Here is a 531,428-nt window from a genome sequence, read left to right as displayed (position 1 = left end):
CTGAGAAACTATGTAACTGATACCTGCTATTTTATGCCTCATAGTTTTACACTATTGCTGCTTGCTATTCAAGTTGAACCTATTTCAAGTCAGTCTGGCTTTATTTATTTGGCAGACATCCATGCTATGTGCGGTTACAGACTCTCATACTTTCTAACCAGTTGTGTGTCTTCCCACTCAAACATTTCCATATAAAAGCAGATAGTAAACGCAGCCACCCAGCTACCACCTGCTGTCTCCACTGCCTGTAATAATTTGATCCAACACTGGTAAAAAGCGACGCCTAAAAGATGTTTTGAATTATGCAGATAGAGAACACTTTTGTCACTTTGCATATACTAACAAAGTGCCTGGTTGTTTAGTTAAAACAATTGTTTTTCATCGGGAATTTGTCATTCTACATAAAAAAAAGATTTATTTATTTTTTTTAATTAACAGTTATGCATGTAAGAGGAACTCATCCTGCAGCTCTTTAGTCACATGGGAGTGATCAGGATGACAAGGTGTCAGCCAGACCAGATACTCTTGTCTGTCTTAGCTGTGACGCTGCTTCATGCCACAGTCTCGTCTGTAGTCTCCACCCCCATTCATTACCAGGAAGTCAAACAGAACAAACTAAGATTTCATTACTGTGGTCTCCTCAAATTAATCTCTGCTAAGGTAAGACACATGATGTATATATATGCTCAAACAAAGTGTTTTTAAAGTGTCATTTTACAGACATTGTAAAAATGAAATGTTAACTTTTCTAATACACATGTATAAACTTTTGAGGTACTTATATTTTACTTTTACTTTGACCATTTTATGTTACTTCATCCTTCTGCTCCATTACATTTCAGGGAGTAATATTGTACTTGATTACACTTTTTTGACTTAAGTTATACTTCATTGATTAGAAGTTACAGAGTCAGTTCATTCAAATGCAAGTAAAAGAACAAAAGTATAAGCATCAAAATATACCTCAAGTTACAAAAGTAAAAGTACTCATTTTGCATAAAAGCCTGTTTCATTTATTGTTTCTGTGCCCAAGTCCCTGTCTTTGGTTTTGTTTTTTGTTGATTTTTGATCAATCAGAGGAATTTAATGTATGACTGGATATATGTCAGTATATATGTCTGTTTTTGTAGAGGATTTCAGAATTGTGTTTAAGTTTTAGGAAATATTTTTTTTTGTTTTTATTTTTTGATTCAATACCAGAGGAAGTGGTCACAGTGCTGTGCTGCAGCCACAGAAAAACACCATGATGGACCGAGCTTGTACAAGAAGAGACTACAGCATCATCTTTCTCTTTTTGGCTGTGGCTGTCTTCATCCTTGTCCTAGATCACATGGCACTGAAGGTGAGAACTTGGTTTTGCTTGAATGGAAACTTTAAAATATTTAATGTCAGTCAAGTTTTTAGGATATTTCACATCTGTGTTTTGATGCACAATAACATCCATATTCTTCATTGCAAATTCATGCAATTTGAGTAAACCGTTATATTCTCTGTCAGTCCTACATAATTATTTGCCAATAGCAGCAGCTCTTCTAGATAAAGGATAAGACTGACATTATTTTATAGTTCCTGTCTTCTAACTATATATATATATATATATATATATATATGGCTGTTTTATGCAGTTATTGCAGTTATGTTTCAGTTGTTAGGGCCTAAGCATCTAAGACCCTATTGAAACTAAAGGAATTATTATCAGCGCAAATTATTTGCACTGATGCATTAATTGCATTTTTGATGTTCAAAAAGTCATGACACTTTGCACAACTGGGAAGCATATGTAACATGCTAAGACGTACAAAAAATTCTGCCATATCCTAAACCCAACAGGAAGTCGCACTAATTTGCAGGAAGTTAAAGTCCTGTAGCTAATGAGGAGAGTGCAAAGTAACACATGCTCATGCTGAACAGACACTCACAGATCAAAACAGCAGACATGCACTGCCCCCCACTATTGATATATTGCAAGATATTGCTGGGGCATTTTCTTTGCCCTATCTTGGGAGGCTTCACAATTGCATCTACTTATTTAGATGAAATAAATAAATTAAATAAAAAAAGACATAAACACAAATAAGTTTAATGGCCTTTACCTCTATTTTCCCCATCAGTGAAGTTTGCAAAATGACTCAGAGTTCCTGATGTTTTGTATATTTAACATGGTTCAATCCAATTTGTGTGCAACAAAATTCAATGCATATTTTGGCAATGCAAATCTTCCTCTGTGATGTCACACCATCAGGCGTGAGACAGACTCGAGAGTGATTCTGGGCAAATGACAAGAAATATCTGAAATCATGAATTTCAACAAGACTTTAAACACACACATACAAAGTATTGAAATTGGAACATCTTGTGAAACTGCAATTTTATTATATGGGTCAGTGTCCCTGCAGTGAACAGATCGATAGTGCTTATTCAGCTATTTTGTGTTTTTGGCTTGAAAAATGTTATTCTCTGTTTACTTAACTTATTTTCAGTGTGTTTATTTAATGTTACTCTGTCACCCTTTTTCGAGAGCACCGTCCCGTTTCAGCATAAAGTTTCCAATGATCCCAACATGCATCACGGCCTCTGCACCTTCCAGCCACTGTCTCCTGAGGACACTGTGGAGGAACGCCTCCTTTTAGACTCCATCATTTGGCCTAAAACTCCATTTTTGCCAGATCCTCTTCTTGTGGAGCAGACCAGTGATCCAGCTCACAGCACCTTCACCATTCTCCCAAGGAGGGGAGGAGGACAGTGGCGTGTAGGGGATCAGCTGGAGGTCATGATAAAAATGTCAGACTTCCAAGGCCGTCCCAAGAAGTTCGGGGGGGACTTTTTACTTGTGAGGCTGCACAACATGGATCTTGGTGCAGGTGTGGCTGGACAAGTGGTGGATCATCTCAATGGGAGCTACTCTGCTGTGTTTTCTTTAATCTGGGAAGGAGGAGCGCAGGTTGAGGTGAAGCTATCATGTTATATGTGTTTTTACTTAAAGTGTTTAATCATCTCAGAGACAGTTCACAAGACTTTTCTCTTGTACTTGTTTTTAGTTGTGTTCACTTTGTTAATAAAAACTCTGGTTCTCTTTCTGATCAGGTGACGCTGGTTCACCCTAGTGAAGCTATCCCAGTGCTGGAAAGGCTGAACAGTGAACAACCTGACAGAGTTTCTTTCAAGAGCCTCTTCCGTTCAGGCTCACTCTCTGAAACTACCATCTGTAATGTGTGCCTACGTCCAACCCAGCCAATGTGCAATTACACTGACCTCCGTACAGGCGAGCCTTGGTTCTGCTACAAGCCAAAGAATCTGAGCTGCAACACCAGGATCAACCACGCCAGGGAAACATTCACACACAATATCAATTCGAACGAGGAGAAGCTTTTTCAGAGGTGAGGGAGCAGAGGGACCGGAATGACTTGCATTCATACATTGTTTGTTACCTATATGTCTCTTTGTTGGGAAGTTCCAGAGGTTTCTAACTACAGGCAGTGAGGATTAAATGTAAGATGTTCACAGTGTAAGAAAATACAAATCAAACTGATCTGTCTGAATCCCACTAGTTGGCTTCCATTAAGAAAATATACTGAAAGATGCTATAACAGTCAGTAGACCTGAGTGGAAGTGCAAACTCAGGTGATAATTGTTTAGCACTGCAAACAACATCTAGCACTTTGAAAATGAAAATATATATATTAGTGCAGCTTTATCTTACAAAATGCCTTTTGAAGCTAAGTTTTGTGCAATGTTGAAAGAACTAGTTTCCCATATTAGTGCTTCATATTTCTAGCTGTAACTCAATTAAATTTTTCAGATTTTTGTCCTCCTTTGTTTTATTTATATTGTTCATGTTGAAGTGTGTTTAAGATATTTTATGGTGTATGCTTTTCTTCAGTGGTGTCAACTTAAAAGTCTACATTCAGGCTTCAGGACCTGCCAGTGTCACCGTGTTACCAAAAGACGAAGGTAAAACATTATCACTCCTACCGCCGCAACAGCCACCAGTAACATTTCCTCTCTCTCTGTCCCTTATGGTGGAATGTGAGGAGTTCAGATGTCTACGTAAATGTAGGAATTTTTGCTTCACATACAGAAGGCCGCAGCAGAGATAGACACATATGTTAAACAGTGGAGACAGATATTCAGAAATGGAATGTAATGAGCCACTGAACAAACAATACTGACATATTACTTCATTTTTTTATTTCAGGAACCTTTATGTGTAGAAAATATATAATCTATGACACAAAAGTAAACAATTGTTTAGAGCTCCCCCTGAATGTTTCAAGGGAGGCTTTCAGGGGAGCTGAGCTCCCCATAGCTCCCCCGTTATTTAAACTATGCATACACACAGATTCACACTCGCTTGATATGCTCGTCAGCCAGCAAGGTGAGGAACGTTTGCACCTCCTTGAGGGACCACAGCGTGATCTTTCCGGTTGCCATTTTGGAAAAGAAAAAAAAATAGATACAACACTCTGGCTGCAAAATATAGGAATAGTATTCTGTGAGTGTCGCACATTGATGAACATTAGGTGAATCGAATGATTGAGACTTCCCTATTGTACCCATCTCTTTCTGTTACTGACACAAATACAATCACCCTTAATTTTGAGTCACTCTGCTCCAAAAATACTCAAGCTTTTTCCTCTGTAACCAGAGGGGATGCCTAAAGGTCCAAGCGTGTAGGTTTCCAGGGGGAGAGCGGCCCTACCTTGAAGCAAAGAAGAGGACCAAGGCTGGTTGGCAGGCGATGGAAAATCAGAGAATCTTTCTTTCAGTACAGTCTTACACCTTCTATTTAACCCAAAGTCAACAAATTTCCTCTGTGTAATACAGTCAAATAGAACTAAAAGAGGAAATATTAATAGAATATTAAAAATTTAAGAACATTAAAAACTGCTGCCAACGCCACAAAAAATAAGTCAAAACAACGCCGCAAGAAGCTCTCCAAGTTGAAACACCCCAAAAATGCTTCCAGGCGTGATTCTGCTTAGCTTTTTATACACTGAGACACAGATGTGCTTTCCTGTGAATGGGACAATAAGTACAACTGTTACATAGTTCCTGTTACACACTCTTCTTACATTTCCTGCTGAATTCACCCAGCCTTCAAACACAGACAAAAACTGAGATTCTGGTTACATCTCGCTCTCCGACAACTAAAACTAACACAATGAAGAAAGAGATTATAGTTGGATGAAATAAAAAGGAGTTTAGAAATAATCTGGCATGCTCACATGTCATGTCATCACAAAGGATGTGGGCACTGTTTTATATTTCAATACATTTCTACATACACTCTAATGATGGTCACTACTACACCAAATGTGTACCAATACATTGCTGAAAAAGTCCAACAAAGTTGCTACACATGGGTTAAAAAAAATAAATAAATAAAAAAAAAACTTGTCAAGTTGTTTTCAGAAATAACAAAGAAAAAAATTATGACACATTGGTGACACATTTAATGTACAAAGAAATATATATATATATTATATTTTAATATTATAGTGTTAACTCTTGGCCCAAGATGTTGTCAAGGTGTGTTCTTACACTGACGTCAAGACCTGTAAGACATACGGAAATAGGCGTGTGCACAATAATAACAAGCTCTCTGTTCTGGGTACATTGATGGGTGTCTGTTGTTATTCTTTCATCAGAAACGGACACAACCACACCAGTTTTCCTGCTCTTAAGATGACTCCATCAACATATATTTGGAACTAACTAAACTCAGGCAGAGTGCCACAGATTAAGCAGGTTAGAAAGAGGCCTGGTCTTTGGTCTTTTAATGGGATTTGTATTTAATAAAAAAGCATAAAATAACCCCACCTTTATCCTTAAACTTCCTCTCAGGTCTACCAGAAGTGAAGAGCAACAATGTCACATCTGGTCCTTTTGGCTATTACTACCAAGATGTATGGCGAGCACTAAAAGGCACCGCAGTCCGCCAGTTCAACTCCTCCTCTGCCATCACTCAGTGCCTAAAAGGCAAGGTGGTCCACATGTATGGAGACTCCACCATCAGGCAGTGGTTTGAATTCCTCAATGCAACACTACCAGGTAGCTGATCTGCAGGGGTTTCTGGTGACAGTTTGATTTTGTTCACACTGCAGCTTTATCTGTTCCCTCTGTTGTACTTTTAGATCTTAAGAAGTTTGAACTGCACAGCTTGCAGAAAGTCGGACCTTTCATCTCCTTGGACTATGCAAACAAAATCATGGTGACGTTCCGCTGCCATGGTCCGCCTATCCGTTCTTGGACAGTACCTACCATGGAGCTGCGTTACATTGCCAATGAAATAGATGGCTTAAAAGGAGGCCCCAACACTGTTGTAGTTTTTGGAATCTGGGCTCACTTTACCCCTTTCCCCATTGAGGTCTACATCCGGCGGCTGCAGAGCATTCGCAGGGCGGTGGTCCGGCTGCTAGACAGGGCTCCGGGCACGCTGGTCGTCATCCGCACAGGGAACCCAAGAGATTTGTCACTTGATGTGTCACTAGCCTTCAGTGACTGGTACTCGCTGCAGCATTATAAGGTGCTCAGGGGCATGTTCAAAGGACTCAATGTTCGTCTGGTTGATGCCTGGGAGATAGTTGCTGCCCACCACCTGCCACACAGCATCCACCCACCATTTCCCATTATTAAGAATATGATTGATGTTCTCTTGTCCTACATATGCCCTCAAAAGGGTGGTTAGATGTGTGAATGTAGGGTTGCACTAGATCCGCCACAAAATTTCAGCGGTAAGAGCAGTGTTTACGTCACATTGACCACATGGACCATAAAAACACTAACAAGTCAAGAAAGATTGGTTAAAAAAACTGATGAATGTCATTTAGACTTACATTAAATCCTTTTGTGCTAAGGCGGCTTGATTACTTTAAGTCCTTTATCCAGCAAGTCTTGAATACTGAAATGCTCTTAGTAGTTGCTTTTGCCTCAGTGTTATCTTTATCACTATCTGTGGAAGACTCATTAATCACATCCATTGATATATGACTCATTTGATTTCTGTGTTTAAAAACTGCTAAAATACCCCAACTCCAATATGCAGCAAGCTTTTTATTCTTTAGTAGTTTGTTGCTTAGCTACTTACAAATTATCAAAGATTGGCGTGCACCACGTCACCTATCTCACAGATCTAAGTTCTTTTGATATTTTCCAGGGCCTGACAGAATCACATCCAAGGCCTCCCTTACTTTCATTTAGGAATTTATGGTACTTTTCATTATTTTGCTCTCATGTCATTCCCTTTGCCTTATTGTTACCCATATTGCCAGGGCTGGAGCATGCACTTTTGCTGCTCTAGGCAATAAACTTTATGCTCCCTCAACTGCCTAGTTTGCCGATATGGCGATTAGGATCTGCATTTCATTATTTGGAAAAACTTTTCCCCTCTGTCACAATCCTTTCTTTGAGGTTTGCTCCAACTTTCAATGTTCTATTCCTTCCTGTAATATTTTGCCAGAATTACAGCGGCCAAGGGTGATCATGTATAAATTGATCTAAGATAAAAAAAAACATAACAGCTAGAATATACTTTTTTGTGGTAGAAAGCAAAGGCTTCCTGCACTGTATGCTCGTAATGACGTTATTATGATACATTACCTGCTGTGCAAAAAGGCAGTTGAACCAGAGGAATGAACGATGAGTCCATCACAGCACCTTTTTGCACCCTGCTCATAAAAATGAGCATATTTTCAAAAACTAATATACATTCAATTAACCCACTGAATGTTCAGAAATATTTTGTTCATGAATCTATAGTACATTTAAAAAATCGTTGGATCAATATGTTTTGTGTTTCTGTTTTGTACACTTTTTTATTTTTTCATGACAACTTTAATACTTTATTATTGTGGTTACTGATTTAGATTTGAAGAAATTACATCACAATAAGCAAAACTACCAGTGCAGGTTGGACCAGAGTTCAAAGGGTTAACCCTTTAAAGCCTGAATTGTCATCAGTTCTTTTGTGCTGCATTTTGACACATTTCACAAGCTTTTAAACATTTATAAGCAGAAAAGATTGGTACGATTTTTTTTTTGTTTTTCAAAAACAGGTGATCAGCAATATAGCATAAAATGTACTGCAAAAGTAACAACTTCAAAAAACATCTTTGGTAAATTATAAAAAATCAAGAGGAAATTTTTCAGTAGTTATATATAAAATTCTGTAATTATACATTTAAAACTAGGTTACCGAAAAAAAAGATATTTAATATAGTTATTTCTGTATTACACTTTGTTTTTATAACATTTATATCTTGCTTATATTGGGTCATTTCTCGCTGTGTATTGCTTTCTTTTCTTCTATTGTTTTTAATTATACTATACTACTACTATACTATTTTTTTAAAGATATCAAGCCAGTGGGCTCATTTTTCAAAGGGTTAAAATACAGAAATCAAATGAGTCATGTGTAATATACGTATATCAACGTATGTGGTGTGATGGTCCCTCTGCTAGGTTTCTGTGTTGGGTTCCTCTGCTACTGCTGATTGTTTTCTGATAGCAGGGCAGCAAACCTGATGAGCCAACACAATATCATGGGCCACACCTGAGCCTGGTGTACTCCACGCACATAAAAGCCCCAGCAGTCAGTCTTTGGCTGGCAGACCTCCTCGTCACTCCTTTGCTCTCTTTATCTTTGCAGCACAACACCCCTGCAGAATACTATCACTGACCCCTACACCACTGACTGTACAGTTTCTGTTTATACAATTCGCTGATTTTGATTACTTTTACTTAATTCTTCTTTTTTTTTCTTTTGTCCAACCTAAAAGCCAGGCTGTGACACCGGACTAAAGTTACTAGCTTGTCCTGTAAATGGCCAGGGAACTGCCCTCCAGGTCCAGATAGTAGGCTTTAACTGTACGATCTGTACGAACCTGGATCGTCATCATTTTACTTGCTGTGAGTTTAGACGGTTTTGACAAGTATTTAAACCTTTGAAATCTGAACAAGTTAGTTTGATTACTTAAAAATAAATGGGGAAAAATGCAGTGAGCAACTTGACAAGAAATGTCCTACTAAATAAATAGAGTTGAAGATTCTCAAATAATAATGGAAATGTCAAGTTCTAATTATATAGTTAGAAATCTTTTACAGAAAATAAATAGGTACATTAAATTTGAAGCATTTTAAACGTACTTAGCTTATATTTATGTTGTTATGTTTTCAATCATTCTTTTTTTATGCTTTTTTTCTTTTTACTTTCTGGGGGACATATTTTTGGGTAATTTCATTGTTACTGATGTTACATCTTGTAACTTTTGTCTAACATCTTGCAAATTTAAGGGCCATTTCTAAAGTTGCTCATTGCTGTCTTCTCATGTTTTTGAGCAGTTAAAGAAGAGAAATCGGGTTTCACGGGGTTAAAGATGATGAACGCTGGGATTCAGGAACTTCTAAGTAAAGGCATACAAAATGCCCCCTTTAAGACATTAAAATGTCAGAAGTGTGGACGTGATAGCTTTGAGCAAGGAAAACAAAGGTGTAGAAGATTTAGCAAAGATTATAATGTAATGAAGTGAAGAAATGTTGAAAGTCCAAAGTCAGACGGGTAAAAAAAAAAAAAATCAAGAGAAAACGGGACCTGAAACATCCCCCCAAAGAGGTCTGGAATCTAGTTCACTGAATGATAGGAATATCTCAGCAGTCAGTGATTCCTGTCCCCCATCCTGATGAGGCTTTAAATAGTATATTTCCATTTGTAAACTGGGGTGAGACTTGCTCTCTAGCTAGCGAACACCAGACTTCCGCTGTCATGTGGAAGTCTGGTGTTCGCGTCCCATCTGAATGTTTTTTTTTCTACCCCTTACCATGTCCCATTTTTTTCATACTAACCATCTATGTCTTTTTTGTTAAATCCCAGGCATGTGCTTTTTTGACATCCCAGCACTTGTTGCCATGTGTTTTTGTTGCCTAAACATAACCAAGTGTAGCACAATCCCACCATGTGCTTTTGTTAAAATCCTGGCCCTGACCACTGAATTTTGTAAAATAGCAGATAAGAGACCAACTAGTACAGCTACTGGGAAAAAAAAGTTTATTTTCTGTTCAGCCCGGTCTCTTAGAATTTAAGGTAATATACAAGTAATTTGAAACTGCAAATACATTCTGAAGGAAATGTAATGCCCAGTCATCTGACTTGTCCCTCATTGTAATCTTCTGCGAAGGGTTGTGCAGAGTCCGAACATCAAGGTGCAAAACTTGTGTTTTAATCATCTAGTCCTGATTTCTTCCTAAAGACTAGATTAAGTTCACTACATCTTTTGATTTCTCCCCTTTTTCAAAGCATGGCACTCTTTTGCTGAGAGAAAACAAATCATGCTTTAACAGACTATGAAATGAAAAATAGACAGTATTAACCAATTTTAACTGTCAAATGTGCAACACCTACAACCAACAGTCAAAGACCAATAGTGTAACTTCACTCAGTCACTTGCTCACTCACAGACAAGACTTTCGATATTTCAGGGCTGGCCTCACCTTTGTGATGCAGTTAAATACCAATGGTATACTGGCAGATGCCCATTTTCTTCCTCAAAAGAGAGCCTGTTGTCTCCACTGCCTATTGGAATCAAATCTATTGCTGCTGTTTATGTCAAGCCAATAATAGCTGAAACTCATCCCTCTGACTATATCTTGAAAATATTTTGAACCATGCAGCTAGACAGCATTCTTGTTACATGACATATCATAGCAATTGTTCAGTGTATTTGTCCTTTCTAGATAATTGGTTGTCATTGTCTTGGGAATTTTCCATACCAAATTAAAATGAGATCAAGTTTTGTAACTCAGTGGCACCCCTGTAATTTTTAATACTGGAGCCCAACTGGAGCATTGACTTGTGCAGGGGTGGCATGACGTACAGCACTGTTGCGGGCACGTGCATCAGCATAGCTTTAATTTTACACTTTTGTTTCCACTACCCATACCTACTTTAATTACTGATATTGCAATGCCTTATATTCCTGTTTATAGTTTAGTGAAAAGGAAAATAGACCCAACAATCACAACACAAATGGAAAATAAAGCTTCTATACTTTATTAAAGAAATTGTTCCTCCAAAAGTAAATAGTACAATAACAAGTAAGTAGCGCCAACAAAATTGAAGTGTCAAAAAAAATGTTTTTATTAATTTTGTTTTTATCTCATCCTGAAATCTCTATTACCTGCCTGACTAAATTAATCTCCTCATTCAGCACCTTCTCAGGGTACAAAATCAATCTAGGAAAGTCCAAGGCCATGCCACTGGGGTTGTTGACGTCAGTTCAAGTCGTGGCAGAGCCCTTTCCTTTTCGCTGGTCCCCTTCTGGTTTCATTTACTTGAGAGTGCATATAACACCAGCATATGAGCAGATGCATAAATCTAACTTCCCTCGTCTTCTGGACGCCATAAAGACAGACCCTAGATTGTTGGGCCCCCTTACCCCTCTCCTGGCTGGGTAGAATTGCTTTTATTAAAATAACCATTCTACCTAGACTGCTATACTTGCAGCAAATGATTCCTATTTTGTTATCAAACAAGATTATTAAGGTGCTGGAAGGCTGGCTAGATGCCTTTATCTGGTGCAAAAGGAAGCCCCGACTACAGATGACAAAACTTCAAATGGCTGGTTCTGATGGTGGTTTAGATGTTCCCAATGTGAGAATATATCAGCTTGCAGCACACCTACGGGTGATAGAAGACTGGCTTAAACAAGATCCAGCCTCCATTTGGCTTGATATTGAATTATCTCAGTCCATATGCCCCCTGTTTAATGTACTGTTAGTGAATAATTCTGGTATGATTAAGAAACTCTGTACTAATCCTGTTACTTTAAGCACAGTGAAAGCTTGGCTGTCCATTCGCACCACAGAGGGCCATGATCACCTAACACCTCCTCTTACTCCTGTTTTGGATGGCCTAGACTTCTTGCCAGGCTGTCATTACTGGGGATTCAAAACTTGGTATACTTGTGGGCTGGCAAAACTGGGAGACTTGTTTGCTGGTTAGACTTTGCTCTCCTTTCAGCAGTTACAGCAGCGATATGGATTACAAAAGAGTGCGTTTTTCAGATACTTCTAAATCAGACACTTTGTTTTAAAAGACACTGCTTTGTCCTCATCTGTGGAAAGTACCGTGTCTTCTCAGATATCTAGGAAACGCATTAGTGTTTTCTATAAAGCACTTACTTCCAGTCTACCTCCAACCTCCCAGGCCACCAAAGAAGCCTGGGCGAGAGACCTGGGCATCTCTATAGACAAATCAGCCTGGCAGGAAGTGTGGACCCATGCTATGCATATTTCTGTTTGTAATCAAGCTAAATGTACTCAGTTTAGGATTGTGCATTGTGTGCATATTACACCTGTTCTCAAAAACAAACTGCACACTATGTTGGAAATGTAACACTAAAACGTGTGATTATATGCATTGTCTTTGGTCATGTGCAAAACTACAATGGTACTGACTTGACATGTACGTGAACTGCCCATTATTTTTGGGAAGTCAATACTGCTGGACCCCTATGTGCCTCGTACTAGGTCGCCCAGATGTTCACATTATGAACAGCAAACATAAGAGACTGTTCAAATTACTGACCTTTACCGCAAGGTAAGAACACACTGCTCTTTTGGGGCATCCCACCCCAACAAAAGAATCATGGCACAATGTTATTATGGACTCTATTCCCAATGAATGTATTACATGTATGCTTCACTCAACAGTGGACACTTTCCATAAAGTCTGGGACCCATACTTAAAATATATTGGACCTACTCTGTCGTCTTCCATATTACTAGGATATCCTACACCGGCCTAGCCTGCCTATGTTAATGTCAGTTTGCTGTAAAATCTGTACTTTGGGGGAGGGGGAGTGGTGGTGATGGAGATATTGCCCGATAGTACTTACCACTTACTTTTATTTTCTTGTCATGCCTAAGCTTTTTTATCTGTTATGTGTTGTTATTGTTTATTTAAAAAATGATATATGTTTAATAAACATATGATATTTAAAAAAAAAAAAAAAAAGGTTGATTTTGGTTTACAGTGACTTCAACACTGATTTGCTAAAGTCTAATGATCATATGACAATGGCAGAATTTGTAAGTGCTATGTTTAGTTTAAGTTTTCATCCGTTAATTGTAAAGCCTGACAGAATAACTGTCACTGCTTGATAGTATTCTTGTAAAAATAACTGATAGGAAGATAAAAAGTGGACTATTAGAGACTGATGTAAGGAATTATCTGTCTGTTGTTGCAATGTTAGAAATGGACAATATGTTAACATTAAGAGGGAATGGGCAGACTCATAATTTGATTAGAATAAAATCACCAGAATCCATGATTGCTTTGTAATTCAGACCTTATAAATCATGATTGGCAGGAAGTTTATGTAGAGGACACTATTAGCTCAAATGATGCATTTTAAGAATTTTGATGTCTGGTGACCATCATTTTCCGTTGACAAACATTGTGCTAAATTTTAAAAAGAGTGGAAAACAAAGGGGACAAAGTCATAAGGAAAAGCTTATATAGAAAAACATAGTCTGTACAGGGAATTGGTTAAGCATTGAATACCGGAAAATAAAAACAGACTGACTATATGACTATATAACGAGATTGCAAAAAAATATATATATGAACAGTTGTTACAAACCTATCAAAATAAAGGCTACCTGGAGTGTGCGTAATGATCTAAATAAAAATGGTAGTAAAAAGATTTTCCAACATACATTGCTGGAAATGGCAAGTCAGTTATTCAAAATATAGAGGGCATTGTCAATGAGTTTAATGATTTCTTTTTTTTTCAATGTATTTTGGCAAAAGAAATTAACCTTCTTAGAAATGGAGATAATCATTTTGATTTCGCTTTTAATAAGAGCAATTGAATGTTCCTTGATGGAGTTTATGAGAGTGATGTCTTGAAAGTGGTCAGAAAGATTAGGAATAAAAATTCTTTGCATGGTAAAAGTATTGCTATGTCACATATAAAAGAAGTAACTGTGTCCTCAAATCACCTACTTAAATATACAATGAATCTTTCCTAATAGGAACTTTATTTCAGAGATATTGTGGGATAAAAGTGAAAGTTGACAGAAATAAAACAAATCAAAGTGCAGATACTCTGCACAAAAATTCTTTAAGTATTAATTCTTCATCAAATTTTACCACTGGAAGTATTTTATAGTTTGTACTGTAGCAAAGAATTTAATCATGCATCTTGCTGTTGTATTCTTTTGTTTAAGGTGATTAATCTCAGTCCGATTTATACTGTATATGATGATGCTGCCTAATAAAGTACCAGGAACTTGAGCGCCAGTCAATAGCAACTCAACCCAACCCAGTCAACCCAACATTCTGGTTCAACAGGATTTAAATTTGCTTTGCTTAAATTGCTTGTCATGTGAACAAAAGGCCAAACCCTTGTGAAAGTTTAACTTTTCCTTGAGGGCAATTCATTAGCACATCTACAGTCGCCATTTCAAGCTAATGCTCTTCCTCAGACTTAGCTCAATGTATAAAGACGCCATCTTTGAATAGGTCACATGATTGTCACATGATTGTACAGGTGAAGTACAAAATCCCCACAAATTACTTGTGGGGGTTTTGTACCTCGTTAGTGTTGTATATGGCTATCCTTTCGGTCCGGCACTTGCTTTAAATGGTTTTTGTATGTGCCAATTATTGTTTTTGCAATATTTGTGAATGACAGCCATACCTTTGGGAAGGTTCTGAACATCTTCTTGGTCACTTGGATTGGGTCATTCCACGTTTTCCGCTTCCCCCTCGTACCATATCCTAAATCCCACCTGAGAGTTCTCCTGGGTAATGATGGCCTTGCTAAGAGCATTGCACCTTCTGCTCAGCTCCAATCTGGGGAACCACAGGGTCTTTATTTAGTAACATACAAGATGGGCAGTAGTGCTGACTTTGACTGTGCTTAATAATTTGCAACAGCTGATACAGCTGCAGCTAAGTAGTGATTTTTATTTTGTGTTCCCCTCTTGAGCATAGCTTCATGCACAGTGTATCTGAACTACCATTTAAGTCATGATCAATGTACATTCCTATACTGTGACAATGGACCTCATGCAGGAAACCATATACCAACATTTTTTTCTTGTCTTTGCTCTTATCTATGATTTGTTCTTATTTTAATAACAAAAATATTAATAATAATAATACATTTTATTTATAGAGCGCCTTTTACAATGCTCAAAGACGCTTAACTGAAACAAGAACAATGTCAATTAAAGTCAGTAAAACCATACAGAATGAATAAAATCAGTAAAAGCAAGACATACAAGCAAGAAATATGCATTAATCAAACATTAACATTATGTTAGTACCCACTGATTTTTGCCAGTCACCGATGTTTTCTTATTTTTGCTTTTCTTTTAGGTAAGAGTACAATTTTACATGTGGTCGAGAGCGCTCTTACAAAAACAAGAGAAAAACATCTGGCGTTTACAGTCTGCAAATTGTTGCCCAGCACAAGGAAAACATTTTTTTTTATTTGCGGAACATTTAGAAAATGCATGAATATCATTTGATCATATTTAGATTATTTTTAGAGTAATTAAAATGACTGGAGTATTACATTTCAGGCCTAAGGTGCTAAATACTACGAATCTTATTGCATACATCACAGTTACTGTGATCTCAGTTACTCTGCTGACCAGTCCTGGAATGTAACTAACTAACTAAGTACATTTACTCACGTACTGTACTTAAGTACAAATCTGAGGAACTTTAATGCTACTTGAGTATTTTAATACTTATACAATATATATAACATGTATATATAACGAATATAAAAGTGCAACTGAAGACACTAGTTTATCAATGATAAAAAACTAACTGATAACTATTTTAAACATTGTTTAAGTCATTTTTATGCAATACACATTTCAGGGTTTAAGCTTCTCATATATACTGTATTTGTGAGGACTTCTGAGGGCTGCTTTTCCTTGTAATTATTTTTGATTTACTTGATTTATTAAAACCTTTTTGATTTTGTACTTTTACTTTTACTTTTAATACTTTAATACTTGACAATACGTGACTTTAGCTGATGAACAAAAATGTCACTCGGGATGAGGCAGTGATGATGTTTGCTCTCACTGGCAGCTTTCGCAGAGTTCAGAGGGCCGAAAGTGCCTTTTCTTGGGACGAGGCAGTCTGGGAGGAGTCACATCGCTGCAGAGGGAACGTGAGAGAAACAGGACAGGTGAGTATAACTGTGGATGCCAGAGGTGAAAGTGATGATTAAACTTGCTCTGTGCCCACGTTTGGCGCTAAAACAGTAGCACTCTGACTTAACTAGTTATCGGTTCCCTGTATCAGGCAGTGGTTTAAGAAGAAAATCAATTTGAACAGTTTTACAAAACAAATTTTCTTGTCAGCTATTTTATAGCAAAGTGGTGTTTTACAAATGATTTTTTTTAAAAATGTCTCCTCTAATATCCACACCATAAGATTGCCTAGTATTACATGATGAATCAAGAAACTGAAGCACAAAAATTCATATGGTGCCCTATCAGACATATTCACACATACCTGGGCAAAAACAGCATTATCAGTCTGTTTCTCTTAATCTCAAAATCATCTTTCGCTGCTTTGTGTGTTTTGGAAAGGAGCACGACATAAGCAGAGTTTGAGAAAGATTGCCGAGAAAGAGTGCAGGGAAAAGTGACAAAAATCTGTGTTACATGACTAGCATACCTGTATCTTTTGCTCCCGTCAGCACACAATGTACAAAATCCTTACTGTAACATGTTCTATGGGTGGATGGGAAATGTAACTTCATACTTACTTGTTGTCCACCATGGACAGTGATTACCAGGCACCCCAAACAAAAGATGCTGAACCACAAGAAGAAGATAGGCTTCAATGCCTGCCCCCCATACTTCTCCATTCACCTTCTCATCTCACACTCTGTCTCTCAAGAGCTGCAATCTCTGGCCTCTCTACTATCTTATGTGTTATTTGGCTCACAGCCCTGTTTACGCCTTGTATTAAAAAGCATCCTGAGTGATCAGATCACACATTGACAGTTGTAAGTGCAGGTATGGTAGAAACCTCAAGAAGAGCAACTTTGCACAGATGTGCAATACATGTGATGGTTTCAGAACAGATCAATACAAAATTTTATTTAAATCACAAAATTACAGTGATCTTTATGACAAAATTATACATAAAGGGAGAAGCAGGGAAAGAAAGAGTGGGAGAGATGCACAGCAACAAAAAACAACAACAGAAATAATAATAGTACTAGTTGGCTGTATGATAGTTGGTTATATATGTCATGAATGTGAATATATGTGTATAATAATAGAAGAAGTATGACTAATAATAGTAGTAGCAATAGCGTCAGTGGCGGCGTTGTTATAGGTGATATCCAGTCTTTAGGTCATGACGTAACACCTTTTCAAAATACTATTTCCAGTTCCAAACCTCCTATTGTTTACAATGCTGCAGTCCTGTGTTTGAACAGATCCTGGTCCAAAAAAAGACAGAATTGATTAAAAAATCCCCTTTTAGCTGAGAAAACAATGGTAGAAACCTCGGGAAGAGCATCTGGGGAAGGATCCATCTTCCAGGATGGACAGATGTGCAATAGATACAGTGGTTACATAGAAGATCAACATGAAATTTAATTAAAATCATAAAATTACAGTAATCTATATGACAAAATGATACACAGAAGGAGCAAGAAAAAGAGATGAGAGAGAGAGAGATGCACAGCAACAACAAACCACAACAGGAATAATAGTAGCCTATATGATAGTAGGCTTTTTATGATATTTTGTAGTTCGTGTGTGACAATATGTGTTTAATAATAGTAGTATGACTAATTAAAATAGCAGTAGTAGTGGCTTCAGTGGTGGCATTGCCAGAGGCGATATCTGGTGTTTAGTCATGACTGGTTTTGGCTTTGGCTGTCCTAACCAAGAAAGAGCACAGTTATATTACATATATTGCTGTCTACAGCCAGGTAACCTTACCTGTTAATATGCCTTTATTATATGTCAACCTCCTTAACTTCACCACAACTCCATGACCAATAACTGATAGTGTCATCTGGATTTAAGTTCAAAGTTTAAGCAGACCTCTTCAGCCAGCTCAGCTCACCTGCCTCACAGCTGCAGCTCATTATCAATCAGTCCTGCATATAAGCCTCTCCAGCACACTCACTCACTGCCAGATTGTTCTACTGCGTCATGCGAGACTTTCCAGCGTTCTTCTGCCAGATCTCCCGAAGCCGACTCTGTCTGTCCCCGACCTGCTCTCCTTGTCTGCCTCCCGGTATACCTACCTGCCTTTTGTCCCCGACCACATGCTCTGCTTCAGCGTTCTGGAATCAAACTGCTCTGCTGGTAACGACTTCTCTGCCTGGCCTCGACAATCCTCCTGCCTGTTCCCCGTCGGTACTGCTGCCTTCGCGGACTGCTCAGCTGGCAACGAACCCCTCGCCTGTCTCCGACCATCCCTCCGCTCTCTCCCCGACGGCACCTCCACACGAACTGCCACGTTTGCAGTAAGCTTCGTCTCTTCTCCTCATCTGAGCCCCAGAGACTGTGCTAGGGCTCTCCGCCCGAAGAACGAACTTTACACGATACTCACTCATTCTGCTTCAGACCTTGTTTGTGTTGGTATAAATAAAAGTTATTACCAACTGTTTCTGAGTGCCTGTGTACTGCATTTGGGTCCAAATCCCACCCGTTTCACTTTTGAGATGTTAAGGACAGTAGTTCTTGATTGAAATTCACTTAAAAGTAATTTGCATGTAAAATACTGATTTCATAACTAATAGTGTGTTTAGAATTGTTAAAATAATCTGAGGCACTCTAGAGTGTAATTATTTCAAATGCATTTATTATCCCATGACCATATAGTCTTTAACATATTGGAAAGTAGTCACATGTACAGCCAAGTAAGTAGTCACATGTTAGTATGGAGAGGTAAAATCACATGACAGACCATGTTCAGCAGAATAAACCACACATCCAAACCATCACAGAATATAATGAACACATAAAACAATTTCTACAAAACATTTTTATAACATCTTAGTTTTATGTTTTCAGTGCACACAGGCAAAATAGCCCTTAGCATTTTTGGGATATTTTTGGATAGAAACATATACATATGCCCTGGTTTGAATTGGGAACTTGGCTTCTCTCCTTTTTTGTAATAGTCCATGGTCCGCTGAGAAATGTCAGGTGTTGTCCCTCCTGTTTGTACTTTTAAATATAACATTTAAATATTAATAAGTTCTAAGATGTCTTGCATTCTTTCATGTGTTTATTGTAGTTTTGCCTTGACATAGGGCTAAAGATAAGCTGCACCTGGAAAGTGGATGATATCAGGCAGCAGGTTCGGTTTTGATTAATAAATGAAAACCCTAACCATGAAAAATCAAGAAAATCGAGGAGTGATTTTTCATTTTTGTGTTCTTAAATTTGATCAATGTAGACACAATAGTCTCAGCTACACAATGTTAGTACCTTGATCACCAAAACAAATTCCTCGTATTGTGTTAACTATACCTGGCAATAAATCCTTTTCTGATTCTGATTCTGATTCTGATGAGAAACTGTGATCAAAGATGTGCTGTGTTTCGGTTGAATTCAAATGTATTTGAAAGAATTCGGAAGAAGGGCACGAACTGATAGACCCCCTGATATACCCTGGTCAGCAGCAAATCTCCTTCTCTGCTCCTCTCTAATCACACAGAGAGCTCTGTCCCTGCTTGCTTGTGTGTCTCTGACTGTGTATCTGCATCTGCGTGTGCTTCTCTGTGTGCATGTCTGTCAGTATGCATGTGTGCTCATCTTTCTTCCCCTCTATTTAGACACAACTGACAAACATTGTGTAAGCAGTAGATGCATATTTTATCATTTAGCATTATCAGGTCATGTATATCATATATAATTATGATATTATATGATAATTATATTGTTCAATAGAGTAGTAAGTCTTTTTTCCTTCCATATTCACTCGCGGCTCCAAGAAAACATAGACCAGGTGCCAAAAACATAGCTGCAGATCATGAGCGTGCCGTGTGAATGGTTTGACTGCTCAGCATGGGCACTGAAAGCACGTAGCCAGCGCTCCATGGAAAATCGACACACTGCATGGCTGTTTCACATCTAGTGTGGATCTAGTGTTATGCTCCAGGACTAAGCGCTACAGTACTGGCCTCCTGTTGTGGTTCAGCCAAAACCTTCTGTAAGAAATGTTAAATGAGGAACAATAAACTTTAACACACTCACAAAGCAGAAAGGAACTGTTTTCCCTGGAGCTCCACCCATTGATCAAGCTTCATTTTGCTTGTTCTAACAAAATCCAGCCAAACCAATAAATCTGTTGACAATTCAAAGGTATGTCAAAGACTTCATGGGTGGCTGGCAACAACAATTTGCTCCTGTCTAGTCTCTTGCCCCTGGTAGTAGGAACTACTTTGAACCTGGTTTGCAATCTCCCAGGTGAAGCCTGAGAATCCCCTGACTGTGCATCTTCAACAACAGGTCAAACTCAGCTGGCATTGTGTGGAGTCTCGATGGTTTTCTGTCATCATAGTAGTGGTGAGATGTGCCATAGGGTTTGTGTGGGTGATTACTAAAGGGCCAGAACCCGTACAGATGCACATTGTCACAAAGTTCAAGCGCAAGGCTAACCATCAACAGGCCGGTGGTAAGTCTTGCCTCTTGTAGACCTTTGGACTTCCAGAAGATTAGCAGATTCTGTAAGTATTTTGAATTTAAAAGGATAGGCTTCACTGGAATTTCAAAGTCCTCAATGCTGTAGATGGCCCGCATGCACACAGGAGTGCTGAAGGGGAAGGAGAAGGGGGATAGGAGCATCAGGGAGTTGCCGTACCTACGAAGACTCTCCACAAATGGACGGCGAAGGTTCAGTAGAGAATCATACCTAAAAATAAACAGTACAAATAAACAAAAATGTCAAGCAACAAGACAAAAGGAACATTAAAAGGTCCTTATCTCTTGCTTGCCTATCTACAAAGATGCTTGGGTTTGCTGTCACAAAGTCAGTCTTGTTGCCGACATCTTCCTCAAAGTCATCTCCCAAAGGTGGTAGGTTGCATCTGAACAAGCAGCAAAGAAGATATAGAGTTTGTCAAAAGGAATATTCAACAGAGATACATTAAATTCTGTTGATCATAGTTGGCATGCCCTTCAGTCTTTTACACTGGACACCTTTCTCACCTGATTACAAACTGAGCTGAGTTGATCATTTTTCCACAGCCGCTTTCATTCAGGATCCCTCCGTTCCCAACTATAGCACATGTTTTCTGTAGTTTCTTTTTAAATGGCTGCTTCTGGAATTAATAGCAGTGGAAAAGGTGTCACATAACAACAATATTTGTCCTGATTATAATGTACCCTGTGTGAAAGATCCAAAGGGAGGAAAATCTATGGCCTGATCTTGCAAGTACCTGCAGTATCCACATGCGTTAATATGTTTGTGTTTATTCATTCCATTTGCTGATGAACAAGATAAAGGTGTCTGGTCAGAGTTGCATCTCTTCTTCCTTGCAGATGATGTGGCTCTGTTGGCTTCATCAGAACATGATCTCCAGCTTTCACTGGCTTTGTGTTCAGCCAAGTTTGAGGTGGTTGGGGTTAAAGTCAGGACTTCTAAATCTGAGGCCATGATTCTCTGGTGGTGGAGGATTTCAAGTCTTGTGCCTCCAGGCTTGGTGAATTAGTCACCCTTCCGGGGCCTTTTATTTTTCATTTAGTTTGACATGTTCTTTGACCCAGAAGAGGCCATTTTTAGTTTCAGTGTGCAGCCACATTTCTGCTGAATGATCTCAATAACCATCTGCTGCAATCCTTCTTTTGTTTATGCCTTCAAAAGGGTTGTCTGTATTAGTTTAACACAAACCATTGAACAATACCAAGATAATATTTTTAGTATTTATTATAATGCCACATTTTTGTACACTGGCATATACATTAGCAAAGAGTCTGAGCAGCTTCGACGCTTGTAAATAGTCACACGTATTTATTTGATCCAGCATGCCAGTAATTGCTGTGGTGGTGCGGACTTTTTTTCATGTATTTTTCAGAGGCTGGTGTGGCTTCCTGGTGCTGGAGCTCTGCATGCACACCTTTTGCTCATTCCACACTCATCAACAGCAGCTTCAAATCCCTGGTCTTTCTCTTCCTTGCTGCCAGATTGTCCCCCAACCTCCAGCACCTCAGCTACACACCAGCTACCCTCACACCACCTGAGCTATAAGCCACAGCTCCTTCAGTGCTGTAAGTCAAATTGCTTCCTTGCCTCAGCACACAAACACCAGAGCCATAAGTCATACAGCTTACCAACTTCAACCATTCCTTATCTACTACAACTCTGCCTGCTTTATCCTGACTCCGATAGTCATTTGAATTGAGCTAATGCTGAATTTTGTACCTATGACACACACACACACACACAAGGAGATCAGTAGAGTAAAAAGATGGATACAAAGCAGGCTAAACAACACTACAGCAGACGACTGCAGTGAGTAACATACATTATGGGTGAAACGCATTTCCAAGAAACTACACTAAAGGTAGCGCAGAGCTTGCAAGATGGGGCATCAGTCAATGGCTCCCAATGTTCTGGTTCAACAAGATCATCCAAATCATTAGTCAGTGCTGTGGCAGCACGAGCAAGAGCAAAAGCAGAGGCTGCACAAGCACATGTAACATTTCCTAGAAGGGAGACTGCAATTAAAGTTGAAAAAGCTAGACTAGAGGTTAATTTGGAAGACCTGCATCCTTAAAAGGAGGCTGCTGCTTTTATATCCCAGGCAGTGATATCTGAGGTCCGAACCATTTAACTCACAACAAAGGTCAGATACTCCAGACCATAACTCACAACTCTCACTCATCTGTCCAACCACAAAAATGAAATACCCCCTATGTTGAAAATAAAAATAGGCATTTCTGCAAGGACCAGACAGTGACATTTGGCATCAACAGCCCAGTTTTAATTCTCCTCAGTATGCAGGCAGTTCCTCTGTATGTCATCCAGAGTCTTCAGTAATGATGATGGATGTATGCAAAGAGCTTGTGAGCCTATTCCGCCATTCCGAACTCTTAAAACACAGCTGCTTTGACTGTGCTTTGGGCGTAAGATCGTGATGCAAAACACCACCTCTTGTGTCTGGATGAAATGCAGTGGTAGGCGTCAGGTGTGAACACAGACGGACAGAACCGGTCACTGTATTATACACTGCTGAATTGCTACACAGTCTGACAGCACCTGCTGTGTCACAGGAGAATACGGCCGGAAGGAACCAGTCTCATCCACATGTAATGCTGCAGGATGGCAGTAGGTTGAAACACTGCCAGTAACCAGGTAATATAAGGCAGGTTCCATTTGGCCATTCTTAAGGGACACAGTATGTACAACTCGGACATCCACTGGACTATAATAGCACCACCACTGGTTCTGTTTGGCTGCATTCTCACCTGACACCATTCAATGGTGTTTTCGGGTGCTTTTGGCAATCTTATGCAAAAAGCTCTGTTAAAGCCCTCTTTCACGTGGTCAGAATGGAACTTGCCATACCAAAGCAGTGGAATCTGCAACTTAAATTTCAGGAACATATAAGATAACAGACATTTTAATGATGGTAATATTCATGAAGGACAAACATACCTTTACAAAGGTGCGGAACATCTTCTCTGTCACTCTGACGGAATTACTCTGAACCCCCTCATACACAATCCTGGATCCCACTGGAGTGTTTGCCTGGGTAATGATGGCTTTGTCAAAAGCATTGCACTTTTTTTTCAGCTCAGATCTGGGGAGCCATAAGGTCTTTGTTAAATAACATACAAGATGGGCAGTAGTGTTGACTCTGACTGAGCTTCATAATTTGCAACATACAGTAACTCTCATCTGCAGTTCAGCACATTAGTCCAGCTTTAGCTGCTTTACACTGGCTTTCTGTAACATTTAGAATTGATTATTTTTAAGTATTTTTTGGGGCATTTTTTGCCTTTAATTGATAGGACAGCACAAGTGTGAAAGGGTAGAGAGAGAGGGTGACATGTAGCAAAGGGCTGAGGCTGGAATTGAACCTGTGACTGCTGCGGTGAGGACACAGCCTTTATACATGGGGTGCCTGCTCTGTCCATTGAGCCACCAAGCACCCCAACATTAAGAATAGATTTTGAGGTCTTCTCCTTACACACAAAGCCCTTAATGGGCAAGGACCAAGTAAGTTTATTGGAAGTTCCCAAAAACAGCCAAAAGACATATACACTATTATTATACTACTATTTCTAGCCTTATTTTTTAAATAATTCCAATGTTTTTTTTCCACTGTATGTTATGCATTCTGTGCATTAAATTCTTATCATTGTTTTATCTTACTTTGTACTATTAAGTGGGTCTCATCCATGCAAAGATGCATTCTATTCTGATCTTATTTTATTTTGACATGCAGGTTTTATTATGTCTGTCTTCTATGTCTTTTGATGTAAAGGACTTGGTGCATGTCATTTCTTTCTTGTAAAGCACGTTGGGCTGCATTTCTACTATGAGAGGTGCCATACGAACAAAGTTTATTATTATTATTATTATTATTATTATTATTATTATTATTATTATTATTATTATTGTTATTATTATTATTATTGTTATTATTATTATTATTATTATTATCTTACTCATCCAGCATTAATTTTAGCAGCAATTTTAGATTTATTCATAGTCTTGAGACAAAATGCTTATTAGTCTTCGAAAAGAATTGCACGCATGGCCATCGTTAGCCGTTCTGTTCTCCTCTCTTCTCTCATTTTGAATGTCTGATTCATCTCATCAATGAAAATGAAACATAGATTCCATCATAGTTTTTATAATCAAGATCTATTTTTAGCTTAAAATCGTCTCATTTTGGTCGTTGAGGAATTGTTTTTCTCATAGTTTTTGTCAACAAAATTTATTAAGGTTTAATTATTTTAGTCTGGGGTTTTTTGTCAGAAAGCAAATAGATTCAGCTGCAGCTAAACAATAATTGTTTATTTATGTGCTCCTCTTGAGCATAGCTTGATTTGCAGTTTATTTGAACTACCCTTTTAATATTCTAATATATAGTTATAATACATTCCTGGACTGTGACCATGTCTGGATGTTTGTTTGCAAAATTCAAAATAAATTACCTGATCTTTTTGAGGTTTTCCTCCTGCTTTCTCCAGGTTTGGTTGTAACGCTGTTTTGTTTTGTCAAAGACTACTCTGTGAGACACAAACACACACACACACACAAATACACAGTCAGGTGTGTAATCTCTGTAGCACTGGCATGACTTCAACTGATGAACACAAATGTGACTTAGGGAGAGGCAGTGTTAGTGTTTGCTCTCACTGGCAGCTTTCACAGAGCTTAGAGGGTGGAGGGTGACCTCTCTTGTGGCGAGGCGGTCTGTGAGGTGCCACGTCACTGTGGAGCGAACACAACAGAAACAGGACAGGTGAGTTTAGTGTGGATGCCATACAAAAGATTTGATTGGTGTGGAGCTCAAATCTCTCTCTCAAACAAGCAAACAGCTCAAACAGCATTCTTGTTCAGCCTGTTTAACAACACCAGATACTTTTCACTGCTCTGGCAAAAAGCATGATGAAAGCAGAGTTGGAGAAATTCTGTCAAAGTGCGCTGAGAAAAGTGACAACAGTCTGTCCTACACTATCATCTGTTATATGAGCATCTTTTATACCTCTTCTTGTAAACCAAAGTATGCCTGATAATATTTTGCTCCCTTTAGCACATTCAGCAAGCAATGTAAAAAACTTTCCTGACTGTAAAATCTTTTATTGGTGGTTGTGAAATTATCTCTTCAAACCAGATATAAGTTACAAGTTACAAGCAAATTACCTGAAATTTAGCAATAGCAAGACAAGTACAAAGGGGGAAAAAGTAAGAACACAAAATAAATAAATAAATGATAACAATAATAATAACAATATATGATAACAATAATAATAATAATAACTTTAGAGCACCTTTAAAAACACAGTATACAAAGTGCTTTGACAAACAAGGCAAAGCCAAGGCTGTGAACCCCAGAGTTAATAAAACTTTTGAAGTTAGTCAATAATGCCGACAAAGGGCAGACCAGGGTGAAGGCAGAAAAAAGTGAGATCCGAGGGTAACGAAAAGGCAGTAGACACAGAACACTGATGACAATGACAGTAACAGTAATAATAATAAGCAGGAATACAGGACAGAATAAAAAAAATAAGTAAAAAGATAAATTGGAAGCTAAAATCAAAAGAAAAATAAAAATTAAATAAAACTAAAAGATGAGTTAAAAGACAAATTGAAAGACAAATTAAAAGACTACATCACACAAAGGCAAGTCAATAAAAAATGGGTTTTAAGAAGAGATTTAAAGAAGTCGCTGAACTAAATATATAGAGATCAATAGATAGTTTAGTAGTTTACGTTGTCATTTTTTAACTTGTCACCTTGTCTGATTTTGTTTGGCAATCTGTGAAACATCCCTTGCCAAGTTGCTCATGGCTTTTTTCCAGTTTTTAAAAGATGTTTTTTTGCTTAGGTTTCAAATGTATAAATGCTTGTGAGAGGCATCTGGATGCAGTAAAAGCAAACTATCGTGTCAAGTTTCAAAGGCTATGCACTTACTTGTTGTCAATCATGGACCAGATGACAACGGTCAGCACGCACCCCAGACAGAGGAAAGTGAACACCAGAGACAAGATCTTCCTCAAAGGCTTTCCCCTCATACCTCCCCCCTTCTTCACCTGTTGGCCCCCCTCACTTTCTGTTTTCACACTCTGTTTTTCAAGAGTGGTTTTCTTTGGCCTCTGAGCTACTTTATGTTTTACCTCACTCCTGTCCCTGCCTCTTCCTCCTCCTCCTCCTCCTTCTCCTCCTCCTCCTCCTCCTCCCTTTCAAGTTTGACTCACGCCCCTATTTACACATTGTATTGAACACAATGTTGTAATGGGCGTGAGGAGGACCCAAATGCAGAACAGTACGCTTCACTGGCGCTTAGTATGCTTTTATTAATACCAACACAAATGGCAGACTGGACACAGAATGAAAGTTAAGTTCTTGAGCTGTGAGCCCAAACAATGTCTCTGGAGATCACCAATGCTTGAAGACCACGAAGCTCGTCCCTTCTGTGGCGGTGGCGAGGAAACCCGTAGCTCCGTGAGCCGACAACACGTGTGAGGCGATGGGGATCGAGCGGAGGGGTGGTCGAGGAGCAGGCAGGGGTTCGATTACGGGAGGTCCGATCCACGCGGAAACAACAGCAGCACCAGCAGGGATCAAGCGGAAGAATCGCATTGAGTCTGAGCAGAGAGGTCTTTACCGGAGAATCCGTCAGATTTCAGGAGCATGAAACCGAGTTAGGTAGTGGTCGGGGACAGAAGGCAGGTGGGATCACAGGGAGGCAGGCGAGAAGAGAGGGTCAGGGACAGGCAGAGTCGGCAACGGAGAATCTGGACGGAGAGTGCTGGAAAGACGTGCATGCTGCAGAGGACGATCTGGCAATGAGTGTGTGAACAGGAGTGTCTTAAATACCGGGTTGATTGGTGATGAGCTGCAGCTGTGGAGAGCAGGCTGCAGCAGTGGGCGTGACTAGGAGGTAGAGCAGATCAGAGGAAGGTGAATGGAAATTTACTGGCAGTGAGGGGGAGGAGGATGCAGGAACCATGACAGAACCCCCCCCTCAAGGGCTGACCCATGGCGTCCCAAACCAAGGACACCAAACCGGGAGGCGGAGGGGAGCCAGGAGGAGGCTAGAACTCCTCGGACCCCATGGGCTGTCGTCGCCGTCAGTGTAAATGCGTGCCGTGCGTAAATGCGTCGTCATCCGAGGCGGAGCAACCCTCATCGGTGGTCGGAACCCCTCGTGCAGGACCCCAAACCAGATGGACCGGGAACTGGAGAAGGAAGAGGAGAAGAGACAGAAGACCCACCTCCAGGAAGCGGCACGGGGAGGGCTGATCAGGATGCTGACGGTGGAAGTCCTCAATCAGCTGGTCGTCCAGGATCTGCCGAGCAGGACCCAGGACCGCTCCTCCGGGCCGTATCCTCCCAATCCACCAGGTATTGCAGGCCACGTCCCGGCCAGGCGAAGAAAGGCGCCCGAACAGTGTATGCCGGGCGCCATCGATGAGGCAGGAGGAGGAGGAGGCGGACGGCGGGCTGCAAGCGCTCTCCCTGACAGGCTTGAGCTTGGAGGCGTGGAAGGTCGGGTGAATCGCATGGGCGGGGGCAGCTTGAGGCAGGGCGGACTGCGACCTCATTAACCACCTTCTCGACCGGGAAGGGACCAACAAACTTGGGAGCCAGCTTCCGGGACTCCACCCTCAGGGAAGGTCTTTGGTGGAGAGCCACACTTTCTGTCCCACCTGATATGGAGGTGCCTGGGAGGCGGCGACGGTTGGCAGAAGAGAGGAGTAGCGGGCCCGGTTCTCAGGAGTGCAGACCCGGGCTTGGGACCAGGTTCGGCGACAGCGGCGGATGAAGTTCTCCACTGACGGAGTAAGCAGTCTCAATTTCTTGGGCTGGGAACAGGGGGCTGGAAGCCATAAGCACACTGGAAGGTGTGAGTCGGTGGCGAACTGACCAGCGAGTTGTGGGCATATTCTACCCATAGGAGCTGGGAGGACCAGGAGGTGGGTTGGCTGGATGACATGCAGCGAAGAGGTCTCCATCTGCTGGTTCATCCGCTCCGTCTGGCCGTTGGATTGGGGGTGATACCCGATGACAGCTGGTGGATGCTCCCAGCAAGCGGCAGAACTCTTTCCAGAGCATGAGCGTAAACTGGGGCCCCTCGATCCGACACCACGTCAGTAGGCAGGCGTGCAGGCGAAAAGCGTGGACCAGCATCAGTTCCGCGGTCTCTTTGGCGGAGGGAGCTTGGGCAGGAAGCGATGAAGTGGGCCATCTTACTAAACGATTCCACCACCGTCAGGATGGCAGTGTTACCATCTGACAGTGGCAGACCGGTAGCCGAAATCAAGCGAGATGGGACCAGGGGCGATGAGGGACTGGGAGAGGTTTCAGGAGACCCGCTGAGGGGCTTGGCGGAAGCGTCTTACTCTGGCTGCAGATCGGGCAGGCCTTTACAAAGTCTTTGGTGTCTTGATCCAGGGTCGCCCACCAAAGCGTCGCTGCAGGACCTCCCTAGTCCGGAGCAGCTCCAGGGTGACAGGTCAGGCAGAGATGAGTGGCCCCACTGCAGAACCTCAGACCTGAACTCTTGTGGCACGAAGAGTCGATTCTGCGGACAGGAACTGGGACCGGCTGTTCCTCCAAGCGCTGTCATGATCCGTTCCTCCAACTCCCCAGGTGAGAGCGGCCAGGAGGCGGGGAAGCAGGGAGAATGCTGTCGGAACGAGAAGCCTCCTCATCCTCCCTACCAGGAACTGTCGGGACAGCGCATCCGGCTTAATGTTCGGGAACCAGGCCTGTAGGGAGAGCGTAAAGAGGAACGGGCAAAAAACAGAGCCCACCGGGCCTGGCGGGGAATTCAGTCTTTTGGCTGACTTGATGTATTCAAGGTTCTTATGGTCAGTCAAACCAAGAGCGGAACCTGGGTACCCTCCAGCCAGTGGCGCCATTCCTCCAACGCCAACTTCACCGCTAGCAACTCTCGATTCGATGTAGTAGTTCCGCTTTCGGCCGAGGACAGGCGTCTTGAAGAAAGAAGGCACAGGGGTGCAACTTCCCGTCGTCAGCCGGCGTTGGGATAGGGACGGCCCCCACCCCCAGCGTCAGAGGCGTCAACCTCCACCACAAATTGTCTTTCGGGGTCAGGGATGAGGAGGATAGGTGCCGAGCTGAAGCGTTTTTCAGGTGTAGGAAGGCCTCGTTGGCGGCGGGGACCAGTGAAAGCAGGATCTTAGGAGAGAGTGAGTGCAGAGAGGGGCTGCCACAGTGCTGTAGCGGATGAATCTTCGGTGAAGTTCGCAAAAGCCAGGAAGCGCTGGAGTTGTTCACGGAGTCAGGAACGGCCGAAGCGGAGGCAGAGACTTTGGCGGGGTCCATCTCCATCCGGTTGTGCCCAATGATGTAACCCAGGAAGGAGGCGGAGGCGGACGTGGAATTCACATTTCTCCGCCTTGAACAATGAATTCTGTAACAGGCGTTGCAAGACAGTCTGTACATGATGAACATGCTCTTATCGGGACTGGGAAAAAATCAAAATGTCATCCAGGTAGACAAAAACAAACTTGTTCAGATAGTAGTCTCTCAGATGCGTCGTTGATCAGAGCCTGAAAAACTGCAGGAGCATTGGTAAGTCCAAGCGGCATCACCAGGTATTCGTAATGCCCGTTAGGTGTGTTGAACGCCGTCTTCCATAAATCTCCCTCTCTGATCCGAACCAGATGATATGCATTGCGGAGGTCCAACTTAGTAAAAATGGTGGCACCTTGTAACAGTTCAAAAGCGGAGGAAATGAGAGGGAGAGGATAACGGTTTTTCACCGTAATGTCATTCAGGCCCGGTAGTCGATGCAGAGGCGAAGAGCCATCCTTCTTCCCCACGAAGAAGCCTGCCCGTCGGAGCGAGGAAGGCGGATGATGCCAGAAGCCAGAGAGTCACTGATGTGGTCTCCATGGCCTCCCTCTCTGGCCCCGAGAGAGTGAAGGCGCCCCTTGGGTGGAGTGGAACCCGGAAGGAGTCGATGGCACGATCATAGGCTCGGTGAGGAGGAAGAGAAGTAGCCCGTGCCTTATTGAATACCTCCCTTGTAGTAGGTGGTATTCTGGCGGCACCATGGAAACATCGGAGGAACGGAACGGGGGATGGAAGCGGGTTCGCTCGGTGGTTTGAGGCAGAATCGTTGGCACGGCGAACCCAGTTCAGGATCGAGCCCGTGGACCAGTCTATGTGAGGGTTATGTCGGTGAAGCCAGGGATATCAGGATCAGAGGGCAGGTTAGGGGACCTCAAAGCGTGAAACTGGATTGTCTCGTGATGCTCCCCGCTAATTGCATGGCGATGGGAGTAGTTTGATGAGTGGCGGTCCCCAACAGATGACCATCCAGGGCGCTGGCAGGTACAGGACGAGGAAGAGACCTGTTGCACCCCTAACTGTGACGAGCTCCTCGTCAATCAGGTTAACTGTCGGCCCCAGAGTCAATAAATGTGGCGAGGTGTAGAATCCCCTCCTTGAGCTGGAGCTGGGCATGGAACAGGGGCGTGGATTGGAGGCCGAGTTCGGGGATCGACTCAGCAGAATGCCCCCTTTTACTGCTGAGCCCGCCCTTTTACCGGGCAGCAGCTGGAAGCGAAGTGTCGGCTTGACCACAGTACAGACAGAGGTTGTCCAGCCGTCTCTCCGCTCCTCGGCTGTCAGCAGTAATGCGACCCACCTGCATGGGTTCTGTCCCTTGTACAGAGTTGGCCGGGCTGGAGGAAGGACCAGGCCCGACTGGAGAGGTCGGCGAGTCTCCCCTCCGGAACGCTCTCTTTCTCCTCGCCAGGATTACGTCTGTCTAGGCCGGGTGGTGAGTTCGATCAAGCCGTCCAGCGACTGAGGAAGATCATGAAACCAGTTAGTCTTTAATATGCAGGCGAGGGCCGTTCAGGTAAGCGTCACACTGGGCAGCGGGGTTCCAACTACTCCAGGCGAGCCGTCGTGCGAAAACTCAATGGCGAGAAGTCCGCCAGCGGATCGATCTCTCTGGCGTTGATTCAGAAGACCCCAGTGGCATCTGGACCCACAGGAATCGGTCCAAAAACCTGCGTGATTCCTCAGCGAAGGCATGGAGCGACAAGCAGGCGGCGTGCCCCTCTCCATTCCGCCATTCCCCATAAGCGAGCTCGACCCGTGAGGTGGTTGATGGCGAAGGCAACTCTGGCGGCTTCCGAGGCAAAGGTATGGGGTTGCAATGCAAACGGATCGAACAGTTAGTGAGAAGCGGGTTGCAACCCTCAGAGATCTCCAGCGTGGCGTTCAAAGACCCACGGGGTTCAGGAGCGGCGCTGGATGATGGCGTAGGAGCTTGAAAGCGGGCTGGGCGGGAACTGGAGTTGGAACAGCGTGTTGCGTCAGCGTGGTTGCCATCTGTTGAACCTGCGTGGCTAGCTGAGTTAGCGCCCGTTCAAGCGCGAAGCGAACTGGCGAGCCTCCGCCGCATTCGAGGTGAGTTGTGCTTGATGCTGTTGAAGCATTCCCTCAACTCGGGCTAGGCGGGACTGAAGAGCACCGGAGTCTGCTGGGTCCATTTCTGGCCAGATCGTACTGTAATGGGCGTGAGGAGGACCCAAATGCAGAACAGTACGCTTCACTGGCGCTTGGTAATAACTTTTATTAATACCAACACAAATGGCAGACTGGACACAGAATGAAAGTTCGTTCTTCGAGCTGTGAGCCCAAACAATGTCTCTGGAGATCACCAGTAACGAAGACACGAAGCTCGTACCCGCTGTAGCGGTGGCGAGAAACCCGTAGCTCCGTGAGCCGACAACCGTGTGAGGAAAGCGATGTCGGGGATCGAGCGGAGAGTGGTCGAGGCAGGCAGGGGAGTTGATTACCGGGAGGTCCGTCCACGGAAACAGCAGCAGCACCAGCAGGGATCCAGGCGGAAGAATCGTCGAGTCTGAGCAGAGAGGTCTTTACCGGGAATCCGTCAGATTTCAGGAGCAGCGAAACCCGAGTTGGTGTCGGGGACAGAAGGCAGGTCGGATCACAGGGAGGCAAGCCGAGAAGAGAGGTCAGGGACAGGCAGAGTCGACAGCGGAGAATCTGGGCGGAGAGTGCTGGAAAGGCGTGCATGCTGCAGAGGACGATCTGGCAATAGGTGTGTGAACAGGAGTGTCTTAAATACCGGGTTGATTGGTGATGAGCTGCAGCTGTGGAGAGCAGGCTGCAGCAGTGGGCGTGACTAGGAGGTAGAGCAGATCAGAGGAAGGTGAATGGAAATTTACTGGCAGTGAGGGGGAGGAGGATGCAGGAACCATGACAAATGTGTTCTGAGCAATCAGATCACATGTAGACAACTGTAGACAACCACTGCCTCCTCAATGTGTCTTCAGTTTAATTTATTTATAAAGCCCAATATCACATATCACAATTTGCCTCAGAAGGCTTTACAACATTTTGCATCCACTTACAGGCGGAAAAAAGAAAGAAAAGCAAAAAACAAAACCAAAAAAGGACATATAAGTGTAAGTACCTCAAATTTGTTCTTGAGTACAGCACAGCATGTATTCTAATAATATTATTCTACTTGGCAAGAATAACCCAGAAATTGCACCAAAAAAAAAAGAAATTCAAAAGTTGATCAAGAAAATCACCTGAAAATTAGTTTTACAAGCAAAACAAAAATTTCTCAGAATTGTTAAAAATAATTGTGAAAAATGATCAAAAACTAGAAAAAAAAGAGCTGAAATTTAATTATTATTTTTCTATTGCAAATCTGTCCATCCTGGAAGACGGATCTCTGCTCAGTTGCTCTTCCTGAGGTTTCTATCATTTTTTTTTATAATTTCTTTCTATTTTGGGGGGCCAAGCGATGCTAAGTTGCTCAGTTCCTTCTCCCCATGTTTTTGACAGGACTAAAATAAATTTTTCGTGAAGGCCAGCACACTTGATTCTTTGGTGGTGGCGTCCGAGAAGAAGATGCTGCACAAACTTCAAAGCATCAGTGGCTCTCACCATCTCCACAATGTGCTGTTCAGGCACAGGGACACTTTTACCACAAGGAGCAATACAACAAATGTTTTCCTCCTGTGGACATCAGATTTTACAATTACAACCCCAATTTCCCCAAATAATGGGGGCGCTGTGTAAACATAAATAAAAACCCAATGCAATGCAAATCTGTTTTGATATATGTAGTACAAAGACAAGATATTTAATGTTCAAACTGATAAACTTTATTGGGATTTTTTGTTTGTTTGTTTGTTTGTTTGTTGATAAATATACACACATTCTGAATTTCATGGCTACAAACCAAACGTTTCCAAAAAGTTGGCACAGAGGCAGCAAAAGACTGGAAAAGTTGGTGAATGCTCAAAAAGGACCTGTTTGGATCATGTCATGGCTAAACAGGTTCATTAGTGGCTCAGTTATTCACAAGCAGGGACGGTGTGAGGTTCACCACTTCATGAAATTCTGTGTCAGTGGTTTTTAAAGTGTTAATTTAGTGAAATGTGAAATACTGGGACATTATGTGCAACATTACTTGTGACAGCCCCTCCCAGTCTGCCTGTCAGTTGTCTTTGCTTTGTGTGGCTTTTGTTTTTGTTGCCTGCCTTGAGCCAGGTGGTAACAAGACAAACCAGGAATAAAGGTGTGGACACAAAGTTTTATAACGTGCCAGTGCATGCTTTGAGCTTCCAGGACAATGCTTTTTAAAAGGTGTTGGTTTGTTGCGTAGGACTTAAGTCACTCTCAACCACTTAGAAGCATCCTGTCTTCAGCTTTGCCAGTTTGCAGTAAATCCAAAAATAAAACCATCTGCACACACTTTGTATCTGACATCCATGTAATTATCTTGCATACCAAACAGTTGAAAGATCAGTCAACTGGAGCTGCGCTGATTCTTTTACAAAATGTTATTTATAAAACACATCCTCCTAATTTCATGGTCTTCTTACACTGTAAAACTTTGCCTCTGCCTCATTAATGCTGCTTTTGCCCTGCCGCTTGCTCTTTCAGCCACATCTTCAAGGCTCCGGCTAGAGGGGGGAAAATATTTATTCATCACTCCCCAAAATCTCATGTAAACACATCTGCAGGGAGTGGTGAGGCCAGAGTATCAGCACTAAATTCCAATTATGTTTCTGCTATTTTCAAAGGTGAGTTGTCTTACTCAACTGCAGGAGTATATTTAAAGAACAACTTGACAGGAAATGACTCAAAATTAGTACAAATTGTGTTTTTAAAAAAAGAAAAAAAGGAAAGAAAACTACCAGAAAATTAGCACAAAAAATATAATTTTTTAAAAACAAGAATAAAATAAAAAAGAATGACTTGAAAAAGTATCGATATACAAACACATGTTCATATTTTTCATGACATGATTTTAAACATATAAATATCATTATATTCTTGAGAATTTACCCTATTATTTTTATTTTTATATATACACTTCCACTGACTTTATCTCTCCTTTTAAAAAAGAAACAACAGATTTTCAGGGCATTTTCTTATCATCTTTTCTTAATTTCTCTCAGCTTGCAGGGGGGGCTTATGCCAACTTGCTCATTGCCTTTTTCCCCAAGTTTTTTTTAAAGAAACCATAATTTTCTTCATTTATTTTCGAATTTCAGAGGTTTTAATGCTTGTAAAAGGCATCTGAACTCAGCACAAGAATACCAATGACATTCCAGGTGTCAAAGGGTTAAGGGCATTTGCGGGCATTTGCAGGCATTAATTTATGCGAATTGGGTAGTTAGGGACAATTGGCACACACTTTCAGTTTAAAAGGAGTTTGACATTCATCGATCTGAGAACACAGGTGCGGAAAATTCTGCCAGTTTAGAACCTCACAAATAGACTGCATAGCCACAGTGGACCACCTAAGAAAGGTCTGAGAGGAGGATCTAGGAGTGGAAATCATGGAAGACCTCTGGAGAAAGGCCAAACAGCAGGTCCATTCTTCTTCTGTATGCATTAGACATGGACTCTTGTAGTTCAAAACATTACACATACTGAACTTATCAAAGCTGACACTTTCCAAGATGTTTCCTACAGTACATCCATCCTGTGAACAATGTGGACAGGCACCAGCCTTGGAACTATTTAAAGATCATTAATTGTTGGACTGAAATATTTGAAACTCCATCTGAGGTCCTACTGAGGCCACTTGAACCAGAACCAGTTCTTGTAGTGTTTAGAGTGAAAGCTGGTATGACAGAGCTGTCAAATAACCAGTATAACATAATGTGCTTTGTCACATTGCTGCCAAACAGACAGATTTCTTGAAATTGGAAACAAAAGAACTAATCACCCCAATTAATGCTAAAAGATGTAATAACGATTTACAGTAAGAAAAGATAGAAATTTTATTGAGATGAGAAGGTGAACACACTCTATCTGATTTGGCAAACTTTAATTGACAATTTTAATAAGATAAACCCGTGACTCATATGTCATCAGTAACATATGCATATTCTGTATATTTGTGTATATTTATCATGTTTTCTTCTCTGGTCTTATAAATGTATTTGTGTTTTTGTTTCAAAGAAGATGATGTGATTCACAAGAAGAAAAAAAAAAAGAGGAAATTTCCTTTTTTCCATAAATATGTGGCTGTACATGTCAAGGTACATATTATAAAATGCCATGGCTTGCTTATCAGTTAACATTGTTCAGCATTTCCTTATTTGACGTAGATTGGAAACATTGTGGTTAATGTAGTGCCTCTCAAAACAAACATGCATCTAATCATCCTTTTGAGGACATATGTAGGACATGATGACGTTGATCATGTTCCTGATAATGGGAGGTAGTGGGTGGAGGTTGTGTGGCAGGAGGTGGGCCACCACCATTTCCCATGCGTCGATCAGATGAACATTCAGTCCTTTGAACATGGCTCTGAGCACCTTATTACACTGCAGAGAGTGCCAGTCACTTTTGGTCATCGCCGCTTCAAGCCACATAGCTTTGGGGGCCCCTGTCCGTATGATGACCACTGTGTCTGGAGCCCTGTCCAGCAAATGCACCACTGACCTTCGGATGCTCCGCAGCCGCCGAATGTAGATCTCCATGGGGTACGTTCCAAAGTGAGCCCAGACGCAAAAAATTACAACAGTGTTGGCGCCTCCCACCAAGCCATCTATTTCATTGGCAATGTAACGAGTCTCAGGGGCAGGAACATACGTAATACGGATAGGAGGAGCGTGGAAACGGTACGTCACCAAGATGTTATTTACATAGTCCAAGGACATGTAAGGTCCAGCTTTCTTTGGGCTGTGCAGGTTGAACTGCTTGAGACCTAAAAATATTACAGAAGGAGCAGATTAAGCTGCAGTGTGAACAAAATCAAATTATTACCAGAAATCTCTGTGGATCATTTACCTGGTAGTACTGCGTTGAGAAATTCAAAATACTGCCTGACAGTGGAGTCTCCATACATGTGGACCACCTTGCCTCTCAGACACTGAGTGATGGCAGTGTTTTCGAAATTATGAACTGTGGTGCCATCTAATGCTTTCCATAGACCCTGGTAGTAATAGCCAGAGGGTCCAGACTCCACAATGCTGGTCTTCAACTCTGGTTGACCTGAGTGGAAGTGAAAGAATAAAGATGGCATCATTTCATGTTATTCTTGTCAGCAAACCCCATGGAAACACCAAAGTTTTCTCCTCCTAACTGTATAACTGGTTGCTTGGGGTTAAAGTTAGCTCATTGCCTTCAACATTTGTTGGTGAGTCAATAGTTTTAGAGGTCCAGTGTGTGAAATATGGTGGGATAGACTGGCAGAAATAGAATATAATTTAGCAAGTGTCTTTTCTGTGGTGTGTAACAGTAATAAGTTGGGCTGTCAAAATAACGTGTTAATTCTGCCAAACTAATTACAGAAAAAATACTGTGTTAAAAAAGTTTTTAAAATGCTGATTAATCTGGGGTGCATTTTGACCCAGTGCCTTTTTGAAGGCCACAGTTGGTTATAACACGAGTTTTTGTACCATCCCAGTACTTCAAGCTTGAGATATCACCTCAATGCAAAGCATGTAGCAGCAGCATCCATGTTAACGGGTTAGAGCAGCCACACTGTCTGCATGAGGGACACTAATCAGGCACTTCTCAAGCTGCCTATCAGCTGCCTATCAGCTTTTCCACTAGCCTCGTGTGGTTGATGGCTGATATAGACAGTGAAAGTGGTGTTTTGATCAAAATAAAAATAAGAATAAGAAACGTCTTCTTCTGCAATGTATTTTTAATGTCCACTCACTACTTTATGAATGTCTTTTTTGTACATATTTTTTCACGTTCAGAATAAACTACTAAACTAAACTAAATTATATATATATATATATATATATATATATATATATATATATATATATATATATATATATATAGACACACACACACACACACACACACACACACACACCTATGTATACATCTTCAGTTTTTTTAAATATGTATTTTATTTTATTTATTTCAATTTTTTGGCCAATTGCCAAAATATCTTCAAGAAAGAAATTGCCAAAAAAAAATCACCCAAAATGTAAATGGAAAAGAAATCACAGAAAATAAAAAAAACAAGAAAAGAAAAGTGGCTGGACCAGCCGGAGACCATTCTTCTCAAAAAGATTGGTTGCAAACCTTGAGTTAAACTAAATAAAAACACAAATTGTGCTTTTAGTTTCAAGATGCTTTCTTTGATTGGTCAGTGTAAGTATCAATCAAGCCACCTGCGGCAATTGGCTGTTAGTGAGGAAATGAACGTGAGAGGGCGGGCCAATGCAATGCGCGACAGAAAACAAACGCGGAAGAGCAGCTGAAGAAGACGCTTGTCGGAAAGACAGAACAAAACACCATGTAGGCGACACACTTAAGTTGTGTGTGTGTGTGTGTGTGTGTGTGTGTGTGTGTGTGGGGGGGGGTTGTAGTTGTAGACAAGTACGCATATTTGTTGCCTAATATCAGTTGTTGAAGTCATTAGTTGTGTAACAGTGTGCCGGCTTTTAAGCTAAAGCTAATGCCGCTGGACGAAAGGACGCCGTTGGTGACCGGAGAGGACTGTTAGTGTGCGTTCACAGCCGTCTTTCATCTTTCGGACAGCGGACTTTCTCTCACGGACAGCTTGTCCTGGGTTGACACCAAAACTGTAAGTTGAACTTTATGTGTTTTCTTGCTGAGGAAAATGATTTTTATCAAACGCGAGCACCCGAGAAACTTTCTGGCATTTTAATCTTTTTAAATTTTGCGCGCGAGTGTGCTTGAAGGTGTGTGTGTGTGTGTGTGTGTGTGTGTGTGTGTGTGTGTGTGCGCGCGCGCGTGTGTTGTCCAGTTTTGTAGTTTGTTTGTCTGCTATCCAGAACTATTGATAATAAAGGTGAGATTTATCTTGGGAGATCTAGAATTTCGTGTGGTAATGTGTAGTGCTGTTTCTGTTATCACACTGCTGCACTGCAACGGTTTTTTTTTGTTGCAAAATCTTAGTGTTGTGATGATTTATAACAGATCCATGTAGGGCTGCACCTAACGATTATTTTTTTATCGATTAATCTATCGATTATTGTTTCGATCAGTCGATTAATATATAGATTATTTTTCTATTGATCTTACCATTATTTTTTTTTTTATTATTCGATTAATATAACAACAAATTTATAGAAAGTAAAATTTTAAAACGCTGCAGGGCATTATTCCCCAACAAAAAATAGCCCAGTCTTAACTGGTAATCTGTGTTTTACAGTCTGATATGAAGTCCCTCCAAAATAAAATTAATGCAAGAGCTTGTTCCACTCAAGTAAAAGGAATGTAGTGCAATCTACAGTACAGATCCAACAGTAAAGTAAATAAAACAATGTAAAATTCAAGTCAATTTTTGTAGGAGTAACAAAACAATAAATCTTTGTTACAGCAACAAACCTCAAATCCAGCAGTCCAACAAAACATCTTACAGTAAAACTAGTGCAATTTGAATAACTAACTTTTCTCTAACAGAAATAATTATAACTTGTACGTTCTTTCTGCATCAAAATAGTCCAGCCTTAACTGGGCCTTCAGGCATACCACTGCCTGCTGATGTGAGTGATGTATTTTCATATTTATAAGCACATATTTCACTCATTTATGAAGTTATACAAGCTCCTGCCCAGCTGACAACCCCATCCTGTAAATGTTTCAAAATAAAATGCATTGTATCAGCAACTGATGGCATTCTGTCCACAGAGACACAGTCAGATAGCTTTTGTTTTGAAAGGGAAGCAAGGAGGTTGAGGTAAAACAAACATCTTTGTATTTCCTCACTTCTGTGACAGAGAGAGAATTTAAACTGCAGTATAAAGTGGTATAGAGTCAACAAATGTGAGCGTCACGCTAAAAAAAAAAAAAGTTGAGCCACCGTTTCTTTAGTTGCGCTGCAGCTGACACGCAGCTCAGAGGCAGACAAGCGCTACTAGGGTAGGCAGTGTGCACGCTCTAACTTGATACACGAGCGCTGAAACAAAAACAACACGATCAGCGCAGCTCACGCTCTCATGGCGCCTGCTCTGAAAAAAGGTTGGACGCGTTGACGCATGTTATGTGAATCCATGTATTTACCTAATCATGTTGGTTACGTTGATGCGTCGCCCCAGCCATACTAAAACCCAACGAGTAAATCATTAATGGAGACGACGACGCCGACCTTCTGAAAAAAAGGTCAAAATATCTGCATTTTTAAGAAACATCAGTGGACAGGATGCAAACGTTACCCCTGCAGCCTCATCCCAGCCCTAGATCCATGGCTGTAACCACCAGGGCCGGTATATAAATTTAGCCAATTATTTGTGGTCTCTGATTAACTTCTGTGTTATTATTATTGTTGTTCTTATTATTGAATATTACTGTCATATCTTGTTTCAAACTAGATGCAAATCCTAATCACATTAAAAAAATGTAATTTGTACAGTGCCTGACCACCGCTGATTTCTGGTGTTAAAATGTCATTAAAATGGGTGGGAGATGTAGAGGCATCTCTCATTCAAAATGACCACAAAGTTATCCCTGCACCAATTTATCTGCAGACTTTATTTTTGTCACTCAGTATTTTGAGAATAATTCCCCTACCTCTTTTCCTTTCTGCCATTTTCTCCTCTGCTAAGGAAACTTTAAAGCCTCCTAAAAGTCGGTACTCTGTTTTTTACCGTACACGCTCTCTTAAGTGCTAAGGTAACTTTAATCTCTACCAGTACCTAATCTTGACTTTAAAGCGAAATTATTAGAAAATGTCATAATTCTAAAAATATTCTCAGAATTCTGTCACGAGGAGCAGCTCTTTGAACTTGGAAGCTTTCTGAAGACAGCTCCACGATCTTACTGCTGTGTTGTTATGCATGTATGCAAGGAGAAAGTTCACCTGGACTCTGCGATGAACTGATACAGTTTTAGTAGTCAAATGTCAAAGTTACTGTGATCTTGCATTCATGGCATTGTTGTGAGTGCAATATTTCAAGATGGCCTAAACGGGGTAACCTCAAATTTGGCACAAATATCCAACTGGACTTCAGAATGAGAACATTAGAACTGGTGGTTGAAAATCAAAAGTCAAGGTCACTGTTACCCAACAAAACAAGTTTTTGGCCACAATTTAAACATGTATATGCTTATTATGACCAATTCTACACATATGTCTAACAGAAAATAATGATAAAGTGACAAATTTGATGTCCCAAAGGTCAGCTTCACAATGTCTCAACATCTTACTCAGTAACAGAAGGGGAGACATTTGGTATTATTATTATTATTATTGTTGTTATTATTATTATTGTTATTATTATTATTATTATTATTATTATTATATTATAGTCTGTGATGACAGTAGGAAAAATCATGCTTTACCTTTCTCTTTTGGCATCACAGTTACAATGGCGGGTCCTGAAGCTGGAATTCTGGCTTTCATATTGACACCACTGAAGAAAGACAGATATGAAAAAAATGTTTTAAAAAAAATCATTGTTTTAAATTTCAATTATCTTACACACAACACCACTTTAATAACATAAATACAATAAAGGAGGACAAAAGCTGAAGTCATATTTTGAAGTTAAAACTGCACAGCCTTAAAAGTCAAGCTGCACCAATCAATATTTCCTTGTAAACAAATTTCAGTGAGTATGTGTTGCTCATAGCATCTTTCAACTCATTGTTTCTATTTTATGGTCTGCAACTTCACTGCCCAAGTATTTAAGGAGGGGGTGGGCTTTGATGAGGTTGGTCTCTGCGGGAGAGTTGGTAGTGTTCTGTTTGTTTTTTCTGTTTTTTCGTTGGCTGGCTGGTACTTTTAGCTTATAGCACGTTTGCATCCTGGCCACTGATGTTTCTTAAAAATGCAGATATTTTGACCTTTTTTTCGGAAGGTCGGTATCGTCATCTCCATTAATGATTTACTCGAGGTTTGAGTAGGGCTGGGGCAACGCGTCGACATAATCAACGTAACCGACATAATCGATTACGTAAATACATCGATTCACAAAACGTTCTTCGCTACATCAAACTGTTTCACACAGCGCGCGCCATGAGAGCGTGAGCAGCATCGATCGTGTTATTTTTGTTTTGATGTACATGTATCAAGTTTGAGCGTGCACACTGCCTACTCGAGCAGTGCTGGTCAGGTGCGTCTCCGCTGCATGTCAGCTGTAGCACATCTAGAGAAACGGTGGTTCGCGTTTTTTTGTGTGTGTGACGCTCGCATTTGTCATCAGGAATAGACTGCTCACAAACTGAATGGTTATATTGACTCTATACCACTTTATACTGCAGTTTAAAGTCTCTCTGTCACAGAAGTGAGGAAATACATAGATGTTTGTTTTACCTCAACTTCCTTGCTTCCCTTTCAAAACAAAAGCTATCTGACTGTGTCTCTGTGGACAGAATGCCATCAGTTGCTGATAAAATGCATTTTATTTTGAAACATTTACAGGACGGGGTTGTCAGCTGTGCAGGAGCTTGTATAACTTCATAAATGAGTGAAATATGTGCTTATAAATATGAAAATATAGCACTCAAATCAGCAGGCAGCGGTATGCCTGAAGGCCCAGTTAAGGCTGGACTATTTTGATGCAGAAAGAATGTACAAGTTATAATTATTTCTGTTAAAAAGAGAAAAGTTAGTGTTATTCAAATTGCACTAATTTTACTGTAAGATGTTTTGTTGGACTGCTAGCTTTGAGGTTTATTTTTGGTAAATTTGTAGTTATATTAATGGACTAATAAAAAAAAAAAAAATAAGAGTTAGACCAATTAAAAAAAAAAAATCTATAGATTAATCAAAAAAATAATCGATGCCAGAACTGTCTGATCCTGTTTGGCTGGCTGATTTTTATTTGACATAACACGACATCTGAACGCGCTGAACACGAGCCTTCGGTGGCAAAATGCAGTGGTAAGCTAACTGTATTCCTTTGGGAGCAAGCTGCTACTTTTGCGAAGACACCTGTCACAAACGCAGCCCAAAACCACGCACCCATCAAAACCACTGCTTTTGAGCCAGACCTGGCTCAAAAGCAGTGGTTTTTAGTCCAGCCCTATTTAGTCCAGCCAAGATCTCAGTGTCACCCTTCACATTAGTGCAGGCAAGTTATATGTTTAGTCCTCAGAGGTGAATAAATTCTAAAATCTCAGCGAATTCTTCTAAGTTGTGTATCAGATCCAGATGTGAATACCTGGAAATAAAAGCTGAAATGTTGTTCTCTTGTCTAATATTCATCTTTTGATGTCAAACCCAAATGTTTTCAGTCTACAGCAAAAATAAAGAAATTGGCCTCACTGTTCCAGTACTTTTGGAGGGGAGTGTAAGTTCATGAATGTTGTATTTTAGCTCCATTCCGCTCCATTCCAACTATAAGTTAAACAAGCAAATTTGTCAACCCTGTTACATATTAAAAAATACCAGCAATGCATAGGAAAGAATTTAGGTTATTAAAATTTTGTTTCTGTAAAACATACATAAGGACATTTACCTACTAAGGAGAGACACAATGGATTGGACGTCACATAAAATGTTAGTCCTGTCTTTGTGCCTCCTTACCCTCGAAAGAGCTTGTTCTCATAGGGCCTGAGCTGGAATCCCCTTCCTCCTGTGTGGTGGTTGATCCTTGTATCACAGCTCAGATTCTTTGGCTTATAGCAAAACCAAGGCTCCCCTGTGTGGAGGTCAGTGAAGTTGCACATTGGCTGGGTTGGACGGAGGCAGACGTTGCAGATGGTACTTTCATTGAGTGAGCCTGAGCGGAAGAGGCTCCTGAAGTAAACTCTGTCAGGCTGTTCTCTGTTCAGCCTCTGTATCACAGCGATAGCCTCATTAGAGTGAACCATCATCATCTGATTGGACAGAGAACCAGGGTTTTCATTAAGGCCAGTCATGTTCAGTCATATTAACAATGTGAAATTAAGTGATTTCTACTTGAAGCTTGACTTAAAGCTCTTCAGACAACAATCTATGGAAAATGTTATGCTCTCCTCCCCCAAATAGTGATTGAATGATTCTTTTGGTTCACTATTTTCATTATTTTTATATTGTGAAATAGTCTGCAAAACAATGGTTTAAATATTGTGCAAAAAAAGAAATAATTTTTATGACTAGCACATCTACTATGTAGTGCTTCCCCAAAGTGCGGGAAAAACAAACAAACATTGGGCCTTATGCAAGAAACTATCTATGAACAAATTTTCTCTTTTTTTGCCCTATCCAATTGTTTGTTCTTACTTTGTCAGTACCAGTTGATTTTTGGGATTCACTTTTTTTCAGAGAAATTGTTACGAGTGGTTTAGAGCACTCATACACAATAAGAGTGTTTAATATCTGAGGAACATTCTTTAAGTGCATAAATATCATGTAATCAAATTAAAATGATGCTTTAGAGTAGTTACAATGACTGGATTATTATTCAGGACTAAAATACTACTTTACTTAGTTCATCTATTCCAATCACTGTAATTTCAGATACTGCGCATCCCTCTGCTGACCAGTGCTGGAATTTAAGTACAGTTACACAACCACTGTACTTGAATAGTCACAGTATTTAATCTAATTTCACTTTCCACTTCTCTACTGCACTTCAGAGGGAGGCATTATTTGATAATAACTTTACATATTAAGATCTTTGCACACAAACCATGCAAAAATGTACAAGTAGAATAATTAGTCGAATAATTAGAAAAAAGTAATTGGCAACCATTATTAGAAATATGTCTGTCATTTTTAATACAAAAAACATTTCATGGTTCCAGCTTGCTGCTTTTCCTGTATTGAGTTATTTAAACCTTTTTGCATGAGGACTTTTACTTTTAATTCTGAAATACATTTATCTGAAATCACATATACTTTATCTAAGTTAAGTTATATAAGTTATCTGTTGTATCTAGTGTTTAGGCGCTGTTACCTGTGCTAAAAGGTGACTTATGATTAATTGGGATTCATCATCAAGCACACCTGGGTAAGAGCAAATCTGAATGGTTAAGAACTTTTTGTGCATAATTTCTCTTAACACAAAATTAAGAAAAAACTTTACGAAATTTAAGAGAATGTCGCTGCACAAGGCCCATTCTTTAGGTACATAATTCAGGCTCCCACTTGTTGTCTGTGGAGCAGCTCCAGACTTTATACTTGATGACACCACAAGTTTGAGATAGACTCGTATGGTTTCTGGCTTTGAAAGAAGGTAACTCGGGGTAACAAATACTGATAGAACTTTGCTAGGCTGTAGAAACAATATAGGCCTAACGGATTTTTTTTTTTTTTTTTAAATTTAGGTGTTGTTTCCCTTTATCATTATAGTTTGTAGCTTCACCTCAACCCGTGCTTCTCCTTCCCGCTATGTTTCAGTGAGGTTAAAATATCTAAGATGCAGGTGTTTAATAAATTAAATTAATAACTCATTAAAAAACAAGCTTATCATGAAAACAATGACTTGAACAAACATCAGGGTGATGATAACTACTTTTTGTGACAGAAAACATCTTTGGGCAAAATGAATTTGGCGTGCACTAATGAACAAATAGAAGATAGATTAAACACGTACAGTACAACCACATTTAACGTAATAGTTTTTAGCTTCACCTCAACCTGTGCGACTCCTTCCCAGAGTAAAGAGAACACAATAGAGTAGCTCCCATTGAGATGATCCACCACTTGTCCAGCCACACCTGCACCAAGTGTGAGGTTTTGCAGCCGGGCGATTAAAAAGTCCCCCCCAAACTTCTTGGGACGGCCCCTGAAGTCAGCCATTTTAACCATAACCTCCAGCTGATCCCCTACACGCCACTGTCCTCCTCCCCTCCTTGGGAGAATGGTGAAGGTGCTTTTAGCTGGATAAGTGGTGTTCTCCAGGGCAAGGATGGGTGAAAGTGAAGTTTGAGGCCAAGCAATGGTGTCGAGTAGGTGGCGTTCCTCCAGAGCGTCCTCAGGGGACAGTGGCTGGAAGGTGCAGAAGCTGTGATTCAAGTCAGGGTTAGTGGAAACTCTCGGGATGATGATGGCAGAACTCTCTTTATGCTGATATGATTTCTCCTTATACGGACACTGGCAGTGGGTTGAGAGACAAGGTGATGTATCAACCAAATGCACTAAAAGCAACTTAAATAAGCAAAGAAAAACAATATCCCAAAAACTGACTTAAGTTGAACATTTTAAGTAGGCTCCACCCCATAAGGGTTCTCACCTCCAGGAGCTCCGTGCTATATAGCACATAGATTAAAACGGCCACAGCCAGAAAGAGGAAGATGACAGTGTTCTCCCTTGCTGTACAAACTCTGGCCTTCATCTCTTCTGACTGCAGCACTGACGCCACTTCCTCTGGCACTGGGTCAAAAGCAAATAAAAAAACAACAAGAGGGTAACTGAGTGACTTAGGAATATTACTTAAATTGAAACAAAAATTTTAACACAAATGTAAAAATAGTATTGCGATGCCAGACTTTGAATTAGGGTTTTATTAGTAATATTTCAGCTAGGGCTGTCAAAATAACGCATTAATTTTGATTAATCACAGAAACGCTAAATGTTATACGATAATTAAGCGTGTTCAGTGGTGCGCTTTGCCTAATGGAAGCCACAGTAGCTTTGTAACATGACTTTACTTACTACTGGAGTATTGCAAGCCTGAGATATCACCTCAAAGCAAAGCATTTAGCAGCAAACCCGGGGACTCGAGCTAGCGCTAGTAGCCAGCGTTATTTTTTTTCTGTGTGCACTGTGCCGTTGTCAGCAGAAATAGTGAAAAACGCGTATTGCTAATTAGATTGACTCTGTACCACCTTTTACTTCAGTTTAAAAGTCTGTCTCTGTTACAGACATGAGGTAATAGAAAAGAAGGAAACTTCCCTGCCACTATTTCAAAATAAAAGTCCTCTGACAATGTCTGGTTGACAGACTTCCTTCAGTTGTTGACACAAGGCATTTTATTTGGAAATATTTGCAGGACCTTGTTGTTGAAAATGCGGGAGCTTGTTGAATTATTTAAAAATAATTTCCTAAAAAAAATGATGTATGTGCTTAATTTAAATTAATTAATCACAGAGCATCTAATTAATTAGATACATTTTTTTAATCGCTTGACAGCCCTAAGTCTTATATAGAGCGTGCATTATTTGACTACCTTCATGAATGTTTGGGCTTGCCAGCCATGTGAAGAAGAACAGACAATCATAAACCAACCATGTTTTTACAAAATAACTATTTAAAAAAGACCGCTGTCAACATTTAGCAGTCTGATAGCAGAGTGAATAATTGATTTAAGACATGTAAACAATGCCCTCACGAGATAAAATACCCTCAGAAACATTCGCTGCTTGTTTACAATGTTAGACAATTAAAGGTGCCTAAAGTAATACTGTGTCTAGCAAAAAAAACAATTGTTTTGCCTTTGAACCTTGACAGTTATTGGGCCAAATTTAAACGTCTCTTAAACGATGCTGTTAATCCATATTTTCTGGCTGTTTGTAGAAGTTTGTCTTCAGTGCTTCAAGTCAGATAGCCCTGAAGTTTTAGGAAGACAATCATTTTTTGATGTTAAAATAACAAGATTTCTGTCAGAGAGGGCTTTCTGACAGCTGACCTACCCCATGTGCTGTTCTTTTGTCTATAAGTTAAGTCATTGTAATTGAAACTTTACTACATCCAGATGCAAAAACTACATTATTTTTTACCAGATAGTTGTATCATGGCACAAAGATTGGAATACACAATCAAACTAACCTTTAAGGAAATCGACCTTTCTATCAAAAACAAAGGAAAATGATAAAGAGCAACTTAACGAGAGGTAATCCAAAATTTGAAAAAAAGAGTAAATAAGTTGCAAGAAAATTACCTGAAAATTAGCACGAAAAGAGAAGTAAAAAACAAATAAAAATTAAATTACCTTAAAAGAAGTTACAAGAAAATAACCTAAAAATTGACAATAAAAAAAGTAAAAATAACAGTGAATAAGAGAATGACATGAAAAGTGCTAGAAAATAAAAGGTTTTCCAGATACTTTTTCCAACTTTTTCTATATAATTTTCTGTTTTTAGTTCCCTTTAAATACATATTTCTGGGTTGTTGTTGTATTACTAGTTTTCAAAAGAAATCAGATGGATCAGCTCAGGTTTTAAAGGTTGGAATGCTTTTGTAAGGTGTGTGAATGCAGCACAAGAAAACTGCCCTTTCAAGCTCTTGGAGCTTGGCAAACAGAAGGAAGCAGTCACTTCAGCTTGTTTAACTGTGTCTGAAGAGGTGAAACAAAAACACACTTGTTCCCCCCATTACAAATATATGCAGCATTTCATAAAAAGCACACTAAGGTTCTGCTATTTGCCTGCCTTTTATCAGAGTTGAACAGAAATTGGTCCGTGCCTTTAAATGTTAGTTCCAGATGTCTCAACCGACTTAAAGGATAGCTAAAAAAAAACCCAAAACAATCTTGCTCAACTATAGTAGGATTGTGTATATAGTCACACAAGACCAAGTTTTGGTATTTATAGAATCGAAATCCTCAAGTATATTTATATTAGTTTTTTTCACATAATGTAAATTAATAATCCATCATGGTGGACTTTTATTGTCATTTGAGTCGCAAGAAAAGACAATAAATAGTTATAATAATAATAATAATAATAATAATAAAACAGGCACAAGATTAATAGGGTTCTGCCCCTGTTTTTACCCTTGATATGTAGTGGAGTAGTCAGGATACCTATACAAGACGAATACATGTGAGAATGGCATTTCATTTTCACAATGTCCTTAGAATAAAACTTAAACAGGTCTTACCTCAGCAGAGATTTACTTGTAGAAAACACAGTGGTGAAATTTTATGTGATCCTTAAGAGTGCTGCAAAGTTTGTTCTCTTTTCCTAAAGGTCTGCAATTTTAAAGAAAGATTGTTGTTAGGTGGACTCAAAACCTAAACAAATACACCCCTCCCTTTAATGATTCTTCTGTGGGTCCATTTTTAATTAAACTTCCAATAGTATAGACCGAGGAAATCTTTCTCCAGAAAAGCTCTCTCCAACCTTTATTGTTCGTATGTGTGCTGTGACAGAAACATTATCTGCACGGTTCAAACTTTTTCAAGGTGCAGTCAGAAGGCTGGACTTTTGATGTTAAAGTTGGCATTAGTCATTGGAGAAACAAGTACAACAGGTTATGTTTCTAAGGAGGATGTGAAAGTTGGCTGCTAACGCTGCCTGTCAGTGGTAGTAGTTTAAGATTTAGTAGTATGTGATCCTTAAGAGTGCTGCTACTTGGTGCGCATCCCAATGATAATATTACCAGTGCTAATAAGTGATAATATTTGTAGCTACTGTATATCAATGAGGCACATATGCCACAAGCTGTGTGTGTGTGTGTGCGCGCGCGTGTACATGTGTGTGCGTGTGTGTGTGTGTGTGTGTGTGTCTCCTTGTCTGTGATGACACACAGTTGCACACAGTTTTGTATTTGTTTTACACACAACACACATATTCCATTGCCTTCCCTTCCCAATCATTTTTTAAACCTTTCAGGGCGTCATAAATGCACCTCCATACCTCATTAAATTGCTTCGTTTCATTGCTGTCATCAGGCGATTTCTTTTCTATTGTCAAATTGGTTGTAAAATATCTCATCGGTTCTTACAAATCTGTAAAGCATGGCCTCTGTTATTTTCCCCCAGTGTTTTAAAATTAGCTTTTTACAATCAAGGGGGAAATGCACATTTTCTTCCATCCCACGAGGGCATCTTATCCTGTGACAATAAGAATAGCACCACAGCGAAGCACATGCAGTGAACGACTTTGACTCTTGAACAGCTGAGTGTTTGACAGCCACAGCGCTGAAACAGCAACATTTGCAGAGGTGGAAAATGACTTCTTTAGACTTCTACACACTGCTTTGTGTTAGTCTCAGGTTAAATCACACTTTGGATGAATTACGGAGAAACACCAGGATGCATCGCTCTGTGTCTCATCCAGCTGCTTGCATTGAGCTCAGATTTAATGTTTTGAGGGCCTGGGGCCACAAGCACATGACCTCATTTTCACCCTTTATCTAACTGGGAATGTTGGCAAGCTGTTGGTAGCTATAGTAGAAGTAGCCCTACTCAAAAGTTGTTTATTTATTTATTTAAAGTTTAATAAATAATAATGAATCATATGTTTATTACACAACATGGTCAAATGAAACTGTGTCATTGAACTATTAGGGCAAAAAACAAACCTAAAAGAAAAGCAAAATAATCGTTCTTTAATTGTAATCAAAGTAAAATGTTCAGTTAATGGTGATATTGATTTTTGGTATGAGGTTCATACCTTTGCTGGGAGGAAATTTCGATAACTGTATCTCTTTGAATTTTAGTAGAATCGGTCCCCCAGTTGGTGATACCTGTTCTATAGTATATTTGTCAGGTTCAATGTCTGACAGAAATTAAATATTTAAACCAATATTTACCGAATGATATCTTCATTTCTCACTTAGGAGTAAAAGGGAACATTTAAGCTTGACAAAAATAGTGATTTGATGTATATCGTGATATATATCAATATTGGCTGATATAAAAATATTGTGACTTTATTCCATATCACCCAGCCCTAGAGCATGCAATACCAAATTGAGCAGTAAAATAAATGAACACACAAATGGATAAAAAAAGAATAAAGATAAAATAAATAAATTAAATAAAATAGACTTACTCATAAAAGTATACATTTACAAAGGTCATACACACAAATTAGCATTCACAGTGAAAACGATATATCAGTACATACTTAAAATAAACATAAATGGATATGATCTATGGATGACCAAATGCTTGGATTGATTTACCCCTAAAAACTATGCTAAGCTGTGTTTTACTTAATTTTGGGGAATGCTTTTATGCCATTTAAAATGAAATATTAAAGGATCCATATTGTATGGAATTGTTGTTGATCCGACCCTCTCTAGGTCATAAGGACTAACATCAGGTACTTTAGTGTGGATGCTCTGCTCTTCCTCTCCAACAAAATCCTCCTCCAAGGAAAAAGACTTACAAAGGCAAGCACATCCTTTAATTTAATTGTCATTGATATACAAACACTAACTGCCTGTCTCTAGCACCCATAAAATGGCTTCATTGGATAATCATGACGAAGAAATTGAAAAACCTGGTCAAACACATGAATACATATAATCAAAACCATTTCCATTTCAAAAATAGTATATCACAGTGAGAGTCCACAAGAAAATATGCAGCTGTTTAGGTAGAGGTCAATCTGATATTAAGTCTTTTATAAATAATTAAAATATCTCAACATTTACCAGTCATTATAGTTAGTCTAGTCTGTGCATGGAGAACTGAACACAAAATGCAGCACTCAGTAGAAACACAGATATAGCATTTAAACTGAGCAGAGATACCCTAACTCATCCCTCGCCAACAAGTGCACATCTAGTTGTTCTTTAGAGGGCATATGTGGGACATGATAACATTCATAATATTCTTAATAATAATAGGTTGTGGGTGGAGGTTGTGTGGCAGGTGATGGGCCAAGACCATCTCCCAGGCATTGATCAGATGAACATTCAGTCCTTTGAACATGGCCCTGAGCACCTTGTTTAACTGCAGTGAGTACCAGTCGCTGTTAGTTAGTGATGAGTAAGGCGTAAAGGAAAGACTTTGTGGGTTCCCAGTTCGGATTATGACCATTGTGCCTGGAGCCCTGTCCAGCAGCCGGACCATCGCCCTGCGGATGTTCTGCAGCCGCCGAATATAGACCTCCATGGGAAAGGAGCCAAAATGAGCCCAGATTCCAAAAACTACAACAGTGTTGGTGCCTCCTTTTAAGTCATTAAGTTCATTGGCAATGTAACGAAGCTCACTGGTTGAAATGCTGGCAATACGGATAGGAGGACCGTGGCAACGGAACGTCACCAAGATGTTATTTAGATAGTCCAAGGAGATGAAAGGTCCGACTTTCTTCAGGTTGTGCAGATCAAATTCTTTAAGATCTTAAAATATGAAGAGGGAGAACATTAAGCAGCAGCATGAATAAAATCAAGCCATTAATCTCTGATCAGTTACCTGGTAGTACTGCGTTGAGAAATTCAAAAAACTGCCTGACAGTGGAGTCTCCATACATGTGGACCACCTTGCCTTTCAGACACTGAGTGATGGCAGAGGAGTGGAATTGATGAACTGTGGTGCCATTTAAAGCTTGCCATGCACCCTGGTAGTAATAGCCAGAGGGTCCAGACGTCACAGTTCTGCTCTTTAACGCTGGTTGATCTAAGAGCAAGGTAAAAGGATAAGGGTTAGGGTTATTTTGTGTTACTCTTGTTACTCTTGTCAGACCCTCAAGAACACATACCAATAAGCAAAACAAACTCACTCCTCTTTCTCAGGTCTCTGCTCTGAAACTCAATGTAATTAAAATTAAAAGTAAATCTCAGCAACTACAACGCTTGTAAATAAATAAAATAAATAATCTCTGGTCGCAAATTAAACAAACACGGGAAATGAACTGAGACGTGCAAGCCTTTGCACAGATGCTACTGAGTCAGATTAAATGAAGAAATGAGAGTATACGTTATAAATAAATTATATTATAAAAATTATATAATAATAAATGTTATCCTCGCCTCAAAAAACATTACACTTTTAAAAATGAATGCTTTGAAATTATGTAGCTGGTTCCCCAAATCTGTACACAACAACACCTGACCAACCCTTGTGCAGAGACAGATGCTTATAAAATAAAGCAAAGCACATTACAAAAGGTTTTCGTGGAGAAATCCATAGGCGGAATCTTTATCTTAATTGGCCTTTTTAGATATGTTTTGTGAAGCCTTTTTGGCTTCTTGGTAACAGTCAAGCTCATTTGATGTCACTTAGATTTCATTAGAAGTATTAAATCTATCTAAAGACAAGTTTTTTTCCTTTTTTTTTTTTTTTTGAAAAATCAATCAATCAGACCTCTGTATGGTATATATGTTCCCGTTCAGAAATGGTGCCACACGAGTTTATTTAATTTAAATGCACTGAGCCTGTAGAGCGCTTTTCGAGTCTTCCCACCAATGAAAGTGCTTTTATACAACATATCAGATCCACTGATTCACACACACATTCACACACTGGTGGTCATGGCTGCTTGCAAGGTGCCACTTGTAACTCAGTAATCAACCACATACACACAAAGATAGCTGCATCAGGAGCAATTTAGGGTTCAATGTCTTGCGTAAGGTTACTTTGACATGTTGACTGGAGGAGCTGGAGATGGAATAGCCAATCTTCCAATTAGTGGACGAGCCACTCTACTTCTGAGCCACATCCACCCATTGTATAGTATAATTGATAATTACTTTTTTAAGTGTTGTTTCTGATAGCCATTTCAGTAAAACTTTTCAAATTTGACTCCAACATTAACTTTGACTTAGGGCTGGGTGATATGGCCTAAAAATATAATTTTTTTATTTTTGCACACCAAACACAATTTACGATTTTAATTGATTTTAATAGATTTTAATAGATCTTTTTTCCTCCTTTAATAAAACTACAAAGAAATGACTAATTATTAACAAGTTTTGCTTTTGATTTTTGCAATAAAAACTAAAGACAAACTGAATTTCCCTTTTGTGAATAGAGTAAACTGAATTTACCTTTTGGGGTTAAAGTGCAAGCTGCAAACGTCTTTAACACTGAAGGCTGCAGTAATTTCACGAAACATATTTACATGATTTTATTTTTATCATTTCAGTGTTTCTGCATCACCTGCACTTGTCTATATTAGTTACATTGAGAGTTTAGAGAACAGCATAACTTCTTCTACAGCTGCCAACAGCCCACCATCACTCCAGAATGGGTAAAATCAAAGGCAGTTGGGCTGGGGCACCAGGCCCCCAAATCCCTAAATCCGCCCCTGATAACAAGGACAGCTGCAGAGAGCAGCTGGATGAGAGGTCTGTCACTGCCCTGCTCTCAGTCTGCTCTCAGGGATCTTTCTGTCAGCTGTGTGATCAGCCATATGTGATGTTTATTTTTATTAGGCCCACTTTCTGTCAGTCTTTTATAATAGTAAAATTAATGTCTTTGGCTCAGTTTGGACAGGAATGTGTGGCACAAGCTGCGCTCTAGTATCCGAATGCTCGCACACACCTGGCGCGAAGTTTGTGTTCAGGCACGTTTCATAAAAACAAAACAATAACTATTTTTGTGCATTTTCAGTATAAACTCGAACCAGATGCTATTGGATGTTCCATCAATTTCCCCCTTTCATATATTGGGGCGGACGTTGACAGCTGTTTGTGGGCTGACACGGTCTCATGCATCTCAGAGTGAGATGTTGTTCAAACAAATTGGTTGCGCTGCTGCCTTTAGTTGCAACAGCCTTTAAATACACTTTGCAGCGGACTGTGGTTTGTTTCAGATCTGATGCCGCAAAACTGAAACCACTTCCAAATGAATGACCATACTGTGTGTTTTTTGATTTAGTCGATAAAAGCGATTTGTTGCCCAGCCCTACTTTGACTTAATGAGGAGCTGATTTGATGTCAGTGTTTAAATGTAAAGGACTTTGTGACCTTGCATCTGTCCAATTTTTGTGAACACAATATTTGAAGATTGTTGAAAGAGAGTGTCCTCCTGTTTGGCTCAAATGTCCATTTCTGCTATGGGAAAGATGTGTGTGTGAAGCGTCCGTGTTTTTATAGACATGTATGCAAAATGTACATGCACCTCGACTGGTGCGGCAGTGGTTGAGGCAGCATAGCCGGTGCTGCTAGCGAGACATTAACAGCAGCGTTCATTTCAGACTTGCTTGAACAGCACTAAGCAGCGTTAGCCGGCGACTTCGTGAGTCATCATTTGAAAATTTGGATGCCAAGTTGGATAAAATCCAGACCATGGTTTCAGGCCAGGGACAAGGTATAACGGATCTCGGGTCTAAGGCAGAAGATGTCAGCCAGCGCCTGGAGCACCTTAAAGCTCCTCGCTGTTGGAAGACAACAAGTGGCTGAAATCTAAACTCTCCAGTTTAGAGGGAAGAAATAGAAGACAGAACATCCGAATTGTGGGCCTACCAGAGTCAGTTGAGGGCACAAGCCCCACTTCCTTCTTCTCCCAGCTCCTTGTCGATGTTTTTGGCCATCAGGTGCTCTCATCTCCCCTGGAGCTGGTAAGAGCTCACTGAAGCCCCCTACCCAAGCCTGGCCTGCTGGAACAACCGCGTCTGGTCATAACTCGCTTTTATCGATATCTGACTAAGAACTTTGTGATGAGGGACGCACGCAAACATAGTGATCTAGAATATAACAGGCACAAACTCCGATTCTATGAGGACTACACTGCAGATGTTTTTAAGCAAATGTCATGGCTGTTCTTTACAAAGAAGGACTCTGGCCTTCTCTTCTTTTCCTGGTAAAGCTGCGCATCACCCTCTGGAGTGGCGAAAAGAGGTGGCTATCGTCCGTTTCGTGATGCCACTTCATTAATTTAGAACCTGGAGGAAAATCCAGGTTAACCTTTGTTCCACTAGTGATTAAAACTGAATATAAAGTATATTCAGATGCTGTCTCACATGCTGCATCATATTCCTTATCCTATTAATGTAGTTCAATATTCACCCTCTTGCAATATTTGCAGACTGTTTTTGTCTTTTTTGTTATCTTCTCGCCTATATGACTATGACTTGAGGAAGCTGAAATGCTGCCACACTTCCGATTTGCTATCTCTAGTCTCGGACATGACATATGACGTTGAACTTGTAGTGAAGTGTCACGTTGAGCAAGCAAAATCAAAAGTAGATCATGCCTTCTGCTGTTCAAAACATGGTTCATTATTTATCTCATAGATTTGAATCTCATATTTTCTTAATTATGCTTCTTACTGCTCTCATTATTATTATTATTATTATTATTATTATTATTATTATTATTATCATAGGAGTAACTTTTCTGACACCTCCTGCTTAAAACCCAAAAAGTCAGAAGGATCGTGAGGCCCCGCTTTCACGGTCTGTATTCATACTGAAAATCAAGATCAAGCGAGCTTTTGCCATTTATTATCATTATTATTGTTGTTGTTGTTGTTGTTGTTGTTGTTGTTGTTGTTGTTGTTGTTGTTGTTATTATAGGCTGTTATGGCAGAAAGAAAGCATGCTGTACCTTCCTCTTTTGGCCATACAGTAACATTGGCAGGTCCTGAAGCCTGAATGTGGACTTTCAAGTTGACACCGCTGAAGAAAAGCAGACATAACGAAAGAAAAAAAAGAATAATGCTTCAGATGTTAAACATTTTACACACACTACAAACATCTGAAATAATAAGTTTTGCTTAACAAGCGAAATGGAGAGAGAGAGGGAGAAGGAGCTGCATGACCCTGACCTAAAATTCATTTTGCTATTTCAAGCAATTATGTATATCATACTGGGGTCAACCGATGTTGGTTTTTTTTCAGGGCGGATACTGATACTGGTTAGTAGCAGTTAATGATACCTTTAGCATATGTTTAATAAAAAACTTAAACTTTCAACATTATATAGGGCTGCTCGATTATGGCAAAAAATAATAATACAGATTATTTTGATTGATATTGAAAAAACACAAACATGTTTGCCCTCCCTGCTTGCGCTCATTATTACTCGTACTATCTTTCTCTTGCTACACAAGGAAAGGGTGTGCTTTATTTACAAAATAAAGACAGAATGGGAGCAGCATTATTTGAATCATTATACTACACATAATCATTTAGCCGATAATCTGTCCACCCTTATTTCATATTTCATAGTGCATGATGTGCATGTACAGTGCATGATATTCATGAACATCGCGCTGCCTCTGATTAACACATTGTGCATTAGCTGCTACTAAAAAAAACAGACAAAGCTCGCAACTAGCTGGTCAATATAGACTAGCAAATTAAGCTAATACAACAATGAATATAGACTCACATTTGCCATTATATAGTTTGCTAACTGTGTGCTAACACATTCACCATATCAATTTTATAAATTGTCAAAAGCTTTTTGTGTCTCCCTCTTAGAAAAAAAACGTGCATTTTCATGTATCTGAGATGACCACATCCAAAATTAAATGTATGAATTTGCATGATTTCATGATTGGCTATCTTTAAACTTAAAAAATCTTTACATTCAGTTTGCCTGGAGTTACAAACGTCAAATGAAAGAAATACACATTGGATGTACTGTGTTAGAAGTCACATAAAATGCTTATCCCATCTTTCTGCTCCCTCACCTTTGAAAGAGCTTCTTCTCATTGGGAGTGATTAGCCGTTTGACTCCTCCTATGGAGTGGTCGATCCTGGCTTCACAGCTGAGCATCTTTGGCTTGTAGCAGAACCAAGGCTCGCCTGTATGGAGGTCAGTGTAGTTGCAGAGCGGCTGCACGGTTGGGCGTAGGCAGACGTTACAGATGGTAGTTTCAGAGAGTGAGCCTGAACGGAAGAGGCTCTTGAAATAAACCCTGTCAGGCTCTTGTCTGTTCAGCCTTTCCAGCACTGGGATAGCCTCACTAGGGTGAACCAGCGTCACCTGATTGGATGAAGAAGTAGAGTTTTCATTAAGTCCAATAATGTTCAGACATATTAACAAAGACAGTGAAAACTACTCAAAGCTCTGCACTTCTCTAAAGATTCACATCTACAAAAACATGACTGATCATTAGAGCACAATCTCTAGAAAAGTGTCTATTTTTTAAACCCTTCAACCTGTTCCCTGTCATTCTGTACACATCCGTTTTAAATTCTTCAGTCTTCAGTATTAAATAAAAATGTAACCAAAAATGTATCTCTGAAATATAGAATTCAAAAGTGATTCATTTTGTAGTAGGTTGGTCTGTTGCCATGATATAACAGAATACACTAACAATCTGTGTTAATATAGCATGATAGCTTGTGGTCTTTGTTATAGTGTTTGCATTAGGACAGCCATTACTCATAATAGTGATGTACGATAGTGATGCCAAAAGCCATCTTCCATGTCCACATGCAACATGCACAAATGGGTTAGATGATAATGCAGTTGGACAGAATCGGTGGCGTTGTTATCATACGCTGCCAGATAGCTGGATGGCAGCGGGTGTGTCCACATGCAACATGCACGGGCAGCGTCTTTTGACAACGAAAGATGATATAAAGCGGAAAGTAACCACGTTATATAATGAGCGCAAGCTTGCTCATTGTGTAGGCGGTTGGGGAGGTGGATGGGCCCCACAAACAACTGACTTTGATGCGGGAGTTTGGCGTTCGCTTCCATGGGCTTTTGTTTGTGTGTTTGTTTGTTTTTCTACACCTTACCATGTGCCTCTTAATCTCAACCAAAGTGACGGTCCATACTGTTGTGTAAACACAGGGACTGTGCTGCTTTACCCTACCACGTGCATTTGTTGACATCACCGTAACAAAATCCTGGAGCGTAAACAGCTGACGCACAAGGATACCTGAAACATCACAGGTTTGCATCGAAGGTCCTGACAGAGTTCAGAGTGAGACTGTGTTGGTATCTGACATCACTATCTGTTAAGCTTTGGATTTCTCCATATGTTGAAGTTGTGTGCATGGGACTGTTATCGGAGGAGACTATAGACTGTATTTAAAGATGGGCAGCTCACCCCGACTTTCCCCTGCTATGTTTCAGTGAGGTTAAAATATCCAAGATGCGGGTGTTTAATAAATTAAATTAATAACTCATTAAAAAACAAGCTTATCATGAAAACAATGACTTGAACAAACATCAGGGTGATAATAACTACTTTTTGTGACAGAAAACATCTTTGGGCAAAATGAATTTGGTGTGTAGGAATGAACAAATAGAAGATAGATTAAACACGTACAGTACAACCACATTTAACGTATTAGTTTTTAGCTTCACCTCAACCTGTGCGACTCCTTCCCAGAGTAAAGAGAACACAGCAGAGTAGCTCCCATTGAGATGATCCACCACTTGTCCAGCCACACCTGCACCAAGCTTCAAGTTGTGCAGTCTGGCGAGTAAAAAGTCCCCCCCAAACTTCCTGGGATGACCCTGGAAGTCAGACATTTTTATCATGACCTCCAGCTGATCCCCTACACGCCACTGTCCTCCTCCCCTCCTTGGGAGAATGGTGAAGCTGCTGTGAGCTGGATCACTGGTCTGGTTCAGGGAATGACGGTCTGACAGAGGTGGAGTTTTAGGCCAAACAATGGATTTTAATAGTAGGCGCTCCTCCAGGGCATGCTCAGGGGACAGTGGCTGGAAGGTGCAGAGGCCATTATGCATGTCAGGGTCAATGGAAACTCTCGGGAAGATGATGGTGGAGTTCACTTCATGCTGAAACTGGCCAGGGTTTGAGAGAGACGGCAACAAAGATGCATCAAACAAATGGTCCTAAAGCAAGTTAAATAAACAAAGCTAAAGGTAATAGACACTGGAATACACATCTTCAACAATTTCCTGAAAATGTACTTAAGTGAACCATTTCATAGACTCCACCCTTTAAGCATACTTACCTCCTTGACCGCCATGCTATAAATCACAAAGATTGTGATGGCCACAGCCAGGAAGAAGAAGAGGATGGCGGTGCGCTTTCTTCTCACACAACCTATGGCATTTATGATGGTCTTCATCTCTGGCTGCAGCGCTGTGATCACTTCCCCTGGCACTGGATCAAAAAAACAAACAACAAAAGGGTAGCTGATATTTTTTTATGCTGAACAGTGTTACTTATATTGAAACTAAAATTTGAACTCAAATGTTAACTCTCCAGTGCAACATTTATGACTTTCAATCAGTACTAAATTAGTAATATTTGGACTAAATTAAAACCATTCCCCCAGGAAATTCCCTTGAATGACGAGTGGAATTGCTTGAAATCATACAGACGCTTTTTTTTTCAGTGGGACACCACACAATTCAATGTTATTCCAACCATTTGGACAAATATTTATTTCATTTCCATTACACAGATTAGAGATGCCGTTGTCCTTCTTAAGGGCCCTCTGATTTCGATGCAGATAAATTGTACAGAATTGCGAGATTTGATAATAAAAACGGAATCAGTTGTAACACGCAAATATTGTGAAATTTTCAGAAATGTGGATGCAGTTTATAAAAATTAGGGCACAATTACAAATATTAGCAGTTCTTTTCACAACACTTAAGCTGAATGGACAGAAAGAAACTGCACTACTACAGGTGTCATTTATGTGTAAGCAACATTTGTCCTCTGCCCTTAGTGTGTCCCACCGGCCCTTTCTCACACTGATGTCATCAAATACCACCACTTTAGCAGTGATTTCGGCATTAGACAGTGATGACACTTTTTGCGGCAGGTTGATACACCACCAGGCGGCATCATTTAGTAACACGGCCGGATAGAACCTTTTGCGGTGTTGTGATATGCTGCCCGTCAGTGAGGGCACCTGTCATGGCCATATGATACTCCACTGGATGGTATCAGATTGAAACGCTGCCTGTAATAAAGAAATAAAAAGAGGAAGACGGTCTCATAGAGTGAGTGGATTTGGTTACAAGAAAATGAAAACTAGTTATGCTGTTCTACAAAAGATTTGAATGTTTGAAAATTACAGATAATTTGTTCTGGTAAAAATGGCTTCCTGTTATTCATTTGATTACTGTAACCATTCAGCAACAGATATTTAAATGAAAACATGTTGCCAAGTTTCCTTAGGGTCCCCTGGAAGTGAAGGACAACTTTCATCCAATCCAGTCAAAAATGAATGGTTGTTGAGGTTTAGAATACACATAGAGAATTACAAAAATGCTGAAATTTAGTTTTAAAGGCCAGACTTCAAAATTGATAACAGCTATAGGATTTTGAAAAGTCTCATGAATTTTATAGATGTTTTCAACAAAATCTGTGGCGTGAACTGGGAAAAGTTCTGGATTTTTGGTAAGTTGGCATGAATGACCCCCAGACTGCTATGTGAGGGTGCGGTTCAGATTTAATCGACCATTTCAACTTGTATTTTACTTGCTAATCCTCAGGTTTTTCATTTTTGTGTATTTAAGACTAAAACATGTGTTTTACAACAGGCTAGGCTCAGTTGTGAGGATTGTTTGGTGTTTGCACACCTGAAGCTGGAGACACAAGATGGTGAGCCAACCATAGGAGAAATCATGCTGGATAGGCGACTGCAACCTGCATCACAAGGACAACGGCACGGATCCGCACACCTAGATTGTGGTAGGACTGAATTTTTGGTATTTTGCTGCACTCCTTTGACCTTGTTAATGATTTAACAAAAGACGCGATTACACACTGAGTTGTGATTTTTTTTAGTTTATTGATCGTATATATTGATCAGTGTTTTGACAATTGATCCTGATTTCACGTGTTATATATCTTCCATTTGTTTTGTGTCAAATCAGTAATGCAGAAAGGTTGTGTCACTGTAAATCCCATCTTGTGCACTGTGTGAGTAATCTAAAGAGAAGGGAGAACTAAACTCTACAAACAGGCCTAACTGTGATAAAAAGTGAACTTAGAGCTGAGTAAACTCAGAGAGAAACCAGTAACAAAATAAGTTGAACGACCCCATATTTACATTATTTCTTAAACTTAAATAGGTTTAATGAAAGTGAGATAAAATACTGAAGTAATCAAATTTTATCAGGGATTTTAATCCACAACAAGATTTACATTTCCAGCTCATGTCAATTTGAGATGCAGCAGAAGACAATGAACAACATACATAAGCAGGAAAGATATCAAAAGGGGTTCTGACCCTCAAATCCTAAATATAAAACTACAAACACCAAAACAAGTACCTCAAAAGTATACACATATATACATTATCATGATGTCCATAAAATGAAACTTGAACGTGTCTTACCTCAGCAGAGATTCATTTGTTGAGAGCACAGCAATGAAATGTTCATGTGATCATGTGCTGATCTTGCTTGTTTGCAGGAAAGTTTTTCCTTTAGTGATTCTTCAGTGGGTCCGTTTTTAATGAAACTTCCAATAGTATAGACCGAGGAAATCTTTCTCCAGAAAAGCTCTCTCCACCTTTTATTGTTCGTATGTGTGCTGTGACAGAAACATTATCTGCATGGTTCAAACTTTTTCAAGGTGCAGTCAGAGGGCTGGACTTTTGAAGGGAACTGCTGGCGCCAGTCATTGGAGAAACAAGTGCAACAAGTTATGTTACTTAGGAGGACGTCACAGTTGGCTGTTCATGCTTCTTGTCAGAGAGATTTACCTTTAAATAATGTATTTTTCTAAAATTTTGCAAAAGATTTTAACTGTGTGCCTACCACTTGGTACACATCCCAATGCTACATTATATAGTGATTTTACCAGTACTAAGTAGGTGTTAATATCAGAAGCTTCTGCATCATTGAGGCACATATGACACGTGTGTGTGTGTGTGTGTGTGTGTGTGTGTGTGTGTGTGTGTGTGTGTGTGTGTGTGTGTGTGTCTTGGCGTCTCTGCTAATGTGGTGAAGTTTCTGAACAGCCGGCAGCACTTTGCAGAGCTTCCACCTAAACCCACCAATAACACCATAGATAGTGTTAAGCTGATTGGTATTTAATTTTTTTTTTTTTTTGGGCTGGGCTGAGACTGAAGGGCTGGGTTCAGGATTAAATTCACGGCGGTCAGTTTGGTATAGTTTGTAATTTCTTCGGCCCACTCTAAAAACTGGACGTTTGAAGCCAGTTTTCCATGGAACGCTGCCTGCTTCCTTTTGGTTGAGTGGTGAGACTCTATACACTAAAAATGCAGTGCCAGCTCACAATCTCCAGCGATAGATTCATCGTCTGGTCTGTTTTTCCAGCGAGGAAATCTGGCAGGAAAACACATTTGAACTTAAATGTCTCAACTATGTTACTGTATATAAAAACAGCAAGCTTAATGCATTTCCCCATGATCTCCTGCAATGAACAGGCCCTGTGTTGTACTTGTCAGGATTTATTTTAAGAAAGGCAAAACTGAAATAAACAAATAATATGGGTACAAACATAGGTATTGCAGAATGGTAATATGTACAGTAGTGGCTCAAACACGCACATATCTTGCATAAATTTAAATATTATTTTCATACAACTATATTGGAGTCAATGGCAATAAATATAGGGGAAAAGAGGATGATGTGAAAACCTTGGGAAACAATAATTTCCCCTGGATTGTCCTTGTTTAGCCTTTATAATGGGCATGAAACACGGTAAGAACGCAGAGGGCAATACTAATATTAGTGACCCATGAACACTTGGAGCATCATCGGATTTCTTTCTTATTAAACTCTGAAACCTAAAAGAAAACAAACCGGCCGGCCTTGTCAAGCCACACTGGACCAGACGCTCAAACGCAAACTGACAGGTCACATTGGACGCTGAAACAATGAATGAATGAATCTTTATTTGAGACATGGAAAAATGAAAAGAATAACCTTTTAAAAGAGGAAATGAGCCTTTATAGCAAGTGCCTATCCAAAATCTATTCATATATTTCAAGTACAAATACTAAAGCTACTTAAACTTGAATATTACATGTTTAAAATGGAGAAGGAAGAAGTACAGTCTTATTCAATCCCATCCCTATATATACAGTCACATCCTACATAAACAATTTCCCAAATGATATATACAAACCTTTACAATATGATCAACTATATCAGTATTTATATACAACCCAATACAATTTAAACAGATATCCTCTTTTTTATGCACAAAGCAATACAATATAAATTATAAGCAATAAAAACACCCACACTAAAAAAAAAACCATTAGCAATCAGTGGTGTTAACGCCACCGCCCTGTCTACAGGGTGGCTCCACAGTCAACAAAATCTTAAATTAGCCCATGTCCTCACTTTTCTCACAAGAAAAGCTTTTTCTACATCTTTTTAAAGTGGATTGTGTTTGTGCTCTGATTAAGCTCTTGCTCCAAACCATTCCACAAATTCACCCCACACATTGATATGCACGTACTCATTCATTGTTATTTGAACGGACCTAACACTGACTCCACAAATAATACCAAGTGTGATGACTAATGTTCACCTATCTGAACAAATTGCTGCCTATTACCTTAGTAGCTTCTCACCCAACTCAATGCAACCCCTCCAAAAACATGAGTGACCGTCGCTACACTGTTTTTCATTTTGGCGTGTGTTAACAAGTTAGAGTACCCACATTGCCTGCAGGAGCAGCGGTCTTCAGCTGCCTGTCAGCTGCGGCACATCTAGGGAAGCAGTGGCTCGCTGATACCACCTTTTTACTTCAGTCTTCAAGTCTCTCTTTCATAGAGAAAAGGAAATACAAGGAAGTCTTCTGTTTCAAAATGGAAGTCCTCCGACAACGTCTCTGTTGACAGTATTTGCAGGACCATGTTTTTAAAAATGCAGGAGCTTGTATGACTTTATGATGAATGAGTGGAATTTGTTCTGATGAATGTGAATTGAATTTTTTCACAATACTTTCACAGCAAAATTGGTGTATGTGTTTAATTTAGATTTATTAATCACAGAGTATGTAATAAATTAGATACATTTTTTTAATTGCTTGACAGCACTAAAATAAATATTTGAACTTGTACAGGATTTGGTGTCTGTAGTTGGTTAAATAGCTCTGCTTTTCTTTCTGACTTCAATCAATATTCACCAAAAACACAAAAAGCCCAGCACACTCCACAGCATGGGCCAATCCTATTTTATTTGTACTTTCATTGTGTGTTTCTGGTTTAAACACACAAAAAAGGAAACCCTACATCTAATTTTTTCTGCTCTTTTCTGTGCATTTTCCCCCTGCACACACACATCTAGCTTCCCTTTGGAGGGCATGTGTAGGATAAGATAACATTAGCCATATTTTCAATAATCGGACGTGGTGGATGGACGTTGTGCGGCAAGTGGTGAGCCAGGACCATCTCCCAGCTGTCGATTAGATGAACATTGAGTCCTTTGAACATGACTCTGAGCACTTTATAACGCTGCAGTGAGTACCAGTCACTGAAGATTTGTGAAAAATAATTTGACATCTCTCTGGGGTTTCCTGCCCGTATGATAACCACTGTTTCCGGAGCCCTCTCGAGCAGCTGCACCACTGCCCTGCGGATGCCCTGTAGCCGCCGGATGTAGATTTCTATGGTGAAAGGGGCAATGTGAGCCCAGATGCCAAAAATTACGACAGTGTTGGTGCCTCCAATTAAGCCATCTATTTCATTGGCAATGTAATGTAGCTCGGTAGGTGGCATCAAGGCGTGACTGATTAGCGGAGGGCCGTGGAAGTGATACATCACCAAGATGTTGTTTGCAAAGTCAAAGGCGTTGGAAGATTCAAATTTTGACATTCTGGGCAGGACAAACTCCTGAAGATCTAACAGTATAAAAGAGGGCACATATTAATACTGCAGTGGTAACAACATCAAACTGTTGGCAGAAATGTTGGTGGATCAGTTACCTGGTACTGCTGCTACAATGAAATCAAACAACTGCCTCATGGTGGAGTCTCCTTGCACGTGGACCACCTTGCCTTTCAGACACTGAGTGATGGCAGAGGTGTTGAATTGCTGAATTTGGGCTCCACTTAGTGCTTGCCAAGCACCCTGGTAGTAATAGCCAGAGGGTCCAGATGTCACACTGCTACTCTTTAACTTTGGTTGACCTGAGAAGAAGTTAAAGGATAAGAAGAGGAGTGTTCAGAATTCAGGCCTGAAAGGGGCAGTAACCTGTTGAGGATATGCTGATTTGTTATTATTGAGTTTATGCCAGTTTCTTTGGGTTCAAGCCCAGCCAGGACGGAACCCAAGTGAGATTGTGCCAGTTTGTCGTTATTATTGTCAGGCTTCAAGTCCTGAAGGAGCAGAACTTTATTGAATTTGTGCTGGTTTATTATTGTTAATAGAGTTGAAGACCCGAAGGGGCAGGGACCCTTTAATTTTGTACAACCCCAATTCTGAAGTTGGGACACTGTGTAAAATGTAAATAAAAAGAGAATGAAATGATTTACAAATTCTTTTTGACCTGTATTTAAAAGACAAGATAAACTGATTTAGTGGTATCCCCAAATTTTTGTGATGTTCTTGAGTTATTTTGGGAACACTTGGGTCACTGAAAAAGTTCAACATGTCATCATCGTTTAGATGAGTTGGATTTGTATAAATCAAAAATAATAGGCTCTGAAAGTCTTATTTATTCCACTAAAGACAGTTCTTGCATTATTGGTGACTTGAGAAATTTGTTGTGAAACCATTCTGCCCTTTAATTGTTGTGCAAGAAAGTGCCCTGCTTTCTCTCCATGCTCATGCAGTGTTCCCCGAGATTTAAGCAGCATACCTGACAGACGTCACTGATCTACTTTTTTCACTGAATCTGCGAATTGTCAACTTTAAATGGGTTATATTTCTACTCTTTTGTCATGTTTAACTTGCTTGTTTCAGAGACATCTGCATATTTTGTAAACATAACAGAAAAAATACAAATTGAAATTGTAATTTGTTATAATGACAAGCAATATTTATGTACATTCGTTATTTACACGAGTGGTCAGAGGCAGGTGTAGATTTTGTCAGCACCTTTGAACAGATATGAGCTACTAAAATATTGATGAATGCCAGAATGCACATATGTTTTTGCCTGCTAACACTTTACACACAGATTTGTACTCCTCGTATCATTAATGCGACACACTGTCTATCGTAAATTCCGTTTATAATATAGATATATAGACATTGAAGGCAGTAGAAAACATTGTGCTTTACCTTCTTCTTTTGGCAACACAGTGACGTTGGCAGGTCCTGAAGCCCGAATGTTGACTTTTAAGTTGACACGACTGAAGTAAGGACAAGCAACAAAATATCTCTTAAACACACTTCACCATTAACAACATACATACAGTATATCAAAGGTGGACATCATTTTGAAATAATTTCATGAAGTTAATACTGGAGAATTCAGACACTAAATTAGTGAGCATCTGCTTCAAAATTCATTCAACATTACACTAAAATTATCCTCTAAAAATCTTTTTTGAGAGTTAAAGCTGGACTTTTTAAAGGTGCTATTGGTTACATTAACCAATAGATGTCAAATTCCCCCTTCGCCCTTACATTGCATCATCACACCACAGGGATGTTGCTTAAAGCACAAGTGGTTGTGAGTTTGTTGCACAACCTGCATATTTCATGACTGAGTGGACAGAACTACTCAGTCATGTCAAGTACTGAATTTCTTGATGAGATAATGAATTCTTTTTTCAACATTTAGCTATACATAAGCACTGGTATTTCAAATATCAGATAAAGCAATCCATCATTATGGTAATCTTAGCATATACCTAGCTAGCTTTAGGTTGCAATGACAAAAAAACTTCCACTCTTAATGCTTTCATCTCATCGTATTTGGGAGAAAGAAAAGCCACTGATTTAAATTGCTGACAAGAAAGGAATATGTTGTTTTATATCAATGGGCTACAATCCTTGTCTGTCTAGCCCTGATTTGTGGTACTGGCCTGTAGAAACATCTTACTGGTCTCGAGCATGCACTGTGTGAATGCAACTCCTACTCTATGAGCTACAGGCTACAACAAAGCTTGGTAGTCGTATCCATAGTAATCGTAATAGTCAGGACACTTGGATTGTTTCAGACAAGCAATATTGATTTTTTTTTTGTGTGTGTATGTTTGAATCCTGCTCACAGTTTGCTTTAATTGTTTGGAGAATGAGTTCAACACCTTTTCCCTGTGAAACGCTTGCAGTATTTTGTGGACTATAAAACTTCTCCCAACTATGCACAGGTATGAGGAACTGTAGATAATGATTGATTTTTCAGTTCTGAGTGAACTTCCTCTTCAACAATAACCCAGTGTTTTTTGTGCCTAAAACCAACCTGATGTTAACCACAGCTTTGGTTTAGGTTTTCATGTATCTTCTACATAGTAACATGCAAATGTAAACTATGTGTGGGTAGCAGAATGATGCAGTGTAAACATTTTACATCTGAGTTGGTTACAAACTTCAAAAAGTACCAGTCAAGGAGACACACTACTCTATGTATGTATGTATTATTAGATTCTATAAACATACAAAGTGCCAGTGTTAATGTTCTCTCACCCTATGAAGAGCCTCCTCTCGTTGGATGTGATCAGTGATCTGTGGCCTTTACTGTAGTGGATGATCCTGGCATCGCAGCTCAGATTCTTTGGCTTGTAGCAGAACCAAGGCTGTCCTGTACGGAGGTCAGTGTAGTCGCACATCGGCTGCTTGGTTTGACGTAGACAGAAGTTACAGATGGTAGTTTCAGAGAGTGAGCCTGAGCGGAAGATGCTCAGGAAGTAAACCCTGTCTGGATATTTGCTGTTTAGCCTGCTCAGCACCGGGATAGCCTCACTAGGGTGAACCAGCGTCACCTGATTGGATAGAAAAGCAGAGTTTTCACTAAGCCCTAATATGTTCAGTCATATCAACAAAGACAAATAAAGTTAAAAACTACTCAAAGCTACACACTCTGAGACTCCCTTAACACAGGGTTTTGCCCTGATGGGCTTAGTTTTCAGGACATAGCAGTTCATGCTTTTGCAAGTTTTCCATCTGTCTCAGCCCATGCTCAGATTGTGTCGTTCTTGAATTTCTGTAAGGGAGGGTGAGTTTTGTTATTTCTGTACCAGTAACGTGGGTTACCATTTAGTCATGCTATCATTAGAATATCATAAAATATGCCTCTCATCATGTGCCATGAAAATATCAGATGAAATTTATTTTCTAGATAATGTTAGTTAATTTTTAACAAGATAACTTTACACCAACAAGTCTCCTTTGTAAACAGACCTTAACCTTGATTTGCATCTTTTCATAATGTAAGTTAAAAATAACTTGAAAATCTGCAGGAAGGTCTAACATTAGTCAAAGGTTAGGTCAATACACAATATTCTGGTCAACAGTCTTGCTAGTTTATCCAAAAAGCGAGATGGCCCAATGCAAATCAGGCACAAGACATTTTATGTAAAGCAAGACATAAACCACCACCCCAGGTGAAATCCTGTGTTTTTAGGGAGTCTCCCTCATAAACCAGATAAATCTTCAGGGCCTAGTTGTTAAAAATATTTAATCTGGATCAAAATGATCCAGATTTGGAAATCCCATGTTTAGCTTACTTTTGTACCTATTTTTCAAGGCCATATTAAATTGGATCACCCTTATCTAGATACAAACTTTTAAGATTACCACATTTGGAAAATTTGTGCTCTAAATGGGACTGCATATCACACTGTAGGCTACTGGCTCTGTAAGGAAAAGGTAGAATAGCTACCATGGGGTCACTGTAAGTATTTTGTTGGAAGAGACAGAAAACAGCACAGGGGTTGCAATTGTTAGAGGCTTCTTTGATATAAAGTGATAAATGGAAGGGGAATTTAAGTATTTATCCCAAAGATGTTTTATATACACCCAATGAACCTGTAAATTTCCTTCTTTTTTATTTCATAGATAATAAAATTAGATAATTCAATGATATATTTACTGCAAAGCTGGACATTTCCCTGGTTTTCATTTCTGAAATCTCATCACCTTATTTTCAAGTATAGTACTTCTCATTTTAAAGGGTTGTAAATCTAGTTCAAGTTGATTTTAGCACGCCATAGTCAACTTTGATAATATAAAATGTGAAAACGTTTGTGAAAATGCTGCGTGGCTAAAAGCTTTGGTAAACCATTAGCCATAGTGGCTTGCGAGAAAAAAAGTTAATGTCAAGCCCTAGTGCCTACTGATATAGCCCAATATAATGTTTTAACCATCAAGTGCATATTAAAACCTTTTTTCAGGGAGATGACCAAACAATCTTATAAAAGTTAGATTTAAGTACAACGACATAGTATTCCTGATAGTCATCACCTGAACATGTGCTTCTCCTTCCCAGAGTAAAGGGAACACAGCAGAGTAGCTCCCATTGAGATGATCCACCACTTGTCCAGCCACACCTGCACCGAGCTCCAGGTTGTGCAGCTGGGCGAGTAAAAAGTCCCCCCCAAACTGCTTGGGACGGCCCTGGAAGTCAGAAACTGTTATCATGACCTCCAGCTGATCCCCTACATGCCACTGTCCTCCTCCCCTCCTTGGGAGAATGGTGAAGGTGCTGTGAGCTGGATCACTGGTCTGGTTCAGGGCAAAATTAACAGGCAAACGTGGAATATTAGGCCAAGCAATGGAGTCTAGCAGGAGGCGTTCCTCCAGAGCATCTTCAGGGGACAGTGGCTGGACGATGCAGAAGCGCTGATGCATGTCAGGGTTAGTGGAAACACTTGGGACAATGGTAGTGGAGTTCACTTGCTGAAACTGTTAGGGAGTCAAGAGAGATGGTGACAAAGATGCATCAAAAATGCACTGAAAGCAAATTTATAAAGCATGCTCAAAATGACTAACTCTTTTCTTTTTCGTGGCATTAAAATTCCATTTTTTTTTGTTGTACCTTCTCAGGAACAACAGATAAAAATTAGCTGCTGGTTAACTGTGGTGCAATTACATTTAAATTGTGTGCTGTCCCTGTTGAAATACACAACAAAATAAAAATAAATTAAATTGATCCCCAACTTTTAAGCCTCTCGTATCTCAAGGAAATGAAGTGTTTGATGCAGCACAAAGCCCCCTCTATAATATATGTCCCCCCAATTCATTTTTTTTAAACTACTTCCTTGTATAATATAATATATACATGACTTACTTTTGGGTGATTGGTTGTCTTGGGCTGGTTTGAGCCAAAACGCAAGGGCCAATATTTTGTCCCAATCCAGCCATGAACCTTGCCCATGTCAGACCACTGAAAAAAGCACAAAGAATAACAAAACTATAAAAAATATTTAATGGGAAACAAACCAAAAATGGAATGGAACACCTTGATGACTTTGGTCAGAAAATGGGAAGTATACAGTAATGTCAGCCAAATCACAGCACAGCTCTTAGGGGACTGCAGTGCAGTGAAACACACATTGAAAACAATATCCTGAAAACTAACATTAAACATTTCAAATAGGGTCCACCATAATGATCTCACTGAAAAGTCTCACTGAAGTTCTTACCTCTAGAACTTCAATGTACCATAGCACAAAAATAAGGACAGCCAAGGCCAGAATGAAGAAGATGACACTGTAGTCCCTTTTTGCACAAGCTCTGATGTTCATGATAGTTCCAAGCTTTGGCGTTATATAGCACAACACTGTGACCACTTCTGGTACTGGATTAAAAATGACAACAAAAAACAAAGGGGTAAGTGACACTGTTTTATGCAAAGGCTTTGAATTATTTCTAAATTCTCTCTGTATGAAAAGTGTGCCATGCCCGACTTTTAATCATTAAGACAAAAACTAAATCCTGTCACCCAATTCCTTTGATAGATCAGCAATAAATCAAAGCCACAACCAATGGCAGGAGTCCTCCCACAACCTCTCAGCTGCAGACTTTTGATTTAAATTTAAACAGGTTGCAAAACTTGGAGCTATTAAACTTGTATTCAGCTTTTTTTTTAAAAATCATTTTTTCAGTAAAATCACAGTTTATGTTTTATGCTGCTTTTGCATCTTTTCTTAGTTAATAATTGGTGTGTATTGCACACTGGTGGATGATGTACCTGAAAGCCAAACTTGGGTAAAAGTACAGATTTCTTACCAGAACATGATTTTGGTAGAAGTTTAAGCTACCTATTAGAATATTACTTGATTAAAAGTCAGATTTGGAAATAAATGTTTTTGTCCACCTGCCACTGTGGCTGGTAGATTCTAAAATCTAGCAGCCAATCAATAGATTACCATTGTATTTTTGCCTGGTGAGTGAAACAAGTCTAGCAGACACTTATATATTCTACCAGCATTTGGCTGGTGACTGACGCTAATTTCTTGTCAATAAAAAGTCCTTAAAAGTCTTAAAGAATCTGATATTTACTTTATTTAAGTGTCAGAAATAATTTTATGAAATCAAATGTTTCTCTGCACTGAGAGTAAAAGTATAAGTATATGCTGTTAGTAAAAAAGCAAGCGGTCAGAATTTTGGGAATCATTATGTATTTCTTATTAACATGTACACCACATTAAAAATAGTGTGTACATTACACTTGAAGAAAAATAAGGTCTCTTTTTACAACTATAAGGATTTAAAGTGCTAAATTTAATTTTTTCTGTCACTCCCATCCCTTCATTCATCCGTCTGTCCCCTCCCCACTTCTGCCTTCCTTCCCTTTTTTTCAGTAAGTAACTAAGATGATGAGTGAAAGACTTCCGAATTGACTATAGGTCGTGGTGAGGCAAACATTTGTCCCAATTCAGTGAAAGTGCTACAAAAAGTTCAGCTCTGTAGGATGTACTGAAAGGTTGCAAGGTAAAATGTGTTGTACTTAGAAGCCACATCCTCTATGGGCAATCATTACTAAATTTTCTGCACTGACTGAATCATGATTATAGATGGTGCAAACCAAACCAATTTTCAAACAAAATTTCGCCCTCAAGAATATCTCGAGCCTGCTTACTGAAGCTCTGACAAAGCATCTGCACATGTGCACTTAGTTTTTTTACAACTGCTTAAGCCATTTTTGATTAATTATAATTTATGTACAATTTAACATAAAGACAAATGTTTGAAAATATTTAACTTCCGCACAGATAGACGTATCGAATTTCCTTGATAATTTTAGATCAACGATGCCTGTTGATGATGGGAAGCATTTTATTCAGTCTAATATGACTTCTACAACTGTTTATATGTATGTGTCAAAAGAGCTTTTAGGGTCAACAGACTAAATATCTTTTGGCAGCACAAAGAAACGCACCTCAGCACTGCTTCTGGAAAAATATCCCAGTAGAAACACTGTCCTGAATCTACTAATCTTTTCATTCAATTTAACGGAAAACATATAACGTGCAACAACATGCATATGGTTTTGGAGAAAGAATAGTCTTACAGAAAATGTTATAGACGTTTCTTATATAAAATTAGTTAACAAGACAGGGCAGAAACTCACGAAATTCATTCTTTTGTGTTAGGCGATTGGTTAATAGTGCTTTTTTGCTGTGATAGCACAATGTTAGCACAAATTTTTTTACTGTTAAGTTGAGTCAGACTTGTTTTGAAAACGATTTTTTTTATCAAATAAATACACATTTTTAAATGAATATATGAAATTTGTAATGGCATTACATTTGAAAAGTGCATAATGACTTGTTTATAACTCGTGACTCAAAGTCTAGGATTGACTTGCCATGACTCAGGACCTGTCTTTTTTTGACTTGGGACTTGAGTGCAAAAGACTTGAGACTTGTGACTTGCAAACAATGACTTGACGCCACCTCTCTCTTTCCCCCATTAAAATTATCTGTATCTTCCATGCATTATGGGTGTAATTCTACAATCAAATCCTGTTTAAACTTTTTAAAATATTAAATATTCATCGTATGGAGGATCTAATCTGCCAAAAGTAAATACATTTTAAAAAATTACTCAAGTAATACTAATAACATAAAAAATAATAAAGAAATTTAGTAATAAAAGTTTCAATCATATAATGAATATGCAGGCTTATTTTGAAATCAAATAAATATGCATAGAAATAGAAAAATAAACTATGTATTCATTTATTTGACAAGTTATTTATTTCTGTATTCAGTTATTTTCATGTTTAATTATTTCCCAATTCATTCTTATCTCGACATTTATAAAGCCTTTTTAGTTACTTATTAAACTTATATGTACATTACAAATGAGTGTACTGTTGTACAATAATACATATAATTTGGAATAATGAGTGGCTCTACCCTAACTTTCAGGAGTACACTTTAATATACATATGTATATACAATATGTTTGTTCTTTTGCTGTCATCACAGTTTGAACGCATGATTTTCTGAAGTTTTTAACTGCATGTAAATCTTGTAAAATTAGTGGAGCAAAAATATGACTTAGTGCAAATTTAAAAAAAAAGAAAAGGAGTAAAATACAAGTACTAAAAAGTATACACATGCATATTACAACAGACAGTGGCAACTTTAACTTTTCATTAAGTCTATAATTTGTATATAAATGACACCCTAAATTTACTTTAATTAGGAATATTTACCTCAGCAGAGATTGATTTGGAGAGAACACAGCAGTTTGCAGCAGTTTTGGATCGTTTCCGGGAAAGTTTGTTCCGTTTGCTTGCCTTCTTGGTGATAAAAGACAACAGCCACTTCAGGCAGCACTGTGGCATGCATCACAGTGACAGCTTAAACAGAGTGTCTGGTCCGGTTTATGCTTATGATCACAAGACACTCCCATGAGCCAAGGCTGGCCCACACAGATAAATGTATTACAAAGGTGCAGCTGTTAAAAAAACAAAAAAAACTACACCCATTTTCATTTTAATGTGGAATGGAAAATCCATGCCACATTGATAAAAAAAAGAAAGAAAAGTTTATTAAAGACAACAGTCAAAACATTTGTAATATAATGAGAGTGTTTGTCTGCATGGTTCAAATATGAAGGCGGAGTCTCAGAGCTAGAATTTTCACATTGTTGACTCACACAAACGGTTTTATGAGGAAAGATGTGCAGCTGACAATTTGTGTTTAAATGCGTCGACTGAGTCGGCATGGTGGTAGGGATGGGGGTGGGGCTCAGTACGCGCAGCCTTATAAAAAATATAGCTCAGGATTCTATAACCTCATAAAGCATAAGAGAGACAAGATGTTTATTTTGTCATATGCAAAGTAAAAACACAGAGGCTTAGACCATACAATGAAATTCTTACTTTGCTTGTCCCCTATACACAGCACACACACAAAAAAAACTTGGAATAGATTAGAGTAAAAAAAAAGAAAAAAAATGAAATAAAAGTAGAAGTTTGAAAAGTGAGAGTGGGAGTGGCGAAGCATGTGTGGCAGTGGTTAGTATTGTTCAGGAGCCTGATGGCCCACTGGAAGAACCTGTTTGTGAGTCTTGATGTCTTTAATTTCACAATCCTGTAACTCATCCCCAATGGCAAAAGAGTGAACAGACTGTGTTGTGGCTGAGCTGACCTTTGACAGTGCACCCTGGTGGTGTAGATCTCTTACAGTGATAGAAAAAAAAAATGGTCAAACTGGTTTGTCTGATGCGCACAGTCAAATCAATGCAAAACCCTCAGGTCCTGTCTGAGTTTCATATTGCACTGTGTCTGAAAGAGTGTGGTTACACTGTAGGAGAAATCAGGCAATTTAGTCTAATGGACTCTAGGATAAAGTTAGGCAGATGGTTACATTTTCTGCAGACATTCAGCAAATGCAGGCGATAATTCTTTGTAAATGTGTTGATGCACTGAATTACTATAGCAGTGTGCTGGGAACCAGTAGGTACATCTAGCAGGGTTTTTTTTCTCTTCTGCCCATTAACCTGCAGGGGATGCTTTCAAAATGACTCACCTGTGCCCCGATTATTGGGCTGCTCTACTGAGTGCTATATGTAACAAGTTTAGATAAGATAGAAATTAATTTCTTATCCGAGGGGGAAATTGCTGTGCAATATATCATGATATATATGTGTGTATATATATATATATATATATATATATATATATATATATATATATATATATATATATACATGTATATATATGTGTGTGTGTGTGTGTGTGTGTGTGTGTATATGTATGTATGTATGTATATGTATATATATATATATATATGTATGTGTGTGTGTGTGTGTGTGTGTGTGTGTATATGTATGTATGTATGTATATGTATATATATATATATATATGTATGTGTGTGTGTGTATATATATATATATATATATGCAATATAAAGTAACACAGCAGAAAAAGCAAATGTACAGCAAATATAAAATACAATTTACTAACAGAGTGTAGCAGCAGCTACTTAGACCAAATTCTGTTAGTTCCTGTATTAATCCTAGGTGAGCAGCACCAGTTTTCAAAGGTTGATAAATAAGGACATTGGGCTTGAGAGCAACACAACAGTTTATTACAGAATACTTTTACGTTTATGCAAAATTCTGCAGCGCTTTTATTGAACAGGTGGAAGGTGAGGCTAACGATCACATAACAAATAAAACATGCAAAGACATATTACACAGTCACAGGCAAAGCAATATGTGACAAAAACACTGCACACAAAGCACTCTGATCTGCACACTACAGCTGAATTTTGGAAACTGGCTCTGGTTTACAACAGTAGCACAGTCATCTAGCTGTTACATTAATATATAATCTCTAAAACAAAAGCAGTAGCTGCAGACTGTGTAAAGGTGCTTAGCAGCAAAGATGTGGAATGACATAAAAATAGTGATTACTCTCCACAGCAGCATTTTCACCACTGCAAAGACCACACAAACACAGTTTTCACTTTAAAATACAATACTAAATGAAATGTAATGTACAATAAAAAGATAAATGACTCTGTGATAAATGACACTGAAAAATCAGTGAAAGTTTAGTAGTTGCGTCTCTGCAAAAGTTTTGTACTGGTGGACAGAGCCAAAGTGCATGTAAGTAGTGGTCAGTTGTGTTGAGGGTGCAGTGAGTGCATGTGTCTGGTGAGATGCATCTTATGTTGTGTGATATGTATTCTGTGTATGACTTTGTAATGGATTAGTCTCGTGTTTTTGTTTATGGACATGTTTAAGATGTTGCATATCTTAAACCAAAAGTCATTACAGGTGCTGATGATCCAATCTGACTCTTGCTTAAGACAGTATAGTCTTGAAGTCGGTTGTTAGGATGATTTAGAATAAAGTTAAAACTGACACATATGCCTAGGGATGTCTTGGGGTCAAATTTATTTCCATTGTGAAAGATCGGTGTGATTATTCCTTTGCTTCAAAAGTCAGGGAAATATCCAGTGTTCAGAACGAAGTAAAAAATGTCTTCATGCAAGTGTCATTTTTTGAAACAGCAGAGGTTATTATTTTTATTTTATCTTATTTTTATCCTTGTGCATAACACTGCTATTTTTTTTTTATTTTAAATGTCAACGTTATTGATATTTGTTTCTTTATTTTGTCTTTGTGCAATTACATTGCCCTTATTTGGCACAATATTATACCGTGTAATATTATTGCTATCGCAGAGGTGCAGTATTACAGGGCAGGTGCAATATATGAAGGCTGTGTAACTTTCCTTTCTCATTTTGTGGTGACATCAGTGCAGACTGTGTTTTGTCTTTTGTTTTTCTGTATCTCTCCTCATTCCATTGAAGGGGTCAACCAGTATTGGTTTGTCACAGAGCTGACTGTGAATGCTCTCAGAAAGAAAGGGGCCATTGTGCGTGTTTGTACTTGAAACCGGAAGGTGTTGTAACTTTATTGCATGTTGTTTAATGTGCCCTTAATTTCTCAGGCTTGATAACAAACACGACAAACATACATCTAGCTGCCTATTTTAGGGCACACGTGGGACAAGAGAACGTCAATCATGTTCATAATAATGGCAGGTGATGGATGGATGGCATGTGGTTTGCTGTGGGCCAAGACCATCTCCCAGGCATCAATGAAATGAACATTTAGTCCTTTGAACATGGCTCTGAGCACCTTAACACGCCGCAGCGAGTACCAGTCACTGAAGCCTAATGCCAGATCAAGCGATAATTCTCTGGGGTTTCCTGTGCGGATGATGATCATCGTGCCTGGAGCCCTGGTCAGCAGCCGCACCACTGCCTTGCGGATGCTTCGCAGCCGCCGGATGTAGACTTCTATGGGGAAAGGGGTGAGGTGAGCCCAGATGCCAAAAACTACAACAGTGTTGTCGCCTCCGGTAAAGCTATCCATGTCATTGGCAACGTAATGTTGATCAGTGGGTGGGATCGGGCCACGGCCGAGCATAGGTGGACCGTGGAAGGAGAACGTCACCAAAATGTTGTTTGCAAAGTCAAAACCGATGAAAGGTCTTTGCAACGTGCTTGGTGGACCAAACTTCTTTACACCTAGAAGTATTAAAGAAAAATCAGATCAAGCAGCAGTGTGAACAAAACCAAATTGCTTCCAGAAATCCCTGTGGATCAGTTACCTGGTAGTACTGTGATGAGGAATGTAAAAAACTGCAGCATGGTGGAGTCTCCATAAAGATGGACGTTCTTGCCTTTCAGACACTGAGTCCTTTTAAGGATTCTGAATGGTTGAACTGTAGTTCCATCTAATGCTTGCCACAAACCCTGGTAATAATAGCCAGAGGGTCCAGGTGTGACAATGCTGCTCTTCACCTCCGGTTGACCTGAGAGGAAGTTGAAGGATATGGCTGGGGTTATTTTTAGATTTGAAGACAGACTGTCTTTTAAACATCATACTGAGTGTCAGGGTGAAGTTGTTGTTTTTTTCATAGAAACAAATATTGTTTCTATTCAAGTGCAAAAGGAAAAAAATGTTTATATATGTATGCAAATTCATTTTCCTTGAAAATTTAAGATATATATTTTAGATAGAAAAGAATTTGCTATTAGCCGAGCATGCTGTGCTTGCTTAAAATATAATAGCGTTGGTTGGGAGACAAAGCAGATTGAAATATCACTTTTTTTACGTGTTGAACATGTGTATTGATTATTTATTGGCTTTTTATTGTCAGGTGTTTAATTGAAGCTGCTTACAGTAACAAGTAGGGGTGTAACGGTTCACAAAATTCATCTGGAACAGCTGGAATATTGTAATTATTTAAACATCTTATCAGCTAACCTTACTCTAGAAAGACCAGATACACTGCTGATGCCATGTTCATCTACCCAGATGAAAGTGACAAATTATATACAAATGGGCTTTCTTCTACCTGTTTTCCTTTGTTTATAGCACATTTAGTTTGGAGTGGGAGCAGTAATAACATTAACAATAACAATAACATTTTCCATACCTTCATCTTTTTGCAACACGGTGACATTGGCAGGTCCTGACGCCTTAATGTTGACTTTTAAGTTGACACCTCTGAAGAAAAGCACACACAATGAAATATTATCACAACAGCATTAACAGCAGAACAAAAGGGGGACAACATTCTGAAAGTTAAAACTATAAAAAATTAAGCACCAAAACTGGAAACAGTTGCTTGAAATTTCATTCCACTGTCACATATGCAACCGACTCTTTTTGTGAGAGTGCTACAGATTTCACTGGTCGCATTTCTGCAAGTGCTTGATGCAGACTGAAGTCTCTGTGGTCAAATGAGTATCGGCAGGTGTGTGTTACAAAATCCTGCGTCTGGTATATAAAATTACTTTGTTGTTACTGCGGTGCATTTTTATAAACTGATAATCTGGTCACATTTTGGCTGCGTTTCAACCATTGTCTCATTTCCTCTACTCCCAGTAGCACCCATAAAGAGCAATACCAGTGGAAACTAGAGGTGTTGGAATGATTCGTTTCTAAGATACCTAAATAGTTAATGTTTAGTGGGGGAAAGTGACTTCTTCAAACTCCCACATAAGATTTTGTTATCGCTCCATCTGTCATCCAGTTGCTCTCTGCTACTTTTATTGTTATCAGGGGCGGATTCAGTGATTTGAGGGCCTGGTGCCCGAGCCTTGCTTTGATTCGACCTGTTCTCTTACTGGGAATGATGGTGGGCTGGTGGCAGCTGTAGAATAAATTATGCTGTTTGCAACACTCTCAGTGTAACTAATATAAACTAGTACAGGTGATGTAGAATTGGAGGAAATGTGTTTCCTTTTGAAGTACATGATAGCAACATTGCATGGAATTATGGGAGGATGGAGCTAGCTGACTGCTTGTATTTACTGATGAAGAGCAGCCATGTGCATTAGATGACACACTGTTATTTCCCTGATAAAGCGACAGCAACAACCAGTCTGTGTCAACATCAGCAGGAGAACAGCTGTTAACATGAACAAGTAGCAGCTGGTGGCCGAAACTAACAGCACACAGAGGTTGCATCGGGTTACATTCAGATACGTTCAAGCTTCGTTCTGTAAAAATGAAAACTGGGCAAAGGTAAAATCTAATGTTTTCATGATGTGTTCAGTGTAATCTTATATAATGTTTTTGGCGAGACACTTGATTAAACAGTTGTTTGAAGAAGAAATTTGTTGATGTTTTCACTGTGATATAAAACAATTCTGATATATATACTAAAAAGGCTTAAAGCAGTTCGACTATGAAAAAAAAGTTTTGATTTTAAAGAACTTGTTTTTTGGGGCAATTTGGGCACAGTTGTCCAGAAAAGGCCTTAGTCTGCAGGAAAGGGCGTGATATTTTGAGAAACTAATGTGAATAGGTGGTGAAGATCCCTGCAAGCTACAGATGTTAAAAAAAATACATAATTTCATCATTATTATTTTTCATTATTATTATAAGAATTTCATCATTATGATTTCAATATTATGGGTTTTTTTTTTAGCATTTGAATCCTGGACACCACTTGCTTCAGTTGTTTCACTATTTCCCTGTGAAACTCCTACAGTGTGCTGTGAACTATAAAACTTCACCTGACTTTCTATCAGCATGAGGGTGAGCAGATAATGACAAGTTTCATTTGAAGTTTGAAGTTTCATTTTTGGGTGAACTATCCCTTTAAGCCAAAATGTGATGTTTGATGTATATGCTAACATGCAAATGTAGCATGTTTGTGGTAAGCAGATGTACAATAGCAGCATTTATTTTGGCAGTTGGATTTGTTACAAACTCCGGAAAATTACTAACACTGGATTTCTGTTTTCTGTCGTACAAAATGCCAGACCTGACTGTCTGTTCTCTCACCCTCGAAAGAGCTTTGCCTCGTTTGCCTTGAGGTGTGGGAGGATGCCTTTCCTGGCTTGGCCCGTTCTGGCGTCACAGCTCAGATTTTTTGGCTTGAAGCAGAACCAAGGCTCGCCTGTACGGAGATCAGTGAAGTTGCACACTGGCCGCTCGGTTGAACGTAGGCAGACATTACAGGCGGTAATTTCAGTGTCCGAGCCTGAGCCGAAGTACCCAAGGAAGTAAACCCTGTCAGGATGTTCTCTGCTCACCCTGTTCAGCACTGGGATAGCCTCACTAGGGTGAACCATCATCACCTGATTGGATAGAGAACCAGATTTTCCATTAAGCCCAATCACATTCAGATATATTAACGACAAATTAAATGAACACTGCTTAAAGCTGCACACTTTGAGACATTTAGAAACATTTATGTCTTCTGAAATCAGAAGAAAATTGTCTATTCACTAAATCCTTCCCCCAAACAGTGATTGTCCAATCACAGCTTAGCAACTGTAACTAGGCAGTGCACGTCTGTCAAGTTTTGGATTTCTGCATATGTAAGAGATGTTTGAATGAGGCTGTAGTAAGAGGGATACTCTGAATTTGTCTTTCAAGAAGCTTGTCCTTTTTTCCAAAACTAAAAACATAAGAGGAAAAGTGCAACAAATTAATACATTATTTTAATTAGTTCTCTTTTTCTGTTCTATTGTAGTACGCTATTTTTAGCATTACTATGAACAGCTCACAACCTGCAACAGTAACCTGGCCTAGTTTTTTTTTTTATTACAGAGCGTTTACTGAGTGACTGCTTGCTAGAAATTTTGGGCTAGGTTTCAAAATGCATGTGAATATGGCCTCTTATCTTACATTTTTCTGTCATATTACTAGAACTAACTAGCTCTGCACTGCAATGCAAGAACAATGCTGGTTCTTCATTTCCATGTCTTTAAATTTTCTCATCAAGTTATGGGGATGGGATCTGTTTGCCTGCGATATGCAGCTTTAGCAGTAATCAAGCTTCAACTTAATTAGCGTTTGCCATAACTAGCATAATTAGCTACAAATGATAAAATCTACTAGTGACAGTTTACAACCAACCAAATCTACAGTCTGGTTAAAGATGAGTTTGAGCTTTTGTCTTAAATGAAAAAGAGACCTATTGTTTCTAAACTGTGATTGGCAAAACTGCTACCATAATCATTACAAATTGCACATGTGCTGTGCAAGAAGTGAAAGTTACAGATATATTAACAGCAACTAAGGGGGACGGAGCTTGGTGAACAGTCAGAGAAAAAAAGGCACCTTAAGTACAACTACATTAAACATAAATACACTTTAGCATCACCTGAACATACGCTTCTCCTTCCCAGAGTAAGGAGAACACAGCAGAGTAGCTCCCATTGAGATGATCCACCACTTGCCCAGCCACACCTGCACCAAGCTTCAGGTTGTGCAGCCGGGCGAGTAAAAAGTCCCCCCCGAACTTCTTGGGACGGCCCTGGAAGTCCGAAATTTTTATCATAACCTCCACCTGATCCCCTACACGCCACTGTCCTCCTCCCCTTCTTGGGAGAATGGTGAAGGTGCTGTGAGCTGGATCACTGGTCTGCAGCAGGAGAAGAGGATCTGGCAAAAGTGGCATTTCAGGCCAAGCAACTGAGTCCAGTAGGCTGCGTTCTTCCAGAGCTTCCTCAGGGGACAGCGACTGGGAGGTGCAGATGCGGTAATGCATGTCAGGGACAGTGGAAGCATTCTGGGTGATGATGTTGGCGTTCACTTCATGTGGAAACTGGCAGGGAGGCGAGAGAGATGGTGACAAAGATGCATCAAACAAATACACCAGAGCAAATGTGCTAAGTAAAGCAAGAGGGCTCAAGCTCAAAATGACTATTTTCAAGCGGTTATATGCGGATATGGCTGTCTGTTGTTAACATTGACCCATGGAGAAACTTTTTTTATCATTGCCCTCAAAGGCAAAAATTTTTTTGTGTGCACACCTGTTGTTCATAGAAATCCATGTTTTGGGATATTTCATGTAATTTGCCCAGAGGTGCATTTGGTGCTGTGTAGTGCCTAATATTTGGCATGGGGATGACTTTCATGGCCAAAGGAGGACCACACTAAGTGTAGAGAATATCAGCTCTTTCAAGCTCTTTTCACTCCAAACTTCACTGATGAGGACAATCCAAAAAAATCGTCAAATCTCATTTATTTCCACTCATGAATATTAACAAATCCCAGTGGAGGGGAAGGTAAAATAAGGTCAAGCTCAAAAATATGTGGAGTGCATTTTTGTATCTGTAACCACACCTAGAGTCAAAACAAGATTGTCAGGAAGTGAAAAGCTACTCTTTTCCCACAATATATGGACGCATAGAACTGCCAAGCCAGGAAAAAAAGATCAGTCGCAGGAAATATCATGAAAAGTTTCGTGTTACAAGATGTTTCATGATTTTACAAGATATTTTTAATGTTATGACATATTTTTCACATCTTCTCTCTCACATCTAGATGTATTAGATGTTATAAGATCTTTTCATGTTGAGCAAGAATAGTTGTTTGTTATAACAAGACATTTTCACGCTATAGGAAAGATGTTTGTCATGTTATTACAATATAATTTTCTTGTTATAACGAAAGGTTTTTTTTATGTTGTCATGAAATTTCTCTTGTTATGACAATATAATTTCACATTATAGAGAGCTTTTCTTGTCAAAAAACTTTTCTTTTTATGACATGAAACCATCTTGGAAAAGTTTGAAAAATATCTTGTTGCAATTTTCATGTAAAAACTTTTCTTTTTATAACCTGAAAATATCTTGTAATAACAAGTAATTTTTTTTTATATTTTTACCTGTACTGATCTTTTGTTCCAGCCTGACAGTTTTCTGTTTTTATAATATTGCAATGTGCATTTTTTCAGTACAAATCTTCAGTAAGATGCACTGTAAGTGAGCAGGATTTTCCCACACAGACTATTTTATCGTCAGGATACAATAATTGACCATGGGATTGAAAACAGTTATTATAACTATGCTACTTTCCAAAGTTACAATCGCTGCTCGTCTTTATATATTCATAAAGACGAGCAGCAATTGTAGGTAATTTCAGTACTGTAAATGTCACATAACCAGAAATATCTTGACTGTGATTCCAATAGCAATAAGTGAGCAAAGTAATGTGTTTGGTTTGAACAGATGTCTTTTACTATAAAATATATGAACTGGGAGCAATACTGATGGGATGATTCACTGAATCTGAAAACCAACATTACACAATCAAAGTAGGGTCCACCATTCAAGAGATCCCACTAACAAGTTCTCACCTCCACAACTTCCATGTAACGTATGACAAAGATAAGGGCAGCCAACGCCAGAATGAGGAAGATGGCAGTGTACTCCCGTCTTGTACATGCTCTGACGTTCATGATGGTTCCAATCTATGGCTGTAGCACAGCACTGTGATCACTTCCTCTGGTGCTGGATTAAAAAAATAAATAAATAAAAATTTAAAAAACAGGAGGGGTAGGTGACACATTGTACTAAAAGTTGAACAAAACTGAAAAATTCTTTCTGTACAAAATAATGGGACGTGCCCAGCTTTTAATCATTAGGACTGATATAGATCCAGTGATACAGGAAATTCCTTTGATGGATTAACCATGAGTCAAACTCTTTTGCAGTTTAAATTTAAGTCATTCCTAGTTTGCAGCATCCTGTAAATATGTACATATGTAGTGCATTGCCGTCTTTTGTAGGCCTGTCATCATAACAAATTTTGTTGGTCAATATATTTTCTCAAAAAATATTTCGATAAACTGTATTATTGTCGACATCGTTTTAAGACTTATTTATGCTTCTGATATAATGATAATATAATGTAAGTACATCCTTTCAAAGAGAACTTTGAATTTTCAAGAATATTTAAACTAAGATACATAATTGGCGGAGGGTTTTAGGGGGTACTCCCCCAGAAAAAAAGATGCAATTTAAAACCAATTTCCTGCAATTCTGCATCACTGCAATAGTCTATATTGGTTACATTGAGGGTGTAAAGAACAACATAACTTCTACAGCTGCCAACAGCCCATCATCATTACCAGTTAGAGAATGGGTGAAATCAAAGCAAGGCAGATAGGCTGGGCCACCAGGCCCCCAAATCACTAACTCCGCCCCTTATAACAACAAAAGCAGTAGAGAGCAGCTGGATGAGAGACGGAGCGATGCCTCGTCATATTTATAAAGAATTCCATTTAAAGTCTTCTGCAGAAGTCTAAAGAAGTCACTTTCCGCCTCTAAATATTTGACTGTTTAGACACCTTAGTGCTGTGTGGAAAAAATTGCTGTTTGTCTGCCTTTGACACTGCGCTGTGTCTGCTGGGATCTATCGATCAGCTGTGTGCAGAGGTGGCAAAAGTATTCATGTTATGTATTTAAGTAGAAGTGCAGGTACTTGTGTAAAAAAAGACTGGTAAATGTACAAGTACTGAGAATGTACTAAGAATGTACTGGCTCTGAAGTGTACTTAAGTAAAAAGTAAAAATGAATTTTTGCCATCAATAACACACACGATATCTTTTGATAACTCAGCAAAACGAAAAAAGTTCTCAGCAAACAAAATAGTATAACTTTTTTCTTTTATTAACAATCTGCATAGTGCTGGTATAGAGAGAAAAAAAATCACTTGACACAGATTTTAACAGAATTTGTCCATTTTAAACACTCAGTATCAAAAATCTAGCAAAGCCTGACTTTAAACAAATGTGCAAATCAATTTTCCATGTCAGCAACAGAACTTGTTAACACTTGAAATTGTAACATTATGATCAACATGGAAACTTCAGGTCTTATCAGGCCTCTTTTTCTTCTGTGAAAACTACCAAAATCTTTTATTCAGCCTCAGTAGAAGCTGGTTCTCAAAGTTCTTTGAATAAAGGCTAGCCCTTCTGGGCCCGAAAATCAGTCCTGCAGTGCTAAAAAGCCTCTCACAGGCATCTGGGCAGGCCAGGTAGGACCCTAGCTGCTTGGAGTTTTATTGAACATTTCCTTGCTTAATGGGGGAAAAGAACTCCTCTGAAGAAGAATGGAAAGTGTCACTTGGATGCACCATAGGTTGCTTCTTCAGATGGCTTTTGAAAAAGTCAAGGCCTATGGAATACAAAAACACAGAAGGATTTTTAATTTTTTTCCCAATAACTATCATCTTTGTACATTATAACATTAATCATGCATTAGTTAACCATTACTTAAGTGTATGATTTGTACCCTTTATCATGAAGTGCTCCCAATGTTTTTATGCTACCATGTTTTGTAAAACAGTTTTTGAAACACAGAATATGATTAGCATAGGATTGTAATTTGTTTGCAAATGGGAACATGACTTTCATTTGCTACTGTATGACAGTTACAGAGTATGAGATCGATAATTCAGATTCCAAAATTTCCTTCATTATCTTCAATAAATGTAAGCATTAAGCAAATGTTTTAGCACGTACCAAGTTTCAGGATGTTGTTGTCACCTGTCCAGCATGTCCTGAACTTGGGGTCAAGAATGGCAGCAGCAATCAGTTCTGGATCAGCAAGCATCTGCCCCGATCGCCTTTTAAGTCCTGCTTGAAGAGCATCTACTAATGGCGCACAGAACTTGGAGGAAAGTTGAAGGTTCTGTAGCTTAGTGTTGAGAAGTGTTATTGTGGGTACCATCCCATCTGCACACTGGCCTTACCCTGAAGAACATCAACTGCCTTTGCAAATGGGCTCATCGTCTTGGCATATTCTGTAAGAAAAGCAATCTCAGCAGGAGTGAACCTGTCAGAAAATATTTAAAGCACAACTTATCAGTGGCTAAGTCAAACATGTAACATATGACTTATATATGTTACACACACGTAATGGAATTAATATTAACTAATTAATAACAGTCACTAAGGTGTGAAAATGTAAGCTACTAACATGGGAATTTTTAGTGCACCGCACACAGCTGTAATGGCTCCTTCTCCTTGTTCTCTCGTGATCCTCACAATCCTCTCCACAGCCAGGAAAACAGAATTCCACCTCGTCTCATTTGGCCTCAAGAGCTGGAGTTTGCATTTTTCTTCAATTATTTCAGCAGCTGTAGTGGATCTTCCGCTTTTGTTCCATAGACTCCAGCACTTCAAAAATGCTGAACGAGAGATTCACTTGTAGACAGTGTTGGAAATTGCTTCTAAAACATCAACTGTTGACACCAGGTTCAGAAGGTGGCAGGCACAGCGTTGATGCTCTGACAGTTGGTATTCCAGGCCATCATCTTCTTCCAACAAGGTTCCTGCTTCAACAAACTCAAGAAGGTCAACATTTTCCTCCCCTTCTCTTCTTCACTGTTCTATATTTCTGTTGATTCACTTTGTCTTGCCTCCTCAAGTGGAATCTGGTTATTATTTTCATCCAGATGTCCATAGACCCGAAAAGCTTTGATGAAATTGGAGCCGTTACCAGTGGTTGTACACAAAATCTTGTCATGGATGTTGTACTTTGTGTAAATGTCAGTCAGGGCACCATCAGGTAAAGAAAATGTGTGTGATCCTTTGAGCATCTGTCCAGCTCTATCCAGTGTGCTGTGACTCAGAGGAAACTATGAACTCGACCTCACTCATGTCAGCTTTCAGATTATTCTTCATTTCCAGTGTTGCATTCTCAACCTTGTTTTTCATGGTGCCTAGGGACATTACAACCACATACACAAAAAAGGAGAAAAGTGGTTCACCTGGCAGAATTACATTTGTTATATTAATGTTTAACATTGTCTTCAAGGGGACGTTAGCCTTCAGGACTTTTAGCATAAAAGCCGTTTCTGCTAGAAAATGTATTTATTTTAGCCAAAACCACCACTCAACCCCTAAACTTACCCAAAAGGGGATTAAAATAAATTGAGGATTATCAGGTTGTTGTTGTTTCTAACTGAGTGCTAGCTAGTGTATAGCTAGCTAGTGTATAGCTAGCTAGTGTATAGCTAGCTAGTGTATAGCTAGCTAGTGTATAGCTAGCTAGTGTACTATCAAAACAATGTGTTCCCATAGCATTGCTAACGTTGTAAACTGACCTCCAAAAATGGTAAATAAGCTAAAGATTACAACTGAATACACCTTACCTGTATGTGTTTTTTCAGATTAGATGGAGAATTCTTGAACGCCGGAAGACACATGACAGGACAAAAATCATTCGCCATGAATCATTCTTGGAGCCAACAACATCTCTTAAATAAGGCCACGGATGTGGAATGTCTAGCTTCCCCGAACCTGAAGCGTTGTCATCTGCAATATTCCCGGGGTTCGCTTTCTTCATCCATGTCGCTGCTGCAAGTTTTCTCTCTCTTTCATAAACTGTAGCTACACTCACTCGACGCCTTCTCTCAGCGGTTGATTTCCCTTTTGCTTTCAGTTATATCTTTTACGGTGTCGTCACTCAAGGTTGAAAAAGGAACAAACCCATTTTGACAATGTGAGGAGTAGAAGGTACAGATATTTCTGTTCAAATACAGGGAGTAAAAGTAAAAACTTGTCAGAAAAATTAATACTCAAAGTACAGATACCTAAAAAATTGCAAAAAAGTACAGTAACAAAGTATTTGTACTTGTTTACTTCCCACCTCTGGCTGTGTGATATGCAAAATGTGTTTTCATTAGGCCTACTTTTTTTGTGCCCAAGCGGCACTCTAGTATCCAAATGGACCTTGGTCCTCCATGGAGAATATGCGCATGACTCTGCTTTTCAGTGGAGTAAAATGTTTTTCTCAGTGTAGTCTGGTGATTTTGATGTAACGGCTTCGAATCCCTGTCAGTAAGGCTGTCTTATGGCAAGGTAAAGCGGTGAAAATATCTACATATACCGTTGGCTACACTTAAACTGATACTGATTATTTTTTAGGTGAGATACTTTATCAATAAATGGTTTCTTCCCCAGTGCTTGTATTCTGGGACATGGACCGTAGACTCATTGAACAGCCTAATCAAGCTGCAAACGCACTGACTGTTGCATTCTGTCCTCTCTGTGTGTGTATGATCCCCATCTCCTGTGGAGGGCAGGCTGAGTTGATTTTTATATATCATACAATGCGTTGAACACCTCACCACACAATGAGAAGTTGTACAAATGTATTTTCTCTGTCAGCAGAAATACATTTGAACAATAGTGCATAATTGTAATTTGCAGAAGGCAATCTAATCTGTTTACTAAGACAACAAATGCAGTTGGTGTAAGAGAAATCAGGCGATCTGATCTAATGGACTCAGTACATAGAACAAACATGCAGATGTTCAGTTTAATTCATTAATGTATTCAGTATAAAAGGTATCATACCTCAAGAGCAACAGATTTTCTCTGACCCACTAGTCACCAGAAAACATCAGAATTTATATAATAAGCTGGCAAACTCATGTTTGAGAAAATTAGTATTGGCAGCAGAAGTAGTAAGCAGTAAGTATCAGCAGCAAAATGTTAATGTAAATAAAATATTTTAAGTATCAACACTAAAAGTACTTATCATGTGGTATGTAATCATTAACAGTCATTTTTACTCTACATTTATTTCAAAATTATAGTTACTAGTTACTTTATAGATTCAGATGAATACAAAATGTAATGATTGAATAAAGTATGATGCATTACTCTTAATAAAAAAAAAATAGTCAACATTAGCTCCACTTTTACCAGCTGCAACATAAAGTGATGGGCCATTTTGCATAGAGTACTTTTACTTTTGGTACATGAAATATACTTTGTATACTTCATGTACTTTGTTTTTGTACTTTTAGTTTTGAATGTATTATTTTATAAACTGATCCCGTTTTAATTGTATGTAACTCCTTTTCAACAAAGTGTCCACTTACTATAGTTGCATAAATTTAATGGAGTACAAAGTACATTATTACTTTCTGAAATGTAGTAGAGCAGAAGCATAAAGTAACATAAAATGGAAGTAGTAAAAGTAAAATACAAGAAGTTCAAAAGTTTACACACATATATATTAGAATAGTTAGTGACCACATTTAATTTTCACCATGTAAATACATGTAAATATACTTTATTTGAGCGTATCGTGTCTTACCTCAGCAGACAATCATTTGGAGAGAAAACAGTGATGAAATCTTGGTTTGGTTCTACACGTTATTTTGCAGGGTTGCCTGAGAGTTTGCTCTGTTTGACGTCCTGGTGATGAATGAGTGTGGTAACTACAGACGAGTCCTGAAGCATGAAGCAACGTCACAGTTTAGGCAGACGAGTGTTTGGTCTGGTTGATGCCTTGTCTTCCTGAACACACCTTTTGACTTAAGAGCTGCCCAACAGGGCGAGTTCCTTTTACCTGCACAGCCATTAATGATAACATTTTATTTTTTTTTAATTCTTTTTTTTAATGTGGAATGACAAATTCACATCACCATGAGCATTATTTTTTTAATTAAAGACAAAAAAACCCTGAATTTCTAGTACAAGGAAATTGATATCAGTGGAGTCTATCTGCATGGTTTGAATATTTTTAAGGCATTGTCAGAGGGCTGGGTTTTTGTCATTGTAGGCTTGACAAGTACAATCCTGACAGTGCTAGATCTGATTACAGTATGCAGTGGCAATAACAAGTATGACAGGTTCTGTTTTGAGTGAGGAGCGGGTTGCTGTTAACTGGTATTATTTAGACTTTCATAACTGACAGGGGTGTGCTTGGGTGGAAACAGTACATGGCCTTTTACATACACAGCTTGGAAGTCTGTTATCATAGAACATGGATGTTTGCCAAATGAATTAAAATCAAACTGGTTTGTCTGGTGGTTTCAGTCAAATCAGGACAAAACTCAGATCAGTCCAAAAAACTGCTCATCTTAATAATCATACAGAATCAGTGTAAAAAATACAGTTAAACATGGAAAAGATTTGTGGCTGTCATGTCCAAGTCATATCCATCTTAATAATTACACAATTAATAATTTATTTGATTTTATCAGCAGGGCTGCACCTAGCAATTATTTTTTTGATGATAATCTATGGATTATTTTTTTGATTTTCGATTAATAGATCATTTGGTGTTTTTTTTTTTTTTATTGATCTAGCTATTATTTTTTTATTACTCAATTAATATAACAAAAATTTACCAAAGAAAACCTTTTAAAACCTGTCATTTATATTTCAATATTTTAATTAATCATCTTCAGTCATGACTGAGTATACACTGCAGGGCATTATTCCCCAACAAAAAATAGCCCAGTCTTAACTGGTAATCTGTGTTTTACAGTCTGATATAAAGTCTCTCCAAAATAAAATTAATGCAAGAGCTTGTTCCACTCAATTAAAAGGAAACAAAATAAATAAAACAATGTAAAATTCAAGTCACTTTTAAGAGAAGTAACAAACCAGTAACTCTTTGTTACAGTAACAAACCTCAAATCTAGCAGTCCAACAAAACATCTTACAGTAAAATTGGTGCGTTTTTGCAATGTCACTGCTGCATCGCTGCCTGCTGCTATGAGTGCTATATTTTCATATTTATAAGCACATATTTCACTCATTTATTAAGTTGTGCAAGCTCCTGCACAGCTGACACAGTCAGAGGGCTTTTGTTTTGAAAGGAAGCAAGGATGTTTGAGTAAAACAGACATCTTTGTATTTATTCATCTCCTTGACAATTTCATTAATATATCATTTCACTGTCTATTTATGCTGACAAACAGGTGTAAAAAGCAAGCCAGCATTTCTCTAGGTGTGCTGCAGCTGATGCGCCTGACAAGAGCTCCTCATGCGAGCAGTGTGCATGCTCTCATATGATAACATGCGCGTAGAAAAAAACCTGAAAAAACAACACGCTCGCTGCTGCTCACGCTCTCCTGACGCACACTTTGTGAAACGGGCCTTACATCCTCCTTGCAATGCTCACAATGCTAACATCAATGCTTTGCCAAAGGGCTGGGGCTGTGTAGGAGATGTAAATATGTTTTTGTTAAAAATACAGTGCTGTTCTTAATGATTTTCTTCTGTTTTACAACATTCATTTCTCCTGCTGGACAGAATACAGAGGGCAGGCGGATACTGATATTTACGATACGTTTTATTTACTTACTGTCATCCTCATTGTCTTTTTCTCCTTTACTTAAGAAGCTCATAAGCCTCTTAAAAGTCCTTCTCCCTTCTCCTAGCAAATAGCAGACAAATACAAGCCTGTGGCAACGTTACTATGTTAACCAGTGCTTGAGCAGTACTCAGTGATAGTGTAGCCGGTTCAGTGTCACTTAAAGTGTGAATACAGCATCACTGAGAACTAATTTATTGCTTAGGATTTGTGTTTTATTTCATCAGCTGATGCACAACATTAGCTACTCTTCCTGGGGTCCACACACAAAAAAAAGCCAAAAGATTTAACACTTACAGACAAAACATCATAATTATATTAAAATCAGAAAAGCATAACTTGCAATGTTTTCCTTTCAAATTTAGTATACATAAAAAAATATACATACACTTCTTCAAAACCATGTGTCTGTATTATTATAAACTTAATTCAAAAGCACTAAATATTGATAAATTAAAATCTTTACATATTCACGTACATGAAAATAAAAGGAACAAAATGCTTTGTAAGTGCAACCTGTGGTGACAAGTGCAGGGCTGTGAGGTACTGCTGTGCTTGCTTTATTTTTTTAAGCTTGCTTTGGTGTGTGCTTTGGCAATCACTGAGTTCCAGGCAACCATAACTCCATACAGTATGGTGCAACACTTTCTGGTCCAGCTTTAGAAACTATGTAGTGACCTCCAGTGGCATGTCTGGTGAGGTAGTTATGTACATTGATGTCTTTGCAGCACTTGACCATATCATCAAGCAATAATCTAGTTCTGGAGTTTGCAGTATGTTTTTGGTAAATTGTGATTTTAGAAAAGCAGAACACCTTTTTGTAACTGATGTATTCTTCCCCATCTTTACAATAAGAGACTATATGACTTGTCCATGATAGTTTACAATCTAAAATAACACCTTTGTTTCTTCAATTGTTAATTGTTAATTAACAACTGCTATGCTGTTCAAATCAATTCTTGAACTCTAAACCAGAGCTGAATTTGATCATGTACCAAATAAAATGCTCTTAGTCTTTAATATGTTTGATTTTTTTTTCTTTTCTTATAACCAAATTAGTTCTGTCTCTAATGCTAAGAGTAGCAGTAATTACATAAAGTCTGGTTAGGGCTGGGCGATATGGAAAAAGGTCTTATCACAATATTTTTTTTCATATCAGTCGATATCGATATATATCACAATATACATTGAATCACTATTTCTGTCAAGCTTAAAGGTTCCCTTTCACTCCTGAGTTATCATAAGGTTAATTTTGGTTTAAATATTAATTTTCTGTCATTGAACCTGACAAATAAAGTGTAGAACAGGTACCACCAACTGGTGGACCTGCTCAACATAAATTCAAACAAATTTTTTTTTGTGTGTGGTTTGTTTTTTGCCCTCATAGTTCACTGACAAAGTTTCATTTGAGCATGGTGTGTTGGAGTGTAGTAAACATATGATTTATTATTATTTATGAAACTTTCTAGCATTATATAAAATTTAAATGCTCCATCTCAAACAAACTTCAGGCAAATTTAAGCACTTTCTGCTGATAATAGGCCAATCTCTCCTGACTGCAGGACTCTCACTTCTGTGAAAAAACAAACTTTTGAGTAGGCCTACTTCTCCTATAGCTGCCAACAGCTTCCCAACATTCCCAGTTAGAGAAAGACTGAAAATAAGGTAATGTACCTGTGGCCCCGGGCCCATGTGGAAGCAACATATGACTCGTTTGTCAAACACTTAGCTGTGTTCTAGAATTAAAGTCGTTCACTGCATTTGGTTCACTGTGGCGCTATTCTTATTATCATTGGCTGTTCATGTTGTCTGTCAAAACATGACTGGAATGTGTTCTGTCGACATTCTGTCGACTACTTCTCATATTTCAATCAAGGAGAAGTTATTTTGCGATCGTTATTGTTTTATCACCCTGGTCTAAGTCCAGTTTTACTGCTGATCTTGCACATGCTCTTAAAAAAATCTGTATGTCCATATATGCTGATGGTACAATAATATACATATGTAAACCCAGACACCTAAATGGCCAAGTGAACTTCCTGTGGGAATCCACACTGCTACTTTTGCTTTGTCAGTGTTAGATTGTATACATTGTAGATATTTTTTAACATCATCAAAATATCATATATTAACATAAGTCACAGCAAAATCCTTTCAATATTCTCTTACACACTGTTTTAGGCCCAGCCTCTTTTACACGTGTGATGTTTGTGAGGATTGATGGGCTTGTAATGCAAGACAGATTTCCGTGCAAACGGACAATAAAGTGTCATCTTATCACATTAGTATGTTAACAGTAGCTATGGAAAATCTTTCAGATGTGGCAGATCGCAAAGTAGCCTTGCCTCATTTTTACTTTGACTTAGTTGGCATAGTGATACTAACATTACAACCATGCACCTGATATTATCAGAGGATATACGTGGAAAGGATATATGAGGAGCGAATAGACAACCAACAAAACCAGTTGATGTTATGTTGAGTAAAATTCATACGATATGTAAGCAAACCATAAAAGTTTTAGTGATTCTGTTGGCTCACCATAGCTAAATATTAATTTGAATAACCTACCTGATTTCATTCAGACCTGTTAACTGTGGTCTAGTAATAGTAAACTATTGTTTGCTAACAATTTCCATAATGATAGAGATAGAGATAGAGTTTTGCAGATGATAAAGATGCAGTTATGATGTTTTTAATTTATTAGGATGTAAATATGACATGGCTGTAATTACAACATGGTCTGAGCATTGAGGATTATGAAAGGGGTATGTGATAATGTTTGATTTATGAAAATGTAAATATGACATAGTTGAAGCTGGGGCAGGACAAGATAAGCATTTTGCGTCCTCCTGTTCCTTTTCAAACACATTCTTTCATTTGTTTCCTCAATGGAGACTCTTTTTAAAAATTATTATTATCTTTCACTGTTATCTTTATTTGTTCAAAATAAACAGATAGGCAGGCACTTTAAAGGAGAGCATGAAAACTAAAGCAAGAAAACAATCTCAAAAAAGCAGAGAAATAAAACAAAACCATAATAAATATAAATAAAAAATGTTCATGAAAAATAAGAACAGTTTAATGTAAATATGTTGCACCCCTATGCCTTATTGTTTGTTTACCTAGAAAATAAGAATGAGTAACGACACATTACTCCCTTATCTTCACATATAAAACAAGATATGACAGTAAAAGAGTGTAAACTTCATAATATCAAGATGTTTTGGCTTCACTTTTGGGGAGCTGTTATGTTGTCCATCTTTATCCTCTATGATAGAAACACAGAGAGAACATGTAAACTCAGGGTGTGCTTCAATCCCCCTCCCAACAAAAAGACATCTATCCACCCTTTGGAGGGCATATGTAGGACAAGAGAACGTCAATCATGTTCTTTATGATGGGAGTTGGTGGATGGAGGCTGTGCGGCAGGTGGTGGGCCAAGGTCATCTCCCAAGCATCGATCAGATGAACACTGAGTCCTTTGAACATGGCCCTGAGCACATAATCACGCTCAAGCGAGTACCAGTCATTGTTGATTATTGCACTTTCAAGTGTCAAATTTTGGAGGTTTGCGGTCCGGATGACAACCAGCGTGCCCGGAGCCCTGTCCAGCAGCCGCACCACTGCCTTGCGAATGTTCTGCAGCCGCCGGATGTAGACCTCCATAGGGAAAGTGCCAAAGTGAGCCCAGATGCCAAGGACTACGACAGTGTTGTGGCCTCCTTTTACGCCATCTAGTTCATTGGCAATGTAATGAAGCTCACTGGTTAGGACCCTGGTAAAACGGATAGGAGGACCATGGCAGCGAAACGTCACCATGATGTTTTTTTCATAGTCCAAGGCCATGAAAGGTCCAATTCTCCTTAGGTTGTGCAGTTCAAACTCCTTAAGATCTAAAAGTATTACAGAAGGAACAGATTAAGCAGTGGTGTGAACAAAATCGAGCTTTTGCCAGAAATTCCTGTGGATCAGTTACCTGGTAGTGCTTCGTTGAGGAATTCAAACCACTGCCTGATGGTGGAGTCTCCATACATGTGGACCACTTTGCCTTTCAGGCACTGACGTATGGCCAAGGAGGTGTTGAATTGTTGAACTGTGGTTCCATTTAGTGCTCGCCACATACCATAGTAGTAATAGCCAGAGGGTCCAGATGTTACACTGCTGATTTTCACCTCTGGTTGACCTGAGAGAAGGTTGAAAGATAAGGGTGAGGTTATATTTGATGTTGTTATTGCCAACAAACTCTCTAAAAAGACTAAACTTATGGTGTAAAGTGATTGTATAAACTTCTTATGAACTACTTTTACTCCTGAGAGACTAGCTACAATGCCATCAGCTGGTGCCTTGTTCATTAACTTTTAGCTCAGTGCTCCATGCAACCGGGGCTCTTCTCCAAACCACCTGAATACATCTCTATATGGGAGAATGCTTCCCAGGAGAAAGTAGTATTTTTTTCTGCCTGTTTTACTTTCATTGTCCCTGTTCAGTTTTTAATTATTCTCACGCAAGGCAGTGGTGGCAGTATATCATGCCCTACCTTCCTCTTTTGGCAATACAGTGACATTGGCAGGTCCTGAAGCTGGAATAAGGACTTTCATGTTGACACCACTGAGGAGAAGCACACATAATAAAATGTTTCTTACAACCATTAACAACACAAAGCACAACGAACATTTGAAACCATTATGTGAAGTAAAAATTTGACATTGTGGAGCAATTAGCAGCAAAGCCAGTTATTCTATCCCCTCTGGAGTTGGTGGAGGCCAAACTAGAGCTAAAAGAAGGATGAATATTGGATTTACATTTGCTACTTAACACAACTCAAAATAAATGCCAACGTTGCTCCACATCTGCAGGATGTAAATAATAACTTTTTTAGGCCACTGTTTGCTAAACTTTAGCCATTTAAACTTCAAGGGATAAAAGGTGATAAAAACATTTTTAGATTCAAACTTTACTGTCTGTAGTTGAAAAATTCTGAAGCTTCCCACCAAGGGGACTCATAGGTAACACTGGATATTTGCATTTATTAGAGGTCACACAAAAAGTTATTCCTGTCTCTGTTCTCTCACCTTTGAAAAAGATTCTTATCATTGGGCCTCATGTGGAATCTGTATTTTCCCTTGAAGTGGTTGATCCTGTTGTCACAGCTCAGGGTCTTTGGCTTGTAGCAGAACCAAGGCTCGCCTGTACGGAGGTCAGTGTAGTTGCAGATTGGCCTTTGGGTTTGACGTAGACAGATGTTACAGTTGGTAGTTTCAGCGATGGAGCCTGAACGGAACACGCTCTGGAAGTAAATCCTGTCAGGATTATCTTTGTTCAATCTTTTCAGCACTGTGACAGCCTCACCAGGGTGAACCAGTGTCACCTGGTAGGAAAGAGAGCCAGAGTTTTTACAAAAAATCTATAATCGATCTATAAACGATTTATAATCGTTTTTAAAATTACAACAAAGTTTGAATCGTAAACTGTGATCACTACAAACTGCTCTTGTGCTGTGTGAGAAGTGAAAGATATAGCAACAGTAACTACTGTAAGAGAAAGGGGGCTTAGTGAACAGCTATTTTGAAGATAGATTAAACACTAAATGTAAAACCACATTTAACATGATAGTTATTTGCATCACCTCAACCTGTGCGTCTCCTTCCCAGAGTAAAGAGAACACAGCAGAGTATCTCCCATTGAGATGATCCACCACTTGTCCAGCCACACCTGCACCAAGATCCATGTTGTGCAGTCTGGCGAGTAAAAAGTCCCCCCCAAACTTCCTGGGATGGTCCTGGAAGTCAGACATTTTTATCATGACCTCCAGCTGATCCCCTACACGCCACTGTCCTCCTCCCCTCCTTGGGAGAATGGTGAAGGTGCTGTGAGCTGGATTAATGGTCATCTTCAGAGGGTGACGAGCTGACAGAGTTGGAGTTTTAGGCCAAGTAAGTGAGTCGAGTAGGGAGCGCTCCTCCACGTCTTCCTCAGGCGACAGTGGTTGGAAGGTGCAGAAGCTGTGAGGCACTTTGGGGACATTGGAAACTTTTAGGGGAATCTGGCTGGTGCCCTAGAAAGATGATGTCAAAGATTAATCAAATTAATGCACTAAGAGCAAATTAACTAAATAAAGCAAAAAGGCCAAGAGGGAAGATTCTCCAGCTCCAAAGCTCAAAATAGTTGAATATTTTGGGGAGTATTGATAAGATTTCTTGATCTCTTACTGCAGGAATATTGACACGTGTAGGAAAATGTATATTCACAAGGCATTCCAATTCAAGGACTTCTTTGTGTGTTTTAAATCTTGTCAACTGCAATTCATGTTTTTGATAATTTCTGTCATTTGTCAAGACGTGTTTTTGAAGTTGTTTCCTGCCTGATGGTGTGACATGACAGGAGCATTTTTACAGTTGAAATATGGATCGGACGTTTCTTGCTTGTGAATGACTGAGCCTTTGGAGGATGCCCCTTTCTTACCCAGCTGATACTAATTGGTCCGTGTTTTTTTTCCCCCACAATTTTCTCAGTCCTCTGTAGTTCCTGTGTCAACCGCTTAATGTTTGGGGGGCATCAACTTAACAAAAAGTGTATAGTTAAGTTTTTATCATCAAATGTCTTGTCTTTATACTGTTTTCATTTGAATATAAATTTTAAAAAGAAGAATTGGAAGATCACTGTATTCTGTTTTTATCTAGTTTTGTACCAACTTTTTGGGAATTGGGGTTGTATATAAAGTTCTCCAAAAATTCCAAATAGCCCATACATTTATATACTTTTTATTTATTCTGATATTTAAAGTCAGTGATAGTTTTGTGACTTGCTCTCATGTAATCACAGTCATTAGCAGTCAAGCACAAAGTGGGACAGTTTGACCAAATGTAACAAGCTTAACAATATGCCAGCAAAATCCCACTAAAGAGATCCCACTAAAACCAAGTTCTCACCTTCAGAACATTGACGTAACGTAGCAGGAAGATAAATACAGCCAGAACGAGGAAGATGGTGCGACGCCTCCTTCTTATACAAGCTATGGGCATGAAAGTCCTCATCTCTGGCTGCAACACAGCACACACAGCACACAGCACTGTGACCACTTCCTCTGGTACTGGATAAAAAGATAAAAACAAAAAACAAGCCCTTTTTACAGAAGAATATATATGACACAATCAAAGACAGCAGACTTTCTGTTTTGCAGTTTAGAATGATTCATTTACAAGTTATGCTCTGAAACACAATGTAATAGTTGAATTATTTTTTTAATGGTTAAAAAAGTAATAAAAATTTGCTGAACTTCAATAGTTAAATATGATTAATTGATTTTTTTTCCACTTACAGTTTCATTTGCATTTTAAAACAGTTTTGAAGTCCATATTGACAAATATGGACAGCAATTTACATGATTGAAAATCAGCTGGCTGCCATATTGTTTCTTGTGTCAAAATTCTCAAGCTTGTATTACATCACCTACTGGCAAGAACATTTTTTTTTTGGATGTTGCAGCACTTTGTGTTCTGTTAGTTGTAGGTTTTCTGCTGTAAGCAAAAGAGAATTCATACAGCCCTATACAGTCATTTTTCTGTTTTTTTTTCTGGTCGAAAATTCTGAACTCAGTACATAGGAACAAACACAAACAGATGAAGTTCAGCTTTATGAATGTATACAGTATAAAGGTAACATGCTTCAACCGATTTTCTCTGAACCACCAGTCTCTAAAGATAAAGTCTGAATATAAATGATTGTGCTCGCAAACCCATGTTTAGAAATTAATATTTCCCTCTGAATGTTTTTGGCTAAATAACTTCAACATATGAATGACATTTCTCAAAGTATTAGCTTCAAAAGTAGTGAGCACTTTTAGCATCAAATTATAAAGTATCAACAGTGACAGTATGCATTGTGAAATGTACTCAAGTGTACTTTCTACAGTGCATTCATTTCTAATTAAAGTCGCTAGTTTCTTTACAGACTCAGATCAATACCAAATATAATTAAGTTAATTATGATGTTTAATGCAGAAATTATATAAAGTAGTTCAAGTTAGCCACATTTTTTAACAGCTGCATCACTAAAGTGCCATTAATCCATTAATTTACTGTAATAAAATATTACAGAATTTAAAATGGGCCATTCTGCATAATGAGTTCATTTACTTTTAGTACTTGAAGTATACTGCATTTTGATAGCTATATTTTGATTTGAATGAACAATTTCATAAACTGATCCTATTTTTAAACTGTATATAAATCCTGATCAACAAAGTATCCAGGAACTATATTCAAGTAAATGTAATGGAGTAGAAAGTACATTGTTACTCTCTGAAGTGTAGTCGAACAGAAGTGAAAAGTAAAAAATGGAAGTCGCAAAACAACCTCGTATATTAGAATGGTTAGAGGCAACATGTCGTTTTCACAATGTCTACAAAATGGAACTAACTATACTTTATTTGAGCATATTGTGTCTTACCTCAGCAGAGATTCATTTGGGGAGAACAGTGAGGAAATCTTGGTTTGATTCTCACTTGCCGAAAAGTTTGTTCTATTTATTTGACTTCTTGGTGATGAATAAGGCAGCGTCCACATACAGCAGTGCAGCGTGACTCAGAGTCACGTTTAAAGCACACAGGAGTATCTCTCGTGAATTCTTTGTCTTCCCAAACACACCCATGTGCTAAAAGAGCTTCCCGAACAGGATGAGTTTCTTTTACAGCCATAATTTAAAAAAACAAAACCCATTTTCATTTTATGTGAAATGACACATCACCATGAAAAACTATTCATGTATGTTAGCTGTTAAATATAATCTAACATACATGTGGTCTACTGCATGGTCAAAGCATTTGTTGATGTGTAGTCAGAGGGCTGGGTTTTTGTCTCTGTAGGCTTGCCAAATACAATGCCAACAATGACAGATCTGTTCACGAAAGAACAACCGGTGCAACAGGTTCTATGTTGAGGAAGTTTAGCAGCAAAGCAGAGTCATAACATAAGACATCAGAAACATCGATTCATTGCACATGTTCAAAGCCAGACTCAAAAGCCTATAGTCAAAAGTCTTTAGTCAATAGGGAGCAAGAGACTATTGTTTGAACAAATTACAACCGTGACTGTGGCGTGTCAGGTCCTGCCTCCTGCACGCTTTACCTACATGTCAGTGTTCGCCCAAACTATATCCAGTATCTCCAGGGGCTAAGAATGCTTCTGACACAGACAGTCTCCTGTTGTGTGCTACATGTGTGAAAGGTGAAGATCTAATTCTTTGGACATTGTCCACAGTTTTATAAGAAAGCTGTATGAGGGATTGAAAGAGAGAAAGACAGACACTATAAGTTACTGGAGCCACAGGATACTTTTAAAATATACTGAAGATTTGGTAAAACGTTTAAAATCCAAATTCTAACGGTATTTCTAAGGAATCTCAAAACATAGCCTGTGTAAAAACAAGGTTACTCCTTCACAGTCACAGTTTTGTGTAATTGCATTATATCTGAAAAAGTGTGTAAAAACCTTCATTAGAATTTAGGCGGGTTTTATGTCCATCACATATGTCTTTTCATAAATATTGCTCTGTATCATTACATTGAGCTGTTTCATGATTGAACACACTCACAGATGGTGTTTCAAACTCTTTTTTTTATTGCAGCCGTAGTCTCTCATAGTAAGTCATAATTGCTTTGGTTGCACTCACTAAGAGTATGGTAACTCCCAGAAAACCTATTGATCCAGCCACAATGGAGATCATTGTCATGTGTTCTGCCCCTGAAAAGAGATGGACACTAGTCAATTATTCAAGTCTGTATTCAGAGTGCACATATACATCTCACACTGATCTGTATGTTATGTTATTAAGATAAAACTAATAGACAAACACAACAGAAATGATGGGTTCCCATTACAGATTTGCGCAAAACTAAGTCAATGTTTTCCAGATGATGATAAATCACAATTGCGAGATGACTGTGCTTCCACTCAGTGGTGTTTTACGATTTCTCTTGCAATAACATTCCAAGAGGCATGCCGATGGATGTTCAGAGCATTAGCAGGTTTATTTCTGTTGCAGCCACCACACTAGCCGTCATTATTTCCAATCAAAGGCGATGTAGGCCTGTTATGCGAGCAATAATGTACGAGGGATTTCTGAGAGGTGAGAGGTCACAATTTCACAGAGGAATTATGGATTCAAAACTTCTGGATAATCTGTTTATCTTTTGAAGAGTTAATGGATGCAGTAACACCTCCTGTAGCGCCTGCTGCATCATGTGCTAGTGAGCCAGTTCCTACCAACAAGCACATACCCATAGAATCATGTGATCTAGAAAATCAAAAAAGTGTTTGTGACCACATCTATAGACTAATGCATTATGAAGGCATTCACAATGATCATAATGCATTCATGACTACACTCATAAACACACACAATTCTAACTGATGCAACATATCAACATCCATAAACCATTGTAGATACAACTTATAATGATTTTTTAAGTGGCGAGGATCTTGTGGATCCTTCTGTCTGGTTATAACCTAGAGGTTGACTGCTTGGGCTTATAACGCATTATAAATACATATACTTACTTATTCGCACATCAACAATCAACTGCAGTAATGACTCATACTGTGCTGTAACAGTCCACGCAGTATTGCAAGTTATTATTGTATGTGTGAATTAAAGTGAGGCACATTTTCATGCATTTGTAATATTATACGATTCATCATGTTTCATTGTTGTTGTTACATAAAATGTAATCATTTTCATGTATTTATAAGTGATTAATGCCTACCATTCACTAGAATAATTTGAAAAAACATTTAGAAGACTTAAGTCTGACAGCGTGTCAGTAGTAGTGAGTATGCTATATGCTGTAGCGAGCTAGCTAGCTAACCACTATCTTCCTCACAAACAGGCTATTTGCAAGCTAAGTTAGCCACTAGAATGTTTGCTGTTAGCCATACTTAGCAGGGATTTCAGGAGCTGCAGTAATCTCTGTCCACATAGCTAGCTACAGCATATAGCATACTCACTTCTAATATCAAGGGCTGCGACACTTTCTGTCCACTTTTTTTGTATTTTTAAGTTAATCTTGGAGTGACACTGCAAGATCTCCAGTCTTTGTGAAATCTGATTCTGTGGCTAAAAACTCCGACTACTGACACATTGTCAGGATTCAGTCTTATATCTTATAAATATTTTTAAAGTATTCTCGTGAATGGTAGACATTAATCATTTGTTAATGTGTGAATAAGTGGGTATAAGTATTTATAATGCGTTATAAGTCCAAGCAGTCAACCTCTAGTTTATAACTTAACGCCAGCAATGAAACATGATAAAGCATATATTATTACAAATGCATAAATATGTACCCCACTAAACACATACAAAGGTAACTTATTATACTGCATGGACTGTTCCAGTACACTATGAGTCCTTACCACAGTGGATTGTTGATGTATGAATAAGTGAGTATAAGCATTTATAATGCGTCATTAGCCAAATCAGTCAACCTCTAGTTTATAACAAGTCAAGGGCATCCACAAGACACTTGCCACGTCCTATCTATAATGGTTTATGACTGTTGATATAGTGCATATGTAAACATTATGTGTGTTTATGAGTATTCATAAAGAATCAGGAATGAAGTATAATTCACTATGAATGCCTTCGTAATGCATTATAGATGCGATCTTCATAGACAACTCTACCAAGGTTTTTTGTTAATTGATGCGTTTCTATTAGGCGTGTTTCACATTCATAATTTTTCCAATATGAAGGTTGATGGAACCCCGCCTAGTCTAAAGACAAGTCTACTTCACATATTTCTTCCCCCCAATTGACACATCATATCTCTAATACACGCACACACACATGTGATATGTTTGGCTGTTTTATATGGACTGTGTACATACATATTCTGTTTTGTGTACTTATTCAATCACCAATTTATTCTACTGAATATTGTTTTTATTCATGAGATTAGTTGTTAATATGATTCACTGTCTTTAATTGTAAGTGTGCATTGACAACACATCAAATGTGATGCTAAGAAAGCCAACTGAATAGAGAGAGTGAGAAAGCTCGCTCTCAACCCGCTTCTACTGGCTTTTAACCTGACTCCCGAAAACACTTTAATGTAACAGTGTGTATTATGTTAGTAATGTGGACTTAAATGAACAGTTAACTCACAGTATGATGCTGGGCCTTCTGATGTCATCCTCTTGCTGACCACCAGAGGTCCAGCAGACACAACAGCAGCTCGTCTCCCCTCTTTGTCCAGGTGGCTCACTGACCTCTTGGCGCGCTGCTGGCTGCTGCAATTCTGTTATGAAATGAGGGACAGATGTTGATTTTCACTCCTCCACATCTGACAGTTGTACTTACAGATTAAATTTCACATGAAGAATTTTGATTTTTAGAACATGATGCACTGTTATTGCTACCCAACAGTAGTGTGCATGACGTTTTATCATAACTGCATAGAAATTCTTGAGTTATGTTGACTTTTGAGCACCAAAATTTAATCAGTTTAGTGTGAAGCTTAGGCCTTGGATGTCGTGTTCATGGTAATGTGACAGAAGTGCTTATGTACTGACATACAGAAGACAACATAAAGCATGCCTGTTGCTGGCACGGAGCTTGACCAGCTTGAAAAAAAATATTCTGTCCTCTTCTGTCCTCTCTTTCAGTCTTTCTCCATCTTTACAAGTGAAGTTACTACACATTAACATTAACAATGTAATTGTTACTTGGAAATACTAATAATAAATCCCAATTTGACATAATGCTGACGGATCAGGAGGAGGACTGTGGGAGGTCCCTGACAGTCACCAAAGGCTGAGGAAAGTCACCACTATCACACAGTGGTGCAGTGAACTTAAGATGGTATAGACCAGCAGCTAGAGTAGACCAGTAACTAGAAGATCTGAAAATACGTCAACAGGTCATCGGTCCCAAACATCGGCAGGTCTATCTCAACCTTGAAGTGGCATTTTGGCTTACCTTTGTACAGTCTTCACCAAGTCCACATACGTTGGCCAGGCAGTGAATGTAGAGAGGCAAGCCTTTGGGCATGGTGAACATCTGAATGGAAAACCTGCTCGTCTGTCCCAGGCCGTTAACAGAGAGCCAGTGGAACGTGTTGTCAACCGCGCAGCTGGGGACAAGAGAGGATGGCATTCAGTATCAGTGTCACCCAAGACAAAGAAAGCAGTTCAAACATAATTACACCCTGAGAAACAACTTCTGAGCTTTTGGTTATCACCTTTTTGCGCACTCCATTTGGCCTTTATGTTGGCTATTAAGATAGAGGTTAAGGATGGAAGTTGGACTAGGCAACGTAGCAATGCTCTGAGACTAGATACTGTCTTAGATTTTGGTCATCATTATATCGTCTTGTCTTTTCCTGCTTTTAAAGGCTGAACTACAGTAAAGTGATGTGATTTTCTGAAATTATCAGACTGTTCTACCTGTTCTATTGTCTGCCTTTTCCACTTTGTCATTATTGACCAAACTACTGATGATTTATTACAAAAGAAATCTGTTGTGTAAATATTTTGTGGTCAATCTTGCAATATTTTTGCAATATCAATACAAGATATTATAAGATTGCCTTTATGTAGTCTAATTTTTTTTTTACCTTTTTAATTTGCTTAATTTATTTTATTCCTTTTTATTTGTGATTTTATTGTTTGTGTTGATGTTCTTGACCATTTCTTTGTATTTTATATTGACATTCTTCCTGCATCTTGGATTATTTGTCCTTTTGTTTTTAATTGTTTTTCAACTCTACGTTTCATCTCGCTTGTGTTCAATAAGACTGTTGTTGTATCCGTGTCTGTGTATCCCATTTCTGCTTTGCTTTTTGAGAGTCTGGGCGTCTAATGTGGACGGGGCTCATATTTGAAGTGGGAAGGAACTGTGAAGGTATGGATACTGATTAAAGTTTCCTATCAGTAATACTAAGTCTAACAGAGCTCAGTTAAAGTGTACATCAACAAACGCAACAAATACTGATGTTTACGCACAACTGCATCAAGAAATCAAAGTAATAAATTGTTGTTGCTGGAGGGATCGGTCAGTAACATTTTCACGTACCCATCCTGAAGAAGGACCCCCTGCTCCGTCTCGTGTGGGTCGGCGCTCTCAGTGGCCCAGCATGACGCCACCTGCAGGTGCACGTCTGAGGCAAAAGAGTTGTTGGTCTGCAGCGCCACCTGCACGAACAGAGTGTCCTCAAGCTCCATGGTTATAGCGTCTGTGTAGCGGGAGGTGTATGACTCATCGGTGTACAGGGTCATGGTCAGGCCCAGCCGCAGGGAGGAGTTGAACTCCACCAGGGAGACTGAGGAGAGCCTACGACAAAAACAAAGATGTGTTTGGATGTTTCTCTCCTTTATGAACAATGTTTTTGTTTGTTTTGTTTTTTTTACTCAGGCAAAGAGGCAAACTATGAAGAAGTTCTCACCACTCCGTATCCACGCTGACTTGAGCGTTGCGGACATAATGTCGTGGGTAGACACACTTCCAGACGACCTTTAGGTCCCGCCGGCTGATGGTTTGCTCTTTGGTCAAGGTCACCCTCAGAGTGTTTTGAAATTCAATGTGGGTTTTGTTTACCTGGACAAACACACCCACAAACCTGATAAACTCAGTGTATAGTTTTGCGGCTTTTCATTATCATGCCGGTTATGGGATTATGCAAAACTGTACACGATGTAGTCTCAGTGGGGTCAGGGAAAAGAAGAAAGAAGCTACAGACCGAATATCATAAATCCAATTAATTCATCGTTTTTCAGACACTTGAAAACTGAAATATGAGGGCTCCTTTACAGTAACAATAAGTCTACTGTCTGTTTAGTGGCTTTTAGAGTTGGTGGTTGGAGGGGAAAAGCAAAACACTTCACAGTCCGTTTAACCCTTTGAAACCTGGGAAAAATGGTTTGATTTCTTCCAGAAACATTGGTAGAGGGCGATAAGCAACCTAACAAAACATGGCCCAAATTTCAGTAAATTACCACAACAAATATTACAAGAAAATTGCCAGAAAATAAGCACAAAAAAAGAAATGACCCCCAAAACAACTGCTGATTTTCTGATATTAATCTAATTATAATGATTATAAATATAGCTTTTTGCACATTTTTCCATTTTTAAAAAAGATATTTATTAGGTAATTTTTTTGTCACCACTTAGTAATTTCTTTTTTGTGGGACATTTCTTCCCAAGTTGAATATTGTATATTCCCCCATGTCTCTTTTTCAAAGAAGTCAAACCAGTTTGCTCAGGTTTAAGGGGTTAATGGCTTGTGAAAGGTGTCTGAAAGCAGCACAAGAAAACTGATGTCTATCCAGGTTTCAAGGTGTTTATATATCTAGATGTCTCATGCACTTGCTGAACATGCAGTTCGCTTAAGTTTCAAGTTATCACTTGAATTTCTCGTCAGTAACCATACACAATATGTAAAAATAACCTTTTGGGGCAAATCTATGATTAACTACAGACTATCGAGGCTCTTCTAGATCATAAGCAATAAAGAGCAATGAGCATGATATTCTATCTGTACCGATGTTCTCATTTCTCCAGTGGTAAATGTTGCCCTGCACAAAATCTGTCCATCACTTAGCACTGAAATGTCTTTTTATGACCTCTATCAGTCACTCACCTTCCTCTCAGTTCCACACTCAGAGGCTTTTCGTGAGGTGTGGAAGAAGTAGAACATCTCACTTTCATCCACACTGCACCGTCCGTCGTTCAGTTGTACATCAACGTTTCCCCCGAGGTAAGAAGTCAGGTAGAGTTTGGCTATTCCACCAGTCACCAGTTTATCTTGACACTGGCTGAAAAGGCCTTTGTCTGTTTTAAAACAAGGGTCACAGTCAAAGAATCCCACTTGTAGAAGTTGTTTTTGATAAGCAACAGCCATGGTAACTGAGTGCTAAAGCCACAGGAGAGGCGCATAACATGATTAACAGGATTTTTGGACCCCAAACATCTACATACATTAAGCAGCAGGCTACAATCTCTAACAAAAACTCACTTTGGTCAAGTTATTGTTGACTCCCAGTCTTTAAATGATGATAGCTGTCTGCGGAGGTCATAATTAAGAAGCTACTGTAATATTTATTGTGGTCCAGACACACCACTGGTGTTCAGATACACCTCTTCCAGGGTGTCTGCAGGTCCTTCAAAAGTCCTAAATCCAATTTTAGAAATAATATGCCTTAAAAGTTATTAAGCAGACAAAAATTTTAATTTGGGAGGTCTTTAATTCTGCAAACATTTGATCTAATTTTGTTTAGCCATCTTTACGTTTTTGTCAAAATGAGTCAAGCTCTTGGAAAGTCCACATTTATGATGTTATATATATATATCTTTAAACCTGCCACTTAATCCAAGTCTTTTTTTAAACTTTATACTTGCTCTTACCTGTTGGCAAAATGTAGATTAACCAAACTCTGTCTAATGCATTTCTGCATAAAACCTTCCTCTGCAAGGGACCACATATACACTACTGACCTTTATACTTACCTACAATGCTTGAATAAGAGTTAAAAAAAAAAAAAAAAAAGTTATTTTTCCAAATATCTGTCTTAAATTTGGTTAAAAGACAAATTTGGAAATAATAATTTGATCCTTTTGGCGAAATACTTCATTCACAAGTGTCGTTTTTTTCAAAATCACTCCCTTATTTATGCTTTCACAAATTAAATAACATGATTTTAAAGAACACTGAAATATTGTAAAATGACAATATGAATGTAAATTAATTTCTATGTACCGTAGTTCCTGAATCTTCAGTGTTATGGTTTTATTTATTTATTTATTTTTTACTTCCCCTATCTGTTTTTGTTGTTGCTTTATGATTTATTTTTAGTATATATACTTTGACACTTTATACTTTGACTGTTTTGGTTGCTGCTCGTGTCTTATGTAAAATTGCAAACATGGCTTTTTGATTGTTCTTATTTAAATAAAAAAAATTGGTTAACATTGATCTTGTAAAGGTCTTAAAAACCATTAAATTTAAGGGTCTGACACTCTGACTACACATTAAAACAAGATTTCCACCAAAAATCTATAGTATTTGACTGGATAAGAAATGTGAAGTCAAAAAGATTACCGTTGCAGATTGGCTGTGCAGCTGCAGGCCGCTTGATGACGGCGCTCACGTCGTAGTAGCCATGTTGGCACACACAGGTGTAGGAGCCCAGAGTGTTGATGCACAGAGAATTACGAGGACACAGAGTTTCTTTGGAGGAAGTGCACAGATCTGGACCTGACAGTCAAAGGAAACAGGATAAAAACAAATTAATTTGACTTTCGTGACAGACTTGAAGTAGTTGAGCTGGCTTCTCACCGACCGTCCCAGTAAATGACCCCATCTGTGACTGTCACATTTGTATTCAGGGAGTGGATGTAATCCAGCTGATCCTCAACAGGCAGCAGCACGTCTTTGTCAGCTTTTGACGCGTCGTAAGACATAAACAGAATCTCGGTTTTGTCTGGCTCTTCTGCGGGTTCGAAGGTGACCAGCTCGACGCGGGCTGGCTGATCGAAGCCGCTCAACAGCTCCTGCAACTGAAGGACATAACCACAAGTGAGATGCTTCAAGAACAACCAAGCAACAGACATCAGTAAAAGGTAAAGAAAATTTAATTTCATTACTCTGTTGAGTCTTTTCTAAAGTGTTTTCAGAAACATACACCGGTTTCGCACTGGAGGCCGAAGTGCTGAGAAGTGCACAGATTGTCTGTGGAGCGCTGCACACGCACACAGAGACAGAGCTCTTTAAATGTTAGTGCTTTTTAAATGCTACTGAGCAGATGACCGGAAAAGTGTCCTGACCTGTGAGAAACGTGCTGCTGGTGTGAACAGCCAGGTGACTGCTGACACATCACGTTAGATGTTATTATCTATTTAGGGGTCTAACGTCTAAATAAAGATTTTGATTGGCTGTTAGTATTTCTTTCGTGGATGTAATCACTCCAGGAGCGACTCAAACAATATCGTTAGCCACTTTGGTTTTCTTCATAGTTGTGTGGACTCCAGAATGATTTTTAGAGCCATCTTTTTATAGTTATAGTTATATGTTGGTGTGGACGGCCTTTTACACAGCGCTGTATACAGTTAGGATGAAAACTGGACCTGAAGTTTGCTCCTTGATGTCAAAGACTCATTTTCTCTCACCTTATCTTTGAAAATCTTTCCCATCTTCGCTCTGGGTTCTGACATGTCGTCCTGCAGATCCTCGGGCAGTCCCCAGGGCACGACCAATGTGAGAACCATGTTGGGTACATCGAACTGCAACTCTGCAGAAGCCAGGAAAAGGAAACACCGTGGATTAGGTTTATCATGGTAGACAATTAAGCAAATCAAGTATATTAGAATCAGAACAAGTGAAACTACTGACACCACACAGCTGCAGCAGTCGTGTCGGACTAATGCTACCTCAGACTGACCTTGGGTCAGAGAAGGTCCAACAGCCCTCACAAGAAGCTTGAAGGATGAATTAGCTCCGTCAAACCCCACATGAGAGTGTTCTGACTCCCACTCTCCGTCACATATCTCCCACACGTCGAGGACGTAGGACTTCCCCTCCTCCAGCCCGGGGAGATGCAGCTGTGCATCAGTCACGTGGCTGCTCTGGATGATGGTGCCATTATCCACAGAAAGCTCATAAAGAAATGCCACAGCTTGCTGGTGGGTGGTGCCTTGCGTCCACAGAGCGGTGGAGTCGTTGGAGCGATACTTTAGCTGGGACACACCAAGAGGTCCTGGGTACACACAGTATCAGGCCAAGCATTAAAAAAACAGGTAGATAACGTGAATGTGTGTGTGTGTCTACATAAACACTGACAAAAAAAAATAAATCAACGACAAAATTATAGAAGCCTGCAGTGAGAAATATGAGAGGCTGAGAACTGAGAATTATCGCTGCGCTTTGCCAATTAACATGTTGACTTATTCTTCAGGAGGGAAAATCTGTGTACTCATCATTTAGATGTCAACCACCACAGTCACCACCTTTAGAATAAACCCCATAATCTCATAATCCTGTAGGTCCCCCAGGAGCCATTGGCAGTGATTCCCAACTGGTGAGTCAAGGGTCCAAAAGTGGGTCGTGTTACATTCTGAATATCCTGTAAGTGACTCACAAATCTATCAAGTTTGTAAAAAAAAAACAAAAAAAAACCAACCACTTTTATTTATTTTTAATTTTTTAGAGCTTTTATTTTGAAGTGCCATTTCCTGCTGTAGAGTGAGTGAATAACTTGCTTGATGACATGGCCAAACACATATGTGACGCTAAATATATTATAAACTGTGCGGACCTTTAACTGATGACTAAGCAGAAATATGGACCCCATGTCTGGACCAGTTGGGACCCACTGGTCTGACAAACTCCCAGTGACCAACTTCTAATCCCCAGCAGCCTGATGCCACAATAAAGGAGCATGTGTGGGACCAGTGTGTTGTCTTTTCATCAGTTCCTGCATTACCTGTGTGTGCTGTGACCGTCTTGGCACTCATGACCACACTGTCTCCACACAGCGCCTCCACCTGGGCCTGGTACTGTTGGCACGGCAACAGCCCCCCCACAGTGAAGCTGGTGACGAGCGTTGTGCCCCGCAGAGCCCCCTCGTGGTAGACTCTGAAAGCAGAGATGGACGAGGTGTTCCTCACCTCCCAGCTCAGGGTGTAGTTGTCTGGGCCAAACGATGTCTGACGCAAGGCCTCGATGCTGGAGTGAGCTGAGGAGCACAGAGGAGATTATGTTTACGGTATGGTTTTGATTTTTTTTGTGGTACTTGCCTACAGTCAGTTAGCGGGTTTACATTAACCCTTTAAATTGAAATTCCGAATATAAAATCCACCTCATGGAAACACGACAGTTTTTAAATTTTTTAAAATTATTTTTATTGGAAAAAAGTACTGACGCTCTCATGAGGTGGCATTTCAGAAGATCAAAAAACCAAAAACATATTTTTCAAATTTGCAATGGAAACACTTTTTTTTTTAGCTTTTACAGTTAACATGGTAAGAAAGGATTTTGAAATTGCTTCCATTTTATTTATAGTCTTGTTTTACTCAGCATCCCAACTTTTTTGGAATTGGGATGGTAAAAAAAGATTTCATTGTTAGGTGTGTGTCATATCAGATTGTTTTGATTTGTAGGAGAAGGTATGAGTTATTTGTTCTCTCAGAAGTTATAATGTCTTACGTTTTTCATGGAAACATCCACACTACCACTAAAGTTAACATTAACAGTAGGTAAGCTCTGGAGGCATTGCTGGTAAATGAACAGGAAAATAAATAGCATACAGTAACTGTGTATCTGTGGATAGACAGTGATCTAAAATATATTGTATATGCACAGTAAATCATTGACTGTAGACTAAGTTCAGCATCAGTATAGTGGTCTATAGTGGGTTCAAATGGACAAACACGTGATGGACTAACTGGTTCATTAACTGTTCAGGGCTTACCGGAATTTCCATCGTTCAGGACCATCTTGCTGTAGCGGGACTCCATCCCCGCTTGGCAAACTGTTTGCAGGCCAAACTTAACCCTGCTGCAAGGCTCCAGGTCCGATAAGACGAACTCAAAGTTGTCCTCCTTGTGCCAAAAGAGCACCTCCTCTGTGATGCGGTCTGCGCTGTTGACGTAGAAGGCAGTGATGAGGAAGGACGAGAACTTTCGGTTCTTAGGGCAGTCCCAGGCCAACGATATGCTGCTGCTGTTCCATGACGTCACCTCGAAGTCCTTGGGAATGTCAGGGTCTGGGGGAGGGTAAAGGATAAAGAATTGGTTAGCCACTGGATGAATGTAAGTCCAATATTCACTCTCCTTTTAGCTCCACTTTACATGCACTTAAAAAAAATCTGGAGCTAAAGTTGCTAAAGGCTCCATGTTCACTATGTCTCCATTATTTGGTGCTGAAACCTTGTTAAAGAAGCTGTACACAGCATTCAGAGCATATCAATGATTCAGAGTTTGAGCCGGTATTTTCTGTATACGGATGTTAACATACAGGCGGCTGAACTGGCTGCTAGCAGCTAACAATGCTATTGGCACAAACTAAAAAGCTTAAAAATGCAAACAACAGCAGCAGTGCTGACAGAGCTAATGGTGTTAACCTGGAGGGAAAGGGAACATTGGTTTAGATTTGAGGGGAGGTAGGAGGGACATCTCCCTCAAAATTAAGAACATTGATGCAAAGGCATAAAAAGAAATCACAAAAATGCAAGAAAGTCAGCGATTGACGCTCGATCAAAATGTGTTTCCAGCTAAACTTGTCTCATAAATCTGCAGTTCTTCATTTGTCTTAAATAAATTAACAGAATATCTGAGTTGTTGCTTGCATAAACTTACATTTTAAAGAATTTGTCTTTAGCTCTTGGAGGTATCTCTCTGATATTTTAAACTTAAATCAAAAGAAGCAGCCAGTATAAAATACACAGCTGCATTGCTTTTCAGTCAATTAGCACCTTAACCCTTTGAAACCTGAGCAAATTGGAATGATTTCTTTCATAAACATGAGAAGGCAGTAAGCAACAAAAGAAGAAATAACAATAAATATAGTTTCCCCTCTTTTTTTCCCCTTGCTTTACAAAACAAATCTAAATCTTCTAATTTCTTGCAATTTCTGTAACATTTCTTACAAAGTTGCTTATTGTTTTCTTTCCCACATTTTTGAAAGAAAATGCTCTAATTCTCTCAGGGTTTAAAGGTTTAAATACTTGTCAAAGGCGTCTGAAAGCAGCACAAAAAAATGATGTTACTCTAGGTTTAAAGGGTTAAACCGAATTCCATTCACCTCCATTGTATTGTGGTGAAGTAGCTGTCGGACGGATATCTCAAAACTTGGACAAACAAAACCAAAATTATCTGCATGACTAGAAACCAGTATAGGTAAGCAATACTGCTTATTTGTGGTTATGTGCTAGTCCATCCCCCCACCACCCCGTACCAGTAATAGTGGAGAGGCAGGTGAAGGAGTGAGAGCCTGCAGCCTCCACGCAGGCCACGTAGGGGCTGCAGGAGTCCAGAGCTGTGAAGCGGTAGTGGTTGTTGGTGGTGGTGCCCTTGCTGAGAGTGCTATAGGAGCCCAGTTCAGTGTGGAAGAGAGTCACGGTGTGGCTGCTGCCGACGGCTGCTGGCCGGTTCTCCACCCAGGAGACCAGCAACATGGACGCAGACCTGGACTCCAGCTTGACAGGGTGACGTGCAGTGTGGCCTAGGACGAGACACATTGGAGTTTCACTTGTACAAAGTGTTCATGAAAACAGAAATTCAAAATCATCACAAATAAACCAGAAATTAAAAACACTTTCACTCACACAAATGTGCTCAATAAAACTTCACTGCAGTCCAGATTAATAAATCTTAACATTTTTGGCCAGAGAGCAGAGCTAGACTAAAGGTCAAGGGGTCAAAAACATTAGGTTTTTAATCACAAACATACACAATAAATTTAACAACAATGTGGGCTATGGTTGTTAAAGGCAGGAGACACCACACTGTGCCGACTGAAGAAATGTTACAGTTGGCCTTTTAACTCTAAAAAATCGGGGTCAACATCAGATTGTTTTTTTTGTAAAGCATTCAGATGCCTTTTGCAAGTATTTAAATCTGTAAAATGTGATTTCTTTCAAAAACAAGGGGAAAAAAAAACAATCCACAACTTGGCATGAAATTTAAAAAATATATATTAAAAGGTGACAGGAAAATGACCTTAAACTTAGCTCAAAAATGCTTAAAAATTATCATATGACTTGGGGGAAAATAAAGAAAACATCAATGTCAGTCAAGTTGACCTTTGACCTTTTTGGATATTAAAAGGTTAGCGCCTCATCATTATATCCTATTTGACATTTGTGTGAAATTTGTCATAATTAGCTTATAAATACTTGAGTTACAGCCAAAAACATGTTAGGCCACAGTGACCTTGACCTATGACCACCAGAGTCCAATCGATGTTTGTGCCAAATGTGAAGAAATTCCCTCCAGGCGTTCTTGAGATATCGCGGACAGACAACTTACAAACATAATGCCTCTGGCCAAACACTTCACCGGCACAGAGGCATAAAGAATATGCAAGAATATTTTCCAGAGACATTTCATTATCTATACATGATAAGCAATTTTTGCACTTTGCGGGTGATTTCATGCCAAGTTGCTGATTGCCTTTTTCCCCCATGTTTTTAAAAGAAATTAAACCTATTGGCTCAGTGTTTCAAAGGTTTAAATGCTTGTAAAAGGCATCTGAACGTAGCACAAGAAAGCTTTAAAGGGTTAAAAACTGAGAGCAGGTCAACATTCAAAGACAAGAATTAATCAAATACACAAACAAACTTTATCTCACCAAATGCAAGGAAGAAGTTGTCGTCCTGGTGAAAGTAGACGGTGCCGTTCTCACATGCAAACACCTCAGCAGGACTCAGTAAATTTAGGAGGTCCTGCAGATGATTAAAGAAAATAAAAGATGTGAATCCTACATCATCCATCTGTATGTTATTGTAGTTTGATAAATGTAATATCAGAAGTACCTTGGTGGCACTTGTTGGTTGACGTAAGGGTTTCTGTCGGCCTCTGACTTCAGTGAACTTTGTGCCTTGGAAAGATTTCATTTAACATTTAAAAACTATTGCTTCTCAGTGGATAAAAACAAAAGAAAAAGTTTGAATTTGCTTACGTGGGGTGATTCTTAAAGTCCATGCCTGAGCGGAGCCTCCGTAGTGAAGTGTTAGCTTGTTTTGTACAGCCAGGGGCACCGTCAGGGAGCTCACTTTACCCACCTTCCTGATGGATCTTAGAGCCGTCTCATTGAGCCAAATGTTGCCATTTTGCCTAAAACGATGAGAAATGATGACATCTCGGTACACAACATTTTCTCTGAGAGAGATTCCCAATCACATTAAAAAAATCAGTCTGTATATCTGCTGCCCCCACATGGACACAGCTGGTAAAACCTCACTCACAGTTTTTTTTAGCAGCTTATGTTCAATTTGTATCCATCTGGGACACTATGCTTGTCCAAGGTGCTTGTTAAGGCCAAAAGTATGTAGACACCCCATGGAATTTTGTGAGCTGTCAATTAAAGGCGTTTTTTTTTAATGGTTTCCAAAATCTGGTAGGTGGTCTTCTTGGAAGAATAGAGCCTGTTATACCAGAGGATAAGTTCATAGGGGCCATATATGTCAGAGGAGGGGGTTACTGGGGTGTGACTCTTTCTTTTTTCTTTAAAACCTTGATTCAGAAAATAATTTTCCTCAAGTGACCTTGAGTGACTAGAGGAAAATACATGACCCTTCCCACACCTATTGGAGCCAATGTAAAAAAACAAACACTGACATTAGAGACATCACCAAAACAAACAGCTAATTTCCTAACCCCTTAAAACCTGAACAAATTGGCTTGATTTCTTAAAAAAAAAATCCAAAATTGGACAATTAGTGCGAAAGTACAAAACTACCTGAATATTTAAAAAAAAAAATGTAATGAGCAATGAAAAAAATGAAAGAAGAAATGACCCAGAATTTAAAAAAAAAAAAAAAAAAAAAACCCTAACAGTTTTTTATGGTTTTGGAATAGCATGTTCAAAAATAAAGTCTAAGTTCATATTTACGTCTCCACATACTTTTGGCCACTACAAACGAAATTTAAAAAACTGTTAGGCTACAGCAATGTAAAAATAAGAAATGAGAACATATTCATATTTGAAATTACACCGAAATAATGCACGTAGTGCATGAGTGCTGAGATACATAATGAGTCATGCCATCTCTTTAGTAATCACTTACCGTGTATACAGTCATGCCGATTAGCAAAGAAACATAAAATTGCGGTTTTGTATATGAGGTTTGGCGTGAGGTTCACTTCAAACAGCTGAGGACGCGCTTGTTCGGACAAGTTTAATCGCACCTTGTCAACTACACGTGTCTAAACGTCTTGTGTTTACCTGTCCAGAGCCCCGTCCTTGCTCATCCAGCATATCGAGAAGGAAATATCTTCACATCGTCCTGCAGGAACAATAATTTAATAAGTATCTGCGAACGTAACAAATTCTGGTTTCTGCAGTAATGTGTCGGTCGGTCAGTGCGCTACTCACCAAAGGAGATTGTGTGAGGTACCAGTATGAAAAAGATGAAGGAAAACCCGAAGGAAGTCCTGAGAACACAAAAGCTGATTAATGAGCTAAATTGAAGTGAAATAACTCAAATCAATGTGACTTTTTTTCCTTACATTTTCTTTGTATCTCCATCAAAGGGACGCATATCGTGTCTTAGTCCGGGTTTGGCCGGAAATGTCGGACCCCTAATGAGTGCCAGGTGCGCGCTGCCCTCACGCACCTGCTCACATTCACCAAAGAAAAATCATTTGACATTTATTCGGCTAATATTTTTAATGTCATGAAGAATTCACTTTCATGATGATTAACAAAAACAAAGGGCCGAAGCAAAGATGTAAGAGTTAGGGGCTGTTCTTTATTTATCAGAGGAGGCGGATGGCTGAATTTATTTTCTAGACTTATTTTGACTCTCTCTGATACGGAGGACTATAACTGTCGTGGAAATAGTAATGAAACATTAAATGAATTCATAACTAACTGTACAATTAATATAGCCTAGAAAATCAGAAATCTGTTTGTAAATTAATTTATGAAACTGCAAATGAATAGACTTGCTCACAAAGTAATTCATGTTTTGACGTTTTAATCGGAAATTAAAAGATGAATTATAACAAGAATTTACACTTGAAATATGAATCCATAAATAAAAAGTTAATTAAAAAGATGTGTTAAACAGGCAATAACTACATCATTTAAAAATACATTAATCAATTGTGAATTCAGTTATTTATTTCTCTTTAACAATTGTATTTTGCAATTGAGTATTAAATTCAATTATTAATTTATGAATTAATTAAAGTTTAAATTATTTATTAGCTGTTTTATAGTGTTTTTGTAAATATTTTGAAAATGAACCATTTATTGATGGATTAATATTTTATTTTTAAATTATTTCTATAATACCTCTTTTTTTGCCATTAAAACAAATAACAATTTAGTCGAATTTATTCTTTTAATTTATAGATTGATAAATTAGTTTACAAACAAATTAATTAATCCCTATTTTAATAATACAGTTATTTATTTATTAATTAATTCAATGCTTAATAACAGTTCCTGTGACACTTGTGAAATCTGGTAAACCCATATCCTTCCAGTTTTCTGTGTGTTTCTCCTCAGCCTCCTTGCAGCATACAGCAGTAGTAGCTCATGAGCCAAAATACTTCTAGAACCTCTTCAAAAACAGCAAAGTCTTCTTCATCACAGAGGAGAGATGTGTTCGGTATGGACATGAGCTATGAGCAGTTTCGTCCTCTCAGATAGCTTGAATTATGAGGGTTTTTTTGTACCCTCAAGAGGTAAATGTTCTTAGTATCTCATCTGAAAGCAGCAAAAAATAAAGAAAGAAGTGATAAAACATAGTGTGACATCGGTTTCATATCTTTGGAGCCAGTACTGCAGTCGTCTTGCAGAAGGCCAGTAGGTGGCAATATGCACCTTAGAGAAATGTGCAGTCCACCATCTACAGTTTAAAAATACACTTGCTTGTTTTTGTTTAACATCATACAGTCTTAAATCCAAATAAGAGACTTCATGAAGCCTTTCCCCATTCACCCTGTGCATGTGACTTTCTGATTACATTAAGCAAAGGAAAGACGACTTGTCCTCTATTAGTGCATCGGAGTTTGTGTCCAGCTGTTCCCAGTCTACTGGACGTCATTCAGCAATCAGACAGAGCAGCTTTTGTCTGATAAATCTTAACAAGCAACTGGCTAAATTGGAGTCACAAGTCTGCACAATCTGTGGAGAGTCTCAGGCTGCAACTTTTCTACCTCTGCTTGACTATAATTCAACTCAAATCATGATCTGAGCAGCGGGGGAGTACTGGAACGCGATATGGAGAGCTGGCACTGTTTGCTGCTGCTGTGCATGCTAAGTTTGGCTTTTGCCTCTGGAGAGGTGACGAAAAATGATGATGAAATCGACCTTTCCAGTTTTCTGAGAGGTATCGTCCCCGGGCTGCTGGTGAGAGACGAGCCGTTCATCATCAACTCCGAGATAAACCCCCTCAAGGAGCCTGGGCGCCCTGAGGTCCTCTCAATTGCAGAGAAAACCAAGGTCAAACCAGTCAATCAGGATACAAACAGGGCCCCTGGACCTGTGGTGTTAACCAAAGATGGCCAGGTTAAGGGGATTACTGTAGACAAGGCCCATATATTCTATGGAGTGCCCTATGCAGACCCCCCTGTTGGAGCTTACCGCTGGAAGCCCCCAAGATCTGTAAGTCCTCGGACAGGGGTTTATGATGCCTCCTTCCCCAGGGCGTCATGCATGCAGGCCTGTAGTGGACCCATCTCTGCGGAGTGTCCTCGAATGGTAAGGAACAACTTCTTACTAATTTGCATGTAATATTTCACTTTAGGCTGTTAGAACATGTTTGCACTTTTGGTATTTTGGCACAGAGGGACTTAACTTTCACCTGCTAGATCACCACAGTGACAATTTTACTAAGGAGACAAAAACGAGTCCTGGGGCTCTGAAAACAGATTCAACTTTGGGTGAAATAAAACTTTCTCAAAGTCAAAGATATTGTGAACACATTAATCTAGCTGATAGTGGATGAAGCTGAAGCCATCAATATTTTTGAGCGTCTAGGCTAAATACAAGAACTGCAGTCTGGACTCTATAGATTCTGCTCACCCACACTGGTGTTTCTCTCCCTCTGGTTTCTCTACCTTGTTGTCACATTTTAAGTTTCTCCCCGCAGGGCCGGAGCTAGGATTTTAGAAGTACCAAGGCCATGAGTCTAACTTCCCCTGATTTACACCATAAATGTCTCTAAAATTCCCATATATAAAACATAATTCATATTGAGGCTTAAAGGTCTGTTGTGTTGCCTAAAAGTAGTCCAATTTAAACATTGAATCTAAAAATAAATTATTCACCCAATAGATTGAATTGCAAAGTTTGTTAATAATAACTTCCTGGTAGAAAATCCCCACATCACTTGTTTATAGTCAAACAGCGCTGAACAAATGATGCCTCAAATGGTTCGTCTTTTGCCACCTAAAAAGGCCCACATAATATATTTTTTTAGAATAGTTTCAAAGATTTGTCATCAGACATTACAAAGGGGAATCTCAGTCTCAAAGCCACCAGATGCCTATGAAGAAAAACAGAAATTATACTTTGCAGAACACAGGAGTTGCTGAGCTACTGTTGCCTCGATTAGTTAGTGTGTAAGGTAAAGCAGAGAAAATATTCCAAATATGGCATAGACTCAAAACTGAGTTCTTCTCTTCTTCTTTAATGGCTGAAATACATTTTGGTGCAACCACCAGTCACAGTTCCACACGTGCCGGTAGATTTGGTTTATCAGAGACACTAGAAAGCATATGTCAGAATGGTGAGACATGCAGGACCAGCATATTTAGCTATGCATCTCTAATTGTCACAGTTGTGGCTAAAAATGACAACAAAAATAAACAAATTTGTTGATTTCACACATCTACGCAGTTGAAATCAATTGCTAGTTGTTTTCATGGAAGTAACATGTCTTTGAATTTATTCATTTTTTAAGGTGCAGTACTGCAGTTGACCACTTGGACAAAACCACAGTAAAGCTGCAATAATATAATTCCATGTGGACTAATTATGAGCAGCTGTGTTGGAAAAATGTTAGCGTGCTAGTTTTAATTTTGAGTCAGAAGTACTGAGAAATTTCACAGCTAAAATATCTCCCACAACAAGGCTGTAAAACTGTGTTTGGCATGATGAAACTCTGTATTATCATCAGTCACTAGTTAGTAATTGCCTTTTTAAGACACATTCAAAATTTATTGAATATATTTATTTTATGTCGCATAACAAAATGTAAAAATCTCTTAAGCTTGCAACCCGTTGAGTTTTAATTGAGGGAACCGGGAGTGCTAAAATGCTAACTCATTTTTGGGTTTCAGGACTCGTTTCTGTACCAAACTTTGGACCCCCATATTAAAATGCCGAATTTAACAGCTGAAATAAACATGTTTACAGCATGGTACAAAAAACAGTTTTTGGTTTATCTAGCTAATTTTAACATTTAGGACAAATGTACGAGGACTGAATTTGACCGTCTCACTACAGTCTGAGTCTGCAGCTCTGGCTCCTTCGGTGCTCCAACCTCTCGTCCAAATATGGTCATTTCTGGCTCAAAAACAAGATGGCGACAGCTGAAATGCCAAACGCGAGGCTTCCAAACATTCCACAAACCAATGGGTGACATCACTGTAACTACGTCCATTATTGTACACAGTCCATGGTTTGAACAGGAAGGCTGATCTGTAAATTTTCAGCCAGTTCCAAGAATGATAGACTTTATATTAGCCTCCTTTTAAAACATGCATCAAATGTTACTTATCCAAAAAAAGTAGCCAACTTAGTGCTTACACTTAAATTGACAATAAAACCCAGAAATATGTAACCTGCCAGCAACAAGAACTAAATAAAATACAGATTTACAGACAAAAAGTGAATGAATTTCCTCTGATGTTCCAAATAGGTCAGTGAGGACTGTCTCTACCTCAACATCTTCGTCCCCCTGGATGTGAACTTCAGCTCCCCTCTGAAGAGTCCACTGCCCGTCCTGGTGTGGATCCACGGTGGGGATTTCATAGCTGGCTCCGCCTCTAAGCCGCTGTACGATGGCCGCTTCATCAGTAACTTCACCCACACTGTTGTTGTGAACCTGGAATACAGACTGGGTATGAAATTTCACAGAAATTCACCTTCATTAGGGGAAACTACTTTTATAATAATTAAACACATTTGAAATTATATTACAAAAAATAATTATAAAGTTTTCAGCATTTTTTCCAGATCGTATTTGTGCTGATTTGATTAACTTAAATGACATAATTTTCTTGTACTTTTTCCTTTTTTTTTTTTTTTAATTTCTGGGTCATTTCTTTTTGTTGCTCATTGCCTTCTTTCCATGTTTGTGCAAGAAATCAACCCAATTTGCTCAGGTTTCAAAGGGCTAACTTTACTGTACATGAAAAAATTGGAAAATATATAATAGAAAATAATAATACTATAACAGAGATCTGGATATTTACCATTTTTCAGCTTTTAATGGTCCATATTGAAATTGTACTGGATGTGAAGGGACAAAGGAGGGATGACCTGCAGCACTGGAGTCAGTTTGGTTAAGGCAACAAACAGGCATCTCGTGGTAGACATTACTTCAAATAATGGTGTGTTTATTGTAGATTGCGTGTGTGTATGTGTGTGTGAGAGAGAGACAGTGGGAGTCTTGCTAATGTGTGCGTGTTATTATCTTAAATGGCCGAGCCTGTTGGTAATTACTCCGCTCCTGTTTTCATTACACTGAAAACAGGAGCAGAGATATGTGGACGGTAATTTGGAATTCAGAGGAAATGAATGTCTTGCCGGAGTCAATTATGCCTGATCATGTGAATTTCTACATGATTTAAGGTGCCTTTGGGTTCCTTGTGTCGGGCAAAGACCCCCACTCCTCGGCTGCAGGGAATTATGGAATCTTGGACCAGCAGGCAGCTCTTCTTTGGGTCCAGCAGAACATTGCGGTGTTTGGAGGTGATCCCGGCAAGGCAAGTGCACGCACGCACACACACACACACACACACACACACACACACACACACACACACACACACACACACATGCGCACACACACGCACACAGACACACACAGGAGCTAATTATCTGGAGAGTGGTCATTTAATCCGATCAGCTTGTTGTGGACACACAAATCTGCTGATTGTGGCTTTTAATGTCAAGCCTGTGTTGTGATTTTATTTCTTTTACTCTTAATTTTATCTGCTTATATGAGCTCCAGTCTTTTCTTCTCTATATTTTATTTATTTATTTATGAAATTGAATATATTTTATGTTTTTTTACTTGCACCCCCATCTTTTCATGTGTGGAGTGCTGTTTAATATTTGTGCTCTAATATTATTATTTAATGTTCTTAATTTTGGTTATGTCATGAGGGAGGATGGGGAGGGACTACATGGGTTTCTAATATTTAATTTTATTTCTGTAAATTTTTAAGTGTGGATAAGCTTGAAAATGCTATGAAAAGAAAGATTATATATATGTGTATATATATATTAATTTTATTCTTTTCCAATGACAATATTTGGGGAGTGTGCTTAAGCTTAAAAATACTATGTTAATAAAGATTATTTATTTATTTATTTATTTATTTATTTATTTATATTTTTTGCCAGGTGACAATATTTGGGGAGAGTGCAGGTGCTCAGTCAGTGAGTCTTCACCTGATGATCGAGAGCAGCAAACCTCTGTTCAAACAGGCTGTCCTGCAGAGTCTGCCCTTCTCCATCCCTCTGAAGACCAGGTGAGGAGGTTGACACTGGTCACTGGTGTGTGAGTGATCTGTGCCTGGATAAAGTTTAAAAAGTGTCAAAAGATAAAACATCAGGGTGACGTGGTTTTCTTGAGCTGTTACTGTATTCAGACCACGCAGGGATGTTCCCAGCATGCTCACAGACAAATCTGAAGCTTGTACTGTAATTTTGTGTTCCTGCGTCTCTTTCCCAGACACGATGCCCTGAAGCTGGGAAAAGACTTTGCTAAACAGACCAACTGCTCTGTGAGCAACATCGTGTGCCTGCTGTCTCTCACTCCACAGGCCGTCTTGGCCGCCCAGATGAAAACAAGTAGGGGCGCCGCAAACACCAGCCTACACTCACCAAATTTAGAGCAACGCTCAGGGCTGCCCACATGCTTGCATAAGGAGGCAGGACAGAGTATGTTTATCTGCAAAAGATGATGAAAAACATTTTGTCTTGAGCCGTGGCATGTTGGAAAACAAAATTGTGAAAACTTCAGAATAGCGGGCCTCTGGAGGGGCAATTAGAGGGACTTTACTGCATCACAGCACCAAATGACTGTAATATATCTGCAGGTTTGACAGGTTTATCGATCAGTATCACTGACTGTGATCTCGTCAGCGGCTGCTGTTTTTCTGCCTGTCTGAACTCACTTCCAGGCCCAAATATCTGGAGCGAAAACACTCTGATGAGTTCAGAAAAGTCTCAAGACAAAATATTGTAATCAGAAGCAGGTTTATTACGACAGTGCTTAGCATTTTAATGCTTAACTTCATCTAGTTCTTTCTGTTAGAACAGGGATACTCAATGTGCTTTGCGCAGCAACCCCATACATACATACATACATACATACATACATATTTTTCAAGGATTTTAGGATGTTTCTAAGTTTTTTAAGTTATTTGGGACATTTCTCAGACTTTAAGACATTTCTAGGATTTTAAGACATTTCTACGATTTTAGGACGTATCCAGGATTTAAGCATGTAACTCGGATTTGAGGACATTTCTCAGATTTTGGGATGTTCAAAGAATGCTGGGACATTTTTTACGACATTTCTGAGTTTTTAAGATGTTTCTAGGATTTTGGGATTCAGGAAGTTTTTAAAATTTAAGGACATTTAGGATTTTAGTGCATTTTCAGGATTTTGGGAAGTTTTGAGGATTGACATCTCTTGGAAGTTAAGACATTCATACAATTTAAGGACATTTTCAGGATTTTAGGACATTTCGAAGATTTTAGGACATAAGGAGTTTAACTAGGACCTCTTTTGGGGGGTTTGGGGGATCGTATAATGACACTTTTTTGATAAACAAGTTCTATTTTGATGATGTCTTATGTACTCTGTCACCTTATGTATGCTAGTACAAAGTACAAAAACAATTCCCAATGTAAATCACTTTTTTAAAATTGTGAATAAGAAAATGGCTAGCAGGCCACCCGGCACCCTATTGAGGCAAGAATTGGCCCATGGGCCGTAAGTATAGTATCACTGTGTTTAACCTCTGTCTCAAATTTTAAACCTCAGTGGTCTCCGTTTTGTAAAATTTCAGTCTAACTGACGGGTTTTTGATCTCAGGTTCAAAGGTTGTGAACCCGTTCCGGTTCCTGGAGGTTTTTGAGACGTGGGGTCCGTACATCGATGGGGAGTTAATTAAAGAGCAAGCTGTCACTGCCTTCCAGAAGGGCCACTGGCAGAAAGAGAAGCCAGTGCTGCTGGGTAAGAAGAGACACAATGTAGAAAGAAAACACACAGTATGAGAAAAATTGCACCTTTTCACTGTGAAACTGCCTCAAATGCCACTAATGAAATGTTACAAAGGTTACAATATTGTAACCCTTGTTCTACTAGCACAGGCAGAGCACTCTGCTGAAGTCTTTAAATAATACTCCACAAGCACACATTCGCCCACTGAGAAAGTATTCTCCCTTTGAAACCTGAGCAATTTGACTTGATTTCTGTCAAAAAATTGGAGAGGCAGTGAGCAACAAAAGAAGAAATTACCCCAAAATTAGCAAGAAATTACTAAAAAGTAAAGAAGAAAGAAAATGACCTGAAAATTCCTAAAAACAAAACTAAAAGAAGATAAACAAACAAAAAAAATCTTTAAAAGTAAAAGACCTGGAAAAAGCGCTTAAAGATCTTAATAATACCATAAGATAATTTTGAATACATAATTATAATACTTAAAAATATAGTGTTTCCTTATAATTGCCATTTTTGGTGCACTTCTTATGAAGTTGCTCATTGCCTTTTTTTCCCTATGTTTTTCAAAGAAATTGTGCCAGTTTGCTCAGGGTTTAAACGTGCAAATAATTGTAAGCTGTGTCTGAAAACAACACAAGAAAAGTGATGTTGCTCCAGGTTTCAAAGGGTTAACATTGCTGGTCAATCGAATATGTGCGCACTCCATAGTATATAAAGAAATGGATTCCCGCCACCAGCCATCCTACACCCTCCTCAGCAGGCAATGGAGGAGCAACAGGGCCCCTTGGTAGAGGGCTCTGCCTATGCTAATAGAACTAGGGTTACAACATCGTAACCTTCATTCTTTCTCAAACAGTACTACACTGCGCCTCCTCTGGACAGTCTCCCTTTGGACTCTCTTTGGTTCTAACCTTACTTATTTTTTCCTAAGATTGAAGGCAATGATCTAGGAAAGTAGGCTTGAATTGTCAATGTAAAATACCTTCTGTCATAACAAGAAGTAAACATGTTTAAAGTCTACGTAAAGTGAATTCAGAGATTTGTTTTAAAACACATTCTAAATGTTGGAAACTGATTGTTGAAAACATGTTACAAAGACCCTTTACTATATAGTACTGAATTGTGGAGTTAGATGGTTGACTGTTTTTTCACCATTAAAAAATTCATTTGTAATTTTTGGGTGGGCCTAAAACCGTAGTTCAATGATGCAATGTAGCTATACTCAGCATAACCCCGCCCCGGACAATGTAGAAGTATAAAAGCGAGAAGCATCATTAGCATAGTCCTGTGATTGGGCATGTCCGCTGGAGGAGCAGAGGCCACGCCCCCAGCATTTCGGATCAGAGAATACTGTACATTTTTTCATAATTTTGAGACCTTCTTTTACATACTTTGCGATTTTTTTGGTCATTCAGTTTTGGTCAGGTGTTTAATAACACATCTTTCTGTGATGTGAAACACTCAGAACAAATTTAAAGTATCACTTTACACGGACTTTAAGTGATTTTTACCCCTAACAACAATCAGACAACCGAAAGCTTGCACAACTGAGTAAAGCAAAGAATTGTACTGGTTTTGAATGTACTTAGACTCTGTTTTCTGTCCGACAGGTACAACTTCAGAGGAGGGTGTGATCTTTGCCTACGGTGTCTTTACTAAGCCGGTCTCTGCAGTGGAGAGCACTGTGTACATCACAGCCATCTTTAAACAACACGCTCTGCGGATCCTGCACAAGTACCTGCCCCTGTACAGGGACACTGACCGCAGGGGTATGCTGGCTCAGGTAAGACGAGCTCAGTTCACACTCTTTTCATTTTCAGCATTGTAGCTGAGGATGTGGTTATACACAAAGTTTAGCAAGACTTTCTTATGGCAAAGAATGATCTCATCTGTCGAGTTACTTGTTGAGTTAAACCACAGGGGGTGGATCCAAAGACCATTTATTTTAGTGAGCATATCTAAACATTTTCATCAAGTATAAAAGATTAACCAGTGCTTTTTGCCAACTTGTTATCACTCCCATCTCATCAAATACCGTCGCTTCATCAGTCACCCTACATGTCAAACTACAACACTCCAGGTCCCCCTCCAGAGTTAGATTTGGATGCTCAGGGATGGCATGTCAAATAATGCTTGATGCTGGCATTGTATCTTTTCAAATTAAACTTTCATTTTCAGAATGTGTACAATTTTCACTTGTTAAATGCATTTAGTCTCTTTTTAGAATAAACTTAGAGCATAGGTAAAAATAAAAAACACATCTTTAAACTTTAACTTTAACTAAACAGTCAATATCAGTATGATTTAGGCCAAATGAGCTGTATATATTGGCATATTGGATAACGGCAAATAATCAAATTCGGTGCATCCCTATTTTCAGGTTTACTTTCTTAATTTTAAACTAGTTTTAAAGTTTGGTGCAACAGCATTTAAACTTAAACCACATCTTAATCAGGTTTAAAAGTTAATCCTTGTTGGTGCAATCTTTAGTCTTGTTTATAATTCAGTTTTATCACAATGTGTTAATGTTTAATTTTTCTAACGGTAAAATACAGAGGTGGAATGGCTGATGACACAAAGGGAGGAAAAACCCTCCAGCAGGAGGCCTCTGGGAGCTACAGGGGGTCAGGAGGTGACTCTCTTGGAAATATTTAATATTCAGTCACAGTTTGCGTGCCCATCTCCTGCATCTCTTTATAAAGGGCACTTCTCCAGAGCATCAGAGGGGTCGACACAAATGTCACAGAGCGTGGTTGTAGATTGTTGTAGGGAGACAGGAATATTTCTTTATAGTTTTAAAGCTGTAGTCACAATGTCAAAATCATTATTATTCCATTGTAGAGACACTGCAAGGTTCCCCTCAGTCGCAGTGCATTTAGTTCAGACCTTGGAAACAAGTGCAGCTTGTTACCACATAAAAGGGTATGAACAAGAATAATATAAAGTGGTTAATTGAAAACATGACACTAAATATAAATGCCTGCCATCTCGAGATGAAAAGACTAAAGGCTGAAATGCTCCAGACAACTCTTACTTAACACTTTTGAAACCTGAGCAAATTGGTTTGATTCTTATCAAAAACATGGGAAAATTAGTAAAAAAGTACAAGAAAATGAACTCAAATTGGTAAAATAATAATAATAATAATACTAATAATAATAAACTGTTTTCCAGGCAAATACCTTGCCTGTTTTCTTTTAAAATCTAACAATTTTCTACCATAACTTTAAATATGTGGTTATAATAATTAATAATATAGTCTGTCCCTGTCCTATTTCTTTTTTATTCCCAGAAATGTGTATGTTTTTTAAAAAAATATATAAATCTGCAAATTTAATGCAATTTAATGAGCATTTCTTTTGAATTTTTTTTTTTTTTTTTTTACATTTTCTTTTATTGCTTTTTTTGTTGTTTTTGAAAGAAAATGCACCAATTGCTCAGGCAGCACAAGAAAAGTGATGTAGCTCCAGGTTTCAAAGGGATTTTCAGAGACAAATGTAAAATTTATAGAGAAATCTTCAGTTCATTGAAGGGCGAAGTTACTGAGGCGAACTGCTTTTGATCAGACTGAGGCAAATTGCATATAATTAATATTCCTCCATGTGAAGTGGCTTTGTCTCTTCATCATTAGCTAACAGAGGCTTACATTCAGAAAGTAACAGCTAATTTGTGAGAAACTGAAAATGTGGGGAACATTTCTCCTGAATAAATGCATGATCTGTGTTGAAAATAGTTGGAAAAAAATGGAGGTTGCATATGCTGTGTAAACTGCATCTCAAGAGCTTTGTTACGATATTTTTGCCATGCCTAGACAGAGTCTCCCACACACACCCAAACACACACATGCATCAATACCTATCCATTTGGTGGCTTTGCGAGGCAGGCGGTCATGCAAGGATCGATGTCGCACCCAGTCGGAGCTTAGTGTGTAACGAGGACCCAGCTGTCTTCTGGGCTCTCTCCAGCTTGGAGCCTGATGGGGAATTGAGAACAATTATTCTCTTTTCCTGCTGTGACTTGTTTCCTTAAAAAAAGAAAAAAGTCACATTTTCCTGAGACCAGTGTAGTTAAGAAAAGACTTGTAGATGCTGTCTTACTCAAGAGCCATCAACTATATCCATTGCCATGTATAAAAGTTAAGCATTATCACCATCATTCTTAATTGTTGCTCCTTAAACACAGCTCCTATCAGTAGCCTACAGAGGGAGCTACAACTCCAGTTTTCTCAAAGTCTGACTCCAGATCACACACTACTTTTTCGTTTCTCCTCCATAATTTGTATGAGTAGCATGTGGGCCAGCTGGAGTCAGGGTCTTAGTCCATTTGAGATGCAGCCTGACTGCTCTCACTAACAGCTGACTTGATGCTCATGAATATCTACAGTCACACAGAAATCAGCAGAGCAATCACAGATGGCGGGTACATAGTGGGTATGGGCCCAAAATAGGCATCTTTTCTGGTGCCCACATTACCAGGGTATATGGTTTATGATGGTGTAAGTATGCAGTGTTAACACACGTGTTACTTCCAGCTTTTAAGGCCAATAAATGCAATAAAGAAACTTACAAAATATTTTAAAAAGTAATATTTTCACACCTACTTTCCCTATTAAAGAGGAATGCAACTGTAAACCTTTTGAATTCAACTTTCTCTCAGTCACAGAAGACTGATGAGGCTTAATTGCCTTGTTAGCTCATCATAAAACAGGCCTCATTCAAACTCAACAGAGTAAAAATCAAATGCAACCAAACCGTCTTGCTAGAAATCTATAAGCCCACTGTTCCAACAATCATCTGCTCTGTTTTGGTTGAAATAAGAGATGTAGATGTAAAAAGAAACATGCTGTTATTCCCCCACAGTCTCTCTCTGCCTGCTGCCCACCGGCTGTTTACAGTCCTGTAACTTCTCCCTCAACCACAAGGTGTCTTCATGTCTTTCAGCTCAGCTGCCTGTTCCACCAGTAGAGAGTGCAGACTAAGCTCTGGTGGTGCATGCTGTGCACTACATGCAATGAGTTTAACAGAGAGAAAGAAAGTGCCTGTATTTATGATAGCATTGAAAAACATATCTTCAGGATTTCCAAATACCCTGGTATACTGTAATACAGTGAAACCACCCAAGCCTAGTGCCTATGTGTTTTGGTGCCTGATGCTTAGGTCCATCAACAAAGCAATTACCATTGCATAAAGAGAGCAGGTTTAGACAAAGATAGATAGAAAGACAGACGCTTCATAGTTCTGCTCTTCTTTTACAGTTTTCATTTATTTTGCTTTATCCCGGTGTGTTTAGTCTAACTCTTGGGTTCTCATCACTGTGAAAATACAGAGATGGAAAAATGACACAGAAGGAGAAGAAAACCTCCAGCAGTTTTCTCTCAAGCTTTTGCATGCAAAGTGCAAGTCAGCGGCCTCAGGGAGCTACTGGGGGTTAGGAGGTGAAACTCCTGGACATATTTAGTATTCAGTCACAGTTCAAGGTGCAGTAGGGAGACTGTGGAGTCACAACTAAGCCTGCCCCTTTACATATACACACACACACACACACACACATACACACACACACACACACACACACACACACACACACACACACACACACACACACACACACACACACACACACCTCCTGCATCTCTTCATAAAGGGCACTTCTCCAGAGGACTGGAGGGGTCAGCACAAATTTCAGCCAGTCTGTCACGGAGGAGGCTGATGTGGAGAGCTCAGCGTTGTGCCTTTTGTAGCATTCATAGGTTTTGGTGTGTGTGCATTTTCTCTGCATTATCCAAAACAACATAACAAACATTAAGTTGAACACACCACTCACCAACCTTACAATTATGTCTCTATTAAGACGGTTTTTCTTTCTCTTTCCGGTGTGAAAAACACCGCCAGAATAAAAGCGAAGGACAAAATGACACTCAGCAACTTTCTTTTCTTATCAAGGGAATTTCAGCTCAAGTCAGTGATGAGCTCATTAGCTGTAAAGCTGCAAAATGTGATTTATTATGTAATTCCATTGAAGTGGGAGTCTTCTCAACCAGACTACTTGCGTCGATATGGAGCTATTGAAGAGTTTCTGGTTGAAGCTGATTTTTGAGCAAACTGCACAAAAATCACAAGAATTGGCCACTGATATGTAGGTCTTGGGCGTTGTGCAGTTGACGAGTCGTGGATTGCCATTAGGCTGGTTTCCATTAACCCTTATATTGCGCAGATTGAAATTGCGAATATAAAATGCACCTAATGGAAACATGTCAATTAAAAAAAACTTCCATTTATCGCAAAAAAAGCTGGCATGAGGTGATGTTTCATGCGACTCAAAAAAAGCCATTTTTCGCCAAACTACAATGGAAAGATTCAAAAGGTCCAAATGACATGAATGTTTCAAGGCAACGTAGGCTTGTTATGGATTGGAAATTGTGACGGCTAGTGTGGTGGCTGCAATAGAAATAAAGCTGCTAATGTTAAGAACATCCAGCACCATGCTTCTTGGAATGTTATCGCCAGGGAAGTCGCAGAACATCACTCAATGGAAACACAGTCATCACGCAATTGTGTTTAATAGACATTTCGAAAATACTGCTTACATTTTCATGTTTAAATGGTAGGACTCCTCACATATAGGCATCATATACTCATGAAGACCTGTGACTATATATGTGCTGCATCAGTCATTAAAAATATGAACAGTTAAACTGTCAACAAACTTAACAGTTGAGATTTTCTTTTAGAGTCTAGTAAGTAATGGAAAAGACGCATGAGAAAGTGGAGAAAAATTTAGTGGAGGGTCAAACTAAGAGGAGTAAACTGGTCGAAGAGATGAAGTAATGAAAGACAGAAGAGGGGAGGATATGTGGATGAGAGAGAGAGCAGAGGACAAGTTTATTTCCAGAACATGGTACTTGAACACAAGGTACACATTACATAACTTAATTTCTACCTGTGTTTGTGAGCCATAGCTATCAGTGCTCGGGTACAGTATGTGCCTGTTAGTGATTAATACATTTGTGCCTGTTTGAAACGAAAAAATGTGTGTGTGAGTATTAGTGGAAGTGAATCTATGTGTGTTTATGTGTGTGTTTGCGTGTGTGTGTGTGTGTGTCCATCAGCTTCCCACAGTCAGCCTGTTTGTTTTCAGGTGTCAGATGTGGGGCTGTGTGGGCGCAGGTTGCACGCTGCTGAAAAAGACACACTGGTTTCCAGGTAACAGGCAGAAGAAGACGGCCTAGCTTTATTTTCTATTTGCTTCCTTTTAGCTGAGAGGGAACAATAGTTTCTGCTGCTCTGCTCCCAGCCTGTGTTTTTGTAGATGTCATGCTAATCTGTGGAATTCATTTGCTTTTCTACAAAAACACGGCAGAAGCCAGACGATATATTGTAAAGCATAAACCATCAAGTAAGCTGAACAATTGTTTAACTTGCAAGCAGCTTGGTTATTTGTGTTTTTCCAGGTTTAAAAAAAAAAGAACAGGTCAATGCAGTTCTGTTTAGTAATCTCAATGAAATTAATTCATTTAATATTCATTTTCCATAACCGCTTGTGCTTGTAAGGGTCGCGGGGGGCTGGAGCCAACACCAGCTGTCATTGGGCGGGAGGCGAGGTACACCCTGGACAGGTTAGGCGCAGGGCCGACACATATAGATAGACAACCTTTCACTCTCATAGTCACACGTAAGGGAAATTTAGAGTCACCAATCCTGCATGTCTTTGGAATGTGGGAGGAAGCCGGAGACCCCGGAGAGAACCCACGCAGACACGGGGTGAACATGCAAACTCCGCACTGTGGCAGTGGTGCCGCCAGCAATGAAATTTACATGAAGTACATCAATTTATGTTAAGAATGTTACGTTATTCTTGGGGCTCTTATTCGTTGGATATCATATGAACCATTGTATGAGCATATTGTTCAAGAGACGTGGGGGGAGTGGGATTGTAGAAAAAAAAATCTCCTGACGTTGCAGTGTAAAATCTTAATATATTTGGAACATTGGAAGTATTTTACACTAATTCGTAAGATATAATACCAACCATTGTGTGTTCATCTTGCTAGGATATCATGATGTCAACCCTAAAATGTCAACCCTATGGTGGCACAAGTGGAATAGACAGAGGATCCTCAAAGTTAGTAGGGTTCATCCTCTTGGAAGAATGAATTTCTGTGCAGAATTGCATAGCATTCCCATCATTGTTGAGATAGTTTAGTCTGAACCAAACTTGTTACTGGTCAACATTGCCATCACCTATCTCTGTTGTCTCTCTTTCTTCCCCTTCCTCAGATCGTTACCGACTACATCTTCCTGTGTCCTTCCAGGAGGTCAGCGCGTGCTGGCACTGCGGCAGGCAGTGCCTTGTGGATGTACGTGTTTGACCACGTGCCGTCAGACCATCGCGTGTGGTCAGGTCTGACTTTCTGTTACCAGCACGCCTGCCATGGCGCCGAGTTGCCCTTTCTCTTTGACTCTGCCTCGGTGGCCAACTTCACCCTGTCCACACCGGAGAAGCTATTGTCCAATCGGATGCTGTGCTATTGGGGCGCCTTCGCCCACACCGGTGACCCCTCCTCACGTGCCCGACAGACGACTTTCTGCCGGGAGCAGCGTCTGCCTGTTTGGCCGCGCTATTCCGACACCAGCAGCTGGCTGGTCATGAACCTGACAGTGCGTTCACATGCACAGGTGGGAACCAGGGACCATATGTGTGACTTTTGGGACCATCTGGGCATCTATTAGTGAGGGGGCAGGCTGGGCAGGGAGGCACTGGGTTACTCTGCATTTAAGTCAAATCAACACATGCTGATCTTTTTGTTCCTTGAGATGTAAATTCAGCTGCCATGTTCATCCCGAAAATTACTTGCATCAGTATTAAATATGACTTCTTAGGTGTCGCTACCAAGCAGCAGTTCTTTCAGTTACTTTTAGTAACACAATTTCTAGGGCTGTTAACACGTTAATCGTGATCAAATTAAGGTCCGTACTTAATGCATTTCTGTCTTTAACAGGCTGTACTGGATTGGGTTTTAAAGCTACAGTGATTATACTAAACTACAGGATCATATGAAACTAGGGGACCTAAGGGATCCAGTGGTACCAACCATGTTATGCTAGCTTGTCAGGCAGGGGGTTAAATAATGCTCCAAAGTTAAGGCTAAATTTTGGCAACAGAAAAATGGCATTTCACAGGGGTCCCTTGGCCTCTGACCTCAAGATAAATGAATGAAAAAAGGTTCTATAGGTACCCATGAGTCTCCCCTTTCTTGAAATACCCACTTTATGCTAGTATCAAGCAATTTTTTACATAAAATAAGACATCACAAAAAAAAATTTCTGGACATGTGCTTACGAAAGGCAAAGGGGGTAATTGCCTCGACATGGAAAACGATGGGCAAACCGAGTATTGCACAGTCGTTTAAGGAATTAACACTCTGCATAATCATGTTTATCTACCCCACGCTCATGGACTTATTGATATTATTCATATGAACTCTCGTGGACTCTTTTATGAATGTAACTGCCATGCTCGAGTGTTCGTATGTCAAGATTGTTATTGTGACCAAATGTATGCAGCAGGGCAAGTAATGGTGGGGTTTTCAGTTATAAGCATTCATTTGTGTCACTTCAAGTCTGAAGTTTAAAATTCAACATACTGATGAATCATATTGTTTTTTGACATGTTATATTATGATGTTTGTGGCAGGGTTTTGAACATGCTACATGATGACGTGTCGACAAGCAATAAAGTAGTTTTGAGCCATTTTTTCGACATGCTAAATTATGATGTTTTTGGCTGTTTTTTCAACTTAGTATACTATGATGTGTCTTGACAAGCTATAATATATTGTTTTTTAGTGTTTTTTAGATTTAGTATACTATGATGTGTCTGAACAAGCTAAAATATGTCATTTTTAGGTGGGGTTTTTTTTACGCCAAAATTTCACATTTTTCAACATACTATACTATGTCATTTTTGGCTGTTTTCTTGACATGCTAAGTTATGATGCTTTTGGCATTTCTTTTGAGATACTAAACTATGATGTGCATCAACAAGCTATAATATGTTGTTTTAGGTGGTTTTTCAACATGTCAAAATTTGAAGATTTTTGACATAATATAATAATATGTCATTTCTGGCCGTTTTTTTCAACATGCTTTATTATGATGTTAATGGCATTTCTTTCGACATAGTATACTATGACTTGCATCAACAAGCCTTAATATGTTGTTTTAGGTGTTTTTTGGAATATGTCAAAATTTGAAATTTTTTCCATATGCTATGCTACGTCGTTTTTGGCTTTTTTTTCAACATGCTAAAACTTTATATTTTTGGCTGTTTGTTGGACTTAATGTACTATGATGTTTCTTGACAAACTATGATATGTTGTTTATAGTTTTTTTTCCAACATGTCAGAAATGTTTTCGGGCCTTTTTTGGCCATATTTTCAATGAGCCATACTATAGCACATCTCTATTAGCTTTTATGAGCAATTTCCAGCCATTTTTGGATATGTCAGAATTTGAGATTTTTCGCCATACTATACAATGCAGTTTTGGGCCTTTTTTTGATATACTGTATTATAACTAATTGGCCTTTTCTTTGGGTATGTTTTCAACATGCTATGCTATGGTCATTCTATGAGACATAATAAGCAGTTTCCAGTCATTTTTGGGACATGTCCAAATTTGAGATTTTTGCCATACTGTAGTATGTGATTTTTTGAACTTTTTTTCGACATGCTTTTTTATGACTTTGAGGCTTTATTTCGCCCTGTTTTTAGCCTGCTATGCTATACCACATCTCTAACAGCTATAATAAGTGGTTTTTAGCCATTTTTGGGACATGTCAAAATTTGAGAATTTTGCCATATTTGAGAATTTTGCCATACTACAGTATGCGATTTTTTGCCATTTTTGCAACTTCCTTTTTATGACTTTTTGACCTTACATACTCTGCTATGGTGCATGACTAAGAGCTATGATAAGTGCTTTCCAGCCATTTTTGTGACATGTCAAAATTTGAGAATTTTGCCATACTATAGTATGCAATTTTTTGCCATTTTTTCAACATGCTTTTTTATAACTTTTGAGGCTTTATTTGGCACTCTTTTTTTAACATGCTATGCTATAGCGCATCTCTAAGAGCTATAATAAGAAGTTTCCAGCCATTTTTGGGACATGTCAAAATTTGAGAATTTTGCCATACTATAGTATGCGATTTTTTGCCATTTTTGAAACTAGCTTTTTTATGACTTTTTGACCTTTTTTGGCTCCTTTTTCAACATACTCTGCTATGGTGTGTGACTAAGAGCTATGATGAGTGGTTTCCAGCCATTTTTAGGACATGTCAAAATTTGAGAATTTGTGATTTTTTGCCATTTTTTCACCATGCTTTTTTATGACTTTTGAGGCTTTATTTGGCCCTGTTTTCACCTTGCTATGCTATGGCACACCTCTAAGAGCTATGATAAGTGGTTTTCAGCCATTTTTAGAACATGTCAAAATTTGAGAATTTTGCCATACTATAGTATGCGATTTTCTGCCATTTTTACAACTTGCTTTTTTATAACTTTTGACCTTATTTTGGCTCCTTTTTCAACATACTCCGCTATGGTGCGTGACTAAGAGCTATAATAAGCAGTTTCCAGCCATTTTTGGGACATGTCAAAATTTGAGAATTTTGCCATACTATAGTATGCGATTTCTTGCAATTTTTTGCAACTTGCTTTTTTATGACTTTTTGAGGCTTTATTTGGCCCTCTTTTCACCTTGCTATGCTATGGTGCATCTCTAAGAGCTATAATAAGCAGTGGTTTCTAGCCAATTTTTAGAACATGTCAAAATTTGAGAATTTTGCCATACTATAGTATACAATTTTTTGCCATTTTTTCAACGTGCTTTTTTATGACTTTTGAGGCTTTATTTGGCACCGTTTTCACCTGCTATGCTATACTGCATCTCTAACAGCTATAATACGTGGTTTTTAGCCATTTTTGTGACATGTCAAAATTTGAAAATTTTGCCATACTATAGTATGCGATTTTTTGCCATTTTTGCAAAATGCTTTTTTATAACTTTTGACCTTTATTGACTCCTTTTTCAACATACTCTGCTATGGTGCGTGACTGAGAGCTATAATAAGCAGTTTCCAACCATGTTTGGGACATGTCAAAATTTGAGAGTTTTTTGCCATACTATAGTATGGTTTTTTTTTGCCATTTTTGCAACTTGATATTTTATGACTTTTTGACCTTTTTTGGCTCCTTTTTCAACATACTCTGCCATGGTGCGTGACTGAGAGCTATAATAAGCAGTTTCCAACCATTTTTGGGACATGTCAAAATTTGAGAATTTTGCCATACTATAGTATGTGATTTTTTGCCATTTTTTCCAACATGCTTTTTATGACTTTTGAGGCTTTATTTGGCCCTCTTTTCACCTTGCTATGCTATAGCGCATCTCTAAGAGCTATAATAAGCAGTTTCCAGCCATTTTTGGGACATGTCAAAATTTGAGAATTTTGCCATACTATAGTATGCGATTTTTTTGCCATTTTTTCCAACATGCTTTTTTATCACTTTTGAGGCTTTATTTGGCCTTATTTTCACCTTGATATGCTATAGCGCATCTCTAAGAGCTATAATAAGCAGTTTCCAACCATTTTTGGGACATGTCAAAATTTGAGAATTTTGCCATACTATAGTATGCGATTTTTTGCCATTTTTTCCAACATGCTTTTTTATGACTTTTGAGGCTTTATTTGGCCTTCTTTTCACCTTGCTATGCTATAGCGCATCTCTAAGAGCTATAATAAGCAGTTTCCAACCATTTTTGGGACATGTCAAAATTTGAGAATTTTGCCATACTATAGTATCTGATTTTTGCCATTTTTCCAACATGCTTTTTTATGACTTTTGAGGCTTTATTTGGCCCTCTTTTCACCTTGCTATGCTATAGCGCATCTCTAAGAGCTATAATAAGCAGTTTCCAGCCATTTTTGGGACATGTCAAAATTTGAGAATTTTGCCATACTATAGTATCGATTTTTGCCATTTTTTCCAACATGCTTTTTTATGACTTTTGAGGCTTTATTTGGCCCTCTTTTCACCTTGCTATGCTATAGCGCATCTCTAAGAGCTATAATAAGCAGTTTCCAACCATTTTTGGGACATGTCAAAATTTGAGAATTTTGCCATACTATAGTATGCGATTTTTTGCCATTTTTTCCAACATGCTTTTTTATGACTTTTGAGGCTTTTTTTTGGCCCTCTTTTCACCTTGCTATGCTATAGCGCATCTCTAAGAGCTATAATAAGCAGTTTCCAACCATTTTTGGGACATGTCAAAATTTGAGAATTTTGCCATACTATAGTATTGATTTTTTGCCATTTTTTCCAACATGCTTTTTTATGACTTTTGAGGCTTTATTTGGCCCTCTTTTCACCTTGCTATGCTATAGCGCATCTCTAAGAGCTATAATAAGCAGTTTCCAACCATTTTTGGGACATGTCAAAATTTGAGAATTTTGCCATACTATAGTATGCGATTTTTGCCATTTTTCCAACATGCTTTTTTATGACTTTTGAGGCTTTATTTGGCCCTCTTTTCACCTTGCTATGCTATAGCGCATCTCTAAGAGCTATAATAAGCAGTTTCCAGCCATTTTTGGGACATGTCAAAATTTGAGAATTTTGCCATACTATAGTATGCGATTTTTTGCCATTTTTCCAACATGCTTTTTATGACTTTTGAGGCTTTATTTGGCCCTCTTTTCACCTTGCTATGCTATAGCGCATCTCTAAGAGCTATAATAAGCAGTTTCCAGCCATTTTTGGGACATGTCAAAATTTGAGAATTTTGCCATACTATAGTATGCGATTTTTTGCCATTTTTCCAACATGCTTTTTATGACTTTTGAGGCTTTATTTGGCCTTCTTTTCACCTTGCTATGCTATAGCGCATCTCTAAGAGCTATAATAAGCAGTTTCCAGCCATTTTTGGGACATGTCAAAATTTGAGAATTTTGCCATACTATAGTATGCGATTTTTTGCCATTTTTTCCAACATGCTTTTTTATGACTTTTGAGGCTTTATTTGGCCCTCTTTTCACCTTGCTATGCCATAAGCGCATCTCTAAGAGCTATAATAAGCAGTTTCCAGCCATTTTTGGGACATGTCAAAATTTGAGAATTTTGCCATACTATAGTATGTGATTTTTTGCCATTTTTTCCAACATGCTTTTTTATGACTTTTGAGGCTTTATTTGGCCCTCTTTTCACCTTGCTATGCTATAGCGCATCTCTAAGAGCTATAATAAGCAGTTTCCAGCCATTTTTGGGACATGTCAAAATTTGAGAATTTTGCCATACTATAGTATGCGATTTTTTTGCAATTTGTTCAACATGCTTTTTTATGACTTTTGAGGCTTTATTTGGCCCTCTTTTCACCTTGCTATGCTATGGTGCGTGACTGAGAGCTATAATAAGCAGTTTCCAACCATGTTTGGGACATGTCAAAATTTGAGGATTTTGCCATACTATAGTATGTGATTTTTTGCCATTTTTCCAACATGCTTTTTATGACTTTTGAGGCTTTATTTGGCCTTCTTTTCACCTTGCTATGCTATAGCGCATCTCTAAGAGCTATAATAAGCAGTTTCCAGCCATTTTTGGGACATGTCAAAATTTGAGAATTTTGCCATACCATAGTATGTGATTTTTGCCATTTTTTCCAACATGCTTTTTATGACTTTTGAGGCTTTATTTAGTCCTCTTTTCACCTTGCTATGCTATAGCGCATCTCTAAGAGCTATAATAAGCAGTTTCCAACCATTTTTGGGACATGTCATAATTTGAGAATTTTGCCATACTATAGTATGTGATTTTTTGCCATTTTTTCCAACATGCTTTTTTATGACTTTTGAGGCTTTATTTGGCCCTCTTTTCACCTTGCTATGCTATAGCGCATCTCTAAGAGCTATAATAAGCAGTTTCCAGCCATTTTTGGGACATGTCAAAATTTGAGAATTTTGCCATACTATAGTATCACGATTTTTTGCCATTTTTCCAACATGCTTTTTTATGACTTTTGAGGCTTTATTTGGCCCTCTTTTCACCTTGCTATGCTATAGCGCATCTCTAAGAGCTATAATAAGCAGTTTCCAGCCATTTTTGGGACATGTCAAAATTTGAGAATTTTGCCATACTATAGTATGCGATTTTTTGCCATTTTTCCAACATGCTTTTTATGACTTTTGAGGCTTTATTTGGCCCTCTTTTCACCTTGCTATGCTATAGCGCATCTCTAAGAGCTATAATAAGCAGTGTCCAGCCATTTTTGGGACATGTCAAAATTTGAGAATTTTGCCATACTATAGTATGTGATTTTTGCCATTTTTCCAACATGCTTTTTTATGACTTTTGAGGCTTTATTTGGCCCTCTTTTCACCTTGCTATGCTATAGCGCATCTCTAAGAGCTATAATAAGCAGTTTCCAGCCATTTTGGGACATGTCAAAATTTGAGAATTTTGCCATACTATAGTATGCGATTTTTTGCCATTTTTTCCAACATGCTTTTTATGACTTTTTGAGGCTTTATTTGGCCTCTTTTCAACATACTATGCTATGGTGCATCTCTGAGAGCTATAATAAGCAGTTTCCAACCATTTTGGGACATGTCAAAATTTGAGAATTTTGCCATACTATAGTATGTGATAAGTTGCCATTTTTTCCAACATGCTTGTTGAGGACTATTGAGGCTTTATTTGGCCTCTTTTTCACCTTGCTATGCTATAGCGCATCTCTAAGAGCTATAATAAGCAGTTTCCAGCCATTTTTGGGACATGTCAAAATTTGAGAATTTTGCCATACTATAGTATGTGATTTTTGCCATTTTTCCAACATGCTTTTTTATGACTTTTGAGGCTTTATTTGGCCCTCTTTTCACCTTGCTATGCTATAGCGCATCTCTAAGAGCTATAATAAGCAGTTTCCAGCCATTTTTGGGACATGTCAAAATTTGAGAATTTTGCCATACTATAGTATGCGATTTTTTGCCATTTTTTCCAACATGCTTTGTTATGACTTTTGAGGCTTTATTTGGCCCTCTTTTTCACCTTGCTATGCTATAGCGCATCTCTAAGAGCTATAATAAGCAGTTTCCAGCCATTTTTGGGACATGTCAAAATTTGAGAATTTTGCCATACTATAGTATGCGATTTTTTGCCATTTTTTCCAACATGCTTTTTTATGACTTTTGAGGCTTTATTTGGCCCTCTTTTCACCTTGCTATGCTATAGCGCATCTCTAAGAGCTATAATAAGCAGTTTCCAGCCATTTTTGGGACATGTCAAAATTTGAGAATTTTGCCATACTATAGTATGCGATTTTTTTGCCATTTTTGCAACTTGATATTTTATGACTTTTGAGGCTTTATTTGGCCCTCTTTTCACCTTGCTATGCTATAGCGCATCTCTAAGAGCTATAATAAGCAGTTTCCAGCCATTTTTGGGACATGTCAAAATTTGAGAATTTTGCCATACTATAGTATGCGATTTTTGCCATTTTTCCAACATGCTTTTTTATGACTTTTGAGGCTTTATTTGGCCCTCTTTTCACCTTGCTATGCTATAGCGCATCTCTAAGAGCTATAATAAGCAGTTTCCAGCCATTTTTGGGACATGTCAAAATTTGAGAATTTTGCCATACTATAGTATGTGATTTTTTGCCATTTTTTCCAACATGCTTTTTTATGACTTTTGAGGCTTTATTTGGCCCTCTTTTCACCTTGCTATGCTATAGCGCATCTCTAAGAGCTATAATAAGCAGTTTCCAGCCATTTTTGGGACATGTCAAAATTTGAGAATTTTGCCATACTATAGTATGCGATTTTTTGCCATTTTTTCCAACATGCTTTTTTATGACTTTTGAGGCTTTATTTGGCCCTCTTTTCACCTTGCTATGCTATAGCGCATCTCTAAGAGCTATAATGAGTAGTTTCCAGCCATTTTTGGGACATGTCAAAATTTGAGAATTTTGCCATACTATAGTATGCGATTTTTTGCCATTTTTTCCAACATGCTTTTTTTATGACTTTTGAGGCTTTATTTGGCCCTCTTTTCACCTTGCTATGCTATAGCGCATCTCTAAGAGCTATAATAAGCAGTTTCCAGCCATTTTGGGACATGTCAAAATTTGAGAATTTTGCCATACTATAGTATGCGATTTTTTGCCATTTTTCCAACATGCTTTTTATGACTTTTGAGGCTTTATTTGGCCCTCTTTTCACCTTGCTATGCTATAGCGCATCTCTAAGAGCTATAATAAGCAGTTTCCAGCCATTTTGGGACATGTCAAAATTTGAGAATTTTGCCATACTATAGTATGCGATTTTTTGCCATTTTTTCCAACATGCTTTTTTATGACTTTTTGATCTTTTTTGGCTCCTTTTTCAACATACTCTGCTATGGTGCATGACTGAGAGCTATAATAAGCAGTTTCCAACCATTTTTGGGACATGTCAAAATTTGAGAATTTTGCCATACTATAGTATGTGATTTTTTGCCATTTTTTCCAACATGCTTTTTTATGACTTTTGAGGCTTTATTTGGCCCTCTTTTCACCTTGCTATGCTATAGCGCATCTCTAAGAGCTATAATAAGCAGTTTCCAACCATTTTTGGGACATGTCAAAATTTGAGAATTTTGCCATACTATAGTATGTGAGTTTTTGCCATTTTTTCAAACATGCTTTTTTATGACTTTTGAGGCTTTATTTGGCCTTCTTTTCACCTTGCTATGCTATAGCGCATCTCTAAGAGCTATAATAAGCAGTTTCCAACCATTTTGGGACATGTCATAATTTGAGAATTTTGCCATACTATAGTATGCGATTTTTTGCCATTTTTTTCCAACATGCTTTTTATGACTTTTGAGGCTTTATTTGGCCCTCTTTTCACCTTGCTATGCTATAGCGCATCTCTAAGAGCTATAATAAGCAGTTTCCAGCCATTTTTGGGACATGTCAAAATTTGAGAATTTTGCCATACTATAGTATGCGATTTTTTGCCATTTTTTCCAACATGCTTTTTTATGACTTTTGAGGCTTTATTTGGCCCTCTTTTCACCTTGCTATGCTATAGCGCATCTCTAAGAGCTATAATAAGCAGTTTCCAGCCATTTTTGGGACATGTCAAAATTTGAGAATTTTGCCATACTATAGTATGCGATTTTTTGCCATTTTTTCCAACATGCTTTTTTATGACTTTTGAGGCTTTATTTGGCCCTCTTTTCACCTTGCTATGCTATAGCGCATCTCTAAGAGCTATAATAAGCAGTTTCCAGCCATTTTTGGGACATGTCAAAATTTGAGAATTTTGCCATACTATAGTATGTGATTTTTGCCATTTTTCCAACATGCTTTTTTATGACTTTTGAGGCTTTATTTGGCCCTCTTTTCACCTTGCTATGCTATAGCGCATCTCTAAGAGCTATAATAAGCAGTTTCCAGCCATTTTTGGGACATGTCAAAATTTGAGAATTTTGCCATACTATAGTATGTGATTTTTTGCCATTTTTTCCAACATGCTTTTTATGACTTTTGAGGCTTTATTTGGCCCTCTTTTCACCTTGCTATGCTATAGCGCATCTCTAAGAGCTATAATAAGCAGTTTCCAGCCATTTTTGGGACATGTCAAAATTTGAGAATTTTGCCATACTATAGTATCGATTTTTTGCCATTTTTTCCAACATGCTTTTTTATGACTTTTGATCTTTATTTGGCTCCTTTTTCAACATACTCTGCTATGGTGCATGACTGAGAGCTATAATAAGCAGTTTCCAACCATTTTTGGGACATGTCAAAATTTGAGAATTTTGCCATACTATAGTATGTGATTTTTTGCCATTTTTTCCAACATGCTTTTTTATGACTTTTGAGGCTTTATTTGGCCTTCTTTTCACCTTGCTATGCTATAAGCGCATCTCTAAGAGCTATAATAAGCAGTTTCCAGCCATTTTTGGGACATGTCAAAATTTGAGAATTTTGCCATACTATAGTATATGATTTTTGCCATTTTTTCCAACATGCTTTTTTATGACTTTTGAGGCTTTATTTGGCCCTCTTTTCACCTTGCTATGCTATAGCGCATCTCTAAGAGCTATAATAAGCAGTTTCCAGCCATTTTTGGGACATGTCAAAATTTGAGAATTTTGCCATACTATAGTATGTATTTTTTGCCATTTTTCCAACATGCTTTTTATGACTTTTGAGGCTTTATTTGGCCCTCTTTTCACCTTGCTATGCTATAGCGCATCTCTAAGAGCTATAATAAGCAGTTTCCAGCCATTTTTGGGACATGTCAAAATTTGAGAATTTTGCCATACTATAGTATGTGATTTTTGCCATTTTCTCCAACATGCTTTTTTATGACTTTTGAGGCTTTATTTGGCCCTCTTTTCACCTTGCTATGCTATAGCGCATCTCTAAGAGCTATAATAAGCAGTTTCCAGCCATTTTTGGGACATGTCAAAATTTGAGAATTTTGCCATACTATAGTATGCGATTTTTGCCATTTTTCCAACATGCTTTTTTATGACTTTTGAGGCTTTATTTGGCCCTTCTTTCACCTTGCTATGCTATAGCGCATCTCTAAGAGCTATAATAAGCAGTTTCCAGCCATTTTTGGGACATGTCAAAATTTGAGAATTTTGCCATACTATAGTATGTGATATTTTTGCCATTTTTTCCAACATGCTTTTTATGACTTTTGAGGCTTTATTTGGCCTCTTTTTCACCTTGCTATGCTATAGCGCATCTCTAAGAGCTATAATAAGCAGTGTCCAGCCATTTTTAGGACATGTCAAAATTTGAGAATTTTGCCATACTATAGTATGCGATTTTTTTGCCATTTTTGCAACATGATATTTTATGACTTTTGAGGCTTTATTTGGCCCTCTTTTTCACCTTGCTATGCTATAGCGCATCTCTAAGAGCTATAATAAGCAGTTTCCAGCCATTTTTGGGACATGTCAAAATTTGAGAATTTTGCCATACTATAGTATGTGATTTTTTGCCATTTTTTCCAACATGCTTTTTTATGACTTTTGAGGCTTTATTTGGCCCTCTTTTCACCTTGCTATGCTATAGCGCATCTCTAAGAGCTATAATAAGCAGTTTCCAGCCATTTTTGGGACATGTCAAAATTTGAGAATTTTGCCATACTATAGTATGTGCTTTTTGCCATTTTTTCCAACATGCTTTTTATGACTTTTGAGGCTTTATTTGGCCCTCTTTTCACCTTGCTATGCTATAGCGCATCTCTAAGAGCTATAATAAGCAGTTTCCAGCCATTTTTGGGACATGTCAAAATTTGAGAATTTTGCCATACTATAGTATGCGATTTTTTGCCATTTTTTCCAACATGCTTTTTTATGACTTTTGAGGCTTTATTTGGCCCTCTTTTCACCTTGCTATGCTATAGCGCATCTCTAAGAGCTATAATAAGCAGTTTCCAGCCATTTTTGGGACATGTCAAAATTTGAGAATTTTGCCATACTATAGTATGCGATTTTTTGCCATTTTTCCAACATGCTTTTTATGACTTTTGAGGCTTTATTTGGCCCTCTTTTCACCTTGCTATGCTATAGCGCATCTCTAAGAGCTATAATAAGCAGTTTCCAGCCATTTTTGGGACATGTCAAAATTTGAGAATTTTGCCATACTATAGTATGTGATTTTTTGCCATTTTTTCCAACATGCTTTTTTATGACTTTTGAGGCTTTATTTGGCCCTCTTTTCACCTTGCTATGCTATAGCGCATCTCTAAGAGCTATAATAAGCAGTTTCCAGCCATTTTTGGGACATGTCAAAATCTGAGAATTTTGCCATACTATAGTATGTGATTTTTTGCCATTTTTTCCAACCTGCTTTTTTATGACTTTTGAGGCTTTATTTGGCCCTCTTTTCACCTTGCTATGCTATAGCACATCTCTAAGAGCTATAATAAGCAGTTTCCAGCCATTTTTGGGACATGTCAAAATTTGAGAATTTTGCCATACTATAGTATGCTTTTTTTTGCTATTTTTTCCAACATGCTTTTTTATGACTTTTGAGGCTTTATTTGGCCCTCTTTTCACCTTGCTATGCTATAGCGCATCTCTAAGAGCTATAATAAGCAGTTTCCAGCCATTTTTTGGGACATGTCAAAATTTGAGAATTTTGCCATACTATAGTATGCCATTTTTTTGCCATTTTTTCCAACATGCTTTTTTATGACTTTTGATCTTTTTGGCTCCTTTTTCAACATACTCTGCTATGGTGCATGACTGAGAGCTATAATAAGCAGTTTCCAACCATTTTTGGGACATGTCAAAATTTGAGAATTTTGCCATACTATAGTATGCGATTTTTTGCCATTTTTTCCAACATGCTTTTTTATGACTTTATTATGACTCTTTTCACCTTGCTATGCTAAAGCGCATCTCTAAGAGCTATAATAAGCAGTGTCCAGCCATTTTTGGGACATGTCAAAATTTGAGAATTTTGCCATACTATAGTATGTGATTTTTTTGCATTTTTTCCAACATGCTTTTTTATGACTTTTGAGGCTTTATTTGGCCCTCTTTTCACCTTGCTATGCTATAGCACATCTCTAAGAGCTATAATAAGCAGTTTCCAGCCATTTTTGGGACATGTCAAAATTTGAGAATTTTGCCATACTATAGTATGCGATTTTTTGCCATTTTTTCCAACATGCTTTTTTATGACTTTTGAGGCTTTATTTGGCCCTCTTTTCACCTTGCTATGCTATAGCGCATCTCTAAGAGCTATAATAAGCAGTTTCCAGCCATTGTTGGGACATGTCAAAATTTGAGAATTTTGCCATACTATAGTATGTATTTTTTTGCCATTTTTCCAACATGCTTTTTTATGACTTTTTGATCTTTTTTGGCTCCTTTTTCAACATACTCTGCTATGGTGCATGACTGAGAGCTATAATAAGCAGTTTCCAACCATTTTTGGGACATGTCAAAATTTGAGAATTTTGCCATACTATAGTATGCGATTTTTTTGCCATTTTTTCCAACATGCTTTTTTATGACTTTTGAGGCTTTATTTGGCCTTCTTTTCACCTTGCTATGCTATAGCGCATCTCTAAGAGCTATAATAAGCAGTTTCCAGCCATTTTTGGGACATGTCAAAATTTGAGAATTTTGCCATACTATAGTATGCGATTTTTTGCCATTTTTTCCAACATGCTTTTTTATGACTTTTGAGGCTTTATTTGGCCCTCTTTTCACCTTGCTATGCTATAGCGCATCTCTAAGAGCTATAATAAGCAGTTTCCAACCATTTTTGGGACATGTCAAAATTTGAGAATTTTGCCATACTATAGTATGTATTTTTTTGCCATTTTTCCAACATGCTTTTTATGACTTTTGAGGCTTTATTTGGCCCTCTTTTCACCTTGCTATGCTATAGCGCATCTCTAAGAGCTATAATAAGCAGTTTCCAGCCATTTTTGGGACATGTCAAAATTTGAGAATTTTGCCATACTATAGTATGATTTTTTGCCATTTTTCCAACATGCTTTTTTATGACTTTTGAGGCTTTATTTGGCCCTCTTTTCACCTTGCTATGCTATAGCGCATCTCTAAGAGCTATAATAAGCAGTTTCCAGCCATTTTTGGGACATGTCAAAATTTGAGAATTTTGCCATACTATAGTATGCGATTTTTTGCCATTTTTTCCAACATGCTTTTTTATGACTTTTGAGGCTTTATTTGGCCCTCTTTTCAACATACTCTGCTATGGTGCATGACTGAGAGCTATAATAAGCAGTTTCCAACCATTTTTGGGACATGTCAAAATTTGAGAATTTTGCCATACTATAGTATGCGATTTTTTGCCATTTTTTCCAACATGCTTTTTTATGACTTTTGAGGCTTTATTTGTCTCTCTTTTCACCTTGCTTTGCTATAGCGCATCTCTAAGAGCTATAATAAGCAGTTTCCAGCCATTTTTGGGACATGTCAAAATTTGAGAATTTTGCCATACTATAGTATGTGATTTTTTGCCATTTTTTCCAACATGCTTTTTTATGACTTTTGAGGCTTTATTTGGCCCTCTTTTCACCTTGCTATGCTATAGCGCATCTCTAAGAGCTATAATAAGCAGTTTCCAACCATTTTTGGGACATGTCATAATTTGAGAATTTTGCCATACTATAGTATGCGATTTTTGCCATTTTTTCCAACATGCTTTTTATGACTATTGAGGCTTTATTTGGCCCTCTTTTCACCTTGCTATGCTATAGCGCATCTCTAAGAGCTATAATAAGCAGTTTCCAGCCATTTTTGGGACATGTCAAAATTTGAGAATTTTGCCATACTATAGTATGCGATTTGTTGCCATTTTTTCCAACATGCTTTTTATGACTTTTGAGGCTTTATTTGGCCCTCTTTTCACCTTGCTATGCTATAGCGCATCTCTAAGAGCTATAATAAGCAGTTTCCAGCCATTTTTGGGACATGTCAAAATTTGAGAATTTTGCCATACTATAGTATGCGATTTTTTGCCATTTTTTCCAACATGCTTTTTTATGACTTTTGAGGCTTTATTTGGCCCTCTTTTCACCTTGCTATGCTATAGCGCATCTCTAAGAGCTATAATAAGCAGTTTCCAGCCATTTTTGGGACATGTCAAAATTTGAGAATTTTGCCATACTATAGTATGCGATTTTTTGCCATTTTTTCCAACATGCTTTTTTATGACTTTTGAAGATTTGTTGGGCCCTCTTTTCAACATACTCTGCTATGCTATAGCGCATCTCTAAGAGCTATAATAAGCAGTTTCCAGCCATTTTGGGACATGTCAAAATTTGAGAATTTTGCCATACTATAGTATGCGATTTTTTGCCATTTTTTCCAACATGCTTTTTATGACTTTTGAGGCTTTATTTGGCCCTCTTTTCACCTTGCTATGCTATAGCGCATCTCTAAGAGCTATAATAAGCAGTTTCCAGCCATTTTTGGGACATGTCAAAATTTGAGAATTTTGCCATACTATAGTATGCGATTTTTGCCATTTTTTCCAACATGCTTTTTTATGACTTTTGAGGCTTTATTTGGCCCTCTTTTCACCTTGCTATGCTATAGCGCATCTCTAAGAGCTATAATAAGCAGTTTCCAGCCATTTTTGGGACATGTCAAAATTTGAGAATTTTGCCATACTATAGTATGCGATTTTTTTGCCATTTTTTCCAACATGCTTTTTTATGACTTTTTGATCTTTTTTGGCTCCTTTTTCAACATACTCTGCTATGGTGCATGACTGAGAGCTATAATAAGCAGTTTCCAACCATTTTTGGGACATGTCAAAATTTGAGAATTTTGCCATACTATAGTATGCGATTTTTTGCCATTTTTTCCAACATGCTTTTTTATGACTTTTGAGGCTTTATTTGGCCTTCTTTTCACCTTGCTATGCTATAGCGCATCTCTAAGAGCTATAATAAGCAGTTTCCAGCCATTTTTGGGACATGTCAAAATTTGAGAATTTTGCCATACTATAGTATGCGATTTTTTGGCATTTTTCCAACATGCTTTTTATGACTTTTGAGGCTTTATTTGGCCCTCTTTTCACCTTGCTATGCTATAGTGCATCTCTAAGAGCTATAATAAGCAGTTTCCAACCATTTTTGGGACATGTCAAAATTTGATAATTTTGCCATACTATAGTATGCGATTTTTTGCCATTTTTTCCAACATGCTTTTTTATGACTTTTGAGGCTTTATTTGGCCTTCTTTTCACCTTGCTATGCTATAGCGCATCTCTAAGAGCTATAATAAGCAGTTTCCAGCCATTTTTGGGACATGTCAAAATTTGAGAATTTTGCCATACTATAGTATGCGATTTTTTGCCATTTTTTCCAACATGCTTTTGTTATGACTTTTGAGGCTTTATTTGGCCCTCTTTTCACCTTGCTATGCTATAGCGCATCTCTAAGAGCTATAATAAGCAGTTTCCAGCCATTTTTGGGACATGTCAAAATTTGAGAATTTTGCCATACTATAGTATGCGATTTCTTGCAATTTTTTGCAACTTGCTGTTTTATGACTTTTTGACCTTTTTTGGCTCCTTTTTCAACATACTCTGCTATGGTGCATGACTGAGAGCTATAATAAGCAGTTTCCAGCCATTTTTGGGACATGTCAAAATTTGAGAATTTTGCCATACTATAGTATGCGATTTTTTGCCATTTTTTCCAACATGCTTTTTTATGACTTTTGAGGCTTTATTTGGCCTCTTTTCACCTTGCTATGCTATAAGCGCATCTCTAAGAGCTATAATAAGCAGTTTCCAGCCATTTTTGGGACATGTCAAAATTTGAGAATTTTGCCATACTATAGTATGAGATTGTTTGCCATTTTTTCCAACATGCTTTTTTATGACTTTTGAGGCTTTATTTGGCCCTCTTTTCACCTTGCTATGCTATAGCGCATCTCTAAGAGCTATAATAAGCAGTTTCCAGCCATTTTTGGGACATGTCAAAATTTGAGAATTTTGCCATACTATAGTATGCGATTTTTTGCCATTTTTTCCAACATGCTTTTTTATGACTTTTTGACCTTTTTTGGCTCCTTTTTTCAACATACTCTGCTATGGTGCGTGACTGAGAGCTATAATAAGCAGTTTCCAACCATTTTTGGGACATGTCAAAATTTGAGAATTTTGCCATACTATAGTATGTGATTTTTTGCCATTTTTTCCAACATGCTTTTTTATGACTTTTGAGGCTTTATTTGGCCCTCTTTTCACCTTGCTATGCTATAGCGCATCTCTAAGAGCTATAATAAGCAGTTTCCAGCCATTTTTGGGACATGTCAAAATTTGAGAATTTTGCCATACTATAGTATGCGATTTTTTGCCATTTTTTCCAACATGCTTTTTATGACTTTTGAACTTTTTGGCTCCTTTTCAACATACTCTGCTATGGTGCATGACTGAGAGCTATAATAAGCAGTTTCCAGCCATTTTTGGGACATGTCAAAATTTGAGAATTTTGCCATACTATAGTATGCGATTTTTTGCCATTTTTCCAACATGCTTTTTTATGACTTTTGAGGCTTTATTTGGCCCTCTTTTCACCTTGCTATGCTATAGCGCATCTCTAAGAGCTATAATAAGCAGTTTCCAGCCATTTTTGGGACATGTCAAAATCTGAGAATTTTGCCATACTATAGTATGTGATTTTTTGCCATTTTTTCCAACATGCTTTTTATGACTTTTGAGGCTTTATTTGGCCCTCTTTTCACCTTGCTATGCTATAGCGCATCTCTAAGAGCTATAATAAGCAGTTTCCAGCCATTTTTGGGACATGTCAAAATTTGAGAATTTTGCCATACTATAGTATGCTTTTTTTTGCTATTTTTTCAAACATGTTTTTTTATGACTTTTTGATCTTTTTTGGCTCCTTTTTCAACATACTCTGCTATGGTGCATGACTGAGAGCTATAATAAGCAGTATCCAACCATTTTGGGACATGTCAAAATTTGAGAATTTTGCCATACTATAGTATGCGATTTTTGCCATTTTTTCCAACATGCTTTTTATGACTTTTGAGGCTTTATTTGGCCTTCTTTTCACCTTGCTATGCTATAGCGCATCTCTAAGAGCTATAATAAGCAGTTTCCAGCCATTTTGGGACATGTCAAAATTTGAGAATTTTGCCATACTATAGTATGTGATTTTTTGCCATTTTTCCAACATGCTTTTTATGACTTTTGAGGCTTTATTTGGCCCTCTTTTCACCTTGCTATGCCATAGCGCATCTCTAAGAGCTATAATAAGCAGTTTCCAGCCATTTTTGGGACATGTCAAAATTTGAGAATTTTGCCATACTATAGTATGCTTTTTTTGCCATTTTTTCCAACATGCTTTTTTATGACTTTTGAGGCTTTATTTGGCCCTCTTTTCACCTTGCTATGCTATAGCGCATCTCTAAGAGCTATAATAAGCAGTTTCCAGCCATTTTTGGGACATGTCAAAATTTGAGAATTTTGCCATACTATAGTATTGATTTTTTGCCATTTTTCCAACATGCTTTTTATGACTTTTGATCTTTATTTGGCCCTCTTTTCACCATACTATGCTATGGTGCATCTCTAAGAGCTATAATAAGCAGTTTCCAACCATTTTTGGGACATGTCAAAATTTGAGAATTTTGCCATACTATAGTATGCGATTTTTTGCCATTTTTTCCAACATGCTTTTTTATGACTTTTGAGGCTTTATTTGGCCCTCTTTTCACCTTGCTATGCTATAGCGCATCTCTAAGAGCTATAATAAGCAGTTTCCAACCATTTTTGGGACATGTCAAAATTTGAGAATTTTGCCATACTATAGTATGCGATTTTTTGCCATTTTTGCAACATGCTTTTTATGACTTTTGAGGCTTTATTTGGCCTCTTTTTCACCTTGCTATGCTATAGCGCATCTCTAAGAGCTATAATAAGCAGTTTCCAACCATTTTTGGGACATGTCAAAATTTGAGAATTTTGCCATACTATAGTATGCGATTTTTTGCCATTTTTTCCAACATGCTTTTTTATGACTTTTGAGGCTTTATTTGGCCCTCTTTTCACCTTGCTATGCTATAGCGCATCTCTAAGAGCTATAATAAGCAGTTTCCAGCCATTTTTGGGACATGTCAAAATTTGAGAATTTTGCCATACTATAGTATGCGATTTTTTGCCATTTTTTCCAACATGCTTTTTTATGACTTTTGAGGCTTTATTTAGGCCTCTTTTCACCTTGCTATGCTATAGCGCATCTCTAAGAGCTATAATAAGCAGTTTCCAACCATTTTTGGGACATGTCAAAATTTGAGAATTTTGCCATACTATAGTATGCGATTTTTTGCCATTTTTTCCAACATGCTTTTTTATGACTTTTGAGGCTTTATTTGGCCCTCTTTTCACCTTGCTATGCTATAGCGCATCTCTAAGAGCTATAATAAGCAGTTTCCAGCCATTTTTGGGACATGTCAAAATTTGAGAATTTTGCCATACTATAGTATGTATTTTTTGCCATTTTTTCCAACATGCTTTTTATGACTTTTGAGGCTTTATTTGGCCCTCTTTTCACCTTGCTATGCTATAGCGCATCTCTAAGAGCTATAATAAGCAGTTTCCAGCCATTTTTGGGACATGTCAAAATTTGAGAATTTTGCCATACTATAGTATCGATTTTTGCCATTTTTTCCAACATGCTTTTTTATGACTTTTGAGGCTTTATTTGGCCCTCTTTTCACCTTGCTATGCTATAGCGCATCTCTAAGAGCTATAATAAGCAGTTTCCAGCCATTTTTGGGACATGTCAAAATTTGAGAATTTTGCCATACTATAGTATGCGATTTTTTGCCATTTTTTCCAACATGCTTTTTTATGACTTTTGAGGCTTTATTTGGCCCTCTTTTCACCTTGCTATGCTATAGCGCATCTCTAAGAGCTATAATAAGCAGTTTCCAGCCATTTTTGGGACATGTCAAAATTTGAGAATTTTGCCATACCATAGTATGTGATTTTTGCCATTTTTCCAACATGCTTTTTTATGACTTTTGAGGCTTTATTTGGCCCTCTTTTCACCTTGCTATGCTATAGCGCATCTCTAAGAGCTATAATAAGCAGTTTCCAGCCATTTTTGGGACATGTCAAAATTTGAGAATTTTGCCATACTATAGTATGCGATTTTTTGCCATTTTTTCCAACATGCTTTTTTATGACTTTTTGATCTTTTTTGGCTCCTTTTTCAACATACTCTGCTATGGTGCATGACTGAGAGCTATAATAAGCAGTTTCCAACCATTTTTGGGACAAGTCAAAATTTGAGAATTTTGCCATACTATAGTATGCATTTTTGCCATTTTTCCAACATGCTTTTTTATGACTTTTGAGGCTTTATTTGGCCTCTTTTCACCTTGCTATGCTATAGCGCATCTCTAAGAGCTATAATAAGCAGTTTCCAGCCATTTTGGGACATGTCAAAATTTGAGAATTTTGCCATACTATAGTATGCGATTTTTTGCCATTTTTTCCAACATGCTTTTTTATGACTTTTGAGGCTTTATTTGGCCCTCTTTTCACCTTGCTATGCTATAGCGCATCTCTAAGAGCTATAATAAGCAGTTTCCAGCCCTTTTTGGACATGTCAAAATTTGAGAATTTTGCCATACTATAGTATGTGATTTTTTGCCATTTTTCCAACATGCTTTTTATGACCTTTGAGGCTTTATTTGGCCCTCTTTTCACCTTGCTATGCTATAGCGCATCTCTAAGAGCTATAATAAGCAGTTTCCAGCCATTTTTGGGACATGTCAAAATTTGAGAATTTTGCCATACTATAGTATGCGATTTCTTGCCATTTTTGCAACTTCCTTTTTTATGACTTTTTGATCTTTTATTTGGCCTCTTTTCAACATACTATGCTATGGTGCATCTCTAAGAGCTATAATAAGCAGTTTCCAACCATTTTGGGACATGTCAAAATTTGAGAATTTTGCCATACTATAGTATGCGATTTTTTGCCATTTTTCCAACATGCTTTTTATGACTTTTGAGGCTTTATTTGGCCCTCTTTTCACCTTGCTATGCTATAGCGCATCTCTAAGAGCTATAATAAGCAGTTTCCAGCCATTTTTGGGACATGTCAAAATTTGAGAATTTTGCCATACTATAGTATGCGATTTTTTGCCATTTTTTCCAACATGCTTTTTTATGACTTTTGAGGCTTTATTTGGCCCTCTTTTCACCTTGCTATGCTATAGCGCATCTCTAAGAGCTATAATAAGCAGTTTCCAACCATTTTTGGGACATGTCAAAATTTGAGAATTTTGCCATACTATAGTATGTGATTTTTTGCCATTTTCTCCAACATGCTTTTTATGACTTTTGAGGCTTTATTTGGCCCTCTTTTCACCTTGCTATGCTATAGCGCATCTCTAAGAGCTATAATAAGCAGTTTCCAGCCATTTTTGGGACATGTCAAAATTTGAGAATTTTGCCATACTATAGTATGCGATTTTTTGCCATTTTTTCCAACATGCTTTTTTATGACTTTTGAGGCTTTATTTGGCCCTCTTTTCACCTTGCTATGCTATAGCGCATCTCTAAGAGCTATAATAAGCAGTTTCCAGCCATTTTTAGGACATGTCAAAATTTGAGAATTTTGCCATACTATAGTATGCGATTTTTTTGCCATTTTTGCAACGTGATATTTTATGACTTTTTGACCTTTTTTGGCTTCTTTTTCAACATACTCTGCTATGGTGCATGACTGAGAGCTATAATAAGCAGTTTCCAACCATTTTTGGGACATGTCAAAATTTGAGAATTTTGCCATACTATAGTATGCGATTTTTTGCCATTTTTTCCAACATGCTTTTTTATGACTTTTGAGGCTTTATTTGGCCCTCTTTTCACCTTGCTATGCTATAGCGCATCTCTAAGAGCTATAATAAGCAGTTTCCAACCATTTTTGGGACATGTCAAAATTTGAGAATTTTGCCATACTATAGTATGCGATTTTTTGCCATTTTTTCCAACATGCTTTTTTATGACTTTTGAGGCTTTATTTGGCCCTCTTTTCACCTTGCTATGCTATAGCGCATCTCTAAGAGCTATAATAAGCAGTTTCCAGCCATTTTTGGGACATGTCAAAATTTGAGAATTTTGCCATACTATAGTATGCGATTTTTTGCCATTTTTTCCAACATGCTTTTTTATGACTTTTGAGGCTTTATTTGGCCCTCTTTTCACCTTGCTATGCTATGGTGCGTGACTGAGAGCTATAATAAGCAGTTTCCAACCATTTTTGGGACATGTCAAAATTTGAGAATTTTGCCATACTATAGTATGCGATTTTTTGCCATTTTTTCCAACATGCTTTTTTATGACTTTTGAGGCTTTATTTGGCCCTCTTTTCACCTTGCTATGCTATAGCGCATCTCTAAGAGCTATAATAAGCAGTTTCCAGCCATTTTTGGGACATGTCAAAATTTGAGAATTTTGCCATACTATAGTATGCGATTTTTTGCCATTTTTTCCAACATGCTTTTTTATGACTTTTGAGGCTTTATTTGGCCCTCTTTTCACCTTGCTATGCTATAGCGCATCTCTAAGAGCTATAATAAGCAGTTTCCAACCATTTTTGGGACATGTCAAAATTTGAGAATTTTGCCATACTATAGTATGTGATTTTTTGCCATTTTTTCCAACATGCTTTTTTATGACTTTTGAGGCTTTATTTGGCCCTCTTTTCACCTTGCTATGCTATAGCGCATCTCTAAGAGCTATAATAAGCAGTTTCCAGCCATTTTTGGGACATGTCAAAATTTGAGAATTTTGCCATACTATAGTATTTATTTTTTGCCATTTTTTCCAACATGCTTTTTATGACTTTTGAGGCTTTATTTGGCCCTCTTTTCACCTTGCTATGCTATAGCGCATCTCTAAGAGCTATAATAAGCAGTTTCCAGCCATTTTTGGGACATGTCAAAATTTGAGAATTTTGCCATACTATAGTATGCGATTTTTGCCATTTTTCCAACATGCTTTTTATGACTTTTGAGGCTTTATTTGGCCCTCTTTTCACCTTGCTATGCTATAGCGCATCTCTAAGAGCTATAATAAGCAGTTTCCAACCATTTTTGGGACATGTCAAAATTTGAGAATTTTGCCATACTATAGTATGCGATTTTTTGCCATTTTTTCCAACATGCTTTTTTATGACTTTTGAGGCTTTATTTGGCCCTCTTTTCACCTTGCTATGCTATAGTGCATCTCTAAGAGCTATAATAAGCAGTTTCCAGCCATTTTTGGGACATGTCAAAATTTGAGAATTTTGCCATACTATAGTATGTGATTTTTTGCCATTTTTTCCAACATGCTTTTTTATGACTTTTGAGGCTTTATTTGGCCCTCTTTTCACCTTGCTATGCTATAGCGCATCTCTAAGAGCTATAATAAGCAGTTTCCAGCCATTTTTGGGACATGTCAAAATTTGAGAATTTTGCCATACTATAGTATGCGATTTTTTTGCCGTTTTTGCAACTTGCTGTTTTATGACTTTTTGAGGCTTTATTTGGCCCTCTTTTCACCTTGCTATGCTATGGTGCGTGACTGAGAGCTATAATAAGCAGTTTCCAACCATGTTTGGGACATGTCAAAATTTGAGAATTTTGCCATACTATAGTATGCGATTTTTTTGCCATTTTTTCCAACATGCTTTTTTATGACTTTTGAGGCTTTATTTGGCCCTCTTTTCACCTTGCTATGCTATAGCGCATCTCTAAGAGCTATAATAAGCAGTTTCCAGCCATTTTTGGGACATGTCAAAATTTGAGAATTTTGCCATACTATAGTATGCGATTTTTTGCCATTTTTTCCAACATGCTTTTTTATGACTTTTGAGGCTTTATTTGGCCCTCTTTTCACCTTGCTATGCTATAGCGCATCTCTAAGAGCTATAATAAGCAGTTTCCAGCCATTTTTGGGACATGTCAAAATTTGAGAATTTTGCCATACTATAGTATGTGATTTTTTGCCATTTTTTCCAACATGCTTTTTTATGACTTTTGAGGCTTTATTTGGCCCTCTTTTCACCTTGCTATGCTATAGCGCATCTCTAAGAGCTATAATAAGCAGTTTCCAACCATTTTTGGGACATGTCAAAATTTGAGAATTTTGCCATACTATAGTATGCGATTTTTTGCCATTTTTTCCAACATGCTTTTTTATGACTTTTGAGGCTTTATTTGGCCCTCTTTTCACCTTGCTATGCTATAGCGCATCTCTAAGAGCTATAATAAGCAGTTTCCAGCCATTTTTGGGACATGTCAAAATTTGAGAATTTTGCCATACTATAGTATGCGATTTTTTGCCATTTTTCCAACATGCTTTTTATGACTTTTGAGGCTTTATTTGGCCCTCTTTTCACCTTGCTATGCTATAGCGCATCTCTAAGAGCTATAATAAGCAGTTTCCAGCCATTTTTGGGACATGTCAAAATTTGAGAATTTTGCCATACTATAGTATGCGATTTTTTGCCATTTTTTCCAACATGCTTTTTTATGACTTTTGAGGCTTTATTTGGCCCTCTTTTCACCTTGCTATGCTATAGCGCATCTCTAAGAGCTATAATAAGCAGTTTCCAGCCATTTTTGGGACATGTCAAAATCTGAGAATTTTGCCATACTATAGTATGTGATTTTTTGCCATTTTTTCCAACATGCTTTTTTATGACTTTTGAGGCTTTATTTGGCCCTCTTTTCACCTTGCTATGCTATAGCGCATCTCTAAGAGCTATAATAAGCAGTTTCCAACCATTTTTGGGACATGTCAAAATTTGAGAATTTTGCCATACTATAGTATGCGATTTTTTGCCATTTTTTCCAACATGCTTTTTTATGACTTTTGAGGCTTTATTTGGCCCTCTTTTCACCTTGCTATGCTATAGCGCATCTCTAAGAGCTATAATAAGCAGTTTCCAACCATTTTTGGGACATGTCAAAATTTGAGAATTTTGCCATACTATAGTATGCGATTTTTTTGCAATTTGTTCAACATGCTTTTTTATGACTTTTGAGGCTTTATTTGGCCCTCTTTTCACCTTGCTATGCTATAGTGCATCTCTAAGAGCTATAATAAGCAGTTTCCAGCCATTTTTGGGACATGTCAAAATTTGAGAATTTTGCCATACTATAGTATGTGATTTTTTGCGATTTTCTTCAACATGCATTTTATGACTTTTGAGGCTTTTATTTGGCCCTCTTTTCACCTTGCTATGCTATAGCGCATCTCTAAGAGCTATAATAAGCAGTTTCCAGCCATTTTTGGGACATGTCAAAATTTGAGAATTTTGCCATACTATAGTATGCGATTTTTTTGCCATTTTTTCCAACATGCTGTTTTATGACTTTTTGAACTTTTTTGGCTCCTTTTTCAACATACTCTGCTATGGTGCATGACTGAGAGCTATAATAAGCAGTTTCCAACCATTTTTGGGACATGTCAAAATTTGAGAATTTTGCCATACTATAGTATGCGATTTTTTGCCATTTTTGCAACTTGATATTTTATGACTTTTGAGGCTTTATTTGGCCCTCTTTTCACCTTGCTATGCTATAGCGCATCTCTAAGAGCTATAATAAGCAGTTTCCAGCCATTTTTGGGACATGTCAAAATTTGAGAATTTTGCCATACTATAGTATGCGATTTTTTGCCATTTTTTCCAACATGCTTTTTTATGACTTTTGAGGCTTTATTTGGCCCTCTTTTCACCTTGCTATGCTATAGCGCATCTCTAAGAGCTATAATAAGCAGTTTCCAGCCATTTTTGGGACATGTCAAAATCTGAGAATTTTGCCATACTATAGTATGTGATTTTTTGCCATTTTTTCCAACATGCTTTTTTATGACTTTTGAGGCTTTATTTGGCCCTCTTTTCACCTTGCTATGCTATAGCGCATCTCTAAGAGCTATAATAAGCAGTTTCCAGCCATTTTTGGGACATGTCAAAATTTGAGAATTTTGCCATACTATAGTATGTATTTTTTGCCATTTTTCCAACATGCTTTTTTATGACTTTTGAGGCTTTATTTGGCCCTCTTTTCACCTTGCTATGCTATAGCGCATCTCTAAGAGCTATAATAAGCAGTTTCCAGCCATTTTTGGGACATGTCAAAATTTGAGAATTTTGCCATACTATAGTATGTGATTTTTTGCCATTTTCTCCAACATGCTTTTTTATGACTTTTGAGGCTTTATTTGGCCCTCTTTTCACCTTGCTATGCTATAGCGCATCTCTAAGAGCTATAATAAGCAGTTTCCAGCCATTTTTGGGACATGTCAAAATTTGAGAATTTTGCCATACTATAGTATGCGATTTTTTTGCCGTTTTTGCAACGTGATATTTTATGACTGTTTGACCTTTTTTGGCTCCTTTTTCAACATACTCTGCTATGGTGCATGACTGAGAGCTATAATAAGCAGTTTCCAACCATTTTTGGGACATGTCAAAATTTGAGAATTTTGCCATACTATAGTATGCGATTTTTTGCCATTTTTTCCAACATGCTTTTTTATGACTTTTGAGGCTTTATTTTGCCCTCTTTTTCACTTGCTATGCTCTAGCGCATCTCTAAGAGCTATAATAAGCAGTTTCCAGCCATTTTTGGGACATGTCAAAATTTGAGAATTTTGCCATACTATAGTATGTATTTTTTGCCATTTTTCCAACATGCTTTTTTATGACTTTTGAGGCTTTATTTGGCCCTCTTTTCACCTTGCTATGCTATAGCGCATCTCTAAGAGCTATAATAAGAAGTTTCCAGCCATTTTTGGGACATGTCAAAATCTGAGAATTTTGCCATACTATAGTATGTGATTTTTTGCCATTTTTTCCAACATGCTTTTTTATGACTTTTGAGGCTTTATTTGGCCCTCTTTTCACCTTGCTATGCTATAGCGCATCTCTAAGAGCTATAATAAGCAGTTTCCAACCATTTTTGGGACATGTCAAAATTTGAGAATTTTGCCATACTATAGTATGCTTTTTTTTGCCATTTTTTCCAACATGCTTTTTTATGACTTTTGAGGCTTTATTTGGCCCTCTTTTCACCTTGCTATGCTATAGCGCATCTCTAAGAGCTATAATAAGCAGTTTCCAGCCATTTTTGGGACATGTCAAAATTTGAGAATTTTGCCATACTATAGTATGCGATTTTTTGCCATTTTTTCCAACATGCTTTTTTATGACTTTTGAGGCTTTATTTGGCCCTCTTTTCACCTTGCTATGCTATAGCGCATCTCTAAGAGCTATAATAAGCAGTTTCCAGCCATTTTGGGACATGTCAAAATTTGAGAATTTTGCCATACTATAGTATGCCATTTTTTGCCATTTTTTCCAACATGCTTTTTTATGACTTTTGAGGCTTTATTTGGCCCTCTTTTCACCTTGCTATGCTATAGCGCATCTCTAAGAGCTATAATAAGCAGTTTCCAGCCATTTTTGGGACATGTCAAAATTTGAGAATTTTGCCATACTATAGTATGCCATTTTTTGCCATTTTTTCCAACATGCTTTTTTATGACTTTTGAGGCTTTATTTGGCCCTCTTTTCACCTTGCTATGCTATAGCGCATCTCTAAGAGCTATAATAAGCAGTTTCCAGCCATTTTTGGGACATGTCAAAATTTGAGAATTTTGCCATACTATAGTATGCGATTTTTTTGCCATTTTTGCAACTTGATATTTTATGACTTTTTGATCTTTTTTGGCTCCTTTTTCAACATACTCTGCTATGGTGCATGACTGAGAGCTATAATAAGCAGTTTCCAACCATTTTTGGGACATGTCAAAATTTGAGAATTTTGCCATACTATAGTATGCGATTTTTTGCCATTTTTTCCAACATGCTTTTTTATGACTTTTGAGGCTTTATTTGGCCCTCTTTTCACCTTGCTATGCTATAGCGCATCTCTAAGAGCTATAATAAGCAGTTTCCAGCCATTTTTGGGACATGTCAAAATTTGAGAATTTTGCCATACTATAGTATGTGATTTTTGCCATTTTTTCCAACATGCTTTTTTATGACTTTTGAGGCTTTATTTGGCCCTCTTTTCACCTTGCTATGCTATAGCGCATCTCTAAGAGCTATAATAAGCAGTTTCCAGCCATTTTTGGGACATGTCAAAATTTGAGAATTTTGCCATACTATAGTATGCGATTTTTGCCATTTTTCCAACATGCTTTTTTATGACTTTTGAGGCTTTATTTGGCCCTCTTTTCACCTTGCTATGCTATAGCGCATCTCTAAGAGCTATAATAAGCAGTTTCCAGCCATTTTTGGGACATGTCAAAATTTGAGAATTTTGCCATACTATAGTATGCGATTTTTTGCCATTTTTTCCAACATGCTTTTTTATGACTTTTGAGGCTTTATTTGGCCCTCTTTTCACCTTGCTATGCTATAGCGCATCTCTAAGAGCTATAATAAGCAGTTTCCAGCCATTTTTGGGACATGTCAAAATTTGAGAATTTTGCCATACTATAGTATGCGATTTTTGCCATTTTTCCAACATGCTTTTTTATGACTTTTGAGGCTTTATTTGGCCCTCTTTTCACCTTGCTATGCTATAGCGCATCTCTAAGAGCTATAATAAGCAGTTTCCAGCCATTTTTGGGACATGTCAAAATTTGAGAATTTTGCCATACTATAGTATGCGATTTTTTGCCATTTTTTCCAACATGCTTTTTTATGACTTTTTGATCTTTTTTGGCTCCTTTTTCAACATACTCTGCTATGGTGCATGACTGAGAGCTATAATAAGCAGTTTCCAACCATTTTTGGGACATGTCAAAATTTGAGAATTTTGCCATACTATAGTATGCGATTTTTTTGCCATTTTTGCAACTTGATATTTTATGACTTTTTGACCTTTTTTTGGCTCCTTTTTTCAACATACTCTGCTATGGTGCGTGACTGAGAGCTATAATAAGCAGTTTCCAACCATTTTTGGGACATGTCAAAATTTGAGAATTTTGCCATACTATAGTATGCGATTTTTTGCCATTTTTTCCAACTTGATTTTTTATGACTTTTTGACCTTTTTTGGCTCCTTTTTTCAACATACTCTGCTATGGTGCGTGACTGAGAGCTATAATAAGCAGTTTCCAACCATTTTTGGGACATGTCAAAATTTGAGAATTTTGCCATACTATAGTATGCGATTTTTTGCCATTTTTTCCAACATGCTTTTTTATGACTTTTGAGGCTTTATTTGGCCCTCTTTTCACCTTGCTATGCTATAGCGCATCTCTAAGAGCTATAATAAGCAGTTTCCAGCCATTTTTGGGACATGTCAAAATTTGAGAATTTTGCCATACTATAGTATGCGATTTTTTGCCATTTTTTCCAACATGCTTTTTTATGACTTTTGAGGCTTTATTTGGCCCTCTTTTCACCTTGCTATGCTATAGCGCATCTCTAAGAGCTATAATAAGCAGTTTCCAGCCATTTTTGGGACATGTCAAAATTTGAGAATTTTGCCATACTATAGTATGCGATTTTTTTGCCATTTTTTCCAACATGCTTTTTTATGACTTTTTGATCTTTTTTGGCTCCTTTTTCAACATACTCTGCTATGGTGCATGACTGAGAGCTATAATAAGCAGTTTCCAACCATTTTTGGGACATGTCAAAATTTGAGAATTTTGCCATACTATAGTATGCGATTTTTTGCCATTTTTTCCAACATGCTTTTTTATGACTTTTGAGGCTTTATTTGGCCCTCTTTTCACCTTGCTATGCTATAGCGCATCTCTAAGAGCTATAATAAGCAGTTTCCAGCCATTTTTGGGACATGTCAAAATTTGAGAATTTTGCCATACTATAGTATGCGATTTTTTGCCATTTTTTCCAACATGCTTTTTTATGACTTTTGAGGCTTTATTTGGCCCTCTTTTCACCTTGCTATGCTATAGCGCATCTCTAAGAGCTATAATAAGCAGTTTCCAGCCATTTTTGGGACATGTCAAAATTTGAGAATTTTGCCATACTATAGTATGCGATTTTTTGCCATTTTTTCCAACATGCTTTTTTATGACTTTTTGACCTTTTTTGGCTCCTTTTTTCAACATACTCTGCTATGCTATAGCGCATCTCTAAGAGCTATAATAAGCAGTTTCCAGCCATTTTTGGGACATGTCAAAATTTGAGAATTTTGCCATACTATAGTATGCGATTTTTTGCCATTTTTTCCAACATGCTTTTTTATGACTTTTGAGGCTTTATTTGGCCCTCTTTTCACCTTGCTATGCTATAGCGCATCTCTAAGAGCTATAATAAGCAGTTTCCAGCCATTTTTGGGACATGTCAAAATTTGAGAATTTTGCCATACTATAGTATGCGATTTTTTTGCCATTTTTGCAACTTGATATTTTATGACTTTTTGACCTTTTTTGGCTCCTTTTTTGAACATACTCTGCTATGGTGCGTGACTGAGAGCTATAATAAGCAGTTTCCAACCATTTTTGGGGCATGTCAAAATTTGAGAATTTTGCCATACTATAGTATGCGATTTTTTTGCCATTTTTGCAACTTGCTGTTTTATGACTTTTTGACCTTTTTTGGCTCCTTTTTCAACATACTCTGCTATGGTGCGTGACTGAGAGCTATAATAAGCAGTTTCCAACCATTTTTGGGACATGTCAAAATTTGAGAATTTTGCCATACTATAGTATGTGATTTTTTGCCATTTGTTCAAAATGCTTTTTTATGACTTTTGAGGCTTTATTTGGCCCTCTTTTCACCTTGCTATGCTATAGCGCATCTCTAAGAGCTATAATAAGCAGTTTCCAACCATTTTTGGGACATGTCAAAATTTGAGAATTCTGCCATACTATAGTATATGTTTTTTGCGTTTTTCGCCTTGCTTTTTATGACTTTTTGACCTTTTTTGGCTCCTTTTTCAACATACTCTGCTATGGTGCGTGACTAAGAGCTATAATGAGTGGTTTTTAGCCATTTTTAGAATATGTCAAAATTTGAGAATTTTGCCATACTATAGTATGCGATTTTTTGCCATTTTTTCAACATGCTTTTTTATGACTTTTGAGGCTTTATTTGGCCCTGTTTTTAACCTGCTATGCTATACTGCATCTCTAACAGCTATAATACGTGGTTTTTAGCCATATTTGTGACATGTCAAAATTTGAGAATATTGCCATACTATAGTATGCGATTTTTTGCCATTTTTTCAACATGCTTTTTTATGACTTTTGAGGCTTTATTTGGCCCTGTTTTTAACCTGCTATGCTATACTGCATCTCTAACAGCTATAATACGTGGTTTTTAGCCATTTTTGTGACATGTCAAAATTTGAGAATTTTGCCATACTATAGTATGCAATTTTTTGCCATTTTTTCAACATGCTTTTTTATAATTTTTGACCTTTTTTTGGCTCCTTTTTCAACATGCTATGCTATAGCGCATCTCTAAGAGCTATAATGAGTGGTTTCCAGCCATTTTTAGAACATGTCAAAATTTGAGAATTTTGCCATACTATACTATGCGATTTTTTGCCATTTTTTCCAACATGCTTTTTTATGACTTTTGAGGCTTTATTTGGCCCTGTTTTTAACCTGCTATGCTATACTGCATGTCTAACAGCTATAATATGTGGTTTGGAGCCATTTTTGTGACATGTCAAAATTTGAGAATTTTGCCATAGTAGTATGCGATTTTTTGCCATTTTTGCAACTTGCTGTGTTATGACTTTTGAGGCTTTATTTGGCCCTGTTTTTAACCTGCTATGTTATACCACATCTCTAACAGCTATAATTAGTGGTTTCTAGCCATTTTTGTGACATGTCACAACAACATGCTATGCTATAGCGCATCTCTAAGAGCTATAATAAGCAGTTTCCAGCCATTTTTGGGACATGTCCAAATTTGAGAATTTTGCCATACTATAGTATGCGATTTTTTGCCATTTTTTCCAACATGCTTTTTTATAACTTTTGAGGCTTTATTTGGCCCTCTTTTCACCTTGCTATGCTATGGCGCACCTCTAAGAGCTATGATAAGTGGTTTCCAGCCATTTTTAGAACATGTCAAAATTTGAGAATTTTGCCATACTATAGTATGCGATTTTTTTGCCATTTTTGCAACTTGCTGTTTTATGACTTTTTGACCTTTTTTTGGCTCCTTTTTCAACATACTCTGCTATGGTGCGTGACTACGAGCTATAATAAGCAGTTTCCAACCATTTTTGGGACATGTCAAAATTTGAGAAATTTGCCATACTATATTATGCGATTTTTGCCATTTTTTCAACATGCTTTTTTATGACTTTTGAGGCTTTATTTGGCCCTGTTTTCACATTGCTACGCTATGGCACACCTCTAAGAGCTATGACAAGTGGTTTCCAGCCATTTTTGGGACATGTCAAAATTTGAGAATTTTGCCATACTATAGTATGCCATTTTTTGCCATTTTTTCAACATGCTTTTTTATGAATTTGGGGCTTTATTTGGCCCTGTTTTCAACATGCTATGCTATGGCGCACCTCTAATAGCTATGATAAGTGGTTTCCAGCCATTTTTGGGACATGTCAAAATTTGAGAATTTTGCCATACTGTAGTATGCGATTTTTTGCCATTTTTGCAACTTCCTTTTTTATGACTTTTTGACCTTTTTTGGCTCCTTTTTCAACATACTCTGCTATGGTGCGTGACTGAGAGCTATAATAAGCAGTTTCCAACCATTTTTGGGACATGTCAAAATTTGAGAAATTTGCCATACTATATTATGCGATTTTTTGCCATTTTTTCAACATGCTTTTTAATGACTTTTGAGGCTTTATTTGGCCCTGTTGTCACATTGCTACGCTATGGCACACCTCTAAGAGCTATGACAAGTGGTTTCCAGCCATTTTTAGAACATGTCAACATGCTATGCTATGGCGCATCTCTAAGAGCTATGATAAGTGCTTTCCAGCCATTTTTAGGAGTGGTCAAAATTTGAGATTTTTGCCATACTACAGTATGCGATTTTTTTGCCATTTTTTCAACATGCTTTTTTATGACTTTTGAGGCTTTATTTGGCCCTGTTTTCAACATGCTATGCTATACCACATCTCTAAGAGCTATAATAAGTGGTTTCTAGCCATTTTTGTGACATGTCAACATTTGAGAATTTTGCCATACTATAGTATGCAATTTTTGGCAAGTTTTTCAACATGATATATTATAACTTTTTTGGAAAAATGGCATAAAAATGTAATAAAAACATGATAGTATAGTATGTGGTCAGAAAAGGCATAACAATGTAACAGTAAAGTATTTAGTATCCAAAATGGCATAAAACAAAATAGTATACTATGATGTCCAAAATGGCATAAAAACGTCATAGTAAAGTACGTTGTCCAAAAACGCATCAAAATGTCATAGTAAAATATGTCCTCCAAAATGGCATTTAAACGTCATAGTACAGTATGTCAACTAAAATGATATAAGAATGTCATAGTATAGTATGTAGACCAAAATGACATAAAAATGTCATGATATAGTGTGTTGTCCAAAATGGCATAAAAACATCATAGTATAGTATGTGGTCCAAAATGGCATAAAAACGCCATAGTATAGTATTTGGTTCAAAATGGCATAATAACACCATAGTATAGTATGTCGATGAAAGTGACAAAGAAATGTCATAGTATAGTATGACGTCTAAAATGGCATAAAAATGTAATAGTATAGTATGTTTTCCAAAATGGCATAAAAACGTCATTGTTTAGTATGATTTCCAAAATGGCATAAAAACGTCATCGTTTAGTATGATTTCCAAAATGGCATAAAAACATCATAGTATAGTATGTCGACCAAAATGCAAAAAAAAAAAAAACGTCACAGTACAGTATGTGGACCAAAGTGACATAAAAATGTCATAATATCATGTGTTGTCCAAAATAGCATAAAAACTTCATAATATAATATGTGATCCAAAATTGGTTAAAAATGTCATAGTATAGTATGTCGACCACAATGGCATCAAAATGTCATGGTATAGTATGTCGTCCAAAATGGCATAAAAACGTCATAGTATAGTATGTTGTACAAAATGTAGGGGTGTAACGGTACACAAAAATCTCGGTTCGGTACGTACCTCGGTTTTGAGGTCACGGTTCGGTTCATTTTCGGTACAGTAAGAAAACAAAATGCAAAATATAAATGTGCTAGTTGTTTATTACACACTTTTGTGCTTTTAACAATAGGAACATTAGCCTATACAAAGCTAGAATTCTGCTCAAAAATATAAATACAATATTCTGAAATGTAGATATTTTGAAAAACAAAATAAAAATAACATTGGCTCAGACTGTTCAAATGCGGTGGGGAGCTCTGTTTGTACTACGCTCGTCTTTCTCTTCGTTGTAGCGATGTTCACGCGGGGGTGGTGCCGTTTCAAATGAGTTAACAGGTTTAACGTGTTGCCAGAAACATACCCGATCTCGGATGAACAATGTCGGCAAACCACTTTGGGTTTATCAACCTCTCTTTGTACCTGTTTATATTTCACCGGGAAGCCGAAGTGTTCCCAAACGGGAGACCTTAATGTCGCGGGAGGGTCCTCAAGCTCTGGCTTATTGCCAATGCTAGCGGCATCAGCATTAGCCATGACGTCCACTACAACTGCTGTTTGTTGTGTCTCGGTGTGCGCAACTGCGCATGTGCGGCTGCAGCATGCTCTGCTCCACAACGTGCGGTCCTCTACTTAATATGTCCGTGTGGAAACTCGTTCTGTACGCCTCCGTTCCGAACCGAGCACCCCGTACCGAAACGGTTCAATACAAATACATGTACCGTTACACCCCTAACAAAATGGCATAAAAACTTCATAGTATGTCGTCCAAAATGGTATAAAAAACGTCATAGTATAACACGGGGTCCAAAATGGCCTAAAAACGCAATAGTATACATAGTCATCCAAACTGGCATAAAATTGTCACAGTATAGTGTGTTGTCCAAAATGGCTTGAAAAAATGTCATAGTATAGTATGTTGTCCAAAGTATCATAGAAAAAAGTCAAAGTATAATATGTCATCCAAATTAGCACATTAATGTCATAGTATATTTCCTCCAAAAAAACAGAAAAAAATCATAGTGTGGTATATTTATATTAAGAGATGACCAATTTACTTAAGCTTACTTGAGTATAAACACAAAAGTCAGTCTTGACACACATACACACTCAAAGCAAGTTCTATGGCAAAAGAGTAGACTAGGTAATAATAAAACCAAGATGTGTGAAAGTTTGATTCCACTCCCTATTAGCAAAAGAAAAAATGTGTATGCAGAAACACTAATAACAGCAGCATTATAATGGCAAACAATAATTAAAGCTCAAATAACAGCAAACAAGAAATCAACTTAACGGCTTCTGCTTTGGCCTCTCACCAAAAATCAAAATTACATCTACAGCACCTCTCTGCTGGCTGTTTTACAGTTTTTTTTATATGCAGAAGTGTGCGCACAAGCCCTTTAACTTTAACTGCCTTTAACTTTCAGGCCCTGTGAATCGCGCGCGCCAGGTGTCAGGAGATGACACTAATCAACAGTTACAGTGGATTAACAGTATAACACAAATCTATGTTACGGCTTAAGTATAGCATATTAAAACTAGGCACGTGGAAAACATTTTTAAAAGTTGCAGAGGCTACCAAAGAGCAATAGATAAGAGCATTGTTTACCTGTTCAGAAGTGCTTTCGTCTGGTTTTATTTGTCGAAAAAGCCTGGATTATGTCCTTAAAATCCAACTCGCGAGGAATGTCATGCTCAGTGGACATCAGTGTGAGGTTACTGACTCAGTCCATTTTCTCACCGGTCCTCTCCTCCAGGTGAGTGAGGTGCCGCTCCTCCTGTCCGTTTGTTCCTGTGGTTGACTGTGCTCCTCGTGGGTAGTCCTCCTCCTCTCCAGCTCCTTAGATAACGGTCCTGCACCAGTCCGTCCACCTCTCCTGCCATTTTCTCTCCATACCTGGGCCAATTGGGCGCGAGGTCCCGTGCCTGGGAGGGGCAGGTGACCTCACCATCTCAATCAACGCTGCTCCCGCTATTTATCGCGATAAATCACTCCTATTTAAATACGTCACATCCCGAAACTATTTCTATGCGTTCTGGTAGGTTGTTGTCACGTGGGTCACTTGTAAATTGCATCATATAGCAGCCACGAATATGAATATCAAGTGAATTAGACATATTACAGAACAATTTGATTTTTTTATTGGCTCATGATAGGCCCCTGATCCTCTAAGCCCTGCGGCTTCAGCCAAGGTGAGCACGTGCATTAAGGCGGTCCATACTACGACTTCAGTCATAATTTAGTATTATACTATGACTTCTTTATGGCATATTATACTATGACTTTTTTATGACATAATATACTATGACTTTTTATGACATATTATACTATGACTTATCTATGACATACTCTCTATGACAGACACACAATGCATTTCACTATGGCCTATTATGGCATACTATATTACTACAGTATTATTTCTCTTTTAATGACTTTTGTTAACATCTCTTACAATTACATTTTTTGACAGACTATACTATGACTTTTTTAAGACATTTTACTATAACTTTTCAATGGCATACTTTACTGTGACTTTCTTTATTACATGATACTTTGACTATATTTTATTGACATATACTATTTGATGACATATTATACTTTGACTTTTCGTATGACGTATTATGTTTTGACCTATTAACACTATTTTTCATGACATATTACTATGATGTTTTTATGACATATTCTACAATGTTTTAGTGACATTATACTCTGACTCTTTATATGACATTTCATGTTACTTTTTTTAATGAAATTTCAAACTATGACTTTTTTTCATTTACATTTTATACTATAACTATTTGATGACATACTATACTTTGACTTTTTGTATGAAAAATGATTTTATTATGACTTTTTAAGACATATTATTCTATGACTTTTTATAGTATATTATACTATGACTTTTTTGGACTAATTACACTTTGACATTTTAAGAATATATTACACACTGACTTTCTGACTCAGCTCATGAGGGGAAACGGAAGCAACATGAAACCAGATGTTTTTGGTAAACTGAAATTATTTATTAAAGGGGAAAATTAGCATTACTAACAAACTGTGAGGAAACCCTACAAAGGAAGAGGCTTGTGAGTGCTGTTTAGCTCAAAGAAATAAATGCAGAAAAAAGGAAGGCTCTGTAAAACACAAACTGCTAAACTCATCCAATTAAATCAAAAGCAGTAATAAACACCTGACTGTCATCAATGGCTTAGTGAAAATGAAAATACAAATTAAACAGCACCCTTGAACCTATTCAACAAAAGAAAAAGCCTGGCCCAGTCCCACAAAATGCCACTCTTGTGCCTCAGACTGAATACAAATTAAACACAAATTACTTAACAAGATTAACGAACTATGTCAAAAAGGACAACTGCGAGGCATGCTGGCAGGCGGAGGATTTCCAGCCACCCCGTCAATGAGGCTGGCCAGACATTTGCAGAGTCTTCTGGTCCACGCTGCATCTGTGTATTGGAGGAAGCAAATGGAACGCCACACCGATCACAATCGAGGACAGCCCAAATCTTCCACAGAGGAGCCAATCCAGAGCAGGGGACTGCACACCCTGATTTACAAAAAACACAGCCACACAAGGAGGGTGATCACGTAACAACCACAAACTATGCTGTGACTTTTTATGACAAGTTATACTATCACTTCTTTATAACGCACTATACTATCAAATTTTTATCACTTTTTTATTAATGTATTTTTAAACATTTGTCTTTAAGTTGAATTTTTCATATATATTCACAAATCATAGATAACGCAGGCCGTTGCAATCATGAGTGGATTTTTTTAAGCAGTCTTAGGATATTCTGCCACTTGAGGGCACCACAAATGCAAAAAGTTTTTTATGTCATAATCAGCTAAAGGAATTTGCACGAAACTGTTTACTCCATCTGGAGTCATGACTCAGTCGAATTTGTTAATGGCTGCTTGAAGATGGCTTGAATTATCATAAAAAAAATCTTCATTTGTAAAAACATAAAAAAAAAATCATAATAAATCATCAGGATGTTCCACAGAGCTGGAATCTTTTCGGCACACCAACTGAATTGTGATGAACATTTGCTTCAATACAACTTATGGTCAATTAAAAATGATGTCACTCAACATCTTTAAGAATATGTGAAATCGATTAACATCTATATCTCCACACATGCTTATTCAAATGTTACCAAAATTGACAAGCATTCTTTGGATATCAGATGTCACGTTTTAAATGGCGTTCAGATGGGTGTAATGGTTTGCCCTCAGTGATATTCAATATCATCTTGTAGTTTGTACTGTATGCACAACATTTCCTATTTCATCAATTCATCATCATTTCTTTTTTTTTTTTTTACCAAAAGTCACGCACATACATTTGAAACCAGCAAAATGATATCTTTTTTTTCAGATTTCTATCACCAAAACACTGACTGCTGTAAGTGCTGTAAAAGTCAGAAAGTGTATGTGAAGCTGTGTCTTCTTCGTGTCGCAGTGGGTATGTAAATCTGATCTATGGATACAGAGGATAAATGGAGACATATTTGAAGTTTTGTGACAGGGTTAAAAAGGTTGTCAGGAAACTACCTGCACCTGGGTAGATCTCCTGTTTCTGCCCATCTGTTGTGATCTCTTGTAGTTTAAAAGTTGACATATCCTGTGCTATTTGGTTAATTTCCAAAATAAAATTCCCAATCTCCAGTGACAAATTTAAAATATTCAATTTATTTGACTCAAGGAAAAAGAACTTCATTTGAGTCATAATCCATCCTGTTACAACCTTACTACGACCTCCAGTTGTCACCTGGTTTGTTTATTGGTTGAGTGGTAAGGTGGCTGGCTTTTGATGCAAAGGTAAAGACTTCAATTTTTGCTTGCGCCATCCTGCACGTGGTTTCAGTCTTTGCATAATCCAGAATATCTTTTGACGCTTTTCACATAGTAGCACAATTTGCCTATAAATAAATCGTCATTTGATTCATTACAGATTTCGAACTAAATAAAAATTCAATACAAATGAAGTCATGTCAAGATGTTTGAGAACAATATACATTAGAGCACCAGCATATAGTGATGACCGCCATGAATAATTTTCAGGAACATTAAGAGTTTTGCCTCATGTCAACTCAAAAAGTAACAAGCCTTCACATGTTTAGATAAATGCCACTTGCAGCTTTAATTAGAAAGTACATCTCTGTTGCCTTTACAGCTTGTATAGCTGCTCTCAAATAATCAAAGTGCAAAAACCAAACACAGCCATGAAACAAGCATGCAATAATGAGGATCTCCAAATGTTTAGGTGCTAACCACTGAATAGTGGTGCAACAACATTTATGAAAAAGTAAATGGACAAACATTCTGTGGAACGGGTAAAATCTCTCTTTCCTCTGAGTCTGTTAAGTCTCTCTTTCTACCACTTATAATTTAGGAAAGCATTACTTGGTACTGATTCGTCAGTTGGAGGCTTGGTTTAATATGGATGGCTACAATCCTTAGTCCACCCTCCAGTGAGTTTATATCATATAAATATAACTATTTTATTTAATGTGTCCTTTTACTGAAAGTGCATTTGAAGGTCCAGGGTTAAACAGCTTATTCATACTGTAACCTTCCGGCAGTATAAAGAAAGAAAGGAAAAAGTAAATAAAATGATGTAACATTAAAATATACTTCCCCAATAGGTTTAAACCCTGGAAAAGGAGTCTTTTGAGTGCAAATGTTCTCAGTCTTTCATAATAAAAATTTAATATCCTACTGTATCTGCAGCCGTTAATTAATGCAGTACATTCAGCCTTTGAGTTATCTTCATGGTACTAAATAAGAGACTCTGGTAACAGTTCTATTTTGTAAGGAGGAAAAATGTGAATATGTGTTGTTTGTTATAGCTGGCCCTTCTGGAGTACTCGAGTCTCTGAAGCATTTTCCACTGATTGCAGCCCAAGGATAAAAAACAGAAAGACCTTTCAATGCGGAAGAAAAGCAGTGACAAGTGCACTGTTCTTGAGTCACGTCTCAACTTGAAAACCATAACCATAACAAGGAGAAATGCATGTCTATTTCAGTTTTGCTCTGGAGACCGTCAGCTTGAGGATATCTTCTTTTGAGAGAGTGAGCTAGGTTGTTTTCTTTGAAATTGGTCTTGATGGAGTTTTGATAGCGCCATGCTGTTCATACCAATTGCCTGGTTTGTCTTTTATTTGTTACAAGGAAACCAAACCACTTCCTGTGAGAGAGATGATTTTACCAACTCAACTCAAATATAAAAGCTTTCATAAACAGTAAAAGTTGTGTTATCGTCTGAGAGCAAAGCAGACAGCATCTATGGGTGGTAATGTTGGTCTGATTGTTTACCACTTCCAGACTGAAATAGCTGAACAGATATTTCATTGAGTGCCAAGAAATTTGGTTTGTGTCTGGAGAGGATGGATCCTACTTTTTTTGGTGATCCCCTGATGTTTCATCTAGCACCATCACTTGATTTACATTTGTAGTTTTGAGCAGTTACATGTCTCAATAACTATTGGATAGATTGCTGAGAATTTCATACATTCATGTGCCCCTCAGATTGAAATGTAATAACTCTGATGATGCTTTAACTTTTCATCTAGAGTGAAACTTGGGATTTGACCAAAAACCTGCAATGCCAGATTTGTCACATGATGCCATGGGGTCAAAAAATACTTTTTCCCATTAACTTGCATTGTGAAAGAGACATTTGCAAATCAGGCATCTGGCTAACAAACGAGTCACAAAATGCAGGTAATACAAAGGCATAGTGTCAAAGGAAAAAGATGAGGTCGTTGGGAATATCACCATTTTCCTCAGACATATTATAAAACAAAGAACAACTCTATACAATGAAATACTGCAATAACTTAACTACCAATAACAATAACTAATTAACTAACTAGTTAATTAAAATTAGAGTGCATGGCTTGCGCCATTTCTGAAAATGTCAGAAAACATGTTAAAACTTAAACTGAACGTGGAGCTTTCAGAAAATTTCCACGTATGAGGTCATAATATGGTTTTTTATTGCGAACATGATAAACACGACCCCAAATAAACGCACCATTGGTACAGCCTCACAGAAATTGAGCATAGCGTTAGTTCAGGCAGGCCACAGTGTCAAGCGCTGCTACTGTTCATATCAGCTGATATCATGTAAGACTCATCAGCTGATGGCCAGCTGATTTGCCTAAGCATCTGTTTCACTTAACTCACTCGTGCCACCTTATTTAAGCTGCTTTAGCCCACCTGCTCTTCCCTGTTCCCTCTGCATGCCGTGTTTGCGCCCTCTTCCTCCCTGCCTCCTTTTTTTTTTTTTTTGCTGCTGCTCTCCCTGCCTCAGGCCTTCCTTGTATCCACAAGAGGGCAGAAACTTCCGCTGTTCCTGTTTATCGCTTTCCACATAAGCACGTGGAAGGACAGGGGGATCCCAGAACAGAGCCATACCACCAAATACTAATAACTACAATAAGCTAAATCTAAAAGCTGCTAAGAAGTGTTTTTCTTGACTAAGTGGTCCTGACTGGACTGTATTTTCCCACCGAATGACAATATAACAGCTTTCACAAACAGGGTTTGAGTTGTGTTATATCATCTGGGAGCAAAGCAGGCTGTGAAATAGTTGCAGATTATTACTTTAAGGATGACTAGCTGTAAGGATAGTCTTTTCTGTCATCCAGATCTTTCCAGTTGATCTGGGAGCTAAACTGGCAAGCTTCCAGTCATAAGCCTGTTCCTCTAACCTCCAGGCGCCCACCAGCCTCGCCTGTCTTTCCAGACCATCTGAAGAGGCCTCTCTCCCCACTGACACAAAGGCCACTGTGAATTGTCCTGTTTCTTTTGGCATCAGCTTTAGATATGCCACATACGCATGCACACTCACGCAAGGCCAGTTTTATTGGCTGTTTACACACAAGCATAGATTGGCCGAGCACAGACACGTAGGGCGTGTCAAGGCCACCTCATTTTCTTGGCAGACATTTACTTTGCTGTCATCCAGTATCAAAGCTCTGCTCGTGCTGCAATTGAGCTGTCTTGGATAGCCACACAGCTAATCAATTGCAGTTCATCCCAGCACGGTGCCCAAGGCCGGACTCTAACAGGGTTCCCCAATCCTGCTGCTCATTATAGGGACAACTGATAGGAGAGATATGGCGTGAAAGTGAGAGAAAAGAGGGACACAGTCCTCTCTGTTGCCTGGATAATTTAGGAAAGGTTATGGAATCAATGTCTGGCCGTCACTCTCAGGCTCTAAATCACGGCTGCTGGCTTTGCATGGGTACATTCCAATAAGATCCGATTATAGCCACTGCGGCTGCAATTAAAAATCAGATGACAGCTCTCTGTGGCCGGCCAGTATACTGCAGGGGGGAACTGCTATTGTCAACAGCACACTGTTCATCAACATCTCCCTCATCTAAATGGGCCTCGTTCTTTGGGATATATACTTAAAGGTTTTCATGCAATGAGAAAATGCCTTTATGGTATATAGGCAGTAAACCGGATATCTTGGCTTAGCATGAAACAACTATTCTGGCTCTGTTCAAAGATAACAAAGTCTGCCTATCAGCACCTCTAAACATATTATATTACATTTGTTTAATCTGTACAAAAAATAAAAAGTTTAAGTGACAGGTTATGGTTTCCTAGGTGTTTATAGTGTGTCATGGACTATTTCTTGCTCAGAAAAGAGGCCTTTCTCAATCTCTGTTTTTGTTTGTGTTCTTATTGACTTGTGAAGTGCCATCAGTCACTAGTTTGGTTCCACTTCAAAGTCTGCATCTAGCTAAGTGTAGTGTGAACAATCAAAAGTGTTCTTAATTCACCTATTTTATCTATGAGAGCTAACTTGTGTGGATTTGGCTTAGTCAAGTATCCCTGCATTTCTAAACTAGCACAGTTACTGTTATTAAGTTAACTGTGTTATCTGTAATTAAGGTTTGGTTTCTTTTCAGGCTTGAGAGGAACGCTTTAGATGTCACAAATGTCAGTTTATTGAAATAATGCTTTTCAAAAATTGGAAGATACCTCTCGGTCAAAGAGTTAAAATTGAAATCTTTGTGGTTTTCAAATGGGTTCACAAAAGGTATAGTTGGGAATTAAGTTTTTGTTAGACAGTATAACGTTATACAGAAGTGTCTTTGTGGACTTTTGGCTCCCTATATGTTCAGATTTCAGGATACTTCAATAAAAATGTTTAAATATATCAGTAAGCTTGGATATTATCAGCCCATTGAATGGGCCTTATCAGTTATCAGGAACATAGACTTATGATAGTATGGCCCTACTTTACTACCTACATTCATGCAAAGTTAGGCAGCGACCTTAAGTGGCCACAGTAATTACAAGAGCAGAGACAGAATTCAGGTTACATAGAATAAAGACCAAAAAAGGAAGGTTCGGGTGGATGGATGAGTCAAACAAACACACGACTTTCACCCAGGAAACCATGTGATACCAAAGATGAATGTTTACTTAATATACTTAAATTGCGCAATGTCATGTAGTTCTGGTGCATAAAACTAACAAAAGTGACAGTGAAACTTGATAAAGCTGCAACTATCTTCTAGACTACTAGTAAGTGTAGTTTACCCATCTAAAGAATTATAATGGTGGTGGTAACAACCCATAACAGCCATTAAGTGGGATGTTAGCACTCAAGCCTGTGAAAATATATATAGTATCAATAAATGTAAAAGGAGGTTGATTGCATTTAAAAAAGCTAATTTTCTTCCCCTGTGAAGAAGCCTGTTGTTGGTCTTTAAGTTAATAATATATAATATTTATTTATATTGTTTACAGTACAGCTGTACCATTGTGTTGACGTACAGAGCACTGCTGTATTTAAAAAAAAATTAGGATGCCACCACCAATACCAGGAGTAATAGCAATACCAAGTACTATGCTGCAACACAAACTGCCTTGAACTTGAAACTGAAATACACTGCACTTGGCTTTATCACACCACAGACTGTATGGACTGTTGCTGTTGCTGCATCAGTGTAAGCTCTGAGCCACGTACAACTGTGAACGTCCAGCCTGCCACACACACACACACACACACACACACAGTGACAGGGCTAACTGTTGTCATCACATGGCCAACATTACCAATTGAGTCTGAACTTGGCATACTCTGCATTAAGAAAGACCAATAACTGGACACATAAGTACACCTTCTGTAAAATAGTAAATTGTTATCACACCTTTTAACAAGTTTTAGCAACTTTATTAGTGAGTTTTATAGTCGCTGGTGGGTGGATTCTGTTACATCCCTGCAAAGCTAACTATTTCCCAAACTGTTAAACTATCTCCTTATGCGCTGGCAGTACATGTAAAAATGAAGGGAAAACTTTCTAGATGTCAAAATGAAGCAGTCTGAAATCAAAATGTATTTGAAACGGCTAAACCTATACAGCCAGTTAATACAATTTGACTTTTTTTTTTGCAGAGAAATTGGAGTAACACTGCAGACAGATGAGAGTTTTAAGACAAATTAGGCAGTTTTTGCTTTTATAATGAAGCACTTTCTGTTCTCTTCCCTGGATTTGCTCTTGGCTAAATGAATAAAAAGCAACACCAGCACATATGCTGAGATTTGTCTCAACACGGTGAAGGCTCAGGGGCAGATATGAGCAGCAAGATGAGAATAGAATTGCTGTTGTTTATTTCCAATCTTAAAAAACAGCAGAAAGCCCTTTGGCACAAATATCATATTATGTCTTCAGTTACACTTTTGCTTTGAAAGCGCCCAAAGTGAGATTCAAACTCATATTACATTTTAGTGCTGCAGGTGAATATCATCGAGGACAAACTCCTGCTTAAAGACATGCCATTTATCATGCTCTCAACAAAGCTGCCTGATCTTTTGCCGCACAGTATAATCTTTCATACTCTGGTACTGCAGACTCAGCAAACATTTCACAAAAGGCATTGAGCCAAGTGAACCTGAAAAACTTTTCACTATGTAATACAATGATGCTGTGAACTGATCGAGTGATATGAACACATCAGCATTTTGGAAATAAGCATATTTGCTCTCTTAGAGAATCAACATCAATCTCATGTAACATGCCTCTGTCCAAAATGTAATAAATACTCCAGCATTTAAGTCTGACTGGTAAACAGGTTGTATCTTATCAAACACTTATGGGAAAGAGAAAAAAAGAACACTGTAAATGAGGCAACATTAGATGTGTTGCTATAGATGTCCTTTTTAACATTGGGCTAAGCCCAGCTTTTGAGTTCCCTCTGCTTCTAGTCTTTATGCTAAGCTAGGCTAATCAAGTCCTGACTCATTCTGTACTTAACCCTTTAAACCCTGAGCTAATTATTTCAAAAACATGGGAAAAAGCACAATGAGTAACTTGGTTAGTGATGTCCAACTAATTGCAAGAAATTAGAAGATCTAGATGGGTTTTTTCTTTTTTTTTAAAGTCGTGGAAGATGTGTAAGGAAAAAGAAAAAGATAGGGAAACATGTCCAGAAAACTATATTTCTATTTAGCATAACTACATATTTGAAATTATTTTGCAGAAAAAGATCATTTTTAAATACTTGTTGTTTTCTTCTATGCTTATTTTCAGATAATTTTCTTGTACTTTTTATTAATTTCTCGCAAATTTTTGGGCAATTTCTTGTTAAGTTGCTCATTTCCTTCCTCCCATGTTTCAGGAAAAATCCACGCCAGTTTGCTTAGGTTTCAAAGTGTTAATGCAGAGATACTGTATTAAGTTGACTCACTGATCGATTCTTTTACTGCAGATAGCAGCTATGGCAACTATGGATACCATCATAACGTCATTTCAATATCTATGCAACTTCAAACTGTTGTTGGGTTTAGGGATGGGACAATATAGTATTATATTGTGAATCATAGAAAAAAAACTCACAAAAAGTTGATTGTGGTAATTTTCCATTGTTGGGATGATTGTGAATATCGAAGGCTGCTCTCACAAAAACAAACAAAATAAAATGTCCATTTAGGTCGACTGTGCAAGCAGCTTATTATGTCCCATACTTTACTGTAAGGCAGCGCCCTTTCATTGCTGTAGTTATTACAAAAGCAGAGGAGGAAGTGAGGTGACGTTGTATAAATTGCGTCAAAGTCTTCACAACATTGAATAAATAAAAGAAAAAGAATCCTCTAGGGTGAGCAAGAAGGGTGATAAATGGGTCAATCGAGCACAGGACTTCAACCCAGGAGACCGGTGTTCATGGCCCGAAGTAAACATTGACGGCTTTTATGAAAACATAGCTGAGTGAACTAGTATGTGCAACATGTTAACTAGTGGCATATTTCATTTGACAAGAATTTTAGTATTTCATATTCAGAGATATGATGCTATTTCAAATATTTAAAGGTTTATTATACAGGATTGTCAGTTACTGTTTGTAAAAAGTTTTAATACTTTCAATAGATATTTCTCAAATGTTCCACTATTTTATAAACAACTAGCTTTTTAGGAAAGCTCTGTTGACCTTCCAAAAAGGACATGTACCAACTTTTTCAGTACAAACACTTATGGCCATGGATTGTGAGTCATGGAACAATTATACATTTTAGGATAAAGTACTCCTTTTTGCCAGTCTCTTCATTCAGTGTAGTGACACTTAACATTCAGCATGACAGATGATGATGACTAATGGATGACAGCACAGAAACAGTTTTGTTGTTATTGAAAATCACTAGCAGAATCAATGTGGCATTGTTTTTCACTAAAGCAAATACTAAATACGATAAGAACTAACAAAATTTGATTATCCAAACAATTCTTTCTGAATTTTATCTTAGAGAGGAATCATACTTTGGAATCATTTTTATCAAGTTCACTGCTTGTGGCACAATTATACTGCTTTAAGTGCCAGTTTTCCCATTACATTCTTGCTCCAAAGGGAGACCCAACCCTCTGTGTATTTATATTGTCAAAGCCATGCCCCTCCATATGGTCTGAAAAACACTGACACATGCGCAGTAGGCCCTTTAGGCACGCAGGTTGATTCAAGTGGCAATTAAAAAGGGAAAAAGTCACTTAATCAGCTTTTTTATTACTCTATGATACAGAAACCATGCGCATATAAATTGCTGCTTTCAGAAGATCTCGGTTTCTGCTGACTCGCACGCCTCTGTCTCATTCTCTGGAGATTTACCATGTAATGGGAAAGCAGCAGCCAGGGCTCCCCCATGCCCCCCCAGCCTGAATTGAATTGGTCCCAAGAGCTATCAGCGTAAATTCAGAAGGTAGACTACAACGCAATTTGCTCATAAATCACGAAAAGTGCAGTAATTCAGAGCAGTGGCTTATGTAGGGAAGAATGTGTAGGTGGCTGGGAAGAGATAGCAGAGCATTCAGGCTCCAGTCTGCTACAGTTTACTGTAACAATAATACGTGAGAAGGCATTTTTAGGGTACTGAGCCAAATACCTACAGCATGAAACTAGCACTGATGATAGCACCACAAAGTTTCCCATATGGACTGACTGAGCGCTTGTGTTTGAACAACATGGGTAGTACAATATTAAAAATAAAGATTAAAAAACGGTTTAAATAATGATTATTGAGATTAGAGCGCTGCCAGTGATATATGACTCAGCCTTGTATCCAGCTGTAACACCAACTATGTTTAACTCCCCATGACTCAGAATCCAGTATCAATGAAACCTTTTAGTTTGACATTAAACATATCACCTTAGAAAGACTATTCAAAATCGACTTCCTTAGTCACAGCTGCAGCATATTTATCAACCTAAATCCAGCAAGAACAAGAACAAAGTCCAGCTCCAGCGGAACAGATAGCCTCAACTTCCTGCCGTATCAACAGACTTTCTGGTGCTGCCATTACACTTTAGACCCAGCACTGCAAAGTTAGCTCGTTAAAATCAAGGTCCAGAAAATACTGCATTTCTAGAGAGAAGATTTTATTTTTCATTCACTGCAGGACTCTTTAAGCCAGCACCTAGTGGCCACCAAATCACTGAAAGCTGATGATAAATAATGAAAAGGACCTAAAACAGTGGTTCTCCTCCTGGTTAAGCACCACTGACCAAAATCATACAAGTGGATCTGATTGTACTACTTTTAGCAGTTACGATGCAATGATTCATGCTCATAAACATGCTAACTAGTAAACCTGTAGCTTTATCAAGCCCATTCACATTCTGAAGTTGTCAAATGTTGCAGCTTTTTCAGTAATTTTGGCATAAGATACTGATGCAAAAAGCTACCTTTCACGGCCATGATACAGTTGATAATGCAGCTGGACGGCACCTGTCTTGGCCGTAAGATATGCCGCTGGATTTCATCAAGTTGAAATGCTGTGGTGGATTGATCCAACAAATCCTTGACTTTCACCCAAGAGTCTGCTGTTTGAGCCCCATAAGAATGTAGAGCCAAACCATGATGTTTTTTCCTGAATCTTACCACGTGGTTATGTTGCCTAAACCTAAACACGCATGCTCTTGCAGCCTAAGCCCTATCCATGTGCTTATGCTGACATTCCAGTGTTGGTTGCGTCATCACAGAAAGTCAACGGCAGATGCTAAGGGATAGTTAGAGTGTAATATGTAGATGCAGAAGTCCGCTGACAAAGTAGTCATATGTGACAACTTGGGATGAGATAGTGTTACCTTATCAGTAACTTATTTCATCATCTTTTAAAAGATGGAGAATTTCTAAATACAGTACAGCAAAGAACAAGACAGAATCCCTGGTAAGACTGTTGCAGTAAGAGAAAGTGAAGTACAAGGAAAAGGCATTCAGGGTCCAGGCCTTTAATCTGGCCCAGGGGTTAGCACTGTTTTAAAAACTGTCATTAGCAGCCAATTAGACTTCAGCAAAGGAGCTAACAGAACACAGTCACAGCCTCCTGGTGATGGACACTGGGATCGATGCAGCCGCCAGGTTCAGATGTGTTGCTGGGTAAATTTATTGGTCTGTACATCAGCCAGGGCTGTTCTACTGATGACCGAGACAGTTCAAGGTGCATCTGGCTGCTCCTTAAGTTAACTGAGCTTCTCATCAGACATAGTCCTGCTGGCCAGAAGCTTGATGGACCCTGAAATAAAGTTAGTTTATGAGGCCACTTCCTTTTTATGTGGAATAATCGTGTCAGTAAGCACTCGCAGCAGCACAGAATTTCAATACATGGTCTCGACAGCTGCGGTCCACTCCTTGAGGTTGAATGAAAATGACCTGCAAATGCTCCTATCTGTCAACAAGCATTAGCTTATCATCCTGCTTGCCACTCTGAGCCTTCCTCTCAGGGCAGAGGAGTGAATCATCAAGGGAACTGTCAACAGAGTGGAACGCCTCAATTTACGTGCTTTTAATATAGGTGAAACATAGATCATGTATGTATTTACAGCACTTAATCCTCCCAAGTCATCATATATTGCCACTTTGTAACGGACTTTCGTGTCGAAAAATAACACTCTAAGAATACTTCTGTGTCCGTGATGTCAAAAAATGCATAGAATGGAATGGCACTGCAAGTGGTTATGTTAAGGCAACACAAGCAAAAGCACATGGTGGCACAGATGGTTAGGTTTATGCAAATAGGCACATGGTAAGGTGTAGAAAAAAACATCACATTCAGACAAGAAGTGAATACTGACTCCCGTATGAAAGTCTGGGGTTTGTTGGACCCATCCACCGCCTCTTCCACCTGCTCTTTAGCCACCCTTGCACTCCTTATATTATGTCGTTACCAGTAGTGCTTCAACCTGACGCCATCCAGCGGTGTATTATTCAGATGCAAAAGGTGGCTTTTGGCATCAGGACCTTAAGCCAAAAAAGTAGTGGTATTTGACACCTTTGGAATGAGAACAGGCTGGTATTTACACATAGTGAACATACACATATTTTTTATTTGTCAATCCACATAATGCCAGGTAACTGACAACTGAAATGTCGCTTGCGCATATCTGTCTTGTAACACAACCCACACATTTGAAACATGAGCAAATTGCATTGATTTCTCTCAAAAACACAGGAAGAAGGCAATGAGTAATGAACGGAGAAACAGCCCAAAAATTATCAAGAAATTAGTAAAGAATACAAGAAAATTACCAGAAAATTTGAGAAAAAAACAAGCAAATAACTTGAAAAAAGATTTTAAATATGTAATTATATTGTAGAATATATAGTTGAATTATACATAACCTGCTAGTAGTCATAGCTGCAGGATTGTTTTGTAGCTTGAAATGACAGACAGTCACTCCCCCCACCCACTCAGTGCTGCTCCAGCACGTAATGAAGTGATTGATGTGTGCACACAAGCAGAGCGTCACATAGACAGACGTTGTCAATCGAACAGAGGGGGGCGAGAGTAGAACTAAGTGAGCAAGTGTTTGCCTCTTAACTTTGTCTAATGCAACAGTTCAAGAATATTAAAGTTGTATAAGTGGTGGTGAAAAATGTGAAGCAGCCTACATGCACCAGTCTAATTCCATGAAAGCCTCTGTACTAAGATCAACTGACAGGCAGGGGTGCAGGGACACGTTTCACATGACTCAAGTCAGACTTGCGTCACCAGTTTATGTAAGTTCTTGCTTTGTTAAAGTTGTTTTTTCATGTAGTAAGAAAGAGGAGATTTTTTGTGTCTGAAGCATTCTCACCTACTGGAAGCACTCTGGAAATCTGCTTTAGGCCAGGGATGGTGCGCCTGGGCGTGCAGAAGGTAGGAAATGACACGGATTACACCGTGTTCATGTAGCCAGTCTGTAGTTTGGTCATAAACAACCGAGTATCCTGCCATTCTATTGGCCCTTCCCGACATAAGTTCCCTAATCTTGTCTTTTCTCCAGACTTTTCTTTAGACTTTTTCATTGCCATCTTCATGTAAATGACCTTATTTGCTTAACCTGTGATGCTTGTTTTCTTCCATTTTGCATGAGCTGCATGATAGAAATGTCACAAACACACCTACATGCTCACTGTAAATTGTCTAGACAATGACCTGCTCTATTCACACTTGGGCTCAATCAGACATTACATTGACTTTTTCTTGGGAGCTGGCAGGGTCAAGTCTGTTTAGTGTCCAATCCAATGATTTGAAAATGTGCATTCTCACATACAGCTCCTTTGGGTAATGTCCAGATAATTTTTGGTTTGCAATTCACTTATGAAAGGGGGTTTACTTTGCTAAAGGACTAGACTTGACTATGACTATTCATGACTTGAGACTTCACTTAGACTTGAAATAGGTGACTGTACAATAAAAACTGAAAACATGAAAGGTCTCAAAAAGTGAAGACAAAACATCTCGATTGCCCCCTTGTGGCTGGTTACAGTATAGGTCATAAGCCTCACCCCCTCCACGTTAGTGAACGGGACATGGGCCAAACTATAAACTCAAAGTACACTTCAAATACATTCTTATCACTTTGATGTGTTCATGTGCTCATTAATTGACTGATTGTTTGGTTTGTAAAAGATATTGACAATGTCCAGCTAATGCCAAAATTGACACCACCTATGACCGACAGGCCAAACCTCAGCATTTTTACTAATACATCACATTTATTAACATTATTAAAAGGAAAAGTGGCAAATCTTCACATTTGTGAAGCTGGACCCTGGAATGTTTTTGCATTAAAAAAAAAGACTTAAATAATTCTAAAACTTGATGCCAGTTAAATTTCTGTAAGTTCAGTAATGGACTAATAGTTCAAGTTTTGTTTTGCGTGCAAAATCTTAATTTGTTAAGTAAACAGTTATTAAAGCTGCTAAAGCTGTCAGATAAATGTAGTGGAGTAAAAAGTACAATATTTCCCTCTAAAATGTACTAGAGCATAAGTACAAAGTGCCATGAGATGAAAAACGTCAATGGTCTTTTCCAACAAAGCCTGTAAAGCGTGTTCCAGACAACAATCTCATATCAGAAGTTACCCCCAATACTGCAGGGCCAGCCTGTGACAGTGTCCTTCCTTTTTAGAAGTGCAATTACAGTATACTTCACTTAATGTTTTCATGAGGTGCAATTAAGCAGTTATCAGTCCCAGTAAGTCATTAATCACTGTGTGGAAGGGCTGTATTGAGAGCACTAGCCTTGACTCAGACAGTGTTTCCTCAAAGGACAGCTACAATATTTGTCACTGCTGTGGACAGACCACTCAGTACATAAATAGACAGTACAGACAGCATATTCCAAGCACAGTGTGGAAAATAAGGATTATTATCTCAAAACTTCTACATTATCCTTTTTGGAGCTTTGTTGTTTTTATTTAAGTGCAACATTTACATAAAATGTCAGCTGATGATTCAGAATCAGCTTTATTATTGGCCTAGTATGTGCATACATTCAGGGGCTCTGAGGCTCAGTTTTCTAACATCTATTATCACGAGGGAATTAATATTATGTGTGTTACTTGAGAAAGCTCATATGTAATCATTACTTCCTCATTCGCCTTGTGTGATTCAAGTGGGATATCAAGTAGAAAACCGTTGCACCAGTGTTTTGTTTATCTCGTAATGGCTACATTGCAGAAAAGTTCAAATTGCCATGAATAGTACTGAACACATAAATTAAAAAAATTCAAATAACCCAAGCAACTCTCCTCTAGCACCACCTTCTAGGAAATAAAATATGACTGAACTACATGTAAGCAATACATTTGGATACTTTAAGGCTGTAAACCCACAGACTGTATATAAAGACGCACGACAAAAAAGCCCCCCAAAAATTAAGTTAAAACGTCTCTCTTGCCCCCTGGTGGTTGGCTGCGGTATAGGTCAGAAACCCCGCCCCCTCCATGTTAGTGAATGGGACATGGGCCAAACTACAAACTAAACTAAAAACTCAAAGCACATGTCGCATACATTTTTCTCAAAGATGGTTTCTGTCATTTCAGGTAGTTTTTTTATTATCACTCTGATGTTTGATCAAGTGTTCATTTTTCTGTTAAGTTTGGTTTTAATTAGATATTTAATGCTATAAGAAGGGGATTTGACAACATTTTTGACAGGTGTGTGTGCCAAACCTCGAAGATCCCTATTGTGCAGATTTGTCCCAAGTCCTAAACTTTGGGTTTCAAGTCCTAACCAAGTCATAATGTGCTCCTTACAAATTTTAATTTTATTTTTACAACACAGTAACATGTTAAATTTACAAAAACCATGAAAGCTTTTAAAATTTGTATCTATTTTTATCTGCATAACGAGACATGCATATAAAAGAAAAAAAAAGTTTGCTGTTGAAATCTAGCCGCAAAACAGCACGAAATTCATTGAAAAAGCTGCTAACCAGACATAGATTCTATGAAATTTTATGAACGTGATCGTGTCTTGCTTTTCAAAACTTCCTGTTTGGCTGCCCAAGCATGTGGATTTTTGAGGTTTCCCACCAGCACATGTAAATCATTTGCCTCCAGCTGGTGAAGTGATTATTAATCCTGTCACCCTCCTGCAGATATAGTATGGTCATTCTGAGTTGCGGGTCTGTAAAGATCTCACTTATGGTGCCTCTCAGCTGTTTACTCCTTGAAATTGGACTGGTGCAGTGCATGTAAGCCTACTCAGTTGACAGAGAGCCAAGCAGACAGCTTTTCTCCAAAAACTAGGCAACAAACTCAGTGTGGTTGCAGTGTTTCCCACCCACTGCTTGCCTTTCTTTCCTGTTTAGCCCTGAGCATCTATCAAAACACATTACACTCTCCTGTGTCAGCGCCGCCGCAGCCCGCCTGCGTCGGCTCTCTGGAGTCTGACACTTTTTGTTGTGGTGCCCTTACCCCAGGCATCATGCAGACCGGACACTGTGCGCCAATGAGTGTGTGTGTGTCAGGGTGGGTCTGAGTTTATTCAGACTCTCTGGCTGGTGGCCACAACCAGCAGACCTCAAGGGCTGCTGACATGACAGCATACTATAGTTCTGCACTGACACACATATTTTAAGGAAGCTGGTCTGTCACAATCCCTCTCCCATTCCATAATCGTCCACTGAGCCACTGAACAAACATGACAAAGCTGACAGGTAGTAGCATGTAATTTTCTCTTCCTCACGCACACACATGCTCATTTACAGGCACACTGTCTCCAGAATATATCCTGTTATTGCCGAGGTCACACAGTTAAGAATATCACATTTTTACACTCCTGGTTTGTAATTAACGTGAAACCTAAAGCACTGAGTTGATGAGGGAATTCACCAGCGAACCTTTTCAACATTCTCTTAGATTCTATTTCAGTTTTTGACCGAAATCTGAACTCAACTCCGAGCAGAATATCTATTACTAGATTTCCGCCACTTCCTAATGAGTTTCAGGTTACCCCTTTAAGCAGTTACATGCTGCATTTTATCATCAATAAATTATTACCTCATTAAATTTCAACATATTATTAAGAGATAGGCATTTAAAATAATTGCTTTGATCAATGATTGTTAATTATAATGAAGGAATGTTCATTAAGATGAATTCATTAAAGTGCACCAATAAAAATGTGATCTGTCTCCTGCTTACTGAGCAAGTCTGATGAAATTCATGCAAACGATGTTGTTAAAGAGTTTTGATGCGGAGCAAACCCTATTCTAATTTTCTCAACTTACTAAATTATACTGCTATGAAGATGACTTTACTGTTTCTTTCGATTTTAGTATGTTTTTTTTTTTTTAAAGGGAAAGTTAACACCAGCCTGGATAGCAGTTTTGGGTGTGGTCAGTTAGCCCAGTCGGCAGAAGAAAATAAACAAAACCAAATTGTTTTTTGTGAATAAATCTAACAACACTTCAACCACAGCGTTGTTGAAATGTATAGCATTGACATGCATTTACTTCTGGGATGGTGATGCAAAAAGCAGTTGTCATTTGGTTGTTTTTTGGAGCCAGAAGTGACCATATTTGGCTGAGAAGGTGGAGATATGGAAGAACAAGAGGTGGATCTTACCAAGAACACCACTGTGGCAGCAATTTGTCAATCACCGCGCCCTCAAGCAAACCCTGCTTTATCGTCCATTTTACTCTAAATGGGACCATAATTTACTAAATGAACATCATGCTGTATTGAAGAAGACTTAAAACTAGCAAGTGTAACTCATCCTTGGGTATAAAAGAGTATGTCGATGTGAATATGAAGCAGGGCATTGCTGTTAAAAAGCCCAAACTGAGTCAAGTTCAATAGGGGTTAAAAAGAAGAAAAAAACGTTAGCAGAGAAAGTATAAAGTTTCCTCTGCAAACAGTTGCCTTTCATGTTAACAATAGTCTCTCCTCTCTGTGTCTAATATCTCCATCCTACATCTCCTGACTCACAGAGGAGGGTCCCCCGGGGAAAACAGGAAGCTGACAGCTGCATGCCACAATCTTCACATCTTGCTTACATCCCTGCTACCTGATCGCTTCTTAATTTAAAGCTCTTCAGAAAGCACCCATTACCGTGACTTAGCCCCTTTCTTTTCCCACATGAATACACACCCACACACTACATTGATGACATCCATTCTTTTTTTCCTTCTATTTTATATCATTTCCAAGTCTATAAAATGTACCTTTGAGGCATATTTCACATTAAACTAATTTCTTAGAGTTTGCAGTCATTTATTTCCCTTGCTCCCCTTTCACATTGTAAGAGCTAAAGGCCATTTTGTGGAGTGATTCTCTGAGCTGCAAAGAGCTGCTGATTGGAAATATGATGTTGGATGACCTTAACCCTCTCACTTCTCTAAGTGCTTTAGTGCTCTAAACGGCTGCATGATCTTTACTCACACTTAGCCACTCATGATACACTGACAGTGACAGAGGATAATGATTTCAGGTAAAGTCACCTGCGTATCTATACCCACCACCCCCTCCATTACCTTGTCACTCAATACCTCCACCCCCTCACATGTTGCTGGGAACTGAGACTTTGTACTGGTGGGAAGTCTTTAAAACTGGAACCTACACAACAATAAAACCCACAGTTGAGGGTTAAAGACAGAGAAAGGACAATCAAATTGGATTATATCTTTTTTTTTAGATTACATATTGGAAGTATCAGGCAAAAAAAGATTTAAAAAAACAAAACAAAAAACTCATGAGGACAGGACAGGTAAACGTTCTTATTGCTTTGTCAGTAGACTTTAGCGTCTACATATTATACTCTAGGAATCCTTAGGCCTCTGCTATTTACATTCCAAGATGCTGCTACCGACACAAGGATGTCAGCATAAGCATGATGGGATAATGCTACAAAAGCACGTGGTTATGTTTGGGCAACAAAAGCACATGGCAATCAACGTCAACAGAAGGCGCATGCTTAGGATTAGGCAATAAAGTTGGATGGTTAGGTTTAGGCAAAAAAGGCGCATGCTTAGGTGTAAAAAAAAAACAAAACATGAGAGAAGCTGACACTGACCTACTGGGTGACAGTCTGGGGTTTGTTGGACCCATCCGCCATCCCTTCTGCCGTCCTTTTAGGGACCCTTGTGCTACTGTTATTACATCATTACCAGCAGTGTTTTAACCTGATGCTGCCAGTGGCGTATCATGTGGACACAACAGCTTCCAACCTTGCCACATTCTCTAGCATATCATGCCGCCATCGCAGGTGTAGCCCGGCTGCCCAGGCGCCCAGCCGTCCGGCTGTACAGCAGCGCATCATAAAGCAATGAACAGTTCTGTCTGGCTGCATTCTCAGATAATTCTGCCTGGCAGCTGCAAAAGCTAGCTTTTGGTGTCGGGATCTTACCCTGAAGTTATGCTGGGTTGACCTGGTAAAACACCCAACCTCTTAAGGTGCAGCCCTCTGAGTTGGCCAAGAGATCCAATGGACACAATTGACCGTTTGCTAACCCTAATGCTGTGCTCACACTACAAGCAACAATGCAACAGCATGACCAGCTATATAATCGCAAAGTTGTTTTGCTCTAGGGCTCGTTGATGTAGCTGCATTCATTCATTCGTGTCTGAGCCCCATTTTAACATCACATTTCACCACCCCATCGCTTCCCCCTGTGCATTGCAATGCAAAGAGAGCTAACTAGGCTCAATAACATTGTACCACAGCCAGGAACCAAAATATATGGTTGGTGTATTGATGAGCAGAAATGAGGAGCCTGCTTTTGTCTACCTCTGTCTGAAATCAAGAGCCAATTGTTTCAAAAGGTACCAAGATTATCAAACAGGTGGTAAATCAAATGACTATTACAAAAATTATTGAGTGCCGCCTCTATGGATAATATTAAGATCTAATAAACAGCTCTAATAAAGCAAAGGTAACGTATTTGAACAGCACCAGATAGCAGACAAAGTTTGCAACTAGCTCTTTTTTAATGGCAGCCTGGCATGATTAAAACATCTGCCACCACAGAACAGATTTTCTGTTTTTGCAGCTGGACCATTCATTAGGAGTGCTGTTAAAGCTTATATACTGTTCGGTAATGCTTTGTAACGGAGCAGACTCTTGGCAAAGATGAAGCAGCAGAACATCAGGTATACTGAAAGTGAAACTTAACTGTTCATTCTGCTGGGTCTAAAAGTATGCATGAACTCACAAACAGCTTCTCCTCTCATCCATCGATCTGATCTGATCAGGTCTACATGGATCGACAGATCAAGAAGCCACGCTGTGAGTCACAAAGTGCTGCTGAGGAAAAACGAACTCATGGAGAGCTCTGACTATGCTGCATTCACAGACCCAAAAAAACTCAAAATTTAGAGAGAGGACACAGAATGACAAAAAGGGACACACACATTCCAAAAATAAAAAAAAACTCACAAAAGTTTGCTGCTGTCATGATCACCTACACCCACTTGCCCTCCCCCATTATGACAACTACCCTAAACTCTTCTTGCATGGTAGGTCGGAACAAGGTGAAGTACTGTTGCTCTGTGGGTGCATTCAACCCTGCTGAGGCTAAAGGCTACACTGGGGAAGAGACGTCTGTAAATCAGTGGATACTTTTTTTTTTTGCGTCAAAACCCCTGCAAAATGACAATTTCAATATCAGGATTTGATCCATTCAGTCTGATAACATTTTCCAAAGTCTTGGAGAGCAGCAAATTAAATCATTTTATCCACATTTATAAGTCAGTTGTTTAGCATTCTGCTTAATGCAGAATGCTAATCCATGCATTCTGAAGAATGCATGGATTTTAAAAGTCTCTGGCGCAATGATTTGGATCCTTTTTGTTTTAAACTGAGTCTGTCAATGCTACATCTTTGGGACACTCTTTTAAGGCAGGATCATATGGGCAGCATGGCTTTATCTTTAGGAAAATGATGGTTCAGCTGGTGCAGAGTCATCTGTCTGCTTTCCAATCAGGGCAGAGTGTTGCATATTGAAGCTTCAAGAACAATGTGTCAACACAATGAACAAGGAGACATACAAATCATACAGACAGCTCAGATAGTGACATACTTGGGTGCAGATGGATTGTCAGGATTCACATAGATACACAGAAAGTGAGAGGAGCTGTTTCTTTTAAATGTTAAAGATAAGACACAAGATAAAGACAGATGTGTTAGCATGATACTGGGAGTGAATATAATCCAGCATCAGATTTTAACAATCTAATGTTTTGGTGTAAACAGGCCTTCCTCACTCTGCCTCTCTCTCTCTAGTCATTTCTATTTTCTACCTCTCTTTCTCAGTTTCCCAAATGGACGGTAACAGGCTATTTCCACTTCCTGCCTCCTCATTATCCCATTTTCTCCCTCACCTTGCCTCGCTCCCATTTTTCCAAAGAGAGAGAGAGAGAGAGAGACAGACAGAGGGACATGTCATTATAAAATGGTGGGAGCCCTTGGCAGCTGCCTCGGTCAGCTCTGTTTCCAAGTGCATTCACACCTCGGAAGGTGTAAAATTGAGAGAAAGAGGAAAAACAGAAAACACACCCGCAGCCTCCCACCAATCACCACCTCCTCCTCTCCCTCCTGCATCCGCTCTGATATTGGATTCAGCTCAGAAAGTTTGCTCCCACATTTGATCCCCCCCACCCCCCGGGATTGAGTGGCGTGCCGCATGTGTGTGTGGGTAGGTGTTTGTATGTGTGTGTGTGTGTGTGTGTGTGTGTGTGTGTGTGTGTGTGTGTGTGAGAAGGGCAGCCTCCAACAATCCCGCCTATCAAACAGTTTCCATAGCAACATCCAAGAAAACGTTAAGCAGGTATGGGGACGCCGAGGCTCAGAGGAGCCGTTACCCCGTGGCCTCGGAGTAAACTGTCCTACGCTGGCTGGCTTTAATGAGACGGGTGGAGGTTTGATGGAGGCCTGTCATGGAGCGTTAGCAGAACGGTTCCCCAGGGAGGCCATCGGAGGGGTACAGAAAAAAGGAAAAGGCTGATAAATGGGTCTTAATAAATGACCTTTTAAAGGATGACTTGAGTAAGGCCTGTGTAATAACTTATCATTCAACTAAGATAGTGCAGAAAAAATGATATGATGTAGACTAAATAAATTAGAGTAAAGAAGTATTGACTAAGCTCTTAAATAAGGACCATTCACCAAACCCTGCAGCTTTAGTTACTGCTGCTATATATAGTTTTTGGTTCTATACCTGCACATGTACACACCACAATGACTGGAATGTTTACCACTTGCAATTGTTAGCATGAAATAAGGGAAATGAAGGAGAAAAAAAGTAGGTAGAAGAAATGGGTTTCTAGCCATAACTAGTTATAGGCATAGACTCTATAAATAAAAGACATAGCCCATTGGTTTATGGGCAGCCATTTTCTGCATTTTGGCAGTCGACGGTAGTGAATACTTGCAGACAACCTGTCAATCAAATGGCCCCGCCGTTAGATATGAGTAACTCTGGGTCTTGATAAAATGTAAACGGTCAAGTTATAAAATTAGCTATAAAGACCAAAACTGTTTTTTGGTGGGGGCTTTGTACCAGGCTGTAAATATGTTTATTTCTGCTGTAAAGTTGGGCATTTTAATATGGGGGTGTATGGGGATTGACTGTTTTGGGGGCCAGCCTCAAGTGCCCCTTTTTTATGTGTGATAACGATAATCCAAGGAGCACTTCAGAGCACCTTTGGCCTTGGTTCTTTTGTTGCTTAGAATTATCCACATGAAAAAACTGCAAAGCAGCAATATTCAACGAGTTGGGATAAGAATGGGTGGCTGGGGTGTGACTTTTTTACTTACAATAAATAAAAAATAATGCCAGTTAAAGTTGAATGTCCCTCACCTCAGTCAAAATTAAAAATGCAAGTCCTTCTTCAGTGTTTGTTGCCTAAACCGAACCACATGCAACCACTGCAAAGCGGCAAAATGTGACTACTTGGGATGAGAATGTGTTGAAATTTGCGAATCCTAGAAAAGTTAAGGAATAACCCACCCTAATCTCACCTAGGCTACTACTTGGTTGGAGTGGGTAGGTTTAGGCAAGAAGAGTAGGGGGATTAGGGTTAGGATGTCAGAGTAAGCCAATTAGAGGCAGAGTCAGAAATTTGCAAATTCGCTGCCTGGACAGTTTTGCAGTCTATTAAAGGGCAGACACATATGTTCACTCTCAAATCAGAAATGTAGACCCATACAAATACAGGGCAAATATGGCCCTGGCCAGATGTGTGGCAACAGGGCTAACCTGTCTGCACAAAATACCATCTCAGTCCAGAGAGATCTACTGCTGTAGAACGTGGTAACAGGTTTCAAATAAAAGGTGTTTTACTGGCACTGCTACCATGCACCATCACTACAAACAAGACAACATGAACAGTAACACAAAACAGAAGCTGTGTGCAGTTGTGCATACACAATGACAGCTTGATTGGTACATGGAATATATTTCCATTCATAGCAAATATTTACCATCCTCCTAATCGCGCAAATTGTATGCATCACCATATGCCTGTGTGGGGCAGAGAGACAGAGTATGTAAACAGTGCATCGGGGGCTGAATCTGCACAGTGCATACATCACAGACAAAAGACGCCCAAAACACTGACAGGTCCAGTAATTGCATTCAGTGGATCATAAAATTGCATGAATTGCATCAGTCTTGCCCCAACGACAGGGGAGGAGGTGAGGGGATGCGGTTCCGGCCTGGGTTTGAATGCACAGCGCGTTCCAATGCAGTTTCACTTAATTAAAAACCAAGGGGCGCTGTGTGCATAGCAATGTGTCACCTCGCTGCTGGCCTTCACCAAAAGTGAAGGATGGAGAGTTTCAAAGGGGCTGTTTACTCTTCTCTGCAATGGTTTCACCTCCGACCCACGCCCAGAGACTTCATTAATTGCCGGCGCCCTCATCTGTGTAAATATGGTGGACACACATGGATGTTTGTAGAATCATTTCTTCCACTACAAGGTGTTTCCTCGGAGAGAGAGAAGATGAACTGCATGAGTGCGTGTGTTTTTTAGAGGCAATACAGCAGTTTACCTTGACCCAGAAACCAATTGCAATTACACTCCACAAGAAAATCACATTAAAGATGCACCACTAAGATCATTTGCTTATTCAGCTGATCATCCATAACATTCAGAATGGAATATGAATAGGATATTGATCCTTGTATTGATTAAGGGATATCCTCTGTTTAGAGGCATATCATTGATTTTTATGGGCAAGGGTGAACATGCTGCAGCTAAGGCAGCCATCTTGGCTAAGACTCCTGATGAGTGAGACATACAGGTTTGTTTTTTTATTTGAGTCAAGTCTCAAGTAAAAATACTATGTTAAAGTCAAATCGAGTCTGTCATCAGCGTTAGTCAGGCAAGTCACAAATCCTTTTGCGACTTGAGTCTGACTCATCAAGCCAATTCACATTACTCGAGTCCCTCATGACTTGTGAGACACCGCTTATGACAACTCAGGAAATCTCTAAAGTTATCAAGATTTATTCTCTTGGAATCATAAATGTGTGAACAAAATGGAAATCAATCCTAATGTTGTTTTGATAATGCAGTTTGGGCCAATGTGATGAAAACACTGCTATCTGTATAGATAAATACGGTTAGCATAGCTAAAAGCTATTGACACACATAATTGAGCCACATTGCTTCTCTGAGTGATATATTCTGTCATTATCAAGAACACAGGCAGTGTAGTTTACTGTTAGGCAATTTCGAACACTGGGAAATGCTCCCTTTAATATCATATTAACTCCCTGCTGAAATCAGTCCCCCAACAAAGGTAGTGTTTCCTCCTGTTTGCTTAAAACTACAACACCCAGTATGCTGAGGCGGTATCATGGCTTCAAGGTATACCAAGGTATTTAGAAATCCCAGAGGTATGTTTTTCAATAACGTCATAAATACAAGCACTTCTCTTTCTGTTAAACTCTTTGTATGTAGTGCACAGCACGCACCACCAGAGCACAATCTCTGCTACTAGGTGTCACTGTGTCTTTCAGCTCAGCTGCCTGTTCCACCAGTAGAGACCAGAGGGATAAGTTACATGACTGTAATCAGCTGGTGGTCAGCAATGACAGAGACCGAGGAGAATAATGGCTTTTTTTTCCCTGGTGGATCTACTTACTGATAAGCAGCAAGAGTAACCAAGATGGTTTTGGTAAGTTTTATTTTTGTTTCTGTTGAGTGTTTTTTTATGATGAGTCCACGAGGCAATTAAGCCTAGTCAGTCGCCTGTGACCGACAGGAAGTTGAATTGAATACAATAGGCGTGAGAATATTAATTTTCTTATCATTTTGTTGGTTTTCTATTTTGTATTTATTAGTCTGAAAAGCTGAAAGGAAGTAGCAAACTCACTGTGTGTGTGTGTGTGTGTGTGTGTGTGTGTGCATGCGTGCAGGTGCGTGTGTGTGTGTTTGTGTGTTGTGGGGGCACACTTATACCGTCATATACCATATACAGCGGTGAAATTTCAGGAGGGTATGAAGGTATGACATACGACACTGCCAAAGCCTAGTGCCTGGCTCTTTAAGGGAAAGGGCCTTTTAAAAAGATAAGACTATTTATTTCTAATCTGTTTTTAAAGATCTACATCTTCAGCAGAAAGGAAAAGGTTGTGGCTGAGAGCCTAAGAAAATATGATGAATGATCCTTAGTTAAGCTGTGAATTGGAGAAACTGATATTCAGCAGGCTAATCTTTAACTGAACTTTCTATGATTTAGATTTGTTGACAATTGGCAAAATGAAAAATTTTGTCAGTCTTATTTTGTAATGAATGGGCATGTGATAACTTGTTGATTGTGTATTATATGCAAAGGAAAATGCAGAGTAACAGTATGAACATACAGGAGTTTTAATTAGTTCTTCAGTTCCTCTTTATCCCATGCTGCTTTCCTGAACTGCTGTTCCCAGCATGCTTTGTTTTTTCCAAAGGTGAGCTACAGAGGGAGAAAAGGGAGAAGGCTTGTGTCGTTTATCACATGCTGTGTTGATGTTACGAAGCTATATGCATTTTTAATATGGTTAATGAACGGAAAACAGCTATTTTTATTTATATAGCTTTAAACACACAATGTTCCAGTTAATAAAATGTATCATGTCATGTTTCATTGGTTCCTATGACGAGTCTTGATCAGAAGATTCTTCTTGACCTTTATTTTTCCCCATTTATTCTTATGTATGTATGTGGAACAAAATGATTATGCTTAATGACTGAATGATTATTATCATCCCAGAGGATGTTCTTTACTGTTATAATGGGTATTTCAGTGTTCCAGACGTTAACTGTAAGAAGAGGATGAGAAAAACAGCTGTCTCCAACCTTCTGTATTAAGCTGTTTGTCTCTCTGCCTGAGCAATCAGGTGTGTATTGTGCTTCAGAAATGAGATCACTCCACACAGAGAGCATCAACTGTGTGTTGAATATTCACTTTTAACAAAGGCGACAGAGTAGAAAGTAAAGGACTGTTTAGTTTCCTTCTGTGTACTGTTTAGAGGAGTAGAATGAGGTAAGTTGTAACACCTTTTAATGACTTGTGCAACACTGCAGTTATAAAGCTAAAAATATTTTATCTCCCTTTTGGCAGCTAAATGAATTTGAATGAGTTTGTACTTACACCTGGAATAAGTAATGCAGTATAATGTGTACATAACTTGCAGTGGGGGAAATAGGTGTTCAACATAAAAACAGTTTTTTCATTAAACATATTTCCAATGCAGCTACTTGCATGAAATGTAGACCAGGCATTAATATGAACCCACTAAAACTACAAAGATAAAACATTTCAAACCGTAAAAAAAAATGCATTAAAGTTGGAATAACACAAGAAAAAAGTATTGAACACACTAACTGAATTATATTTAATACTTTGAGGAGAAGCCTTTGCATTTCATCGATGCCTCTTGTTCAAAGACATCAGTATCTCACAGCGTTCAGATGAGTTTGGTCAATTTTTCCACTCATACAGGCTTTAAATCTAGAGGTTTCTAGTTTCCGCTGAATCTCAATCTTTTTCTTCTTCTACAAGCTTTAAGTCTTGTGATTGACTGGGTCATTCCAACACCTTTATTTTCTCATTCTGGAACCAAAAGACAGTCTTTGCACTACACTTTATTTTGTAACATTGTCCTGCTGTTAAGTCCACCTGCATCTTGCTCTCACTGTCCTGGTGGATGGCAACAGTTTTTTCTCAAAAATTTCCCGATTTATGGCTCCATCCATCTAACTTTGCTGGCACTATAAGAAGACAAAAAGCCCCATACCATGATGCTTCCACCTCTAAACTTCAACATAGGTTAGGTATTGTTAGAGCCATTTCTCCATGGTGCATCGTTATATATTTTTTAATTATCTCTAGCAAACTTCAAAGAACCTTTTTCGCAACAATAATACAACATGTCATTTTTGGAGCAGCCTTGTTGTGTGGCGACGTTTATCATGTGGCCGTAGCGTAGTTTGTTTATAGCCAAATGTGAGCTTTTTACTTCTGGCAATTGCATTTAGGCTTCAAAAATCCTAAAAGTTGCATTCATAGTGAAGACTATCTTGCCAAGCAAAACATGTGAGTATCATAAATGTTTGTTTGCCACAGTTTATTTTCTGCAATGATCCAAAGTCCAATGGAAAAATACCATAGGCTTTTTGACAAGAAAAAAAGGACGATGCACACAACATAAACATGTGGTAAGTATGGTTTCTCAGTGGTCTCATAAAAACTTTGACTTAGTACCACAGCCATTTCTTCTGGTTTCTGGAGGAATTGAGGTGTTACTACTGACCCTGTTCTCCCCTACATTTACCACATATAATAGACCTTTTCTGTTGCGTAATCTCAAGTCAATGCAACTGTTCCACTTGTTAAGGGATACAGTTTCCTTCTATAAGGACTGAACCAATTCACGTTAAGATGCATTTCTAAACCTCTGCTTTATTCATATAAGTTCATTTCATGGCCTATGCCAACTTCTCTTTGGCTGAAAGCCAATGAAGCTTCCATACCTCATCACAGTCTGCAGCAGAGGAGACACTATTCAGCATCAATTGTCAATTAACAAAGACTTCATAACAGGCTGCTCTTTTTCCTCTGTACAGTCTTTCTCTGCCACAGTACAGATAAGGAAAAAACAAACGCATAGCTGCAGAACAAAAGCATTGCTCTTTTTCTTCAGTGAGAGAGACAAAAGAGTTATTGACAGGCCCAGAAAAACGGTCGGGTTTGAACTGTTACACGGGGCCAAAAGGCTGCACACAGACTGAACACTGCAGGCAGGAAGCCTGTGGCAGCCATCTGCTTTTTTTCCACAAATTTATCTAATGTTGCAGCATTCGGAGGTAATGGAAGCCCCGCAGCGGCAGTGTCCGTGAAAAGGGACAGACTCCTGGGAAGGAATACACGACAACCTTGTTCTGAGCAATTTGTCTCCATTAAAAAAAAAAGAAAACGCCTCAATAGGAGGCTCGGCAAATAAATCAAAACCTGATCGAACATCCTTCATGCCAGACGCCCACGTGCGTTTTGTCATTCCCTGCAGCCATTTAATAAAACAAAGGCTTCTTCTGCAACCTTTGAGTGTTGCAATTTCCATGGCAACCACATGTACCATTGGCCAAAAGGTTTCTAAATGCAGCCCCGGATTTTATCGAGGGTCAGAATGAAGTGTTGCTGAGTAGGCCACGCATGTAAATGAAATATGCTTAATATTTCAAAATCAGATTAGATGAAATCCGAAGAAATACTGGGCCATGGAAGCAAAGCACAATAAGATTTAATATTCTAGTACTTAGTTCAGTCTACTCACAGTGCTGAGAATTTTACTTCAAAATAGCCTGAAGAATTGTAAGTCTTTTAACAAGCTGCATGTTAATGGTTATCCTTATTTTTCAAAATAAAGTCACTTCAACTCAATGTCTGCGTGCACATTTATGAAATGAATAATCTTTTTTGTTTTTAATAAGTGTGGGTGAAAAAATACATCAAGTAGCCCAAGCGTGTTTGACTGGCATGATGCGTATTGCTTTTGAAAATATCTCTTATCATACAAAGTTTCCAGAAGCATATAATCCAATTATTTTGCCTGGTCTACTGTTAAAAAGTAAGCAAAAATTGCAATATATCTGAAAATTGAATTGTGCAATGCTTAAAAATTGTCATACATATCTAATCGGCACCCACGTACTGTGATTGCATCAAATAGTGAAATAAGCTATTGTCTCAACCCTATTTGCTAATCTCAGTCATATTTTCATATTTCCATGGAGCCTTAAAGAAGTCCTCAACTATAGAAATAACTTACGGTAAATGAAAAATGTCTCCGCATAAGAATGTTTTGAGACAGACACGAGAACACTGTTGGCTGTTAAGAGGCCCAGTGACTATGATGGCTCACAAGTCATTTCCCAAAGCAACTGTCTCATGCATGAGTAATTTTACTGTCAGACTCATTACCATATTTATCTGCAAGTAAAGAAAAAAAAAGTCAGATAAAAACATAATGATCCGATGTGAAGAAAATCTGTTACACAGCCAGATTGAATTACTATGGATTAGTAGATTGCTGTATTTACGCAAACATGAATGTAGTCTCATAGTGGCAGGCTGAGATCAATATTTGGGGAATAGAAATGCTTTTTATAAACTGATTATATCCAACAGAGTCCGCTGAGAGCATAAGTGCAGGGACAAAGATCACCCTTCTGTAAACTTATTATTCCTGTCAGTCTGTGAGGACATAGGATTCACTGACCACAGATGAAAAATGACATTTAGAAACGCAAAGCATTACCTCATCCTTCTATGTATAATGTAGACCATCTGGTCTACAGTTTGGGTTTGCAATTGAGCTAACAAGCTCAATCACATACCCAAACTTTGTTCACACAGATTATTAGAGTTAAATTTGTACCATCTAATGCTATTTTAGAACTGCTACAGACCAGTTTGTACTGTGTCAAAAGGAGGTTTAATCAAAATTGTACGGTGTAACAGCAATGTTCTTAAGGAAGTGCAGTTGAGAGCAGTCTTTTAAGATCATCCGCATCAATTTCCAGGCGTGGTCAACCCAACTTCCCCACAGTGGCAGTTACAATGTCTGACACATAAGTCAATACATTTACATGATGTATCATTTACATGATACATGAAATGATATATGTAAACATGTTAGTCCAACTGAAATCATTCAAAGTCGAATTTCTTGGACTAACACACCTCGATAATGTGGTTGAGGGCTGATTTTCTCTTTCATGTATACGCCTAAAATGAACCTGAACTGGCCTAGGCCAGACAAGTTATCCATGTTTTCACTGTTTTAAGTGCAGCTCGTTTGCCACTTGATAAAGTTTTTGGTATGTGATGTAACAGGTCAACCAGAAGAAGGTCCAATAGCACCTAGCTGAAAGGGGGCATATCGTTACCTACACTGGCTAAGTCGGATATTATTCTGTCAATAAATGGATTCTCCCCCCAGGGTTGTATACTGGGACAAGGACAGAAGTCCAATTAAGTGGCCTAATCGAGGAATGACAGTAGCTTGATTTAACTGCGAATGTAAATGTACTGACTGCTTTAAATGTTGTGACTTAGCTTTTTTGACACGATGATTACATGGCTTAGCAAAACAAATGCAAAAAAAACCTGTTCATAACAGTGGCTCAGATATTGATTTTGAACTGAGCACAGGAGGCTTGATATGGACATGGGGGCTATATCCACTGATGATAAAGCCGTCTCATATCATGAAATAAAAGCATCAAACCCACGTATTACTTCTCATTTCCCGGCAGAGTCAGGGCCCAAGGACACAATTAAGAGAGGACAGAAAAGGACCTGTCGCTGTGTTGCACATGAATTTGAATGAGCAGTGAGAGCTTCAACTAACAAAGATGACTTTACCCTTTTGCCAGACACAAGGAACTGACTTTGTATTCTCTTTGAGGAAATAATAGGGAATAATGTGCCTTGGTTGGGAGATTCTTTGATTATGTGAGGCAGTCTGTGAAGTGTGCTGTGAAGTGCAGCCAGATGCTCTCTGGGAGAAGTCTACTGAAGTCTGGGCCCCCAGCCCCTGGTAGCATTATTTAAAGCGAATAAAACAAACAGCATTCGATATCTGATTCTTTTGAAAGTCTAATTTTACTTCCTTGATGGAATGTGCAGCCACATATTCAGTCTGTTTGGTCTTTGGTTTGTAGTCCGCAGAGAGGAGCAGTCAGTATTAAACATCGATAGCTGGCAGTTTCCCCCTGTAACCAGGAAGCAAAGAATTTCACTACAAACTGCAGAGCGTACAGCACTTCAGCCATATCTGACCACAGACCGACCAGGGGTTGAATAAAACATGTAGTCTGAGAATGCAGCCCAAAGAAATTTTCTTCCATTTTTAGCTGTGCAAAAGAGTTTTACCTGTACGGATAAAGTGTCAAATGAAAGGGGAGAAGAGACTTCACATTCCAATAAAGGACTGGAGAAAAAAATATATATTAATGGCAAATTGCTGTAGTGGGGACACACAGTAAACAATGCTGTACTGATTAGTCACCTGTATACAGTTTTCATCTATGCCACATAAGGCATACAATTTCACAAGAGCAATAAAACTAGTATACAGCCATGCTAGCAGCTCTGTGGTGCTGTACCAAGTGGCAAAGTCCGGGGCTGGAAAATTAAGCCAACGCAAAGTGCCCAAAACTGCAGTTCTTTGAATGGCCACTAGAGGCTGGATCCACGAGCGAGTAAATGCCCCATAGAACCCCATGTCAGAAACAGATAGATACAACCACAGCATTGGTTGGGTAAGGTAGGTAGATCAGGTAATGTTACCATGGCAAAAACACAAATTCATAGAGTATAGGCATTAGCATTATCAAATAGCTGTATAGCATCCAAATATGGTCACAGCCAAAATGCCAAACTTGAGGCTTCAAAACAGGAGTTCACAAACCAGTAAATTACATTTTGATGGAAACATCCATGATAGGCTGTACTTAGGTACAGGAATGCTTTGAGCTACGTGCTAACTGCAGTATGCAACCATGCTGATGTTAAGCTGTTTTAATGTTTGTCAGCTTTGTCAGGGTTTTTGTCATTAGTTTCACATGTACTTCTTCATAAACCAAAGTGTTAAACAGATTAACATTTTCACCTGGTGGTGGTGACTGGATAATTGTCAGGAATGCCATTATAATACATATAATTCATCCTGACCAGAACATGACTGTGTGTTCCATAAATCCATGGTATTCAATCCGATAATTGTGAAGACACAGCATTTCAGTTTGGACTGAAATGGATTGACTGACTGACAGCCACATGTAAAGCTAGCGTTCATATTAAACAAATTAGTCTCAACATATGTACAAGAGTAGTGGCTCTCATATGTTGTTGACCGCACATAAAAATGATGCCCATTCAAACAAATCTATCATCAGTGTGCTCATGTTTCAGACAGCTTTTTTGTGATGTAGGCTACAACAACTTCAGCTTGATCAACTTGAGCCTGGTCAACCACTTATGCATTCAGGGACCTTGGTGAAGGAAAGAAGATGTGGAGAACTTTTGGAGTAAACAAACCCGCTCAATATACACTCCAGAGGCTGTGAGTAACAGAATGAAGCTGACTAACGTATACTGACAGAACAGTAGTGAGTTTCACTGGGGCTCAACCTGTTGAAGACATTCAATGTTTGCAACAGACTTAGCTCCTTTCCTGCACCTTCTAGAGGAAAAAAGTCACCACCAAATGTTTGTTGTTTGTTATGATTCCATGCTTTTCCTGTGTCTTTTTTGTAAAGAAAGGAATTCTCTTATTTTGTAAGGTTGGACAGATGTGTTGCTTTAGAGTGAATGTTATGTGCTTCCCCTGACAGTGACGGTGATTCTCACTATGAAGGCATCAAATACCAACACTTTTGCATTGCTTTCGACGTAAGATCCCATCGCCTACAGCCACCTTTCATGTCAGCATTCAATGCCACTCAAGGTTATCGTCCACGTGAAAGGCCTACGCCATTGGACACTGTTAGGTTGAAATGTTGCGGATAAAGGCATAATATAAGGAGCACAAAGGTCCCTATAGGGTGGGCAGGAGGGGCAGTGGATGGATCCAACAAACCCTGGACTTTCAAGCATGTCCGGTGTTTGCTTCCCATCTGACTGTGATGTTTTTTTTCTACACCTTACCATGTTCCCCTTTTGCCTAATCCTAACCATCCATAGCAGCATGTGCATTTGTTGACATCTTGGTGTTGGTTAACATGTGCTTTTGTTGTCTTAACATAACTACATGCAGCGCAATGCAACCACATACTTGTGGTGACATCAGAGTAGCTGTGTCCCCAGACATCAAAAGGAGAGGCAGAAGGATACCTGGAGTGTAATATGCATAAGTAGTCCTCTGCAAAGTGGCAAAACTCTCCTCAAATCACAAGCTTGAGTTCACACAGTGAGATCTGAATAAATGTAGCTTGCCAATCAGAATGTGCCTACCTAAATACATGCACGGAGGAGGATTCCATCCGTATCTTAAGTGTACCGCTTAAGAGTGACATGGCCCCTAGGTAGAGGGCTCTGCCTATGCTAAAAGAAGTAAGGTTACAATATCGTAACCTGCATTCTATATCATACAAGCTCCGCCCTCTCTTGGACTCTATCGGTACAGTGGTTGAAGCTCAATGAAGGAATGCCCTGTTGCAACATAACATCAACATTGCAACACTGATCCTGACCAGCTAGAGATTAGTCGACATAGTCCACCCACTTCTTTACAACTTAGGGCGCTGTAACTGATGTAATCTGCCGTCACTGAAGAGAGAAAGGATGTCTGACGACAGTGAGCCTCCTCCCAATACACTGTGGGCTCTGCAAGTATTCAGGTAGGCACACCCTGATTGGCCCCTTAGCATGTGAACATGTGCTCTTGACTGGAAGAGTATTACCTTAAGAGCCCAGTAGAGGGCAGAGCCCATGTGAGCTAGAACATAAAAGCTTTGACTGTGGCTCAAGTCCAACTCATCACCTGCAGGGAGCTGTATTGCTTGTTTCATTGTAAACGAGTGTGTTGAGGTGACTAAATGAAAGAACTCCTCTCCACCGCTCTTTCTGCAACATGGCAGCATGTTAGGAAATCAGTAGTGGAAATCCAATCTTAGATCCACTGCTGTTCTCTGTTGTGTTTGCTCTGCCGTCTTTCAAAGTGTCTGCATGTAAACCACAGTACTCTGACCATTTTACAATTCCACACCACCTGTTGATGAAGCAGCATAGAGCTCTCCTGGTGGTTGTTTGAATTGTTTTACTCTTCTCCCCTAAACCTTTTCATGTTCTCGTTTTTCTCCTTTTTATTGTTCTGCTCGCTTGCTTTGACTTTGTGTTTTCTTATGTACCTGACAGTCCTGACAGCTTTAGATGTTTTTAATCTCTTCTATACTGACTAGAAAAAAGAGTTTTTCAATTGTGTGCTAAGCAGTACATTGCAATCATTGAAGCACACAAGTCATGTTTACAAGGAATGAGACATGCAAAATAATTTAAGGAGAGCAGTTAAGGACTAAATGTTCCAATGTGAAACTTCACTGACTGATTAGAAAAAGATGAGTAAAGCTTTTTTATTGCTTATTTATTACTTATGTTCCTTAGTGTATATTGTGTGTACAAAAGGAGAAGTTGTGCAGTTAAGGGAGTGTTACAAAAATCATGCAAGGAAACTGCAATTTGGGTGTCAAGGATGACCACATTTTTACCCCCATGATGCACATCTGCTGAAACCAGGACGAGTGCTCCTTTATGTTATCTGCTGTTTTTGTCATTTCATTTGGCAAAACACACACCCACACAGGCTTCTTCACAGTCACACAAAGCATGCAAGCTTGTTCAGGCAGTCACTCCCCACTCCCTGCAGCTTGGTGTTTCCTCGTGGGATGTAACCAAAATGCCAAAAACCATCAAAGCATATTCTCTACCAAAAAATCATCTGCAGAATGGTTGGAATTACAATTCTGTGATCATCTATTTAAAGATCTCTGAAAAGATGATCAGTCACTAATTTCAACAATGCACAATGCAGTCTTGTTCATCAAACAAGGTAAATGGTTGATGCAGTTAACTGTAGAAAATGTGATGGAATGCATTAAAATACAGTGCACACAACTGGGGGGAACAAGCGTTAATGCCACTGCTCTTTCAGTGATTACCAATTGCAACGATGTATGATGCAACAGCATTGCTTTGGGAAGATGGTGGCCACCCTCAAACCCCGAGCCCTCAGAAAGTAAATTTTACATAGTGGCCAAGAGTGGTATTACAACTTCCGTGTCTGTCATGTGATGCCATGAGGGACAGAAAGATTTTTTCCAAATGACTTTGGGAAAGAGACATCTGTAAATCAGTGGAAATGTTTTGCGAGCATAAAAATCGCCTCAGAACGGATCATTTTACTATGAAGATATAATGAATTTAGTTTGATAACATTTGGAAAGTCTAAAAGACCCGCAAGGTTCAATTACTTGATCGCCATTTAAGCTAACAGCTGGCCAGATGTTTGTTGGCAATTAAATGAAAGACAAAACGTTTACATCATAAACCATTAAATATTCACCCTATTTAAAAAAATAGCATTTTTAAATGTGGTGCTAAAGCTCACTGAGTCAGTGGAGCGCTGGACTAAAAAGACAGGCCTCTTGTATTTCATATTATTGTGCTTTTTTTTTTCTTATACTTGCTCGGTCATTGCAACACTGTACAATTAACTGTTTAGCAGCTCAGCATGTATTTATGTTCCCGTGCTATTTGTGCACGTGTGTGGGTAAGAGAGACACTGAGTCCAAGGGGCCCACACTGAAGGAGATGGGAGATAGCGGCCGCCAAAGTCTCCTTAATTAATGGGAAATACTGGTTGATAGGGTTAATAAATAAAATCAGATAAAATCATAAAATAGAAATAAAATAAATAAAATAGAAATAAAATAAATAAAATAGAAATAAATAAAATAGATAAAATCATTTCTGCCTTTAGTTGAAATGGTGGGAAGACTTGATCTCCTTCCTGCTTGGATGTGTGCTTCTCTGCTGCCACCATTAGCACATTCTTACCCTTTGAATACAGATTGTGACTTAACAACCAGTTTATTAAAATATACTGTATATTTATAATGTGGCTGTATGTGTTTTTCAGCTGCTAATATCAGCACAGACATGCTCCCAAGTCTTTCTAAGGAGGACTTGCGTGATCTCTTTCCAGGGCCTGAGCACTTTTTAAGAAGGAGAGCCATTTGGAAGATGACACATGGAGAAAATCAGGTGATATTACGTTTTAACATTGTGGAGATTTGATCATGCCGTGATTCATAATTTCAGTGAGGCATTGCCTTTATGGTAGTTGTGTCTAATGCACTGCTATTGACTTATGATAAATGCTTATCTTTTTCAGGGTGAGGATTCAGACCAACCAGGCACCTCGTCTGGGACTTGTGAGCTTGCCAGCTCCCACTACCCCGCTACCTCAACCCCTTTGCCCACGCCTTCTTCCTCCCCCACTTCTCTGTGACACCAGCTAAAAAGAAGCAGGGAGCAACTCCTTCGAGAAAGAGGCGACGGGGCATTAGCTTTGAGAGTAGCAGCAGCCTGGAGTCATCCGTTGATGACACTGAGTCCAATGCTTCCACCATAATCTTGGAAAGATCACCGCAAGCAAGCAGTTCCCCAGAGGATGAACAGTTGGATGGTAAGAGCACATATTGAGATTGTGTTTTGGTGTTAAAACTCCTAGTAGTATTGACAAGGGGGGATGCGCTAATTTAGTTTTATATTTTTTTAAAAATAACCTCATTAATTATTATTTCATTATACTTTGGGTATTTGTTTTTGTTATATATCTTAAAACTGTAATGGTAGAAACAGTGATAGTAAATTAATTTCAACAGAAGGACCTGAAACTACTGACAGCCCACAGAACCAGGCTAGACACTACAAAGTTCTGCAGGAGCTATACAAATCCAAGCCCAGACCCAACAAGAAGGATGTTGCCCAGCTCTTGGACCTTGAATACCAAGCAAGACGGGCTTACATTGACTCGGATGTTATGAAAGAGCAGGATAGACCTACCAAAATTCTTCAAGCATATCCCTGCTTCAGAGAGGTGGATCATGTAAGCAAATCAAATCATTTTAAGTTTATGTTTGATAAGATTGTAGTAGTAAAACATTAATATTGATATTTTATTTTTTAAAGATATTTTCTTCATGTCTTTTTGTGGCAGATCATGGATGAACTGCAGAGGATTCTCACTCAAGGAAAGTCCCACTTGGTACCTGAGCTGAAGGACCGCTGGGGGGCCTTTTGTGAAAAGGCCCAGTTTTATGGGGTCTTCAAAAAAGTCATGAGGCCTCCATCGTCTGTGTACTGTGTTTTTCACAGTAAAGCAAACCATTGCCATGATGAAGGCTTTACCGGACCTGTTTCCATCGCCCGTTGCTCCACCCAAGAAGTTGGGGCATGCAAGTGAGGGTATGCTTCACATCCTTGAGGTAAGAAATTCATGCATGTATGACAGTGTACAGTTTTTCTTGTGTTCCATTACTTGACCACAGTCTCTCAACAATGAATTGTGTGTGATTGTTTTTCTTTTTGTGTTTCAGTCTGCCGAAGACCCCAACACCTTCCTCCAGGGAAGACCACTGCTCAGCCAGTCATCATTGTGTGTGAGACCAACTGCATCCTGGCCATTGGCACAATGCCTGTATTCATCTTCCCAAAAGAGGACATCCCTAACAGCGTGATGTACATAATGGCATGCTACCCGAAAGGCATAGCCACAGTCCTCTCTGTGGTGCAAACAGAGTTCTTAATGGACACCATACATGACAGAGACATGACATCCTCATATAAGAAAGCTATGGCTGAGTGGAAAAGATTCATCACAGAGTAGTACATAAATATCAAAGCTGATGTCTGGTTCCATTAATGTTTGCCTTGAGTAATACAGTTTGTTGAGGTCACTGGCACTGTATCAGATATTTATATATTGTTATGTATGTTATTATACCTGTCAGTTTAGGCTCCACCCACACTCTCACCACCTCATATCATCACACACACACACACACACACACACACACACACGGTCTGTTTTGCACTAGTTATAATTTCTGTTGGGTGATTTTAAGCAGGAAATAATTTGTTGCCTGTTCTTACCTGTCCGGCTGATATGCAGCTGCATGCACACTACTTTGTGTGAGTGTATATACTGTATATCTGTGTGAGTATGAGTGTATTCAAGTGTCACTTTTGCCTTTTAGCCTTGAGGCTGTCATGTTTGTTGTACTCATGTGCACGTTAAATATAATAAACATTTCATTTAACCAGGTCTGTGCCATTTCCTCTTCTAGTACTGTTAGGATCACTGATTATTTAAGCATTAATTCCATGGCTTGTGCCTTATTTCAAGAATTGTAAGAAAAACAACATATGAGAAAAATGTGTTTAGCTGTATCAAGAAAAGTACACTAATTTATAGTATGACTTTGCTGGTTTCAAGAAATATAATGCCTAGTGCATGTCATTATATCAAGATTATGGTTCTAGCATTTACTTAATTTAAGAATATTTTTCAACATATTGAGAAAATAGGTCAGGTGTATTTCATTAGAATCCAGAAAAATGCACTTGTTATTAGTTAAAATACACTAATTCTAAGGTATTTTTGGGTTCATTGACGTTAGATATTTTTACTTGTTTTGGGAAGTCTTGACAAGCAAAATTTTCTTCTTCCATTGGCAGATAATTTTGCTATTTTTAAGCAAAATAGACCTAATTTTTGTACTTTTTTTTCTTGCTTTTGAAAGCTGGCTTTTTGCAGTGCAGATAATTTTCAGTTAATGGGTTTTGGTCTATCTTAACCAAAATCAACAAAACTGACATCCCTCGCCATAATGTTCAATTTTTTCACTCTTCCCACACCATTTCCTCACTCAGCTATCATAAGTTGTAACAAGTGTTATAACAATACAAATAATAGCCTATATTGTCTAGAAAAGATTTTTGTTATAATGTGATAAGTATCATATGTGAAAGTATCTTGTTACATAATACAAATATCTTGTTTTAATGTTAAAAAATAAACTTTTCATGGTACAGAACTATACTGACTAATTTTTAATTTTTCATCAGCAATGTGCTTGTGTCTTGTTTGTTTTGTCTGTACAAAAAGTAAAATGTGAAAACAAGTTCCAGTTTTTTTCAGAAATTTTCCAAGATCCTTAAATGTAAGTTTCCTAATGCTCTGTGGCTAAATATGCTAAAGTGGAAAAATGCTTTTTTTCCCTTAAACTTCCATTCATCAACCAATAAACTTGTAAATTCCCAGACAAAAGGGAGCTTTTATGACAACCACTGTGAACATGAATAAAACACCAGTGAATCAGAATATAGACTGAGTGACAGCAACATCTGTCCACCACATCTGCTAGAAGACTGTATGAAGGACACAGTGTGATTGACAAATACCAGATGCTCTGTTGTTACAGTAGCATCATTATATTTCAACCAGTGTAGCTGTTAAAATGTCCAGCTGCCTGAGCTCTTAACACTCAATATGGCTGCCAAAAAAAGCCTCACCTGACAGCCCTGCTTTTTGCCTCTATCAGTTTAGGCTCTAATTATTGCTGTGCAAGTTAACGTACTGAATGTTTCCATTACCTTGTCAGGCTGTTTTGACAGGTGCCTTGCTTCCCAGTGTGGTAGAGAGCTGTGTTGCTGGCACATGAACGAATGTAGTGGTGTGGAACTATTGACATTACGTGGGATTTGTAGATGGTGTGTTATTTCCCCAGAGGCGCTCGCACAGAGGCAGAGGCTCGTTTTCTCTGCAGCAAACACAAGCGCTGTGATTGAAGGTCTTTTGACATCACCAATACCTCCTGACATGTGCTGGGCACGCTCTGCTGCAATTCATAGACTGGCCCATAACCTCACAAGGATGGAGAGAGAGCGAGTGTGTGTGTGAGAGAGAGAGAGAGACGGCAGGAGGAAAAGAGCAAGAACAATAATGATTTTTTTTTTGCATCTTTAATCAAACCCCCTGCATGAAAAGCAGTCTGGGAAGCTAAAATGTACCACATCACTGTCTAAAGTTCTAAACATTTGAAGTTCTTCTCTTTCATGCAAAGAGAATATTTGATTTCCAAACAGTCAGCTGGTAATGGGGGAATAGTCTGCTGCTGCTCTCAGGGTAACAAGAGCTTTCTCTTACAAGGAGGAGAAGCCTAACTACTTTTTTTTTCCCCAAAATGCTATTGCTCACTATGTTGTTGTTTTGGGGCGTTGAGTTCCCTTCCTTTTTGGCCCTTGTGTATTGCTGCTTAAAAAGAAACAGAAAATGATCCTTCAGACAGCAAACAAAACTGAAATGGATTTTAATGATCCATGAGGCTCCCAGTATGAATACTGTAGAATATCATCGGGATGTTATCAGTTTGAAGTTCAAAATGTCAGATGATGTATTGACTATTTGTATATCAATTACTCACAGTCAGTAAATTTTCATGCACAGTTTAGTCGAGCTACAGTCATATCTCCATTAGGCTTTTTAATTGGACTATCCACTACTCTCCAGCAAGTGGAGGTATGCGCCCTCTTAGCGGGTTGCAGTAAACCTACATTATTTATACAGTCTATGATATAGACAGAATCACAATTTCAACTATTTACAATAACCTCAGGATAGAAAACTGCAACATCTCCAACATACAGTATATTAAACAGTGCTGCTGCCTCAAGTAGATTTTCTATTTTTGGAGCTGGACTATTCATTAGGAGTACTATTGATTCATCATTGCACCCCACTCTTGGAGCCTACTTTGGGCACAGCCAGAAAAGAAAAACGTCAGGCACAATGCAAGTGAAACTTAACCATTAGCTCTGCTGGGTCTAAAAGTTTGCTTTCACTCACAAACAGCTGCTCCTCTCATCCACTGATCTAATCTGATTAGCTCTGAGCAAATCAGTTATCCACCCTGTGACTCACAAACTGCTGCTGAGAGAAAAACAAACTCATAAAGAGTGTGTGCATGTGCTGCATTCATGGAGTGTCAAAAGCTTCCAAATTAGAGAGTGGGGGCACAGAATAATTCAAAGGGACACGCATTTAAAAGGGAAAAAAAAGGCACAGATTTACGGTATTTTACAACACTGTACTTGTCAATGCTTTCGTTGTATATGCAAATCTTAAAAGAAGAGGCTGTTCCATTGTGGATGTCTGATTTCATGCAAATAGGACTATCCATCCTTACCAAAATGCAACGGAACAGTTGAAGACTGGGATGCAGTAGTTGGTCCTCTAATGTATTTGTGCATCACAGAATAAAAGTGCAATGTCGGCATTGTGCTTTTTTTTTTTAACTTCACGAAAAGCACACACATACTACACATTTGTATGCACACTTGAAGCCAGTGGGAGATGGAAGTCAGGCGTGCTATAAATGCGATCCATTATTTATAATGTATCTGAGAGATGTGGCAGGGAGGAAAGAGAGCTGTATTTTATGGTCAGCATGTGGAATCTATTCTCACATTGTAGAATCACAAAAAGCAGCACAATCCCACTCATCTCTAACCAGAGAGAGACACTAGAAATCCATTTCTTAAGAGCGAGCGTGTTCTGGCTTTACAAGTGCCAGCCCAGTCCATTACCAAGTCTCTCAGTGTCTAAGTTTATGGCAGAGGGAGAGACAGGGGGAGCATCTTATTGGCATCATAAAACACCATCACTGTCACATTGATCCAGTTTTATCCACTGGCTGACTGGTCTGGGCACCAGCAGCCTCCATCAATCAGAGACGGGGAGCTTCAGAGAGGTCGTCACCACCCCAGAAAAGACACATTCAAATGTTTTCATCTCTATTTGCCAAGTTTACAGACTGGGGCTTTTGGCAGCAGATGCTCACAGAGAATTAGCCTAATATTTATTTATCCACCAAAAGTAAGCTGATAATGTATGCTCTTTTTTCAGCTTTGCTTCTACAGCTGGTAGCCGCGCGCACACACACACACACACACACACACACACACACACACACACACACACATACACACATACACACACACAGCTCCATTGGTGCAGTTTGAGTTTAACTGTCTTGCTCAAGAGCTTCCTTTTTTCACGCCTGCTGCAGGGAGTCAAGCCACTTTTCAAACCTTTGTGCCATTTACTGCTCGTAACCTTTATTTAAACTGCACCTTGTTTCCTGCTTTGTTGCAGTGTTACAGTGCCTACCTCTCGCTTTGCTAGTGCCGGAAGGGCAATGACAAGTGGTAGAAAAAGTAAAAAAAAAAAAAACTTTCACACTCCCCAAGAGGCAGAAAAGATTTTCAACCAAAGTTCAGCGGTAGCATGTGGAGATAATTTTTCTTACAATTTCCTGCAGTCCAGAGCAAAAGCTTCCATCTACTCCTCAATGCTGTGTGATTCCATAAATCAACATACTCTCTGCATCTCAATTTCCTTCTCACAGTCTAAAACTACCTTTTCTTTTGCTCTAGTCCCTTCAGCAAAGGACATAATTAAGCCAAGAACTAGCTTAATGTCTAAGGCTGAAAGCATACTTCAGTAACATCTTCAATCCAAAAGAAATATAAGAGAGGTTGTAGTATTATTAGATTATTATACATAAGTAATGAAGATTTCACACTGTGAAAGTGTTATAAGGCACTTTAAAATATGATTCTGTGGTCTTTATGATGATTCATATCAAAATTATAATTTTAAAGGTATACGATGAAGTAGGCCTGGATGGTATATAATCATACCTTCATGGGGTTACAGTATCATAAGATAATTATATATAAGTTATGGAGATCTCACGCTGTGTTTTAAAGCCCTTTAAATGTGATTCTGTAGTTCCTGTGATCATTCGTATCAAAATTATGATATTAAAGGTATAGTATAAAGTAGGCTTGGATGGTATGTAATATTTCGTAACGTTATACCTTCCTGAAATTTCACCAGAGTATACAGTTTATGATGGTATAAGTCTGCGGTGCTAACAATTCTCTCCCTGCTGACGGTGTGCGTTACTTACTTTTAGCTTTTCAGACTAAAAAATGAATAATAGAAACTCTCAGAATGTTAAGAAAAGTAATATTCTCACACCTATTTTCCTTGTTAAACAGAGAAATATAACCGTACACTTTTTAAATTTAACTTTCTTTCACGGAAGACTGACAAGACTTAACTGCCTAATTCATTCACCACAAACACACTTCAATCAAACTCGACAGAAGTAAAATATAACTCATCCAAATCATCTTGGTTGCTCTGCACTAGTAATCTAGTTAGTAAGTACACTGTTCCAACATTCACCAGCTCTGGTTTGGTCCAAATAAATCCTTAATTCGCCAAGTAAGATGTCAAAAAGATGCTGTAATTCCCCTCGGTCTCTCTCTGCTGTTAATGGCCGCGGGCTGTTTATGGTCCTGTAACTTCTCCCTGCAACACTGGGTGTCACAGTGTCTTTCAGCTCAGCTGCCTGTTCCACCAGTAGAGACCGGAGACTGAGCTCTGGTGGTGCGTGCTGTGTACTACATGCAATGACTTTAATAGAGAGAGGACAGTCTGTATTTATGATGGTGCTGAAGAACAGACCTTCAAGATTTCTAAATACTCTGGTATACTATGATGTCATGATACTGCCCAAGCCTATTATGAAGGAATTATTGTTTACTGTTTGTAATTACAACAGTTAAACTTGGCTCCTCCTCCCTCCCCTGCTTGTACGTACACTGTCCAAAAGAAAAACTGCGCAGCGCTCTTGAAACGGATGCTGCACCTTTTACAACGTAGGTTTATATACCACCAGAAAACATAACAACATTACAACATAACATTACAAGGTCAAAAATTGCCATCCACCATTGCTTTGGTGGATGAGTCCCACCCTGTGTTTTTGTTGCCAAAACCTTACCACCTGGTTTTGTTGCCTAACGACGTGTTACAATGCATTTCAGCTGTGTAGCACATAGACACACTTAAAGGTGCCCTGTGTGTTGCTGCCGGACACCCAGGGGCAGCATAAATCATCAATATTTGTCAACCTGGGAATGAGAACAGCTTGGAAGCCCTTGGAAGGTAGCTGATCTGAATCATGAATGGTAGACTCCACCACCACCACCACTTTATAGAGAGGCGAATACTGAATTTAAATACACAAAGAGCCTAAGACTAAGCCTGTGCAAAAAAAATGGCCGAACATAAAAGGCATCAAAATTTGGGTTTAATATTAAAAAAATCTAAGGGATTATAACTTGATTGGCTGTTGAGCACATAATGGACAATTCTACCGTTTCAAACTGAATGATGAATGATGTACATTTGAACAAGCGCTCTGGGTCATTTTTTCTTAAAATGTTCTTTTGATTTTTAAGGGTTTTTCTCTATGAGGTATAATCACTATGTGAGCAAAGCCTCCTGTTCACTGTCTGGAACTGTTCTTCAGAACATTTAAAAATGGACTGAGAGCTACATGTGAAACATTTTGTCCATTTATGATGAATCAGTGTAGCTGGACACTAATGATGCTGGTAATGTGTCTGATAGAGTGCAATTAAGTAATGGTGAACACTGTTCCTCTTTATGTCACATTATAAATATCTGATCTGTGAATAAGAGAATGCATAAAGAACAATAACAGTGAATGAGAAATTAGAAAATGTCAGATCCACACAGGAGCTGGAGCTCATCATCTCCGGTTAAATAAATTTCGCTCTGGCTTCTCGCACCTTGTCAGGCTGCCTGCTGGCACAAGGACCAATAAATTAACAGAGTCTAAGCCTGTCGTCTGTATTGCTGCCATGCGTCTTCTCATTTAGCTCCTGTAAAGAGTCCTCCCTGCTGAAAATCTGAACCTACCCCCTCCAAGAGGTCTCAACTGCAGACATTGGCTCAGACATATTCTAACTCTATTTCTGCTTCATTTATATTCATTTAAATTTTCGGTTGGCTGTTGCAGTCTTACCATGGTCCAATTTCCCACACAACTGCTGTCAAAACATTCAATATGAGCATTCAATGCAAGCTGTGGTGATGCATGTTTACTTGTTGTGGCTAAAACTGTAATATTGAGATGGCTGGGATATAAAACTTTACTGCAGACTGTCAGCATCTAACACATATCTGTGGCTCCATATTTTTCCTTTTTTTCCCCCTTACTTTCCTACTTGCCATTCATAGTAGAATTGCACAAAGAAATGCTGCCGTTGTCTTGTTTGAATAAACTAGATAAATCAGTTTTGACCTTGTGTGATAACAAAAAACGCTTTGTAATGCCCCTCAGGCGTGAAAGCAATGCACAAGTCAATCTTTGGTGTATCCATGTGAAGCAGAGCTGAAACATATTGTAACACATAATAAGTTAATGTTATGAATTGTTGTGATTAGGTTTAGGCAACAAAACTACTCGGTTAATTTTCAAAAAAGACCATGCTGGTGGAAAATTAAGTATGTTTGTAACATTATGTATTGTGACATACATTTGTCACGAGTTACGTCAGTGCGCGATGACTGTACATAAATTACGAAACATCATGTTTCAACAGCGCTGGTTGGCAACAAGACTGGTTTTGTTTGACCCATCAACCTTCTCTTCCTCCCACCAAACACAGACTTTCTCGCTCTTTATTAGGGACTGACAGATTATTATTATAATTTGTATCATCGTTTTATTTTAATGATCTCCGATAAAATGAATTAATGAAAAACTGTGCATATTACACTCAACCAACACCAGGGAAGGCACACTGCAATACATGCAAAGAAAGTGTCAGCACAGGAGGAAGTTTTACTTTGTAAAACCTCAGGGGGGTATTTTTTATTCATTCATTTTTTAATCTACATTTTCACTCAGCTTTATAAAAACATAAGTTGCAGAGAACTTGCTGTGTACCATGTTAAAAGTTTCCATTTTGATTTAACATTTGCTAAAGGCATTTAAACAAAGTTTTGTGTAGGAGTTTGTTTTATTCCAAATTCTAAACTTCCACAGAAAGATTTTCACATTTATACTAAATGCATATCGGTTCCAAATATTGGTTACTTGTCCCACTAAGTACTAAGAATATGTATCGGTATCAGCCCTGCAAAACCAGTGTCGTTTGACCCCTACTCTTTATACCACGTCAGTTGCTCTGAGCATCATGTATTGATGGGTTTACATTGGAGATATCTGAAAGCCTGGTGCGTCTCATAAAGATACTAAAGGGTGCCTTTAGCACTGATATCACTCAGTGTGACAAAACGTCAATATCTGACAACGTGGGAATAAGAAATGGCTGGGGTTTCACAAGAAACAACACATTCATGTAATCTAGCAAATTTGATCTTTGTTAACAGCCTCACTGTTTCACCCACTTTACAGTGTCAGGGTTTTATTCAGTTACTGTTAATGCAAAGAAAACAACCTAAAACATCCTACAACGGCGATCAATTATCATCATCTTGATCGGGAAGCCCAGAGAAGCATGTTCCATCCTCTAGCGAGAGGGTGAGGAGCTCAGAGCAGAACTGCTACTCCTTGACAGAACAGCTTGTTGGTTGATCCCTCTGGGTTTCTGATTAAGATGCCTGATGGATGACTCTCTGTGGAGGTTTTTCAGGCACATCTAAATGGTAAGAGACCTTAGGACAGGCCCAGAATACGCTGGAGGGATTATCTCTCCCATCTGCTCTGGCAACACCTTAGGAACCCCAATGAGGAGCTGTGGCAGAAAGTGAATGGATGGGAGTTTTGTATGTCCAAAAAAGTAAAAGTACATGCAGGGCAAAACATGACGATGGCTGAAATATGCAGATAGGTGAAGTTAACATGTTTTGAGCTCAGTGCTCATATAATGTCATTCAAATTATATCTGACTTACAGGCACTGAGCAGTAGTGCTCAACTTATGGCCCGTTGGCCAAATGTGGCCCCTGACAGAGTGCTGGATGGCCCACCACCCATTTCCTAATTCTCAGTAAAAAAAAAAAAAAAAGATTCACTATGGGAATTGTTTTTGTACTCTTAGTATGCATAAGGTGCCATAGTGCATACAACAGCATCAAAACAGTTTGTTAACCAAAAAGTGCCAGAGGTCCTTGTTAAGTCCCTAATCTCCTAAAATCCTAGAAATGTTCTAAAATCCTACAAACGTCCTAAAATCCTAGAAACATCCTAACATCCTAGATGTCCTAAAATCTTAGAAATGTCCCAAAAGCCCAGAAACATCCTAAAATCCAAAGACATGTCCTGAATTCCAAGAAACATCCCACAGTCTTAGTAATGTCCTAAAATTAATAGATTAATTAATGTCCTAAATAAAATAGTGATTTTTTTTTAAAAAAATCATTTGAGTAATTGATTCTACCTTGTATATCTTATCTCTTTTGTTGTAAATCTGTATCTTTTATTATGTTTTTATAAAGTATTACTCTGTAAAGCGCTTTGGATTGCCCTGTTGTATGAAATGTGCTATACAAATAAAGCTGCCTTGCCTTGCCTAAAATCCGAAATATGTCCTAAAATTCTAAACATGTCCTGAAATGCAAAGAAATGTCCTAAAATCCTTGAAAAATCCTAAAATCCTGCAAACGTCCTAAAATCCAAGGAACACTGAAAAATCCCTGAAAAGAAAAGCAAGCTGAGTATCCCTGGAGAAAGGTCTTCTTAACCCATTATCTAAAATGTTAAGTATGATTTTTGTTGCACATTACACTATGATAAAAAAAGAAATTAAAAAATAAAAATAAAAAATGTTCACTACTGTAGCTCAGAAAACTACACTGACACTGAACATAAAGTAAAATGAAATGCTTAAATATGACAGACAACAAAACTAAGTTGTAAAAGTGGTACTGGAATAACTTTGGTGTGCACACTTTGACATTTTTCACATTCAAGAGTCAAACAACCTTCTCCAGGGCTGCTCATCAGCAGCTCTTCACAAGATCATAATGCGCCGAGGCAGGAGACGAGCTCCACTGTCTATAAAAAGCGCGATTGTGCCGCATGGTCGAAGTCTGCGGCACATCAGACACACACTGGAAAGCAAGGACTGTGTGAGGCTGGAAGGATCGAACCCAGATGGTCCATTTCTTTGTGAACTGGCACTGAGTATCCTAATTATTATTCGTGTGAAGAGAGGCTGCTCTTTGAGTCTGATAGCATTGGCTGACATGCCCCGAGGCAAGGCCAAAGCTGACCCCGAAAACACTGCAAAACAACAGAGCTATTTTCCGTGCTGGGGATACAACACACACACACACACACACACACACACACACACACACACACACACACACACACACACACACACACACAAGGTCTCCTGCCTGTTAAATTAAAATTAATGAAAACTAATATAAAAAGCTGGAATATCTGTGTTGGCAACTTCAGCCTCAAACAGCCTTTGGTTAAATCTCCACACCAAAAAAGTAAACACCTAACCCTAACCCGAAACAGGAAATAGGAAAAGCCGAAAATACATCACAGATTCACAGAAGTACAGTTAACACACACACTCCTACACAAACACATGTTACAAACACACAGTCAAACTCCGGGACTGAAATAGCAGCATTTAATCATCTCAGTGAATGAAACTTTTATGGTCCGATGCCTTTTTATGGTGTTGACTGCGCAACTCTTTAGTGCCTTTGTTCGCTCATAGGACGCTAAACACAGTTTAGCCTACAATGAACATAGTGTACGAGCCGCCTGATGTAAACTCACCACAAAGTGTGCAATTATGCACTGATGCCTTTTCGATTTTAAACGTCATCGGTGTTCTAGCTGGCTCAATTTCACTTTGAGTCAAATCAGACTCTTTGGTACCAGTATATTTCCTTATCTTCCATTTATTTTTTTTTGTTTAGTAACCTCCTTATCTCTTTGAAATCTGGGCAAATTGCTTTGATTTCTTTTAAAGTCACGAGAAGAAAGCAATGAGGATCTAAATAAAAAAAACTATCTAGAAATGAATAAAAAGTACAAGAAAATTACCTGAAAATTGTTTAAATAAAAAAACAAGACTTGGAAAAGGTGCTTAAAAATTATAATAATTCGGCAACATAATTTAAAATCATATTATCAATTATCATCATATTATTTTAAATATGTAATTATGAGAATTATAAATATAGTATTTTCCCTTGCTTTTTTCTTCTCTATACATTTTTCCCTTGATTTAATTTTTTTTCCATGTCAGTAACAAGTGAACCAAGGTCAAACTGTTAAACTAGGCAGTGCTGATTAAATATGAATCAATTTTCTGTTACTGTATTGCCTATTTCTTACCCCAGAAACATATTGTAGTGTTATGTTTAGCTGTAATATGAGAAAGTTTTCTCTGGCTGGTGAAAGGTGCTTTATTTTAGTCACTTTCTCATTTTACAGCCAAACAGTACACTAAAACAAGTCTCTAAAAACATCTGAGACAAGAAATAAGCAATGCAGTAGGAAATTTGATTCATTTCATTCATTCATTCATTTTGACTGTTTGACAACTCAACTCTGATTAGTTGTTTTCTTTCAGACACGGTAAAGGCAGCAGAGGAATGTGATTTTTTTCACAAATTATCTGACTCGTGAGTATTGTCAAGATATCACGACAGTTTCAGCATAGAAGAAGCCCTCAGTGCCTGTAGCAGCACCCAGCTCCAGTAACTTACAGGCAGACAGACAGACAGACAGACAGACAGACATTCCTTCTATCTATCTTTCTTAGTGAAAGGAAAGTCAAGGACATGGCAAAAGGTGGCATTAAAAAAGGGCACAGTTATCCATCCAATTAAATTTATAACCCCACATTAAGCACATTTGGCAGTCTGGGTTGCAGAAATTGAAAAATGGGGGACGTGTGTCCTCAGGCATGCCCCTCCAACACACACACACTTACACTGTACTCCTCAATCAAAGCACCGGCTGCTGTAAGCATCATTTCAAGGGACGCCATTATGCAAGGAAAATGTCATTAGAGATTTTACAATTTCACGCATCGATGCCCCTAACATGTCTCTGGAAGCTGGCGGGCCACGGGTAAAAGGTAAGGGCCCAAAACTCTGAAAGCAAACCCATGAATGAGATGGAGGAAAGTGAATTCTCTGCAGCACACCTTCCTCTCCCCTGCACCAGTACTGTACATCACTCAGCCTGGTGCCTCCAACGGCCTGAGACTTTGCTTTAAATAACCTCATCTGTTTTTGTTTTTTTAAACCCATAAAAAAACAACAAAAAAAAAAATAGCACAGTCACTGTATTCACAGTGGATAATGGTGGATCAAGCTGTGTTTTTTTTCCCTAGAACTCCCATTCTTCCATACAGGGAGGTAAGACTGCTGTATAGATATCTTTGGGAATATTCCTAAAGGTACAGCAAAAGGTGCTTACACTGATGCTGGAGGTGTACATAGAGTGTCATATTTTGACGTCTGTGGTTACTGGCCAAGCATTGGCATTTGATGGGTTGCTGTCAAATGATGCCGTTTTTGCATGGATGGTATCGGGGTAGTATCCAGATGCCAAAAAACCATCTTTTGCGTCTACAAGGTACACTGCTAGACTGTGTCAGCTGAGAACGCAGCTGAACAAACCGCTTGTGGTTGTATTATATGCCGCCAGACAGCCAGACGGCACCTAATGCGGCAGCATGATACACAGACGGGTAGCGTTAGGTGAGAACACAGCCAGATGGAGCCTGTTGCAACCACATGATACGCCACTGGACGGCATCAAGTTGAAACACTGCTGGTAACAAGATAGGTCCCTATAGGGTGGGCAGGAGGGGTGGTGGATGAAGAGAACAAACCCCGGACTTTCATGCGGGACTTCGGTGTACATTTCTCGTCTGAATTTGATGTATTTATTATATTCCATAACCAGGGGCCTTTTTTCGCCTAATCCTAACCACACGTGTGGGCATGTACGTTTGTTGATGTCCTGGCTTTGGTTGCCATGTGCTTTTGTTGACTAAACATGACCACATGCAGCATGATCCCACCATGTGCATGTGTTGACGTCATAGTAGCGACATCCCAGAATGTCAACAGCAGACGCAAAAAGATACCTAGAGCGTAACATGTAGATGTAATTCAGTCGCCTGAAAAGTAGCAATATATGACAACTTGGGATAAAAACAAGTTTAAATTGTCTGATCACTCATGTTTCTCTCCCTGGTGATCATGCATTTGGTAATGATGTTGTGTTCAGACATCTATGCAAATAGCCTGGTGAAAATAGAGTTATCAAAACCAGAAGAAAATATGATGCATATGAAAATAACTGGATTACATGTTTTATCAACATCATTTTGTCTATATTGCAGTATGTATATAACAGTGACACCATCCAGGACCTCTCCTATGCTGTTTATACATTTCAAATACTACCAAAGAAGAAGAAATTTGCATTGCAATTGAGTGTGTAACCGTGGGCAGAGGAGATGGATGACACTCCCTCCACAGAGAGCCTGCCTCTGCCAGAGTTTGCCGATCAAAAGAGGCTATAATTAAGCCACGTCCTCAGAGACGTCTTGCGGGGATCAACCAACAAGCTGTCAGCGCTGTCAGTCTTTTGGAAGAGAACACAGTACCATAATTGAACAGAGCTGAATGGGTACAGTTGGGACACTTTTTAGAAGCAGCAACAAATTAAATATAATGCACAAAAGCTTTGTGGGGAGGGAACATGGTGCTCTGACTAAAATTAGCCGCCTCACTTTTCATGAAGCCCTAAAATATTAAAACATACAGCGACCCATCTGTTACATATGCATAGTCAAAGATATATATCAAAAAACTGTTTTGCCCTGTATGTTCACAAATGTCAGTTATTGTGTTAGTTATTTTTACTTTTTTCTTCGATCTACACCACTAGTTTTAGTTAGAGATATACAGCGTATCAGCCTGAAGGCAAAGGGTCAGTAATGTTGGCATCAGGCATGTATTCATTAGCCTTGCTACCCTGCCTACTTTTACTGTAGGACGCTACTCAATGTAGAAGCTCATAACTAAGCAGAATTAAGAGAAATGCTGTACAGCTTGTTAATCAACTGACTGAATGTCATTATGCTTTCACCTGTATCCTTACTAACAGTATCTGTAGTGGGTAGCTAACAACCTGGTTTTATACATCTACAGAGCCTACAAAATAAGCTGCATGGTAACAGGGCCTTTAGTTGAGACAGCACATTATTTGTCAAAATGTGTCGCCACACCGGGCTAGTAATAGGGACTGGGTGTCTAATTGGAACTATGCTTATATCTGATATGTTACAGTTTGAATCAAGAAAATCATTCTTTCCTTAGAGGCCCAAAAATATTTGCAGATTACGTAGTTAACTAAACAAAAATAGAAAAAAAAAGTAATTTAACTACGATCACTATGGAAATACGAATATAGTTGGACTACTAGCTAAATTACATGTCCACACCCATCTTCGAACCTTCATTTTGGTGAAAACAACAACCAGCAACACTGTCGCCACTAGCAAAAATAATTAAAAGAGAAACATCCTAAACACAAAGATGCAACAAGAAAATTTCCCTTCAAAATATGCCATAATGAAATAGACCTCGTGGTTAATCAGATTTTGAAAAGGAGTGAATCTCTTTCTGGATTCATCTCATGGTTTGCATGGAGAAGAGACTCTTTAAACGCATTAAACACAGCCAAACGCAGCACTCTAACAGCACTTGCATTTTTATTAACAATTTCTATTTTTAGCAGTCTGTATCCACTCTTATGTCCAAATGCCAAACCCTCATTGGTTGTTAAACTGTGCCGAGCCAGCGGGGGCAGAGCAAACGAATAAATAATCCATAATGTATCAAAGATAATTATTGCTGCATATCACACATACACACACACATCTTGTTCTCAGCATGAATTTTAAGTCGAAAAAAAAAAGAAGCAGACAAAGACAATGAGCAAGCTGTTGGTTCTCAAGTCACTATTTGATTGATGCTCATATTTCATTAATTATATCAAATTTTTTCCCCACTTTGGTAGACAGCCATTGCACAGTGGTGTTAACAGCTCCACTAAATCAAAAGTGGACTTGAAAGCAGGCTTGTGTTTGTGTCCCAGCATGGAAAAAGAAGGGCCTTGATAAAGCTACTGTATCATGGCTAGCTTCAGGCTATTTTACAACAAGAGCGCACTGAGGGAGCGTGTTTCCATAAGCGTTTGTCCCAGGGGTCGCACACGATCAGTATGACGTCAGAGCTTGCAGCGATGGTGCTCTGGAAGAGGTTATCAGCAGAAAATCCTTTGCTGGCTTCATAAAGGATCACGAGAGGACAGTGCAGAGTCGCTGTAACACCCACGGGTGACAGTGTGACCTCTGCGTCTGCTGGAAGGGGGAACAATGTGCGGCCCATGTGGCCTGATGAAGTGCTTTTCAGGCAAAATCCCACATACCTTTATCTATCTATAAGAGGAGGAAATTATTGCTCTATATACCGTAAAGCAAAGCTCATTTGAACCTGGATGGCAGAGAAGAAGCTCTCATAGATTATGTACAGGACAGCACCATTTTTAGGTCTTTTAGACTGCAAGGTGCTTACAGAGGACCAGCTGATCAGTCAGGAGAAACTTCATTTTAAGATTGATACTAAATGTGGAAAAGTAGAAAAGAAAAGTTAAAAATGGCTTGAAAAAAAAAGCTGGAAGTAACACAAACTTGGAGTGAAACTTTCACTTGTTATGGTAATTATATCTAAATTAGTGATTATGTTCTGAAGTTGCAGCTCCACTAATTCCTTTCAGCTCACAGTAAGGATATTATTCCAACTGATACATTAATCCTAATGTTTGCTGTCAAAATGGTGCATTATTAAGATGAATAGCTTACATGTTGTGTTACTTTTCTACAATGGTGGAATTAGTCTTGGAAATCAAAAAACAGTAAGAAGTACAAGAAGTACAAGAACTATTTGCTGAAAGAGGGTAGTTACGCGCACATCACGTAGGGCTGTCAAAAAATAGTGTACATAAGGAAAAAATCTGACCTTTTTCCTTTGTTGGAATTTTTTGTGTATGTATTGAAGATTACTTCTGTTCTCCCTTACCGTTAATTTAATACAACTGTGAACATAGGTGATGTAGACTGAGTATGGATTTTAATATCAAGTATTTTGATATAAAAATGGATTTTCATACAAAGAATCATGGCATAATGTTTTTAACAGTTGAGACAGCTTGGTCAACCAGAACAAGCTGGAAAAAAGCTGACCCAAAGGAACAACGAAGCATGGCACAGAGAGAGATCCGGAAGGCTGAGGAGGAAACCCGGCATGTCAAGGCCGTAGCCATGAAGAGGCAGGGCAGCTGGACAAGGTGGGAGGGAGTACGAGAGAGGGCCCTGACCTGGCAGGACATCTGGAGCATGGAAGGACATCAGATAAAGTTCTTGTTGTGTTCCATCTATGATGTCCTGCCTACTCCATCAAACCTCCACACGTGGGGGTTGGCAGAGAGCCTCAGCTGCATGCTTTGCGGGAAGTCGGCTAACCTGGAGCATGCCCTCTTATTTTGCCAATCAAGCCTGGCAGACAGGAAATTCCGGTGGCGGCATGACAAGATCCTGGCTCAGTTGGCAGATGGGGTAGAACAGGCAAGAAAAAAGCCATAACACTTTTCCACCAAGCCCCACTTTATCAACTTCGTCAGGTCATGAGAGACTGCTGCTGAGGGACGGAAGAGCAAAGGCATCCTTGCCTCAGCAAACGACTGGGAAATGCAGGTTCACCTGAAGAAACAGTCCAAATTCCCAGAGGAGATGCCCACACCAGCCTCAGACCAGATATGGTCCTCTGGTCTAGGGGTACCAAACAGGTTGTGCTCATAGAGCTAACAGTACCCTGGGAAGAGAGGATTGAAGAGGCGTATGAGCACAAACTAAAAAAATATCAAGCCATTTTCCTTGAGAGCCAGCAAAATGGGTGGAAGGCCTGGAGCCTACCAGTAGAAGTCAGCTGCAGGGGCTTCGCTGGGGAACAGTTGGAAGGTTGGGAATCGAAGGTGTGGCCAGGAAGCGGCTGGTAAGCAACATCACCAGGCAGGCAGAGGCAGCATCATGTTGGATTTGGATTTAGTGGGAGGGGAGGTGGGAGAGCCAACCTGTCGAAGGGCCAACGGCATAGAGTGGAGTGGTGGTCAGTGGGGGTAGACCCAGGACGCTGGATCTGCTGTCAAGCCCTCCTGATTTGTCATGGGCTCAATAATTTAAAATTAATAATTTAATTTGACGAAACATCAAAAAAAAGGGAGGGTGCCCATCTGATGACCTGCTGTAGTTACTCAACTCTTGCCAGTGCTGGTGCCTGAAAGATTGAAGGAGACGAGAGAGCGATGCCACTGGCCCACAGATGGTGCAGGGCAGAGTACCTGTAAAGGTGGGTCGGTTGCGATAACCCTATCATGTTTTGCATAGACATGTTTTGTGTTTTGTCATATTGCCTTGACATCTCTGTTTTTCTTTTCCCATATCTTTCTTCTATGTATTTTTATGTAATTTATTTCATTGTTGATTGTCAGCTGTTTTACCATCCTAAATGAATGAGATGCTTAACCACACCTGCAACCACAGAGCTCATCAGCCTACTCAAGACCTACCTTCATAGTTTGGCTTTTAATTCATCTTAACCAATTTACCTATTGACTATTTATTTATACAATTTAGCCCGTTTCACAGTCATTTTATTCATTTCAACATATTTATTCATCATTTTACTTTGTGCTGTGATCTTGTCATTTAGCTCTTTCTCTTCACTGGCTTCCAGTGGCAGCCAGAATCAAATTCAAAGCACTTCTCTTGGCTTACAAAACAATCACAAGAACTGCTCCAGCCTACCTGGAATCCCTGATCCAGGTCTACTCTCCTTCTCACCCACAACGCTCTGCATGCGAAAGACGCCTGGTGCTTCCAGCCCAGCATGGCTCTAAATCTCTAGCCAGACTCTTCTCTTCTGTTGTTCCCAAATGGTGGAACAAACTTCCAAACTCTGTGCGTTCTGCTGAGTCCCTTTCTACTTTTAAGAGACAATTGAAAACTCAATTGTTCCGAGAACACCTAGACACTTAACCTGACTCTTCTCCTCTTTGCCCTTTGGGGTAGAGTAAGTCAGAAGGTCCAAAACGCAGCACTTAATGATTATCTAGCACTGACAAAGTTGTGTGATGTTGTATGTTGATTGTCATCGTAAGTAGTGATACTGAGATTGCTGAATCTCAGATGCTGAGATCGCTACTGGTTATTACTTTGGTTTCCAAAAAAAAAAAAGGGGGGGAGGGGTTGTGCGGCACTTCTTCTGCCACTAGACGGCAATACCTGTGACCAATCACACCTGAAGCACTTTTTGCACTTACTAAGGGTTTTTTCCTTAAGTCTAAATTCTTGCTTGTGTTATATGTCGCTTTGGATAAAAGTGTCTGCTAAATGAAATTGTAGAATTGTAGAATTTAGCTCTTATTTACAGTTTAAGTATTTTACTAATTTATCTCTTTTATTATGATTATCATTTTATCCATTTATTTATTTTTTTTATTTACTGATTTATTTCTTTTTATCTTTTTTATTTATAGGTTTTATTCTGCTTCTGGTGTTTTCTCACTCACTGAAGCATTTCCTCAGTTCCTGGTTTTAAAGAGTTCTCTAATTTGTTAGTGCTTTACTGAATCACAAAGTCTTGTTTTTATGTGTCTGTGTTTGTGTGTGTGTGTGTGTGTGTGTGTGTGTGTGTGTGTGTGTGTGTGTGTGTGTGTTTTCTGGTTTTACTGTATAAAGTATTTTGTGTTACAGTATGTTTGCATGAAAAGTGTTATCGCAAAGTTCTGACTGACTGATTGATTGAAGTTCATTATGTATAAATGTAGGTGTGGTTTCATTTTTTCAAACATTTGACCTGACAAAGATCCAAGCAGGATTGATTCGTTGTCTTAAATAAACTTGTGTGGCATGGAGTAAGTGTGTGCAGGCGTTACCTTTTTTCCCTCAAAAATTATGTTAAGAAAATCTCACCCTGCCAAGCATGATAAAAGCCTCTACTTTACATACAGGTAATCAAGGTCCTTGCTGACCAGTCCATCTCCAAAAGCAGCCTGCATGATGAAACAGCTCAGATACGCTGACTGAGAGGACAACGAGACTCTTATTTGCAGTTTGATCAACAGAGCTGGCAGATGGGGAAAATGGCGAGCTGCACTTCAAACGATAGCAGACTGTGGAATACAGTCAGCAAAGTACAACTGCCATCAGCTCAACTGATTACACGGCCTGACCAAACACAGCCGCTAATTCACTAGCCTCAGAGAAAAAAAATGGGATGAAATAATGGCCTGTGTACACACACCAGGTGGGAGCACTCGTCAGCGTCTGCCCTCATGTTGCCAGACTGACCTCGGATAAATTACACTTTTGGAGTAATTTGTAGAAAATGTAAAATACGGCAGCTGAGGTGACTGCTGGGGCAGAACACACACACACAACATGAAACTGGTGGAGGTGATTGGGGATTCAAGTCAACTGATTTGTAAACAACCTCAATTATTTATCAGTTTAATGCAGCAAAAAGCCCAATCTGTGAGGCTTCTACCCAGCGTCCACCGTGGCACGCATTCAAATCCATTCAGACCACGGACGGTAATTTGTTCGCCACGAGCCGGCTAAGCTGCCTAATTGGGGGCCCAATGCGACGTTTTTTCTTTGTTCAAAACTGCAGATTGGATTAAGGCATGGCTGTGGAGAAGAGATCGTAAAGATACTGTTCAGAGGATTACTCTTAGCAGATGTGAATATCACATCAAAAAGGATTTGAGAATGTCAGTCGGTGGTGGATTTATGCGCTGTGGGAGCGGGGGGGGGGTCTCTGCAGATGGGTGTCTTTGTTGGGAAGAAAAGGAGCAGTAGAGCTGTCTCAAATCTGAGATCACAATGTCACTGAAAAACATGAGCAAGAATGCAGATAGGAAACACTGATGCTAAAATGCAGGAGGGAAGTTATCAGAATCAAAATGGCATTTTTAGCAGAGTTTAGCAGGTAGGATGAAAAACACAAAGATCATCTATAGAGCTAGATAGCTAACATGTGTAATTAGGTGGGTTTTCATTACAGATATGCACAAAACTTCAGCAATAGTTTCAAAATGTTAATAAAACAAAATTGGGAAATGACTGTGTTTGCATTGAGTGACTTCTCTGGTGATAACACTCCAAGAAGCATGGTGTTGAATGTTTAAAACATTAGCAGCTTTATTTCTATTACATCCACCGCACTAGCCGTCATTATTTCTAATGCAAGGCACGATAATGAAAAGACAAGCACCTTATATGTGGAAGCGGTCATGTATGAGGGATTTCTAGGAGGTGACAGTTCACAATTTCACAGAGGAATTGTGGAAGAGTTATATGCTGCAATAACAGCTCTTGTAGCTCCTGCTGCACCATGAGGGAGCCAGCTCCTACTGACAAACACATAGCCATAGCATCATGTGACCTAGAAAAGCCAAAAAAGTGTTTCCATTGAAGTTTTGCGAAATACAGCTTTTTCTGGCCTGAAACACCACCCCATGAGAGCATTTTTTGCCATACTGACTTGTTTTCATAAGCATATTTTATCATCAAAAGCATATGCTTAGGAGTAGGCCAAAAAGGCTCAAACACCTGAGTCCTGCATGAAAGTCCAGGGTTTGTTGGACACATCCATTGCCCCTCCCACCCACCTTAAAGGGGCATTCGTGCTCCTCATATTAAGTTGTTACTAGTAGCGTTTCAACTTGATGCCGTCCAGCAGTGCATAATTATGCCACAGCAGGTGCCGTCCGGCCATCAAGCAGCATATCATAACACTGCCAATGGTTCTGTCCAACTGCATCACAAACTCACACCGCTCAGCGAGGTATTGAACATCTGTGAAAGGTTGCTCTTGGCGTCAGGATCTTACGCCAAAATCACTGCAAAGCAGCAGTATTTGAAAACTTTGGAATGAGAACAAGCTGGCTTTTCAGACCATGTGCTATAGATTGGTTAAATAGGGCCTGGTGTCTACAGTCGATACACGTGTCGGTCCAGCATTAGCTGATAAATAAACAGTCAAGCTGTCAGATTCATGCAAATAAAGCAAGGGGAAATGATCAGAGTTAACAATGTTTGGGCTTGGAGACTATATTTGTTAAAAACTGGAGACTTGGAGTTGAAAAATAAAAGTGAGAGGAAGGGTCTTACAAAAATATGTTATTGGTTGCATCATTGGAAATGTAGGATATTTATAAGAAACCATATGTTTTTATAGCTTTCCCTCTGCTGCATCAATTTTGTTGATTTTTGTTCTCATCTATCATCTGTGAGATCAGTGAGCAAATCACTGCAGTGCTGCCCCTTTAAGTCAGTCTCACCCTGCATTACAGTTTGTAACCTCGCAGAAACATTACCATATTTTCTACTTTGCAATTAAACAAGTTACATCCCAGTTCATCTTTTGAAATGGAAAAAGGTTTTGTGCCATCAACGAGCGCAAGCTGATGCCCACCTTTCATTTATTTTCATTCTCACCATACTTCCATCCTTAATTAGCCAGCACTGAAAATAATTAAAGACTTGCTTCCAAGTCTAATGAGTGAGTCAGAGGAATTAAATAAGAAGCTGATGGCCACACACATTCCAACATCAATCCAATTATCCCAGTGCCCTTGTCAGTTTTGTCCCTGTGCGAATGGACAAAACAATCCGAGTCCACTACTCTCAGAAACACATCAAAGTGTGGGAACTGGCGCTTCGCCGGATCACCTGCCAAGTCCTCCGGTCGCACCGCCGGTCCCCATGAGGTGCCGGGGTTCGATCGCAGCAGGACGGAGGAGGTTATTAGATCTGATCGGTATGCATGCCGTGTTTGAGGGATTTCCATCATGAGCACAGAGCAGCAGAGAGAGACAGAACCTGAATCTTCAAGCTGCACAATGACCCGCATTTAAATTCAGTCCTACCTCTCCTGTCAGTCCTCAGAGACATCCACTCATCAGACTCACACTGAATCTGTATGAATATGTCATGGATATTAGACACACAGACGTACCCTTAACATTTCCTCATGGCAAACACCTATGCATGCATACACAGACGTGGACATGGGCTTACGCCTTCCAAATATGTACACTAACACACAAACATGTATACACACACATATATGTAAAAGCTGAAAAGGAGCTAAATTTACCAGGTTGTTCTCATTAACTGTTCAAACATTTTCCAACAAAAAGAAATTCACCTAAATTCGTGCATACACTGCATATTCATGATCTAGTAAATAATGCATAGCTCATGTATTTTGGAAGGCTGCTTGTGTCTTGTTAGGAAGGTTGGGGTGGTACATGGCTCAAAAAAACACAGACTTTCCCTTTACTATGGAGACGTGCGTTAACAATCATGTACACTTCAAGTCATTTTGAGGTACATACTCACCATGTTTCTTTTCCTAAACCTAACCACAGTCACTTTACTTGCCCAAATATAACCTTCGTAACTTAACACTAATTACGTAACTGTAGGTTAAGGACATTAAGTCATTTGCAGGGCACTAAATCATATATTATACAAACTCTATTGTGTGCATTTTCTTACGATAATCATATAAACTGTTCTTTGAAGATACATCGTAATTTACATGTGCCTGTAGTCCAAGTGAATTCTAACCAATACTGATATTGACATAATCAAATTACAGTACTGACACTGTCATAAGGAACTAAAAATTCATGCCATTTAGCCCTTTGAAGCCCCGCCCTCTCTTTGAAATGGCCTGTGATTGGCTAAAGTCTCCCTTCATGAGCTAGATTTTCTTAAGCCTGAAGACAGAGCCAGGAGAAGGTGCAGAAGTCTAATTTTCTCTCAGTCCTCTTGAATTGTGATCAAGGTTCATTATGGTGTTTCAGCCTGATGATGCCAAAATAAAACTGCCTACCCTATCTTTAAATTTCTTCTTTTAATATTTTGACCAAATAAGCACACAAGTCAAACTTCCACTAATGATATAAATTCTGATTTCCTGGCAAAAATGAATAAAAATTTTAGTTGGGCACACTAATGCACACTCACAAACCACAAGCTCAGTGTTCAGTGTCACTTATCCTAGAGCAAGGCACTCCATTGGCTCCTCCAGGGAACTGGAAGCTCTTTGCTTGTGTGTGTGTGTGTGTGTGTGTGTGTGTGTGTGTGTGTGTGTGTGTGTGCGCGTGTGTGTGCGTGTGTGAGGGATTGCACTGATTGTAAACAGCAGCAGCGGTGAGACAAATGGGTGGTCCCCCGACGGCTCCATCCCCACGACCAATCGATGATGCACGATAACGTGGCGGAGAGGCCCCGGAGGAGACAGATGGGAGTCCAGTGTCTGCAGCAGAGTCGCTGTCAAACACACACCAGCAGCACAGCGCCGTGCTGTTTTGCATTTGAGGATGAGGCGGTGTTGCAGTTAATTAAAAAGCTCAGAAGTGTATGAAATGCAGTGTGTAGGCAGGGGCAGGCTGTGCACTGGAGTAAGTAAGTGTGGTGGATATCCGGCTCACTCGGCTGTTTGAGTGCTGTTGAATTCTCAGTGATTATTTTTATCTGTGACTTTCAAAACAGCCTTTGTTTGTTACAGTTCTTTTGTACATTTTTGCTGCTCACTGCTTTGGAGAATAAGGCAGCAGTAAACATGTTTCCCCAAAGGAATGTTGAATTCCCCATCTGAGCCAGTCCGTAACAAATATGTCACCTTGCTTTGTGCTTCTCCCTTGTGGCAGTCAGTGCATGTTTAAATGCAGAAACGCAGCGGGTGATGCAGAATCAGAGTCCACTAGGTGCATAATTTCTCAAAATGTAATTTTGGGTCTGACTGAATTCAGCAGTTTCAGTTGTATCTTTGTAAATAATAATTTGTGCATTTATAGGATCCTAAAATTAAACCATTTGATCATTTCTCTCAAATGGTGCCTGATCTGCAACCACCTGGGGCTCCGCCTTCTTGAGGCTCGTCATGCACAAAGATTTTTTTTTCCTTTTTTTTTTTTTTCTCAGCTGCTCGGTTGACTGCATTCATGTGTGAATAGGAAGGAGATGGTGGGTGGGTGGATGTGTGAGTTTAATTTATCTTAATCCACAGTGGGCCCTACCAGATTGAATGTTGCCAGAATCGCCCTGCACAATCAGACGCTAAATGCCCCAAAAATATCTATAACTCAGAACTGCTCCGATTCTGTCTGAAAACTAATCATTAATGACATTTATTGTTAATGTAAAAATGACAAAAGGAGCAATAAACAAACACTGAGCAATAATAAATGTTTCCCCCCTCGAGCAAAATTTCACAGAGGCTTCAGATTAGCCAAAGCAATCCAATAAAATGTCAAAACTTTAAGTCAGTCTAGTGTAAACAGTATGTGTCACTCCACCATGTTTGAAGTTTAAAGGAATAATTCCTATTTTTTCAAGTTGGGTTGTATGAGGTTCTCAGTCCATAGTCAGTGTATTACTCACAGTTGACGGTGGTAAGCACGCCCCCCAGTCTGGAGAAGCAGGCTGGAGTCTGACATGTCAGCTATGCAATATAATGCTATAGATGGGGGCTGACAATAAAACGTATTTTAGCCACCTCAAAAACTGTAAAAGTTCAAGTGTTCACCATAATTAGAGTATCTTCACTGCCTTACCTTACTGTCAAACAGCCCATTACAACAGGGAAGTCATTAAAAGCTTCCACATATGTTCTCTTCAAAGCCACCAGACAACATTGACAAAAACCGTCAGAGCTGCTGGTCTACCACTGCTTCATCTGGTTAGTTAGTTTGTGAAATTGTGCGACTTTGGCGAATCTGAACTAACCCTTTTAAACGCCAGAGTCACACAATAACACAAACAAACGAATTGAACAAGGCAGTGGTAGGCCAGCAGCTCCTGTGTTCAGTGATGTTAAATTGCTGTTTTTCTCAATGGAGTCTGGCTTTAAAGAAAGCGATGTAATGGTTTTTTTCTCAATGGAAATAAACGCCAGACATGAATGCAAGACAGTAAAAATGATCGACATATAGCGTACCCTTTGACTGATACAGATTTTTTTTAAGTGGCTCTTTTTAAGATGGCTAAAATCCGTTTTGTTGCTGAGCTTAGCTTAGCTTCCACATCTTACTCCAGTGCTTCTCCAAACTGGAGGTGCACTGCCCGCCATAATACACCGCCTATGGATAATTACGGCATACATCCTCCTCCAGCCTTTTTTTGTTTGAAATCATAACTTGTGGCTTATTTGGTTTTACCATCTTGCCTTGTCAAAAAATCTTTAAATTTTCTGTGCTTTTCAATACTCATACTACCATACTATTTAGTGGTCAGAAAAAGATCTAGGATGTCCAAATACATAGTATGTCAAATGCAGTATGCAAAAACTACAGAGATGTCTAATGCATCTGGTTGCATTTTGCAGTAATCAAGTATGCATGCTTTCCTGATTATTCTGACCCACAATGCCATGCACAGGGAAAGATTCATCACATAAACTGCATCTGGGATGACAGCGAAACAGTAGCCATAAAGATGGATGGTAGACCAGTCGAATAGTAAAAATAGGAATATGAATTGTCAGTGATAAGCTTAAGATCTGCTGCATTGCATACATTTTCTTTTTAAAGTTCCTGGCACACTTGTGTAATTTGCATATCGAGCCGCAAGTAGCTCCTTAACTAGCCATTAAGTCACCAGTCAAGCTCATATGTAAATGTCGTAAACTGATCATTCAGAAAATCGCTGCTTTTACTCTCTGTCCGAGCCTTCGTCCTCAGTAGTGTGTCCACATCACAATAATCCAATTAAAAAGCGCAAAAGAATACTAACTACATAACTCATTCAAGACTGCAGCTGCCGAAGGGACACGTAGGTAATGTCCTCCAGATTTTAGAGTTTAGCAGATATAGTGACTTTGGGAGAGTATACTTTCAACAGTTAAAACTTTTTAGGCAGAGTCCAATTTTTTTAGTTTTTAGATGTCACATATCTAAATTAAATTAGTTTTGCACCCGATTTAAATGTTATCAGCCCGTTAAATGACTGTTATCGGTGGTTTTTACCCTAAAAGATATGGCTTTAAAGGGGCCTGCCACACCTATTATTTTTAAAGGCTTTTCATAGGAATGAACAGTGTCATCACCTTCGATGCTGTATCCAGGTCTCTTTATACATCCAGCCCGTTATATCACTATTTGCAAATCCACTATTCTGGAGCAGTCGCAGTTACGTTAGGTTTCACTTGGGCTGTCCTGAGGGTTAGGCACAAGAACTATGTGGTTTGGTTTTGGAAAAGGTACCATGGTACCTGGTTAAAAAAATTGTCACTGGTTCAAATAAGTCATTTCCAGCCAATTTTGGTTTCAAATGTGACAGGAACTCTGCACTCCTGGCCAAAAGTCCTGTATTTGCTTGACCCTTCAACCACCCATTCTTCTGTTGCTTCCCCCTGATGTGGATTTTTTGCTCTTTGTACTACATCACCTGACTTCCTCTTTTGCTCCCATCATTATTATTTCAGTCATGAGAGGTTGCCGTCTCATGATAAACATCAACTGCCATTTCAAGGCCTGATAATGGCCTTCTGAACCTAACAGTAGGTGTTGGGGGCCTCTTCTAACTCGTATCGATGACTCCTACAACCACTAATAACTGCCATTTCATGACCTGATTACATGTGCATAACTTTAGAATTTATAGAACATTTCCTTTAAAGAACTTTATGTAGTCTGGTACTAATTATTGAGAAACAAGAAACAAAGAGATAGTAATTTTGGTAAGAGTTGAGTTAGTTGTTGATTTCCAGTGGAAATTACTTGAAAAAAAAACTAAAATAAAAATTTTTGTGAGCATTGTTCAATAGCTAACTGAATGAAACAGTATGACACGCCAAACAATTTTTAACATTTTGAGACTATATTTTGGTGTCAGATGATAGGGGCAACTTTGACTTGAGACCCAAGTACTTTTAAAATCCTGGCTAGAGCCACAATCCCCTTCATTTGCACAACTTTATAGCAACAGCTCAGTACATCATGGGTTATATGAGGACAGATGTAGGCTACTGTAGCCTTGATCATAGATGAAATCATCTTCAGAGCGATGTAATGTGGTCCCATCAGTAACCACACAGCCCTGTTGAGCTTTATTTTGACATGAGCAAAAAGCTGAAATATTCCCGTCAAACATCGTGTTGAAATTCTGTTTGAACAGGAAAAATGTACAAAAACAGCACTGGAAGATAAATTGCTAAATCTATCCTGCTGCCAGCTTGGAGACTGAAAAATGATCCCTGCGGTTGATGGGCTGATAAGAGCAGAAACAGTCAGGCGAGGTCACCTTCAGTTAAACTAAGCTCTGCTGAATCATTCATCACAGTATATGGTGGTCGGGGAAGTGAGACCTCGACGTCAAGAAACATGGGACACGACTGGGAAAACAGATGAGAGTTCTGGCACTGCAGGAGCCCTCGGCCAAAACCAAACAAGCAGCTGAAATGTCACACAGATGACAGATCAAAACTGAGGTGGGATGGAATGGATTTTGACTCTTTTTGCTGAGGCTTTCAGTCGTGGTTTAGTATTTATCAAAGCAGAGGTAGATGACGGGAATAACATGAATAAATGAAATCACCCAAATATAGATGAACGAAAGGTATGTGCCTTTTCCATTTGGAAAAAATGACAAATCAAGTTGCTTACTACACAGGCAGCAACGGAATAAAAAAAGTATCAAAAAATCTGCATTCCCAATAGAATTAAATTGTGTGCAGACTGTTACTATTTAGTTTGATTTGAAGGCACAGGTACACACAAATTCATTTCCATGGTTCATTCGTCTCCCCGCTTTCAACACTCTGCATACTTACATACACTTCAATCAAACATGTCCAAAAGCCAGAAATTTATCTGAATTCATTGATGTAGTTCAGAGGTGTATTTAGGCACAGTGTGACACGTGAGGCAAAGGAAATTTATGATAACAGCAACAGTAGTTCCAAAATTTTGAGAATAATTATTGCAACTTTGTTGAGACAACAAATTATATTAACAACGAGATAAAGAAATATTTCATATAAAGAGGGTGCTCACATAAAACTGGGCTTTCTATGAAGACGAATGAAGCAAAACTGGTGCTACATGACCAGACAAAACAGAGAAAAAGGACTGTGGCATTTGCTTTAGAAAAGAGATAGAAAACCTACAACCACCAGAATGCACTGTGCCAGATCAGTTAACACTCCTGCTGATAGATGAAATAACGTTCGTCCATTTCACACAATGGCATCCAGCAAGAAACCATTTTGTATTACAGTAAAAGGCAAGCTAATACATGTTTTCATTTAATCAGTGTTGTTTAGTTTTGCTTACTGATCTAAGTTTTTTTTGGACTCTGTCTTCACTGCAAACTGTTTCAAACAATGGTAGCTGGCAAGAAACAATCACATATTACAGTTAAATGATAAACTACAACATTTTTCTGAACACATTTGAGGCAAGAAAAAAATCAACTCAGTTAACGAATCTTGGTTTTTAGCCTATTTGATCAGAGTTGCTGATCAAATAGGCAGGAAGCGGTATGGCTCCTACTTCATGTTTACAAATTCTCTCAATTACAGCTAAACAGGGAACTAAAATATGTTTCTAAAAACATTTTAGGAGAGCAAGAGACAATGATGTAACATTATATTAATTATCTATATTCAGTCAATAACGCCTGGTTTTAATGTTTGATCAGATTTTGATCCGGGTTTGAAAAAGAGAGAGAGAGAGGGGTGGGTCGGTCACTGCCATTATAATCTTTGTGTCCACTGTGATGAAATTTACCTGGTTCTTTTTCCACTTTTTTAATAAACTTTCTGGTGATGTCTTATGGACTTTTCAGCATACATTAGATATTTTTTAGCAGTGTCTGCTCATCCTCTTTCATTTTGTTCTTCTCTATTCTTTGTCAGTGGAGAAGTGTTTGGACTTCATTACAGCTCCAGCAAGGTCTCTACGGATCATTTTAGCCCTGAGCACTAGCCGCTGATGCTAGGGAAATGTTAATTACCTTGCCAGCCACATTCAAAATTCAGGCACTCTCTGCGTGCTTGCGCGCGCGCACACACACACACACACACACACACACACACACACACACACACACACACACACACACACACACACACACACACACTTACTTTTGAGGGAATGATATACCAACCAGAGACAGCATGGCTCATCCCACAGGCACAAAACGTTCTAGAACCTTCCACAGTCTCTCTCTATAGGCCTACTGAGGACTGTGCCAATGTTCACATGGTGAAATAGAAGCTACACTAATCGTGTCATTTAAGGTTGTTTTCCAATGAAGTAGAAGCTGCTTTGGCAGTTGACTTCCACGTCTACCTATTAAGTTTTAGGTATCGTTCTGCATCTGCTGTTCTGTGATGCTGCTACAGATACCAGGATGTTAATAAAAGCATGTGGAGGGATCCAAGGAATGGATGGCAAGGTTTAGGCGAAAAGGCAACAAGGGCACATAGGTAGGTTTAGAAAAAAACTAAACTGACACTGCCCGTGCACATATCATGCTGTTGAAGCAGGTGCCTTTTAACCATGGTAGCATATCATAACACTGCAAATGCCCAGCCGTGTTCTCAGATGACGTCACCAAGCAGCATATCATACTGTCATGAAAGGTGGCTTTGGGCATCGGGATGTTACACTGAAATCACTGCAAAAGCGACGGTATTTGACGCCTTCGGAATGAAAGTGGGCTGCATGATGATGTACCAAATAAACACTATCAGATCAATAAGCTGGGAGTGTTAAGGACTCACAATGCTAACCAATATCCATTATTAAGATACAGTGGATTCAATCTGTTTGTTTTGTCTAGATTAATATAAGTCAACTGTTATCATTTAAATTTGTATTAAATCAGTGAGGAGCACAGAAATAATTATTCAGGGTTAAAAACTCAAAGTGTTGGACTTGACCGAAGAATTAATTGTAATCGGCAGATCAAGGACTTTATGTCACCTATGTTAACTGTTTCACCTTAACTGTCCTGCAATCTTTGAGATAAATGCCCTTTAGAATTCCTGAACAACTTTAATATGTGCATGTCAGTTATCTTTAGTAGTAGTTAAGATGGAGTAATCCACGTTTCTTATCAATCTGGAACTGGCTCAAAACTGAGCACTAAAACCTAACCCTAGTGAACAGCCTGGGACACTGGTCGTAAAGGACAGAGAGAATCCAACCGCCTGAAAACTGAAAAAAAGGGCACAGCAGCTGTTCCGCTGAACTCCAGTGTCTGTGGATCAAAGCTGTGCTGCACGGCGGTAAGTCGCACAATGATGGCTCTTGTTTCCTGCTCTCTGCAGAGAGCAAAGGACTCACGTCCCCATCAACACACAAACCCAAAAATGACGGCCAAATTGAATGCTGGCAGAGAATGAGAGGACAACACACATGGAGGAAATAGACTTTAAAGGCAGGCGTTGATGGGATGACGTCAATGGTCACTAAAACCACTGAAACCAGACAGATTTTTTTAAGGTTAGCATCTTTTTCTGGACGGGGTGACCCAAAATTCCCCCTTCATACAAACTCTGGGGCATGCATGTGCACTTTGTGGTTGTTTTTATATGTGTGTGCCAAATGCAACAGTCTCACAGAATAGAAACCTCTATATACTAAAGTCTACAGTTTCAATTAAACATTACTGTGCTGTGAATATTAATCTGCAGGTTATTTTTTTTTGCCTCTGCAGAAACTTTAGCAAATCACTGCTTTGCCTCATTAGCACACAGTGAGGTAGCATGGGGTTGAAGACTAATGAGGTACATTAGCAACTCTAAAGTTCACAGTATTTTACAAGAGTCCAGACAAATGACAATGCCAACACACTGATGGAAAGCATATATGCTGTTCACATAATGTGTTCATATAGTATGACAGCATGCTAACAGAGAACGCCAAGCTGAGGACTGTCATTATTAATATCCACATTTTTAGTCTCAATTTCAGATCTGGCCTCACTAACTTTTGGATTCTACACTTTTCTTACCGCTAAAACTCTGTAGTCTTTAAGCTCAATCTGACACTACTTGATTTCTGCCATCAGTTGCCTGGGATGAGAACGCGTTGGCACTCCACAACAGAGATCAATATTAACAATCTCATCCTGTATAATAAATAAATTGACTGTCTCCATGATGAGGCAAAACGTTCATATGGAGCTTTGAAACAGATCCCTGGTATGGTGAAATGTTATCATGAAAATCCTAAAATCTTAGAAATGTCCCTAAATCCTAGAATCCTAGTGTTACAATCGGAAAAGTGCTAAAATCCTTAAAATGCCCTAAAAATACAAATGTCCAAAATACTTAAAATGTCCAAAAATCCTTGAAACATCCTAAAATCCCACAAACATTCTAAAATCCCCCAAAACATCCTAAAATCCTAAAAATGCACTAAAATCCTACAAATCTCCTATACTCCTTGTAATTTCCTCAAATCTTCCTAAAATCTCTGAAATGTCCAAAATCCTAGGACCGTCCTTAAATTACAATGGCCCTGACATGCAAAACAAAGACAAATCACAAAACACAACAGCAAATCAGAAATGCAACATTAACTTCTAATGGAAAGGGTAGGTATCTGCGGTTGACAAGCGATGATCCTTGGTCGACCGCAGATACCTACCCTTTCCGTTAGAAGTTAATGTTGCATTTCTTATTTGCTGTTGAGTTTTCTGATTTGCAGTTGTGTTTTCGGATTTGCAGTTGTGTTTTCTGCTTTGCGGTTGTGTTTTGTGATTTGTTGTTGTGTTTTGCACTTCAGGGCCACTGTATTAAATCCGAGAAACATCATAAAATCCTAAAAATGTCCTAAAATCTGAGACACATCCTAAAATCCTATAATGTCCTATAATCCAAGATATGTTCTAAAATACTGGAAACATGTATGGGACTGCTGCAATTGGCCTCTTGTCATTGTTTCAAAAGTGTCCCAGAGGCAAAGCAAGTTGAGTGTCCCTGCTTCAGAGGGTGTATGTGCAGCTGGTGTGTGTTTTGGACCTTATGCCTGTTCTGCTCATCACATACAGTCTGACCCTCCACCACCATCTGTCCTCGTCACCTCATTTGCTCAAGTCACCCTTTGACCCTGAGCAGGAAATATAGCTTCCCCAGATCCCCACTCTTCACTAAGGAAGAACTACGACCAAGTGTCCGCTGCAGTCAATCACAATTTGTTAGTGTCCCCCACTTCAGAGAAATTTGCCACACAAGTACAGCAGTCACCACATCCTCATAAGTCATCGCCTTCCCTATAATTCTGTTTCGGGAAAAATGGCGGATTTACTGCTGCTGTGTGTCTGATAAGAAATTAATGAGGGCGATAAAAGGAACTGTAGGCCTCCGTACTTCCTGAGTGATCAAAGGAGCGTTGGATGACTGCTCTGGTGAGTCAGAGGGAGCCTTCATCCTCACCGTGCAGCACACTCAGCGTTTCCATGTATCTGTCAGCCGCGCTTTGCCATTTTGGGGAAATTTGTCTCATTAAAACAGTACTGTGGAGGAGTCAGCAGTGATAACAAAGGACTAACACACACGCGCACACACACACACATTCTTTTTACTTATTCAGAGGAACCCCCTGACTATATTTATTCAAGTGATTTCTATTTTAATGTAGGGTCAGGTGTTGGTCATAGTTTAACCTAATACCTTCTAAACTCACACTCACACACTGCACACACATTGTGAGTGTGGCACCCAGTCGTCTGCGTCCTGTGATGTGTGGTGCAGTGTTGGCGGTGGCCGTGGACGCCTGCTGTCCACATGTTTTATGACAGTAACTGTAAACACATGCTGCTGCTGTTTTTATGGAGTCTGAGACAGATCCAGTTGCTTTTAGTCTCCGTCCAACTTGTCATTACTTTCTCAGTCGTCTCATCTTGAGTTCATGAATGAAATCTGTGAGACTCTCTAAAGTCTGCACTGCTGTCGAGACTAATCTGTCCAGAGTTGACAATGACATGGAATAGTTTGTGTATACACTATATGCTGATACACAGTGAACTCTCATTTCACAAAGATGTTCCCACAATACACACTCAGATACTGTATTACATTTGGGGTTGTATGACAGTTACTATATACAATAAATCCCTAAAAAGACTGAAATCAACATTGTGTCTGTCTCTCTATACTTTTCCCTGCTATCAGTGGTGCTCAGCCCCAAGCCGGTGTTAATTTAGTTCACGAAAACTATGACGCAAAAAGATGAAAAACATAAGATGCTGGCAAGCTAAATAATTTAAACGCAACAAATTTTTGTTTTTGCTCCCATTTTTCACAGGCTTAAGATAAAGATCAAAGACTTTTTATGCACTCAATAGATTTATTTCTCTCACATTTTGGTAACAAACTTGTTAAAATCTGTGTCAGTGAGCACTTTTTCTTTTCCAAGCTAATCCATCCACCTGACAAATGCGCATATCAACATGCTGTTAAACAGTATCAATACTATCATATTGTGAGGTCGGTTGGATGTACTGCCAAATTAAGAGAAATTACATAGGAGGTGTCTCATGGTAGTGAAATTAACAATAAATTTAAAAATTCCTGCAGTCAGCCCGATAATGGTACTCTCCCTAAAAACTTTGGATCCATGGCGTTGTGTCATGTGATCAAACTGCACATTTTAGAGTGGCATTTTATTGTGACCATGACGTTAACCAAAATCTTATTATCTTGGAAAAGGAGAAGTACTCACTAACAGGAATTAAAAACTTTTTTTTTTCGAGAAATATATCTATTAATTGCATTACAGAAGTCTTAGGTCTTTAGCTTAAATCTGTGTAAAAAAAAAAGGGGGGGGGGGGCAGAAGCAAGTGTTTTAGGTCAGTGTAGATCTTTAACAACAAAAAAGTATATTTATAAGTATAAGTATATTTTGTATAAATGACAAGACTAAAACATTAACGGTGAACTATTGGACATTCAAATGAAAGGAGAGGAAAAGAGAATGATAAATTATACCATGAAATGAAACTGGACTAGAATGTTTTGACTTGTCTACTTAATCAAGAGTAAAAGTATGAAAGATAAAATGGCTTAAATGTGACTAAAAAACAAAAAAGCATTGACATCTTAAGACCAACACTAAATCTAAACTAGCTGCCTACATTAACACAGCTCCGTGCTGTCTGTTTCCTACCTGATAAATGAGCCTTGGACAATACTGCACCCCAGTGACTTTAATAACGGAGAATGTTTGCCTTTTTTGGATTCTCTGTTCACCAGGGAGGCATGGGAGAAAAATCATGGTAACACACGGTAAGTAGCTAATATCCAAGTCATCATTTTGCCAGAGAGGTATTGCTTTAAAAATGTTGTTTTTATGTCATCATGTGACATTTTTAACAAATTCCTGAGTTTTAAGCATACTGCAGCTACATCTACAAGGTAAAAGTGCAAATACAATTTCTTTACTGTACTTCCACAAAGTATGCATGAATTTAGGAGACATGTAGATCCCAAACACTACTCGAACCATCAAAACGTGTGTAGTCCGAGTCCAAGTTACACTGCTGTGCTCTCCTCCTCTCTCCAGCTCTCCATCCTGTCAGTGCACTGGCCTGATTCTGATCACAATCATGTTTGACAAAAGCAAAGGCGAAAAAGTAGACAAGTTGCTTCTTTATTACAGCACCCTGCTTGACTTCAACCTCTTGGAGGACTGTTGTGAAAAATCGATCACAGTGCGGCCTCGGCTGACCGCTGCACAGATAACAGTAACTAAATGATAGATCTTTCAATAGAATCCCTGAAAAGGGCTTTTAAAACAGATCTCTGCTGTCTTCCAGCCAGAACTAAGTGCCGGCTATGGCCTCTGGGATGTTAACTCTTATCTATGATGTATCAAGCTGTATTCGTGACTGCTCGAAAAGTGCTATAGCCTGTGTTCCAGCGCCCTGGGGTTATATTCTCGCCGACTGTTCAGGCTGGGTTCCCTCAGATCTCGCTCCTCCTTCCCTTTCTACCTGTCAAACACCTCGAGCGCCTGTGCCTCCAGCCAACACAAACGCCTGGTTGGTATTGATGGACAGAGACAGCTGTGGTGGAAATACAAAACGTTTGAGCATACACACACACATGTACACGCACGCACACACACACACACACACGCAATGGACTGTTTATAGAAGGTGCAACCAGAGCTGGAGAGCAGATTAATGACTTTACTTCCTATTAGGCTACTCAGCAGGAGAGGAAATGGTTCTAACTAGCCTTCTGCTTCCTTCCCTCTGTGTATGTGTGGGTCACTTTACAAGTCTGAGTGTGTGTCGGCTCTCTCTGATCTAATTCTAAAGTGTTCGGCTCTGCTGTGTGACAGCTGCCCGCTAGCCGGTGGCTGTCACATGTTGCATTCACTTCCTGTTCATGTAAATGCTCTTCAGAGCCTGACATAAGTCTGGAGGCCTGGACGGGGGCTGGGAGTGTGTGTGTACCCCGTGACACTCAGCAACAGTACTGTTGGTAAGTTTAAGTAGCCTTGTTGTTGCAGTATCTTGGAAAAAGAAGTTTGTTTTTAGTAGTAAAATTATTTAAATTTTTTATCTTTAATCTTGTGACTTTCCATTCAGGGAATCAACACAAACTTTCAGGCTGGTTTTTTTTGCACTGTTCCTATGTTTCCTTTGGAGGTAATGCAACAAAATTTGTACACATCCCACATAATGATAAACCAGTAATTTGTATACAACTAATCTAATTTGGAAGGCTGCAATCACAATGCACGGATGGGAGTAAAGAAGGGAGTCGTATTAAGTGCAAGGGTGGTGGTGGAGGGGTCAAACAAACACAGGACTTTCCCCAGGGGGCCGGTGTTCGGAACAGAGCGAACTTTGAGCAAACTTTGAAACATTTTAAGATACGTCCTAACCATGTTTCTTTTCCTTAAACCTAACCACAGTAACTTGCCGAAACCTAACCTCTAACTTTACCTTAAAGTGGTACTTCTCCAATTTTCAACCAGCTTTGTATCAAAACAATGTGGGCAAAACTTTGCCAGATTTCTGTTATGGAATCTTGCTGGCTCCTGGGCTGCTGCTTTAACTACAGGCTGTACCTCAGCATTTTTGTATTGCCTGTCCACCCATGCCACCACCATGGACACAAAGAGTTTTGAAGTGGACCAAGACACACGCCCACCCATCTCTCTCACAAACTTGAACCACAATCCGACCAAACTTCAAAACTGGGCAGTGTTGATCAAATATAAACCAAGATTATGTCATTGCACTGCCTTTTTCTCACCTAATATGTTTTCAGAGACATATTCATCGCCCTATTTAGCTATAATAGAAAGAGACTGTGAACAGGAAGTCGGCGCCATACTGCTTTCTGCACAGTAAAAACGGAGGCTGAAAAAACCTAGGGTTCACATGGATGGATATTTTTGTTCCATGCTGTCTGTAACTATTTGTTTTTACTCTCAAGAGGTTTTTCTGGTTAAATAGAGGTTAAATCAATGAAATAAAAAATACATACAATATTAATAAACTGAGATCAAATGGTAAAACTAAGCAGCGCTGATCAAATATAAACCAAAATTCAGTCACTGAGTTGCATATTTCAATTGTTATGAAGTGAAATTATGGGCTTTGGAATGTTTGCTTTAGATTTAGCTAGGCTCTAGTGTTTAAGCATATATCCAGATCGTTAACCGTGTATAATTCCAGCACGCACCCATGGTCTTCCATAGTGTGTAATAGTAGAGGCACCACACACCGCCTGAAATAGAGCACCTCCACTACTGCCAGGAGAAATGATTCCATTTCACAAAATATAATAATATTGAGAGGCACAGTCAGTCACAATCCAGTGATGTGAGAGAAACAATCCCATCACTGCACCACTGCAGGCCGAGGTTAGTTTGATAATCACCAGCTGAAGAGGCATTTTACCCTATAGAGTCTGCATCGAGTTGAGCTTAATTAAAGATTTAAATCGAGCAGCTGGACTTGTCTCATCAAGGCCTATGATCAAAAGGGCCAGGGGGGTAGGGGCAGCACTTACCACTTCTGTTAACCCGCTAAATCTCCTGGGTAAAACGCTGTACATGGTAAATAGACCTTTTAGAGCTAGAAGAGAACAAGCTACACCTGCAACAGCAGCTGTACCTCTTACAGTAAATGAAAAATCTGTGAAGCTAATAAGCCAAGCATTTGCTTTCCAAAAACTAACCAGTGCTTAAACATCCGATGTAGCACCACGACTGCATGTGAGCAAAATCACTAAGGCACAAGGACAAATGGAAACATAGAGGCGATTTAGAGGTTCAAGTCCTTTCACGGCCAACAGAAGGAAGCAGCTCAACGGGCAAAATCGGAATGCAAGCAACGAGTAGGTTGAAGGCCACACAAAGCTGAGGAAAGTCACCACAGCTAGTTTAATGGAGTGAAAGGAGTGAAATCAATCACACACTTAATAAAGGGATGTTTTGATATAGTTTTGCTGATGTTAAATGCGGACCCCTATGACTTCAGTTCATCATGAATTGTGTCCAATTTTGGATTCATTCTCTGTGGATGCTAGAAAAACAAAGATTACTTCTCGAATTCACCACAACACAGGGTAAGAATTTCATATACAAATGGTCATTTGGACAGGTAAGAATTCCTTTGTGGCCATGTCGACATTAAAATGCAGCTGCTGTTCTGCTGCTAACAGTCGGCACTGCCACAACAGCCTGTAACCAACCAACCTGTTCTTAATAACTTAGTAACTTAGTACTGTAATATAAGGCCATTCTTTCAAAGGAATAAGTCATTTGATAAGACCTAGTTATTTAATTTGAGTGAATATTTTTATGTTTCACAGTAATAGTGTAAAATCACACACAGATGTTTCAAACTGTAAGCTTGTCTCTGTGGAATATTGCATCATCTTGCCAAAGTTACGCAGCACAGAGCTGAGAATGAGGCTGAATCATTAAATGGTTCAGCTTTGTTTCTGTTGAGCCTCACTCCCTCTTTTCTTGCTCTCTTCCCTGTGGGTATTCTCCTACCTCATGAGGATCCCAGTCGCCCCTGTGCTGTCTTCCTGACAGTGCTCTGTCAAGCCCCAGCCTCCTCTTCCTCCCCTATAGTTGCCATAGAAACCGGCAGCCATGGAAAAGTACAGGCGAGCAGATCGTCTGGGGAAAGGACAGCGAGGAGTAGCAATGGTCGGCCACGCCACACTGTGAGACAGCTGCGAAAACAACCAAAAAGAAAATGGGTTTGAGGATGGTTTCTGTTATCTGACAGACCAAAGGAAATGTTGTTTTACACAGCTGAGGTTTGGTTTACGAGATGGTGTCAGACACTAATATTTCTGGTGGTTTTAGCACTCTTAGGCGTGAAGTAATAACAGTGAAAAGTAGATTCATTAGTCACGCTACTTCCAGCAGTAAAAATCACGCATGACTGTAGGTCTTTTACAACAAAGGATCCAGGAACTAAAGTGACTACAAAGTGCAAAAACATGTTCTGTTTTTGTCACTTTACTGTGAACAGAAGGCAAATTAGCTGCTGACGCCAGCAAGTAACAAAGTTACAGAGAGATTTACAGTTCAGCTTCTCAAACTTCATCTCAACAGTTTGCAGCCCATCAACAACTATGAGTAAGTAACAGTATGTGTCCACAGGGTCCATAATTTCCATGCTGTGCATCCATTGCCTATGTAAGCAACAATGCAATGCATTCTGGTAGTGTTGCATTTTGAGAAACAGCACATGGACTCCTTTGAATGAAACCTGTGTCTTAGCCACTTTAGTCAAATTGGGGGTTTACTGTGCAACTCACCACCTCTGGAAAGTCCTGAAAAACTTAAAAACTAACTGGTGTCGATCTAAAATGAGGATAAATTCAGCAAATGCATGGCTTATTTCTCAGCTCAAATGTTCTCAATAACACATTTTGGTTAACTATTTTCGTAACATAAGTTGTTTGAATTGAAGCCAATGGTGACCAGGATTTAACTGGGGCTGGGGCAATGCGTCAACGTAATCTATTACGTAAATACGTTGATTCATGTAACATGTATCGACGCGTCGCACCGTTTCACACAGCGCGCACCATGAGAGTGTGAGCAGCACCGATTGTGTTGTTTTTGTTTCGGCGCTCATGTATCAAGTTTGAGCGTGCACACTGCTCACATAAGCAGCGCTGGTCAGGTGCGTCTCTGCTGCGTGTCAGCTGCAGCACATCTAGAGAAATGGTAACTCGCGTTTTTTTTACACGTGGCGCTCACATTTGTCATCAGGAATAGACTGCTCACAAACTGAATGGTTATATTGACTCTACACCACTTTATACTGCAGTTTAAAGTCTCTCTCTGCACAGAGATGAGGAAATACATAGATGTTTGTTTTACCTCAACTTCCTTGCTTCCCTTTCAAAACAAAAGCTATCTGACTGTGTCTCTGTGAACAGAATGCCATCAGTTGCTGATACAATGCATTTTATTTTGAAACATTTACGGGACGGGGTTGTCAGCTGTGCAGGAGCTTGTATAACTTCATAAATGAGTGAAATATGTGCTTATAAATGTGAAAATACATCACTCATATCAGCAGGCAGCGGTATGCCTGAAGGCCCAGTTAAGGCTGGACTATTCTGATGCAGAAAGATTGTACCAGTTATAATTATTTCTGTTAGAGAAACGTTATAGTGTTATTCAAATTGCGCTAATTTTACTATCAGATGTTTTGTTGGACTGCTGGATTTGAGTTTTGTTACTGTAACAAAGTAACTGAAGTAACTGTGTAACTGTAACACTGTTTTGTTACCCCTCCTGAAAGTGACTTGAATTTTACATTGTTTTATTTATTTTGCTGTTGGATTGCTAAATGTAGATTGCACTGCATTCCTTTTACTTGAGTGGAACAAGCTCTTGCATTAATTTTATTTTGGAGACACTTGATATCAGACTGTAAAATACAGATTACCAGTAAAATAATCAATAATTAATCGATAAAAAAAAAAATAATCATTAGGTGCAGCCCTAGATACAACAAAGCTAAAAACATGCCACCAGTGACATTTTTCAAAATATCACATTGGATTACTTAAGACAAGCAGTATGGAGATATTTTGTGATTTCATTAAGTATTTTGAATCCTAGTCACAATTTGCTTTAATTGTTTAGGAGATGACTGCAAAGCCTTTTCCAAATGAAACTCAGGCAGTGTTTTGTGGACTTTACCTGACTTGTCATCGGCATGAGAGTTAGTTGATGATGATTTTTTTTATTTATTTATTTTTGGATGAACTATCCCTTTAAAGGCCTTTTTTTCCAGAAAAAAAAGGAAACAAAATTGTCAAATGGGTAAAAGCAGTCCTGGAAGGAAAAACAATGTCCTATTATAGTGGTGCAAACAGAGCTATAGACACTGGACTTATTGAAATAAATAGGTAACATCACCTTCAATCACTTAGGCTGCTAAGCTGAACCATGGATGTTTATACAGCACTGGATACAGCACTGAAAGGAAATTCATTTTGAAAAAGACTGCATGCTTCTAACGAGTAGACACTGCACATTTCCTGTGAAAAGCAGTGGTACACTGTGACTTCACATGACATGCTTTTGGCCAAAACTCAAGAATGCATGGACTTATTCTGACAAAATTTCACACAATGTCTAAACAGATAAAATGATGAGGTTATTACATTTGATATCCAAGAGGTCAAAGGTCAACTGTACTGTGGCATCATAGTTTTCTGCATAAAATACTTTTCTGGCTATTGCACAATGCCAATCTGAAACAGAGAGGGACACATTTGGTCAGGTTCTGAACTGGTGAGTAATTTTAAAACGGTGCTGATTTTATAAATCTTCTGTGCTGCCATGGGGAAGGTGTGTATGAAACAGCCGTGTTTTCACAGACATGGATACAAACTGGAAGATATACAACCACAAGGCGATAATTCTAGTTAAGCATAAGCAAAAAGCAGCTAAGACAAATCATATAAACACAATATTTCAATACGACAGAACCAACTTAAAATTCACAGCTCCTTTTTTAAACTAAAGCTTATCAGGTTAATAGGGCGGGACAGGACTGCAGCTATAGGTAGCTGCTCTCATTCATAAAAGCCGCTGATGACAGTAAAGTCTCATCAGTTAACACAAGCTACATATTTTTTATGCAAGTGCTCTATTTAGGGCATTCTTCACAGCGATTCAGGCATCAATAATGAATGGCTTGCCCCTGTTTCAGAGTGGGCTGGTTTCATCTTGATCACACGTTCACAGTAAGGAGTGCGCCAGCAGTCCGAAAGCTAATTTACCAAACACTCACTGTACCATATATACTGTAATGGTGCCCAGAGCGTACACAAACCACTATCCTCTGTGGAGCTCTATTAACCAGCATGTGAAGTTGTCCCGTTTTTTATAATGAGTGTCTTCATTTTACACCGTCCTCCTACACGATCACAAAAATACACGGTTCAGGCAGTAATTGAAGCTTGCGGAAAACATGTTGTGCCAGGTAGTGCAAGAATCAGAGTTGTCAGAGATACGGTTCATTTCTATGTAATGCTATGTAATTACAAGAGAAGTTGTGGATAATAAAGTAAGCAAAATGAGAAATAAAACCTGAGGCCTTTGTATGCTCTAAACCAGTGATACTCAACTTAAGGCCTACAAGCCAAATACTGCCCCCCAATAGATTGCCGGGAGCCTGAAAATTTCCTAAAATCCTAGAAATGTGCTTCTATACTTGTAACATTGTGAAATTCTACAAGCATTCTAAAATCCTAGAAATGTCCTAAAATCCAACAAATGTCCTGAAATCCAAAAATGTCCTAAAATCCTAGAAACATCCTGAAATTCCAGGAATGCCACAAAATCATAGAAACATCCTAAAATCCAAGAAATGTCATAAAATCCTAGAAATGTCCTAAAATCCTGGAAGTGTCCTAAAATCCTAGAAACATCAGGAAATACTTGAAATGTCCTGAAATCCCAGAAATGTACTAAAATCCTAGAAACATCCTAAAATCTGAGAAATGTCCTAAAATCCAAGAAATGTCCTAAATTATAGAAACATTCTAAAATCCTAGAAATGTCTAATATCCTAGAAACATCCTATAATCCTACAAATATCACAACATCCTAAGACACATCCTATAATCCTACAAATATCACAACATCCTAAGACACATCCTAAAACCCTAGAAATGTCCTGAAATCCTAAAAACATGCTAAAATTCTAGAAACATTTTCCTGAAAGTTTCCTCATCCAATGTGATGGTCCAAGGACAGAGGGATTTCATATGTTGAGGGTTGCCGTGAGCCCTCTGAGGCCAATTGTGATGAGTGATATAAGGTTTTATAATAAAACTGAATTGATTAAAAGCGGTGGGCTGTAAAAGAAAAAACAAAAAAAAAACAGCTGATATATGCTTAAACACTCTGTATAACTGAGGGGAAATGCAGAGTTGGGTGATAATTTTAAGTCATATACAATGTAGTAATTTGCCCAATCAATAACAAAACAGCAACTATAAGTGCAGCTTTAATCAAAAAAAGACCAACTGTCGCACAGAAAACAGCAGGTCAAAACATCAGTGTGTGACACGTTTTAAAATTAAGGATGACTTTAAAGGCATTGATACACACACAGAACACACTTCAGAGGAGATGATAAATTATACATACAGTGTGTGCGTGCTGGCTGTGCTGCAGACTACATCCCAGTGTGTCTCCGGCTCCCAAATGTTTCACATTTTGTAAGGGAAAAACGTCATTACCATTTAGAGTCATTACTGTTTCAAAAGGTTACAGGATGTGAAAAAATCAGCGAGAGGCCGGAGACTTTGGGGATTTATTCAAGGATGTAAATGTGAAGCAGAGTTCTTCTGCATTTCGCTGAGGAACTGAATTTATAGCAGCATGAAAAGTGTTTTTGTTGAAGGATTTCAGAGGGGATGACTACAAATGAGTGCCTCAGCCGGGTTGAGGGGAGATAAATTGTTGTTTCACTGTGGATGTATTTCTGCATGCAAACCAACATGCGGCTGATTGGGAGGGTTTCTCACAGATTGTTCTCCCAAGAGTCAACAGTGAGAAGTGATGTTTGAATTCACTAAATGCTTTGGAAAAAGAGTGTCTGTTTTTTTTCCTTCCTCCTTTATCCTCACTCTGTCTGCACAATCCGTTATGAAAGAAGAGATATTAGCTATAGCAGTGGCCCTGAGGGTCAAAACACTACAAAACAAAACCACATTCAGAAAACAAAACAACATTTCCCAAAACACTATAAAATTTCTCAATTCCCAAAACACCACAACTTCTTTCAAAACAAAACAGCTCAGAAAAAAATGCCAAAACACTACAACATTTCAGAAAAAAAAACATTTGGTGAGACTCAAACCCAAAAAGGTAGGTACTATTGGGCAAGGCCTCCTCGTAGCTGATTGGATGCACTTGATTTGTCTGTCTGTGATGAACATAAAGCATTTCTTCTTCCTTTTTGTTTTACAGTGGGCAGGATGCCTTGGGGCACATAACTGGCTCTCACAGGTCAGGACAATAAGATCAAATTAAACTTTATTTATTCCTAAATTGCTGTGCAGCTGTCTGCAGTGTGCTTAGCTAGTACCTTGGGGTTGTTTTTGACCAAAGTCCCGGTTTATGAGAAGACTTTTGCCATGAAGAAAGACACCAGGACCCAATAGTACCCTCCTTTTCTGGTTTGAGTCTCCCAGAATGTTGTTTTGTTTTCTGAAATGTTTTGTTTTGGGAAATGTGATTTGGAATTTTTTTTTAAAAATGTTGCTTTCTTTTAGGAAATGTAGTGTTGGGGATGTGCTGTCTTCTTTTCTGAATTTTTGTAATGTTTTGGGAAATGTTGTGTTTTTGAAAATGTTGCAGTGTTTTGGGAAATGTATTTGGATTTCCGAAATGTTGTGGTGTTTTGACCCTCAGAGCGACTATAACATACTGCAGTCCCTAAGTTCATTGCTCCAAAAATGTTTAATAAGATTTTTAAAAAAAAGAAACAACAACAAATAAACCAACCATCTGATAGAACCACTGTTATGTGTTCAGTATTTGATTGTCGGTGTGATTTCTCCTTCACATTTGTCACCGATCTTGTGACTTTTTCCATTAAAAGTCGAGGTAGGGGGCATAATGATGGCAGCCCATGTATGATTGGTGGCTCAGGAAAGAAGCCTTTTCCTCTTTTGTTCTGAGGTACTGACTTGTGGTTCTGTAGGCGCTTTAAATTTGCTGAAACACTTTGTTTCATCAAATACCACTTCAGGCACACAACATAACAGAAAACAATGAAAAATACCTCTTTTAAAAGCAAGTTTATCTCCGTCCTAAACTTTCAGGTCATAAAACCAAACCAATCAGCTGAAACGCTTCATACATGCGAGGAACACTTCGTACATCTGAGGGGAGATGGGGAACAATTCTACAAGCAACACCTGCCACACTCAGTCGTTTCACCCATTGTTCATACGAACATAAAAATGAGCGCAGCTTTAAGTTGGCCACCGTATCCGTCCATTTTTTTCTAGTCACCGCCAATATTCTGCACAGGTGGTGTTCATTTCAGCTGTCATCCTTCCTTTTCGTCACACTGGACAGCTTTAGCTCACCATCCGACCGCTCAGTGCAATTAAAAAGCTAATAACACACTCCAGTTCAGCCCGTCTCTGCCTACTGCACAAATTATTGCTATAACTAACCAATTAGCTTAGTGGAGAGTTGGAAAACAGGAAAAAAAAATCAAAGCGATTCGGGGTTTGCTGAGCTGACTCCTCTCCGGCTATAACTCAATCTACAGTGGCAGCCGCCCTGGCAGTGACAATCGCAACATTTAAATTCCTCCACTCTCTCTCATGTCCCCCTCTGCAAGCTCCAGAACATTTTTAACAGTGACAGTATCGTTCCTGGGAGAAAAATGCATGCACCTGTCTGCGGGACAGAATATTAAGAGGTAGGGGGTGAGAGAGAGAAAGGGAGACATGAGGAAAGGAGAGGAAACAGTGTAGGGGCGGAGGGACAGGGGGACAGAGAGGGGAAGTGATGAAGTGTGTTGGATTACAGGGTGACATTGAAAGAAGCCTCTCTTTCCCTTTCTACTTCATCCCTCTCTTCCACTTTTCACTCACAATGTGCTCTTCACTTCCCACTCATCATCCTCACCCCACCCCCATCCGCGAGGGTCCCCCCGGCCGCCTGGTGGCACTGCACGAGTGCCCGTCAGCGCTCCAGAGTGTCACAAACATTTTCCCAAGGCGGCCTTGTGAATGAGATGGTTGTCCTTCGTCGCAGCGCTGCATGGCAGGATGCAGCGAGGAAAGGGGGGAGGGAGGAAAAAGAGGGAGGTGAAATGGAAATGAGAGGAGAGCTGACAGAGGAAATGAAAGGGGGAGAGAAGAGGAAATGAGGAGAGAAAGAGGGTAAGAGGAGAAAAATTATACGTTTGACATGAGGGATAAGAGTGCAGGGAAGGAGATAAGAGGAGGAGAAGTGGTGAGATTGAGTCAGGAAGAAAATAAAGAGAGGGAGGAGAGATGAGGACAGGGAAGGAAAAATATATTATGGAAAAGAGGAAATTAGAGATAAAAGGAGAGGAGGAAAGAGGTGAGAAAAGCAAACGAAAGATAAGAAAGGAAGGTGTAAGGAGGCAGAGAGGGAAAGATCATAAAGGCAGAAAGAAAGAATGAGTCAGGAGAAATAACAGAAGACAAGAAAAACGTATGCAAATGTAGGAGAAAAGAAGGCAATGAGTGGAAAGGACGGAAAATGAAGACGGCATTATTTTGCAGAAGACAGAAAATGAAAGGAAGGGAGGGAAGACAGTGAGGGCAGGTACAAGCTTAACCCTTTAAAACCTGGGGTACCACATGAGTTTTCACATGCTGCGTTCAGACCACTCTCACAAGCTATTTAACCCTTTGCAAACCTGTGAGAATAGGTTTGATTTCTTTCTCAAACACAGGGGAAAAAGGCAACAACCAACTTGGCAAGACATGTCCCACAAACTGCAAGATATTAGTAAAAGTTCATTCATTTCTTAAGGGGGGGGTTGTTATAAAATTATATATATTTTAAGGGAAAATGTCTAGAAAAATATATTTAAAATCATTATAATTATATATCTAAAACTATGTTTCGGGAAAACAAAAAGACAGTCAGTCATCATCAGTCAGTCATTTTCTGTAACCGCTTGTCCTCGTAAGGGTTGCGGGGGGGCTGGAGCCAATCCCAGCTGTCATCAGGCGGAAGGCGGGGTACACCCTGGACAGTTCACCAGACCATCGCAGGGCCGACACATATAGACAAACAACCATACACACTCACAGTCACACCTAAGGGCAATTTAGAGTCACCAATTAACTGGTGGGAGGAAGCTGGAGACCCTGGAGAGAACCCACGCAGACATGGGGAGACTCCGCACAGAAGGGCCCCCGCCCGGACCGAACCCTGTTCCAACCGGGATTTAAACCAGGGACCCTCTTGCTGTGAGGCAACAGTGCTAACCACAAAGCCACCGTGCTGCCCCAAAAAGACATTTAGTTTTTTAATTTTCTGCAACTTTTTCTGGTAATTTTCTTGGTTTTTTTTGTTTTGCTACTTTTCGTTTTTGCTTATTTTCAGGTAATTTGCTTGTAACATTTTACTGATTTCTGGCTATTTTGGGGGCTCATTGGTTTCTCCCTACATTTTTGAACGAAAACAGACCATTTTGCTCAGGTTTCAAATGGTTAAAGGACAAACAAAGCAAATAAGAAAGGAAAGGAAAGGGAGGGGTTAAGATGACAAACATGTTAAGGACAGGAGATGACTAAGAAATTAGGAAATAAACCAAACAGGAAGCACTGCATAAAAAAATAATGATTAAAGGACTTAATCTAAAGGACTAAACTTTTTGGAACATGTTGCAGGCATCAAATTCAGAATGAGTGTGTATTTACGAAAAGAAAAGAAAAAGTTAAGTTTGAGCACTAGGTATCTTGTCTTTGTACTGTATTCAGTTAAATTTAGGTCAGAACATTCTGTTGTTATTTCGATTCTACACAGCGTCCCAACTGTTTTGGAATTGTGGTTGTAATTACAATAGGCCAAAGTTGAACCAGGAAGTGGGTCTGTAAACACCGATAGATGCTTTACAACAGACAGTTTGGATAACAGTTTCACTGGTCACCTTCCAAACAGGTCTGGCTTACCTAGAAAGGGTTCTTTTTTTTTTAAAAACGACCTATCTGATCATCAAACTGCTCGTAAAGTGTTGACCTGTCTGCTGGCAGTGTTCCCCAACCTCAGCAAATACCTTGGTGTAAATAGGGATAGTATTACTGATAGGAATGATGGGAAAAATGAGGTCCATGCTGTAATAAACTGGAATTTCCCGTTAACAATAGCGTCATCATGGTCCAGGCAGGCCATGATTCAGTTTCATGAATCAGACAGGCAATGATTTTAGGGCTGAGTACAAGTGCCAACACACACACACACACACACACACACACACACACACACACACACACACACACACACACACAACCGCAGACAAAGAGAGTTAAAGCTAGAGACAGATCATATTTAAAGATGAACTACCGACCACAGAAACTCATGTTTGCTGTCATCTGTGACGGTGACATTTGAAAGCATTTGTGCTTGAAGGCAGCGTTCAGCAGCAGGCTGCTGTCCTCTGAATGTTAAACACACAGCTAATCTGGAAAAACACAAGCACCAGTATCAACATTACACCCCAGATATCAGCCGAAACAGCAAACAACAAAGAGCCGAATCTACTTCCCTGACCTTCTATGTCTTTGCCAATGAAAGACTCATTGTTTCCAATGATCACAAAGCAGGTGTTTCCGCTGTAGATCTCCACCCTCCAAAACCTGACTTCTTCCTTGAGTAAAGTTTTATACTCTTATTACATTTGCACTCAAATGAGTCATTACTGATCCAAACTGTAAAACTGTTTAAATAAATATTATCCGCCAAAGCAATCTGATTGGTCAACAACACCTTTCAAACATGCTCAAATGAGCATGACTGCACACCTCCCTCATAACTAGAAATATTACTTCACTGTCTTAACCACTGCACTTGAAGAAATTCCAGATTTGTGGCACTGTTTATCAGGCAGGGGACAAGTGGCGTTTCCAAGCAGCATCAATACATGTTACACAACTATGAAGAGCTGAAAGACAAGAAATTCAGCCGAAATTATGAAAAGTAACAGCCAACTCACAAATGGTGTAAAATAAAAACTAACACAAAGATGACATTAACCAGAATAAACCACCGTGTTATGACATTATAAACACTGACAAAGACTGACATTTGTGTTGTGGAACATAAATAGCAAACTTAACTGCAAACTAAATACTATTTGCTCCAGATTTATGCATGATGGGAAAGTGGGTGTCGCTACAGCACTTGTATAGGTTAAGTGATTGTGACCTCAATCAAAACACTGTTTTTGAAAGGCTAAATGCCATCAAATATCGATAAGGTACAACATTTCGTTAAATGACAACATGTTCTGAATATTGGAAAAAACTTTTTCATTTTGACTTTTGGACTTGAACAGTTAACAGCAGTTTTCTTGCTTGCTTTTTTTCTACTCTTGTTTGCTTATTTTTCAGTAATTATCTTGTCAACTTAACTTTTAATGTATTTATTACAATTTTTTTGACCATGTCTAATTAAGTTGCTCATTGCCCTCTCCCTATGTTTTTAAAATAAATCAAACCAATTTGCTCAGATTTAAAAGAGTTAAAAATAAAAAATAAAGGTAAAGTTTGCAGATGTAAAAGCGAAATCTAAAAAAAAAAAAATCAGCAGATATCTTAGTTGTAACAAGACTAACCAAGCTAAGCTTTTTTTGTGTGTTTATATCTGTGGTATTTATTTAGTTTGGGAAACTGCACAATCTTTAGAAAGCAAAAGCATTTTTCATTACATGTAGGATTCTATTGAAGTGGCTGATCGTTTTCCAGTTTATAATCAGACTGTATTTCCATGGATAAAGTATGTATGTATGTACAGGTATGAATACATGTATTCTGAGAGCTAATTGCCTTTCAACATGAATATATTTTGATTATATATGTTATTTTGTTCTTAATAGTTAATAGACCTCCCAGTACACCTACAGTGTGTCATCTCCAGCTACCTTTATTTCACTTAGGAAGCAGAAGTTACGATCTCTTTAACAGTCAAGTGGAAGGATTATTTTGTCATCCAGATGGTCAGAAGAATCCTGAGAGTTTTGGGAATACCTCCAGAACTGCAGCAGCTGTTGTTAAACAACCTTCTGGGCTTTTCAAAGATCACCAGGTAGCCTATTTGCTTTTCATTTGTAACTCTAATGTAATGTTATTAGCGAAGATGCAACGAGCTGGAGCACATCTCTAGACAGCCAGTGAAATGTATAAAGATCGTACATATCTGTCCCAGCTCCATTTTCATTTTTTACGTGACCTCAGGTTACTATTGTGCTGTTTCAACAGATATTCATTCATATGAAAATGTCAGTGATAATTAGCGTCATATTTCTTTCACAATGGAGGAAAATGACATGAAGGTAGAGGTGCAGAACAAAAGTAGAATCTGTCCGGGGGCTGTTTTCTGTCTCCACATTGTTTAGCAGGCACACTGCAATGTCAAAAGAAGGCATCTCACTTTCAGTACACACACACACAAACACACACACAAAAAGCCAAACACACCCATATTTCATGCCTACCTGTGAGCCGCAGCCTTCCTACTGTTACACGGGCCCGGGTGCTGACTCACCGTGGCTCATTCACATTCCAGGAGACCGAACAATGTTTGCGTCTCACCCGACCCACGGAAGGCGTAGAGGAACCTCCTGCCGGGAAAGGTAATAAAGATTAGCTGTAATTTGAGAGAAGACCCGAGCGGAAAATGTCAGGTCTGATGTTGCCTTTCAAAGACAAAAGGTTGTGTTTTTATACAGATTTGCCAAATGCCATGTTTGCTACTGTTGTCACTGAGCCGGCACAGCCTAAAGGACACACCGCCACATGATCCCTCTATGTGCGACTCTTTCAGTGACATCGGCGCTTTCTCGGAAATGGCCATACAGTTTTATAAAGTGGGCCAGGTCAGACACAGCCGAGCATGCTGGAGAAATATGAATATAACAAAAAAAAATCCATACATTCAAGCATGGAGTTAAAGGCCAGATACTAGTCTGATTAATCCCACTTGCATTTATACACAGTCTTAAAGGAATAGGTCAAAGTTTTTGAAGTGGCCTTTAGGCAGTGTATTATAAACAGTAGATGTCAGTCAGCATGCTCCTAGTTTGGAGAAGCAGGCTGGAGTCTGATGTGGAAGTTAAGCAATGAACTTCTAAAGATAGGGGCCAGTGACAAACCATATTTATCCCACCCAAAAAACAAAATCCCACCTAATCAATCAATTACAGTTTAAGTGTATGCTATGTTAAGAGTTGTCCACTGCTTCACCTTAAAGTCAGACAGTGGTTTCCATTAAGCCATTATATCGGTCTCTTCAAAGCCAGACTCCAGTGAGAAAAACAGTGATTTAACATCACTGAACACAGGAGCTGCTGGTTTACTGCTGCCTCAGTCTGCTAGTTTGTGTGTGTTTTCATGTGGCTTTGGCGTTCAAAAGGGTTAGTTTGGATTCATAAAAACACTAACTAACTAACTGATCGAAGCAGCAGTAGACCAGCAGCCTCTGTGTTCAGCGAGCAAAAATTACTGTTTTTGTCATCTGGTGACTTTGAAGAAAGCACAGCCTCAACACAAATCTCTGGACTTCACCGCACTTGCAGACACTGGGATTTGCTGTAAGTCTGCGAGTACAGAGATCTGTCCAAATCCACAATTCATCCAGTCTACAAGGGGCTTCAAGCTGACTTTCTGCAGACTTCCAGAGAGTTTGATCAGGGTGCAGACTTCACCAGTCTTTGCAGCTTTAATTACCCACAGTTCAAAGCACCCACTTCAAAAAATCCAAATGATCCCTTTAAAATACACACTCCGATTTCTGTTACTTCTGGACATAAATGTGGTCACAAGTGGATAACATCTACAACCTTCACAAACACCCCTGTTGATGTACTTTCTATAAACTTCCACCAACCTGGTCCAAACAACAACACATGCATGACAAAAGCAACATGAAGCTCTGAGAAAAATAGGCCTCAACACAGTCCCTCCTCATTCAGCCAGCTCTTGCAACTGCAACTTGTTACAATTTTTGCACCAAAAACTACCAATTACCTCTGACGTCCTGAAAAGAATTATCCAGCACAGAACCACCTTTTTGGACCCATCGTCAGCATCAAGCTGCATTCTTCACAAACACAAAGAGTCTTAGAGTATAAAGAACTTTTGCTTCCTACAGGTGTTTTCAGGGAAGACTTGCCCACAGGCTATGTTCGGTTTCAACCAGTTTTAACTCTGAGGGCTGAGAAAAAAGGCTCTCCACACTGATCTGAGCTCTTACAACAGGAATTGACTAATCTGTTATCAGTGGCTATCAGCCTTATAGATATTGGTTAGAAGGGGCCTAATACACCTACTAGAAGGTTCAGATGGCAGTTAGCCATCTAAATGGCCGTGTTTATTGTTAGGCGGCAACTTCTAGTGATGGGAGGAAGTCAGGTGAAGAAATATTAATATACAAGCAAGAAGGTCGAAGTAGAAGCGAGAAGGTCAAAGTAAGAAATGACGGTCAAACAAGCACAGGACTTTCACCCACAAGACTGGGGTGTATGTCCAGTATGAAAAGAAAAGTCAGTGTTGCTTTCCTACATTGAAATACGTAAGTTTGTTATGTCTCGTCATATAACAAACATACTTGTTTTAACCCAACAATATTTTCTTTCGAAACCTAGCTGCAGCATCTCCACCTGAACGAAACATATTGTGATGAACAATATAGATACAGATAAAAGCCATCTGAACCTACTACTAGGTGTAGCAGGAACCTCTTAACCCATAATTTATTAAGCTGATAATGCCCTTTCAATCGAGTGATAACACTCAATACGGATGATTGAACAGTGTATAGATACTACGTTGTTCAGCCTGTTCTCACCTGCCAGGAATCTAACACTAGCTAGCCAGCTGTCTGCAGATATCACAAGAAATGTCAAGAAACACAAAGAGCAGAAGAAGATGAATTTTGTGGTTTGTCATGCTAAAACTGATCATTAAAATGTATGTGCCAACAAAAGCTGAAAGTCCATAGCTGTATGAGATAACCTATATTTTTTGAGAACACACAACTATGTGATGATGACATCCGGCTATCAATTTTCAAATAATATAACAAGTGATCACAAAATAGCAGGACAAATTTTCACAAGTTTAGGCTCAGTTTTTGGGAAAAAAAAACCTAATTCAGTCATTCTGGACTTAAATAACAACAGACACAAAAACAGATCCTGGAAGGACTGCTACAAAACGAGGGGATCCCTCACATTCAGAAACTAATAAAAAAGAGCCGGAAACATAAAGCTAATCATTGATCTTACACAGAATTCCTATTTAAGTGCCATGTCAACAATAAAAAAGAATCAATCGAAAAAGCAACACTAACCCAACTTGATGCCCAGTTGAGACTTTGAATGTGTATACGTGGAAAAAAATCTATTTACAGTCAAGACAAGCATTTGTCTAGTTATCATAATAATCCCACATTCAGGCACCCACAGACTCTACGCTAGACTGTACTCTTTGAGTCCAGTCGTGGCTGAACAATTTCAACTCATGGACACTTCCTGTCTCCAATTAGGCAATTTTTCACACTGAAGTAAACAGTATCTCGGCGCTCGCTGTGTCCTCTCCTCAGACCCAGCCATTACTCTCAATCCATGCGGCGACACATCCGAGAGTAATTTCAGGAAACCATGACAATGGCCTTGTGCTGGAATAAGGTCCTCTCTGTCTATTGCATTTGAGTGCATCTTGAGCACTGTGTGGGATTTTTATGAAGACGGGACCCCTTCAAGACCTCAATTTCATTTTTTTGGGACATTACCCTATGTTGATTGAATCAGAAATTTGTTCAGTTACTCAGCCGGGATGTTTACTGACACATGGGATTGAACTTGAGTCATCTGACATTTAGAAGCTCTCCTTGAGTTGTTGTTCTACTTTAAAGGGACACTTCACCCAAAATCAAAAATATATATTTCCCTCTTACCTGTGCTGTTTATCAGTCTAGACTGTTTTGGTGTGATGTCTGCCTTCTCTCCTATATAAAGGAAATAGATGGCACTCGCTTTGCGGTGCTCAAAGCACCAAAAAAATACATAATCTAGAGATTAGTTTATAATTTACCAAAAGTGCGAGCACACCACAGTACCATATGTAAACATTAATAGTGTTCTCCTCAGGTGAGCTGTAACATCAGTTAGCTCTGTGGTGCTAGGTGCACTAGCATTACCATTTAGCTATATACTAACTCCTGCAAGCTAGCAATATTGGACTGCTCTACAGTGCTAAGGTTGGTGGGTGTAGTCCTGTGGTAAGAAAATAGTCGCTACATGAAACTGCTCTCAGCGAGGTCTGTGGATTATGTTGAGTATCCGGGTCATGATTCCTGATAAGAGACATTGCTGTTGAGTTTTTCTAATGTATCTTTTTGGTACTTTGAACACAACAAGCCAAGTGTCATTTAGTTCCATTATACTGGAGAGAAGGCAGCAATCTCTACGACTGATATCTCCAACATTCTGCAACTCACAGCAGAACAATCCAGTTTGATAAATAGCAAGTAAGAAAAAATATTTTGGTTTTCTAAGGTGAACTTTCCCTTTAGGAAATGGCGCCAAAGCAAATGCTAAAACCCTTAATGAAGAGAAATCTCGAATCCCTATTAGCATGGATTTAACTCTTTGTCAGCTGGCCCTCAGCCATCACCCTCCTGAATGCAGGGAAAAGGAGGTAGACACATACACTGCACACATTTATGTATTTATTTGTGGCTTTTTCTAGTTGGTGTTTTTCAGTGTGGATAATGTTGTTCTAGATGTTATGTCGTTGGTCGACTATATATTATTGTTACTATGTCTATGTATTTTAGATTGGATTCATTGTTTTGTTTTTTTTATAAATCTTTGGAGATGGCATTACTCTTGTTATTGCAATGTGACTAGCACAAGAGGGTGTTTCTTTTGTGTGGAATTTATTGTGGCTTTGATGTTTTTGCCTGTCATCGATGTGGTGCTGTTGAGCTTGCTGTTCTGTGTTCTTTCTGGTGTCTGTTGTGTCTTTTTATGTGAAGTACTATGCTGCAACACAATAAAGACAATAAAGATTGACTAACTAACTTTCTAGGGAAAAATCTGCATAAAATCTATAGATTTTCAAAAAGAAAAATGAATATGGTTTTCTGCCAAACCTATTCTTGATCACCTCTCTGTTTTTCAGATCAATCTGCCTGCAAAGTGTTTTGCCTTCTCTATTTGCATTGTTTTTAACTGCTGTTTTGGCTCCTGGGAGAAGACAATCCCAGTGTAACACAATGGTGATGCCTCTTGCAAAAGAGGAACTGAGCTTTTTTCAGATAAACAGGGGGAGGTCAGCGATCGGCTGAGACGCAGCTGTCCCCGCTGCTGTCGGCCTATTGGTGACCTTGAGGGAGCGAGGAGGAGGTTGTGTCCGCTCAGCTGCCCGTCTGCTGTTATCACTGGCAGAACTGATATCACCTGTGTGTGTGTGTGTGTGTGTGTGTGTGTGTGTGTGTGTGTGTGTGTGTGTGTAGGCGAGGGGGCGGCTGTACTTGTGTGAGTGTGTGTTTCTCTGTCTACATGCCTGCTTGTACAGACTGAGGACTGAGTGCATTTTCTGTGTATATTTGTATTCAGGGGTATGCAGCTTACACCACCTGCATATCTTAACTGATGGGGGGAAGGGGGTTTACTATGTGTGTGTGTGTGTGTACAATACAAAAACAGCAAAATTGGTTTCCTTGTGAATGAGAGGATATGTGGGTCATATACACATACGTTCCCTGTTTTCCTAACTACTGACAACAAAGGAAGGTTTGGGGGGGTAAAGAAACAACCAAAACAAAAAAAAAGCTGCTTTTAAGATGTCTCTTACACCTGCTGTGCCCACTTAGACTCTCAGAGACTGCATGAAGACCGCATGCAAATCCAAATCCACTTTGCAAATTTAATGAGATGTTTTGTCTGCTCTTATATGGTGCTTAATACATTTTTTTATGCAAGGCATTTTCCAGGTGAGCACTCATACATGCATGCATGCATTTTTTTAATAGCTCTAACTCTGGATATGTGCAGGCTTGTCCCTCAAAGCTGTTTGGACCATCATTTTAATTCATGCAAACATTTTTAAACTCTGCCTACAGAAGCAATATAGTGGATTTTGAAGTTGAAACTTGCTTAATAGTAAGTAAACTACATTGTTGGCATGTCCTACTAGCCATCTTAATAACTAAGCATTACCTTCAAGGCTATAGGCCCACCCCACCAAATCGACATCAGAGAACCAGCGGCGAAAAATATGTCTCAGCCAGTTGCACATGAACACACTGCAAAGACTTCAAACGACGTCCAATTAGCACGTATGTTTTGCAGCTGCATGAGAGGAAATACCTCCATACCAGCAGGTCATCTGTAATCACCATTCAAAAAGGGAAACTGGAGGAACGTCTTGACCCTAGTTAGCCAATTAGGACATAAACAGCACAGTCCATTGTTGAGAAAAATAAGCATATTTACCATTCGCAAGTGACCAACACAAACCATCAGGGAATGATCTCTGCTGAAGAGCTGAATACATCACGAGAAACAATGTAAGTTTATATAACAGATTTGTTTCCATCTCTCTCTCTTCACTTTAGCTCTTTCGTTTCTATTCTCGTGCTCTGAGAACTAAACTACCAATCAGAGTGATTTCTCTCGCCAACAGGCTCTGCCAGGGACAACACCAATTCAACATGCTAAATCAGTGGGAAAAAAAGCTGACTAGAGCCAACAATGGCCAACAGTGTGAGACACATGGCACCAGGACCACAGATATTCACTGACGGCCCAACATTGACCAACGGCTGACCGTCAAGGTTGGTGTGTCTGGGCAGTATCGTTAGCTTACCATGTCATTTCGGCAAAATCATTAAGAAGACTTGCTTTGTGTACCTCTGTCTCAAATCAAAGACCTTTTGTCCCAAAAGTTTATAAAAATTTTAATGGTTAATCAATGATTCTCAACTTATGGTTTGAAAGCAAGATTTGACTCGAGAAAGGGTGCCTGACGGCCCAGCAACCATTTTCTTAATTACATTAAAAATCAACTGATTGACACTGGGATTTTTGCATAAAAAGAATCACAATATAGCTTGTTAGGGGAGGAACAGAGGTGTGGGCTAAGCCCCCAATGTCCTTTGGGGTCCTTAGTCCACTAACATTAGCAACATTGTTTGTTTCACCATCCTCTTCCAAAGCTGTTGTCCAAAAATGTTGTCAAATGTAATGTTACATAGAAAGTTTAGGTGAAAGTAGAAAACTATACACATCTTAGGCCAGCTTGCATCCAAGATACTGAAGTGATTTCACAAAATGTTACAATTCAGGGTTAATCATATAAGTCACAAAGAGGGCACACTGATAAAATGTATTCTGATAAAGCACAGCTTCACTGTGTGTACTGCTCTGTGTGTGTGAGCTTTCAGTCAGGAGTTACCAGAGGCAGCAGAGACCAAGGTGACACTTCTGCTCTTATCACCAAGTTCCCGCTCTAATCACTGAGAGAGGCTGAGCCGAGCCATCTGACCAGCACTGCCTCTGCTGGCTGCTTTGGCAACAGGTGCTGCAGTCTGTGTGTGTGTGTGTGTGTGTGTGTATGTCTGTAGAGAGAGAGAGATCGGGAGGTGGTCTAGGACTGAGGCCAACCAGAACAGAGAGGGTCAAAGAGCAGTGAGATGCAGGAGAGCCAAATCCACAGATTGTCCACAAAAACACCACACACACGCACGCACATACACACAAACACACAAACACACACACACACACACACACACACACACACATAGAGTAAAATGTAGTTTGAGTTACACAAACACAGCCCAGGGCTGCTGTTGAGGCACAAATAGAAGCTCATGTGTAATTTAAGGATCACACTTTTTTAGAGGGCATGTTAAAGCACCAAGCAAGGTTGAAAGAAAGAAACAAAGAACAGAGAACTTTTGGTCAAAATATAAAAACAATGAATGTCATTTAACTCATATGATGATGAATTACGTTATAATAGCAATACTGAATACAAAAGAAGTGAAAGGACAGTTAAAATTCAATGATGGACATGGCAGACATACATATTAACATGCATCTCTAAATGTAATTATTTTTTTGTTACTTCCACTGTTGTTAAAGCTGCATTTGTTTGTTCTTTGGCCCCTTGGGGGCAGTGACACAAGCTGGACACATTACAGTGATCACTTTATAAAGTTGAACTGCAGAGTGTGTAAGTAAGCAACTGCATATTGACATGTTTCGGCAGAAACAGCCCCAGATATGGATTTACTGAAGCAGTGTTTTAAGCCACTTGAACACAACTCCAGTACTCACTATACTTTTAGCTGTTTTTTCGTCTCCATCAACTCCTGAGAAAAATGTATTCCTCTTTAGCAGCTGAATGCTCCACTACCACATCATTTTTGCCTGTCTTTTCAAAAACAAAAAGCACACTTCATGACAGCTGTAAAACTGAACCAAAACAGTAAAGCTGAACACCAAAATAACCAAAACAATCAGCTGAAAGACACTAAAACTAAGACACTAAAACTCCAACTAATAGTTGAGGGAAGGTGTGCTGACTGATACTTCATCACTGTAGACTGATTAACCGAAATCAAGCTCAAAACAACAATGCCATTCAAGTAGACAACTGGCAATAGATTTCATTCGTGAAAATGTGTGAAACTGGCAAACTTGTTTATTGCTGTTGTTATTTTCAACTGTAACTTAAACACTTAAAGATGATTTTTGTCTCTTTGATAAACCAAATCTACCAGCACAGAAGCAGAGCAATATATTGCCTCAGACAGGGACAGCGGCAAGACACATTTTAACTACCTAAAAAAAATCCAACCTAAAAATCAATGCCAACTGAATTTTATATGTTGCATTTTTATGTAAATTGTTATGTGAAAATGTACTTTATTGTATGTTAATTTATTAGTTAGAGTTATTTGTAATGTAAATTGGTATTTTCGTACTGTCAATTTGTGACTCTGGTGTTTGTATATTTTGACAATAAAATAATATATTTCTTTAAAAAAAAAATCATTATCAGAGTACATTTACACTAAATTTGTTGGAAAAGGCAAAGTCAAGCTGTAAAAATGTCATAAATATAGTGTACACTTCAGCTCAGCACTTAGTTTCATCCTGTACCTTATGTTATGGAATGAAACTCAACCTTCTTGACCTTGAATCTTGTAAATGCTTGATGCTGCGCATAATTAAGGGCAATTATACATAACTTTAAGCTTAATGAAATGTAAAAGAGTGAGTTATATATAAAAATGTACACGTCAGACAGGTGTCAGAAATGGGGAAATTATCTATAAAGGCCAAAACTGTTACCAGGCTGTGAACATGTTTATATCTGTTGTAAAGTTGGGCATTTTAACATGGCAGACTATGGGGATTAACTCGCTTTTTCAGTGGTAGTTTGTGTAGTTTTTCGGTACTTCTTTACTGGCTTCATTTTTCAGCCGAAGAGGTTGCCGCTTGGTTCAGAGATACCCTGAGGCTAGTTTTGCTAACATTTCAGGTCTAAAACTAGTTCTGTGAAATTCAACTTGCATGAGACTAGTTAGCTAAGCACAATGACAGGTGGTAATTCAGTAAATCAGTCTACAGGATCTTTGTGTAGGGGACCCTTGAGCTTTAATGTCAGTGTGGAGCATCAATTAGCAAAAGCATCAGGTGTCATTATCATTACTCTCGCCTACTACTTCTCCTTTTTCACAGAGCTCAGTTTACCACAAAACTATGACTCAAACTATGAGACTGTATCTAATACATGTTCATTTCAATCTGAAAACAAGTCACTGTGTCTGTGAATCACAGAGACAGCGAATGATGACCTCGTAGGCCGGGGAGGCTTTGCCTCTAAGACATGTTTGCATAACTGAAACCCCATTCTGCACCCACACTCACACACACGGAGGGGAATGGGCAAAATGACAAGCTGAAATACATCCTCCGAAAGCCAGCTTGCCTCGCTCATCATTCTCAGTTTTGTCTGAGCATTTGGGTCATTTACATAGCAAGTATAAAACACAGTTTATGTACTACGGAGCAGATGGCTGAGGATTCCTGGATTTTTATATCTCTTTACCACGCTGCACAGCCGGCTAATGGCTAATAACATCAAGTATAATGGTTTAATAATGCTGAATGGAGGGAATGAACATCTGAAGTGTGGGGATTTTTCATTTTATGTTGCCCGTAATCCTCTACTCTGGGATAATTTTAAAAAACACTCACTAGCCTCCATACTTTATCAGATCTGCACACAAAGGCACAAACAGGTTGGCTTTGATTCTGACGCACAGTTTGAATAAAGCACCATAAAGCAATCCTACACCTATCTATCTCCCGCCTATACAGTTGGGAGAAAACAAAACAAGCGTGTGTGTGAACAATCTGCTCTCAGTTCTCCATGCTGATGAGCCGCTTTCACCGTCAGACGTAGCCCGCCAAGTCGAGCTGACGCCAGCTGTCCCAGAATAATGGGCCTCTCTTTGTGTACCTGTTATCTCGTCGCCAGCGCTTTGCAATAACGAAGCGATCTGAGGGGCCTGCTCCATCCACATCTCCGAGTGATCGGTGATTACAGATATGACAGGGATGTGGCTTGCTGAGTGTGGCAGCTGAGGCCCTGTAATCTAAGTAATGAACATCCTGAGGATGATTACGGCTTTTATACAGCAATTAACAATACTTGTGTGGCGTCTGAAAAGTTTTTTAGAGCGGCACAAATAAGACCATTAAAGGGATAGTTGGGATTGTTTTTGAAGTGGGGTTGTATGAGGTACTACTCATAGTCAATGAATTACATACAGATGATAGTGTTCAGCACGGCCCCAGTTTGGAGAAGCAAACTAGAGTACTGACACAGAAGCTAAACAATGTGCTGCTATAGATGGGGACCAGCAATAAAACACATTTTAACTTGCTGCTAAAATAAATAGCAGTTAGAGTGTACACCAGACTCCACTGACAAAAACAGTCATTTTAGCTTGATAAACACAGAAGCTGCTGGTCTACAGCCGCTTCAGTCGCTTAGTTAGTGTTATTGTGCTGCTTTAGTAAATCCAAACTAAACCATTTAACCCTTTGAAACTTGAAAAAATTGGCTTGATTTTTTTTTAAATATGGGAAGAAGGCAATTATAAACTTGAGGAGAAATGACCCACTAAATTGCAAGAAATCAGCAAAGAAACTTGCCTGAAAATTAGTAATTAAATAAAAAGACCGTTTTTTTTTAAAGGAAATGACCTAGTGGAGGTGTTTCAAAAAAAGATTTCTGTAAGATAATAACATAATTTTAAATATATAATTATGATAATTATTTTGTTTTCCCCTGGCTTTTTTCCAATTAACATTTTCACAACTTACAACTACTCTTTTTCCATGTTTTTGGAAGAAATTGCACCGATTTATTCAGGGTTCAAAGTTTAAATACTTGTGATTTTTTTTTTTTAAATGCACACATACAGATGCATATTTATACACATACATATATAATGGGGCCCTTATAATTCGCAATACTTAAGTCACAATAAAATATTATTGTGAAGTTCAATGTTGTGATATGCTAAATATACCAACTGCAATATGTTGTGATTCATTATCTACAGCCAATTATATTCCCAAAAAGAAACCTTTGTCATCATCAGTTTTATATGATAGTTTTCAGTCTTTTCACTGCTTCAAATTGTATCTAGTGGACTGAGAAAGTGATTTTATCATTTTGGTAGTACAAGAAAATTACCTAAAAACTAGTTAGTAAATAAGTAAATAAATGTTATAAATAATATAATATATATATAATATAATATATGTATATCTTATATAATAAAATGTAAATAAATAAATAAATAAAAGGAAAAACGAGAAACTTAAAAAAAACAATAATAAAATGATAGGTAATTTTCCTGCTTATAAAATAATAATAGTTCTCTAACATAATTTTCAATGTGTTCATGATAATTATAAATATTTAAATAAATAACTGCTCTTTTCCCTTTTTTCCTTTTTTTAATGTAAAACTTCTGCCAATTCGCTGATTGCCTTTTTCCCATGTTTTTGAAAGAAACTGCACCAATGTTCAACGGTTTCAATTCTGCTTCTCCAAACTGGGGATGTGCCAGCTGACATCTACTGTACATAACACACTGACTGTGAGTAAGTACCCCATACAACCCCACTTCTCTCTTATATACTCTTATATATCTCTCTAACTAACTAAATAACTGGTTTCTACAAGGGAAAGTACGTGGAAAGCGATACATCAGCAGTGTTGTGTGAGTGCACCTTTGACCATCCGGTTGCTTGGCTGATATCAGATGTATAAAAGAATATAATGATTAATAAATAAATGTCATACAAGTGTTGGAACATGCTAACACAATGTGTTCCAGCCAGTATGTTTTATAGCGCATGCTGCTGTTTTATTATATGATCAGTTTGCTGGGATCACATGTTGCATGTTGCTGTGTGTGTCTAATGAATGAAGCTTATACCTTAGCACACCACATGCTTCATGCATGATGTAAACACATTAGAAGATAAAAGGCACCATATGTCGACATTACTCTTGTCAATTCAGCATCAACATCATCATAAAGAGAAAGTGCATTTGCGTATTAATTTAACATTTTGGATTTTACGTCTCAGCTCGCTACCAGCCACCATTGGTTAGCTGCACTATTCTACTAGCTGGAGAGTGTGGGAGTAAGGTAAACAATTTTTTAAAAAAGTAAAACTAAACATCCTGTAAGATCCCGGGGATAATGAACAGTGTATAAAGATGTCATGGGTATTTCCAGGATATCACAGGATGTAACTACAATATTTCATTACAAATTTTCTGCAAAAATGACACAGTGATATAGACAGACATATATATATATAGATATATAGATAGATAGATAGACAGATAATAGATAGATAGATAGATAGATAGATAGATAGATAGAGTAGCTGGCTCCACAGTCAAAATTGTAACATTAAAATTCTGTCAAATGCAAACAGAATCATATAATACCCTATAATAATCTAAGGAGCTCATGTTATGTTCATAGAAATCATATTTCTGTGGTTATGACGCTGTAAAAAGGCACGTTGCATAATGTGCATAATGAGCATGTTTTACTTGTGATGTTCAAAGATGCTTTTGCTTTCTGTAAAAGCACTTTTTAAACCTGTGTTTTTAAAAGTGCTATGTAAATAAAGTGATTATTATTATCATTATTATTAAGTATATGTTGTTGAAAATACTTTTGAAAGTTTAACTTAAGTAACATTTTGAATCCAGTGCTTTTTCATGCAGTTATTTTGAGACTGTGATATTTCTACTTTTACTTAAGACAAAAACAGAGTAATTCCTCCATCGCTGGTAAAAACATCATGACCAGAATCTCAGTTCCTATCAGCTGACGTGATTTGACAGAGTGCTGCTCACCTCCGTCTCCAGTCGGGAGTCTGGCTGGCTCATTAGTGGAGGGTGATGGGGGAGACAGGTCTGCTGAGGATTAAGCTGCATCTGAATTTCGGCCTGGTACCCGGCAGGGACAGGGACAACTGAGTTAGTACGAAGAACTCGCTTAACGTTTGCGTGTATTGCTTATATGGTGGTTAAAAAAGGAGCAAAATGTATTTTCTCTTAAGCTAGGCGTATATTAGAGAGGCTAACGTAGCCCATTTTATTACAAACTACACAAGTTAATTCACTGCACTCACAGACTTAACCCACCTTTATTTCGGAAGAATTGGTGACATACTGTCACTGACTCTTTTCTATGTCCTGTTTCTTTCCGTTTTTTGGTTCCTAAACGTTTGTTTTTTAAGCTAACACACGACGCTCCCCTCCACCGACACTCCTCTACTGCTAGCTAGTATCGTTAGTGCCAGGTGTGGAAGCAGGACCGAACCATTTCATGTAAACACGGGGGAGAGGGGGTAATGTTTACTTTTTTTTTTGCCAAAAAATACAATTACGTAAAAGAAACAGTTACTATCAATCACCATACTCTAGCACACAACAATAAAGTCTTTTTTAAAAATCTTTTAATTTCATTTCTAATATTTTTAGGACCCTTGGAATCGCCCAAACTTTTTTCCCTATAAGTGACGTCACAGGAGCTAAATATGTTTGCGTTTGTGAGAAGGTCAAGATGGAAAAAAAAGTCTGACTTAAAGGAATAGCTAGTTCAGATTTTTTGAAGTTGGGTTGTAGGGGGTCCTTATCCATAGATGGTGCATTACATACAGTAAGATGCCTTTATAAGTAATTATATATATATTATAAGTTATTATACAAAAATTGTTTTGAGCCACTTGAAAAAAAAAGTCCCACCCAAAAAAATCTATTTTAGTGTAAGTGTACGCTAAATTTAGAATATTTTCACTACGTTTCATGTCAGTAGTGATTCCCAGTCAAAACAGGCTGTCTGACTGTAGGGTAAGGTGGTTAAAATACTCTCAATATAGCGTAGACATAAACTGATATAGAATTTTTTTTTTAGTGTGACTTTCTTAGGTGGCTAAAATTAATTTTGTTGCTGACGCCCATCCACAGCAGTATATTGCTAAGCGTTCGTGCCGAATTTGAGCCTGCTTCTCCAAATAGGGGCATGCTGACTGACATTTACTGTATGTAATACGTTGACTTTGGATAAGCATCTCATACAAGCCCAATTTTTAAAAAATCCAAACTATCCTTTTAATGTCGGCCTACGGAGCATTAAAACCAAAAATATACTCCTAGACAGAATTTATCTTTATATCACAGTAATCTTACCAACAGGTGTTTAAGATAAAAAGCCTGCTCTCACCTTTCAGTAACATTCAGTTTATGGACCAATAACCCTCCGAGGCACTCTTATGCTGCAGAGCTCATAATGTCATCCAGCCCTCATCAGATAAAATGGATCCTGGGAAGGTTATTGATTACTCTGAATATCCTGGGATTTAGAAACATGTGAATGCGGCACTATAAAATCAACGAGGCATGACAACTTTCATGCACCGTCTGACAGGCCGCGCTGTGGCGTACATACAAATGGTGTGTTTATGGGCTGGCTTTTTCACTCTTCACAGACACAAAGACACAGGACATTTCAGCAATGTGTGTAGCATGAGAGTTGCTCTCTGGTCTGGATGTTTCAAATACAGAGAAAAAATCAAAGATGCTGTGAAATAGAGGCCTTGTGTGAAGTCAGAGACAAGATGCCACAGGGAAGGGGAAAATATGGAGTTCATGCAGCCCACTGTGTGTTTATGTCTAGAGAAGACGAGGACACACAGGCTCAGAGAGGGAGGCTTGTCTGTCAACATAACTTCATCATGACGGTCTGTTGTTGCCCAGAGTGGCCACAGTTACCAGATGACGCAAGCAGACCAATGCCTGCAACAGAAAGCTATGCTGCTATGAAGGCTTGTTCCTCCAGCGGACCAAAACATCAACTCAGACTTAGTGAATTTTTGAGGGGTTTAGTTTTGTTTTGTGATATACAGTATGTATGTAATAAGCCACAAACGCAAAAGAGATCTGCAGCTTTTAATGTAATAATCACACAAACGTTATACATTTCCACAAACACAATAGCAGTTGCCTACCACAAACGTAACACAGAATTTCAGGATTTGTGTTGTATGTTTGTAGGAAGGTGAAAATCTTCCACTTTCAAAATTGTAATAACTTCCCAGGGTAAAAGTTATTTCCTTTGCAGGAAATTATGTATTACCTTCGTAGTAGGCAACTGCTACTATGTTTGTGGGAAATGTATTACATTTGTGGAATTATTACATTAAAAGCTGCAGATTTCTATCATAATATACATCATTAAAAAACACATAAGTGAACTACACATCATACTGCTGCTAGAAATACAAGAGTACCAAATGTGTATTAATCCACCGCTAAAAATAGTTCCCAACAAATGCTCTATTTCCTTCAGAATGTGTCCCATTTGGTTAAAACTACATTGCCCAGCTGTTTTTAGTTATCACTGAGTGCAGCAGACATATCAGGGAAGTTCAAACTATTTGCGAGATGGACTAACACATTGTTAATTTGAGTCTTTTCATGGTATTCATTGACAACAGAAAAAAAAATTAATATTGCCAGCTTTATTCTTTTAGAAATAAGACTTATGAGGGTACTGGCATAATAAATATTTAAAATTCAAAAGCAGTGTGCACATTTCTTCTTTACTACAATACAGTCTTTCAAAGGAATCATATCACTAACACTCCAACTTGTTCTTCGTGAGTCAACAGGTCAAATTGGGACCATCTACACATGCACCTGCTGTCACAAGTCCCTCCGCCTTCCTCCTGATCAAAGAGAGATGGAAATGGTGAGGAATAATTTGGCAGTCAACTTACATGCCAAGACAGAGCTACGGAGGCGTCTTATGTAAAGTTTGACGAACAGCTGCTGCTGGAGTTCAAAGAGCGTCACCGCCACGTTAGAGGGTCGTCAACAACAAGACTCGTGTCCTCACGTATCTTCTTTATATTATATAGGTTCATGTGAACACCATACAGATTTTTTCTTTATGCTGAAGACTAAGAGAACATTTTGTAACAAGTTATTTCACTTGTCCATTATGTCAGAAAGTTTCCCAAAAATAATGCTCTTTGTTGGTAGTTAAATGTATGGATACCCAGTGGGCCTATACAGGTACAGACACAGGTTTCCAAAGTGTAAAAGTATCACTCAAATAAATGCGTGCTGACCAGAAAGAGATTGAAAAAGATATATAAGACAACAAATAGATGCACAGGAACCACAAAGAGGCACAAAACCACCACAAAATGACTCAAAACAGCCACAAGGAGACATCAGATACCTACACAACTGGGTAAAGCAATCACAGAGACACAACATGACCGCAAAGAGACACAAAAAGAAAAAAAAACACAAAGAGACCCAGAATAACAGTGAAAGAGAGCAGAGTAACCATACAGTCACAAAAACAACCACAAAGAGACATAAAACAACTACAAAGAGGCAAAAAACAACCAGCAAGAGACACACAACAACAACAAAAAAGAAGAACAACAACAACCACAAAGGGGCACAGAACCAAAGAAATAAACCAAGTAACTACAAATAATGGCAAAGCAACCACCGGGACACAGCATGACCATAACTACATGCAAAATAACTACAAAAAATGAGCAAAACAACCACCAAGAGGTAACACAAAACAATAAAGACACACAAAATTACTATAAACATGGGCAAAACAACCACAGACACATAATAACCTCAAAGAGACAGAAAATAACTACAAAAATTGTCTAAACAACCACAAAGACTCAAAAATGACTATAAAGAGACACAAAATGACTACAAACCCTTTAAGACGTCAGTATAATGCCCTTGTGTAATATTTGTAATTGGCACTTATGGTCACAGTTCAGCATAAGTTACATAGTCTGGCTTTAATATTTCTCGCCTGTGATTTTGGTGATCAACGACATCAGCTGTCACTCTAGATAAGAGCGTCTGCTGAATGTCTGAAGTGCAAATGCACTTATGCTTCCACCAGTGTGACCTTTTTTCCATCTGTATGCAGTATACAAAAAGAGGAAAAGCATTCAAGGACTGGGGTAGCAGGTGACTCTGAGGTCCAGACTTCAATATTTTGAGTGATGAGCTGCTTCCATACACAGCGATGTTCCTGTCTGGCAGGGGTGTCAGAAAGGATGCCGTCATGTGCACCGCGTTTAATTGAATTAGCTCAGCTTTAGACAGGAGAGTAGTCGGAGCCACGTGTGCTTTTGACATTACGCGCTGGCAGTTTATCTGAGCGGCAGCAACTGGCAGTGAAACCCAATTCTCTACACGGCTTCTACTTTTAGACCAGGAAACAGGGGGTGAAAGGTTCAGCGGTTGTAAAGCATGAAAGGCTGGAGACCGACAGAGCAGCGGCTAGTTAAACAGGTCATTTAAATGACCCCGCCGAGACCACAGGGCCCTGACACGTATCTGTTTTGCAGAGAAAAATAAAGAAACCACACAAGACGTTTCGTTTTTTTAAATGTTTTTTTAATGGAATGTATCTTTTCGAGGTATGAAAATAGATCTCACGTTGGAATAAGAAATCAGACAGTGGCTACAAAGGGCACAGCTATAACTGTGTGTGTGATGATGGCAACGGGAAGGCATGTCAGCAGAGAAGCATCACACCAGTCACATTAGATAAAGGGCACAGCTATTACCCGGCGTGGGAGATGACAACGACACGGAGGCATGTGTTGACTTGGCTTCGACACACTGGCAAAGAGGGGGAAAGCACTGGAAAACACTTTCAGAAAAACAGGAAACAACATGAGCCATAGTGAAATAACATCGCTCCATCATCATGAGAAAAACAACAGAGGGCGTTACTAAATGTATCGCCATCTTTAGTTTCACAGCAATCACATTATTCAATGCTTGTTTTTCATTTCATTTTATAAAAGCTGCAAATTAGGGACTGTTAAGTATTTATGAGAACGCAATTTGGGGGAGCATGTCAAAAATATTTAATCACTAGGGAGGGTGTCTTGTGGTTTTTTCATTTTGTCTAAGGGAAGGGATGTACAACCTGAAATCACTGTATTTTGTATTTTATTTAAGATACCCTCTGAACCCAAATCCCGGTATCAGGTGCAAGAGGGTTTTTTTTGTGTGTTTGTTTGATTTGTTTAAGAATTAACAACATTACACTATTAATATCACAGCCAGAAACTGTAAAGACAAACTGTAAGATTTTCGAATTTTGACAATCCTTGAACACATCATGCACAATGTACTCTTAAGTCTTAAAAATCACATCTTACTTAAAAATTTTGCCAAAAAACAGCCAAAACATTAGTACTAAGCAGACACTGGAAAAAACAAAACAACTCCAGGATTTTGTTTACAAGTTTTAACTTCCAAATGTATGATTTTAAAATCCACTAACTTCCGCCATGCACTGATTTTGCCACTGTTGTGCACAGTTTTTCACTCCCGTGTCTGCTTGGTGCCTTCATGGATACCTACATATGATGTGATTATGAAAACAAAAGGTTATTTGTGGTGAAGGGAAGGTCGTGCATTCCCCCCAGTCACTCAGGGATGCTCAAGGAAATATATTCTCATGATAAAAATAATAATAATATTTAAAAAAAGTCACACCAGAGCCATCCCCTCTTCTGATAAATAAAGAACAGTCCCTTAGAAATGTTTTTATGACAAATTTCTCAGAGGCAGAGCTGCTGCAGAGACCTAAACAATCTAACTGGTTGTGATAAATGTTTGCTTTGAAACAACTCAAGGCAAAATAGAAAAATTGGCAATGTTTCACAGCATTTGTGATACTGGAAATTCAGCAATTGGCTAAGTGGCTGCAAACATGGTTATTTTGTCGACAAAAGTTTTCAACCCCTGTCCCAATATTGTAGGAAAATACAAACTATTGGAGAGGAATCCTTCTCATGACGGTAGAGAGAGTCATACAACACAAACCCCATGGAACAGCCTCTTAGCTGTGAGGTCACAAGACTGGACCAGAAACACAGAGACGTCTTTCAAGCCATGAATACATTGCTAAAATGACCCTTTTGGCACATTTTGAGCCTTTGGGTCCAATTAACTTATACACAGGAGGAGCTGTGATGTAGCCAAGTTAATTATTCTTGTGCCATTCACGTGTGCAGGGGGTCAGGCGGAAGACACTCAGCTATAATGTGCTGTGTTTTCCCAGAAACTAGAGAAACATGCCATATGCCCCGCAGTGATTGACCCTTTTAAAATGAATGAGGTGTAATCCTTCAGCTGGCAAGCTAAATGCAAATATGTTAGCCTACTGGAAACATGCTAGTACTAGTCAATCATAAAAGGTCTCTTTTGTTACTAACAACAGCTTGTTAACTTAAAATAAGCAGTAAGTTAGTTGGTTAGCACAGCAGCTAACTGTCACTAATCAACCCAGTTAGCACAGAACCTAATTTAGGCTATGCAAGCTAGAAATTAGAAAAGTAGCTAACATAGGGGAAGCAAACTGATTTAGACAGTAGAACATAGCCTAAAGAGAGCAAACCAGATAGCAGAGTAGTTAACAACAGTGAGCAAGCTAGTTAGCACAATAACTTAGTCTTAACTTACTAGTTATCACAGTAGCTAACTTAAAGTAAGCAAGCTAGTTAGCGCAGTAAGCGCCCCTGTCTGCGACACTGGAAGTCATGTACACGAAGTTGTGAACTTGCTCTAGCTCTCCAAAAATGTCCTATGAGGACCTTATGAGGTCATGCATAACACAACAGTGGAGCTATTAATATAAACTCATGAACATGGGATACACAACTCCATCTGAACGCAGCGTTGCGCTAAGCAAGCTAGTTAGCGCAGTGGCTAACTTACTCCAAGCAAGCTAAATATGGCTAGCAGAACTTAACAGAAGCTAATGGGCAATAATTTGACACCGTTCATTAACAAGACCAATTTGTTCCATGGACTCTTAGGCTGTGCCCAAGCTTAGCATCTTTTGCAGAGCAGTTATACACTGACACAGCAGGGCTAAATAAAATGCACACAGCTTCGATGATTAATAGAGGAAGTAGCTCTGAATGTCTTCAAATTTTAAAATGTCAAACTACTCCACCTTTTTGTTTTTGATGATCAGTTTGAAGTAGTATTGCCACCTTTTTGTTGTCAGACTACACATATCAATTCAGATGCCACTTCATCCCCATCCACTACGATTTAATGCAATTAATTAAACTATCTTTAGAGCAGACAATATAATAAAAACTCAGCTGTGCATGTTACGTCCTCACGGTATAACTCTTCTCTGTAGCCACTGAAAACAAACGCAGGGTATTAAGCTGGTACCTTACTCAGACTTAAGACTCACAAGAAAGCAAGAGATAGCTTTGTTAGCTATGATTAATGTATACAATGAAAATACAACTGTGGCTATAAATAAATCAAGCAGTCAAACAAATTAGTCATGCAGGTATCTCATCATATATCTATAGTATTTGAGTATAGTATATTCTGAGCTGGAACACTGCACAAAAGAGAAATGCACTGAAATGATTCTTTGGTTCAGTTGAAAAATGAAAACATGGATGATGACAAATTGTACCGGGAATGAAGTGATCAGACTAACCTACAGCAGCTGTCCTAAGATAACTAGTATTCCCAGTGGACTTTATGTGTAACATGTGGACTGGGAACCACAGAGTGAGTATTTCCTGTTCCACTCTAGCAACAAACACACTGAACATTCATCAACAACATAACTTTTTTTTATAGAAAATATATATACACATCTAATAAATAAGGGATAAACCCAATGCACGGTAGTTGTTTTCTCACATGCTTTTTGTCCATCAGTCTTTTGTGAAATAAGTCTCTGTATTGAAAAGGGGACGCTGGTCTGTGGACGCCATCACACGGAAGAGGGGTTCTCCTGGAGACGGTGTGGTGAAGCGGCAGGGGGAGATGCAGCCCGCGTCAATATTCATCCTCCAGCTGAGTGTCCAATTAACCTGCGGATGCAATCAATTAGACAGACTGCAGACTGATGGTGCCTGACACAGGAGGCGAATCTAAAGTCGCTTGATAACGGGACCTCGGGCTGCTCATTTCATTCCAACAGTCTGGATCAAACCATTGACGCCAACTCATACTGACACTGTGGATTTATTCCCTACATAAAAGAAACAACCAGAGAGTGAGGATTACTGCTCAGCAGGGCCATAGCAAACATTTTAGAAATACTGAGGTCATTAATTAAATCCTCTACCCCCACACAACTATTTATCAGATAATTTTGGTCAGACAAAAATCAATCATGTTAAAAAGCCCTCTCTAAATTGCCAATAACACCGTTTTAGTGAAGAAATACTGAATCCTTCATTTATTAATGTCAATTGTTCTGTTGGCCTAAAAATAATTTGAAAAATTATGTTTCCCACAGAACTAGAGTATATGTGTGGCAGTAGGGGGGCAATGCCAGCAAACTCTTTTTTGTGTATTTTTTGTTTTCCTTTTCAATATGTATGTGATCCTTTGTATCATTCTGTGTCACCTCTGTAAATTTGGAAGTTTCTGCAGGTCCATGAACACAAGCAGAACTCTCTGAGTTCATGAGTTTGTGACTCGCAGGGTGGATAATTGATCTGTCTATGAGTTCAGATCAATGGATGAGAGAAGCAGCTGATTTGAGTGAATGCAAACTTTTAAACCCAACAGAATTAACGGTTACTTTACACTTTCACTACGTCTGACATTCTGTTGCCCCGTCTGTGCACAGAGTATGCTCTGTGTTCCGAGAGTGTAATGCAATGAACAAGCAAATGGTATATATATTGTAATAGCACACCTAAAGTAAAGTCCACCTCAAAAACACAAAGTCAATTTGTGGCGGCAGATGTTTTATTCGTGGCGAGCTGCCACAAATAAGCTAATGTGTGGGAAACCCTGATATACTAAGTCTCCAAATACTTGAATCAGCCTAAGGAAACACATTATGTGCCATTAATTAAAAACAAAGCCAAATATTAACTCTACCAACATTGCTAAATTCCCCAAAGTCTTATAGGCCCAGAGAGTGGTGGCTCACATAAGACACTGCTACGACCCTGCTGCTCACTAACACTACAGTGAACTCCGCTGGCACATAACGTCAATATGACGTCAGAAAGCTCTTGGACTCTTAAGTTGGACAGACACCAAATTTTGATTGGAATAAAAATCCATTTGACAATATTTGAAATGTCTAAAGAATTTTACGTTGTGTGGTCGTTAACATTATGGCGCTTTGCAGACCTTGAGTTTTGTTCTTTATACTTTATGACTAAATGTCATTATTCTGTGTTGATGTTAGCACCAGACATTTAGAAGACACTGAATTTTGGTTATGTAAGAACACAACTTAAAATTAACAAAATATCAGTATGCTATGTCATATTGGCATTGGCATTAAATATTTTCCTATAATTACATTTTGGTCCCACGACATCACAGGCGAAATTCAACCAAATGTCAATGTTGCATGGCGTTGGTGGCCAGCTGGAAAATGAAACCCTGATCTTGAGGACAAATACTCAAATATTTACCACAGCTACTTTAAGTCTTAAAGATTTTTTACCCATCTAAAGAAAAATCCTTGGAAATTTGTGCTTCTTACAAAAAAAACTGCACCAATCCTTTTCCTAACAGTGTTAGGAGTCTCATGTTACAACGTCTCCCTTCAGATCACAGCCTGTGCAGGACCAGTTTCCACGTTTGGTGACTTATGCCTGTAATTTATCAGAATGACAGAATGTGACTGCATTATTTCCGGATGTTCGCGCCATTGATATTTTACCCCACTGTGACAGCAAGTGTAGCTTACCACAGACTTCCATTTGTGTTCCGAACGGGAACAAAGCAGCACATTTCACTGATTATCAAAGTTTGAGTGAGATGAGCTGCTGTGCTGAGCAGTTTGACTCTACAGCTCTGTAGGCTCTGATGTGGGACATATTGCTGGCTGCGCTACAGTTCATGTTAGTGTCAGAGTAAATTTGTAAGCCAGTGTATGCGCATACAGTGAAAAACATCTTGGATTCACGTGATGGATTTTTGCGCGCAACCTGTGCGTCTTTGTGCATAATTTAATGTCTCTGACGCATAATTTACTAGTTTTCAAATGTTCAACTTCAACACTGTGAACTTAAACGTGTCCCCTGTAAATTTTATTTTCAATGAACTTCATAAACAAATATTATTTTTTTTCAATGTTAATGTAAAAAATAACCCGACGTGCGAAATTTACATCTATTGATCTCCGCGCGTAAAGCCATATGTTATGGATAAGGAGAAACTCTCCTTGTATTAAATATTAGACCTGCCTGTGAATGGGTATCCAGCACATTTTCACTTCCAAACTTTTCGTTACGCCAAAGTAAATCCACATTCTGTAGGATTTGGTCCCCTTCTGGCAGAATGATCGATTAGGGTTAGATCTGTGAAGTAGGACACAGGAACCTGTGATGCAAACAGGCGTCCTCTTTCATAGCACAAATATCCAGGGAATAACACAAACACGGGGTCCTTAATATGGGAGGGGATCCCCAGGTGGTCCCCAGACCTGGGGAGCCCCCCTGCATCAATCTCTGTGGATGTCTTACCGCTGATGGTGCACCATTGTCCGCGGGACTCGCCGCAGGTCACGCAACATTTGGCGAGCTGCGGATCGTCTTCTGCCCGGGCATCTGCACGACGAGCAGCTGCTGCTTCTGCCGGGTGGACTTGACGGCCAGGATCGCCTGCCGGTTCTTGTACTGGACCATCTGCAAGGTGATCTCCGCGTTCCAGCCCTCGTCCTGTGGGCACCTGAAGTCGATCTCCTTACCCTCCGTCATAACCACCGTGAAGTACACGTACTTGCCCTTCCGCTCCACGCAGTCCACCGTCTTCATGTTGGCGAAGTGCAGCTCCTTGACTTTGCCCGAGTCCCCTCCGCCTCCTCCTCCGCCGCCGTGGTGCGGCTGGTGGTGCTGCGGCTGGTCGTGCTGTTTGGGCGGCAGCAGCAGCACGCCGTCCTCGGTCAGGACGCAGTGCTTCTTCTTCCAGAGCTGCAGCAGCCCGTCGCTCCGCTTCTCCAGCAGACCCTCCTTGAACACCTTCCTCCCGTTTTCCAGCATCTTCACCTTGACGCTCCCACCTTCCTGGCTGCTGTAGTGGACGCACGGATGGACAGATGGACGGCTGTCTATCCAGGAGCAGGCGGAGGCATGAGACGCTGCTATGACTGCGGAGCCAGCGGGTAGTGAGGAGGCTGCTTGCCTGTCTGGCTGTCTGGCTGCTGGTCACAGTGTGTGAGGGGGGTTTGGGGGCGGGAGGGGTCTGCCGGAGAGGTGCACCGCCCCCCTCAGTGGCACCCAGCCTCCTGAGACACCGACAACAACAGCCTGCTCATAAGAGCGATCATTTGCGCTTTACTTTGAAAGCCACTTCATTATTTTGAAAATTTCTATTTTAGAGGCAAACAGATATTTTTGTGACAAGATTATTAGGCGTCAATACACAAAACAGCAGCGCAGGGGTCTTCAATGTTTTCAGGACAAGGACGCCTAAGGGACTGTTCGTTATTTATAATAAGGGAGGGGGAGTTATGTTTTTTTGATTTGGCTAAGAGCAGTGGCAATTCTAGAGTCTGTAGGGGCCCTTGGCAAAAATTCACAAGGGGCTCCTCCAACCAGCCTTCTTCACCATTGAATTATTAATAATCTGACACACACACACACACACAAAAGTGTTAACAATGGCCAAAAAGCCTGTTCACACTACACCCACCAGAGCCTCTGACAGTCCTAACAAACCCGACCGGACTGTGGGTCTGGTGCATACCCAGATAAAGACTACCCATGGCTGGTTAGGCTTTTCCATTTAACAGCATAGGCCTAATAAAAAATATGCAACTTTAAGTATCGAAAAATCACCACAGATATGGAAAATACAATAAAATAATAACACATCACTGTCCATAGCAAAATAACATACACCAATACACTTTAATTATTTAGAATAGCTTTACGCTTGTCCAAATTTCATCCAAATTTCATAGCATTCATAGCTTGGCAGTTAGCTCTGTCGGACACAGCTTTCATCAGTTAGCTAACATTATGGAGAAAGCTGGTGTCTAAGCTAACTGTGTCACCCACTCAAAATCACTCCATAACTGGTGTCCTTATAAAACCACAGCTAAAACATTACTCTGGAAATGGAAAAGACCGCGCTTATTCAGGTAACGTTGCCCAAGAAGACCAAGTTGACTGGTTATGAAGTGTTAAAACTGTTAACTAATAACGTTAGCTTATTCACGTTCTTTCAGCCTGCTAGCAAAGCCACCGGTGTCCCGACTCCGCCAGCGCCAGCAGAGCTGCACACAGCAGGTGGCTGTGCTAGCTGAGTTACCAAGCTAATGCTAAACATGGAAGAACAAACGCCATAATGTGCTGCTGCTACCTGCATTTATGTTATTCAACATTATTTAGCCATAATTATCTGCTCCACTTACTGTTGTCTTGCTTCGTGTTCCTCTTCCTCTTTTTTTCCTCATTCTTTTTTTTCACTTCCCGATGGATAGCTACTCTTCATTTTCTTTCAGTGACTTTCACTGACAAACTGAAGTTTTCACATGAATCGCAACTGGAGTGACTGCTGTCAGATGGGGCCCCCTTCGGGAGGATTTCTACTGTCATTGCAAACTTTGCTTCTTTTGAGCAACCGCTGTTGTTAAAATTTGTCAGCCCTCGGGGGCCCCCTACTGGCCGGAAGCCCAAAACAGTTGCCTGGCTTCCCATATATATATATATATATAATTTTATTTTTTGTTATTATTATTTTGGCCACCTCCTGCATTTATATCCAGCTTCATTTGTTCTATCTTTGTGTGAGAAATACTGTATCACTGTTACAGCATTAAGTCTAACAGCTGTCTCAGTGTCAATGTGGCATCTGATGGGTCAATATTCCCAGTGGAGGCCAGTCAGTGTCAAACACTGTGCAATCTCACAGCACTGGCGCCCTCTGCTGGCATGAGTTAGTGGATGAAAATACTTGCTCAAAATGCCAGTCCAAGGACCAGCAGCTTGTGATAGCTGTTTTTATGTCAATATTCTGGAGGAATGGGCGTTTACAATTTTAATATATAAAAAAAATAAAGGGATGTGTGTGATTAGAAAACAATTCTTTTGCCCTTAGGACCACTTTACAATTACACATCCTGGTATCTCTCTGTGCACAAAATGCACTTCTCAAAATGAACATTTAAAAAATATTATGCATTATCTTCTACTTTCGTTGCATTACATTTTTAACCATCAGTCCAAATCATAAATATCAAATTTTCAGACTCTTTTATATGCCAGGTGTTGTGATGCCACTATGATTTAGATGAAAATAGCACAAAAGAATAAATTGTTTTCAATATACTTACATATAATTATTTTCATATTCAATTGTTATTTTTTGTACAGTGTCAAATACTGACACAAATATCACTGCATACAAAATGCACTTTTCAATATCAGGCTATAAAAATATATATTGATTTTCTCCCTTTATTTTATTTTTTTTAAACCATTAATCCTAATCAATATTGTCATATATACTTTAATTTACTGAATTTTTATCCCCGTTAAATGCCAGGTTTTTGTTATGGAACTGTTTTTAGATGAAAAAAAACAAACTATTTTTAGTATACTGCAATTGAATTATTTTTTTTAAAAATCACCAACTGGGATGTGAATGATTTGCAGAAACATTGAGACAGTGCACCTAGTGTAAATGGCACAGATTTTCTCCACATGCCAAATGTGGTAAAAAAAAAAATAAAAAAAAAAAAAGAGAAAAAAGACATCATCAGGTGGAAAACAGTAAAAATTCCAAGGCAAAATCCAGAATTTCATCCAGAAATAATAGTGCATGTTTTTATGCTTTGATGGCTGTGGGATCAAGAACTGCAGTCTGAACGGGTTTCAGTGGCGTATTTTTTCTACTTTACATGAATGTAACACTCTGGTTTGCACAGTGTATTTTAGACTTGTAGGAGCTGAGCTGAAAATTCCAAGATTAAACAAAAACACATCTTGCCAAAATGTATGCCATATACATGAACACAGCTGAACTTATACAAAAAATGAAGAATGAGAAGCGTGTAAATTGTGCCAAACAGTCTCTACAGGTTAAACATTTCCAAGAAAATGTCCACGAACACACACGAGCACAGCCGACCATGTTAGACATGTTTAACCAATTTATTCATGAACATACACGTACAGTTATTGAGTACATTAGTATTTTGTAGCATAGCATTTTGCCTTGACAACAGCTGCTCAGAAGGACCCTACAGAAACCCTTTCACGTCCTCTTTTTCTGATGAACATGCTCTGAATACTCCCTGCAGAATGAGAAGTACCCTGGCTCTCCACGGCGGACACGATGCTGCCCGACACAACCAGCGTGTGGCTGTTTCACAACTGAAGAAGGCATTAAGAATGGAGTGGGAGGGAGGCAGGCTACGGTTTCTTCTCGGTGCCCCTCCTGGCTGTAAGTATTGCTCTGACATGCTTTCCTGTGGCCTTCTGGGTAAACAAAGGAAGGAGTTTTTCGGGGGTTTAGCGGGGGGGCGGGGGTTGGTGGGTCATTGGCCAAGACGATGGCCTTATCACGCTTCCCCTCTTTCTTTCACAGTGATAAAAAAATGAACTGAGACCTGGCCGGGACGAGGTCCGAGTGAGTCACCTGACCTGTCACGAAGGTAAAGGTAAATTCCATGTGAGAAAAAGGGGGAGGGGGTTGGTGAACCTGACGTGTCCGCGGACACTTCAAAACCTGGTTTTCGTTGGCTGTGCTACATCTGCCCAACCCTCCTACGAAGCCTCTCTGAACAGGCCAAGTGTGCCTCCGCCGGTAAGAAAGGCAATGCGCTTAAAAACCAGATAGCACAGGTTGAACTCCACAGAGCGGGGGTTACAGCACCGCCCCCTTGCGGCCGTTTGGGCCGGGGGGGCGCCTAACAAAGTGCTGCTAACAAGGAGTACTCAGACAGCTAACCAATGATAGGACGCCACTGGTACACCACACACACTAGTACAAAGTGCTATAGAAAAGACAACAGCCACTGCGAGCCTACGAGGAGCCTGAAGCACTGAGTCACTGGCGGCCCTGAAGCGGCCCCTCACCTCAGCCTCTTCTTAGAATTCTCTGGAATGTTAAAGAGACTCGACCGGGCTGTAGCGAGCCCTGGGAGCGACCAACGGTGTGACGAAGAGGTCGAAACAAAACATTTTGGTTCAATTTAGATGAGTCCATCCGGTTGAAGAGACTCTTGGGGGTTCGCCGACGGTGCCAGCCAGTCTGCTTACTGGAATGTATCGAGAGTGGAAAGTAGTTGAGCACAAGTGGCGCAGGGAAAAAAAAAACACCAACTCCGGATCCCATGCTCAGCAAGATTAGATAAACTGGAACAGACACCGGGCTGCATGTCACCCATCCGTCCTCCGTCACTAGAGCTGGAAATGCTACAGTGCTTTTACAAGTGCTAAAGGCCCCGCTAAGAATTTAAAAGAAAGAAAAAATTCACCTGGGACGACCGGAACTGACCAACCTGGAGCTTTGGTAGGAGGAAGGGGAAAGAGGAGGGGGAGTTATATAAATTGACGTTACCGCGATGCAGTCTAAACCACAGCTGTTGTCTAAGAGCAAATACAACAAAAGACTTCACAAGAACCCAAACTAGTTTTAGCAGTGAAGAAACAAGTTCATGCTTTTTGAGGGAGACTTTTTTCCTGTATTCTATCTATTGTACAGAGAAGGAGGAAGAGAAGGAAAAAACAGGTCTAGTAAAATACTATGTATATTGAGCCACACAGCTCCCAGTATATTACCATGAGTTTTTGTAACAAAAATCTTGAAACTTTTTTTTCTTCAAATTCTCTACCAAGAAAAATACAAAACATTATAAGGCGGTAAGTAACTATTTTTTTTTTTTTAATCTGTTTTGTTTTTTGTTTTTTTTAAATTTGAGAAGCTGTTACAGTGCAGTTGATCCTCAAGGCAGCCGGGCCGGGCTTCACTGCTGCTTGCACTCAGCTGGGGGGGCTGCATCCTTCTGTAAGAAATCACAGGGGGTAGAGAGGGGGGATGTTGTTAAGACGAAAAACATTACAAAACACACACACACACACGCACAAGCATACCATAAATCACATCTACACACAGCAAAGCAAATTCAAGACATTCAACAAGCTGCCACAAATTCTAAATAACATCTGAGAAGTTGTTTATCTCTGACAGTTTATAACACAAATAACACAGATATGAAGTGGGATAGGCACGAGTACTCGAGTACTTAACAGGTTTAATAAATAGTGTTAGGTGTTTGTATAAGTTTGTCCGTACCGTTAAACATCTCGGTGTCAGATTTAAGCTGCTCTGTTAGCTTGTGCAAACCTGGCAAACTGACTGAGGAGAGCAGCTCTGGACTCTGGAGACGGTCCTTCAGTGTGTTGTCTAACCTTTGTACGGGCAGCAACAGAAAGTTTGCCAATTTTCCTAGTTTTTTTAATATATTTATTTCAAATTGCACATGTTTTACGTTACTATTCTCAGTACTTTTTTTGTCTAAGTACTCGAGTACCCTAACAATTTAATGTAAGTACTCAAATATGGAAATTACTTTAACTGGCGGTTCCTAAAAAAAAAAGCGGGGACTGTGACATTCAGATTACACACACTATCACAACTATGGTTTGTCGGAGTAGCATTCTAATGAATGCAATGATTACACAAGTCCGTCTCAAGTAATGGTGGAATCCATCAGTAACAAATAATATATAGTAATAAAGAGTGAAATTAGTGAACAGAATTCTCCATCCACGTCTAAATAATGGCTGCATAGACGGCATATAGAATGGCTGTATCTATGCCAACATAAACGACACATGGAAGTATGAAGGCAGTGACATTTAACATTTAAAACAGACGCATCTCTTTCCATACGTAATAGGAGTAAAAATGAACCGTAACCGGTACTTAAGTTCCTAACTTCCTGTAAATTTTGTCGTTTCATCTCTAAAACAACAACAACAAAAATCAACAGTCAAAAAAAACAAAAAATCATTTCCCTGTTTCCAGTCTTTATGCTAAGCTACGTGTTGGCTTCAGCTTCATGTTTAGTGTAACGACTTGATGGTGGTAGTATTGATCTTATCTAACTCTCAGCAAGAAAGTGCATTTCCCAAAATGTCAATCTATTCCTTTAAAACAGTCAACTCGATGCCTCCAGGCTGAAGCTGCTGGGCACTTCGGTGTCAAGTGAGGTGAAGTCCTAAACTGAACCACAGGACGTCCCTCCATGAAGACCAGCTGCAGATTTGTATTGTGGTACTTCACAGTACTTCACTGCGCTTAAAGTGCTTGACTTAGAAGGTGGGAAAGAAGAATTAACACTTGAGTGCGCACAGGCTCCATACCGTCTACAGTGAGGCTAGATAGTTTTAAGTGGCTTATATAGCTTATACCAATCTCAAATATCAAACTGTGTCATGGAAACAGTTTCTAAATGACTGATATCAACACAGATATCAGTGATAAGGTAAATCAGCTGAGTAAAGGCCTGGCCAAAAAAAGTACAAACCAGATTACCAGACTAAGGAGCAAATATGAGCCTTTGAATATACTAATCTACATTATCTCCCTTGGTTAGTGATTACAATATTTTGGTACTAAATTTGTAGATAGAAAGCTTAATATTGTGACAATGGGTGAGTAAATGAGATTAAACAGCTCATTGTTAAGCCTTTTAAGAAAGTACATGGGAAGAAGATACTTGTGTATTTGGAAAAGTGCTTTAAAACAGACATCATATTTTGGCGGGGCTGCTATAGGATAATAAATGTAAACACTTGAGACCGAACCTCAGGTCATTGTGCTCAAATCAATTAGCTGCCAAAAAAAAGGAAACACTTGAGTAAATAAGGGATGAAGAGTGCACAGAGATAATTAAGACCCCACCATACTCAGGGTCGGGCGTCCTTCCAACAGACAGACACTTCTGGAGGTGATGGCACGATGCAGCTGTTCAGGCTGCTCTCTGTGGCCCGATGCCACACCCGCTCAACACTGTAAGGCTGAGATACTCTACTTATGGCCTGTGGGCCAAATCTGGCCCCTGATTGGATGCAGGGTGCCCCCCCAACTATTTTCTAATTCACAATACAAATAAAGTGATTCACACTGAGAATTGTTTTTGTACTTTCAATGTACATGAGGTAGCAGAGTGCATAATAAACCCCATCAAAACAGAGCCTGTTTTTTAAAAGAGGGGCCAGTGGAGGATCCTAACACCCCCCGACCGAGGTCATAGCTAAGCCCCGTATCTCCTAAAATCCTAGAAATGTTCTAAAAATCCGACAAACGCCCTAAAATCCTGGAAATATCCTTTAATCCTGGAAATATCCTTTAATCCTGGAATTGTTCTAAATTTCTAGAAACATCCTACAATCCTAGAAATGTCCCAAAATCCTAGCAACATCAAAAAACCCTAGAAACATCCTAAAATCTTAGAAATGTTCTAAAATCCGACAAACGTCCTAAAATCCTGGAAACTTCCTAAATTCTTAGTAACGTCCTAAAATCCAAAAAATGTCCCTAAGTCCTAGAAACGTCCCAAAGTCCTAGAAACATCCTAAAATCCTAGAGAAGTCCTAAAATCCTAGAACCATTCTAAAGTCCTAGAAACATCCTGAAGTCCTAGCAATGTCCAAAAACCCTAAAAATGTCCCAAAATCCTGGAAATGTTCTACAATCCTAGAAAGGTCCTAAATTCCTGGAAATGTCCTAAATTCCTAGTAACGCCCTAACATCCAAGAAACGTCCTAAAATCCTAAAAACATGTATGAGGCTGCTGCAACAGGCCCCTGGGATCCCGTTATTGTGCAGAAGTGGCCCCCAAGCAACACAAGCTGAGGATCCCTACTGTAAGGTCATTTTAGATATGGTGCCATAGATTTGGCCACAGCCGAACTCCTCACAGTCGAGTCCTGAAATAGTGTTCTGTGTGAGATACCCAAATAAGAACTTTGTTACACACTATAATGTAGCATCTTTTTAAAGACTGGACTTCTTTTTATCTGCTGCAGGTGATCGAGATCCAATGAAAGCAACAGAAAACAGGCCATTATTGCTGACAATCACGGCACCCTCGGAGGGATAAAAACACTTTGTTGGCATTTCTTGTTTTTTGGTAATCCGCCAACTATCGGTTGGGGCTTTATTTCAAACACAAACAGCCCTCCAAGGCCATTATCCCGGCATTAAACGCTGATCTATAGAGAAAAGGCAGCTGTGCAGAACTAATGTGAACAGGAAGGAGGATACAAACCATGGACGAATGGACCAATGAGATTTAAATGGGTGTTAAAAACAAACATCCAGAAACAAAAAGCACAGAATTTATGGCAGACAAATTCTCATCTTGACAAAAACTAGCCTGCGTTTGTGGACGGGACGAGTTGGACATGGTGGAGAAGAAAGAAAAAGGGAGGGCTGGACTGGATTCAACATACAGAAATAATACAAGTGCAAATGCAAAACTCACTATGGGTTAAAGCTCAAAAAACCAACGACAAACCGGTGGGTTAGTAAGTTGGGAGGGGTGCAGCAACGGCGGCAGAGGACGGTGCTAATGTGTGGGGTCGGGGGGTGCAGAGAGATGGATGGATGGAAAAACAGGAGGAAAAGGAAAGCAAAACTAAGAGGGTGAAGGGTTGGGGGTGGGGGAGGTGTGATGATAGTAAGCTGACAATTCACAAGCTGTACCTACCAGGATAGGGTTATTTTTCTACTGTCACCACTTAAACCTAGTGAGGAAAAATTTAAAGAGTAGCTGACAAAAGATGCCAAAGTGACCGGAGATGAAGAAACATTAATGAATAGGAGAAAAAAAAAAAAAAAGCAAAACTAGCAGAATACAGAATGTCATTTTTGCTTAGCAAAGAAGCAGAGGTCATGCTCGTTTAGATCGTGTCGTGTCAAACAAAAAGTATTGTAATGAGATTTTCTTTTGTCTTATTGTTGCTTGCAAGACTTTGGAGCTTGCATAGCTTCCCTTCTGTTTATTCAGTTTTTCAGCTACATTAGGTCCATCAGGAAGGCAGCGAAGCAGAAAACATCAGTGGATAAACAGAGCCTACAGGAGAGCACCCGCTATTTATTTGTCTAGTGGAAATTACAATAAACCTCTGAAGGTTTGCACTTAATTATGCGTGCCTGCTCTCATTCAAACTTTTTAAAATATATATTTATTGTGCCAATTTTCCCAGTACAAATACTGAATTTGAACAAGGAAAAAATAATTAAAAGTACGATAAAAATGAATATTTTGTATGAGTGACATTTCACTGGAGTCCTCGTTCTTCTTTTTAAGATGAAAACTTTTTCCTCTTTTCTGTAGTGCTATTTCTCAGTCTATAGTTTTGGAGTGAGTTGCAGAGTGTTGGAGATATCTGCCATCTGTCTTCTCTCCAGTATAATGGAACTAGATGACACTCGTCTTGTGGTGCTCAGAGTGCCAAAAAATACATTTGGAAAACTCAGCAGCAATGTCTCATTCCCAGTTACTCAAGATAATTTACAAACCTTGTTGTAAGCAGTTTCATGTAGGAACTACCAAAGTGAACTTCATTCTGATTTTGGCAACACTAGACAATTCGTGCAGTTTCACCAGATGTGTTTCTGAAGCTCCTAGAAGCTAAGGGAAATAGATGCCTCGTCTGTTTTTGACAGAGCCGGGGCAGAACTGGACTCTGAACAGTATTCATTTTGTCTGGAGGCTGTAGCGCAACAAAGTGGGATACAAACACAATTAAAATAGAACAAAAATAAATACATACGCAGCCTGCTTACTAATGATAGAAGCATGAATATCAAGGGAAAATGACCAAATCAAAAACAATCTGCAAGTCCAGAATATTGAGCAGGCAAAACACTTGCTTCTGAAATGCTGCCAGTGTGGTAGATGGAACAAAACTGCGTCTGTGTCCTTCGTAGTTCTCTTACAGTCAAGACGGCAGCAAAAACAGGGTCTCAATCACCTTATAACTTGCCTAACTTTGGTGTATCTTCACATAATGTGTATGGAATTAAAACGCAGGTCATGGTATTGAAAATTAGACAAACTTTTCTCTGGATTTCAGTTTTTGAGCATTGACAAAGGCTTAAAATGTGGCCTACAAGGCTAGTAAGATTCCAGCTGAGATGATTTCTTAAAACTTGTGACCCCTATCAGCTAGTTAACAGAAGTGAGGAGCCAGCAGTCGGTGTCGGTATAAAACAGTCAGTTAAACAAGTTTCAACAATAACAAAGTATTGCAACCACAAGAGGTCCTTAAACATACAGCCATACACGTGCACACAAAATGTTAGGCTGATTGGTCCAGTAGTTTGCACCATCAGCGACGGACAGATAGATACACATCGAACACAAATGATGATCCGTAACGATTTTTCGTTTTCTAATAAACTACACCTGCCAACTGGATCACTGCGCAGATGGAAGCGATGTAATCATTTACTGCGTTCTCCTCGGCTCAGCTGTAACGTTAGCTAGCTCAGTGGTGCTAGGTGAGCTAGCGGTAGATGCACGCTTCCTTCTGTGCTATATTACAGTAGGGGTGTGTACTGTAACTGCTCACAATAGGATCTGTGTATTATCATGAGTAGCTAATAAAGAAACATTGCTGCTGAGTTTTATAAATGTATTTTGGCACGTTGAGCACAAAAAGCTGAGTGTCATCTAGTTCCATTATACTGGAGAGAAGGCAGACATCTCTATGGCCGAAATCTCCCAAACTCTGCAACTCACACCAAAACTATCTGGACTGATAAATAACACTACAGGTCAAAGGAAAAAGATGTATTTTTGATTTTGTTGAACTGTCCCTTTAATGCACACTGGGTCTGTGAGTTGCATAAGGTTAAGGTTCAGGTTTTAGTAACAACATGCAGCAGTCAGACTTTAACTGACTGGTAAAAAGTCATTCAGGTTAAGACATTGGTGAAGAGGAAAAATATCTGCTAGGGGAATGTTGTTTTTTTTGTCTGGGAGCCAAATCAAGATCACGACAACAAAATAAAAGCTGAAGCAAACCAAAAGCTGGTGTAAAATGAGATGCATTTGACAGTATGTATTCTGTATGTTGAAATCTGACATCGTCATATTAGGACAGCTGTTCTCTACCTGCAGCTCAGGAACCCTGAATATAATAACTCGTGAACTGTGGAAGGTTTTGAGAGATCACTGCGGCTATCAGTGGCCTACAGCAAGAGCTGCTGCTGCTGTACTTTTCGCAAAGAGCTTCCTGAGCCAACAAAGTTGAGAACAGCTGAGTCAGGTCTTTCTCAGGACACCAGAGATCTTTACAGAGGGAGGGGATGTGTGCTCTCACCTTGGGATCATAGTCGGGGTCGTTCTCCTCGTCAGCCTCCTCCTCTCCTTCCTGAACACACAGCAGGGAACAACTTCAGGCTTACTGGCTTTCCAACACACAATTAACACTCATCTCTGTCTATCACAACTCTGAAACCACACACACAGTTCAGACATTATATACTGAACAGTCTTACCTCATCGTCCGCCTCCTCTCCCTCTTCATCGTACTGTAAAACACAAACATGAGGATTAGCTGGGAAACATTCAAAGAGCTGTATGTAACAGTCGGAGCATCTCTCTGATTCAGTCTGTGGTGAGACTGTCTGCACACAATGTTAACTCCATAAATAGCACTTTTTTTTTCCTGATGCATTTGCTCTGCCAAAAACATGCTGAAGAAACATTAGCCAGTCTGTTTCACTTAGATGAGTCAAAATCATGTTGTATTTCTCCTATCAATGGAGTTGTGTACCGTTAACATTTGAACAGGTGTCAGACCCCGTACTCATGGTGCCTATTTTTTTGGTACTTTACTCATTCTGTCCTGAAAAAAATGGGGATTTTTGAACAAGCTGTAGTCCACAAGTGATTCTGCACCTGTTTTTTTTTTCATTTTTGTAATCCTCTTTTTATTGGTTTTTGTGAATGCACAAAATGCAATACACAACCAAATGAACATGAAGGCGTTTCAATCCTGTAGAATGGGAAAATAAAAAAAATTAAATAAAAAAGATAAAGAACTAAAATAAAACATAATAGAAATAAAAGGATAAACTTATAAAATAAAGTAAAAAAAACGATAGAGCTAAATAAAAAATATTAGAAATAAAAAGAAAACTAAATAAAAAATAAAATAGAAATAAAAAGATATACAAATAAAAATAAAATAGAAACAAAAAGATGAACTAAATAGAAATAAAAAGATAAAGAACAAAATAAAAAATAATAAAAACAAAAAGATGACCTAAATAAATATAAAATAGAAATAAAGACATAAAGAACTAAATAAAACTAAAATACAATGAACAAATAAATATATGTATACCATGCATATCCTAAGAGTACTACCAAGTAGCTGGAAAAATGATCACCCTTTCCTGGTTGCAGAATCAACTATCTACTGTGGAACAACAGATTACTAGACTGAGACGGGTAGACATAACGGAAAAAAATGACTGCACAGCTGAAATTGAAAATGTACATTTTGCTATGTTGTATGTGATCAATGCATCGTCTTTATACTGAATAAAATTAGTTTTTCAAAAACAAAACAGCAATGATACGACTATATTTAAAATAAAATAGAAATTCACAGAAACTATCCTTGCAGCACTGATAGTTTCCCTTGCTTGGAAGCCAATGAACCTCTGGCTTCCGGAGGTATTGAAATTTGGCATAAACTGATTTCAAATCTATCGATACTCTGTAGTACCGACATATTTCGATCAGTATGCTTAAAAGTACAGAGTTCTGTGCCAAAAAAGCTGTTTTTGCTCTGTGTTGTCTGTCGTTCACAAAGCCACATGGACATATGTTGCATATGCTGCATTGTACACTTGCGCCTCTCAAGGTTCCTCTTGTGCTGGGAGAGTACCTACTCCAAAATAAGTTTGAAAAAAGTCCCTCAAAGCACTGTTCTAAAAGCTACTAGAGTTCCTCCTGTCTGAAAATGTTGATTGTTAACTGGGGGGGCGGACTGGAGGAAGGACTGCTTCAATGAAGTGTATGAGTGCAGTGCAGAGCAGTGCTGCCACGGTACTGGAATTTCAAACTTCAGTATGGATACCCTGAAATGTATCGATATTTGAGGCCAGAGGGAAGAACTGACATTGAGAGCATAAAATATTCATTTAGATTCAACATGTTTGGATGAATCTATATTTTTGACAACACTAGTGCAAAGTAAAGATAAGCAGTGGGATACGCTCACAGGAAGTCATATGCACGACCAGCCAAAGCGTCTACCACAACAACTAACTGAGGTAAATAGTGGTCTGCTGAATGTCACATACAGTTCCTTAAAACCCGAGCGAACTAACCTGATTCCTATTAAGAACGTAAGAAGGCAATGAGTTACTTTGCAAAAGAATTACCCAAAATATTGGCAAGAAATTAGTTAAAATGATAAGAAAAAAAGACAACTTAAAAATGACCAGAAAAAGTGCTAAAAAATAGGATTTTTTTTAACTATGACATAATTTTAAATACGCATTTTTAATAACTGAAAATACCTTTTTTCTAACCTATTTGCCTTCTTTTATTCTAGTAATTTTGTGAACACAACTCAAGAAAACTGACGTAGATCCAGGTTTAAAAGGGTTAATGCCCAAAAATAAATCTAAAAGCCACATATTTTGAGCAAAGATTACCCTACTGTTAATAATGACTATAAAGCCAACAACAAATAACGTCTCTTGCAGCACCATAACCAGAAGATTCCTCACAGCGTATCCCAGCTGAAAACAGAGCACAGCTCGGCTGCTTCTGTAAAGCTGAAGCTTCATTCCAATATGAAAGCGTTTACCACAGAGTCTGTCAGACTAAAGAGGAAGCCAAACTTGAGCTCAGAAGCCAACACTCACATCGTCGTCGTCGTCCTCGATGGCCTCTCCTGTGAAGTAGAGCACGGCCCGAGGTACGATACGCTCACGGATGAAGTGGCCGATTTCAAAGTCTGCAGCCAGGACCGCCTCCGAGTCCTCGTCCTGGAGACAGACAGGTCAATCACAGTTTATTCGGGCATTTCTTAGAGTTTCATGTGAAGAATTCAGGGCTGGACTCAGGGTTAGTTTACAACAGGATGTATCACTTTGAAAATGTTGTTACAATTGTTCATTTATCTAAACAACAAGAGTTCATACACAGTTTTACTTAAAGAAATTTCCATAACCTTTCCAAGTTTTGAGGGCAAACTTCAAAGACCACACATTCTCTGAAATGACCGTTGATAGTTCTTTTTCAGTACAATGTAATAGTTTTTAGAAATACATGTCTTTTTTTAAAAAAAATACTGAAATCAGAACAGGATTAGAGCTGAATAATTAAATATAACTAAGAGACTATTTGTTGTTTTTGAGGGTAGAGGCTGCAAAAATGGGCATGTCAAATAATTTTATAAGCACTGGGGAGGGGCATAAAACTTTTCCTGACCGCAGATTTTTAAATGTTTCTTTCTTTAAAATATGGGTGTTTTTTTTCGTAATTCTTTTGTTTGGGGGGGTGGGGTTAAAGAAAAAAAAAAAAAAAAGACTATTTTTTTCCTCAAAAAGTTTTGGCAAATTGTTATTTGTTTTTGTTGTTTTTCCTATAAAAATCAACAAAATATTTAAAGGAATAAAAATGCCAAGATATTTTTTTCTCTTTTTTTAAAGATAGCATGCCTTTCTGTGAGTTTGGAAGGCATGCTTTGACATTTAATGCAGACAGAAATAGTAAAAAGCAGAAATTATTGTTGGATTTTCAAATTTCCGAAGGTCCATGAACACAATTCCATGTCCTTACATGTCTTGTAAAAACTTTCATGGTATATATGTAGTTATCTTAAACTTTTCAAAGCTTACAAAATATATAACTGGGAAAACTAGAAAATAATTCAATAAGGAATTAAGGAGTGTAGAGGAAGCACACTGACTTACCAACTCTCCGTTTTCTGGAACTGTAAATAAGAGGAGAAAGTTAAAAGTCAGTAAAACCAGAGATCTGTAACAGGCACAGAGATCCATCTGATCAGTAATAAATGCTAAATCAACTGGTCATATAAAAGTGAACTCTGGTTTAGGCTGACTTCTTCTGTCCCCGTCCTGCTTACCCTCTGGTGGGGTGAAGAAGTTGAAGAAGGAGTCGTTGGGGACTGTTTTGGTGACCGTCCTCACTGTGCCGCGGCCCTTGTGCTTCTGTTTCTTCTTGATTGTTTTCAACGTGACGTTCTTGCCCTTCGTCCACTCAATCGTGCAACTGTGGTGAAACACGAGCAGGAGGAGGCAGCAGCAGAAGGAGAACGAGCAAGGTCAGTTTATCCAGCATTTTAAATGTCAAATCTTAATTGCATCTTGGGCTTATTTTAGGAATCGAGCTGGTGAGGTCTGTGATATGCACAGATTCAGAGGGAAAAGCTGCAGGCAGATAACAGAGATGCAGAAAGAGATGTTTGGTGCAGGTCTGGTTGGCTCTTGAGGGAGAGTTTTAATAAATAACAATGTGGCTGACATTAGAAAATGTACGGAGAACTTTGACAGAATGAAATCAAATGATTATATTTCGACTTGTACAACTGAATTTATAAGAAAGACAAATCAAAAACAGCCGTTGTGCTCACCCCGTGCAGCACATGATCTCCGGCCCGTCGAAGGAGAAGGGGTCGCTCTCGTCGGGCTCTGACCTCATCTTGTAGGTTTTCGTCAACACTGTGTTTGAGAAGAAGTCGTTGGGCTCGAAGTGGAACTCTAACGTGAAGCTCTGGAGGAAAAACAGAAGGGTTTCCGGTTACAGACGGACGAGTTCAAAGCAAACAGAGCGGCTCCTGCCATCTCACACGAGTGGCGCTCACTCACCATGGGCTGTCCTGGATCTGAGAACTTGACTTTAATATCTTGTAAATGTTTTAGGATGGGTTCATCGTGTTCCTGAGGAGAGAAAGCACCACAGAGTTCAGAATAGCATCCAGCAGGTGTTTCTATTGTTCAGTTATGGGCAGAAATACTCAGGGTTCCTCCAGCTTAAGGCACATCAGATTTAAGACTTTTTTTTTAATGACACTTGGAATTAAATTTAAGACAAATTATACAAACACTAAAATTGATAATCAATTGATTTTATATGATCTATATCATATTATTGATTGATCTGATATGATCTATTCTAACATACAACATGACTTTTTGGGAGACATTCATGCAAAGGGGATTTTATGAAAGATTTTATATGTATAATTTTATTTATTTTACATATAAATAATAATTACAACAACATTAATACTAATAATATGAATACAATGTTACATTTTGATCTAACAATGCAATATCAGAAAAAATAATAAAATCCAATTTCCAATATCAGATTTGAGACTTTTGAAAGATTTATTTAAGACTTTTTAAATATCAATTAAGGTCTTATTTTTAAATTAATTAATTCAATGTTTAATATCTTTTTAATGCCACTTGGAATTAAATTTATGACCAATTGAAAAAAAACAAACAAAAAAATTAAAATTGAAAATCAATCAGGGACAATTTTCCCAAAATATTCATTGTAACATAAAACATGACTTTTTTTTGGTGAGATTTTATAATTCTGAAATAACAATAAAAAATATGTTAGCAGTTATATGATTTTACAATGTCGGAATAAATCCTAAAATCCCACTTTCTGTGCATGAGCAGTTTTATTGAAGACATTTTTATACCAATTAAGGCCTTATTTTTAGTTTAATTAATTCAATGCTTTTTAAGACCTTTTAAATATCCTCGGAAACCCTGAATACACCATATTTGATCATAATCCACGCTGCAAAGCCCTGCTCTATAAAACTCGGCCAGCAGGTGGAAGCAGACCCTGATTTTTCATCGCTGGGAACAAACAGTCTGTGACCCATTTTTCAGTGGCGCTCCAGCAGCCGTCTGGAGGAACCTACCTGCAGCATGTCGCTGAGCAGGTCCACGTTTTTGAAAACCGTTAACCAGAACTCGGGGATGCCTTTGGGGTCCTCCTTCTCCTCGTCCTTCTTCTCCTCCTCTAACTTGGCCTTCTCCTTCATCTCATCCTAGTCGAGGGAGACATTTTCTCTTCAAAATAACGCTTTTCTTTGCACAGATCATACCATGTGGAACAAAGAGCTTTCCACCACCTACACCCACAAAGACGACACTCTGGCGCTGGGGATTAGATGGAGGGAAAAAAAAATAGAGAGCAAGACAGAACTAGCTCGATTTAATGCTTTAAAAAAACACCACTGCAATAGATCACTACACTGGTTTCATCAACCCTGAAATACGGACATGTGAAATCAGTGACAGTGATGAAACTGCATGTTCTTCTTCATGAGCTGCATGCAGTGCTGCCATTTTGGGGAAGCTGATTGTGTTCTGGGTGTGACTTTAAGCCACAAGCGTGCGACGAAAGAGGAAAAGGCAGAACGTATTCAGTCAGACAGGAAGCATGCAGGTGTATACGTCACCTGTACCTGCTTACTTACTGTCAGCTCTTCCTCCTCATCCGCCTTCCATTCGCACTCCTCGTCTGTGGGCTCGTAAGCTGCTTTCACTATGTCACTTCTCTGCAAACAACAGGGGAAAAAAGGTTAACCCATCGAAACTTGGATTAGCATTCACCTTTGCAAGTATTTAAACCTTTGAAATCTGAGCAAAATGGGGTCCTTTCATGTGGAAACATTGGAAATCAGGCAATAAGCAACTTGGCAAGAGCCATTCCACAAATTGCAAGAAATTTCCAAGTAGATTTGGAATATTATTTTTAAAGAAGCTAGGGGAAAATATCCAAAACATATATATATATAATTATCATAATTAGAGATTTTAAATATTTTTTTGAATTATTATTATTAGTAGTAATAGTAGTAGTAGCAGTAACAGTAGTAATAGCAGTAATAGCAGCAGCAGTAGAAGTAATAGTAGTATTTAAGTACTTTCTTTCAGGTAATTTCCTTTTTTTGTTGTTTGTTTTTTAATTTTAAAAAGGTAATTTTCTTGTACTATTTTTCTAACACATTTTTCTAACTTTTGGGCATTTACTCTTAAGCTGCTCACTGCTTTTTGCTTTTGTTTCTGAAAATCATCAAGTCAGTTCGCTCAGGTCACAAAGGGTTAATGTTTGTACCAGTGGCACCCGCGTAATGGTGCTTTACAGACGCTTTTTAACATGTTGTGTAAAACAGGGTCATTTGTTAAAACGAAGTGTGAACTGTTTCAGTGAGGACGTGGGCGGTTCTTGGTACAGTTGTTGTTTCCATCCTCAGTTTGTTTACATGAAAACAAGCCTTAATGCTGTTTTGGTGATGTGGGAAACATGCGGGTTGATCATCTTTGAGACCAGTCTTCATAACAAATCCAGCAAGATTCGGGTGAGCGGAGTTTTGATCTCCATCCAAAAATACCCTTCTAATACAACTACAGAAACGCTGATGTTCAACATGAAGTAAATTTATCAGTTCATCTACAAACCACGAGCCATGCATTCAGGAAATGTCGTGTTGTGTGTGGTTATTAACTGATCCTGGGGTGGAGATACTTCATATAAATGCAGCGGATCTCAAAGATAAGTTTTGGTAAGTTTGTTAAATAAAAATGTGGAGTCTCAGTTACCATATTTTCAATTAATTCGATTAAGGACACTGTGAAATGTTTTTAAATATGTACACTGTTGTCATTTATTCCCTTTTATCTCCTCAGCTATAAATTATGGAGAACGTCCCCTGTATTTGGCAAAGAGGCCTCTCTGCAGTCAACCACTCATTTCACCGGGTGGCCAGACAGAAGTGAAGTCTCAGTTTTAAACACCACCGAAGCCTTTAACTGTACAACGTGCACGGTTTAAATTCAGGGAATGCCATGTTGGGTGTGTTCAAATTTATATTTTTTTGTCCCTAAATCCTGCTACATCTTCAGGCGTCGAAGGAGGATTTTATGATTCTCACCGCCTGGAGGAAGAAGCTACTCCTTAGTCTGATGGTACGGCAGCGGATACTTCTGTATCATCTCCCAGAAGTACCTAAGTATAACTGTAGTTCAGCTGACACAATTATTTTTGGGTAATTTAATGTTGGTCAGATAAAACGTTAAGTTAATGCGTGTTGGCATTTCGAAAGCAAAATTAACTCAAACTGACATCCCTAATCGTAAGCTTGTCTTTTTCAAAGGTTTCATTACAGTAAAGTGATGTACTTTTCTGAAGTAACTAGACTAGCTGGTCTATAATTTTCCTCAAACCACCCAATCATTATATCCACATTACTGATGAGTATTTATCAAAAATGACATTGTGTAAATATTAGCGAAAGCACCAAACAGAAACTCTACAATATTGTTGGAATATAAAGAGGCAATTTTTTTAAGTTTTTGTTTTGAATTTTCACCATATTGCACAGCCCTATCATGTATAGAAATCTAAAATTTTGATGCATCAAAAATTGTTTTATAATTTCATCATCATTTTGAATCATACTGTGACGTGTCTAAGTATTCTCACCCGTACCTTTGGATAATCATAAACATCTATCAGAATTTCCCGGCTTTTGGGAGTAAATTTGAGGGCGTGAATGACAATAAAATGCTATAGCTACTAGGGCTGGGCGATTAATCAAATTTCAATTTTCGATTTTGGCTTTCCTCGATTTTTAAAACAAGATGATCGAGATGAAACGATTATGTGCGGCATAATGAATTAAACAATGTTGCTCCCGTTTTGTCTTTCACTTTGTAAATCAAGTGCACGCTTTCCTCATTCCCCGCCAGTCCCACCAAAGTCCAAACTAGAGTTTCAGCACCGGTGGAAAACAGAGAGCCACAGCGCACTGCCTCTCTGGTTGTGCTGAGACTTTGTCCTCTCATTTTGTTTCCAGACAACGCGTGCAGCGAGACAGAGAGCACGAGCGACAACAAGTACGCGCGGGGACCTCAGGCCTCAGCGAGAGGGGCAGAGAGTATGACGTGAAAACAGCCAGCTGCTGTTTTAGGTGACAGAAGTTAGTCTCAAAGTTAGCAGGCTGAGTTAGCTTCCCACTGGAAACAGACCAGGCTCCTTTAAGGTGGACTGTTAAGGTGGACCAATGTTTCTCATTGTTTTGACACTCTCAGCTGCTTCTAAACAGATAATGGAGAAAAATGTCTGTCTGCTGAGTCTCTCCTGAGTTGGTCAAACAATCATTGATCCCAATTCAAAATGTATTTTGCTGTCATTGATACAGTAACTGTTATATGTTGTTAAATTATATGAGTTGGGTTAGGTTTATTATAATGGGAATATGAACAAACTACAGTAAAGTGCAAGGCGTGTTACAGTCGTGGCTGCACCACAAAGCTTTCATTTTTCTTTTTTTTTCAGTTCACTTGTAGGCCTATTTAAAGTTAAAGATCATCCAGTGTTAAAAATAAACACCAGAGTTAATGTTCAATAATTGCATGATGTTCTGAAGAACAGTGAGCAATCATGTTAAATAATTGTTAAATAATCGTGATTTCAATATCAATCAAAATAAATCCTGATTAATCAAGTAGTCCTAATAGCTGCTATAGCAGCATTTCATTTACATTTATAAACCACAACAAGCTTCACAGTGACAACTACAGCCATCCATTTTTTATCAGAATCAGTCAGTGGAACAACCTGAGGTGCTTCTAAATCCTGAGGTTGCTTCACAGATCAAAGATCAGTGTGTGCGTGCGCGCGCGTGTGTAGTGTTTTGGATGCACAGCAGTACAAATCAGGATGAACATGGCAGACAACAGGTGGTGAGGGAGAATGCATCACCCGTGTATCTGACAGAGCATGCACCAGCTGCCTCTGTTTTCTCGTCCGGTTACTTGTATCACTGAGACACTCAGAACAATCATAAAAGGTTCATGACTCTTTTAAAGGAAGTGTGTGTGATCTTTTTGTTCATGCTTTGAGAAAACTTAGAAAGCGTCTCTGGAAAAACACGAGTACACACAAGTATACAAACATTATTTCAGCCGTACCAAATATGGAAATGTGCTTTTATGATACAGGTGGACAGAAACAGCACAGCTGCAGAAATACCAGTACTGGAGGTCACAGCGAAGAAAATGTAGAAATGACGTACTTTGTCGAAGAGGGGCTGGTAGAGCGCTGCGTACTTTCTCTCCAGTTCGTGTACTTCTTCGTAGAACTTTGCTTCAATGTGGGCACATTTGACCTGCAGGTTCTTGAGGGCGTTTACACGTCTCTTTACGACCTTTGGTAAACTGTGGGATGACAGACATGAAAACAGATCAGCACAATCCTGCATTAACTCTTCGAGACCTGAGCAACCTGGTTAGATTTTTGCAAAGATGTGCGGAGAAGGCAATGAGCAACTTGAGACACAACCCAAAAATTAGCAAGAAATTAGTAATAATTTATTTTTATTTTTTTTTAAATTACAAGAACACTACCTGAAAAAAAGCACAAAAAAAGAAAAAAGAAGACATGATCCAAAAAAGTGCTAAAAGTTGAAAAAAATGATCTTTTTCTGTAACATAATTTTAAAAATATAACAATTATGACTGTAGTTTTCTGTACATTTTTCCTTGTTTCCCTCTTTTTTAAAAAAAAAAAATCAAGTCTTTTTCTTGTCTCCTTTGAGTAATTTCTTGCATTTTTTGGCAAGTTTTTCACTACCTCTCTCCACCTGTTTTCTAAAGAAATTAAACTAAATTGTTCAGTTTTCAAACGGTTAAATTTTTTACATTTTTTAAACGCTTGGAAATTGAGTCTGATACCTGGAAAGACATAGGTTTTGTTGTGCTTTGCTCAAAGGGTTACATTTTTCTTTACTTAAAAAAAAAAAAAAAAAAACTTGGAAAATTAGTCTGAACGTAGCACAACAAAACCTATGTCTTTCCAGGTCTCAAAGGGTTAATTTTTTATTTTATTTTAAAAATTTGACTTTTTTTCACAGCACATAGCTACAAATATTACACTTCTGGCCAATTATGCTAAAACGTACATTAACGTGAGCAATATGAAAAGTTTGTGCAGCTCTTTCTACACTCTGAAACCTAGAGATGTACTATTTTGTGATAATGTATTTTCTTTGCTTCCAGCCTTCTAAATATAAAAACACTGGATAAAAAGCGCTTAATGGGGAGCAAATGGGAGCAGAAGAGCACTCCGCCTCAGAAGTTAATCTGCTGAGAGCTTTAGAGCAGAGCAGCACTGTCCCCGGAGGATCTCCAGTAAGTAGGGGTGGCCTTCCAGGTACACACTGTAAACAAACTCAGACTACACCCAGAGTGGACTTTATTGAGATCGGCTGTATTCACCAGCAGAGTGAAGAAATGCTGTCTCACTTGGACACTGATTTATTGGTTTATGCTGGAGGGACTCGTGGCCTGGTTCCTACTGTAGATGATGCAGAAGGTTCCTCCAGATCAGAACATTTAAAAAATGTTGTTTGGGGCATTTCCTAAATTCTCTTTTAAATGATATACTGAATTTAAAACACTTCAGAGCTAACCCTTCTGTAGAGACACCAACAATCAACAATTACCACCTTAACCCTTAGGGCCGTTTAAATATTTCACACACTGGTATTGTGCTTTGCAAATCCAAGCTTTAACAAATATTAGACTTTGGTATTTTCTACTTTCATTGAGTTAATTTTTTAACCAACACCAGTCCTAATCATAAATATCAAATATTCATTAATTTTCAGAATTTTAACGCTTTAAATGCCAAGTTTCTGTCATGATGCCACTATGTTTTTAGATGAAAAAAAAACCCCAATACACTACAGAATAAGTAGATTTTTTGTTATCACCGCCGAGGATATGTCAGTGATTAGCAGCAACACTTATTTAATGAATATGATTGGTGTTGATGCCATTTGTGTTGGCAGGCTCACATCCAGCTCTTAGTTAGAAAAAAAAGTTTGATATAGCTTCAGTGCTACACGAGTTTCAACCCTTTTGTTTTGTTGTATTTAAAATGAAATTATTTTTTATTGTTGCCTCAGACAGCCTTGCTGGGAAGCTGGTTGAAGCCTTGAACATCAATACAGTTATTCTTGAGCTGTAATTTTGAGATGACAGGGGTCTCCAGGCTTTGAGAGCTGTAGTGAGGCAGCACGGAGTCGAGTTTCTCCGCAGTACGGTAAATTAAAACGCCTGCACTATCCTGGCAGGGGAGTGCGTGTTTGGTCCCGAGCGCTGGGATGTTGTAACTGGCGAGTTTGTTGGTGACTGCCAAACACTTGACAAGTTGATCAAAGGGCTGCTTGCTGATGGTTTTTGCTGAGAAAAGGAGCAGTGGGTGGCACAGCCCCGCAGCCAAGACACACGACTACGTTCACACAGCATCTCAGGGAGTACTATTACTGACTGTACCTCTGCACCCGCTCCGTGACTAAAACGTTAAAATTACCTCAGAACAACCAGTTCATCTGTTAACAGGATACACATACAATGCCTGTAAAAAGCATTCACCCCCTCATGGACTTTTCATGTCAAGTTTTAAAAGTTTTTAAATTGCATGAATTTTTCTTTTTTGACAGACAAATCCCACTAATCCAAATTAAGTACAACACAAACCATTCACTGAAGTAGTACTGGTTTTAATTTTTAATATGCTATGCATTTTTCATATACTGTCACATAGTCTGAGCTCTCACTGAAGAAGAACCATAGGCAGCTAGAAGTATAATTTCCGGAGCATGGTATATAGGGTTAATTGTAGAGGTTGACGGATTATCGGCCCGGCCATTACCGGAGCCGATATTTGGCATTTTGACGATTATCTGTATGGGTGTTTTATTTTAATATAGCAAATAAAATAAATTAATGAAACTGTGTGTCTATTACACTCAACCAAAACCAGGGAAAGCAGATGGTGATGCACAGAAAGTGTCAGCACGGAAGGAACTTTGACTTTGAAAAACCTCAGAGAGCTATTTATATTTATTTATGTTTTATTTAAATTTTCACTTGACGTTATTAAAAAAAAGTTGCTGGGAACTTGCTGTGCATGATGTTGAAAGTTTCAGTTTTGATAAAACACTTGCTAAAAGCAACTGAAGTTTCGTGTTGGAGTTTCTTATATTTCTATACAAATATTTTCATTGTTACTGTAAATGCATATCAGTTCTGAATATCAGTTATCAGTCTCATTAGGTTAATTAATAGTAATTAATAATTGGTATGAGTATCAGCCCTGAAAAACCAGTATCTGTTAACCCTAGTTAACTGCATACCCCTTCTTAAAAGTTCACAACACAACAATAACCCACTCTGTCTTTCTAACAAGGAAAAACACCCTGACTCACAATTATGTGACAAATAGTTAATTTCTAACACTGATAATGGTACATTCACAAAAATACACCACCAAAAGGCATGCTGAGTATTGGCTACAGCTTGCTAGCTAGCCATTTGGAAGTTTGGAAGTTTATTGTATATGTTTTAAAATATCCATATCCAACATCCAATCCAGTTTTAACACAGAAAACCATCAGCGGATTCAAGGCCGTCAGCAGTGCCAGAGAAACAGTGAAGCCAAAGGGTCAGACACGACTTAGAGCATCTGCTCGAGGCGTTGCATGTGACAGGAAAAGCAAGCAGTGGACTGACATTATGAATGCTAACAATCCAACAATGCAAGGACACGGTCCCTCTGCACACAGTCAAGAACGATGGGCCCAGAGCAGTGATTAAAACACCGGATCTGACATATGTCTTACCAGGAGGGAAATACTTCATAACAGTGAATTAGTATTTAGTTTGTTTCTTACTTGTGCAATATACTAAAATAATTTGAGTATATAGATTTAAAGTGGCTTATTCTACTGTCAGGAGGACATCAAATTAAAACAACTTTAAAAGAAAAACATTTTAAAATCCATGCATGTGCTGATGGCTTTAATTATAGTGTTTATACAACAATGTTAAAATATTTTGTTTTGACGAGAAAGCAGTGTTTAAGTTTTTGGCCTATCTATTTTCAAGTTCTGTTTTTACCATGTTGCAGTTTGCACAATAAAGTTTTCTTGCTGTATTTTTCTTTTCTTTTCTTATTTTGTTTTCTATTTTTGTTTTGCTTCTAAATTTATCTTTTTAACCTGTTTTCACTGCTGAGTTAGTTGTACACCAAAAATATATGCTTCAAACTAAGGTTGCAATTCACAAGCACTTTCCGGAATCTATTATTGGTCAATTTGAGAATCAATTAATTATTTGAAAAAAACTTATTGTTATTTTGCTTATTTCATAGAGCACCAAATGTGTTTTTCCCTCAATCAAAGCACACAACAACATATTTTATATACTTAGACAGCATTGCATAGCGTGTTGATTTATCGAGTAAATTTCACTTGTTTGATTAAATTCTTAAGGACCGATTAATTATCATCCCCACCTCAAACACATATTATAGACCCTTCTGTCTGCTTGGAATCGCTTTTTCATTTTTCCCCATAATTAGATATTTCTTCAGGGAGTACAGTCAGTTACAGAGTGAGCTCTATGCTCACTCCGACAGCTTGACGGACCATCACAAAAGGTCAACTGTGACAAAGATGATCTTGAAAAGAAGATTTAACACAGAGGGTTACCTGGTGCTCATAGTCATGTTAACTCACAGAGAATGGGAAACAAAACGGTCTCTTCGGTCTATAGCTAAGGATTATGTTCTATGGGCTTTTAGGCAGAAAAAAAATTAAGAAGACAACTACTTTAAACAAAACCAGAAAATTACACAATTTTCACATTTTCCACACATTTTAACACAGGTGATAGTTTGGCTGGTTCCCCTCAACTTATACTGCTCAATTCCAGACTACTCATTTGGAAACGGTCTGAAATTCCCCACCTGCTGATGCCAAATGTCAGTTAAATTTGGCTGCTAAAAGGCCTGCAGACACCACAAACAGTGGCTGGTGTCTTTGAGACAATAAGTGTCTTATATACGAGCTTTCGTCGCCGCCTATTCTCTCCGGCTCCTTCTGCTTCCTTTTCGTCAACTGAGCCAATCAAAATGAAGCTAAACAATAGCTGCGTATAGTAAGCTCCTCTATACAAAGTGATGCCTGTGAAGCCGTGCCAGCTCCTCCTCTTGCCTCTCTGCTATTGAGATGATTGGTAATTGACCTAACGTGGGCTGAGACTTGACATTATCCTCATGTTAGCAGCTCGCAGAACCACAATAAAAACCTGACTAAAGCTTCTGCTCGGGCTCAGCCATTCAGTGGCGAGCTACTTTAATGTCTCCTCACCTCTGGATTCAGACAGTTTATCTTTTACTTTATTATTGCTGCAAAACATGAATATGACTGAACTTCACTTGAACTTGATTTGCATAAAAGCACTGCTACTCAACAAGGCCCATCCACCACACAGAAAAGAAATTACCATGTAAGCATGCGACTGGCTAAAGCAAAAACATCCACCTACCACCCTGGCGCAAGTAAATGATTACAACCTACAACTGATAGCCCGCAGCAACAGGGTTCAAGAGAGGGGTTAAAAAAAAAAAAAACATCTGCTGTGCAAGTAACTCAGAGTTTTAGACTCAAAACAAATCTATTATCTTGATTCTATGTTTTAGACTTTTTTGGCAGATTTAAACTGGAACTACTGCCTTACAGTTGTATGCCCACGGGCACCAGTCAAGTTAAACTTAGTTTAAATCAATGTCTGTGAAACATGGATGCTTTACATTTTCCCCCGGCAGCACAGATCTATAACAATAAGCACAGTTTTAAGGAGTGCACCCAAAATTACTGTCATCTATTCAACTTAATGTCTCCCCTTCCTTTGACCTTTTGGGTAATAAAATGTCATCACCTAATTACATCCTCTTCAATATTTGAGTAAAATTTGGTCATTTTAGCACATGAATTCGTGGAGCTGTAGCCAAAAACATGTTTGAGGTCACAAGGACCTCCAAGTTGACGAGAAATTCCTTTTATTTGTTTTTAAGATATATTGACGAGATTGAGAAGGATGCAAGGGTGTCACAGAAATGAAAGACGAGGCCAGTTGACCTTTGACCTGTGATTATCAAAATCAGGTAAGTTCATCATTGAGTACAAGTTGACGTTTGTGCCAAATCTGAAGGAATTCCCCTGTCCGTTCTTAAGATATCGCGTTTTGTCATAATTTGCGTATGAATTTTTGAGTAATGGCTGAAAACATCTGACCACCAAAATCTGATCCATTTATTTGTGTTTCTTGACAGACGGGTGCTAGGTCACAGTGACCTTGACTTATGGCCACCAAAATGTAATAAGTTCATCCATGAGTCCAAAGGGACATTTGTGACAGATCTGGAAAAACTCCCTCAATGTGTTCTTGATATATCCTGCTGACATGAATGGGATGGACAGACGGACTGACAACAGGAAAACCTAATACTTGCCGGCGTAGTGGCGTCTTAAAAATGACTTAACGTTATGATGACTATTGTAAAATATATAATAATTTTTAACAGACTGTTGCCTAGAAGTTTCATATCAGATGTAGCTACTGCTATTAAAACCATCTTCCTTATAAACACTGAACATCTGTGATCCACGCTGCAGCTGATTCTGCTTTTGACAGCTGGAGAAGGGGACAAGCTGCGTAAATGTGTTCCAAGATTAAGTTAGCACCAAAAATAAGATTAGGTCTCACCTCTCCATGTACCCTGACGGCGAGCCGTTGAGGCCATCCAGCCTCTCCTGCAGTGCAGCCAGGATCTGTGGATTCTGCATCATCTGCACAGTCAGCTGACGAGCTAAGAACACAAACGCGTACATACAGTTATTATGTATGCACTATGAAGACAGTTAAATCAACTCAGGAGCACAAGAGGGTACTTTCGCTGATTTTTTGATGGGAACTGGAATGGGAGGTTTGATTAAATTAATGCTCAAATTCATTTTGGAGACAGGAACCACCAGCTGCACAAGAACACAAGTTTTATTTGTTCTCGTCAGTATTATAGCGTCATCCTTTCTGCAATATCTGCCATCCTGAGGTATATCGCACATCTCAGCACTGTGTGTGTTTACCAGAGTGTGTAAGTGAGGTGGAGCAGAGTACAAGAGCAGCTTCCTTTCAGAGCATCCATCTCTCAAAACACATTTAACACATTTGTTTCCTGCATATTGTGCATGTTGTGTGATTGCAAATAAATAACAGTAAACACTGACTGGCCTTGTTAATAGTGACCTGCACACTGTCAGTGGTGCATCGACACAAGAGGAGGAGGACAGCAATAAAGCATGCTCCTCCTTTGTGCAAACAGACAGGTGACAGATGGTACGATCCGAGTGGCCGCCACATTGCTTGCACCTATCAAAGCTCAGTCAGATCGCTGTTGGCAGGTGAGAAGATTAAAGAGATTGGAAGTCACTTTTCTCTGTTGGCACATCCTGGGCACTTTGCTTGTAATGTGTTACCAGCTAGAATAGATCAGCTGTCCAAGTCTCTGCATCCTGTCAAATAAATACACCTATGCTTGTCTGAACTCACACAACACAAGCTGTTGGCTGGATGCTTTGATACTTAATGCTTTTTTTTTGGGTGGATACATCAGTGGAGTGTCAGCTACCACCGGGGCCATTTGATTTATTCAAGTGATAATAAAGAGCTCCCACTTTTTACACTTTTACTTAACCAATGGCACACAAGAATACAGGAGAATTTTTATGAAAACAGCACTGTGCCCTCTCCTCTGTCTGCCGTTTCACCTCTGTCACAGCAACAGTAGTTTGACTGACGTTTTCCCCCACTAGATTCGCCCTACTCTGCCTCTGATTGGCTAGTATTCCTTGCCTTCTTCAAAGAATGGCAAGTGGGGAAAAAAACAAACAACGCTGCTGGAGCAGCCTCGGGAGACCGATGGCAGGCCCATTAGCTTAGAAAGGTGGTAATGCTACGGCGGCCGCCAGCTACTGTATGTAATAGACCGACTACACATAACTATTTCATACAGCCCTACTTCAAAAATCCCGAATTATCCCTTTAAGCTGCTCTACACAAGCCAATGTCATTTTTACTTCCTGTTTTCTGCCTCACATCCATTTTCTTACATTAATTCCTGCACATGCACAGCATCAATGCTCATTAGCACTTGGTTTTATTGCTGTTACTGGTGTGTTTCAGGTCTGGTCAATGCAGAAATAGATAATAGCAACAGAGAGCAAAACACTTCCAAGGTTAAAGGTTAGATACCAGTAAACCCCCAGCTTACCATTTAACCAATGCATTTGCATGTACATTTGTATCTATGCATCCTTAAAAAATTAGGAGCAACACTGAAAAAACATCGTTTCACCTTTTGCTTTTAAGCAATTCACTTCCATGTATCTTCTGAGCTGAGATTTGTGGGTCCCTCTAAGGTGGTTACTGATGTTGTTACACAGCAGCCTTGATGTGTGAATGTGTTATATGTGAGCTTTCTTAACAAGAGTTTGCGCTGCGTGTTGCCAAGTTGTGTATTACTCATGCATTTATAATCTCCCGTCAGCTTCCAGACCTCATGTAAAGCTTTCCTGGGAGTGTGGTCGCTGTGACGGATCTGTCGCAGGCAGCCGGAATGAGTTTTCTTTAACAAGCTGCCTTTTAAAACACCGTCCAAACTTGTTATAAATAAAAGAGGCCAAACTGTCATCTATATCTGTCTACAATGAGGCGGGAGTAGGCTAATATATGAGGAACCGTCTGAATCATTTATTGAGCATCAAAGGATGCATAAACAGCATCTGAGATCCCAAAATAAAACAGATTACTGCCTCCCGGCTCAATTCAGAATTATGTCATGCAAATAACTCTCCTCGGTGTCAGTGCCAGGCAGAGACACACAAAGTTCAGACTCTTCTGCAACTGGAGTGACATTTTCACACAGCTGATTGATTCAAAATTTGGTTTTCATCATCTTAACTCCGCATATTAAAAGTTATATTTTAAGACATACCATTTTTACATTCACTTACACCATCAAAAATCTGTATTGCAACATTTTTACTAACAGGCCTACCTTTGCTGTTTTCATCTTCTCCCGTCTCCTCCTCTTCCACTTCCTCCACGTCCTCCATATCTGCCGGGTCCATCTCAGCCTGGTCTTTGCTGCTCGGGGAGACACGGAGGGAGGGGAGGGAGACAGAAGGGAAGGTCAGCCAAAAACACAGACACTTCAGACTGTTTGAGTGCACAGAACTAACACCGGCCACCAACTACTTCTGGCATGTTTCGGGTGAGGCTGCCAGCTACTCTGGCCACCCTGCCAGCTGCTTTGACGGGTAAACCGAAATGAACTCTTTTCTGATTCCAAAAACATAATTGCTCAGTGACACTGAAGAATTAAGCCAGGAAACTTGTTTAGTTTGAAATAATCCACAAACAAGAACTTAGAGTTGGGGTTTTTTTGAGTTCCTGTGAAAACTTGGATGATTCACACACATCTCCACCCAGAAGCACAGAAGATCTCTCTCTTAGCACAGTTTTAAGGTGGACACCTGAGATTATTTTCACCAAGTCAGTATCTGACCAAATGTCTCTTCTGCTCCTGAGTTATGGCGTTGAAAAAAAGTGTTTTTACAGAAAAATATGTCAAAATAAGATTGACCACTGACCTCTTGGATATAAAATGTCAGCACTTTATCGTTGTATTCTATTAGACATTTGTGGGAAATTTGTAGAAATTACAAGTTCTGGCCAAAAAAAGTTTTGTAAGGTCACAGTGACCTCTGACCACCTAAGTCCAATCACTTCATTCCTGATTCCAAGTGGACGGCTGTACCAAATTTGAGGAAACTCCCTCAAAGCGTTTTTTGAGAGAACACATTAAAAAGGACTGGACTGACCTTGGCCTTCAAAATCTAATCAGTTCATCATTGAGTTCAGGTGAACGCTTGTGCAAAATCTGAAGAAGGGGATGATCACATCCTGGGACACATCAATGATTAGCAGCAAAATTGACTGTGACAGTGCACCTAGTGGAAATAGCATGTATTTTCAACATATGCCAAATATGGTAAAAATGGCATCATCAGGTGGAAAATAGTCAAATTAAAAATTCCATGGCAAAAGCCCAGAATGACAGAAATAATATTATGCATTTTTTTATGCTTTGATGGCTGTGGGATCAAAAATTGCAGTTTTAATGAGTTTCAGTGGTGCATTTTTTTGCATTTAACAGTATGAATGTATTACATAGTGAATTTTAGACTTACTACATGAGCATGTAATATAGCCATAATTATAGAATAAAAAGAAGAATGAAAAAGTGCATGAAATGCACCAAACACTTCCTAAGGGTTTAGGGCACAATTGTTTATAACTGAGAAGGAGCTCAGCCATATTTCCTGCCCGGGCAGTGTACCATTCAGCTGTTTAAACCAGCAGTAATCAAAACTGAGGTTGCTTCTTTTTTACACGATGCTGCTCCAAGCTCTGAAACATGACACCTAGCTTTAAGATGCAGTGCAGGAGAGCTCAATACAACACAGCTTCACCAGCATGGCCTCTCCTCCTCCTGTCAGTCTGCAGCACAAAATGAAAATCAATGGCCAGCAGGGGAGTGTTTGTGTGTTTGTGTGTTTGTGTGTGTGTGTGTGTGTGTGTGTGTGTGTGTGTGTGTGTGTGTGTGTGTGTGTGTGTGTGTGTGTGTGTAAGACTGCATCCAATCCTGTGTTGTGTGACAACCACTGGAGCGTCACTCCTGATGGAACGTATTAACATCCATCACTCAAATGTTGCAAGGTGTCTTTTACGTGTGCGTTTAGTGTGTATAACTGTCACGATGCAATCGGAGCTGGGGCGTGGCATTCCAAACAGCCCTGGCTTTGGTAAACAAGCGTTTCCATTAGGGCTCATCCAGGGAGCGCCTGCTGCACTGGCCCTTACGGCTTTAATCATGTTGTAGATCTGCCCTTGCCCAAATCAGTAATACCACAGCAGGTGTTTTCCCTCTAACTGTCAGCTTCAGGCGCCACGAGCATTCGGACAGGGAAGGTGGTGGAGAGGCCAAGTGTCTGACACAGAGGAGCACTGGTGGATTGTGTACTTACTTGTCGATGTCTGCCATCTTTGCCGAGTCTCAAGTGATGCTGAGGAGAGAGAAGAGAGAGTAATTAGTTTAGAAATACTGCGGGACACAAACTAATTAATTTTGACTAACATTTCACTGTCACCACATCTGGGTCAGACAGCATTTGCAAATCACTCCTGATGCTAATTTTAAGATGCTAAAAGTACTACAGGGGTGATGTTAAAGTTAGCAACACAATGATTGACAGTTAAAAAGGCCACAGAAGTTTTTTTGTATGAGTAGTTGAGAGCAACAACACTCAGCTGAGCCATTACATCAGCAAGCATTTCTCTGTCGCGCCTCTGTTTATGACCCTTTTTTCCCTCAGATTTGTGGTTAATTTTAGAGCCGTCCTGAGCTGATCCTAACAATTGGAATCAGGGTTGACTTTAAAATCTTAATTGATCAGTATTGGCTAACATAAAGCCCAACAGAATCCAAACTTCCTGTGTGTGAGTGTGTGTCCATTTGTATCATTCCAGCATCAATCTGTGTCACCTCTCTAAATTCAGAGATTTGTGCAACTGTTAAACACTTTCCTTGAATAAATACATGCTGCTTCTACACCTGTATGAATGTTGCACTACCACTGTGAAGTTCTGGTGTACACATCAAGCACAGGTTAGGTACTATTCTTTAATGAAAATAATGTTTTCATGCATTGTGAACATACATAACTTTGAACATTTGAAGCTACTAAAACAGCCTAGGACTAGGACTAGGACTAGACTTCGTTCACCAAATGATTCCCAAAGAGACTTCAGTGCGATATGTGGTAATTAGGAGTGTAACAGTTCTAAAGCCAAATGAATAAAGGAACTAAACTGTGCCTCAAAAATCAATGTCTGAACCAAGATTTGGAGAATAATAACACCCCTAGCAGAGATCCACCATCTCTCTGCAACAGAGCGTATAGAAATACAAAGAAAAAGAGCACTAGAAGTCATCCCACTCTTGCAAAATACTGCTTTGTGAGCTCTACCCCCATCCAAGAAGAAACGCATAAAAAATGCATATCAATAGGAACCTATGCCGCAGTCAACAACACTAAACTGACAGCCTGCATCCAATAAAAGATCAAAGCAAAGCTCGACACTTTGTTTGCTAGCAGCTCTTGCTATATTTTCACATGAGCAACACAGAAACATTCTTCTAAATGTATATATGCTGCGCCTAAAAGACGCCTATAAAGTCTGTCACTACAAAAGAGTAAAAACGAAGTTTCTCCAGGACGCAGGCTGACTCAGTTCCCATGCAGAGGTCTCCCTTGGATTTTGGGGCTTATTAATAGTGTACCAAAACATTCTTCCATATTAGAAATAAGTGGTACTGTTTAAAATGATGCTTTGCTGTCATTGTACCACTCTACAAGAAAAGCCCTCCGAGACCAGTAATAACACAATGAGTAACAAAACTTAAAACAAGCTTCCCGGTTTCAGTGGACAATGACCATTTTTATTAATCCTTTGTTTGGATAAGTTGGGTCACTTGCTTCAGAAAGAAGCCTCTTCTTGGTACAGACAGGATCAACACCAACTGTGACCATCCCACACCTCACTTCTCCCAGAGCCTTCTTCCCTTTACAGAGATGGATTACCATGGCGTCCTTTTTAAAGGGACGGACAGGGGAGACCTGCACAGGCGATCGGTGCACATAAGATAGCGAGGCGATAGATCATGACCTGGAAGTGACAACAACAGTGTCAAAACACAATCGCTAGGGTGGTTGTAACTCAGAACCAGGGTCTTGTGTTGCTGGCTTGTGGATGACTGAGAAATGATTTTCAGATGCAATATGAGTGTATGAACAGAAGAGATCAAAAGTTACTGAAGAAATGTGTTAGATTGGGCAGCTTCCATCCCTGAAACATCATGTCATTACTAGTCAACGTCAAAACGTCAACACCCAGATGTATGATAACAGATGTTTGATAATGTTCGAAATGAACTTTCTGATTGACCAGCCAAGGGGACGGGCAGATGGGAAAAAAAATATAAGCATACTTCCTACCAGCCAGATAACGATAGCATGCAGCAAATCGGCGGCTAGTAAGTAAACTACTACAAGCGATTACTGTTACTCAATTTCAAACATGCATATTTTTACTGGCCAATGTGTCTGCAAATTGGGTTTAACATTAATATTTAATTATTTTGAGGTACATGGGGACAAAAATATTATGGTGTTTTTGCTGATAACAACTTGATTTGATTTTTTTTAATAGAATGTTTAGATCTTCCTATGTAGAGATAAATGGGATATCGTTATGATTTAAGCATCTAATAACTGAAATATTCTTCCATTTTAAACTACCTTTGTGGCCATTTGTGGATAGATACAAGAGATTTTTTTTTTTAAATTATTATTATTATTACGTAACTGTTTTGGTACAAAGATTGTTTGGTGGACAGCCCTCCGAGATTTTCTCGCCAAACAGAAAATCTACTCACATTTGGTGTTTGGTGGATGTTAATTTGCGACCCTGTGTGATATGTTATGAACAGGCCTCTGTATAGTACGTACTGTAGCAATATAAATTATTTTGACTGCTCCTGTGTCACCTGTCTCTCGCATCCTATGGAGAAATGGAAATGACACCAGCACATCACAAGACTGTCAGTCTCTCCAAACTGGCCCAGCAACAGTACATTGACTAAGATAACACAATACTCTGTACACAAAAGGAAGCCGGGTAGCGGAACGCTTATACGATTGGTACTCACTGGACCAAATCACAATGCAAATCTCAGTGTCACGCGAAAGTGAACCTGTAACCTGGTTCACTTGTCATTAAGCCTATAGGATTTTTTCCACTGGATTTTAGATTATTGCAAAAAAAATAAGCTCTTGATGACGTTCTGTAGTCTAATTTAGCCACTCGTTGGCCTTTTTTAACACATCTAAAGGCTTCAAAACTCATGAGTGGAGTATTTACTGACATGTATTATGCTGCAAAACAAAATGTCAAAGTCTCTTTCACTTGTGTTAAAATGCTAACTTATTTCTGGGCTGTAGGACTCATACATAGGAAAGTCAAACCACTAAATATACATATTAACCATTACCAATTTGTAAAAACAACATCCTGCCAATTCCTATTTCCATGTGCATTTAATACGTAATATTTTTAAATGTAACCCATTTCGTAGAATTATTCAAACCAATATGATCTTTTTACAGCCTCTTAATCTCAGTTTAATTTTGACTTGCAACTTTCCTGGCAATTCATGGCCAGGTACAAGTGACGAATATATTTTTGAAAAACCATCTCATTTCTACCATTATCACCCAACCCAGAATAACACATTAACCTAAAATATACATCAACATATATCTGACACCACCTGAGCTCATGCTCAGTCAAATATCACCATCAGCATATGTGACTTTCAGTTCAATAAGGTACAGACAATGCCAAAGGTTCTTAATCCTCCACCACCTTCCATCCACCTGTCATCCCAGAAGTAAAAAAACTCTTAATACATATTAGATAGCAACACTGTAACAGCAGCACAACTCTGAGTCCCAAAGTCCAGAACATCTGGACTCACACATGATCAGAAAACCAGCCATTGAGATTTCATAGAGGGCCAATTATTCAAACCAAGAGGTGGCCTTTAAGATTTTTTTTAAAAATAAGCAGGAAGGATATTCTTTCAGCAGCATATCATCACCATCTCTCTATATATTAGCTGGCCTACATTCAGCTAAAACAGCAAGATTATTCAACTCCAGAGCTGATGTGACAGTTCGCCGAGCTCTGAACAAAGTCACGTGGCAGATCAAATTGTTTCTTCTTCCATAAGGGAATGACTGATGGAGAGAGCTGTCTGTGTGTTGACTGATTTGTGGCTTTAATCATGTCCCACTTCTCAACCCAAAGCTGCATTCTGTCATGTTTTTTACACATTAAAGCTTTCAGATTCTTGTCAAAAATGGTCCAAATGAACAAAGACACATGAAATATAGATGCACATATGCTTCATATCACAGTACAATATCTAAAGTAAGGTGACACCCTCCAGCCTGCCATCTTGTATCCTCTATTATGCCAAATTATTAATGGGGAAAGTACTGTAGAAAGCTTTTAGCAGCAGCAAACATTTTTCAAATATACTGTCGCTGCGCAAAATGTGATGTCAAGGTGTTTCGAGTTGGGGTCAATACTTGCTTCTTAATGGATCAAAATTATTGCAGGTAAACATATGGGCAAACTGCTCAGCTGGGAGACAAGTCCAGCATTTTTAATCAATTTGAATAATGTCTGGAAGGAGTTTTGTGTGTGTTAATGTCATGTGTGCCACTTTGGAAGTTCTGGGGAAACCTGTTCATGTTTAAATATGTCTATGCAACATTCTGGCATCTTAACCCCTTGAAAACTGAGCAAATTGTCTTCATTTCTTGCAAAAACGTGGGAAGAAGGCACTGAACAATGAAAGAACAAATGACCCAAAAAATACAGATATTACCAAAAAAAAGTAGAAAAAAATGAAAAGAAAGAAATTATAATTATATTGTAAATATATTTTTAGCAGCCTAGCTGTTTTGGTTTTTTTTTACCTTTTCCCCTATATATTTTTCCTTAATTTTTTTTTTTAATAATTGTCTAAATCTGTGGAACATCTCTTGCCAAATTACTCATTACCTTTTTCCTGTGTTTTATGAAACAAATCACACTACTTCGTTTAGGTTTCAATGGTTTAAATACTTGTAAAAGGCATCTGAAAGCAGCACAAGAAAAGTGATGTTGCTCCAGGTTTCAAAGGGTTAATAATCACATCTCATGAGGATAATGTTCACATCTGACCTGTCCAAGTGATGACTCATGATTTGAGACATATCCAATACATTTGGCAGACATTACAGATTTAACAAGTCACGTTCAGCTTGGAATGCAACTGCCAAGCATACGCAAATAGGGATTTTAATCATCTAATCCCGATCACAAAAAGACAGACAATTCACGTTTTCTCAGATCTTTGTATTAACCCTTTGAAACCTGAGCAGATTGACTGGATTTCTTTCAAAAACACAGGAAGAGGAGGACAAGCAACCCTGAAAATAAGGTTGAAGTAAAAAAATAAATAAATAAAAACAAGAAAAATGACTTAAAGAAAGAGCTAAAAATCCCTGTTTCTTTAACATAATTTTAAATACATAATTAAGGGAATCATAAATATAGTTTTCTGGACATTTTTCCTTCTTTTCTTTTTGATCATATCTAATAATCCCCCCTGCTAATTTTCAGATCATTTTCTTGTCACCCTTTACCATTTTTTTGCAGTTTGCAAGAGATTTTTCCTGTTTTGACAAAAATCAAACCAGTTTTCTCAGCTTTCAGACGTTTTAATGCCTGCCTGAGGAGACAAATCTATCACAAATCACTTCTTAAAACTAATTTTAGAACTATAACTATATTTATGTAATGTCATATTTTAATTTATCTTTTAATGTATTCTTTTTTCTGTCTTGATCTTGTGTAATTCTATTACTATATATCCCGCATTTACTGCTTACATTCGTTTAATTTCTCATTATCATCCATTTTTCTTCTATTACTTTTGCCTGATTGTGTTCTTTCTTTCTTTAAATTTTGTCTAGCCTTACTTTAGCATTTTTGTTTGGCTCTAGTAGTTATAATGCCTCTGCAAGAATACACTCTCACTTTTGCTTAGCTAAAGCGCTCTGTAAACTGTTTTTAAAAGGTGCTGTATAAGTTAAGATATTGTTGTTATTACTATTTAATACTTGTGAAAGGCGTCTGAATGCAGCACCAGAAATCTGATGTCCATGCAGGTGTTATAGGGTTAACCATCTGTGGTCCAGCACACTGACCAAACAGACCTTTTACTTTCTGGTACTAGCCCTTTCCTCATAATCCTGCCCAGCGACCACGTGTTGCATGCTCAAGCCATCAATGACAAAAAGCTCTGGGTGGGTGCCTGCACACTCCGAAGCCAAATTTTAAAAACTTAATTTGGACCCAGCAGAGCCAGCCAACCTGTTGAAACGTTTACCGTCCGACGTCAAACAACAAATGTCAACTTGGTTCCCTCACAAACGAGCCGAGCCCGAGGCTAGTAAACAGGCTAACTTTAGCCGGCCTGCCCGGTCTGTCACTGCACTGGCTGGCTACTTAAGCTAGCTTATGTGCTGCTAGCTTGATGCGCACTAACGTTACTTGGGGCTGAGCAAGTGGGAGGAACAGCTTCGGTATCATAGCCGGAGAATATGGACTAGCTAGTAAGTGGTGCCAACGCTCCGGTACCGTGTTATAACCGGCTTTCGTTATGTAATAACACCGGCTGTCTAGTTAAACCCACCGCCTCGCGCGGAGCCTCTAAAGTCCAGACTCCCATCCACAGTTCCCCACCCTGGGTATCATCCTCCAAAAAATAAGGTCAACTCCAAAAATACAAGAAACAAGACACGTGTCAACAAATGTCGAAAAACGCCGACAATTACAGCAACTACGCGACGTTTTGTCGTTTATGTAAATGTTATGGTTGTCGTATTAACCAAGGGAAACGGACATACATGATAACCGTTGTTTTATTATTTTTTTAAGCGCGTGTAACACATCATGGTGGAGCCAGTCTCAATGGCTGCTGCCGCTGTCTGACTAGCATTAGCAAAGCGGAGCCGTCTTCTTCTGCCGTTGTGAATTAAAGCAGTAGACTAGGAAATGTAACTTCCGAGACGAAGCACGAGCGTAGGGCGTTGGCGCCGGAGCCATTTCCAAGTCCTGTCCCTTCTTACCTTCGCTGTCTGGCCGGAGGCTGCACTGGGTGAAGCGGCGCTGCGCAGTGAAGAGGTCCCGGGGAAGAAAGAGACTCCGCTCCGATGGCGGTAAAAGGGAGAGAGATCCCGCCGCCTGCGCTCATATACATCCGACGTCATCACGTAAACCGGCAGTCGCCGAGGCAACGCTGGTGATGGGAGGGGCGGAAGCGAGGGTGCTCCTATGGCAGGGGTACTCAACGTGCTTTGATTGGGGGCCACTTGTGCAAGATGAAAGGAGGCCAGGGGCCAGTCGCAGCAACCCCATTCATATTTTCAAGAATTTAGGACATTTCTAGGATTTAAGGGTGTCTCTAGGATTTTGAGATAGGATTTCACAGCATTTGTAGGATATAAGAATGTTTCAGGGATTTTAGGACATTTCTAGGACTTTTTTTCTAAGATTTTAGGATGTTTCTCGGATTTTAGGAGGTTTTTAGGATTTTAGGATGTTTCTAGGATTTTAAGATGTTTCTCAGACTTTATGACGTTTCTCGGATTTTAGGACAGTTTTAAGATTTTAGTACATTCCTAGGATTTTGGACTTTATTTTTATTGTGAATTAGAAAATGGTTGGGGCCACTCAGCACCCTATCCCGGGCCAGATTTGGCCCGCAGGCCGTAAATTGAGTGTCACTGCCTATGCTGGGGGGAGAAGGGGATGAAGGATTATTATCACCACCACCATCATCATCTTCTCATCATTGAATAATCCCCTTCATCATTTCATTCGTTCTTGTCATTATAATCACCATCACCCCTACTACCTCATTATTAATTTCATAACCAGTTCATTCTTAATCATCATCATCATCTTGTGTAGCATCATGATCATCTCATTGCAATGTTTCAACAGCAGCTCCATCATCCTTCAGCAGTGACACTGTCTTCATCAGTAACTAATACAAAGCTCATCATCATCATCTTCCTCACTGTTACCTTCATTGTTATCATCCTTCACTTTCATCAGCATCATTCCATTAATGTCACAGTCATCACTATTTTAATTTTCCTCAGCCATCAGCATCATAAAGTGGTTCATGCAATAAACTCCTCCATCAATTTAACCACTTAAACCCTCATGTTCCCAGTTTTCAAGTCAAATCCATTTAATTTAGGGACTATTCTTAATTTATCAGAGCAGAGGGGTGGCTACGAGGGTGACTTGAATTATTTGTTTGACCCTCTAAGGAGCTACACATATTTTCCTTCTGATTCACTGAGTGACTTGGGAAAAATGCATGACCCTCCCTCCACCATAAATTAGTTATTAGATTTTAAAAAGTAACCCTTTGATGACTGGAAGTGAAAAGTTGAAAACAAAACCCAGAGATGAATGTTTTTTCAGTCTTGTCATGCATGCTGATTAGTTAGCACAAATGGCTATTTTTGGCAAAATTTAAGCGAGACGTATAGAATAAATTTGATGATTCTGATGAAATATCACCATTGTAAGTTGAGATTTGGTTATGTTTTTTTCTGACAGAAGCATTCATTCCACATAATGTGTCCAGGGACCCTCAGAAATTTGAAAATCCACTGTTTTCTGTGTTTACAGTTTCTGGTTATGATAAATATTGTAATTTATGTAATATATTTTAAAATCTTGCCCTACAGTCAATTTTCTTAACAAATCAGCATAAAAATAAACAAAAAATACAACATCTCCTAAGCCAAAATAAAAAACACCTCCCCAGTACATAGAAAACAACATACCTTTTTAAACTGCTCCCTCCTCCGTCATAAATAACAAACAGTCCCTTATAAGCCCAATATTACAATTACTGGGTATCAGCCTCCAAAAACTCAAAACTCCAAAAATACAAGATACATGACACGTGTCAACAAATGTCAAAAAACACATACAATTACAGTAATTCTGCAATGTTTTGTCATTTTTTATCAACGCTATGATTGTCACAAAGATCATTTTTGGAGCTGCACAACTGCATCAAATTATTGTGCATCATGTTATTATTTTATTAGATTTATTCAGTCAGATATGTATGATAAGTAACATTAGTGGACCTGCCAAAGAGTCCATTGGATTCAAAATGTAAAAAGACATCCCAGGTTTGTTTTGTTTTGTTTTTGCATTCAGTATTATTGCAGTATTTTCCAGGATAAGTGCCAGTATGAGAGAAGCTACTCTCATAGTGACGACAGATATGGAATTGGTACCTGCCTCAGTGCTGAGCCGCCTGTTGGCCTACCTGGGGATTAACCTGGGCGTGATTACACTGACAGCTCACTCTCATCTTTTATTTGTCGCCTTTTATTTTGCTCATCAGCCAAATCATATCAGAACTTCATTTTACTTTTTTAATTACAAGGATCACAAGCAGCCTGATTATTGGACTGATTGTTGGTTTATTAATGGTGGGAGAGAGTCCCATAATTTTAAGCATGGTGGATGTCTTCATTTTTATAATAACGTGCCTTCATTCTGGCGTTGCTGCCAATAATGAAACACAAAGAGGCTGTTAAATAAGAGCAGCAATCCAGACTCATATTTCCCCAGTGTGCACCCATAAACATCTTAATTTCTGAGTCATTCCTTGTATTTGTTGAGAATTGCATTCTCCATGAAAATGGCTCGTATTTTCAGGGATGTCACAGCTGTCATTTGATGTTACCAAAGCTCAAACTGCATTTTTCCTCACCTGTCAAAACCAACAAACCCGAAGGATTAAATTTTCTGTTAATAAACTGCTCTAAACATGAGTGCTTTACTGTAGGGGTCCCTCTAATCAAGAATGGTCACTTGGGTCCAGTGTCCGACTAAATGAAAGACATTTCAACAGAATTCTGGGAGACTGCATGTCAGTGGCAGATCTTCCTATATGTCACATAGGCAGCCGGACAGGACTGCCAAAATTGCAACCCAGTCCTCACTAATGGAGAGCATTAAAGTAAGAAAAGTTTAAATTGGAAAAGCCATCCAGAATGCATTACAAAAAAGAAAAAAGATGATAGAATTGGCAAATTTGCACGTTTGTTTTTTGTGTGGTATTTACAACCCCAGTCCCAAAAAAAGATGGGACTCTTAAAGATAAAAAACAACAACTAGCTAATTTACTCAAAAGTCCATGGTACAGACCCACAGTCCAAAATGCTTCTGAGGCACTTTCATTATGGTTAAAAAATCCATTGTTAAGTCATGGATAGATCAATGCAAATAAAGTTTTCATCAAGACCATCCAGATTGTTTCAGGCGCAAAGTTTGAAAGCCAGCATCTGTGATGGTTTGGGTGTGTGTAAGGGTTATTATCATAGGTAACTTGCACATATTTGGCGCATACAGGTTTTGGAGCATCATATGCCGCCATCCGCATTCTGCACTTGTCACAACAGCATTTACAATTGTTTGTTAAATAAGTTTTTATTTGTGTTGATATCTAATTGGCTCTAGATCTTGTTTGTAATTAATTCAATAACAATCGGACATCATAATAATAATATGTTTTGAGGTATTTTTTGTAGGTGGGTGTGGGGTAACCTAGAGGGTCAGATGTGCTAGGTGAGGCACTGCCTGAATTGTTATTAAATGTAGAAACTTCTAACCTACATTACAGATCAAATTCTCTGTGATGAGGCATCTCAAAACACCATATGGACTCATACAGAATCTCTTGCTCGTGACCCTGTGTAAAGCCAGGCAAAGACTGTGTGGATTTCAGCGTGATTCATCCATCAGGCAGCACCAGCCCGAGTGTTACTAACACCAGGCGTGCTGCTTCGCGTCAAGAGATATCTGGCACAAGCCCAAAGGTCAGATCTGTCATCCAATGCTTTCCCACAAGAGGAAGCCTTCCCACGTGTGCCTTCCATGTCAGAAACTCATAAGTGAATATTTCCCTGAGTCATGCCGGCCAGTAGCACAGGAATAGACAGTGGGGCCAGATGACTGGAGGTGTTCGGGGATGGGTTTCTAGCCATGAAATCTTTCACATCACAGTTACACCTGAGAGCTGCGTGTATAAACACAGAGTGATACTAGTGGTTGGTGAGCAGCTATTTTCTACATAAAATTCATTTAATGTTTACTCGTACTGAACACTAATACTGTGACACTGATTTAAACAGTTCATTTGGGAATTTGCAGGAGACCGTTAAATTAAAATAACATTGTAAGATTTACTCTGATGAAAGCTCATTTTATCACTAACAAAACAACTAGTTGTATTTCTTTTATTGCTGCCAGCTCTTAAAAACTGTTGATTTTTAGATTTCAGCTTTCCCAGGAGATACAAACAGGTGAAGAACAGCAATGAACGCAAATATGAAAGAAAGAATGCTGCAGGAAAACTTAGCCCTCATTTTCAATGTTACCAGAAAACAGGGTGTCATTTAAACAAATTATTTCACATGAGCAAGTATCTTTTTTTTTTTTTTTGGTTTTTGCCCAACCACAGTAATGGCAGTGGTGGTGGCAGCAGGAATCAGGCCGGTTTATTTGGCCTGATTCTGGGGTGTCATTCTGCTTGATCTCAGCCAAGTTGGGCAAGAAGACATGGCCCAACTTATTTCTTCTGGTATGCCAGGCTTAGGCCAATGCTGGGCCAGGTTCTCTTTTTTGATCATGGCCCAGTGATGGAAGTGTTGGCAATCACAATGGGGCCAGTTTAATTGGGCCTCTTGGGCCCCATCCAAGAGGTTCATTCATCCCAAGTCTCAGCCAGATCAGGCAACCTGACAGAACCCAACTTATTTCTTCCAATGTGCTGAGTTTGGATCGATGTTGGGCCAGAATCATGCCATTTTATTTGTCCAATGCAGGGCCAGGTCCCTTTGACCACCCTGGTGAGTACCTCCATCTCTCTAGTTATACACTTGGCATTGAGCACATATCATAAAACCCATACCATACCTTGGAACTTACATATTCACAACCTAAAAAGTCTTATTCAGATTTTAGCAAGCATAGTCATCCCAGACAACTATTTCCTTTAAACTTAATGATCCCTTGTCACTGACATCAAGTTATAACTAAAATATTACCATACCCTTGATTAACTCCTGCATCAATCACTGTCATAAATGAATCCCAAAGGAGATTTGCACCTTATGCTCTACAAAAAAACCCAAAATGGCCAACTAAAAGGCAGAAGATAATGTAAATGGAAGGATACTTCATGAGAAAAATAGTTACTGAATGCAGTAGCCTCTGAGTATTTTTTGTCACACCAGCACTAAATTTATGAAAGCAAGATGTGAGTGAGTTCGTTTTTTTGAGGAGTTCGACTTCACATTTTGGACTTAAACGGTTCAAATAACAAGGAAGCTCCTTCTCTAAACGAAATTCTCACCACTGAGTGTGCAGTTATGGAGGCAGCCTGTGCAGTCAGCAGGATATCTGATGAGCTTCAAAGTGAACTGGATCCTGTGAGCAACAGTATTTAAATTACACTTAACCAAACAGAAGACGGGGCAGTTTTAGGAGATATAACATCAACAGACACTGCTTAGAGCCCTGCTGTATGGAAATGAGAACTATGTTTGTGCTTAAAACGCAGTCGACACCAGCCTCAAAATGTCAGCGTGGGTTTGTGTCTGGAGATATAACACTTCTACCAACTTCTGCACTGCTGCTGTAGAGAACTGTTCCTCTATTTGAACTGCATATCATGAAACAGACAAATATAGAAAAAGGATTCAGAATTCTAAGATGATATGTACAAGATCGGGAAATTAGTTGTAATTTGGAGGTTTGTAATAACTGCCACCTTTGCCATTGTGCATTAAGGGATTTTAGTGCCATATCAAGACTATTTTTTGGATCCCAGCTTTATTGGCATTGACATAAAAACCACTGGTACTTTTGAGCATTAGCAGTGGTGTCAATGTTTGAGTATGCCATGTGAATTGTTGCTCTCAGGTCCTTGGTGAGGTGATCTCTATGCTATCATGGTCCTATGTCTCTTGATATAAACTAACAGTTAAAAATTGGTAAGAACTAGATGCAGTTCAAATTGCAAAAGAACAAATGTATATGGGTGTTTGAAATGCAATTTGAATGGTAAAAATCCATATGACCACTATAAAGATATCAATAATTAAAGTCAAGAAAACTGTCTTGCCCACAAATTTGAGATTGAAGATTCCAAGGAACAGTTGGCTATTGTACATCAAAATTCTGACTTGTGGCAACGCAGGGTGAAAAGTCGGGGGATCCCCGAAGTCATATAAATTCATCATTAGGGTAACCATGAATGTCTGAACCAAAATTCATGGCACATATTTTTTTAGATATTTCTCAGCCAACTGAGATTGCAATTCCTTAAAGCTGCGCTACTAGCATAACAAAACAATTCAATAAAAGTAATGTCCAGACTTTCTGTGCAAGACCATTAGAACATCTACAAAACAGAACAAAGCAGCTCCTGATGGATCTACAGACTGATACATCAACCCAGAGGCCATGGCAGCGTTTTAGCTTTAAAGCGACTGTGTGGGCCTGTATGTGTGCCAGCAGCCATGCTGGGAAGCAAAGCAGTGAGTTAGCTGACAAAAGAGCGACTCAGGCGTATTAAGAGAGCAGTTGTTTTGAAGTAATTGGGAAATAAATTTGAATTTGCAAAGTGGCTTTGCAAACACACCCTTGCTCATATTAATTAGACAGGCCTCTAAATGTTATCTGAAATGTCACAGCCGTCCCCGAGCATAGTATTTCACTTGGAGGCGTCTCATTCTGGGATCCACTATCAAATTGTTCATGGCGATTCACAAGAGCTATCAAGTTTTAAGTGTATAAATAGTTCCGCTTTGTTTGCACACAGTGACAGTGACCTGACTGTAAGAGGAGGGGAAACGCATACCAGATACTTACTGCAAATGCATTCAAGTTGAAAATTAAAGTTTCACCATCCCTCTGCATTATTAACAGGCGAAGGACACTCTGCGACTGAGGGGAGACACGCCTGCAAGCTTTTGCAGCCAATTAAGCAACAAATAAAGAATAACGTGTTGACAGCGGGCAAAAATTGTGACGCGCCAGTAAGCAGGATATAATTACATCCAGCAGGAATGAAGAGTTTCAGCATGAAATTTTTAATGTTTTTGCTCATTTCATTTGATCACAAAGAGAGTTTTTAGAGAGTCAGCCTGTGACGTGCACCCTGACTCCTCTGTAACCTTTGCCTCTGCGGTTGAATCATCAGCTCCTTAATTCAGTGGCGAGCTGTGACCCGGAACAGAGAGGTCAGGTTTTGTAATCGCATGAGATCTCCTCAGTGAATGGAGGGCATCTGACGTGGCAGCCCCACACTTTGCGCATGTGCTCCTTATGTTTTCACAGCTTCCCCCGTCCCTTTGGTGTGGGGCACAAACTTCACAGTAATTTATAATGCATTCTCACCATTAAGTTCATTAATTTCATACGAGCTCCAGCTACATTAGGCAGCCTTAAAAGCTTTTCATGTGGCTCCATTCTGCGACTGCACAGGTTACGCATACTGACAGTCGTTTTAAAAGCGCTACAAGATTCTCTGTGTTCACCTTTGTGTCGAACTTAGCACAAACTCACCATGCAAGTTTCATGGACTTCAGGTCTGAACTTGTGTTACAGAAAACGCCTTAAAAACATGCAAACAGTGGACATATGACAGGGACTGGTGTGATTAATATGGTATAATGCTCCTGATGCAAAAGTAACAAGAGTCAAACTTTTAAAGGATTGCTGAACTTTAAAAAAGCTGCATTATTCATTCACATCACCATGTTACAGTAGTGTAGAAGAGCGCTCTGAGCTCCTCTGACTCATCATCACAGAACACATGCTTTAGTTACCAAATGAGCCGAGAGAGGTAAAAACTCTGACATGCACTTATTTCTATGAAGGTTGATTGTCCTCCATTAGGAAACACTACAAGGGCCATTACCAGTCTGAATTCAGCACTGGGCCACCATGAGCCTCCGAAACAAGGTTCAAAGTTCAAAGTTTTACTGTCATTATACAATCCAGGATTTGGCGATGAAATGCAAAGCTCATAGTTTAGCTTCTCCAGGTGTGCCAAAGTGTTCTGGATACATCATTTGGTGTTTTGATGGTGGTAGTTCAGAACGCTGTCTCACTTTAGTTCTCATTATGAACTTGCCAAATAAAGCCGATTTGACAGGGCTTTTAGCGTAAGATCTCAATGCCAAAAGCCACCCTTTGCATGTGCATGAAATGCCACTGGATGGCGTCTGGTGAGAATACGGCCAGACAGAACTGGTTGCGTTGTTATTATAGGCCGGCAGATGGCCAGACAGCACCTGTCACACTCGTATGGTGGTTGCACAGGCGGCATCACATGAGCATTTGGCTGGACAGAACCTGTCACGTCCACAAGAAACATGCCAGGACAGCGTCAGGTTGATACGCTTCGGTAGCAATGTAATATAAGGCTGTGTTGACATCAAAGTAGCAGCATCTTGGAGTGCAAAGAGTGGACACAAGTCTGGTAACAAACCAGTTAATCTTTGAGAGAGAAAAAGGTGTGAAATACAAGAGGCCTTTCCTTTTGGTCCAGTGCTTCGTTGAGCTTCAGCTCTCCTTTTCAAAGCGCTATCCATTTAGAGGTGGTGAAATTTTAATGTTTTGTGATGTAAATGTTTTAACTTTTCATTTCATTTTCAGTTGGCTTTACTGACAGACAGCAGTGTTCACATGCGGAAACATGGCCTAGCACACCCACATACCTACACCTAGTAGGTAACTACCACTACCACTACCACTACTACTATCGCTGATTAATTTTTCCTTCTAATCTTCTCCCATCTCCCTCTGCCGGTGTTGTTTGACAGCCTCAACCTTTAATTTCTCTGTGAAATTTGCAAGCAAGCATCAAAATTGTATACGAATAAACACCCAGCAGCTGGAGACAGTCAGTGGGAATTGCTATAGCAACGACCCTGTAGATCAAGGCACAGAAAAGTAAAATATCCATTCATGAAAGTTGGAAGGCATCATTATCAGAGGCAGAATTCGCTGTTGTGTCAAAACTGCAGCCTAATAATCACACCTCAGACTAACCAACGTTCCCCAAAACTAACTGCGGAGCCTCCATTAGGAGGAGAAATGCCACGTACTTCTCAAGGGCACCTGGCAGAACGGCGCAGGAACGCATCCCGTGGCCATCAAACTGCAAATTGCCACACAGAGCCTCCCATCCGCACAGCGAGGCTCCCTAATGGGCTGTTTAATGAGACCATCAAATGCAAATGGGACCTTAGTTGTGACTCTTGAGCGCCCAGGCAAGGCATTCAGCTTCAGAGCGTGTGGGGGTGAATATTCCATCTCTGCAATTTTCCGTTCAAGTGTAGACATAACACTTGTCTTTAGAGTGATCGCTGTGGGAAGCACAGGGTGGTGTTATTGCACATTGATAAGTGCTGTGTCACACTTAACGTAATTGATGACTCACAGCCCAGCCGATCAATACCTAGAACGTAGCAAGTACTAAATAAACAGTAGTTTGCACGTGTGTATGCGTGTGTTGTTGTTGCTCATTTGTAATATTTAGCGGTGCCAATCCTTGTCACAATGATCCACCATCTGCTCACAGTCTGCTCACACATTCAGCCTTGTGATTTCCCTTACCTGGGAAAAAATATTCCTCCTCCATCTCTATGAGACAGATTTCATAGACAGCCCCTGAAAGCGTGTTTGTAAAACAAAGCTTGTCTTAATGACATTACACACTAAATAACCACAAGTCAAAATTAACATTTGAAAGCGTCTTTTTTAGATTATTTTTGGGGGCTTTTTTGGTCTTTAATGGACAGGACAGTTTAAGCGTATAAGGGGGAGAATGCCGCTACGGTGAGGATACAACCTCTGTATACCTCGTACCTTGTCTGAACGTCATCTAAAGTTCATATTTGGTCAAAAAGTTTTTGATCACTGTTTGAGCCCCATTTTGACATCATACTCCCCACTGGAATGGATCGGACACTGACGAGACTCACCAGGAAATGTTAACATGCTGATGTTTAGGTGGGATAATGTTTAACATGTTCATCATCTAAATTACGTGTGTAAGCCAGCAAACATTTGCTAACATCAGACACTGAGTAGGTTACAGATCAGCTGTATTTGGTCACAGATCAAAGTATTGGTCAGGTTGAAATTTGGACCTGATGGGGGAGCTAGATTAAATTGTAGGGGTTTACCAAAGTTATTACTATTCATCCTGTGGAGAACATGGATGTTTGTACCGAATTTCGTGGCAATCCATCAGTTGTTGTTGAGATATTTAGACCAAAATGGTGAATCGATGACCTTTACTATTTCTAAAGGCTAGCCGCTAGCATAACTAAAACTCAGCTTATAATAATAATAATAATAATAATAATAATAATAATAATAATAATAATAATAATAATAATAATAATAATAATAATAATAAGCTTTATTTGTGTAGCACCTTTCATGCATAAAATGCAGCTCAAAGTACTTTACATGCAAGATTTAAAACCTAGAAATTCATGGAAATGTCTATGTATATATATATATATATATATATATATATATATATATATATATATACATACAAATACAACATACATACACCCACATATTTACATATGCACAAATAAAATAAAATATTAATAAAATTTTAAAAAATCAAATCAAATCATTATACAACACATGTATATATAGCTCTGGCAGTGAGCTGCAGAACAGGTCCGACGTGAGAAACAAATAAAATAAATAATAATAATAATAATATATATACATAAAAGAGAAATTAAACAAGAGGAGTAAAATTAAAAAATCTGCTTCTTCAGCACTATGGATATGCATTGATCAAATTTAATGATAGTGGCTGGCAACATTATCAAACAGCTAACATTAATTCAGTCAGATCGTACTTATTACGACACAAATTTATGATGATTTTTGCGACACAAACGAAATCTTTTCTATCAAATAACTAAAACACACAGCCTTTAAGGGCCTTTAAGGGCCTTTAAGGTCAAAGGTAATAACTAAGGGTGACATGCTGTGCACTTCTGCACCAACAGAGGCTCAAAGTCTGAGGTCATAATTCTCAGTTTCAGTGGTTTCTCCTCTTCGGCTGTGCAGGATGAAAGTGATGACAGTGCTGTCATCAAGTGCAAAGATGTGACTCGACATCTTCTTAGAAGCTGTAAGGAGAGATGGCCAACTGAGGTGCCAAATTTAAATATTAATGGCAGCTACCCGCTTCTTTTAACCCTTTCCTGGATAACGGATGTTTTCCAGTTCTCTCCCCCCTCTCCTCCCTACCCTCACATCACTTGACCATTAATGGCCATCAGCAGCAGCTCATCTGATTCAAATGTTCAAATGTAAATCATGCAGTTTTCCACTTAAGATGCACAAAGTGACCTGATTAGACCTAATTTTGCAGTAGCAGTAGTAAAAGAGCCAATCAAGGCCAAATCCAGCTATGATGAATTTCTTAAAGGTAAAGATACAAATACAGACAAGAATAGAGGAAAATCTTTGCTATTTGAGTTCTTGCAGATGTTGAGTTAACCTCCCCTCAGGCTGGGGATACCAGGACACTACACTGTAATGGCAGCATCAAAGTGAAATTCGCTCCTCATTCGTGTTTATGTGGAGCGGGCAAGATACATTAGCTTGCGGAGGCACACTGACCCATGTCCATCACTATGCACAGAGTTCAATCTGATTAAACTTAAACACATGAAATCACGAGGCTCTCAGTTTTCCTATTTTGTAATTGAATGAAACAATACCAGTCTAAATAAAGCAGAGAAAAGGAATTCTGAATGTTAGCATGCTAGCTCCTGCAGTTTCCGACGCCACCCAAACTATTTCCTGTTTACCCCACCTTTGGCCACAATGTGCAAGCAAGGATGTATGTTTCATTTCAATATTGGAGGGGCGCAAATACAAAATGGTGGTTTTGAGGGTGATCCGCCAAATATCTTGAGCATTTCCATTGCATAATTGGTCAAATTTGTAAATCTTATCAGACCACAATCTTAATTGAGCCTAATGCTGCTACCAATGCTGGGATGTCAACAAAAGCACATGGTGGGATTACGTTACAAAAGCATGGATGGTAAGGTTTAGGCAAAAGGGGCTCTTGGTAAGGTGTAGAAAAAACCCCATTACATTCAAAGGGTAGCGAACACGTCCGGGGTTTGCTGTTTTGTGCTCAAGCAACGTTTCATGCAGATGCAAGAGGTACAGTACCACAGTGTTCTCAAATTATGCCACCCATCTGTGGCAGGTGCAGTCTGGCAGCTTTTGCAGACGCAAAAGGTGGCTTTTAGCATTGGGATCTTGCGGCAAAATCAATGCAAAAGTGGTGCCATATGACGACTTCGCAATGAGAACAAGCTGTGATGTCACATAAAAGTGTCCACACACAAGGTCTAAGTTAAGCATAATGAGGTATAAAATGCAGCAGTCCCAAAATGTAATGTCCTCATATGAGGACCAAGGGTCACAGGAGGTTAACTTTGTCAAAGTGAGAGTTCTTTGCTACTTTCATGTTTTTGTGGGGCATATGAGCATATTTCAGCCATAACCCACATCTTTAACATACAATCACTTATTTCCAGAATTTGTCCTTCAAGATAACATTTGTCCCTTTCCCCCTGCTGCTATGCCCTCCTACAAATGGCTCTGCTTACAAACCTGAGATGGGTGTAATCCACTGGGTTCCTGACAGACTGGATCCCAGCCCAAGGTCTCTGCTCTGTCTGCTACCACAGAGCATTATGGGAATTTCATTTTGATCTGCCAGATGGGATTTTTGTTACAAACGGCCATTGTAAATCTTGAGACAGTGACCTGCGGCAGTAGAGGAGCTCAATCACGGCACGTTTGATTTTCTGTCTCTGCTTCTTCTCGTCCTGGTGTGATGTACTGCTGGATTTGTACTCGTATTCTTTTCTTTTCTGAGAAGAGAGGAGTGTGGCACATCTCTAAGGGGACAAGAGGAGGTTAAGTTATGACGCTGCATCAGAATTGAGCATTGTCACGAAATGTCACGTCTGAAGCCTCGCACATGCGCACACATACACAGGGCGGCTGGGTTGTGAGGATAGGTCGTGACATCTGGGTATCCTGTGAGCACACACACAGTTAATGGAAGGAAAAATAGATCAAGCTTTGCAGGGGAGAGATAGAAAGAGGGTGAGGCAACTGGCAGCTGCCTGCCATCCCCAGCTTACACAAGAGGCTTGATAAATACTTAACTAGCCTGTAGCACATGGCATAAACCCTGTTGCATAACAAGCAGTGAATCAGGATCTGGGGGCTGACGGTGGGGTGCAGGTCAGAGGGGAGTAATGGTGGTGGTGGTGGTGGTGGGGGGGGTGATGTGGCATCCGATTTTCTGTGGCAGCATCCTGGCTGCTGAAAAGAAAAAATCAGAAAAGCAATGTTTAATTTCTGACAAAGGTTTTTAGAGTGTTTTTTAAATAGGCTATCACAGAAGAGCACCCCCTTGCCAAATGAAAGCTGCACGAAAATTGATTGGTTTGGATCCAAAATGATACTGTTGGTTTTTCTCATTTTCAAAGATGTGACATGTACTCATTGAAATGGGGCAGTGAAAATTGGTTTAAATTCAGTAAAAAAACAAAAAAGAATACTTTGTGGTACAGTGAGAAATGTGTAGAACAATATTGGAAGACATACCAAAAAAAAAAGCTAATAAAACTGATCCACAGCACAAGATTGCAGCTATCACACACTATCCCCCAACCCACCCAACCAACAATTTCTCTTTATTCCACAAGCTCTCAAAGTCTAATAAACAAAGAATATAAACACACGACATGTCAAGAAAATTAATAGTCTTACAGCTATTTTCCCTCATAAACAGAAAAATACAACCTTCAGAATTCAAGTTTCTCTCTTTCACCAAACTAACATAAGCTTAATTATCTTGTTATCTCATAGGAAAATACATTTCATTCAAACTCAATCGTAAATAAATACAACTCACCAAAACTGTCTTAGTTTTGTTTGTTGTTTAGATTGTTAGTCCCCTGTTCCAACAATCAACAACACTGGTTCAGTTGAAATAAACCCTTAATTCACCAAATTAGATGTGAAAATATGCAGTTTTTCTCTGTGGTCCCTCTGCTGTTGCTAGCTGACTGTTTGCAGTCCTGTAATGTTATCCCCACCTATCACAGTCGCCATGTTTCTGCGCCTGTTTCACCAGTAAACACTGACCTCAAGTGGCATGTGATGTGACCTACATACAATACATCCTCAACTCCCTATTTTTGACAGATCAATTTATGCTCTATGGAAGGCTAGTCAAATTACAAATTCCAATTGAACAAACTCTGACCACTAATAAAGACAGATTATAATTGAAAGCTCTGGGAAAAGCTACAGTAGTTATGTATCATGAAGCTGCATTAATCAATAGTTTTATTCTACTAATAGGTCACAAATGCTGACAAATGCTCTACATAGCATTTTAGTGTCTTTCAGTTGATTGTTTTGGTTTCACAGATTTTACTGTTTCCACTCCCACATCACCCCATCAATATTACAATAAACAGGCAGTTGTTTTCCATGAAAAAGCACCAATAAACCTGCTGCTCAGCTTGAGTGGTGAAGACAAAGTTAGCATTTATCTAATGATTTTCTCAGGAGCTGATGGAGACCAAAATAGACCCAAAATTACAGTGAATGTTAGACACACATTCACCAGGTGGCATCTCCAAATGAATGTCTGCAGGATGTGATTATAAGGAACTGTTTGCTAATGCTCATGCTTGCTATATTGACCCTATATCTTTTTACTTCAAGGGTAAAGACTCAACTTTAACCCTCAATTATTGTGTTTTGTCTTTAACTTTTTAGCACTCACTGCTTTGCTCTGCACACTGGCATCATGTATGACTTTCTCAGACTGCTAGTTCTATTCAGTTATATAAATATGAACATGTAAAATAGGTTTTGTAAAATTAGACGTGTCTTTTCACATTTCTTTTTTGTTCTATAAAAAAGAAAACCCAGGTGCAATGCATAACAAGGTATACAACTGAAACCTTAAAATATGGCACCTACAGGGATACTACAGAGAGTGTATTTCTTAAAATTGTTGGGTGACAAATTGAGAACACTTTCACTGATTAGGTCCTCTATTTTGTATTTTAAGATCATTTTAAGATCTAATTTTAGGTCCCAAAATGAATATAGCTGCAGTGTTTTGGGAGCAGATATTCAATAGGGCGCCATAGGGACTCTGCGACAGACAGACAGTTGCGTCTACATTAGTAAAGCTTCAGAGGATGAACACGCAGACTCCAGCTGACTTAATGAGAAGGAAAAACAAACTCATGTTGCATATCGAGAGACCACATACTGGGGACAGAGAGCGAAAGACTGTGTGAGAAGAAAAACAGAGAGGGTTCAGTCCTTCACTGTCATCACGACACAATTATGGCATTTCCATTATCATTAAAAGACTCTTCTCTCTCTCTCTCTCTCTGCAGGCAGGTTTGACAGTGCTTAAAAATAGCTCTACAGTGAAATGAAAAAGCCTCTCTTCCAGAGCTCTGGTCTGTGCCGTCAAGCTGCTCTGTAATCCTATTCACCACTGTCACTACAATGTGTCGCCACACTCGCTGGGCAGTGGAATAACAGGCCCGCTCGTCCCGTTAGCCAGCATCATATTTGTAAACCCTGCTCCGCTGACAGTAATCTGTGACACAAGTTGACGACGATGACTCTGAAAATATTCTAAAGTTACTGTTTAAAATGTCAAGAAATGATTGGAATATGTGTGTTAGCATGTGAAAGTTATATATTTACCCCTAGAGTTAGGAATAGAACTAGAATGGCCGCCTTGCCTTGTCTGTGAAAACATGCCTCACACACATCTTCCCCCCAGTAGCACAGAGGATATCTACTATCCGCACAGTACTGTTTCTGAGGTATGGCGTTGAATAATGTCCCAAAAAGTGTTTTTGCATAATATTATGATGTCACAATAAAGCTGACCTTTGATCCTTTGAATATAAAATGTCATAACAAACAACAAATTCTAATTAGTTTATTCTTGAGTCCAGGTGTACGTTTGTGCCAAATTTGAGAAAACTTCTTGGCCTTCTTATTCTAATCAGTTCATAAGTGAGTCCAAGTGGATGTTTGTGCCAAATTTGAAGAAATTTGCTCAGGGCAATCTTGAAATATTGTGTTAATGAGAATGGGATAGATAGATAGACAAACGCATGGACAGATATTGCAAAAACATAATGCCTCCAGCCACAAGTATCACTTTAGAGGCAAAAATACTCCAAGACTCCATACAGCTGTTCAGCATTCACTTTCAAAGACACATCCAGGGGGAGGGGGGAAAAATCTGAGTTGGGGTACTTCCAGCAGCAGTGTGAACACTGCCTACAGGACATCGAGAACAGAACATGATGAAAACGTAACACTTAAGATCACTGACATGACAGGGGAAATGAAAAAAAAATTAATTTCATGTGATGCAAAAAAAAAAATGTACCAGTACTGTGGAGATATAAACCAAGTGCTGAGCCACAAATATTCAGAGAGGATTAAAAATGCTCTGGAGGTTCAGCTGCCAGACGACTGTCACTCCCTAAAGCTCTCACGCAGCAGTGTAAATAAAGAACACTGATGCGTGAGAAAAACAAAGCCAAGAATAATGTCTTGACGGCACAAAGCGAGGCGGCGTGCTGCACAGACTGCTTTTAAGACAGAAGTGCTGAACAAAAATATTTCAGCTCTAGATCTGCCTCCAACTTTCTCCAAAAGCAGAGTTCAAGTGAAGCCTCCTTGAAGCCGGAAGTCATTTTTTTGAATTTACCTCCATGCATTATTCATGGCCTGGCTGCTGCCGTTGGCCTGCTCCTGTGCCATGGCCTATTTACAGAGCCACTCGTGAATCCATTAGCTGTGAACGGTGCAGTGCCAAGGCTCATCTATATAAGCAGCTTCACAGGCACATGAATCCATTCATAACCTCTTAGACAATAACAACAGCATCTGGGCTTTTTTAACCTGGCTGTGGCTAATTCATGGACCGTGTCATCATCCTGCACTTAAAAAATAGGAGCAAAAATTAAAGCAAAACAAACATCACACTACAGACAATATTTTATCGACTTTGCTTAGTGCCATGTCAAATGCTGTTATCTCGAGATTGCAAGTTAGTTGCTTTATTAAAGAAGGTTTAAAGTTGTTTTTTTTTTTTAACATGCAACCTGCTAAATATGTTGTCTATGGTCTTTTCCCATTGCCAGTGGAACAGAGCTGTGTACACAACTCTGCTGCATATGAGTATGCCTTTCTGTGTGTGGGTTTTTTTTGGTGTGTCACGTTAGACATCACGGAGGGTAAAACAGGTTAGTAAACAGCAGAAAGCAACATGGAGGCCTGTGAAAACTTAACGCTGGGAACTTCTTTTATATTTACATCTTACTTATTCAGTCTCTCTTTTAAACTTGGTGGAGACTAATTTTGAAGGATGTTTGATTGCTGCTTGGGCGGAGACAGATGGTATTTTGTGGTAGTATGTCATTTGTCCTGCTAGTAAGGGGGCTGAAACACATTCACCCAGGTGTTGTGTTTCCATAAATGCCTATGAGTCTGAATGCAGATTATAACCTTTCCCATTACATTAAAAAGCTAGATGTTTGCGGATGTTAGCAGGTTTTTTGTGCAGAAGAAAAGGCGCTTAAGAAGTCCAGTATGATCAAACAACCTTTTTGTAATTATCTGGCTTCAGATTATCTCAAGATAACAAAATAACCAATAACGAAATAATTGTGATCTTGTGATCTTAAATGGCTATAAAAAAAAGATAATTGCAAGCATGGCTGTTCTTGGCTTCTGTACACAAAAATTAGCAATATTTTGACTGCCAAATGTCAGCCCATTAGCTTTGCTGTTGTGAGCATTAGCATTTAGCTAAAAGCACTGCTGTGCCTAACGCTGCATTCATGCTATGCAAAGAACTCAAAAACCTTGTTATTCCAATTTGGGAGTGTTAACTCATTATTACAGGATGGTAACCTACAATCACTAGCCTAGTCACATCACTTAAATATCCTGAAAGAGCTACTTTTGTGGTATTGTGTATTATGTTGTGATTCTTTACCAAACAAACTGGGTATAGCTTAGCTTAAATTACTTGAACTGATTCTATTAGTGTTAATTTTGGATTGTAACTGTCTGTGATGGAGGACTTTCAGTTATTTTACTAGCAGTTTGTTGACACTTGTTCTTTTCACCAAGTGGGAAATACTATCACCATCCTGACTGAAAAAACTGACATGACAGTAATTACAGTAATCACGGAGCAGCTAGTGTAGCTGTGGACTCTTATTTATGTTCAAACTGTAAATCAAGCTCTCAGCCCTTTCACAGGACATCTACTTTGAAGTGAATTGAACTGCAACACTGCAACATTGAATGTCGGTGTGTGAGCAGGGAGAGCGGGCTGGGCCTCTGAGGAGACGAGGGACAACTGGCTTCTAATCCTCAGGTTCAATGAAAAGCGCCGCATCGGCTGGTTTGGGCAGAGCGAGGTCATTGTCCACGGCCATTTGCAGGCACGCGGCCGACTGGCTGTGGCCCTCAGAGCGCTCTCACGCCACAGCCAGAGTCTCTGCTGAATGCTGCAAACCTGGCTGGTTTATCAGTAAAACTGAATAAAGTACACTACAAATAATAATGTTGCATAACACAGGCAGTGATGCAGATCTCAGGCCTGTGTCAAAGTGGGAAAAATGAGTCAGTGTTTCCTCACAGATGGCACAGTTGCCCACCAAGGCCTTTACTTGTATTGAAAATACTTATCATTCGAGTAATAACACCTAAAAGGACATCCATCATTGTTATTATTGCTATGAGTAGAAGTTATATAAAGATATTATTATTTTAGGCGTGCACACATCACCCACTACCTTAAAAATAGTCCCTGCTACTCAAAACAATGTCATTTTTGTAGCCCTTCCTTCTGACGCCTCTGCTATCTGTTTTTGTACTCTCAAAATGCATGATACTGTATTTAGTAAATCAGCAGAGCCAACATCCAGTGGGGACACATGGGTAGTTTTGGTGTCTATGCTCTCTAACTGGGACCTTTCCTTTAATCACTTCTTTCTTGTGACACCAATTTCCTGTGTTTTATGCAACCTGTAGTCTCATATTTCCTGGCCGTTTCCATCATCCGCTGTCAGAAACAGGCAAAATTCAACCAAAACAATCTTTCTTTAATCATGACTTTGGTACTGCAGTATCTAAGCATCTGGAGCTTTGATAATGATAAAGCTTCTCCCATCCAAAACCTCTCAGCAGTGTCCTCTCATAACCTCTCCTCATGCATGGACTTCCTCCACTCACACTGAGTCATCCTGCGCCTGATTGTTAGCTTACAGCGCTCCGCTGACAATGATGGAGATTTCTACGTCTTACATCACATATGTTTATCAGCCGGTAACATAAAAGACATTTTAGTCCTCATCCAATTTATTTTTATTTGTTAATATCAGAGACTCCCTGTCTCAGCAGCACTATTTAACTGCTGCATTTGTTGTGGACCATTATCTGTGGGCATTTTGGAGGTTATCCAAAGTCCCTTATTGCATTCATTATTTAAATGTGGAAATACACTACACAAACCTGCTGTATTGGGTAAGACCTGGGTAAGACATCAACACAATTCTAATCTAGTTTGTTAGCCAAAAGGCAGAGGCAGAGCCAGAGGACTAGTCAGGGGTGACAAAGAATGAAATCTGAGCGGCCACCCCTAGTGCCCCCTACTAGAGTCCGAAGATGGTATGCAGTTGGCTTGTTAGTATAGATTACTGAGGGGCCTACTGATGGCCCCTGGACCAGATCCTCTTTATAAAGTTACTGTTGACATGCAAAATGACCACAATGAGGTGCAAAACAACCACTAAGAGATGCAAAATGATGACAAGGAGATGCAAAACAGCCACAAGGAGATACAAAATGACCACAAAGAGATGCAAAACAACCTCAGTGACATACAAAACAACCAAAAAGAAGTGACCACAAAGAAATATAAATCTACTACGAAGAGATACAAAAAAACCCACAGAGATGCAAAACAATCGCAAAGAGATGCGCAAATAACCGCTTACAGATACAAAATGAGCATAATAGATGCAAAATGACCACAAAGAGGTGCAAAATGCCTACAAAGAGATGCAAAACATGCGGAAATACAAAATAATTTTAAAAAATGTGCAAAACAACCACAAGAAGACATAGTACCACAACAAAGAATTGTAAAAAAACACCAAGAGATGCAAAATGATCACAAGGAGATGCAAAATGATCACAAAGAGATGCAAAACAATCACAAAGAGGTGCAACACGACCTCAGGAGATGCAAAATGATCACAAGGAGATGGAAAACAATCACAAAGAAAATGACCACCAAAAAGGTACAAAATCACTACAAAGAAATGTAAAACAACCACAAAGAGGCACAGAACGACAACAAATGCAAAATGCCCACGCATAAATACAAAATGAGCGTAATAGATGCAAAATGATCACAAGGAGGTGCAAAATGCCCATAAATAAATGCTAAACTATTTTTAAAAAATGTGTGAAACAATCACAACAAAGAGTTGCAAAAAAACACCAAGAGATGCAAAAGCACCACAAAGTAGTTACAAATACATGCTATTTATTGATTTTTAATTTACCTTGGAAGACCTAAACTTCTTGATTTGGCATTCACTGATCAAACTGAATAAACTATGTAACTATTCATCATTTACAGTTAATTATTGCCATGAAGCTTTAAATGTGAGTCTTAACTGTGCTGTGTTTTTAAAGAAGGTGTGCTCCCCACCCCCTCCCCATTTTTGAAGACAGCAAGCCTGCACCTGAAAAAACTTTACATCATTGTGTTGTCTGCTGCTAGAAATAGAGAAGTGACACTTCAGTGGATGTGAAAATGGTTTCATCTGTTTGAGAGTTCAGAGTCATTAACGTCATTGTCGTTCAGATTTTTTTTCACGCGTTCATTTAATGGCTGTTTTTAGAAGGTCTTTATCTCTCACCTGCGCAGCTCATATGTCTCGTCTTCTCTTAGCTTTCAAGTGTTTTCATCATCTGTGCAAAAGATATCACCTGATGGTGAGTCAGATAGCAAAAATTGGTTTCTTTCAACTCACTTCTAACAGTTATACAAACTGTAATCACAGGAAAGTTAACTGAACACTTTGCTCTTTAGCAGCAGCAACGTGCCTCAGATTTCAGCTGGAAGCCTTCAACTCCACAACCACACATGTACTTCATACTGTCTGGCTGCTGATGGACACCTGAACATTAGTTACTGGTAAAGCTGTTCTTAACTGTCTGCCATTCTGCATTTTCCCTGTCTCTTGATGACATTTAGTCCACTTCAACCTCTGCAGCTTTCCACCAGTCATAAATGTAAAATAGTGATGATTCAGATCCTGACAGCGGCAGTGGTTTGTTGTTGTAAAGCACAGACAACAGAGTGGAATCAAACCTCCATACAGAGCTGAGAGTCGCACCATTTTCTGCTTTCACAGGTTGTCAACACGGTGAGAAAAACAGAGGTGGATTTGATAAGTCTGTCAGTGACGGAGGAAGCTGGGGAATAACACTTTGTGCAGATAGACAGAAAATATGTTAGTGTAAATATATGATGTCTTTCATTCTAAAATAAACCAAAACAAAACTGCCACCCAAACAAAAAAACACAGAAACAGAATCTATAGGTTCACCAGTGGTAGAGGAAGTACTCTTATCTTTATCTTAAAGGTGTAGTCTGCAAATGTAATCTGATTGACACTTTTTTTGTCAAATTCAGCCAGTATCTCCCAATAGTCCACTACCTGTCTGCTCTGTGTGTGTGCACTGAAAAACAAACAAACAAACATAACAATTGTATTAATATGAAGCCCTGGCTCTGTAAATGGGACCTAAACAAAGTGGCTCTGCCACAAAACACTATGTAAGATACTCTCATTCTTCCATGTCCTTACCTGCGAGGAATGGAGCTACACAATTACAGTAATGAAACATAAATAACATTTGCAGGACAGAGCTTGACTTCATTTCATGAGGAAAAATGGCAACTCTGCCGCAACTTGTTAAGTTTTTAAAATAACATAGTTCATGTAAAGTTGGAAACACAAGCAATATGCAGAAACATCTCCCTCTACTAGGGGCCTAAATTCCAGGGATGCCATGTATTTAACACTTAATGCACAAGAGCCACTGCCTCCAACCGAGCAGCATAGATCCATGCACATGACGTCATTGTTTTGCAATGTGCAACTGTCAGAAAAACATGCTGGATAAAAGAAATTAATACGCATGGAGGTATATGATTCAACCGAAACTGGTTCTTGATTTCAGTCTGTAGTGAATATCCTATCTTAATAATATTAGCACCTAGCTGCAACACATGCATGCTTTTATTCTAGCCCATTTCTAAGCCATGTTCAGACATAGAGATTATATAACAGTTTGTCTCCATGCACAAAGTTGATCAGGATTCCATAAGGGAATCGACAAAAAATCAGACCAATATACAGAATCCTTAACAGCTCCGGTATCAATAAAATATCATCAGTTATGATCCTTGGTGTGAAAGACTATCTGATGAGGAGGTGACACCAGTGTATAGTAAATGGTATTTGCATAAAGCACTCTGAATGGTTACTAGAAAAGTTCCATATAATGCAGTTCATTTAATCCATAATAATACATTATAATTTAGCGATTAGTGTTGTGTTTGTTATTATTAATCTAAATCTGCAAATCTAAAATAAATTTGGTGGATTAAAAAATATTATACAATATTAGCCTCCAAAATACAATATTAGCCTCTGATTCTGAGGTGCTAGTAACTCAAAATTAGTCCAATACTTGAATACCCCCACCGAGGGTTCTGAGGGGACACCTGGGGTATGGGTTCACTATTTGTTTTCCCTTTTCCTTTTTTGAGGCCAAACAAAACTGTAAACTTCCAATGTATGACAAACAAACATCATATTCCTGTATACATAGTGATAGAGTTAGCATCCAAAGTGTCCCAAATGCCAGTCCCTGAGACAGAGGTTTTTGTCTGGGTCAGGACAGAGCGTAACCAGACCGAGCAGAGACCAACAGAGGCGTCTGATAAGGCTCTGAGGAGTCAGCAGATTGTCGGCCACACAGACAGGCAGGCTGGCAACCAGAGAAGGCAGTGCTTCAAAATCTCTGAGTCATCGCCTGGCTTCCTTTGATTGCTGCCCCCCTTCCCCAACACCAACACCGCTGCTTCCCTTCCACCTCCTCCCACTCTGTTGTTTCAGCCATCAGTCTCAGTGACGGCACATGCAAATAGAGCTGTTAGGAGTCAGGCAGCAGTCGTACACAGAGGCTAATAGGAGAAACCTTCAGCCACCAAGAGCACGGGAGGGGAACAGTGACGACTCGCACAATTCGGGGAGTTCATTAGTGGGAAGAGAGCGGGCAGAAGCAAAGAGGTTTGAAAAGACAAACTGGGGATTTTATGGTAGCCGTTATGTAGCTGTCTTTTTATCTGTGGTCATGCCACAGGACAGTTTAGGGTCTGCTTCTCCTGTGGCAGAGAAACTGTAAAACTAGATTTGCCGCCACAGGGTTGTATGCCTCCACGCACCAGTCAAGCTGCACTTCCAGTTTACATCCATGTCTTTGAAAACATACATATTGCACAACAGCAAGTAAGATCTATAGAATCAGCACAGTTGCAAGGTGGGCGCCAAAGGTCCTTGAGTTATGGGCAAAAATATGTTTAATGAGGTCACAATGACCTTGCCATTTTACCACCATTTTCCAATCAGTTTATTCTTGAGTCCAAGTGGATGTTTGCACCAAATTTGAGGAAACTCCCTCAAGGCCATCCCCAGATATTGCATTCATGAAAACTAATGCACTGTCACAGTGACCTTGACCTTTGACCACCACACTCCAATCAGCTCATCCTTGATTCCAAGTGATTTTTTGTGTCAAATTTGAAGAAATTCCCTCAAGGTGTTTTAGAGATATCACAAATACAAGGTCACCATGACCTTGACCTTTGACCACCAAAATCCAAAGTCTACCTGGGTCTACTCACACATTTGTGCCAAAGTTGAAGAAATTTCCTCAAGGTGTTCTTGAGATATTGCAAGCCTGATGAGGTCACATTGACCCTTCACCTTTGACTTTTGACCACCAAAATCCAATCACCTCATCACTGAGTCCAAGTGATCATTTGTCCTAAATTTGAAAAACACCTGTTTTCTTGAGACATTGTGTACACAAGAATATGCTGGACGTATGGATGTACAGACGTACGGATGGACATATGGATGGACAGAAAACCCAAAATGTCTCCCGCCTCTGCCATTGCCAGTGTGGAAGCATAAAAACAAATCCTTGGAGCTGAATATGAATATAGAGAGTGATGACCTTTCTGTCATCGAGCCGTTTTTGGCAGATTATTTGCTGAATAATAAGTGATGATACAGGAAGTAAGATCTTTGAAGGTGAGACAAAAAGTTCTGATCATGATCACAAACAAACAAAAAAAAAAAGATGTCAACAGCTCAAAAGCAAAAGGAGTCAGCTTTCACCGGTGATGTCAAAGTGATTCCTCTATATATAGCAGCCCGAGACTGCCAGCCAGAAGAAAGACAATAAAGTAAGAGAGACAAACAGAGGGTGTTTACTTGGACTGATATTTTCTCCTTTAAACTGAGCTAAAGTCAGTGCATGTAAACATAATCACATTTAGCAGGAACATTCTGATTGTAAGAAACCTGATTTAACCCTATGAAACCTGCAGCAAATTTCTGCGATTTCTTTCAAAAACATGGGGAAAAAGGCAACAAGCAAGTTGGTAATTAATGCTCCACGAATTGCAAGAAATTTAAAAAAAGCTAGGGCCGCCATGTTGCACCACAATGTTTCTACAGTAGCCAAGAATGGACTGAACAATTGGCTACCTCCCAGCCTGAAAAATGAAGCCAATGCAGAAGTGCAAAAACAATGGCCACTTGAGGCTGGCTCCTGAAATGTATCAATCCCCATAGACCCCGATGTTGAAATGCCAAACTTTACAGTAGAAATAAACATGTTTACAGCCCGGTACAAAGACTGCTTTGAGTGACTGGTTGTCTGCGGATAATGTCTCACTCAGATCCAACCTTTACTCCTCCACAGCTCCATCCTCTTATTCAAATATGGTCACCTCTGGCTCCAAAACTCCAAGAGGTGTCAGCCAAAATGCCATCATGTGTGACATCACGTTAGCTATGTCAAATATATTTACGCAATCTATGGGACAAACCAAACACTGGCTCTAAAGACAGCCTTTCGTGTTTTCAAGCTGACGGCCACCAGGTTCTGTAACACTGGATGCAGCTCAAGCCCACACACTGAATCTTTAAGTCTTAATAATAAAAATCCTGTTTGAGAACATTTTTGTGTGCCCTACCGTGGTAACACTTTGTTCCATCTAGAGTGATGTTGGTAGATTTAAGGAGCTCTAATTGCTGTCTGGACTGGCAACTTACTGGAGCATCTTTCACAGAAAATGTTTGACGCCCACATGAAATCTGTACCCTGTTGATGTCAGCTGGCTCAAGGAAACAAGGATACGACAGGTGGGAGAGACAGAGCGGACCAAGAGACACTGAAAACTGATTTAGTTTGATCCATTGGATAACATTTTTTTCCACCAACCAGTACACAACAAAGATAGAGAGTGACAAAAGGTACAGCTCTCCTAACAGACTCTTAAGCAGAGTTTCAATGCATCTCCATAACTGTTCAGAGGTCAAAGTTTATCAAAGCAGACAAACAGTGTCCTGGCTGTGAGGACCCGGAGCACTTACTGTCCGAGGCCTCTGTTTAAAAAATGCTGCAGAGGTGAAACTGAATCTGAGCAAAGCGTGCTGTGTTGATGATCTTGCCCCGTTACGCCACCATCAGATCGGCTTTTGTTTTTATGGCAATGCAAAGCTGGATGAGGGAAACCTGAGACAGGGCCCGGCAGTCTATTAATGAAACAGAGAGGGACAATGTATGCAAAGAATTTGTCTTTGGTAATGTTTCTGGATCAGGAGGAGGAGACAGATGTAGTCCATAACCTACAGACCTGCAGTGTACTGACTGTAGAGTCTCAATCCACTGTTGCAATGTTACTGATTCTTAAATTTGGAGGGACTTTTAGTCAAGATAGCAGCTATATGAAATGTCATGTCAGTCAGTGGTGGCCGCAGAAAGTTTTTATAGGGGTAGTCAAATGGGGCCATCTTGGGAAGGCCGATCAACATAAAAAGCCAGAACTAAATTCCAGGGACTCAAATAGGCAATTGTATTGATGTAGTTGGGTTTGTTTTTTTTAATGTTAATGTAATTAATTATCAGAGGTGCATACTAAATAGGACAGTTAACATTTTGAATCCTGTTTTCATTTGTTATGTATCTGTTTATGCATACATTAGACAATTTATTATTCTTCAAATGGGCTATAGTTGTCCTTTTCCTTAACCCTTTGAAATCTAAATGAATTGGTCAATGATTTCTTTTAAAAACATGGCAAGAGGGCGATCAGCAACTTAACAAGAAATAGCATAAATATATTTGGATTGCCCTAAAATTTCAAAATGAGAATCATGATCCCCTGACTTTTCATTTAACATCAGCAGCAGGTCCAAATTTATTTCATTTGTCCAGTGAAATATTTTGAATTTATTAAATGGATTTGCACAAACTTCAGTCTTGGAGAGCAGGTAGCAGGACTGGAACCAATTAGAAACTACAGCAGAGGCAGTTGGCCAAACTCAAAGACTTATTTCAAAAAGTCTGAAAACAAGGCAGGCACAGGAAAGCAGATAACAGAACTCCCAAACCAAAAAGCGATCACAAAATGACAGAGAACAAACGAACTGGGCAGGTTTATGAAGGGAGACACTGATTGGGGAAGTGAGAACAGCTGAGTAGACTGCAGGACTGGTGATGGACAGGTGAAACTAATCAGGGTGGGGCACACAATCAAAAGCTGGCAGGAAAACACCGGGCCAGGAAGTAAAGTGATCTGAGGTAAGAGGAGATATGAGTAACGAAATAAACCAGCAAACAGTAACCATGACTGAAGAATAGAATTAAAACAAATAATGACAACACAGAAATGTTGGCTGGGATTAGTGGTACTCCCAGCCACCATTTCTATGTGGGGCCCATGTAGGTAGTATAGGGGCTGAAAAATGGGCTCTATATGACCCCATGCTTATGCCCACATGGTTGGGTTTACCCAGACATTGTTTAACATGCTAACATGGAGGGGGCTGAGTTTATGAACTGTACTGCAGCCAGCCACTAGGGAGCGATGGACATATTTTGGCTGTTCTTCCTTCCTACTTTATACCTTATACAGCAAAATCCGCCACCATCCCCCGTCAACTAATTGTCTTCTTTGTTCAGTTTTCCAGCAAACTAGTATATAAATGAAATGCCAGGCTGTATGTTGCAATCAAATACTATTTGAGTAAGCAGCTGAGATGAATGTCAGAGCACAACAGCTCCCGTGTGTCCATCAGCAGCCGTGTGCCAAGTGCAAACGTCTGAGCGACACACAAGCTCGTCAGCTGTCGGCTCAAAATGTCACATTTAAAGGATAAACATCATCTGTGCTCATGAGCAGACGGTCCTTAGGCAACACATATGTTTCCGGTAACAGATACGCCTGTTACTATCTGCTGTCAACACTCCTTTCTTGTTATATTTTTCAGGCAAGAGAAAAAAATTGAAGTTTTTACAGGATTCTGGCCGCCTGCAAATGTAAAATATATATGCACCAGAAAAACTGGGAACAAGAGGGTAGCCCTGAGTAGCAGCTGTGTTTAAGGTGTGTATGAGAGCGAATGTTGTGCTCGGAGAAAGGGAGAGACAGAGAGGCAGGCAGCTGTACTTATAGGGGTTCCCCAAAGCAATTCCTCTTTCTAAAAATAGCTGCAGCTCTGCCAACCTGGACAGGAGGAGAAAACACATCAGCATCCAAAGCATGCACTCAAATGAAGAGAGACGGAGAGAAGAAGAGAAGCAAAGAGCTATCTCACTGCCAGCAGTGCAAGAAAATTCACTACCCATGAAAAACCAAAAAATGTCTCTGGAAAATGTTTGTGAACAGGCTCTTGAATTGGACTTTGCGGGCGTTGCCTAATTTAAACGTCACACTTTTCTTATCTCTGACCCAGATGTTAGGAAAGAGGACAGAAGCCAGGGATGAAGTGCAAAGAGCTGGTTACATGGACAGCCCTGCCCTGAGAGTCAGCTAGGTCGCTTGATAGTGTGTTCATGTCTGTCGTCGAGGGCAGCCAAAAAAAAAATCATAATAAAAAGACGACTAAATGCTCCACTAATCCGGCTGTGAATGAGAGCGGCTCGCTGCAGCAGTTCTTTTATGCTCTGTCGATTCCACAGGGGGATAAACGCAACGCTGAGCCAGCACCCAGTGCAACCCCACCAACCCCGCTGCACTGCAAGCACTGCGGATTACCTCATTTTATGTCTGTTAACTCATTTAAGCCTACCCGGCAACTAAAGCTGCCAAAGTGGGCAGAGGGCTTTCGGGTGATGTAACGCACCCTCTGTCGGCCACTTTTCATCTACAGCTTTCAAAAGCATGTTTTAAATTGTGCCTTTGGCTGAAAATGGATTGATATAATCAGTTATGAGCTTAAACCGAGTCTTTGAATAATACTGTTACGATATTGTACCAAAATTTAAGTTGTATAAGACACAGTAAATCTGTGTCTTCTTCCATTTTGTGGGTTGTAACCCGAAGTATTTCTTTGTATGACATTATACTTTTAAAAAAATGCTTGCTCTAACAACTTTCTCCATGTTGCTCACTTATTAACTTGTTAGCTAGCTAGCAAGTGGTTTGCTACCTGTCACAGCCTCGCTAACACATCTGCTTACACTGTTCTGACTTACCTTGAAGAACAGTTAGCTTTATTAATAGCTAGCATCTTAATCTTAACATTAAAGGAATGCTTGTGTCCCTCCATCTTGCCAGTGCCTAGATCTCCATGCTATTGCTAGAACTACACATTGTAATTCCTTGTCTTTGTATACCAACCGCCACAATGGACAAAAGTAGTGTAGAAGCGGATCAAGAGAGAGCCACATCTCTCTCTCTCTCTCTTAAACACAGATCAAACTCTAAAACTAGGCAGAGCTGATCAAATATGATCCAAGATTCTGTTACTGCATTGTCTATTTCTTAAATAAAATGTCCCCAGAAACATATTTTCAAGCACATTTTAGCTGTACTATGAGAATATGTGAACAGGAAGTGGGCACCATTCTGTTTCCTGTATGGTGGAAACAGAGGCTCCAAAAAGTTGAGATGATGAGAATTATAAAAATAGACAATGCTGATCAAATATGAATAAAGACTATGCAACTGTGTTGCCGATTTCCCACTTCAAATGTTTTCAGAAACGTATTTTAACTTACTATTTAACTGTAATACAAGATCATTTGATACCAGCCAGCCACCATATTGTTTTCAGACAGGCATCTCGCGTTATGTCACCTATCAACAGGAACATTTATTGTTCCAGTATGGCACACTGCATTCTGGTTACACCTTAATGCATTCTTTTTACACCATAAGCAAAAGTGAATGCAACAGTCCTTTTCCTTTATTTGTCTGATCACGGTGCACCAATTTCAAAAGTGTCCATGTCTTCTTAATGCATAGACTAAAAGGCCATTTTCCAGCAGTGAAACACTTCTTTAACTTTGTTGTAAATTAGCTTGCCACTATACTCCACCACACCCCCAAACACAGATGCTTCTTTAAAAGAGTTTCACCTTTCACCTTTTACCATTCACTGTTTCAGCTCTAGTGCAGTGTAGAACTTTCCCAGACTGCTATTAATGAACTTTTAAAGGGTTAGTTTGGATTCACCAATGTCACGCAACAACACAAACAAACTAATTGATTGATTGGATAATTTGTTCACCATGGCAGAAAGCAAGAAAAAAAGTTTTCTTAACATAACACATGTAAATAAAAATTCAAATGGTCATTCCTGGGTGGCATTTTCCTTCAAGGAACATAAATATATAATGAGCTCAAAGAAGGAACTTTACAGAACTTTACAGTGTCCCGCACTCCACATACATATAATGTCATTATTCCTCGTCCTTTTGTTGGAAGCTTGAGTGACAAATGAGTCACTTGCTTCACGTATGACAAAGTTATTTCACTAAGTTTGTTTCCATTGCACTTTGATTGATACACTAACTTTTCACACTTTTTTCCCCCATTTCCACTCAAGCAAATTGAAAGATAAAAACAGGTGCATGAAAACAAGCTTGATGGCATAATTACAGAAAATTATCTTGTTAAGTGTTCATAGAGCAAAGTATTATGGGTACATATAAACTCTTCCAAAGCTCTGTAGAACTGCCCACACAAAACCACATTTTATGACAACTCTATTATTTGTGTCTAACCTTCTCCATCACTGAGTAACCTTGTACTTTTTCCACACAATGTTTGGGGCTCTGAATGTAAAATGTCATTGAAAGCAGATTATTTTTATGACATGACCTTTTTTTTGTTCACTGTTGGGTTCCTCACAGCTCTAACAACTAATGCACTTCTAGCAACAACTACAGTATAGTTGCTGTAAATATTAATAAACCTCCTCTAATAAATAAATAAACACAGTGGATGAAAAAATGCAAAGCTCCGTCAAATGAAATACATGTCTGTATGTCCTGTGTGTACTGATTAGACAGAGTGTGTATATGGACCACCAGCATTTTGGACTGACCTCTTCCATACAGTGTAACACGGTGCTCGATGTCCATCGATGCAAAGCATTACTGTGGAGTCACGCCCGGCAACATCAGTCTGACGGCCCGTTGCCAGGGTGATGCCAGTGGGGTGGAGTCTGAGGAGAAGGATGACGACAACACAGTGAGGAAAGCAGCTTTCATACTGATAAACAAAACATGAGGTGTTTCCCTCTTGTCCACTATGTCTTTCTCTTTTTCTCTCCTACTTTCTCTCCTACATATTTTTATATTATTTTTTCTGTCCTTTTTCTATTTTATTTATCCTATCTTTTATCCTTCACCCCTTCCAAAATTCTTGTCCATTTCTTTCTTCCCTTCCTTGTTACCCCCTCTGCTTTATATCCTCAATCCTCCCCTCTCTGTGTCCTCCTCTTTTATCTCCTTTTCTCCTACATCATTTTACTTTCCTTTCTCTCTTATTGCTCCTTCCATCCTTCTTTTACGCACTTGCCTCTGTTGTTCCTTCTTTACCTTTCCTCACACTCTTCTTTCCTTCCTTCTTTCAAATTTCCTTAACAATTTGAAACCTTCTTTCCTCCCCTCCTTTCTTTTCTACTTCTCGCCTTTTTTCTATCCACCCCTCTCCCCCTTTCTTACCTCCTCTGCCCTCTTTTCAATCTTTCTTTCACTTTTCGTTTTACATCCACCCTCCTGTCTTTAATTGTTCTTTACCACCCCTCTTTCTTCCTTACACTTTCTTCTGCTCCTTCCTGGTTACCCCCAACCCTCTGTGTCCTCCTCTTTTTTCTCCTGCCTTCTCTCCTACATTTTTTCACATATCACTCCTTTTCTTCTTTGACTCACCTGCTCCTGTCATTTTCTCATTTTAACCTTTTCTCACTCTCTTCTTTTCTTCCTTAACTACCTTTCACCTTTTTCCTCCCTCCCTCTTCCATCGCTTCCCCCTTTCTTTTTGTTTCCTCCAACCCCTTTCTTTCGCCCCTTCTCCCTCCCTCCTTTCATGTTTCCTTTTGCATCCCCTCTTTCCTTCCTCCTAAATACCCTGCTCCTATATTTATTCTTCCTTGCCACCCCTGTCACCTTCACCGTTTCTGAAATTCTTGTCCACTTCCTTCTCCTCCCTTCCTTGTTACCCTCCCTGCTTTATATTCTCCATTCCCCCGCTCTCTCCCTCCTTGTGTCCTTCCTCATTTCCTCCTCCCTCGTTCCTCTCTAGCCTTGAAGGAAAGTCAGCCAGTCTTGGGGATGATGTATCCTAGCAACAGTGACATCCGGCCCATTCAGACTCAGGATAAACCAAATTTAATTTTTGGATGAAGAGGGGGAGAGATTGTGATTGGAGGAAATGGAAGGGAGAGGAGGGGATACTAGACATTTTTTTTTCGTACAAGTCTGCGCCTAATGTCAATCACAGAGCATTAATTTAAACATCAAACACTAAGAGCCCTGCATGGATTGGTTGGCAGTTTTAGACCTTGTCCATGTGTCCTTATTTAAACATTTTGCAAAGTTAGTAACAAAAACATATGAGGATGGCAGAGAGAGAGAAAGTGAAAGTTTCCTTGTCACTGATGCATCCTATTTTCTGGTCCCAACAATGTGTTGTGTTCAGATCTGCCCTTGAAAAGAAAACAGCTCTTTCTGGAGATGTTGGAAAAGAACATTCTCCACCACCTTGATGGATAGGATATTTATCCTCTGGTTGGCAAACGTACAGAAAAGCAATGTCGATATCTATTGACTGAAAGCAGTGTTAGTTCCTATCTCTTTCTACCTGCTGTCTGAAGAACATCACTAGACAACACATAATACTGCAGAAAAAGACCAGAATGGTTAAAGTCCATTATTGTCTCTCTGATTTCGTAGGGATCTGATGTGGATTTGATATCTTATATATCTCTATTTCTATATATCTATATCTATATCTCCCATTACAATTTTTGTGTGTGTGTGTGTGTGTGTGTGTGTGTGTGTGTGTGTTTTTCGAACATAATAGGGTTCTGAACATGTTAAGTGTTTTTAACGGTTTAAATCAAAGGGTACGTTTGTTTTAGAAAGGAAGAGACTTCTGTGGATAATTTGGCTCCAGGTAAACACCTGGTTCAAACACCTCCTCCACCCTTCCTCCATCTCTCTGCTCCTTCCTTCATCATCTTATTTGCTGCTGAATTCTTCTGTCCCTTTGCCTCCTCTGCTTCTTCTACCAATTGCTCCCTATTTTCTTCCTTGCCAATCACGTTCTTTCCCTCCTGCCTTCCCTTTCTCCCTCTCTCCTGTCAGGCTTTCCTCGCTTCCCTCCTTTCCTTTCTTTTCTCTCTCCCTCTCTCCATCGCAGCACTTTGTCGATGCAAAGCAGGGGAGCAAAGTATGGAAGGGACAGAGTGGGGATTGGTATCAGATGTTTTGTTGTTATCTGAGATGGACAGGAAGGACTGTTCTGCTCTATCAACCTTCGTCGACGTCCTTGGCTGAGGGAACGACAGTGGGGACGTCTTACCGATGGATCCAAACAACTGTCTGCATAGACGAGGGCTACTCAAGCTCACTTGGATATGACCTTCAAAAACCGGGGCAGTTTGGTGATTACAATTACACTGGTTTGGTGGTATTCCAGGGTTTCTTAAATTACAGATATGAGGAATTTATAAGTATTTTTCTTTGGCAATCTTTAAAGGTTCTGTTTTATGACTCTCTGAAGATTCTTGTTATTACTAGGCATGTTTCCATTACAGCTTTGCGCAAAACTTAAGTTATATTTTCAAAATGTCAATAAAAAATAATTGGGAGATGACTGTTTCCATTGAGTGATGTTCTGCGAATTCTCTGGTGATGACATTTCAAGCAGCATGGCGATAGGTGTTTATTTCTATTGCAGTCTCCGCACTAGCCATCATTAGTTCCAATCCAAGGCAACGTGGGTGTGTTATGTGAGCGATAATGGAAAAGCGAGCCCCTTTTATGTGGGAGCGGCCCCGTATGAGGGATTTCTAGGAGGTGATAGTCCACGATTTCACAGAGGAATTGTGGATTCAAAACTTACAGATCAGCTCAGCTTTTGAAGAGTTATGTGATGCAATAACACCTTGTCTAGCGCCTGCTGCATCACGAGGGAGCCTACTGACAAGCACATAGCCATAAAATCATGTGACCTATGAAAGCCAAAATAGTGTTTCCATTGTAGTTTGTGAAACATGGCTTTTTCAAATTACCTGAAATACCATGTGACCGTAAAAACTTCTTTGATTTTTCAAAATTGATGTGTTTCCATCAGGTGTATTATATTCACATTTTCAATTTGTGCAATTTGAGGGTTAATGAAAACCCGCCTATTGACTCTTTAACAAAGCAACCAACAACAGTTCCATACAGAGAGGCTAAATTTCAACCAGCTGGTTTACCTTAGCTCAGAATACATTTAACTTGTCGTTCGCCCTTTATTACTCTTGGCTAGTAATATTTGTTTGCTGTTTTACACCATTTATTGTTGGCCACATCAGTACTTTTTGCCACCATACACAAGTAAGTATCATGGATACTCTGATAACTTCTTGAGCTAGGGCAAAGGTTGCGTGTAAGACAACTTCAGGCAGAATTCATGGCAAATTAGGGTGACTTTTCTCTCATTTCTTGCCTGGAATTAAAATATGGGGAACTGAATTTGATTTTCTGTTTGAGACAATAATTAGCTTGCTAACACAGCCTTCTCCAATGTTCACAGCAGTCAAGTGGCAGGTAGGCAGGGCAGGGTGTCACAACAGCAACAGAATGTTTGCTGATCTGATTCGATCTTGCTGTGGCTGATTTTTGGGCAAATCGGCCTAATTTCTTTTCAGAAACATATAAATGCAGCAATGGGCAATTTAGGAATAAATTGCCCTAAAATTTGCGAGATATTAGTTAAAAGTACAAGTAGATTACCTGAAAATGAGCAAAAGCTAAAATAAAATAGAAAACGGAAAAGTAATAAAAACAACAACAAGAAACAAACAAGAAAATGATCTTTAAAAAAACTGCTTAAAATTATGAAAATTAAAAAAAAATATATATATTATAACTATAAATATATCTCTCTGGACATCTTTGCTTTTTTTTTTTTTTTTTTTCCAAATCTACTAATTTCTTGCAATTTGTGGGACATTTCTTGCCAAGGTGCTCTTTGCCTTTCCCATGTTTTTGAAAGAAATCAATAATTGGTTTGAAAGTATGAAATGCTTGTGAAAGGCGTCTGCAAGCAGCACAAGAAAAGTGATGTAGATCCAGGTTTCAGAAGGCTGATAGATATTGTAATCCTTTTTTTGAAATAACTGTGACTCCCTCATAGGCCTAATCTCTGACAAGTATGAAAATATTAAGCAACTAAACTGTAATATCATACCTTTATAAGTGTAATATCTTACCTTTAAATTTTTAATATCACAACTATGTAACAGGCCAAATTCCGTCTCTTGTAATTCTGTTTTATACATTTTTGCCCTTTACACTGACCCATATTGGATAAACAAAGTTGTACTGAATTAATGTTAAAAAAATATGCCCAGAATTCTTTTTTTTACCTTAATGCTGCTGCAGCACTGTCTCCTGCCTTGTGTTACTCCAACAGCTTGGGTTATGTGCCCTGCTCAAGGGAACTTGCTCAAGGGCTCCTCCATGAACATGAAGCTGCGACAGTCCTGCCTCAGCCCTCTGTGACCTCCGGGCTACCTAGAAAGTTTCAGATTATTAGAAACAATTGTGAACCTGACACAGGGGTCACAGCTGGATGGAGATGTGAGTGCTTCAGGAAATCACAGTGTCAGGTCTGATAATAGACTCTTTATCCCCCTCTAATGGTGGCTGAGCTGATCGACACCGAAAAAAATGTTTTTATCACTTAAACTGCCAATTTCAGATAACAAAGAAGCCAAATAATAATAGTTTATTTGCCAATATACACACATTTTCATACTCCTAATACATATATTTATACACTGTAAAAATAAACCATATGATTGAATTTTAAAAAAGAAATAGTGCCTGGGATGCCTCAAATTCTAAAGTTTAAGACAAGTTAAATCATTACAAAATTACCTAACCCTTTCTCATAAATTCCGTCAACTTAAAATTTTGGAGTTAAAAAAAAAAAGTTTATTTCAACAGTGTATTTTTTTCATCTCAGCAAAAGACAAATACTTCCAAATACTGGTATTCATTCCACACAGGTCTTTTGGTGTAGCCTTAACAATATGCCACCTTGCATTTCACAACATAAGTCTGTCTATGTGATGCTTTGATTGTGAAGAAAGAAGATCTCTGAAAATACAAAAGGAAACAATTCATAAAAGTTTGAGATGTCAGTTTTAAATTCCAAAATGGCATGAGAAATGAGTTGCACATCTGCACTTGAATCAAAGAGGGGAAAGACATACAGAGTTATTTTCCATTGATCTAGAGCATAATCGTTGGCAGACAGGGGTTAAATAAGGTTTAAATGGCTGAAAAAAAATGCACAAAATTTAAAGACAAATCTCCAGTTCCTTTAACTGGGAAAAGATAACAATAAGATGGCAATAAAGTCAACAACCCAAAACAAACGTAAATGTTTAAAACCCTAAACCAATTCTCTTTGAATATTTTCCCTCACACTTACATTTGTATTCTACTCCATGTGTCGATGTAGTTTCAATCTATTTTCACTTTTATGCATCTTATTGCCATTCATTTCTTTTCCACCATTTGATTTTTCTGATGTTATTTAGATTCTTTTCTCCAATCCAGCTGAGTCTGAATGAGCACTCAGAGTGACATCTTCCCGAACGCACCCACTTTGACATAACCTGCACTTTTTTGTCATTTGCATAATATTACCTTATTCATACTTTGGTCTAGATTGCATCTAGTTTCACCTCTTTGCAGTTAAAAAAAACAAACAGTTGAAATATGATATTAATGACCAGGAAAGTGTCTTTGAACAACAATATAATGTCACAGTGAAGTTGACTTTTGGTTAAAAAATGTTGGCACACTTGTGTGATTTTTTTGTGGTCATAATTAGCAGATGAGTTCTTGAGTTGTGACCAAAAACTTTTTTTATGAGGTTACAGTGACCTTGACCTTTCACCACCAAATTCTAAGAAGTTGATTCTTGAATTCAAGTTATTATTTGTGTCAAATTTGAGGAAACTTACTGCAAAGGACTTTTTGAAATATTGCATTCACATGAATTAGACAGATGCAAGGTTGCAATGACCTTGACCTTTGATCATCAAATTTTAATCAGTACATTGTTGAGTCCACATGGATGTTTGAGTCGAATTTGGAGAAATTCCCTCAAGGTGCTCTTAAGGTATGTTCAAAAGAATAAGACAGATGCAAAGTCACTGTGACCTTCAGGTTCAGGTTCACCTTGATCTTTCATCACCAAAATCTAACCAGTTCACCGTTGAGTCCAAATGGACATTTGTGCTAAATTTGATAAAATTCCCTTATGGCGTTCTTAAACGTGCTCATGAGAATGGGGCAGTCAGACGTACAGACGAACAACCTGAAAACAGCATGCCTCCAGCCCTGGCTATCGACGGCGCAGAGTCGGAGCTATACAAAACTGTAACGGACAGATGATCTAAAAACACAGTTGTTTTGGATAATGATGTGTCTTTAAACCAAACAAAGAAAGAAGAGCCCATGATGTCATTTGTTTTTATTCTGTGTTATGTTACACGTGACCATAAACTTCCAGGAAGTTATAGTTGCCATGGAGATACAGTAAATATATTCACGTACTCAGATAGGATAAAGGGAAGGTATGTGTGTGGAAAAGGGGGATGGAGGGCAGCTGACATTGCCAGTGTGCACAAGTTGCGTACAGTTGCTTGTGTGTGATGTCAAGCAACGAATAGTGGGAAAAAAACTATCTTAAAATCAGCATTGAAAAACAACAAAGAAGAACGGTGACCTAATGCCACAAGCAGAGAAAATGGACATAAACCCACATACAAAAAGAGAAATAAATAAACCGTATTATTTCACAGATATAGCAACAACAACGGCAGCAGAGATGTTAACTTCCCTCTGATTTGGTGTGTGAGAGAGCGACAAGGACGATAATGGAGAGGAGCCTTCTCTCTCCCTTCGTCTCTCTCTCCTGTGGCAGGAATCAGCATCCGGAAACCTACGGGTGAGTTACTATGGCGACGCTTTAGGAACGGTAGGCGGGAGCTGGGTGGGGTGGGTTGAGCTTTGGAGTCGGACTTGTTTCTAAGGCTTTGTATGGCACGTCCACTTTAAAACACTACAGTGTCTACAGCCAGGGTCCAAGTCCGAGTCCCACCCACCAGTCTTTTTATTCCGGATTATTCCCTTCATTATTAGTTCACTTTGAGACTTGAGACCGCTCCACACTACACCCCCCAACATCCATGCCGACCTCCTATCACCCCCTAACCCCCAATCTACCCCCTCCCTAGTCCGACTCTAGAAGGCACTGGTATTTCTCCACATTCTAACATCTGGACTCTCTATTTAAGATGTGCGATTCAGGCAATGAGGATACACAAAAATAGAGATACACACGGGCCAGCCGGGTAACTTAACGGGGGTACAGCTGGCTCCCGACAATGCCACCAGTCTTTCTTTATACCTGTGTTAGCAAGTTTTCTTTGCTCAACAGTCTGCTGACAGCGGAGGCAATTGAATATGTAAACGTCGACAAGGCTAACTTCATGACAGGCCAAGAGATATACAAAATCTATATTCAGATACGGTCCATGAGTGGCTTGGGTCTTTTTGAATTGCCTCAATTAGTAGGTAATTACTTTGAATAAAATCCTGACAGATTGTAATAAAAAGGTTACGTATGGGTTCTGATATGCTGCCTTCTTCCTTAGTTGAGTCTACAGTGTACATTACAGTCAGCAAAGTTTGTTTTTCTGTGTTACAATGCTAACAGGCTTTAACATAGTCAGTCTTCATAGGTCATAGTCCTTATAAGTCATAGTCCTTATAAGTCATAGTCCTTATAGGTCATAGTCCTTATACGTCATAGTCCTTATAGGTCATAGTCCTTGGAAGCCAGACTTCATATGTCATAGTCCTCATAAGAAGGTACTCTTTCAGGGTTTTATGTCCTGGTATTTATTTCTGAAACTTTGTTTTTCTGTGTTACAGTGCTAAACACAGGACTTAACATAGTCATCATAAGTCATAGTCCAAATAATTCAAAGTCCTCACAAGTCATTGTCATCAAAAGCCTGTACACTTTCAGGGTTTTATGTCCCAACATTTACTTCTAAGACTTTGTTTATCTGTGTTACAGTGCTAAACAAAAGCCTTTAAGATAATCAGTCATAGTCATAGTCCTCATAAGCCTGTACAGTTTATACAAGTAATACAAGTATAATGTCCCAACATTTATTTCTGATACTTTTAAATCCATGTTTTCAAAGAGGAAGGCAGCAAATTAGAGCCATGACATAGACTCCCAAAATTTCCAAACTTCTATACCTCTACTTCTGCTGAGTAACAGCACTGCCTTTGAGGCTATCTGGATAAATTAAATTTGCAATTGGGAATCTAATCATGTACCCCACTAATTGTATTTATCCCCGACCCCCCCTAATGTCCATGTGTATCTACAGAGCAGTGGACAGAAAGACACACAAGGTTGAAAAGACTGGCTTGTGCACAGAGCGTGGGAGTTTCTGTATCGTGAACCTTGGTGTTGAAACGCCACGCGCTACTCGCGAGGAAACGAATCGTCCCGTCAGATATATACACAGTGAACGGGGTCGACTCCTATTCTACACACTGAGTTTGGCTGGTACTTGCGTACATTTGGAATGGTTTACTGTGGTGATAGTAGTACTTAGAAAAAAAGTCTATCTCCTCCTCTCATTAGAGGCGCACTAATGTGTCTATTCTAGTTTTTCCTGGTTAACATCTGAGGCGCAAAAGCACTGAAAGCAATGAACGATGCTTGGATTAGACTTTGCCATGATGGCGCTGCGGTCAGCAGCAAATGGGAGAGTTGAGGGTTTTCTCTTCCATGGTTTGGTCTGGAGTCTGTTTTTTGTTATGAAACAGTTCTTATAATTAGCTTGTCTTGACACCTTTTAGATTTTGTCTACATGGTTGCACAGCGTAACTGGAATTTTAATACTTCATTTCATACTTAAAGGAATAGTTAAGAGTTTCATTTAGGCAATACACTTACTCACTTTCTTGCCATAAGTAATTTGAGAAGGTCCGTACAATAAATTTCAACCTTAAGATGGTAGCTCCTTAGCTTTAATTATTAAAAAGAACAGAGCCTGGCTTGGTCAAAAGTAACAAAATCCACCAACCAGCACTTCCTTAACTCTATAACTAGTTTCTCATTTGTTTAATCCCTACAAAAACCAAAGTTCAATAAGTTTTAGTTTTATTAGGGGGTATGTTCTGAGATGATTATTAGCTAGACACAGTCACTTTTTTAAGTTACCGCCGGTTGCCCTATCGGCTTCACAACGATGACAAGGAATGGCCCAACACTTTTGAATACCTGTACAACTAATACGTTTTGTCTTTATACTTTGTTTTTTGTACAGATTACACCAACAAGATCTAGCTGGTAGGGCAGATTTCTTCATACATTCATTTTGAAGTGAACCTCTGAAAACCCTCAGTTTGGAGGTCCATATGGCCCCAACACTTTACCAACCCCTCTATTCCAGCAAGAATCAGGATACCCTACCCCGAGACGCTAACGTGCAAAACAGAGGTGTAAGTGTCAAATTGTAGGGGCAGAGTATATTGGGATTGGGCTGTAGGTACCTTTTGACAAAGTCAGGCCAGCTGTTCTGCTTTGCTTTAACTCTTAATGTTAAGCTAAACTAACTGACTATTGGCTGTATTTAATGTACATATATGAAAGTGGAATCAATCTTCTTATCAAACTCCATCAAGAAAATGAATACGCGTATTTCTTATTCTGTTCCTTTAACTTGCCATAATATCTAAGAAGGCAGAGTTTAGATGACATCATTTCACTTTGCTGACTTTGATTAAAAACGTATCAACTCCTTTTACCTGAAACTAGGGCAGTGGTCACTGAAACTCATGAAAAATCACAAAAATCATTTTTTTTGACCTTCTGTTGATGCTCCAGACCTCCTCAGAGCAGAAATGTAAAAGATAGAGTGCAAGTTGAACTGATAAAAAACTATATTAACACAAATATCTGACGTTTCCAGTGCATTTGTGCCTTAGGATAAAATACTGTACATAGGGCTAAATAATGTCCTAATCACGCTCCGTCTGTACATGCTACCTACAGTATACAATGACGCTGTGTTAAACTTCTGACTTTTTTCTTTCAACATCGACTTGCAAAAGGTGAAGTTTTATTATACAGCAGAAATTATAGCTTCTGTTCCTTTTGACAGTATTACTTGTGTTGTTTGTCTTCCTCATCCATTTCAACGCATGGAAACCCCAGCCGATATCTGGTAATAAAAAAATAAAAGTCACATAGATTGGACCACTTTGTTTTTCTCTCCCTTATCGCCACTTTTTGTTCCAAGCAGACCCCTATTCACAAAGGACACACCAAAGTAAAGAAAACATAAAAAAAACAAGAACATTAAAGGTATTTTTTAAAATCTGTGTTACCATCTGAGTCGTGGTACTCGTCTCCATGTTAAAAGGTTCCCTGTTGTTTGAGGTGAAATGTGAATCGGAGAGTAGTTTCACTCCGTTGGAAATAAAAACAAAACAAACAACAGCTGAAAAATGGCTGCTGTCTTTGCCTCTTACATCAAGGCAAATCAATGAGCTCCAGAGTGGCAGACGAGACTTCATCGCACCAAAAACTCCCCTCCAACTCCTTCTCGCTGCTTCTCTTCGCTTTGAAATCTGTGGATCTCCCCAGAGTTTTGGAATGGACTGGTTAAAAATAAACAAGTTTTAAAAAAAAGTCTCCACTTTTCTGGACGTGTGTAGTTGGACTTACTAAAGACAGAGAGAGTTGGAGTCTTTAACTTTGAGAGGTCAAAGTTCACGTCTCTAAGTCCCCCACTGTGACGCCTTACGTTCAGATAGTGTATGTTTGTGTGTGTGTGAGGGCACCACTCTCCCTGTATGGCTGCTACTTGAAGACGTAGTTGATCAGGACCTGAAGGAGGATAAGGAAAATGATGATGACGTAGTCGCGCTGCTGGAGGAAAGAGGCGCCCTCCACCCGGCCTGCTGCACGGCTCCTCAGCACACTGATGTTCCTACAAACAAACAAAAGTTACTGCATGTATAGACATCATGTCATGTACATGGTACAGTGTGACTCATGCCCTCCTCACCTGTTAATGTCCTCCTGCGTCTGCTTTATAGATTCAATGGCACTTTGAAGTTCACTGAGGTCTGCTCCTTTTTTCCTCAGCCGGCTGTTATGCTTGTTTTTGTGTCCTGCAACAAAGTTAGTCAAACACGGTTTCTGCAGTGTTCATCAAATTCAATGCAAGACTTTTTAAAGACCTTTTAAATACCGCAAAGAATGCAATTCAATACATTTTCAAGGGTCATACTGGTTATAAAGTGATGGAAAACCAGTAGGTAAATTCAGACCTACAATTATTTAAGAAGTCAAATCAGTTAACATTTATATTTTGGTTATTTTTATACTCCCCAGATGCATATGACAATAATTTCTGGTAATATAATCAAGTAATTTACATGACCTGGACCAATTAAAAAATGGTTAATAAATAATGAATTTAAAGGGGACCTATTATGCTCATTTTCAGGTTCATACTTGTATTTAAGGTTTCTACTAGAACATTATGTGCTTTGGAGCAACAGTATTCACCCTTTGTATGAAACATTTTAGCGCCTGGCTCTTTAAAGGAGAACCGAACACCTAAATTAAGTATTCCAAAATGTTATTTCCATAGTCTAGGAGAGTTTAATACTCTTGAACATGAACTCCTCTCTCAAATCCGAAAAAACAGAGATGTAACCCTCAAAGTTGTGATGAAATGGGGTGTAAAGTCCATAGACAATGAATGGGAACCTTATTTTATGGACCCAAAGTTTTGTTTTGTTTTTTAATACCCAAATGAGTTTTATTCATTGTAGTGTTCTTAGTTCTGATACAAATGTACACACATACTGAGTGCTCCAATTGTCATCTAAAACATCTTTCACGGTTCATTTCTTTCATTTATTCATTCAGTCTATGGAGCAGCTATTACATCACAAATTAGTGTAGAGTTTTAGCACTGTAGTTTTTGGATCTGAGAGAGAGTTGTTTATGTTTACTAATGTTTTTGGACTGTTTTAGACCATAGGAATAACATGTATGAAATTTGAAAATGGGCGTAGTTCCCCTTTAAGCCTGCCTCCCGAAAAAGCCCAGTCTTCTCTGATTGGTCAGCGTTTCCGGGTCTTTCGCATCTTGGCATCTCTGCACCGTCATTGCAGCCGGGGAAAGACTGTAAGGAAGTATAGCGGCACTTTATAGCAAAAACAAAAAGCCTCTAAACCAAAATCTTCACAACTGGATATGTTCCAGCAAGAATATGATCCTCAAACAGGGAAGAATCTGCAAACAAGATGACATGTTTCCCTGACTTTAGCATACAAGCACATGTAGCAATGTATGTGGCAAAAAATGACAACACTTTAGGTCTCATATTGTGATAGAGTTCATTTCATTTCCACCGGGTGTCCACACCTTGCGGGCTCACAAAAGGGTGTAGCTGTGACAACCAATCACAACTGTTAAAACAATACATCATACCTAGCAAAGGGGTCAACCACACCTTCTCACAGAGTTAAGAGTTTCTATTCCTTCCTTGCTTAGAGTTGCTCTGAGAATTTTCCTAAAGCACTCCTGACTGGGACTACTTGCTAGTATTTTATAGGTTAAATCAGGAGCTCTCTGAGAGTTTTCTCAGAATGTTTGTGAATACTGCCTCTGAGGGTTATGCTCACAGGGACTACTTTTACATGCTTTAACTTCATCATTTAAAACTTTGGCCACATTCAATATGATCAGACATTGTAAAATCATACTATATACAGTATATGACAGAAAATAAGGAATAGCATAATAGGTCCCCTTTAAGTTTTTCCACAAAACATATTTTACAGTATCCTATGCTCACAACACACTGCTGTACTGGTCTTACATGTAATTTATTTATGTGTAACTTCTTCTGACAGCCCTGCCCAACTATATATCCTATTAAGGCCTTTTTGGGGCAGGGGGGAGGGGGACTAAATTTAATAGTATTTAAGAACTGAAAATACCTTGTTGAAGCTAATGTGTTAAAGCAAATTTTGTTTTTTAGCACAAAATCGCTGCCACAAGAAACACAGAAGAAAAAACTAACACCACCATAGTGTGCTGTTCACTAACTCAGTCTCAGCCAAGTCTAAGCCTCTATATGTCAGTTGATGTTTTGCAGATTGGTTGCAGAGTGAAAGTTTAATATTTGTCTTTCAACAGTATTTCCATGACATCTCAACATCTACTCATGACCTGTTTCACACTAATATATAGCAACCAATAAGCTGATAAAACAACAGTTTAATAAACTTCAGCCCCATTTGTACTTAAGAGATTTTTTTAACCTGCCGTTGTGTGTCCATAATAATAATGTTGTGCAGTATATTTAACGCATATCACCAAATGTTGATATTTTTTTTTTTTGCATAAAAGACAAACTGCCAAGTTTAACTAATGTTAGCCTCTGTGAGTGTGTGCATGTGTGTGTAAATGAACATGACTCACGTTCGCTGCCTGACGAGTCTTGGCGGTCGGGTTCGGGTGAAGAGCAGCCACTCTCTGGGCTCTTAGGCTTGTCGCTCTTATGTTTTCTCTTTGGCACCGTTACCTATACAGACATGCGCGAAAACACACAAATGCACACACAGACACACAAAGAGAAACTGTTTAACATACAGGCCACACACACAAAACAGCTACAAATAAATTGGAACACATACAAACATATTGTGGCGTCCACACAAATACAGAGACTTAAGAATCCAAAACAAAAAATGAACAGTTACATACACTTAAAAACAACAACACACACAAACATGCGAGTCGGCGTCAATGAACGAGTACGGCATGCAAATACATCAGTCAGTCACACCCATTTAAAACACTCAACCGGCGTCCGAAATAAACCAAACCTGCCAAGGGCTGGATTATTCAAATAATTCAGTTAAAAGGGATTAAAATCTGACTGGATTACAGCTCTTATTTTTAATGCTTTATATAATGCCACTATTTTCAAGCCTGGAGTTTTTGTGTGGCAATCTGGCAGGTTTTAAGGTTGGCAGCACTAGGCCTTTCACAATAACTACTTTTGTTGAGCTATATATTGTCCCAGAAGTAATTGGGATGAACGAAATTACTGTCATTTTGAAGCCATTCATGCCACTGATATAATGATAATATAGTAGCATAAGAATTAAGGATGAGATTTACCAGAGTCCCCTTGACATGTTATCATCACAATATTTAAATCCAGATAGAATATTATTGCAATTTTAAATGTTTTGGGATATACTGAGTATTGCAATAACATATATTGCGATATATTACCTTTTGTAAACTGCAAATTTTGTACCAAAAGGAAAAAAATTCTTTTTTTTTTGTGTCACTTCAGTTATTTTTATTATAGTTAAATGTATGTAATTGACTGAAAAAGCAATTGATTTTATCATTATAGTAGGCTCCCAAAAGTGACATTTGTATTTGCAGAGTTAATATTTTACCAATTAAAATAATTGGTATTTGGAGTCTGTGTGTATTGCCATCCACATTTTTCCAATACTATACTGTATTAATTTTCCACCAGCCATTAGAATAATGCAAGTATACCGATTTAAAGAGCAATTGATCTTAAATTCTTAATATTTTTAGACACAGATAAAAATATTTAACAAGTTTAAAAAAAAAAAGAAATAATGAACACCTGATAATATAACACAAGAAAGTATATATATATATATATAATTATAGTACCTTTAAAACAGTAGCATAAATTACTCACTTTCAGACTTAATACATAATTTGGCTAAAACGCAAAAAAAACCAAAACTTAAACCAAGTGATGCCTTTTACAACGAATAGACAACCTCAGAAAAGCTCCAGGAACACTGCAGTTACCTCCATCATCCGGCTGAAGAGCTACAGTCCGCTCTCAGCAATGGACGGCCAGGGAGCTGGGATGTTTGCTGGAGTATAACGCTTTTATTGAAGGTTAAAACTTCAAACGACTGACTTTTTGGCTTGTTGCCAGGGGCTGGAAAGCGAACAACTATCAGGACTTTGCCTCTTCCACTCCAAAAGTATAGCTGCAGGCTACTAGTCAGCTACACTGTCTAATCAAGTGTTGTCAGATTTTTCTTTAGACCTGCACAGGTAGGCGGGGTGTGGAGAAAAGAAAACTGCCACACCCAAGTAATGGTCCAGAAAACCTTGCTGTTAATTCTGGCATCATGTTGGCTAAAATGTTAGTGACATCAAACAAATATGCATGTCACAACACAACGGGCAATGTCGCGGTCTGCAAAATGTTCAAGGTAAAATCAGTAAAAGAATCTATAACGTAATTATTGTTAACAAACTCAAACAGCACAAAAACATTTAAAATCAGGAGGTCAAAACATTAGTGCGCAAACAATTTATTAAGAAAGGACCTGGAACTGGTAATAATAGATTTTTTAAAATTACTTTCTATACTTTCACCAACTAAGAATTATTTTTCCTATTACTCCACTGATGGAAATTTAAAAAATTAAACCAAAAATGACTAAAAAGAGTCTTAACTAGCTTGGACACTTGGCAGGTGGTTACTTTGAACACACAAAAAACAAATCAATTTCACAAACTCAAAACATACAAGCAGAAATTACAGCGACTGCATTGCAGCAGCATTTAGTGTCTTAACACGACATGAACAAGGAGCAGCTCAGTAGAAGTGGAGCATCAGTGAGCGAACACGACAGAGAAACAAACAAGATGAAGACGTGGACAGATGGAGGGTGAAGAGGGCGTGATGGACACCCTGAAGCTACCAGATGATGGCGGCTGTTGGTCTGTTGATGTAATGGATGTTCTCTCTTTTAGACTTTGTATGGGAGAAAAATTCATTAAGTGCTAAAAACTAATGCAGCTCCCTCCATACTGATATCTGTTGGTGTCACGGTGTAACATATAACCCTCATATTATTATTTCGTGACTTTATTGTTGATTTAAGGCATTAAAAGAAAGGAGAACACATGGTTATCCTCTTACTTCAGCGTGCACTTGGACAAAACCTTCCCTCCCATACAGAGAGAACAGCAGGTGCCAGAGCAGGAAACAAAAGACAAAGAGAAAGACAAAAAAGGAGCAGAGGCGACAGCGGCGATGGATGGTGGCACAGCGATGATGACACACAAAGAAGAAGCGACAATGAAGACGGTGCACCGGGTGCTGCGTGGAAGGTGGCTGAGGCGGCGAGCTGCTTTTTTTTGTTTTAATGGCGGTTGTTCGATCGGGACGACCTACCTGGCACTTGCAATTGTCCCTCCGCGGCCCCTGGTTACTCAGACTAATAAGACTGCCAGAACGTACCATAGGGGTGCGGTGTCGGACCTTGGTCTGGATACAGCCGTCTTTCTCAAACTGGATCAGGTCGTTGAGCGGATCCCACGGCCTTGTGCTGGGGAAGGAGACGAGAGACACAGAGGGTGAGAAGACACAGAAATAGTAAAACAGACACAGACTCACAAACTCAGTAATGAAAGAGTGTACAGGAGAGAAAAATGTGAAATAAAGAGGCTGATAAAGAAACAAAGAGAACAGGAAAGAAAGAAAAATAGTGGAAAACTTAAGTGCCCTCCAGAACATTTCACTTAAGATGACTGTGCAAAAGTTTTTAATTTTACCAGAGAACACCATTATTATTGATGACATTCTGCCACCACGGCAATTACTGTCACATATCTCATACAACATATTAAAACCTGTTAAGGGACTGTTCTTTATTTATCAGAGGAGGAGGATTGTGGCATGATTTTTTTTTTCTTTTGCAAAATACAATAATACAAACATTTAAAGATGTATGCCCCTCCCAAAGCCAAACTAAAAAACACAAATCCTTTTTCAAATTGTTTTTTCTTACAAAATATGACCATTTAAAGTTGTATTTCCCTCTTGAAGCCAAATTAAAATACACTATTGATTTTTGACAAAAAACGACCATTAAAAGTTATGTCCCTCCCCAACCAAACTAAAAACACAAATATCCCCTTTTTTCAAGATACAACTATTTCAAAATGTTCATCCCTTCCCTAAGCCAAAATAAAAACTACAAATCCCTCAGTTTTTTTTTTTTTTTTTTTTTAAATACAACCAAGCTGTATGTCGCCTCCCTTAAATCACATTAAAAAAAACACAAATCCCACTTTTTATTTTACAAAATGAAACCACTTAAAGTCCTATCTTACAAAAAGTACTATTGACATGCCTCCCCTGTTTTGCATCACCCCCTGCCCCCTCATAAATATCAAACAGTCCCTTACACAATCCATTGTTCTACATCACCAAGACTGCAGGTTGGACATCACTCTTGCAGTATTATAAATCAGCACTAGATGGCACCCTGTCACACTGGATAATTCAATATGGAAGCTGGAGCAACAAATGAGGGAAGGTTTACATTGAACCGCCTTATATTGATGTAAAAGCTGCAGTGTTGAACAAGACAATTTCAAAGACAAATGTCTTTTTTGAAGTTCCTGACACATAATTCTGTTATTTTAATTAAAGCATCTTCACTTATTTCATGCCTTTTTAAAAATGAGCACCTAACATTAATCTTTTGTCGCACAAGCAAGTAGTTTTCTTCAAAATATCTGATAAAAACTTCAGCATCAACAAGCATTAATGTCTCTATAAATCACTGCAGAATTTTTATTATGTTTGGTGAGATGCATGACAAGTGAGCTTTTCCTATTATCCACTGCATTATTATATTGATGCTAAAACCTTTGGATATCTCGTAAATTATTACATTAAGGTCTTCACTTTCTTAAGTAAACATCAGCTTTAGGTTTTTATCATTTTTGTTGAATGTTTGTCTACTTCTTATAAGTGGAGCCCGACCAATGAAAAGGTAGACTGATATAAGTGGTCATTATTAGCTTGACACACAAACTCCACATATACAGTATGTAATAATAAAAACAAAAATCATTGTAGTAATGGCAAATATTTCTGTGTGATCATATGTAGAAAAACAGTGTCTCATATACATAGTTTGTCCAACAGAGAGCACTCACAAGCTTATTTTTATACTAGAAAATGGCCCACTCTTTTGGTCCATAGTGACAGTTCTTTAGTAACAAGATCTTTGCAATTGGAAGAAAAAGTATCCTAAAAGAATAGAAGAAGAAATATAGGTTGATTGTTGTCAAATTCTGAAAATCATCTTTTTAGTTGTATATTGAATAGTATCAGCCTTAAAAATCTACCTTGTCACATTAGTCAGGTTGTACTTGTTAGGACTGTGGGCATTTTTCTTTGTTGCTAATATCGTTAAGCCACTCTAAATGTATTTCTAAGTAGTATGCTCATGTCATTTTATTGATTTTTTAAAATTTTATAAGTATAACTGAACTTGCAATGACACTCTCGGGTGACGGTTTATAACAACATCTAAACCTCTGATTTTAGTTTCACCAGATAGAGAGGAGCCACCCTATTATTTCCCATCAGTGCTCTCCAGTCTCATTTTAAACCACCAGAGCTCAGGCTGTACAGAGGTCACTCACTCGGCATATCTGTAATGCCACTCTCCAGTGACGGGGTCCTGCTCGAACAGGGCGGGGATCCACTCCTCACATTTGGCTTTCCGTTCGCGGGCGGACTTCCTCTGAACTTCCTCCAGGATGAACTTCTCATTGGTGGCCTCGGTCTGGTCCTTGTTGTTGATGGCGCGGGTCACGTGTTGCCACAGTCTGATGATAAAGAGGGGACAGAGTCAGGAACTTTCTACACACTCACAATGGGAGAACAGAGAGTATGCTGTTGAGGAGTAATAATCTGATAATAGTGAAGTCAAAGTCACCTTTCTGATTCCAACTCTCCCTGCTCTTCTGGAGGGACGGTGCAGCGGGTCAATCGACTCTGCCTCAGCTCTGCCGTTGGGTTCCAGAACGTGTCCATTGTCCCTGTCTTCTTGTCGTTGATGAAGATCTCACTATCCTGTAAGGGTCAAAAAGTCAAAAAATCTCTCCTTACTTGTCTAAAGACAATACATACAGATATTTGCTTCATAACTGTGGGTGCTGTCAGACACTATTTTACTCTAATTTCACAGGTCAACACACAACAAGTCACAGACACACAGCTCCATCATTTTCTATATTTACACATAACAGTATTAACTTACATCATTGTGCTAAACATCACTTGAAAAATGTCTTTAACATTTACACCACATGAAACAAATTAAACATTTTGAGACAAATCTAAATCTTCACAATTATCTGATTACATTTCTAGTTATTTAACCCTTTAAACCCTGAGCAAATTGGCTTTTTCTTTAAGTATGAATTACCACAATCACAAATTACCTACAATTAGGCACAAAAAAGTTAAACAAAAGAGTAAAAATTAAGTAAAAATGAGTAAAAATGGGGACCCAGTAGTGCAGGTGCCCCATGTACAAAGGCAATATCCCGCTGCAGCGGTCATGGGTTTGCTCATGGCCCTTTAATGCATGCCATCCCCTCTCTCTCCCCCTTTCATGCTTCTGTTTTGTCAAGTAAAGGCAAAATTGCTTAATTTCTTAAAATCTTTAGGGCATCTCTTGCCAAGTTGTTCATTGTTCTTTAGTAATGTTTTGAAAGGAAATCAAATCATTTTGTTCAGATTTCAAAGGTTGAAGTGCATGTGAAAAGTGTCCGAACACAGCACAAGATAACTGATGTTGTTCCAGAAATCAAAGGGTTAAATTACCTGAAATACCTGCCCTGTGGCCTACAAGCAACAGCAACTAATATTAATTTTAAAAATAGGAAAAGACTGGGCCTGGCATGGAAAACAGGCCAGAGGCAGGACTTGAACTGTTGCATTTTGCATTTACATCAGGGTTTATTATACAACACACAGTTGTCAAGAGAATGTGTGAAGAATGTGTCTTACCCAGTGTCCTTCTAGCGTAGCTAACACCTCCTTCCCCAGCTTGATCTTTCCAGAGATTTGATTCACACTGTCGCTGCTGCCCAGGAATGGCTGCAGGAAAGAGGAGACAAAGGAGGAGCAGGGACAGGGGAAGAAGTGTCAAGGTAAGAATAGAGGAGCAAATCACAAGGAGGAATGGAAAAAGAAGGACAAAAAACAATAAAGAAAAGAGCAGGAAAAGGATGAGGGAGACAGCACAGCAAGAAAAAAAGAAGGCAAGAGGTGAGGGATGGGAGAGGAGAGAGGACATTGGGAGTTCAAAGAAATGGGGAGGAGGGAGAGATACATGCATATATACAGTTTACTGTTGAAGTTACTGTGGAGAACAAGTACTGTAATTTATTATGTGTCATCTTCATGTATGTGTCTGAAGTCATTTGAAACAGTCGTATGGAAAAAAATTAGCTGAAGGAGCAGAACAAAACAAGTCGTAGAGAAGAAGCTTTAACTGCATCCTCAAAGTGTTTTAACGCTACATATTTTAAGACCAAATTAAAAGCAAAAGAAATTTAACTAGGGACCACCTTCAACTTCCAGTTAAACTTCCTTATGAAAATACAACAGCTGAATGCTTCAAATAGCTGCACTGCATTTAAAGTATTTACTGGGCCTCATTCACCAAGAAGAAATTTCTTCTTAAAACCCACTGACGCAGTTTTTATGAAAATTCTGACACTCACAAATGTTTTCTTATTTGGGATTTAAGTAAGAACAGAATCTATGGACACAAAAGAGTACTTGTTCACGTTTTGTGCTCACAGTCACATGTTTGAGTGGAATAATAGGTTATCACATTTTTCTTCTATTCTTTAGCATTATTATACTAAAGGATTTAAATTGCAATAATATTTTTTGAATTTATAATATTTTTTGCATAATTTACACAAAGCATTGGGGTCTTTTAAAATAAACACGACACTACCTCTTCAATTTGCATCAGTTATGTTAATAGCAGCCATGCCATCAATTAGTGATTGATCGTGTCAGAAAATATTATGGGAAATTAAGGTGAGCGGGCAAAATGTGACAAAGCAGCATTCCGGTTCTTATAGAAAAAGTGCATACAGAAGTCCACCTTCCACCCCCCCCCCAATGCTATAAAATATGATAGCTTGTTTAGTGTTCCAGTTTTGCAGAAGTACATCCACTTCAGAACAACTGATGTTTTTTTTTGGTTTTTTTTAACTTTTTTGGAGTCCTTTGATGTTCATTTGGCATCATTCACTTATTTCTCTCAATTTTTTCTCTTCCTCAGTCTGTGTGTGCACATGGCTCTGCAGTCTCATGCCCTTTTATGGGAACTGGCAGGCCGTTTACCTGTGCTAATTAGAATCAACTGACATGCTCTTACAAGGACATGAGATTCATCATTAGAAGAACACAGCTGAGAACAATTCTGGGGTTTAAGAACATGTCATGAATCTAACATAGACTTTTCCTTGGACCTTATATAAAATCAAATTTATGAAAAAACTTGAGGAGGTACTGGTGAATGAGGCCCATTCTTCTCTCCTATCTTAGGTGACACTCTAACAACCAGAGGGACCTATCTATCCACCTATGTTCATTATTTTAAATGAAAATCTACGGTTTGCTTTCTCTGACATGTACCTGCCGCTAGATTGTGATGAGATAATACAGTTGATGGTATATATGGTAGTTTTGAGGATGGGATGTTTTTCAGGGGGAGAGGGAGTAGCATGGTGGAGTTGGCGATGGTATGGAAGGGGTCAAACATTCAGAAAAGTTAGGTAAGAAACTGTTTTTGAAAAGACTTTATCTATAAAAGCCTTGAGGAGCTCCCTCTGAAGAAGTCAAGAATAACTCAGCAGCTGTAAAGCTCTATCACCAAAGTTGATTTACTCCTCTTAAATAAGAACCTTTATTTAAAGAACAGCCATACATACCTTGAGTTTGAACTCAAGCTGAGCGCTGTAGCCCGTTTTCTCACATGCTATGGTGATCTGACCGCCCAGCTCCAGGGTCATTGTGCCATACAGGATGCCTGCAACATGAAAAAGCAACATTTCAGTGAGCATAGATGACTGGAGAAATGCTCAGAAAATGCGCCACTCTCCTCAGCTTTTTGTGAGCTCCCTGTGAATTTGACATACTGAAACATTTACACAGTGGATCAAATGTCCTACAGAGTTCACAGCTACATGAAAGCACAACTGAAGTGAGACTGTGGTGTGCAAAACAGCAGGTGGCACTCTGACCTTTACAGTGAGCGTAGGGCATGTTCATCACATAGTCCTCTCCTCGGTTGAGAAAAGTGAGCCGAGCCTCCCCGTCTAATATGGCCGACAGGGAGTTTCCTAAAATGCAAACAGCACCAATCAGTGGACAGATGTGCTTTGACAGCAAAAAAGATAAATAAATTAACAGCTTAATAAATATTAGCACACTTTGATTTCAATTTAACCCTTTGAAACTTGAGCAAATTGGCTTAATGGCTTTCGAAAATATGGGAAAAGGCCATGAGCAAGAAAAAACTCCCAGAAATTGGCAAGAATTTCATAAAAAGTTAAAAAAAAAAAAAATCCACCTGAAAATTAGCACACACACACACAAAAAAAATCAATAAAGAAAGAAAAGTAAAAAAAACCCAAACAAACAAGGAAATGTCCTGGAAATTTTCCTTGATAATAACAATATTTCTGTAACATAATTTTAAATGTGATTTAAATATGACAAATATAAATATATTTTTTTTGACATTTATCCCTAGCATAAAAAATAAATAAATCCAAATCTACTATATCTTTCAATTTATGGGGCATTTCTTGCCAAGTTGCTCTTTGCCTTTTATTTTATGTTTTCAAAGAGAAATGGAATCGATTTGATTAGAGTTTAGGGTACACAGCAAAAGAAATATGACGTCGATCCAGGTTTCAAAGGGTTAAGGTGTCTGTGGGTGTCATGAATTAGATCTTAGTCCTGTGTGTACCATAGAACTTGGACTTGGCAAGGATGCTGCCACTGACGCAGAATCCATCCTTCCTGTTGCTGACGTAGAAGGCCGACACAGGAGGATGATGGGATACCTGAAAAAAACAAAAGACAAGGGAACTTGTCTTACATGGGAACTTAAAATCAATCAATTTATCTTATAATAGATAGCCAATGTATTCCAATGACCCAACCCAAAGTTACTCATATTATGGGAGTTATCTGATACAGGTGGAATGAGCTCTTGACCAATCGGATAACTCCTAGTTGGAACTCTCTACAGTAGTGTCGGTGTTGTTACCTGTTCTGCGATGTAGAACGTCTTGCTGTTGGTCTTCTGGTGAAGCCACATGCAGCGATACGTCTCTCCAATAATGGGGTTATAAGGCTTCTTCAACCCCTGTCAATTAAAAACCAGCAGGACATTTGATTTTAGATTGTATGTAGGAAGCATGTATGTAGTTTATTAACATGTGGTAGGTTGCATATGTTTGCTCTCCTGACCTTTGGCTTTTTGTAGAATCCAGAGATGTACCACTTCACCACCTTCTTCATCCGGTTGTAAGCGTTCTCCTCGATCGCAGCCCTGAGAATGAAACAAACAGTCCAGATTTAGACTAACGCTGCTTTAGAGTGGTGCAGTTTAACTCAGCAGGTAGAACTTTGTATAATCTGCTATGACAGCATTCTCTTGATCATCTCTCCCAGCTTTTCTCTTCTTGTCACTTTGCACTAAAGTATCCACAGGACTTCTTCACAGTCTACCAGACACTATGAATATGTTTATTCTTTCTTTCTTTCTTACAGTAAGACACATTTCATGAAAGTGTCCATATGCCACATTTAATACAAGTAGAAATATTGACATTTCACATTACAAAACCAAGGAACTTGTAAATTCATCCCTGTTATCAGATATCTGCATATTAATGCAGAATTGGTATGCAACAGGGCAAGATTTTGGTGTTGGAAGCAAGTAGTACTGGGTTCCTGCAGCTTCAGGCAAAGTAGATTTTTTTTAATTCCAGTTGGAATTAAGTTTAAGACCAATTTTCTAATAACCAATATTGAAGAGGCACAATTTTATTTGATTTATCCTTTTTGTCCAGTGAAAGAGATTATCTACCGTACATAAAAAGTTGGGGAAAAAACTTTTTACAGTGGAAAAAATGGAAGACAGTGAACATATTATTATTTTAGGAAAAGGGATTTTTAAAAATTATTTAATAAAGAAAATATTATTAAATATTATGAATTGTTATTAATAATAATAGATTCTTTTGAGATTTTACAGTGCATCGTCAGAAGAAATGCATTTTATTAAAAACCCACTTCCTATGTCTGGGCATTTTTATTTTATTTCATTTTATTCAAAGAATAATTCAAGTCAGTTTAATACAAATTAAAGCCTTATTTTAAGATTAATGAATTCAATGCCTTCCCTGTGGAGAACAAAAGAGGCTGAACACATCGACCATAGCGCAATCTTTAGACCCATCAGCTGTTGTACAGGAACAAGTTTGTTTTATTTTAATTTTAATATTATTTTAAAAAATGTATCTGTATTCATGGGCTTGAGTGGTATATTACAGTATACCAAGTTATTTAGAAAATCTGATGGTATGATTTTCAATTTCGTCAAAAATACAGACCCTCCTTTTTCTATTAAACTAATATGGAGATGCTGTATTAAGGTAATGTATTGTAGTGCACAAGATGTGCCACCAGAGGTCAGTCTACTACTGGTGGAACAGGCAGCTGAGCTGAGAAACATGCTAACTGAGAGTGGTGGGATAATGTTACAGGACCATAAACAGCTGGCCAGCAGAAACTGATGGGAAAACAGCATATTTTCACATCTAACTCTGTGAATTAAGGGACTATATCAAGCAAATCAGAGTTGGTGATTTTTAGAACAGTGAAACAACTTAATGACTAACAAGATTAGCTAAGATGGTTTTGGTGAATTTTATTTTGCTTCTGTTGGGTTTGATTGAACTGTGTTTTATGATGCATTAACAAGGCAACTAAGCTGACATTTGTCTCTGTTCAGTGAAAAATAGATCCATTAATTCAGAAGAGTGTATGGTTGTATTTAAAGACATTTATTGATTGGGAAAATATGCAGGAAAGTGTATAGGGCTTACTCTGACAGGAAGTCTGCGTGGTAGTAGTAGTCAGAGAGTTTGTCCAGAAAGGACCTCGGTTCCAGGATGAAGGTGGGCAGCACCACTTTGGACAGATCCATGCCAGGTCGCACCTGCTTCAGCAGAGTCCAGATCAAAGATTTATTCTCCTCTGATACCGTCTCTGTCTGAGCAGCCTCGCCAGCCTGCAGAGTGATACACACACACACACACACACACACACGCACGCACACACACAGGTTAGATTCGATAACACTGCAGACATCTGAAAATGCTCAGAAACACTCACATTGTTGCACGCGTCTCCACATGCTTTAAAGTGTTATGTGACTGTTTGCGCAACTGATTTACAAAATGAGCTTTTAATTAACTCCTAACTCTAAACATTTTGCCTCAGATTCAGTTGGTATTTAATTAGTGAGCTGTCAAACCAACCCACACTGATCAAAGGCTGTCTGTGTTACAGCTTTGCTAAAAGCCCCAGCAGACGAACATGCTAATTTCTCCGCATTATACAACAAACTTAGAACAAAATTGCTTTTAGCTTAAAGTTTCAATTTAAGCTGAAGATTAAAGAAATCCTATGAGAATATGGTGTAATGCTGCAATCTCATTTTATCTAGAACAACTCTTATCAAAAGCTGTGAATAAAAACAGTGGCTATAAATCAAACTCTTTGTCCCTGACCTCTCCGAGCTCCTCGTGGGACTGCTCCAGGTACGAGGTTTCCCGCAGATGTTCATTAGGATCCAGGTCGATGTATGAGTCATCTTGCCGCTCTGATGTATCGCTGTCGCTCTCCTCACTCTTCTCCAGGCCCTCTGGGTCTGATTCCTCATGGTCCTGTTCACCCTCCCTGTCGGACTTGTCTGAGTACAGGTCTGGGTCTTTCAAATGGTCACTGTCATTGAACCTGAAGTAAAATATATTACATTAAAAAACATTTACATTACAACATTTGAAAAAGAGCTGGTAGCTTAAAGATTTAAGGGAGACAAAATAGTTTTATCATTTTCTACTCACTGGAAACCATGGATGTTGTGGGCTCGGAGGAGGCTGTAAAAATTTATGGAGTGTTCTCCGCCAGTGGCCACCGTGCTCATGTCTTCTTTCCCCTCCCGGATCATGGTCCTCTTCAGCAGGCTGGAGCACTTCAGGGCCAGCTCTAAGGCGTCCATCCAGCATCGACCTGGAAGAGAGATTCAGACAGATTACTGATCTGCAGCATTTATTTTCAGGCTTTGCGGCTGTTTTTTTTTTAATGGTTTTATTATTATGTTTTTACTAATATTAAGCAAAGAGGTCAAAGAATTTTGAACTATTTTGGCCTTTGTAGCCTCAGTCAACCCTGGTCCCAGTACGGGATTGGTTCCAGAAGTGCAAAATTTTGAAATAATTCTCATTTTTGATATTTATTTCAGCCCTGATGGCAAACTATACTGTAACTGCAATGAAAACCAGAAAGGCCTGAATTGTACTCAATAATATAAGCATGTTTGTTGGATAAAAACAATGTTTGTTTTTTAGATTGTTTTTTTGGCATTTTAGCCTTTTATTAGACGTGACAGATCAGGAGTGGGGACAACATGCAGCAAGGGCCTCGAGCGGGAGTCGAACCCGAGGCCGCTGCTGCAAGGACACTGCCTTTATTCATGGGGCGCCTGCTCTATCCACCCAGCCACTGACGCTCCGAAAATGGGTTTTTGATGGTATTTTTTCATATATATTGCATAAAACTTAAAGGAACACTATGCAGGATTGTAAGTTTCTGCTTGTAAACATGTTTGCCAGAGAAAGTGAAATTTAAACTCAACCCAATTTCAATCCAACTGTATTTGCATTTTTTCATTTCTGAAACTGTGTCTCTTAGATGCCTGCTGGCACTTGGTGACCATTTACAATGCCTTGACCTCACTGAACACTGTGGGGGTACATGCCCATAAATGTCCTCGAGCGCAGAAAATAAGAAGAAAATGAGAATTTACAGGCAAAGGGCAGAGTTTCTGCAGAAAAATACATCGCCACACACTTGATAGTGGGTCATTACTGATGATTAAGAGGAATTACTTCTGTATGAGTCTATACATTGTTTTTCAGCAAAATCCTTCATAGTATATCTTTGAATGACACCTAAACTTTAATAAAATGGAGAAAAAGAAATACTATGTTAGAGTAGTAAATAGCAAGCGATTGTGGACACTTTGTAACTATTTCAGCACCACGGACAGAGCCTCAGACAGGGAGAGACTAGATTGGATTTTTCAGCACCACGGACAGAGCCTCAGACAGGGAGAGACTAGATTGGATGTTTCAGCACCACGGACAGAGACACAGTGTATGATGGGCTGTGGCTGAAACCACTCACATACTACAGAATGTGGAGAACTCAGTTTCATGGAATATACCAGTGTTTTCTCAAACTCTTGTCTTTTGTCCGACCTTAGAAGCTCCTACACCCAAGTAACTGATCTTATTTTTAGTAGACATTACCAATATTTGGGAAAATACAAACAAAACAAAATAATTCTTTTTGTTTTTATTTGAAAAGCTACAGATTAGCAATAGCAAGATAACCATGCTAGCGTCCGAACACTCTGCTGGTCCCCACATGCACTTTATCTATTTTATTTAAGTTCCACTCCACAATTCCCTTCCCCAAATGCAGTGTTATCAATCCTCCCATCTAAAGCAAAAAACTTATTTCCCAAAACAGGTAAATTATTCCTTAAAATCAACTTTCATGGGATTTCAAACCAAATGAAAAGGAATATCTTTTTTTTTATATTATACCAACTGCACTCAGGCACGACCACATATAGTTCACAGTCCTTGAACTGTATTAGTCAGTAGAGACAAACAAGCAGGCGAGAGAGTGACTGTAAAGTCACAGGTTTCCATTTGGGCTGTCCAAAAGACCAAGAGCACACTTACTCACTCAGCAGAAGATTAAAGCCCAATTTGCACTGACTAGTATTACCTAGAGACTTGTAGTAAATTGTAACAATTGCAGATGTTGTCTGTCACCTAAATCTGGTTCCAATCTGCCATGTCAAGTAATAAATTCCTCACAAATTACCAACCATACCATATTTTGCCAAACACAGAGGTCATGTGTTAATATTAGTCCAGCACAAATCAGCATCTCTGTTATTTGGGGTCATATTTATTCTTTTGTATTCTCAGCAACTTTTTTTCTGCCTTTTTCCCGCTTGAAAATGATAAAGGCTGCATTGTTGATTATAGATGAATGTTTTGACAGCACGGAGAACTGTTAGCAAAAAGAGCGAGCTTAAATCATACCGGAAGAGTGAAAATCTCAAAAGATGATGAAATGCATGATACGTGACAATGTGTGGCAGAGTTTTTTAAAAGAAAAAAAAAGAGTAGAGGGAATAAATTGAGTTGAGTACAATACAGACTCTGCTTATCTCATGTGCAGCATGAAACACAGACCTGAGAGATAAATATTGAGGTCACCTGGTAATACTGGTTCAATGCGAACAGGGCTTTAATATGGTTTTCTACTGCCCTTGTGAATGTCAGATATTTCACCCCAATTTCAGCATATAAAAGCAAATGTATGAAATAGGTAGAATTGTTCAGACATGCTTATATTAGGATATTGAAATGGTTTAAATAAAGTAAGACTGGGATTAGTGTCACTTCCACACATGACCGAAAACTGCAAATAAAATAGCTGTAGTTTTCAACCAATACTGATGTTGCTTTATGTAGCTGATACCGATGTGATGCCGATTTATGGATTTAATCTTATTTAATCACCCATTCAATGTAAGTTGCTCTGAAAAGACTTAAAGTATGTGATTGACGGTCTGTCTCTTACCATCAGACTCCGAGGCGGCACGGAAGATGAGGTGGCTGCTGGGTAATGGCTGAGTGATGGAGCCAACTGCTTCTCCTTTAGGACCCTGGGAACAAAAAGTAATAAAGGAAAGAAATGCATGTTACAAATTATTGTTTAAGGTTCAGGTGGGTGCTGTTTAGAGTCAGTGTCTTTATTGGTCTCTTGTCTCTTTTCATCAGAGGCTGTTTCATGGCGTCCTGGCTTCACCTGCAGAGTTTGTCTCTCTTTTTTCACTTCTTCATCATTTATGTGCAAACAGAGGAAATGTGGACTCTCTAGTATGTCATTATGCAGATGAGCTGTTAGATGGGACAGAAGCTGAATGAGTGAAGTGTTTATTTCAAAAGTGAAGAGGACGTTGGGGAGAACGGGAGCGCTGTAATCCAAAACACGCATCAGCAATTGTGATTCAAGCCTTTTCACAACACAAACAGAGAGGAAAACACTCGTAGTGCGAGGTCAGTGATGAATACCAAATCACAGTTGGAGTGGACGACTGGACGGAGGCAAAAACACAGGAACAATTGGAAAATGTGTGCTGTCAAATATGAAAATCGCCGGCTGGTTGTTTAATTTTCTGCATCTGTCCCATTGATGAGCTCTTAATTATACAGCACAACATGACAACTATTTGTTTTAAAAGCAGAGGACAAAGGCTTTTGTTTTTTGATTGAGGATGTTTTATGTGTTTGTGTTAATTTTGTTTTGTTTATCACTGGAGAGCAAAACCATTCAAATTCATCTGGCAGTATTCTCCTTCTCTGGCTTTTACATCTATTATGATAAATAATGGGATTAGAGGTGTTCTTTTTTTTGCTGAGAAGTCAGTAAGAAGATTAACAGCACTCTCAAGTTTGTATGGAAATATAAAGTTAGGTGCAAGACTGTTTCTGCTCTGAATTTTGCTGTAATGAAAAAAGTACCAGGTATGTGCAGAGCTCATACACATTTTTTTCCAATACATTTCCATGAATTTTCCATGACTTTGAGGCAAATTTTAAAGACCATATATTCTCTGAAACAACCATTTATACTCCTTATTGGTTATTTTTTTAGTACAATATATAAAAGCTTTTTTAAATATATATATTTTTAAAAAAGAATAAGGAATTCAGAAGAGGATTAGAATTGAATATTTCAGTATAATTTAGGGACTGTTTGATATTTATGAGGGGAGGGGGTGATGCAAAAAGTGTGAGGCATGTCAAATATTTTTTTAAACACCGGGGAAGAACTCATGTTTTTGTTTTGCCTTAGGAAAGAGGCATGCAAATTTAAATGGCTGTATTTTGTATTTAATTTAATGTAGATATTTAAAGAAAATATGCCCTCAAAACCAACAGCCCTGCATATGTTGGCCTTTTTTTCTGGCGATTTTTTAAGAAAAGATTTTGTTGATTTGTTGTTTTTTTTTTTTGCTTAAAAAACTTCTGGTGATTATTTTTTTTCTTTAAAACTTTTTGGCTGATTTAAAAAAATGAAAAAACAAAACAAAAACAAAACATGCCTGCATGTGTTCTCGAGCCATGTAAAATAAACAGCTTTTAGGATTTCAACCATTTCACTGATTTGAACTATTCAACAAATTTTATAATTGTCGTCAATCTTTATGAGCTGTTACTCAAAAACGTTTAACCTTATTACAGATTTTAACATTCCAAATCATAAACATCTTCTGCTTTTTATAAAAATACAATGAGTACTGTTTTTTAATTTGTCAGATTTCGTCAAGACAGTGTCAGAGTCTGGCCAAGAAATAATCACATAAGCTCCTTAAAACTGAAAATTGTCTTCCTTTGTTTTTTTGTACAAAGAAAATAATGATTATGTGGAAGTTACTCTTTCTTTAGAAAATTGTTATTGGAAAAATTCCCTGATATATAGAATTTCTTCTACCCCCCAAGTTTCCCAGGCTGAATACACTCCCTGAACACTCCATAATACTTGCTGAGAATCCTGTATTTTCAGGTATATTCTGACCTTGACGGCCCAGATGGACTGCTCCAGCGGGTGGAAGAGCTTGAAGCAGAAGCCGTCCTTCTTCGAGGGCCTCTCGATGAGCTCGCAGGCGTTGAGCAGCACCGTTCCCACCCACTGGCCGTTTTTGTGGGTTTTATAGATGAGCAGCACGCCTGGTTTCAGCACACACCACAGCTTGGTCCAGCTCTTCAGAGTGCCACGGATCTGGATCAAACACAGATAAATGTCAGATTATCTAAAGCCAAAATTACCTTTTGTTTTTGCTAGAAAATGGGAAGTTTTCCACCTTTAGCCAGTCGGCCATGACGATGACGGAGGGATCAGTGATGGTGCTGAGCAGCTCTTTGGTTGCCCTCTTCTTTTCTTCCCTGTAGTTTTTCTTCTGCACCTGAAAGAAGCACAGAGAGACAGACATCGCTAAGAACATCAATTTACACAACTGTGGTTATTAATATTCCACGCCTGCTTTCTCACTGAATCATATTTGGCAGATCTTTTTAATAAGACTAGAATCACACTCCTCAGTGTTCCTGTTAAATAACAGCTGGTCCCCTCTGACTGCAGTGAGCTGCGTTTAATTTCCCTTTTGAAATGTGAGGTGTCCTGCATATCCTGTGTGGTGGTGACACTGATGCACAATATAAAAATTAAATCTATCTAATATGAAGTATTATATGCATACTGACTCAACAAGTGACACAAGTGAAGGACAAAGTGTCAGTCAACAGAGCACAAGTTGAGAGAGAGTTATTATATGCACATCACATGAGTGCAAGGCTATCAAAAAACAGCGTACATGAGGGAAAAAGTAAGTCCTGCACACTCCATGCCTCAAAAGTTTAATGAAGACAATGTTTCGATCCTACTTGGATCTACGTCAGGTTAACATTGCTGTTTTCATTAAACTTGTACTGCATGGGATAAGTGTGCCTTACTTTTTTCCTCATGAAACAACAGTGCACAACAAGCACCAGTAACTAAATGTTACACATTTCACATGAATGTATTTTTAAGACTGATTATGCCTTAAATTTGAGAGAAACTTTGGAGAAATTTACAGAAACTTTCCAAGGCATGTATATCTGTTTCAAGGTCAATTTAAGATCGGGAATTTGCAGAATTTTGCACAGTTTCAATATAAAAATTGCACGTTTAAAGTTGTAGAGGGAACTTTTATATAAAAAAAGTTTTGTCATATATCTTTACATTGTAACAACATTTAGACAGTAATACATGAGACAAATAAAAAAATCATATCCCGCTGCTTCCTCATAGTGCTCCTTATGGTTTGCAATACTCCACCAGGCCTGAGTGAAAACAACCAATTAGAGCCGAGGAGTCTCTTATGCAGCTGTCAATCGCTGCTCATGAGCTTCAGTCAAACTAGGCAGCTCTGATCAAATATGTATCAAGAATCTGTTTCTGTTGAATATTCCTGGAATTCTGCAACCCTAGTCCAGACGCATAACACTAAAACTAAGCTGATTTCGCTTTCTTACCTTGAGGGACTCCTTCTTGGTGAGCTTTCCCCCAGATGCAGACACATCTTTGTCTGAGCCATTGTACAGCTTTGTTTCAGACTGTGAACACACAGAGGGGGAGAAAAAGGGTTTAACAACAAAGAGTAATGATCAATTAATCCCTACAGACATTCATGTGCCATTTTGAGTTAAAAAACACAACACAAACATGCCTGATGACTACAACCAAAGCTTTCCTATGAGGACGTGTGTCTCAAAATGTGAGAAGTCTACTTTACAATCATCAGCCAGTTGCACTGCTGCACTCTCTGAATAAAGTCACCCAGTAAATGTCTAAATGTAACCTTGATGACAAAGTGTTTCCTCTTAATGAAAAATCTATTACCTTAATCGTTTCCTTTAACTCAGCCTGGAGTTCGTTGCAGAATGACTTTGAATGTCTTTCACTAAAATGAAAGACTTAGAGGCAAATTCTACAGGAAGTAGATGTTTTTAGCCTGCCTGGTTGTATGACTGACTGATAGATAGTTATTTTTTTAATCCAAATTTTAGTAATTGTGAATTGAATTTTGTCTCTGTCTGCAACTTTGTGTTTTCACAGCTGAATGACTTGGCCAGGTCTCCCTTGAAAACGTTTCTTAATGTCAATGGGACCAACCTGATAGATAAATAAATAAATACATAAATAAATAAATACCAGAGTCTACTAAAATAAAAGACATCACATTTTCTATCTTTGCAATAATATTACTATAAGCAGGGAGCTGCAACATGACTGAGAAACAGCACATAGAAGTAATTGTTTTGCTTTGCCTCTCAAGCTGTTTTGTTTCCCTGGTCGCCCAAACTTAGCTCAGTTAGCAGAATGAAGCCTATAAATGCCAGCGCAGGTGTATCTCTGCCAGCTCCTCTCACAAGCCAATTGGAGCGATTTAAAGCGCCGAGACAGACGGGGGCGTGTGGGAATCCTAAAGCAGGACTACTTAAGGCCTCAAAAAGCATCGGACAAAGACTGAAGGTACATGATAACAAGCACCAAACGCTAAAACCTCCTCTTTCATTATCCTTTATTCTGCTCAGAAACTCACAACGAGTTGCCTTTGGCTGCCGTTATTGCTGTGGAGATGGATGGAAACAAGCTCAATTCTGCTTTTCCAAAGCTTTTTGAAGATGGTGGATGTTCTTGATAACAGACTCTACAGATTAACTGAAGTAGAAAGCGAAAAAAAAAAAAACCTGTCTCCTGTCATGTCCTGTCCATGTTTTCATACTTGAATTTTTAATAGGATTCCTGTGTGATGAAAGCGTCTCTGCTGTGACTCAGACACCCACGTCTGCACCGACAAACATATTTGATGTGGACCTCGAACGATAAACCAGACGGGCCTCCTCCACACAGAGCTCACTTGAAAGAAGGGCTGAGTCTGAATTTTAACTGATAAATGTTTGATGTGTACAGTTTATATGATGTGTGAGTCATCGCAATGTGGGCTCTCTCGCGCCTGAGGCAAAACTGGGAAAGGAAACAAGACATGCAGTAATTCCCATATGCTCTGCTCTCATTACGACACGCCAAAGCACCCGATCGCTCCTCCACACCCATCACATTACGACTCAGAGGAGTGATTTGCCTTACCTTGCTCTTAGATATGGAATGTGAGTCCTCTTTCAAAGGCAGAGGCAAGAGGTCCTCCTTCCCTCTTTCGAAACCTGGAGCAAAAAAATCGCAACAGCATTAAGACATATTCAGTCCACCATCAGTCTCACATTAACCGTATGCCATGCCAGGAGACAACCTGTGAATCACCCAGTGTGACAGGCTACTGATTATATCTTAGCAACCTTATTGGAAAGCCAGTGTATTTGCATCTTCTAGCATCGCGGTTCACAAATCCTGAAGTCCTCAGAGCCTTGAGGATGGACTAAAGAAGCTGCAAGGTAGAGTTGGATCAATTTTGTTTGTACAAGCTTCAACCAGTTAGATTTTATGCAAATCGGCTTCAATGGCATCAGTTGTGGCAAATTAAAAAGTAGCCTACATCAGCAACCTGTGCTGATTGCATGGTGCAAAAATCCAAAATTGTATTGCATTACTAATAACCACTTGTGTTTGACAGTCCATAAGCTGACCACCTGCATCAAATTTCAGTAGAAGAGGGAGTGGTATGAGCAGTGCAAGTTTGTTTACATTGTTTACATTAATGTTTGTGTGCTTTTTGGGGTGATAAGAGGAGACATTTTATGTACTGTGCAGGCAACTCAGCGCTGCCGTTTGGAGCTGAACTTTTGTCACAACTTTTCTGTTGTGTTTTTATTTATTCCTGTCGCTTGCTTTGAAAGCACTGCAATGGACAAGGAACGGCTGAAGCATGAAGCTAAAATGAGGAATTATCTCCATGATACCTTCTTCATTCACTACAAAAACTTAAGTACAGTGTCAGCTGACTGGAGGGAGACTGAAAGTTTCTGGTAAATGATAATCAATAAAAACAAGCTAGGCTACCTGCTAATGGGTATATTGTTTGTCATTCCCAGTAAATATCATAAAATTAAGCTGGTGTTTTCTGCTTAAAAAGTGACATTAAAATCATCGGAAGATACCAAGTAGTTCTAAAGATAAAAGTTATAGTCAGATGCTTGTTTGCTGTTAGATGTCATTATGCACCACTTGGGAGTGGCTTCTTTGTCAATTGTAACACCTGGTAAAATTCAGTATACTGGTAAATTAATAGTAAATTAAATTAAATGAAAGTAAATAAAAATTAAATTAAAGGAAATTATTTCAAACATTCTTTTACTGAACAAATTGAACAATGAACTGAACACAGAAAGTGACAAAAAAGAGGAAAAATTAGGTACATTATAAAGTGGTGTTTTCTAATGATATTCTCTATCAACTTAATCAAAAACAGCAGTGCAATATCTGTAGTCTTGGCATTGTTCATTGAGCAAGTCTAAATTGTGATTACAATTGTTTTTTTAAATATGTATTGTACAGCCATAGATGTCAGTTCTTACAGTAACACAACATACTTTCTGGCTGATGGGCTTTTTGGAAATTTCCTGTAACTCAATAGACTAAAAGACTAATAAATTAATGGATAATGGCAGAATATTTGCTAAAAAAATAAATAAATAAAAATCCTTATTTGCGGCTTTAACTGAATAAACAATGCTTTTAAGCCTTTTTAAAGAAAACAAAAACTTTACCCCACTAGCGATCATTAGTAAAATCAACCGGCCATATCAAATGTGTTTGAAAACACTTGCAGGGCTTTTGAGTCCAAATGTCTGGGTGGCCAAATGGAATCTCATTACATAATGTCAGTCACGAGAGCATGCTGTCCTTCACAGCCGCTGGAAGCCAGCCACAGGATCTGGATGGCAGCAAGCTGCCGCCTGCTGCGAGTCCCTAATCTGACCTGAACTCAAAAATTACATCAGTTGGCTGGTGAAAGGAGGTTCCCTGTTTTAATCCGTAGTTTGGCCGGGACGATGCAGCAGTGGAGAGGGAGCGGAAAACAAAGACAACTGCTCCAGTGAAGTTGCTAACGTGTCTTTCTATAGATCTCAAACTGGGCAATGAAGAATATGTGTATTAAGTGTGCTTTTGTGAATATAGTGTACCATGACAAATCTAAACACACAGACTGGCTGTTCTTCATTTAAACTCCATATTTAGCATTCCTAATCTTTATTAGTGAGCCAGTTTTTAACAGATTCCCCACTGACATCCCAGCAGCTGGTGACACCACTGGTCTCAAGGTGACAGAGAGCCTGTAAATATTTTATAGTTTCTGTCTCCTATCCACAGGCCATCAGTGTTTAGGAAGGAAGCACTGCTGAGTTTCATTACCAAATCAGATATTTGGAAAACAGTCACATCTTACTTGCTGTTTGAGTTAATAAAACAGCTGTGTGTCTGCAGTTGAGGCAAAAGCCTTTTTATGTATTCTTCCTGCGTACTTCCATTTTGTCCTGCAGACATCTTGTATCTTGAATTCCTAAATGACTCAGAGACCACATGCTTGGGTACTTTTAATAACAATGTGATATTCAGTGCATTACTGGAGTGATTTTGTGCAGAGTCGTGTGTATCATGTCCACTTTTTATTAGCCCGTCTCCCATTCCCTGCTTCTTCAATTTACAGTAATGTCTTTCAACAACCCTAAAAACAAACGTGCTTGCTGGCAGTGTGTTATGTGTACATACATAGAGTATGAGTAATAATGACTGTGATAGCAGACACACTCCAAACCAAAATGCACCTCAAGACGGAAGGTATAACAGTGTCTAAGTGTTTCGAGGAGTGCTTCTCAAGGCTTGAAACACAACATAAAAATGCAGTATAACTACTTCAGTATCTCCTGGTAATGGCAAAAGGTGCATTGGGTCAACAGCCCTGCTGTAAAAGTGCTACTTGAGCAAGAGTCAACTGCATACAGGCGTGTCCTGTTCAAAAACACTTCAGCTGTTTGAGTGATTGTTGCTATGAAAGCATGAAACCAAGCACTTCAGATGCCTTTGGTTTTCAATGCCAATCTGTATGAATTAAATTAAAAAGAAACTTGAAATAGGAGCCCTTTCATTTAGCTCAATGCATCTGACATCAGAGCTACACAGTGTTAGTTTAAAAGAGTACTTCACTGGCAAAATGGCCATCGCCACCATCACGTTATGTGAATTTGTGAAGAAAAATTTGTTTTTCTTGCATGCCTCCATGGTGAATGGAAAATCCAACAAAGGAGACCATTCTTCAAGTTCACATCCATTTTATTGTAGCGAACTTCCACACTTAAAACATCTGCTGCCACAAACACATGGGCCGTTCATTAGGAGCGCTGTTGATGGACACAGATGGAGCAGCAGAACGTCAGCTGCAGTGAAAGTGAAACTTAAATATACGGATCAAAAGATCAATTATCCAACTCGCAAGTCATGGGAAAAAAAAAGAAATCATGGAGACTTTCTCCTGTGCTAGCCCTGCAAAAACATCTGAATTTAGAGAGGGGACACAGAATGATATGAAGGGTCACACACACATTTAAAGAAAGATATGACAAAAAACAAAAACCAACATACACCCTAATTCTGTAGAAAACACAGAACAGCAAAACTTTACAAAAACTTGTGCAGTGTATTCCAAGTCTCATTTATCGAGTTGTATGCTTTGTACTTTGTACCAAACACATACATTTTGCTAAAACATTAAGATTTAAAACACTTCCACTTAGCAGTAGAGCACCCTGAGCATGCAAGTGCATTTCACCTCCACTTAAGCAGAGCTCAAATGCCAGGCATGCTACTCAGCCATGCATGAAACTGTTTGTACTAATGTGTTTTTAAATCATAATGGTTTAGCAAAAATGCACATGTTTGGGAAGTACTGAGCATAAGACTGGATAAATGAGATGTGGATTATACTGCATGAGTCATGTGTGAGTTTATACGAAGAGGTTTTGATATAGTTAAGCTGTACAACAGACCTTGTTTAGTTCTATTCATGGAAAATGTCTGCCTCCTTTGGATTCTCTGTTCACCTTGGAAGGAATTCAAGGTAACACTGGGTGAGCAACTCATACACAAATGGTCATTTAGCAGGTGCGTTATTACTTAACATAAGATAAAACTCCAGTTAGACAAATGCAGTAATATACATGAAGAAATGAAGGAATGGAATTATCTCTCTTGCCTGACAAGTGCTGCTTTTGTTTGAATGTGGATCTAGTTTCGACGGTAAATTAGATGTCCCACCAGACCATCTGTACCCACTTGACAGACGCATCTCCATGCCAGCATCAGCTGAAAAACAACTCGAGGGTAATTCAACCACTACAACGAGCCTCAAGAGGTTATGGAACTCAATGTCCCCTTTCTTTAATCTCAATGTATAGGGAGGAAACAGGATGATTATAAGAGAATAAATATGTTAATTAAAATGTACTATAGTGTAAATAAAAGCATCTCCCCCTGCTCTATTATTGTATAGACAAGCTGACTGTTAATATCCCCCATGTTCTGTTCAGCTTCTGTACTGTGGCCTGTTCCCTTCTATGGGAAGAGCTGTGCTTACATCATAGTAAATTATACAAGAATCTTTTAACAGCCTTTTGTCCAAAACGTGTTGGAGAATTTTGGGTTACATGCAAATTATATACACAGTTAATTGTATTGTGTCAATACTGTGATATGAAACTAGATATTATCTTAGATTTTGGATATGATAATATTGTAAGTTTATGTCTATTCCTGGATTTGAAGGCTGCATTGAAGTAAAGTGATGTAATTTTCTAAACTTACCAGACTGTTCTAGCCGCTTTATTATTTGCCTTTACCTACTTAGACATTATATTCACGTTACTGATGATTATCATATGTACACAATAATTTATCATTGTGTAAATATTTTGTGAAAGCACCAATTGTCAAACCTACAATATTGTCACAATACAATATCAAGGTATTTAATCAAAAGTATCATTATATGTGCGCGCAGCCCAAATTTAGCCAATATATAATCCGAGAGAGAGAACAGAATCAGGGTTTTCCAACACATTCATTTATTTGTAGTGGCCATTGCACAGGGTCTAAAAGTTTGCTTTCACTCAACTGTCTGCAGCTGCTCCTCTCATCCTTAGATCTGACCACGCTGACTGATCAAATATCCACCTGCAATTAAAACTCTACAAAGTAGAGTTCTGTCTGTGCTGCACTCACGGAAATGCAACAATGTAGAGGTGGACTCAGAATATGTCAGCTATCGCCACATGTAGATGATAATTCTATAGGAAGCAAAAGAATAATAACTGATCTAATAGAAACACTAATTTGCATGCTTGGTAGCCCTGCCTTTTGCTATCAAGCAGTCAGACAAAAATTAATGTGCTCTACTGTGATGATGAAGAGTCCCATTTCAATTTGAGACACTTTAAAGTGCCACTTCTCCACTCCATTAAAACTTGTGTTCAGAGACCGAAATGCGTTACCATGGCACAATGAGTAAATACAAAAAAATGGCTTGAGGCAGCTTGTTAAATGATTATAGGTGACATAATGTAACATGAAATGATAAAGCTGAAAAAGAGCCTCCATTGGGTTTCCATCTTGGGTGGAAAAACAAGTTCATTTATCAGTATGTTTAAAATAAGAAAGGAAGCAGTGTATCAAAACCTAGTCACTCCTATCCAAATATATCTCAGGACTATCAATTGTCACGTCATCATGTGCAATTAGTCATTTCAGGTACCTGGCTTTGGAAAAATACTCTCCAACTAAACCTTTCTTTCAATACTTGAGAACGTTAGTTTTGAAAATGATCCACCAGGGTTTGAGGTATCTCTCATGTGTAATCTTAATCCTAATAAATCCACAAGAACCTCTCTGTTAAATTTTTGGATTATGCAAAATGTTAAGGACAATAGCCAGGCTTAGAAATGGGCTTGTGCTCAGTGGTACAGAATATTTTGATAAGCGTTTCTTCTGCTAATGACTGTAGCCGTGCAGGGAAGCAATCACTGTGTGGAACCAAAAGGAGATTTAAAGTGGGAGTGGGTTTAGGTGATGTGAATTTCACAAAGAAGTGCTTAAGTATGCCATGATTTTAATGGGAATGCATATTATTTTGTTGAAATGATCACACCATTCCCAATAATGTGACTCTGTATATTGTTAGCTGTTGCATTTGTCATGTATTTACCAGGTACTTACCTAAACAGTCTATAAAAATAAAAAAAACAGCAAGTATTCTACATATTAAACTAATATTATTATTAAAAGTATTCTGCTTAATACTAGAGGTACTACTTCACAGTTATAGGCCTCTGCGAACCAGTAAAATTGCACTAATAATTTACATCACTGTTTGTGAAAACATTGATGCTTTACACGTATCTTCTGCAGCACAGATGATCTTTACAATCAGCGCAGTTTCAAGATTAGTTTTACCAACTCAGTATCTGACCAAATGCCCCTCCTTCTCTTTCTGAGTTATGATGTTGAGTAATGTAAAAAGTGTTTTGCAGAATATCAAGATGATGCAGTTAAGTTGGCCTTTGAACTTTTACTTACTAAGGATATTTGTGTGGAATTTGTCGTGATTTGCACATGAATTGTTGACTTATGGCCGAAAAAATGTCTTTTTTGTGAGGTCTACCAAATCACACCAATAAACTGCACAAAATCGAAATTGCATATGCAAAATATTGCACATACATTGCACTTAACACTGTAAAATATTTTCACCAAGTTGGTCATTGCTTATTTTCCCATGTTTTTTAAAAAAAAAAACAATTGCACCAATTTACTCAGATTTCAAAGGTTTAAATACTGAATCATGAATGGCACCTGAAAGCAGGAAAAGGGGTGTAGCTTCAGGTTTCTAAGAGTAAAGGAGCCTGGGAATTCAAGAGTAACCTTTAATTCAACATTTTACATTCTTGTCATTGACCTCCCACAATCCCCACAAAAACCCATCTTAGGTGAGTTGTCTTTCTTGTATGAGACAGTACAAATACAGCCAGAGTTCTGCCACACAACTGTTGCTGTGTTAAAAAGCTTCAAAACACGTATTTTTACTGTAATACACCCAGTCTGCATCCAGCCCATTTCAAATCTCTCACAACAAACTACTAGGGAATAGCTCCAAAATGGAAAGCCCGCAAATATGTGAAAAGATACCACATACTTTAGATAAAAAAGAGCAAAGGACTGAAGATCAATTAACATTTCAACATAAAACAAGTCGATGTGAGATTGCTCAGTGAACATCCTCTGGGAGATTTCAGTGGATCAAAGCAAAAATAACTAACGAACAGCATGTTTTATTTTGATCGGTTTTTTTTGGGGGGGGTTTTTTTTTTAAAATAAATTCAATAACTTTTCAGTGCCCATGTTTTTCTCTCACTGCATACATTAACAATACATGTTGTCAGGGCATTCATTGCAAATCAGCAAAATCTAACCCTTTCCTTATGAGAATGCATGTCGGGGAGTGAGTTTGTGTGTACAGCTCGAGACTCACGCTCCACTGCAGTCCGACTAGTCTGGCTTTTAAAAACTAGAGCCGCAGTGCTTTCACTCTGCATCAAAGATCACACACAGGAGAGAGAAAGAGATCGAGAGAGGAAGAGCTGTGTGCTGCTACAATAAATGCCTTTTCACATTAATGCTCTGTCTCGCAAAATGAATACAGTCGGCCAAAGCATTGCATCAATATATGCCTCAGACTGCAGACATAATAAAAGCCGCGAAAGGAGAAAAAAATGTTGACAAAAACACTCACTCAGTCCAACCACATATTTTAAGAAAGTATAGAAATCCTCTGTAAACATGTTTTATCACCAACCGTCTCTGCTATAAAGTCTCAAAAATGGCCATCTCTAAACATATGAATACCACATGCTATGTGGTAGAAGTAGGTAAGAGCAGTCACTGTGTATTTATGTTTGAGGAGGTAAAGATTTGGTAGAGTCAGCCTCTCTGCTGGGATTAACACAGCAACATAAGGATACGCTGAATTAAAATGGCAAAATATCAACTTCACCAACACAACAACCTTTAGAAATCACCATCTGCAGGTGTGAAATTTTAGACATTCAGCACCTAAACTTTGTAACCATGTTATTTGTTGCAGTAATCATCACTGGGATCAGTGATGATTACTGCAACACTTGTCTGATGCGGGTGTAGACTGTGCTCTGCTTTGGAGCAAATTTTAGTTTAGTAGCAAAAAATGGAATTACACCATCCGGGTCCATCATTTGATGACAGATTAAATTTGTGGAGAAGTTATTTTGAGTGTCGCATCCCCTGCAAAATGACTACTTTCTCCATCTGGATTTGATTCATTTGGTCCGATTACACTTTGAAAGTTTTATCTCGATTCAAGTTAGCAGAGTACTAAACCAGAAGTTAGTCATTAAGCCAGCGGATGTTAGCTGCTTTGCAGCACCCAGCCACAATAACTCGAGCAGGCTTGCTTTATGGGCCTCACAACAGGGAAGATCCAGTAGGGGTGAAGGGGAAAAATCATACAGCCATAGAATTGCAATATTTTTGTGTGGCAATATCATATTGTTACACAGATGCCAAGTATAGATTTTTTTAGTTATTTAAATTATGAATATTACAAATAAGAATTAAACCTTTGGTTAGAATGATACTAGAATGATAATCAAAAGCCTTTTCAGTTCACTAGATACATTTTGCTGCAATGAAAATAACTGAAGTAAGATGACCAGACAAAAAATTAATCTTATTAAAAAATACAAATATTGACAAAGTTTTCCTTTGGGGACATAATTTTCAGTTTAAAAAAGGGCAATAAATTGCTATTTATTTTATCACAATACTCATATATCCCAGCATACTGTAACAAAAAAAAAAAAACAAATAAAAATATTGCAGAAATGTCCTCCTCCTCCAGATCTGAAGTACAGTCAGGCTTAACTCTAGGGTAATGATTATCAAATTATGTTTGTTTTTTATCTCGAAAAGTTAAATCACAAACATAAGTCTGTTAATGTTTTTTGTGATGTTTTATAAGAGTGCTCATCTCCAAGTGTGCAAATGAATTCATCAAAATAATCAAGAATAATCATGAAAATTGAAAGATGGCTGGTCCACCAAAGATTAAAAAAAAAAAAAGAAAAAGATACGAACCGGGACATTTCAGTTTTGCAGATTTTCTCTTTTTAGATGATTAGCCATTTGATAATCTCCATCAAACTCTGAACTGCTTTATTTTATTTAATACATTATAAGTAGAAATATGTTGAGTATATCAAAGTATAGATAGGATATTTGTTTTGAAAAAAACTGGCACAGAATGGCGCAGTCCTTCTTCATTCCTGTGCAGAATGACCTGCTTGGCTGACACAGTTCAACTAATTTGCTGTTCACGCTGTATGTAGGATATGAGGATACTGCACCAAAATAGCAAGTTCAAAGCAAAATGGTAGCCCCCATTTGTTGAATGTGTACAGAATGAAGGAAAACAATCTGTTTCACATGTTAGATACTTGACTGTAGCCTCTGTAGGGCAGCATCCATCAAGGTATTCCCGAGTCTCAAATATTAAAGATAATGGAGAGGCATGTCACCTCTATACTAGTGATAGTAAAGAAAATATAAGTGCAACAGAAAACTGTGTCCACTGCTTTAAAACATGAAATTGTGTGTGATCGGTGTACAAATTTTCACTGTTATTAACATCACTCGATTTTTCAAGAATTGATCCAAAAAACCACAAAGCATGCAGTAGTGTTGCAAGTTAAGATGAGGTTGACTTTCACAGAGACTACATTTAATTTGACTTCTTAAATACAGTAATAAAACTTGACAGCAAAGGTAATGGAAAAGGGGTACTCTAACTTAGCATTGCACTTCCATAAAGATGTGGAACTTGTGAGTGGCTGATTTAAAAATTTTTTTAATCAAAAATAAAGCCAAAGAGCTGAGATGTTCTGACTTCAGAGTCCCTGCCAAAAATGCTTGGTCCTACACTGTGACTTCTAGGGATGTTCTTCAAATGCTTATTTTATTATTTTCCATAATATCAACATAAACTAAGTAAATCAAGACAACACAGCACAAATACAAGACCACACAAAACAACACAGTACAGTCCCCATCCTAATTATGACTTAAGATTTTAGTCCCATCATCGGTACATCAGTGATCACAGAGGGGTCCATTCTAAAGAGCACTGTCCTCTAATTAATGTATAATAGGTTTCGGCAGCCAGTCCAAGAAAGGCTTTCATATATCTATGCAATCCTGGATATTTCCTTTAAGTACAGAGTTAATTTTTTCATGTGGGAAACACTGAAAACCTCTCCCCGCCACATTGTGAATGTAGGAGGTATGTCCTTAATCCAGAGAATGCGAAAGAGAATACATTGCCTTGCAAAAAATAGCAATTTATCAAGCAGTGTTCCTTTCAGAGAGGGAAGTGACATGCTTTTAATGGGTAGGCTCAGTAAGAAGAGGCCCGGTTCTTTCTTAATAGTAATTTCAAAAATATTACTAACTTCTTCAGCTCTATAGTTCCAGAACTGCGAGATGTATTTGCAATGCCGAAAAAGATGGAAGCAATTTTCTAGGGACTTCTAGGGATGGTAATGATGGCCCCCATCATTGGATACTAACCCTCTTCACTGGTGAAAAGATTGGCAAACTTTCTGTCACTACCATTAGTTAGCAATAGCTAACACAGCGGCAGCGGCCAACATCCAACACAAGGCCGTTACATGGTCCCAGCAAACTCTAACCAACGCTGAAATGGCTCGAGTCTGTTGTCAAATGTCCCCTTACCACCCCACCATGCCAGGTATCAGTTAATGATTGGTAAAGGAGGGTCAGCCATCTGTTACATTAAAACCCTCAAATTTACCATTCCTAATGACTTCCCAGTTTCTCACACAGGCTTTCTGTTATAAATGTATAGTTTCTGAGCCTGACATAAGATAACATGACATATTTTCTGAGACTTCAGACACTCCTCCAGAGCCACAGAAGACATTAAACAACCCTTTTCAGATATTGAACAGGACTCTATGAGATCAATCAACTATTTGTCATAAGTAAATATGGCGAACTTCCCCTTTAAAAGAAAGTTTTGATTATTATTTAACATAATTTCAAAATATCCTGTTAGGTTCTTGTTATCGAACCTCAAGCATACTTCTGCTCTTTGCAGCTGTAGTGCATCACCCCCTCTTGTTAATCAGAAAAATCTTATCTCATAATCTTTATGGTCAGAGACTCTGCTGAATGTTCCACCGTTCAGTATGCCAAGTCATGCTGACCTAAAGAGGAGCCATGATTCCATCTAATTATCAACCTCAAGGGTACAGCTTTTTCCACTCTCTTATTAGCTTTATAAAGGCCCCATTTTCAGCCTCCACATCAATTTCCCTCGCAGTTAGTCCCTGGCTACAGCAGAAGCAACAGTAAACAACACATTAAAAATGACCATTCCTACATGAAAGGGTGCATCCAATCAATGTTACGCAGTAATTACACAAATTAACAATAAAGTGTGATATTACTTAGGGATTAACGGCATTTGTGGACAAATGGTCTATCAAGGTAGTTTTGTAGGGCTATCAAAAATTCAAACCAGCACAGCTGAGCCCAAGTCCGTCCCTACCCTGAATCATTATATTTCCCAGCCTTGTACTTGGCCTTCAAACCTGAATATTACACAAACCAACATGACAACAACTGAGATGAAGTGGCCCAATCCATATTAAAAGTGTTGTTCTTTTATCCTGTCTGCACACAGGAAGGTTGACGAGACAGAAGTACATTATCTCTTGGAAGGGCTGATATTTCAAACAGGAGGTGTCTGGATGAGAGTGGGGGCATCAGGCAGGTTGTATTACCATGCCGTTTTGTGTTGGTGCTCTAAATATAGTCAACTGGGGCTGAGTTCATGTGCAATGTCAGATGCTGGCGTGTTCCTCAGACTTGGTAAATACTGCAGGCAATGACCTGGTGCCATATCTTTTGACATTTGAAAGAAGTGTTAGGAGAGTCAAACTTCAATGCTTTGCTAAGAAACGGATACCATGCACAAACCAAGAATTTGCCAATGAATCTTTGGCGTTCAAAGCACTTCAAGAGAAATTTATTTTACACACCACAAGATAGAGAGATGCAGAATCATTCCTTGTACAGTTAGTAGCTTGGTACTCTTTTGTAACAGCAAAAAAGAGTCAGATAAGTGGTTTCGGTCAGCTGCACTCAACAGACACTGCCCTTCTCAAGAGTCTCAAAGAGACTCAGAGACAAAAGAGTTTCCCAGTTATCACAGTTTCTGATGGTTATGTCCTCAATTTGCTTTGTTTTTGTTGACAGCTTACAACTCAAATACATTCAATTTAATACAGTAAGGCAGTAATAAAGTAAGGCAGAAAATTATCATATAAAAATAAATCAAATCAAATCAATCAGTCAAATCAATCATCAATGTTCAGCATTTTTGCAAAAAACAATAAACAATAAATAATTAAAGCGATTATGGAAATTGTTGCTGATTAATTTTCTGTTGATAGATCATAATTTATTTTAGCTCTGGTGGATTTTGTAAAAACCCTTCACATTTCTTAAAGTACAGTGGTGAAAAAAAAATGGATATTGCCACAAAGACTGGATGTAGGCCTTGTATTTGCACTATTAATGAAAAATTGATGATGCCCAGCCCCAATCACAACAGGAAATGAAATGGCTAGGGACAATTAGTTGAGAGGCGAGCATAACCACAAAGCTTTTGACATCACACATTTTGCCAGCATACAAAAAGTAGTCATCAACAGTCTGTACAAGGCTGTTTTGTGTAGGTAGAGTAAAAAAATGCTGTGGATATAATAAAAACAGGAAGACAGACGTACAAAGTAAGAGAAAAACAAAATAAAATAATGAGTAAGGGGAACCTGGCTGCACCAGCTGCCTCCTGCAGTCTCTCTTAAAGCTGGTGCCTGTTAGCAGAGCATCTAAAATAAGGATGACTGGAGCCGAGGCTGTGAGCTGACTGCGAGAAAAACACTATGACTCAGACAATGTCTTGCGGCTGAAGTTATTTGTATTGCTGGACAAGGTGCTAGTTTAGAGGGGAAAGAAGTGGGCTTTTGGCCAAAAGGTCACCAGCGTGAATCCCCAGACATGGAAAGGTCGAGGGATAGAAAAGACAGTGGCGGGAAATCTCCCCTCCCTCAACAACTGCTGCCCTTAGGCAAGGCACTTAACTGACTGAGCTGCTCACTGACAAAAACAGCAGAGGACTGAGGTTGTACCAGGTCACCTAAATCTGAATTACTGCATCAAAGTGTGGCAGTGTTTGTGCACAGTCAGCCTTTCCAGGATTAATAACGGTTAAAAAAAGTCAGGTGGAATAGAACATCCACTCTCTCAAAGCTCCAGGGGCTGCCAGCTGTCTGCCTCCAGGTTTGTGTCCTTTTCAGCAGGACAAACAAAGGAAAGATCAGAGGGAGCGATTCTACAAATGAGCACGAAACTGATTTAATCCTAAATGTTCTGGGGGATTTGATGCACTTCTAAAAAGGAAAAGGATTATCACTGCACTCTCATGGAGGTATCATTGAAACCTGAGTAAAAACAAACCAGCTGAGCTGCAGGCTGAGCCTTCCTCATTCATCAGTTTGCAGCGGCCTGTTTGAACTACAACAGCCCAAAAATGCTTATCTGTACTGTTCTTCAAATGTGAAGAGAGAGGACAAAGAGTCCTTGAAGTAAGGAGTTAGAAACAAACACCTAACATCTATGACGAAGCAAAATTCTTCAAAGGAATGGTTGTGTACTTTTTGATAGGAAAGATAGGTCATTTAAAACTTAACTCATACTGTTGTTAGATATGCTGTTGCTTGAGTTTTCTTAACATTGTAATGACTTTTATGACCATTACCTTTTTACTCAAACTTAAATTGAAATTAAATTTTGTTTTGGTAAAGAATCAGCACATACCTATTCAACAAAAGTTGTAAATTAACAAAAAAAAAAAAAAATAAAGAACTTTTAGGTTTGTTTTTTTTTTACCTTGATTGTTCCCTCAGCATTAATGTTCTCTAGCCAGAACAAACTTTTTAGTTCCTAGTAATGATGTAAGTACTTTGATTTGATTAATTAGCTGTTGCTTAGTATCCTGTCTTTCTTTTTAGGTTTTCAGGGTTTCCCTCACATTCATTTATTTAAGGCAGTCCACCGCAATTACATCATTTAGTCATTCATTTACCACAATCTTGGAGGGCATAGAGTACTCTGGGCGCAGTTGGAGAAGCAGAATGCCAGGCACAGTTAAAGTGAAAGTCAACTGATAGTGCTGGATCTTTACTTTCGCTCCTCTAACCGCTTCTCTGTGATCACCTCTAACCCTGTGATTCATATTCTTCAAATTACTGCTCCAACTGCACTGCATTCACAGATCCACAAAAACAGGTGAATTTAGAAAGGGCAGACAGAATGATTTAAAAAAAAAAAAGAGAAATATGCTCACAAGTCATAGTAAGAGTGGGTTAGGTCATTCCTTGGCTATCCTTGAATTCACATATTTGCTTCTGGTTTCCCTTGAATGACAAATGCAGACTACCGCTGCCTGCTGCTATGGAAAGCTATTTCCTCTTACGCAAGCACAGAGCGTACATGTTAGCTGGCCATGGGCTGTAGTCTTTAAAGTGCAACAAAAGGCCAAACAACTGTCTACATTTGCCACCGATAGTTCTTTGATACTGGTTTGGTGTGTCAGGGCCTATGCTTGTTATCTTAGAAACTTGGAAAACAAATTCAGCAGTACCAACATGTTATATGTTGGAGTTGGGCAGATGTCTTAAATCATGGAAGAAACTAGGCTTGGGTATACCAGGGTATAAAGAAATCCTGAAAGTATGTTTTTCAACTCCCTACATAAATACAGGCACTCCTCTTTCTATGAAACTCATTGTATGTAGTGCACAGCTTGCACCACCAGAGCTTAGCCTCTGGTCTCTATTGGTGGAACAGGCAGCTGAGCTGAAAGACACAGCGTCCGCCTAGTGGTGGAGGGAGAAGTTACAGGACTGTAAACAGCCGGCACCCAGAAGATAAAGAGAGACTGCGTTTTTTTTACATATAACTTGATGATTTAAGGATTTATTTTGACCAAACCGAAGCTGGTGATTGTTGGAGTAGGATTGTTGGACTTACTAACAAGAGTTACCAAGACGGTTTAGGTGGGTTTTATTTTGTTTGAGTTTGAATAAAGTGTGTTTTATGATATGTTAAAAAGCCAAAAAAGCACCTCACACTTACACCACCATATACCCATGCCCCAGAGAAATTTCAGGAAGTTATGAAAAATCAGATACCAACCAAGCCTGGTAGGAACTTATTGTATCTGCATTTGTAGAATATAAGATAATTAAGTGCTCCCTTCAGTAGTGCACCCCAGAAGCTGATGGTGTATCTCCTAGCAACACCAGCCCTTAAATTTTGCTCGACAGCTGCCATGTCAAACTCACACCCAGAGGCTTGAACCTGAAATTCGTCCGTAACGTCTTCATCTTTCGAAAAGTGGAGAATATGCACAATAGCTGCAGTATCATTAGAACTTCTCACACACAAAGTCAGAAGAATATTTTGTGTTTGTATTTAGCAGTAAAAAATGATAACTTTTTAGTTGCTCCTTGACTGTGTTCATGGTGGTAATGCATTCAAATGTTTCTTTTCCAGTTTCTTTCTCTCTCCTAACAAAAACAATGTGCTTTTTGCTGCAGAAACTTGAGTGCAACCTCCAAACCGAGTATGATTCTACACACATTAGTCGAGACAAGCTCTTTCAAGGGAAGCTACTGAGAGTCAACAAAGCATCTGAAGAATTCTTAGCGGCCACAGTGGGGAACTATGTGACACACCTTCTTCACAGCTCATCAGTGCAAGCACGTTTTACATCCACTACCACCGAGCTACAAGTAAATCACAAGTAAAACTACAGACTCTATTAATGCAACATTTCCCATTACGGCGCTCCAAACCACACCATCACACACCCACCTGGCAGCGAAATGGGTGACAGCTCGTTATAGCCCCCGAAGGAGGCATTGCGGATGAGTTTGCGTCCGTCCGGGTGTGGAGGTCGAAGCGATGCAGAACCGCCGCACGTGGAGAAACGGCGGCGACCCAGCAGGCCCTCCTCTTTCATCATGGGGCCGACGGGTGCTCCCTCGGTGTGTGGGAGGAAGGGAAGGAGGGAGGGGTGGGGGAATGCTGAGGAAACTAGAGGGTCGAGGGGGGGTCGGGAAACAGTCCGATCCGTCCCACGCAGCTAGTGAGCCAAGCGAATAAACCAATACACACAAACACACACACACAGAGTAGCTCAGACACTGAACAAGTGCAGTATGCTGTTTTCCTCTACGCTCCCTTCAGCACACTGCTTCCTCTCTCCCTCACACACACTCTCTCTGTGCTCTGTGAGTGTGTGTGAAAGCAGCAGCCAGTAAGTACTTAATAACGAATAAACCGAGCCCCTCCTACTCCCTCTCCTCTGGATGGGTAGGAGAGCTGCATGTTAGCTCGGAAAGAGCCCTTATGTTCCACATCTCATCTTTCTCTTCTGGTCAATCTCTCGCTACATTTTCAATTCTGGATTTTAGACTCAAAGGGACGCTCCACTGCTTTTGAAGACATTTTTATCATACTTACAATGAAAGTACAGCTAATAAACGTGTCTGTGCTCATTTTGATGTATCAAACAAAACCGTACCACTTGTGTGAGTCTGAACAGGTTTGTGTGAGCCACATATAAGACAACAGATGAGCAAATGCAACATGCAGAGGCATAAGCTCAAGCTGCTCTGGATACTCCTCCCTTATAGCTATTTGCTAACACAGACAGGTAGCAGCTAGTGTGGCTGTCAAACAGACTGCTCAACAAGCAGCATCAGTGCTGCCAGCTAGGGAGGTACCAGCAAAGCCACTGGGAGCAGAAAAGCAGAGCTGACAAATAAAATTTGGATCCAGTTGCCAACCAACTCCAGTCAGTAACATGAGTTTCACCAGAGTGTTTTTGCCAAATGCTGCCAGTTCTGAGGAAGTGCATGTTTGGGTGAGAAATGGGAGGCAACTGACTGCTCCACTTATTGTAACTATGCTTATTGAGTCAGAACCCATATTTACCTAATTTTTGATCTGAACTAGGGCGCTTCAGCATTACATGATTTTTTGCTATTACTTCCATTTCAGAGCAGGAGTGATTACTTGCTTAGAGTCCCCTAATTATCGTGATTTACTTGCAAAAAGCTATTTAAGCTTAAAAAAAGCTGTACTTAACTTGCAATAGTTTTAGACCAGAAAGTAACAACTTAGATTCCAAATATGGGATCACTTTATCCAAACAACACCTATTTGGAAATTTGCACCAATGTTTTCGTAGAAATCCATTCACTGTTTACAACACCAACTAGCGCACCAAACGCTGAGCCAGATAAAAAAAAAAACATCTGCTCACAACAGCTGCTAATGTGTTATTGCATCACATAACTCTTCAAAAGTTGAGCGGATCATCTGGAAGTTGAATCCACAATTCCTCTGTGAAATCGTGGACTATCACCTCCCAGAAATCCCTCATACGTGGCCGCTCCAATGCATGAGGGGCTCGTCTTTCTATTATGGCTCGCATAACATGCCTGCGTCGCCTTTGATTGGAAATAATGACGGCTAGTGCGGTGGCTGCAATAGAAATAAACCTGCTAATATTTTGAACATCAATCGCCATGCTTCTTGGAATGTTATTGCAAAAAAAGAAATCACATAACATCACTTAATTGAAAGTCGAAATATATAACAAAAATAACGTAATATAACAAAAAGTCTTTTTGGGCCGACTGGCATCACGTGACACAGCTAGAAATTGTAATTCTATGTCAAATCGGCTTCAAACCCCAGCTGTGCCCCTGGGGCTTGGCCCTGACACACTCACTTCCCAGGCTGGTGTGGTGAAGGTTTACGACGGTGAAACATCCATGCAATACGTATTGGAACATGTGGGCACTGTGGTTTAAGCTCTGTGCAGAGAAACAATGTCTCCATTAATATGAAAGGCTCTTAAGATCTTATTTTGTTAATGGCCCAAACAAACCACAAGTTCTCGATGAATATTCACATTAATAGCCGTGAAATGTCCCTTTAAGACACTATTATCACACTATTCTCTTGTATTTATCACTCAGGTAAAAAAGCTTATAAACTATGCTATATAGCTAATGTAACACACACATACACACACCGGCACAAACAATCACAAAACATAGGCTCTGCTGAGGACAGAAGGAAGCACTTGATCGCACCTGTGCTCAGGTGACCCTACTATATCCCCCAGACATAAACCAATTACTTTCACCCACAGGCTACTTATCAAGCCAACAAAAAACTGCATCTTTGTTATACACTATTTATTCACTACAGTGCCAGACAGAAAAGGCTCCAGTGTGACACTCACTGAATGCCGCATCGAAGCGCGTGCTTCCCATTGCTGAAACCGAATGCTTTGTCTGTGACCGAGCAGGTGACACTGACTGTAAATTGCTTTGTTGGCAGACATCTGTGACGCACTTAGGACACTGTTTCCTAGAAATGTTATCTCCATGGCGAGAAGCCAGCTGTATTTTCATATGTGGCTCAGACCAAACAAAAAGCTATATCTGGATTTGTTTCAGACGTCTTTGAGAAACTGAGCCTCTTTGCATGCTGTAAGTATCCATTATATGTAGTTTTTGAATTTTTAAAAATGAAAAACTTGCTCAGCTGTTGTGCTGAAAGCTGTGAAAGATACTGAAGGTCATCAGGATGGTTCACACCGAGTGAAAAGAAAGTGTATCTTGAAAAAGGCTGCGGAGGTTACTGTATATCTGCAGAAATGAATCAGCCTGGCATTGGGCCTCATCTTTGAAACCCAATCTGCTGTTGACCCGTCTACAGTATACTTGCATCTCCATCTTTCTTTTAGCCCACTTGTCCTATTTTACTCGGGGTTCAGACACATTTTTACCAATAAATTTACATGACTTTCGGGCATATTTTAAAGACCATACATCCTTTGAAACCACCATCAATACTCGTTATTGGTTCTTTTTCATTCAATTTAATTGTTCAGAACTGAACAATTAAATATGACTTAGGGACTGTTCATTATTTAAAAAAATCACACCTTATATCACAACCAGAAATCATCATTGGATTTTTAACTTTCGGAAAGTACTTGAACACATCATGTGTTATCATACTGGATTTTGAAACAAAATTACATAACTTTACCAAAACTTTAGGGCATATTTAATTTTCCAAAACTTTTCCAGGCGTGGAATTGCTGTTTACAAATTCCATGACTTTACCAGTTTTTTTCTATGACTGCACATTCCTTGTTTACTTAATCGTTTTAGCATGTTAAAAACATATAGCTTTCTGTTGGCACCACTCCACGCCCTGCTACCAACTGTCCATGGAGACATCCAAGACAACACAGAGAAGTGTTAAAACAACTAAAACAACTATCCCCGAGCCAACTGATGAGTCTTAAAATGGATAAATGTGCGGCTCTGCCCATCTGACTCACACATGCTTTATTAGCACAGGTAATTAGGATGTTCTGTATGTATAATTCAGATCCCAGACCTAATTAACCTGCTTGCAGAGGAAAAGTGTCTAATTTTTTTCTGCTCCAGTGGCATTTAAGAGGCACTTGTGCAACATTAGCTAAGTATAGTCATCATCTGGGTCATTTCTCAAGTTATTTCCAGTGAAGTTAGGGCCGACTCTTGTTAATGAGTTTGGATTCTGGCATAATGTACCTTCACGACATTCACTAACTGAACAAATAGAGCGTATCTATAGACCAGCATGACTTTCAACTAATGGAAACATTCAGTCCAACCTTTTGTCTTTGCTTTAAAGATATGTTTCGCAAGCATGAATAAAACATGATCACACATTTTACACATTTCATCTACTTTCATTTCTTCTCTAAAAAGCATTCCTGTCGCAGGGACGTACAGAACCACTCAGCGTACAAATGTGAGCATTGTTTGAATATTAGCTCTTTGGCTAGACGAGTCGGATGGAGTTACCCGTGCACCACGTCTACCTGCTCCAGTGCTTTAAGTCTCATGTGTATCAGGTGAGCTGGTGTCAGGTATTGGTAGTGCCGCTGTGCCAAACTGGCTGGTGCAGGTGTGAGTGAAGATCTACAGTACAGCTAGACTGTGGAACAGTAACCCAACACAGGTATTCAAGGAAGGGGCCAAAGTTTTTACTACATTTGCATGTTGCAGGACTTGATTTCAGAAACAATACTGTGCCTTTTTTTATTAGCAATGCTCGAGCGATGGCAAATACAGTCAGTCAGTCTGTCAGTCAGCCCACCACTTTGGCCTGAATACAAAATATCTTGACTATTGGATGGACTGCTATGAAATTTAATAGCAATTTCCATGGTGCCCAGAAAATGAATCCTGTAGATTTACTCACTTCTCCAGTGCCACCATGAGTTTGATATTTTTGTTTTTGAGTGAAATGTCTTGACAACTACAGAATGGATTGTCACGAAATTTGGTGCAGACACTCATGCCAACTGAAATAACTTTGGTGACCCTCTGACTCTCCATCTGGTCAAAATCTCTATCAATCTGATAAAACTTGAACAAATACCTGTAAAACTAATGTTAATCCATCTCAGCTATCTGTTTTGTTTAGTGATAGTTGGCAAATGTTAGCAACAAGCTAAAGCTAATCTTACTTAAATGCCAAAATATCCAAATATCTATACAGCATTTTCCCTATTCTGAAGCAGTGCACTGCCATGAATCCATGACCGTGGTTAGTGTCTGTGTTTAGTTCACGTAATAACAGCAGGACAGTCGGATGTGTGTTTTCTTAACTGCTAAAGTCTGCTGAACAGGTGAAGAAAAGATAAAGTTGTTGGTAGGCTCCCCATTACAAACAGGCTGGTTAATAAACAACTTTTTTAATGTGTTTACAGATTCTGTGTTTTTGTGTTTTTAGCTGTGCTAGACCAGAGAATAATTTGTTAAAACAGATTAATGATGGTGTTTTGCTCTCACTGTTGTCCAAGAAGTTTGCTTGAAGTCATGTTAACAGGGTTTCATGTGGAGTGTGCACTGGGCTGGATTCAATTTAAAAATAGCCTTTAAAATGCTACACTGCTTATCAGCAGCTGTGAATATTGGTTAAGGACAGTGTATAATGTCAGTTTGATGTATAATGACGACTGCTCACTTTAATACTTTTTTGATTTTAAGAGTAAGAATTAATTGTTTTAAATAATTTTCTATTTTTAGAACCTGCCAATGCAATAAAGGTTATTTAACTTTTTTCCTCAAAACAAGGACCTTGGTTCCTTCCTGTTTTTTCAGCAACTCATGAATATTTCACCCTTTAAAGCAAAAAATATAACGAAAAGGCAATGAGCAGATTTAAGAAGAAATAATCCAGAAATTTGCAAGAAATATATATATATATATTTTTAAAAAGTACAAGAAAATTACCTGAAAGAAATTAGCAGCAATTAGTCATTAGTTTAAAAAATAGAAAAAAAAAGGAAAGACATTAAAAAACTACTTAAAGTTAAAGCCATTCTGTAAAAATCATTTTAAATATATCGTTATGATATTTATATAAATAGTTCTCTGGAAATTTTACCCTAGCTTTTTATAGTAATTTCTTGCAGTTTGAGGCGCATTTCTTTCCCAGTTCCGCAGTGCCTTTTTTGTCATGCTTTTAAGAAAATCAAATCAAGTTTCGGAGGTTTCAAAGGTTTAAATACTTGTGAAAGAGCCTCAAAGTGTTAAATTTGAGAATGGAATGAGCTCTGATGGGAACACAAAAGTCAGAACCACCAGTGGATGATGATCTTGCTTTGTTGTCAATCAGAAAAGCTATAGCGAATCAAATATTTCTAACAGCTCGAAGAAATCCAAGCAATCTAACCATGTCTACATAGCAGACGACCTATGACACAGTAACCCACGATCAACAAAACATCTGATACCATGTAGTGCAAGTGATCCAAACGCTGCAGACACTAGGTCACATGCAGACAAATCTTTCTAGTCTTACAGAAAGGCCACACGGAGGACCCTGTAAGCCTGGGATTAGCTCTGCAACAAAGAGGCTTTTTGAACACTAGCCTAAAGGCATCTTCTGCTCTATTCCTCTCCTCCTAGTGTCACTGAGACAACAGCTCGGCACTTTGAAGAATATAGCAATCAAGGGTCTTGATTTTGGGCACATTTGGTGAGTAAAAGCCATCTCAACCTGATGTGATTTTCGCTCTGTCCTCATAAGAGCCACCTCACATATCAATGCACACATAAAGAAAGCAATGAGGTCAGAAATTGGTTAACGGGAATTGAGGGGAGCAGGTACAACTACACACAAATGTCAAGCACTAACAAGCTCTACCTCGCAAAGAGGTACTACTTCACAATGTACCTTTGCTTTCCTTCAGGCTACAGACTTAAAGAAAAGTGTCCCAAGGTCAAGTGACAGGACTCCAATCGCCCCAACCATGCTAAAATCCCTCCCGCTTTAGATCCACGTTTTGTCAGTCCATGCAAGCCTTTGGCCGTCCGAGCACAGCTCAGGCCCAAAGGCCAAGATATCCTCCATCGCTTCGTTCTGTCCTCCTTTACTTCCACCGACTTGTCATTATCTCCAGTAAATATCTCTGTGGTCGAGCCTTGTGCCTCTTAGCGCTCGGGCCTCGCAGAGCTTGGCTGCTCATTGGATAAGAGCGTGGACAGAAGAAGCAGCGCTAGCTTGGCACTGGCTGAGGGTGCAGATAAGGCCAGCCCCCTCCATGTAGTTAACCCCATCTGACAGGGCATAATCCCTGAGGCTGATCTTAAATCCATGCTGACCCAACCTGCTCTGTCGCTCTGGCACTCCCTCGCTTTCCACCTCTTCTCTACAGTCAACTGACATCCATTTAAATACATTCTTCATTACTTTCTTTTTTTTTTCATTTTCTACTTTATATTTCTAAATTCTCTGACTATCTTTTCATCTTCATGTCATCATTCCAATCCTCCCCTCTCTCTCACCTTCCAGTTCAGGTAGAGTTTCTGTTTACCTGGAAGGACGACAGCAACTCAGTGAAAGGCTGTTAAAGCGAGCGCAGCTTCAAAGCCGATTGAGGAAACCTTATCAAACAACCTCCTTCTTTTATTTTTCTTCTCAGTGAGTCATAAAGAGAAGAACAAAACTTAGCTCTCCAGCTACAGTATTAAAGCAGTCTGAATGATAAACCAAAGAAAAAAAAAAACTAAGAAAAATATATCAGCCAACATTCTTTTTTTCCAATAAGATAAAATGAAAATTCAGTTATGTGCAGGGTTTCCCACACATTAATTTATTTGTGGCAGCCCGCAATTATATCTGCTGCCACATATTGATTTTATATTTTTGGAGTTGGAGTGTTCTTAGGAGCACTATTGGAAAATATATACATTTGGTTATTGAATGCACCACAATCTTGTGATACAGAGTGTACTCTGGGCACAGGGGGAGCAGCAGAATATCAAGCACGGTGAAAGTCAAACCTAACCATTAAATTTCACTGGGTCTAAAAGTTTGCTTCTGCAGCAGCTGCTCCTCAATGACATTTGAACTGTTCTCTGGTGGACACATGGCTTGTCGTGTCAGGAGACTACAACAATATCTCTGAGTAAAATATATCTGTAAAAAATTTACATCAGTTGATAATATTGGCTATGGGTGTAACGATTCTCCAAATCCATGATTTTGTAGATTAACTTTCTAAATTAACTTTACAGAAATTAACTGAATAACAAATAAAGAGAAGAACCAGTCTACGCATTGCTGACCCCTGGATAACCACAATGTTCCCACTAGTAATGCACAGGTTAGGGTTTTTTGACCCTGCACCCACCCATCTCATAATTTGAGTCAATCCACATTGCCCAACTCAGAAAAATATGATCCACAAACTGTCAACTTTATGCACTATAGTTGTACTATTTTTTAGGACTGAGGACTAAAACAAGGACAGGGGCGGGGGTAAGTCACACAGACGACAGAACTTCCAGAACTGTTATACTCCTAATATTAACTGAGCCAAAATATCAGTCAAGCTGGAACATAGACTGTATACGTGGTTTCCAGCACATTCAGTTATTGATGGTGGCCCGCCACAATTAAAACATCTGCCATTCCAAATAGATTTTCTATTTTTGCTGCTGGAACATTCATTAGGAGCACAGTTGAAATGTGTATACAGTTTGATTATTCATTGCACCTTTTTCGGATGGCAGAGCGCACTCTGAGCACAGATGGAGCAGTAGAAAGTGTAATTGTGTTGGGTCTTAAAGTTTGCATCCACTAATGAACTGCTGCTCCTCTCATCCATCAATCTAGACTAATCAGCTCTGAATAAAAGGACAGATCAGTTATCAACACTAAAACTCAAAAACTGCTGCTGAGGAAAAAAAGAATTAATGAAGAACTCAGCCTGTGCTGTATTCATGGATAAAAACCTTTGAATTTAGAGAGGGGGCACAGAATGATATGAAGGGACACACATGCATTTAAAAGAAAGAAAAAGTGAAAGTCCACCACTGTCTGTGGTCTGTGGTGTTTGTGACCACTCCACTGTCATGGAGTGGTCACAAACACCACCCACTCCATGGCAGCGGCTGGTATATGGGGCAAACTAAAAACTCAAAGTACACATTAAATACATTTTTTCCAAAGAGTTTTTTGTCATTTTAGCTAGTTAATATTACCTTGATTTTTGTTCAAGTGTTTTTATGACAAGTTTGGTTTGAATTAGTCATTTGAGCTATAAAAAGGAGATGTGATATAAAGATTGACAGCTGTATGTGCCAATTTGTGTGGTTGCTATCAGTGACACTGCTTGCAATTGGTATGACGGGCCTATGAACGGGAACTGGATACCGTGGAGATCGCAGTTGTGCAGATTCTAAATTACGTCACTAGTACAAAATGGAAGTGGCTATATATACTGTCTATGGGCTTAACTGACATCACAAAAATATAAGCTGTATAAGCTTTAATTCCTCTTCATCTACTATTAACTGTTGTTGGGTAGAGTTTCCCTGTTATGAAAATAATTCCTCCAGACTTCCCCCCAAGTCAAAAGACATGCAGGTTGGCTTAATTGACTACTCTAAATTGCCTATAGGTGTTAGCGTCAGTGGTTGTCTCTATGTCAACAAGGGTTTAAAAGGAGTGGTTACATGTGATTACATACAGCAGATTAATCAGTCGAAGAAGGTACTTCAGTCCTGTAGTACACTCAAATGTTCTAACAGAACTAATGAGAAATACCCTCTAGAAATCACGCATGTTGTTTATTGAGAAGCATCTAGTTACTAAAACAAGCTTTGGAACATAACTACCGTCATACTCGATCTTCACACCTCAGCTGTGAATTTTCTCACAACTCCTACAATCTTCATCTCGATTCAGAAATAACTATGTCAGTACAGCAGCTGTCACCTTGTGACTCTGAGTATGTTCTTCATCAAACAAGTCACTTATGACTGCAGTCTAAGACAAGAAAGGACAGGGTCTTTAAAGACTGGCTGAGAAAAACAAATCACAGGACACACTGTCATCACTTTGACGCAAGACCAAGGGCTACTTGCAGTAAAATCAGTTGCCATGGATACCCATTTTGTGCTGCAGGGAGTTGAGGGTCAGAAAAAAGCTTCCATGCTGACTGTTGCTTCACTGATGAAGCCACTTATGCTTGAAGGTTTGCTGCTGCTGCATCAGCACACACACACACACTGGATATGATTTGCCAATTTTATTATACTAATATGAGTCATCTGGACATAACAGTGTGCACAACTGATTCAAGACAACTATGCAAAGGAGGTCTTCACCTACCTGTGTACAATGCATAAATACATGTATTTCTCTTGATAAATGAACATGAACAATGATGGCCACACACATCGGCACGTCTGATACACTATTTGACCAGAGAGAGGGCAAAAGTTAAACAGAACAAGCTTTAAAAGAAGCTATCACGTGATTGATGTGGGATGCATACAAAAAGACACATCTCACAGCTTTGTTGGGGAGTAAAATGTGCCATATTTGTATATAGTGTGGAGGTCAAAAAGAAGGGATGTGTTATTATTTCTGTTATGATCACTCCCTCTTGTGGTCAGGAATAAGCTTACATCTTAAATTGTATCTTACATGATTTCATGTGACAAATAAATTGATTGGTTTTAGAAACCTGGGCACACTGACTTAAATTCAAATCAAGAACATGGGAGGAAGGCCATGAGAAACTTCACAATTAATTACCAAAATTAGTAAGAAATTATTAATAAGTTACAAAAATTTAATTGAAATTTAGCACACAAAAAAGAAAAGAAAATGGTAAAAAAAAAAAAAGACATGAAAAAAGTGCAAAAAAAAAGTAATTGTAATTAATTTTTTATATTACTATTTTAAAAATATTTTTCTCTGTGTCTGTTTTTCAAAAACATAGGAACAAGGCAATGATCAACCTAATTGTAAAGAAATTAGTAAAAAGTACAAGAAAAAACCCTAATAATTAGAAACAAAAAACCAAACCAAAGCATCAAGATTCACATAGCAGAACCTGACTATTTAAATCTGAGAAGATATACAACACTATGAGTGTACGCCAAAAACTTTGAGTTCACTAACCACAGCAGAGAATCCACAAGAGGGCACTACAACACAAGAACAACATCTTAGCAGTGTAAAGGGTGATGTAAGACCCTGACCAAATCAAGCATTGAGTGTATTTCTCCGCAGTCCTCTATTTCATTTGTTCTTAATGCGTGGTCTCACTGGGATCCATAGTACTATGACTGTTATTAGACCACACTATGTGTGATTAACCAGACCATTTAAAACCATACAATTAAACTGAAATGACCGAGCTAAAAGGTTACGGTCTCTCACAGATCAACATCAAGACTGTGCAGCACAAACACAGAGGATCTGAACCTGATCACCTGCAGGTTTGTGCCTGAGCATCAGCAGACAGGCAGGCTGAGAAGCACTTATCTAGAGAGTATGAGTCATTGTTTCCCTACCAGGAGTGTCTGGGAAAGGTACAGACTAAACACAACACTGACAGCTGTCCTGGGGATAGAAATATCCACTGTTACCGCTTTTAATTGTTTCACAGTGAAAACATAAACAAGGATGAGGACATATCAGCGAGCGTGTCTTTGATACATGTAGTTGGTGCTGTTATCTGGGGCATGGCTTGTCCATGTTCACTGAGACACGCGGCTGCTGCTGCTCTGATCCAGTCTATGACCTTTCTGGTGTTGAAAGGCCGCTCTGACCATTCAGCAACCAATTAATATTCATGTGTTCTATCAGGACAACTGCTGCAGAGGGGACAGAATTATTTGGCTTTCAGCTTTTCCGATTTTGGTTTCACTGTATGATGCACTTTTTGTTAAGAGTTTGTTCGTATGAAAAGTGCTATTACAGTCGGATTGATTGATTGAAAATACATTGAAATAAACAATCCGAATTGACAGTGCGACTGTTCAAAGGGCAAAATGATCGACTTTGATTGTGCAGCAACCCATGCAGCAAGGTTGCTGATGCCTGGACACACAATATGATCTGATCATTTACAAATGATAATGCGGAGAGTCCGTCTTAAAGATCTGATTTGAGAAGCAAACTCTGTCCGCAGTCTGAACGTGGCCATAAAGTCTCTGTAAAGTCAGTAAACCCACACTATCTATCTACAGCCTGCTAACGTTAGTCACCTTAAACTGCTGGTTATACCAGATTAAGTAAGACTGCAGCAACAAAACTGCTGACTGCTACTGAACAGAGCAGAGTGTGATTTATTATTCATGAACTCAGTTTTTCATTTGAAAGAGGACAATTTTTTTATTTTAAATAAAACATTGTGTGAAATATCTACAGGAGGTGTTGAATTTAATTAACAGTAGAAGAAAAGTAAAGTAGAACCTATTATTATTTGGTGTGATGGAAAGTATCTGTTAGCAGATGTATATCATGTCTACATATACATATGTACATAAAAATGCTGTGAAAATGTACATTATAATCAATTTACCATGACAACAGGTAACCATAAAGGAAGGACTTCATTTGTGACAGTGAACAAAAACCAACCAAAGAAGAAGATGGGAGTATATGAGAAAACAGAGAGTTCTAACTAATGTGAGGTAAAATGCACTTACAAAACAGGGAAACTAGAAATACAGGTCTGTCTCTAATAATAAATACAGCCTAGTTTTCTTTGTACTAGACCTTGACCACTATTTCTGATTATACAGTAGTTGTTTTTCCCACAATACTTTGCTTTTCCTTTAAAATATGCCATTTTCAAACCTCCTGAGTTAGCGTGTGATGTATGAGCAGGTCATAGAAAGCAGAGTTTAATTTATGTATTATATGACATCATAAAAACAAATGTGTAAGATGAAAATATTCATCTACAAATGATTCATGGTGTTCAATTTAATATTCTGCAAACCACAGCTAACCTACAACACAAGTTTAAAGGGATAGTTCAGATGTTTTTGAAGTGGCGTTGTTTGGTGTATTTATCCATAGTTAGTATATCACATACAGTAGATGTCAGTCAGCACACCCCTCAGTTTAGAGACACAGGCTGTAGTCCAATATAGAAGCTAAGCAATATATAGCTGTGGATGGGGGCCAGCAACAAAACATATTTTAGACACCTAAAAGACAAAAAAAAAACTAATACCAGTTTAAATTGTGAGCTATGTTAAGAATGTTTTCACTGCTTTACCATAATGAAGAAGAAGCCATTATCATACTCTTTTCAAACCCAGACTCCACAGAGAAGAACTATGATTTAACATCACTGAATGCAGGAACTGCTTATGTACCGCTGCCTGAGTTAGTTCGCTTGTGTTAATTTGTGACTTTGGCTTTTTAACGGGTTTGCTCAAATTCAACAAAGTCACATAATACAAACTAACAAAACGATCGAGGCAGCGGTAAACCAGCATTTCCCATGTTCAGCGAGGTAAAATTACTGTTTTTGTCAATGGACTCTGGTGATTTTGCCGAGAATATAGATGGGCAACTGATGTCGCAAAGGGGCTCCCAGTAGAACAGGCTGTCTGTCTGGAAAGGTAAAGTAGTAATACCTTTAATACATTGTTCACTAAAACTGATATTGATTTTTTTAGCTAAGACTTTTTTTAGGTGCCTAAAATACTTTTTGTTGCTGACTGCCATTTACAACAATGCATTTCTTAGCTTTCATGTTGGACTCCAGCCTGCTTCAAATCCAAACTATGCCTTTAACTTTGTGGTAAACAGTGAGATACAAAAATTCTCCATCTTACCGTGGCTGTAGCTGACCCCCGGGCTGAGGGAAGAGGGGGTGGCGACGTGCTCCCTGTTGGGCGTTTGGAGGCCTGCCTCCTTCTCCCTCTCCTTGTCCCGCTCCTTCACCTGGCGCTGGCTCATCCTGCCTGGGGTCAGAAGGATGGTGTCATCCCCGCTCACTACGGCAGCTGCAGACAGACACGGAGAGAGGGAGCCGTAGGAATGAGAAGTAAGGGAGGTGAGAGATGAAAAGGAAGGACATGAGAGGAAAGATCAGACATGCTGCCATCTTACTTCTGATCAAAGAACATCTACAGACGGCCCTCTTGTGGAGCATCCGCTAGGTGCAGCCTCCTGTTTCATAACACGTTTTGACGACTTATATAACATTTTTTTTCGTCCGTGTCTTATGATTGGAAAAAGAGGTGTCTCATGACTGATGATAAGCTCAATATGTGTGCTTGTCCCTTATCGCTCCACCTTGTTTACCTGGTGCTAATGAAGCAAGCGGGCGCGTTGTTTCACAGCAATGGGATGGGAGCTCATTTCGGTTGGCAGTGGACTGAATCAAATGGATGAAATTAAAACATGAATTACACCTTTGTGGAGACACTCCCTGAATTTGATATATGGTAGCTCCTGAAAGCACTCCATATTAAACTCAACACAATGTAGCAATGTAGCTCATAAGTAGCCATTACAGTTGATAGTGCTTCATGGATGGATGCTACTGTACTAAAGCTTTATTTTTTTAAAACATGGATGCTTCACACACACCTTCAGCCTGGCTGCTCCTAAGATTTATACAACCCTAACCCTAAAAATGGGCACCCAAGATAATGGTCACCAATTATTTAACCAAAAGTCTCTGTTCCTGAGTTTTGACGTCTGAATAATGGCTAAAAATGTGTTTTTGCGGAACACTATAACATTGACCTTTGCGTGAGACATTTGGGAGAAATTGTCACAATTAGAATATGAATTCCTGAGCTATAGCCAAAAACATTTTTTGCACAGTCACAGTGACCATGAACTTTGACCTTTGACCACTTAATTATAATCAGTTCATCTGTGAGTTTAAGTTGATGTTTGTGTCAAAATTTGGAGAAATTCCCTCAACGCCTTCTTGAGATATTGCTTCACAAGAATAAAATGGATGCAAGGTCACAGCGACCTCTACCTTTGACCTCCAAAATCTAATCAGTTTATCCTTTAGTTCAAGTGAATGCTCCGGCCAAATTTGAAGGAATTCCCTTATGGGGGTTCTTGAGATATGTCGTTCGAGACGGAAGACAGAAAACCACAAAACATAATGCCTCCGGCCACAGCTGTCGCCTGCATGGAGGCCTTAAAATTTCAACTTCTACTTTGTTTGTAATGCTGCGCTCACATGGAATGGAGCAATATATAGACAGCAAACCAGATTTCATTTTAGTGGACCAGAGCAGAAGGTTAAATTAGATGTGTGGTGACAGGAATGGTAGCCAGAATTGCAATCCACATTTAAAATATTTGAACTTTTGCCATCAGAATGATGGGAAAAAATTTCAATATAAAAATTACATAAAATAACAGACTTCAATTATTTTTTATTTAGTACATTTTATGCTTTGTAAAAAAAAAAAAAAAAAAAAAAAAAACCCGACAGTACCATTGCAATATATCATCATGAGTCTTTGGCTCTGCCGTCCTGCCATTCCATCTGGCTGTTTGTTTTTTCGAGTGCCGTCAAGAAGGTGTTGTCTGTCTACAGTCTACCGTCTGCCCTTTTTTATCGTGATCTATTTTTGAGCAAAGGGTTGGCAAACACTTTCCATCCACATTTATACAAGACAAGATAAACCATAAATCTGTGGTTTCCATCTTTTTTTTGTCTGATGCCGATGAGCTCAAGGACCCCTTCGTCGACACAATCAGTCATGCTCCATTTTTTTTTCAATTTAATTTTAAGTGGATGCCTTTTTTCACTGTTCATTAGATACAACTCAATTTTAGTAAAATGATGTTTCCGAAACAAATCACAATCATGTTGTTTTTTTCACGAATAAACTGAGCTACTGCACAATCTCTCCACAAAACAAGGATTAATAAGGTACACAAAGTCCCCATCAAAGTTTCCCATAAATACATTTGCACAGATGGGAGTAATTCTTACTGAAATGTAATTGTGATGATGTTTTGTGAGTTCAATTAAAAACTCTGCAGAGGGTGTGATTGTATTTCCAACTGAGCAAATGAGTAAGCTTCTCAACCCTAGTGTGTGCATACACAAACACATATGGCAACAAAGATACCATATAATCCAGATCATAATCCAGTGACGTCAGAGGCTGTCTGTCTTATCAGACAGCAGTGTGCGTTCAGCAGTCGAGTTGTTGTAGATATGCACTGTGAATGCAGCTGTGGACATGAATATGTGCTCTTAACCCTAAACATGTTCATGCTGAAACGCTTTCCTAACAGACACCTGACAGGTGTGAGTAGTAAAAGAGGACAGTAGCTAAGAAAGAACCACAGAGACGAAAACACACACATAGCCACATAAACTGCACACGGTGTTTCACTTTCCCAAAATACACTGCTGACTCACCCATGCCAAAGCAGAGTTTAACTCTTTGAAACCCTGATTGACATCACAATGCTTGTGCCGCGTTCGGTCATCTTTCACAAGTATTTGACCCCTTGAAACTTAAGCAAAGTGGTTTGATTTCTTTTGGGGGAAAAGGCAAAGACCAACTTGGCAAGAAATATACCGCAAATTGCAAGAAATTAGTAAAGGTGAAGAGAAAATTACTCAAAAGTTAGTTTTAAAATAGAAGGGGAGATTATTAGAAAAATAATCAAAAATAGGGAAAAAATACAATTATGTCACAAAAGATATTTAAAACCATTTTCCCTAAATTTTCAGCACTTTCTTAGGTCATTTTCTTGTTTGATTTTTACTTTTTTTGTGCCTATTTTCAGGTACATTTTTAAACTAATTTCTCTCTAATTTTTGGGCCATGCCTTTTTAAGTTGCTTGTTGCATTCTGCCCATGTTTTTGAAAGAAATAACAGGGGTTTTCCCAAACACAGCTTATACAATTTGAAAATCTGAAGTACAAAGAAAGCCCCGAGATAAACTAATGTCAAAGAGACTGCCTGCAAATGCTGCTCCTTTACAAACTGCAGTTAATGGTTTATTAATGAGGATAGATCTTTGCTGGATAAACTAAGGTGCTAGCCGAGCAATTACAAGAACTGTTAGAAGCCTAATAACAGTCCTCCCCCACTCCAAAGTGTGTTTATCTTACGTTTATATCCCCTTAAATGTCTGACCTCTACTATACTGACTTGTATCTGTGCAAAGTTTGTTCCTAGAGAGATGTTTTCATGTTCCTCTATTGAAGTGGGCGATGTCTCTGCATTTCTCTAAAATCTGGCAGGCTAAATTAGGTTTGTCACTAAGTTGAATGCCACTGTCTAAAAGGAGAAACACATATTGACAGGGGAACAGACATCAACTAAACAGCGGCAAAGAACCTGAAACTTCCAGCACAGAACGGACTAATCTATACAAAGGGCAGAGGTAGCATTGGCATAGTAAAAGTTTTAATAGCAAATGTGGCAGAGTGAGCAGTTTTTGGATGCAAACCAAACCCTGGAGCTTCCTTCCACTATCTCCCAACTAGAATTACCATCTAGCAGATTTATGCCTCCATGACAAGTTGCATTTAAAGTTTCCATTTTTGTCCATATTTCACATTCATATATGTATGATGCTGCAAACAAGCTACCTATTCTAAAATATGGATGCTTCACACCTAAATGTTCCTGATAAGACAGACACTGAAACATTATGATGTAACAGTGAAACTAACCTAGGGCCTTTTAAATACAAAATGCCATCACTTCATCATTTTATTTTGCAAAATGATAATAAAAATTCTTAAGTTATAGCCAAAAATGTGTATTGTGATGTCACAGCGACCTTTGACCAGCAAACTCCAATCAATTTATTTTTAAGTCCAAGTGGACGTTTGTGCCGAATCTGAAGAAATTCACTTAAGGTGAGATATTGCATTCAAAACAAAGGGAGGGGCATGAGGTCACAGTGACCTTGACCTTTGACCACCAAAATCTAATGAGTTCATTGTTGAGTCCAAGTGGATGTTTGTGACAAATCTGAAGAAATCCCCTAAAGCCTAAACAACCTAAACAGTCAACCGGTCTAGCCCTTTAAACACTGTGCCAGTGCTGGAGAAAGCAGAACCTACCACAAGCGGCAGTGGTGGGATGGGAAAGAAGCTAGATCCAAATTTTCTAAACAAGGAAGAAAGAGTAAATCTGTTTCTGGCTCCCTTGGAGTTGTTGACAATTTTATGTGGTAAACCAAGTTAAACAAAACGTTAATCATATCAGAGTATTTTTTTATATACTTTTAAATGTGTCAATAGGAGGAATTGAAGTACATAAAACTATGGAAAATATAAAAATACAAAATAATAGGTGTATTAATATCAGCTTTTTGCCCTACTGGAAACACAAACACACTCCCTTATGTTTTTTGTACCCCTAGATAGCAACTCTGACCCTTCCCCTGACTGTGTGCACTGCCCTTAGCCCTGCCTCTGAAAGGTCACTGGCTTACCGGAGGTGGCATGGTGCTCTCTCAACTCTGCATGGTGCTAGCAGGGGAAAAGGGTGGAGACAGAAAAAGAAAAGTAAAAGAGGGAGGAAAAAAAGTGATAGAAGGGAAACGCAGAGAGAACAGAGAGTGAAAGGGATTGAAAAAGTGCGTCAGAGATTTTGGATAAAGATTGAAGTAGGGGAAGGGAAGAGGGGGGCGTCCATCATGTGTTGTTGACCAGATGTTGGCAGTGGTAGGTTTGCGTGCAGCGGGATGGACGATAGTGGGCAGCATCAGCAACAGCAGCAGCAGGAGAAGCCGCAGCCACACAGGACGACAACAAATAATAAAAAGAGGAGACAAGAGACAGAAAACAAAAGAAAAAACAGACATTAGTTTAACCAAAATGTTAACAAAGGACACAGCTTGACACAAAACTGGCAACAGATTGGGACAATGACAGAGATAATGATGTGGGACTGGGTAATACAAGAGGATTTTAATGAACTGACATTACTGACACACTAAAAACACACACACAAACACACTTTTGTTTAAGCTTTCAAGAGCAAATGCTTATATTTCTACTGGCCTGTCAAGTACTATTGCATTTATCCACAATAACTAAGGCAAAACTAGAATATCTTTGCTGTAACTATTGACCATGTCTCTCTTCATTATATGGAACCTGACTGACCCACTGAAGTACAGATTGCTTTGTGTTTAACTAATTACTTTTTACTATTATTATTATTGCTATTTTAATTATTGGCTGATTATTTTTAAAAAAGATTAAGAGGCCATGCTAGCCGCTCTGTGAGGTTGTACTGAGGCAGTGTGGCACTTTGAGCTATACTGACTAACATGGCAACATCGTCAAAATAATAATGTTACTATGATAATGGTTAGCCGGGATAGGGTTCATCCAATAGTTGTCAAGATATTTAACTAAAAACCAAAACTGGCAATGTATTGGTGGCTTTAAATAAAAAGTCCGACCAGTTATGCATGTCAGTCTATAGGTTGGCTTTCCGCTCTGCTCTTTCAGCATCAACGCTATTAACGCTGTCTCAGTCCAACAGCATTAAAGGCATTTTGCTGCTCAAATGAAGTCACTAACTCACCAGGGTTGACTAGAACACTAGAGGGTGGCTACCATGTTTCTGCAGCAATGCCGTCCCTCCACTTGGACAGCATTGCCAGAGGTAATCGCCACATAAGGTGCGCCACTAGCGAGCTCCCACCAAACTTGGGTGATGCACAGTTAAAGGCAACCAAAGCTAACCCTAGTTAACCAGTGGAGACCGGACAGTGGGCACTATGTTTCTGCTTGTTAACATGGCTGGACGGCTGTCTGTTAGCAAAGCAAACAGACAACAAAATAAAAGTCAGGACATGAACATAAAAATTTCACCACCTCTGCATTGATAGCACTTTGAAATGCAGTGATAAAGCTCACTGAGTCAATGGAGCACCAGACTGAAAGGGAAAGGCGTCTTCTGTAATTTGTATCATTTTGCGGGTTGTTGGTTTTTTTTTATTAACTGATTAGTTCCCGGTTATTGGTATTGGACTACTGAATACAAAATCATTGAAAATGAGGGCTTGCCCACAATGATTCCTCAAAATTTAAATACAGGTTGAATGAATGAATGAAGTTACGTACCAACCAAGCGTTGGTCGATCCATCTATAGATCGACGCAGCTAGTGCAGCTAATAATTACTAAGGCAATTCATCAATTGCCTATATAGATGCAGATTCTTTTTTAAATCAATGTTTTTTGCTTTAATTTATCATTATCACGTAAATCTCAATTGCACAATGATATGCCTATAGAATAATGACAGCACCAGAGTTTGGATTGGTTTCCTGTAGGCTCCGCTTTCACTTTCCAATTCTTTCTTCTACTAAGTAAAATATCCTGGGAAACTAAGGACTCAAAGGAAGTGTATCAACCATTGCACAACCAAAACAGGAAGATGAAAGTGCTTTTGTTTCCCTTGTAGCTATTGGTAGTTGTCCCTGGTTACCAAAGAGTATCAAAGTTCTTTGCAGTCACTATCTAGACCAGCATTACTTTTGGAAGCTATTGAAAATATGTCTTTTCCAGTTCTCATCTTTATCTTTAATTTTAAGAGGTATAAGCACATTACCACCTAAAAATGCATTTATTCCAATCCAAAAAGAAGTAATAGGAGCCTTTATTGGCTAGATGATGAGCTCTGGCCTGACACACCTCCACCTGTTGCTGTAAAACAGAGGGAGGAAACACTTAACAGCTGGCCAAAAAAAGGGCTCTAATCAGGTTTGCTCACCGTGACCATCCTCTGTCCTGCAAACATCACATCAGCAGCAGTTAGGCAGTAACAACATTAATCTCTCCATCCTCAGAAGGACATTTTGCTTTGTGGAACTGCCTAAACAAGATCCTAATCCACACATGACGGCGATCCGTACGGCTGCAGTGGATAGAGTGGAAAACTTACATCACAGTTATACCTGGAACGATGCCGGATTGCCCTAATCCACAGTCGGACCAAACAAAACCACAGGCGGCTCAATAAGGAGAAAGACAAAGACCACAATGCCACTGATTGGATATTGCTCAGTTAATCAGGAAGGGGAAAGCCAAACTGTAAATTCTGATTGGCTAGAAACCTCAGAGCCACTGTCTGAGAGGATAGACAATACTAAGAGCTGCTTACAACAATAAGGCGAACAGATTAGGAAACTGTCACTGAACGTCAGAGGTCGATTAACAAGGCTTTGTGGGGAGGCATCAACAGAGTGGTTTTCTAATTTAATCTTACAGCTCGTTTTCTTGCAGTGGGGAAGCACAGTTTACCTTTGGCAAATCCATCAGGGTTGCAAAACACTGACCTACAGTGCTGGGTCACAGAGGTTAGAGGAGTTTGTGACTGAAAGGCTGAATGGATTCCTGTATAGTCCTAATAGGCAGTTGTAATTGGCAATGCTTTTCCAACTTGCACAATAATGCTTGTTTTCACAGCAGACAGTACTCCATTAATAGAGTAGAGTACTATTCTCAGCTGAACATAACTATCCACTACTAAGTACTATCCACAACTTTTGACAATGGAAACCCAAAAAAAGAGCAGGTCAAGTTAAATTGAGTTCTGGAGTACAATGCAGAACAAATGTTTGATTTAACAAGAGACAAACTCATGGCAACTGCCAATATCATTGACTGACAGATTGACTTGTGAAGCTGATCTCTAATAATAATACCTTCTGGTATCTTCTAGTACCTTCTAAAAATGCATACTCGTATCAGTTCAGCACTCTTGGAACCTCTACCGTTGCAGTACCAAAAAAAAAAAGTACTATCCGCAACTTTTGACAATGGAAACCCAAAACAAGAGAGCTAGTCAAGTTGAGTTCTGGTGTACCACGCAGAGGAAATGCTTGGTTCAACAAGAGACAAACTCATGGCAACTGCCAATTTTGCTGATTGACAGATTGACTTGTGAACCCAGTGTGGATGTTCTAATAATAATAATAATAAAAGCCTCACCTGATGATTAGTGCTGATTAATTATGCAGATGAGTGTTTGGGGGCGGGGAGGAGACAGACAGTGAGACAAAGTGAAGAGCTATGAACAATCTAAAAGTGTCACTTATAAAAATATGAATAGTGACAAGCAGGCTGAGAGGAGTTTTTCTCGTACAGTGTAATGAGAGACACAGTTGGATCACTACATGTGGTAGGTCTGTATTAGCATTTGAAAAGCTTCCTTGACTATACATTGACAATCAAGCTGTGGATGCTGACAGATGACTCGACTGTGTGCATGACATGCCGATCAAAACAGGTCCTTTGTGACTGAAGTTTGACTCATTCACCACTTGCAGATATTTCCGGGAAAACTAGCTTTTTTTTAATGTTGTGTAAAACCTATGAGTATGACATGGACAGTTCCTTTTGATTCTTTCTTTTTAAAAGTATCTGTATTCAATAAAACCAAGAGGCATTGAACGTATTGTATGAGATCGAAAACTGATATTTGGAACCGATACGCATTTACAAAAAAAAAATCTGTCTAGATCCAGAATGTGGAATATAACAAACTCCCACTCAAAACCATGTTTAAATGCCTTTAATAAAGGTTTATTTAAAACTGAAACTTTCAACATCATATACAGCAAGTTCCCTGCAACCTTTTTTCAAGTTTAGTGAAAATATGAATAAAAAATGAATGAATAAAAATAGCTCCCTGAGGTTTTACAAAGTAAAAGTTCCTCCCATTATGACAATTTCTTTGCAAGTATTGCACACTGCCTTCTCTGGTGTTGATTGAGTTTAATACCCACACTTTTTAATTAATTTTCATCTGTGATTATTAAAATAAAACACTGATACAGATAATCATCAAAATGCCAAATCTTGGCCCCCGATAATCAGCCAGAGCGATAATCTGTCGATCCCTACTCTAAAGTGTCTTAACAAAGTTGGAAACTCTGATAAGCAAAATCCTATCAGATTAGGTTTTGGCAATATGACAAGATTATCGTTCAACACGATATTGGCTGACCATTATAATGGACAGGACGATATTCAATTACGCAACAGCTGTTTTTCGTTGTTAAATTTTGCACTATTTCAAGTCTTTCTCTTTTCATTTTAGTATTTTCTGTTGCAAAACAAGTAACATGCAAGCATATGTCTGATGCTGTATGTGATTATCCATGTAGCACAAACTCCAGACAAAGGTTTTGCTTAAAACCAAGAGAAAAAAAAGCAGAGCTGGAGACCATGTACAAAGTGATTTGAAGCTCTACGATAGCCAAGTCCAGACTAAATATGGAAACGTCACAAATACTTGCTGCCATCTTAAAACTCCCCATTCGACAGATTACACGTCTGCCGCCATCCGCAAGGAGCAGCTGGACCAAAACACCACAGTAAGCAATCAACCCTTAATCATCTGAGCTTTTGCAAAGACAACAAAATATAAATGATCCACATACGGCACACTTTCTCAAGCTTCAAGATATTATTTACCCAAGCCATAAAGAATGTGTGGGTGAGGGTAGAAGAGGCCAGAGCATTGTGTTTAGTTGTGTTCAAATGTGTAACCTCATCAGCAATTAAAAATAGGTCTGCTGGGGGGTTCAAATACACAGTTCAGAGTCTGAGAATTTGTTGTGCATTTCTCTACAATGAATCAAAGCTTGGACACAGCCAGTACAAATGGATCAATGAAGCATTAGTATCCATTTATTGTAGCTGGGGTTGACTTCAGGGTACTTTTGAGATAATTCCACTTTAGCAATGTGGATTCTGTACAAAATTCTTAAATTGAATGAATGAGGGAAAAGAAAGTGTGAAGCCGAGTAAACCTTCATGTGGCATTAGAGATGGAGTAGCCTATGATTGCTCCAAAGCTGCTTTTTTTTCCTTTTTTTTTTGTAAAAAGGGCACATCTCAGAAAAAAACAAGACTGAATCCTTTGGTTAATGGATTGACGTCAAGCACCAAATCAATAAAACCAGTGTCAGGGGCCTCGGGAAAGCAGGTTATTTGAGACTGCACAGTGTCTGATCTGTAAATATCGATAATTGTGGGCCTTTGGTTGGTAAAACCTCCCACACAGTTGATCGAATGAGGCAAAGCAGTTGAGCTTCAGCTATTTTCTGTCCAATTCAGGAGTTGTTATGTTGCCTTTCATTTTCATTAGTATTATTTTCTGAAAACATCTTTTCATTTTTGCTACAAAGTATGGAGTTAGACCTATCAAATATGCTTTTAAGGCATTCCAAACTGTTGTCCAAGTCATTTCTGAAAAAGAATTTCAGTTGAAGAAACAAGCTATTGGTTCCTCCATTAATGTTACATCAGAGAGTCGAGTCTCACCAAAACGCCAATGTCTCTTTATATCAGAGCTAGCAAGAAGAAACAGCACTAAAGTCACCAGGAACTGGGGACCTGGGGACCTGGGAGATTAATTTATCAACATTAGTATCTACTCTGGAATGTGTCTAGTGAACATGCAAAAAAAAGTAAATTAAAATGTTAAAATAATTTCACCACTGACCTCAATATTCACAGTCATTTTAACCCTCTGAACTCAACAGAAATTGTTCAGCAGTGCCCATTTTGTTTATTATGATGTTATTTCTTGGATTATATTCAAATACTTCATATTCCTTAAATCTGTGCAAACTAAGATAAAAGGTTATGTCAATAAACATAAACTAAAGATTTAGGAACACTCTGTAAGTGTTTCATTTGAACTATTTTTGAACTACTTTATTATATTTGAACTATGCGCATCATTTAGTTTTGAGATATCCTCATTTTTATGAGCAGAGTGCAAAGGCCACCCCACGTTTTTGCAACGCAGGTAACGTAGCGTAATGACAACATTACGAGGATGCAATGTGATGAAACATCAGATGGAAGCCTTAGCTCTCTGCTGCAAAAAGAACAAATGTTCTAGCTAGTATTATTTCATTTTAGACTGATATATACAGGGCTATTACAGTAATTACAGTGAAACTAGGTTTGCACCACACATAAGGTAACATGGTCATGATGTGATGATGGGGAAACATAAGTCTTAGCTTTCTACTGCAGAAAGAATGAATGCTCTTGCTATTATGGCTTTCATTATAGATAGATTTATATATAGAGGGTTATGCAAACAGCGATCTCCCGCAGCTATGATGGGTAACTACTGGTGTTATTACAACAAAATACTACATTTGCATGGTACATGAGGCAAGGTAACGTAAAGTTTGAAGTGATGACAGGGAAGACAGGCGTCTTAACTATCTGCTGCAAGAAGAATGAATGCTCTAGCTATAATGGTTCTTATCTTAGATCTGTTTAAATAGAATCGTGCAAAGAGTGATGTCGGAGGTCCGTCTGTAAAGGGTTAAAAGGCTCAAAGTGTGGCTGGTACAGTAGAACACTCACATATCAGGTGTAATTGTAGACACTGGGAAATATGACAGCTGATCGTGTTGTTTGTTTTCGCAAGATCTAGATGGATTTCCAGTCCCAGCCCCAGACATCTCCCCCTGTGAGCTGTCCAGTGCAACCACGTTATTCTGTTAGACAACAGTTAGACTAAGCACCTGCTCGTAGCTTGAGACAGTTTTCATAGAAGTGTGAACCACACAGCAGGTCTCAGACAAACCAAAGGGGGTGAGCAATCAGTGGCACCACGATGTTAGTGAACGTAGTCGCAGATGTGACTCAGAGATGATGTCAAGGCTGAACTGGACGTGGCAGGTATTGCTGCGATGTAGGACAGAGAGCAGCCTGCTGTGTTTGATTAAGGCAAAGTCAGCTGGTATGACTCAAAGCAAACAGACTCACAATGACGGCTCACACATTTAGATCCTATTCTACCACGAAGGACAAAACATAACAGAGGCCCATAATTTGACACTGACTGCAGGTCAAGTTTGCAATTATTGCATCACCCCTCGTTCTCAGAACAGCTTCATGTCATAGCATTTATATTCAAATTTCACTCGAGCAACTTTGTGGTGAAAATTAGTCAAATGTTTGAGTCAGACAACATTCCTTGGATTAAGAAAGGTAACATAAAAACAGAGTTGTGGTGTTTTTTTTCCAGTTTTCCTTAAGGGGAGATACAGTAAAAGCTGTTTTTCAGACAAGGTGACATTTTGCTGTCTGAGCAAAAGGGTGATTTTTTTGTATGCCTTTTATCTGGCTTTCAGACCACAGCCAGCAGCCTGCTGTGTCAATGGCATGACATACAAGGACAGTGGAGGAGACGCTCTGAACTGAAACTGAAATATCACAAGTTCTGTCTAAAGCAGGGACATAAAGCAACAGCAGAAAGGGGAGTGATGGTGCAAAACCAGATGGGTTTTTTTTTCATTTGAGAGAAGCTGATTTTGAGGGCAATTTGGGAGGTTTAAGTTTCTTTTTGATCCTGTACAAATAGCAATTTTGCCTCCCATTCATGCCCTCATATTTTATAGCCATTTTGTTCCATTTTTGCTTCTGTTTGGCAACTTGCAAAGCATTGTTGACAATAGCCCTGCTCACAAGACTAACATGCTAGACAAATGGACACAAACTAGTGTTGCTCGGTAAAAATAGCTCCCTGGTTTTCTTTTTTGTTTTCTTTGTAATGTGCTGTGTACTCAGGTATTCAGTTTCATTACTGAGTTCCAATTATCAACACAAAACATTCATGCATACAAACATATATACATACATCATAATATACACGGGGTTTCCCCACACATTCATTTATTTATGGCAGCCCACCACAATTAAAAGTTGTGTCGCCACGTTATGATTTTATATTTCTGGAGCTGGACTATTCATAGGAACACTAATGGGATATGTATATAACCCTCGGCTATTAATTGCAGCGGGAGCACAGAGTGTACTCTGGGTACAGATGGGGAGGCAGAACACCAGGCACAGTTAAAGTGAAATTTCCTCTCATCTATTGATCTGAACAGCTCTGATCGGAGCGATAGATCGATTATCCATCCTGTGACTCAAACTGCTGTTGAGGGGGAAAAAAACAAAAAAACTTTAGACAAATTCCATCGGCACTGTGTGTTCAAGCAAGGACCCACAAAAATGTCCAAGAAAGGGACACAGAATGATAAAAAAATTACACGTACATACAAGAATGAAAAAAAACAGTATATACAGATTCAATATATATTATAAGTTAACTGTAACAGAAATGGCCCTCATCTTCTCCAAAGCTTTCAATCCTCTACAGGAAACGCTGCCTCAAACATAGCACGCTCTCTCTGCCCCTGAAAAGATGAAGAGTGCTTACGCAGGATAAAATGCCATGACATATTACATAATGTTTAAACATCACTTGCAGCAGATTTCTGACCCAGTTTCTTTTTAGTAGCAGGGAAAGAAGAGACAACAGTTTTGCCCCTTTTTTCTGTATCCGAAAGGCACCTTTTGCCATTTATTCAGCTTTGAATCAAAGCATGTTGATATGAAGGCAAAACCTGAAGGCTGCTGTAATACTCAGTGGACTGTCCATTGTATTAAGGCAACAAATATCTGAAAAATGTAGCTAAAAAGTCCTCCATCCCAGTCCAGGTGCATATTGTATAGATGTTGTGAATACATTCCATCATGGAAAAAGATCACATACTGAGAAGAAAAGATGAAGGACAGAATATAGTCAGGGACTCCTAGAGAGAAAGAGTTTTCTACTCTAGGTGCTAGACTGCTGCTGAGCAGCTGAGTCATCACTGGCAGTTATTTGTTTAGCTAACACTACCACAGTACATTCTTAGAGATCCAGTGAGACACCATCATTTAAATGGTTTGTTTACTCTGTTTTATACTTGTCATATTGTTTGGTTGCTGCAAATACAGATGAGCTACAAAATAAAGGAAGAACAAACATAAAATGTCTTTGTGAGGTACTGTTGCACAGTGCTCTAGAATAACTTCAGTGCTGCTTGTCATAGTTTCTCCTAGTTTCTGAACTCTGCCGGAGAGATGAATAAAACATATTTCCTCATTTGGTGCTTTGATGATGGTGGTAAAGAGAGTTGTCTGACAAGTTCTCCCATAGATCTGGTGATGGTGAAGGCCATAACCTATGGTGCATGTCATTTTCATGCAAACACAGTCACGCCTTGCCAGATTTCGGACAGACCGAAAGCACTGTGCCACAGGAAGCTAGCATAAAAAAAAAAATTAGCTGATAGATTGATGAAGTTATAGTTTTCTCTAAGTGAAACAAGTTCCATGGCCTATTTAGCAACTAATATTGATAACATGCGAGCTGTAATATATAGAGCAGAGTTTCCCAACATCTGGCAACAAATGTTTTTTCTTTTAAATGCTTTTGTCCTTTTGTATCATTGTGTGTCCCCTCTCAAATTTTTTGTGGGTCTATGAACGCAGGGTAGGCGGAGCTTTCCATGAGTTTGTGACTCACAGGGAGGAAAATTGTTCTGTCTATTCATTCAGATCAGATCAATGGATGAGAGGAGCAGCTGCTGCAGGTGAATGCAAACTTTTAGACCCAGCAGAATGAACTTTTAATGTACTATGCTGCTCTATCTGGGCACAGATGGAGCAGAATCAATGAGGAGAGGTGCAATGAATAACCAAATAGAAGATTCATTTTAACAGTGCTCCTAATAAATGGTCCAGCTCCAAAAACAGAAAATGTACATGTGGTGGCAGATGTTTTAATCATGGCGAGCCTCCACAAAGAAACAAATGAATGTGAAACCCTGCAAATTGCACGCACAGTGGATCATACATCTTTCAACAAAACATTTTACAAAACTGGCTACACATCCAACAGGCTAATATCACCAGTTATTTGTGGCTATGCATTATTGTTTCTTTATTTGTGTCTGTACTGCTCCATGTGTGTATTACACAAGATTGGACGATTAAAAAAAACAACTCAAAATTAACTTTTCTGCCATTTCTGCAGTGAAAGAAATGAAATGAAACGCATTATTGATCTGTAAAGAGTTGCATTCCCTTGTGTTGAACACTGGGGGGTTAACTATGTTGTTTATATTATGATGAGTTGCTACTGTGTTGTGTGTGTTGTTACTGAGGTTCTGCCCTGGGAGTGAATGAACAGCCATTTAACTTAATAGGAAAGTCTCCCGCCTACCACACACTATAATGAAGTTTATCACAACAGCTGCTGTGACACTGGATTAATCAGCGGTATTTACAAAGCCAAACTAAGAGCTTTTTGAAGCTAATTACTGGGATTTATGTTTACATGCATGGCGTATATTAACACCAGTAACACAAGAAAATCAATCTACAGTGTTTGGACTACTTCCAGGAGCTTGAAAGTTAGGTCATATTCTGAACATTCCCCTCATAAAAAATGGTGAATTCCTGACATTTATAATCAGTCTAATAAAACTACCCAGAGCCTGTATTCTCTACCAAACCCCACTGTTAATGATCTGTAAACTCATTTTTTTAGTTTCCAGGAAAACCAAAGCACATGATGGTGTCTCGTTTCATCGACAGTGTCTCCCTAATTAAGCAACATGATACAAGCTGTCCTCAAGAGAGGTCCCAATTAACAATTTTTGCCCCAGATACTAATCTTGTAAGTGGTGGTAAACACTGCTGAAAGGAACTAGTTCTCTGAGAGGAGGAATCATTATCAGAATAGAGAGAGAATGTCCACCTTATTTCATGCATAAGGATAAGCGCTAACTGTAAACTCCTGACATCAAAAAATAGCAGATAGGAGCTGCGGCTGGTTACAGGGAGGAATTCATACTCCTCGTAATTATTAATTCTACAAATTATATTCATTAGGAAAAAAGGAGCAACATTACAAAATGTCATGGTAAAACTGGGGATACTCTCACCTCATCTAAGCAATGCCAACATTTTGCAGCCATTCCTACAGCACTGTGCCATACTGCCATGATAGTCCATCCCACCAACACCCAAACCATCCTCCTCTGCAGCCCTTGCTAAGTGCGAAAACACTGAGTCCGAGCCAGCATGCGGTAGTGTCAGATTGCCTTTATCCATCAAAGAACTGACACATCTGTCAGCACCAGGTGGGTCCATGGCCGAAGCCTGAGTGCAGGCAAGCAGGGGGCAGCTGTATGAGGTACAGATCTTGGAGCAGCCCATATGGTGACTGATTTATGGCTGGAGTGGAGCTGCAACATGCACCATAAATAAAATGTTTCATCATATGGGCCAAGAGAGTGTAACCAGCCCAGAGCCGACTGTGTTGGCCAAGATGCTGTCCAAAGTTAAGACCTGAGCCAAGGCAGTAAACACTGCTCATTCATTTGGAAAGCTGGCAGAGAGGCAGGAGTTACAATCTTGCAATCTATTAGAATGAGCAGCCGATAAGGTTTTAAGTGTTTCATATATTCAAGTGTCTATGTCGACTGCAGAGCCATTGCAGCACTTGGATTTCCTTCCAGGTGCATTAAAAAGACAATTTCATAAACTGTCTAGATCAGAGGTTTTCAAGTTCAATTTTGTCAATATTATATGCATCAAGAGGCATCACATTTTAGTGCTCTGGCTACCTTCTGTCAGTGCACAGAATAATAACAGTGGGTACGCATCAGTATATATGTGCACATGGGCACCCATGTTTATATTAGTGCACACACACCTGCACAAATCATACATGCATGTAGACACAAATTCAGCGACTCGCACACATATACTTACTAGTGGAAAAAAATGAATTTACCCACATCAATGACACCCCAACATTATCGTGCCTCCCTAGTATGGGACAATCAATAAAACACAGTATTTTCTTTTTATGCATGTGTGTTGCTTCATCATTCTGTCTCCCCCCTCTTGCTACTATTTGGGTAACATTCCTGCTCTAAGTCTGAGGATTATAATTCCCATGATTTAGGCATTTGGGGGATGTAAACAAGAAGTATAATGTTGCTGTGGAGTATGGGCAACACTTTGAGCATAGATTTTAAGCTTATATTTAGTAACATTTTGACAAATTGGCTCAATTTCAAATATACTGAATTGGCCATCAGCAGCTCCTGTTTGCAATGTAGCCGTGGACATATCGTCAACTATCACTTGCTTACTTTGATACTAAAGAAAACTTAAATCTCCATGATTCTAGGGCAAGTTCTACAGGGACCTAATTTTTTATGATAGCAGATTTAAGAATGTTTATTCGTGATGGGCATCAGGGATAATGATATCCCCAGGAAGTATAAGTCACAATCTAAAAATATGTGTATCATGTCTGTGTGTAAGATGTGGCTGAGTTATGAGTCACCCAAGGAGTCTCATTTTTGCTGTAATTCACCTCACACTGTACCATCCCCACCCCCTTTAAATAAAAATGATCCCTTAATGAATTCTACATGAAAGCATGACACAGTTTTAAAATTTGCCACAAACTGAGCACTGGTGCCAGACTGGGAACAACTTGTACATGCTCATCCTTTTCTACAATTTAAATTCTTGACAGCTAATGGGTCTAAAGCCGGTTTTAATTTGAATTTTTCTTAAAAAGTGTGTTGGGAGGTCCTGAATTACAATTAAATGAAGAGAACTTCTGCTCCAGATACGGGTTGAGGAGGACAGAAAGGAAATCTGAAGCCTTGTATGGCCTGACAGGAAATCCATAAAAGCGATAATTCACAGCGGCAGGGAACATTCTGACACCAGTGCAAACAGGAGCAATCCCACTGGATTTCTTTTTTTCATCATCTCTCTCCATTGTTAACATAAAACCTAATGATGTCAACTCACAGGCCACTGGGAAGAAAGTAGATTAAAAAATGATGCCTGTTGGTTTTAGGATCTTTGTGTCTTGTCTGTGTTTTATCTTTCATGAAGAAGGAGCAGGGGGGGAGGGTGCGGAGGAGGATTTCTGCTGGTCATTTGACCTCGCAGGCTACAGGCAGAATTTCATTTGACTGTAACATTTCAGCACGTCGGCCTTCAAAACAGGTGAGGTGGGGGGTAGCTGGGTGGGTCCATGGACCTCACATAGAGTGTAGTCTCCGTTTCATCATTGCAGGGGGGGTTTAGGGTTCAGGGACAGCATGGAGGTGACACCGTACATGTTCGTAACGAGGCATGATAGTAAAAATGAAGATCTACAGTGGTTGTGGTGGAGGAGTCAGGTTCAAAAGAGTTAAAAAAATTCAATGCTAGTATGTGATTATTATCAGCATCTCACAACAATTTAAGCACGGGGCATGGGTGGGACAAAGTCGTTGTTTTGCAAGTCACAAGTAAGTCTCAATTCTTTGCACTCCAAGTCCCACGTCAAGGCCCAAGTTGCAACTGACATGTCCAAAGTCAGGTCCCTAAACATTAATTTTAAGTTTTGAGTACTAAACAAGTCATAATGTGCTCTTAACCAAATGTAATGCCAATTTAATGACAGCCATAATATATCAAATTTCTAAAAAACAATTTGAACATGTTCAATGTTGTATTTATTTATTTTTGTTAAAACTAGTCTGCCACTATGCAATTTTTATATGCAAATAATATATATATATATATATATATATATATAAATGTTTGGTATTATTTTTCTCAAACGTCTCTCAGTAACAAAATAAACTGATTGGTTCACACATGCTGGGAATGAATAGTGTTAGTTGATTCAGCAAATGAACTAATTCTTTTAATATTACTTTCTTTTTTCATCTTTGGGCTTGATGTAAGGTAGACAGTTACAAGACATTGTTGTTATAGTCCAAATCAAGCTGTCAGTCTTTTTTGTTTTTGTCAAGTCCATTTTAGAGTCATTAAATTTGTGACTCGAATCTGACTCGACTTTGTAATTTAACTAGTCTTTGGACATTTCATAGGAGCAGCATATTCAGTAACATCAATACAGCTCTTAAAGGAATGATCTTGTGTGCAAGTGGAATGAAAATGTCACATAGGTAGCGAAATTTGCGTTAGCTGCCACTTGCTGCCACAGCGGTGGTAGTGGGCTGGAAAAACGTTTATGTGATTATTGTCCGAATTCACATCATTTATTTGAATGGGTCAGATTCTCCAACATGTGAAAATACAAATTAGGCAACAGTGATTCATTCCTGATACAATGAATGGGAGCCTGATTTTGTGGACCCAGAAAATGTTTGTTTTCTTTTCTTTATACCAAAATTCAGTTGAAGTGTTTCTAGCTCTGAACAGAAAATGTAACCGTATACTCAAAACATTGCCCCGGGTGCTCTCAGTGTCATCTAGAACATCTTTTCCAAATTCATTGCCAATGGCCCTCCAGACCTTATACCCCATTACATCACAAGTTTGTGTTTTAGTACTATAGTTTTTTTTTTGGGGGGGGTTATTCTTGTTTACTAATATTTTTGGACTGTCTGAGACCATAGGGATAACATGTATGGATTTTGAAAATAGTCATAGTTCTCCCTCAAAGGCAGTGCAGTGCAGATTTTGGCCTCATAACACCATTGAGGGTTGGCTTAAATATGAGGAAATGAAACCACTGGCTGATCACAGCCGGGCCTTGTTCTTGTTCTTGTTAGGGATTTGGAGAGCTGAGGTGTCCAGCAGGAGGTTGAAACTGGAAATATGGGATTACATTTTTAAGAGTTGAAGGCAGACTCTTGACAACAATCATGTGTGTTAATTAATCAAAACTTTGAGAGTGAATCTGGTGTCGTTTCCTCATAGGAGCTCCTGAATAACATACTGTCTACCAACAGCTGTGCCCCATTCACCTCATCATAAACTAATGCAGATAGGATTCAAATTCCAACACATACACTGTGGCACTGGAGTGGTGCTCAGCTAATGCTGCAGTGGAGATTGGGGCTGCACAATTGGACGTTACATTGAAAGACTTAAAGATTAATTTGGTCTGGTTCCAGACCTCTGAATCAATGCCCATTTCTACTAAATTTTCAATGATTCACTCGGTGTTATCATCCCTGAAGGCATTTTTCTTAATTGGAAAACAACTAATACAATCAGAGTTTTGCTAGCAGAACTGCTAGCCTGTGCCAAAGCCAGAAAAATGACAACAGAAAAATTGCCACAGTCATGGTGACAGGTGTGATTTCTCCGCAACCAGTTGTGGAATTACATGCTGTTCAATATTATTTTTGAAATGTATTTTGAACAGTATATTGAATGTAGGGCATTTACTTCTACTGGAGCCTTTTACATTATGCCAATCCTGGAACCCAAGGCTATCGTCTGATGATGATAAAGCCTCTGGGGGTGAGGGCCAATATTTCAGGCTGATCCGATGTAGCCAGCTGTTATCTGCCTTCGCTTCCATGCGCTGGTCATTTTGACTTATCTCTGTAAGCAAATATCTGCATATGAATGCGGATACATTTTTAAATAATCTAATATAACTAACTAACTCTAGTCATTGGGTTCTGTGACTGCATCTGATCAATGCATCTTACGTCACCATATTTACTGTTTACCTGCTGTTTAAACCTTCAAACCCAAAACTAAATTGGCTAAAACTATGAACAGACTACATATGAAAACCAAATCAGCTGTGATACTAAAATCTTGGCCTGTTGTTACCTAGTGAATTTACAGCTCACAGCAACTAAATACGATACAGTTTCTGGCTTTTGTTTGATATAGTGTCAGGTAAAAATGTTGCACACTGCCAATCCATCGTTTATGCCATTACTCTATTTCCTATATTGACTGAAAACTGCTGTCACACTGAACAGCCCACTGAGCCCATTCAAACTTTAAAACTTGCAAAAAAAGAATAATAAGAAATAAGAAATAATAAAATAAGATTCATCAAATATTTGTATTTAATGGACAAAATCCTGAGTCGGGTACAGCCCTAATGGTTTTGTTATTTTTATTTAAGTCAAGGATTCAAATACGTCTTCCTCCACGGAAAATAGCAAGCACGAACACAATATCAAGCTGAATAATGACAACAAGATTGCAATTCAATCTAATTACAAAGCAATAATTCATTCAGATGATTACACACAAGTGTTTTGGTGGTCTGAATTGAAAAGTCGCTAAAGATTTCTTTGTAACATCATTCAATTGTTTTTTTTTTTTTTTAAATGACTCCCATTCCTGTTGTGTGAAGCAGCATCAAGCTTTACTCCAGACTCCAGCAGCTGTTTAGAATGAATGAACACAAGCCTTGGCTAGTACTATCAATCTGATTAGACTTGCTCTGGCCCAGCTGCCTGCACCCCTGTGCTGCAGCCAAGATTCCTGCAGAGCCTCTTTTGTGAGCAAAAAATAAATAAAAAAACACAACCATTCCTGGAAAACTGTTGTTGCGTAACTGCATCCCAGCAATGGATAATTGCTTAATTTGTCCTCTTTCAAATGAACCACGCACATGGTCAGACATTAAGGAAGCAATCAAAAATCCTGATTTTTGCAGTTAATTTACCAAACAGAAAATATAAACAGTTCACTGTCTTTTTCAAAACTCTACTTGAAAGCTCTTTTTAGTTGCACTAGAGAGCAATACATTAAGTAGCTATCGTGTTTCTATAATAGACTCCATGTTGCTCTTTCCTCTGTTGCAAGCAACCAGAGACAGACCTCCCCTCTTTGTCACTAGCCTTGATTAGATCCATGCTTTGGCTACAAGCCTGCAGCAGTACACGCAGCACAGACACATTCAAGGATCTCTCTGAAAAAGGACACTTTAACAACAAAAACACTGCAAAGCAACTCTTTCCAGCACGCTAATGGAAGCTGCATGATCTGCGTTAGCTATACATGAACAAAGAGTGGCAGTGAGGGTTGGCCTTCATTTAGTGACACTGAGCAAACAACAAGCTGGAATGGAAACAACACGGTCAAAAGTGTAAAACTGTATCTCAAAAATTTCCTTTTATGGCAACATAAGATGACAACACATTATTTCCTAGAGCTGATTACCATGTTTTTCTACATCCTATTGCAAAACAGAATTCTTCAAAGTATGATCAACTTCACCTCTGTCTAATCCACCCACTCCCCGTTTCCCGTCTTGACACTTGACAGCATTCAGGTTCACTTACAGAGAAGAGAGGAAATGCGTACCGTGTGTCAGTCAGTCGAGGGAGGTGAGCTCGTCGCTAGCTGCTGCCGCTTCTTGGTCGGACTAAACCTGGTACGACAAGCCACTGAGCTCAGCCCCGTCTCTCCCACACACACTGACACACACGCTGAAACACTGAAGGGAGGAGACAAGGCAGAGAGAGCGAACATGCGAGAGAATTGGAGCCTCTCTCTCTGATCTTTCCTCTTCTTCTTCTAATGATTGTCCTGCTCTGTAAATTTGTTACATCACTGGCATTTGTTTACTCTTCCTCAGCTATTATCTGGCCTCAAAGCACCCATCATTTTCACTCTCTCTATCCTTCCATCCATCTATTCCTGCATCTACTCCTCTCTCTCTTTCTCTCTATAAACCCCCTGATGGGCATCCTGACTACAATGCAACTCTTTTAAACATGTTTTTCAGGCAAACATCATCTGACACACAAACCAGTGAAACACCACGCGACCACAAAACAAGGAAGTGGGCTGTCGCTGTACATAGAGGGCTGAACTGAAAGCCTCAGTCAGAATCGAGTGTATTGAGGCACTTGTTAGTGCAACTCTGAGTGCGCCCTCGAGCACAGCTACTGTAACCACACGGCCTCTTCCTTGTGCTCTTGTTGACTGAGGCCCTTCTGCACCAATAAACCAAGGCGACCAACCCGATCTCCCCCATCATGGAAAATCATCCCAGAGGGACGACGCATGCACAACGCAGCCGCCCCTGTGACCTTATTATGGGCCCAATAATGCAAGCTTTAATGCACTCTCCTGTGCTCCTGTTTCCATTAACCTGCCTAACTGCTGGCTGCACAGCACAGAGCGGGGGCCATTTAAAGATATAATGACAAAGTATGTAATTGAACACACGTTGAAGAGTTTGCCATAAAGGTTGTTTGGGGCTATATCACGATATTATTAGGCTATATCGAGATATACAATATATATCTCAACAGAGGACCACTAAAATACAAAATTATTAACTGAACAATAGTTATAACAGGCGTCGCTGTAAGATTTCTCCGAGTTCTATTTGTGCTCCTGTTCGTCTGGTCTAACTTCAGCAAGGTATCTGTGGTAGTCCCCCTTCATCTTATGAAAGAAGACTTCGCTCTCTGGATTTAAGGATTTTTTTTACTTTAAAGTTAGTTTCAAATCATACTGTTATAATAAAGGTATATAAAGTGCTGTTATAAAAAAGTTTTAAAAAATACATTTACAATAAATTTCATTAAACTGCTGCAATAAAAAAAGTTAAATAAAGTATTGTCATAATAAAGTTAATTAAAGTACTGGTAATAGAGATAAAGTACTGTTACAATAAAGTAAAAAAAATACTGTTTTAATTAAGATAAAGTTCTGTTATAAAAAAGTTAAATAAAATAGTATCATAATATAGTTTAACAAATTACTATTATAATGAAGTTAAATATCTTACTGTTATAATAGAGTAAAAAAAATTACTGTTAAAATAAAGATGAATAAAGTTTTGTTATAATTAAGTTATATGGAGTACTGTTATAATAAACTTCAATAAAATACTGTTATAATGAAGTTAAATCAATTACTGCAATAAGAAGTTAAATGAAGTACTGTTATACTAAATAAAATGCTGTCATAATAGACTTAAATGAATTATTATAGCTAAGTTAAATAAAAATACCCGATGATTTAACGTTATTCTCTGTGAGCTGGAAATAAACTTAAAGCAATCGAGTTCATATGCTAACAGTATTTGCAAGTCACACTGGTGCTCCACGTTCGCAAAATGTAACTAAAATTGGCAGTCTGGAGCTCTGTGGATACAAAGACACACCTCGGCTGCACGCACACTATCACTCAGGAGAAAGTGGGATGGATGGGCGGAGGAGTGTGTGTGATGTATCATGATTGTGAGTCTTTCTTTTTGTGTGTGCTCCTGTGAAGAGAGAGCCATAGGAGGGAGCATGAGAACAGAAACACCAAAGTGTAATGTCAGTGACTTTAAAAAGTGACATCACACTTTATACTCCATGTTCGTTATATAGTCCCTTTCAGTCACCCTCTCCTGCAAAATGCTGGATTTAATTTGATTTTCATCTCACCTTCCATCAGAGTAAATAATCTTCAAAACAAGACTCAGTCAACACTTTCCATGTCATCAACACAAAACATTGAGTCTCCGCTGGAAAGGTGAAACTGAGGTCTGCTCTGTTTACTTTTTACAACAGAACATTTCTGTCAGTACTCTGCAATTAAGATGAAAAGGACAGGTGATGAGAAAACACAGTGTACAAGTGGTTCAAGAGTAGCTGCTCTCAGAAATGGTACAACAGTCTGCTGTGGTTCTCATAAAATTTGCCAGCAGATTGCTAGAAATATGATTTAGAACTTGTTAACTTTGTTTGTGACTGTACAAAAATAGTGTGAAAACTCAACATGTCACCAGTTTTGTTTTCTAATCTCCCTGGCGAGTCACTTTGGCACAATTTTTGATTGCTAGTAGCCTAGTAGATATGTGAACGTGTCAGTTGCCAGGTAAATTCCTTTAAGGATGGGATGGGGCTAATTTTTGGCGACCAGACTCATGACTCAAGAAAGTGGCAGAAAGCTAAGATGACAGGCATCTTTGGATGGACAGATATCTGAGTGGTATCATTCTTCTAATCAAACTCTTGGCAAGAAACAGAACAATGGTATTTTTGAAAATGGTGATCTATTTAAAATGCATGTAATACCTTGGCAATCACTGATCAACAAATTTAACTAAGCTTACTCATAAGCTATTACTGAAATATGACTAAAATAAAATTAAACAAATTTAAACGACAAGAAAGGAATGTGTTGTACTTTTCTTGGCCTCAGTCAAAACGACTAGAGCCTTACCCCCCCCCCGCATAAAAAACTCGCTAACACTTGCTAACATCTGGATTTTTAATGCAGTGGGAATGCATACATTGGCATTCACATAACTGCTAAATTTTTGGGATCCAACAGTAAAGGACTGGGTTCATTATGCAGCTGCTAGATGTGAATGAATCAACTGGCCTACAAAGGGACAGTTGTAACAGAGTCTTCTACATTTAGTCTGCTGAGAGGTATGACCATGATTCACATGATGGTGTTGGATGATAGATTTGCATCTTGACAAAAACAGTCCTGTTCCTTAAACTGCCCTGTGGTGGTAAAGTAACCAAAACTTTTAAGGACACCGATAATAGCAGAACAAACAAACTGCATCCATCACATTCATAAATGTAAAGCTCATTTGCAATGGAACACTGGGCATTTTAATGAGACTAAAGTGCTCAGCTGCTGGCAGGAAACTCCTGCTGAGCGTGACTCAGACTGTGACTTTGACAATGTTTTCTCAAAGAAGAAGTACTAAGCACCCATTTATGGTAGGGACTGTGGCAGCTGCATAAAAACTTTAAACAGTAATTTGACGCTACCATATTTTTTTTTTCTTTTATAAAATGCCGCAAATTAGTCACTTTGAAAGAAGACTTTAGACTTCAGAATACCAATACAAAACTGTAGTCACATACCCACATGGAGAAAGATGTTGACACATGATTGGAAACAGGAAGTAGGTAATGTGGTGAGTTAAAGCCCTGTTTCGACACAAATAGAAATACCAAGACTGATGTAAACTGATGTAAAATAATACATTACTTCGAAAAATGCTCATATTCAATACCATTTTTATGAGTAAAAATTAACGTCAATGGCATGAAAGTTAATATTTTATTAAAAGGTAAATATAACAAGGCTATAACATGACAACAACAGCTTTTCTTTTCTTGGTCAATAGCAGATAACAGCCAAACAACTTTACTCAACATTAACAATAAGAGAGAACTAGAAAGCTGCTGATACCAATGTAAAATACTGTAGAAAATGAGCATTGAAACCATTTCAAATGCTAAGAACTAATAGAACACTAATTAAACTAATTAAAAAAATCATCCAGATTGCCCAGCCACATTTCATAGCACTAGTTTCTTTGTCTGGCATATCTAATCAATGCTCAGAGGATTGGGGTTACATAAGTAACCTAAAGTTTTGCTGCATTTTCCTCCATCCTAACATTGCAAATAGCACATTATTCTACAGCACCAATAGTAAATTACATTTTCTACACTTTATGCTAAGTGGGGGATACGTTTTGAGGATGGCTGCCACTCCTCTCTATTCTCTGTACTGAAGCAAGCAGAAAACACACTCCATCATAATTGCAGCCAGTGATCTGACACACAATATATGGCCCTCCTCAAGCCAAAGGAACAGGATACTCCAAGAGTGTTGCACATGAGTGTGTGCACTTTTGAATTCATACCAAAAAAAAGACTGTTAAATGTGCATTACGCATTCCTACAGGGTCCTATACAGTAGAAAGCAATATTTTAATGGAATACACACACACAGAGCATTTTTACCAATTACCCAATCTATGTGATGCTACATGCCCCAGCCTTTTTCATTCACAGTGTGAATAAATCCAAACTGTCTTGATTACTGCCTATTCAATCAATAGCCCAACCACTACCTCAAACCAGACTGATATATCTGTCAAGGAAGGACTGCACAAATCTTGGCAGGACACATTCTCTACTGCACTTATTTAAATCCTGAAAATCTGCAGCTACCCCCACATCATCTGAAGCTCACTTTGTCAAGTCTTTTAAAAAATAGTTCTGTATATTTTGAGACTCTCATTTGCAATTTTTCCTTGTTGGAGGCCAAGCTAAACCCGTGGAGAATAAGCTTACTTTTTCTGTTTACTTTAACCCATTTACTTTAGTGGTGAGAGAATGTGTCTCATCAGGCTGGGCTGTCAGCTTGGTTCTGTCAACAGCACCCTCAGTCTGACCACTGATGGGCAGAAGCTGATGCAGCCTCACTTTCTCACTCCCTAAGAGCAGCCTGGGGCCAATTTTCACCTCTGGCTTCACACAGCCTCCCGTGGCTTGTTGCTGTCACATTATGTGGCACAATATGTCTAAGAACCAAGGCCCAGTTTATGCCAGTTAGACGTTGTGTTTTTAACAGAAGAATCAACTATCCATTCAATAGTTGTAAAGACGGAAAATAAGACCATATTTTTTGCCAATTGATGTAGTTAATAAAAATATATTTCAACAGATAAATGAAAATCTTGCACTTGAGTCGATTAACAAAGTCATAAAGATTAATTATCCAGGGACCATGACAAAGTTTCATGGGAATCCTAGAGCCAAAGGTGTGCCTAAAAAAGCCCTTACTTGAAAGTGCTTTTCGAATACATTTGACTCCATGAATCAGGGAAAATCTTATAATCTTTCATATCGGTTTATTGTATATGTTGATGATTCATTGAGCAGCAGAGGGCTTCCTGACAGGCATGAAAAGAGCCCATTAAGGGGATACACCATTTGTCGATTTTTATTATGAAAGTAATCTTCGCCTCCAGACTGTCGATAGAGCTCTTTATGTGCAGTAAACAAGAACAGATGCACACTTGGGCAATTCTCTACTTTTTCTTCTGGAGTTTTGTACTTTCTCAAAGGGAGAATGTCAGACTTCTCTAGCTGTAGTGTACTGTACAATTGTTGAGGACTGATTAGTGTTGAGTTGGTATCAGAAAATTATTTGCTATGAAGGTTCAATCATGAGTTATCCAGACTCATGAAAGAAAATTACACTTATATATTTTCCCAACAATGCATTCACACCAGATTCCCAGCACTTGTTCTGTACTCTTGCTGACTGTTAGCACCTCTGGAACAAATGGGGGTGGTGTGCCTTTTAAAGGGGCAATTTGACAGAGGACAAAACGGTTTTTATTTTTCATTTCTGTTCCTCAAATCCTCTCAGTCAGTGGTCCCCTAGTCACAGATCCTGTTCTCTTACCTCTAAGCTACCTCAAACACATTGTCCAAGTGCATAATGGCTGCCTATGTGCCTTTTCACCACTGTCTATTCCAAACAGCAGGTCACCAGCTCTTTCATTACAGTATGTACAATGCAAATGACAGCAGACTGAATGGTGGTGGATGTTTCAAACAGGAGGGGGGGCTGGTTGCCATAAACCTTCCTGAAGCATCTCCCGACTGTGAGGATGTCAGAGTGAGGGGAGAAGTGGTAGACACCTGGCGTGCTTCCCAGAGCCTTTCATCTCGTATTGGGAGCCATCCTCTCTACCAGCGGGCCCTTTAAGCAAACAGCAGGACCTGCCAGCAACACAATACGTCCCATAGCCAAAGTCTCACATCATCCCAGCACTGCAGCCGCTCATAATGTTTTATCAAGTGATAATACAATGCCCAATACAACGCTAAATCGCAGTGAGGTGCACATCTAAAAGAAAGCAAAGCAGCAGTAAATACACCAATGTGGTTTTCAAGCCTGTTAATGCATCAGAAGTTTAATTATTCAGCCACTAAAACAGGCTCCGGAGAAGGCGGGGTGAGAAATTAGCTCGCACTACGAACAGATATTGAGCGTTATTAAAACTTACTCCCACTCTAAGCAAGACTCAAAGAAGTAGGAAAAGGCTTTTAGCTCTGCTCCCATACAATCCCATTGTGTGTCATTGTCTGAGGAGGCCCGTGGGAGATATGGCCAGCACTGTTATCACCACAGTTATCTGCAATTATAATTGCCCTCTTGCTCGCTGGAAAAATGGCTACTGAGGATTATGATTAAGGTGAAATGAAAGGGCAGAAACACAATCCTGAGAGCTGAGGACGTGGCATTTTGTGTGTGGGTGTATGAATGTGTATGTGCCAACTGAGGGTGCCACTGAGTGTGTAGAGTTCCTGTGCAAGTAAGTGAGGATATGGTTTGGAAGCTCTTACTTAAAACTGGTTTCATATACTATATATTTGTCTGACTGAACATGGGATAATCTGTACTGATTGTCTTGGATCAGCCTTCCTTGTAATAACTATGGAGTACCACAAGGTTCCATACTTAGACCATTCACATTTACAATTAGGGATGGACAAAATTGGATTTTTTTGCCATTATATGCATTATATGCAGATATACTATAACAACCCATTTAGCCAATAACCAATACATATAGTGTAATTTTTTTTTTAATTGCAGCAGAGTATTCTTCTAATAGGGCACTGGCAACCTGCAAAACCAAACAGGAAGTTGCAACAACTTTACAATGGAATAAAAAACAAAAACAAGAACGGTGGCTGACTGTTATCAGTGGCCTGTTTAATTAGCATTTCTGTGGCTGTGAAACACAGCTATGTGTGACCTTTAATTCTCTGCAGCCAATGTGACTGTAGCTGTCTTGTCTAACTACACACACACACTCTCACACACACACACACACACACACACACACACACACACACACACACACACACACACACAGACAAGTTCAATTACTGGCAGCAAAGTGCAGCATCTTCCACAACGAGCCTGCAAAGCCTGTTGCAGGTTAGCAATATTAGCACATTAAGCTAATCATTAAGGTACAGAAGTGTCCTCCTGGAGCAGACATCCCACCATTGATGCCAGCAGGAAACAGGAACCCTTTACCATTTAAGACTATACTTGGAGGGTGAGTGAAGACCACTAATTATCAAGGACAATTATTAGCGCCTACGAGGCAATGAGGCAGGGTAGGTGGATATAAGATCACTTTCTTGATCTTGAATGGAGCCTACAGATAAAATGAAAAATCTATGTGCAGTATTTGTAATGTTTCATTTTAAATTGCTCAATAACAAATTTTATATTTAGTTCATGTGTCAGAGTCTTTAACTAGAATGATCATGTTGTGGTTGCATGCACCAGTAAAGAAGCACTTACAGATTCCATTTTCCCCACAACAACACAGAATATCTATAAAATCAGCACAGTTTCAAGGTGGACACCCAAGATTAGTGTCACCAGTTCAGTATCTGACCAAATGTCTCCCCCTCTGTTCCTGAGTTATGACATTAACTAGTTGCCAGAAAAGTGTTTTTGAAGAACATTATGATGCCACAGCCACACACCTTTGACCTTTTAGATATAGCTTGTCATCATTTTATCTTATAATGAGACATTTGTGTACAATTTTGTCATTTAACATATGAATTCTTAAGTTACAGCCAAAGACAGGGATTGTGAGGTCGCAATGACCTTTGACCACTAAATTCTAATTCTCATAGTTAAGTCTCTAAGTGGATGTTTGTGTCAAATTTGAAGAGATTAATTCAAGGTGTTCCTAGGATATTGCATTCACAAGAATGAGACTGATGCAAGGTCACAGTGACCTTTATCTTTGACCTCAAAATTCTAATCTGTTCATTGTTGAGTCCAGGCAAATCTGACGAAATTCTCTGAAGGTGTTTGTGAGATATATTGTGTTCATGGGGAGACGGCTGCAAGGTCAAAGTAACCTTGACCTTTTACCACCATTATCTTATCAGTTCATTGCTGAGTCCAAGTGGACACTTGTGCCAAATTAAAGGAATTCCCCTACAGAGTTCTTGAGATATCACATTCAAAAGAATGAGACAGACAGGGTCACAATGACTTTGGCCTTTGAGCATTAAAACCTAATCAGCTCTTTGTTGAGTCCAAGTGGACGTTTGTGCCAAATTCGAAGAAATCCTCTCAGGCTTTTATTAAGGTATAGCGTTTACGAGAATGGGACTGACAGACAACCCAAAAACATCTTGCCTTTAACCACAGATATTGCCAGTGCAGAGGCATAAAAATAAAGCAGCTACAATGACCTGGATAACCTATTATCCTTTAAAAGCACTATAACTATGTAATTTAACTTTTCACTTCCCATTTTGTAATAGCAGGTTGTTGAATATCCTCACATGCATGTTCATTGGGACCTTTACTAAATATGTGATTATGTTGACTCACCAAAGTTTTCTCAGGCTCCTGCTGGGACTCAGAGGAGGACTCCATGGTTGTGCTAAACCAGAGTCAGGCCCGTCAGCGCTGCTCTGATGACTGCATGTCTGTTAGAAAGAGAAAAAAAAAGTGTTACCACATGTGCGACAAAACATGTGCATACAACTTCTTTCACTTTATTTGTGGCTTCTAAGGGTACAATGTGTTCAGAATTCAGCCCTCTGGGCCTTGGAGTTGTTTTAAAATCAGTTATTTTCTGTCTCAGAATAGCAGTGGATTTTTGTGCCCTTTAACTTCATGTGGGACGGCTAGATTGCAAGATTGGACCTACTTGCAACATCATGCCTACTCATCTATAGAATTTCTGAACAAACAAGCTTTACCATAAAGAAGGGTTTCTCTCATTTCTGTCAGTGATACTAATGCAGCATGCCACGGCCATTTTTCTCCAAACAAACAGTGCTGTAGCTGCAGGCCTTTAATAAACAGCCTACTTTTAGTGCAAGCAAGTCAGGATGGAGGATCAGCCAGCCTGTCAGCTGCTTCCTCCAGAGAGTCCTGGAAATGTCATTATTTCCATCTATCTCTGCTTTCTGGCCTCAGCTTGTTTTCCCTATAGAAGTGTTGGAGTGTGACACTGTTTTTAACCTTTATCTGTCAAGGGAAAGTTTCTGCTGGCTGCCACTTGGCCGCTCCACTGACCCGCTTAGGAGTAACTCAAGGCTGCATCAGTGAGGGTACTTGCTTGTTTTATGAATCAAAGGGAATTTGACCTGACTACTGCTTGTATATTTACAGCGTTATAGTAAAAATTCAGCAAGTATGTCTGATTTTGACCAATTGTTTTTTTTTATTTTCGCCTAAACTCGCAGGTATACATCAGCCAATAACTGCTGTCAGCAATATCACAATACATAAATATCAGGGCAATGAAAGACAGATTACATAAAAAAAAAACAATACTGGACATAACAACAAATGAAATACATATTACATTCTCTCAACAAATGAAATAAATAGTTACTAAATGTATATATCATGTATGCATCTTCGTAGCCCTACAATTGTGACAGAGACAGTAAAAAATACAAAGAAATTACGAAAAAGGAAAATACACCTACATCTTTTTAATGTTCCTTAACCCTAACCTGCCGCTTCCCCATGGGTCTTTCTCCAACTTCCATTATACATGTGAAAAGTTTCTAACAAGTGCATTCTAGAATAAATACATTTAAAAGAGCAGGTATGTCTTTGACTTAGGTAATATCCTCTAACTCAGATTTAAAACCAATCTGCTGATGTGCTGTTAACACACTCAGATGTGAAAACACTCGACTCTGCAGATCAAAAGAAAGCAGCCTGACAATTCAAAGCAGCAATATGGCATGTGTCTGTAAAACCCAAGAAAAAGACACGAGGGGATAAAATAAGCCTTTGAGGACACACAGAAAAACTTTTATATTATCAGTAATGAGTATATTCATGGATTAAACCCATTCCATATTTAACAATCACTTACTTCATCCCAAATTCACATGCAAGCTAACCCCCATTATAGGCTCTGAAATCATACACAGAATTGAACCCAAACACTAACTTTAACATCTAATGCATCAGACCCAAAAATGGCCAAACCTGACAGACACAGAGTGTCAGGAATAAAAATGAGCATCAGCAGCAACAACTGCAGTGTTTCCTCTACACTCATTTAGGAGTGGCGGCCCGCCACTCCTTCAAATGTCGTTTTTTTTTTTGGTTGTTTTTTTTTTTTTTTTTAATTGCAAATACACCACCGCCGCATCACAGCACAGTCCTGCACTGCGTTGGGTGTCGCGAGTGCTGAGGCAGATAACTATCTTGCTCCGTATCTACTCTTTGGGGTAGATACCACCGCCCCCTCCCACCCCCCAACACAACTAACTGGTGCCGACGTTAATTAGCTACTCGCATCCAGGCATCAGGTCGGAGAGTCAGAGGAGTGTCGGCTTGAAAACAGCGTGCAACTTACCGGAGAAAAGGTAGACTTATTAGCTTAGGAAAACTTATAATAGATTTTATTAGTTAAATAAACATTCGCAAAATATTGATGGCCAGCTAAGGTTATGTAGCTTAAGTTAATTGGGCCCGGTGCCAACTCAACTCAGTGTCGCTAACGTGAGTAAACTAATTGATAGCATTAAGCGATATACACGCCATGATGTAACTGCTGACTGCATTTTCAGATGAGCTTGTTCAAATATTTTTCAAAGAAGAGAAAGACACCTGATGAGGATGGCGCTAGTCAGGTATCATTAGCCTTTTTACTGACTCAAATTATGATGGTTAGGTAAAAAATTATGTTCACACTTGTAATCAAATGTGACGTGAGTGTAAATTATCTGACGTTAATGTTTTATGTAATCGTATAAGACAAGTAACAGACAGGGAGGAGCAGTGCAACAAAGTGAAGGAGAGCAGAGTACAGGAGGGGGAGTGCTGAGTGAAGGAGCAGGAGAGCAAAGTGATGGTGCAGGAGAGAGAGATGAGAGGAGAGGAGAAAAACATAAAGGGAAACACAGGCTATCAGGCTGGGACCCTAAATGGGTTGAAAAAAATAAATAAAAAAATTAATAAAAATTATTGTTTCTATTTGTAAGTGAAGACTGACTTGAGAAACAGGCTGCAGGGGGATCACCTTGCAGCATGTATGCTGCTGAGCATCAACGGCCACCTCTTGGGGAATTACCGTACAACAGAGCCTTAGAGCTGTTCTACAAAAAACCAAGAAAAATCCATTGTTCTGAGCCTGGGTGCAAACTTTGCCACTGATTACAGCCCCATCAAGAAATTATTATTTATTGTTTTTATTATTTTATTGTTGAATTTTTGTTATTATTTTTTATTTTTACATTCAGCCTTTAAAAACCATAATTTGTTTACGCCGCCGCGGCTCCCCGGAGAGCCTGCCCCCCGCTGCTGAAAAAAATCCTAGAGGAAACACTGAACTGTATAATATTTCTCAGCTAAATCACTGCAAGAATTTATGACTTTGATCATCTAATCTGACACAAAAGGTCAAAAGTTAGGAATTATGAAAAATGGCAAAAGAATCAATAAGAAAATGTATAATGATATGCTGAAATATGTAAATAAAACACTAAATAAATGCTGAAACAAATACAAATGGCAGTAATAAAACAATGCATAAATAAAGAAATACATGCAGATGTTAGGAACTCCTACCACATTAACATACAGACACAGAATAGAAAAAGTAGATATTTTTTATTTATTTGTGTCCTCATTAATTATTACATTTTATTTATCAATTCATTTCTTTTATTTCTTTAGTAATGTATTTATCTATCATTTCATTTGTTTCCATACTATTTTTTTATTTATTCATTATTCCTTCATTTATTTCCAAATTTATTTATATATTTCTTTATTTATTAATTCATTACAGCGTCTATTTATCTATATATTTATTAATGTATTAATTAATTGATAAATCAATTAGTTAACTAACAGAAATTGATCATTACAATAATATATTTTATTAATTTATTAATCAATTGATAAAACAATTAGTTAACCAACAGAAATTGATCATTACAATATTTTTTTTCAGTAAATATGCCAAACATTCACTAGATTCTCAATTGTCTGCTTTTCTTGATTTCATAGAATTGTACACTAAATACCTTTGGGTTTAGGTAGAACAAAACAAGCCGTTTAAAGATGTCAACTTTAGGCTATAAGAAATTAACATATTAAAGACCATAGTGAAAAATCAATTAAATAAACATCAGAGTAACCAATAATGAAAGTAATCATTAATTACAGCCCTATTCAAAAGACGGAAATATTGTGCAATCCGATACTAGGAGAACTCAGACCTGAGCTAAGCTCTAAAAAAAATGTAAATAATGGAGCTTTCCAGGAAATAAAGACCAGCAAAACCTGAAGACTCAGAATTTTACGACAAAAGGATAACAAGAATGTACAAGAGAGCGCACATAATCTCTAGTGCAAACAGACACAACAAACACACGCAAACAGCCGTTTGAAATGTGAGGCAAGTGTAAACAGAGTAGTAGTCCTGTTACCAAGGATGAAGACTGTATGCATACATCCTTTACACTCACTACCCCACGCACTCGTCCGTCAACACCTTTTAAATGGTGGACATTAACTCACTGTTTGCACCTGTAACGCCACGAACACCGCACTACATCCTCAACATGAGTTCATGAACAAGTGGGACCATCTGTTAATTACACTCTACGCTTTTGGGGAGATTATTTTGGGTGAAGCAGCTGTCTGCCAACACGTGGCTATCCTGAAAATGCTTTTCTAAAAACGATTATAGGAGGCGGCCACTTAGCTGATTGCTGTTTGTGTGGATATTTTAATGGTATGAACCCTGTGCTCCCAACTGAGATTAGGCTACACCTTATCTGACTATGTGACCACCAGACGCCACGTGAGAAAGATGCAGTGCTGAGAACTGAAAACTGACACTGCTGATGCAAGGACTGTATTAAGAAAAAAACTGTCCTTTTTTTATGCTTTGTTATGTGTTACAAACAGCAGCAAACATACAGTAATATGCAGCAACATAGGTTTTTAACCGCTGTGAAAGAATGAAAAAATAGGGTTTTATATCACATCATTCAAGCTGAAATTCCACCTTTAACCACAGTGTGAGTTGCAATGACAGGGTGGCGCTGTCTGTGTTTTCACTCATCCGGGCAGAAGAAGAACAAGTCAACCTTATTTATGAAGTATTTTTATACAGAACAGGCATGGGCAGTGGGTGAATGAGACAAAGAGCTTTGTCACTCTCTACCACTGTCAATTCTTAATGCCCATGTGCAATTTTAGATTGATTGGGCAACCCATTGAGGAGAAAACTAGATGCAGACAGACAGACAGACAGACAGATGGACCGACAGAGCTTTCTTCATTTTATAGTAGGATTGTACACAGTGTGTTTCATGGGATTGCAACAAAATGTAATCAGCGCTTGTGGATATTCGCTTTCTGATCCATTAGGTAATGAGTATCAAATCAGTATTGTTCCTGCTTCAAGTATCGCTTTAGAAGTGTGTATTATGACATTAAACAAAGTTTGCAGCAAATGCAGTGGCGGCACAAAACCCACTTGCGGCGCATCATTAAGAAAAAAAAAAAGCACAGGGATGAAGCTCCAAGCTTTTTTTTTTTAAAGATGCGCTGCATGTGGGGTTTTTTTCTATGACAACAATATCTCGACATTAGCATAAGCTAGTAAGCTAATGTGACGTCACATTGACAGAGGGTTGACTACACAGGAAAAAACGAGCTTACAGCTGTACAGTGATGAACGCACAACACACACCAGCAACATCTAGCGTTTGCCAGCCAATCTGCTCCCACAGAGGAGCTCCTCACCAACAACATCACCAACTCCTTTCTGAAAAATTCCGAGATTTTCAACCCAAAGCACTGGTACAAAAAAGGCTAGCGCGCTAAAAGAATACAGTCGTGGGAATTTTTCTCCAGCCACATGCAGCCGCAGATGACTCCTGTTTGAGAGCAATTGGGAAAAAGGCGCTGGTGCTGAGAAAACGCTAGGTGTACACGAGCCCTAAAAAGCACTACGAAGAAGAGGAGGATTTTTTTTCTACAGATAATCTATCTCATGTACTGCTGTTCGAATATAGTGACAATTTCAGCAAATATGACAAAAAGATACTTTTATGAAAGTTACCAACTATGGCTTCGAGTGACCTTTTTCCTGAATAAATAAAGATTAAAAATGCATCATTCGATTTGCCCCTGTTTGCCCTTACCCACTGCACTGAGATCAGTAATTTGATCACAGGAAAGGGCAATCTCATCCAGAGCAATCAGAGCTCTGAAACAGGGCCATAAATGCCTTATGGGGACATGGAGAGGTTCTTTCAAGTTCAAATCATGAAACACACGAACAAGTGATAAAAGAAAATGAGCTGTGGGATTCAGATGATTCAAATAACAGCAAATTGAGGTTTTTATGCACAGAGAAAGCAGGATTTGATGCAACCGACACTCAAGAAAAGGTGGCGCTCCATTCTGTTGCAGTTCGAATCATTTATGTGTTTCTATGTTATCCTATTCTACATCTTTATGTGGTATATTTACACAAACATGAAGTTTTGTTTGTATTGCCATTTCAAAAATAGCTCTTCCCAATTTAAGTACATGAGTTTCCTTAGCAAGGTGCCAAGTAGAAGGAATGGAGCAGGGAGGAAGCAGCTTTAGGAGACTCTTAGAGACAAATACTGCCTAATATCAGACAGAGGACAGGAGGACATCCTGACAAAGAGAAGGTCACTAAATCCTCCCACCAGTCATTCTACTAATGTAACGCTCCAGCGCTCCAACAGCCTCTTGGCTGCGGCCAGCACACACACTTCATCTGGCCTCGACTCTCAAGGACCCGTCACGCTGAGACAGATGCTTTCAACTCTTTCTCAAAACCGGCTTTAGCAATCAGTCTGTGACTCAGCCCGCAGCAGCAGCCACATGGCTGAGGTAAAAAATAACACAGAAATCAGGAACTGCAACAGAGGTTTTTCTAGCAGTGTAAGGAGAGATGTACATTTGTTTGTATGATTCTTTGACCAAATTTACTGCTAATATATTGTCTCTTAAGTCGTAGTGATGAAAGCTGAATTTCCTTGTGGGAAACATAAAGTGTTTCTGGGTCTATTGATAGTTATCTTGTGTGTGTCACTTTTTATCATCTCTACCTCTCTAAATGGGAGCTCCGAGAGTGTGGTGAAATTAATGATTAAATAGTATATATATATACTCCAATAGTGCTCATAATGAACAGTCTTGCTCCAAAAATATAAAAACAATATGTGGCGGCAGATGTTGTAATCGTGGCAATCCGCCACAAATTAATAAATGTGTAGGAAACCCTAAATACATTTAAAAACAACTTAAGAGACGAAAGAACAAGTAAATGCTGACATAAAAGCAAAAAAGCAAAAAAAAAGAAAAACAAAATAAAAAAGAAGAAATGGAAACCTATTTAAATAAATATGGAAATAAAGAAATCAATACATGAATAAAAATATGGAAAAATATAAGTTGATAATTAAACAGGACACAAATAAATAAATATGGAAATAAAATGACAAGTACATGCTGAAATAAAAAGACAAATAAATACATGACAAAATAAATAAAAATAACTAAAAACATGTTTGAATAAATATGGAAATAAAAAGATAAATAAAAGAAATAAATAAAAGTTAAAAAACAGGACATAAATGAATACATAACATCCTAAACCATCATATTTAAATGGAAAACATCAGTATTTTAACACTTGTTATTGTTATTGTAAACATGTTAGCATTTAGCTCAAAGCACTGCAATGCCTAAACACACAGAGCTGCAGGTGTGGCTAAACTATTAATCTGGCTCTTTTATTTTCTGAATATACCTTTTTTCAGTTCCATATCAAACTCTGATTGTGGGCATGATTGAGACTCTGCCTCACTCAATAAACAATGGACAAGCCAGTGACAGACAATCCACTCTATTATGGCTTTATTGTCTTCACTTTCACACTTTACTGACACTCTACCCCTTTGCACAAGCTGGCACATAACAATCTGATTCAGCCACAACACAGCAGTCTGACAGCAAAGAGCTAAGAATCACTGCCAAAGATAGAGGGCAAACGCACAGGGAATCCTAAACTTGTGGCTTGGCAATGGCCCCAAAACAAAGGCTGAAACACTTGCTGAGGGGTTTGTCCACAGAGCCAAAAGATAAGCAGGGAACCTCTGAGAATACTGTGTTTTTAGTTGACATTTTTTTAAATTTGAACTGCAGTTTAAGAGCATAAATACATAGATATGCATCATGGGCAACAAAAAGGGTCATCACCTCTTGAAGAGGATTTCAGTTTTGCTAAAAAGGTGGCAAAACCAGTTCCACAGGAAACTTGGACCAGTAGACAACAAACCATTTTCACTACTCTTTGTGCTGAATATTTTGAAAGAGGCTACAGTGACTAAGTGGTAGATTTAGGAGACAATACCACATTGACCTATGCATAAAGGTTTCTGTTAAGAATGATGACAAAAAAATTGCTTGACATTAAGTGCAGCTAAATACTGCTAAGGTGAACTTATATAGTCTAAAAAATGGACACTACACCAAGCCGCAACTTCTGAGGCTGCATACTGAAGCCAATGCGGACCAGCTGGCTTCAAACAACAAGATGTCATTGTCCGAAATCAAGGCTTCAAAAAAACAATGGGTGACGTCACAATAGCTCTGTCCATTTTTTCATACCGTCTGCTGTATGTCTTTAACATGCATTTTCAACTTGGCAACACAGAAGATCTATAAAATCAGCACAGCTTCAAGTTGGACCCCCAAGATTGGTGTCACCAATTCAGTATCTGACCAAATGTTTCCCCTTCTGTTCCTGAGTTATGGTGCTGAATAATGGCCATAAAAGTTTTTTTGCACAATATTAACAGGTCATTGTGACTTTGACCTATGAACGTTTGGATAGAAATTGTCATAACTTCAACATTTTATTCTATTAGACATTGGTATGAAATGTTATCACAATTAACGTTATGTTTTGGCCAAAAATGTGTTTTGTGAGGTCACAGTGACTTTTGACCACTGAACTCGAATTAGTTCATCATTGAGTACAAGTGGACATTAGTGCCAACTTTTAATGAAACTCCCAAAAGGCCTTTTTGAGATATGTTCACAAAAATGAGATAGGCGCAAGGTCATATTGACCTTGACCTCTGACCAATGAACTGTAATCAATTCATCATTGAGTTAAAGTGGACATTTGTTCCAAAATCCAAGAAATTTTCTAAAGTGTTTTGAGCAATCGTATTCACAAGACTGTGATGGACAAGGTCACAGTGCCCTTGACCTTTTATCTCCGAATTTGATCGAGTTCATCCTTGAGTGTTAGCTACGTCTTTGCCAAATTTGAAGAAATTCCTCAAGGCATTCTTAAGAGATCACCTTCAGGAAAATATACACATACGTAAACCTTTCAGCAGCCTAGAAAAGAGCTGATTGACTTTCAGAGTAATTGCGGTCCAATTACACTAAGAATTATAGCCTAACTGTTGTTGTAATTTCCTTTTACTCTGTGTTGCACATTACAAACCATATTCTGCCAAATATTACAAATATCACAAAACAAAAACTATTGTTTTTTAAAAGCATGATGTTTTACAAAAACATACATTTCAGGAAATGCAATGAGCACTTGAAAATGTTGACTTGGACTGCTTGTCACTATTGTTTTCAGTCTGCAGCAGTGAAATACTCTGACTTTGATTGTTTTTAGATTAACAGTAGAGCTCAGCAGCTCAAGGGCAGGCAAGGACAGCAATCATTTCAGGACCCTAAGCTGATGGTAGTGATGTTGCTGTCCACTCTAAAAGGCGAGGTAGCTCTCTGACAGCCAGAGAGGCAGATCTATATAGGCCTATCACTGCTGTCACTGCTGAGTGTTTGGAGAATGATTAACAGTGGTTAAGTGAGACATACGGTGTGCCGTCATGCCAGATGGGTGATAAAAGCAAAGCATGAGGTGGTAACAATGTCCCAGGTTGCACCTTGATATTTCCCCCCACTTCAGTAGTAAAATTCAAACACAAAACCACAGACAATTTACATTTCGATGTTTTTTTTCTGATGATTCAGTCTCTCCTTCATCAGCACTCCTTGAAGCGACTGCCAGCCACTGTGATAATTCTGAACAAGGTCTATTATTCCAACTGCTGCTAAGTGATGATGAGGCTTTTAGGATTATCTCAAACAACAATCTCTCAAAGCAAAAGGCTCCTTTTACAAGATGGTAAAAAGGAACAGCTGTTTTCTTCACACAGCAGTGGTTTGTTGAGATGTTAAGTTATTTAACATCTCAACAAAATGCATTTATTTCCATAAAATAAAAAGATAAATGTTTCAAACATTATGAGTTTAAGATCATTTGATACTGAAATCATCTATGTGTCTGAATGTTTCCCATACAACCCAACCACAGCATTAATCAGATACTTCAACGTAACCAAATTTATGACTGATTTTTGACAAATCATCCTTCTTTATTTAAGTATTGCATGCAAGTATAAAGGTAAACTTTTTGGAAAGTGTAACATTTATCTAAATTTTGCCAAAAGAGTAAATGCAGGTATAAAATAAGTACAGTATGATACTCAGTGGTAGGTTAAAAGATTTGTCACATCTGAATCCCTCGACTCATTTTGAGAAAAAGAAATTAAAAGATGTACAAATTAAATGTTTTTGGCAATTTAGACCTCACAAATTCAAATTAAAGACTACTGTATTACTTATAGGGCCTACGCTTTATTGAATTTTAAATATCATCACATTTTTGCTGATAAATTGCTGACTGTTTCTTTGACACGGGCTAGCTCCACAGATGCTGCATACCTCAGCCTCGGGCTAAGTTTTATCAAGTCTTGTCGAGACTAATTACGAAGAAGAAGGGCAGGACTAACCACATAGATGCACCCTGCCCCCAGGTGTATGGCTGAAAACTATCTTCAGACTTTAAAGTCATGGTAGCAGCCCCGTGAGGGTGCACTTAGGCCCAGCAATTCTTTGAGCTACATTCTGTCAATAGATGTTTACCAAGTTAAGCCTCTTAGTTTAACAGACTAAAATTTGCTAATAAACAACACTAAAGATTAATATTAGACCATAGATCATATTTATACATCCCTTGTAAAGTTGGGTATCAGTTCTTGATAAGGTATTTCAGGTAGTACTGAAATCACCCATTATCAAGTGATATCGAAACTTCTTTATTTAAACAAAACCTGCATTTTATCATTTCTGTATGATTTTTCTCATAGCCAATCACTGCAGGCATTCTTCAATTTAATGCAACATGTGGACTGGCCCGCCACCACAGCGGCTACAACCCATACCACCTGTGGTGTGGTTCAGTCGAACACGGTGTATTTGATGGAGCTGGCAGCTCAGCATGCTAGGATGAAACCAAAAAATTCAAAAATATGGTGGCATTTTATGTAACTGAAGCAACAGCCGTGACAGCCAGTCCATGCGCTTGCATTCAACGGGGCTGCTCACTAATGGTCAGACCACTGGTCATCACCAGTGGTCGTATCTGGGATATTTCAGCTTCATTTAAGAATAGCGGGGGTAAGTGGGGATGTCGTCCATCTTTATATACCGTGTTTGGTCCCAACAAAGCCCCTTGCTTGTTTTTTTTAAATGCAGTGCTATTTTTAATCTAAACGCCTGCCAAGAAAAATGAAGCTTCAGAGCAAATCACTCTACAAATTAAGAATATATACTTACTACAATGGAAAACGACAGGCATACCATTAAGACTACTTCCATCTGGAGCTATCTATCCCCTATAGTACTATAGTGACAGCACCATCATCATTTCACACTCACTCATTGACACACATAAACACACAACTCTGGAATCTACTACTCATCAGTTTTAAAAGATAAAACAGCCCAAACAGGTAAGATGTAATTTCCTGTAGAGACATATCAAACATCAGGCTATCCCTGAATTATCAGCTTGTCGGGCTGATGGACAAACTGTTTTCATTCTATGAAAATGAAAACAACTGGACAAAGAGGGGACATTCAAGTCAGTTGGTCCAATGTAATCTTCTGCCTGTCCCAGTTTGGTGCTGCACTCGGGGGGAGACATCTTTAAACAGAATTAATCCATGTAGGTCAGGGAGTGAGGAATATTAATCAACCATGTAAGCAGAGGCAGAGGATTGCCTTGGTAGACCACAGAGAATCAAGCAGTATTTCACCAGAATAAGAATCACTTTTAATCCCACTGACAAGGAGAGAAACATATTCATGTCGACACAAACTCTGTAAAAATCTGATACTGTATATGTAGGAACAAAAGGACACAAACCCAGAAAGTAGAATTACTATCAATGTAAAGAGACAATGCAGGACAGAACAGATCATTCTCTGCTTTAGGAAAATAATACACTTGCAGATCTTACAGCATTAAACATCATCTGGCAGCCATTCCTGTAGCACAGATTAAATCTCATCCCTGAACAAATCCTGTTCTCATAAATACAAGACGCCTTTACATAATTTCTGTCCTGTCCACATCAAAGCAGCTGGGAGCGATCCCACAGGTTTGGCCAGAGAGAGTGTATGAAGCAGATATTATATAAAAAATGTCCTAATAAAGCGGGATGACTCACACAGAAGCATTGCATTGGCTAGATTTGTGCCATATTTTACAAGAAATGACTTGCAGAAATGTGAAAAGTAGTCTTTGGGTTATTTTGCTACCCTTCCCTCTCCCTAGAGAGACATGGGTGCCCTCCAAAACTTGACTTGCAGATTGCCAGTTTGTGCTGGATGGGATCCATTTCATTTCAGCACCCAAAATGACACATGCGTCAGTGACAATAGATCTTTTGTTTGGCATTGCTGAATCCAAATACAAAAAGTAGTGCCTGATCAATGCAGACTTTTGAGGCAAATGACAAAATCTATATTTTAGAGGTTGTTAATCTCCAATATCGATATATAGGAAAGTCTGTTTTTATAGATGTGTAATGCAAAACGTAATTTTTTAAACAAGGATCACTTTAATCTCTTTTTCTTAATAATTGTGATAAATCAAAAATGATCTAAGTTAATTAAATGTTTTATGATTGACAAACTATGTAGTGGAGATACCGTTTCTAAATTATCTAAAAAATATTTTAACATTTCTGTAATACAAATTCTTTTTACATGTCTGCAGACATACACAACAACACAAATATTTTTGCAATATATTAATACAGGCCGATATATACAGGATGCCCTATACATTCATTTATTTGTGGTGGATTGGCATGATAAAAACATCTGCTGCCACAATATATATTATTGGAGCTAGACCATTAATCAGGAATGCTGTTACAGTATATACATAATTCAGATGTTCATCGCACCTCTCAGAGCGCAGAGTGTACTCTGGGTACAGATGGAGCAGCAGAATGTCAAATGCATTTTAAGTGAAACTTAACTATTTATTCTGCTGGGTCTAAAAGTTTGCATTTAGTCACAGCAACAGACTGATGCATTATCCACACAAACAGTCACTAACTGCTGGTGAAGAATAATAGAAGTCATGGAAAGCTCTGTCTTTGCTGTGTTTGTGGACACGCAAAAACCTCCAAATTTAGAGATGGGACACAGAATAATACAAGGGGACACATCTAAAAGAAAAAGAAAAAGAAGTTTGTTGCTGTCGTGTTTCTAGTTCACGTTAGTACAGCTCACCCTCAATAACAGCTTTTAGGACAGAAACTGCTGCTACAATTTGGCTACCATTTGATCATCAGCATATAGAAATTCAGTGTCATATCATGTCATGAGCCACATTCAGTCCATTACAGACATTTTACATGCCCTTGACACTACATAACATGTGAAACACAAACACAGCTAAAGGGAGTACTGCTAAACCAGAGAAAAGACCATTATTACGTAACTCTAAATCAGGTATATTTACATGATGAGTGTAATTATTTGGTTTCCATGTTGAAACGCTGCTCCTGGGGCACTTTAACATCATACCTAACAGAAAAATTACCACGACAGAGAATCCTTTTTCAGCGATATTATCCTTGATTGTGAAAGAATGGCAGCAAGTGTGTCACACTGCACAATAAAACGGTATTCCTCTTTTAAATGAAACAAGGTGACTCAGCCCTCACTGACAACCATTTATCGGATCCTTCACAGAGACATGTGGATGGGAATGCTGATGAGGACGATGTAAAGCTCTGAACTCCCGTGGAGTCAAGGAGACTGTGGTGACCTCGGAGTGTTCAATCCCCTTACAGGAGAGCCACTGCGGCTGCTCGGCTTTTTAAACGACTATTGGCTCATAACGAACAATCCCCTCCACAGAGACAGAGAGCAGAATCAGAGAGAACGGAGCCAAGGCTCCACTACAGAGCTGTCAGTGAAAATGCCTATGACGCACGCAGCCCGAGTTGAATAATATGTGTCTGTTTGTGTGTGCCTGATACCTCTTGCATAACAGAAAAGGGAAAAAAGAAGTCAGCACATGAAGCTTAAAGATCATTATTATTGTAAAGGATTTGTGGATATCACAAGGAAGTAATGAGTGGAAAGGTCACGGCGGCAGACCCTATCCCTCTGACCCGAGAGTGACCTTTTAGGGAAAAGTGTGCATGGGAAAAAAAGGGTGAGCTGAAAGATGGGATCATCATCTGATCAGTGCTGTCAGTAGCAGGACGAATATGATTCACCTTCTCGTCTCAGCCTGGGATTTCGACACCTATCTGCAGTCTGACACCGCCAGACAAATTCTCAGTAGCTATCCTGCTATCAGAACACATCATCAGGCGGGAGTGTGATGTGACCTCAATGTATTAGCATCTGTTACCCTAACTGAGCATTCCTACGCACATACACACCACGAAAACACCCGAAAGACGCTTCAAGAGTGAGATTATTAAACACACAGGAAGACAAACTGTATCCAGATCAAGTGCTGGTAAATGTTACCACACAAACACAGAGGCATGGAGGCAGCTGGACAGATGGAGCATGCACACGTGCAAGAGAGCACAGGGGGGGTGAATGAAGGACCTACCTCACGCAGCTCGGGCAGCAGAAAGCACCATTACATTCATAAGACAGGCTCTGAGAGAGGACAAGAGGGGGGAGAGCGAGAGAGAGAGAGAGGAGGGGAGAGAGACATCGAGATGACATCACCATATTTTTCTTCCTCCTCCTCTGAAATGTAGGCTAGTGCTGCAGGGGCTGCCGGTGTCGGCGGCAGAGCAGCAGTGAGAGCTCCCTCTGTGTGTGTGCAACAAGACAGGAGTAAGCTTTTCATATAAGCATCCCCAGCTGGATGTGACCTGGATGTAATATAGTCTACAAACCCTAAAGGGTCCTCAAATACACACACACACACACACACACACGGTCAGACAGTATTAAACACCTGAAATAAGCAGGAGATTGATATCACTTTTCTCAGAAAAATGTTATTTGTTAAATGTGCTGTTCCATTTGCAGGGATATGCACCCATACAGCGCTATTGAAAAAGAACCCGGCTCATGAGGATAACACTGACCCAGGACCTGGGGTAAAATACTTGGCAGCATGTCACTGAGGAATTCATTCTCCTAATGGACTAGCTTAAAGTGGAAGGTCGCTCCAAAATCAACTCTGTAAAACAGTCAAGCTACAGTAATCCAGGTTCATTTGAATCTATGACAGTAGGCAATGCTTCAGGGGACGCTGCTGCAAAGAAGCTAAATTCTGAAACATGGATGCTGCATTCACATCTTCAACTCGGCAGCAAAGAGGATCCATACAATCAGCACAGATTCAAGTTTAATGTGACCAATTCAGTATCTGACCACGTTTCCACTTCTTTTCCTGAGTTATGGTGTTCAATAACGCAAGGAAAGTGTTTTTGCGATACATTATGATGTCACAGTGAAGTTGACCTTTGGCCCTTAGTATAAATCATTACTTCATCATTTTATCCAAACAATTTTTGTCAAATGTTGTAATAATCAGCATATTAATTCTTGAGTCATGGACAAAAAAAAAAATCTTGTGAAGGCCAGAGGGACCATGACCTTTGGAAAAACAAAATCTAATCAGTCAATCATGAGTCAAACTGGAGGTTTGCACCAAATCTGAGAAAATTCCCATTGGGTGTTTTTGAGATATCACGTTCATGCAAATGGGACCGGCGGACAACCCGAAGACATAATGCATCCGGCCCCATGTATTGCCAGCGAAGAGACATAAAAATACGAGAAGACACACATCTCTACAGATATCTCCAACGCTTGTCCAGACAAACCTTAACAACATAGACTAATAAACAGCACAACAGGTAAGAGGAAAAATGTATTTCTGATTTTGAGGTGAACTGTCCCTTTAAATGTAATCCAATGTATCACACTGCCTTTGTTTTCAGCTGTTTGTTTGACTACAGAATTTAAAACAAAAACTAATAACTAACCATTTTCTTGGGGGAAAACAAGAACCCAGATACTACTTCCCCCTTTAGGGGGGAATGAAGCCTGTGACCTGCTTAAAAGTCTCATTAAACAACCAAGACCACAATGGTACAACAGGAAACATTAACGCTGGCAGATTGCACTGCATTTTAATGAGCAAAAAAGTGCAGAATCTTTTAAATTGTTTCTTCAAGGGTACCCAATTTAAGGTTATATTTGCAATACTTTACAGTTTCTTTCTTTGTGTGTGTGTGTGGTTTTGTGTTTTATCTCCTGTGTGTTAATTTGCTATGGATTTATGGATTCATTTTATGCCTTTTTGCATAGCACTTTGTAAACTCTGCTACTGCTATCCAGCTGAGTGATTGGTTTTATGCATTTTAAGTTTAAATTATGTAAAAGAAGACTTTTGAGAGGCTTAATGGCTCTTTTAACCATCTATTTTTTACATTAAATTGAACTTCATCTTTAGATGGATCATTCCTTTTAGGCATGTTTATTTTATCCTGACTTTCTTTAAGAGAAAAGCATCCTTCCTTTTCTCTAAATAAAGTCTCTAGGGGGAGCACAGGAAGGATTTCTGTGGGATAGGGCTACATCTATTAATTAATCAGTTAGATTATTTGCTTTTTAATTAGTCTGAAACATTTCTACGATGATGTTAAGCAGGCTAACATAGAGGCCTTCAAACACAACATGAATTGAGCTGCTATGGCCCCGCGCTGTGAACCGCGCACGCGCTTTGCTCGATGCAGGGAGAAGCAGTCATGCTACAGCACAAGCCATTGGAACTAATGGTTTTCAGCGCGCTGTAGTGCTGCTGTCACATTGTGTCTGAAAGAGCCTTGGTCTTGGTTAGTTGGATTCAGGCTCACTTGGCCACCAGGAAGTTGGTCATCCTGAACTCATGGGTAACACAATCTTGTGTCACATAACATCAAAATGAATCCTCCTTATCTTTTCCCTTATGTCCTATTTTTACACCAACATTTCACATTTAACCCCTTAAAACTTTGTTCAAGATCAGTTTTCTTGTGCTGCGCTCAGACACCTTTCACAAGTATTTAAACCTCTGAACTCTGTAGCAAATTGGTTTGATTTCTTTCCAAAATCAAGGAAAAAAAGGCAATTAGCAACCTGGCAAGAAATTTTACGCAAACTGCAAGAATTAAGTAGATAGATATTCTACAGAAAACCATTTCTATAATTACCATAGTGATAGATATCAAAAGTTATATTACAAAATTATATGTTTAAGCACCTTTTTCAGGAAATTTCCATGTTTATTTTTGGTTTAGATTTAACGTTTTTGGGCAAATTTATTTGGGTAATTTTACTAGTGCTTTTTACTAATTTCTTGCTCATTTTTGGTTCATTTCTTAAGTTGCTCATTGCCTTCTTACCATGTTTTTGCAAGAAATGAGTAGATTTTGATTTTATCTTTTAAGCTCGGGACAAATTTCCAGAAATCTCTATTTCTAATTATCATTTTTATATTTAGAATTATTTTACAAAATCAATACAGATAATTTCTAGACAGTTTTTTTTCCCAGGTCATTACTCATCATTTTTTCTTTTTAAGTTTCCAGTTTATTTTTTATTTGTTTGAGTTTTCTAAGTTCAGAGTAATTTTTTTGTACTTTCTACTAATTTCTTGGTCATTTCTTCTTGTGATGCTCATTCCCATATTTTTTTTAAAGAAGTCATGTCTATTTTCCCAGGTTTCAAATGGTTAATCATTTGTGGCGCATCACTGTAGCCACACAAGAGTCCTAACGCTGTGAGCGAGCTTATTCTTTTATAGCACTTGGTGCAACAGTCTGCATGAAAGCTTATGTTGTGGAAAGTAGGACAGCAAAATAGATGGTACTTTGGGAAGAATTCTGTGGGAAAATTGTGGACATGAGGACACACAGCCAAGTATTTGTTGTATATTTTAAGATCAAGACCATGAGCAGTCTTTTCCTCAAGCATTCTGTTTGCTTGCCTGTGTGACTGGTGTGTGTGTGTGTGTGTGTGTGTGCGTGACATGCAGGATGTATGTGTTCCGTTATTGCTGTGTGTGGTGTGTGTATGTTTTGTTGCAGCTGCAGGGGAAACATGCTGCCATCAAAAGCACCCAGCTGTGAGTGTGTTCCTGAGGGGAGAACGAGCAGGTCTGACCTGAGGCTGGTGTGTCAGAAATACAGGGAGTTTAAAGACTCAACACTAAAACTCAAAATACACACATACACAAACACACACAAAATATGCACGTACGAAATTCTGGCATGATCATGTGGATAAAAACCATTCTTGTTCAAATGTGGAATCAGTGACCTCAATTAAATGACAAATCAAAACAAAAATGTGATGGATGATTTTATCCAAAGTGCCTTACAGCATCCTGAGTGCATCATGGGTATTTTTTTTAGCAATTGGAGCCCTTCATAATGAAGTCAGAGCATCACCATGACCTAAAAACCTGCACTGTGTTGTTCCCCTGAAGGGCCAAACACAACAGGCTGCCGCTGATAAACACCATCTATTCAAAAGCCTACTGAGCAAAGTAACATTCTGTAACATCCCCCTAACTTTTCACATCTTACCTTCTTCGAAATTTACAAAAATAAAGAAATCCCCCCTTAATATAATCTCCTCAACTGCAAAAAAACAACATTCTATCTCTCCCTCTCTCACTACCCCTCCAGAGCAAGATGCATGCTATTAAACCGAATTACACAGTCGTATGAGGCTTGAAGCCACTGAAGCGTCAGCCTGGACCGGCCTATCAGCTTGCCTGTGGCAGATCGGCTGTAGAGCAGAGTGCAGCAACTTGGCTAATCTATGACAACCATGCTTGATTGGAGATAGGGCACAGCCGCCCCCCCATGTCTTGAGATAAATGTAGTCTGGACAGCTGTGGTGAAAATGTTGTACCTAAAAATGGATTGCACTTTGGATATTAATCTAGAAAAAATACATAAAATAACCAGAATATATCAGGTATGGGGTATGAAAAGCTAGGCACCTACAGCAGTTCACCAGCCAACCATGTGAGTATAGTCACATTACATCACCAAGCTTCTATAGAAGGATTTCATAATGATGAGCACATTCATTTTGCACTAATTTAGAGCTTTCTGCTGATTTCAACACAGGTTTCAACATTGGATGACTGTTTTTAACTGATGGGACTTGCTACACAGTTTGGGTGTGCCTACCACTGCTGCTGTGAGTGGATAATGAAGAAGACTGTGATGGCTGTGCCGCAGCAGCAGCTAACAGAGTTGAAGGATTTTTTTTTTTTTACCTGAAGACAGACGAAGGTATTGCATTTAGGTTTAATATGAGGAGTAAGGCCGGGAGACCGTGAAGTAGATAGCTAGCTAATTCTTGTCTTATTGGAGATGTGATGAACAGAGCAAGAGAGAGAGTGGGGCAAGGAGGGATTGAATAAATAATAAATACGTAAAAAAAGGAGAAACGATGGGTAACTGGATGAAGCAGGTGCAAATGCCCATGGTCATTTGGTGGGAGGAATGTAGGGCAGAGAGGGAAGAGGTGTATTTTTAAATTCTGCAGTATTATTTTTTATTACCTTTCCCATATTTCTGCAGCTTCATATAATAATGTAATACCTCTTGAATATTTTTCTCTATTTAATCTATTTAGCTTTACTTCTTCCGGTAAAAGCTTTGGACAAAATCCCTCCCGAGGCTAGCATCAAAATTCCAACTAAATTATCTCCCTCAGCACTTTCCTAGATCTTATAAAATTTTGCCTGCAAATGAGCTTTGGAATCAGAGACTGGGGGAACTCGTCTGACCTTACTGGATGGTGCACAAGTCATGACCATGTAAGGAGATTACACCAGTGCAATGAAAAGTCATCTTCAGTTGGATTAATGAGAATGAAGACCAAAGGCTTGTAATGTGGAGTCAGTTTTGCAATGTGACACACACTCAGTGCAAGTTCTATAAGTGAGATTGAGGACAGAGCACAGCCAAAGGCTTAATTCTCCAACAATACCTCAAAGTTAAAAAATCTCTTTGTTGAAGAAAGACGCATTCTTTTCCATAAATAACAGCAATTATCAGCCAGATCCCTGCCCAGAGACTTGGTAAAGCCTGCGCAACCTGAATACAAGGTGGAGAGATGGGCCCACACAGATAACCTATCTAAACGGCGATATAACACAGGCTGAAGGAATTCTTAGACAATGCAAAAGGGGTGATAAGAGCAGCACAAAAAGTAAATAAGAGAGATAACCCAGACTTATGAAAACATCTAATCTTAAAAGAAAGGTTTTGCTTTGAATCGTGTTTCAACCAAGTGATTGAAGGGGAGTCTTTGATGGACATAAAAATGCAGAAACAATCATTTTATTAACTTCTATCTTTAGGGTCTCTTTTTATTTACTATGCTAGAACTTCAAAGGAATCTGTATTATTATCACCGCACAGATACTGACCTTTGCATTCTGACGCCTGTAACACTGGGGATATAGGAGACGCTTACCTTGCAAGAGCTAAATGCCATCAGCTTCCTCCTTCCTTGCTGCTCTGTTGACGATCAGCCCAAATCATCTTTGGCCTAAAGCCGTGCGCAAACTGTGCTATTTGAGCACATTTTAAAACCTGTAAACTGTACCAATAAATTGGTACATAACAAAGGTTATGAATTATGTGCTCATACTCCAATCGTCAAACCCCGACCTGAGTGCTCACACTGTATCGGTGTTGTCAAGATACTGGAATTTCCAACTTCGAAACAAAACCTTGAATAATGTGAAAAAAAATATGCGACCATGTGCAAGGGGCAAAATTGATACACAGCAGAATGGCTCTTGTAAACATTAACAATAAGAAAGCTCAACTGGTACCAGAGTAACAATACTGCAGAAAATGAGTACTGAAACAGTTTCAGATATTAACAGTCAATATGTATCAATAAATCTATATTTGAGACAAAACTACATCAGTGTAAAATAGGAAACAAAACTCACCATCTGCCCTTGAAAATGATTCTATTGAAAACTGTCAATACACAATTGTTTTACAGCTCCAGGGGAGGTAGAAGTTTGTTTTCTAGTAGAGGTCTGTAATGTTACACTGGTAGATTTCACATTATGAAATTCATTTATTCATGGTGGCCCACCACAACTAAAACATCTGCCACCACAAGTTTATTTTCTATTTTTGGAGCTGAAACATTCATTAGGTGCGCAGTTACAATATACACACCAATTGGTTATTGACTGCTCCACACTCTCGGTGCACAGAGCATACTCAGTACACAAATGGAGCAGTAAAACGACAGCTTTGGGAAACACTGAATGCATTATTTCTACTATTTCGCTCATATTGATTACATTGGTTGTGAGAGGAGGAGAAGAAAACACTGAAGGGACCCGTATGCTGTTGCCACAGCTAAAACAACCTTGCCTCTATACTTGTTCACGTGATGTCTTGTGTTACCTTGGCACCGCCAGACAGTCTGTTTGCCAATACGTGCAGGTGCAGTCAGGAAATAAAAGGTTTTTATCCTTTGCAAGAGTCCAACAATGGCCAACTAATATTTCTGATGTCAAAAATTCATCCAAACAAGAGTTGGCCAGTTAGGAGCAGGTAACGGGCAGTGAACAGTCCTAACTCTCATCCATACACAACATGGCACAAATGCTCGACATAGCTGAACTTTGTTTTTGACTCTAAAATGAGTTGTGCGATTCAAAAATTAGGTCAGAAACAGGCTCACATTGTAAAGTGTACACCCAGTTTAGAGATGTGACACCAAGAATGCAAATTCTGTGTGAATAATGCAACACAAGTATGCGAGCTTGCGTCACAGCCACTGTCCATTTCCCCTGAGGCCACACAGCTTAGCCCAAAGGCATCATTAAAGCTGGACCTGTGGGGATTTTTGGAAACTTTTGCCAACAGTGCGGAGGAGATGTGCAGTAGCTGACATAAATTCCTGTCAAAATCTAAAAAATGGTGCAGTTTTGTTGACAAAAAGTTGGCATGGGTGTTAACTTTTTTGAAATGATATGAAACTGTATCCTTGCTGACCACTGCACACTCTGTGAGCATGAGCTCAGCAAAACAGAACATCACCACCCCTCTGTATCAAACACGCTCATAAAAAAGCAATGTATTGTGTATCCTTCAGAGAGCTGCAGCTGTTCACAGGACTCTGAGTCTGAATGAGTGAATTAGGACACCAGAAAACAGAGCTCGTACAACACGTACTAACTCTTTTTGCTTCACAACACCTGAACCGAGAAGATACTGTGTCCATGACCAAAGTCGAAAAAAAAAGAAACAACATTTTTTTTGCCAAGATGTACTGCAAACAGTTTACAAATTCAGTCATTTTGAGCATCAATAATCACATAAGATCCTGGAATGACTGACTAAACTTTAAATGACCATTGAGGATCATTGGCTTCTGAGCTGAACAGAGAGGATCAATGTGAAATTGGATACCTTTTGAGAAAAGTTAAGGACACACCTCTGGGCTATAACACTGTGGATTTTAGAGGTGTGGATATTTGTCTGTTTGATGTCAACATGTCATAAAGTTGCTTTTATGTGCGGCTAGAAAATGCAGCTCAAGAGCAACCACCATCACCATCCTTCCTTGATTCATCCCAGATTTTAAGGCAAGAAGCTAATGACAAGTGTTTGGGGGGAAATGGTTAATGCAGGGTTCATACATTTAGTTGCTTGCACTGTGGTGCAACAAATAACCAAACTATATATACTATAACAGCCTCTGAGCCCAGAGTGTACTCTGGGAACAGACAGAGCAGCAGAACGTCAAGCGCCGTGAAAGTGGAACTTAATCATTAATTGCAGTCTTAAAGTTTGCATTCAGGCGCCTCTGCAGCAGCGGATTCTCTCATCCATTGACCTGATCAACTCTGACTGAATCAACAGATAATTTATCCATCCCGCTACTCAAATCTTCAAACTGCTGCTGAGGAAAAAGGGGAATAATGATGAATTCTGCTGCGTTCACGAACTTGCAAAAATATCCACATTTAGAAAAGTAAAAAATATTGGTGACCAAAAGTGAGTCAAGTTGAGCCAAACCATGCAGTGGAAACTGACGTAAGTAAAACATTAAGAGACTGGGAAACTTGTTTAGACAGGTACTTGTTCCTGCTTTTCTGGAAAAAAAACCCTTTGAGATAATTGTTCTTTGTTTACAACATGTCATGTATATTGTCTTTGTTCCTTCTGGAAATATTCATGCCACTACAACAAAAAAAACCTTCAAAAAACATTGCTCAAGGCCCATAAAGAGAGTAATACAGCAAAAGAAAAAGCCTCCAAGGACCTTTTCTTTCTATAGTGTTTAAAGAAGACAAGAGGCTGTGACAGAGGATTGTAGTCTTTCAACTATTTTGTCTGCCATAAAAACATACTTCACTTGAAATCACTTGCACCACCATTCAAATGTTATATCCAGAATGTTTGTTTTTTTCTGTCTCCTCTTGTAGATTTTCTGTGGCACAGCTGAAAAGTCCTCAGTACAATGCTAGGTGTGGTCAAAGACTACACCTACAGCCAAGCTTTCATGAGTCAGCTCACGAGCTCAGACAAAAAGGCTTTTTGGAAGTGGTGTCTTCTGCAAGTCCAGTAGTTGTAGTAACAGTCATGCAGCTGAGCAAGATTCCTCTGTGAGAGTAAGGCCCAGGACTGATTCATATTGCCTTTCAGTATGGGTATCAACTCCTTACATTAAATTATTTGAGTACTCAAGTACTCACAAAAAAACTTACTTAAAAATAGAAATGTAAATTAGTGAACCATGAAAAACAAGTGCAATTTGAAATTAATTTACTAAATAACCAGCTTGAATTGGCCTTTTAAATCATCAATTCTAAGTTAACACAAGAAAAATCAGCTAACTTCCTGTTGCTACCGGTACATATGTTAAACAGCAGTGAAGGACTGACTCCAAAGCTTCGCCCAGCCAATTTAAACTGCTCAGTTAGCATAAGCTAATACAGTGGCAGCTAACACCTGACACCACGCTGTTTAACAGTCCCAACAAACTCATACCGACAAAGAAACGGATTGATTCATTACCAGTTAGGCAACATGAGCTGTGTCTCATTAACTCACCACTGGGGTTCTATCTGCATTCTGACCAATTATGAGTCATTGAGCTTCAAAGTTTTGCAATCAAGGTACAAAATACAAGGTAGATTTATTAGACATTCTTTAAACCAATAATGGTATGAATCAAGTCCAAAAATGCATATAACTTAAAAAAAACAGCTCACATAAATGTTGATAAGTTGTCACAGAATAAGAATATACATAACTCAGTTTTGACAAAAACGTTGGATATGACATAACAATGCTAAGGTGACGACCTGTCCCCAGTACTGAGCTCACACTCCTGCAGCAGTAGTCTAATGATAAAAACAGATAATAGAAAAGTCATACCTTTTTTTGATAGCAAAGTAGACTTAGGCCTCACAATAATTAAACCAAAGTGTAAAAGAAGAGAAAACTTTGGATGGATGCTTTATTTAAGTTGTCAAGGTCTTTCACATTTAAAAATCTGAATAATGGTAAAACCTCTTTCAACACTTCACATTCATCTCACAAGCCAGCCTTCACTGTATTGTACTACATTTTGTTAAGAAAGCTTTAACAAAGAAGAATAAAAAAGGTTGGAAAATATCACCATAAGCATTCTTGCACACAAAATACATTTGTGTGAAATTGTGCAGAGCAAAGTCATTTTTTTGGCTTCAAAGTTATGACTTACTATTTAGTCAGTGTTAAGAGGAATAGAAGGGAGGTTTGTTATTTGTGTCTCTGGATTTCCAGCATTATGTACTCTCTGCTACCAAGACATCAGGATATTCTAAAGTATTGAGGCAGCCCACTTTTTAGAATAGTTAATATTCTTCATATACTGTAAATACATTTTTTTTTAAAAAAATGATATATAATAAAATAAAATTATATATATATATGTGTGTGTGTGTGTGTGTGTGTGTGTGTGTGTGTGTGTGTGAACATTTGCCATTTATGTATTGACTTTGAGACAGCAAGACAAACAAACTAGAGAGTTATGTACACAAAAGCCAACCATTTCTGCTTGAGTTTAACACATTCTGTGTCCCTGTGAAAGCAGCATATCTCTCTGTGATACAGGAGGAAGCTGCAGTTCAGGTGGGCAGTAACACAGTTCCCCTACCTCCGAAGCTATGCTCTGAGGGCCAGACGCGGGTGGACGCTGAAGTTAATGGACTCAGACACTCATAAAGGGCTTCATGCGCCCACGCTCCTTTATCAAATAAGAGATCCTGCTCAGCGGTGGACCTGCTGCAAGGCCGACACAAGAAACCACACTGACTAAAACCTTTCATCATCACTGGAGACAGGTGCACTTTAAAGGCATGTTTGCTCAGTTTTGTTTGATGTGTGGGAGCCAAGGGTAGCTGTGTTACTTGGACTGATGGCGGCTGAGAAAATAAAAACGCTGCCAGCTGTTTTTATTGGTCAGCTAAAGGGTACTAATAAAGGCTTTTGAACTACATGCTAAAGAAAAGCCAAAATGCAACCTGATTTGTGTTGCTGTTAGATAAATCCAGAGTTACAAAGAAGTGAGAGGAAACTATCTCACTTCGAGCACATCTGGCAAATGCATCCAATCAGCCAAATCGCAGCCAGTGGCCTGAGTGTTCCAGCTGGGAAGATTACGCTGCGCTCATGCACTGGCCTTGACATTTCAATAACATCATGAGCAACACAACATTTATCAGGGCTTCTCATAATGTGACAGTCTGGAGGCAGAAAGAGGCAAGGCTGTTGTAGGAATCACTGACAGGTGAATATTTGCTCAGTGAGGGACTGAAATTAAGGGAGGAGTTTTATTGTTTCATAATGTGGCTGCTGGGAAGCCAATAAAGGCCTGTAACTGTGATTAAGGAGTACAATTGCACATTTTACTTAACAAGGCTTTTAGCTTATACCCTCTGAGATAAAACACAAACTGTGCTATGTCAGTAGCAGTGATACTAAACCTACGGCCCACAGGCCAAATCTGGCCCTGATAGGGTGCTGGGTGGACCCCCAAGCATTTTGTAACTCACAATAAATGATGTTAGGAACTGTTTTTGTACTTTTAGTATACATAAGGTGCCAGGGTGCATCAAAAAGAGCCTAAAATCCTAGAAATGTCCCTAAAATCCTAGAAATGTCCTAAAATCCTAGAAACACCCCAAATAGAGCAAACCTTTAATCCCTGAAACATTCAAAATCCTAGAAACATCCTAAAATCCTAGACTTGTCTTGAAATCCTATAAAAAATGTCAGAAAATTCCAGAAACATCACTAAAATCCTAGAAACATCATTACAATCTTAGCAACGGTCTAGAATCCTAGAAACAATCCCAGAAACATACCTAAAATCCTAGAGAAATCCTAAAAGCTTAGAAATGGCTTTTAGACCCAGCACAATGAACCGTTACGTTTAACTTTCACAGCTCCAAGCTTTCTGCTACTCCATCTGTGTCCAGAGTACACTCTGTGCTCCGAGAGCTGAAATGAATAACCACTCCAATAGCATTCCTAATGAACTGCCTAGTTCCAAAAATATGAAACCCTTACGTGGCGGCAGATATTTTAATCGTGGGCGGGCCACCACAAATTAATGGATGTGTGGGACACCTATACTTATTTATAAACATGAAGATAAGACACTCTTAAACCAACATAAAGTTCTGTTTAAAACTAAGGGTGTGAATACATTGCCACGCGGTACAGAATAATGTACCATCAGAAAGCACAACTCTCAGTGAAAATGCATACAATATAAACTAAAAGAAAACAAAAAACAAACAAAAAAAAACTCCCGTTTAAATGATATGGTATACACCACTTTCAAAAACCAACTCTCTGCATAGTGGGGAGACAGGTTTAATAACAGATGCAGACCCAGTGCAGTTTGCTGTAGATGACATTTTGCAAGGGTGGCAAACAGACAAATTGCTGCGAGTCACAGTCATGTGCTCCTGTCAGCAGACGCCCATCTTTGTGCAACTGAGTGATTCATTTCTGTTCAGAAAGCAATAATCCATTGAGAAAATTGTATAATATTTGTAACAACAGACATTTTAAATAGTTTTTTTCTGTATCTCCTGAATTTCCCCTGAATCTCCTTTGACTGTTTTTTTTTCTATTTTTTCATGACAGGAAGGGTTTAGAAATGATGGATGTATAAGAAGATGAGATGGTGCTGACAAAGAGCTTCCATGCACAGCAAACCATTAGAAAATCAGTCAAACCTGCTCACCACATATATTACCCAGGTTAGGATTTTGTGAGCTTTTTTGTTATGAAATTGCAAGTGAAAATTGCAAGAATATATGCAGGTTGTTTTTCTATTACCTCTAATTAACTGTTCTCAGTAATCTTACAAAAAAAGGCTAAGCATTTAAATTATTATAATTTCACAGTTAAAATGATGTTACATTAAAAAAAATGTATGGATAGATATTTTTTTAATTTTTAGCACTTTTCGTAATTTTCTTGTTTGTTTTGTTTTGTATTTTTAATTTCTTTTTTTGTTGTTATTTTCAGGTAATGATTTTGTAACTTTTTTTTTTTTTACTAATTTCTTGCTAATTTTTGGGCCATGACTTGTTAAATTGGCATTTGTCTTCTTGTCATGTTTTTGAAAGAAATCAAACCAATCTGCAAAGGTTTCATAGGTTTAATATAAGTGAGCATCTCAAGGTAAATGTGCCACTAAAACCCTATTTCCCATGGCTATAGTTTTCCATGAAGGCTTTTTTTTTATTAGGCAACAAGGAATTGAAGTTCAGAATTTAACAGAATTTCTGCAAGCGAACAGTTTTAACTCGTGAACTGAGAGGCTGTTGTTCAACTTTCACTTTGTCTGAAAGTGCAGTGTGTAAATAAGCAATGCATTAGAATTTAGCCATAAGCCCATAATTAAAAAGCTGTAGTTTCCTTTTCAGGCTCAATGCTTTATTTCCATGACTGACCAAACAACCCTGAAAAAAATGATATATTTCTTATTTTCTCTGCATGTCACTATTCATAACCATGCTTGCACTCCCAAAGTAGATTCTGCAATCAAATTCAGATCTAGTGCAAGTGTGTCTATCAGAGCAGTATGCAGGTAACAAGCTGTGTGGTTTGAGAAGGGCAGAATGGAAACTTAATTTGGCTGGCAAATGAGCTAGTCGCTCTTGTGACCCTGGATTGCGAGTCTGACCTTAGCAAAAGTTTGGCATGGAAAGTCTGGGATCACCCTTCATTTACATGCTAATAAGTGAAGGATGGAAAACATGGAAATACAGAACTGGCAGGACCTAAGCTGGCACAGGTACACAGAATTAAGTGATTTGACTGAAATCACTTGTGGTCACTTACAAGTTTGCTCAATTCCTATGACCTAGGACATTTAGTTATCCATAAAAAAAAAATATACAAAAACTGATATAACCTGGATTGACATCCCTTTTCTGCTGCTTTCAGACACCTTTCACAAGCATTTAAACATTTGAACTCCAAGCAAATTGGTTCTTTTTTTCTTTTCTTTTTTTTTTAAACATAGAAAAAAGGCAACGAGCAACTTGGAAAGAAATGTTTCACAAATTGCAAGAAATCAGAAGATTTAGTTGTTGTTTTTTTTTTAAAGCTGGGGAAAATTAAAGATGACAGAAAAAACTAGGGAAAACTACATTTATAAGTATAATATTTATCCATTTTTATCCAATCCGTTATTTATTCAAAATTGTGTTACAGAATTATTGTATTTCTGAGCACTTTTTTCAGGACATGTCCTTGTTTGTTTTGTTAAATGTTCCATGTGCTTGTGTTCTTTTGACTGCTGAGTTTTTGCGCCTTGTCTTCGACTATTTATGTTATGGGACAAATAAAGGATGACCATATGTTGTCTTATCTTAAATTTTGTTTTTGTTTTTTTTCTTTCTTTGTGTATTTTTTGTATTGGGTTTTTTTTGTTGCTAATTTCCGGGTAATTTTCTTTTAGTATTTTTTGGGGGGGACATTTCTTCTTCCCATTTTTTTTTTTTTATTTTTTAAAGAAAACAAGCCAGTTTGCTCATGTTTCAAATGGTTACCGTCATGCAGGTTCTACACAGAAATAAAAATCGTGCACAAAATATAATAATTACACGTAGGAAATAAGGAGTACGCTCGGTGGGTAACACGACAGGCAGATATCAGATATCTGATAACAGACCAGTATCTGCCGGATGCATCAGCTGTCTGACACAATTAGGAACAGTTCTTAATGCCGGCCAGTGTCCTGTTTCTGCTCCTGGCTCCTGACAGGTGAAAGTGGTAACAGAGCACCGGGGCTGCGAAGGCTTCACACATGCAACACTGCAGCGGATTCATATGTTTTAGGGAGGATGCAGAGAGGTGATGGTGTGCACAGCAGAGGAAAGTAAGAAAAGCAGCAAATAGTCTCGAAAAATCAAAGCCAAGTGTCTCTTAAATCCATTGATTCTGCCACAAATCCCCCATGTATACTACGGTTACAGGAAATGACAATTAACCACTTTACTGCATAGCACACCGTGTCCTGACTAAACACAAGCTAACGTTACACACTTGTTACTAAATGAGGACTATTCCTAAGAATTGTTCGAAACGTGGTATGTGCTGGGACAGGTGCAAAGGGAAGCGTATGGCGATGGAGATTTCGCTAACCCGGTTTATTACATAATAGTACGCACTGCTCGGCTGCGGAGTCAGACTGTCAACTCACACAGCGAATTAGCAATTAAGCTAGCAGCGTTTAATCAACATTAGCATCTGTTTTCGGATTCTGCGTTCATTTATTTTGTCATTTTATCTGAGTGGTACTCACCTCCGCTTCGTGGGGGGTGTCCCAGTATGTTGTTTGACTGGCTCGCGGAGGGAAAACGCAGGTTGTAAATATTCAGGCAGTCCTCGGGGGCGTTTGTCCGTCTGCTAACTGTTAGCTAACGACGTTTTAATGTTTATCAGCAGCCATTCGGTGCTTCAGCTGGAGATGGCCTGCGTCCTCCTCCGCCCAGCGGCGTCATGTAGGTTTGATATTAAAGTTTAAAAGGTTAAAAATTAACTCCACGGTTACTAGTACGCTTTTTTTCGGTCTCTTAACCACCAATATTCAGTCAATTTAGTAGCCACCAGCCCGCCCGAACGATTCTGTCATGGGTTTGAGTAGATAAAAGGTCAAATCGAACGGAGTGCACGAGATTTCCGGTTTTAAATTTCAAATTAAGAGCCACACAAACGTTACAATGAAATGAAATGAAATGAAATGAAATGAAATAAAATAAAATAACTGTTTTACTTAGGGGTTCTTAAATGGGCCACAGAAAATCGTAAAACTTAAATTATACAAATGAAATTGAGGTTGTTTTTTTTTCTTTACTGACCTTAACAATCTTTCCACAGAGCATTTCCTTTGGGTCAACTCCATAAGTTCATCCTCCACACAAATTTGCACGAAAGCATTAGAAAATTAAATCATAAAACTCCTGTTTGAAATGTTATAAGATGATATTCTTTTTTCTAAGCATATTTTAATAAAGGGTGGACCTCTTACCATTATGCCTTTCTTAGAATTATAGTTGAGCTCTGTTCATATGAATACCTTTTTTATATTTTGGTCTTTAGGGATTTTTCAAAACCTATATTAGGGGAGGGGCTAGTGCAAAACAGGACACATTTTAACTGATTTTTTTAAGCACTAGGGAGGGAATTATGGTTTTTGATTTGACTTAGGGGAGGGTCACTTCATTTTAAATGGTCATATTTTGTATCTATCTTAAATACCCTCAGATCCCCCAAACCTGCAAGTGGGTTTGAAATGCATTTTTTTTTTTTAAATCTCCAATATCACACTAATTATCATATAACTGTAAAGTATTGTTTTTTATTGTGGAGGGAGGGTCATGCATTTTCCACTAGTCACTAAAGAGGACTTCAAGGTAAAGTATCTGTAGGTCCTGGGAGGATCATGATACTAAAAGAAATGGCCAAGGGACTACCGATAAAAAAAAAAAAGCCTCCTTGCCAATGAATTAATTCCATTGCTAATTGTTTTGTTTTTTTTATTAATACCATGTTTATTTATTAATTTGCACTGTCCCTTCATAAATAAACTAAACCTAAATCTCTTTTTTTTTCTGGCCATTTACAATATATACCCACATATCAGCCAAACATCCACTGGAATATAAAGAAGAGCATAACCACTTTCTCCCCACTAACCTACCCATCTACCTAGTAGTATTCTTATTGCATCATTAGTGGTATTAGAAGTAATTTTACTTTTATAATATGCCTTTACTTTCATTTTTGAACCAACGCTGAAGTTCTGACTTTATTTTGAAGGCCACACATTCAACATCCTGGCTGTGATTTATAACGGGGTAACTTGACGTAATAACTGTAGACTTCCTCCCTTATTTCTACTCGGTGATCATCTGATTTGCCTGGCTGGCCAGGGTATCGTAAACATGCGATCAGTCCAGTCCGATTTCACTCAAAAGGCAGTCTAACTGGACAGCCCAGTTTTTTTTCTTTTTTTCCTTGTTATAGAGATCATTTATTTATGTACATTATGTCATACTTAGCTATGTCACATCAAAGGGATGGGCATTAGGGTCAAGTCATGAATGTAATTCATATATAAATTACAATAATAAAGTATTTAGTGTAATGAAATTATTGCTTTAAAAACGTGTCTGAATGTGAGGTGAAAATAATTATGAACGATTACATAACATCACATAAATAGGCTACCATGTCGAGCATGCTTCTTTGAATCATTGTGATGTTATGTGCTTTTGAGGATATGTAATGTAATCTTTTTTTACGCGTAGTTGTTATTTTCATTAGCTCTTATGATATTGGACGTACAGTGAACAAATCTGTTAGAAACTATACAGGACCACTACAGCTGTTTTGAGTCTGGGAGCTGCATGCATGTATGCATGCTTGGATAAAGAGTGACATCCAGTGGCTGATCGAGGTTTAGAAACGTGTGGTGGGACATTGAGAACATCTAGTGGCAAAAACAAAAAATTGCAGTGTTGTCCATCCTAACCGGCTGCCTCTGGACTTAAGAAATGTCAGGTGTCACCTAGTCCACCATGACTGTAATTACAGGGCTTTCCTCATGACTATAAATAGAGGAGAACCTAACCGACTCAAGACAACAATGATCTTCATTACATATGTGCATTCACACACTGTGCATTGTTTGCATATTTAATTAGTACACATAGAATAATTGTGTAAGGATAGAGCAGCTATAAAAATGTGCACGCACAACTCTTGCAGTTGCTCTGATGCTTTCCAGATTTGAAACAAACAAATATAAATGAGTAATACCTGCATAATGACTTGATAATAGTTGATGGTTGAGAAGATAACAGAGGATAGCAGAAACTGAATTACTCAAATTACAAATCAAATTAGTGGAACCATATTGCATATCTAATGGGCTAAATCTTTGAGCCTGAAAAGGAAATCATGTCTTTGTTCTAAATAATAATGATAATCTTTATTCATTGAGCACCTCTCATACAGGAAATGCAGCCCGACGTGCTTTGCAAGAAAGAAATTACATGCACAAAGTGCTTCACATCAAAAGACATAGAAGACCTAAAGACATAATAAAACTTGCATGTAAAAATCAGATAAGACCAGATCAGAATAAATAGAATGTATCTTCACAATGGATAAAACCCACTTGATAATACTAGTAAAAACAAGATTTAAAAGAAAAGCAAAAGTAAAGATAAGATAAAAAATAAAAAAATTGAATGTACAGAAAGCATAACAGAAGGTGCAAATAAAATGCTGATTCAGACAATCGGCAAAATGCCAAATATCGGCCCCAATAATTGGCCAGGCCGATATTCTGTCGACCCCTATATATTTATTATTACACGTCTTTTTGCTGTATAGTAGTAACCCCAGTTACTGTTTATAATGTGATTATGTGACCTTCTGTGTGATGTGGCCTGTCCTTCATCAGTGTTAGTGACAGCTCCTCTCTTCCCCTCCTCTCCTCCTCTCCTCCTCCTCTGTTTGTTTTCCCCCTACACTGCCTCTTGTTTCCCACAATGCTCAGCGAACATCACCACCAAGATGGCTGACGCTATGGAGGAATATGAGAAAGAAGCTGGCTGCGTCCCTATTCTCCATCCCGAGGTATGGCCCTTGGACTTTACGCATTCGCACGAACACACGAACACACACAAAACACATTACACCCGCGTGCTTACGGGCGGCTGTGTGAATTTACCGAGCTTTTTCCGGGAGCTTCGATGTCCCCTGCAAAAGCACCGGTGGGGGGTGGCAGGCAGCTAACGATGCTAACGGTGCTAACGCTAGCCCCCTCCTCCTGCTGCATAGCAAGCAAACGCTGGGCAGATGTTCCTGTCCATGTTAACCTTAAGCTAGGTGCTGCTTTCCGTGATAGCGACGCCGTGCAGCTAGTAAACGAGACTGTAAACAGCGTGTTTAAGTCTGTAATTGAAAATGTAACGTTAATCCTTACAGTCATATGACGTTAGCTTTGTTGCTAAACTGGCAGTGCTGGCTGGTACAGGTTAGCTGCGGTTATGGAAATTGGGGTCAAGTGTGTACAGTTATATCAAGCTGTGGTGTCCAGTCGGGGTCATAAAACATTAATATTAACAGCCGTAAATGTAAAAATAATCCCCTTTTTATTTAAAACCACATTTTTGTATTAGTATGACACTTTGTAGTCACCCTTAGCTAGCTAACCTGCAGCAGTTCCTCTTGGTTGGGATTGTCAGTAACGGTGTCTGTCAATTTTTATTGAGCATTCGTCATTTCTGTCATATAATAGCGTTAAAAATGTTATGTTGTGTTGTATTCACGTATTGTTATTTAAAAATATTTCAAATTGAAACCTATTTTTAAAAAAATTGTATCGACCTATTACTGATTGTGTAGTTGGAAATGATTAATTTCAACAGTGTCAGCTGTAGGGTTGCAATGATATGAGATTTTCACGGTTTGATAACCATCTCAAAAATATCGTGGTTTGTGATATCATGATATCAAATAATTATTGTTATTATTATTAGCCAGAATGACCCTTAAAGTAATGAAAACAGAAGGATTAGTTTTGGTAGAACAAACATTTCTTTACTTTAATTGAACTTGTAACAATTTTTAATGTCAGTATGTGTAAAAAGTCTTACTTTTGTAAATAAAAGAAAGTCAATCAGTTCATTTTTTCCCCCAATATCATAGAGGAGCAAATGTACATGTTATAATAACTAAAAACTTTCATGTACACTTACAGCTGGTATATTGCTGCAACCTTAGGCAGCGGATACTCAAGGGATATTTTAGACTTTTTTGAATTTGCATTGTATGGGGTCCTTATCCACATACCATACATAACATACAGTAAGATGCCAGTCATTACATCTTCAATTGCTGGAGTCTGACATGGAGGCTTAAAAGGGATGCACAATAACATTGGCACATCAGTATTGGCAGATAATGGCTTCAAAATGAGATATCGGATATCAGCCAACATGATGATGCTTAGAATTTCTGCTGCTTTTTTTATTGAGAAAGTGAACATGTCAAAACATCAGCCTTAAGTTGGAGTATTTTTCTTATTTAGCATAATGAATGAATATAACATACACAGAAAAGCATTGTATTTTATGTCCTCATCTGCTGGTGGACCATCATAATACAAGTATGCACAATATGATGTTAATTCCACTACAGAAGAGACTTGATTATCACTGTAATTAGGTGGGGAGAAAAGTGGATATATCAATATAGCTATTGGCTAAATGAGCTGACATTTATAGGTATTTAAGATTTTGGCAAAAAATCCAATGTCATCCCTAGAAGCTAGGCAGTCTACTTCTCTGTATGAGCTCTGCAACAAAATGTATTATTGCCACCTAAAAAAAGTCCAACCTAACAAAAAAAAATCAATATCAGTCAAAGTGTACACAATATAAAGAATGTTTTCACTGCTTTATCTTAATGTCAGACAGATTTTCAACTGGAAAATAAAGCTGATTCCACTGAGAGAAAGTGATTTAACATCACTTAACACAAGAGCTACTGGTTTACCACTGCCTTGGACAGTGACTTTGTGTTATTGTTTGACTTTGGTGTTCAAAAGGGTTTAGTTTGATTTCACCAAAGTCACACAATAACGCAAACCAACTAGCTGATCAAACCAGCAGAAGACCAGCAGCTCCTGCGTTCAGTGAGCAAAAATTGCTGTTTTTGTCAATAGAGTCTGGTAGCTTTGAAGACAGCATAGTTTGGGGAATGGCTTTCCTGTCAGAACAGGCTGTCTGACAGAAAGGTAGTGGTGAAAATACTCTCAATAAAGTGTACACTTCAACTGATGTCGAATTTTTTAGATTTTTTTTTGAGGTGGCTACAGTATGTCTTTTCATGCTAACCCCCATTGACAGCAGCACTTTGATTAGCTTCTGTGTCAGACTCCGGCCTGCTTCTTCAAACTAGGGGTGCGCTGACCTACATCTGCTGTATGTAATACACTGATTATGGATAAGTACCCCATACAACCCCCCTTCAAAAAAGTCAAAAAAGATCTGAACTATCCCTTTAACACAATGCAGGAACTCCTCCTTCTAGCTAGCTTGAAGTTGTAGACCTATTTGAGCCCAAGTTACTCATCTTTATTAGTTTACTGCACCATGTACTATTGCTATGAAAGTCACATGAAACTTGAATGTGGATAGAGTTTATACGGGCTGTTGTTAAATTTATGGTCATCGTTACATCACTTTTTTTGAAATTCTACATCAAGTGCATACATAACAGTGCTCCACCTGTCTACCATAAATTCTCTGGGCAGAAATAGGTTTTGTACGGTTTTTCACATTGATTTGCGCATTGAATAGAGCTTGCTTGTCAGTTTTCATCATCTTTGCTTTGTAGGTAATCTTATCACCAGGAAGATCTGTGTTACAATAGCTTGCCCCAATGACAGTTCGCTTGTTGTTTTCTCAGTAATCCTGTTTGAAATGTTGATTTTACCAGTTTGTCAAGGGGGCAAAGTTACCTTCAGACTCGGTCAGGTCCTGTTAAGAGTGTGCGGTTAAAATGTTTCATGTCTTTAATGCCAAGTGAGTCCCGAAAATGCTGACAGACACTGTTAATATTCATAGTGAAAATACTAGGGGTTTAAATCGCAAGTTTTATCACGATACAAATTATATGGATTCTTTGGACAACAGTGCCATATTTGCTGATATCACAAAGTCTGTCATGACTGGATTTTGATTTAATAAAATTCAGGAGACTGCAATCGATTTGAGACAACATCAGTAAATATCCTTTTTGTCTCTTTGCTGGCTGGTTGCCATTTTTGCTTGGCACTAGGCTGCTAGCACTGTTCGAATGTTTTGGAAGGAAGTGTGCTTGGACAGAAATGGTGACGCAGACATACCGTGGGAATTTCAAAATAAATGTGCATCGAAAGCATGATGATGTGTTTATGTGTTTTTTTTTATGTGTAGCTTTTAATAGATTATAATTTATAATTTGGTTATGGTAAGTGTCTTGAACATTTAATAGCCATTTTGGCTGGTGATTCAAAATGTTTAATAACAAAAACAACAGTACTGAATTGAATTTTTCCAACACACATTATGCCAGTGTAGAGCTTGAGTGGCAAAAATGCCATGTCTTCAGTAGTCAAATTGCCACAAACATTGCAGTATTGGCACATACTGCATCTTAATCTGGTGTTTTTGTCAGTTTGGTTTACATAGAAGAAAGGACAATCAGATGAGGGAAGACAGTAGTTTGTAATATTATTTTCCATCTCTGAATCTGATAGCAAGTCTGTTGATCATGACTAGAGATTACACCTTGTTTCTTCTCCGTTGCACACAGCTTCTGTTGTAATATTCGAGGTGTCCAAACAGTCTTGAGCAAGGCTTTTCACCAAAACACTATAGACACACAATTAAGTAATTCTAGATAACAGCCATGCTAAATGGATAAAATGCAAATCTGATAAACCTTTATTGATCAGTTTACACAAGATAATCAGTCTTCATGTGTTCACATCTTGTCCTTCGCACATTTGCATTTAAACAGCATTGTTTTCCTCTGTGGTATAGATAAAGCGCTTCCTCTCATGTTGCACTACAACATTTAGATGCAGACTGACACAATCAGCTTGCCGTTAGGCCACATTCACACTACATTTATTTTAAAAAGGCATATTAAAACAAGTACAATCTCCTTACACACCAGCAATCTAGCACCGTTTTAGAAGCTCCATCCAGTTTAACAAGCCTGAAAACACAGATCATGTTACCCTTAACGTTCACCGGACATGCATGTGTCGATGTAGACAGGAAGCAGATTGTCTACCTTGCTGGTGGGATACAGAAAATACTATGGAGATGGCGAATGACATCACAAAAAGTATGCAGACCGAGCTGTAATGTTTTGGCTTGAAAAGCTCTGGCTGATAAGACCCAATCTGGAAGTGTCATCATTTTCAAAAATCCACTATTTCAGATTAAAATTCAGCTCAGGAGTTTTAAGACTAAAACAGGGCCAGCTGCATTTTCAAAGGTTTCTGTTTTAGTGTTTCTGAAATGCTGGAGTAGTGTCAGTTCTAGGGATAAACTCAGCGATAGTTTTGCTTTTTAAAAACGAAAAGGATGCCTGCATACTGTGAGATTTTTGCAATCTTATAAGTTTAGTGCAAGCTACACTTTGCAACAGGGATCTTAATAAACTTGGGTACGACATCAAGTTTGATGTATGCAGACTGTACAATGACATCACCTGCTGAAACGCAGGCTAGGACATGTGTCCATCAAAGTCAATATGCATTAACAAAAAGTCGTTGGCGTGTGTCATTTCTATGTACCGTAGTGGAAAGAGCAAAATGTAAACAAACATATCAAGCCCTCGCTATAATGACGTTTGCGTGTCTCAAATAAGTCAGAAGAAGAGGAGCAGGAGGAGAATGTGGATGCAGTCTAATTAATGGAAATCTAGTTACCCTCTGTTCTTTGCTCCCCTGACACAATGAATTTTGAGTGATTCCTTCCTTTTGTTTGCCAGGATGTCACGGCTAGACCTGACTGGAAAGTCTGACAGACCTCAGACCAACTTGGTGGAGTAGTCTTGATACAGTGTTGGAGGCTGAGCCTGTGCATCACATTGTATAGAAAAATACAGGAAAGTCTGCTAATACACACACAGGCTTGATGGCAGGGATTGACAGAGGTAAAATGCACCCAGTGTCACAGCATGGTGGAAGCGAAAAAGTTTACTTTTATACAACTGACCTCTGTTGTGGCAGTAAATACTCTATAATCAATCAAAATTTGAATTGTGTAACAGAGAAACAGTATATGGCTCTTTGTTGACTTTACAAGAACACAGCTGTGCCTTCACCCTGTCCAAAGTTTATTTTCCAATCTTGCAAGAGTAAACGCCTGCCATAGATTTAGAGGTGCCTCCAGCTTCTTTAAATCATTTCACACGAGCATTCACAAAATGACCTTCTGGCTGCGTATCTACCTGTCATATTGAAGGAATATGCCTGACAGCAGTAGCTTCATCATAAATTTAGTTTATTTTCCTGTATACCCATACAGGCTTGGCTTTAAGTTGCCCTTCTTTTCAGCAGGATGTTGCCTGGAATCTGGGTCATCGGGTAGATTGTAGTGAGAGCAGAGTGAAGCTGAATGTATGAGGCACCTGAATTAGAGCATCAGAAGTTTGGCTGCAAACTCAGAGGGGCCTTTTTTTTCTGTTCAACACGTTGAATGCACACATTTCCTCTCTCGAGGAATGTAAGGGATAAACGTTCTCAGCTTCCGATCTCATTTGAGAATGCAAATGAGTGTTCTCACATAAAAGGAGCATAAAGGCAGGGCACATGCTCGGCCACTTGATTTGATACTTTGCTTGTTGTACAAAGCGGAAAATGCACATTCTGTTTCCTTGGAGCTTTTCCATTACTTCCCTCATAAAAGTAGTGTTTCCCCTCTGCTTCCTCCCCATCCATGGATGTAAACTGGGTCGTGAATATTGAATTAGTCCCCTGGAAATGGCTCTCGTTGCAGATCAGATCGGTTTGTGTGCTGCAGATTACGCCAGCAACAGGAGCAACACAATAACAATCCAGTCTTAGCAAATAGTCATAGCAGAAGCAGTGAAAAAACTATTATTTTATTGCTGTATGTTTTTCTGGATATAATCTAAGTGTTGATATCAAACTCTGAATTGGCCACCTGTATTCTACCAGGGTTTTCCACAGAATTAGAATCTATGTGTGGCGGTAGCTGGTGACCGGGTAGGTGAGCAAGCTTCCTGTCTAATTAGGCCTCCACAACAGCAATAGCCGTGGTTGTAGGTATTATGGTTGTCTGTTAGTCACATTCTTATGAATGCGAAATCTCGAGAACATCTTGATGAAAGTTCTTCAAATTTAGCACAAAGGTCCTCTTGCACTCAAAGATGAAGTGATAAGATGTCGGTGGTCAAAAGTCAAGGTCACTGTGACTTTGCGTCCGTTTCATTCTTGTGAACATAATATTTCACAAACACCTCGAGGGAATTTCCACGAATGTGGCACAAACAATAACTTGGACCCATGGATGAACTGCTTAGTTTTTGTTGGTCACAGGTCAAAGGTCAAGGTCACTATCACCTCATAGATGTCTAATAGGATATACTGATAATGTGATGACATTTTATATGCAAGAGGTCAAAGGTCAATGTCACTGTGACATCATAATGTTATGCAAAAACACTTTTCTGGCCATTTTTCAACATTACATATCAGGAACGGGGGGGGGGCATTTGGTCAAATACTGATTTAGTGACACTCATTGTGGGTGCCCATCTTTAAGTGCTCATTGTATAGATCCTCTGTGCTGGTGACGGAAGGATGTGTGTGTGAAGCATCCATGTTTTCACAGACATGAATCTAAACTGTAACTGCAATGTGACTGGTATGCAGAGGCATACAACCACCTTGCAGTAATTCTAGTTTATCTTGTGCCCCTTTTTTTATCATGTGTCCCCTCTCTAAATTCAGTGCAGGTAGAACTTGTCATGAGGCCTTTTTTTTTCCCTCAGCAGCAGTTTGAGGAGTTTGAGTCTGGGTTGGATAATTGATCTGTCAATCTGCTCAGAGTTTATCAGATCAGATCAGTGGATAAGAGGAACAGCTGTTGCAAGTGAATGCAAACTTCTAGACCCAGCAAAAAGATCGACTAAGATTTCACTTTGAGTACACCTGATGTTCTGCTGCTCTGTCTGTGCCCAGAGTAAGCCTTGCACTTTGAGAGTGTGCTGAATGAAAATCTAATGGTATATTTCAACAGCGCTCCAACAATAGAAAACCTATTCGTGGCGACAGATGTTTTCACTGTGGTGTGCCGTCTAAGCTATATATCAGTGTGTGGAAAACCCTGCTATTACTAGTATTGATCCTACTATATACCAACACATTTTCATAAATGGTGCTGTGTAACATTTCGAACTCATGGCACGTGACCTCACTCCCCCCCCGACGAGTGTTTGCCATATGGCCCACTGACCAGCTCCATTGACAAAAGCCAAGCCTGCTGCCTCACCAAGCAGATGACATTTCAAACAAAAATCAATGGTTAAAAAACTCCAATGGATGATATGTTTAAATGACAATGTCCCCATGGCTCCCTACATAATTGTTGCATGCATCACCAGTAAGAAGGTATGTAACTAAGAGACAAAAAAAGCACAAGTTGCAATTATCACTACAGTTACAAATGCCATCATCGGCTTTTTAGATGGCAGGTGGGGATGAACAGAAGGAGTGGGGTTGCTGTGACTAGTAAGAGGTCAAAGGTTATCTCCATGGAAGGCTGAGATTTAGAAAGTGATTTAACAGCTGTTCACCCTTTCCCCCCGTCCCTGGAAAGACAGGAAAACAGTTTCCCTCAATTGAATATCCAGATGAGGGAAGAAACTTTTTTTCCTGGGCTTCTGTTTGTCAGTCTGTCCTAGGAAAAAAAGCTTAATACAGTCACGATCATACTTGAGTAACTCACTTTTCTCTGGCAGCGAAACTAGTCTGAATAGCACATGGGGTGATTGAAATAGATTGTATGGATTTATAAATGACCAAATCTTGGCTGCGAAAAGTACAAAATGCCTCCTGGCATAATACATGAATAAAAATACGAGATGGTCACCTTTATATCCAATCTGCTGCACCCTCCTCCTTCATCCTCCTCCTCAGTCTAGTTTACACTCTAAAATAAAATCCCACCTCTGCTGGTCTTAGTTTCTGTTTTTTCTTTCTCCCCTGTTGTATTATAGAAACATTTTCTACTCACTATTCATGATTTATTATGCTTGCGATCTTGGAATTAAATCTTATTCTGCTGTTCAAGTAAATGCATACATTTTGGAGAACAGCAAAATGTGAGGAGGATATATGGTAACTTGACACAGCTTTAGCACAGATACTTTTATTGTAACCATGGTTCTGTTTTGCTCATTTTAATTTTTTCATGTTGGTGCAAATGTAGAGTTGCTGTTAGAGGTATCACATCACATTGCATAAAAATGTTGTGCTTTGCTTCTGTAATTTCATGTATTTGTTTGTGAGAAGAGGGTATTGTGACACTGCAAAACTCAGACAATAACTGTCACAGGGAAAATTGTGTGAATGTATTTTTGGTTCAAATTTTAACACCCATCACTTGTAGAGTGGCAACCAAAATGAAAGTTTTTTGAGACTTTGAAGTAAAACAAATTAAACATGTTATAATCTGCAATCAGACACGTATGTTACATATCAGGGCTTCATGCATTTATTTGTGGTGGCATTTACTGTGACATGTTGATTTTATATTTTTGGAGCTGGGCTATTCATCTGGAGCACTATTGGAATATATGCACTGTTCAGTTATCTTTTCACTGCACTTTTGGAGTGCAGCATGTACTTTGGGCACAGATGGAGCAGCAGAACGTCAGGCACTATGAAAGTGAAACAGTTTATTATGTTGAACCTAAAATTTTGCTTTTGGCAGCAGCTGCTCCATCGATCTGATCTGCTCTGATCGGAGCAACAGATCAATTATCCACCCTGCTTGCAACAAACTGCTGCTCAGGTAAAAGAACTCATGGAGAGCTCTATCTGTGCTGTATTCACGGACCTGCAAAAACCTCTGAATTTAAACAGGGGACACAGAATGATCCAATGGGACATGCACTTATAAAAGTTTGCTGTCCTTGCTCAAGCCTCACATATACTCCAGTTCTGTAGGAAACACTGTACTTGCCAGTAAACATGGATGCAAATGCATATTTCAAACTGTCAAGATAGACCCACAATTTATTTTCTATGAGCAACACTGAATGTTGATTGAAATTTACTGAATGTAAATTTACTCAGCTAAAGCTTTTTAAAATTTTGTTCTGTGAGTTAACAGAAAAAAAGAAAGACAGAAAACTTGGCTGGTTAATTTGTTCCAAAACCAGTGTCTGTACAACTTGGCCAAAATGGTTTTGTGGAAGAAGAATCACAACTCTGTCTTAAAATCTGAAAAAATAAGGGTTGTAATGCATCTTTTTGCTGTTCATAAAAATTACATTGTGGAAAGTTTTTGTTTTTACATACATTTTAAGGTAACCTTGGGTGTTTTAAAGGCACCTGTTACATAAAATGCATTATTTATTGTCAGTAAAAGATCCAGATATCAGACATGACTTACCTGCAGTTTGTCTTGACATTCATAGAAATAGAACAGTAAAAGGCAGAGTGGGGGCTCTGTGTTTACCACAGGCAGCCCTCGTTTCCGGGTGATAGAGGCTAATTGTGGTTTCCAAGACGTTACTATGGAGGCTAATTGAATGTGAGCTGCACAGTTGCTACATCTGTGTGACAGATTAGATCTTCAGCAGCAACACATCTCGACAAGCCTGTCTTTGTCTTGTAGCCTTATTTTCCTTGTTTAAAAACTGTGATCAATTATTGGGACAAATGCTTCATTGTCTAGAAGGGAGGCCATCACCAGGGGCTCCATCCTGTCCATCTTGTAATGTAATGCTATTCTTCTCTGAAAAAACCTTGCTAGCTGACTTCTTGACGGTCGTGGACGCATCAGAGCACTCTTGTTTCTTTACCGTTCTCAGATTAACACTCTGACTTGTCATAGCAGAAAAAGCACATGAATAACTAATGACATCAAGGATGGCACAATTTCAGTAATCATTGCAGTGCAATTCAGCAATTCACAATGGTATTACACCTCTGTTGACAAGTCAAATAGCCCGTGTACACACACCTGTGGGAAGCTGTGGAAGTCTATTGGCCCTGCACACCCAGACAGGTGTTCTCTCTTATGTTGTCTGATTTGAACTCTTCTTAGGACTGTGGGGTGTGTACAGATTGTACTTGATTGACAGTACCCTCACTCTCCTGTTGATTTTTTGACATCTGTCAAAAGGACATGTTGCACTGTTATCATTTTTCTAATTTGTAGGTAGATCTCATGTCACTCTCACTACAGCTCCACCCAGCTCGACATTTGCACCTCTGTTAGGTTCTTCTGTGGGCACAGTACTGATTGTATTTAGGCAACATGGTGGACAGCAAGGCCAAGCAAAAATAGCCTTGAAGGATCAAAAAACTAACTGGTCTTATACAGTGTTGACTGTTATAATATGTTTTTAATACATTTCCTTTCATCATACATGATGATTCACTCAATTCTTGACATGTCTATTCGCCTGGCGTTCTGCTGCTCCATCTGTGCCCAGAGTACACTCTGCACTCCAAGATTATGGAAAATGAAGAGAACAGTATATATAAAACAATCTAACATTTGGGATTGTTTCAATGTCAGTTGCATACAGAATATGTCATTCTCTCCTTAAACCCCTTATATAATATTCTGTATAAGGTTTTGCCACATATACAAAGAGACCATCTAAATTTGTCTATAGTCATAGATTTTGATACTGTTAGTACATTGGTAGCTATCCCCTTTAATACCTCTGGATGTTCCTTGGGCTGCAACTAAGGATTATTTTCACTATAGATTAATCTGACAATATTTTTTCAAGTAATCATTTTGTCTGTGAAATGTCAAAAGTCTTGAAAAGATGGCAGTAACAATTTTTAGAGGCCATGTAATGTCTGTAACAAGCTTATTTTGTCTGACTGGCTATGCAAAACCTTGAAATATGTATGTATGTGTAAGTATATATATATATATATATATATATATATACATATATATATATATATATTTGATTGATTATCTGTCAATCAGTTAATTGACTAATCGTTGCAGTTCTAGCTGTATTAAACCATCATGTTAAATGAGGTATATCTATCAGCAGGTCTGCTGTATGACATTATTCAACTTAAAATAATTTTTATGTAAACTCTTTTGCAAGTTAATTTTCAGAATATACATCAATATTATAAAAACGATTTAAGATTTTGTCCATTTTACCCACCTCTTTTCTGTATTATAATTTCAGTATATACGCCCCCACAACCCCACCTTTGCCAGCGCATTTTAATGTGTCTCAACTGATGTCGACGTTCTAATAAAGCAGTAAGACTTTACAGACTTGTCCTTATCTTTCCGTCTCTTGTCTCCTCAGGAAATAAAACCCCAGAGTCATTACAACCACGGCTACAGCGAGAATGTCAGCCGTAAAAACCATGTGGATGACTACAGCACCTGGGACATTGTCAAAGCCACACAGTGAGTGGACAATATGTGTGCATATGTGTGTTGTTCTGTCACAATAACATCAAGATAAGGTTTGGGCTCACTCTGTTATGTGGTCAGATTTTGATCTAATCTTAGGAAATGCTGAATGAATTTGTTTAGTATTTGTTGTGTTTTGTAATATTGTAATTTACAATGTGAAGTCCCAGGAGGGTTGACATTAGGGCTGTCACTTTGTGTTCCAAGTTTAAATTTTTGCTCAGACATGGGAAAAAATCAAATATCCTGACTTTAATAGCCTGTTTGAATTGAGAGTTTATGTTTATAAGTAGACATAGGCGATTTCTATTTTTTCATACCTTCTGGACATTTCCCCGTGGTATATGGTGTATGATGTTAATTGTGTACAACGCCTCCAGGATTTCTAAATACCCTGGTATACCATAATACCTTGACATAACCCAAGCCTAACAGTCAGCATGATAGACCCTTTCCAAAGGCAAATAATTTGGCGCCTTCAGCTTGACCTTTTGCATGACCTATGGACCTATCAGTATAATAAGCTAATTAAAAGAGAAAGAAACTCCAGCACAAGTGTTAGTGTGAAGCTAACGTTAGCTCACTTTCATCATTGCCCTAAGAAAGACACAAAACATATGTAAACAAATTATAGCCTTTATCAACTGAACAGGCTTAAAGATTGACAGCAGATTGTCAAATTGTACTTGACTCATCCTAAAATAAGCCTTGAACCAACCATCATCCATATGAAGCTCCTGGGCCAGCTGGTGGTGCCCCCTGTGATTTCCTCTCTCTTTGAGGGTCTCATGTACCCTCAAAGATCTCATTCCCTGCGTCCATTCCCCAAGTGCCCCCTGCCTGCCTCTGCTAATATCTGTGCGTATGTCCCATTCTTGTGAACACGATATCTCAAAAACACAGTGAGGAATTTTTTTCAAATGGCACAAACATCCGATTTGAGACAAGGATTAACATTTTTGGTGGTCAATTGTCAAGGTAACTCTGAGCTCACAAAAGACATGATTAGATATGGGCCAAAGACCAATGACAGGTAGACATTGGCAGCCAAACATGCTTATGAGTGCCTGTATTTATGACTGTACTGGAAAACATATCTTTGGGATTTCTAAATACCTTGGTATAGCCATACCCATATATGTTGTATTCAAACGTATTGTGTGTTACTTTGAGTTTGTTTGAGTTTGTTTGACTTTTTGAAAAAGTGACAGCCTCAGTTGATTTTGTTTGCTACTGGCTGTGATGTTCATGTATGTGTTTTTGTGTTATCTAGCTACCACAAATTTTAAATCTGGAACTAACACCACCACAGTTTCAACTGTGGTTAGCATATTGCCAGAGAAATAATTCACCAGCTCTGGAAATGATGAAAGAATGTGGAGAGAGAAAAGAAATGTGAAAATGTCTCTGATAAGTCAACAAAAGCGTTGTTTGGGATGTTACATTTGACAGCAACAGATTTATGTTGTTTTGATTTGAGGTTAGAAATATCCGCTTAAAGTCAGTGTCAAGCTTTGCCACAGTGTGGGTGTCTTGTTTGGATCTGAGAATCTGTTTGTTTTTTTGCTTTTGTATTTTTATGTATGTGTGCATTTTGTCAGTGTGTTTAGATTTTATGTATTTGACCCTGTGTTTATCTGTATACACATATATGTGTTTGTGAGTGACTTAAATCCCTGTGCGCCCCTCTTCCTCAGGTACGGCATCTTTGAGCGCTGCAGGGAGTTGGTGGAGGCGGGCTTCGATGTTCGGCAGCCAGACAAAGAAAACGTAACGCTCCTCCACTGGGCCGCCATCAACAACAGGATAGATTTGGTCAAGTGAGTGCAAACATGTTTGAGTTTGTCGTTGTAAAACCAAAGAGGTTACAGAGTCCAGCTTGTGGTTTGATGGTTGTAAATCAAAATCCCAGGACTGGCTGGAAACATGCGGTTGCACTGGTCAGTTCCCAAGTGTGATTTGAAAAATGAAGCAGAAGACGACTGGAAAAAGAAGGTGGGCTCAGCCAGCTTACCATAAATAATACATAGACAAAAATAAATGTGGCTGCTGTTTTTCTCCATTTTTACCACTTTTTTTTCTTTGCTTGCACAGCTTTACTGCTGTACCTTGTTGTCCAATAACCCTTTTTACCCACTGAGCCCCCATCTGACGAAAAGCCACACTCTTAGATAACCAGGCTGATTCAGGTCCTTCACTGAAAAAGAGATTAACGTATATTTAGCAACAAAATGGCTGATGTTGCAGATGTATTGAGGTGTGGAAGACAATAAATGTTCTCCTTCTGTGTAAATACTGCTGGCAGTCACTGACCCCACTCTGGCACATTTTGTACTTTCCTCTGCTTGAAGTTACAGGAGTTCAGGAGTCAAGAGCCTGTATTTAGTTCTTCAGTCAACACAGTCCAGCCATTTTTCAAGATAGCAACATAGTATGCAGGGCCCACAGATTCATCTATTTGTGGTGACCTGCTGCGATATCAGCATTTGCCACCACATATTAATCCTTATTTTTGGAGCTGGACCATTCACAATGTTGTTGGAATATAAATATTTATACTGTTCGGTTATTCAGCACACCACACTCTTGGAGTGCAGAGCATACTTTAAGCACAGACGGTGCAGCAGAGTACCAATTGCAGTGAAAGTTACATCATATGGATTATTACTTCAGTTAGAAATAAAACAATATGGGGCACCTGGTGGCTCGGTCAGTAGAGAGAGCACCCCATGTACAGAGGCTACGTACTAGCTGCAGCGGCCGTGGGTTTGAGTCCAACCTTGGCCCTTTGCTGCACGTCATCCCCTCTCTCCCTTTCATACTATATATGTCCTATCACCAATAATGTTAAAAAAAATTCTTAAAAATAATTTAAAAAAAAAGAAATAGAACATTATTTCTTAGAACAACAGCGCTCTTATTTTAGTGTTTCCCATTATTTTTCCAACCTAATTTAAATTAAACCTAGAGGCTTTTTCACACCATGCAGTCCAGCACTGGGTCTAAAAGTTCCATCAATTTGATCTGATCAGCTCTGATCAGTCCAACCACAAACGGATCCACTCTCTCCACCCCATGACCAAACTCCACAAACTTTTGGGGGAAGGGTGGGCTGTTCAAACCACATGCGATCTAGCAACAGTCTACAAGTCATCTTCAATGGAAGCAGGTTACATGAAGCTACAAACTGACACTTGTCACCTGACACTGGTCCTCCGCTGACACAGCGAAGCATCAACCAGTCATATGTTTTTTTTGCTAGCTGTGGCACTGTGTTATTTAGCTTAGTTAGCTGATGCTGTGCTAGCTTTCTGTGTACTGTGGTGCACACAAGGTGCAATGGGGGCGACTAATTGTGATTTTACAATGTGGGTCAGACATTCATCAAAAATATATTTTTATAACTAAATACAAACATAAGATGAGGTTTAATTGAGATGCTTTGAAGTAGACACACACAATGCTGTGATGACGTGATTGCATTAATACGCACCTGAATAACACTTAAGTGGCGACTCAGCGATTAATGTTCATTTTACCAGCGACATGGCAACCACGTGACCACGTAGCTGGTCACGTGGTTGCCATGTCGCTGGTAAAATGAACATTAATAATTCCACCAGAAGAGTTATTAGAACTTTTCAAACTTGACAGCTGCAGAGCATCTTTGGGATTTTGTTTTTCACAAAATATGTTTTGCTTGGTAAAACATACATCGTATCATTTTTGTGTCAGGCGTCAGATCTTGGGATTTTAATCAGCAGAATAGCCAACAAAATATAGATTCAGATTCATGTGTGAACGCAGTATAAAGTTTCACCTGATGATTGTATTTGTACGTGCAGGTACTACATATCAAAGGGAGCCATAGTGGACCAGCTGGGAGGAGACCTCAACTCCACACCTCTGCACTGGGCCACCAGGTAACACACACTTTCTAGAAATAACATAGCAATGTAGACCTTGTTTATTTTATTTTAAACATGATTTTACAATACATTTGGTAATAAGTTACAGCAGAAATCAACTAGATGTTAACTTCCCTTTTCTGTTTTTTTATACATTTTAGAATGATTATTTTATGGTACATTTCAGAGATCAGATAATCAAGCATGGCTAGGTCAGCTGGGCTTCGACTATTTATCATTATCATCTCCTTTATTGGTATTTTAATATTCACTGCTCATTAACACTGCTGGTTTACGACTAGAGGCTCCATCTCAACTTGTAATGATCACTCAGTCACTCTGTAACTGGTGAGAGGGGACAGGTCACATGAGATTCACCCCACCTCTCTCCCAAGCTGACAGGGGGGCACGAAGCGCCCTCGTCCTGAATTATTGATGGATTTGACAACAGGCATCCACACCATTGCCAGTATACAGACGCTCCGGAGTCCTGCGTCTCCCTTCACCTCCCCCCATATCGCCTCCTGCCAGTGACCTTTAAAAGCCCCCAGCCTCCTCTCTCTGTCTGTCTGTATGACCTCAGCCGTCCACACACATGCTGGAGCTAAGTGCTGCCTGTCAAAGGCCTGTCTGCTCACGGTTACACACAGCAAATGTGTGTCACGTTTAATGCAGGGAAAGTGATAGTACACAGCTCTAACTGAGGCAGTGAAATAAAACTTAAACAATGCATTTTATGTCGTTTTTTTTACCAATTATATTCAAATATTTATTTTACTATGGATGGACTATATATAGCATACAGGGTTAGTAATAAAATCCATTTTAAAAATGCAATAACAGCATGTAACATATCACCTGCTAAGAGACAAACATCAAATGATAAGTGCAGACAGGGAGCCAGTCTCTCAATATTGTGCCAGCATATGAGGCTCCATCATTTCATGTGCAAATAAAGCCGTTTAATAGCACCGGGAGTGCATGAGACTGTGATCTTGTGACCAGCCTGGTCACCCACTCAGTGTGTAAGTGGGTGATCAAGAGAAAATGGCTTTGGCCTTTTTCACCACAAACCTCTGAAAGACTGGAGTTATTTGTTCCTGCAAGTTACGGGCTATTTTCACCAAACTACGAAACTATTCTGCAGCATAAAGGCTGAATAGAACAGTGGCTGCCTTTATTGTCATTTCGTATTACAAAGAAATTTGCTGTCCAGCTCCTAAAATGGCACATTAAAGGAATACTTATCCCCTCAAATTACCATTTTTATATCAATTAATCACCTGTGTTACGTTGAATTCATGACAAAAATGTTGTTTTTCCTCGCATGCCTCCACTGTGAACAAAGAATCCAAAAATGGCAAGAATCCTTGATAAATAGGAGTAAATGGGGTGTGCATTTAACTGCAGCAAAACTATATAAAACATCTGTTAACAAACTCTCACAACGTTCAAGTTTAATTTATCCAGTCATATGCTCTGTATTTAGTAATGATAAGAATCAATGAAAATAAGTGGTGTATCAGAATCTCTGATTTGTTAAATAGTGTATAAATGTATAAAACAGGTTCACTAAAGTGCAAAGGAGCTTGTTATTGTTCATTTTCAAAGCTATGATCCAGTCTTGAAGGCTGAGCAGTGAGAAATGAGGTGTCAGAATAAAACATTATGTGAATTTTTTGTATCTCTGCGTCCATCTTCTCTCAGACAAGGCCATCTATCCATGGTGGTGCAGCTCATGAAATATGGCGCAGACCCGTCTTTGATCGATGGCGAGGGCTGCAGCTGCGTTCATCTGGCCGCCCAGTTCGGCCACACCTCCATCGTGGCCTACCTAATCGCCAAAGGACAGGTAGGAAACCCAAACGCTGCGACTTATTCGTTGGGAAGAGAACATTATCTGAAAATGTGCTTCAGTGACGGGAGATCTTTAGAATGATGATCCTGCAGGATAGTTTCAGAGACAGACAAGGTTATCACTAAAACACGCACCTGACAAGCTCCATTGCTTTATCATCTCTTTTTCTTGTTTATGTTTGTGTTGTTTGGGTTTTATCAGCCCCCTGGGGAGAAGTCTGTTTGGAAAGCATCTTGTACCACTGCTCTCCATTAGGGGGAGCTCTGTTGCTTCTATTCTCTAACTATCACTCCTCCTTCAGTTTTTTGATCTTATCTTTTCTCTTTATCAGGATGTGGACATGATGGATCAGAACGGCATGACTCCTCTGATGTGGGCGGCTTACAGGACGCACAGGTGTGTATGTTTATATCTTGTGTGAGCGTACACGTGCCCCACAGTTGCTACTACAGCTCTGTCTGCCTTGACAAGAAATCTTGATGACACAGTAAATGTTGAATAAATTGCAACCCCAAATCAAGAACGTGGTACCTGGACAGAGTGTAAAATGCAGACTCTTACGCTGTGTGTGCACCGACAGCCACACACAAGCTCGAGCATGTTTCTGCTGACTGCAAACACACACACACACACACACACACACACACACACACACACACATTTGTCATTCAGCAGACACACTGCACACGAGGGAACAAGTCCCACTATTGCTGCTCAGCTTCATCTGAATATTCCTTTTTAAGCATATTTTCTGGGTGATCATTTCCATTTAAAATGTATTAATTCAATGTACCATGACAACAAAATGGTCAATAATTAAGAAGTTACATGAATAATCAAGTAAGAAATTATATCCAATACACAAAAGCTGTAATGGGTTGTTTTCTTACAACACTGATGGCTTTCTAGCAGCTAGAATGTTGCTGTTTCAAGCAAAAATGCAAAAAACATATCTGGTTCCAGCTTCCTAAATGTGAGGAATTTGTGTTTTTTTGTCATACATGACGGTAAACTATCTAACATTAACTCAAACATTTGAAGGTGTCCCTGTGGGCTGTGAGAAATCATAACATTTTGCAATATTAAGTGACATTTTACACACTTGACCAAGCCAACAATCCAACATAATTAACAATAACAGTATTTGCTAGTTGCAGCCCAGATTGCCATTTTACCGCCTGTGTCACAGCAACAGAAGTTTACATCAGTGGTTTTGATTACAGTGTTTTATGTAAGGTAGATTCAAATCCATCCAAATCTTTTCCAGCTGTCTAATTTCTGTCTATCACCTTTATTGTTGTCATCTGTCTTCCTCCTTGAGACGAGCCTGTTTGTCAGTTGGTTTCAAACTACTTTGCCTCAGCTTGATTTGATTTTCTTCCTCTGTGCGACAGTGTGGACCCCACCCGGCTGCTGCTGACCTTCAACGTGTCCGTCAACCTGGGCGACAAATATCACAAGAACACAGCGCTGCACTGGGCCGTGCTGGCAGGCAACACCACTGTCATCAGCCTGCTGCTGGACGCCAACGCTAACGTCGACGCACAGAACATCAAGGTAATGCCTTCCTGGTGGCCTCAAACTGCTGTCTTTGTATCTGATAATAGTGAAATTAGTGTTGATGATCCTGTAACTTTTTTGTGATGGTAGATGTGTACAGACTGGTCTTGTGTGTTGATCTTTAGGGTGAAACGCCGCTAGATCTCGCCAAGCAAAGGAAGAACGTTTGGATGATCAATCACCTACAGGAAGCACGGCAGGCTAAAGGCTACGACAGCCCGTCCTACCTGAAGAGACTGAAGATGGACAAGGTACACACACACACACACACACACACACACACACACACACACACACACATGCTCAGTGCATTACATTGCACTTCAAAAGAAAAGTGCAGGTATTAATGTGAATCCTGTGCTACTGCTGACATTTCACAGTCCTTTCAGTAGGATCACATGTTACCATTTCATCTTTTGCTGTAAAGACACACACCTTTGTGACTCCGTTTGACTGTCCCAGTGCAAACAGACATGCTCAGACCAGCCTGTCCACACTGAACTTTTGCACTGCGGCACTGTCACAGATGTTGTGATTACCTTTCAGTCTAAAGCTGTCAGTTTGTCAGCTGTTTATTACTTTTCAAGTTTCCGATAAGGCGGTCTGACAGGAAGGAGACAACTCTGAAATGACCTGTTATGTTTCACACAACAACTGCTGGAAAATACAGGGACAACATAACTTTTCTAGCATCCAGTCTGACCACAGAAGCTGGTAATTGATATGTATCCTGAAATATAACCTCTTCTGCTCAAACTTTGAACTTGGCTGACCTTTTTGTAAAAATTGAAAAAAGGAGGGGACTTTCAGATATTTACTTGGTTGCAGCCACAGCCAAAACATTTCCCACCCTGATATTAGATGCATAAATTCATCCGTGTTGCTTGTCTTGGTTGATTTTGTTTTGATTTTTTTTTAAGACCACTACTGCTACTCTGTTTTAACTCTGTGTTGTTGTCTCTCCACCTCAATGCTGGGATATTATTAGTTGATTAAGGTAAATGTTTAGAACTGCACAGTTAGTTTGCACACAAAAAGACCACTAGAATTGAGACTCAGTCTGAGGTTTGTCTTGTGCCATAGTGAGTAGAAATTCATCGGCCATTTGTAGAATACCTCTAACTCACCCTCCTCGTTACGCCTCTACAGCGGAGAGAGCCAAACACAAATGGCTTTAGAGCATGCAGTGCTTGATTTGTATGAGCTAAAAATAAAAATAGCTACAGTAGAACAGGATGACTGACAAACTGTCCCATAACCCAATTTGTTAACACTAAACCTGCCAGAAGTTTATATAAAACAAAAAAAAAAGAGATATGATGAGGGCAGATTATTTTTTGTAAATATTACATCAGAGAGGAGTTGTTCTTTTAACATTTTTATACAACTTTTATGCAATTCCCTGTCTGTATTATGTATTTTTGTTGTTGTGTTTAAGTACTTGATATCGTTTTTATTTTAATAAAATATAAATTCCAGCGTTTTCTTCTCCCTGACACTTGGCCATTGTTGTGTAAATTCTCAGTTGTTTTTTTTTTCACTGCATACTTTTCTGATGCAGGGATGAGGCTGAAGTAGGGATGATAACTATTAATTGATAATCAATTAATTGGTTGTTAAGAATTTCATCAAACATGAAATTTCATCAATCAAGTGATAGGCTATGCAATGTTGTCTAAGTATATGCAACATGTTGCTGTGAGCTTTGTTTAATGGAAAAGTTTTATGTCTTTTTTTTTCAGAATTAATGGATTGTTAATTTTACCTCAGAACCCACTGTGAAGCTTTGGCGGCCCCTAGAAGGGTCAGGACCCCCAGCTTTGGAACCAGTGAATCATAGGAATTATTTTTACTATTGGATGTATTTTTACTGTTTACGAGTCTAAAACCCTTTGTAGTTACAAAATTGCAGCTAGGACTCCTTCCCTCTTGCAAAGATCTCATCTGTCTTTTCCATTTTTGTCTTTTTTGTCTTGTTTCATCGCTTTTCAAACTTACATCTGTCTCTTATCAATCTTCTTGTCTCTCCCTCCCCCAATATTTGTCCTTTCTTTGAACTTTTTTCCCCACCAATCCATCTGTCTTCCATACCTTCTCTCTCACCACTTCTGTCACATTTCCTCTGTCCTACTTTCGTGATTATTTTCTATGTCCCATCCGTCTCCTCGTCCTACAGGAGTTCAGGCAGAAGGTGATGCTGGGGACACCCTTCCTGGTCATCTGGCTAGTTGGTTTCATCGCTGACCTGGACATCGACTCCTGGCTGATCAAGGGCCTCATGTACGCCGGCGTCTGGGTCACCGTGCAGTTCCTCTCCAAGTACGCCTCAGTTACATAAATGACACTTTTTTTTCCTGCCATTTATCATCTCTATAATATATATATATATATTAACTTGTTACATTATTCTCAACTATGACTCAATTTAAGCCAAGTTTGGATTTACTGTTTAAGTGTTTTGAACTCATGATCTTTCAGAATTCAATCTGCAATCTTACTTTTTAATAACACTTATAAATCAGATGTAGATGTCCTGACACCACACATTGTATTATACAAATTTAGTTGACACACCACAAAAAAAAACAATGTCTCTATGGCACCAGCCAGCAAACTGCACATGCACATATTCTTGCGTGCGAACAAACATGTAATCTCTGACATTCCACACCACGCATTGTGAAATACTCTCTTAAACATGCACGCACGCACACACACACACACACACACGCACACACATACACGCACACACACACACACACACACACACACACACACACACAAAAACACAAACACAAACACACACACACTGTATCCCCTGCTTAAACCCCATAAGCACTGCCATCTGGTCCTGCTGGTACAGTTTGTTGTGCCCATCACCACTGTTAGCTTTGGGGCTACAATAACACACATTACCCAGTGTGCTAGCTTTATGTTTACTGACATTCTTGGAATATCTAGTTGTTGAAAAAACAATGGTAATTATTGAGAGCTGGTGAGTGTAACTGCAGTGTGTCATCAGGTCATGGTTTGGTTTATTTTTACTGCTCAGGTTTGTGCATATGTGCTACAGTAAGCACTTTCACATCTGCAGGAAGAGTGCCTTGATATATCAAACACATGAGTTATGAGCTAAGCGGTTTCTGTGACGGAATGATGCCCATTAAAGGACAATTCTGTGTCCTTATCATTTCACCAACACTGCAGCAATAAGACTTACGCTGTACAGTAATATTTACAGTGGTGTTTACGGTGTGCGTCGTATTTCAGGGGTCAGATATCGTAAGTTCTGTGCACAGCATTTGATTGACAGGAAGTGCATTGCAGGACAGGGGGAAACATTGTGAAAAACAAAGACTCAGAACTTAACAGAAGACAGTTTTAAGAAACACTGCTGATAACTGCAACTCTCCCTCTCTCCTCTGTCTCTTTGCAGGGCTTTCTTCGACCACTCCATGCACAGCGCTCTCCCTCTGGGAATCTATCTGGCCACCAAGTTCTGGATGTACGCCACATGGTTCTACTGGTTCTGGAACGATATCCTTTTCTGTCATCGGTTTGGACTTTATTTGTCTGAAAGGAATAGTTTGCACTTTTTGAAAATTATGCATATATTTTTTGCGAAGAGTTAGATGAGAAGAATGGTAGCACTCATCATGAAGATTAGCTTAGCTTAGCATAAAGACTGAAAAAAAAAATGGAAACAGCTAGTCTGGCTATGTCCACATTTTGGCTTAAACAGTTTCTTCGGCCCAAAGGTTGAAAAGACAGGTAATCTCTGCATTTGACCACTGGCTTGAGCCCTCGTCCTTCATTGTTGTATTTTCTGCTTTCTGAGCAAATACGTCATTAAAATGTGCCACTGTAGCATTTTCAATTACGTACAACTTGCAATGCCAAGGTATATCCGACCTGTCTTCTTAGAATACAGACTCAATGGCAGATGCGAATGAGAATATCTAATTTCATGTGCTTTTTTTTTAATAGCTTACACGTTCATGATTGTTATCTGATTTGTGCCACATGACAGGAAAAATTGAAATTGGGTCTCTTGTACCACGTCGTGTAAATCCAGCCTAAATCCCAAGTACAGTTGAAGATTTCACTCAACAATGACTGTTAACTAATCCCCCTGACATTAAATACATTAGGTCATGAATCATATTAAAGATTGGTGTTTTGTAGCTCTTTTCAGTAGATGTGATTGGCTGAGTTCCTCTGTCCACCTATTATAGTCTCATTCATGCACTTTGTGTGGGAAGCTTGCCATAGCGTCAGGACCTGGCTTACACTGTCTGGAAAAGAAGACGTCAGTTCAGAGCCTTGCAGTTGTGTCACACGCAGGTTGAAATGAGCTATTTATTCTTGGCTTGTTAACAATTGCAATAGTCATTCAACAAAAGCCAAGAGATTTTCTGAATCTGTTTGGCCAGTTAGTGAATTTGGCAGATGCGAGTGATCTCCAAGCAGGGAGGATCTCAATAAAATATGGACTTGTAAAATAGATTTTTACTGCGTTCTGCTGCCTGTGATGCATTGTGGTTGAAGAGGAGGAAAGTACTTGAGTTGGCCGACTGGAACATCAGTGAGATTAAGTCACTGTGGGCTGAAGGAGCAGAAAAGGAGGAAGGTTAATGTAAAGAGCAGACAGAGTTTGCGGAAATTGTGTTAAACAAATGCAGTGACGTGCCACGAGCCCCAGGGTCTCATTGTGATGGATATTTAAGGAGAAATGTAGAACGTCTCAATGAACTTGCTGCTCCATTTCCAGCCTGTGCTGGATTCGTGAACAGGGAGTTGAGTGTGCAGCAGCTGCTGGGTGAAACCCAACAGAGCGACTCCAAAGAGTTTCTGTTGGCGCGGCTGCTTTCACGTTTTCTTTTTTTTTTGTTCTTTGAAGAATTGCCGTTCTGTTCGGAAGCTCCTAATTGCCCCGAGGTGAGAGGGGAGTTCTCGTTTGTGGAAGGCATTTAATTTGATGCCTCACTGCTCCACTAATGGGAAGGGAGCGCAAGATGTTTTTGACCGGAGCTTATTGAAAAAGAAAACTATGCTCAGAGGTCTTTCCAGTTATTCTAAAATGCTGCATAGATGTGTTTTTGCACATTTTGGATAAGACAATAGGTGTATAGCATGTGAACTCGATGTAAAATTGATAGAAGGAATCTCCTAAAAGGACATCCCTGCTCTTGACCTGCTCACTAAGCCGTGCTTTCATCTTCAAAGAGCAGCGGTGAGGTGACGCAACATCCTGCAGCCTGCTAATAGTTTGTTCATACATGGATCAAAAGTTACCCCTGTGACTGCAGGCAGGTTCTCTCTTGTGTGAAGACAGCTCCTCGTGAAATACGACTTCTTTCAGGTTTCTCTTTTGCCCTCCAGCTATCAAGTTTGTCATTAAGCTTGTGTATCTGTCGTGAATCTCTTTCCAGGAATGGTGTCTTTGCCTGCCTTTTCATTTTAAAAACGTGCCGTGTCATGTTCCTGACAGCTCTGACACATCAGTTGCAAACTGTGGCCACTCAGGTAGACAGCTGGCTCTTGTTCTGGATGTCTACTTGCATACAAATACTTTTTCTTATCACGTTTACTTATGAAAAGCAAGTGATATGCAAACCAGGAGCACTGTGTGACTGGATGAATTGATGCTTGTTTTTACTAAAAGGTAACCATAAATTTATAGCTAATGTATGAGTTAGACTGTTCACACTGGGACACAAATGCAAAATAGCCTGATGGCCACCACATATGAGGTCAGGTTATGCTCATAATAATTTACTTTGTAAATGGGTCTGAAGGCAAAAGTGTCAATAGCTGTTTTAGTCACATTTGAAGTGGTGGTGAGACACCAGCAAAAGAGAGAAAATAGACTACATGCATTTTTACACAGAGACTGTGTTATAGAGCCTCTACAAAGTCTCTTCTTTATGCCCCCTTTGCATTTTTACACAGAACCAAACAACGGCAGCATCATGCTGCTACACTGTGTGATTATAGACAGCATGTCGGCATCACAGAAACAAAAAAGGTGTGATGGGCATGACACAACAGTGTCCGTCTCTTTTGTGACATATAACGTACAAGTTGGCAGTGTTTTCTAAACAATAACAATGAAATCAAGTGGCAATAACAATCATTTAATGTCCCTGTTGTATGGCGGCTGATCTTGTTCTCAGTTTGGAGGGTAAGGAACTCTTGGACCTCATTGTTTTCCCAATTTGTGGACAGTTTCTACTGCTGTTCCTCTTCTTTGAGTGAACCACTAACTTCTTCTAGCAGCTTTTAAAATCTCCCGCTGTGGGTTGCACACATAAACACACTGTCAAAATGTCACAATCTATGATTCTGTCCTGCCAGCTGTCCCTTGTACATAGATCTCGTTTTGACGCCGTTACATCTTCTGTTGCCGGCTTTAAGTTGAGACAATTCTGTTCCTCCATTCTACGATGGTACCTTTTAAACAGAACAGCCAGACGGCGTAACAGCACGACATTAATGCCTTGAACAGGCAGTGTAAAAGGGGCTAATGATTGTTGACCAACTGCTATCACCTGTTTGTCTCCATGTTTCCAATCTCTAATATTAAACATATCATGTACATAAGTAGTGGATTGACTAAGGCTGCACTCACCATTTTAAGGGGTGCGGCAAAAACGCCAATTCTCCCATTCATTTGAATGTGGGCAGTGCATCTAGGCTGCCGTTGCCAATCACATAGCCTGCAATCAGACCAAAAGTCCTCCTCAGGAAAAAATAACACAGCCTCTTTCTATGGTTAAAAGAAACAAATTGATACTTCCACAGACCTTTATGGCTGATCGCCACGACATCTGATTTGGTGTGAATGCGGCCTGACCTCCTCTGTCCTCCTTTATATTCTTCAGTCTGTCAGAGGCCTCAGTTTACTCTGTCTGAACCTTCTGAGGCTGCTTACATAAACTAAGACTAAGGCCCAGCAGGGGCCACTGGTGAAGTTCCCAAATTTGTACTAGTCTGCAGTTTTACATCTATTGAACTTGGATTTGAAGATGAAAATATAAACCTCTGATTTGAGTCATGGTCTGAAGGATTCCAACATCTGGTTTGAAGTATCCTGGCCTGTTTATCATCTCAGATGTGAGAGGAGACATTTGGTAATCTTTTCACTACATACTTCAAATAAACAAGACAATAACGCAGTGTAGCGTGAGAAATAGGAGATTATTGTTTCATATTCCATCTTTCACATGTCTAACCAAGTATCTGTCAGGTCGTTTCTTTCACACCTTTGTTCCAACTCCCAGTTTGAAACTTTTCATCCACCAGTTGTGACCCACTTTCTGCCACTGTGAGCTCATTATCCTCCTCAGGCCTGTGTTTAAAATCAGATCAAATGACGAGGGTGGAGCTGTGTGCTTTTTTGTCTTTCCCAGACTGGGGTCATATTTTTTTCAGTAGGTGTTGCTCATAAATGCATTTCCAGCAGGTGAACATCTGAAAATCGAGTGAAAGATGCCCTGGAGTTTGTACTGTACTGTACGCATTCATTTCACTGTTGAACCGTGTGCCTGCACGTCATTGCAAAGTCTGAAAAGCCACACTGATAAATGCGCCTGTGACTCTGCCTTTGTTGTCAGGTACACCTCACCACTCAGCCTTTCAATAGAGCAATGGGTGCTAAGAGGAGGTGAAGACCATCTCTCTCTGAGGAAACATAGAAACCCATTTGTCTGAGGCGCTGCATTGATCACTTGCACAATCTCTGCATCTTTGCTGGTCCCTGAGCTAGTTGACCATTGAGGAGCTCTGGAGAGTGTTTTACTTATTGGGCCATTTCTATAGGAGATAATGTCAACACTTGCTTCTTTATGGAGATACTCATGAAGATCAATGGCTTCATGTAGTCTGTAGAGGCCTCTCTCACTCTGTCAGAGGTACCAAAGTGCTTATCAATGAAGTAACTGTTCCAGACAGATGACCACAGGAGCTATCGGCTCCTCCTTACAGACAAAGTTGTGTTTGGGCATGTTTCTGTGCTGATGGTTTGTCTCTAATAGCTGCTGGTAACTACTTTCCCAACAGACCTGTGTTAAAGCATCAGAGGATTTTAGCATCAACTTTTTGTGGCTTTTTTTGTGTTTTGACAATACAGATGTAAGAGTTCAGTTTGAATCAAGGCTTTAAGTATAAACTAAAATAACACGACTTGTTATATCTCATCCCTATAATTCAGTAGATGAAGAGAAACTCCACTGTGGAGCTGTACCTTTCTGTATGATTTAGAACAGTGGTTCCCCACAGGTCCACTCACGGGGTCCAGATTTCACCTCAGGCATCAGCTCAGGATCCACACATAAGATAAATTACCACACATTCAGTTTTATTTCATAAAATGTAAACAGTACATTGGCTTAAAACACAAAGAAATAAAACAGGTTGCAATAAACAGAAATGGCACTTCAAAATTAAGGCTCTGTGGCAAAAATTTGCTTTAAGATTTGCTTCAAAATAAAGTGGATTTTTTGACAAATTTAAAATATTCACAAGTCCTTTGCAGTCCATAAAGAATGGACCCGCAACCCACTTTTGTATTTTCTTGAGCTGCATTCAGATGCATTTCATGAGTATTTAAAGATTTGAAAGATGAGCAATATGTTTGATTTCTTTTTAAAACATGGCAAAAAACAGCAAAGAGCAACTTGGCAAGAAATGTCTCGCAAAGTGCAAGAAATTAGTAGACTTATAAAATTAATTAAAGAAATATAGGGAGAAATGCCCGGAGAACTACATATAATTATCATACTGATATATATATATATATATATAATTATGATTATGATTTTAAACAGTTTTTTCAGGTCATTTCCTTGTTTCCTATAGTTAGTTTAAAAAAACCCTAACTAATTTATTGCTTATTTCTTGATCATTTATTCTATTGTTGCTCATTGCCTTCCCATGTTTTTTTTAAAGAGAAATCAAGCCAATTTTGCCCAGGTTTCATAGGGTTAAGCATGGAACTTGTGACCTTGCAGCTCACTCATCTTAACATGAAACTCCTCAGTTTGAAGAGAACGTTCTCCATCTGTGGTTTAGATTCTGACCTACTGCGTCGATTCTATCATGATTTTGTTTTTTTTTTCATCAGAATTGCAGTTTGCTCCAACAGTTCCAGTCACTCATTAGCATGTATCACATTTCAAAGTCTGAGCCTCTCTGTGCCACTTGGCTGAGTTCCTGTGGGATTCAGCTGACTCATGCACACCTGCATGACTGACTCTGTTACTAATCAGTTACAGTCTTCACTAGGCTGGCAGTCACAGATGTCACAGAATACAACATGATCTCTCCATGGTTAGACACAAGTCTGCACAACACACAGCCTCTTTGTTTATTTGGTTAGGAGTGTATCTGTATCATGTTTACCTCTACACACTCGCCAATGAAATGCTGTCACATAACTAGTCTGTTTGTGCTGTTACTGTGCAACAAAGAATATTCACGCAGAGTTTCCTCTGTGAGAGCAGGACTGATTTATGGGTATGTTTGTATTCAGTGAAAGGAAGTATTGTTCAGCAGTGGTGACAGACAAAACTGATCTCACCTTGACTGGGTGAGTCGAGACGAGGCAGAGCGTCCTTCTGCGTCACAGTCTGTCTGTTACTGGAGTTACTACGAGGTGAGAATCTGACTCAGGTTGACGTCGTTGTCGTAAAAACACAGGAAACGGTTTTATTGATGTTTGTTTAAAAATGTTTCCAGAACAATATGACAGACAGGTGTTTGTCCTTTTGTCCTACGCAATACTGAAGTAGGTGTCAGCGCAAATATACTGTTTGTCTTATGTCATGTCTGGTTTTCATCAACTGGATATTTACAGTTAAAAAAAAATCAGAATACAGCAGTTTACTTACTTATATTAATGAGAAACTGCTTTGTGAAAATAGACAGAAACTTTTGAAATGACATGAAACATACTTGATACCTTTGCACAGAGACAGGATTTCCGTCTTAATAATAAGGAAAGGGTTGTAAACAAAATATAATGTTGCCAAGGAGTCAGTGAGTTAGCTGTTGTATTTAATTTGAGCCTCTTTCTTTCTTTTAGCCTCAATTTGTAGTTTTGCTACAATTCAGTTGGTTTAAGAGTCATCTGGCAGTTTTGTGGTTACAATGAACAGGATCTGATTGAGGTGAAGAGCCAGCAGCCTTTAAAATAGCAAACAAAAACTATGCAAAAGATGCAAAAGCTGCTTATCCATTGTCTTCCTTAACCTCGCTGCACATCTGCCCTTTGCCACCGTCCATGTGCCCTTCCTGATAAACACCATGGCTTTATTCTACAACTTTGGCAAATCCTGGAAGTCTGACCCAGGAATTATTAAAGCATCAGAGGAGCAGAAGAAAAAGGTAAAGTCGCTGTTTGTCCCAACCCCGCCCTTTTTTGTGAGGATGGTATAAAAAGTATATTATGAAAGTATAAACTCCTAGAGGGAATTTCTTCAAATCTGACAAAAACATTTGCTTGGACTAAACAATGAACTGATTAAATTTTGGTGGTCAAAGGTCAAGGTCACTGTGACCTTGCATCCGTCTTATTTTTATGAACGCAGTATCTCAAGAACACCTTGAAGAAATTTCGTAAAATTTAGCACACATGTCTCAGGCACATTAAAACAATTGATTAGGTAGTCAGAGGTCAAGGTGACGATGACCTTGTGTTCTTCTCATTTTCGTAAATGCATTATCTCAAGAACAGCTTCAAACTTGGCACAAACATCCATTATGACTTAACAATGAACTGCTTAGATTTTGGTGGTCAATGGTCAAGGTCACTGTGACCCTGCATCTAGCCGATGCAACATCTCTTGAACACCTTGAGTGAATTTCTCCAAATTTGACATAAACGTCTCGGACCGAAGAATGAACTGAATAGAATTTGCTGGTCAAAGATCACTGTTACCTCACAAAAACATGTTTTTGGGCCATAACTCAACAGTTCATGTACAAATTATGACAAAACTTCAAATTTGGTACAGACGTCCATTTGGATTCAATGATAAGAATTATAAGATCTAAGATGAAGATCAGTGGGACCTTGCTTCATCTCATTCACATTAAAGCAATATCTCACAAACACGTTGGGGCAATTACCTCAAATTGGGCACAAACATCCATTTGGACTCAACAGTTAACTGTTTTGAATTTGGTGGTCAAAGGTCAAGGTCACTGGGCCCTGACGTTTTTTTTTTTCTGGCCATAACTCAAAAACTCAAACAATAATTATGACAAAGTTTCAGTTGAAAAACACTAGTGTATACACGAGTGTAAAAAAAACTTTTTTGGCCATAACGTAACATTATATCTTGCTCATATACTGAAGTGGTGACACAGTAGTATACTCTTGAATATTCACTTTGAAACTGTGCTGTCTATATGGATCTTCTGTGCTGCAGGGTTGCAGATGTGTGTGAAGCATCCATGTTTTCACAGACATGGAATAAAACTATAAGTGCAACTTGACTGGTTCGTGAATGCATACAACTGCAAGGCAATCATTCTAGTTTTCTTTTGTCTGTCTTTGTTGTATTTCATTACACTAAGTGTTAATGTTGGTGCAGTGAATACAGACATTCCCTTAATTTAACTTGACATCACACATGATATGCCAGTTTTTGGCAGAAAGCTGAATTCACTGGAGACATGAGGGCTGCTGAGCTGCAGATCCTCTGGCCTCTCAGTCCCTCTGTCCCTCATTATCACACTCTAATGGGGGGACAACAGAGGCTCTGCTCTGGAGCAGGCCCTGTGATTGATGAAAAGCTAAATTTACCCTGCATTGTTAGCACAGCGCAGGACTCACCACTGGATCAAAGGCTTCAAAGCTTTCCTTTCCCTGCAGAGGATCCCCTTCCACCTCTTGTTTTCCTTTCAAGGTTGTGTCTTCAGTTTATTTGCACAGTGATGTAATGCTGGAAGAGCAAAAAGGAAATAAATCTTATTAGTGCAGATGAGATAAAAAAAAAAACAATCCCCATATGAAAAGCATTTTGCTGTAAAAAGAGAAAATCACCTACTGACTGAATGAAACTCTAAATCCCAGTTAGCTTTTGTTCACCGTGAATCAGCCGAGCCTCCAGTGTGATCGTTCAGCTGGAAATCCCAGCCTCAGCTGTCAGTTGGTCTTTTGTTGCATTGCCAAATAGACCCTGGCAAGATGAATTTCTCAGTTGTTCTTTCATTTTTCTGCCATGTCTCTGTCTGCTTTTTTAAAATCCTGCTATTGTTTCTTGTTTCCTTCCTCCAGACAATTGTGGAGCTGGCAGAGACAGGCAGCCTGGACCTCAGCATATTCTGCAGTACCTGCTTGGTAAATTCTGACCCGTCTTTTATAATGTGATGCATACAGGGCAAAAAGGCAATTATAAAACAACTTGTGACTGCTTATAAAATTGTTTTCCCCTAGATACGGAAGCCCATCAGGTCCAAACACTGTGCCGTGTGCAACCGCTGCATCGCTAAGTTTGACCACCACTGTCCCTGGGTGGGGAACTGTGTCGGTATGTCAACAACACAACGCAGATTTATGAGGATGTCAACACTTCCAAACTAACTGCTGTTTGTAATTTTCTTTCCTTGCCTGAGAGTTGTGGCTTTTTAATGTGTTTTATCATCTCTATTTTCCACTTTAAGAAACAACACATGTCCTGACTGAAGCTCTGCTCTCAATTTATTCTGGTTCTGGTACAAAACAGAAGAAACATGTTGGAGAAATTACAGATCTACATAAATTCTCAGGAAAATAGGCTTAGAATCTGAGATAACGCCTCACGGAAACACAGAAATGGCATACTATTTTCAACAAATTTCAGATTTGACATTAATATTTAGTTTAAAGTTTGTGTTGCCGGGTTAAAAGTGGTCAAAGGTCACTGACTGCATCTGTGTCATTGTCTTGACCTCAATATCCCAGGAATGCCTTGAGAGAATTTCATCAAATTTAGCACAAACGTCAACTTGGACTCATCAACAAACTTACTTGATTTTGCCGGTACACGGTCCAGTTCACTGTGACCTTGCATCTGTGTCAGTCTCGTAAAGGCAATATCTATAGAACACCTTGAGGCAATTTCTTTAAATTTGGCACAAACATCAAAAACCAACGAATGAATGAAGTTGGTTGAAGATCAAAGGTCAATTTGACTTGTTTGTGGAGGCATTTATCCACCCTCTAGATGTCAGTGGTAATTCGAGTTGAATATTTTAAAAATGATAGAAAGGTTGTGATCAATGTTGATGGTGTGCAAAATAATAAATCGGTGTACAGCAAACACTGTCATTTGGGTGCAACCCTAGTATTCAGTGATAAATCTAAACCTAACACACAGGAGAAGGCTTTCGTGACATGATGCAGTAAAAGGATGAGGGCCAAATGAAGTTGTAGGGAAGGCGAGTGTCTGTATGTGTCCAGGATTGTGTCAGATGGCGTCTGTGAAGCAGAGCAGAGTCAGCGGAGGAAGGAAGGAGCGCAGGGGGCTTGTAGCACTTCCACTCTGAACGCAGGTGGTCAGGAAGAAGCTTTAAATATGTGGAAACTGTCTGAACAAACAAAAAGCTCCGCTCAATGAGTATTGGGAGCAGAGGCCAGGAAAAAGTTTTCAAATATATCATAAACACAAGTTAATGATGCCGTTATGAGTGTCTTTGTATCATCTTTCATCTTGTTAGAGGGATGGATGTCATAAAATGTAGCACAGATATTCATGGTCCCCTCAGGATGAATTTAACGGGAAGTGCAGCTTCACAGAGCTGCTAGAGGGGCTATCTGTCTTGTTTTTATTCCGAGTCGTGTCTACAAACCTCCTCCTCTTACTGCACATGAATATTTGAGCAGAACTGAACTGCACTTTAAAGAAAAAAAGCTTATAAAAGTTTCTGATATGTCCTCCCCATATCTCCATCATTTCTGGACTTCTTTGAGTATTCTCTCTCATCTTCCCCTCCTTTCAGCTGGCAGAGGCAGCTGACACAACAAACTAAAGTGATGAGAACAGAACATGACATGCTTGTTTCTCCTCCACAGGAAGTGGGAATCACCGCTACTTCATGGGTTATCTGTTCTTCCTGCTCTGCATGATCTGCTGGATGATGTACGGCTGCATTTCCTGTGAGTAGAAAAACCTCTCCCTCCTTTCACACCTCAGTCGGTTTCTTTCTCTGCTCACTCCTTTCTTCTCTTTTTCCCCCCTCAGACTGGAGAATTCACTGCGCCACCAGTTACGCCAAGGACGGTTTCTGGCTCTACCTGACCCAGATCGCCTCCTGCTCTCCCTGGATGTTCTGGATGTTCCTCAACAGCGTCTTCCACTTTATGTGGGTGGCTGTGCTCATCATGTGTCAGCTCTACCAGGTCTGAGTTTATTATTCGATTCAATACTTTTAAAGGCATATTGAAAAATCAAGATTTACTATCAAGCTGTACGGAAGCATAGATTGATTGACCCTGAACTTTACCTTAATGTTTGTGTTACTGTGTAGGATGCTGGCTAACCTCTTGGCTTTTCGCTCTCACAGATCGCAGCTCTGGGAATCACCACCAACGAGAGGATGAACGCTCGGAGATACAAGCACTTTAAAGTCACAGCCACGTCCATCGAAAGCCCCTTCAAGTAAGTGAGCTTTCTCATTTACTTCCTAAAGAGAGCTAAAGCTCATCATTGCGATGGGTTTCAGTAATAGGATTAAGGAATTGGTTCAAAGGTTTAAAAAAAAAACCCCAAAAGCCATGTTTCCACCAATAGTTCCTGGGACATTTAGACTCAGGAAATACTTTTCATGGAACTAAAAGGCTCCTTCAGACCATTGTTGCCTGTGTTTTCTCTGTGGTCTCAAGACTTAGGTTTTATCCTAATGCACTGATATTTAGGCTACAGCTGCATATTATTGCTGCAGGTTGGGTGTAAAGAATTAGATGCATAGATGAAAAATTAAACTCAGAGCATCCGTCTTTGCAGTAAATCAGTAGAAAATAACGTTTTATATCTCTCATGTAATGGCTTTCTCACAGCAACGAAAGATTTCGCTTCTCTTTTCTGCATGATTGTTTGTGACCCATTTCGTCACACTGATGTCACTCACGCCTTTGTCTCTCTGCAGCCACGGCTGCATCAGAAACCTCATAGATTTCTTCGAGATCCGCTGCTGCGGTCTGATCCGGCCCGTGGCGGTGGACTGGACCACGCAGTACACAATAGAATACGACCAGACGTCTGGCTCGGGCTACCAGCTGGTGTAGAGCAGAAAGGGGACAAGGAAGAAGAAGAAGAAGAAAAAGAAGAGTGGCAGGGAGCAGGGGAGTTAAGCGTCACCCGGTGGAAGTGGAAGGATCCCCTCCCCGCCCCCACCCCCTGCCTGGCGTTCACATTGGAGCGATACTGTTCTCGGGAGCGCTTGCTTTTTTGGACCATCTCTCCCTCACCGATCAAAAGACTTTCAAAAAAAAAATCAGCCAGGACTAGCATGCTGTTACGGGGCAACACCACACCCACATCCCCCCCTCCACCCTCACCACCACCTTTACTACTATTACTACTACTACTATTCTACATGAAACTCGTTTACTGTACCTCCACTGCTATCCCACCCCTCCACCTCCTCTCTTCTCCTGAGCCCTTTGGACGGTGCGTTGCTGCCAGGCACGAACGGAGAGGAGAGAGGCCGACGGACGAGAGGAATTTCAAAATAATAGTTTGTACCGGAGACGCTGCGGAGAAAGCAGCGCCTTAAAGTGGCAGTATCGCTCTTTCCCCTCCCTCCTTTATAACCTTATTTATGGTGTCCCTGTTGATGTGCCCTGTATGTACTTTTTTTGTTTTTGATTGGTTCAGGAGCTCTGCTGTTCCTGTATAATAACTGTGGTGGCTGAAGCTGAAGGAGTTTTTTTTATTTCAAACCATGATTTCTAATTATGACAGAGATAAGGGAATGTCTTTTTAAACTTTTTGATTTTGCACCGTGACGAATTTAGAGTCGAGCTGATGAGGACTTGCCAACATAGTTGAACTTATCAGAGGATTGCGTTTCAGGCAGAGCCGCTGGAGGAGTCCCGACGTGTCACCTGCGGACATAAAGCTGCAAGGTGAAATTTTTAGGAGATATCCAAGTCAAAGTAATAACCCGAGAAACAGTTAGCATGCAGTTTTAGCGCAGGAGGAACAAGGACTCCTTCAGCGGCGACCACTGCAGACGCAACTGAAAATATCCTACAGACAATGTGATACAGGTATATTTATTTTAAAACTATTTATAGATAAAGTATGTTCTAGCTAGCACCATCATTTTTACATGTCACATCATTTTAGCTGAGTAGGTTTTTATGAGAAAATTATGAAACAAGTTTGACATGGAAGCCCGAGAACATAAAACTCTATTTAGAGAGGTACAGCGAGCGTATTTATTCACAGCAGAGTCTAAGAAAAAGGAGGCGACGGAAGGAGTTTACGAGAAAGGTTCATTCCATGTGTTTCTCTCAGAAAGCTGTATTTGTTTTGTGTCTGCCTACAACATTGCACTGATTTTTTGTTTAGTTGTTTTTTTGGCTGTTACTGAACACACGGGCCCAGCAGCGCCGTTCCACAACCGACGCTTCCATTGTTTACAGAGAGGAGGACGAAAAGGAGGGGCCTATCAGACATGGCCAGCTCCCATCACTTCCTGTCTGGACCCCCCCCCAGCAGTCAGCAGCAGCAGGATGGACTGAAGTGTAAAGAATGTGCACCTGTATATAAATATATTTCTCTGTATTTTTTTTTTCCGTCAGTGTTAGTCGAAGGTGCTCCTGAATTTTTATTTTAATTTTTTAATTTTTTTTTTTTTTTTTTAATTATTGGAAATTTCTTCAACTGAAAGAAGAGGAAAATCAATACTCCAAGTGTATGACTGTAGCTTTTCGTGATGTCCGACACTGCTGTCTATAGGCATTTTAACCCCCTCAGTACCTTACGAAACTCCACTGCATGTACGATGCTTGGGACAGCTGGGCTTTCGCCGTGCCCCCCCCCGCCAACTGGACCCCCATCAACATGGTGACAGCCCAGCAAGCCACGTTGTCTGTATATAGTGAATGTTAAGTATTTGCAAGTACTTTTCTGCTTTATGTTCATTTGTCTGTTCTTCTTTTTTCAATAGTTTCTTTCTCTCAAATCCAGTGTGTTTAGTGGATTCTTTCAGGTCGCCAGATTCTCCGTCGGGCCCTCCTGTGCAAGTGTGTAATATATTTGAATGTTCCATGCTTGTGGACTCTGTAGTCATCCTTTTTTTTTTTTAAACGTCATATATCGCTGGGTTTGTTATACCACTGGATGTACAAATTGTAAAGCAAAGACACTAGAGAACTAAGGCAGACGCCAAATTTTCTTTTTTTTGTTTTGTTTTCTAAAAAGCTGAAATGTGATCATGCAATAGTTTAAAGGATAGAGGGAGGTTATATTAAACGCCTCTGGGGAAACTTTTGGGCCTCATGTTTGCATCACCAGAAGGGGACAGTTATGTCATCATTCCACATCTTTCGCAAACCATCCACTGATGTCATTTCTGCCCCGCAAAGACGACACGGCGGCGACTCTTTTTGCTTTTAAAAGTCACCATTTCATATCATTAACTAACCACTTGTGTTCTAATAACGGCTTTTAAAGCGACAGGAGGTCAATGCTCTTTTTGTTTTTCTGGGGCAGCAGCTCATCCAGGACATGAGTTCAATCACTAGTTCTTCCAACATCCCGAAAAAGTCTCTGTTCTGACCCCCCCCCTCTCTCTCTCACCCTCACCATGTGGGATCATAAAATAAAATTTAAAAAAAAAAAGTGAAAGCACATAATCATCTCCAGTGCCTCTCTGCCCACCTTCAGACATCACTGTATCTCCGCTTCAGATGTAAACATAATGGGCATGGTTCAGTTTTAATGGCTTTAATAATAAAATACAGTCAAATGTGAACTAGTGTTTGTTCATGGTTTTATTGGTATCAGGAGGTCCTACTTCAACATAAAAGAGAGAAAACACAAGAAAAAAGCTGATTCATGTTGGACAGAGAGACGTAGAAAAGGTGTGATTGTGTGAGCGGTCTGGTCGGTCTGTTACTGAGCGTGGACCAGAGCGCCGGCTCCTTGGCCATAACCAAAGCCTTTGGGCCCGAAGTTCTTGGCGTAACATGCTGCGAACGAAAAGAGAGGAAGTAATGAACATTAAGCTGCAGATTGTATCGATTCAAAACTGCATTCTTATATAACAAACAATGGAAAACCTGGAAAAGTCATGGAATTTCAGAATTACATTTTCCAGGCTTGGAAAAGTCATGGATTTACTAAAAAAGAGTTCTGAAAAAAATAATTAAATTATGTTGTATGTATTTAAATTGTTTCAGTAAAGGTCTCCAGGAGAGAGGAACATAGGTTTTAATGTGTCTGACTTTCATGGTAAAGTAAATGTCTAATCAGCCAGAATGGAAAGCACCTGTGTGTGAGTGTGTTTCCAGACACAGCTGTGTATCTCACATCTACATGTGATGTTTAAAAATAAGCTCCCTCCTCAGGCTGTGGTCAAACACTGAGGTGCAGGATTACAGACTTTTTTTTTATTCTCTGAAAACCTCTCCTGGATTGTTTTAAACAAAATGTTTGGAGATATCTTCAGCATTCTGTTTGCAAATCTCAGTTCTGCTGACCACATGCTTCCTCAAAATGTTCATGATTAGAGTAACAATATCCAGCTGCTGCTCAGAGAGAGTCAGGATGTCTCATAACCACTGACTGATAACAGCAGCAGCAGAGTCCGGCCTGTTTGGGATTCAGCCTGAGATGCAACATTCCTCCTCGTCAGTACAAGGTTTCATTATGACATCCAGCAAACATCCTTTCTGCTGACGTCTGGTTTTTTTTTGTGTGTTCATGTCTGTTTCTGTGTCTTGTGTTTAACTGAATAATCCCATCTGATTGTGCTGAAGAGGAGGGAGGACTCAGTGTGGAGGTCACGCTGCACATGTTTCTGCCCACTGAAGAACAGTGGACAGTAAGCAGCTCTGTTAGCTTGACAAGGCCAGCGGGATCCAGCAGAGCCAGCACACCAAATGGGAAATGCGTCATCTGGGACCATAGTAAGTACAACAGTCAGTCTATCCAGGTCTGTGTTTGCTGATATAATCATATCAACTGTCAGTTGTGACTTTGTTGCATAAAGCTGTGAAACCTTAAATCTGTGGAGCAAGAGTTTAAGGTTTCCTTGCAGGTTAGCATGCCAACATTTGCTAATTAGCAACTAATCACAAAGTACAGTTAAGGGGGATTGGGATGTCTTTGGTTTTGCAGGTAAAATAAGCAGAAAGCTGCAGGTACACAACAGTTGTACACTCTCCATGAGTAGGCAGGTTTCCATTAACCCTCAAATTGCGCAAATTGAAATTGTGAATATGAAATATGTTTGGTGGAAACACGTCAATTAAAAAAAAAAAACCTTTTATTGCAAAAAAGTTTTTACACTCACATGAGGTGATTCAATAAAGTCACATTTTGCAAAACTACAATGGAAACACTTTTCTGGCTTTTCTAACAGTTTTAACAGTATGGATGTAACAGTTTTGTATACACGGTGTATTTGAGACTTAATGTAGGAACTGAACTGGAAATTCAAAGACAAAAAAAACCAAACACAATCTTGCTCAACTTTATTCAGCAGCCACAATTATCAAAAAATGAAAAGTGCTTAAATGGGCCAAACAGTCCCTAAGGGTTAATGGATGTTTAAGTGGGTGAATGTGTTGCTGCTGGATCCTTCTGGATCAGATTCCTAATGTTGCTATCAGAGCATTGCATGCTGGATTTATTCTACTCTTGCTCTGTGGATACATGTGTTGGCTAGCAGAAATGTGATTTCACCTTGTGTTATTCCAAAAAAGAAAGCTTAGTAATGACAGTAATACATCAGGAATTCAACAGAAACCATCAGTTGTAATGCAGTACTAAAATGCTACACATACTTTTGTTTCATCTCACCTTTGCAGTAGATTTCTCCGTCTTTCTCGGTCTGAGTGGTCGACTCCAGGCTCTTACCACATTTTGCACAGCGAAAGCAGTTCTTATGCCATGGCTATGAAGAGAAAGAGGGATTTTTTAAAACCTAAAGTGGGAACTACTTCTATGCAAAATCTACCTTAATTTGTCGGACAAAAACTAGAACTAGTGCCTCGCAGTTGTATGCCTCTGCGGACCAGTCAAGTTGCAGTTACAGTTTACATCCATGTCTGTGAAAACACAGAAGTTCCCCCCTGCAGCACAGATCTATACAGTCAGCCCAGTTTCAGGGTCAAGATTAGTGTCACCTGTTCAGTATCAGACCAAATGTCTCCCCTACTGTTCCTGAGAAACCATGTTGAGTAATGGCCAAAAGAGTGTTTTTGCAGAACATCATGATGTCACAGTGAAGCTGACCTTTGACCTTTTGGATATAAATTGACAGCACTTCATCATTAGATAGTATAGGACATTTGTATGAAATTTTATCATAATTAGCATTTAAATTCTTGAGTTATGGCCAAAAACATATTTTGTGAGGTCACAGTGACATTTGACAACCAAATTCAAAACAGTCCAAGTGGACCTTTGTGCCAAATTAGAAGAAATTTCCTAAAGGTGTTCTGGAGATATTGTGTTCACAAGAATGCACCATATGGGTCACGGTGACCACCAAATTCTCAACAGTTTATCCGTGACTCAAAATGGATGTTTGTGCCAAATTTTGAAGTGATTGCCTCAAGGTGGTTGTGAGCATTAATGACAATGAGACTGATGCAAGGTCACCTAGACCTTCACCTTAGACCTCAAAATTCTTATCGGTTCACTGATCCATGTGGACGTTTGTGCCTAATTTTAAAAAAAAAACAAAATCGTCAAGGTTCTTACTGCATACACAAGAATGAGACAGACAAGGTCACGGTGACTTTTAACTTTGATCTATGACCACCAAAATCTAAATGCTACATGGTTGACTCAAAGTAAGGTTTGTGCCAAATTTAGAAAATTCCCTTATGGCGTTCTTGAGATATTGGGTTCACCAGAATGGGATGGACAACCTTTAGAGGCATAAAAATGACTGTTTGCTGATATTAACAGATAATAAAACAGATGTTTCTTGTAGCTTATGTCGTCATTTCCTTCATCAGATCCCATCAAAGCAGCTCCCACAGCCTGCGGGCTTTTTCAATGTCTTCATTACTCAGAAAATTACAAATCATGCTTAAAACCAGTGTGTAGAGCCTGATAGATTTCCTCCCGTTAGGAAACACATTAACAGCTCTCCGCCCGATGATATCACCCGCTATAAAACAGCTCATGATGTGTGAATCTGCATGTGATTGGGGTCAGGAGACGCTTCACTCCCACTTTCAGAGGAAACAGAAGACAAATCTTTGCTCCTCTGTGGACAAGTTCTCATCCGAACAACTTGTCAGAAAAACACATCCTGCTGATACGTCTCCAGAGTGTGACTTCATCTACTGTAAATCTATGTCGCTAACATCTGCCGCAACCCTAAAGTCCGACAGCCTCGCACGATTAACACCAGCTGTTAGGAAGCTCCAAACTCTACAGAATGGCTTCGGTCAGAAAAACAGGATCAGTGTTCTCTCATTAGGAGAAACCTCCTGCGTGTGGTTGAGCACTTAAAAAACCATGTGCGTTCAATCCAGTCAAACAAGTTTTACCCTCGTAGGTTGTGATGTTAGATTGCGGTCATTTGAAGTTGAAGGAGCTGCTCGGGTTAGAGGTTTCATTTCTGCTGGAGGCTGTTCATGCTAAAACTGTATTTAATGATTGTTCTGAAAGCTGAATACACACCACACATTTGAGAGGTCAATATAACCCTGTAAAGTTCACACTGCAGCTGTAATTCTGTGAAACACAGGGAGATTTGTCATTAGCGTGAATAAGAAATACTAGAGCAGGGTTGCAGAAGCACATTCCTAAAGTCTGTGGTATGAGATCAGATTTCCAGGCACAGCCAAGTCATCATTTTCACAACTTGGCTCTGACAGTAAAATGGCTTATATCTTGGCAGATGCCTCAATTTATAAGCCTGATGATGCATATTGAATTCAAAGTGTGTTTCACTCTGCAGACACATCTTTTTGTCGTAATTATCAGTTAGATATATAGATAAACAGTAGTGGAAGAAATGTGCAGTTCCTTTACTTAAGTACAAGTACTAATACCACACTGTGAAAATACTCTGTTACAAGTTAAAAGTCCTGCACTGAAAATGATCTTTTAGTAAAAGTAAGTATAATACAGAAAATGTAAGTCAGTAAATATAATATGAAAAATGATAGTTTCCTTAAAATATTCAAAGTAAAAGTACCCAATGCAAAAAAAATTATTATAATTTAAAAAAAAAGACTTAAATGTTGACAATAATGTAGAATAGAAAATAGTTGACAATTCATTTTCTATTAAATGGCTAATTGATTAATCAACTTATCATTTCAGCTGTACTCGTGTAAACTTTTTGGTAATTTTATTTATAACAAAACATCATATTTTATAAACTTTTCTCATGTTGTTTTTTGCAAATATCTTTATTTGTAAAGTAACTAAAGCTGTCAGATAAATTTAGTGACATAGAAAGTACCTCAAATTTGTACTTTCTATGTCAGTACTTGAACAAATGTACTTAGTGACATTCCACCACTGCAGATAAATCATGATCCCTGTTTGTGTAACGCTGAAATGGTAATGACCATTTTCTTAACTGTCAAATTATTCATTAACAATTTTGATACTCGATTTTTATTGCTTAAATCTTTATTAAATAACAAAACTAAGAGAGAGACAAGTGCTAAACAGTGTTTCGGACAGAGGGTGAATACAGGTGTTCCTGCACAGACTGTATGAGGAAAATAAAGTGTTTTTGACCATTAAAGCATGTAAAAATGTTCTCATAGAAACCTTAAATACAAGTATGAACCTGAAAATGAACATGATAGTGGCTTTTTCAGTAAGTGAGTTAAATTCGTCCTTCTTACAGTGGTAAATATCTTCAGGTTTTGGATAAAGTGGTCAGATTAAACATGCAGTATGACACCTTGTGTCTATGGTGTAAATGCAAGGAGACGCTTTAGATGAAACTCTCACCTTGCCTGCCCCCATGACCTTCTCAGCCGCGTACACCGAGTCTCCACACCGGGAACATTTCTCTGAACCGCCAAACTTCTGGGCATATTTGGAGGGGTTTGGGTTGGTGGTCGGTTTGTGAGTGTGTGTCCTGGTGGGGAAAAAACACATAAAGCACATGGCATATTATTTTCAGAAATTACCATCTTTTAGTATAGGTAAAATCTCAATAAGACTTGTCATGAGTGTAATAGAAAATCTTTGTTTAAAACTTCGTAAAAATTGATTTTGTAATGAAACTGAAACTTTTTTTGCACCCAAACCTCCTCTTCTCTTGAAAAAACATTTACTCATTTACTAAAGGTGACCCAAACATAGCCCAAAACATTAACATCTGCAATAATAAATACCTTGGTTGTGGATCAGTTAAACATTCATTCTTAAATCTATTCATATCTGTCAAGACAACTTTATAAATGCCTACAATAACATTTTAATAGACAAAAAGACTAGAAATAAACCTGGCAGACCCTTCTCCTCTATTAACTCTCTCTCTGTCCTCAGCCAGTGGTGGGAGGGAGAGCAGGGTGCCCTGGGGGCCCTGCAGCGGAGCTTATCGAAGGGTGACTGCCAGCCCCAGTGGCCCTTGAATGAAGCCCTTTGTGGCAAAGGACAGAGAGAGGGGGTGGGAGGCCGGATCCTGCTGGGTTACGTAATAACTTCTTTCATAACAGTTGTCACCTGACGTCTGAGGCAGGAGTAAACATTCAGGATAAGTGTGTGTGGGTTTGTGTTTTCCTGTTTGTTTTTATGTCGTTTACACATCATGGCCTTTTTTAATCAACTGCAGATCTGAGTGCAGAAATCACCTGAGGATGGGGTTCACAAGTGTTCTTATGTCACCAATCCCAGCACAGGAGTGATCAGGTGTTGTCTTTAAATATCCCTAATATATTCTCAGTTAAGAGGCCTGGCTTTGAGACGTAGCTTTACGACATAGAGAGGAGTAATAGGGCCAAGACAAGAAACATCTTCGAGCTAGAAATGGAGACACTGATGTCCCCACAAGAATGAGACAGACGGACAACCTGAGAACCTAATGCGTCCAGCCACGGCTGTTGTCATGGAGGAATTAAAAAGTTTCAGATGGGAACCATGGAGCCGGGAACCAGTGGTGTTCTGGCTTTGGTCAGCATGAAGCCAGCCCCATAGAGCCAGCCCCACAGAGCCAGCCCCACAGAGCCAGCCCCACAGAGCCAGCCCCACAGAGCCAGCCCCACAGAGCCAGCCAACAGCCAGCTGTGATTAGAGAGGCCGCAGCGATGTAGGCCTTTTTTCAAAATAGATTTTTTTTCACAGGATATACATTTTTTAAGTGACTAAAATGTGTCTGGATAATACTTGAATGCCAGTCACAATATTATCTAATATCAATTTGCTGACTCAGCCATATTTACTATGCTGCACGACCACCAGTCCACGTAGATTCATATTTGCATACATGAGTTGAGACCTGATTTGATATTAGCCTCCGCTCACATCAGTGTTGATAAATGCAGAGCTTTGCGCAGAAATGATCATAGTTCCAGTTTTCTGTTGTAAGTTCATTTTGTAAATGTGGGCCCACGTGTATGAGGATACAGAGGCTAACATTCTATTCAGATCTCAGAAGTGGAAGTCATTTTGCAGTACGAGCGCCCAGAAGACAATGAATCCGACCGATTAGATGATGTATTAAACTTCTTAGATCATTACTCAGAATTTCAAACGCCAGCTTTGACTTTTCTTTACTTGGATCTGCAACGTTCACCAAAGCAGCTGTGATCTGCTGCACCCAAGCTGGATTTGATAAAAAGGCAGACTATATGCCAATATTCCCATCGAGGTGTCTTTACTCTCTCAAAAATAGTGTGGTTCAGGCAGTAAGAAACAGAAAGGGATGAGGGGTAGAGCAGGAGCAACGGTTTCATAGACAATTTCGACCTTGCCTTGTTTAAGAATAAAAAATCTTAATTACTGTACAATCTCTTTTATAACTCGACCACCCAGTAGTAGCTCTTACAGCTATTTACCCACTCACTGAGCAATTTCCACTCGCTCACGTTCATGCTGTTTACTGGTTAAGTTAGAAAGCTGCTATAACAAGTCAAGAGCAATAGGGGCAATAAGATCCTTTTTTCAGGCATTTTATCCATGTCTGTAGTTGGCATTCATGGTTTTATGTGAAGTACCTTTTCTTTAGTGTATATCTCTATTTCTATAAGTTTGGCACAGTAAATGCATGTTGTTTGTGGACAAGAGCACTGTCAGAGTCAGCAGCCACAACCGATAAACATCATTACACACAGTGTGCCGCTCAACTCACTGACCTTGTCAACCTCTTGGCAAGCTCTTGCCCAATTATGTCTGATGAATGATCCTTTATTCGGACATTTCAAGATGTCATTTGTTTTAGATTGAATCTATAAAATTGCAAAACAGGGTTAAATTTAAAAATGCCATAATTACAGGCAGCACTGTGGGGCTTTTACCGTAAAATTGTATCCAAATTTGGACATCTTAAATAGCTTTTTGTAATCCCACCAGATGGAGAGACAGCAGAGCAGGAGTGGATGACAACACAGCTCTGATGGTGCAGAGCAAGCAACAAACAGCACAATAAAACTGCGAGCAACAGCATACACAGTAATGATAGATTGCATGACTGCATACTACCCAATGCCGTGTAACACCATTTAAAACATATGACTTGTAACCACATGGTATAATTTAGCAAATAACTTTGGTTCCATTTTAGCTGAAATAATCATCTTGATCTTATCATAATCAGCAGCCCAGCTTACTCTTCGTGTTTGATTCCCAGCCGCTCTCCTCTGTCCATGTTGAGCGCGCCCGCTCCCTGGCCGTATCCGTAGCCTTTGGGGCCGTACTTCTTCCCATAGCATGACTTGCAGTAGATCTCCTGACCGTGACTGGCAAGTGTGGTGCTGTCTAAGCCCTTCCTGCAGACCACTGAGGACACAGAGAGAGACAGTTACATCATGTGGAATGGTATCATTGTGCACCTGACAAAGAAATACAACATAGTCATGTGATCAGGGTGTGGTTAAAATGCTCTGTAAAGTCTTGGTTTTAGGCAGAAATGTAACAATGCTGTAAAATTAATATTTATATAGGAAAATCTAAATTAAAGTGTGATTGCTGCTGAAAATTTTGAAATACATGCAATACTGAAATAAGTTGAAGTGGCACTAAAACTTACAGGGCTGATGTTTCAGCTTATGTGTAAGAACTGAACGGAGTGGAAGTGTCTGTTAAGATTTAAGAAGATTCAATTGAATGTCACGAAATAAAAAAGGTTGAAATGTCAGCTGAAGTGTGAGCTAAAATAGGTCAGTTAAAGTGGAAACCTTGAAAGAAACTAGTACCAGTTTAAGTGAAGAAAAATGAAAGATGTCTGTTTAAGTGGTAGCACTGAAAGTAGTTGAAGCAAAATGTGTATGGACAGTGGAACTTGTGGGATCTTCAGGTTACAAGTATTCACATTTGAACATTTAATATCCATTCTTATCCAGATTTTCATCCTAACTAGTTTTGTCTGATGTCAATATGGGATTCTTCTGTTTGAAACTCTTCAGTAGCTGTTGGAGAATTCAGTTTTTGGCAGGTTTGTGCATAGTAAAGAATGTATTGTTTAAAGGAAAAAAGCACTTCAGTGGCTAAGAACTGCACACTGACTGTTGGGATTATCTGAATTCTTCTCACACTGTGAAGGTTTGCTTCTGGTTTAAGATTTCACACAACTGCCTGAAAAAATGTCTCCACTCATGTCTCTCTGATCTTGTAATGCTTTCAAAATGAAAGCTTTGCCAGCATGTTAGACGATTTCTCTATATCCTATCAAGTCGCTTCTGAATCCTCATATTTTCTTTAGCATCTATGTTGCAATTGTTACGGTTTCTCAGAGTTTTTATCACGAGTATTTGAAGTTCCTCTGCACTACAGTGAGCGCATTCATCTTCATGCACTGTTGCTGGTACAGAATATAAGCATATCTAAAAGAAAGCCCCAGTAAGTGTGTGAAAGTGTCACATGAGACTCTGTTTGCAAATATGTGACATTTCTGTCAGTATATAGCTGTCTTTCATACACAGAAATGAAAAGTGTTAAATGTCAAAAAATGTCAAACAGAGAAACTGGAGGAAAGAGCATCTAAGAGCCAAGGACACCATGTCCCCCCTGCTCATCATCTCCTCCGTGGGAGAGTCAAACAAAGCCGCCTTTGTATGAGAGCCGCTGGAAAAAATAAACTCATCTTTTGTGGCTCAGATTGCACTGGTCGTCTCTTGATAGTAGCGAAATGAAAGTGTTTGCATAATGCCGGCCTCTGTGCGAGCTCTTTGCTGGAACATCCTCACTGACATTTCAAGGACGGTTCAGGAGCAGGACAAGCCGCCCACCCGTCCAACAAACTGATCATAATGCGGCGTGAAATCAACAACTGATGACCAGTGAGGGGAATGTCAGGGTGAGCTCCCTTTGATGAGCTGGGGAGAGGTGAAACTGAGTTTACCAGTCCGTCTCCTGATCTTTCATAGATCTCTGCGGTTTGAACCGAGGACATAATAACAGCTTAAACAGTCAAACAGCTTTTCTTAAAAAAAAAAAAAAAAAAATGAAATGCATGTTGATGTTATATCTAAACATGCAAAAACACTAATATGGTCCTTTGATTTTGATAATAGTCCCGGTGTTACAGCTGTACTTACTGCAAAGAAAACAGCATTTGTGGAAACACTTCCCGTCACACTGCACCTCCTCAGCGTGGTAAACTGTTCCACGGCATGCTGCACACTTGTTGCCTCCTCCCCAGTTTGGCATCGTGTGTGTTTCTAAGAAGAAAGACAGAGATGATAAGAGAGACTGAAGCATCTGAGGCAGGGTAACTTTGTGTCTTTCTATTCTTATTCACAAAGGAATGTTCAGAGTGAAACTGTCACCATAACCATATTACCTGATTAGTTACTGAGGGTAAATGTTTTGCACAAATGCACAAACTGTAGTTTCTGATTGAGAGAAGCATGTCACTTGTTCCAGTGGTGGTCAGATAGGGAAATTCATGTTTCAATGTGGCCACTGTAGTTAGAAGCTCCTACGTGTTAAGCAGCATTGGAAAAACACCATCTTTTTAACCATGGAACTACTATATTCACTGTTTTTATCAATTTAAACCACCATGTGCGTTTGTTTTTTAGACTTCTGATTATGACTCAGCTCCTGGTAACAATCTCCTAAACGTCTGGATCTAAAGTTATCCGAGAAAATAGGTGAGCACAGACAAGCAGGTGGCGCACCAGCAGCCCATCTTTGACATGCCAAACAGCATAAGACAAATACTGATTTCAACATAAAACTGCTTGATTCAGAGTTTCCAACAATTTAAATCACCAGGTCCATTTGTTTTGGAGAGAAAAAGACCTCTGCCTATAATTTAGCTCCCAATTAAAACCTCTTAAACGTCTGGATCTTAAGTTATTGGAGAAAAAAGATGAACACAGATTACAAGGTGATAGGCTAGCTACCGGTTTCCAACATGCCAAACTACATAGGAGAAACACAGGTTTTAACATGAAACTGCTGAATTCAGTATTTTTACCGGTTTAAATCATCAGGTTCATTTGTTTTGGAAAGGAAGAGACCTCTACTTACAAGTCGGCTCCCGGTTAAAACCTCCTTAACATATGGATCTGAAGTAATTGTAGAAAAGATAAGAGCACAGATTACCAGGTGCTAGGCTGGCAGCCTGTTTTTCGACATGCCAGCCACGTAGTAAAAACACTAATTTGTAACGTGAACTGCTACATTCAGTGTATTTACTGGCTCTAATCAGGAGGAAGAGACCTCTGCTGATAATTTGGCTTCCGGTAAAAACCTCCTGATCAATGAACATTGAAGGAATTTTAACCAGGAGAAGCTTCAGCTGGTTGTAATCTGCAATCCTCGCCGCTATATACCACTAAATACCCCTGAATCTTATTCTCTAGACCTTTAAGGCACACAGTTGCTTGTTCAATTGTGGTAACCACATCTCCCTCTGAGAACCTGTATTGCTGCATTTCTAATGTTTCATATGGCTATATTAAAAACAACTGCTCCAGGCCACCCCTGCCAACCTGGAAAAAAAGACAATGCAAAGAGGTGGGCCTAAACAACAGGGCAGTCTAATACCCAAAGGAATGTTTCGGGGGGCCGTTCCTTAGGTCTTTTGTTTTCTGATGGGGCATGAATGCAGGACACAAACAGCAAAGGAGTGTGAAGTAAACACTGTTGTTACCACACAGAGCCCACATGATGCACCCAGTCACTCCCTGACTCACATGTGCATTTGTCTAATTACAGATTCACTCCCCTTTAAAAACATGTCAAGAAGGCGTCAATAAGGTTTCATAAGGGACAAATTTAACATTTTAAGACTCTCTTCGTCAAAGCAAGTCTGCTGTGATATCATACTTGGGAGACTAAAAGTAAAAACACTGTTATTTTTAAATTAATTGAAAAGAAAACATAAAGCAAAGGAAACTATTAATCTTGTCAGTTGCTAAATCCTCCTCCCAGTTGGATTAGAGACTGTCGAGCAGGCCCGAGCATGACGGGATCAAAAGACCACAAACATTACCTTTCAAGTTCCCTCAGGGGTTGGGTGTGATGATAAGGTCGGTGTTGGAGTGTTCAGACCAACAAGTGGGCTGATCTGCTAGAAACAGCAGTCAAAGGTTCAGAGTTCAGCAGTAATAGCTGTTCAGCGTCATTAAATTTGGCAAATTTCATTGAGCATTCAGTGTTTGTACCCAGAAAAGAATCCGAACCAGCTCTGAGATCATTGCTGGGCATTAAAATGTTCCACTGAACCAAGACTAATGAAATGTTATTATTGCTGAACTCTGAACTGAAGCATAGGTGATGAAGCGAAACTTTCAGAAAATCTGGATTACGTTACTGCCATTAAACAAACTTAAATTAGATTTCTAATTAAAGTCTTTTTTTTTTTTCTGGCACATTTTACATAATTTTCAGAATACTACTAAAAACACATTGTAACTTCTATGACCTTTGAAACCATCTTGAAACCAATAATAGCAGCTGGACTAAGTGTTTCCCATACTTTAAAAAGTCAAATTTTCTTGTCTTTTTTCATATAAAACAGTTATAAGTGCTATATAAATAACGTAAAAGTATTTTATATATAGACATATATAGAGAAACTGTCCCTTTACACAAGCTGCAGGGATTCCCATACATTTGTGATGTCCCAACAATAGGCTACAAAATTGAAAAGAAGTTTCAAACTTAAACATAAACTTTCTACATGGATCCCTTTGTATTTTCTCTTAAAATGTTTTTCACTGTATGTGAAAAACAGAGCATTTCAGAGAGAGGGTAATCACAGGTATTTTAAGGCAAACCGTAAGAGAAAAATAATGTGTTTTCTGAAAATTAAAGCATATAAACATGTTCTGATAGAAACCCCAAATTATAAATGAATCTGAAAATGGGATATGGGACCTTTAGTGTACATTTCAACACACTATTATATAAAATCACAAACAAAAAAAACAACAACCACAAAGCAGCGTTAACCTATTATTACTGACGTAATATAGCAATGGAAATAAAATTTTATTGAGGCGAACATGAATCTCTTTTGAATCTCTTAAAAAAAATCTCATTTATTGTTTTGTTTTGTTTTAGCTAGCTTGTATATTATAGTTTGCATATGTTATATATTTGTTATTTTATGCCATATATGTTTGTTTGACTGATTTTTGCCATATTTGATTGATATGTGCTGCTATTCTGTTTACTCAAGTTGTAAATTATTGTCATAATAATAATAATAATGATAATAATAGGCTAGCTTTTTTCCCCCCTGACTTTACCAGTTTATTTCTTAGTTACCATTACTGTTTAACATGTTAGCCTATTTATTTTCTGAGTTTTTAACTGGTATATTTTTAACTGCTATAAATGCCAAAAATAAAAGTTTATCCAAATTATTAAAGTGACTAAGACAATTAGTTAACGTTAGGCATTGCAAAAGTGAAAAAAATCATAAAACGCAATAAATTACGTAAAAAGTGCTCTAAAATTGACGTCAGTTACGTTATACAACGTTATGTTATAAGAAACACTAACTTGCTCTCCAACTAACAAATTAAATACGTTAAGTGACGTTACATATAAAAGTCTATTGCATTGATTTTTTAGCAAAAATGTGTTTAAAAAGGGAGTTACCTCAACGTAGATTTGTTCAAAAAGCAGGTGAAGTGTGGATGCAGACCTGGCTTTTGTCCAGCTGTGTTCACGGTGTATCCAGACAGTTTTGTCGCTCCTCAGCTGCGGACTTTACTACACTGACTGCTCAGCGCCACATACTCCACATATTTACTGCCCAGAGGAGGGAGGACTGTCAGGGGGCGTGAACTCAACACTGCTGCCTTCAGGTGCTGTCAGAAATTATGAATGACGTTAAACGGAGGAGCATGAATCATTGCTGCGCTCACATACTCATGGGAAAATAAGGATGTGTATGTAAAAATACCGCAGTCGACCACAGTACTTTTGGACAGCCAAAATAAACTAATTCAATTAACTATAATTAACTTATCTGATAATAACTGATTTAATTTCATCTTTTAAACTATGTTTAAAACTGACTAATAAATCTACCTTCTACATGAAAGCTTGTCAAATTAGCAAATAAGATTTATTCTGTGGCCTTGGTGAAGAATTTAATTTTTTTAAAATGCATTTTTTTTTAATGAATACATCAATTAATTTTAACAAGTACATTAAGATACAATGTAGCCGATGAAAGCCTATGTAATTTTTACATTTTCTCCCCCAACTACCCCCCCCCTGATGATTCCACTTAAAATTTCTGCAAATGCCAAGAAAAAGTAAATAGCATAAAATGAATAATTAGATAGCATAATATGAATAATTAAATAGC

General features: G+C 39.0%; 15 protein-coding genes, 2 long non-coding RNA genes and 2 pseudogenes across 44 annotated transcripts; 5 read left to right on the top strand and 14 right to left on the bottom strand.

Annotated features, from left to right (window-relative positions):
- Positions 1-568: 568 nt before the first annotated feature.
- LOC121961522 (NXPE family member 3-like) lies at positions 569-12,995 on the top strand. 2 transcript variants are annotated; one of them, XM_042511543.2, is made up of 7 exons: positions 569-660; positions 1,201-1,342; positions 2,519-2,947; positions 3,085-3,377; positions 3,881-3,951; positions 5,845-6,051; positions 6,135-12,994. In XM_042511543.2, exons 2-7 carry the CDS (start codon positions 1,244-1,246, stop codon positions 6,686-6,688), a joined length of 1,653 nt encoding a protein of 550 aa, XP_042367477.2. In that variant the 5' UTR covers positions 569-660; positions 1,201-1,243; the 3' UTR covers positions 6,689-12,994. The 2 variants fall into 2 exon arrangements, with proteins under 2 accessions (XP_042367477.2, XP_042367478.2); XM_042511544.2 differs by lacking the exon at positions 569-660 and having other exon boundaries at positions 1,204-1,342; positions 2,521-2,947; positions 6,135-12,995.
- Positions 12,996-18,841: 5,846 nt separating this feature from the next.
- On the bottom strand, positions 18,842-26,832 carry LOC121961736 (alpha-2,8-sialyltransferase 8E-like). Its single transcript, XM_088072807.1, has 7 exons — positions 26,654-26,832; positions 25,376-25,450; positions 25,171-25,245; positions 23,663-23,807; positions 21,214-21,326; positions 21,000-21,092; positions 18,842-20,917 (listed from the first exon to the last, which is right to left on the bottom strand). The coding sequence occupies exons 1-7, from the start codon at positions 26,752-26,754 to the stop codon at positions 20,443-20,445; spliced, it is 1,077 nt and encodes a 358-aa protein (XP_087928933.1). The 5' UTR covers positions 26,755-26,832; the 3' UTR covers positions 18,842-20,442.
- A 9,149-nt stretch (positions 26,833-35,981) lies between these two features.
- Positions 35,982-49,194, bottom strand: LOC121940865 (NXPE family member 3-like). Its single transcript, XM_088072953.1, has 7 exons — positions 48,912-49,194; positions 46,324-46,463; positions 45,723-46,184; positions 43,692-43,984; positions 41,504-41,574; positions 37,022-37,225; positions 35,982-36,938 (listed from the first exon to the last, which is right to left on the bottom strand). The coding sequence occupies exons 2-7, from the start codon at positions 46,423-46,425 to the stop codon at positions 36,385-36,387; spliced, it is 1,686 nt and encodes a 561-aa protein (XP_087929079.1). The 5' UTR covers positions 46,426-46,463; positions 48,912-49,194; the 3' UTR covers positions 35,982-36,384.
- LOC148185922 (uncharacterized) lies at positions 38,027-89,819 on the top strand. 2 transcript variants are annotated; one of them, XR_015775579.1, is made up of 4 exons: positions 38,027-38,494; positions 38,646-38,783; positions 61,143-61,293; positions 87,881-89,819. It is a non-coding gene; the product is annotated as an uncharacterized LOC148185922 (long non-coding RNA). The 2 variants fall into 2 exon arrangements; XR_015775578.1 differs by lacking the exon at positions 38,027-38,494 and having other exon boundaries at positions 38,557-38,783.
- On the bottom strand, positions 51,145-62,160 carry LOC121961378 (NXPE family member 3-like). The gene is made up of 7 exons (XM_042511346.2): positions 61,943-62,160; positions 59,597-59,748; positions 58,980-59,423; positions 57,346-57,641; positions 56,256-56,326; positions 52,180-52,383; positions 51,145-52,106 (listed from the first exon to the last, which is right to left on the bottom strand). The coding sequence occupies exons 2-7, from the start codon at positions 59,711-59,713 to the stop codon at positions 51,547-51,549; spliced, it is 1,692 nt and encodes a 563-aa protein (XP_042367280.1). The 5' UTR covers positions 59,714-59,748; positions 61,943-62,160; the 3' UTR covers positions 51,145-51,546.
- Positions 63,452-74,294, bottom strand: LOC121961346 (NXPE family member 3-like). The gene is made up of 8 exons (XM_042511295.2): positions 74,142-74,294; positions 71,119-71,273; positions 70,764-70,859; positions 69,938-70,378; positions 68,162-68,457; positions 66,812-66,882; positions 65,512-65,715; positions 63,452-65,427 (listed from the first exon to the last, which is right to left on the bottom strand). Exons 2-8 carry the CDS (start codon positions 71,218-71,220, stop codon positions 64,871-64,873), a joined length of 1,767 nt encoding a protein of 588 aa, XP_042367229.2. The 5' UTR covers positions 71,221-71,273; positions 74,142-74,294; the 3' UTR covers positions 63,452-64,870.
- On the bottom strand, positions 76,002-89,949 carry LOC121961609 (NXPE family member 3-like). Its single transcript, XM_042511666.2, has 7 exons — positions 89,818-89,949; positions 84,060-84,213; positions 82,080-82,523; positions 80,753-81,048; positions 78,894-78,964; positions 78,063-78,266; positions 76,002-77,979 (listed from the first exon to the last, which is right to left on the bottom strand). Exons 2-7 carry the CDS (start codon positions 84,159-84,161, stop codon positions 77,426-77,428), a joined length of 1,671 nt encoding a protein of 556 aa, XP_042367600.2. The 5' UTR covers positions 84,162-84,213; positions 89,818-89,949; the 3' UTR covers positions 76,002-77,425.
- On the bottom strand, positions 84,252-87,089 carry LOC148185923 (uncharacterized; annotated as a pseudogene). Its single transcript, XR_015775600.1, has 3 exons — positions 86,686-87,089; positions 86,229-86,541; positions 84,252-85,881 (listed from the first exon to the last, which is right to left on the bottom strand). The product of XR_015775600.1 is annotated as an uncharacterized LOC148185923 (transcript).
- A 4,789-nt stretch (positions 89,950-94,738) lies between the features above and the next one.
- Positions 94,739-100,669, bottom strand: LOC121961433 (NXPE family member 3-like). 2 transcript variants are annotated; one of them, XM_088072542.1, is made up of 7 exons: positions 100,279-100,669; positions 98,760-98,920; positions 97,457-97,885; positions 96,903-97,117; positions 96,368-96,438; positions 95,807-96,013; positions 94,739-95,723 (listed from the first exon to the last, which is right to left on the bottom strand). In XM_088072542.1, the coding sequence occupies exons 2-7, from the start codon at positions 98,862-98,864 to the stop codon at positions 95,170-95,172; spliced, it is 1,581 nt and encodes a 526-aa protein (XP_087928668.1). In that variant the 5' UTR covers positions 98,865-98,920; positions 100,279-100,669; the 3' UTR covers positions 94,739-95,169. The 2 variants fall into 2 exon arrangements, with proteins under 2 accessions (XP_087928668.1, XP_042367355.1); XM_042511421.2 differs by having other exon boundaries at positions 96,903-97,198; positions 100,279-100,668.
- A 743-nt stretch (positions 100,670-101,412) lies between these two features.
- On the bottom strand, positions 101,413-117,151 carry LOC121961627 (uncharacterized). The gene is made up of 19 exons (XM_042511681.2): positions 117,052-117,151; positions 116,918-116,976; positions 116,768-116,828; positions 115,502-115,656; positions 115,356-115,420; positions 115,172-115,265; positions 113,777-114,043; positions 112,293-112,586; positions 111,306-111,557; positions 110,265-110,579; positions 109,993-110,114; positions 109,167-109,383; positions 108,926-109,081; positions 107,468-107,658; positions 106,271-106,422; positions 105,901-106,158; positions 104,806-104,959; positions 103,993-104,125; positions 101,413-101,570 (listed from the first exon to the last, which is right to left on the bottom strand). The coding sequence occupies exons 1-19, from the start codon at positions 117,081-117,083 to the stop codon at positions 101,446-101,448; spliced, it is 3,102 nt and encodes a 1,033-aa protein (XP_042367615.2). The 5' UTR covers positions 117,084-117,151; the 3' UTR covers positions 101,413-101,445.
- A 1,606-nt stretch (positions 117,152-118,757) lies between these two features.
- Positions 118,758-134,780, top strand: LOC121961628 (cAMP-regulated D2 protein). The gene is made up of 8 exons (XM_042511682.2): positions 118,758-119,254; positions 121,419-121,620; positions 122,354-122,487; positions 123,131-123,258; positions 123,462-123,580; positions 124,833-124,973; positions 126,572-126,744; positions 133,238-134,780. The coding sequence occupies exons 1-8, from the start codon at positions 118,775-118,777 to the stop codon at positions 133,688-133,690; spliced, it is 1,830 nt and encodes a 609-aa protein (XP_042367616.1). The 5' UTR covers positions 118,758-118,774; the 3' UTR covers positions 133,691-134,780.
- LOC148185921 (uncharacterized) lies at positions 119,261-169,586 on the bottom strand. Its single transcript, XR_015775482.1, has 4 exons — positions 169,261-169,586; positions 128,817-128,934; positions 123,179-123,302; positions 119,261-121,604 (listed from the first exon to the last, which is right to left on the bottom strand). It is a non-coding gene; the product is annotated as an uncharacterized LOC148185921 (long non-coding RNA).
- Positions 169,587-170,667: 1,081 nt separating this feature from the next.
- On the bottom strand, positions 170,668-272,160 carry LOC148185919 (uncharacterized). 3 transcript variants are annotated; one of them, XR_015775538.1, is made up of 5 exons: positions 272,021-272,160; positions 271,730-271,822; positions 258,748-258,873; positions 247,035-247,219; positions 170,668-171,214 (listed from the first exon to the last, which is right to left on the bottom strand). XR_015775538.1 is itself a non-coding variant. In XM_088072739.1 (4 exons), the coding sequence occupies exons 2-4, from the start codon at positions 271,808-271,810 to the stop codon at positions 171,151-171,153; spliced, it is 330 nt and encodes a 109-aa protein (XP_087928865.1). In that variant the 5' UTR covers positions 271,811-271,822; positions 272,021-272,160; the 3' UTR covers positions 170,668-171,150. The 3 variants fall into 3 exon arrangements, 1 of the variants encoding a protein (XP_087928865.1); XM_088072739.1 differs by lacking the exon at positions 258,748-258,873; XR_015775539.1 differs by lacking the exons at positions 170,668-171,214; positions 247,035-247,219 and adding an exon at positions 258,314-258,656.
- LOC148185920 (uncharacterized) lies at positions 206,121-209,189 on the top strand (annotated as a pseudogene). The gene is made up of 6 exons (XR_015775599.1): positions 206,121-206,186; positions 207,345-207,384; positions 207,468-207,638; positions 207,838-208,061; positions 208,173-208,440; positions 208,552-209,189. The product of XR_015775599.1 is annotated as an uncharacterized LOC148185920 (transcript).
- Positions 272,161-275,947: 3,787 nt separating the features above from the next.
- phlda1 (pleckstrin homology-like domain, family A, member 1) lies at positions 275,948-284,565 on the bottom strand. 4 transcript variants are annotated; one of them, XR_006107072.2, is made up of 2 exons: positions 284,322-284,565; positions 275,948-279,801 (listed from the first exon to the last, which is right to left on the bottom strand). XR_006107072.2 is itself a non-coding variant. In XM_042511733.2 (2 exons), exon 1 carries the CDS (start codon positions 282,943-282,945, stop codon positions 282,469-282,471), a length of 477 nt encoding a protein of 158 aa, XP_042367667.1. In that variant the 5' UTR covers positions 282,946-283,173; the 3' UTR covers positions 276,291-279,801; positions 282,430-282,468. The 4 variants fall into 4 exon arrangements, 3 of the variants coding, with proteins under 3 accessions (XP_042367667.1, XP_042367666.1, XP_087928932.1); XM_042511733.2 differs by lacking the exon at positions 284,322-284,565 and adding an exon at positions 282,430-283,173 and having other exon boundaries at positions 276,291-279,801; XM_042511732.2 differs by lacking the exons at positions 275,948-279,801; positions 284,322-284,565 and adding exons at positions 279,809-279,962; positions 282,430-283,186.
- A 1,483-nt stretch (positions 284,566-286,048) lies between these two features.
- nap1l1 (nucleosome assembly protein 1-like 1) lies at positions 286,049-321,859 on the bottom strand. 3 transcript variants are annotated; one of them, XM_042511091.2, is made up of 16 exons: positions 321,736-321,859; positions 314,956-314,994; positions 312,924-313,012; positions 310,574-310,676; positions 304,033-304,174; positions 300,418-300,510; positions 299,869-299,997; positions 298,790-298,861; positions 298,555-298,694; positions 298,048-298,193; positions 297,875-297,894; positions 296,822-296,944; positions 294,434-294,466; positions 294,256-294,306; positions 291,633-291,669; positions 286,049-287,918 (listed from the first exon to the last, which is right to left on the bottom strand). In XM_042511091.2, the coding sequence occupies exons 2-15, from the start codon at positions 314,970-314,972 to the stop codon at positions 291,664-291,666; spliced, it is 1,164 nt and encodes a 387-aa protein (XP_042367025.1). In that variant the 5' UTR covers positions 314,973-314,994; positions 321,736-321,859; the 3' UTR covers positions 286,049-287,918; positions 291,633-291,663. The 3 variants fall into 3 exon arrangements, with proteins under 3 accessions (XP_042367025.1, XP_042367023.1, XP_042367024.1); XM_042511089.2 differs by lacking the exon at positions 291,633-291,669; XM_042511090.2 differs by lacking the exon at positions 291,633-291,669 and having other exon boundaries at positions 300,430-300,510; positions 321,736-321,858.
- A 37,375-nt stretch (positions 321,860-359,234) lies between these two features.
- osbpl8 (oxysterol binding protein-like 8) lies at positions 359,235-477,384 on the bottom strand. Of its 14 annotated transcripts, XM_088072989.1 has the most exons (25): positions 477,032-477,383; positions 461,757-461,806; positions 447,089-447,186; positions 420,728-420,764; positions 416,115-416,285; positions 386,833-386,906; positions 385,215-385,295; positions 384,002-384,103; positions 383,716-383,919; positions 381,715-381,799; positions 378,894-379,059; positions 378,558-378,783; positions 377,871-378,055; positions 376,228-376,309; positions 376,025-376,123; positions 375,722-375,818; positions 374,991-375,089; positions 374,679-374,776; positions 372,733-372,822; positions 371,654-371,790; positions 371,358-371,543; positions 369,091-369,244; positions 366,315-366,417; positions 363,880-363,985; positions 359,235-363,801 (listed from the first exon to the last, which is right to left on the bottom strand). In XM_088072989.1, the coding sequence occupies exons 3-25, from the start codon at positions 447,131-447,133 to the stop codon at positions 363,672-363,674; spliced, it is 2,757 nt and encodes a 918-aa protein (XP_087929115.1). In that variant the 5' UTR covers positions 447,134-447,186; positions 461,757-461,806; positions 477,032-477,383; the 3' UTR covers positions 359,235-363,671. The 14 variants fall into 14 exon arrangements, with proteins under 14 accessions (XP_087929115.1, XP_042367455.1, XP_042367453.1 ...); XM_042511521.2 differs by lacking the exon at positions 461,757-461,806 and having other exon boundaries at positions 369,157-369,244; positions 477,032-477,384; XM_042511519.2 differs by lacking the exon at positions 461,757-461,806.
- A 2,862-nt stretch (positions 477,385-480,246) lies between these two features.
- Positions 480,247-514,661, top strand: zdhhc17 (zDHHC palmitoyltransferase 17). The gene is made up of 17 exons (XM_088072436.1): positions 480,247-480,375; positions 491,851-491,954; positions 493,658-493,780; positions 495,806-495,883; positions 497,576-497,720; positions 498,058-498,122; positions 499,121-499,283; positions 499,412-499,537; positions 501,463-501,605; positions 502,723-502,825; positions 509,550-509,672; positions 511,570-511,632; positions 511,729-511,822; positions 513,346-513,429; positions 513,515-513,672; positions 513,837-513,931; positions 514,419-514,661. Exons 1-17 carry the CDS (start codon positions 480,313-480,315, stop codon positions 514,555-514,557), a joined length of 1,869 nt encoding a protein of 622 aa, XP_087928562.1. The 5' UTR covers positions 480,247-480,312; the 3' UTR covers positions 514,558-514,661.
- Positions 514,662-517,257: 2,596 nt separating this feature from the next.
- csrp2 (cysteine and glycine-rich protein 2) lies at positions 517,258-530,868 on the bottom strand. 3 transcript variants are annotated; one of them, XM_042511056.2, is made up of 6 exons: positions 530,711-530,868; positions 527,188-527,310; positions 525,262-525,430; positions 522,440-522,569; positions 519,308-519,401; positions 517,258-517,473 (listed from the first exon to the last, which is right to left on the bottom strand). In XM_042511056.2, exons 2-6 carry the CDS (start codon positions 527,297-527,299, stop codon positions 517,397-517,399), a joined length of 582 nt encoding a protein of 193 aa, XP_042366990.1. In that variant the 5' UTR covers positions 527,300-527,310; positions 530,711-530,868; the 3' UTR covers positions 517,258-517,396. The 3 variants fall into 3 exon arrangements, with proteins under 3 accessions (XP_042366990.1, XP_087928563.1, XP_087928564.1); XM_088072437.1 differs by having other exon boundaries at positions 530,757-530,842; XM_088072438.1 differs by lacking the exon at positions 530,711-530,868 and adding an exon at positions 529,095-529,332.
- Between the last annotated feature and the right edge of the window lie 560 nt (positions 530,869-531,428).

The sequence above is a fragment of the Plectropomus leopardus genome, chromosome 22, assembly GCF_026936395.1.
Source record: "Plectropomus leopardus strain MGB_pleo_1.0 chromosome 22, ASM2693639v1, whole genome shotgun sequence".
Taxonomy (NCBI): domain Eukaryota; kingdom Metazoa; phylum Chordata; class Actinopteri; order Perciformes; family Serranidae; genus Plectropomus; species Plectropomus leopardus.
The sequence above is the reverse complement of the archived record's forward strand: the minus strand, read 5'-3'. Positions and strand labels throughout refer to the sequence as shown.

Excerpts from the sequence above, each read along its gene's own strand:
- LOC121961522 (XM_042511543.2), top strand. The coding sequence starts at position 1,244 with ATGATGGACCGAGCTTGTACAAGAAGAGACTACAGCATCATCTTTCTC. Across the intron at positions 1,343-2,518 it reads TAGATCACATGGCACTGAAG|AGCACCGTCCCGTTTCAGCA; the intron begins GTGAGAACTTGG and ends CCCTTTTTCGAG. Across the intron at positions 3,378-3,880 it reads GAGGAGAAGCTTTTTCAGAG|TGGTGTCAACTTAAAAGTCT; the intron begins GTGAGGGAGCAG and ends GCTTTTCTTCAG.
- LOC121961736 (XM_088072807.1), bottom strand. The coding sequence starts at position 26,754 with ATGAGGGGAAAGCCTTTGAGGAAGATCTTGTCTCTGGTGTTCACTTTC. Across the intron at positions 25,451-26,653 it reads TGGTCCATGATTGACAACAA|TGACGTGGCACCTCACAGAC; the intron begins GTAAGTGCATAG and ends TTCGCTCCACAG. Across the intron at positions 23,808-25,170 it reads GAAAACCTCAAAAAGATCAG|ATCTGAGCTGAAAAAAAAGT; the intron begins GTAATTTATTTT and ends ATGGCTCCCCAG.
- LOC121940865 (XM_088072953.1), bottom strand. The coding sequence starts at position 46,425 with ATGAAGGCCAGAGTTTGTACAGCAAGGGAGAACACTGTCATCTTCCTC. Across the intron at positions 37,226-41,503 it reads TGTGATGCCAAAAGAGAAAG|GTCAACCAGAGTTGAAGACC; the intron begins GTAAAGCATGAT and ends ACTTCCACTCAG. Across the intron at positions 36,939-37,021 it reads TCTCAACGCAGTACTACCAG|GTCTCAAGCAGTTCAACCTG; the intron begins GTAAATGATCCA and ends TAATATTTTTAG.
- LOC121961378 (XM_042511346.2), bottom strand. The coding sequence starts at position 59,713 with ATGAAGACCATCATAAATGCCATAGGTTGTGTGAGAAGAAAGCGCACC. Across the intron at positions 59,424-59,596 it reads ATAGCATGGCGGTCAAGGAG|TTTCAGCATGAAGTGAACTC; the intron begins GTAAGTATGCTT and ends AACCCTGGCCAG. Across the intron at positions 52,107-52,179 it reads TCTCAACGCAGTACTACCAG|ATCTTAAAGAATTTGATCTG; the intron begins GTAACTGATCAG and ends TCATATTTTAAG.
- LOC121961346 (XM_042511295.2), bottom strand. The coding sequence starts at position 71,220 with ATGAACATCAGAGCTTGTGCAAAAAGGGACTACAGTGTCATCTTCTTC. Across the intron at positions 65,716-66,811 it reads TGTGTTGCCAAAAGAAGAAG|GTCAACCAAAGTTAAAGAGT; the intron begins GTAAAGCACAAT and ends ACTTCTTCTCAG. Across the intron at positions 65,428-65,511 it reads CATTGTAGCAGCAGTACCAG|ATCTTCAGGAGTTTGTCCTG; the intron begins GTAACTGATCCA and ends TTATACTGTTAG.
- LOC121961609 (XM_042511666.2), bottom strand. The coding sequence starts at position 84,161 with ATGAACGTCAGAGCATGTACAAGACGGGAGTACACTGCCATCTTCCTC. Across the intron at positions 82,524-84,059 it reads GTTACATGGAAGTTGTGGAG|TTTCCACATGAAGTGAACGC; the intron begins GTGAGAACTTGT and ends CCTCCCTGCCAG. Across the intron at positions 78,965-80,752 it reads GAGGCAAAGCTCTTTCGAGG|AGGTGTCAACTTAAAAGTCA; the intron begins GTGAGAGAACAG and ends GCTTTTCTTCAG.
- LOC121961433 (XM_042511421.2), bottom strand. The coding sequence starts at position 98,864 with ATGAGGACTTTCATGCCCATAGCTTGTATAAGAAGGAGGCGTCGCACC. Across the intron at positions 96,439-96,902 it reads GATAAGAATCTTTTTCAAAG|TGGTGTCAACATGAAAGTCC; the intron begins GTGAGAGAACAG and ends GCTTCTCCTCAG. Across the intron at positions 96,014-96,367 it reads TGTATTGCCAAAAGAGGAAG|GTCAACCAGAGGTGAAAATC; the intron begins GTAGGGCATGAT and ends ACCTTCTCTCAG.
- LOC121961627 (XM_042511681.2), bottom strand. The coding sequence starts at position 117,083 with ATGCGTCCCTTTGATGGAGATACAAAGAAAAT. Across the intron at positions 110,115-110,264 it reads TGGACCTTCTCTGACCCAAG|AGTTGCAGTTCGATGTACCC; the intron begins GTCAGTCTGAGG and ends TGGCTTCTGCAG. Across the intron at positions 107,659-108,925 it reads TGCACAGCCAATCTGCAACG|ACAAAGGCCTTTTCAGCCAG; the intron begins GTAATCTTTTTG and ends GTTTTAAAACAG.
- LOC121961628 (XM_042511682.2), top strand. The coding sequence starts at position 118,775 with ATGGAGAGCTGGCACTGTTTGCTGCTGCTGTGCATGCTAAGTTTGGCT. Across the intron at positions 122,488-123,130 it reads TTGGAGGTGATCCCGGCAAG|GTGACAATATTTGGGGAGAG; the intron begins GCAAGTGCACGC and ends ATTTTTTGCCAG. Across the intron at positions 123,581-124,832 it reads GGCCGCCCAGATGAAAACAA|GTTCAAAGGTTGTGAACCCG; the intron begins GTAGGGGCGCCG and ends TTTTGATCTCAG.
- LOC148185919 (XM_088072739.1), bottom strand. The coding sequence starts at position 271,810 with ATGCAGCTTAATCCTCAGCAGACCTGTCTCCCCCATCACCCTCCACTA. Across the intron at positions 247,220-271,729 it reads ACTCCCGACTGGAGACGGAG|CTGTCTCACAGTGTGGCGTG; the intron begins GTGAGCAGCACT and ends TTGTTTTCGCAG. Across the intron at positions 171,215-247,034 it reads GCGACTGGGATCCTCATGAG|GGTGTGCAGTCCCCTGCTCT; the intron begins GTAGGAGAATAC and ends TTTGTAAATCAG.
- phlda1 (XM_042511732.2), bottom strand. The coding sequence starts at position 282,945 with ATGCTGGAAAACGGGAGGAAGGTGTTCAAGGAGGGTCTGCTGGAGAAG.
- nap1l1 (XM_042511089.2), bottom strand. Across the intron at positions 300,511-304,032 it reads ACCAGCCCCTCTTCGACAAA|AGAAGTGACATAGTGAAAGC; the intron begins GTACGTCATTTC and ends TGTTGTTTGCAG. Across the intron at positions 298,194-298,554 it reads GAGATCATGTGCTGCACGGG|TTGCACGATTGAGTGGACGA; the intron begins GTGAGCACAACG and ends GTTTCACCACAG.
- osbpl8 (XM_088072989.1), bottom strand. The coding sequence starts at position 447,133 with ATGGAGTCCTCCTCTGAGTCCCAGCAGGAGCCTGAGAAAACTTTG. Across the intron at positions 386,907-416,114 it reads GGGGGTCAGCTACAGCCACG|GTTTCGAAAGAGGGAAGGAG; the intron begins GTAAGATGGAGA and ends TTTTTGCTCCAG. Across the intron at positions 376,124-376,227 it reads GATTCTACAAAAAGCCAAAG|GGGTTGAAGAAGCCTTATAA; the intron begins GTCAGGAGAGCA and ends TTTAATTGACAG.
- zdhhc17 (XM_088072436.1), top strand. The coding sequence starts at position 480,313 with ATGGCTGACGCTATGGAGGAATATGAGAAAGAAGCTGGCTGCGTCCCT. Across the intron at positions 511,633-511,728 it reads TATTCTGCAGTACCTGCTTG|ATACGGAAGCCCATCAGGTC; the intron begins GTAAATTCTGAC and ends GTTTTCCCCTAG. Across the intron at positions 511,823-513,345 it reads CTGGGTGGGGAACTGTGTCG|GAAGTGGGAATCACCGCTAC; the intron begins GTATGTCAACAA and ends TCTCCTCCACAG.
- csrp2 (XM_042511056.2), bottom strand. The coding sequence starts at position 527,299 with ATGCCAAACTGGGGAGGAGGCAACAAGTGTGCAGCATGCCGTGGAACA. Across the intron at positions 519,402-522,439 it reads AGGTCATGGGGGCAGGCAAG|CCATGGCATAAGAACTGCTT; the intron begins GTGAGAGTTTCA and ends TTCTCTTCATAG. Across the intron at positions 517,474-519,307 it reads CGGAGAAATCTACTGCAAAG|CATGTTACGCCAAGAACTTC; the intron begins GTGAGATGAAAC and ends TTTCGTTCGCAG.